The sequence below is a fragment of the Dendrobates tinctorius genome, unplaced genomic scaffold (genome assembly GCF_039654945.1).
Source record: "Dendrobates tinctorius isolate UK_male_01 unplaced genomic scaffold, ASM3965494v1 ptg000128l, whole genome shotgun sequence".
Taxonomy (NCBI): domain Eukaryota; kingdom Metazoa; phylum Chordata; class Amphibia; order Anura; family Dendrobatidae; genus Dendrobates; species Dendrobates tinctorius.
The window spans coordinates 19,753,613-20,330,328 of NW_027361796.1; the positions used below are offsets into that span (position 1 = coordinate 19,753,613).

General features: G+C 45.5%; 4 protein-coding genes across 14 annotated transcripts; 1 reads left to right on the top strand and 3 right to left on the bottom strand.

The window, feature by feature from the left end:
- Nucleotides 1–11,754: 11,754 nt before the first annotated feature.
- LOC141047578 (uncharacterized) lies at nucleotides 11,755–18,767 on the bottom strand. Its single transcript, XM_073542712.1, has 3 exons — nucleotides 18,201–18,767; nucleotides 17,695–17,848; nucleotides 11,755–15,501 (listed from the first exon to the last, which is right to left on the bottom strand). Exons 1-3 carry the CDS (start codon nucleotides 18,382–18,384, stop codon nucleotides 15,003–15,005), a joined length of 837 nt encoding a protein of 278 aa, XP_073398813.1. The 5' UTR covers nucleotides 18,385–18,767; the 3' UTR covers nucleotides 11,755–15,002.
- An 8,870-nt stretch (nucleotides 18,768–27,637) lies between these two features.
- On the bottom strand, nucleotides 27,638–32,072 carry LOC141047580 (uncharacterized). Of its 7 annotated transcripts, none has more exons than XM_073542719.1 (5): nucleotides 31,354–31,945; nucleotides 30,217–30,264; nucleotides 29,447–30,149; nucleotides 29,214–29,370; nucleotides 27,638–29,092 (listed from the first exon to the last, which is right to left on the bottom strand). In XM_073542719.1, the coding sequence occupies exons 3-5, from the start codon at nucleotides 29,682–29,684 to the stop codon at nucleotides 28,786–28,788; spliced, it is 702 nt and encodes a 233-aa protein (XP_073398820.1). In that variant the 5' UTR covers nucleotides 29,685–30,149; nucleotides 30,217–30,264; nucleotides 31,354–31,945; the 3' UTR covers nucleotides 27,638–28,785. The 7 variants fall into 7 exon arrangements, with proteins under 7 accessions (XP_073398820.1, XP_073398822.1, XP_073398821.1 ...); XM_073542721.1 differs by having other exon boundaries at nucleotides 29,447–30,015; nucleotides 30,091–30,149; nucleotides 30,217–31,945; XM_073542720.1 differs by having other exon boundaries at nucleotides 29,447–29,826; nucleotides 29,944–30,015; nucleotides 30,091–31,945.
- Nucleotides 32,073–32,077: 5 nt separating this feature from the next.
- Nucleotides 32,078–47,588, top strand: RPS6 (ribosomal protein S6). Its single transcript, XM_073542714.1, has 6 exons — nucleotides 32,078–32,224; nucleotides 34,515–34,646; nucleotides 34,736–34,946; nucleotides 37,470–37,616; nucleotides 47,205–47,362; nucleotides 47,454–47,588. Exons 1-6 carry the CDS (start codon nucleotides 32,219–32,221, stop codon nucleotides 47,547–47,549), a joined length of 750 nt encoding a protein of 249 aa, XP_073398815.1. The 5' UTR covers nucleotides 32,078–32,218; the 3' UTR covers nucleotides 47,550–47,588.
- A 37,651-nt stretch (nucleotides 47,589–85,239) lies between these two features.
- Nucleotides 85,240–344,682, bottom strand: DENND4C (DENN domain containing 4C). 5 transcript variants are annotated; one of them, XM_073542724.1, is made up of 33 exons: nucleotides 344,569–344,682; nucleotides 304,918–305,238; nucleotides 226,486–226,738; nucleotides 219,684–219,753; nucleotides 189,391–189,560; nucleotides 187,977–188,218; nucleotides 184,633–184,699; nucleotides 182,548–182,606; nucleotides 175,759–175,903; nucleotides 175,306–175,481; nucleotides 165,664–165,764; nucleotides 163,968–164,183; nucleotides 162,965–163,110; nucleotides 157,537–157,572; nucleotides 157,288–157,418; nucleotides 152,645–152,777; nucleotides 145,956–146,162; nucleotides 143,117–143,245; nucleotides 141,525–141,669; nucleotides 133,493–133,639; nucleotides 128,842–129,003; nucleotides 122,742–122,879; nucleotides 117,520–118,649; nucleotides 114,105–114,282; nucleotides 101,814–101,923; nucleotides 101,421–101,596; nucleotides 99,092–99,271; nucleotides 98,120–98,297; nucleotides 96,364–96,609; nucleotides 96,091–96,208; nucleotides 94,954–95,107; nucleotides 94,811–94,875; nucleotides 85,240–90,000 (listed from the first exon to the last, which is right to left on the bottom strand). In XM_073542724.1, exons 2-33 carry the CDS (start codon nucleotides 305,220–305,222, stop codon nucleotides 89,864–89,866), a joined length of 5,850 nt encoding a protein of 1,949 aa, XP_073398825.1. In that variant the 5' UTR covers nucleotides 305,223–305,238; nucleotides 344,569–344,682; the 3' UTR covers nucleotides 85,240–89,863. The 5 variants fall into 5 exon arrangements, with proteins under 5 accessions (XP_073398825.1, XP_073398826.1, XP_073398827.1 ...); XM_073542725.1 differs by lacking the exon at nucleotides 344,569–344,682 and adding an exon at nucleotides 344,219–344,464 and having other exon boundaries at nucleotides 122,742–122,876; XM_073542726.1 differs by lacking the exon at nucleotides 344,569–344,682 and adding an exon at nucleotides 344,219–344,460 and having other exon boundaries at nucleotides 114,126–114,282.
- Between the last annotated feature and the right edge of the window lie 232,034 nt (nucleotides 344,683–576,716).

The following is a 576,716-nucleotide window of genomic DNA, read 5'->3' on the forward strand; positions in this document are numbered from 1 at the left end:
TGATGAGGTCAGTAGTGTAATGAGGTCAGTAGTGTGATGAGGTCAGTTGTGTGATGAGGTCAGTAGTGTGATGAGGTCAGCAGTGTGATGAGGTCAGTAGTGTAATGAGGTCAGTAGTGTGATGTCAGCAGTGTGAAGAGGTCAGTAGTTTAAAGAGGTCAGTAGTGTGATGTCAGCAGTGTGATGAGGTCAGTAGTGTGATGAGGTCAGTAGTGTGATGTCAGCAGTGTGATGAGGTCAGTAGTGTGATGAGGTCAGTAGTGTGATGTCAGCAGTGTGATGAGGTCAGTAGTGTAATGAGGTCAGTAGTGTGATGTCAGCAGTTTGATGAGGTCAGTAGTGTGATGAGGTCAGTAGTGTGATGAGGTCAGCAGTGTGATGACGTCAGCAGTGTGATGAGGTCAGTAGTGTGATGTCAGTAGTGTGATGAGGTCAGCAGTGTGATGAGGTCAGCAGTGTTATTAGGTCAGTAGTGTGATGTCAGCAGAGTGCTGAGGTCAGTAGTGTGAAGAGGTCAGTAGTGTGATGAGGTCAGTAGTGTGATGTCAGCAGTGTGCTGAGGTCAATAGTGTAATGAGGTCAGTAGTGTGATGTCAGCAGTGTGATGAGGTCAGTAGTGTGATGAGGTCAGCAGTGTGATGAGGTCAGTAGTGTGATGAGGTCAGCAGTGTGATGAGGTCAGTAGTGTCATGAGGTCAGTAGCGTCATGAGGTCAGTCGTGTGATGTCAGCAGTGTGATGAGGTCAGTGGTGTAATGAGGTCAGTAGTGTGATGTCTGCAGTGTGATGAGGTCAGTAGTGTGATGAGGTCAGTAGCGTCATGAGGTCAGTCGTGTGATGTCAGCAGTGTGATGAGGTCAGTGGTGTAATGAGGTCAGTAGTGTGATGTTTGCAGTGTGATGAGGTCAGTAGTGTGATGAGGTCAGCAGTGTGATGTCAGCAGTGTGATGAGGTCAGTAGTGTAATGAGGTCAGTAGTGTGATGTCAGCAGTGTGATGAGGTCAGTAGTGTGATGACGTCAGTAGTGTAATGAGGTCAGTACTGTGATGAGGTCAGTAATGTGTTTAAGTCAGTAGTGTGATGTCAAAAGTAGTGTAATGAGGTCAGCAGTGTGATGAGGTCAGTAGTGTGATGAGGTCAGTAGTGTCATGAGGTCAGTCGTGTGATGAGGTCAGTAGTGTGATGTCAGCAGCGTGATGAGTCAGAAGTGTAATGAGGTCAGTATTGTGATGTCAGCAGTGTGAAGAGGTCAGCAGTGTGATGAGGTCAGTAGTGTGATGTCAGTAGTGTGATGAGGTCAGTAGTGTAATGAGGTCAGCAGTGTGAAGAGGTCAGCAGTGTGATGAGATTAGTAGTGTGATGAGGTCACACCGCTGCACTTCGGGGCAAGGAACTGACAAGTTCTCTTCTTGATGATCCTGTCCTGGCATTCAAGTCCTTAGGCTAAGGTCACACTGGGCGTTTTTGCTGCGTTTTTTTTTCTGCAGCAAAACCAGAGTGCTTGGCAGGAAAGAAGCTGCGGCAAAAACATAAGTTTTGTTTAGTCTTTTTCATTCAATTCAATGGGTGAAAAGGGCTGAAACACTGCTGAAAGAAGTGACATGCTCTATGTCCAAAAAAAACATGCAAAGCACAAACTACTGGTGACAAAAAAAAACAATGTGTGTGCAAGAGATTTCTGAAATCTCATAGGCTTTGCTGGTAATGTGAAAAGCAGCTGAAAATTAGCATTAAAAATGCAGCAAAAATGCCCAGTGTGAACCTAGCCTTAAATTTATTTGCATCTTTCAGAATACTGGTGGAAGATACCTGGGGTCTAGCCTCAGAGGGGCTGCATGCAGCTGTATTCTGTGCAGGCCTGGACTACAGCAAGACTACGACTCCATCTTCTCTCTGCAGCTGCTTCTCCAGTTAGGCTGTGTTCACACACAGCGTTGTTTTAGCGGTATTTTTAGCGGTATTTTTAGCGGTTTTGCCTATAAAACCGCTATAAAACCGCTAAAAATAAGCTTCCCATTAATTTCTATGCATTTTGCACTTTTTGTACATATTGATGCGTTTTTTTACCGCGAAAAAAACGAATCGCAGTAAAAACGCAGCATGCTCATTAATTTTGCAGATTTTTCCGCGTTTCTGGCTAGTTCAATGCGTTTTGAAAACACGCCAGAAAAAAAGTATCAAAAACGCATCAAAAAGGCGCGGTTTCTGGGAAGGGAGTCAGGTTTTTGAGCAGAAATTTTCTGCTACGTGTGCACTTAGCCTAAGCCGACTACACAGGATTTAAGCGTTATTTACCTGCAGATTACTTCCTGGTTGTGGCAACTACGGATGTGAAACAGTGACTAAATCCTGAAAGTGTGAACGTGGCCGTAGGACTATGCGCTTGATGCCTCCACTGAGATAAAGTAGGTAGTATATATATATATTATATATATATGTCCTCTGCCCAGAGGTGAGCATACTGAGCAGCACTCGGTTCATTTGCTATCACGCCTTCCTGACAGCATAGAATAACCGATAGGCCGGGGTCACACTAACCGACGCAAAATACGGTCCGTAGTTTACAGGTGTAATACGGATGAATGACCCCTAAATAGTGCTCCGTATGTCATCCTTACATGGCAAGGTGTGGTCGCGTATTTTGCGCATGTCTGCATCCGTATGTAATCCGTATGGCATCCGTATGCAATCCGTATGGCGAGATTTTCTCGCCGCCTTGCAAAATGGACATATAATGGAGCCCTATGACAGGGTTTCTAACAGAAACGAAATAATAGATATAGACACATGTATATATATATATATACACAAGTCATAGAGACAAACATATATATATATATTTATATTTCACAGAGTTCTTCATAGCAGAATAGCCGCTAAATTGCCGGCTTCTATCAAATCCTTCCCCAACCCGACATGAAATGACACATGATTTACATTCAGTAAAGCATTTCATTTCATGTTTTTTAAGGCTGTGTGCACACGCTGCGGATTAGGTGCGGATTCATTCGCGCGGATTTTGTACAATCCGCAGGTGAAAACGCAGGTCAAAAGACCTGCGGTTTTACCTGCGGATTGCTCTGCGGTTTTGCCCTGCGGTTTTTCATCTCCTCAATGGAGGAGATGGCAAACCGCAGGGGAATCCGCAGAAAGAATTGACATGTCAATTCTTTCTGCGGATTGAAAACCACAGATAATCCGCGTGGAAAATTCCGCACCGTCTGCCCTGCGGTTTTTGATTCCCACAGGAAAACTGCTGCGGGTCCGCAGCGGCCAAAACCGCTGCGGAACCGCAGCAAAATCCGCAGCGTGTGCACACAGCCTTATATGTCCCTGACTAATAATTAGATGAGGGTTTGTGTGCAAAATTTGGGAGTTGTAGTTGTTATTTTAAGGGGTTAAATCGTTGTTAAAAAATGCGTGGGCTTCCCAATGCCCTGCAGCGGTGGCGAATGGGTTAATCTAACAAAGGGTTAATGTCATCTTACAATCTAATGGTGACATTAACCCTTTGTTAGATTAACCCACTCGCCACCAATATAGGGCAAAGGGAAGCCCACGCATTTTTTAACAACGATTTAACCCCTTAAAATAACAACTACAACTCCCAAATTTTGCACACAAACCCTCATCTAATTATTAGTCAGGGACATATAAAAAAACATGAAATGAAATGCATTACTGAATGTAAACCATGTGTCATTTCATGTCGGGTTGGGGAATGATTTGATAGAAGCCGGCAATTTAGCGGCTATTCTGCTATGAAGAACTCTGTGAAATATAAATATATATATATGTTTTTCACAATGACATGTATGTGTATATATATATATATATATATATATATATATGTATTCTATTGTGTATATATCTATTCTTTCTTTCTTTATTAAACCTGTCAGTGTGAGTTTACTGTATAGCGCACAGAATTGCCGGCTTTTCTAAAAGACACCGGGTGCGTATTTCTCGCAAGTCACATGTGTGGTCCGTGTGTAATCCGTATTTTTTGCGCGCCCATAGACTTGCATTGGCGTATTAGGCCGGGGTCACACTGGCGAGGAATACGGCCGAGTGAGAGGCGCTAAAAGCACGCATTACACACGGACAAATGATTCTCTATGGGTTTGCTCCCAACAGCCGTATATTTCTCATCCGTATTCTACGCTCCGTGCCAATCGCAGCATGCTGCGATTGTCAGCGTACTACGGCCGTAGTACGCCAATGCAAGTCTATGGGTGCGCAAAAAATACGGATTACACACGGACCACACATGTGACTTGCGAGAAATACGCACCCAGTGTCTTTTAGCAAAGGCGGCAATTCAGTGCGCTATACAGTAAACTCACACTGACAGTTTTAATAAAGAAAGAATAGATATAGACACATAGAATGCATATATATATATACACTCACTGGCCACTTTATTAGGTACACCATGCTAGTAACGGGTTGGACCCCCTTTTGCCTTCAGAACTGCCTCAATTCTTCGTGGCAGAGATTCAACAAGGTGCTGGAAGCATTCCTCAGAGATTTTGGACCATATTGACATGATGGCATCACACAGTTGGCGCAGATTTGTCGGCTGCACATCCCTGATGCGAATCTCCCGTTCCACCACATCCCAAAGATGCTCTATTGGATTGAGATCTGGTGACTGAGGAGGCCATTTGAGTACAGTGAACTCATTGTCATGTTCAAGAAACCAATCTGAGATGATTCGAGCTTTATGACATGGCGCATTATCCTGCTGAAAGTAGCCATCAGATGTTGGGTACATTGTGGTCATAAAGGGATGGACATGGTCAGCAACAATACTCAGGTAGGCTGTGGCGTTGCAACGATGCTCAATTGGTACCAAGGGGCCCAAAGAGTGCCAAGAAAAAATTCCCCACACCATGACACCACCACCACCAGCCTGAACCGTTGATACAAGGCAGGATGGATCCATGCTTTCATGTTGTTTACGCCAAATTCTGACCCTACCATCCGAATGTCGCAGCAGAAATCGAGACTCATCAGACCAGGCAACGTTTTTCCAATCTTCTACTGTCCAATTTCGATGAGCTTGTGCAAATTGTAGCCTCAGTTTCCTGTTCTTAGCTGAGAGGAGTGGTACCCGGTGTGGTCTTCTGCTGCTGTAGCCCATCTGCCTCAAAGTTCGATGCACTGTGCGTTCAGAGATGCTCTTCTGCCTACCTTGGTTGTAACGGGTGGCAATTTGAGTCACTGTTGCCTTTCTATCAGCTCGAACCAGTCTGCCCATTCTCCTCTGACCTCTGGCATCAACAAGGCATTTCCGGCCACAGAACTGCCGCTCACTGGATTTTTTTTCTTTTTCGGACCATTCTCTGTAAACCCTAGAGATGGTTGTGCGTGAAAATCCCAGTAGATCAGCAGTTTCTGAAATACTCAGACCAGCCCTTCTGGCACCAACAATCATGCCACGTTCAAAGGCACTCAAATCACCTTTCTTCCCCATACTGATGCTCGGTTTGAACTGCAGGAGATTGTCTTGACCATGTCTACATGCCTAAATGCACTGAGTTGCCGCCATGTGATTGGCAGATTAGAAATTAAGTCTTAACACACAGTTGGACAGGTGTACCTAATAAAGTGGCCAGTGAGTGTATATATATATATATGCATTCTATGTGTCTATATCTATTCTTTGGTTTCTGTCATGAACCCTGTCATAGGGCTCCATTATATGTCCATTTTGCAAGCCTGCGAGAAAATCTTGCCATACAGATGCAGACAAGCGCAAAATACGCGACCACACCTTGATTACGGATGACATACGGAGCACTATTTAGGGGTCATTCATCCGTATTACGCATGTAAACTACGGACCGCATTTTGCGCCGGTTAGTGTGACCCCGGCCTTACGGGCGTAGTACACTGAGGCTGGAGTCACACTAACCTGCGCAAAATACGGTCCATAGTTTACTTGCATAATACGGATGAATGACCACTAAATAGTGCTCCGTAGGTCATCCGTAAGCAAGGTGAGGACGCGTATTTTGCGCGTGTGCATCCGTATGTAATCCGTGTGACATCCGTATGGCGAGATTTTCTCGCAGCCTTGCAAAATGGACATTTAACGGTTTTGAGGCCTGCAAACAATTTAAATCATTAGCCTGCACCCTATTTAGACACTCAGAAACAGGTGGATGCCTACATTCTGTACATTTGTCACCTTGCTTTCACGAGGTGTGTTGGTGTTCTTTGTGCAGCATGGCAGAGGGTCTGAGATTCAATACAACTGAGCAGGTTCTCTTTACCTGGCTTTTGTCACGGCGCTTTGGGCAACCATATCCTGTGATAGTGGATCCGCGGAGGAGGAGACGCATGTGGGTCCATCCACTTTTGAGGCAACGACTCACAAGAGGTCATTTTCACCGCCTCTATTCTTCTCTGCGGGAGCATCCGGAGAAATTTTACCAGTACTGTCGCATGAGCATTTCCACATTTGATCGACTCTTGGAGACAGTGCGCCCTGGGATAACCTTTCAGGACACAAGGATGCGCAAAGCCATATCTGCAGAGGAGCGACTTCTACTCACAATACGGTATGTACTACACAACCACATTCTCTATGTTCATAATGTGTGTGCTAATTTATGTTTTTTGGCCTTCTTGGACAAAGTTTAATGCCCTCATCTTACTCCAAATATGTTTCACAGGACACAGCAGAATGTTAGATGTAATATGTCCTGCATATCACTTAGTCATTATGCCACCAAACAAGTTTGGTCGGCATGTAACTGATTTTTTTTACTTTAGACATTCTAAACTTTACTATTTCTGTTGTTCTACAGCTTCCTGTCCACTGGCCTGTCTTATGCCGCCCTCCACCATGAGTTTCTCATTGGAAAGTCAACCATTTCAGGCATAGTGAGGTCTACATGTGCACAAATCTGGACAAGACTCCATCAAGTGGTCATGCCCGAGCCCAGGATGGAAGACTGGTTAAGGATATCAAGGGACTTTGAGGAGGACTGCCAGTTTCCAAATTGTATTGGGGCCCTGGATGGCAAACATATCAGGGTGCGTAAGCCGCCGAACTCAGGCTCCCAATTCTTCAATTATAAACAATACTTTTCTGTTGTATTGTTGGCTCTGGTAGACCCTCAATAAAAGTTTATAATTGTTGACATTGGGGCCTATGGAAGGACGGGAGACTCTAGAGTCTTCAATACTTCCATAATGGCTCGGCGGCTACGCACCAACCAGTTGGATCTACCACCACCACGCCAGCTACCAGGCTCCCCCGAACAATCAGTCTCTTATGTCCTTGTGGCAGATGAGGCCTTTCAGTAAGGCTACTTTCACACATCAGGTTTTCGGCGTCAGGCGCGTTCCGGCGTCGTGCCGGAGCGCCGGATCCGGCAAATGTTTAGTAAAACCGGATGTGACGGATCCGGTTTTCTGCCGGATCCATCTTGCGCTTGACAGCCAAAACCGGATCCGTCTCATCCGGTTCATCCGGTTTTCGACGGATTACGCCGGATCCGGTTTTTAAAATCGCCCCTTGTGGCCTTCCGAAAGGGATTGGCTACTGAAAAACTATATATAGCGTGTTCCTACAGCCCTTCTTTGACAAGTTGTAGATGAGAAAGTGCAGGTTGGAGAGAAGAGCAAGTTACTGGCGAAGATGGATGTTGTGATTGGAAATATTTTGAAGAATTTGGCGGATTTTACAGCGGAGGCGAATCGTTTGAGGGTGATTGTTCTGGAGAAGGAGAGAGCGAGACAGCAGCGCATCAGGCATCGTAGACGACGTTTGTGGATCCACCCCATCACAGCCAAGAGAATGATGCGTGGGGTCTATTATACACTCTGCATGGACCTTAGTCGAAACCCGGATACATTTTTTGGATATGTTCGGATGAAAATGGAGAATTTTGATTACTTGGTGGAGCGCATTGCACACCTCAAGAAAATCGGACACCTATTGCCGCTTCTCTGTTTCACCCGCAGAGCGTCTGATGGTGACTTTAAGGTAAGCCACATTTATTGGATATGCTCGCATCAGAGCACACTTTCACTGCAATCTTGTTGGTGGTAGTTTGCAGCTCCAAGTGTTATAGCTGACTTTTGGTATGTAATGCTGTGATTTTTTTTTTTTTTTTGTGTTTTCAAACATTTTTATTGGATTTTAGTAAATAACAAGGGTTGGGAAAAGGGGAGGGAAAGAAGGGAAAGAAAGGGAATTAACAAAGGGAAAAGGGTGGGAAAGAGGATTAAGGGAAAAAGTAGAGAACTCAAGTCTTTTTAACAATGCCATACAGGTACATGAATATACATAAGTAATGTATCAAAACCCATACAATGCACATATATATGAAGCCAAGTTAGCGAATTCAAACCGCACCAAGTATAATTAAGTGTTACAGAATTTAGTGTTCCAAACCTTCCATTTGTTGGAATATCTGATTAATCCATCATTAACGGTTGCAAATCTCTTTTCTATGGAACTATGCTGATGAAGTCTGTCCAAAATTTCACCATATAATGGTGGGTCAGATTTTTTCCACCAGTAAGCAATTGTATTCTTTACTACTAGAAAGATATGTATGATAACAAATTTAACTGACGGGTCAACAAGTTCCAAGTCTATAGACAGCAAAGCTCTTTGGGGAGTGATTTTGAAATTTTGGGAAAAGGAATTGATATGCAGTGACACTCTGTTCCAAAGATCTTTAATCTTCGGGCAGCCCCAGAACAGGTGAAAAAGGTTTCCTTGTTGACCACAGTTCCTCCAACAAAGGGGAGAATGCTCCTGGTTTATATGCGATAATCTAATAGGGGTGAAATACCACCTGGTTAGAATCTTGAAATATGATTCGTGAAGAGTCATTGAAATATTAGACTGGTAGGTATATTTGATGGCGCTATCCCATTGCCCGTCTTCTTGTAATGCTGTGATTTTAAACTAACTGATTGTTTTTTAATTCCCCACAGATTTCTTGCAACTGGAGAATCCCTTTCGTCACTGCATTTCCAGTACAGACTCGGGATTTCCACCATATCTGGAATAGTGAAGTACACATGCAGTGCACTGTGGGACTCCTTAGCTGAAGAGTTTTTACCAGAGCCCACAACAGAGAGGTGGATTGAAATTTCAGAAAAGTTTCAACAGATATGTCAGTTTCCGAACTGCTTGGGCGCTGTGGACGGGAAACATATCCGCATTGTAAAGCCAGCCGGATCGGGATCGGAATATTTCAATTACAAGAAATATTTTTCAATTGTCCTCATGGCCATCGCTGACGCGGAATACAAATTTATTGCTGTTGATATTGGGGCCTATGGCCGCTCCAATGACTCTCAAGTTTTCAAACTGTCTGCCATGGGGCGTAAACTGTATGGAAACACCTTCCAGTTCCCACCCCCTAGACCGCTGCCGCAAACATCTGGTCCACCTATGCCATTTGTCTGTGTAGGGGATGAAGCCTTCCAGCTGTCAGAACACCTTTTGAAACCGTACTCTAGCAGAGGATTGACAAGAACAAAACGCATTTTTAATTACCGCCTCACAAGAGCAAGAAGAATGGTTGAATGTACCTTTGGTATTCTGACAGCCAAATGGCGGGTCCTATTGACTGCGATCAACCTCAAGACAGAAACTGTGGACGAGGTGATCAAAGCTTGCGTGGTACTCCACAATTTTGTTATCTGCAAGGAACCCATTTCCATTGAGGACACCTCTGAAGAAACCACCTTGCAAGATTACCATGACATTACCACTAGAAGTTCTGTGACGGTTTCAGTAATGAGGGACAATTTTGCACTATACTTTATGTCACCTCAAGGCAGAGTACACTGGCAGGATGACAGAGTGTGAAAGATTTGTGCCCTTAACCAAACTTGTGTACCTTCTGTACCAACAGTATATACCTTTGCCAACCAAAGTTGGCTATCTTGTCATGGTCTTACTATTTTTACCTTTAGGCCACAGGTGTGTACCTGGTTGTGTTTTATGCAAAGTATTTCACCTTTTAACAAAAGTTGTGTACATTGTTAGGAAATCACCAACAATAAACACAACTTTTTAAGTGAAATACTTTGCTTCAAACACAACCAGGAACACAACTGTGGCAAAAAGCTAAAATTTACCCACAGTTATATACCTGGTTTTGAATACCTTTTTACCTTTGAAATACCCTGTATTTAACCTTTTTTTTAAACATAGTTCGCCGCAGAAAGAAATGACAGACAACCATTGTGAAACGATAATTTAACTTTTATTTAAAATATTGTTTTTTTGTAAAATGTTTTTAAAGTGCAAAAAACTTTTTTAATAAAGGTTTTAAACCCAATGGGCATTTTTATTAAAAAACACACATTACAAATCTGTGTAGTGTGGGGTGGAAATACTGCTGGAGGGGCTGCGGGACACTTCGACACTGGGTGTGTGGAGAGAGGACTGGGATCGTGGTGGGGAAGGAACAGTTAGAGGTGAAGGTGTGGAAAAAGCTATAGAATGGGTGGACATGTGGGAGGCAGAAGAGGTGGTGGGCGGTGGAGTGGAGGGTTGGGCAGGGACTGTAGGAGCAGATGATGTTGATGGAAAGTTGTATGGGGAAGGAGTTTGGTACGGGGCAGGTTGCTGGAAGTGGGGAGGTTGCTGGTACTGGGGAGGTTGCTGGTACTGGGGAGGTTGCTGGTACTGGGGAGGTGGCTGGTATGGAATAGGAGGGGGAGGATGGAAAGTGGCTGGAGGGGGTGCAGGTGGAGGAACTACTGGGGTGGGAGGAGGAGGTTGGGAGGTAACGTGCTGTAGAGCACCGTGGCACGAATGCATTACATGCATCTGCTGGGTAGGAGAGAGCGTTGCCATGCGCTCCACAACAGACCTGAAAAAGGTGTGGTTTGGTGAAGATCTTGCTTCTGAATGCATGGTTTTCAGAAGTGTCTTCACCTCCAGAATGCTGGAGTTGATCTGCTGAAAGCCTGCGGAGATTTGCTCTGACAAGACTTTTAGACAGTTCTGGAAAGATGCATTCAGATGCAAGAACTCTGGCGCATAAGTCTTTTCCTGACCCCTCTGCCGCTGCCGCCCAGGACCCGCAGGTGTACTAGAGGTGGCAGGGGCAGAAGGGTGGGGTAAAGGGAAAGCGATCTCCTCACCAGCAGCTTCATGTAATGTAGGCGGCCACGATGCTCCTGTGCTGGTGGATGGGACAGATGGGTCGAATGTGTGGGAAGGCTGGGAAGGTGCAGATGTACCGGGGAGGTCGAAGTGTCCCTCGGTGCCGGTCTCCTCAGGGATCGCCTCAGAAGGGTCCAATCGTGCAGGCTCCCGAGTGCTGCTCACCGTGCTGTAGAATAAAGAGAAAAAAAAACAATTAAAATAGTGACATGGCATGGCCCTGGCTGAAAAAAAATTGTTACATCTAAACATTTTTTTTTTCACATGTGGTGTGTAATATTTACCTTCTGGTGACCATAATATCCCGGAGGAACGACAGGGCTCGTGCGTACTTGTACTTGCTCCTGCGTCCTCCAGATCCACTCGGGGCCCGCATCTTTTTATTGAACTCCTTCTTGAAACGATCCCTCACAGACCGCCACCGCTTCACAATTCTGTCCCCTGAAACGAGAAAGGACAAAGTGCTTAGTATACAACATCAGTGTTTCCCAAACTCCAGTCCTCATGGTCCCCAGGGGTCATGTTTTCAGGATTTCCATAGTAAATAGAAATCCTGAACACATGATCCGTGGGGACCACGAGGACTGGAGTTCGGGAAACACTGGTTTACATCAAGCAACCGGTACTGTATATACTTACACTCTTTAATCTGGGCCCGAGCATCGAGGTCCTCCCAGCGGGCCACAAGGAGCGAACAGATTTCCTCCCAGAGTCGTCGGGTAACGATCAGGTCAGCATGGCGGCGGTCAGCCATATTCCATAGCGGCTCCCTTTCTCTGACGAGATCGATGAGGTGGTCCACATCTATTCCTCCATCCTCACCGTCTGAGTCGGGAGCACGCTGTGAAGGCTGTTAAAGTAAAAGAGAAAAATAGCAAAATTAGTCACCACACTTAAGACATGAAATAAAAAGTGTACCAAAATTTCAGTTAAATATTATACTTACACGCTGGTGACCGCTGCGTTGCTGTCGCCGACGACCCTGGGAGGCACTGCGAGGACCTCTTGGCCGAGCACCAGATTGGGAAGACTAGAGAAGATAAGAAAAAAATGTATGTGTTTGGATGTAGGCATTTGTTTGCTGTGTGGTCTGCAGAACATTGTTTTCTATGTGTTGTGTGTAATGTGATGTTGTGTTTCTGCGTTTGATGCAAAAAACTTACCAATTGTGAGCCCACTACAGGTGTCTGTCCACCCCTTCCTTCTTCTTCTGGGAGCTCCTCTTCAGCTTGTGAATCCTGTTTTGAAATAAAAGGCAATGAATAGACATATATTACAGAGAAGATGGATTTTGGAAATAAAAACTTACCGTCAAATGCTGACGATGCGAGGGAGGGCTCCCAGAAGAAGATGTGCTGTCCTCTTGCTGGCCAGACTCCATGGCTGTGGGTGGTGCTGTTGCTGCTGCCAGTGCTGCCACTGCTGCTGAATCTCTTGGGCGGCTGTTGAATAAAGAGAAACAAAGGGCCAATGAATATCTTGATATTCCATGGCCCTAATTTTGAGGAATGGGGGATTTGATAATTACCTTCTCTCATCTGCTGCTGGACTCCCCTCCCGTTGTTCAGCATGCTGCTCCATTTGGGGTGGTGGTGGTGCTGATGGTGCTTTAGTGGTCTCCTGCGCCTGGTTGCTGTCTTGGGTGGCATGTTGGGTGTGGCTGAGGGTCCCACTGTCATGCTTTTATATATGCGGCTTGTGGGCAGAGCTACTGAGCATGCTCAGACCCAAAAAACCGGATCCGGCGCATTGCGCGCGCTCATAGGCTTTCATTGTGTGAAAAAGCCGGACACGCCGGATCCAGCGTGTCCGGCTTTTTCGCCGGAGACAAAAAAAGTTACAGTAGCCGTTTTTTCCAGACGCCGGATTGCGATACATTGCCGGATCCGGCGAAAACCGGATGAAACGCATGGCCATCCGGCCCGATCCGGCGCTAATGCAATTCAATGGGGGGGAAACCGGATCCGGCATTGCATTTCACCGGATCCGGTTTTTGTCAAAAGTGCCGGATCGCGCCTGACGGCAAAAACCTGATGTGTGAAAGAGGCCTTATCGCGCAATGTCATGAGGCCATATCCACGGCGCAACCTTGACCACAGGCACAGAATTTTTAACTTGCGCCTATCACGTGCTAGACGACTGGTGGAGTGTTCCTTTGGGATTCTTTGTGCCAAATGGCGGGTACTCCAGTCTGCCATTCAGTTGAGTGAGCAAAATGTGAATGAAGTTGTGAAAGCCTGTGTTGTTCTGCATAACTTCACCAGGATACATGATTGCTCCTCCTCTGATGGTGTTGTGCGTAGGCCGGACAATGTGCGCAGGGTGAGACCACCTATGAACCCTCAACGTAGACCGCTCTCTGGCCTCAAAGTGCGAGATATTTTCACTAATTACTTTATCTCACCTGAGGGGGCAACTTCTTGGCAAGAGCATGCTGTGTCTATGTTATAATTTGTTGCTTTAAATGTGTCTAAATATATATTACTCAAGCCTTTATGATTCTATGAGTGTTTCATTGCATTGGTTGGTGTCTGTTAGTATGTTGTGAGGGATTGTGAAAAATCACAGAGACGTTAACTAGAGTAGACAAATTTTCAGTTTTGCCTTTTTTTTTTTTTTTTTCGCTTAAAGGCAAACATAATTTTGCCATAAGACAAATTTGGCAATGGGCAAAATGACCCTTTGTGCCTTCTTTAACTTGTTGTGTAAATGAACATTACATAACAAAACAGCAACAAACATTAGGCAAAAACAACATTGCTGCATGACTAGATTAACCTAGATTTGCCAACAAAAGGTGAGCTCCATCACCAAAATAAAGGCAACAAGATAACACTCACATTTCCTCATAACGTTATCCAATCATAGAAAGATTCCACCATGACAGGCAAGGCTACCTCACAGCTTTCACACAGATATTACCTGTCTGTAGAACAGACAATATTTAAGCATGCTATACTGGAAAGGATGAAAATACAAAACTCACTTGTTAAGACATAGAGAGAGCGTGATATTCTGAATGCTGGTCGCCTAGAATTTTTTGACTAGAGATTGCTAACAAAAAAGGTGACTACTTAAATAAGGCGAGCACGCCTTTCTTAGGCATTAGCAAGTGAGTAGTGTATTTTCATCCTTTCATTTTACAGTATAGCGCATTTAAATATTCTCTTTTCTACACACATGTAATATCTGTCTGAAAGGCGGGAGGTAGCGTTGCCTGTCATGATGGATTGTTTCATATGTTTGGAAAACATAGTTTAAAAATGTGAATGTTAAATTATGTTCTAAATGTTGGTGAAGGAGAACACCTGTTTTTTCATTTATATTAGGAGCACCAGTTACATCTCACTGGACATCTCCACCCATCAGAATCATAAATCCTCATATGTTGGGGAAGGGGAACGTGGAAGAACAGCCTGTGGGTGCTGCTGGACATTGTGGCCAACATCGCCCTGTGTGGGGCCATACTGTTGCCCATGATGCTGGAATTGTCCAGCCTCCTGGGACTGTTGGGGATACTGGCCAGAGTAATGACGATGTGAGGGGCTTCTTGTTGGCTCTGGTAGGCCCGTGGCTCATACCCACCAAGATAGCCAGATCGTCCCCAACCAGGTTGGGACCAGCCTCCAACACTGGGTGGGTACAAGTGGCCATATTGGTGGGGTTGGCTTGAGGAAGACATTTGGGGCTGCGGAATAGACGGTTGGGTAGGGGGAGGAAGAGGTTGAGTTGTTGGCCCACGTATTAGGGGCTGTTCAGACCCTGCTTGAGCAAGCATCTGTGTGGATGGTCTCAGGCGCATTAAATTTCGTGGTGAGAGCTGCCACCTCTCCAGAAATTCAAAAACCTCATATGGGGTATTGGGGGGGGGTGCTTGCATCAAGCAGGATCTGAATATATCCCCTAATACGGAGCCTGACCTCACGGGTAAGGACACGGAGATAAAGGGTGAGGCTACGTGCATAGGCCTCCTCCCCATCATCTGTAGTTACTCTGGACAAATAATTTAGCACCCCTGTGTCCACATTGGTCCTGCTCTCTTGAAGAGTGACCTGGCGCCTTCTTCTTGTTCGCCGTGATGCTAGAGCAGCCTGTGGGGAGGACCTGATCTGGGCAGTTGGGCTGCTGCTCAAGTTGCCCGGCTCTTCCAGGATGGGTGAGGTGGCAGCAGCAGACCGTCCTGGTGGTGTGGTGTGTAGGGCAGCCATTGTGTGGTCTTGTGATGCCTCATCTTCAGCCATCCTTCTTGTAGGGGGAGAAGATGGACCAGCCACCTCATCCCCTACAGGATCTATAATGGGCTCTGCCTCTGAGGCCGTTCCTCGATCCGTAAGGCTGGATTGAGTTCTGTTATGAAATAGAACAGAGGCAAAAATAAATCAATATTTTTGTCCCTGTAAAGTATTTGTGTAATGTATTTGTGTAATGTGGTGTGAGCCAGTGGCGTATCTAGGGGGGCAGCCGGGGCAGTTGCCCCGGGCGCAGCCAGCAGGGGGGCGCAGTCGGGCCGCCTAATGCAGCGGTCCGCAGTGTCCTCCCTGGCGGCTGCGTTCTGCCGCCCCCCGCCTGAGAGTCGGCGGTTCTCTGTGTCAGCTGTCAAGCTGACAGCCGGCGCAGAGAAGGAGGCCGTGCCGGCTCCCAGGGAGCAATTGTACCGGCGTCTATACAGACGCCTGTACAATTGAAGCTCTGACCGCCGGGCCAGAGCGACGTCAGCAGCGTGATCATGTCATGTGATCACGCTGCTGACGTCACTCCCCGGCGCCCAAAGCAAACGCTGGTGGTAAGTGTGCTCCACTGTGGAGCTGAAGAACCACCGAAGATGGGAGATGAGGGGGAGTTAATGAGTGGAGATGGGGGGGATTTGTAGAGGGGATGGCGGTTAATGTGTGGGGGTATTTAGAGTGGGGATGGGGTTTAATGAGTGGGGATGCCATGGGGTTAATGTGTGGGGGTATTTAGAGTGGGGATGGGGGTTAATGAGTGGGGATGCCATGGGGTTAATGTGTGAGGGGATTTGGAGTGGAGATGGGGGTTATTTAATGTGATGGGGTTAATGAGTGGGGATTGGGTTAATGTGTGCGGGGGTTAATGAATGGGGATGGGGATTAATGTGTGGGGGTGTTAATGAGTGGGGAAGGGGGTTAATGTGTGTGAGGGTTAATGAATGGGGATGGGGGTTAATGTGTGGGGGTATTTGGAGTGCAGATGGTTATTTAATGTGTGGGGGGATTTGGAATGGTGATGGGGTTAATGAGTGGGGATTGGGTTAATGTGTGCGGGGGTTAATGAATGGGGATGGGGGTTAATGTATGGGGGCGTTAATGAGTGGGGTTGGGGTTAATGTGTGGGGGTATTTGGAGTGCTGATGGGGGTTAATGAGTGGGGATTGGGTTAATGTGTGGGGGGATTTGGAATGGGGATGGGGGTACTTAATGTATGTGGGGGATTGGGGATGGGGGGATTTAATGTGTGGGAAGATTTGAGGACACAAAATAAAGAGTATGTATGAGGAAACAGTATGGGGGATTGGTGCAGACAGTATGGGGAGCGAATGGGTTAATGTAAGTGGACACAGTATGGGGAGTCGGGGGTATGTGTGAGCAGACAGTATAGAGAGTGAGGGGGTAAATATATGAGGAGACAGTATGGTGAACAGGTGGGATGTTAGAGGAGACAGTATGAGGAGGGAGGGGAATAGTGTGAGGTGACAGTATATTGCAGACATTTTTTATTTAGGAGCATTATAATGACACTTCTATCTTTAAGGGCGTCGTGTGGAGATTTGCTGCAGAAGACCGGAGAAGATGGAAGTCTGCTGAGACGAGATGTGGATGAGAAAACTCATCATGGGGTCTAGAAGAAAAGGAGACTGACTGCAGAGACGACGTCATCTATAAGGTACCTGGATGTAAATGTTATTTGTGATACTGACTAATTCTCATGTTTTTATTTGTTAGGAACATTAAAGGGGTTCTCCAGGTTTGTACGGAGTCTGCAGTCATTCTATGTGACTGCAGACGTCTGAATTCTCACAGTGCTCACTGAACGCTGTCAGGATTCTCTCGTGCCGGTAATTTACATACATGCGGTCACATGCTGACTAGACGTGTGTGGCCTCACTCAATGAAAATGAACGGAGCGAGGCCGGGCACGTCTAGTCGGAATGTGGCCAGAAGTATAAAAATCACATACTTGTGCTGACATGACTGTACATCGGCCAGGGAGAATCCTAAAAGTGTGCAGTGCATTCGTTGTGAGAATTCAGAAGCTGCAATGTCAGGATTTAGCTCTGCAGGTTCCAGTAGTCATCACATAGACACTTCACTCATATGCGATTTTCATACTTGACAACGAGCTTCTCTTCCTGCTTCTCTCAGTTTTTTACTGAACATTGAGAGCATTAGGAGGAGCAGCTCGTGGGTACATGGCTAAGTGTGCAAGTCGCATATGTACTTGGGGGGGGGGGGCGCCGAACCGAATTCTTGCCCCGGGTGCCAGAGAGCCTAGATACGCCTCTGGTGTGAGCTATGTACTTACGGTCTCAGATCCAGAATTGGGGCGAGGAAGTTCAGCCGGTCATAGTATATATATTTTCTTTTGACATGCCCAGCATCCCCACTCCTTGACTGCTGCTGGCGTTCCCGGCGGAACTGGTCCCGGATGCTTCGCCAGCGTTTCATCACATCTTCCACTGCAATGTGACAGGAAAGATTGTTAAAATCACATATTTGAGAGGTCACATTTTCGAACAGTAGTCTAGGCACGGGGCCTTCTGGGGTGTGCGTTCTACCCATGGTGGCATATGTAATTGGGCCGATACCCAGGGTCTCATTAGCTACACTGAAACAAATTTTTTTGGCTAGGAGGATGAGGAGCTTGTGGCCTAACCCCTAATTATGGCTGTGTGAAGCCACGTGTCACATCCTAATGTAACGGCCTCATGAGGCTAATAAAAGTACATGCCCAGGAAGGGGGGTGCTGAATCTAGATTCCTTTTATAGCGCGCGCTAAGGTTAATGATATTTTTTTATGGTTGCACTTACGAATTTTCTGCTGCTCATCACGTGGTCTGTCACCAAAGTCATGGTACATCTGGCGACAGATGCGCCTCCATGACGCCTCCTTTCTTGTGCTGTTCGCATAATTTGCATCGCGTGGGTCCCATATTTCGGGACGCTCCTGCACCAGCACAATGAGCATCTCTACATTAATATATGTGGACGCCATGCTGCTGCTGTACTCCGTGGAGGCGTACTTCCTGGATGTCTGGAGCGCTTTTTGAGCTCATTTGCATGTCTAGGCTTCCTGATGATGGATTGGCCCATTTCCTGTCACCAGCCAAAAGACCAGTGTATTTCTCGCAGGTCACATGTGTGGTCCGTGTGTACAGTGGCGGATCTTAATAGGGGAGGATGGGGCGGTCGCCCCGGGCCCAAGGTTTTTTGGGGGCCCAGCCTGTTAGTGAGAGGCAGGGCCACCATCAGGGCATTACTGCCCTTACTGCTGTATGGGGCCCGGTGAACAGCAGTACAGAAGGGGGCCCGCAGGTCAGGGGCCCCGCTCCTGTGCTCCTAGCCATCGGGCCCCAAGTGCTATGCGCTGCGGCCGAAGCGTTGAAGGACCTGTGGTGACGTCATCGTCATGTGATCAGGGGGCGGAGCTAATCACAGGCCTTTACCATTGATCAGCTCTGCCCCCTGATCACATGATGATGACATCACCACAGGTCCTTCAGCTTAGATCACACTGCAGCTGTATCTTCGCCGCAGGAGCGTGGCCAGATAAGAAGAAAGTTTTTTTATTTAATTATTTAAAGCGGACAATATGTTTCCCTGGCAGATTGGAGACATGGGTGAGGCAAGATGGAGATGGGCAGGATTGGAAACATTGGGGTCAGGATGGAGACGGAGCAGGATGGAGATGGGGCAGGATGGAGAATGGGGCAGGATTGGAGACAGGCAGGATGGAGATGGAGGCAGGATTGGAGACGGGGCAGGATTGGAGATGGGGGGCAGGATTGGAGATGTGGGCAGGATTGGAGACGGGGGGCAGGATGGAGATGGAAGCAGGTTGGAGACAGGGGCAGGATTGGAGATGGGGGCAGGATTGGAGACGGGGGCAGGATGGAGATGGAGGCAGGATTGGAGACGGGGCAGGATTGGAGACGGGGGCAGGATTGGAGACGGGGGCAGGATTGGAGACGGGGGCAGGATTGGAGACGGGGGCAGGATGGAGACGGGGGCAGGATGGAGACGGGGGCAGGATGGAGACGGGGGCAGGATTGGAGATGGGGGGCAGGATGGAGATGGAGGCAGGATTGGAGGCGGGGGCAGGATTGGAGACGGGGGCAGGATTGGAGACAGGGCAGGATGGAGATGGAGGCAGGTTGGAGACAGGGGCAGGATTGGAGATGGGGCAGGATTGGGGACGGGGGCAGGATGGAGGTGGGGCAGGATGGAGATGGAGGCAGGATTGGAGACGGGGCAGGATTGGGGACGGGGGCAGGATGGAGACGGGGGCAGGATGGAGACGGAGGCAGGATTGGAGATGGGGCAGGATTGCGGACGGGGGCAGGATTGGAGACAGGGGCAGGATTGTCCACAGGTAAAAGTGTGGCCCCCACATGTCAGTGTGAGTGGGGCCCCGGAGGACAGTTTCGCTCTGGTGCCACAAACTGTGCTGAACCTGCTGCCAGCTTTGTAGTAGTGCCATGAGCGGGTGATGCCCTGGGCAGTGCCAGTGCAGAGTTGGGGGGCACAGAGGAGCATTGTGATGTGGTGCTGCTCGCCCCCTGTCCTGTGGAACCCTCTGCCCCTATAGGACCCCCTGTCTCCTGCCCCATGGGGCCACCTGCCCTTGTGATACCCCTGTCCCCTGTCCTGTGGGACCCCCTGTCCCTCTGATTCCCCTGCTCCCTGTCCTGTGGCACCCCCTTCCCCTGTGATGCCCCTGCTCCCTGTCCTGTGGGACCCCCTGCCCCTGTGATGCCCCTGCTCCCTGTCCTGTGGGACCCCCTGCCCATGTGATGCCCCTGCTCCCTGTTCTGTGGGGCCACATGCCCCTGTCATGTATGTTACCAGGAACTGATCTCCCAGGAGCACAATAGTCTCTGGTTCTGGAGGAGATCCCCAGATCTATAGATCCATGCACATCGCTCATCCCCAGTACAAGTTGTGATGGCTTCTGGGGTGATGGGTTGATGGGCCAGCTGTATTCTCCATGTGGTTAGCAGATCTCATCTGTGGCCACTGACTGTGACACTGCTCACAGAGTTCCAGGCTTCAGTCATTGATTTGTCTGCTGGGGGAGTGAAATGCCTCTTTGGTGTGGGGATTCCCTCTCCCATTGTCTTCTCCCTGCGATATTAATGACCTGGTGATGCAGCAGCCGCCTGGCAGAAGCTCGGCATTTTTTGGATTAGATGTCCATTTCTTCTGTGGCTATTGTTTGCCCGTGGCTTGTCCTCATTATGTAAGCCATCTCTGGGCACTGACCTCCATGACCCCGTCACATGACCCCATCACATGACCCCGTCACATGATTGGGGGGCCCACAGAGTCTGAACAGCCCGGGGCCCTGGCTACCCTTAATCCACCCCTGCGTGTGTAATCCGTATTTTTTGAGCACCCATAGACTTGCATTGGCGTACTACTGGCGTAGTACGCTGACAATCGCAGCATGCTGCGATTGGCACGGAGTGTAGAATACGGATGAGAAATATACGGCTGGTGCGAGGGACCCCATAGAGAATCATTGGTCCGTGTGTAATGCGTGCTTTTAGGCCGGAGTCACACTGGCGAGGAATACGGGTGCGTGAGAGGCGCAAAAAGCACGCATTAGACACGGACCAATGATTCTCTATGGGGTCACTCGCACCAGGCGTATATTTCTCCTCCGTATCCTCCGCTCCGTGCCACTCGCAGCATGCTGCGATTGTCAGCGTACTACGCCCGTAGCACGCCAATGCAAGTCTATGGGTGCGCAAAAAATACGGATTACACACTGAACACACGTGTGACCTGCGAGCAATACGCAGGTCTTTTGGCTGGAGAACAGGAAATGGGCCAATCCATCATCAGGAAGCGTAGACATGCAAATAAGCTCAAAAAGCGCTCCAGACATCCAGGAAGTCAGCCTCCACGGAGTACAGCAGCAGCATGGCGTCCACTTACATAAATGTGGAGATGCTAATTGTGCTGGTGCAGGAGCGTCCAGAAATATGGGACCCACGCGACGCAAACTATGCGAACCGCACAAGAAAGGAGGCGTCATGGAGGCGCATCTGTCGCCAGATGTACCATGACTTCGGTGACAGACCACGTGATGAGCAGCAGAAAATTCGTAAGTGCAACCATAAAAATATAATTAACGTTAGCGCGCGCTAAAAGATGACTCTACAATCAGCCCCCCCCCCCTTCCTGGGCATGTAATTTTAGCCTCATGAGGCCGTTACATTAGGATGTGACACGTGGCTTCACACAGCCATAATTAGGGGTTAGGCCACAAGCTCCTCATCCTCCTAGCCACTAAAATTAGTTTCAGGGGAGCTAATGAGACCCTGGGTATCGGCCCAAATACATATGCCACCATGGGTAGAACGCACACCCCATAAGGCCCCATGCCTAGACTACTGTTTGAAAATGTGACCTCTCAAATATGTGATTTTGACAATCTTTCCTGTCACATTGCAGTGGAAGATGTGATGAAACGGTGGAGAAGCATCCGGGACCAGTACCGCCGGGAACGCCAGCAGCGGTCCAGGAGTGGGGATGCTGGCCATGTCAAGCGGAAATATATATATTATGACCGGCTGAACTTCCTAGCCCCAATTCTGTCTCTGAGACCGTAAGTACATACCTCACACCACATGACACAAAAACATTACACAAATACTTTACAGGGACAAAAATATTGATGTATTTTTGCCTCTGTTCTATTTCATAACAGAACTCAATCCAACCTTACGGATCGAGGAACGGCCTCAGAGGCAGAGCCCATTATTGATCCTGTAGGGGATGAGGTGGCTGGCCCATCTTCTCCCCCTACAAGAAGGATGTCTGAAGAGGAGGCATCACAAGACCACCCAATGGGTGCCCGACACAACACACCACCAGGACGGTCTGCAGCTGCAACCTCACCCATCCTGGAAGAGATGGGCAACTTGAGCAGCAGCCCAACTGCCCAGATCAGGCCCTCCCCACAGGCTGCTCTTGCATCACGGCGAATAAGAAGGCGCCAGGTCGCCATTCAAGAGAGCCGGACCCATGTGGACACTGGGGTGCTGAATTACTTGTCCAGAGTCACTACAGATGATGGTGAGGAGGCCTATGCACGTAGCCTCACCCTTTATCTCCGTGCCCTTACCCGTGAGGTCAGGCTCCGTATTAGGGGGTGTATTCAGATCCTGCTTGATGCAAGCACCCCCCCCAATACCCCATATGAGGTTTTTGAATTTCTGAAGAGGTGGCAGCTCTCACCAAGAAATTTAATGCGCATGAGACCATCCACACAGATGCTTGCTCAAGCAGGGTCTGAACAGCCCCTAATACGTGGGCCAACAACTCAACCCCTTCCTCCCCCTACCCATCCTTCTATTCCACAGCCCCAAATGTCTTCATCAAGCCAACCCCACCAATATGGCCACTTGTACCCACCCAGTGTTGGAGGCTGGTCCCAACCTGGTTGGGGACAATCTGGCTATCTTGGTGGGTATGAGCCACGGGCCTACCAGAGCCAACAAGAAGCCCCTCACCATCATCATTATTACTCTGGGCAGTATTACCAACAGGCCCAGGAGGCTGGACAACAACAGCATCATGGGCAACAGTATGGCCCCGCACAGGGCGATGTTGGCCACAATGTCCAGCAGCACCCACAGGCTGTTCCTCCCCGTTCCCCTTCCCCTACATATGAGGATTTATGAATCAAAAATTTGGAGATGTCCAGTGACATGTAACTGGTGCTTCTAATCTAGACAAAAAAACAGGTGTTCTCCTTCACCAACATTTAGAACATAATTTAACACTCACATTTTTAAACAATGTTTTCCAAACATATGAAACAATCCATCATAACAGGCAACGCTACCTCACGCCTTTCACACAGATATTACATGTGTGTATAAAAGAGAATATTTAAATGCGCTATGCTGTTTTACCTGAAAAGATGAAAATACACTAATCACTTGCTAATGCATAGGAAAGGCGTGCTTGCCTTTAGTTAAGTAGTCAACTTTGTTATTAGCAATCTCTAGTAAACCAATTTGAGGCGACCAGCATTCACAATATCACGCTCTCTCAATGTCTTAACAAGTGATTTTTGTATTTTCATCCTTTCCAGTATAGCATGCTTAAATATTGTCTGTTCTACAGACAGGTAATATCTGTGTGAAAGATGTGAGGTAGCCTTGCCTGTCATGGTGGAATCTTTCTATGATTGGAAAACATTATGAGGAAATGTGAGTGTTATCTTATTCACTTTATTTTGGTGATGGAGCTCACCCTTTGTTGCCTAATCAAGGTTAATGTAGGCATGCAGCAATGTTGTAATTGCATAATGTTTGGTGCATTTTTTTTCCGTAATGTTAATGTTACACCAAGTTAAAGAAGGCCCAAAAGGTCTTTTTGGCCATTGCCAAATTTGTGTTCTGGCAAAATTATGTTTGCCTTTAAACAAAACAAACAAAAAAAAGGCAAAACTAAAAATTTGTCTACTCTACTTAACGTCTCTGTGTGATTTCTCACTATCCATCACAACATACTTACAGACACCAACCAATGCAAAGAAACACTCATAGAATCATAAAAAGGCTTGAGTAATATATATTTAGACACACTTTGAAAAAAAGAAATTATAACATAGACACAGCATTCTCTTGCCAAGACGTTGCCCCCTCAGGTGAGATAAAGTAATTCGTGAATATATCACGCACTTTGAGGCCAGAGAGCGGTCTACGTTGAGGGATGATAGGTGGCCTCACCCTGCACACATTGTCCGGCCTACGCACAACACCATCAGAGGAGGAACAATCATGGATCCTGGTGAAGTTATGCAGAACAACACAGGCTTTGACAACTTCATTCACATTTTGCTCACTCAACTGAATGGCAGACTGGAGTACCCGCCATTTGGCACAAAGAATCCCAAAGGAACACTCCACCAGTCGCCTAGCACGTGATAGGCGCAAGTTAAAAATTCTGCGCCTGTGGTCAAGGTTGCGCCGGGGATATGGCCTCATGACATTACGTGATAACTGAAAGGCCTCATCTGCCACAAGGACATAAGGGACTGATTGTTCGGGGGAGCCTGGTAGCTGGCGTGGTGGTGGGAGATCCAACTGGTTGGTGCGTAGCCGCCGACCCATTATGGAAGTATTGAAGACTCTAGAGTCTCCCGTCCTTCCATAGGCCCCAATGTCAACAATTATAAACTTGTATTGAGGGTCTACCAGAGCCAACAATACAACAGAAAAGTATTGCTTATAATTGAAGTATTGGGATCCTGAGTTCGGCGGCTTACGCACCCTGATATGTTTGCCATCCAGGGCCCCAATACAATTTGGAAACTGGCAGTCCTCCTCAAAGTCCCTTGAAATCCTTAACCAGTCTTCCATCCTGGGCTCGGGTAGGACCACCTGATGGAGTCTTGTCCAGATTTCTGCACATGTAGACCTCACTATGCCTGAAATGGTTGACTTTCCAATGAGAAACTCATGGTGGAGGGCGGCATAAGACAGGCCAGTGGACAGGAAGCTGTAGAACAACAGAAATAGTACAGGTTAGAATGGCTAAAGTAAAAAAAAATCAGTTACATGCCGACCAAACTTGGTAGGAAATGAGAGAGAACAACACACACATATGTGGTGGCACAATGACTAAGTGATATGCAGGACATATTAGATGTAACATTCTGCTGTGTCAGGTGAAACATATTTTGAGTAAGATGAGGGTATTAAACATTGTCCAAGAAGGCCAAAAAACATAAATTAACACACACATTATGAACATAGAGAATGTGGTTGTGGAGTACATACCGTATTGTGAGTAGAAGTCACTCCTCTGCAGATATGGCTTTGCGCATCCTAGTGTCCTGAAAGGTGATCCCAGGGCGCACTGTCTCCAAGAGGCGATCAAATGTGGAAATGCTCATTCGACAGTACTGGTAAAATTTGTCCGGATGCTCCCGCAGAGACGAATAGAGGCGGTGAAAATGCCCTCTTGTGAGTCGTTGCCTCAAAAGTGGATGGACCCACATGCGTCTCCTCCTCCGCGGATCCACTATCACAGGATATGGTTGGCCAAAGCGCCGTGACAAAAGCCAGGTAAAGAGAACCTGCTCGGTTGTATTGAATGTCAGACCCTCTGCCATGCTGCACAAAGAACACCAACACACCTCGTGAAAGCAAGGTGATAAATGTACAGAATGTAGGCAGCCACCTGTTTCTGAGTGTCTAAATAGGGTGCAGGCTAATGATTTAAATTGTTTGCAGGCCTCAAAACCGTTAAATGTCCATTTTGCAAGGCTGCGAGAAAATCTCGCCATACGGATTGCATACGGATTACATACGGAGACACACATGCGCAAAATACGCGACCTCACCTTGCTTACGGATGACCTACGGAGCACTATTTAGTGGTCATTGATCCGTATTACGCATGTAAAATACTGACCGTATTTTGCGCAGGTTAGTGTGACTCCAGCCTTAGGCTACTTTCACACATCAGTTTTTGTGCATCAGGCGCGATGCGGCGCCGTGCCGCATTGCCGGATCCGGCATAACATGTGAAAAAACTGATGCACCGGTTCCGGTTTTTTACCGGATCCGGTCAACGGATTATGCCGGATCCGGCAAAAAACCGGAACCGGTGCATCAGTTTTTATCAGTTTTTCCATCCGTTTTGTCCGTTTTTTTGCCGGATCCGGTTTTTAAAAAAACTCCCAAAAGCCACCATTGGCTACTGGCATTTACAGAAAATCCTATATATACCTTGGTATACACCCTGGTGTGAGGTTGTTGTTTTGGAGCAAGATGGAAGCCATTATTGGGAACATCGCTCAGGCTTACATTGATTTCACTTTTGAGGCCAATTCTTTGGCAGCAATTGTCATGGCGAAGGAGCGACAAAGGCAGCGTATCATGCGTCTGCGCCGACGTCGTTTCTGGATTCACCCTATAACTGCACAGAGGCTGACACTGGGAGTGTTTGCAACGTTATATCTGTCGTTGCGAGGAAATCCAGAGAAGTTTTTTCATTATACGAGGATGAAAGTGGAAACTTTTGATTTTTTGCTGGACAGGGTTGGAGAACTGATCCGGAGACGTGACACCTACTGCCGCTTCTCCATCTCACCACCGGAGCGTTTGATGGTCACTCTCCGGTAAGCAATTGTTATTCTTTGTCCTTCAAAGCAGACTTCAGTATACTGGAAATGTGTCTCCTCCTGTTGTTGCAGTTATTTTGCATTAATTATTTTTTTAACTTTTCCCACAGATTCCTTGCAACAGGCGAATCGCTTTCGTCGCTACAGTACCAGTATAGGATTGGGATTTCAACATTATCAGGTATCATCAAGTACACATGCCGCGCATGAAGAGTTTATCCCACAGCCCACAACAGAGAGGTGGCTCGAAATATCTGACCAATTTTACAGCATCTGTCAGTTTCCGAATTGCCTGGGTGCAGTTGATGGCAAGCACATCAGGATCACTAAACCAGCAGGATCGGGATCTGAGTTTTTTAATTATAAAAAATATTTCTCAATAGTCCTGATGGCGATTGCAGACGCCAAGTACAAATTCATTGCGGTGGATATTGGGGCCTATGGACGCTCCAATGACTCACAAGTTTTTAAAATTTCAGCAATGGGACGTAATTTGTACGGAAACACATTCCAATTCCCACCTCCAAGACCGCTTCCTCAAACTTCTGGGCCACCACTGCCATTTGTCTGCGTAGGTGATGAAGCGTTTCAACTGTCAGAACACCTGCTGAAGCCGTACGCAAGCAGAGACTTGACACCAACAAAAAGAGTGTTCAACTATCGCCTGACACGAGCACGGCGGATGGTGGAGTGTTCGTTTGGAATTCTTACCGCTAAATGGAGAGTACTGTTGACCGCAATTAACTTGAAAACAGAAAATGTGGATGAGGTGGTAAAAGCATGTGTTGTGCTACACAATTTGGTTATTAGTAAGGAACAGATTGCCATCGAAGACAATGATGTTGAAACCACATTGCATGATTATCGCAGTGTTAATGTGCGAAGTACTCTAGCAGTGTCCAGAATGAGGGACACATTTGCCGAGTACTTTATGTCACCTGAAGGTAGAGTTGAATGGCAGGATGACATGGTTTGAGATGTTAAAACCAATTTTTAACCTTGTTGTACCAAACCATTTCTGTGGTTTAAGTTACTGTACCTTGTTAGCTTCAATTTTGGTAAAGTATTAGTACCTTTGTATCAGTATTCTATATTGTTTTACTACCTATTTTTTTTACCAAAATATTCCCATTTTTTAAATTCCTGACAAAGCTCTTTTAAAATTGAACAAAAATTATCATTTAGTAAAAAACTTTCTACTAAATCATGTAGTGTGGTGTGTAGAAAATAATATAGGGGCTATAAAGCGGTATCCAAGGACCTTCCACAGTACTGCCCACCAGCAGGCCTCCCCCCACCGCCACACACGTACGTTACTCATACATGTTCTTGTACACACACTCCCATACATTCACATACTCACACACACCTACTCTCGCACAATCACTCACACACACACACTCATTGAGTTTTATACATCGACATGTTATATTAACAGTAAAAGAAACAAAAACATTTGATAGACTGAAAAAAAAATTTTATTTTTATCAGCTTTAGCTGGAATTTTTTCTTTTATATTTTTGTAATAAAACTTTTTTATTGGTAACAACAAAACACATTAAAGATTGGTGTAATGTGTAGCGGAAATAGTATTGGAGGGGCTCTCAGTTTGGACCACTTCAACAGGGGTGTTGTGGGAGGATGTAGTTTGTGAGGGGTCAGATAGCAAAGGACAAGGTATAGGAATGGAGAAAGAAGGTGAAGGGGTGGATAAAGCTGATGAAGGGGTGGAGAAAACAATAGACGGGGGGGAAACTAAACTGTGGGTGAAGGACGCTTGAATTTGGGATGTGGAAGGAGACTGGATGTATTGGGAAGGGAGTGTAGGGTGGGAAGGGAGTGTAGGTTGGGAAGGGAGTGGAGGCACGGATGCAGTTGGGAACTGGTACGGGGAAGCAGACTGGAAAGGGGCAGGAGGTTGGTACTGGGTAAAATGGTATGGTACAGGAGGGGTAGGAAGGACCGGGCCTGGAGCAACTACTGGGCCTGTTGGAGGGGCTGCTGATGTCACCTGTGCTAAGGCCACCTGGCAGGCTTGCATTACATGCAGCTGCTGTTCAGGAGTTAGGTTGTCCAGCCGCTCAATCACAGCTTTGAAAAAAGAATGATGCGGCGCTTTATTTGTATCTAGATGCATCCTTTCAACACGCGTGCCTAAATCAAGCACCTCTCTAGTAACAAGATTGAACCCAGCAGACATTTGCTGGGTCATGACTTTCATAGTGTTTTGAAAGGATGCATGTAGATTCATAAACTCTGCAGCCAACTGCCTTTCCTGACCCCGCTGACGCAGCGCCCAGAACTCAAAGGTGTTCTATAGAGGGCAGCTGTGTCAGAGGGGTGAGGTAAAGGAAAGCCTACCTCGTCAACAGCAGCTTCATGTAATGAAGCCTGCACAGATGCTCCAGCAGTGGTGGATGGGGCTGAGGGATCACACACAAGGGAAGGCAGGGAGGGTGCAGAGGGGTTGGGTATGTTGTGGTCCATGGTGACGGCCTCCTGGGGGATCGCTCCAGAAGGGTTCAATGCAGGCTCCCGCGTGCTGCTGAAGGTGCTGTTGAAAAAAGTAGAAAAAAATAGACATTAATATCATGATATTCATTAGCCCTGGCTGCCAAAAAAAGATTACACATTTGACCATTTTTTATTTAGTCACTTCTGGTAGGAATGTTTACCTTCTTGTCACCATAGTTGATCTCAGGAATGACAGGGCCTCAGAATACTTATAGCGGCTCCTGCGTCCTCTTGATCCGCTGGGAGCCTGCATCTCTTTGTTGAACTCCTTCTTGAAGCGATCCCGCATTGACCGCCACCGCAACTGAACTCTTTCCCCTGAAAATTGAAAACACAAAATGATTAGGATCAAGCACAATACATCCGGAAACATTACTGAAATGTGAATACTTACACTGTTCTTTCTGTGCCCGAGAATGGAGTTCCTCCCAGTTAGATACCACAGCATGGCACACTTCCTCCCAGAGTCGTCTAGTAACACTAGCATCTGCATGGAAGCGGTCCGCCATATTCCAGAGCGGCTCACGATCTCTCACCATATCAATCAAGAGGTCCACATCAATAGCCACATCCTCACTGTCGGAATCGTGAGCACGCTGTGAAGCCTGTTTAAAGACAAAAAAGGTAAACATAACAATCACAGCATTATGTACAAACCTTATAAAAGTCCTAAAAAAAAAAAAACCTTACTCTATGGCGACCGCCCCGGCGTGGTTGCCGACGACTCTGGGAGGCACTTTGAGGAACTCTCGGACGAGCCACAGATTCAGAAGCCTATAATGAAAAAAAAAAAGAAGAAAAGGAAAATTAAATGCTGTTATGTTGATCTTGTTTTTAGGTCCAGTGATGTGTAAGAACATGTTTTAGTGCAATTAATGCAAAGATACTTACATGCGGGGAGCCCACTCCAGGCATTTCTCCGCTACGCCCGTCTCCTTCTGAGAGACCCTCTGGTTCAGCTTCCTATTAAACAAGAATGCATATATAGGGTTATGTGTACCAAGAATGTTCTGGCAATAATAAAAAAAAAAAAAATACCTCATTTCGCTGGCGATGTGAGGGAGGGCTCCCAGAAGAAGACATGTCTGGCTGAAATTCTGTAATGAAAACAATTGTTACCTACAACACTAACCATATTCAAAGCTTTCAGGCCTGTATACTTACAATATGGGTTGCAAATTAGGATTTTGCAGTAGTGTCCTTGGCAAGTTCCTGCATGAAAAAAGCACGATGTAGTTTAGATTTGTGCTGTGTGCAACATTTATTTTTACAATCAAACAAAACAACAAAAATAGTAAAAAATAAGATTTTTTGAATTCCACTCTCACCATGCTATAAAATGCAACTTGGACAACAAACCATCGCAAAATTACTATGTATATACTCGTGTATAAGCCGCACCGGCCCAAAAATTGGGAACACATAAGCCCAGTGTGTAACCCATACACTATGGCCCCATATGCTGTTCCATAGAATATGCCCCCATATGCCAAAAAAAAAGAAAAACCTATTGTGGGTCCATCGCCCCTGTCTGCCACTTCTTGTGTCAGTGACTGTTCATCCAGCAGAGGGGGACACGCACTTATCACATCAACGCACCCACTGAGGATGCAGCAGAGACCGCAGTGAGCAGCAATGGACCCAGGAAAGGTGGATATCACTATGCTTGCAACGCACAGATTCAGGAATGGTAACGTTACCACTGAAGACAGGAAGGGAGACAGTGGAGAAGCAAGCAAGGCTACAGATATGACAGCAGGATGATCTGTGACACCCCTGCTCCCCCTCTGACCCACAGGGAGATGACCCGTGTATAAGCCAAGAGGGGGACTTTAAGCCCCAAAAATGGGCCTAACATCTTGGCATATACACGAGTATATACAGTACCTCCCCCTACAGTATTTACACATAAATTCACACACCCACCCACGCAAACTACTTCACACTGTCCTTCATAATTAGAATCCCCCCCACACTGATGACCACACCTGAAACTTTTTAAAAACAATAGTACAATGTATGAACAACATACGTGTGTGTGTGTGTATATATACATATACATGCTGGGCAGGCAGCAGCAGGTACAGCATGGGACTCCAGCGTGGTGGCTAGCAGTGACAGCAGTGATGGGGGTTCTGCGGCAGAGGGTTCAAGTGGCGGTTGTGGGGGTCATGGTGGTGACAAGTTTATCTGGGAAGGCGGCAAGACAGTCGCTGGCTGTGACGGGGATGGGTGCGCAGGTATCGGCAGTCACACAGACAAAACGAAAACCTATGCTTGCAAGAAAATTTTTATACTCACACTCAAACTCCTGCTCGCTGGAGGTCCAATAGTGGATGGCTGTCCAAAATCCAGTTGGTTGCTGGATGTCTGTCTGGCTGGTATATATGTGGCAGAATCCAGTGGCTGTGTGTCTCCAGTAGCTCTTTCTCCTCTGCATTCAGGGTGATGAATGCCCTCTCTCTACCTTTCCTATAGGGTGGGTGGAGATTGGCAGGTGTTTTTCCCCAAATTTTATACTTTTTTGGAGCATGCTCAGTGCAAAAACCAGATCCGGTGCTGGAATCAGGCAAAAACCGGATGCCGCCGGATCCGGCGGCCATAGACTACCATTATAAAAAAAACCCGTATGTCGCCGGATCCGGCGGCCATAGACTACCATTATAAAAAAAAAACGTATGTCGCCGGATCCGGCGTTTTCCGGTTTTTTACCGCAGACAAAAAACGTTACATGTTACGTTTTTTCCAGACGCCGGACCGGCTGTTTTTGCCGGATCCAGCAAAAACCGGATACGCCGCATAGGCATCCTGCGCAATGCGGCAATAATGAAACTCTATGGGGAAAAAAACGGATCCGGTGGCAACAGGCGCCGGATCCGGTTTTCACACTTTTCGCCGCATCGCGCCTGATGCACAAAAACTGATGTGTGAAAGTAGCCTAAACGTCTCTCACTCGGCCGTATTCCTCGCCAGTGTGACCCCGGCCTCAGCGCACTCAGCAGGACAGGGGAAGCCGCCATACTAACCTCCCGCCACCAGATGGCGCGTACGTATGGCGAGCTTCTCGTGACGTCAGGACGCTCTCTCCCCCTCACCTATGTGAGATCACTGCACGGAAGCTCGGCCTCTTTCCGGTGTGGGTCCTCAGGCAGGCTAGTCGGCAGCCATGAAGGTGAGCTGAGGAATGAGCCCTTAACCCAAGCTTCTCCGGGCAGATATTCCCCTTGTAGCCGAGTATGGCGTGTGCGGGCCCTGGCGATGGTGGAGGAGAATGGTTTCATGGTTGTCAGAGGCCGGATGGCAGCGGATTGGCGGCTGCGAGCAGGAGAGACATGGCGGCCGCCTATACGTGTGTGATGTTGTGGTTGTGACCACGGCGGATAGAGCCTGTGTGCTGCATGGCCGGTGCTGGCGCCGTGTATCCCGCCGTGCAGTGTGTGGCTGCTGATGGGTCCGTGCTGCTCCCCGATGTCTGCCTGTGCCACTCCACCGCTCAGCTGCTGACCCAGGCCCCTCCATGGGTAGGGTGCAATGTCTGCTATTGCTATGGCCGCTCTCTGGTGCTTTCCTGTGCTGATCCAGGCCCCTCCGTGGGTAGGGTGCAATGTCTGCTATTGCTATGCCTGCTCTCTGGTGCTTTCCTGTGCTGATCCAGGCCCCTCCATGGGTAGGGTGCAATGTCTGCTATTGCTATGGCCGCTCTCTGGTGCTTTCCTGTACTGATCCAGGCCCCTCCATGGGTAGGGTGCAATGTCTGCTATTGCTATGCCTGCTCTCTGGTGCTTTCCTGTACTGATCCAGGCCCCTCCATGGGTAGGGTGCAATGTCTGCTATTGCTATGGCCGCTCTCTGGTGCTTTCCTGTGCTGATCCAGGCCCCTCCATGGGTAGGGTGCAATGTCTGCTATTGCTATGCCTGCTCTCTGGTGCTTTCCTGTGCTGGTCCAGGCCCCTCCATGGGTAGGGTGCAATGTCTGCTATTGCTATGGCCGCTCTCTGGTGCTTTCCTGTACTGATCCAGGCCCCTCCATGGGTAGGGTGCAATGTCTGCTATTGCTATGGCCGCTCTCTGGTGCTTTCCTGTACTGATCCAGGCCCCTCCATGGGTAGGGTGCAATGTCTGCTATTGCTATGCCTGCTCTCTGGTGCTTTCCTGTACTGATCCAGGCCCCTCCATGGGTAGGGTGCAATGTCTGCTATTGCTATGGCCGCTCTCTGGTGCTTTCCTGTGCTGATCCAGGCCCCTCCATGGGTAGGGTGCAATGTCTGCTATTGCTATGGCCGCTCTCTGGTGCTTTCCTGTACTGACCCAGGCCCCTCCATGGGTAGGGTGCAATGTCTGCTATTGCTATGGCCGCTCTCTGGTGCTTTCCTGTACTGATCCAGGCCCCTCCATGGGTAGGGTGCAATGTCTGCTATTGCTATGGCCGCTCTCTGGTGCTTTCCTGTACTGATCCAGGCCCCTCCATGGGTAGGGTGCAATGTCTGCTATTGCTATGGCCGCTCTCTGGTGCTTTCCTGTGCTGATCCAGGCCCCTCCATGGGTAGGGTGCAATGTCTGCTATTCTATGGCCACTCTCTGGTGCTTTCCTGTGCTGATCCAGGCCCCTCCATGGGTAGGGTGCAATGTCTGCTATTGCTATGGCCGCTCTCTGGTGCTTTCCTGTGCTGATCCAGGCCCCTCCATGGGTAGGGTGCAATGTCTGCTATTGCTATGGCCGCTCTCTGGTGCTTTCCTGTGCTGGTCCAGGCCCCTCCATGGGTAGGGTGCAATGTCTGCTATTGCTATGCCTGCTCTCTGGCGCTTTCCTGTACTGATCCAGGCCCCTCCATGGGTAGGGTGCAATGTCTGCTATTGCTATGGCCGCTCTCTGGTGCTTTCCTGTACTGATCCAGGCCCCTCCATGGGTAGGGTGCAATGTCTGCTATTGCTATGCCTGCTCTCTGGTGCTTTCCTGTGCTGATCCAGGCCCCTCCATGGGTAGGGTGCAATGTCTGCTATTGCTATGGCCGCTCTCTGGTGCTTTCCTGTACTGATCCAGGCCCCTCCATGGGTAGGGTGCAATGTCTGCTATTGCTATGCCTGCTCTCTGGCGCTTTCCTGTACTGATCCAGGCCCCTCCATGGGTAGGGTGCAATGTCTGCTATTGCTATGGCCGCTCTCTGGTGCTTTCCTGTACTGATCCAGGCCCCTCCATGGGTAGGGTGCAATGTCTGCTATTGCTATGGCCGCTCTCTGGTGCTTTCCTGTACTGATCCAGGCCCCTCCATAGTGTAGTGTAGCATTCTGATGTCCGCCATGCCTGCTCTCTTTCTGTAGTATATTGATTACACGCTGTAAAGCTTTTCCCTTCATGCCATTGCTCTGCTTTTCCCTCCTCACCTAATATATGAATATGCCAGCTTGGTGGTGGTTGCATTGATTGCTGTACCAGTCTATAATGGCATTTCTTCTGTCTGCAGCTCAATATTTCCTTCCCAGCCACTGGCTGCCAGAAGCTCATTGAAGTGGACGATGAGCGTAAACTGCGGACTTTCTATGAAAAGCGAATGGCCACCGAGGTTGCTGCTGACCCTTTGGGCGATGAATGGAAGGTAAGGCGACGCTCTGGTCTGTGGCATTGCTATGCAGAGTTTTCAGGTGACCTGGTAAAGTGACAATGATTTTCCGTGTTCTTGTACAGGGTTATGTTGTGCGTATCAGTGGAGGAAATGACAAGCAAGGATTCCCCATGAAACAGGGGGTCCTCACTCATGGACGTGTCCGCCTTCTTCTCAGCAAGGGTCACTCCTGTTACCGCCCTAGGAGGACTGGCGAGCGCAAACGCAAGTCTGTTCGTGGCTGTATTGTGGATGCCAACTTAAGCGTGTTGAACTTGGTTATTGTCAGGAAAGGTGAGTTATGGCTCCCATCTTTCTCCATGAGGCCACGTGCACACACTCAGTATTGGGCCGGATTTTACCTCAGTATCTGTAAGCCTAAACCAGGATTGGAACAATCAGAGGAAAAGTATAATAGAAACATGTCACCACTTCTGTATTTATCACCCACTCCTGGTTTTGGCTTACAGATACTGAGGTAAAATACTGACCAATTACTGAAAGTGTGAACATGGCCTAAAGTCTCAGGTATTTGTGATAAGTGGCTTTTTTATCACTGTGTTGATGTGTATGACTGCTTATTGACCCTGTTGTTCAGCACTTGTTTAGTAATGATTTTAGCATTATCAGTGGCTGTATTCTTGGCAGCGCGCATAGAGCCTGCACAGTAGCTCCCTGCCCGGCCACATCACTCCTGCACTGCACATTATCAGTGGCTGTATTCTTGGCAGTGCGCATAGTTACAGCCTGCACAATAGCTGCCTGCCCAGCCACATCACTCCTGCACTGCACATTATCAGTGGCTGTATTCTTGGCAGTGCGCATAGTTACAGCCTGCACAATAGCTGCCTGCCCAGCCACATCAGTCCTGCACTGCACATTGTCAGTGGCTGTATTCTTGGCAGCGCGCATACTGCCTGCACAGTAGCTCCCTGCCCAGCCACATCACTCCTGCACTGCACATTATCAGTGGCTGTATTCTCGGCAGTGCGCATAGTTACAGCCTGCACAGTAGCTCCCTGCCCGGCCACATCAGTCCTGCACTGCACATTATCAGTGGCTGTATTCTTGGCAGTGCGCATAGTTACAGCCTGCACAATAGCTGCCTGCCCAGCCACATCAGTCCTGCACTGCACATTGTCAGTGGCTGTATTCTCGGCAGCGCGCATACTGCCTGCACAGTAGCTCCCTGCCCAGCCACATCACTCCTGCACTGCACATTATCAGTGGCTGTATTCTCGGCAGTGCGCATAGTTACAGCCTGCACAGTAGCTCCCTGCCCGGCCACATCAGTCCTGCACTGCACATTATCAGTGGCTGTATTCTCAGCAGCGCGCATAGAGCCTGCACAGTAGCTCCCTGCCCACCAACATCACTCCTGCACTGCACATTATCAGTGGCTGTATTCTCGGCAGCGCGCATAGAGCCTGCGCAGTAGCTCCCTTCCCACCAACATCACTCCTGCACTGCACATTATCAGTGGCCGGATTCTCGGCAGCGCGCATAGAGCCTGCGCAGTAGCTCCCATCACTCCTGCACTGCACATTATCAGTGGCCGGATTCTCGGCAGCGCGCATAGAGCCTGCACAGTAGCTCCCATCACTCCTGCAATGCACATTATCAGTGGCCGGATTCTCGGCAGCGCGCATAGAGCCTGCTCAGTATCTCCCTGCCCGGCCACATCACTTCTGCACTGCACATTCAGTGGCTGTATTTTCGGCAGTGCGCATAGTTACAGCCTGCACAGTAGCTCCCTGCCCGGCCACATCAGTCCTGCACTGCACATTATCAGTGGCTGTATTCTCAGCAGCGCGCATAGAGCCTGCACAGTAGCTCCCTGCCCACCAACATCACTCCTGCACTGCACATTATCAGTAGCTGTATTCTCGGCAGCGCGCATAGAGCCTGCGCAGTAGCTCCCTTCCCACCAACATCACTCCTGCACTGCACATTATCAGTGGCCGGATTCTCGGCAGCGCGCATAGAGCCTGCTCAGTATCTCCCTGCCCGGCCACATCACTTCTGCACTGCACATTCAGTGGCTGTATTCTTGGCAGCGCGCATACAGCCTGCACAGTAGCTCCCTGCCCGGCCACATCACTCCTGCACTGCACATTATCAGTAGCTGTATTCTCGGTAGCGCGCATAGAGCCTTTGCAGTAGCTCCCTTCCCACCAACATCACTACTGCACATTATCAGTGGCCGGATTCTCGGCAGCGCGCATAGAGCCTGCTCAGTAGCTCCCTGCCCGGCCACCTCACTCCTGCACTGCACATTATCAATGGCTGTGTTCTATGCCACTGACTGCATAGCCTTCCTGTCTGAAGCTCTAGATGATGAGTGGGCGTTCTGCTTGCGAGCCTTTCTATCACTATGAATCTTGGTGTACATGATGCCTTTTAATAGCTAGCTAGGTGTGCACGATGTCGGGTTAGTTAATAAGCCAGCAGATCGGTAGTCATCAGAGTACGAGTCTGACTCGAAACGCAGCAGAGAATATTCTAGAAAAGTTAAGGCACGTATACGCAGCGCCTGGATCTCAGCAGGTGGGTGTCGGTTGCAATTTCACATGAATTAGTTGGCCATTGAGCCCACTTACCACTTGGATGTTTTGTTTTTTTCAGTAGATATGTGCAACGCTATCTGACATAACTAGTGAAGAATCTCCCTCAGACTTAGGCTGAAAGAGAATTTGTCAGTTCCCCACTTTCTCTGAAACATGGAATATATGAAATTTAATTGCATTAGTGGCAAACTGTTGTTAAATGCGATTTACTTTATAAAAAGCAATTTAATTTTTATTTTTTTTTCTGCAGGTGAAAAAGATATTCCCGGCCTTACTGACAACACTGTTCCTCGTCGCCTGGGTCCAAAAAGGGCTAGCAAAATCCGCAAGCTCTTCAACCTGTCTAAAGAAGATGATGTGCGCCAGTATGTGGTCAGGAAGCCTCTTACTAAAGAAGGTAAATGTGGCGTGCTTTAAGCTTACCGTCTGCTCATTAGTAAGGCTAATTAGAGGTGTGAGCTGCCTCCTACCTGCCAGTATCCATGGCTCTTCTGATTAGCCAGCCTGTCAAGCTGTAGCTACGACGCTGCAGCAGGCCAAACAAGTCAGGGATCCTATCCGGGAAATTGGGCTCGAATGCTCCTGTCCAACAGCCATAAATTACAAATGTGGCCGCTGAACAGAGTCCTGCAAATTGCTTTGCACCAACTATTGCTTGGGCTACTTTCACATTAGCGTTTTTTTAGCGCTGCGCTTCGTGCGCAATAGAAACACATGCAAAAAATGCATCATGCGTTTGCGTTTTTTAGGCGCATATGTTTTCACCACTTTCTAGCCATGTTAACGCTTAAAACGCATGCGATTTTAAACGCACGCCTGCGTTCCCATAGACTAATGCGTCAGTTTGTCGCATTCCGTGCGCATGCGTTTTTGACGCCAGTGGACGGACCCAAAAATGCAACCGGTTGCATTGGGCTCGCCTAGGCGCACACTACAAAAAACTGCATGCGCACGAAAAGGCATTGTTAAACATAGGGGCGCATGGACGCGCACGATGCGCTGCGCTAAAAAACGCTAATGTGAAACCAGCCTTAGCCCCTCCACCGCCAGGCCATTTTTTTTTTTTTTTTTCTCCCCTTCCTACAAGAGCCATAGTTTGTTTGTTTTAAAAAGAAAGAGATCATTCATTTTTTTTTTTTTTTCCCCATCAATCTTGACATATGAGGGCTTTTGTTTTTTTTGCATTGTATTTTTTAACACTGACCTGGCAATATGATTCTATAGGTCAGTACAAGTACGCAGATACCAAACATGCAGCATAGTGGGGGTTTTATTTTGTTTTTAAATACGGTGAAGAAAAAATTGGGAAATTTGTGTGAATTTTTTTGTTTTGTTTTAATCGGCATATTTCTGAATGCAGTGATACTAATTATGTGGGGGGTTTATTTTTTCATTATTTTCAGTGGGGCAATTGGGCCGGTTATTTAAACAAAATTATTTTTTTACTTTTTAATGTATTTAATAGTCCCCTTAGGTGACTTAAAGGGAATCTGTCACCCCATTTTTCTAGTATCAGTTGCAGATAAGCCCCTGATGGCTGTGCCGGCAGCTGATAATAGAAAAATGGGGTGACAGGATTCCCTTTAAAGCTGCGATCGTCCAATTGGCTGTGCTATATGGAAGCGTTACTATGTATAGCAGAATTATTACACCAATTATTTATCCTATATTACGTCCGTAAAGCAAGGAATGCATAAAGGACACCAAATGAAAGCTTTACAAAAAAAAAAAGCTTTCATTTGGTGTCCCCTATGTATAGCAGAAATCATGACAGGAGGATTGGAATTACAGGCCTGGGGATCATCATCAGCCTACCCCCTGGCTATCATGACAACCCATCAGCGTTGCGTGCGCATTAATGGGAACGTGGAATGATGCACACCCGTCAGAGCATGTTAAGTCCCCTGTCAGATTTTCCGACACATGATGGCTGACTTAAATCAGCTGTCATGTGTTGGCAAAGATGTGGGCTCTCCATGTCAGGGACATGACACATGACGTGAATGTCGTCATGAAGGGGTTAATGCTTATGAAATGCCTGCATGACGTTTTGAATATTGTTCGTAGTAATTGGATAGCAATATCATGGACAAATCACAGCCTGCCAGCAATAGGAAGTAGATGTTTTGGGTTCCCCTGGTGATGTGAGGTTTTTCCATCCTCCATAAATTGGAATAGAGGTATTATTGGTATTCGCAGGACCCCTTATTGGTTGTAAGGGCACACTTCAGCTGGACATTAATGAAGTGGCAGAGTTGCATTACTGCAAAACCTCATATAAATACATGCACTTCTTCATAGTCTATGCAAACGTGTCCAGCCTTGGTGTAAGGTAGTGTTCCCCAAGAGGTCATGTTTTCAGGATGTTCTTAGTATTACCCAAGTGATAATTGCATCACCTGCACAAGCAATAATTCCATCACCTGGGCAATACTAGGGAAATCCTGAAAACATGACCGGTTGGTGGCTCTTGATGGCTGGAGTTGGGGAACACTGCTGTAAGGCATCATAGTGGATCCCATTGAACTAGATTTCCATTCATCTTTTTTGAAAGTGAGCCTAATGTTGGGGGCTGCAGTTCCTGGTTCTTCATTGAGATGCTAGAGGTTTGATGAGGTACCTTGAACGATCAGTAGGAAGTAAAAAGTGATTTGTTTTTTTTTTTTCTGGAGTTTGGTTGCACAAGTGGTGATGAGAAAATGTTTAATATCTTATTAAAGAGCTATGCCACTTTTCCCGTTATTGCCTGTTTCCTTTCCCTGCCTCATGCACTGATCACTGACTTTCAGATTGCTGTTTACATTAGTCTTCATTGATGAACAGATGACAGATGATCGTGCGCTAGTAGGGTTTTGGCGTGCGCTGCGCGCCGAAATGCAACATGCTGCGTTCGGCGCGTACGGGTGCACCTTCAAAAGTGCGCAGCGCACGCCAAAATCCTACTAGCGCATGATCTGCGCACCCTATGCTAAAGATAGGGTGCGCAGATCGCAAGCGTCCATGTGTGATAGTAGGCTGTGATGACCGGATGGGGCGGGCTGGGCTTAGCGGCGCTGTGCGCTGCGTCAAATAAACGCTAGTGTGAAACTAGCCTTAGAAACCCGATGTGTACCTTGGTTACCAGCTCCCTGCACCAGCGTGCTGGTAACTAAGGTACACAGTGGGTAACTAAGCGACATGCGTCGCTTGTTACCCGCGTGTCGCTGGTGAAGCTGCCTGTTTGGCAGCTCACCAGCGATCATGTAGCAACACACCAGCAATCCTGACAAGGTCACATTGTTGTCTGGATCACTGGTGCGTCGCTATGTGTGACGGGGCCCTAAGAGTCCAGCTATAAAATGAAAGTTCACGAGCTTAATCCAATCTCATGAGCTGCCGGTAAGGCTAGTTGTATGGAAATTGGCTGGGGACCGTTAATCCCATCATAACCTATGATGGATATATACATCATGGGTCGTGTCTATGCATTCCATGTGGGCTCCAGCGCTGAGCCCGCATGGTTTCCAACAGCTGATTTGATCAGCTGTCATGTGCCCCTAATATTGCAATAACAGGCGATCAAAATATCGTTTCTTCCCCAGATCTCTCAAAATGGAGACACTGCGGTTCCTGGGAAAATGGTCCCATATTTTATGGGGCTTCACAACTCTTCCTCAACAGATGCGGTCACGGGAGAGAAGGATCCAACTTGTTGGATTTCCAATGGCCGATCATTTTTGTGCTCCTCGGAGAAGCCAGGCAGCAGCTCTATCATAGACGACACCGGTGCTCGCCTGAGCTTTCGACTGTTGGTTGAACAACTGTTCGCTAATGTGTATGGGGCTTTTACTCCAGTAAATGCAGCCTTATTATCAGGTAGAAGATCTGTTTAGTGTTTGTATTGTGCAATCTAGTGAAGGGAACTTGTCATGAGGCTCATGCTGCCTGAACCTCTGGCAACATGAATTGCAGCCATGCATGCGTCCCTGTCCCATGGTGTCCCCCATGTGTGTACATGGAGAGGTCTGTCAACTGTGTGTGGGGAACCCTGCTGGAGATTATACATGTAGACAAACGGTTTTCTCTGAAACGTGGTGGCATTTTGGAGATGGGCATACCTGACTGGAATTGTGCAGCCAGGCTCTGATTCTTGCTGCCCGTGGTTCAGGCCGCATGAATCTAGTGACCGGTTTCCGTTAAGCTGCGAAAAAAAAATTCTTATTTACTATTCAAGACATTTTTTGTTAATTCTTTATTTATTAAACATATAAATTTACATACAATCAAACTAGATCACCAACAACAAATTGTAAAGGTACAATAAATATGGAGGTACAAAGATGCAAGGTTAATTTTAACCCCCAAGGGTGGTTTGCGCGTTAACTCCCGGGCCAATTTTTACAATTCTGACCACTGTCCCTTTAGGAGGTAATAACTCTGAAACACTTCCATGGATCCCGGTGATTCTGACACTGTTTTCTCGTGACATATTGTACTTCATGTTAGTGGTAAAATTTCATTCAAATAACTTGCGTTTATTTGTGAAAAAAAATGTAAGTTTGGCGAAAATTTTTAAAATTTTACAGTTTTCCAACTTTGAATTTTTATGCCCTTATATCAGAGATACGGCACACAAAAAATGTAATAAGTAACATTTCCCACATGTTTACTTTACATCAGCACAATTTTGGAACCAAAATTTTTTTTTTTTTGTTAGGAAGTTATAAGGGTTAAAAGTTGACCAGCGATTTCTCATTTTTGCAACACCATTTTATTTTTACGGACCACATCACATTTGAAGCCACTTTGAGGGGTCTATATGATAGAAAATACCCAAAAGTGACACCATTCTAAAAACTGCACCCCTTAAGGTGCTCAAAACCACATTCAAGAAGTTTATTAACCCTTCAGGTGCTTCACAGGAATTTTTTGATTATTTAAAAAAATGAACATTAAACTTTTTTTTTCACAAAAAAAATACTTCAGGTTCAATTTTTTTTTATTTTACCAAGGGTAAAAGAAATTCGACTGAAAGTTATTGTGCAATTTGTCCTGAGAGCGCTGATACCTGATATGCTGGGGGGAACCACTGTTTCTGCGCATGACAGAGCTCAGAAGGGAAGGAGCGCCATTTGACTTTTTCAATGCAAAATTGACAGGAATTCAGATCGGATGCCATGTCACGTTTGGGGAGCCCCTGATGTACCTAAACAGTGGAAACCCCCCACAAGTGACCCCATTTTGGAAACTAGAACCCCCAAGGAACTTATCTAGATATGTGGTGAGAACTTTGAACCCCCAAGGGCTTCACAGAAGTTTATAACATACAGCGGTACAATTAAAAAATCATATTTTTTCCACAAAAATGATCTTTGTTTTCACCCCATATTTTTATTTTCCCAAGGATAACAGGACCCTAAAAGCTATTGTGCAATTTGTCTTGAGTACGCTGATACCCCATATGTGGGTGTAAACGACTATTTGGGCGCATGGCAGAGCTCGGAAGGGAAGCAGCGCCATTTGACTTTTTTGGCTGGAATTGAGATCGGACACCATGTCGCGTTTGGAAAGCCCCTGATGTACCAAAACAGTGGAAACCCCCCACAAATGACACCATTTTGGAAACTAGGCCCCCTAAGGAACTTATCTAGATGTGTGGTGAGCACTTTGAACCCCCCAGTGCGTCACAGAAGTTTATAATGCCTGGGCGTGAAAATAAAAAAAATCAATTTTTTCCACAAACATAATTTAGTTCCAAATTTTTTTATTTTCCCAAGGGTACCAGGAGAAAATGGACCCTAAAAGTTGTTGTTCAATTTGTCCTGAGTACGCTGATACCCCATATGTGGGAGAAAACTACTGTATAGGCACACGTCGGGGCTCGGAAGGGAAGTAGTGATGTTTTGGAATGCAGACTTTGATGGAATGGTCTGCGGGTGTCATGTGCATTTGGAGAGCCTCTGATGTGCCTAAACTATTGAAACTCCCCACAAGTGACCCCATTTTGGAAACTAGACCCCCCCCACAGAACTTATCTAGATGTGTGGTGAGCACTTTGAACCCCCAAGTGCTTCACAGAAGTTTATAACACCCAGGCTTGAAAATAAAATCATATTTTTTTTTTTTCACAAAAATGATATTTTTGCCCCCAATTTTTTATTTTCCTAAGGGCAACAGGAGAAATAAGACCCCAAAAGTTGTTTTGCAATTTGTCCTGAGTAGGCTGATACCCCATATGTGGGGGTAAGCCACTGTTTGGGCGCATGGCAGAGCTTGGAAGGGAAGGAGCACCATTTGACTTATTCAACGCAGAATTGGCTGGAATTGAGATCAGACGCCATGTTGCGTTTGGAGAGCACCTGATGTGCCCAAACAGTGGAAACCCCCCCCAAGTCTAACTCCAACCCTAACCCCAACACACCCCTAGCCCTAATGGGGAAAAATGAAATAAAATTAAAAAAATGTATTTATTTTCCCTAACTCTAAGGGGGTGATAACGGGGGGGGTTTGATTTACTTTTTATGGCGGTTTTTATGTTTGGCAGCTGTCACACGCTAAAAGACGCTTTTTATTGTAAAAATAGTTTTTGCATCACCACATATTGAGAGCTATAATTTTTCCGTATTTTGACCCACCGAGTCATGTGAGGTCTTATTTTTTGCGGGACGAGTTGATGCTTTTATTGGTATCATGTTCGGGCACGTGACATTTTTTGATCGATTTTTATTTCGATTTTTGGGACGCAGAATGAACAAAAACCAGCGTTTCATGAATTTCTTCTGGGTGGTGCGTTTACACCGTTCCGCGTGCGGTAAAAATGATAAAGCGGTTTTATTCTTCGGGTCAGTACGGTTACAGCGATACCTCATTTATGTCATTTTTTATGTTTTGGCGCTCTTATGCAATGAAAACAATTTTATATAAAAAATAATAATTTTTGCATCGCTTTATTCTGCGAGCTATAACTTTTTATTTTTTCTCTGACGCTGTGTGGTGGCTTGTTTTTTGCGGGACAAGATGACATTTTCGGCGGTACCATGGATATTTATATGTGTCTTTTTGAACGCGCTTTTTGTTCGGTGGTATGGTAATACATTTTTTGCTTCGATTTTTATTTTTTAAGGGGTTCGCTAAAGGGGTTAACTAATGGGACAGGTTTATAGGGCAGTTCGTTAGCTTCATTAGGTTGTCCCAGGGGGACATCAATGTCCTGTGACAGATCGCTGATCTGTCACATCACAGATCACTGTGACAGATCAGCTATCTGTCACAGACATTGAAGCAACTTCCTCTTGCCTGCGCTTTGCAGGCACTGAGGAAGCCAGTTTCCTGCAGGCCCCCGAAGGTCCCCGTCACCATCTTGGATCCGGGAACCTGCAGGGAAGGAGCCCCCCGCAGCAGCGCTGCACTTTGCGCTGCTCTGGGGGGCTCAGGGAAGCACGGAGGGAGCCCCCTCCCTGCCGATGCTTCACTTTAACCCCCGGTACACCGCGATCGTGTTTGATCACGGTGTGCAAGGGGTTAACGTGTCAGGGGCGGTCCGTGACCGCCCCTGACACATTGTGCCAGTTGTCAGCTGTGATAATCAGCTGACAGCTGGCTGCAGTCAGCGGCGCTCACCACGTAGGCACCGCTGATCGCTGTGACGTACTATCCCTTCCCTGGGAATTAAGTCCCTGGGCACATGGAGGGGATAGTATGTCACATGGCAGTAAGGGGTTAAAGAGACTTTAAAAATGTGGCATGAGATGAGGGGGTGGATATGAATCCAATTAGAGATAATAAGAAATGGAGGGAGTGGGCTGAAAGAGCTTGAGAAGGAGGTTAGTGGGAGGAACTTTTAATTACCTTAAGGTGTCTGAGTAGATTAAGGAGGACAAAGCTTGGAAGGGATGGATGGTGTATTACTTGTAGACCCTGCTCCAATTCTTTTAACCCATGGTGACCAAGTTTTCACAAAAAGTGGGTGTGAATGCAATTCCCAACTACTGTTCAAACAATTTTATGTTTATCAGCTTTTTACTTCTGTAGTAGTAAAAGTGATCAGTTCTGACTTATGATCTGTTTCATGTATAAGAACGTGATTGGTGAAGGGCTTTGTCAGTGTATGAAAGTAAGGTATTAGAGTTAATAAAGTTAGGGGCTTCTGCTCAGGTTTGTTAATGTGAGTGGTTGCTAAGTGTCTTGCTGTGAAGGGACCTGTGCTGACCCCAACTAACTTGAATTAACCTAACATTTTGTCCCTTTTCCCTCTGGTGGCACTGCAGGAAAATCAAATATTTATAACTGTACCACGTATAACTGGGTAGAGATCTGAGAAAATGTGGCACTTTGTGATTAGCTCATTGCCACAGGGCTCTTGTAATAAGAATCGTCCACCAGGGAGAACTTCTTTAATGTGGTTCTGGTCAGTGGTAGACCTTGCAGTTCAAGGGAAAAAGCATGGGACATTGCAACTGGCATAAGATTTGGGAAAAATACTTACCGTGTATACTCGAATATAAGCCGAGATTTTCAGCCCATTTTTTTGGGCTGAAAGTCCCTCTCTCAGTTTATATTCGAGTCATATACACCAGGTGGTGGGGGGGCGGGGGTGTCAGGTCATACTTACCCGTCCTGGCGCTGTCTCTTCAGCCCCCAGCTTCTCCGTGATCTCCCTTCCTTCAGCGGTCACATGGTACAGCTCATTAAACTCAGGTATATGTGCATATTCATGAGTTTTAATGAGCGGTACCACGTGACCACTGAAGGCAGGAAGGGAGATCGCAGAGAAGCTGGGGGCTGAAGAGTCAGCGCCAGGACGGGTAAGTATAGCGATGCTCACCTGTCCTGCATCCATGACTGCTTGCTGCTGTCTGGCACGTCATCTGTCAGTGACGTTCAGACAGCAGAGGACGTGGTTAGTGCGCGCCGCGCCCCCTGCAGTCTGAACGTCACTGGCAGATGACGTGCCAGACAGCCGCAAGCGGCCATGGACCGGGGGACAGGTGAATATCTCAGGTGCCAGCAGTGACACCGGCAACTGGCCCCAGCGACGAAGTATGTCTTTTTTTCTTTTATGCAGCGGCAGCACATGGGTCATAATCTATGGAGCATCTTATGGGGGCAGTATATAGGGGAATGATCTATGGAGCATCTTATGGGGGCAGTATATAGGGGAATGATCTATGGAGCATCTTATGGGGGCAGCATATAGGGGTATGATCTATGGCGCATCTTATGGGGGCAGCATATAGTGGAATAATCTATGGAGCATCTTATGGGGGCAGCATATAGGGGTATAATCTATGGCACATATTATGGGGGAATAATCTATGGAGCAGCATATGGGGGCATAATCTATGGAACATCGTATGGGGCCATAACCTTTATGGAGCAGCATATGGGGCATATTATTCTATGGAGCATCTTATGGGGCCATTATTAACCTTTGTGCAGCATTATAAGGGGTGTATTTTGTATGGAGCATCTTATGGGGCTATCATGAACTGTATGGAACATTATGTGGGGCTCCTGATTCAATATGAATATTCAAAAACATTTAACCTGCTGATGTCGCAATTTTACTTTTATTGGTATCTATTTTTATTTTTTAAATTCACCAGTAGCTGCTGCATTTTCCACCCTATGCTTATACTCGAGTCAGTAAGTTTTCCCATTTTTTGTGTGGCAAAATTAGGGGGGTCGGCTTATACTCAAGTATATTCGGTATCCTAGTAGGAATTATTTTTGAACAGTCTTGAAACTTAAGATGAGTCAAATGATACGGCTTTGTATATTAATACAGTAGTGTGACTACACTAAGAGCAAATTGTATTTTACTGCACTCTGAGGAGAGATTTACGTCAGACAAGAATTGGCTAGTCTTAATAAATCTGAACCACGCAAGATGAAAAATGATGTACTAAGAGACACATTGCAGAGTGCCTTTATGTTTGCAATTGGTAAATGATAGTCTTAAGAGTACAAAGTTATTGTATTGTGACATGATATTTTGTGTTAATAGGCAAGAGAGCCAGAACTAAAGCCCCTAAGATCCAGCGTCTTGTAACTCCAAGAGTTCTTCAGCACAAGCGTAGACGTATTGCCCTGAAGAAGCAGCGTACTCAGAAAAATAAGGATCAGGCAGCAGATTATGCCAAGCTGTTGGCTAAGAGAACAAAGGTATGATCATTTCAGTTGAAATGCCTTCAGAATTTGTAATTCATATTTAGTCTAATTTTTTTTACATACTTTTTAATTGCTTTTCTTTTAGGAAGCCAAGGAGAAGCGCCAGGAGAAGATTGCCAAGAGACGTAGACTTTCATCCCTGCGAGCCTCCACATCCAAATCTGAATCCAGCCAGAAGTAAATGCTCATGACTTAAATAAAGAACTTTTCTTGTAAATGACCAATTTGTGTACTTTGTTTTTAAAAAAAAAAAAAAAAATGTACAATATAGAATCGAGACTAATCTTGTGGACCAGCAAATATGTTGATAGGATATTATTTGTGACCTTTTATGATGGTGAGGGGATGTTACTGGCTCTCATTGACGAGACCCATCTGGTGTGCAGGCAGTTCTCTGTGGGGAAAAATGTAAAGTAAATCACATCAGCCAACACCTAGTGTACCAGATGGGATACTTTTCCCATAGAGCAATGCCTGTAACTGAGAAACTCCCACCCACCCCCAACAACCCAGTGCTGGAGCACTATTGGAATTCTTAAAAATACAAAGGATGCTTCATACCTGCCAATCGTTAGTGTCCTCACAGGTAAGTGTAGCTGTGGCTCCTGGTGACGCCTGTAAGATATTATGACATCTATACTGTACAGAGTGCCATAAAAACAGATTGCAATTAACCATGGTGAACTTGCTTCCCTGAGAGATGGAGAGGCATGTCTGATAAATAATTGGTTAGGGTCTCATCAATGAAAGGTATCTGTAGTCACATTTATACACAAAAGGACGCAGGAATAATGCAGTAATGAGATAAGTGACAAGAATCAGAACTATCAGTATGGGAAAGGGAAGAAGCAGTTGTGGTTGTAAACATTGGCAGAGTTCATAGATAAGGAGTGTGACCGTTTTATTCTCCTGTCACTGTCTGGCTAGTGGTTGTGAAGCATACAGTTGTGGCCAAAAGTATTGACACCCCTGCAATTCTGTCAGATAATACTCAGTTTCTTCCTGAAAATGATTGCAAACACATTATTTGGTATTATTATCTTCATTTAACTTGTCTTAAATGAAAAAACACAAAAGAGAATGAAGCAAAAAGCAAAACATTGATCATTTCACACACAACTCCAAAAATGGGCCAGACAAAAGTATTGGCACCCTCAGCCTAATACTTGGTTGCACAACCTTTAGCCAAAATAACTGCGACCAACCGCTTCCGGTAATCATCAATGAGTTTCTTACAATGCTCTGCTGGAATTTTAGACCATTCTTCTTTGGCAAACTGCTCCAGGTCCCTGATATTTGAAGGGTGCCTTCTCCAAACTGCCATTTTTAGATCTCTCCACAGGTGTTCTATGGGATTCAGGTCTGGACTCATTGCTGGCCACCTTAGAAGTCTCCAGTGCTTTCTCTCAAACCATTTTCTAGTGCTTTTTGAAGTGTGTTTTTGGTCATTGTCCTGCTGGAAGACCCATGACCTCTGAGGGAGACCCAGCTTTCTCACACTGGGCCCTACATTATGCTGCAAAATTTGTTGGTGGTCTTCAGACTTCATATGCCAAGCACACGGTCAAGCAGTCCAGTGCCAGAGGCAGCAAAGCAACCCCAAAACATCAGGGAACCTCCGCCATGTTTGACTGTAGGGACCGTGTTCTTTTCTTTGAATGCCTTTTTTTTTTTTTTTTCTCCTGTAAACTCTGTTGATGCCTTTGCCCAAAAAGCTCTACTTTTGTCTCATCTCACCAGAGAACATTCTCCCAAAACGTTTTAGGCTTTTTCAGGTAAGTTTTGGCAAACTCCAGCCTGGCTTTTTTATGTCTCGGGGTAAGAAGTGGGGTCTTCCTGGGTCTCTTACCATACAGTCCCTTTTCATTCAGACGCCGACGGATAGTACGGGTTGACACTGTTGTACCCTTGGACTGCAGGGCAGCTTGAACTTGTTTGAATGTTAGTCGAGGTTCTTTATCCAAATGTTACTCAAATATATATGTTCTATCAAACTATGAACAACAGTGATGAGCAGTTCTGCTGGAGATAGACATTTCTTACTTCTTGTGTGTCACTGTTTTCCACTGCCCTTATCTAATCTTATACTTGGTTAACCTCATGCTGCCCCAACCCCCCTACTTACAATGTATGAAACTGAAAGTGAAAATGTGTTGCAAATTCTTAGTAGTAAAGCTCCTCCTCTAGACTAGATCATACTAGGTGTGCGTCTTCCAAGCATCTCACAGCTGCCTGCTACTCAGAAGAGGAAGACTGTAAGAAGTATTATCCTTTCAACAAACTTTGCATCAGTTAACTGTGAGTACATGAGGAATAATAACAGTATTACTGACCACTATATCAGAAAAACCGACAAGACAGTATTCGAATTTAGGTCAATAAAGAAGTACCATATTGTAATCTGAATACAAATATTCCGGATAATAAAAGAACAATATCTTTATTATAAAAGTACACCTTTATTAAAATAGGGTAACAATAGTATACAACCGTGTCCTCTGTGTACAATAGATAATAATTAGAATAAAAAAAGGAAAAATACCAAAGACATAGCAGGCTGGCAAGTCATTAATCCCAAATATACACAATATATATATATATATATATTCCCAATATATAAAAAATCTCTCATATAGATATGTGAAAATATAAGTGAATTTATATATAAACACCCTGAGAAAAAAGAAATATATCTGATATAAACAAAATATAAATATCCAAAAATTCAAAAAATTATCATCTTAATATAAAGTGCCAAAAGAACAATATGACTATTGCAATTAATAAAATATATGGTGCTTTTCAAAACAACAACATATACCTTTGAGCCAAAATACCAAGTGCAATATAAACAAACAAGGGTATAATCATTGAAAGTGCCAATGTGCATATAGCTGGGATAAATAATGAGAGAGAATGAAGAAAGTGTATACCTGGAGCACAGCCTGCTGGTCACAGAGAAACACAGCCCCGACGCGTGTTTCGGAATTGATCCTTCGTCAGGGGGTGGTCTCTGATCTAAACCGGGTCCTTTAAATATACATCCGCTGATTAATGCCCGGGATTTGGGCCTATTGCGGCGCGCGCGCCGCCATGGTAACCCGGATATACAACCCGCCCCCACATCACATGACCGGCAACCCGGAACTAACCGCCGTTGCCTAGGTACAGACGCAGGAGCGAGGAGTCCAGGATCCTGGCTGCGCAAGCGCACAGGTCCACCCATGACAATATTCAGCAGATCCAATGTGAGGGGGAGAGGATTCAACGGCGCATGCGCTAATGGACCAACAGGAGTGTGAATGCGTACTCGCTATCCACAGCATGTTGCCATGGACACGCAACGCAGACACAACCATGTCACCAGAAGCACACGCGCACTTCCTAAACCCAGACACATGGGTAAAAAAATGTCTATATAAATGAATGTAAATAGAAAGGGGAGAGGGAATAAATTGGCACCATATCATAGTCACAAAAAATATATATGATAGAATACCCACAATTATATAGGTCAAAATTGTGTAGATTAACAATTAACATAGTACAATGACCACAATATGGGTAAAATATATCCCCAAGGTTACAATTTGCATATTCTCAAAGAAAAGGAGAAAAACAAATAATAAAAATAAATAGAAATAAAAATAATAAATATAAGAAAATAGAAATACATATAAAATATAATTATAATAAAGTAAAAATAAAAAATAGGATAATATTAGTGTTAAAATAAATACAACATATAGAAGAAATAATATATGGAATAAAATCCCCATCTTCATTTCACTTTCCATTCCAGATATTTATATAGACGAAATATTAGCATGTCAATCCATGAATCCTCATAGTGAAGAATCTCACTCAATCGACTCACAAAAACAAGAAATCTAAAAAGGTTAAAATTATTAAAAATAATAAAAAGAACAGATTCAGAGAAAGAAAGCAGTTCACGACTTATAAGAAAGGAGCGAAGCTCAGATTCTCATTTAATCCTAGGGGCGATACTGTATTAAGGTTCCAGATCCATTTTGCTTCCAACCTAGCCAAGGGAGCACTAATTTTTCCACCCCTAATATTGGGTTTTATCATATCAATGCCAATTACTCGTAAAAGGTCTGCATTACAATTATGATGCATCTTAAAGTGTTTCAGAATAGTTTTTAGCATATCCAAATCCTCTATTCCTTTTGCAGCGGTAATCCCCAAAACGTGTTCCCGAACTCTTACTTTTAACTGTCTTGTTGTCAGTCCGACATATATTAGGGAACATGGACAGGTAGCATAATATACTACCGCTTTTGATGTACATGTTATTGTGTGTAATTTTATATGTCTTAGACCCGTCTGAGTTGGAGAATGTATTAGCCCGATCGACATTTGGACATGCCACACATCTGCCGCATGGTTTATCAAAACCACCTTGGGGATGTATTGATAAAAATGTCGACTGGACTGGATCAGGGACATAATGGCTTTTGACCAATTTATCTCCCAAATTTGCTGATCTTCTATATGTCATACTAGGTTCTAATCCAGTGTATCTGGATAATATAGCATCGGTATGCAATATAGGCCAAGCTTTCCTTAAACAATTCACCATGGCATCTGTCTGACCGTGATATTGGGTAATAAACCTCACTGTTTTTTCTGTTTTTAATGGTTTAGCCGAATAAAGTGCTTCATGGCGTGAGGTATTTTTGGCCCTATTAAAAGCCCTTTTAATAGATCTATTGCTATACCCACGTTGTAAAAATCTGAGTTTAAGATCCTCCGCCTGTTTCCTAAAATCTTCGCTGGAACAAATCCTACGCAACCGTAGAAATTGGCCGATAGGAATCGATCTTATTAGAGCTGGGGGATGTGCCGAAGTTGCATGGAGATATGAATTCACTGCGGTGGACTTGCGAAATCAGTCTGCACACAATTTTCTTTATCTCTTCGAACACTAACATCCAAAAAATCAATTACATCTTTGTTGACTTGGTAAGTAAGATGTATATTAAAAGAGTTGGAATTTAAATTGGATATAAATTCTTTGAGTGTGTCTGTTGATCCTTGCCAAATCAAAAAAATGTCAATGTACCGCGCCCAAAAGAGAACGCGATCCACTGACGACAAATTGTCCGATAGAAAGAGGTCCCTCTCCCACAGCCCCAGGAATAAATTAGCATATGCCGGTGCAAAAGATGCACCCATAGCTGTACCCTGGAGCTGCAGGTAGAAGGACCCCTTAAAAAGAAAAAAATTGTGTGACAGTGTGAAGGACAATAATTCTTCTACAAATTGATTCATGGACATAGACATTGTTGAAGAGCTCAAATAGAACTTTGTTGCTTTAATACCATCCGAGTGACGTATATTTGTATATAATGACTCAACGTCACAAGTCACAAACAATGTATCCTCTCCAATGTGTAGTCCATCCACCTTTTTAAGAAAATCATTCGTATCCTTAATAAAGGATGGTAAAAATTCCACTAATGGCTGTAATTTGGAATCAACGAATTTATTGATATTTTCCATATAATTCCCACATCCTGAAATTATTGGGCTCCCTGGAGGTATGGTTTTATTTTTATGAATTTTGGGTAGCAAATATAGGGTGGGAATGGATGGTTCATCAATCAAAAGAGCCGTAAACAATTCCCTTGATATGACCCCACCACTTTGGGCTTTCTCAAGAATACACCGAAGTTCTGCTTGAAATTTGCTCAAAGGATTGAATGTTAACTTGTTGTAACATGTACCATTTTTTAATTGACGAAATACCTCCGTCTCGTATAAGGTCTTGGGCCAAACCACCATATTCCCACCCTTATCCGCTGGTTTAAAAACCACATCATTCAATTTCTGAAGTTTTTGGAGACCATCTCTCTCTTGTTTATTCAAATTACTCTTACTAGGATATCGTGAGATTTTCTCGAATTCCTTACTCAGTCTTTACGAAAACATCAATCACAGGACAAGTGGATAATGGTGGAAATCTACGGGAACGCGGCTGGATTGATAGAGGGATCTTACCTTCCTCTAACGTATTGTGTTCATGGGCCAAATCATCAAGGATAGTTAGCGCCTCTTGTTCCGCTTCTGTAGGAAATAATTCAAATATAGTTTCATCATGAAAGTGACGTTTAAATAATAGCTTACTTGCAAAAAGATTTAAATCTTTGATTGCAGTAAAAGGGTCAAAATAAGAAGTTGGACAAAACATAAGACCTCTACTCAATAAATCATTTTCAATAGGAGAGAAATTATGTTTGCTTAGGTTAATTACCTTAAAATTGTTCCCATAATTCTCAGGAGAGTATCTGGTAAAACGCTTTGTAGAATGATATCTTAACTCCCTTTTACGTTTAGGTGTAGAAATATTAGATATAGATACAGAAGCGGAAGTTGAGGCGCCAGATATATCACTCATTGGTGGATTAGATGTCACTGATAAAAGCCGATCCCGTTGACCATCCCCATCGCCATCATGTGACTGATTTTTTTCGCCATTTGTATATTCTTCCTGAATTGAAATCCCTTTGATCTCTACTGAGTTTGTTACTCTGGTTAACTTGTATATCTTTTATCCACTGATCAATATATTTATCTAATTGTAGACTCATTGATTGTAGTTGTTCACCAGAGAGGTTAGATTTGGCATTATTATATGCTTCCTCCAAGCTTTTGTCTATCTCAGACAAGGAATTTTCATTCAATTTAATTAATAGTTCCATTAATTTCCTAGACGTTTCATTGCATGTTTTCTCCCAACTTTGAACAAAGTCCTTATCACTAACCACAAATGACGGGGTGACTTGGACTCTCAGGCCTCTCGGAATAAGCTGTTTGTCAATATAATTTTCCAAAAAGGCTTTATTCCACCAATATCGTATTCTTTTATGTGTTAAATTTTTAATGATATTAAATGTGGAATCAAAATGTGAACTGCCAACAACCATTGCTGTAGTACCACTGTTACCAAAGACTTCTTTAACTCTTCCTTGCCAGGATAATTCCCTAGCTTTGAAGTCCATTATCAGGCAGAAAAAACCTGTGCGAAACACAGAAATTAACAACAATACCAATATAGCCTGAATATAGCAGTATATTATATAAATCAATCAATTATTTACATATAATATTAATAATTCTACTATATATAGCAGCTAAAAGAATGGTAGACCATTCGAAATATTTAAGAAAAATTGACAAGACAGTATTCGAATTTGGGTCAATAAAGAAGTACCATATTGTAATCTGAATACAAATATTCCAGATAATAAAAGAACAATATCTTTATTATAAAAGTATACCTTTATTAAAATAGGGTAACAATAGTATACAACCGTGTCCTCTGTGTACAATAGATTATAATAATTAGAATAAAAAATGGAAAAATACCAAAGACATAGCAGGCTGGCAAGTCATTAATCCCAAATATATATATATATATATATATATATATATATATATATATATATATATATTCCCAATATATAAAAAAAAATCTTTCTCATATAGATACGTGAAAATATAAGTGATGAATTTATATATAAACACCCTGAGAAAAAAAGAAATATATCTGATATAAACAAAATATAAATATCCAAAAATTCAAAAAAATATCATCTTAATATAAAGTGCCAAGTGCCAAAAGAACAATATGACGATTGCAATTAATAAAATATATGGTGCTTTTCAAAACAACAACATATACCTTTGAGCCAAAATACCAAGTGCAATATAAACAAACAAGGGTATAATCATTGAAAGTGCCAATGTGCATATAGCTGGGATAAATAATGAGAGAGAATGAAGAAAGTGTATACCTGGAGCACAGCCTGCTGGTCACAGAGAAACACAGCCCCGACGCGCGTTTCGGAATTGATCCTTCGTCAGGGGGTGGTCTCTGATCTAAACCGGGTCCTTTAAATATACATCCGCTGATTAATGCCCGGGATTTGGGCCTATTGCGGCGCGCGCGCCGCCATGGTAACCCGGATATACAACCCGCCCCCACATCACATGACCGGCAACCCGGAACTAACCGCCGTTGCCTAGGTACAGACGCAGGAGCGAGGAGTCCAGGATCCTGGCTGCGCAAGAGCACAGGTCCACCCATGACAATATTCAGCAGATCCAATGTGAGGGGGAGAGGATTCAACGGCGCATGCGCTAATGGACCAACAGGAGTGTGAATGCGTACGCGCTATCCACAGCATGTTGCCATGGACATGCAACGCAGACACACAACCATGTCACCAGAAGCACACGCGCACTTCCTAAACTCTAGACTAGATCATACTAGGTGTGCGCCTTCCAAGCATCTCACAGCTGCCTGCTACTCAGAAGAGGAAGACTGTAAGAAGTATTATCCTTTCAACAAACTTTGCATCAGTTAACTGTGAGTACATGAGGAATAATAACAGTATTACTGACCACCATATCAGTTGTACGACCTGGCAATAATTTTGTACAATTGTTTTTAGGAAAAACAATTGTCATTTGGATTGTGAATGCAGAATTAAAAACCTGAGAATGTCAAAGAAGCATTACATTAAATCAGCTGTATTTGAACATTTCACCATCACTCAAGATAGAAAACATTATGTCTGTCAGTGTATGACAAATGATCCAGACGAAAACAAATGCTGTGAAGCCAAGATGAGTGCATATTCAGGCAAAGATAAAAATGCTCCTACCAGAGCTTCTAATCTAAAGAGACATTTACAGCGCTTTCATCCAGAAGTACTGAAAGCAGTGGATGAGAAAGACTGCATCCAAACCAACGAACCAGTGCCCTGCTCTTCCAGCCAAACAAAGGAGCAGAGAACTTTGCAGCCATCAGTTGCAAGATATTTTGTCAGTGACAAAGTTACTGTGACAATGACAGTAGATACATTTAAAAAACATCATAGAGCTTGTTGTAAAGGATAGTGTGCCTATTTCATTATTTTCACCAGCTTTTGTGTGTCTGAATGGGTTAATGGCCCGCAAGCTTGGTGTTTCTCTGGAGAGAAAATTAGTAATCGAAGAAGCTTTTAAACAAAAGGAAAAACTTAAAAAAAACTCACAAGGGACGCTTTCTGTTTCTTAAAATGGATACCTGCACACGTCAGAGTGAACTATTTTGCCATCAATGTCCGATTTGTTTGTGACAAAAATGAAATAGTTACCAAGACATTGGCAGTAAAAGACACCAAAGCTCATCACACCAGTGAGTTTCTCCAGGTCTTGGTGGAAAAGGTTCTGCAAGACTATGAACTTAAAAAAGAGCAAGTTCTTTCTGTCGTAACTGACAATGCTTCAAATATGTTAAGTACTATTAAGCTAATGAATGAGAGTAATGATGGTGACTAGCAGCTAGACGAACATTCTGGGTCCACAGACACAGAAATGTTTGAAATAGAGGAACACAGTATTGTAACTGAGGAGCAAACTGAAGTTGCTTCAGATGAACAGCAACATGATAGTTTAGATGATCTTGTTGAAACTGTGTCAATATGTTCTTTCATTCATCACATGCGCTGTGTTGTGCATACGCTACAGCTGGCTATAAGAGACAGTCTGCAATAAGGACATGCTGCTGCACTGATTGGCAAGGTGAGAAAATTGGCTACTGTTGCCAGAACCCCTAAAGTTGACTCAATTTTGAAGAGACGTGCTGGAAAAGGGGCAATTATTGATCAAGCCACACGATGGGGCAGTACTTACTTAATGATTCAGCGCTTGGTTGAACTGAAAACCTTTCTTGTAGACATGGCTAACCCTCAACTGACGCTAAATGAAAGTCAGTGGAATCAGGTGACTGAGCTGGAAAAATTGCTAGAGCACCCATTTACAATGACTAAAAAATTACAAGCAGAGGACTTAACTCCAGGTATTTTCTTAAAGGAGTGGAAGAACCTGATGTTTCGCCTGTCCCAAAGAGGAGGGTTAATTGCAAGTGGCATTGCTACATCAATGAAACTGAGAGAGGAGCTACTATTACAAAATTACATTCTTTTGGCAGCTGTTTATGTAGACCCAATGCATCGGATTCTTCTAGATGATCAACAGCTAAGTAAAGGAAAAGAAGCTCTGTTTGAAATAGCAGTAAGGATGAAAGGGTTGCAGAACAGTCAGGAGGAACAAGAAGAATTTGGTCGTCCTGCCACATCTTCACCCTCATCATCAACTGATGAAGAATTTAATTTCGAAAAATATTTGGATCACAAGGACCGTGCAAAGCGTTCCCGCATAGAAGAGTCATCCCCATCAAGGAACACAGCCAGTACATTTCAGCAGAATTTTTCATGTGCACTAAAAGAAATTGAGAAATTTGACCGTTCATCAAAAATAACAGTGCAACAAGCGATTCCTCTGTATCCTGACATTGTCAGAGATGTTGCCCGAGTGGTTACTGCTTTGCCACCAACACAAGTTAGTGTAGAGAGGTTGTTCTCTGCTCTCAAAATAATTTAGATCAGATTTGAGGGCATCCATGAAGGAGGATCTGACAGAGGCAATACTTTTTCTGAGGACAAATTTATAGATTTCTTCTTATTAACTGCATAAAAGTGTTTATTGCATATTTACTTACAGTTTAGAAATGTTTATAAAAGTTATTTGCTATATTCTAATTGTATTCTAATAAATGTAGTTTTTCCTCTAAGTGGTCTGATTACTTATATGATGGTGAGAAACTGAATAAGCACGATGTTTAATATTTTACAACAGTAAATTTGTTGTTATGAATTGGCCATTTACGAAGGAGTCGGAGTCGCAACTGTGGCTTACCGACTCCACAGCCCTGGTTTTTTTTAAAAAATATATATATACACACTACCGTTCTAAAGTTTAGGGTTTCCTTATGTTTGAAAGAAAACCATTTTTTTTCCAATGAAGCGAACATTAAATGATTCAGAAATACACTATACATTAATGTGGTAAATGACTATTCTAGCTGCAAACGTCTGGTTTGTAATGCAATATCTTCATAGGTGTATAGAGGCCCATTTCCAACAACCATCACTCCAGTGTTCTTATGGTACTTTGTGTTTGCTAACTGTGTAAAAAGACTATTGGATGGTTGGAATACCCTTGAAAACCTTAGTGCAAGTATGTTAGCACAGCTGAAAACAGTTTGGCTGATTATAGGAGCTAGAAACCTGACCTTCCTTTGAGCTAGTTGAGAATCTGGAACATCAAATTTGTTGGTTCCATTTAACTCAAAGTGGCCAGAAAAAAAAAAACCTTCATGTGAAACTCGACAGTCTATTCCGGATCATAGAAATGAAGGCTATTCCATGCAAGAAATTGCAAAGAAACTGAAGGTTTCCTACAATGTTGTGTACTCCCTTCAGAGGTGAGCACAAACAGGCTCTAACCAGAGTAGAAAGGAGGCCCTGCAGCACAACTGAGCAACAAGACAAGTAGATTAGTGTATTTTGAGAAATCAATGACTCACAGGTCCTCAACTGGCAGCTTCATTAAATAGTACACGGAAAATGCCAGTGTCAACGTCTACAGTGAAGAGGCGACTCCGGGATGCTGGCCTTCAGGGCAAAGAAAAAGCCATATCTGAGACTGGCTAATAAAAGAAAAAGATTAATATGAGCAAAACACATTGGACAGAGAAAGATTGGAAAAAAGTGTTATGGACAGACAAATCCAAGTTTGAGGTGTTTGGTTCACATAGAAGAACATTTGTCAGACGCAGAACAACTGAAAAATGCTGTCAAGTATGGTGGAGGTAATGTGATGGTCTGGGGTTGCTTTGATGCTGGTAAAGTGGGAGATTTGTACAAGGTAAAAGGGATTTTGAATAAGGAAGGCTATCAATTTCATCCTTCAACAGGACACCTCCAAATTATGCAAGAACTATTTAGGGAAGAAGCAGGCAGCTGGTATTCTATCTGTAATGGAGTGGCCAGCGCAATCATTAGATCTCAACCCCATTGAGCTGTTGTGGGAGCAGCTTGACCGTCTGGTATGCAAAAAGTGGCCATCAAGCCAAACCAACTTGTGGGAGGGGCTTCTGGAAGTATGGGGTGAAATTTCCTCAGCAATTAACTGCTAGAATGCCAAAGGTCTGCAATGCTGTAAATATATATGTTGCAAAAAGTTAGACAACCCGTCGTATCACACTTTTCATTTTGTTGGGTTGAAATTAAGCTATAGAGGCCTGATCCATAGGCCACCAAAAAATCTTTCTGTTCCTAGTGTCATGTAGTAGGGAACCTGACTTTCAAATTGTAGCATAACTTCCTTGTCCTTCAGACCTCATCAACACTCAAACAATTATTTTTTTCTGTGGCTAACACTATACAGCATGTCATATTTCAACTTGGAATGTACTGTCGCTGAAATTCAGCTGTTTGTAGAGGTGACGCAGAGTTTAAAATCAAATTTTTTTGTTGCTAATACTGTGCTCCTACCACACTATCTGAGCAACATGACTGGGAAAAAGAGAGGCCGTGGTGGAAGGGGAATTAGGCTTGGTTCAAGATGTACATGGGTAGGTGGTAAAGTTTGTGAAAGCACTAGTGAAGCAAAGACAACTGACAACTTCTGTTACTGGACATTAGGGTGACCGGATCTCATATGGGGGGGAAAAAATGTCAGAATCTTGTTCGTCTGGACCCCACAAAATGATTCCCCTTTCCAGATATTGAGAGAGCCAAAATTTGAGCTCGATCAAACGACGTTAACCCGTGCCGCTCGTCGCTCAAAGTTTGAAAAAATCGAAATTGAGGTATTTTAAGATTTAGGTATTTTGCATAGTCTGTTAGACTATAAAGAATGTGACAACAACATTGCAGAAATAGCTCTGACCAAATTTTCGAACCATTTGTGGTATTTGAATGCAGAGTTGGTGGGATTATCGTTTTTTGATCCCACCATTACAGACAATGAAAAGTTGTTAATGGCTAATAAATTGCTCAGTAGCACAGATGAACCATCAGAGCACGCTAACCTACATGAGTTGATAATTTTACATAGTTATCTAATCTATTCTAGAGCTTTTGTTAAAGTAGTTTTTGAAACGTCAGAATATAATGCTCGGCATTTGCTTACAACTTGCAGGACATATTGCTTTTGTTCTTCATCTTTTGTCAGAAGGTCGTTAAAGTCGGTTACTTCCTACCTCTTTTAATTTTTCTTTCCTAACTTTTGGATTTACAACCCTAGTGTGCTCTGAAGGTTCATCTGTGCTACTGAGCAATTTATTAGCCATTAACAACTTTTCATTGTCTGTAATGGTGGGATCAAAAAACGATAATCCCACCAACTCTGCATTCAAATACCACAAATGGCTCGAAAATTTGGTCAGGGCTATTTCTGCAATGTTGTTGTCACATTCTTTATAGTCTAACAGACTATGCAAAATGCCTAAATCTTAAAATACCTCAATTTGGATTTTTTCAAACTTTGAGTGACGAGCGGCACGGGTTAACGTCGTTTGATCGAGCTCAAATTTTGGCTATCTCAATATCTGGAAAATGAAATCGTTTTGTGGGGTCCAGACGGACAAAATTCCGACATCGATTTTTTGCGGTCACCCTACTGGACATACTACTCCGCTACCTTTCTTTGGCAGATGCACAGCGGTCCGCCTTTTCAATGATGCCCAGAAAGAGCATGTGCTGGAGTGGATGGCAAGCGCAGCTTCAAGTGGCATCTCCTCTTCCTTCACCTCAACATCACACCCAGTACAGTTCACAGAGGTGGTACCCAACTTCCCCTTGCTTCCCCCCCCCCGCGTCCCAACTCTCCAACCATACAACTGACTACGGAACCACAGATGGTTGAGTCTGAAGTGCTGTTCACACATTCTGTGCCATGGTCATCAGAAGTGTACTCAAAAGCTTAAGGCTATGTGCACATGTATGCAGAAAATTTCTGCATAAAAATCGGACTCCCCAGAAACCGTGCGTTTTTCTGCGCGGCCCCAGACACCTAGAAATAGCCAGAAATGTGGAAAAATCCGCGAAATTAATGAGCATGCTGCGTTTGTTTTTGTTTTTTTTGCAGAAAAAAAACGCATCAATATGCACAAAGTGCGAAATGCATTAAAATGAATGGGAAGCTTCTTTTAAGCGGATTTTTTTTTTTGCAAATCCGCAAAAAAAACCGCTGCGTGTGAACACAGCCTAAGAGTCAGGCTGTGTGCACACACAGCGGGGTTTTTTTTTAGCCGATTTGCCAATAAAACCGCTAAAAATAAGCTTCCCGTTCATTTCTATGCATTTTGCACTTTTTGTGCATACTGATGCGCTTCTTACCGCGAAAAAAACGCTTTGCGGTAAAAAACGCAGTGTGCTCATTAATTTCGCAGATTTTTCTGCGTTTCTGGCTATTTCTATGTATCTTGAAAACGCAAAAAACCGCGCATTTTTTATGCAAAAAACGTGTGGTTTTTGGGAAGGGAGTCAGGTTTTTCAGCAGAAATTTTCTGCTATGTGTGGACATAGCCTAAAGAGGAGGAAATATGCACCGATGCCCAAAATTTTTTTAGCTTGATTCGGGGCAGGACAAAGTAGGGTCCGAATGGCAGCCTGAACACCGACTTCAGATGTTAACCCCTGGGAGGGAGGTTATCCTGATGAGACTCAGATATCTGATGCTCACGCGGTCAGGGCAAGAGGAGGAGGGTGACTCCTAGGGCGAGGAATGTGATAACAGAGGATGATGATGAGGTGTTAGAGCCCCGTTGGCGTGAACATATAGGCACACAGCTGAGTAGGTCATCTGAGGAGGAAGACGAGGAGGTTACGTTGCGCCGTACATCGCAGACACGTAGTGATGCAGGCATGAGCAATGCATTCTCAGCCACAACTATGCCTTTGACCAGCAGCGTCTGCGGGTCTGCAGCTCACAGGGGTGGCAAGGGTTGCTTAGCTTGGGTCTTTTCTGACACTGCAAAGGATGAGCCAACTTGCGTAATCTGCCAACTTTACAAAAAAAAAACTGACGAGGTTAAAAGTGCAATAATTTGACTACTACATGTATGAACCTTCACGTGCGCAATCAACATGCTTTACTGTGGGAATCCCACTGCTCACAGATGTGGATCAGCGGACCTCAGCAACCATCAGCCGCCCCATCAATCGCAGCTGCTGCTTCCTCCTCCTCTGTTACCGTGCCAACTATTGAGACGCAGGTCTTTGACCACAGAACCTCGGATATTTTAGCCACTCCAGTCACGCTGACTGAGAGCCCCCGTCAGCTGTAACGGAAGCGGACTTGCCTTCTGTTTTTGACCTATCTCAGAGAACGAGCTCACCACAAGTTTCTCAAACAACCGTAACATCTCTGCCTGCACCTCTTTCACGGTCCAGCAGTTTGGTTTATCATACTCTGCACTCTCAACAATGCAGCCAGCCCATGGTTCCACAGTTGTGGTCATGTAAAGATTGTTTCCTCCTATGCATTACAAAGCTAAGGTTGAACTGTGTCATCTCCAATCTGTTGGCCACAGAAATATTGCCTTTCCCCCGGTAGATACAGATGGCTTCCAAAAGCTGATTGCCGTCACAGTCCCTCAGTATCAATTGCCCAGTCGCCATTTATTTTCTAAGAAAGATGTGCCTGCGCTACACCAGCATGTCGCAGACAACATCAACTAGTCCTTGACTAAGGCTAGGTTCACATTTGTGGTTGAGTCCACAGTGTATCGTCCACAACCATGAACGCATGCAAAAACGCATGAAAATGCCTAAAAACGCAGCGGTTTTTAGCCGCGTCATCTTACGCAAGATGTCAAATAAACGCTGCGTTTTTATGCATTATGCATTTGTATGCATTTTTGCATGCGTTTACGGTTTTTATGCGCATGCTTCCCATTTGGAAATTTTTTTCCAAGAGATATTCTGGGACAAAAGCCACCTCCAATGGGCGTGTCTCATTGGATTTCATTATATAGACCCTTGTAGAGCTGAAAACAGCAGATTTTGAGGCTGTATCGGGCGTCAAGATGGATATTTCCAAGGAGAGTTTCTTTTTTAAACTGGATTTGGATAGCAAATTGGCTCTTGCCTTTGCTTTTGCTTGTGAGCAAGAAAGGGAAAGAGAAAGAAGGAGAAGATGACGGCGTTGGCGCTTTTGGCAACACCCCATTCTTGAAGTCCAGGAGAGCAGTGGAGCCTACCACTCCTTATTCAATGAGCTCCATGAAAACCTGGACAAATATTTTGACTACACAAGGATGTCTCAAAAGAGCTTCCATGATTTGCTGGCTCGTGTAGAAGGATCCATCAGCAGACAGGACACCCAGCTCCGTAGAGCTATTCCAGCTGAGGAACGTCTGCTAGTGACAGTAAGGTATGTAATATTTAAAAATAAACGCACGCCTGTCATAATTAGTATTGTTCTGAAAAACCCCTTGTTGTTAATATTATTATTCATAAAACATTTTCTTTCTCTGCTTGGCAGATTCCTGGCTACTGGAGAGAGCCTATCATCGCTCCATTTTCAGTTCCGGAACGGCCTTTCCACCCTTTCTGGGATTGTTGCGGACACTTGCCGGGCTTTGTGGGACATGCTTCGTCATGAATTTATCCTCCTACCCAACACGGAAAACTGGCAGGAAAATGCTGAAAAATTCTGGGAAATTTGTAATTTCCCCAACTGTGTGGGAGCAGTGTATGAAAAACATATTGGGATAACAAAACTGGCTCGAAGTGGATCAGAGTACTTTAACTATAAAAAATACTTCTCTATAGTGCTCATGGCCACAGCAGCTGCAGACTGTAGTTTCATTGCCGTCGACATTGGTTCTTTTGGTCATGGAAATGACTCCCAAACCATTAAAAACTCGGACATGGGCCAATGCTTGTATACCAATACTTTTAATTTCCCCCTCTCACGACCTCTTCACAATAGTCAAGGCCCGCCAATGCCATTTGCTGTGGTAGGGGATAAGGCTTTTCAGATGTGTAGAAACCTACTCAAGGCATACTCCAGTCGGGACTTGAACCATACAAAAAGGATTTTTATTTACTGACTGACCAGGGCCCGCAGAACTGATGAGTGTGCTTTTCATATTCTTGTCTCAAAATGGCGCATTCTAGGGACAGCAATTAATGTTAAAATTCAAACAGTCGATGAAGTGGTCAAGGCGTGTGTGGTTCTTCACAATTACATAATGGCTAAAGAGCAACCATCCTTCGAACTAGACGAACCAGTTGCTAACCGATTGCCAGATTACCAGCATCACCCTCTGAGGACAACAAGGGAAGTTGCCGAAATGAGGGACACATTCGCAGACTACTTTGTTTGTGAGGTTGGCTGTGTGGCATGGCAAGATGCAATGGTTTAACCCCTTTACCCCCAAGGGTGGTTTGCACGTTCATGACCGGGCCAATTTTTACAATTCTGACCACTGTCCCTTTATGAGGTAATAACTCTGAAACGCTTGATGGATCCCGGTGATTCTGACATTGTTTTCTCGTGACATATTGTACTTCTTGTTAGTGGTAAAATTTCTTTGATATAACTTGCGTTTATTTGTGAAAAAAATGGAAATTTAGCAAAAATTTTGAACATTTCGCATTTTTCCAACTTTGAATTTTTATGCCCTTAAATCACAGAGTTATGGCACACAAAAAAATTAATAAATAGCATTTCCCATATGTTTACTTTACATCAGCACAATTTTGGAACCAAACATTTTTTTTGTTAGGAATTTATAAGGGTTAAAAGCTGACCAGCGATTTATCATTTTTATAACACCATTTTATTTTTAGGGACCACATCACATTTGAAGTCACTTTGAGGGGTCTATATGATAGAAAATACCCAAAAGTGACACCATTCTAAAAACTGCACCCCTCAATATGCTCAAAACCAGATTCAAGAAGTTTATTAACCCTTCAGGTGCTTCACAGGAATTTTTTGAATGTTTAAAAAAAAAAAATGAACATTTAATTTTTTTTCACAAAAAAATTACTTCAGGTCCAATTTTTTTATTTTACCAAGGGTAACAGGAGAAATTGAAACAAAAAGTTATTGTGCAATTTGTCATGAGTATGTGGGGGGGAACCACTGTTTCGGTGCATGGCAGAGCTCAGAAGGGAAGGAGTGCCGTTTGACTTTTTCAATGCAAAATTGGCTGGTATTCAGATCGGACGCCATGTCACGTTTGGAAAGCCCCTGATGTGCCAAAACAGTAAAAAAAACCTACAAATGACACCATTTTGGAAACTAGACCCCCCCAAGGAACTTATCTAGATGTGTGGTGAGAACTTTGAACCCCCAAAGGCTTCACAGAAGTTTATAACGTACAGCCATACAATTAAAAAATCATATTTTTTCCACAAAAATGATCTTTTCACCCCCAGTTTTTATATTCCCAAGGGTAACAGGACCCCAAATGTTATTGTGCAATTTGTCCTGAGTATGCTGATACCCCATATGTGGGGGTAAACGACTATTTGGGTGCATGGCAGAGCTCGGAAGGGAAGCAGCGCCATTGGACTTTTTTGGCTGGAATTGAGATCGGGCGCCATGTCGCGTTTGGAAAGCCCCTGATGTGCCAAAACAGGGAAACCCCCCACAAATGACACCATTTTGGAAACTAGACCCCCCCAAGGAACTTATCTAGATGTGTGGTGAGAACTTTGAACCTCCCAGGGCTCCACAGAACTTTATAATGCCCGGGCGTGAAAATAAAAAAATCATATTTTTTCCACAAACATGATCTTTTAGTCAACAATTTTTTTATTCTCCCAAGGGTAACAGGAGAAACTGGACCCCAAAAGTTGTTGTCCAATTTGTCCTGAGTACACTGATACCCCATATGTGGTAGAAAACTACTGTATGGGCACACATCGAGGCTCGGAAGGGAAGTAGTGACATTTTGGAATGCAGATTTTGATGGAATGGTCTGCGGGTGTCATGTGGCGTTTGGAGAGCCTCTGATGTGCCTAAACTGTTGAAACTCCCCACAAGTGACCCCATTTTGGAAACTAGACCCCCCAAGGAACTTATCTAGATGTGTAGTGAGCACTTTGAACCCTCAAGTGCTTCACAGAAGTTTATAATGCCCGGGCGTGAAAACAAAAAAATCATATTTTTTATTTTTCTAAGGGTAACAGGAAAAATTGGACCCCAAAAGTTGTTTTGCAATTTGTCATGAGTAGGCTAATACCCCATAGGTGGGGGTAAGCCACTGTTTGGGCGCATGGCAGAGCTTGGAAGGGAAGGAGCACCATTTGACTTTTTCAACGCAGAATTGGCTGGAATTGAGATCAGACACCATGTTGCGTTTGGAGAGCACCTGATGTGCCTAAACAGTGGAAACCCCCCAATTCTAACTCCAACCCTAACCCCAACATTCCCCTAACCCTAACGGGAAAATGGAAATAAATACATTTTTTTTTAATTTTAATATTTTTCCCTAACTAAGAGGGTGGTAAAGGGGGGTTTAATTTACTGTTCATAGTGGGTTTTTATGTTTGGCAGCTGTCACACGCTAAGAAGCTTTTTATTGTAAAAATAGTTTTTGCATCACCACATATTGAGAGCTATAATTTTTCCATATTTTGACCCACTGAGTCATGTGAGGTCTTATTTTTTGCAGGACGAGTTGACTTTTTTTGGTACCATTTTCGGGCACGTGACATTTTTTGATCGCTTTTTATTCCGATTTTTGGGACGCAGAATGAACAAAAACCAGCGTTTCATGAATTTCTTTTGGGGGGGGTGCGTTTACACCGTTTCGCATGTGGTAAAATTGATAAAGTGCTTTTATTCTTCGGGTCAGTACGGTTACAGAGATACCTTATTTATGTCTTTTTTTATGTTTTGGCGGTTTTATGCATTGAAAACAATTTTATATTAAAAATAATTATTTTTGCATCGCTTTATTCTGCAAGCTATAACTTTTTTTTATTTTTTCACTGATGTCACTGTATGGTGGATTGTTTTTTGCGGAACAAGATGACGTTTTCAGCGGTACCATTGTTATTTATATCCGTCTTTTGATTGCGCGTTATTGCACTTTTTGTTCAGCGGTATAATAATAAAGCATTGTTTTTTGCTCTGTTTTTTATTTTTATTTTTTAAGGGGTTCACTAAAGGGGTTAACTAATTGGACAGTTTTATAGGGCGGGTCATTACAGACGCGGCGATACTAAATATGTGTACTTTTAGGCTATGTGCCCACGTAGTTTTTAGGTACTGTGGATTTCTCCACACCGATTTTGTAAAAATCTGCAGGTAAATCAGCAGGTCAAAAGAAAAATCCGCAGCATGTGCACTGCGTTTTCCAGTTTACCATTGAAAACAATGGTACTGTACAACGCAGCAGAAACTGCTGCGGACCCGCAGCAGAATCCGCACCGTGTGCACATATCCTTATTGGTTTTTTTTATTTACAAAAAATGAATTTATTAGGGAAATTTTTTTTTTTTTAATTTATTTAGTGATTTTTTTATAAATTATTTTTACACTTTTTTTTTTAACTTTATTACAATGTCCCAGGAGGGACATCACTGTCATGTGTCAGATCGCTTCCTCATGCCGCCTCCCTGCAGGTCCCCAAAGGCCCCCGCGGACATATTAGATCCGGGGACCTGCAGGGAAGGAAGCCCCCGCAGCAGCGCTGCACATCGCACTGCTGCGGGGGTCTCAGGGAAGCACGGAGGGAGCCCCCTCCCTGCCGATGCTTCCCTAAACCTCCGGTACACTGCGATCATGTTTGGGTCCAAGGGGTTAACGTGCTGGGGGCGGTCCATGCCCACCCCTGACACATAGTGTCGGGTGTCAGCTGTGGTAATCAATTGACAACCGGCTGCGATCAGTGGCGCTCCCCCCGTGAGCGCCGCTGATCGCTATGACGTACTATCCAGTCCATAGGCATAGGGGCCCGTGGACGGGATAGTACTCAGATGTCAGGAAGGGGTTAAATTGTATGTAATGTTATGCCTTTTTAATGTTTACCTGTATTTTAAATGCTTTGTTACATAAAAAAATTGGACAACACCTGTTTACTTTGTTTATGTCCCCATGCTTTACACTTCACCTGTTGGATGTGTCAGTGTTATGGTTGGTTCTTATGAGCTCCATCATTTCTTCAGTCTGCATTAATCTATAGTCCAATAGACTAATGCACACTTAATAGAGGATGGAGGAAATGTACCTCATATCTTTACTCACCAGCCTGTGTCAGAACTACTGCAATCAGGATGCCAAAAAATTCAGCATCCTGAATGTAATAGTACTGACACCAGGGATAGTGAGTATTGCAGACCCCTGACCATTTCTGTTGTTTACCTTTTTTTTGAGGTGAGGAGTATAAGGCCTCTTTGTTTTTTTTTTCCACCTCATAACTTTTCCATGACAGAGACAATCCCCCCCAAAAAAATTGTGTTTCATGGAGCTATGAGGTGGAAAAAAAATAGAGTGTGTGTATACAGCGATTTGTGTGTTTACAGCGCACGGTGTATGTTGCTGGCGATGAAAGAGACAAACAGTGGTATGGGGCAAACAACAAAAATGTTTATTTACAAAAATAAAAAATTATTTTTTTTTACATACTGAGGGGGAAATGTTATGGACCAGGGGGGTGTGCAGACAGGAGGATTGGCTTGGGGTGGATGCTGAAGGGGTTCCAGGGGAAGGGGTTAATAGATGTGTGGAGTCTGGGAGATCAAGGATGGAGGTGGAAACATTAGGAGTGAAAACATGGGATGGAAGAGACACATTAGAAGGGAGGGACAAATTGGACATAACAGGCACATTGGGAGGTGAGGGTGGTGGAGGGAGCACCACTGTCCTTTCCTGCCTCTGTTCCCTTTTCTTTTTTTTCTGTCTCCCATGTGTTGGGTGGCTGCTTGTCCTTCTTCTCCTTGGAGTGGTGGGACGAGAAGGCGTGGTGGCGGTGGACGAAGCAGGACCCAGTATGTGTGAGCTGGTGGATGGCCTAGATGTAGCTGGAACCTGCGTGTTTGTGGCGGTGGATGGCTGAGCAGGATCAGGACTCCGGGTGATGGTGGCAGTGGGAATCCACGCAGGAGCAGGACTAGGCGTGGTGGTGGAGTGGCTCTCAGCTGCACTCAGCATGGTGGAGGCGCTGTAGTGGATTGTGGCAGGACTGGGCATAGTGGTGGCCATACAGGGGTATGCAGCGGAACTCGGTAGAGCTGTGAACCGGGTAACTGGTGGCACAGTGGGAAATACCGGTGCCAGTGGGTATGTGGTGCCCCCAGGAGTATGATCACCACACTGGCATTGCCTTCCTCCAGGGAGGGTGATGTCAGGCTTGGAAACAATGAAGGGTCTCTCTGGCAGTTAATCTCTACATGCAACACAGTTCCCACTCCAGGCCAGCAGAGGGAGATCTGAACCAGAATTGGGGGAGGAGTGCTCTCTGAGGGCCAGGAAGGGAAATTAGTCAGTTAGTGTGAGGAGGGCAAAGAGTGTAGACGTGTGGAGAGAAGCTGGAGGTTGAGCTGAGGATAGAGAGCTCCCTCCCAGTGATAGCGCATGATCTGGAGTCTGGTCTCCACGGTTGTAAGGATACTGAAGGTCCTGCAACAGAAACCAGAGGAATAGGAAGCTGTAAATGCTCTGTTCCCAACTAAGACTCGGAGGCACAACAGCGAAGGGTGAGCCAAGAGAGATAGAAGGCTATAGCTGTCTGCCATATGAGGTAGATCCAAAAGGGAAGAAGAAGGAGGAACTTCAGTGTAACACTGTACTGCATGTACCTCAAGTAAGCGCTAGAGGGGAGACTACACAACCCATCTGACAGAGAGATTCCTAAGTTGCTTCCAGGCTAATCATCTCCTGTGCCATCTGTAATCTGGACCCTGGACTGCACTTACAAGTAAAGGTAAAGAAACTACATTCCGCTGTGTCCTTGCCTTCTTCCTGCAACTTCTTCAGCACTGCTACATCTCTGTGCCAGACACTGCACCCTCTTCCCCAACACCTATCTACACTGCCCTGGGACCAACAGTCCTGCCTGTGGAGGGCTACAACACCTTGGCTGCACTACACCATTTGTCCCAGAGGATCTGTCTGCAGCGTCGGCTTAACACCTTCATTGCCGAACACCACAGGTGGCGTCACGAATCACTCATAAACTTTACTTCACCACTCAATCCCCTTTTTACATGGGCGCCCAGGGCCACGGATCGGGTCACCGCTGCTGTGACATTCCCCTCTGAAGGACCGGCCCGGTACCGAGTACCCCACAGCCCTAGGAGGGTGACCCATCTACAACCGCCTGAACGGATGCAGCATTGCAGGCCTGCATCACATTCAGCTGAAGTTCAGGCGTAAGGTTTTCCACCATGCCCCGTTCAGTGGCTGTAAAAAAATGATGTGCTGGCCTCTGTATGTCAGATTCCAGCAGGTCAAGCCGCTGGTGGACAGACTGGAAAAGTGTGTCAACATGGCTCCTAACACTTTCCCGTCTATCTACCATCGACTTCATGCCATCCTGGAAAACTGAGCTCAAGTGTAGAAACTTGGGCATGATTGTCCTGTCCGAGGCCTTCTGCCGCTGTCGGGAAGACCCAACATTAAAAAAAGAGGTGGAGGAGGCCTGGGACAGGGGAAGACCTGATGGGCCAGCTGCCTGTTCTTCAGCTTGTGACGTCAGCCTACTTGCTGCGTCGCTGGTGGATGGCTGGGACTGCTCCGAGGCTGTTCGTTGAAGGACCCGCTCCAGAGGATGAACCAGGTTCCAGGGTGCTGCTCCAGGTGTTGTTAAACAAAAAGCCAAACATTAGTACCACAAAACAATAAATTGTACAAGCGCTATCTCCTGTGGAATAGAAAAAAATCAGATTAGGGAACACAACACAATGGAATACAACATGAAAATACTTACGTTCTCTGAGCAAGGACGAGCCTCAGAAAAGCCAGCATATGGTGATACTTGTACTTCCTGAGCCTTGCTGCACCATCACCACTGCCACTGCGATCCTGGTTCTCCTGTCTGAGAACCATATTGAAGCGATCCTTCATTGAACACCACTGGGTTCTGACTTTGGTCACTGTGAAGGGGGGTAAAAAAAAAAAAAAAGGGTTTAATAATGCACTTTATGCCGTGATCACACAACCGTGTATGATGCGAGAAACTCACAGGAGTTTATCGCATCACACACGGTTGTGTGATCCCGGCCTTTATAGGTTCACAGCCGCGTCAGACAACATTGTAGGCTGTCTACCTGAGGGGAATGCCTATTATAGTCAAGCATTCAATCATTAGCCACTGTGCTGTAACTTTGACTCTCCCTTTTTCCCCCTCTGTTTTTCTGCCCCCTCCTCCCTCTTTTTGACATACATTTGCCCCTTGTCATTTTATATCTTTATCCAAATATTTGGGGTAGACTGCCTCTATCCCCATGAAACTACCTGGTGCTGTTTGGCTGTTTTATATCTCAGTGCATTTGGCCAGCTTTATCTCTGGGTTTTTCTGACCGCCCCCATATACCTCCCTTGTTTTTACATTGCCACTTTATGGTGTTTGTTCAACTATGTGTCTTTTTGGATTTAATAAAATTTATGCACTCTTTTTTGTAGCTTGGACTCAATGTTCCTCCCTTTTTTTATTTGATTAATAAGTCATTTCTACAGTTAATTTTTTCTGGGTCTTATAAATATACTGATGTTTAATGTTTTGAAATGTTTAGTTGGAGTATCTTTTTCTTATTTTTCGCAATAAAATGCGGTTTTTAATGTGTGACAGCAGCCAAACACAAAAAAACAGATCTAAATCTGATATTGCTGTAATCGCACTGAACCGAACGTTAAAGTTGTCTACTCACGGGGAATGGTGTAAAAAATAAATAAAACCAATTCTTCACCTGTTGTTGATTTGTTCATTCTGCCTCCCAAAGATCCCAGTAAGGTTTGGCCCATATTTATCCTGCGCTCTATCATGAGTGCTTATACCGAGGTTTCCATGTAAATCTCTGAAATACGTGATTCAGACTGAATGGAAGATTTCCTATAATGAGGCAGATGGAGGCATTGTAGATGCTATCTGGCTTGTGATCCGGTGGTGTCACTATTTTTGGAGGCACTGTGGACACCATCTGACCTGTGAGGTGACGGTGACCGTCTTTTTGGGGTATGTGCCCATGATCCGGAGTTGCTGCAGTTTGATGCTGCTTATTCATGCAGTGTCAAACCCACAGCAGCCAACTGTTGCAGCATAGTGGATGGGATTTCAAGAAATTGCATGTCCACAGACGCCCGCGGATCACCTGCGTAGACTGACATGCGGTGCGTCTTTCCTGACCAAAGCATACCTGGGCTTAGGCGTGCATAAAAGCGTGGTCCGCCACAGTTATGTTCACTTCTGGAAAAAGAAAGGACACCACCGAACAGAGGCCAGACGGAGTCCAGAGTAACTCTGCTGCCTCATAATAGTGAGTGCTTCCATCAGGGGTTTTATCTGAATCGTGTCACTCAGTGATTTAGACGGAAACTCTGATGTAAGTGCTTAGCGTAGAGTGCAGGATAAATTTGATCACAAATGTATAAAATGTTCCCAACAAAAGCTTCAACTCAATCCAAAAAAAAAGCAAATGCCCACTCAGGTCCATCATCTGTCAATGTAAATATATGGGGCTTTCACATTCCTGGTAGTACAAAGGCTCTGTAAAAGCGCTATGGCTCCTTGCACCCCAAAAGAAATTTGACAAATTCTGCGCTCCCAAATCCAAATGCTCCCCTTCACTTCTGAGCCCCACAGTGTATCTAAACCACATTTCGCATCCACATGTTTGGGATTTCTGTAGCGATGACAGCCCGACCTAATTTACAAGTGCATGTCTCCAGAAGCATGAGCTGGTCACTACAACGTACTGGTGACTACAAAGTACTGGGAACTGCAATGGAAGATTTGCAATTTTCACTCAGCAGCATCCACTTCTGCTTGTTTCTGGAAAACACCCATGGAGTCAAATTGTCACTACACCTGTAGATAAATTACCAAATAGGTATAATTTCCAAAATGGGTTAACTAGAGGGGGGATTCTGCTCTTCTAGCACTTAGGGGCTCTGTATATGAAGTCTGCAAACTATTCTACCAAATTCTGCTCTCCTGAGTCTTGCTGCGTGGCAAAGAAATACTGTACAGCCACATATTGGGCACTTCTGTATTCAGCAGAGACATTTTGGTACAGTTCTAACATTTCCCATTGTGAATACGTAAAATCTGGGGCTAAAACAATATTTTGGTGTTAAAAATGTAATTACTGTATGTTTTCTTCATTGCCCAATAGTATAAAATTCTGTGCAATACGGTAGATAACCAGCTCACCTATCTTGGCAGGCCGTGCATAGGAAGCATGGATCCCGTGTAGTCCCACGTAAAACCTGAAAAAATGAAAAATTTCAGCTTCCAAAAATGAAGAAAATTTATTGAGACATAAAAACAAGGTCATCAGACAGACCACATCAGTGCAGAATAGCTACTGCTATTGCTATTCTGCACTGATGTGGTCTGATTACCTTGCTTTTATGTCTCAATAAATTTTGTTCATTTTTGGAAGCTGGAATTTTTCATTTTTATAAAATTCTGTGACCTACCTGTGGTGTCAATATGATCACTGCACTCTTAGATGAATTGAGAGATGTAGTTTGTAAAATGGGGTCACTTATGGGGGGTTCTGCTGTTCTGGCATCTCAGGGGCTCTACCAATGTGACATAGCACCCTCAAACTAGTCCCAAAAATATCTGAACTCCAAAATGGCGCTTCTTCCCTTCTGAGCTTTGCAGTATGCCTCAAAAGAAGTTTACGAAAACATATGGGTTATCGGCGTGCTCAGGACAAATTGCAGAACAAATTTTGGGGTCCATTTTTTCCTATTACCCTTGTGAAAATAAAAAACTTGGGGCTGAAAGAACATTTTTGTGGGGGAAAACCACTGTTTTGGTGCACAGCAGAGCTTGGAAGGGACAGAGCACCATTTGACTTTTTGAAAGTAAAATTTGCTGAACTAATTAGCAGACGCCATATTGCGTTTGGAGAGCCCATGATGCACCTAAATAGTGGAAACCCACCACAAGTGACACCATTTTGGAAACTAGACCCCTCATGGAACTTATCTCGATGTGTGGTGAACACCTTGAATCCCCCAGCTGGATCACAGAGGTTTATAACATTGAGCTGTGGAAATGAAAAAAAAATCAAATTTTCCCACCAAAAAATGTTTTTAGCCCAAAATTTTGCATTTTCACAAGGGTAACAGAAGAAATTGCACCATACAATTTGTTGTGCAATTTTTCCTGAGTACCCCGATACCCCAAATGTGAGGGAAAACTACTGTTTTGGCTCACTGGTTTGAGCGTTTCATGTCAAATTGGCAGAGCCTCTGAGGTGCCAGAACAGTCGGATCCCCCATAAGAGACCAAATTTTACAAACTAACTTTTCTGAATGAACTCACCTAGGGGTGCAGTGATCGTATTGATAACACAGGTGGGTCACAGAATTTTATACCATTGGGCAATGAAGAAAAAATTAATTACAAATGTTGTTTTAGCCCCAGATTTTACATTTTCACACTGGGATATAGGTAAAAAAGGCAACAAAAATTGTCCCACAATTTCTGCTGAATGTAGAAATACCCCACATGTGGCCGTACAGTACTGTTGAGCGATACGGCAAGACTCAAAAGAGACGGAGCTGTATGGCTAAGCAGTACTATTATACAGGAGGCATCCTGGAGTGTAGAGTTTTCTATAATACTCCATATACAGAGCCCCTAGGTGCTGAAAGATGACAACCCCCCCCCCCCCCCGCCAAGATACGTCATTTTGGAAATTATATCTACATGTGTGGTGATGATTTTGACTCCATGGGTGTTTTCCAGAAACAAGCAGCATTGGATGTTACAGAGTGAAAACTGCAAACTGTCATTGTAGTGCACATACATTTGTGCTGAGCTCATGCTTCTGGAGACATGCACCTGTAAGTTAGGCAGACTCTCATCACTGCAAAGAATGCCAAACATGTGGACACTAAATTTGGTTTAGGCACCAGTGCTCAGAAGGCAGAGGGGGATTTGGATTAGGGAGCAGAGAACTTGCTGAATTTTTTTGGGGGGGCGAGGGCCATTTTGCTTTTCTAGAGCCTTTGAGCTACCAGTAACGTGGGAGCCCCCTATATTTCCATTAACAGATGACAGACCAGAGTGGGGACTTTTTATCCGGCGCGCTACACTGAACACTTACTTTGTGGTTTCCATCTAAATCTCTGAGTAACGTGATTCAGATGAAACCCCGGAGGGTTATATTCACTATAGTGAAGCAGCAGAGTTACTTTGGACTCCGTTTGGCCTCTGTTCAGCGTTGTCCTTTCCAGAGGAGCACAAAACTGTGGCCGATGGCACTTTTATGCACTCCTAATAAAAATAGTGACACCTCTGGATCAAAAGCCAGATAGCGCCTACAGTGCCTCCATCTGTCTCATTATAGGGAATCTTATGCCAGGGGTTCCATCTGGATCACATATTTCAGAGATTTACATGGAAACCCTGAAGTAAGCGTTCAACGTAGAGCACAGGATAAATATGTGTCAAGCCTTACTGCGATCTTTGGGAGGCAGAATGAACAAATCAACAGCAGGTGAAGAATTGTTATTTATTTTTTACGCCGTTCCTTGTGTAGTATAAGTGATTAGGTGACTTTATTCTTCGGGTGCGGTTACAGTGAAACCAATTTTATATTTGGTTTTTATGTTTGGCTACTGTTACACACGAAAAGACACTTTTTTTTTCAAATACTAGTTTTTGCATCACCATATTTTGAGCGCTATAATTTTTCCATATATCTGCTGACAGAGTCATGTGAGGGCTTGGTTTTTGCACGACAAGTTGACATTTTTTATTGGTACCATTTTCGGGCAAATGACATTTTTTGATCACCTTCTATTCCGATTTTTGGGTGGCTCCGATATGGTAAAATTGATAAGACTTCTTTATTCGTCGGGTCAGTATGATTACAGTGATACCCCATTTATATTGTTTTTTTATGTTTGGCACTTTAACCCCTTCACTACCAAGGGTGGTTTGCACGTTAACTCCCGGGCCAATTTTTACAATTCTGACCACTGTCCCTTTATGAGGTAATAACTCTGAAACGCTTCCATGGATCCCGGTGATTCTGACAGTGTTTTCTCGTGACATATTGTACTTCATGTTAGTGGTAAAATTTCATTCAAATAACTTGCGTTTGTGAGAAAAACGGAAATTTGTCGAAAATTTTGAAAATTTCGCAATTTTCCAACTTTGAATTTTTATGCCCTTAAATCACAGAGATACGGCACACAAAAAACTTGATAACTAACATTTCCCACATGTTTACTTTACATCAGCACAATTTTGGAACCAAAATTTTTTTTTGTTAGGAAGTTATAAGGGTTAAAAGTTGACCAGCGATTTCTCATTTTTACAACACAATTTTATTTTTAGGACCACATCACATTTGAAGCCACTTTGAGGGGTCTATATGATAGAAAATACCCAAAAGTGACACCATTCTAAAAACTGCACCCCTTAAGGTGCTCAAAACCACATTCAAGAAGTTTATTAACCCTTTAGGTGCGTCACAGGAATTTTTTTGAATATTTAAAAAAAAATGAACATCTAACTTTTTTTCACAAAAAAAATACTTCAGGTTCAATTTTTTTTATTTTACCAAGGGTAACAGGAGAAATTGGACTGCAAAAGTTATTGTGCAATTTGTCCTGAGTACGCTGATACCTGATATGTGGGGGGGAACGACTGTTTCGGCGCATGGCAGAGCTCAGAATGGAAGGAGCGCCGTTTGACTTTTTCAATGCAAAATTGGCTGGAATTCAGATCGGACGCCATGTCACGTTTGGAGAGTCCCTGATGTACCTAAACAGTGGAAACCCCCCACAAGTGACCCCATTTTGGAAACTAGACCCCCCAAGGAACTTATCTAGATATGTGGTGAGAACTTTGAACCCACAAGGGCTTTACAGAAGTTTATAACGTACAGCGGTACAATTAAAAAATCATATTTTTTCCACAAAAATGATCTTTTCACCCCAATTTTTATTCTCCCAAGGGTAACAGGACCCTAAAAGTTATTGTGCAATTTGTCCTGAGTACGCTGATACCCCACATGTGGGGGTAAACCACTATTTGGGCGCATGGCAGAGCTTGGAAGGGAAGCAGCGCCATTTGACGTTTTTGGCTGGAATTGAGATCGGACATCATGTCGCGATTGGAAAACCCCTGATGTACCAAAACAGTGGAAACCCCCCACAAATGACACCATTTTGGAAACTAGACCCCCTAAGGAACTTATCTAGATGTGTGGTGAGAACTTTGAACCCTCAAGTGCTTCACAGAAGATTATAATGCCCGGGCGTGAAAACAAAAAAATCGTATTTTTTATTTTCCTAAGGCTAACAGGAAAAATTGGACCCCAAAAGTTGTTTTGCAATTTGTCCTGAGTAGGCTAATACCCCATAGGTGGGGGTAAGCCACTGTTTGGGTGCATGGCAGAGCTTGGAAGGGAAGGAGCACCATTTGACTTTTTCAACGCAGAATTGGCTGGAATTGAGATCAGACGCCATGTTGCGTTTGGAGAGCACCTGATGTGCGCAAATAGTGGAAACCCCCAATTCTAACCCTAACCCTAGCCCTAACCCTAATGGGAAAATGGAAATAAATACATTTTTTTAATTTTATTATTTTTCCCTAACTAAGGGGGTGATAACGGGGGGTTTGATTTACTATTTATGGCGGTTTTTATGTTTGGCGGCTGTCACGCTAAAAGACGCTTTTTATTGTAAAAATAGTTTTTGCATCACCACATATTGAGAGCTATAATTTTTCCATATTTTGACCCACCGAGTCATGTGAGGTCTTATTTTTTGCGGGACGAGTTGACGCTTTTATTGGTATCATGTTCGGGCATGTGACATTTTTTGATCGCTTTTTATTACGTTTTTTGGGACGCAGAATTTACAAAAACCAGCGTTTCATGAATTTCTTTTGGGTGGTGCGTTTACGCCGTTCCGGGTGCGGTAAAATTTATAAGGCGGTTTTATTCTTTGGGTCAGTACAGTTACAGCGATACCTCATTTAGGTAGTTTTTTTATGTTTTGGCGCTTTTATGCAATGAAAACAATTTTATATAAAAAATTATTTTTGCATCACTTTATTCTGCGAGCTATAACTTTTTTATTTTTTCGCTGATGATGCTGTATGGTGGCTCGTTTTTTGCGGGACAAGATGATGTTTTCAGCGGTACCATGGATATTTATATGCGTCTTTTTGATCGCGCGTTATTGCACTTTTTGTTCGGCGGTATGATAAATCATTATTTTTTGCTTCGATTTTATTTTTTAAGGGGTTCGCTTAAGGGGTTAACTATTGGGAAAGTTTTATAGGGCGGGTCGTTACGGACACGGCAATACCAAATATGTGTACTTTTATTGTGTTTTTTTTTTTATTTCCAAAAAATGAATTTATTGGGGAATATTTTTTTCTTTTTTTAATTTATTTAGCGATTTTTTTTCAATTATTTTTACACTTTTTTTTTTTTTTACTTTATTACAATGTCCCAGGGGGGACATAACTGTCCTGTGACAGATCGCTGATCTGTCACATCACAGATCACTGTGACAGATCAGCGATCTGTCACAGGCACTGCACAGGCTTCCTCATGCCTGCGCTTTGCAGGCACTGAGGAAGCCAGCTTCCTGCAGGCCCCCGGAGGTCCCCGTCGCCATATTGGATCCGGGGACCTGCAAGAAAGGAGTCCCCCGCTGCCGTGGGGGGCTCAGGGAAGCAAGGAGCGAGCCCCCTCCCTGCCGATGCTTCCTTTTAACCCCTGGTACACCGCGATCGTGTTTGATCGCGGTGTGCAAGGGGTTAACGTGTTGGGGGCGGTCCGTGACAGCCTCTGACACATTGTGCCGGGTGTCAGCTATGATAATTAGCTGACACTCGGCCGCGATCAGCGGCGCTCACCACGTGGGCGCCGCTGATCGCGGTGACGTAATATTCCGTCCATGGTAATTAGGTCCAGGGTCACATGGACGGAATATTACGTCAATTGTAGGTAAGGGGTTAAAGCAATAAAAAATATTTTATGGAAAAAAATTATTATTTTTGCATCTCTTTATTCTGAGAGGTATAACTTTTTTATTTTTTGACTCATGGAGCTGTAACGGTGGCTTGTTTTTTGCTGGACAAGATGACCTTTTTCAGCTATACCAATTTTATTTACATTAGTCTTTTTGATCACGTTTTATTCCACTTTTTGTTTGGCGGTATGATGATAAAGCATAGTTTTTTTTGTTTTTTTTTCTTTAGTGTTCAGTAAAGGGGCTAACTATTGGGACAGTTTTACAGGCCGGGTCGTTCCGGACGAGGTGATACCAGATACGTGTACTTTTTTATTGTTTTGTTTGCATAATATTTCTTTATGGGTACAATATATTTTTCATTTTAAAAATATATATATTTTTACAACTTGTTTTCACTTTTTTTTTTTTTACTTCGTCCCACTATGGTACTTTCACTTTCTTCAGTCTGCTCACAGTTATAAGGCATAGAAATACTGGATCATTGTTATCCCTTTTAACCTGTCAGTGCTACAGACACAAGTTAGATCATGCACTACACATACTCTAACTCACTTGCTAGTGCCTAGTGACCCGGCATCGGGTCACCATCGCAACGATCGGGACCTCGCGATGATGTTGCAGAGTATCCTATGAAATGGCGGAGGGGCTTTCTTCCCTCTGCCTGCTCGCTAAATGCACCGCTCCTGGCACGGAGAGCCGGATGTCAGCTGTCAGAATGAGCTGACACAAGTCGGTGATCATGCGTACACAGCCTCTGTGCGCGCAAAATCGCCAGAACGTATCCATACGTCCAGATCTTCTGGTACTTACTGACCTTGGATGTATGGATACGTTCTGGCGATTTTGCTTCTAAGGTTGTAAAGGGGTTAATTCTGCATCATTCATTTTTATAAAAAGCAGTTGATTATATGGTTAAGTTTACTTGAGAGTATAAAAATAAAATCATAAAATCATGATTTTCATCCAGAAAAATAGATGATTTTTCATCTCTATTGTCATCCGTATGGCATCTATTTTTATACATCAGAAGTGAATAAAATTTACAAGAACAAATTCAGTGTCCTGTGTTAGTAATGCAAATGTATTTGTAAAGATTGGATGCGATGCGGATGATTCATATGGAATCCAATTTTTTTTTTTTGCACACCCATAGACTTCAACAGGCGAGTCGCCTCCGAAATACAAAGAGACCGTTGTGTGCCAAGATCTTTTTCAGACATTTTCAAACTGTAATCTGGCTAGCTCAACTGCATAACATTGCTCCTAGTGCGGTCCGTGTGAGGTCAGGTTTATTTTATTTTCTAATGGACAGTACTTGGACCCAAAATACAGTTGTGTGAACGTAGCCTGATAATACTTTTTGCAATAAAGCTGATCGTAACTTTTAGTAGCAGTAGATCAAGCAATAAATTGGGAGCATTGTAAAAAGTTGCTTACCCCCCCATTCCACATGCGTAGATTCACATCACGTGTTGCAGGAGGTGACGGACGGGGTAGGGGAGTCTTTATTGCAGTCTATGGAGAGTATGTGATAAGTCACAGTTCTTTTTGGTGTCATTTGTAAGTTAGGTGGTATTGATGTGGCCATTTTTCAGGTTTGAGTAGATTTGGAGCGCAGGTGACTCTGTGATAAATTTTGTAAAGAACTTGCAGCAGTTAGTTGCTCTAAACACAGATTACACTGCAGGTCTCCTCACTATGATGATTTCAAGCCATTGAACGCATGAAAGCGGTTTTCAAAAATCATGGTTATTCCACAAAATATTGATTTCTTAACATTTCCGGAGTTAAAACATTAGTAGTGTTGTTTCTAAATGATTATGAACTTGTTCTCTTTGCATTATTTAAGGTCTGAAACCACTGGGTTTATATATATATATATATATATATATATACACACATACATACATACACACACACACACACATACATACACACACGCACACACACACACAGAGCTCTGGCAAAAATTAAGAGACCACTTTCAAATGTGCAGTTTGTCTGATTTTTCTCTTTATAGGAGGTATATTTTTGAGCAAAATGTAAATTGCTCTTTTAGTAAATAATCTACCTCAAGTAATGCTAAGAAAACAAGTTCATAATCATCTAGAAACAACAATTCTAATGTTCTAACTCAGGAAGAGTTCAGAAATCAATATTTTGTGGAATAACCATGATTTTTAATACCAGCTTTCATGCGTCTTGGCATGCTTTCCACCAGTCTTTCACACTGCTTTTGGGTGACCTTATGCCACTCCTGGTACAAAAATTTAAGCAGTTCTTCTTTGTTTGATGACTTGTGACTATCCATCTTCCTCTTGATTCCATTCCAGAGGTTTTCAATGGGGTTCAGGTCTGGAGACCTGGCGAGTTTTTGATTTTGCAGAGTCTCTGCACCCGTTAAGTTACATAGGTCAGATTTGTCAAAACTCACCTTGGGAACTTAACTTTAGACTGCTTATGCTGGATGAGTTTTGGTTTGCATGAACATCTCTCTCATCTTCACCAATGTGAATATGGAGTGCAGCTGGCCTTTTTCAGCACCAATACCATGATTCATAGCCTAAATAGTGTCAAGAGCACAGTAAACGTGAGGACAGGTAATTATTTCTAATTAATCAGTGCTTAGTCTGATTTTTAGTCTTTTTTTTCCACATCGATCAAAGGGTTAATTGTGTCCGGGTATTTGTTTCATAAAATATTTTACATGGTCTAATTAATATTCAAGGTGCCAATAATGTTGACCAGAAGTGTAATAGTGTCACCCCTATCATGATCATAAATAAGTCACTCTCCACCTTATAACATCAGGAACAGCTTTCCTAAATACAATCACTCTCTCTACCCAATTCAACTCCTGGATAAATGACACTTTTGGACTTTTTCTTTTATTGCGAGTCCTCAAGTTATTCCGAAAGGTGCTAGCTTTATATTTTTTTTCCTGCAATTTCCAAATTGTGAAGCTCAATTGAAAACCTCTCAGGTGAACTGTAGGCAACATAAAACAGGTACATATTAAATAAAAGGTGTCCTTATAAATGCTAACCAAAAAGCTGGCACTTAAATACATAAATCAAACCCTTATTCGGAATAACACCAATAACACACGCCCCCGGAAGAAGCTCGTGCGAAACGCGCGTAGGGGTGAGGGCGGACACGCCACACTGCGCCACCAATGTTCCACCTACTTTAAGGTAACTTTACAATTGTTCCATGTCCAATACTTACATTGGAATTACCCGGGCTATTTTCACAAGTGCTTTTCAACTTCATGGCCGTGATCTTTCGTTATATATTGCCATGGGTATAGTGATTGCTTTTTTATTATAATGGGCATCGCCTTGGTAGTGATATATTTGTCATCTTACATTGGGGAACATCTGGCATATGAATAAAGTTTTTTACAGACATTGTTCTTTAACAATTATATTTATATGTTATAAAACTTCTATTTTGAATAAATTGGTATATTTATATGCTATAGATTAGAGTGGTGATATCAGTGCTTTGTTGTGTCTTCCACTGGGCATTGCTGTTTATCATGTATTAAAATATTGTAATAATAAAACTAATATTTTTTGTAATATTGCTGGATCTCTTAATTTTCGGGTACCTTTTTGGTGTTATTCCGAATAAGGGTTTGATTTATAAAACAGGTACAGGCTGAAACTGATGCATTAAAAATCCACAAGTTTTACTTTTTAAAAAGCTGCCCGCCAATTTTTTTCTATCTTGTGTGGCTTGGGCCATATACAGTGACTCGTGAAATTGTTCACCCCTTTGGCATTTTTTGTGACCTGCTACTTCACAATCTGGAATTTGTTTTTTTGGGGGTGGTTTGCTTCATTTCATGCAAAGAACATGCCTACAACTTTGAACATTTGTTTTTGTTTTTATTGTGAACAACAATAGGACAATAAGCAAATAGGACAAAATAACTGAAAACTTCAGTGTGGATAATTATTCACTCCCCCTAAAGTCAGTACTTTGTTGAGCCTCATTTTGCTGCAAGTCACTTAAAGCCCCCGTTACACATAGCGATATCGCTAGCAATATCGCTGTAACGTCACCGATTTTGTGACGTAGCAGCGATATTGCTAGCGATATCGCTATGTCTGATACTTACTTCTGACCAGCTCCCCCGCCGGTCATCGCTGATCGCGCGAGAACGTCCTGGACCATTTCTTGTCGGGCGCATCCTGCTGGGCTTCCTGTGGTGCCGACGAGCGACGCGTGGACGCGGGCGGGAGGACGTCAGGATCGCCGCGTCAGACAGGTAAGTAGCGACCCCCGACCCCTGCTATGTCGCTGGTGAGATCTGCCTGTGTGGCAGCTCAGTAGCAACGCACCAGCGATCCATATCGTTGTCGGAGTTGCTGGTGCATCGCTAAGTGTAACGGTACCCTAAGTCTCTATGAGCTTTCCACTGGGATTTTTGCCCATTGTTCAAGGCAAAATTGCTCTCTCTCCTTCAAGTTAGATGGATTCCTCTGGTGAACAGCAATCTTCAAGTCTAACCACAGATTAAGGTCTGGGCTTCGACTAGGCTACTCCAAAACTCCAAAAAATGTACACATTAGCCCTCAAACCACTCGAGTGTTGCTTTAGCAAAATGCCTTGGGTCATTGTCTTACTGGAAGGTGAACCAGTGTCTCAGTCTCAAAACACTAATAAACAGGTTTTACTCAAGAATATCCCTGTATTTCACACCTTATATGTTCCCCTCGACTCAGACCATTTTTCCTATCCTTGTTGACTAAAAACATTTCCACAGCATAATGCTGCTACCACCATGTTTTCACTGTGGGGATGAGTTGTATTGGTTTGACGCCGGACATAGCCTTTACCTTGGTGGCCAAAAAGTTCCTTTTTGGTCTCATCTGACCACACCTTCCTCCATACATTTGGCGAGTCTCCCTCCCACATGTCATTTGGGAAACTCAAAATGAGCCTTAGAATTTGTGTAATTAAAGGCTTTTTTCTGCCCACTCTTCCATAAAGGCCACCTCTATTGAATGTACGGCTTTCTGTGGTCGTATGGACAGATACCCCAGTCTCTGTTTGGGAACTCTGCAGCTCCTTCAGGGTTGCCTTTCTTCTGTGTGCTGACTCTCTGATTAATGCCCTCCTAGCCCAGGCTGAGAGTATTGGTGGGCGGCCCTCTCTTGGCAGGTTTGTTATAGTACCATGTTCTTTCCATTTGATAGTTTATTTGATGGTGTTCCGGGGGATCACCAGAGATTCAGATATATTTTTTTTTATAGCCCAGCTTTTCAACAACTTTGTCCCTGACTTGTTTGGAAATCTCTCCTTGGTCTTCATGGTGTTGTTTGGTTAGTAATGCCTCTTGCTTAATGATGTTGCAGCCTCTGTGGCCTTTCAGGGAAAGTGTGCATATACACTTACAGACCAGTGACACTTAGATTGCACACAGGTGGACTTCCTTTAATTAGATATTTGACTTATGAAAGTAATTGCTTGCACCAGAAATTTGTAGGCGCTTCATCGCAAAAGGAGCGAATACATTTGCACATGCCAATTTTTAGTTATTTGATCACAGAAATTTAATTTATGCCTATATTTCTCACTTCACGAACTTCAACTATTTAGTGCTGATGCATCACACACAAATCGGATTACAAAAGTATTTAAACACAGGTTGTAATGTAACAAAATAGATAAAATGCCAAGGAGGCGAATACTTTAACAATCCACTGTATTGCATTAGTAATATATAAATTACCTCCATTTCTAAAGGATGGGACAAAATGAGGCGCTGCTCTGCATTTATGACCAGGCACGCATGACTTAGCACATTTTTTTATTTTTCCAATGAACACAACTGTCTCATTTCTACATAGTTTAATTCTATACAAAATTCTGATGACACGTTTTAAGCTTCAAAATACAGAACAGTTTCTCTTTGCAATGTACAAAAACAAACATTTCTCAATCTAAAATCAGAAAAAAAGGATACATTTATTCATGCAGTGCACAACACATTGCATGTATCTATTCCAAGGCATATGAAGTGGGTACATTATTTACATGCTTTAAAAAAAACTGTAAAATAATTTCATTTACTAATATTGTTAATGTTTTATTTCCCAACACAAAAAAAGCATTTGCTTCCATGAGATCTACATGATTCCATATACATTTGTAAAGTCCTGAATTATCCCCCCTCAAAAGGAGCTGGTGAGACAAAACTAGATCCTACATAGAAATAATTCAATGTCCCTTTTGTGCATTTCAGGAGGTAATAGTGAGGAACAGTCTGATTTTATAAGGCTCAAAGCTGAACATGTCAGGCACTGGCGGAAAGGAAAGAATCCATGGTGGGGTTCACAAGGCACTTGCTTTTCATAATAGTATACTGCAAATCTGACCATTTCACAGCTAAATAGACAGTAGGCACTCAATACCGGTGAATATTTGTAATTCTATGATTCAGCCTGATGCTTCTGATATATGTTACCAATGTGATCGTTACTCACACCACAATCATTCAATGCACGCTTGGAAGTGGTGTTTTGTTTTTTACATAGTACAAAATTACAATTCTTTGGACGGCAACATTAAAAAATAATATTTGGAGGATGATCAGTACAATTGCAATTACATTTAGCTATTGGGCTGCATTTCGTTTTGTTAATGCCTTTAAAAAAGTGACATTAATGGCAATCTGTCAGTAGGATTTCACCCCCCCCCCCCCAAACTATCTATATGAGCATGTAGCTCTTTCACAGACAAGTTTGGCAATACCTTGATGTGGTCAGTTTATTCTTCCATTAAGGAGAAATCAGCATTTAAATTAATATGCAAATTGTGCTGAAGGGCTATGGTAGATCTGAAGCTCACTTCGCTACAAGCTCTATTCCCCGCCAAGCACCACCTCCTCTTTCATCACTGAGCTCCATTGCCTGAAGTCACACAGTTTATAAGCTGTCAATCAAGAAAGAGGAATAGAGCTGGAGTGACAGAGGCTTCAAATCAGCTTATCAGTTCAACTGCAGATTTCTCACTAATGGAAAAACCTACGCTCACATGTAAATAGATTTGGAGGTGAAATGCTGCTGACAGATTCGCTTTAATGAACATTAATATTACTTTGTGTCTTGTGCAAAATATTACTACTGCAAGATTAATATAAGGATACATGGTAATGAAGCAAGCTATGATATGATTGACAATAAAAGTGGGGCATAAATTCAGTGTTGGTTTACAATATTTGATTCATAAATTTAAATAATATATACTGCAGCCTATTAGAAGTTATGTCAGCAAAATTCTGAATAAAAATGTCAAGGATGAAATTAAAGATCTGTAGATATGTTACCTCAAGAATAGTAACATTTTTGAAGGAATACAAACCCAGGAGTAGTATTACCACAAAAAGCAGCTAGCGAATAAAGACAAAAGGGGGTTGATGCATATAACGTCTGTGTGCATCGCTAGTCTTAAATTGGGGCTACATGCAGACTTAAAAGGGTTACCCTCAACTTGGAAAACCTCTTCTTATATGCCAGAGTTCTCCAAGTAGAATAAGAGCAGCTTATACTCCCCTCCCTTACCTGAACTGGATCTCATGAGTGCTGCAGCCAATCATCGGCCAGTGACTGGCTGCAGCCTTCGCCATTTTGTCAGATCAGATGTCTGCACTGATCGGAGTATTGAAGAGTGGCGGTCCATCAGTGACTGCCAATGGTCACATGAGTGCCAGGACCTGTGGCGCCTACATCGCTGTAACGGTGACAGTGCGGAAGGCGAGTATAAGCTTTTCTTATTTTACTTGCCCATAAGTGACAAAATAATTATACAAAAAAATCGCACCGGAACCTCCTTTTGATGTGGTTTGTCGTAAATCTGTATGTAGCCCTAGCCTTAAAAGCCTTACTTGTCCTCAGAGTAATTTCATTATGAGAATAAATGTAAAAGTACAGAGAAAATAAACATGTTTCACTATAGGTAATGCTCAGACATAAGATTAAGTAAGCCTGTCATCTAGTACAGTTTCCTAGTATGCAACTAACCTCCAGACCACACCAGTCCATCAATGGTTAAGTTAAACATATAAAATCAGCTAATAAAATACAATTACTTTTTAATTCCCTGCATATCATGGGGTTCAATGTTTGCCTGTAGTGTCCAAGAAAGACCAGACAGTATGGTAGTGTATGTGACAATAGTGCAGTACATGGTATGGATGTATGGCGTTATGAGCGACATCACCCGTCCTGCGATTGCTCGCATCTTCTTCCTTTCTGTAATCCTCGGATTAAATGTAAAGATAGTGTACATGTAAAAGAAATGTACTGCTGGATATTACATTTTTAAATTCAACAGAGGCACCCAATGCTACAGGCTTTATAACGGTATATTCGCTCGTGTAGCACGTACAAATTTAAGGCAACAATGTTCTATTTTTCTAGAACAAAAGGTCACTTGGTGATATTATAAAAAAAAAAAAAAAAAAAATTATGGCAGTGATGGGGGCATGAAGGAAGCAAGTCACGAAACGTTTCATGCACTTGTACGAAATATGAGATTCTGCGCAGGTTATATATACTCCGTGACAGAATCACAGCTTTTTACAAACTTGATACAAAGTTACCCAAGACATTTAAGGAGACCTGATCTTCCAGAACTTAATATTTGTAAGGGAAAAATGTACAGGACAAATTGGATTTTTCCTATCTGATGATATGGTGACCTGCTGCACCCAGAGTGCATGGCAAACCGCTCATTTGCTAAGATTAACATTTTCTCTATCCAGGCTTAAGACTTCTATAGAAAACTTTGCCTTATTCCGGGCTGACTGAAAGCCCCCATACACATTAGACTAATGTCTGCTAAATCGATATCAATGGGTTCAGCTGACACGCTAATGTGTATGAGGAGATGTCAATCAGGCATGTCCAATTTCGGACTACTGATCACATTGTTCTCCGAGAGATAAGTCGGGGGGTTGACATGTCCCCAGGGGGTGACTTTCTCATAGAAAACTCCGGTGTGCTTGGCTGAACAAGCGCTAGTGTATGGGAGAAATGGCCAAGATGGCTGTAAGCTGAACATTAGTCACCTTATGTTTATGGGGGGCCTTTATTCACTCCCAGATGTTATCGGCTCCAATTTTTAAGACAGAATGAATGATGTTCCTAACACTTGTAAACACTTAATACCTGTAACAATATGTTAAAGACCAAAAGGAAAGCGAAGATTTGAGCCTTGAACAGAAAAATAAAAATCTTTTTCTACTAAATGTTACAATATAATTAATGGTGAACTATATTGTGTTCTCCATAACAGTCAATAAGAGCAGGGTTCCCCAGCTCCAGTCCTCAAGGCCCACCAACGGGTCATGTTTTCAGGATTTCCATAGTATTGCCCAGGTGATAATTGCATCACCTGTACAATACAAAGGGAAACCCTGAAAACATGATCTGTTGGTGGGCCTTGATGACTGGAGTTGGGGAACCCTGAATAAGAGGATTCCTTCAGTTTTACAGGTTTCATGGCCAGCTTTAACCTTTGCCCTCAGTTTATTTAGAAAGGTCATGAATTGATAAAGTCCTGGACAATATTACCTTATGCTTAGAATGTTTGGTTATGTCAGTAATTTGGTGGGTGCTACCTGCTGTGAGAAAGCAGACAATCAGGCTTGACCGTCATTAAATCATCATGAAATAAACATGATAAATTGATTATTTCAGCTCAACAATGTTCTTCAAGAAAAAAAGAATTTGGTTCAAACAGTGATGTAGCACAAAAAATGTCCATCAAACATTTTCTGAATGGGTTACTTGAAAGAAAATGTCACTTTCTTAAGGGTGTACCTTGTTTGTCATCAAATTTTTTGAAAGATTGTCAGAGAGGAAGAACACGTTCCACTAAAAATCTACAAAATGAACTTAGGGTTAGCAGAATTGCCCGAAGCTACTTATTTAAACCAAGTCAATATGACAAGCTCATACGTTGAAAACTGGAGAACACACAAACTTGGCAGTGTAGTAGACATTACATTTTACGAGACATGGCTAATCATTTGTCTACGTATACTACATACATTAAAGAAAAGAACATGCAGCCACTCTGTATACTCCTAGTAGAGCTTACATGTAGCTGGTTGCAATGCTTTTGGAGATGATCCACACTTGAAATGCATAGAAAATGTGTAATTTTGCAATTAGCCCACAAACTTTAAGGTGCCACAGATAAAAGTGAAGTCACAACTCCACCTAGGTCCATAATAAAGCAACTAGAGAATAAAAACAGTAGAGGAGGAAACACACACATCTTTATGCATGGGGGTTAAAGAGTCCAACAGTTTGGGACTGAGGGGCATACTTTATGACTTGCAGTGGTGTAATGTATAAGGCTGGAATAAATCCATGGAATGATACCCAAGAATTCTTCTCAAAATCTTGGTCAAATCAAAGATGGCCCAAAGACATTCCGACAGCATTCAACATTCTTGTTTGGAGGCACATCGATCTTCTGCATTTTCTTTAAAAGTTCAGAAGGAAGTTTCTCATACGCAATTCTGTATTCATTGTCAAAGGCCTCTAAATGAAGAACATGAAAACAAATATATTAGCCTTCTTGAAGCCTGCAAACATGAACCTGTAAGTCAAAACACAGGTCTTTACACAAAAGTACTGCTCTGACCATTTCGCTGCCAAGGATCTCATACTGTATTGTCCTCGCACGAAGGCACATCAGTTGCCAAGATATGAGATATGTATAACTATATTTCAGGCTATGTCGCTGTTACAGAACCACTCAGCACCCAGAATATGTTGTGCAGTTATATGGATGTATAATAGGTTCTATGTGAGATGCATGTCCCTAATGCATCAGCATTCCCCTTTTGTCCGCCCTCCCCCCACCTTTGTAATTTCCACAGTAAACATCGGCAGGGTCCGGCCACCTGCGGCTATTGTAATGTATGCCTGGCCTGCCGCTTTTCTATAGGCCTGCCCTCTGTATCTGTGTGATATATTCTGTGTCCTGTGAGTAAAGTGTTGTCAGACTGGAAATACATGGAGAAGCAGTGATCTTTTATATGCGCCCATGTAACCCAGGGATTCCAGCCAGCGTCATTCATTCAGACTCCAGCCAACGCAGAGCAGCGGACCTCCGAAAACACGGGGTGGTACTGAAAGAGGTACCCCAGCTTGGTAGACCCCGTTACAGTTGCGGCTAGCGCTTGGGCTTGCTTTAAAGATAAGAATCTCAGTTGTAAAACAAGACCAAGATGGCACCTCTTGACGTGAGCCAGCCAGACCTGAATTACTGAAGGTTAAAGTAAGAGCTGGATGTACGTCAGAAGTTCTCTCACTCCCGATTAGATTTCAAATGGCGTTCTCAGTTTAAATCAAGCTTTGAGCTGTAAAACAAGACCAATGTGGTGACTCTAGCCATGATCCAGGTTGAGAAATAGTCACTTGAAGTGACTCCTCTCTGTTCCTCAAGGAGGCAGTGCGAAAGAGGAGAGGGGTGCTAGTGGGGCAGTTTACAAGCTGCAGGAACAGGAGGAGAATCGGAAGTGCTTTTTTATTGTGTTTTAAACACCTTTGAGTGCCTGTTAAGAATTGCATAACATCAAATATATTATTGCCTAGAAAAAAATGGCAGCTTCCAATAATCTGAGCAATCCAAAACAAGGGAAACAAAGCTATGTGCCGTAAAATTACAAATTTTTATTAGAGACAAAATTTTTGTTTTGCGTATGGCTTTATCGAGGGGTATCTGCCGCCATCTAACAGGTAATGTGCCTCCACTTATTGTACTCAATTCACTTAATTTTGATCATTCAATGAGTAATGACATCTTTTCACAGCTACTAATGCAAACACTTTGCTTATAATTATTTACTGCTCATTCACTTTACAATATATGGAGCATACTTTGCCCATTCATGGCAATACTCTTACTTTGTTGGTATTCTAAGTTGATTTCTCTTTTGTCTTTTATATGCCATATTTATTCATCTTTTATATTGCATATCTGGCCCACTCTTCATAGATAGGAGGTTTGTTTATTTATTAACCCCTGATTGCAATTTTTGTGGTATGCCAGTATCTTATATAATGTTGCATTTATTATTTTTTGGCATTCTTACTGACAACTTTTTTGCATTTTATCATTGATGTGTGGCTCTTTTTTTGCACATTATGTCCCCATTTTATATTTATCTCATTGGTTTTTTTAAAATTTTGTCTCTAATAAAAATCTGTAATTTTACGGCACACAGCTTCGTTTCCCTTGTTTTGGACTGCTCTCCGTAAGAATTTCAGCAATTTTGCAGTTTGTTTTTGGCAATGCGTTTTCTACAGGTGAAACAAAAGGAAAATTTGCTCTCTGATTATCACAGGATAGGAGTGGGTTTAGCTAATCACCCTCCCTGTGCCTAATTAAGCAGTTTATTGACACCTCAATCCATGCATTTAAGGGGCCCGTCACACATAGCGAGATGGATGATTTTGTGACGCATCAGCGATCTCTCTGTGTGTGACCCACATCAGTGACCGGCCCCCCCGCCGGGTATCGCTGATCGTGCAGGAATGTTCTGGGCCATTTTTTGCTCGTTGGTCTCCCGCTGGCCAGCAAGCATCGCGTGTGGCAGCGGGAGACCAACGATCAGCGAGCTGTAAGCAGACGCTGGGAGCTGGTATCCAAGGTAAATATCGAGTAACTAAGCACGCGCGTCGCTTAGTTACCTGCTCTGTACCTTGGATACCAGCGTGCTCGCACTGGGAGCTGGTATCCAAGGTAAACAGTGGGTAACTAAGTGACGCCCACGCTTAGTTACCCAATATTTACCTTAGATACCAGCTCCCAGCGCGAGCATGCTGGTATCCAAGGTACACAGCGGGTAACTAAGACGCACGCACTTAGTTACCCGATATTTACTTTGGATACCGGCGTCCTCGCTGGTGCAGCTGCCTGTTTGACATCTCACCAGCGATCATGTAGCGATGCACCAGCGATCCTGACCAGGTCGTATCGTTGTCGGGATCGTTGGTGCATCAGGACCCTAAGGCTATGCGCACACGCTGCGGATTCTGCTGCGGTTCTGCAGCTTTTTTGGCCCTGCGGAACCGCAGCAGTTCCGCTGACATGGTACAGTATCATGTTACCCTATGGGCTTTAAAAACCGCTGTGCTCACGCTGCATTTTTTTCTGCGGTATACAAACCGCAGCATGTCAATTGTTTGTGCGGATTTCGCAGCGGTTTCACACCTTTAACATAGTAGAGGTGTGAAACCAAAGGGCAAAACCGCAGGAAAACTGCAAGTCACTTTACCTGCGGTTTTACCTGCGGATCCGTGCGGAAGAACCCGCAGGTGAATCCGCAGCGTGTGCACATAAGTATCTAAACTGTGGCAACAAAAACTCACAACTGCATGCAAAGTTTAATTAAGAATATGCCTTTTACACAGTCTGATCCTCAGCGTAAAATAAGTTGTCCACTTCCCTAATCATGAAAGTTACATGCTGCATTGCATACTACATAATTTAACATTAGAGAAAAAGTTTATACATTTCTCAGACATGAAACAGATGTCAATCAGAAATTAATGTTCCCATAACATCAATTTTTTTTTTTAACATATACACCTATGAATGTACAGATCTGTGCCATGTATAAACTTGCATCCTATAAGTTTCTCAGCAGCACTGTGGCTCAGAGTTTGTATGTTCTCCCCATGTTTGCACCAGTTTCTTCCGATGATAATGTCTGTAAAGCGCTGTGGAATTAATGGTGCTATATAAGCATGTAAGATAAACAATGTTTTTTTTCGGCAGAATATCTTGATAGTGTATGGAATTTCACCAAGTTCGCATTTCAGTAGCAAATTTAAAATTTTGGTTACAATCACGATTTGATGCTAAAATGCATTGTCTGTAAAAAGGATTAAGATGTATTTTATACATGCTACGCTGTGATCTTTTATTTAAAAAAAAAAAAAAAAAAAAAAGTAGTTTTTGGTAGTAATAGTTTATGGCGTGCAGTATGACATTTACGGATGACAGCATAATATTTCATGTCCTTCTTTCAGAGTGTTTGAGACCAGGAGCTCATGTTTGTGTAGATGTTTGCACACCTTTATCTTCTATTTTTCCATTTTGCTTACAAACCTCTATTTGCATGTGAGTTTATTTTTATAGGTTACCTTTTAATAATGTAAAGCCAGAAAAACTGGTGAACACCACCCTGTTATTACAAGCCATAAAAACTAGCACTAAGTAAAAAGTTCCCTGAAATGGCCTGGTGGATTTAAAAAAAATAAAATAAAAAGTGAATACTTGGGAGGAGAGGAGAAAAAAAATAAGAGGAAAGAGTGTTCATTTTGACCTAGTGAAAGGTCCTCTTCAACGGGGTTCTCTGGTTTTCTGCCAGCAATGTCTTGGCTACAAAACACAAATATCTGACATACTAGAATTAGTGGAGTGCAAGTGCTCATTACTCGAGTTTGCCTGGGGTGCTCGAGCATGCAGACAGCCACAAAACATGTGGGGATTGCCTGACAGACACAGGCAATCCCTGCATTTCTGTGACTAACGGCCATGTAACATGAGGCAGCGGGGACTCGAACATGTCACTCAAACTCCCATGATACTTGGTGCATACTCGAGCACCCTAGGCAAACTCGAATAGCGAGCACTTTTTGCTCATCACCAACTAGGATATAAACTAAAAAGAAGAAAAAAAAAAAAAAAAAAAAATCAGCAAAAATGATTCAAACTCTTAAAATTCAAAACACATTTTAACGATACATGATAACGTAAATTACTGCACCTGGTCAAGGACTTTAGCCCAACACTAATGTAAATTTGCGGCGTGGGGTTAAAGCTCCTGCAAACTAGGATCGGGTTGGTTCCTCAGTGGAGGAATCTCAGGAGAAAGCATAAGCCTTCATCACTACTTGTATCTATTTCGCAGGCCACATTGATACACTAGGAGTGTTATGTAATGTACACAAGTATCAGCACCGCAGTTGATTGCCATCATAGCAAGGATGCTGGATCCATGTAGACCCAGATCAGAACTGCCTGTAACATATAGCACTGCAGGGGTAATTGGTGAAACTATGGAATTACCAGTTAAGATGGAAAAATTGAATAATAGAAGGAAATTTAAAAAAAAAGTTCCCCAGAGGTATTATATGATCTCTTGAGGGACAAATTTGATGCAGAAAAAAACAACTACCCAAGAAAAAAAAAAAGCATAGAAGCAAAAACTGAGAAAATTGGCCTTAATGCCTTTGCAGGTCTGGTCCTTGTGGGATTAGCTTGCATATATTGCATATAATCTGTTATAGGAATTAGTTATCCCTTCCCACTAAACAGATTTCAAACTGTACTTACCAATATCAATGTTTTCTCGACCAAGAGCAATCAAAGACAGGTATAGGATTTCTCTGTAAATGCTCCTATAGAGATAAAATAAGTAAGCATAAGAATCAATACCATACTAGAGAGTCACCCACAAAGACGATCCCAAGCCTTACCTTTGCCTTTTGCTGGCTGAAGTATATTTCTGCACCAACAAGCTAATAGGCCTAAGAACATCATTGTGCTGGATACTGAGAGTTATGCTGTCAAGCAAGTGACAGATATCTTGCAAATCTTTGGGTATGGGAGCTCCTGTCTTCTTTATAGATTCTTTAAGACAGGAATAAATATTAATAGATCAGTACAAAACAATGTAAAAAAACAAACCCTTGATGTTACGTCATGTTTGCCATTAGTGAAATGTTGCAGACTCCCACAATTCAGAACGGGTAATCTTTGGATAGCGAATCAATTTCTTTTCTCCCAATTCCTAATGTGTGGTACTTAATTTCAACCCTTAAAATTTTTAGATTCATGAAACCCGAGCCATAGGCAACACGAATCAGACAGGACTACACACTTGCAGCCAGGCATGAGTCACTCTGGAGAGCTGCGTTATCTCGGAGTAACATACTTCTATCTGCCCTGCTCCAGTAGACTGCACATAAGAGGAGACCTGTGAGTCAAAGGGATTGGGGAGGAAGAAACCAGCAGGAGACCTGCTTTGTTGAACTGGATCCACCATGTAATAGTGGGCCCTGTATATTCTTAGTGTGCACAATCATCAATGGGTGACGTGCGCTCCACCATGAAGTGCATTCGTCATTTCCGCACACATTTGCATGTCACTTCCTGTGGGTGGCCACATTTCCCTATGTACACGAGTCATTGATTGGCATGCATTCCACTATGGAACGGACACATTTTCACTCATATGCCTCTAGGTTTGTGCTCTATAATTTGTATACAGATATACTAATTACCAGGCATCTGAATGTTATTAGCACTACTACAATGGCAGTGCTCATTGGTCCAGAGTAGTTTAAATATATTTCTATCACTCCGTGAGAAAGCTTAGGCGAAACATATAACGTGTTTAGCGTAAAATATTACCATTTATTGCAAGTGATAATTCTACCAATAACATGTAAAAATATCACTACTACTACCACCCAGGATTGTGTCAAAATAAAAGGAATATTGTTTTCAGTATTAAAATGCAAATTGCCAAAAAAATAAACAACCTTATCATTTATAAAGCTGTTTCCAATAAAATGATATTTGTTAAAAAGAAAAAGCTGAACATATATTACCTATAGTCCGCCATTTCATATAAAGAGCCTCTCCAGGATCTTGGTGGAGGTTGACATTATCCCATAACAGCTGAATGTAGACAAGTTTGCTGTCTTGGGATAGTGATGATTGTGGCACCTAAAAAAATAAGTCAATTTTTTCATTGAACGTTGAGCATAAAATTTGTTCATAGAGAGAGTATTATAAATATTGACTAAACTAAAACATTGTCATTTACATTGCATTATTAAAAAGTTACAACAGCAGCTAAGATTTCATAGGAATTAACACACCTGTTCCCCTCCATTGCAATGTTCGGATGTCAGGATAAGTCCAGGCAGATTGCTTGGTAAATCCAGTCTCCTGAAGTACCATACCAGGTTCCAGAATATGATTGGATGCTGATTTATAAAAGTGGATGTATGGATAACTTGCTCACCCTCATTTTCCAGCAATGATTCCAGTTCTTTGCGTAGTACAAGAGGACTAAGATATGGGACCGAAACAGGGGGAGGGTTATATCTCTTTTCCAAGGGATCCTTTAAAAAAAAAAATAAAAATAAAAAAAATTAAAAGTATATTTAAAGGTGCTGTCCCACAAGCAAAGTTCATTTTAATCAGCACATCTTGGCATAGTAGTATGTTCTACAATTGGATGTGTTAATTTTTTTCCTCTCATTAGATGATCTGCTATGTACGGTGTAATGTGCTGTGTCCCACCATGTAAGGGTATGTGCACACTTTGCGGTTTCTGCTGCGTTTCCGCAGCATTTTTGGCTCTGCAGAAACGCAGCAGATTCTGCTGCGTTGTACAGTACCTTTATTTCCTATGGAAATAAAAAAAAAGCTGTGCACATGCTGCGTTTTTTTGTCAATTGTGAGGTGTAAAACCGCAGAAAAACCGCAGAAAAACCGCAGAAAAACCGCAGCACTTTGTCCTGCGGTTTTCTCTACAAAATCCGCAGAGACAAAAAACTATGTGTGCACATACCCTAAAGATTCTAGCCAGGGGAGAAAGTATAAGTGTATATACCGGTGACACTCTCAGCTGTGTGTGTGAGTGAACAGATTTCTCTGCCTGTTTGTTTTATCACAGGAGAAAGTGTTTTTGTATTTCACCAGACACGTTCTCTTAAGTCTTGCCATGTCATCAGTATATTCACTTAGGCTACTTTCAGACTAGCGTTCTTAGACGTAGCGCAGGCCCCCCTGGCCACGCCTCCTCTGGTCAGCTCCTCCTCTGATCGCACGACTCTGCATGCGATCAGCGTACCCTATATTTAGCGTAGGGTATGCTGGTATGATTTAGCCGGCGCTTGCGCCCTTTTGGCGCTGCGCCGAGCGCACAAAAACGCACTGTTGCATTTTTGTGCCCTCGGCGCAGCGCCCAAAGGGCACAAACGCCGGCAAAATCATGCCAGCGCACAGCCAGCGTACCCAACGCTAAATATAGGGTACGCTGATCACATGCAGGGTCATGTGATCAGAGGATGAGCTGACCGGAGGGGGCGCAGCCGGGGGCGGAGCTTAGCTGCGGCCATGCGCTGCGTCCGTTAACACTAGTCTGAAAGTAGCCTTATACTTTCTACATGGTCAAACGCAGAAAATAACAGTAAATAGCAGGGACACATTTATAAGAGTATGTGAGCAAAGGAAAGTTGTTTTTTAACCACGTCCAATTGTGGAATAATTCTTAATATTCCAAGATCTACTGATTTAAATGTATTTTGTTCATGGGACAACCCTTTTAAAATGAATATGGAGACACTCGCCAAGGAAAATGCAATAGCAAAAATGTCTGGGTAATATAGTACCAAAAATAAAAGACAGAATTTAGGGAACACAAAATATAATGCAAGAAAATAAAAAAGTAGGGAAATGGAGGGAAGAGATTATTTTTATTTAGTAAATGAAAAATACTTAAATTTCAAAAATGTTTAACAAAGTGTAAATCAGTAATATCAAGAGTGAAAACCTGCATGCTGTAATAGAAAAAAAAACAAAGAAAATGAATAAAAAAAATAACCACACTTGACAGAGTCAACATACCACCACTTCTTGCAGGCTGTTCGGTAAACTGACAGTTGATACACCATGCAATGGCTTTTGGGGCAAGTCAAAATTCTGGAAAGGTCCTCCCACACTATGACTCCTTGTTAATGAAGCAACTCTCTTTGTTGCACTGTTGCTATCCAAATGTTTCAGTGTGTCCTCACCATGACTATCACTGGAATAAACATTAAAAAATAACTGGTACAGATCACTGAAGAAAATAAAAAATTAAACAATCCAGTGTCCTAGGTCTACAGCTCTTATTTTCGCTCTGTGCATCTCTCAACAGAAGAGGTAGTCACAGCAACATATACGTCAAATTTTTAATAGGTTGCTTTAAGAACCATAATCTCCCATTTTCTCCATTATATTTCTGATACATTAGTCACAATTTAAAGAAGCACTCAGATCAAAGTTTCTATTCTCTTAATATATTGCAGTTATCATATTATATAGCATTGTGTACTTACAATTGCTCATTTTGTCTTTCTACCCAGCTAATTCTTCTATTTTATCTGCTCTATGTAGAAACCGGAAGTTTGTTGTCCCTGCATTTATCATTTCCCTCTTCAACTCCTGACCCAGTTCCCCCAAACCCCACCAGGGACTTTTGGAGTGAGTTATGACTTGTGCTGGGAAAATTGACCTCCTGCTTCTACACAGAGCATTCAAGGATTCCACTAGTCAATTTTTAATCACGTGATGTCATAGACCTAATGAAAAAAGAAAATTAGTTGGGTAGAAAGGCAAAATGAGCAATTGTAAGTTCACAGTGCTATATAATATGATGGCTGCAATATATTAAGATAAACACTTTGATGGGAGTGCTTTTTGAAAGTACAATATCCACAAGAATCTTTATTCCACAATTCTAGCAGAAGTCTGCAGATTAACCCAGTAATAAGTCATACACCTTATGGATTGATGGTTAAGGAATTGTGGCTTTGGAAAACAAGAAATTAATATTACCTGTTATCAGTAAATGTATTCGCATGTGCTGCTGCTGTGAGTGGAGATGAAGAGCCTGACAAGTTAATCAGGTCATTAGAAGGAAGGACAGTTTTCATTTGAGGCTGAGAAGTCTCAGTGGCTGCCTGATGGTTACTGCTTTGTAGGCTGTCACCCGAATTACTTGGCTTGAGAAAGAAACTGATAGAAAGAAGCAAAAAATCTAAATTATATACGGTAGGTATATTAGTAAAGCATATGAGGGAAAAAAGGTTCGAGACTTTTCAGAGTTAGAGATGCATAATTTCCATATTTTTATTAAAAACGCTACAATACTTTATTATTTCTTAAAAAAGACCTTTCACATGCTCTAAAATATTAAGTCAGCTCCTCTGATTCGGACGCTGTATTTGTTTTTACGCTGCATCATTTGAAAGCAGAAATGGTCACATTCACAATATTTGTTTCTTCTGAAGCGCAGTGTATGAAAGCTCTGCTGCAGTCCAACTTGGAGTTTCTTCAGAGTCTACTATGGGGGGCATTTGCTTTCACCACTCCCTCTCCAACATTGCCAATCACAGCTCTGAAACTGATCTAGCAGTCTCAGCTGCTGCTGCGCTGTGACTGGCAGCTTCAGCACATGCCACCAGTGAAGACTGAAGAAATGCTCAAACTCTGAAGAAGCACTCAGACTGCATTGCATCACTCCATTGCAGAGATAATCATATCTGTAGTTCTCCAAAAGTGATGGAGATGCAATGCAAAAGGAACAGGGTTGAAGAAACGGAGCTAAGAAATCTTCACAAGATACTCAAATCCTTTTTTTTAGCAAGTGACAAGTGATCTAAGAGCCAAACCATTTAAAAGTTTTAGGTGGCAAGCAAGGCTGGCGTTAGGGGCAGGCAGAACAGGCAGCCGCCTAGGGCCCCCGCTCCTCCAAGCGACCCCAGCCAGTAGCGTGATGCTAATAGCGGCACACCACATAGCCCCCCACCTCCGCATTCAACTTATCGGTATAGACGCCAATACAGTTGAAAGCAGTGATTGAGGAGAGAGCATCATGTCATGCTCCCTCTTCCATCACTCCCCCTCTGCCTCAACATGTGTCAGCAGTGGAGCTGATCAGAACAGTGGGGGAAGGAGGAGGAGAGGTAAGTATTGTGTGTGTATTATAGTGTGTGTGTGTGTGTGTATGTGTGTGTGTGTATGTGTGTGTATGTGTGTGAGAAAGACTGCACTATACTGTGTGTGGGGGCTGCATTATACTGTTGTGTGGGGGGCCTGCACTATACTGTGTGTATATGTGTGGGGCTGCACTACACTGTGTGTATATGTGTGGGGCTGCACTATACTGCGTGTATATGTGTGGGGGGCTGCACTATACTGTGTGTGTTTGTGGGTGGGGGGGCTGAATTACACTGTGTGCCGGGCTGCAGTCTACTCTATGAAGGGGGCTGTAGTATACTCTATCAAGGACCATGAGGAGTGCATTTTACTATATGTACTATATGGGGCCTGCATATACTGTATCAAGGAATATGTGTACCAATCATTCTTCCCCAGCCTGAGTAAAGGTATATGCACACGATCAGTAAACGATGCGGGTTGGACACTGCGTACTTGTGCAGCATCCAGATGTTACAGCACAGTGGATGGGAATTCAAGATATCCCATGCCCACTATGCATCCACAGATGCCCGCGGATCACCCGCAGAGACGGACATGTCCGTCTCCGCAGGATAAATCTCACCCATACAATGTATTGAACGCAGTGAATCCGCATGGTTCAAAGAACACATGCGGATTCACATGCATTTGAATAGCTGGCAGCGCTGTGGACATGGACATGTGCTGCGTCCAAAGCGCTGCCAATTACTGAACATGCACACCTACCCTAAAGAGGCCAGGAAACAAGCGTCGAACGACTTCAATATTGTCGATCACGCTTGTTTACCAGCCTGAACTCAGTGCTTGTAAATACAACAGAAATGTTTCTGTATGATGGTGCAATATGTGAGCATTTGGGGGACCCACTTTTTCTAAAACCGGCCCTGGTTGCAAGTACCTATTCCTGTTCAGTAGGTATTAAACATCTTTTAACAGAATTTCATTTTTCCTTTATAATTTTACATGATTTTTTTTGCATTGTATTGTCTCAACTGGTGCAATCATATTACCATTTTATTTTTAATATACAATAAAGTAATACTGTGGCAGAAACAGGACATGTTTTTTTTTTCACTTCTACTAATATTCTTTCCTGTTGTTCATATATTAATAATTTTAAAGTAAAACCTCTGTACTGACCCATGCCATCAGTTAGCATTATAAATTATGAAAACAAACAAACCTGGTGGAACCACGCAAGTCCTTAAACTCAATATTAAGAAAAGGCAGGAAGGTGACTTTACAGAAAGGACACGTGGTGTTTAAATTGGAGTCATCAGCAGTCCATCCCGCCATGATCTCTTCATCATACACTAAGGCCTTACAGCCTTGGCATTGTGAGCAACTCGACATCAGGACCTGCAAGCACACGATGGGGAAAAAAAAAGAAAGACACAACCTGTTAGCGAGATAGGAATAAAACCATAATGACCATCCCTCATTTGTTTTCCAAAATATACCCATTATAATTAAAACTAAAAGTAACTCTCTTTTCCTATGTGCGATATAGACTTTTTTGAAAGTATCTAACTGACTTTGTTTTTTTTTGTTCATTTCTGAAAGAATGCTCACTTACTTCCAATGCACAGTTCTGAAAGATACTCGATAAGCTGGTATTTTGAGATGATCCATGCTCTGACTTCTCAGATTCCAATCCTCGTACACCTTTACCTGGTGTAGGTTCACCTTAAAATACAACACTCTTTATTGACTTCATGACTTGTCATAAACAGTATCAATATACAGGTGCAGCAAACTCTATTCACTTCTATTGGAGTTCCAAGAATAGAGAAGTACACTTCACTAATTTTTGGAACTCCCACAGTTGAGACTATAGAGCATGGCATAGAATACCCACATGATGTAACAACCTAAAATACAATATAACTGAAATGCAGCAATTAAACAACTGTAGCAACTGGAATGCTGCTCCATACACTCCTAGGGAAGTTTCAAAAATAGCTAAGTGCACTTGTTCACATATTTTTGGAACTGCCATAGATGAGAATGCACAGAATTGCTCAGCATCTCCAAATCTACCTATAGAGTCCAAAACGCGAATAATAATAATTTTATTTCTATAGCACCAACATAATCCGCACCACTTTACATTTTAGAGGGGACTTGTACAGACAATATAGGGATTTTTGTATACTCAACGTAAAATCCTTTTCTCTGAGCCATTCATTGGGGGACACAGAGACAGTGGTGTTATGCTGCTTGCCACTAGGAGGACACTAAGTAAACCAGAAAAAAGTTAACTCCTCCCCTGCAGTATACACCCTCTCGATGGATATCTCCAGTTCAGTGAAAAAAAAGCAGGAGGAGCCTAAACAGTCAACAATAACCATAACTATGTCAAAACCTAAGAATGCTCCAAACGAGCCAGTAGGCTAAACCGGGCGGGTGCGGTGTCCCCCAATGAATGGCTCGGAGAAAAGGATTTTACGGTGAGTACACAAAAATCTCTATTTTTCCTACGCCTCATGGGGGCACACAGACAGTGGGACGTCCTAAAGCAGTCCCTGGGTGGGGAGCATACATCTGCTAATACCCCATGTACCACTGAGTCAACGCTGATTGCAGGATGCGTCTTCCGAGAGCTGCATCCGCAGAGGCCTGAGAATGCATTTGGTAATGTTTTGTAAAAGTATGCAGACTGCAGACTGGACCAAGTCACAGCCTTGCAGACCTGGTGCTGAATGGCCCAAGAGGCGCCCACTGACCAGGTAGAGTGCGCCTTAATCCCAGCTGGGACAGGCGCATTCCTGACACGGTAGGATTCCTGAATCACTGAGCAAATCCACCTGGCTAGCGTTGCCTTTGAAGCAGCTAGACCCTTCCTATGCCCCTCTGGAAGTATGAACAGGGCATCTGACCTGCGGAAGGGAGCAGTCAGCGAGATGTACCGTCTCAGCGCCCTAACCACATCCAGGGTGTGGAAGGCCTTCTCAATGCGATGGACTGGCTCCGGACAAAAGGAAGGCAAAACAGTTTCCTCGTTGAGATGGAAAGAGGAGACTACCTTGGGCAGGAAGGACGGGGACGTCCTGAGAACTACCTTGTCCTGATGAAAATTCAGGAATGGAGAGCGGCAGGACAGGGCTGCCAATTTCGAAACTCGTCTGATTGATGTAATTGCCACTAGAAAGACCACCTTTCAAGAGAGGATGGTCAATGACACGTCCTGCATCGGTTCGAAAGGGATCTCCTGTAAGGCCTTGAGATCCAGGTTAAGGTCCCATGATTCCAATGGCCTTCTATAAGGAGGCGCCACATGGGAAACTCCTTGAATGAACGTCTTGACCTGAGGTTTGGTGGCAATTTTGCGTTGGAAAAGCACTGACAAGGCAGAAATTTGAGCGAGGTAAGCGCGAGGCCTGAGTTTAATCCAGATTGAAGGAACTCCAATATGGCCGGAATGGAGAACACCAGAGGGGATAGACCATGATCCTTGCACCATGAAAAGATGATTTTCCAGGTGCGGTGATAGATACGCCTGGACACAGGCTTCCTAGCACTAATCATGGTGGAAATCACGTCGTGAGAGCACCCAGCCTGTGCTAAAATCCAGGATTCAACGCTGTCAAAGACAGGGCCCCGGAGTTCTGGTTCTGGTGGGCCCTGAGAAAGCAGATCCGTGCGATCTGGAAGTCGCCAGGGGACGTCGGCGACTAGTTGTATTAGTTCTGCATACCAAGCTCGGCGCGGCCAATCTGGCGCGACTAGGATCGCTGGTACACCCTCCACTCGGATCTTCTTGATGACCCTTGGAAGCAAGGGAAGAGGGGGAAAGATGTATGGGAGCCGGAACCGGTGCCATGGCAGAACTAGGGCATCCGCTCCGATGGCGCATGGATCGGGCAATGAACCGAGACACCTTGTTGTCTTGAGGCCATGAGGTCCACATCAGGAGTCCCCCAATGATGACAAATCTGCTGAAAGACTTCCGGATGAAGAGACCACTCTCCCGAGGCAATGCTTTGGCGATTGAGGTCTGCCGCCCAATTTTCTACTCTCGGGATGTGGATTGCTGTGATGGATGAATGGTTGGTCTCGGCCCAATGGAGGATGTGACTCACTTCGTGCATGGCCATCCTGCTCCGGGTACCCCCCTGGCGGTTGATATACGCTACAGCCGTCGCGTTGAAGGATTGGATCCTGATGGGGTGACCTGCGAGGAGATGGTGGAAACGCCGTAGAGCAAATCTGATCGCTCGTATCTCCAAAATGTTGATGGGGAGACGTGACTCTCGGGTCGACCAACGACGCTGTGCCGTGTGGTGACGAAAGACCGCACCCCAGCCGAGAAGACTTGCGTCGGTGGTTACAACCAACCATTTTACTGGGAGAAAAGACCTCCCTTGATTCAGGGAGAACCTCAGAATCCACCACCTGAGGGCTTGCCTGACCCGCAGGGACAGAAGGATCCGACGGTCCAGGGAGACCGGGTTCTTGTCAAAAGCTAACAGCAACGCACGTTGTAAAGGACGGAGATGGAACTGCGCAAAAGGAACTGCTTCCATCGCAGCTACCATCTTTCCGAGAACTCTAATGCTGAAACGAATGGAGCGAGAAGCTGGACGAGAAAGAGTCCGCACTGCCTGTTGTAAGGCTTGCGTCTTTTCTGGAGGGAGAATGACCAACCTGCGGGAAGTGTCCAAGATCATTCCTAAAATGGAAATCTGCTGAGCCGCTTTCGGGGAAGACTCTGCGAAGTTTATCTCCCACCCCAGGCGCAAAAGTGTATTTACGTTATCCCCACAGATTCCTCGCAGGCTGGAAGGGACGGACCCTTGATGAGCAGGTCGTCCAGATACGGTTACACCACTACTCCCCGAGAGTGGAGAATGGCCATGACAGCCGCCATGACCTTGGTAAAGACCCTGGGGGCAGCGGCGAGTCCGAAGGGCAAGGCAACGAACTGGAAGTGTTCCTCGTGAATTGCAAAACGGGCAGATCGGAATGTGAAGGTAAGCGTCCTTGATGTAGATGGATGCTAGGAACTCTCCTTTTTCCATGGAAGCGACAACTGATCTGAGAGATTCCATTTGAAATCGCCAAACCGTGACAAACTGATTTAACAGTTTGAGATCCAGAATGGGTCGCATTGTCCCGTCCTTCTTTGGAACCACAAAAAGGTTTGAATAAAATCCTCTGAACCTTTCGTGATGAGGGACCGGAATGATGACTCCGTCCTTTAAGAGAGCCTGAACAGCCCGAAGGAAGGCTCTTGTCTTTCCCTTGGGGGAGAGGAAAGGAAAAAGCGAGTTGGAGGGGGAGAGGAAACCTCTATCTTGTATCCGGAGGACACCAGCTCCCTGACCCACTTGTCGTGGACGACCGCGAGCCAGGTATGGCTGAAGGAAAGTAGGCGACCGCCTACTCTGTCGGCGTCCGCCGGATACCGCAACAAGTCATTGGGTAGATCTATGAGATCTGGCTCCCCTGGATCCAGAAGCCCTAGGCCTGGGTTTCCAAGAGCAGTTAGGTCTGTATGAGTTCTGGGAGCCTCTGTCTCCGCGCGGAGATGGACCTGATCCGGAAGAGAAGGTAGAGGAGAACCAACCGGAGTTGTTGCGAAAAGATCGAAAGTGCTTCGGCTGTTGGTTGCGAAACGGCCAAACAGATTTTTGCTGAGGAAGGAATTTACTTTTTCCTCCAGTAGCATCAGAAATAAGCTGATCCAGTTTCTCGCCAAAAAGACGACCCGTTTGAAAGGGGAGAGAAGTCAACGATCTTTTAGATGTGGCATCCGCCCGCCAGTCGCTGAGCCATAGGGCTCTTCTAATGGAGATCGCATTAGCGGCAGTTTGGGCAGCGCAATTGGCGGCATCAAAAGAGGTGTCCACTACAAAGTCTGCTGCGTGAATTATCTGCCTGGCGACCGTGGTTGCCTCCGGAGGAAGATTGGTGCCCTGGAAGAAAGTAAATCAGGACTTCTGCCCAAGTGGCCATTGCCTTAGTGACCCAAATTGCCGCGTAAGATGGAAAAAGCGCTGCTCCTGAAGCTTCAAGAACTGAACGGGCAAGGTAGTCAATCTGACGATCGGAGGGGTTTCTGATTGAGGAACCCTCAGAAACGGATAAAAGCGTTTTTTGAAGCAAGACGAGATACAGGAGGATCCACCGGGGGGGGGGGGGTGGGGGTGGGACTGTAACCAATCCTTCATTAGGTCTGGATCAAAAGGGTATTTAGCCTGAGTAGACTTTTGCCCTGTGAATCGCTTATGCGCACGATCTCTATGTTTCGGGACAATTTCCTTAAAGTCTGGATGGCTGGTAAATAACCTACGCACACGCTTGGTTTTCTTAAGTGAGATAGGATGTGCTGGAGTGGGAACACTATCCTCATCCAACTTCAGAATCCTGTTGACTGATTCTATAAGAGAATCAAGCGACTCCTGATCAGTTGGGGGATTCTGAGGGGCTGACATGTCAGATTCGAATTCAGAGTCGTGCTCGCTGAGAACTCCAGGAGAGGGAGAGCGAGAGACAGGAGTCGCAGATGCAGAGGCGCGAACGGAACTAGGGGACGCGTCATGGGTCCGCTTTCTAGAGACCTGACCATCCCTTGACGGAGTACGGCCCCTGCTGGTGGACAGTTCCCGGCCGACGCCAGAGCCTTCCTCGGGGGGGGGGGGTAGGACGCCTTCTGGCTTAAAGAAATATAGCCTGGGTAAGATACTCCACCGACCATGACAGGGACGCAGCCCACTCAGAGGTACTAAACGCAGGAGGCCCGTCTGCAGCGGCGATTGAGCGCAGGTCGGGGCGCAGGCTGGGTCGCACTCCGTGCATAACGGATTAGTCTGTGCACTGGGCTGTGCACTGGGTAGGGCAGACTTGCAAGTGGCACACACGGTAAAAAACACAGTGAGCTTTTTAGCCGCCCGTTTAGCCTCCTTAGATTGAGACATAGCGCTCCAGGAAGGGTTAACGGCAGAGTCTGCTGCAGGAAACGTGCCGGGAAGGGGTTAAGCTTTAATCTGAGGGCAAATGCAGCTTACCCGGTCCTATGCTGTGTCCCCCGGGAAGAATAGCGGTGGCCCTGCGGTGTCACCCAGTATCCGGCAGAATGCCCGCCTCACAGCTTCCAGAGCAGGCTGAGGTAAAAGGATATGGCCCCCGAGATTATAATTGCGTGTCTTGTCAGGGATGAGAGGCGCCAGGGCGCCGATAATAGCGCGGGCGGCGCTATTCAAATTGCGGCCTAGTTGGCAGGAAAAGCCGGGGGCTAAATTTCTGAGCTATCACCGGTAGGCGGGGCGGCGCTATTACAATTGCGGCCTAGCAGGCCGGAAAGCCGGGGACTAAATTTTATCGGGCTACCCGCGGTAGTGCTGCGGGGGGTGCACCGCTGCTGACGCTACGTCAGCGCTTCTCCCGGGAACCAGGACCCGACCCCATACCTCAACTCCAGTGCTCGGCGCTGTCCGGCCATCCATGCAGGCTCTCATCTCCTGGGCTGATGTAGCAGAGCTGGAGGAGTTCTTGAAGGAGCCATGCTCAATCGATCCTCCCTATGATAGGGGGATGGAGAGCTATGGGGCTGATTCAGGGCCTACGTAAGCGCTGTCCAGTCTTCTCCATTGTGCCTGCCCTCATATCCGTAAGCGCTGTCCATGGAATCCTGAATTCCGGTTGTGAGGATCAAAATTGCTAGAGGAATCAGCCCCAAACATCGCAGGAAAGTATGGGGAGGTATACTCCGCGTGCTTGCCTATTGTTGGTTCGGGGGAGAGCGGGCCGTAGAAAGGAACCATCGCCCCCTTCACTCCGTTAATTAAAAAATAAAAAATTACAGAAAAATCAAAAATCAAATAAAAATGGTGGGGTCTGAAACCAGACCCAAGTGCCTACTACAGACACTAAGCATGAACTGGAGATATCTCATCCAGCGAGAGGGTGTGTACTGCAGGGGAGGAGTTAACTTTTTTTCTGGTTTACTTAGCGTCCTCCTAGTGGCAAGCAGCATAACACCACTGTCTCTGTGTCCCCAAATGAGACGTAGGAGAAAAAGACATTACAGAATAACCATCACAAAAATCAACAGATGCCAAGAGGAATGAGGGTCTTTCTCACAAGCTTACAATCTACAAGATAATAAAAGAGACACGAAAGGTGGATGGCATCAACCACTTTCATTATACGGTTCAGCAATCAATGTAATGCTGCATGAACCGGTAACTAACCAGTATGTGTAAAAGTACAGACACAGAGGGTTATTAAATGCATACAGGGTGTGAGAACAGATGATAAAAGGGTCCTGGTTTTGAAGAAAATTTTGAATTTTGAATGGGCAACACAGGGAGAGATAGATAAATATGTTGAAGCGGTAATCCAGTCTGAAGAAACGCGTTTTTAGGGCACGCTTAAAACTGTGGGTATTGAGAATTAATCGAGTTATCCTGGGTATTGCATTCCAAAGCATTGGCGCAGCATTGAGAAGTCTTGGAGACAGGAGTGGGAAGTTTGGATGATTGAGGATGTTAATCTTAGGTCATTAGCAGAACGAAAGGCCTAGGAAGGGTGGCAGACAAACAAGGGAGGAGATGTAGGGTGATGCTGAACCGTGAAGCGCTTTGTGGGTGAGAGTGAAATTTACACTGAACTCTGGAGTGGATGGGCAACCAGTGCAATAACTGGCACAGGGTAGAGGTATCGATTAGTAGAGAGTTACAATAGTCCAGACGAGAATGAATAAGAGATACAATAAGAGTTTTGCAGAGTCTAAAGTAAGAGAAGGTCAAATTCTAGAAATGTTTTTGAGGTGCAGATGACAAGAGCGAGCCAGTGATCGGATGTGGGGAGCGAATGAAAGATCTGAATCAAGTATTACCCCAAGACAGTGGGCATGTTGCTGGGGAGTAATGGAAGAACCTCATACGGAAATGGCAATGTCGGGCATAGGTAGGTTAGTGGAGGGAGAAAACACGAGGAGTTAAGTTTTTGACAGGTTCAGTTTCAGATAGAGGGAGGACATGATGTTGGTGACAGTGGTAAAACAATCACTGGAGTTTTGCAATAATGCAGGTGTGATGTCAGGAGTAGAGGTGTATAATTAAGTATCATCAGCACAGACATGGTACTGGAAACCAAATCTACTGATTGTTTGTCCAATAGGGGCAGTAAACAAGGACAAGAGGAGGGGGGCTAGGACTGATCCTTGAGGAACCTCAACAGTAAGGGAAAAAGGAGGAGGAGCCAGCGAAAGATACAGTGAAGGAGAAGTCAGAGAGGTAGGACGAGAACTAGGAGAGAACGGCATCTTTGAGGTCGATGGAGCGGAGAAAAGTGAGGAGGAGCTGATGATCCAAAGTGTCGAACGCTGCAGAGAAATCCAGGAGAATCAGCAAGGAGTAGTGACCATTAGATTTAGCTGTTAGTAGATCATTAGACTTTAGTGAGGGCAGTTTCAGTACAGTATAAAGAGAGGAAACCAGATTATAGAGGGTCAAGAAGAGAGTCATCTGAGAGATAGAGGATTAGACGGAGTGGACCAAGCGTTCCAGGAGTTTAGAGATGAAGGGAAGATTAAAGACGGCTCTATAGTTAGAAACACAGTTTTGGTCGAGGGATGGGTTTTTAAGTAATGGATGTATGCTGGCGTGTTTAAATGAGGAGGGAAAGCTATCAGAAGAGAGAGAGACGTTGAATATTTTTGAACACTTCTTCCGTGACTGGCTCAAAGACAGGGAGTGAGCTAGATGCGGTAGGAGAGGGAGTACAGTGCATGGTATGAGGGGATTGTTAGAAAATTTGTCGGATATGGTAAATTTTTCATTGAAATGTTTGCCCAGATCGTCAGTGCCGAGAGTTAGTAAGCTGTGAGAGGCTGAAGGAGGAGGCTAGAGATAAAAGATGAGTGGCAGATGGGGAGAAGGGAAAACCAGTGGGGATGTTAAAGTCTCCCATGATGAGGGTGGGGATATCACAGGCTAGAAAATGTGGAAGCTAGGTGGTAAAGTGATCAAGGAACTGACAGGAGGGGCCCAGAGGACGATACACAACCGCCACTCGCTTTGAGAAGGGGATGTAGAGTCTGACAGCATGTACCTAAAAAAAGAAGGGAAGGTAAGTGAGGGTACTTGTGTGATAACCTGAAAGGTACATTTGGTTCATAGGAGCAGACCAACACCTCCACCTGATCTGTTGTCTGATATTGGGGCATGAAAGAAACGTAGTCCACCATATGAGAACAGCAGCAGTGATGGTGTTTGACTGCTGGATCAAGGTTTCAATAAGAGCCGGAAGGTTAAGAGAATCAGAAAGAAAGAAGTCATGGATGAAGGAGAGTTTATTACACGCTGAGCAAGAATTCCAGAGGGCACCGTAAAAAGAGTCAGAAGGCATGCTGGGAATATTAATGAGATTTGAGGAGTTTGACTTACTATAACTCGAAGGGCCAGGGTTAGAAAGATATGTCCTGCGACTAGGAGGATAGAAAGAGTGAGCAGATAGTTAAGTGATTTGTGAGAGTGTCTCTTGTGTTGTATGGTGGGACTGAATGGATCTGTGCAGCATTGTGAAAAGAGCGCTATACATAGGAGAAGACAGAGGGGCTGGTAAGGATGCAGTGTAAAGAGTTTGTGCAAGGACGGTGGATGTGAGTGAATGCAGCAGCCAGGATATAAATTATACAAATGGACTGGCATTCCATGTGAAGTGGTGCTCAAGTAAAATTCAATGTATAGAATTCAAAAGGTCCTGGTACACACATACCGATGAATCAGGGTTTCAATTCAATAAACACAAAAATCCAATTAGGATGTATTTCAGCCCATCCAAGTCTTTCATCAACAATGGGAAAAGAAAGATTTGTACAACATATAAAGTGTAACTCAAGGGAAGTGACCTAATCACAAAGAACTGCAATCAGACAGCACAACAAAATTATAAAACAAAAAAACAAAACGCGATTTCTCACTGTGAAAGGAGAGGAATATTCAAATACATGATATCACATAGAAAACATGCTTATATCCATTAAAGTTATATCCATTAACAAATCCACTTACAGTATTCTCTCCTTCAAGAATAAATATACAGCTTACATAGTAGATATGTCTCAATATGGATGCATCATACTCTGATGTATAGTCTGCGCCATTGATATCTCACAATATTACTATTGAATTATTCTGATTAGTCTTTTTATTTAAAAAAAAAATAAAAATTATTATATATAATTGAGGGGTAAGGTTTCTCCTTGTGGAGAGTGACATACCAGCTCTGGCTTGTCCAGATAAGGAGCATTGCACAGCGAATAAGCCTCCTGACTTTGAAAGTGACTCAAAATATAATATAATATAATATAATATAATATAATATAATATAATATATATATATATATATATATATATATATATATATATATATATATATATATATATCTCCTGTTATAGCTAGAGGGTTCTGTGTGTTCTCCCCAGGATATGCACGTAGGCGTATTGAGGCTATGGGAATGCATTGCAGTCACGGGCATAGCTGTGATATTTTTTATGTCTTGCATATTTAGTGAATAAAGGTTATATTTCATCTTTTATTTTGTCTTTATGTCCATTTTCACAAAGAGTTCTGGACCCATTATGATTCAATTTTGAGCCATTTAAGTATAATAGGGGTTAACCATAGGATCCCGCAATTATTTAGGTTTGTGCAGACACACCAGTCCTCCTTTTAGTTTATGAGGCTTTCCAACCAGGCTCTTTTAGGTCAGGTGATCACTACACAAAGGCTCAGGATGCTATAAAAGGACGGTCCGTATACTGGGAGGCACAACCCTGATGAAGAGAGTAGCCCTCTCTCAAAACGCGCCAGTTTTGTGCCACTAGCGAGCCACCGTCCCTTCCCTAGTGTGACGTCACGCTAACCCCGCTCCCTCCATACGCCGATCTCCTTAGCGTTGCTCACGGCCAGAGGGCGCAAAGCAGCGGTGGCTTCCACTGCTCCACGGATCAGCAGTAGCGGATGTATTCCCTCAAGTTGAGCACTCGAGCCTGCTTCACCGATCACTAGCCTGTCAAGTAAGTGCTTCACAATCCAGCACAATGTCAGCGGGCACAATTTGTCACTGATGTTCATCCACTTTGCAGGATCTGTGCCTCCATGTGTACCTGCAAAGGACTAAGGTTTTCTAATCCAACTGAGGGCATTTAATATCAAGCAAGGTTAGCACCTAGGACTTACTTCAACCTATTTCCCGTTTTTTTGGTACATTCCATTATCTCTTATTTTACTTTTTCAACCAGCCTCTTACTACACAAATCCATTATCAGGATGTATCATTCTATTTCTAACATCTAAGCAACGGTTATATTCATAGTACGTTGCCCACATGGCTCTGATGCACCAGTGCAAGTAAGTTCAGCACAGCCTATTGCTTTTTTAACCCATAATGGGCATACCTTTCAATTAAAATCTTTTATGCAATTTTTATTCAGCAGTTTCTCATCCAAATAAAAGGCAACGTATATCTAAGCAAATAGCCTCAGGACACGGTTTCACATCTATTTATCTACAAGTGAGTAAACCTGCTATTTTGCTTTTGACTTCCCAGCATAGCGCGGTGTAATCTCTTTCCTTTAATATTATGAGATATCATAAATGACACAGACTACACATCAGAGTATGATGCAACTATATTGAGACATATCCACTATGTGAGCTGTATATTTATTCTTGAAGGAGGGAATACTATTTATTTTATTACACATTGCTTATATAGCACTATTAATTCCACAGTGTTTCACATACATTAACATCACTGTCCCCATTGGGGCTCAAAATCTAAATTCCCCATCAGTATATTATGGAAGTGTGAAACCGGCGCAAACACGGGGAGAACATACAAACTCCTTGCAGATGTTGTCCTTGGTGGGATGTGAACCCAGGACCCCAGTGCTGCAATGCCAACCACTGAGCCACCGTAATATTTGTATTTGTTAATGGTCATAAATTTATTGGATATATGCATGTTTCTATGTGATATTATCATGTATTTGAATATTCCTCTCCTTTCACAGAGAGAATTCACGGTTTGTTTTTTTGCTTTATAATTTTGCTGTGCTGTCTCCTTGCAATTCTTTGTGATGAGGTTACTTACCTTGAGTTACCTTTTATATGTTGTTTGAATCTTTCTTTTCCCATTGCTGATGAAAGTCTGGGATGGGCTGAAATGCGTCATAATTGGATTTAGAATTTTTTGTTTTTAATTAAAAGCCTGCTTCATCAGTACGCGAGTGCCAGGACCTCTTTGAATTCTCTACAAATAACGGCCATAGATAAAATATTAACAAAATGCAGCAATAAAATAAAAGCAATAATTGAAATGCTTCTCCATTCACTTCCATAGGAGATGCAAAAATATTTGCGCGCATGTACACCTGTTTTGGAACTCCCATAGACGAGAATGTAGAGTTCTGCTCAGCAACTTCACATCCAACAGCTTTAAAGGGGTATTCCCAGCTCCAAGATCCTATCCCAATAAATTACATTATATTATAATAATAATATTAGCAAATCCCTCACATTAGAAGTGTAGTTTTTAAAATCTGCTCTGCCGCTTTCCTCATGTGCAGGGCATTGCAGTAGCTTCGGTATCCAAGGTTACGACCAATAACAGATAATTGCCACTATATGAGTGGTCGTAACCATGATTAGCTAAGCTAATGCAATGCCCTACATGATGAAAGCAACATAGCAAATCATAAGAACTATAAATTTCTAATTGGAGGGACTTGCTAATATTCTTATTACACCTACTACATATTGGGATAAGACCTTGGAAATGGGAATACCCCTCTAGGTAAAATATAACTAACATCAAATAATGTAAAAAGTAATCTGAATAGAATGCCCATACTGTTAGTGGCGCTCTGTTTACCAGTGCCGCCACTGCTGCTGCTGCCCAGACTGGTGCTGCTTTGATTCAAGCTGCTTGTAGAAAGTCTTTGGAAGCCTGTTTTGGGAGCTGCATGGTCACCCAGAGAGTGTTCTTCAATATTCAAAGGAAACCGATAATCATCTTTACTAACTTCTTCCTTCAAAAGATAATTGGAAAGGGCAAATAGGATTAATACGAAAAATGTAACACTGAGGACGATCGCTCGACGCCACATTAAGTTACAAAAAGAACATCAGCTCTAATAACTGGGAACATAGTAGGCACCTTGATGCCATATTGAGGAAATGTCTTTAAAGTGAACCTGTCAGCAGGATTGTGCTCAGTAACCTACAGACAGTGTCAGGCTGGCGCCGTTATACTGATTACAATGATACCTTGGGTGATGAAATCTGTCTTGTGGTTGGTGTTTAATCTTTATTTTCAGTTTTTGGTTAATGATATGCTCATGCTCCAGGGCGGCCTGTGGGGGTCTTCATGTGGCTTCTAACAGGTCATTGATCCTTCAGTGACCTGCCCCCTATTTTACATAATGAATATTATATATATATATATTGAAAATGAAAATCCCCTTCTGCAGTCAGGCGTCGATGGCAGCGCCTGCGCTGCAGCATGATCGCATCTAAAATGTCTATTTAATTCTTTTCTTTGATGGTATCCATAAATTCATTAAAAAAAAAAAAATCAGTTTGAAGAAAAAAAAACTGGCCGCCTCCAAGATGGTTGGATCATCGATAGATGTTAGTGCGCAGGCACTGTCAGTGCCATCTTAGTGGAGACACACACACATTATATAGATTTATTATTCATTATGTAAACTAGTGGCGCCGGTCACTGATGGATCAGTGACCTCTCAGCAGTATGCATTCTGAAAAACTAATCAGAGCACCACATGAAGACAACCCCCCCATCCCACACACACAATCTCATTAACTAAAAACTGAAAATAAAGATTAACAACAACCACAAGACAGATTTCATCACTCAAGGTATCATTGTAATCAGTATAACGGCACCAACCTGACACTGTCTGTAGGTTACTGAGCACAATCCTGCTGACAGGTTCCCTTTAATGTGCACCTGTCACTAGATAGTACAATGCAAACATTATTGATTAGATCTCTTATCTCCCACAAACTTCCATATTTTTTCCGCACTACTTAGATAAAAAAACTAAAGATGTTTGGTATTACTTTTAATCATACTGACTTGGAGAATCATGCTGCCAATTCATTTTTACTGTATAATAAATATCGCAAAAACAAAACCCAAAAATCAATTGTGTAATTGAAGTTTTTCTGTGCTATTTCACTGTTCATTTCCAGTACACTGAATGGTAAAACGAATGGAGGGAGGGAGGGAGGGAGGGAGGGAGGAAGGAAGGAAGGAAGGAAGGAAGGAAGGAAGGAAGGAAGGAAGGAAAAAAATAAGTGCTACAAACAGAAAAAATATAAGACCATTGATTTGATTTCACACTATGGTTTCAATTCCACAACCACACACAGCGGGTACGGAAAGTATTCAGACCCGTTTACATTTTTCACTCCATGTTTCATTGCAGCCATTTGGTAAATTCAAAAAAGTTCATTTTTTTCTCATTAATGTACACTCTGCACCCCATCTTGACTGAAAAAAAAAAAACAAATGTAGAAATTTTTGCAAATTCATTAAAAAAATAAAAATGAAATATCACATGGTCATAAGTATTCAGACCCTTTGCTCAGACACTCATATTTAAGTCACATGCTGTCCATTTCCTTGGGATCCTCCTTGAGAGGCCGGTGTCAGGCTTGCGAGAAACTCACATGAGTCTCGAACGTCAATACCCAGCACTGCCGCCAGCACTCGGGACCGGAGCGTTCAGCTGCATAGAAATACATGCAGCTGAACGCTCGAATCCGACTGCCGGCGGGAGTGCCGGGTATTGACGTGTGACTTGTGTGAGTTTCTCACAAGTCTGACCCTGGCCAGATGGTTCCACTCCTTCATTGGAGTCCAGCTGTATTTAATGAAATTTCCGCAGCATTTCTGCAACGTGGGTACATAGCCTTAATATGGTTTTTATATTCCCAAATATATACATTTAGAAAATTCCAAAGAGAGAGCCTCTTTTTAAAGGTAACCTTGATGTAATGTACTCAAGTCAAATCCAAATTACAATTAATCAGCCTATTTAGAGAAAACTGCATTAGTACAGGTGAAGATTCGTCTTTGGTGACCCTAAACATACATTAGAGCCATTCTATAACTGTGAAGGGCAAAGGTTAGGGAATTATTTTCCATTTACAAGACTACATTTTATAACACAATACAAGCTATTATTACCTTTTGAAATTACTCTAAATACATAATAGCCTTTGTCTATATTGGCTGCGACTAACGCACAAAACAAGAGTTGGACTCCCAACAATCTGATATCTATCTATTATTTCTAAACAGTTTTTCGGTGATTACTTTGTATCTCCGTTCATACTGCACACACACACACACACACATATAATACACCATTTGAAAGGTAAACTTGCCCCCTTCAGCAAGAAAATAGCCAAACAAACCACACATCCACGATTTGATCACAAAATACAGTTTAAACATTAATTTTCATAAATCTGCAGTAATCAAAAATTACCTGCAGGTGGCACCCCAGTACCCCAAAGCACACTACAAAAAAGCTGCTTACAGACATCACAAACAAATCCAAACATTTGCCTTGGGGGCTTTCCAGCTTGCCGAACTGCTTGCTCAGCCTATTTTAGCCAAACTGGAGGATTGCACACTTCACTGCAGGTGAGGCACATATGCAAACACATTTGTAAACTGCCTATTGAATTGCACACTTGCTCCGTTCATACTCCACCCACACAAACAAATGATACACCATTTGAACGGTCAAATTACCTGCAGGTGGCAGCACACTACCCCAAAGCTGCTTACAGACATCACAAATCCCTTGGGGTCTTTCCAGCTTGCTCATGGGCTTGCCCAGCCTATTTCATGCACATTGGAGGATTGCACACTTCACTGCAGGTGAGTCACATATGCAAACACATTTGTATACATGCTCTGCTTTTTCGGTAATTACTTCGCCGCCCCCCCCCCCCCCCCCACACACACACACAAATGATGAGTCACATATGCACACACATTTGTAAACATGCACTGCTTTTTCGCTGATTACTTCGCCCCACATACAAATGATACACCATTTGAAAGGTAAACTTGCTCCCTTCAGCAAGAAAAGAGCCATCGTCTCATGAAATACATTTATATTTTACCAGCTTGCTTTTTCTGAAATTGCCTGCGCCCCCGATGACCAACGTACGAAAATGTTGCACGGGCCAAGCTAGTACTACTATATTTTAAAAACAGTTATCACCTCATCATCAGAGTAGTTGTAAGCAGACACCACTGTCCCCCACATTTTGCTGGCTACATTGGCTGCTTGCTTCATCCCAGACCTTAGCACATCCATTTTGGGCCCAGTCAAAAGGTTGTCAAACTTGATTCCAGGAAGGGAGTTTACCATTGAACCCAGCGAACCATGCTGAGAATTGCGGACAAGTGCCGTTAGTGAGAGAGAACGTTCCTTTTGGTTTTTTAGGTGGTGTTTTGGAGTTGTAGTAAAGGTTTTGGATCTGGATACAGAATTTTTCTGATTTTCACCTTGCACACTGGAGGGAGGGATGGTGTCAGAAGGCAGACTAGATCTCCTCTCCGCTGTGCCTTGGCTAGGATTACCACTTTCCATAGGAGGATCATTGCTTTTAAGTTCCATACTAGAGGATTTATTCCCCAGGGGACTTTTCAGGTTCATATAGCTTTCAATTTCATCAGCTAGGTTCCGTGCTACCACGGGAGAGATAGACTTTTCCTCGGTAAGAGGAGGAGGATCATCTTCTACCGATTCTGAAGCCAGAAGTGATAATGGATCGTGCCCTTTCTCCACTCCTTCCCTTTCTACTACTTTTGGAAGGCAGTAAAAACTGTTCCTCTTGTTGGGGTCATCTGTGTCCTTTACACAAAGAGTTAGGGGATCATTAGTTTCTGTGTCACTTGTACACTTTAATGACTCTGATGTAGTTTCCTCTTTAACAGTAGCTAAGGGGTCAAAGATTTCCAGAGCCAAGACATTTTCTGGAGTCTGCATGGTTTGGTGAGCTGGATCACTAGTCCGACCCTCGTATTTTTGACTAGGAACTGGACAATCAGCATCGTCAAAACTGAATTCTTTGTTAGTCTGCGGATGAGGTGGTGTCTTTGATAATGCTGCAGTAAGTATCTTGGCATCGGCTCCCATCTTCATGGCGATCTCAGTAGACATCTCAAGACTACCTTTCTTCATTATCATGCCTGCACGACTGTCTGCACTAAAGCTGCAACTTCTCTCAGAAAACATCTTCTGCCTCTTCTGAGACTTTTCTCCAGACTTCTTACTCTGAGCATCACTGAGAAACACAGAGTCGTCTCCAGAATCCTGAACTGAAGGCACTGGGATTTGTAGACTCCCTGCAACAAAAGGAAACCGGATTAAATCTAGGTAAGAACATTTTCATGCAAATATGAATATAGTTATACCTGTAATCATCATAAACTTAATTTCGACAATGCGATGTTAAACATGCTTACCAATCGGAAGTCATTTGAAAATCTGTTCACACACCGACCCAGCTTAAGAAACACACTGAATGATTGCAAAGCCCGTCATTGTTCTCGGCAACACAGGTCCTCTTTACACAGGATGATGAGCTGCCGAGAACAATGATCTTTTGTGCAAACCAAACGATCATTACACTTGATGAATGTGCGTTTTGCTTCTTTGGCAGGTGATCGGCAGCCTCTTTAGACCGCAAGATCATCCCAGGAACACAAATTCACGATAATAGTGCCTTTAGTGGATGCAGCATTTTCATTTAATTCATTAGCTTGTGAGATCATTAGAAATCTTTACGTCAGCTGGTTTTACCTGCTCAGGACACAGAAATATTGCGAGCAAGGTCCTCAGATTCTAATATTGATAACGTCATGTATTGGGGGAAGCAAATCGGAAAGTTTAAAAATGTTCCACGATCTCTAATCAGCCACAACCGCTACCTGACACGTGTCAGAAATCTTCCCTGTCCTGTTTCCCAGATTTGACCCTTTTTAAAGGCCAGGCAATTTTTCATTTTTGCACTTTCATTTTTTTCCTCTAGTTCTTTCTAGAGCCATAGGTTTTTATTTTTTGTCAACATTGCTGTATAATGTTTTTTTTTTTTTATTTTACTGTGAGACAAATTATAGTTTTGAATGACACCATTTTACTAAATAATGTACTGAAAGACCGGGGAAAAATTTTAAGCAAGGAACTTGTGATAAAAAAAAAAAATCCGCTATTGTATTTTGAGGTTTATTACTTTCGGCGCACAATGTGTGGTAAAAATGACCTGACAACATGATTCTTCAGCTCAGGACGATTACAGCGATACCAAACTTAGAAGGATTCGGGTTTTTTTTTTGCACCTGAGCTGATGTAATTTATACCATTTTGACCTTTTTATTGCTTTTCTGAGAAGGGTGGGGGGGGGGTTCTATGACTGGAAAATAGCAATTCTGGAGATTTTTTTTATTTTGTGATTATTGTAGGTAAAAGTCTGAATTATTAAAATAGAAAATTATTTTACCAAAATATTTTTATTTTTAAAGAGTAATACACCGCGCTATACTGGGAAAATCAAAGGATAAAAACAGATTGAGTACTTGTTAGTAAATGGAAAAAAACGTGATGTCCTGAGGCTAATTGCCTTGGCTCAGATATGTATTTTGCCTTTTAATTAGATGAGAAAGCTGCTAAATAAAAATAAAGACTTTTGTTTACTTAAAGATAAACCCCTTAAGGGTTAAAAGAACAATGATCTGACCTTACTCACATTGGTGCACCAGACAATGTGAACAGCATACCATGAATATAACTGTTGCTTAGATATTAGAAGGAAAGGTGCCTCTTGATCTTGGTGTGAGTAAAAATACTGAGCCAAAAATAAAATAAATAATGAATGGTAGAAAAAAACAAAAAAATATTGCGATAATGGATAATTGGATAGAGGCTGACTGCTAACCTTGCTGATTGCTACTCGCTAAGTGCCCTCAGTTGGATCAGGAAAAACTTAGTACTGTGCGGGTGCACATGGAGGCAGAACACCTGCAATGTGAATAATCATCAGTGACAGCCTGTGCCCGCTGACGTGGTGCAGGAATGTGTTGCACTTACTTGGCAGGCTGGTGATCGATGGTGCAGGCTAGGGTGCTTGTCGTGAGGGTGACAGCCGCTGCTGCTGAACTGTGAAGCAGTGGGAACCGCCGCTGCCTCGCGCGCTCCGGCCGTGAGCAAAGCTGAGGAGATCGGCGCGTGGTGGGGGCGGGGTTTAGCGTGACGTCACACTAGGGGAAGGACGGTGGCTCGCAAGTGGCACAAAACCGACGCGTTTCGAGAGAAGGCTTCTCTCTTCATCAGGGTTGTGCCTCCCAGTAAACAAACCGTCCTTTATAGCATCCTAAGCCTGTATAGAGTGATCACCTGACCCAGAAAAAAGCCTGGCTGGGAAGCCTCATAAATCATAAAAAGAGACTGGTGTGTCTGCAAAAACCATGATAATTGCGGGTTCCTATGTTTAACCCGTAATCTTACAGAAATGGCTCAAAATTGAATCATATTGGGTCCAGAACTCATTATAAAATGGACATGAAAAAATGAAAATAAAAATATATGTGCAACATAACCTTTATTCATTTAGATGTGTAAAACATGTTAAAAACTATGACTAATTAAAATTAAGTATATACTAAAATCGTATGTACATATATCAAAGCCCCATCTTAGCGAGCAGGATGCCTCATTGGGGACTGAGTTTAAATCTATGCACAAAATACATTGGCTAATCTCATAACCAGATGCTTTCAGAATACTAAAATTATATTCAACCTTCAAGTATAATTTCCAATTTGAACCGTATTAATATGCTCAATAAATATCATGAAAAAATATCATGAAAAAAATTATATATTTATATATCAAAGAAAAAAAATCTATTTTCCATATCATGGGGTTAGCTGGTCATGTTATGGAGATTAAAAAATAAAAATAAAAAAGTGCGAGCATACAAAATTACATATTAAAACATCCAAAAAAAATATATCCTGCAAGGGAAAAGGGAAACCTATAAGGTCTTGGAGGATACTATAAGGACATAATGACCTAAAAATATGTATGGCAAAACAGAAGAACTAGAAAGCATAAAGCTCTATTTCGTGGTTCAAGCCTATTGGGGCCAAACTGTCCAGAGTAAAAATCCATCTGGACTCTACTCGAGACATAGCTTTAAGAAAGTCACCCCTTCTGGGATTTGGCCGGACTATTTGTATGCCCAGAAAAGAGACACCTCTACATGATCGGTTATGGATATTGGCGAAATGACGAGATAATGGGTATCCCTTTCTAATATTATCAAGGTGCTCCTTGATTCTGACCTGCAGGGGTCTCTTAGTTCTCCCTACATAGATTTTACCACAAGGGCATTTTAAAATATATATGACACCTGATCGTTGACAAGAAATACTATCTTTAATTTCAAAAGTATCCATAACCGATCATGTCTTTAAGTAAACAAAAGTCTTTATTTTTATTTGGCAGCTTTCTCATCTAATTAAAAAGCAAAATACATATCTGAGCCAAGGCAATTAGCCTCAGGACATCACGTTTTTTTCCATTTACTAACAAGTGAGTAATCTGTTTTTATCCCTTGATTTTCCCAGTATAGCGGTATAGCGCGGTGTATTACTCTTTTCTACCAGCTTTTGCTTTTCTAAACAGGCACCAGCACAGAGCCTGTTAATCACCAGCTGCATCTGGGAACATCGGACACCCCCCCCCCCCTTCCTGATCAAGTGGACTTGCGTTAAGTGTGTTATCATATTAATGTTTATTTTTAAATTATTTTTATTTTTTGAACAGGGAAAAGGGGGAGTGATTTAAACTTTTAGATTAAATCTTTACTTTCCTAGACCTTGAACCTGCAATTGCTTGATTACTCACACAACATACTTCTACTTCTATGGAGCCCAACTCAAGGCTATGCTTCACAAGAGGACTAAGACAGCAGCCAAGGGAGGGCCGTCAACAAGCTCCCGACTGCCATGGTAACCCATCGACTCACTGTGCCTGTGTCTCGGGTGGGAAGAAGCGATGGGAGCATCACAATTAAGATACCTTATCAAAGTGATCCTTATGCTTGCACATTTTACCTTTATATAGATCAATTTCAAGTACTGACTGGTTACTTTCCGCTTAATATACCCAACTCCTTCACAGGTGCCACTGGAAAGAGATATTCAATATTACTTGCATCACCAGTCAGTGTTCTTGAAACTATGACTAATTTGTATATATATAATAGATGATGATTACTGGGTTTCCTGCCAATTTTTCTCAGTAAGTAGACCAAGCACAGAAGTCAGATCTTCGGCCATCAGCTTCCTTTCTAACAGCTTTTTGTGAGGCAATAATTTTAAATCAAATTAACTACTCCTGCTTGAAATATGTCATTCCAGAATATTAAAACTCACCACTACTGCTTTTCCTCCTTGTAACATCAAATATTCCAGAGGGCACCTTAACAATACTACTTCCATATGGAGGAGATTCTGGTGGACTTCTAGTCTCAGGGATTGTCGGTTGATTTTCACTTTGGCCATCAGGATCTACTGATATACAAATAAGAAAGGAAAGATAAGTCTGTTGGGGTTCAAAGGTTTTGACTCGGCTAGCCTGTCATATATTGTAAAATGTTTATAAAATTAATGAAAATTACCTAATAAAAAAAAAAAAAAAGAAAAAAGAAAGATAAGTTAAATTACTAGCTAGTCCATCAAGAATTACAGTCATTAGAAAACTCAAGGACATCTATGAATTCTATGGTTTCCCAAGGGCATAATAAAAAAAATCTGGTCCTTAGAACGTCTTCAAATTAGGGAAATACCTTCGATGAACCACACCACATAAAAAAAAAATCACAGTGTGACATTTTTCAAAACTAGGCCAAAATACAGAAGCAGTATGTGAAAAATTAAGTACACCCCATTAACCCATATCTTGTAGAAATACCTTTAGAAGCAATAACAAAGTTAAACAGAAAAAGATTATTTCATTAGTATCTCACATTGTTCTGGAGGAATGTTGCTAAAGCTCATCCAGATTGGTGGATATTCGTTTGTGCAAGTGTTTTCACAATAATACTACATATCAGGTTTAGCTAAGACAATAACCATGGATAGAAACTTTTTATATGGTCATGCTGCTCTCTGAAAAATAATTTCAATCACACTTTTACTGATATAATCTGTTGCTTCATATGCAAACTAAGATAAAGTGCACTGGGAGTATGAAAGCACTTCACAAGACTCTGCCTCCTCCTAGATCTATTCATGGCCCAAGTATACCTTTCTCTGCTTCACTTTCAGCTCCCTTATTGTGTGGTCAAGCCAGTGAGCTGTCAGTCAAGTAGGAGAAGGTATGACAGGGTGGGAAAAGAGACAGGAAAGTGGAAATATGGGAAGTGCTTTAAACATATCCAGAGCACTTAAAAAGGAACTGTACTTTCATCAAACGTTGCAGAAATTAAGAATACAGGCGAATGTAATAAACATTGTAATGTATCTGAGCATAGAAATCCGATCCCTTCTCCACTTATCAGACACTTCTTCCTCTTCCCACTACCTCCTGAACCTGTAATTCAGTGCGTAAAATCAGCTCAAATCCATCAGATGCTCAGATGGATGGGGAAGGAGGAGTGAGGAGCAGGGACGGGAAAATACAGAGGTAGATAAAAAAAACACCATACAAGGCTCTGTAACAAATTATTTAGTTCGCATCAGAGGTTGATTCAGATCAGCCCAACTCCGCGCTGCTGTATAATGTCCACCATGTTGCTGCAGCTAGTCTGTGTGAGCTATAAAGTAAATCAAGAGCAAACATTCCCCTCTGTGCTTTGCCTATGGGATAAATCACAGCAGTTAATCTCATTCCATGGCTACCCCTGGATTTCAAATTACAAAGAGAATGCAGATTGGAAAACTGGTGAACATGCAAGTATGTAAGTCCATAATGGCCATAAATTGTGTTATTCCTCATGTACACATGACACCTTATTCTGAAAAGTTAATTGAAAATAAAATTACCATTTAGGCTTAATTTGTATATGAATAAAAAGTGATTTTTCTGTCAGGGAGAAACATTTAATCAGTAAAAGTATAGAGGACATTATCTTTCAAGAGCAACCTGAATGAAGTTTGCTGGGGAAAGGGCGAGGAAAGGAAAGCAGTGGATCATTGTGACAATTCCCTTTTAAACTATTAATATGGGCATACAGGTTATATACTGCTCCCCATAGCCTGGAAGAGGTCACTTACGTATAAGAAAAATGTGGATTTTTTTCTGGAATAAGACATCAGATTACATACCAAGGTATCATTTTATTCAGATTCCTATGACCTACATGCCCATATAGACGGATTAAGAGGGTTGATCCTACTGACAGATTCCCTTTAAATCAAAATAGAAACCAAGGACAACATCTGCAAGGAGTTTGTATGCTCTCCCCGTGTTTGCGTGGGTTTATTCCGGTTTCCTTCCACATTCCAAAGACATACTTACGGGGAATTTAGATTGTGAGCCCCATCGGGGACAGCGATAATAATGTGTGGAAACTGTAAAGAGCTGCGGAATATGTTCGCGCTATATAATCTGTTCCTGGGGCTGTGGGAGAGGGACCTCCCCCTGTCAGATTGGGGGTCGTCAATGGACCGCATCCCCTTTTGGGTACGGTACATTGATGACATATTCCTAATCTGGCAGGGAAATTCTCTACAGTTAAGTGAATTTATGGATGGCATTAATTCCAACGATCGTAACATTCATATCACCTATCAAGTACACACCAGTAGAATTGACTTCTTGGATGTTACAGTATGGCGCAATTCTGATGATGTCCTTCAGACTACCATCTTTAAGAAGCAAACATCAACTAATATGTTACTTCATGCGTCTTCTGCACACCCAAGGTCACTCATCAATTCCATTCCCACTGGACAGTTCTTGCGTTTACGCAGAATCTGTTCTGATGATTGTGATTTTGAGAAACAGGCTCTGGATCTTTCAGTCCGATTTTGTGAGAGGGGTTACAGTAGACGATCTATAAAGCGTGCTTATAATAGAGCAAAACATTCCACAAGACATTCCCTACTATATGGCCAAAAAGTGAAAAGATCATCTCAGAAAATTAGATTTATTACTAGCTACCATTCTCAATTTGCACGAATGAGACATTGTATTCAGAAGGCCTGGCCTATCCTCCAAACCGATTCGGTTTTGAAGCAAATTCTTCCTGAGGTACCCAGTATAACTATTAGGAGGTCTAAAAACCTCAGAGATCATCTGGTACACAGTCATTATCACGGTGAACTGAAGCCCAATATTTTTGGAAGTGGTGGTCCTAGGCGTGGTTGTTTTCCTTGTGGTCGGTGTGTCGCCTGTCCAAATATTGAACGTACTGATTCCTTCTTTAATTTTAGTGGCACCAGGACATACGATATCAGGGGACATATCTCCTGTACTTCACGTGATGTGATTTACTTTGCTCTGTGCCCATGTAATTTAATCTATGTAGGTATGACGACTCGTCAATTAAAAGTACGTACCCGCGAACATATTTTGGGAATTCAGGCGGCAGCCGACCATGATGATCCAACCACGCTTAGGACGCTTCCCCAGCATTTCAAATTGCACCATGGGTGTGATGGCTCATTACTCAAGATTAGAGGCATTGATATCATTGAGCCAAATATCCGGGGGGGAAAAATCAGCCAAAAGTTGTCTCAATGTGAGACAAGATGGATCTGGGCATTGGACACTGTTCACCCTAAGGGCCTAAATGAATCAAATAGCTTTGTTCCATTTTTAGAACATCTCGGACTGGCTGTACAGTCTCCTTGTTATATTGCAGGTTTACGTTGTTTTTAATATCGTACTAATATTACATTTTAATTTTTTATTACTTAGTTTTGTTCACCAATTGTAAATCCATGAGGCATGAATCGTCGGTGGATTGGGATACGCCACATGATATCAAGATTCCTGCCATGCTGTGATTCATTCTCCTTTTGTTTTGCATTATCCTATGTTATATGACATCTTATGCAAGTGGCATTCTATTTCTATTTCACTAAATATATTTGTGAACATATTGTATTATCTATACATATGGGAATTGTTCGTGCTTGATATTAGGACAATTATGTCCATGGTGGCAAATAATAAAAATTGTGTATATATTATACTATGATCTATTATCAATTTTGTGTATACATGTACATTCATTTATAATGATGTTTATTCTATTTTTACTAATATTATCATCTTGAATAGCATTATGATTATTTTGCTGCGAGTACTGTATGTACATTTTTTCTTGCATGCCTTATTGCGATTATCTTTGATTATGTACCCTTATCCCTTGATATAGGGCTTCCCTGTCAGTTTACACTTATTAAGTGTCATTTGCATATTTATATTCAACGGATAATGTACTCAATATCTGCCATCAATAATTGTTTTCCCGTCTTTGAGCCAGCACCATCCATCACGCCATCTCATACTGACCGCCGGCACGCATACGCCCTGTTGCTTCCACGGCGCCCGGCGGCTCTCGGCGTCTTTGTTGATCTGGCGATTAGTCACGCCTCTTGTGACGTCGCGGGTCAGCTGACGCAGACGCCGCCTGGCGTCTTCGGTTGCCACGGTGGCGCATGCGTCATCAGAGGCGGCCTGACTATGACGTGGATGCCTTGAGGCACATGTGTGTCTCTATGGTAACCGGGATTCCTAATCACATAGCCGCTACTGCGCGGCTCTGATTGGTTATATGGGTCACATGATTGGCATACTTGCCTGCGATTGGTGGACATAGCGTTTTTAAATCCCTTCACTTCCCCCTTCCCACCACCCCTTGAGAAAGGCATTTCACGCCGAAACGCGCGTCGGGGGGACACACTCCAGTCGGGTTGCCTCCTATCATTACCAGGTATGACTTTAACACTTTACATTCTTATTACATTTTACTATCCATTATGGATACATGCCTGGTGATGTGGTCTTCATGAGGCTCATTGTGGGATGTGCAATTTTGCTACGAGCAGGTATAATTACATCTATCCTTGCGGACAGGCACCATATATGTGCTTTATACTTTTTCCTTCCCCTTCCTGACGTGTGTGTCCTTTGGTGTATTCTCTGCATGTACAAGCAGACTTGGATTTTCCTTGCCACTGTGTTTTTCATATGCTCTGGTCTTATTGATTGTTTAATAAATTATATTTTGATTATTATATTTTCTCGTGAGATTCTTGGTCGTTTGTTTTTCCTCCATATTCAAGTTTCTAGTGCGACTTTCTCAATACTGTCCTATTTCTCATATATTTCCTTGCTCTAGATTTTCAATGTCATTCAGTGATTGTACCTTTATTCCAGTTATATTTATTTGAGCAAGTGATCTATCCATGAAGTGTCTGTCTATGGTTGTCATTGCCAGATTGCTATAAGCGCCGCCCAAGTGAGCATTTCTGCTACATGCAGGCGATCTGACCATTGCCTGTTTGTAGCAGAGGCAATTGCGTTATCGCAGCTTCTAGTCTCCCATGGAGACTATTGACGCATTCAAGAAGTAAAAAAAAAAGCTTTTAAAAATATTAATATAAAAGTTCAAATCACCCCCCATTTGCCCCATTAAAATAATAAAAAATAAAAACGCATATTTGGTATCGCTGTGTTCAGAATCGCCCAATCTATCAAGCTATAAAAAGAATTAATCCGATCAGTAAACGGCGCAGCGGGAAAAAATTCAAAACGCCAGAATTTCATTTTTTTTGGTTGCCGCAACGCTGCATTAAAATGCAATAACGGGCAATCAAAAGATCGTATCCACACCAAAATGATGTAATTAAAAATGTCAGCTCAGCACGCAAAAAATAAGCCATCACTCAGCCCCAGATCACGAAAAATGGAGACGCTACGGGTCTCGGAAAATGGCGCAATTTTATTATTTTTTTTTAACAAACTGGATTTTTTTTTCACCATTTAAAGAAAAAACAACCCGGTATCTACAAACTCGTAATGACCTGGAGAATCATAAGGGCAGGTCAATTTAAGCATTTGGTGAACATGGTAAAAAATATTCCAAAAAACAGTTGGGGAATTGCACTTTTTTTTTTTCGAGTACACAATAGTAAAACAATGGTGTAGTTCAAAAGTACAACTCCTCCCGCAAAAAACAATCCCTCACATGGCCATATTGACAGAAAAATGAAAAAAGTTATGGCTCTGGGAAGAAGAGGAGCGAAAAACAAACCCAAAAATGAAAAAAGGCTGCAGGGTTTTCTTCAGCTTCCGAACAACTGTTCCATACTCGCCCTCTCTTGGCCAACTGCTGCTCCTGATGTATGTTACTGGCTGCCGGAGAAGTGGGCAAGACTCAGGATTGGACCCCGGAAGGGGTAGAAAAGCACTTTTTTTTTTAAATAAACTGCTCCCGTGAACAGGGGTTTCCTGAAACTGAAAAAAAAACAAAACCTTAAAACTGTGTGACAAGAGATGAAAAGCAGGTTAAGACTTTACCAGCTACATCTGCAGATTGAGGTGTGCTTCCATTTTCAACTGGATGGTTTGTCAACTGTGAAGAAGAATCTGTTTCTATCAAAATTTTTGGCTCTTCAGGAATTAAAGTGCTTTTTTTGTGAAGTTCATCTTTGGGTCCTGGCCCCTCATTGATATGATCACCTGCAGAGCATAACCATTACAGGAATGAAAAGGTGATTAAAGTGATAAAGTGTTACATTTTAATTCATTACATTAACTTTTATAAATTTCTATTCAAGCACAAATTTTGCCATATTAAATACACACTTACATGTGTATTTTACAGCAAAAAAGGGGCTTCAAATGGCAATACCGTCACAGTTTACTTTTACATAAATAAATTATATTACACTTAAATATTCTTCCCTTTGCAATCAAATCAAAGAAATGTAAAAAATTATCCTATATGTTCCCCCTCCTTTTTCTCACAATCCTATTCCTTGCTGTGTGACTTCTGGTTGCAAAAGGAACCCCCACATCCCATTGCTCTTCCTGCAAACAAAAGAGACATAATATACATACCCCATGAGGAAGATTAATCCCCAAGAACTTTACATATTTGGCTTCTAAAAATCACAACTTACTGGTTATTAAAGAAGACCTTTCACCAATGTTTTCATGTTTAATTGGACTCAGGAAGTAATAGTGGTTACAAGGTGGAATATTTATTTTTTCGCCTCTCCATTGCGGAGACATTAGCAATCAATGTACAGTAATATGTTAAAGTTTGGGCACCCCTATTAATGTTAACCTTTTTTCTTTATAAGAATTTTGGTTTTTGCAACAGCTATTTCAGTTTCATATATCTAATAACTGATGGACTCAGTTATATTTCTGGATGCAAATGAGGTTTATTGTACTAACAGAAAATGTGCAATCTGCATTTAAACAAAATTTGACCGGTGCAAAAGTATTGGCACCCTTATCATTTTCTTGATTTGAACACTCCTAACTACTTTTTACTGACTTCCTGAAGCACTAAATTGGTTTTGTAACCTCATTGAGCTTTGAACTTCATAGCCAGGTGTATCAAATCATGAGAAAAGGTATTTAAGGTGGCCACTTGCAAGTAGTTCTCCTATTTGATTCTCCTATGAAGAGTGGCATCATGGGCTCCTCAAAACAACTCTCAAATGATCTGAAAACAAAGATTATTCAGCATAGTTGTTCAGGGGAAGGATACAAAAAGTTGTCTCAGAGATTTGTCAGTTTCCACTGTGAGGAACATAGTAAGGAAATGGAAGAACACAGGTACAGTTCTTGTTAAGCCCAGAAGTGGCAGGCCAAGAAAAATATCAGAAAGGCAGAGAAGAAGAATGGTGAGAACAGTCAAGGACAATCCACAGACCACCTCCAAAGACCTGCAGCATCATCTTGCTGCAGATGGTGTCACTGTGCATCGGTCAACAATACAGCGCACTTTGCACAAGGAGAAGCTGTATGGGAGAGTGATGCGAAAGAAGCCGTTTCTGCAAGCACGCCACAAACAGAGTCGCCTGAGGTATGCAAAAGCACATTTGGACAAGCCAGTTACATTTTGGAAGAAGGTCCTGTGGACTGATGAAACAAAGATTGAGTTGTTTGCTCATACAAAAAGGCGTTATGCATGGAGGCTAAAAAACACAGCATTCCAAGAAAAACACTTGCTACCCAAAGTAAAATTTGGTGGAGGTTCCATCATGCTTTGGGGCTGTGTGGCCAATGCCGGCACCGGGAATCTTGTTAAAGTTGAGGGTCGCATGGATTCAACTCAGTATCAGCAGATTCTTGACAATAATGTGCAAGAATCAGTGACAAAGTTGAAGTTACGCAGGGGATGGATATTTCAGCAAGACAATGATCCAAAACACCGCTCCAAATCTACTCAGGCATTCATACAGAGGAACAATTACAATGTTCTGGAATGGCCATCCCAGTCCCCAGACCTGAATATCATTGAACATCTGTGGGAAGATTTGAAGCGAGCTGTCCATGCTCGGCGACCATCAAACTTAACTGAACTGGAATTGTTTTGTAAACAGGAAAGGTCACAAATACCTTCATCCAGGATCCAGGAACTCATTAATAGCTACAGGAAGCGACAAGAGGCTGTTATTTTTGCAAAAGGAAGATCTACAAAATATTAATGTCACTTTTATGTTGAGGTGCCCATACTTTTGCACCGGTCAAATTGTTAAAATGCAGATTGCACATTTTCTGTTAGTACAATAAACCTCATTTGAATCCAGAAATATAACTGAGTCCATCAGTTATTAGATATATGAAACTGAAATAGCTGTTGCAAAAACCAAAATTGTTATAAAGAAAAAAGGTTAACATTAATAGGGGTGCCCAAACTTTAACATACGACTGTATTTGGTACCTAATGAGTTAACTTTTTAAAGTCCAAGTGGGTGTTATCAGACAGCTTTCACTGGGGGCATGTACTTCCCTGTATAATGTTGACCAATCATAAGTTGGCAGAGAGCACACCCACACCATAGCTTAGTGCAGATTTCTCAGTATGTGACATGTCAAGATACAGTCTTGATCTCCTGTATGAGTCAGTGTGGGGCGAGGGACAGTGCAGCAGAGTTTATTTATGTGTTAGCTTATGCAGGAGGGTAGACCAGGGGTCCAGGATGTCTGTCATGATATCTTTCACACACTCAGAAATCTCAGCATGTGTTCTTTTGAGTTTTGCTTCTTGCTTAGGATTGGTCACCATCATATAGGGAGTAGAAGTACATGCCCTCATTGAGTACATGCCAGCAATGGACAGGTATCAGCTCAGGATGGCAGTGCAACTACTCCCCAGGTCCAGTGGCAGCTCTCGGACGCTGCTCCTGTCACTTTTTTGCCTGCAGCTTGCAACATCACACTGATAGCACACATCACTGCTGCAGCCAATCACCAAGAGCAGCGGCCCGTGGCATCTGCTTTAGTGGTGGCACAGTGGTGATTTGCGCTGTTCACATGACATGCAGCCAAAACAAAGAGACAATAGCGGCAGTGGCAGAGAGTTGGACATGCAGCCAAAACAAAGAGACAATAGCGGCAGTAGCAGAGAGTTGGGCTGTGCTGAGGAAGGATGAGTATGATAATTAGCATCAGTGTTGTCGTTTGAAGACCACTTATTTCAAGGTGTCAAACCCCATTAATTACCATCACTATTGGCTTCTACTAACTAGTTAAACTAATGTATATACAGCCCAATAAATTAACTAAAAATCAGAGAGGAAGTGGGTGGAGAAAACATGGCTGTCAAGTCCATTTTGTTACAAAAATTAAGTGAGGTCGGACCTTGGTAATGACTGATAAAACTGTGACTTGGAATCAGATCCCATTTCATTCTAATGGTGACTGAATAGATTAAGGTCAATGCTTTGCCAAATTAGCAAACCTTTATTTTACTTTTCAATCCTGCTGAATAAACTGGAAATTGTGAAGAAAAGGAAGTGGTCTTCCCGAAACAAGAGTCAGAAATGCACATAAAACTCCCAAAATGTCATTGCTATAGCATTATCAATAGGAACTTCTGTTTGGCGATGGCAGCTGCTTGAGCTCAGGCTGAGAGGGATACTGAGGCTGGTGGGATCGTGACTCTTCTGTGTCTGAAGTCTACTCTGGAGAAAGGACTTTAATCTGTTCGGGGGAGCCCGCACTGACATATGTGACCATGATTAAGTGCACAAGCCGTGCGCAGAGAACTGCAAGTATCAATGGTTGCTTTGGATGATAGTGGTTTTGTCTGACAGAGCTGGGGCCAGCGTATAAGTAGCCAGGGTCTGTTCTGTTTAGTTAGCGCCTGGAGGAGACTATGGATTTACTGTAGGTTTATCAGTTTGTTTTGGTGCTGGATAACCTGTGGGAAGCAATACAAACTGTACGTGTTTGGACCAAAACTACATTGCCTGTGTGAACGCTACCAAAAGCCTAATGCTTACCAGAGAGTGTGAATCTCTACAGTGTATAAAGAGGGACCTGGCAGTTAAGAGGAGAAAAGCTGCCGGGCACCTAACTGACTAGGCATATGACTATTCACCTCTTTTAAGTCAATTTTCTTTGAAATGGTGCAACGTTTTAGAGTAAAACATACATGGCTGCAATCGTACATGTAAAAGTGACTTTCAAACCAAAATGTATGTATCACTAAATTAATGTGCTTTCCATATGGGTGTGTTAAATACTCAACTGACTAGCCCTCTAAGTATAAAAAAAAAGGAAGAAAGTGTTCAATGTTACTGTAGTTATTTCCATGGTACCCACTGGAGTTCTGGAAATGATGATTTACCAAAGTTCTTTACATCCGCTCTCTGCTTGGGCAATAAGAGCGAGGTGCCGAGCAGATGACAGTCCACCAGCTTTTCAAGAAAAAAAGGAGCTTTCATTAACCAAGTTCAACTCTGGGACCTCACTAATCCATAAATGCCCTGATGGACCAACTGCTTTTAGCGATCTGCAGTATGTAATGTATTTTGCACCAGCAGACACAGTACATACTTCATGGAAAGACAACACAACTCTACACAAAAGACAAACATATGCTGTATAAATGCTGGTCTAGATAGGTTGCGAGAAGCTTCTGACCTGATAGAGGGTAAGGGGAATGCTATGGTGTGAGGTATGGTTAGTAGCTCTAGGAGAATACCTGGACTAGGGAGCATATCAGTAGAGTCAAGCCTGATTAAATCCCTCACGAAGACCGCGTGCTCCCCAGAGTTAGCATCATTAGAATTATCCACATCAGAAAGGCTCACCAAGTCCACATCACTCCTACGTGCTGCGCTCTGAGGAGCTGATGAAGAGACAACTCGGGTTAAAAACATCCATGCAAAAGCAGATTGTACTAATGCTAAAAGCTGCAATTTATTTCATCTAGTAGAACAGATCGAACAAAACAGAGGGGGGGGGGGGGGCGGCGTTCAAATTTCAGAAAATAAAGGCAAGGGGAAAAATATGCTGAAAGGATAAAAAATATAGTACTCACCTGTAGAACAGCGAGCTAAAATGTCAAAACACTCACAACTTTATATTATTAGGGGTCGTCCCTGTTTGAGGACAATTCTCTTTGTTTACTTAAATGCAATTGGACTAAAAAAAAAAGTAACTTTTGCTTTTGGGTCTTGTTAAAAAGTTGCATGTTTGCCTTCTATACCTCTGTGCTGTAATGTCTTGTTGCTGGCTGCAGAAGGCATTAACAGAGAATCTGTCAATGAGTTAGTTCTCACATGGGTGTTTATCAACTTTTATCTGTCTTTTTCTGACCTACTGCAGCTGATTTATGACCACATCAAAATAGAATGGATTTTTTTTTAATAAAACCCAATTGCAAAAATTATTTTTAGCACTGTACATACACTTAAGAAAAAATAAATTATACAAAAATAATTTGCCCTTAAAACATGGTCAACTTTGATGTATGACGGCTCTGATCTAGAAAAGACTTGCAGATCTTGCCTTTCTAAAAATGTGCATATACTATATACATTATTAGCAGTCACTAAACTTGTTGGCCGAATCTGCAGCGGCATTTACTTGAACCCCAAAATAATCCTTCCTGGCCTTAGTTTATTACATTACCTGAAAAGATATATATGGAACCCAAACAGGTTCTGCAGCAGTGTGCAAGAGGCAGAAAACCACCATGGTTACTTACCGGTAGCCGGTTTTTCCGGAACCCATGACAGCACCACCTGAGAGAGGGATCCGCCCCGCCAGGACAGGAACCTACTGAGACATAAGGGGCGGCACCTCTCCCCCGCTTCAGTTGGGTTACAGAGCATTGAGAGGACTTCCCGGTTAGTTACATGTTTAATCCAACACCACAACACTCAAAACACCCTACTAATTGTGCACACCCATACAGTGAAAAAGGGGGGGAATGTATGGGTGCTGTCATGGGTTCCGGAAAAACCGGCTACCGGTAAGTAACCATGGTGGTTTTCCCTTCACCCATGACAGCACCACCTGAGAGATTTTTGGAGACTTCGAAACAGCTTAGGGAGGGACCACCGCTTGCAGCACCCTTCTACCAAAGGTTAAGTCAGCAGAGGAGGATAGATTTAATCTATAGTGCTTAAAGAAGGTTGAAGGTGAGGCCCAGGTAGCGGCCTTACAAATCTGTTCGATTGATACCTCTGCCTTTTCAGCCCAGGAGGTCGCCACGGCTCTGGTGGAATGAGCCTTGATGCCATCAGGAATCGGGATACCACTAGCTGAATAGGCTACACTAATGGCTTCCCTAATCCATCTAGCAATAGTCCCTTTTGAAACCCCATAGCCTTTCCTGGCACCCTGAAAAGCTACGAATAGGGACTGTGACCTCCTCCACTGGCTAGTGGCAGATATATATTCTACGAGAGCCCTTTTAACATCCAGACTATGGAATTTTTCCTCCCCCAGATTTTTTGGATTTTCGCAAAAGGATGGAAGGACAATTTCCTGACCCCGATGGAAATCTGATACTACCTTGGGCAGATAACTGGGGTCTGTTCTTAAAACTACCCTATCCTGAAAGACTTGCGTGTAAGGAGGATTTACTGAGAGAGCCTGTAAGTCGCTTATCCTGCGGGCTGATGTGAGGGCTACTAACAGGATTGTTTTTAGGGTCAAGAACTTTAGGGGTAGCTGATGTAATGGCTCATACGGATCTTTTGTAAGGGCTTCTAACACCAGGTTTAAATCCCAGGGGGCTATTCTGGGTATTGGAATAGGCTTAGCTCTATGGCAGGATTTAATAAATCTGGCTATCCACCTATCTGATGCCAGTTTGCAATTGTAGAGCGCCCCTAGTGCCGACACCTGAACCTTAAGTGTGTTTACTGCTAACCCCATCTGCAACCCAGATTGTAAGAACTCTAGGATGGCCCTAATCGGGGGTTCTTTTCCTAACGGCTTACCCAAGAACTGTAAGAACTAATCCCATGTTCTGTCGTAGATGTTAGTAGTCACCGGTTTCCTGCTTTTTAGCAGAGTGGCCACCAGCCCAGGGGAGAACCCCCTATCCATTAAAAGCGACCTTTCAAATTCCACGCCGTCAGATGGAATCCTTTGACCTGAGCGTGCAATATTGGACCCTGAGCTAGTAGGTCCGGGATTTCTGGCAGAATCCATGGATCGGAGAGGGACATCTTCCGTAGCAGAGCAAACCAGGGCCTTTTTGGCCAGAATGGAGCTATTAGAATCACCCTGGCTTGATCGTTTCTGATTTTTCTTACCACAGTTGGGATCAGAGCTACTGGGGGGAACGCGTAAGCCAGTCTGAAGTTCCACTGGATGTGCAACGAGTCCACTGCCCATGGATTTTCCCTCGGGTTTAGAGAGCAGAACCTTTCTGTTTGCCTGTTGTGCTTGTTTGCAAAGAGGTCTATCACCGGTTCCCCCCAAAGCTGAATTATCTTTTGAAAAATGGACCGGTTTAGCGCCCATTCTCCTTGCCTCAGGGTATTGCGACTCAGGAAATCTGCCTCTATGTTTTCTGCCCCTTTTATGTGTAGGGCTGTCACGGAGTGTAGGTGTTCCTCTGCACTGCTCAGAATGTCTGTTGCTGCTTCCATTAAGGAGTGTGATTTTGTCCCACCTTGGTGGTTGATGTATGCCACTGCTACCTTGTTGTCTGACATGATGCGTACGTCTCGACCCTGGAGTAGCGGAATGAAGTGGCTTAGGGCCTTGCCCACTGCCCACAGTTCTCTCAGGTTGGAGGATGCCTTCCTTTCTTGAGGTGTCCAGGAACCCTGACCTATGAGGCCCCTTAGGTGTGCCCCCCACCCCGAGGAGCTTGCATCTGTTAAAATTATATCTGTCGCCTGTCTGTCCCATGGTATTCCTAAGGTCAGATTTGTCCCGTTCAACCAGCAGTTGAGAGAGTCTCTGGTTTTTGAGGAAAGCTCCAGCTTCCCTTCCAAACGCCCTCTTAGCGATCTTTGTGCTCTTAGTATCTCCCCCTGGAGTTGCCGGGTGTGAAACTGAGCCCACCTGACCGCCGGAATACAGGATGTTAGGGTACCTAGTAGGGACATTGCTTTTCTTAATGTCATACATGGTTGGTTTCGGCCCGCCAAGGCCAGATTTTGTACCTTCTCTATCTTGGACTCTGGGAGCAGACACTCTTGCCTTTCTGAGTCCAGTATAAATCCTAGGAAGGTCTGTTTCTTTAGGGGTTGTAATTTTGATTTTTTGAAATTGACTATCCACCCTAACTCTTGCAAGGTGTTGATCACCTGAGTCAACTGTGCTGTACAGTGGTCCTCTGAACTGCCCACTATAAGAAAATCGTCCAGGTATGGTATTATGACCGTATCGTGAATCCGGAGAAAGGCTGTCACTTCCGCTATGACCTTGGTGAAGACCCTCGGGGCTATGGATATGCCAAACGGAAGAGCCCTGAACTGAAAGTGCCTTAGTGTGCCCTGAATATAAAGCGCTACCCTCAGCTATTTCTGGTAATCTGGATGGATAGGGATGTGATAATACGCATCCTTTAAATCGACTACGGCCATGAAGCAATCTTGATGTAGCAGCTTCACTGCCGTAGTCACTGATTCCATCTTGAAGGTCGGGTTCCTTATCCAAAGATTGAGGCGTCTGAGATTTATGATTGTCCTGAACGACTGATCTGGTTTTTTTATTAGAAAAAGGGGTGAATAAAACCCCTTTCCTTCCTGTAAGCGTGGCACCTCGGACAGTACCCGCTTGTCTATCAGGCTCAGGATTTCTGTTTCTAAGGCCAGTTGTTCTTCGGTCATCTTCCTGATAGGTGTGATGACGACCACGGGTTTTGGCTGACGAATAAAGGGGATTTTCAGGCCTTCTTTTAGGATGCTCAGAATCCAGGTATTGGAGGAGATCTTTTCCCAGGCCTGGAAAAAGAGTGCTAATCTCCCTCCTACTGGAATACTGGCGTCATTGTGGTGACTTTTTTGAGGTGGAGGTGCCTCCACCAAACATAAACCCTGATTCTTTCTTTCTTTTATCCTCCCATCTTCTCCTGTCAGCGGGAGGACGCCCTCTATTGAATCTCCCCCTCCGAAAGGGCTGTCTCCTCTGATCCATAGGGAATCTGGGGAAGCCTTTTTTCTTATCGCCTGCTTTCTCCAGAATATCGTCCAAGTTCTTGCCGAACAGGAATCGACCATCGCAGGGGAGAGAGCACAATTTGGCCTTGGACTGAAGGTCACCCGGACAGCCCTTAAGCCATAACGCGCGTCTAGCAGCATTTGATAGTGACGCTGCTCTGGCTGTCAATCGCATAGAGTCCGCCGAGGTATCTGCCAAAAAAGCCGCTGCCCCGTGTAAGAGATACATGTCTGATAAGATCTTCTCTCTTGGGACCCTTGACGCCAGCTTCTCTTCTAACTGCTGCAGCCAGATCATGAGGGAGCGTGCCGTGCAGGTGCCCGCTATCGCCGGCTTTAGACCTCCTGCTGTCGCTTCCCATGCGTGCCTCAAATATGAGTCCGCTTTTTTGTCCAGCGGGTCTCTAAGAACCCCTGCATCTTCCAAGGGCAGGGCCGACCTTTTGGAAGATCTGGACACCGCTGCATCTATTTTTGGGACTTTGTCCCATACCTCCGTATCCTTGTATTCAAAGGGGTATCGTCTCTTAGAGGCGGATGGAAGGGCCCCCGATTTTTCAGGCTTTTTCCACTCCTTCTCAATAAGCGCCTGGATTTTCGCGTTTACTGGAAAGGTTCGTTTTTTCCTCTCCTGAAGCCCCCCAAACATAACGTCCTCTAGGGTTTTAGCCGCCCTTTCTTCCTGTAGGCCCATTGTGGTTCTAATGGCCTTTAGGAGGGCATCTGTATCTTCTACAGGGAAACATGGCTTACCCCCTGTGTCACTATCTGAGGAGTCTGAGGAGGATGATTTTTCCGCCTGAGATGATACTGACGCGGAATCTGAGGGGGAACTAGGGAAATCCTTCCTGCTTTTTTTCCCTTTTTTCAATAAGGACTTAATTGAGCCTTCCATTTCTGACCTGAGGGCAGATATTAGATTGGCTGCGAAACTAGGCGCTTCCTCCGCCATAGTCCGCTGAATGCACGAAGCACAGAGATCTTTTTGCCAGTCTCTTGCTAGGGGAGATTTACATATAGCACAACCCCTATTCTTCTTCTTGCTTCCCGCTTTTCTGGGCCTTTCCTACAGGGTGAAGCATACAATAGAAAACCCCTATTAATATACTGTTAACATTCACGAAGATCACTCACCACCCGTAATCAAGGGTACCGGACTTGGAGGCTGCATCGGAGCACCTGACCCGCGCTCTTTGGACCTTGAGGAGTGCCCCGATCTGCGGCTGGGGCGACTGCTGCTTGAATGGCTTCCATGCTTCCTGCCAGAGGGCTGTGAGGGAGGCAGGGACGCTGAACGTTTCTGCTCGGACTCCATTTTGCACCGCCGATCTACAGCTGTCTTCCTCCTTTTAAATTGCATGCCTCCGCCTGGTGAGCGTCTTCCTCCCCTCCCCCCTGCGACCGCCGGCTCAGCGCTTCAGAAGCCGGCCGGCGTCGCACCCAGCGCCATTACACCGTCGCCTTCTGCTGACGTCAGCCGGCGCACCCAGCATTCCAAGCGCCGCTGACGTCAGCGGCCGGAAGACGCCAGCGTCTCTCCCCTACCACGGGGATCGAGATGCGGCGTGCGCGAGGGGAGGGCGGTGCGGTGGGGGCTTCCCGGAGCCACCGGAATCCCATCCACGCCCGCACGAACCCGGAGCCCCAGGGACCCCGGGGACTGCGCTTCCAGGACCCGACGGCCGGCGCTACAGGTAAGCTACCTGTTCTTCCCGCGCCGGGACGGGCCTGGGTCTTATCTTTTTCTTCGCCCATGACAGGCACCGCCACAGTGGGATTCCTTCCAGGACAGGAACCCAACTGAAGCGGGGGAGAGGTGCCGCCCCTTATGTCTCAGTAGGTTCCTGTCCTGGCGGGGCGGATCCCTCTCTCAGGTGGTGCTGTCATGGGTGAAGGGAAAATTACATCTTTTATTTAACCCCTTAGTAATGGAGCCATTTTTTACCTCAAAGACCAGACCAATTTTTTTTTTTTTTCTTTCTGACCACTGCCACTTTATGTGGTAATAACTCTAGAATGCTTCAACGGATCCCAGTGTTTGTGACTGTTTTTTGTGACCTATTGTACTTCATGTTAGTGGTAAATTTTGGTCGATATGATTTGTTTATACCGTATTTATGAAAATATTAAAAAAAAATGACAACATTTTTTTAAAATGTTGCAATTTAACTTTAAATTGATATGCCCTTACATCAGATCGTTATACCACACAAAATAATTTATAAATAACATTTCACACGTCTACTTTACATCAGCAGTTTGTGAAGTGACACAGAGTGGCCTATATGACAGAAAATATCCAAAATTGACACCATTCGAAAAACTGCACCCTATAAAGTCCTCAAAACCACATTCAAGAAGATTATTAACCCTTCAGATTCTACACAGGAATTAATGGAAGGAAAAAATGAAAATGTATCTTTTTCACAGAAATTTAGCTTTAGCCCCCAATTTTTTTTACATTCACAAGGGTAACAGGGGAAAATGGAGCCCAAAATGTGTTGTGCAATTTCTCCTGAGAACGCTGCTCTCTCATATGTGGGGAAAACTACTGTTTGGGCGCTCGGAAGGGTAGGCGCAGTGTGACTTTTTGAACACAAAAATGGCTGGAATCGAGAGCGGACAACATGTTGCACTTAGAGATCCCCTGATGTGCCTAAACAGTGGAAACCCCCCACAAGTTACACCATTTTGGAAACTACAGCCCTCAAGGATTTTATCCAGCGCTATAATGAGGATTTTTAACCCAAAGGTACTACGTGGAATTTGATAACATTAGGTTGTCATATTGAATATGTCGTCATTAGTGTTGCGCGCAAGTGCTTGCAACTTAAGTTTGCATCGGGGTGCTCTGGTATGCACCAAGTATAGCAGGTGCTCAAACGAATCTGATGCAACTTGAGTAGCGAGCCTTTGCGACCAACACTAGTGGTCAAATTGTCACTTTTGTTGTAATTTTAAAAAACCCTATAGTCCAACCCCAAAGGCAAAGAAAAAAATGTAATATGACTAAGAGGATGGCATAATAATTATAGGTTTATGATCACTATGATAGGGTCTATCATAGTGTTCAAAATTAACCAATAAGAAGAGTCACCACTACTGAATAATGGCGAGCATATGATCAGGTTCCAAAAAAACCAACCCTGATCGTGTTTCTCCAGGGTCTCCACTATTCCCAGTAGCTGAAACCCCAGATAATTTTTGACACTGGGGAAAGGAGGGGAAGCTATACCCTTATTCCCTAAAAGACTCCTTAAAGGCTGCAGTTTTAATGCGCATCGGTGGTCGTTAAGGGGTTAAAGGATTTTTCTACTCAACATTTTGTTCTACATGAATATTTTCTTCCAGCTTTATAACATACACAGCAAACAAGATAAATTTCTAAGTTTATACAATGAAAATGTATTAATTTTGTACCGCTCTTAAAGTAAAAAAAAAAAAAAAAAAAAGATGTTGGAGACAGCTTCTTTGTTCCAACAGGTGGCAACTTTCACAATAAAATGTTACCACCAATTAGGTAGAAAAATAAATATTTCAATAGTTTTCATATTAAAAATATCACAAAAATGCAAAATTGTAAAGAAAAAACAAAGTCATTACCCGGAGCTGACAAAACTTTGGGGACCACTTTTGTATCCTTCATTGGTTTTCGAAACTGAGACAAACCCAGTACCACATTCCGAACCTTTCTCCATAGATAATTCCCACTGCGTTTGCTGCTTGGCCATGGGCTCACCAGTACAACCTTAAACCAAAAATGTGCAAAATTATATCACCCTGACCATGAAAAATTATAATGCTAGACATTTTAAAAAGGACCTGTCACTTGGTGAAATGCGCGCGTCGGGGCACACACCTCCCGAAGAAGCTGGGCGAAACGCTCGCGTAGGGGCAAAGAAGCAGGGAGTCCTTAGACAGCGGCACCTTATGATCTTGGCGCTAAGGTAATATGGCTTTATGACATTAATAACATACTATGAAACTTGTTAGATGTTGTTCCCAGCTATTAATCTTGTTTTGTGCTGATGGCAATAGAATTATCAGTGGATTCATATAATGCCAGTTGGATATAGACAGGATTGATTGGAAAACTTATAGCGCTTAGTTACAGGTGCAGGCTGTTGGGTGGCATTGAAAACTTGTTTTGGAAATCCTTAATATATTAATATTGTTAATGGTAGAATATTAGTGCCATTTCATGGTTATACTAAGGAATAGCAACTGTAATTGTTTTTGAAATCACAATTTTTGATCTTCATACAGGAGATATTACTGATAACACTGAGCACTATTTTGTTATATCAGATATATTCAAGAGCAATTATAGCACTTTACTGTGATTTATGAGCAAATTTTCATCAACAATCTTTTTTGTGATTCCACTTTAAACTTTAAACATATAAAGTTTTATAAATATGTCACTCTAATAGTCATCTGTGGACTTTTTCAATAGCTTCTGTTTTTCCAGTACCTTTTCCTGCAAATTTCTTATAGCATTTTTTAACTTTGTACTAATAAATTTATTAATTTTAACTGAATCTTTTTTGTCACTTCAAATTATTTTTTTATTTTCCTTTATGAGGTACATATACAAAAAAAATGGTTAGATTTCATGTGTAGTAAGTGCAGCCCATGATATATGAGCATTTGTGATACAAGGACCTTTGCATAGACATTTTAAAGAGGACCCGTCACTTGGTGAAAAAAAAAGATAAGACCTTGTAAAAATCCATGTGCTCCCCTGATTCTGCCACATGTTCACATTTACTGCTTGCGGAGCACAATATGTGAAATCTTTGCTTACAGACCAACTGGGCGTTTCTTCAGAGGTTCATTTGCTACAACTCACAGCTCAGCAGCTAATCTTGCAGTCTCAGACAAGGTTCAGCTGTTATTGTCAGGGCCTGTTAGAGTGGGGTTAACACATACATGCCACAGTGAAGACTCTGAAGAAACACCCAGTTGGACTGCAAGCCACAGATTTTACATCCTGCGCTCCAAGAGCAACAAATGCTAATATCTCTGCAATGGACTGACGCAGCAAAAAACAAAAAAATCAAAATCATAGAAGTGCTCAGAGATTTTTTACAAGGCATTTAGCTCATTTTTTTTAAAGCAAGTGACAGGTGCTGTTAAATGGACCAACATTTTTTACACATGGAGCATGTAAAAAGAGCATACATTTTTCATACCTTGTTATAGTAGCCATATGTGATTGCATTGGGCTGAATTTTAGCAATTCTCATTTCAAATAAGACCTTTACTGCCAAAGCAGGGTTCTCCCAAAGACCGCACAGTTGCATTACAACTCTATAACACACCTAAAAAGAGAAATTTAACGTAGGCATAAAGTGTGATCTACACCATAAAACTGATATAAACAGTAAACACTAGATAGAATAAATTATAAAGTAGATATTAAATTACACATTTGAATATAATTATTCATTATATTAGGCAAATTAAATAAGCCCTTAAATGTGTTAGAATACTATAAATCTTTAGAACTACATATTAAGTACTTAATGTCACATACTTTACTTTGAGACTTTTAGTATAAGTGCAAATTAATAAAACATAAGGAATCAATAAAAAAAACAAAGACAACAATTGTACGTGTCTTCTACAAGGAGTGCTTTAGGGTAAGAATACTCTAAGTGGAGCTTGTCAGATATTTCCTTTCCTTACTATTTCTTACAGCCTCAATACAAGTCGGCCAAACCCACCAATAGTCTAATGTGTATGGTGACTCTTGCCAAACGAGGTCAGGGAAGGTAAGGAGCCAGCATATCAGATTTTGGACTGCTGTTTCTTATTGCTCTTTAAAGGGAATCTGTCAGTAGGAAAAACCCTCCTAAGCCATCTACACCATGTGCAGAATTATTAGGCAAGTTGTATTTGAGAGGATTCTTTTCATTATTGAATAACAACTATGTTCTCAATCAACCCAAAAGACTCAGATATCAAAGCTTAATATTTTTGGAAGTTGGAGTGTTTTTTTTTTTAGATTTGGCTATCTTAGGAGGCTGTTTGTGCAGGTAACTATTACAGTGCATAATTATTAGGCAACTTAATAAAAACCAAATATATACCCATCTCACTTGTTTATTTTCACCAGGTAAACTAATATAACACAAAATGTAGAAACAAACATTTCTGACATTCAAAAACAAAACAAAAAAAATCAGTGACCAATATAGCCAGCTTTCTTTACGATGACGCTCAAAAGCCTTCTATCCATAGATTCTGTCAGTTGCTTGATCTGTTTACGATCAACATTGCGTGCCGCAGCCACCACAGCCTCCCAGACACTGTTTGGAGAGGTGTACTGTTTTCCCTCCCTGTAGATCTCACATTTTATGAGGGACCTCATGTTGTCTATGGGGTTCAGATCAGGTGAACAAGGGGGCCATGTCATTATTTTTTCTTCTTTTAGACCCTTTATTGGGCAGCCACGCTGTGGAGTATTTGGATGCATGTGATGGAGCATTGTCCTGCATGAAAATCATGTTTTTCTTGAAAACTGGCAGTAGGTCTGGGAGTTGAGCTTCACTCTATCCTCAACCCAAAAAGGTCAAACAAGTTCATCTTTGATGATACCATCCCATACCAGTACCCCACCTCCACCTTGCTGGCGTCTGAGTCGGAGTGAAGCTCTCTGCTCTTTACTGATCCAGCCTCGGACCCATCCATCTGGCCAATCAAGAGTCGCTCTCATTTCATCAGTCCATAAAACCTTAGAAAAATCAGTCTTAAGATATTTCTTGGCCCAGTCTTGACGTTTTATCTTATGCTTCTTGTTGAAAGGTGGTCGTTTTTCAGCCTTCCTTACCTTGGCAATGTCCCTCAGTACACCTTGAGCTTTTTGATACTCCAGTAACATTGCAGCTCTGAAATATGGCAAAACTGGTGGCAAATGGCATCTTGGCAGCTTCACGCTTGATTTTCCTCAATTCATAGGCAGTTATTTTGCGCCTTTTTTAATCCACACGCTTTTTGCGACCCTGTTGGCTATTTGCCATGAAACGCTTGATTGTTCGGTGATCACGCTTCAAAAGTTTAGCAATTTCAAGACTGCTGCATCCCTCTGCAAGACATCTCCCAATTTTTGACTTTTCAGAGTCCGTCAAATCTCTCTTCTGACCCATTTTGCCAAAGGAAAGGAAGTTGCCTAATAATTAAGCACACCTTATACAGGGTTTTGATGTCATTAGACCACACCCCTCCTCATTACAGAGATGCAAATCACCTGATTTACATAATTGGTAGTTGGCTTTCAAGCCTATACAGCTTGGAGTAGGACAACATGTATAAAAAGGATGATGTGATCAAAATACTCATTTGCCTAATAATTCTGCACACAGTGTATATGGGCATGTAGGTCATGAATAAAATATCACCTTGATATCTGCAATCTGATGTCTTATTCCAGAGAAATTTAAATTTTTGTTAATATGTAAATAAGCTGTTGAGATCTTTGAGCTGGACATAGATGTACTTGAGAATCTGCCTTAAGAGCTTTTTTTTAAATGAAACAGTAACGTTACCAGTGTGAGACATGTAATTCAGGAGAGCAGACTGTTGGTTATTACATGTCTCACACTAGTAAGGCCCGGTTTCATTTAAAATAAGCTCAGGAGACAGATTAGCCGCCACCAGACATGTCTGCAAGCGGCTTTGTCAGAGCGTGTACAGGAGAACTTGGAAGAGCGAGCACTCCTGTGTGTAGGAGAATCAGGCGAGAGAACGGTCAGCCCAAATTATATTTCATCCAGCACCTAAAGTGTATGGAGGGCTTTGGATTCCTAAAGCTGCAATACCTGAACATCATTTGGGACAGATTTCCAAGGCAACATGCCCAGGCCATGAAGTTTAACTACAAAGGCTCATTCCCCAATAATAACAGATACGTTACATTAACCATAAAGACGGGTTCTGTAAGTAGCATATATATTCAGGAAATCTTTAGCTTTGGCAGGTATATCAAACTCACAAGTTAACAATACACGTAGGATGGGTGTCACAACTCACCTCATCTAGTGGATCCACCTCTGTCTTCCTCATTTTTACCAATACATCATAGGACTTCTGGAGTGCCCGAGACTTTGAGTGAGAAACCTTGACATAAACTGGCAGACAGATGAACCACAAACTGAAGCACTGGCTGAACAAGCATTTGGGCCAATTGTTCGCATGGGTGCTGTACTTCCTCGCCAGTTTATGTGCAGTCTTAATCTCCTGAAACAAGAATAGAGAATTTTTCTTCTGTACATTTTAATGTTTATTAACATGAGTTTTAAAACTTAAACTCCACATGTATGCATAAAGGCATGTATTTCTGTAATTATGGTTTATTAAAAAAAATTGACATTGCTTGGCTTCTACAGTCTTTATGTAACACAATACAGAGCTGGCTGCAGAATGGGTTAGGCCTGTTTCACATTTCCATTTGTTGCCATCAGTCAAAATCCGCCATTTTGCAAAAAAAAAAACAAAAAAAAAAACAGATTCACCATTTTTCCCATTGACTTGCATTAGCGGCGGATGGTCATCCGTTGGATCTTTTTTTTGACGGATCCGCCAAAATTTTGGTGTCCGCTGACTTCAGTGGACGGACAATGAAACGTTTTTTGTCTGCGTCAAAATAGCGGATAGCAACGGATCCACTTTTTGACACTGAGCATGCCCGGAGGCATTTCCTTGCCAGAAATTTAACCCCAAATTGTTTTTCTTTCTCTCTCTCACATGTCACCCCTGCCAAATATTCATGCAGAATCGGCATAGAAGAGCAGTGACGATCCAGAAGGTGAGTATTGCCTCTCTATTTTTTCTCCACCTCACTGGGTCTGTTAAGAAGGGTCTGCTACATGTACTGTGATACATATAGGCAATAAGAGACACAGTTCACAATTTTTAAATGACCCTGTTGTCAAAATGAGAAACACGGGTATTACATACCTGGTAATGTGTTTTTTCATGACACATGACGGCACCACGAGAGAGGGGATCCGCCCCACGAGGACAGGAAACCTTCAAGATAAAAGGGGCGGCTCCTCTCTCCGCATCAGTTGTTTTACAGAGCACGAGAGGAACTCCGCAGGTTAGTGGACACATAAATAATACATATTTTGTACTGCTAAATTTCCAACACCAAGGGAGTGTATAATACTAACAAAACACCCAACTAATGACGTGATCAAACAGGGCGGGAATATAAGGGTGCCGTCATGTGTCATGAAAAAACACATTACCAGGTATGTAATACCCGTGTTTTTCCATTCTACATGACGGCACCACGAGAGAGTTACAGAGATTTGTATTCTCTTTAGGGGGGGATTACTGCCTGTAACACTCTTCTCCCAAATGTGAGATCAGAGGCAGCAGATAGGTCTAATCTGTAATGTCTGAAAAAGGTAGATGGAGAGGACCAAGTGGCCGCCTTACAGATTTGGTCGATGGAGGCGTCCGCTCTCTCCGCCCAGGACGTTGCCATGGCCCTCGTGGAGTGGGCTTTTAGGCCCTCTGGAACAGCCCTGCCTGCACTACTATATGCTAGTATGATGGCCTCTCTCACCCATCTAGCTATAGTTTGCTTAGAGGCTTTAAGGCCTTTCCTTGCCCCCTGATATGAGACAAATAAGGCCTTCTGTTTCCTCCATGGTTTTGTCACCTCTAAATACTGTAGGATACATCTCCTAACGTCTAAGCAATGTAATCTCTCTTCCTTTTTTGTTACCGGGGTTATGACAAAAGGATGGCAAGATTATTTCCTGAGCTCTGTGGAATTTCGACACTACCTTAGGGAGGTATGCTGGATCTAATCTTAACACGACTCTATCGTCCATAACCTGAGTGTATGGCGGGTCTGCTGATAGTGCGTTTAAGTCCCCAACCCTTCGTGCCGATGTGAGTGCCACTAACAAGGCTGTTTTTAAAGTTAACACTTTATCTGATGTTGCGTTTATTGGTTCAAATGGGCTTTCCGTTAGAGATGATAGGACTAAATTTAGATCCCAGGGAGGAGGTTTAGGAGATGGGACAGAGTCAGCTCTAGTACAGGCCCGGATAAATCTGGCGACCCATCTATCGTTTGCCAGGTTATAGTTGAATAATGCTGCCAGGGCTGAGACGTGTACTTTCAGGGTGCTGACCGCTAACCCCAAGTCTAAACCCCTTTGTAGAAACTCTAGCACTGCCCTCACAGGTACTTCACCCTCCTGTATTGGGCCTGAGGTGGACAAAAATTTTCTCCATATTCTCCCGTATATTTTTGTAGTCACTGGCTTTCTGCTACTGATTAAGGTGGCAATCAACCTTGCTGAAAAACCTTTCTTCTCTAACAGTGACCTTTCAAATTCCAGGCTGTCAAATGCAGCCTGGAATTCAGAGGGTGATTGAAGGGACCCTGTGTTAGGAGGTCGTGGTCCTCTGGGAGCACCCATGGGTCTGTCACTGACATCACTCTTAGCCAATAGAACCACGTCCTTTTTGGCCAAAAGGGAGCTATCATAATTACTCTGGCTTGGTCCTCCCTGATCTTCTTCAGGACTAATGGAATGAGGCATATCGGAGGGAAGGCGTACAGGAGACCTGATGTCCATTTTATCCTGAAGGCGTCTACCGCCAGTGGCATGTCTGCTGGCCTTAGGGAGCAGAATTTTTGAACTTTTCTGTTGGTTTTTCAGGCGAAGAGATCTATTATGGGTTTTCCCCACCTCTGCACAATTTGTTGAAAAATGGACTCTTTTAGGCACCATTCGCCTTGCTTTAAGCGGTTTCTGCTCAGAAAGTCCGCCTTCAGGTTGTCCACGCCTCGGATATGCAGGGCCGATAATGAGAGAAACTGATGTTCCGCCAGAGTCAGGATTCTTCTTGCTATTTCCATTAATGCCCGAGAACGGGTGCCCCCCTGATGGTTCACGTATGCAACTACTGTACGATTGTCCGATAGGACTTTCACATGATGTCCTCTCAGGTGTGTCAGCAATCCTTCCAGCGCTCTTTCGATGGCTAGTAGCTCCCACTCGTTTGAGGATAGATCTTTTTCCTCCTGAGCCCAAGGATCTTGGAGCCATAGGGTGTCTAGATGGGCTCCCCAGCCCCAGGGACTGGCATCTGTCGTGACCACTCTGGAGGCTGTATATGTCCAGGGTACACCCCTCGGAGAGGACTCTATCTGTAACCACCATCTTAGTGACTGGAGTACAGGATCCGGGATGGTGAGCTTCTGTTCTAACTGCCCTTGAAGCGTCAGATCGCTTTGTAACACACACCACTGAAGTTCCCTTGTGTGAAATTGAGCCCATTTTACCGCTGGTATGCAGGAGGTTAGGGACCCCAACACTGACATGGCTTTTCTCAGAGTCATTGTTGGCTTTCCTAATGTTGTCCTGATTAGATTTTTGATTTTCTCTTCTTTCTCCTTTGGGAGGCGACATTCCTGTATTACCGAGTCTATTGTTAGGCCCAAAAAATTCTGGACCATTGTTGGCTCCAATCTGGATTTTTTGAGGTTCAGTTGCCAACCCAGAGTCTGAAGAGTCTCTATCACTATCTTGACTTGTTCCTGACAGTGAGCGAAATCTTTCCCCACTATCAAGAAGTCGTCCAGATATGGTATTACTAGAGCATCTTTTTCTCTGAGATGTGCCGTGACCTCCGCAATTAATTTCGTGAAGACCCGGGGGGCTGTTGCTACCCCAAAGGGCAGAGCCTTGTACTGAAAGTGATGCCACTGAGATTTTATCTGGACTGCCACCCTGAGATATTTGCGGTCTTGCTGCCGGATCGGGACATGATCGTAAGCATCCTTGAGATCCAGGACCGACATGTAACACCGAGGGAAGAGGAGTTTCACTGTAGATCTTATCGTCTCCATCTTGAATGATGGGACTACTAGATACTTGTTGAGGCCTTTCAGATTTATAATCGTCCTCCAGGAATCGTCTGGTTTCTTTATCAGAAATAGGGGGGAGTAAAAGCCTTCCTTCTATTCTTTTTCTGGAACTTCTTCCAGTACGAGTTTTTGTATAAGCGATAATACCTCCTCTTCCAAACTCTTTTGTCTTTCTTGAGATGATTGTACCGGAGTTTGAATGAATTTTTGTGGTGGCCCGTGGTGGAATTTTAACTCCAGACCTGACCCTACTATCTGTCGGATCCAGGTGCTGGATGAGATCCTTTCCCAGGCTGGGAGGAAGTGAGAGAGCCTTCCCCCCAACTGAGAAGGACCGTCACTGGGCGGGTTTTTTGGCTTCTCTTGGGGGTTTACTGAAATAGAAGCCTCTCCCTCCTCTGTATTGTCTGTCAGAATTGTTTCTATCACGATCTTTAAATTGTTGTCTTCTGAATTTTCGGCCCCTCTGAAAGGAGCGCCGAAAGGCTTGAAATGGTTGTTTCGGAAAATTCTTTTTTGCATCACTCGCTTTTTCCAACACTTCATCCAATGCCGGACCGAATAAGAAATTTCCTTCACAAGGTAGAGAGCAAAGTTTCATTTTTGCCCGAGTGTCCCCCGGCCAGCATTTGAGCCATACCACACGCCGTCCTACATTGGTTAAGGCTGCTGACTTTGACGCTAGCCTGGCCGAATCTGCTGACGCCTCTGCGAGAAAGTCTGTCTGAATTATGGACCTCAGACTATCCGAAAATGAGGGTGTCTCCTCCGCTATGGTCTTGTTAATGCACTCCTGGCATAACTTTTTGTTCCAGGCTGCTTCTACGGGACTTTTACATAAAGCACATTCTTTATTTTTAGACTTTCCTCTACATTTCTTAGGGACCTCCTATACTCCACCCCGCCAATGTATGTAATAGGAGGAGGAGAGGGAAGGGAGGAGAAAAGAGAAAGAGAACAGACATTAGATTACTGGACTTTCTCGAAGTTCACTCACCACTCGGGCGCTTCACAGAACGGGTACCGGATCTGGAGGCTGACTGGTCCTTTCACTGTCTCCCAACGAGACTATAGACCACTCTTTCCTGCGGTGACGATCTGCCCGTGCGCTGCCCGAGTGGCTCACACTACTGCTGCGGCGTGTCTTTGCTTTCTCCTCTGAGCACGACCGCCTCTCCTTTGCTTCCTGGCGCGGTTGCACATGCTCTGGCGAAGGGCTCTCCATTATGCTGCCTATGGCTGCGAGTAGTCACCTCCAACTCAAAATTGGTGCTGTGACGCCTGCTCGCCATTTCTGGCGATCTTAAATAGCACCTCTTTTTTTTTTTTTGGACCACCTGGTCCCGCACCTGCCCCGCTAGTGTCTGTGTGAACGCGCGCGCGCACGTTCCCTCTGCGTGCCCCCCCGGGACCGTGCACACCTTCTGCCTCTCGCAGCCGCGGTGCCGTCTACTTCCGGGTCGCACGCAACCACTTCCGGTTCATCGGCCGTCATGCGCACTCCCAACGCGCGCGCCTCCCGGTGCGGCCATACGAACCTGGGCCGGGTGAGCGCCTGGGCCCTACTTGCTTCGGGGCCCCCAGACACCCCTTACCTGCCCGATGGCCTGGCCACCACTGACTGCAGGTATACCTTTCCTTTCCGCTGCGGGGTCCGGTGTCTGGTTTTCAACAGGGAGGGTACACTGTCTGTGGCCTCCGAGGAGCCTTTTTCTCTGCCCGGGCACCCATGTGTCTCCTGGGCTGCATGGCCACTGTATGTCGACAGGGAGGGAACACTGCAAGTGGCCTCCCTGGACCTTCTTTGTGTGCTGTCATCTTGGAGGGTCCACCGCCAAGGTACCCCGCTTCGCCTGGGCATCTGCCCTACCGGCTGTGGCCATGCCCTCGCTCAGGGGGGACATAGGCATATATGGCCCCCGAGGCGACTACCGGTACCCGGCGTCGGGTGTAGCAAATCCATGCCTGCCATTAATCACCCGACCCGGGTCCAGGCATCCTCTTCTTTCTTCAAAATCTTCAAGAGGCTTTCATCTTGAGGGTTCCCCGTCGAGGACAGGAAACCAACTGATGCGGAGAGAGGAGCCGCCCCTTTTATCTTGAAGGTTTCCTGTCCTCGTGGGGCGGATCCCCTCTCTCGTGGTGCCGTCATGTAGAATGGAAAAATATACATGCTTTAATTAAACTCCTTAACCCACCGGCCTGTTTTCACCTTCCTGACCAAGCTTAATTTTACAATTCAGACCACAGTCACTTTACGTGGTTATAACTCTGCTACGTTTCAATGGATCCCACTGGTTGAGACTTTTTTTTTTTTTTTTTTACCACTGACAATGTACTTCAAGTCAAAAGGTAAATTTAGGTCCATACGATTTGCATTTATTTATGAAAATATTGAAAATTTGACCAAGAAAATTGAATTACAATTCTCAAACTTTGCATTTTTATGCACTTAAGCCAGGTAGTTCTACCACATAAAATCATTAATAAAAATATTTACCAGATGTCTACATCTGCATCATGGAAGGTCATCATTTGGCCTCTGGCTGCTATAAGTACCATCGGCAGTCCATGATTACATTGTTGAGGTGCCAATCGGGTGGGAGAGGGAGACCCGTCAATCTCTTAGCCTTCTGAATTATACAATAGCTACTGATCACGATATTTAGAAGGTTAAACAGTGAGGGCGGTGTGGGCACTGACCCTGGCTGTGACAGCCCGAGCTCGGCCATTACTTCAGCAGAGTAATCAGAGCTGTGATTGTGTGGTCACAGCTTCTGTAGCCCGAGCAAGCTTATATGAATGCAAAATCCCAGAAAATTACCTGTTTGCTTCTTTTAGCAATAAAGGTGGGGCTGCTTGCCACTCGACTGGCTTTTGGATTTCCATTGAAAGACAGATACTGCTCACGTGTCCGATCAAAAAGGGCGTAATCAAGCCTTGGAAAGCTTTTGTAGCTACATGACAGGACAGACAAATTACCATCACTTTACATATAATTAAATGTGTAACTTGCCTCATATAAACACTAGTTTTATTTAACCACACCTATGCTGAAATACATTATCGAACAAATAAATATTGAAACAATGCAGGAAAGTCCCCAGCCAACTCTATGAAAGATAAATAAAGAACTTGTCAAGGGAGTTTATGAGTAAATAACAAGTAATTAACACACTGAGTAGATATTTGAATAATAAATTACTAAAACGGGCCAGATGCTGAGAAGGAAGCTAAATAAATGTGTGAAATTCCAAGGCAGAATAGATTAAGTGGGGAATTCTGCATGAGACTACAAATACAAATAGCCCACTCTTATTAATAATCTCTTAAGGATCAGGCTATTGTGGGCCTATTTTGCACAACCCCGCACACACCACTAATTGCCACCTTTCTGCCTATGCACAGCATACACGTAAGTAAAGCCGTCAACCAGTGGTGTAGGTGGGGTTATACAGATCTCAGCATTCAGATAACTGTTAGATCTGCAAAAGAGAAGACAGTGATTTTATCAAAATGACAGCAAGCAGCCCAGTAAGTGACGCATGGAATCAGGGCCTCTGCCCTTACATTATGCTACTCTCAAATAAGGTAGCAAAAATCTGGTGCAGATTGCCGTTAAGGGAGTATTCCAGTTTCAAAAAATGATCACCTACTTAAAGGATACGTGGTACCTTCTAGATTCATGGTAACCCAGCAGCGGAGACCCCCACTGATCCCCAGAATGGGAATTTTTGTCTGTGTATGAATAGAGAGATATTGCACATGCCAGACCTCTAATAACTTTCAATGGGGTTGCCAGAAAAAAGGTGAGCTATTTTGGAGATCAGGGCAATACCCCTTAAAAGACAAGTTTGTTTTTTTTAACCATCGTTTCCTGAAAGTCATAACTTTTTACATTTTATGATATTGTAGCATTTTGTGGGATAACTTATTTGCCCTGTGTCATCATTTTGTAATACATAAAGCTTATTGATCAATTTAAATTGCATTTTTGAGAAGTTTTTTTCTTTATGGCGTTTATTTAAAATATTAACTTAATTCTGCAGCGTGGTTACAAGGATCCCAAATTTATATCACATTTTATGTTTTACTACTTTTACTTAAAAATTACTATAAAAATCTCTCTCTCTCTATATATATCAATATCTATATATATATCTCACATGCTTCCAAGAGCCTTTTTTTAATTTTCTTGACAATGCAACTTTATGAAGAATTATTTTTTGCGAGACAAGGTAATATTTTCATTGGTCCTTTTTTTTTTTAAATATACATTTTGTCCATTTTTTTTTGGGGGGGGGGGGAGGTAAAATGTCCAAAAACAACAATTTCTGCATTTTCTTTCATTGTTTTTTTTTTACACTTTACAAAGCAGGATAAATATTTTGATAGTTGTATAGTCCACATCATTACAGATACTGCAATACCAATTAAGTTTCGATGATTTTTAGCATGTTTTTATGTAAAAAAAAAAAAAAAAGTGATTTTTGTTAATTTTTTCCAATCTTTTACACTTTTGAATATACAGTTAGGTCCAGAAACATTTGGACAGTGACCACATCTTTGTGATTTGTGGTCTCCATGCCACGATTTTGGATTCAAAATAAAACAACAGAGAGGCAATTAAAGTGTAGGACTTTCAGGTTTAATAAAAGGGGTTGAACAAAAAATATTCCTGCACTTAGCAGAACGATGAGGGGAAAAAATTAACTTTATTACCCCAGGCAGCGTTCAGATTTCAGTAACGGGGGTAATAAAGTATATTACCATCCGACGGCCCCCGGACTGTGTCCCTCCTCTACACGCTCCCGGCATCTTCCGTTCCCAGTAAGGCTTTGCGCCAAAGACCGCTGATGACGTCGCGCTCTCGCGAGAGTGACGTCAGCAGCGGTCTTTGGCGCAAAGCATTACTGGGAACGGAAGATGCCGGGAGCGTGGAGAGGAGGGACACAGTCCGGAGACCGTCAGATGGTGAGTATATCACTTTTTTATTTTAATCTCCTGCTGGCCATATTCTAGAGTACCCCATGCTTTAGAATGGGGCCAGCAGCTAGTCATCAATAAACACTAGTGACCCAATTCCGTTGGAACCCATGCATGCCCATGCCATCATACTGCCTCCACCATGTTTTACAAAGGATGTGGTATGCTTTGGATCATGAGCCGTTCCAAGTCTTCTCCATACTTTCTTCTTCCCATCATTCAGGTACAGGTTGAAGGTCCTGTTACATTTAGCGATGCACCAGCGATCCCGACAATGATACGACCCGGTCAGGATCGCTGGTGTATCGCTAAATGGTCGCTAGTGATCTGCCAAACAGGCAGATCTCATACAGCGATGCAGCAGCGGTAGGCGGTCGTTACTTACCTGTCACACGCAGCTCTGATGACGTCTTCCGCCTGCGTTCATGCGTCGCTCATCGGCACCAGCAGGAAGCCAGCGATGAGAAAATGGACCAGGACATTCTCGCGCGATCAGCGAAATCCAGCGGGGGGGCCGGTCGGAGGTAAGTGTCGCATATAGCGAGATCGCTAGTGATATCGCTGTTGCGTCACAAAATCGGTGACACTTTAGTGATATCGCTATGTGTAAAAAAGGCCCTTTAGTTTCATCTGTCCATAGAATGTTTTTCCAGAACTGGTCTGACTTCTTCAGATGATTTTTGGTAAAGCATAATCTGGCCTATTTTTAAGGCTGATTAATGGTTTGCACCTAGTCATGAACCCTCTGTATTTGCTCTCATTAAGTCTTCTCTTTGTGGTAGACTTAAGGCCCCGTCACACACAGCGATCTCGCTAGCGAGATCGTTGATTTTGTGACGCCACAGCGATCTCGCCAGCGAGATCCGCTGTGTGTGATGGGGATCAGCGACCGGCCCCCCCTGCCGGGTATCGCTGATCGCGCTCCATCGTCCTGGGCCGTTTTTTGATCGCTGGTCTCCCGCTGGGCAGCACGCATTGCTGCGTGTGGCAGCGAGAGACCAGCGATCAGCGACGCTGGTTTCCAAGGTAAACAGCGGGTATCTAAGAGCCAAGCGGCTCTTAGTTACCCGCTGTTTACCTTGGAAACCAGCGTGCACGCTGGTTTCTAGGGTAAACAGCGGGTATCCAAGAGCCACGCGGCTCTTAGATACCCGATGTTTACATTGGAAACCAGCTTGCTCGCTGGTCCTGATCGCTGGAGGGTCTATGTGACAGCTCACCAGCGATCAGCCTAACGATTTCCCAGCGATCCTATCCATGTCAGATTATGTGTAACGGGGCCTTTAGATACTGAAACACCTACTTCCTGGAGAGTGTTCTTCACTTGGGTGGATGTTGAGAAGAGGTTTTTCTTCCCCACTATTGTCTTCTGAGGACATCCAAGTCTTTTTGAGTTCATAGTGTGTTTTTTTTTATGCAGAATATACATAACTATTAATTTGGCCACTTCTAACATTTCTGCTATCCCTCTGATGGATTTTCTCTTCGTTTTTTTCAGCCTAATAATGCCGAGAAGCCATTATTTAGCCTATAGATGCCATAGGAACTCATTAGCACCCTAAAATTGCATTGCAGGTGGCCAGTGGATGTCAGAAGGAGCCCCCTCCATCTGTTAAACACTTTAGGTGCTGTAAACAAGAAGTAACTGCACCATTCAGGACAGGGGGGGGGTCAGTTAACCACTGTAGCAGTCAAGTTCCATCAGAGCTACAAGACAGAATCGTTCTTATTGATTTTTCTTCTGGTCCGTATAGCACCTGGTTACTGCAGCAAATCAGAGGCTACTGATTGGTTGCAGTGGCCACCAAATGCCCGCCACCTTCAGATGAATCCAAGAGATCAACATGGGACATATCCAGCAATACAGAGATGTAGTGGGGATCTGGAAGGTGGGTGCCATTTTATTTTTTCATTTTGGAAACATCAGGGGGCCCTTTGCTAATAAATACATTGTAGTGGACAACCTCTTTAAGCTAATAATGGAAAAAACATAGGATTCTTCACTTGTTGGTTTATACAGAATTGTTGATCATTTATTAAAGTAGCTGTACAATCAGGATAACTTCTTTCCATCTACTGCATTGTACCCAATGGAAAAGAGGGGCCTTCACTGTGGTAGACTACAGATAACCAAGCGTTTAATGGTTGTCCATGTCAGATGGCTGTATATCCTTTTTAAAGATTCCAACTCAATCTGTTTACCTAGCCTGAATGATGGCTCACCACAGTTTCTAGTCACTGCTGCTGAAATCTCACACTGCTCAGTACTAACTGTAGCTGTCAGTCAGGGTGGATGGGCAAATATTGAATATACAGTCTCAAGAGCTCTCTCACACTTTAGATGTATTCAGATTAATATCAAGATTGTACTGGCGTTTTTAAAAGTAAGTAAACCACCCTCATCAAGCCGAAGAATTCCAATGAAATTATTTCTATTCTTTAAAAAAGTGTAACAAATCTACTTTAAGAGTAATGAAATACCTATATTTTGGAGCTGGATCAGGCCCATCCTCTGGCAGAGGCTCAGGAGGCATTATAAATACTGTGTGCTCACTCTTCTGTGACTCATCCAGCTCTATCAGCCGGGTGTCTTCTGGGTATTCCTGGTCTGCCTATAAAGCAGATAATTATGCCAATGAACGGTGTAAGAAAGAACACAAAAAAAAAATATGAAACTTGAACATTCTAAAATTGATGCTAAAAAGAAATCTACTGTATATGGACACATACCTTGTCCCCTTTTTCATTGCCTTTGTCAGGAAACAGCTAAAAATGTAAATAAATAACTATATAAGCATGTGAGTGTGATAATAGTGTACTTATCTTGTATTGATCTTGGGTGACCGCCTACATTCCAGAGCTCTTATGATCCCTACCTGTTCAGTACAGAGCATGGCATGATAATTATCATTCCTTGAATTGTAGCTTCCATTTCTGAAGTACCGTCCAACAAAGTAGTAAAACTACCGTAACTCTCCAAGAATGCAGCATAGAGAAATGCATTGTATGGTCTCAGCCGAGCCATTAAGAGTTTGCCTTTTTCACCAAGCCATTACTAATACTATAAACAACCAGCAATGTTAAAAGGGAAGGTGCCGCAATTTTATATAATTTGCAAAAAAATAGTAAGTAACAAAACATGTTGTTTCAGCAAATGTTGTACTAACTAGGATTTATGGCTTGTTTGTAATAATGTTTTAATGTAGCCACTGGGCGCTGCCATCTTGATTTGCAGATCTGTGGAGGACTCATACAGTCTGCAAATATGGCCGTCCCTGGACATAGGAGACTGCGGTCGGCTCCCGACCCCACATTGCAGCCTCATTAGCAGTGAACTGGGCACGCCCCTGTGGGCTGCACCATTCACTGCTGTAGGTGTGGCTGGGCGCCATTTTACTGTAGCCCAGTGCTATCTGCTGAGCTCCACTTACCCTCTATCACAGGACCACTTGTGGCATAACGGGTCCTGTGTTGTGAGGAGAGGCTGAAGATATGGAGAAGGTGGTCAGCAGAGGAGAGAAGCGCTCACTGGAGCCGGAGGATGGAGAGTGGTGAGTGCGAGTGACTTTCATCTATGCTCCTCTGTCCTGCTACTCCAGGCTCGGCCCTGTGCTTCCTGCTCTACTGTGTTCTTCTGCTCTGTCTCCTCACTCTCAGCCCCAGTGATCTCCGGTAATCTGACACCTTCCCTTTTATGACAGCTTTTATGGCTGTCTGAGGACAGTGACATATACAGCCCATAGTCTAGTGCAGGGGTCCCCAACCGCCGGTCCGCGGCCCAGCACCAGGCCGCTGCAGTGCCCTTGCCGGTCCGCGGACACAAGGGGAGCCAGGGGCGGTCAGTGGCGTGGCCAGGGGCGGCGCGCAGCAGTTCTTAGCGGCGTGTGTAGCAGCGGCAGGGAGCGATCCAAGAAGCTCCGCTGCCTGCAAGAGGGAATAGCAGGAGCGGAGCTGCAAGGACCCCTCCACTGCGTCCAGCTTCCTGCCCGCCGCCCGCGCTTCCTGTCTCTGACTGACAGAGAGGAGAGCGCGGCCGCTGCTGTGTCAGAGCGAGGAAGCGCGGGCGGCGGGCAGGTGAGAGGAGAGAGGTGGTGTGTGTGTGTGTGTGTATATGTGTGTGTGTGTGTGTCTGTGTGTGTGTGTATGTGTGTGTGTGTGTGTGTGTGTGTGTGTGTGTGTATGTGTGTATGTGTGTATGTGTGTCTGTGTGTGTCTGTGTCTGTGTGTGTCTGTGTGTGTCTGTGTGTGTCTGTGTGTGTCTGTGTGTGTCTGTGTGTGTGTGTGTCTGTGTGTGTCTGTGTGTGTCTGTGTGTGTCTGTGTGTGTCTGTGTGTGTCTGTGTGTGTCTGTGTGTGTCTGTGTGTGTCTGTGTGTGTCTGTGTGTGTCTGTGTGTGTCTGTGTGTGTCTGTGTGTGTCTGTGTGTGTCTGTGTCTGTGTGTGTCTGTGTCTGTGTGTGTCTGTGTCTATGTGTGTCTGTGTCTATGTGTGTCTGTGTCTATGTGTGTCTGTGTCTATGTGTGTCTGTGTCTATGTGTGTCTGTGTCTATGTGTGTCTGTGTCTATGTGTGTCTGTGTCTATGTGTGTCTGTGTCTATGTGTGTCTGTGTCTATGTGTGTCTGTGTCTGTGTGTGTCTGTGTCTGTGTGTGTCTGTCTGTGTCTGTGTGTCTGTGTGTGTGTGTGTGTGTGTCTGTTTATGTGTGAATGTGTGTCTGTGAATGTGTGTCTGTGAATGTGTGTCTGTGAATGTGTGTCTGTGAATGTGTGTCTGTGAATGTGTGTCTGTGAATGTGTGTCTGTGAATGTGTATGTGTGTCTGTGAATGTGCATGTGTGTCTGTGAATGTGCATGTGTGTCTGTGAATGTGTATGTGTGTGTGTGTATATATGTGTGTGTGTGTGTGTATATTTGTGTGTGTGTGTGTATATATGTGTGTGTGTGTGTGTGTGTGTGTGTGTTGGTCTGTGTTTGTGTAGCCTGGCCCTGGAGGAGATGGGGACATGAGGAGAAGGCCATGAGGGGAGTGATGGAGAGACGGCAGTGATGGGGTGAAGGCAGTGATGGGGAGAAGGGAGTGATGGGGTGAAGGCAATGATGGGGAGAAGGGAGTGATGGGGAGAAGGCAGTGATGGGGAGACATCAGTGATGGGGTGAAGGCAATGATGGGGAGAAGGGAGTGATGGGGTGAAGGCAATGATGGGGAGAGGGGAGTGATGGGGTGAAGGCAATGATGGGGAGACATCAGTGATGGGGTGAAGGCAATGATGGGGAGAAGGGAGTGATGGGGTGAAGGCAATGATGGGGAGAAGGGAGTGATGGGGTGAAGGCAATGATGGGGAGAGGGGAGTGATGGGGTGAAGGCAGTGATGGGGAGAAGGGAGTGATGGGGTGAAGGCAATGATGGGGAGAAGGGAGTGATGGGGTGAAGGCAGTGATGGGGAGACATCAGTGATGGGGTGAAGGCAATGATGGGGAGAAGGGAGTGATGGGGAGAAGGGAGTGATGGGGTGAAGGCAATGATGGGGAGAAGGGAGTGATGGGGTGAAGGCAATGATGGGGAGAGGGGAGTGATGGGGTGAAGGCAATGATGGGGAGACAGCAGTGATGGGGTGAAGGCAATGATGGGGAGAAGGGAGTGATGGGGTGAAGGCAATGATGGGGAGAAGGGAGTGATGGGGTGAAGGCAATGATGGGGAGAGGGGAGTGATGGGGTGAAGGCAGTGATGGGGAGAAGGGAGTGATGGGGTGAAGGCAATGATGGGGAGAAGGGAGTGATGGGGTGAAGGGAGTGATGGGGTGAAGGCAGTGATGGGGAGACATCAGTGATGGGGTGAAGGCAATGATGGGGAGAAGGGAGTGATGGGGTGAAGGCAATGATGGGGAGAAGGGAGTGATGGGGTGAAGGCAATGATGGGGAGAGGGGAGTGATGGGGTGAAGGCAATGATGGGGAGACAGCAGTGATGGGGAGACAGCAGTGATGGGGTGAAGGCAATGATGGAGAGACGGCAGTGATGGGGTGAAGGCAATGATGGGGAGAAGGGAGTGATGGGGTGAAGGCAATGATGGGGAGAGGGGAGTGATGGGGTGAAGGCAATGATGGGGAGACAGCAGTGATGGGGTGAAGGCAATGATGGGGAGACAGCAGTGATGGGGTGAAGGCAATGATGGGGAGAAGGGAGTGATGGGGTGAAGGCAATGATGGGGAGAGGGGAGTGATGGGGTGAAGGCAATGATGGGGAGAGGGGAGTGATGGGGTGAAGGCAATGATGGGGAGAAGGGGGTGATGGAGCACTCATTCAAAACCTATGGTGAGTTGAGTCACATTATAAATGTTATTTAATTATAAATATGCACTGCTACACTACAACCATGTCCATAGCCCTGCCCCCTTATGACCAAAGCCCCGCCCCTGCCACACCTCCATCCCCGCCCTGCCGGGCCATGGAAGAATGGTCTTGCTTGAAACCGGTCCCTGGTGCAAAAAAGGTTGGGGACCACTGGTCTAGTGTATGGGGGGGGCTGGAAGTTTCACCAGTGTGGGCATATATGTAATACTGTCTTGTGTGATACTGCCTGCTGAGCCGTGTATCTAATGCTCTCCTGTGTGATACTGTCTGCTGAGCCGTGTATCTAATCCTCCCCTGTGTGATACTGACTGCTGAGCCATGTATCTAATCCTATCCTGTGTGATACTGTGTGCTGAGCCGTGTAGCTAATCCTATCCTGTGTGACACTGCCTGCTGAGCCGTGTATCTAATCCTATCCTGTGTGATACTGACTGCTGAGCCATGTATCTAATCCTATCCTGTGTGATACTGTCTGCTGAGCCGTGTATCTAATCCTATCCTGTGTGATACTGACTGCTGAGCTGTGTATCTAATCCTCTCCTGTGTGATATTGACTGCTGAGCTGTGTATCTAATCCTCTCCTGTGTGATACTGACTGCTGAGCTGTGTATCTAATCCTCTCCTGTGTGATATTGACTGCTGAGCCATGTATCTAATCCTCCCCTGTGTCATACTGACTGCTGAGCCGTGTATCTAATCCTATCCTGTGTGATACTGACTGCTGAGCCGTGTATCTTATCCTCTCCCTGTGTGATACTGACTGCTGAGCTGTGTATCTAATCCTCTCCTGTGTCATACTGACTGCTGAGCTGTGTATCTAATCCTCTCCTGTGTGATACTGACTGCTGAGCCGTGTATCTAATCCTCTCCTGTGTGATACTGCTCTCCTGAAATACTCTGTGCTGCTGTCACCCTGCTGGTTTTGTGAGAGATCTACATGGTGGTATTGTGTATGATCTATATGGCGGTATTGTGTTAGATCTATATGGCGGTATTATGTGAGAACACTATGGCAGTATTATCTGCTGAAAGGGGACCCATTCTAGGGTGGTTCTGGCTGAGCACCTGCACACGGGTCAGGGGTAATAGGTGCAGTCAGGGGAGGGCTGGTGAGGCAGCTGAAGAGAGGGGTCTCATTTTTATCGTTACTGTATGGCTACATTTCCCCCATCCTGCTTCCCAGCGTCACCCCAGACTGCGCCTGTCGCCTCGCTTTCACACATCGCCAGGACATGATCTGAGGAGGGGAATGGGGTCTTTGCCTGCAAAGTCTGGAGCAGGCTGATTGATGGCCGTTCTGATCTAGAGTTTACATTCAAAGACAGTCAGTAACTTTGCAGGCCCCATCAAAATGGCTGCTCACTGTGTTCCTAGATGTCATAGGTTTTTGTGCCAGATTTCAGTAGCTGCTCCCCCTAGTGTTAACAAGTGGAAATGCCAAACTTTTTAAAATTATTTTTCATATTTTGCAAAATTAAAAACAAATGATAATATTTTTTAAGAAAATGTAAACATTAATTCTTTACATTTTTTCAATTGCTGAAAAAAATTTTTTTGGATGGCACCTTCCCTTTAAACAGGGATGACACAAGTTCTCGTTTCCCACAGATGGAACCCATTGATCCCAAGAACAGGGCTCTAGAGTGCCCCATCAGAGCACCATTGCTCCATTCGTTTACTACCGGACTCTATAAAGTACAACTGACTTCTTCCTATTCTAGATCCTTAAATTGACACAGCTGCTGTAATTTAGTCACGCTATATAATGGTAACTTTGTATCATGAGCTTCAATCCAATATTTATTTTATACCTTTTCAATGCATTCATCAAAAAAAGCTAGGCTGGTGTCTTTGTCACTGACAAAGCTGCATTCTTCAATGAAACGGATGAAGATCTGTGTTTTCATTAGTTGAGTGTAAAACTTCATGTAAGCACGATCTCTGCTTCTCAGAAACCCTGTAATGGGAGATAAATAATATGTATGGTAGCAACGTAAATCCTAGTCTGCCATAATAGGTGATTTTATGTAAACCACTTGTATAGACAAGGTCTACAGAAAAAAACTAGAGTTTGACGAATACATAAGTGCTGAAATAAATAGGGTTAAAATAATATATAGAAACATCTCAGAAATTATTTGTTTTAAAGCTCCTAATTACAGGATGTGGCACATATGAAAAACATAAGGCAGAACCCGTATAATATGAGGATCCTGCCCATGAGGACTTGCGATCTGCATGGCAAATGGCACGGAGACAATAGGTGAAAGTAAAAGCTACTCATATGGTGCTGTGGTGGCATAAGGTTTACTGTAGGCTTTCCAGAACACAAGATTTACAGGTCAGATTTGAAGTAGCAAATTCTAGAGTATTGGGGCAGCACAGGAGAAATCTTGCAAATGGTTGTGTATGAGCAGACAAGAGAGAGGTTATGTATGGGTTGGTACTGAGATATAAGTCACGGTTAGCATTTTGTAGTGTAGTGAATGGGAGAAGGGCAGCAAGGGGCAAAATGACATGGCTGGGAAGCAGCTGTTGATGGTGGATCGAAGGAATCAAACAGTAAAAGATGAGACGTGATAGGGAAGATTGTTGAAATAGTCCAGGTTGGAGAGGATGATGGCATGCAGTAGAATGTTTTTCAGATGGAGGTGGTAAGGGCTTGAATGTACTGTTGTTAAGCAGAGAAGAGTCAAAGGTTACCCTAAGACCGTCGACTTATGAGATTGGGGAAGGAGTAATTGAGAGGTGGAGACCATATATTGAGATGATGTACAGATCAGGAAATATACATGTATACTCTTGTTTTTTTACCTTGGCGGTCAAAAAGTGAATCTGCGGCAGTGGCCTTTTTAGATGGCGCTTCAGTGATGGGCTTCAAGTAAGTCCTGTAGCCTTTCAGTATCGATGCCATAAAGCGTAGAAATGCCTCTTGAATTTCTATTTCAAGCTCACGCATTTTCTTTTGCCAGGAGAAATCTGCTTCGATAGGAGTCATTTCTATTGCACTCTCCTGAGTCTGTCTGTGTACTGCAAAAATAATTTTTCAAGATACAGATCATCATAGACACTGTACATACAACTGCACCCCTATGAAATATTTAGGGCTGGAAAACTGAGAATAAATTCGATTTTGATTAAAAAGGCCCGGTCATGAAAAACATCATGAAATAAAAGTAGACCACAATAAAAAAAACGTTCTAAAATATACAATTAGGAGAACTAGGAGATTCTCTCTAGATTAAAAATAAAAGCTCGGAATTCTTAATTCCTTAATTTTTCTTCTCCTTTTTCTTAGGCTGGTTTCACATTCGCGCTTTTTAAGCGCACGCACGGCCGGGGGTAGCTCCGCCCCCGAGCCGGCTCTCTGCCCGGCGTGCCCGCCCCTTCCTTGTAGCGCCGCCTCCTAGCGCACAGCGGCGCCTGCGATCGGCGCACCCTATCTTTAGCATAGGGTGCGCAGATCGTGCGCAGGCCGTGCGCTAGTTGCGCTTTGACCTGCGCTGCGCACTTTTGACGGTGCGCCGTGCGCGCCAAAATCAAACTTTTCGGATTTTGGAGCGCACGGCGCACCGTCAAAAGTGCGCAGCGCAGGTCAAAGTGCAACTAGCGCACGGCCTGCGCACGATCTGCGCACCCTATGCTAAAGATAGGGTGCGCCGATCGCAGGCGCCGCTGTGCGCTAGGAGGCGGCGCTACAAGGAAGGGGCGGGCACGCCGGGCAGAGAGCCGGCTCGGGGGCGGAGCTACCCCCGGCCGTGCGTGCGCTTAAAAAGCGCGAATGTGAAACCAGCCTTAGAGGTATTTTTCATTTTCCAGTAACCTAGCCACATGGGGCTTTTTTCAAGTTGTAGTTTTGAACACCATTAATTAAAATGCAAAAACAAAAAACCTGTGTGATTGATCCATTATTTAAAGAGTTTATTGCACCACAAATATTAGCAGGCAACAAGTTTCTCATGTCAGTACCAATACAGCAATACCTAAGTTGGTAGTTTTTATTTTCTATATTTTTTTAATGTGATGAAAGTGAAATATGGAAACTTGGAAAAACTAAAATAATTTTCAGAGTCCAGTAACTTTATATTTACATCAATGAAACTGGATGAGGTCTTGTGTTTTGTGTGGCAGTGTTACATTTTTTTTTATGAATGACATTTTGGGACACGTTTTGACTGCTTTTTATGACAATTTTTTAGATAAGGGTGCCGACTGAAGAGACAAAATTCTGGCGTTTCAATATTTTTCTCTATGGCATTTACCAAATGGTCTAATTTTATATTCTTGTAGATAGGACTAATACAGGTATGCGGATATGAAACATGCTAACTTTTTTTTATGCAGTTTTGAAAGGTGGAAGGGAATGGATTTTTTTTTATATATTTGTTATATTTTTAAATTTCATTTTTTTATTTTTTTTAGACCCAAAACCAAGCTGTCTGCAAGTCGTCCACCTTTGCACGCAATGTCTCACAACTGCTTGAAATCACAGAATAAAATGACCATATACCTGTCAACAGCTGGGGGTGGATCTTTTTCAAAATACTGAGGAGGTTCTTCACTGGTTTTTTTGGAAGTTGCTTCCAGCTTAAGTTTCTCTTATCCTCCGACCTGCAAAAATAACACACAGCTAAGCAAAATAACGTATATTTAATATGAAATCGTGGCAAAAACCCGCAACTTAACAGTTCTTATCATCTGTTATTTTAAGTTTATAATGAACTAGCTGAAGAGCCCGGGGCTGCCCGGGCATAGTAACTAACTGTGGTTAGTTACAGCAAATTCTAATTATCCTCCTTCCCATAGTCCTGTGCCCATATACCCATCATACATATCCGCCATCCCATAGACCCGTGCCCATATACCCATCATACATATCCTCCATCCCATAGTCGAGTGCCCATATACCCATCACACATCCTCCGTCCCATAGTCCCATGCCCATATACCCATCACACATCCTCCATCCCATAGTCCCATGCCCATATAACCATCATACATATTCGCCATCCCATAGTCGAGTGCCCATATACCCATCACACAGCCTTCGTCCCATGCCCATATACCCATCATACATATCCTCCATCCCATAGTCCCGTGCCCATATACCCATCATACATATCCGCCATCCCATAGTCCCGTGCCCATATACCCATCACAAATCCTCCTTCCCATAGTCCCGTGCCATATACCCATCATACATATCCTCCATCCCATAGTCGAGTGCCCATATACCCATCACACATCCTCCATCCCATAGTCCCGTGCCCATATACCCATCATACATATCCACCATCCCATAGTCCCGTGCCCATATACCCGTCATACATATCCTCCATCCCATAGTCCAGTGCCCATATACCCATCACACATCCTCCATCCCATAGTCAACCATTATGACATCATAATGAGCGGCGGGGCTTGCAACCTATGATGACATCAGCGTCGCCATGGCAACCAATATGACATCATAACATTAAGGGCGGGGTTTGATACACACACACTTTTTCCCCATTATGTAGATAGGGGCAAAATTGTTTGGTGAATTGGAACACGCGGGGTTAAAATTTCGCCTCACAACAGCCTAGGACACTCTCGGGGTCCAGACGTGTGACTGTGCCAAATTTTGTGGCTGTAGCTGCGACGGTGCGGATGCCAATCCAGGACATACACACATACATACATACACACACTTGAGCTTTATATATTAGAATTGCAGTTCTTGAAAATAGCAGATATAGCAATCCTCACACACTTAGGCCTTCCAAGCAAACTGACGTGCATGTACAGTCAAGGAGATACCGTATATACTTGTGTATAAACCGAGATTTTCAGCACTTTTTTTTGTGCTGAAAACGCCCCCCTTCGGCTTATACACGAGTCATTGTCCAAAAAGGGGGGAGGGGGAGCAGCAGCAGGAGCCGGCAGCTGTGACATCATACTCACCCTCCTGGCGCTGTCTCTGCAAGTCCCTGCATCTCTGTTGTCCCAGGGCCAGCAGCTTCTTCCTCTGCAGAGCGGTTACATGGCACCGTTCATTAAGGTAATGAACATGCACGAAACTCCACTTCCATAGCCGTGGAGCTCATATTCATTACTTTAATGATCGGTTCCACATGACCGCTGAGCATAGGAAGAAGCTGCCGGCGCACCGAAGTAGCATGGAAGTGCAGAGACAGCCTGGGCTCTGTGCAGCTGAAGGCCCAGCGATGAAAGGATTCGGTGTGACTAGGAAGAGGCGACTCATAGGCCGTACACACAGCGTGGACACTGAGCAGATTCACAGGAGCAGGGACTGGCTTAGACCTGTGCGCTGAGAGGAGACCTTCCACAGCACGTCCTACCACTTTGGAGAGTAGAGTTTGCCTTCTCCCCACCACCCCGGGACATGGGGGCCTCGCTCTACTGGCTGCTGCTTTTCACTCCGCCCTCCGGCTGGTGACCGGCACCGCTCCCTCCCACCCGCCTCCTGTAGTCAGCGCTACCCACTGTCCATTTGGATCTATCCACAGCCATGGGGGTCACCACCAAGCTGGCCTTCGCCGTCATCCTCATCTCCTGCTCGTCTGGTAAGGGGAGACCCAGGGCTCGTGCGGGACAACCAGCGGTGTACAGGGGCATGTAATAGGTGTACAGTGTGTAACCCTCTAGATACATGAGTATATGATCTATATACTGCTGTATATACAGGGGTTGGACAAAATAATGGAAAAACCTGGAAACATCAACAAAAAGTTAGTTTAATATGGTGTAGGTCCACCTTTTGCGGCGATTACAGCCTCAATTCTCCGAGGTATGGATTCATACAAGGTGTGAATTGTTTCCAAAGGAATTTTAGCCCATTCTTCAGTTAAAACACCCTCCAGTTCTTTGAGCAACGATGGCGGCGGAAATCGACGTCTAACTTGAATCTCTAAAATAGACCATAAATCCTCAATAATGTTGAGGTCTGGGGATTGTGGGGGCCAGATGAGATGCTCAACTTCATTAGAATGTTCCTCGTGCCATGCTTTAACGATTCTAGCTGTATGAATTGGTGCATTATCATCCTGAAAGATGGCGTTCCCCTCCGGGAAAAGTGCTTGAACCATAGGATGCACTTGGTCGCCCAACATGCCTAAATAATCTCGGCTGTTAATTCTTCCATGAAGGGATATCACTGGACCGGCGGATCTCCACAAAATAGCACCCCAGATCATCACAGAACCTCCGCCATGTTTTACGGTTGGGAGAAGGCTTCTTTCGGCTGTCTCCAAGCGTACACTCGGCCGGAGGTCAGAAAGAGGGTAAACAATGATTCGTCTGAGAATATCACATGTTTCCACTGCTCGAGGGACCAATTCTGGAGGTTTCTACACCACTGTAAACGCTTGGAAACATTTGTCATTGAAAGCAGCGGTTTTCTAATTGCAGCTCTTCCGTGGAATCCAAATTTGTGCAGCTCCCGACGAATAGTTTTCGTGGAAACTGGGTTCTGTAGGTGTTCATTGAGCTCAGCAGTGATTTTCGAAGCCGTGGTCTCACGATCCTCTCTCACAATTCGCTTTAGAGTCAGACGGTCTCTCTCAGTCAACTTCGACTTTCGGCCGGACCTGTACTTTGCTGCAGACGTTTTTCCTTCTCTTTCAAACGCAGTCATTACTTTGGAGACAGTACCTCTTGACACGCCAAACATTTGGGCACTTTGTCACACTAGCGCCTGCCATATGAGCACCAACAATTTGGCCTCTTTGAAAATCCGAGAGGTCTGCCATTGGTATCAGGTTCTCATCAATGTTCTTACAATTCTGCAAAACAGTTAATTTACATACACATATCACAAATAATCAACTACAAAACATTACCATATGTCACGGTTTGCATGTTTATAGCATGTTCGACGATTATGATGCCAAAACGTTAGGTGTTTCCATTATTTTGTCCAACCCCTGTACTTTGCGGTGTAACCAGCTGTACACTGTGTGTAACCCTCTGTATACAGGAGTATATGATCTATATACTGCTCTGTATACTGTATATAATGTGTGGTGTAACCAGCTCAATACTGTGTATAACCCTCTGTATATACTCTATATACTACTCTGTATACGGGGGGAGCCATGCATACAAGGATAGGGACGGGGGAGCCATGTATACCAGGACAGGGACGGAGGACAATGCATATTCAGCTTATACTCGAGTCACTAAGCTTACCCAGTTTTCTGTGGCAAAATTAGGTGCCTCGGCTTATACTTGGGTCGGGTTATACTCAAGTATATACGGTAATTATTTGATCCCTTGCTGATTTTGTAAGTTTTCCCACTGACAAAGAAATAAACAGTCTATAATTTTAAGGATAGGTTAATTTTAACACAGAGACAGAATATCAAAAATAAAATACAGAAAATCACATTGTATAAATTATATAAATTTGCATTTTGCAGTGAGAAATAAGTATTTGATCCCGCTGGCAAACAAGACTTAATACTTGGTGGCAAAACCCTTATTGGCAGGCACAGCAGTCAGACGTTTCATGTAGTTGATGAGGTTTGCGCACGTCAGAAGGAATTTTGACCCACTACAGTACTCTTTGCAGATCATCTCTAAATCATTAAGATATTGAGTCTGTTGCTTGGCAACTCGGAGCTTCAACTCCCTCCATAAGATTTCTATGGGATTAAGGTTTGGAGACTGGATAGGCCACTCCATGACCTTAATGTGCTTATTTTTGAGCCACTCCTTTGTTGCCTTGGCTGTATGTTTTGGGTCATTGTCTTGCTGAAAGACGCAGCCATGACCCATTTTTAATGTCCTGGCGGAGGGAAGGAGGTTGTCACTCAGGATTTTACGGTACATGGCTCCATCCATTCTCCCACTGATGCGATGAAGTAGTCCAGTGCCCTTAACACAGAAACACCCCCAAAACATAATGCTTCCACCTCCATGCCTGACAGTGGGGACAGTGTTCTTTGGGTCATAGGCAGCATTTCTCTTCCTCCAAACACGGCGAGTTGAGTTAATGCCAAAGAGCTCAATTTTTGTCTAATCTGACCATAGTACCTTCTCCCAATCACTCACAAAATCAACCAGGTGTTCATTGGCAAACTTCAGACTGGTCTGCACATGTGCCTTCTTGAGCATGGGGACCTTTTATAAAGGTGACTATGTAAGACAGCTGTCTCTAAGGGTACTGTCACACTTAGCGATGTACCAGCGATCCCGACCAGCGATATGATGCAGTCAGGATCGCTGGTACATCGCTAAGTGGTCGCTAGTGAGCTGCCACACAGGCAGATCTCACTAGCGACATCGCTGGGGACGGGGGTCGCTACTTACCTATCACACCAGGCGATCCTGCGTCCTCCCGCCCGGCTCCACGCGTCGCTCGTCTCTCCACAGGAAGCGTCGCAGGAAGCTGACGACGAGAAACAGTCCTGGACGTTCTCGCGCGATCAGCGATAAGCAGCGGGTCGTAGGTAAGTATCACACACAGCGATATCGCTAGCAATATCGCTATAACGTCACTAGTTATAGCGATATTGCTAGCGATATCTCTTAGTGTGACAGGCCCTTAACGCAGGTAACGAGTTGATGAGGAGCGTCTAACTGGTCTTCAGGAGCCAGAACTCTTAATGGTTGGTAGGTGATCAAATACTTTTTTTTCTCACTGCAAAATGCAAATACATTTATATAATTTATACAATGTGATTTTCTGGATTTTTTTTTGATATTCTATCTCTCAATGTGAAAATTAACCTACCCTTAAAATTATAGACTGTTCATGTCTTTGTCACTGGGCAAACTTACAAAATCAGCAATGGATCAAATAATTATTTCCTTCACTGTTTGTATCATTGCAGGGGTGCTTGTATGTGAAGGGGGCTCAGGAGATGTGCTTTCTCCAAACATAGTAGACAATGGCTTTTACCTTAACAGCATGTGTATCTAATAGCAGGGGTTTGAGCTGAGCATCAATGACTGCTAATAGTTTAAAGGGATCCTGTCACCAGAAAAATGATATTAACCTTCAGATATGGGGTTAATCTGCAGGTTAATAGAGTTATTAACCTGCCCAGTGTGAAAACTTAGCTGAACGCAGCTTGGAGAAAATAAACTTTATTCCCCGAAGACACTCGGATAACACCTCATACTGTATAGCAGGGGTGGGGAATGTTTTTCCTGCCAAGGACCATTTGGATATTTAAACCATACTTCGGGGGCGGTACAAACTCCGCCCACAAAGTACATCCTGACTCTGACACTGGAGTCAGGACGTAATCTTTCATTGCATGCCCTTCAGTTTTCAGTAGTGAACACTGTATGTGCTGACAGAGCAAGAAGAAATTAACCCCTTACCTACAATTGACGTAATATTCCGTCCATGTGACCATGGACCTAATTACCATGGACGGAATATTACGTCATCGCGATCAGCGGCGCCCACGTGGTGAGCGCCGCTGATCGCGGCCGAGTGTCAGCTAATTATCATAGCTGACACCCGGCACAATGTGTCAGGGGCGGTCACGGACCGCCCCCGACACGTTAACCCCTTGCACACCGCGATCAAACGCGATCGCGGTGTACCGGGGGTTAAAGGGAAGCATCGGCAGGGAGGGGGCTCCCTCCGTGCTTCCCTGAGCCCCCCACGGCAGCGCAATGTGCAGCGCTGCTGCGGGGGGCTCTTTCCCTACAGGCCCCCGGATCCAAGATGGCGACGGGGGCCTGCAGGGAGCTGACTTCCTCACTGCCTGCAAAGCGCAGGCATGAGGAAGTCTGCAGCAGTGCCTGTGACAGATCGCTGATCTGTCACAGTGATCTGTGATGTGACAGATCAGCGATCTGTCACAGGACAGTGATGTCCCACCTGGGACAAGGTAATAAAGTAAAAAAAAAAAAAAAAGTGTTAAAAATAATTAAAAAAAAAAAAAAAAAAAAAAAAGCTAAATAAATTAGTAAAAAAAAAAAAATATATTCCCCAATAAATCCATTTTTTCAAAATAAAAAAAAACAAAAACAATAAAAGTACACATATTTGGTATCGCCGCGTCCGTAATGACCTGCCCTATAAAACGGTCCCATTAGTTAACCCCTTTAGCGAACCCCTTAAAAAATAAAAATAAAAAACGAAGCAAAAAATAATGATTTATTATCATACCACCGAACAAAAAGTGCAATAACGCGCGATCAAAAAGACGCATATAAATATGCATGGTACCGCTGAAAACGTCATCTTGTCCCGCAAAAAACGAGCCGCCATACAGCATCATCCGCAAAAAAATAAAAAAGTTATAGCACGCAGAATAAAGCGATACAAAAATAATTATTTTTTATATAAAATTGTTTTCATTGCAAAAAACCGACAAAACATAAAAAAACGACCTAAATGAGGTATTGCTGTAACCGTACTGACCCGAAGAATAAAAACGCGTTATCAATTTTACCGCACGCGGAACGGTGTAAACGCACCCCCCAAAAGAAATTCATGAAACGCTGGCTTTTGTTCATTCTGCGTCCCAAAAATCGGAATAAAAAGCGATCAAAAAATGTCACGTGCCCGAAAATGGTACCAATAAAAATGTCAACTCATCCCGCAAAAAATAAGACCTCACATGACTCGGTGGGTCAAAATACGGAAAAATTATAGCTCACAATATGTGGTGATGCAAAAACTATTTTTACAATAAAAAGCGTCTTTTAGCGTGCGACAGCCGCCAAACATAAAAACCGCCATAAATCGTAAATCAAACCCCCCGTTATCACCCCCTTAGTTAGGGAAAAATAATAAAACTAAAAGAAAATGTATTTATTTCCATTTTCCCGCTAGGGTTAGGGCTAGGGTTAGGGCTAGGGTTAGGGTTAGGGCTAGGGTTAGGGCTAGGGTTAGGGCTAAGATTAGGGTTAGGGGTGTGTTGAGGTTAGGGTTGGAGTTATAATTGGGGGTTTCCACTGTTTGGGCACATCAGGTGCTCTCCAAAGGCAACATGGCGTCTGATCTCAATTCCAGCCAATTCTGCGTTGAAAAAGTCAAATGGTGCTCCTTCCCTTCCAAGCTCTGCCATGTGCCCAAACAGTGTTTTACCCCCACATGTAGGGTATCAGCCTACTCAGGACAAATTACAAAACAACTTTTGGGGTCCAATTTCTCCTGTTACCCTTAGGAAAATAAAAAATTGGGGGCAAAAATATAATTTTGCGGAAAAAAATGTTTTTTTTATTTTCACGCCCAGGCGTTATAAACTTCTGTGAAGCACTTGGGGTTCAAAGTGCTCTCCACACATCTAGATAAGCTCCGTGGGGGGTCTAGTTTCCAAAATGGGGTCACTTGTGGGGAGTTTCAATAGTTTAGGTACATCAGGGGCTCTCCAAACGCACATGACACCCACAGACCAATCCATCAAAGTCTGCATTCCAAAACGTCACTACTTCCCTTCCGAGCCCCGACGTGTGCCCATACAGTAGTTTTCTCCCACATATGAGGTATCAGCGTACTCAGGACAAATTGGACAACAACTTTTGGGGTCCAATTTCTCCTGTTACCCTTGGGAAAATAAAAAAATGGGGACTAAAAGATCATGTTTGTGGAAAAAATATGATTTTTTTATTTTCACGCCCGGACGTTATAAACTTCAGTGAAGCACAGGGGGGTTCAAAGTGCTCACCACACATCTAGATAAGTTCCTTGGGGGGTCTAGATTCCAAAATGGTGTCATTTGTGGGGGGTTTCCACTGTTTTGGTACATCAGGGGTTTTCCAATCGTGACATGGTGTCCGATCTCAATTCTAGCCAAAAACGTCAAATGGCGCTGCTTCCCTTCCGAGCTCTGCTATGCGCCCAAATAGTCATTTACACCCACATATGGGGTATCAGCGTACTCAGGACAAATTGCACAATAACTTTTAGGGTCCTGTTACCCTTGGAAAAAAAAAAATTGGGGGTGAAAAGATCATTTTTGTGGAAAAAATATGATTTTTTAATTGTACCGCTGTACGTTATAAACTTCTGTGAAGCCCTTGTTGGTTCAAAGTTCTCACCACATATCTAGATAAGTTCCTTGGGGGGTCTAGTTTCCAAAATGGGGTCACTTGGGGGGTTTCCACTGTTTAGGTACATCAGGGGCTCTCCAAACGCGACATGGCGTCCGATCTGAATTCCAGCCAATTTTGCATTGAAAAAGTCAAACGGCGCTCCTTCCCTACTGAGGTCTGCCATGCGCCGAAACAGTGGTTCCCCCCCACATATCAGGTATCAGCGTACTCAGGACAAATTGCACAATAACTTTTGCAGTCCAATTTCTCCTGTTACCCTTGGTAAAATAAAGAAAATTGAACCTGAAGTATTTTTTTTGTGAAAAAAAGTTAAATGTTCATTTTATTTTTAATATTCAAAAAATTCCTGTGACGCACCTAAAGGGTTAATAAACTTCTTGAATGTGGTTTTAAGCACCTTAAGGGGTGCAGTTTTTAGAATGGTGTCACTTTTGGGTATTTTCTATCATATAGACCCCTCAAAGTGGCTTCAAATGTGAAGTGGTCCCTAAAAATAAAATGGTGTTGCAAAAATGAGAAATCGCTGGTCAATTTTTAACCCTTATAACTTCCTAACAAAAAAAAATTTTGGTTCCAAAATTGTGCTGATGTAAAGTAAACATGTGGGAAATGTTATGTATTAAGTTTTTTGTGTGCCGTATCGCTGTGATTTAAGGGCATAAAAATTCAAAGTTGGAAAATTGCGAAATTTTCAAAATTTTCGCCAAATTTCCGTTTTTTTCACAAATAAACGCAAGTTATTTGAATGCAATTTTACCACTAACATGAAGTACAATATGTCACGAGAAAATAATGTCAGAATCACCGGGATCCATGAAAGCGTTCCAGAGTTATGACCTCATAAAGGTACAGTGGTCAGAATTGTAAAAATTGGCCCGGGAGTTAACGTGCAAACCACCCTTGGTAGTGAAGGGGTTAATGAGCTGGTTGCAATCAAAATACAGCTCCCTACCCAAGAATTCGTTCCCTGAGAATCTGCTCGAGGGCCGGATAAAAGGTCCTTGAGGGCCGTAAATGGCCCTAGGGCCTGAGGTTCCCCACCCATGCTGTATAGCATACTGTATTCCAAGTAAAAGCATATATATATTATTTATATTGAGCACAGTAGTAAGTATGCAGCACTTACATGTAGATCATACTCGTATCCAAGTCAATGCAGACTACATCCTGGGGAGGGTCCGAGAGATCAAAGAATCGGGAATCTACTCCAACAATAAAAGGGATTGGGGCATTAAGCACCCCTGCCAAAGATAATGGGCACAGAGGAACATATGGGCACTGCCACTGAAAAGGGAATATCATCTGCAAGCAAAATATGAAATACAATATTACTAACCAGGTTAAACAGATCATTTCAAGAACAAAAACAATCACACTTGATAGAGGTGTAAACAAAATAATCATGTAACAGAACCACAAATATACCAAGATGGAGAACTCAATAGCAAACTGAACAGTAAAAATGTACAACTGGAATAACCATTGTGAACGGCAATACTCACGTGTTTTCATGCCAAAGCATATTTTAAGAACACATAATATGGCACAGGATAGGAAGATAATAAGAGATTATACTTACAGCTACGACGGCCTCTGCCACCCCGGTCAGAACTGCTGGTCTAAGCGAGTGCAAAAGGATCTTGCATTCTAGCAGTACAAAATTCAGCAGTGTAACACAGTTTTCTGGTCCCAGACTCATAACTAAAGAACTAAAGTTTGCACCACTACAAAAAGGAGAAGGAAAAAAATGTAAATATCTTCCATATCTGTGCAATTAACTGCAAGCAGCAAGCAATTCATACACAAAACACAACCTCATCTTTAAGGCTGAACTCTACCCTCAAATAGGAGGTTTTCCTACCTGCATAAAACACTAAAAATGACACATGCTTTAGTTATTCTCAGCGGGTACAATATACAATGATCTGTACACTGAGCGCTATATATGAAGACCTAAAGTCTGAGCACTGCTTCATTAGAAGGGCAGTATGGTTTACAGAGTCGCCAGAATACTGGATGTTGCTGTTGATTATAAGGACAATGGTTCTTGGTTTGTGAAGATTTTTCACTAGTAGGTGCAGTTTTATCTGATAAACAACTCTAAGGGTACCGTTAGGCTGAGTGCACATGTACTTTTTTGCCCTGTGGATTTTTCCGCGCAAAATTGAAGAAATCCGCAGGTCAAATGACCTGCATTTTTCCTGCGGATTTCTTCCATTTTTAATGCGGTTTTCCACTGCGGTTTTCCCCCTGCGGATTTGTAGACAGGGGAGGTGGAAAACCGCACAAAAGAAGTAAAATCCGCAGCGTCTGCACAGCGTTTTTTTTTTTCCTTTGCTTTAAATGCTACTGTACATCACAATGCAGATATGCAACGTTTCTGCGTGGTAAAATCCGCTGGATATCCGCATCTTGTGCACACAGCCTTACACTTAGCGATGCACCAGCGATCCCAAAAACGATATGGATTGCTGGTGCATCGCTAAGTGGTCACTAGTGAGCTGCCACACAGGCAGATCTCACCATCGACATCGCAGGGGTCGGGGATCGCTACTTACCTGTCACACCAGGTGATCCTGCGTCCTCCCGCCCGCGTCCACGCGTCGCTCGTCGGTGCCACAGGAAGCGCCCGCCGAGAAATGGTCCAGGACGTTCTCGCGCGATCAGCGATGAGCAGAGGGGGAGCCGGACGGAAGTAAGTATCAGACATAGCAATATCTCTAGCAATATCGCTGCTACGTCACAAAATCGGTGACGTTACAGCGATATTGCTAGCGATATCGCTATGTGTAACGGGGGCTTTAGGCTTAACGCACACAGTTTGGATTTGCTTTTTAAGCATTTTTGGACTGACTTGACAAGAAAAGCTATTCCCTTGTCTGTTGTACAACCACTCTAATGATTATATGTTCGGTTTTTTTTTTTTAGAGCGTTTATTTTTCCACTTCATGTTTTGTAAAATGCGTGGTGAGTGAAAGGACAGCGCAAGGTATTTTCCCCTACCCCCTCCCTCATTCTAGCCTGGGATGCCGTGACAATAAGATCTCAAATGAATGGTGACGTTTGGCTCCTCCTCCTCCCCGCATGGTTCTGCCTGAAATGATCTAAGCAGTATGTAAGTTTTATTTCTGCTTTTTAAACCCCATTTATTTGTATTTGCATTGTACATACTATTATTGTCTCATTTCGTAAAGCCTTTTTATCGTCTGTAAACACTGCCTATCTTTTGGGAATAAAGTATAAAATTTATTAGTTCTGCCTCCTTGCTCTGTGACGAATTCATACGTGCCTATAAGCTAATTACGCTATTGATTTGGGTTTGCTTCGAACCCCTCTATTAATTTTAAATATTAATACGAGGAATCTGAAGCTGGTGGCAGTGAAGTGTGTTCTGGCTAGGTGGGTAGCGCTGGCAGTGACTGAGCAGGTTTTATAAGCTGATTGTGTGGCTGCGGCCAAAGCATTTATAACTCCCTCAATGTAAGCGGGTCTAACAGCCATTGCACAACAAGCAGCTGTCCGGCGACCAATTATCCTAGGTGTAGTTCCCTGACTGACCTGAGGGTAAGGGAGGTGCCGGAGAGCTGCAAGTTTCAAAGGGGAACTGGAAAGTGGGATATCCATAAATCCAGACAGCTTTTAACATTGTGGCAGTGGTGGGATAACCAAAATAAACCCACCTGCGGTAAATTGTTAGGGCAAGACTAGCTTGCTGTTTTTTATCACATGGTACCAGCGGTGGGATAACTAAGATAAGCCCCCCTGTGCCTGTGATAACCGTGTGCGGCCAAAGGTCACACCCCTGATTGTGACAAACGCCATGTTGCGTTTGGAGAGCCCGTGATGTGCCCAAACAGTGGAAATCCCCCAATTCTAACTTTAACCGTAACCCCAACACACCCCTTACTCTAATCTTAGCCCTAACTCTAAGGGTGTATGCACACGTTGTGGATTCTGCTGTGGATCCGCAGCGGATTTGGCCCTGCGGATCCGCAACAGTTTACTATTTGTGGCAGGTTTTTATGTTTGGGAACTGTCACACGCTAAAAGACGTTTTTTATTGTAAAAAAAAGTTTTTGCATCACCACATTTTGATAGCTATAATTTTTTCCATATTTTGACCCACAGAGTCATGTGAGGTCTTATTTTTTCTGGGACGAGTTGACGTTTTTATCGGTACCATTTTTGGGCATGTGACATTTTTTAATCGCTTTTTATTCCAATTTTTGGGACGCAGAATGAACAAAAACCAGCATTTCATGAATTTCTTTTGGGGGGTGTGTTTACACCTTTACACGTGTGGTAAAATTGATAAAGCGGTTTTATTCTTCAGGTCAGTACGATTACAACGATACCTCATTTATGTCTTTTTTTATGTTTTGGCGCTTTTATGCAATAAAAACAATTTTATATAAAAATAATTATTTTTGCATCGCTTTATTCTGCGAGCTATAACTTATTTTTCGCTGATGCTGTTTGGCGGCTCGTTTTTTGGGGGACAAGATAACGTTTTCAGCGGTACCATGTTTATTTATATTCGTCTTTTTGATCGCACATCATTGCACTTTTTGTTCGGCGGTATGATAAAGCATTGTTTTTTGCTTTGTTTTTTCTGAAGGGGTTAACTAAAGGGGTTAACTAGTGGGAGAGTTTTATAGGGCGGGTTGTTACGGACACGGCGATACTAAATATGTGCATTTTTATCGTTTTTTTATTTACAGAAAAAAAAAAAAAGAATTTATTGGGGAATTTTTTTTTTTCATTTATTTGCGGATCTTTTATAAATTATTTTTACACTTTTTTTATTTTTACTTTATTATATTGCCCTAGGTGGAGACATCACTATAAGATGTCAGATCGCTGATCTAACAGTTTAGACAGCACTGTCAGATCAGCGATCTGACAGGCGCTGCTGCAGGCTTCCTTGTGCCTGCTCTCAGCAGGCACTGTGGAAGCCGCCTCCCTGCAGGCCCCCGCGGCCATATTGGATCTGGGGGCCTGCAGAGAGAAGACCCTCGGAGCGACGCAGCACATCGCATCGCTCTGAGGGTCGCAGGGAGGCACGGAGGGAGCCCCCCTCCCTGCGCGCTTCTCTCCTATGCCCCCGGTACACTGCGATCATGTTTGATCGCAGTGTGCCAGGGGTCAATGTGTCAGGGCCTGTCTGTGACCGCCCCTGACACATAGTGCCAGGTGTCAGCTGTGATAATCAGCTGACAACCGGCCGCGATCAGCGGCGCTTACCCTGGGAGGTGCCAATGATCGCTATGACGTACTATCCCGTCCTTGGGAATTAAGTTCCAGGGCACATGGACGGGATAGTACGTCATATGGCAGAAAGGCGTTGGACACTTTTTGTTTCAGTTAAAAGGGTGTCTAAGACTAACATTGATGGCTTCTCCTTAGGATAGGTCACCTACCCACCCGGAACCCCCGCCCATCAGCTGTTCTCAGAATAATACTAGTTCTGACAACCGTTTAGTGGGCATGGCTGGGAGTACCAGGAGCCCATCCACTCTCTTTTGATTTGAATAGGGGGCAGATGTGCAGTACCCAGCTGTGGCATCAATACAGTACAAGGAACCGTGCAGCTCTACAACTGAGCGCTTCTGTCCGGCCACCACCAGAACTGGGAAAAGCTGATTGGTATTGCACTCCCACCGATCAGATATTGACAACCTATGCTAAAGATAGGTTAATCAGTGTAAAAGTCCTTGACAACATTTTTAAATTCATGTATTTTGGACTAAAATTAATTTTTGCAATTGGGCTTCATTAAAAACTTTGTGTTGTTTGGTTTTTACAGTCTCTTTGCTTCCCTGCACACTGCTGGCTGCAGAATGAGATGAACTAATAAACTGTCAGTAAGCTCGTTCTGCTGTGGAGTTATTTCTCTGGCTTTCTGTGCTCCACTTAGGCTGGTTTCACATTTGCATATCTGTGCGCAGCGTTTGATCTGGATAGATCCGCATGCATCATGCGTACATATCTTTAATATGGTGTACGCAGGGACATGCGTTCGCTTGCAGATGCGTACGCATGCTTCGGTTCGCGATGTGCGGCGAACGCAACATGTTGCATTTTTTGAGGCGTCAAATATGCACAGCCATAAGCACGCGGATGAGTGCAGATTAAGTGCGTCAAAACAACGCATTACTGTCTATGGGAACGCATTGGTACGCAAGGACATGTTAATAAAATGTTTTTTTTCACAACCCCTTTTCTTTATCTCTTTATTTAAACGTGTGTATTGTTGAGTGAAGTATTAATGGGTGCTACAGTCAAGGTGTATTATTAAAGTTACAGTCAAGGAGTTAGTATTAAAGTCAGCAAACATTACAGGTACATAACATTATATGTACATAACATTACAGGTACATTTTACTTAGCGGCTTAAACCATTTCGTCTTGCCATGCCACACATCCAATATCCAAAACAAAGTAGGCAGCAAATTTATCCCTCATTTGGGCAACTTCCACTGTAGTCCTCAGAGGGTGATTTTGGTAATCCTGCAATGTGGTAGTAACAGGTTGCTCAAGTACTAAGATGGGTCGCTCTTTTTCCAGGATGTAACTGTGCAGAACACACGCTTTCACAACATCATCAATTGTCTTAATTTTAAGATTGATAGCTGTACCCAAAATGCGCAATATAGATACCAGCAATCCAAAGGCACACTCCATAATCCTTTGTGCCCTTGTCAGTCGGTAGTTGTAAATCCTTTTCGTGTGATTCAAGTCCCGACTTGAGTACGGTTTTAGGAGGTTGGCACACATTTGAAACGCCTCATCCCCAACCACAACAAATGGCATTGGCGGCCCTTCAGTGTTCGGAAGCGGTTGTGGCTGTGGAAAATTGAAATTATTCCCATACAAACTTTGGCCCATGTCAGAGTTTTTGAACGTCTGAGTCATTTCCTCATCCAAATGAGCTAACGTCCACGGCAACAAATCGACAATCAGCATCTGCAATCGCCAAGAGAAAAATATTTTTTGGAACTGAAATACTCGGATCCATTTCCAGCAGGTTTCCTAATCCGAATGTGTTTGCCATCCACAGCCCCCAAACAGTTTGGAAAATTCCAAATGTCCTGGAATTTTGCAGCATTTTCCAGACAGAGTTCAGTTGTGGGTTGGGGGAGGAATTCTTCATGCAGAATGTCACATAAAGCATGGCAGGTGTCTTCAACAATCCAAGAAAGGGTGGACACTCAATTGTGGAATTGCAAATGTAGAGATAAGGTCTCTCCGGAATCTCCCAAACAGAAAAGGGGGGGGGGGGGGAAATCAGTACATAGCTTTTATAACAATAATATTAATGACAGGTGTTTCTTTTTCAAAATTACGTACCTCAGGGTCACCAACAGACGTTTCTCAGCAGGAATTGCTCGACGTAGCTGTGTGTCCTGCCTGGTGATGGATCCTCGGACATGTAGCAGCAAGTCATCGAAGCTCTGCTCCAAAATCCTCATGTAGTCGAAAAACTTCTGAGAGTTTGCACGCAGCTCAGTGTACAACGAGTGGTAGGCTACACGGCTCTCTCGGACTTCAACGATGGGGTGTTGCCAATAGCAGCGACAACGTCTTCTCCGTCTTTCTTCTTCACAAGCCACAGCAAAGGCAACGCCAATTTCAAGTCCAAATCCAGATGACGATAGAAGCTCTCCATGCCAAGATCCATCTTGCAGCTGGATACAGCAACAAAAGTTGAGGATTTCATCTGTACAAGGGTCTATATACAGAATTTCCATGAGACACGCCCATTGGACGTGGCTTGTGTCAAGGAAATTCTCCTGGAAAAACATTGTCCTATCGAACATGCACATAAATAACGCAAACGCATGCCAAAACGCATGCACACGCAGCGGTTTTTTGGCGTCATGCGTGAGCTGATGTGGATAAAAAAATGCTACGTTTGCATGCATTTGGGCATGCAGATGATATGCTGTGCATATATATGCAAATGTGAACTTAGCCTTAGCTGATCCAGGACCACCAAACCACAAAGTTGAGCTGAGCTTTTGGGTGATCATAAATCAGCAGAGATAAATTTGGTAAAAGACATATATAATAAACTATCTCAGAAGGTCCTGACTGACGGATTCTCAGTTAACTCATTCAGCAACCAGCAATACACAGTCTAACGTGGGCTATAAAAGGAAACAGGTGCAAAATTGTTTTACATGAATACATGTATTTAAGTAAAAAAAGAAAAAAAAAAATGTTCTCATGCTTTAAGAAAGCTTTTTAACTGAAATGATCATTAATATTTACTTCAAGGAAAATTATGGAGAAAGAATAGAGCACTATTTCAACTGATCACATTGACGTCCTTGAAACATTAAACCAACAATTTAATGAATATTACCTCAATGGCAAAGGGGTTGACACAGGCTGAGAGAGAACCAATGCGTCATGTGCGGAGAGCTGTGCGGCAGAGAGAAAGAAGTATTAAATGACAACTCGGCCATGAAAGTAAGAGATCCTAGTCATATATTGTCTGCGCACAATTCATGAACTAGAAAATATCACTGAATGTAAATGTGTAAATTAGGTTACAGGAACCACAAAGCAACTGAACACGTCCACACCCCGACGAGAACGTAACAAACCAACACATGTATGAATGGAGCACGTGAAAATATACAGGGCCAAAGGTATGTGGACAGCAGGGGGAGAGCTTTCTTCTCTTCTTAACTCATTCCCGCTACATGACATACCAATGTGTCATGCGGGTAATTACACAGCCAGCATCTGCCTCCAACAGCTGTAACGGGAGTTTATGTACATCACTGCGGTTTAACCCTTTAAATGCCACAGTCATAGATTCTGGCGCCCACTGCACTAGTGGGTTGCCATGGGACAGGTAAAGGTCTTCGTCACTGCCATTTTGGTACTCTTATGAAGCCCAGCTACAGACCCGGCATCAAAGGAGACCAGGATATTTACCATCTAATGCTATTCTGAAGTATACGTATCAAATGATCTCAAGTTCATGTCTCCTAGTGGAACTAAAATTATAGCAAAGAAAAAAAATAGAATGTATAAAAAAAAAAGTTTTAAAAAAATCAAATCAACTTCCTCATCTGTTAATGATAATAAAAAAGCATATTTAGTATTGCCTTGTCCATAACAGACCAACCTATAAAAATATATAAACTATTAAAGAATAAAAAAATTGATAAGCACAAATTGCACTTTTTCGGTCACCCCAAAAAATTTAATAAAAAGTGATCAAAGCGTTGTTTATGCACGCCAACAAAATGGTGCCTTTAAAAATTATAGCTCATATCTCCTTAATCGTACTGACCCGGAAAATCATCTTGCCAGGTCACTTTTTAATCGCTAAAACAATTATTTAAATGCCGCTGTCAGAGATTGACAGCGGCATTTAACTAGTTAACAGCCACAGATGGATCGCAATTCCACCGGCAGCTGTTACAGGCACATGTCAGCTGTTCAAAACAGCTGACATGTGCCAGAAAAAGATGTGGGCTCAGTGCCAGAGCCCACAGAGGGAGTCCGACGTTGGCGTACTATTACGCCCAGGTAAAATAAATGGTGCAATTCAAAACTACAACTTGTCCCATCAGAAGAAAAAAAAACCTATGTTGATTGTCAAAAATAAAAAAGTTATGACTTTAAGAAGGAGACAAGAAAAACTAAAGAACACTAGCTGGAAGGGATGAAAGTTTATCCAGCAATAACTATCTGTTCACAGGAAAGATGAGAAGTATCTAATTGCTGGGGATCCAACCTACCAACAGAACAGGGGTCTTGGGTCCCCAGCATACTCACTACTCTTTTGTTTAGCAGAGCTGGACTATCTTTTCAGTCCAATAGATAATGACTAACGGTCTGAGTACACTAGATGATTTTGCGGAGTTAAGAGGCCGCTGCTCTAAAAATATTTACTGATCGGTGGTCATTTTATTGCCTGCTTACACAAGCTCACGCAGCTTCAGATGCGCTGTAATAGATCACTCAGAGCGCATAGGTTGCCACGGATCTTGGCAGCACAGGTTGCGACTGATCTTGGCAGCACAGGTCTTGTTTACACAGGACAATGTGCTGCTTAGAATGTTAAGCTTTTGTGTAAACAAAATGATAAATCGCATCTGACCAATGAGTATTTTATTTATTCATCGGATGATTGGCAGCCTGTTGGCACTGGAAGATTATCATGAACAAGCCTGCCTAGGAACATTTATTAATGATAATCTTGCAGTGTAAATTGACATTTAAAGGCAGCATTACATTGCGCGATTAAGAACTGTTTTTTTTTTTATTAATCTTGGCTTAAAAAGCAGCAATTAACTTGGTAGTGAATCTTACAAACCAAGATGACTTGTACACTGCCCTGTCAGCTTGCGCTCCCCTATTGCTGGATTGTGGAGCTATAGGTTTCCAATGTTACTATTCATTAGTTTATAAAAAAAAAATTACGTGTTACCTGTACAAGGATTCTTGGCCGCTGTGGTGATGGGAAGGGAACATTGTGCATGAAGTGGGATATGTGTCTAATGAAACAAAAATACAATAAAACCCACCTGTATCACCCAATACCACAATGTTCACAACATTCAACAGACAACCCCAACTACACAGACAATCTACACTTTATTTGTAAAAACGAGCATAGACGAAAAGCACGGTCTTCTGAACCAGATCCCAGCTGCCATTTTTGTAGTGTGCATTACAGTTCCCCAAACTAACCCCTATACCTTACCCATGAGCACAGAATATCACAGCCCATCATTTAAAGGGAAGGTGCCGTGTTTTTTCATAATTTAATGTAAAAAAGAAAATAGTATAAAAAGATATTGTCCCCTAAGCTTGACTCAGTGGTGTGTATGGTTTATTTTTTGCACGGTATTAATGCAGCCACTGAGGGCTGCCATCTTACCTCTCTGGCTGCTGAACGACACTTTCCATGCTTTTTTACGGCAGTCCCTGGGCATAAGACATAACGATCGGCTGCCGACCCTATCTCTTTCATTGCAGCTGCATCAGGAGTGAACTGGGCACGCCTCTGTGGGCAGCTCAAGTCACAGCTGTAGGTGTGGCCAGGCGCCATCTTATTAGAGCCCAGTGCTTTTCTTTTAGCTTCATTTACACTCTATTGCAAGCCCTGGATGCTGTACTGTTCCAGCATAATGGCTTGGATGTTCACTCTGCAGGAGAGGAACCAGGACGAGCTCCTGGACACCAAGCTGCTCTTTCCAAAACACCCGACCAGCTGCTGCCCCTGTTCTTGCAAAACATAGGAGGAGCTGCTCCCTGCTGTTTCAAAACACTTGGCAATCTGCTGGACATCTAATCCTCTCCTGTGTGATACTGTCTGCTGAGCCCTGTATCTAATCCTCTCCTGTGTGATACTGACTGCTGAGCCGTGTATCTAATCCTATCCTGTGTGATACTGACTGCTGAGCCATGTGTCTAATCCTCTCCTGTGTGATACTGACTGCTGAGCCATATGTCTAATCCTCTCCTGTGTGATACTGCCTGCTGAGCCGTGTATCTAATCCTATCCTGTGTGATACTGACTGCTGAGCTGTGTATCTAATCCTCTCCTGTGTGATACTGACTGCTGAGCCATATGTCTAATCCTATCCTGTGTGATACTGACTGCTGAGTCGTGTATCTAATCCTATCCTGTGTGATACTGACTGCTCAGCCATGTGTCTAATCCTCTCCTGTGTGACACTGACTGCTGAGCCATATGTCTAATCCTCTCCTGTGTGATACTGTCTGCTGATCCGTGTATCTAATCCTATCCTGTGTGATTCAGTCTGCTGATCTGTGTATCTAATCCTCTCCTGTGTGATACTGACTGCTGAGCCATATGTCTAATCCTATCCTGTGTGATACTGACTGCTGAGCCGTGTATCTAATCCTATCCTGTGTGATACTGACTGCTGAGCCATGTGTCTAATCCTCTCCTGTGTGATACTGACTGCTGAGCCATATGTCTAATCCTCTCCTGTGTGATACTGCCTGCTGAGCAGTGTATCTAATCCTATCCTGTGTGATACTGACTGCTGAGCTGTGTATCTAATCCTCTCCTGTGTGATACTGACTGCTGAGCCATATGTCTAATCCTATCCTGTGTGATACTGACTGCTGAGCCGTGTATCTAATCCTATCCTGTGTGATACTGACTGCTCAGCCATGTGTCTAATCCTCTCCTGTGTGACACTGACTGCTGATCCATATGTCTAATCCTATCCCATGTGATACTGTCTGCTGAGCCATGTATCTAATCCTATCCTGTGTGATTCAGTCTGCTGATCTGTGTATCTAATCCTCTCCTGTGTGATACTGACTGCTGAGCTGTGTATCTAATCCTATCCTGTGTGATACTGACAGCTGAGCCGTGTATCTAATCCTCTCCTGTGTGATACTGTCTGCTGAGCCGTGTATCTAATCCTATCCTGTGTGATACAGTCTGCTGATCCGTGTATCTAATCCTCTCCTGTGTGATACTGACTGCTGATCCGTGTATCCAATCATATCCCGTGTGATACTGACTGCTGAGCCGTGTATGTAATCCTACCCCGTGTGATACTGACTGCTGAGCCGTGTATCTAATCCTATCCAGTGTGATACTGCTCTCCTGAAATACTCTGTGCTGCTGTCACCCTGCTGGATTTATGTGTGAACTACATGGTGGTATTGTGTATGAACTATATGGCGGTATTATGTGTGAAGTATATGGTGGTATTATGTGAGAACACTATGGCAGTATTATCTGCTAAAAGGGGACCCATTCTAGGGTGGTTCTGGCTGAGCACCTGCACACGGGTTAGGGGTAATAGTTCGGTGCAGTCAGGGGAGGGCTGGTGAGGCAGCTGAAGAGAGGGGTCTCATTTTTATCGCTACTGAATGGCTACATTTCCCCCCATCCTGCTTCCCAGCGTCACCCCAGACTGCGCCTATTGCCTCGCTTTCACACATCGCCAGAACAGGATCTGAGGAGGGGAATGTGGTCTTTGCATGCAAAGTCTGGATCAGAACAGGCCATCAATCAGCAGAAATGTTTCCTGGATTTCTGTGGTGCTGTCACCCTGCTCCTCCCCATATATCTCCCTCTGTGCCCCCCATAAACCAGCACACTGCTCTCCTGAAATACTCTGTGCTGCTGTCACCCTGCTCCCAGAACCCTTGCTGCCTGCCATCCTCGGTGACCAAAGACCCCATTCCTCTCCTCAGAGTGCTGTGTTTTATACACATGGATGGACTGTCTTCTCCACAGAAATCCAGGACACATTTCTGCTGATTGATGACCTGTTCTGATCCAGACTTTGCATGCAAAGACTGTCAGTAACTTTGCAGGCCCCATCAAAATGGCTGCTCACTGTGTTCCTAGATGTCATCCTCTCTTAACTTAGCAAACACCCAGAAGGGGAGGAGAGGAGTGACATCACACCCATGTCAGCAGATTCTGCCCATAATTACAGCAGGGCAGTAATGTGAGCTAGTTGTACACTAGGTTTTTGTGCCAAATTTCAGTAGCTGCTACCCCTAGTGTTAACAAGGGGAAATGCCAAACTTTTTAAAATTATTTTTCATATTTTGCAAAATTAAAAACAAATGCTAATATTTTTTAAGAAAATGTAAACATTAATTCTTTAAATTTTTTCAATTGCTGAAAAATTTTTTTTTTGATGGCACCTTCCTTTTAAAAGACCTATTTATTTGTAACCAGAATGACTTAATAAGTAAGCACCCAGACTTCTAATAGACGCTCTGTAAAACTACAACACAACTAAACAAAAATACCAAAGTGAGACATACTTTTCAATGGGAAGTGTATGTGGGCCGGACACGGAGAGCTTGTAGATGAACATTAAGAACTTGCGGAACGTCTCAAAGAAAGGCCAATGGGAGAGCAAACAGATACATTTGTTGGTGTTGATAATATTCGAGGTCATCACTTTTTTCTCAACTGCTGTTATGAGCCCTAATTGGATCATCTGCTTCTCAGCCAGCATTTCTCGGGGGTAGGGTTCATAGAACTGTATAGCAGCACCATATACCTAAAGGAAAACAGAAAGACATTCCGAAAATCAAAAAATCTCTGCATATTGACAAGATGATCAAAACAATACTTTGGTGACAAAAAAATCTGCCAAATCATGGCACTAGCATCAATCGTCACTATTAAGGCACAGAAATCAGAGGGCCCAATACCAAATCTCAGGCCCACGTCTTTTATGTCTCTGCATCAGCTAGAAAAGACAATGAGAGTAGCTTAAAGAAGCACTCGTCCTGCCATCAAAGTTTTCATCCTCTTAATATTTTTTGCAGTCATCATATTATATGGCACTGTGTACTTTGCATTAATGTAGGATTGTAGTTCTATTGATGACTCATGCAGGGAAAAGAGACTCCTGTTTGTACATAAAGCTAAGAAGGATTCAGCTAGTCTGGTTTTAATCAGGTGATCTCATAGACCTAATGGAAACGAGAAGAATTATCTGGGTAGAAAGGCAAAATGAGCAATTGTAAGTACATAGTGCTATTTAAATACGATGAAGGTAATATATTAAGAGGATAAAAATTTTAATGGGAGGTATTCCTTATTTTTAATGAGCCAGTCAGCCAGCCCCGTTTACACAGAGCAATGGTCATGTGCTGACACAGAAAAGCAAAAAGCCTATAGAACTGCCCGAATTGTAATATTCAAAGATGGAAGCAGCATTATTCATATAATAATATTAGGTAGTCCTATAGCTTTTATTTATAGGGAACACATTTCATCCTAACTGATTTCAAGAGGACAGGTTGTTAAATAATCACAGTTATAGTTTAAGAGTTAGTGAAGTGCGCCTACGTTTTTACAGCTAGTATTGGGCTGAATTATACTACAGAAAACATGTGGTGGCTGCAGTTGACCACTAGGTCAGCACGACGGCAAGTGGGGAAAAATTTCAGTACCAGGCCCCCTCCCACCACAAATCCCGAAGCATTCCCTACTCTATGGTAGGTGCACAACTTCTGACAATGTAGAGTTTTCCCATTGGTGAGCAACATAATATGAAAATCTAAATGACAATGCGCTCTATCACTATACCATTAGGAAATGCATTTACAAGAAAAAAAATGTTATGTAAAATTCTTCATGCTGGTGCCTCAATACAAGCCAGCTAGAAAGGCATAATATACAAGTCTCCGGAAGTTTTCCTAGAAATATATACTGGGAAGGTACCTTTTCAGCATTAGAACCTGTTAGGACAAATGTAGAGAATACAGGCAATGGGTATTTGATTTTGGGAGCCCAAGATTCAATTGTTGCTCCCATAGGAAGGCAGAAAAGAGGGACAGATTCGGGTAGAGGAAATGATTCATAGTTTTCTTCTGGGTATCTGAAGATCATATCTGCAAGAGAAACAAATAATAGTGAGACAGGAGCGTGTTAGTTTGGATATATGGTGCATGCTGCTGACCACATGTTCTGTTCTGAAGCCTCATTGGCATGACACTGCATTTTATGAAAATAAATGACAAACGCGTTGCTTGTAACGGTAGAGACTATTAAAGGGAGTTCATTTTGTGTAACACTTGTCTTAAAGAAATCTGTCAGCATGTTTTTGCTATGTAATCTGAGGGTATCATGAGGTAGGGGCTGAGACCCAGATTTCAGTGATGTGTCACTTATTAGGTTTGGTGGCAGCTTCTGATATAGCTTCCTGGGTTCCTCCTGGTCCAACCAATCCCCCAGCACTGATTAGCAGCTTACTGACTATATACAATGTACATAGAAAGCTGCCAATCAGTGGTGTGGGCTAGGTTAGCATTCTAAACTCAGCACACGCTACATCTAAAAACTCTGATTGTATCACAACTGCAGCAGACAGTAATCTAAGTGATAAATTGCTGGAATCAGGGTCTCTTTCCCTACAGTATGCTTCTCTTAGATGAGGTAGCAAAAGCCTAGTGACATATCCCCCATCAATCCCAAAAATTGGTCTCTACAGCAACCCCATCTGAATGTAGTGGTGGACTGACATGGGCATCACCACGCTAGTCATTCTGTATGGGACTGCTGGAAAAATCACAGCACTGTATGCAGCTAGTCCTATAAGAGAATGAATGAAGAGGTGGAATGCAAGTTTGGCCATTGCTCTTTTCAGACTAAGCTCTGTGGAGCCCAGTTCTCTGGGGGTTATTTTTTGCCTTGCAGCCACAAATTGCACCTGCGCATGTGACATACACGTCGTCACTATTCCTGTGCATGCGCAGTAACGACGCGGCTGTGTGGGAATAGCGGAGACGTGTATGTCACCTGCACAGGCGCAGTTCGCGGCCATCGCAAGTGACACTGCCGTGGTGCCTTATGGGATTCGCAGACGGTGGCCGGAAGACCCAATTAGTGATTATATTATAAGATAGTCAAATTGGAGTACCCCTTTAATGTCTGATGCTGCAGCACTATCTACTGGGATGGAAAGCAGGAATCCTCTGCAGAGAACCATGACTGCTCTCCTCATGGTGGTGTAGCAGGTTTCCATACTGATATTTGCACGTTGGCATCCATGCCAGTGTAAGACTCCAGTGCTGTGGGTGAGCACATCAGCAGCCCAGCCTCCAGCTCATGTCAGTTCTGCTGTAATCATCCCAGCAGCAGCAGGAGCAGCACTCTCCCCCCCAGTCTCTCCCATACACTGCAGACTGCCAGGCGCTGCTCTGCAGATCACTACTGGACGAAGACAAGGTGGTCATTGCTTCCCACACTGCAGTAGGCACTGCTGCCACGCTGCCCGGCTCCTACACAGAACACACGCCTAGAAGGAACTAACGGGATCTTAAACTTCCTGTCTGCGTTCCAAGCCTCACTACCACTGATGGCAGCTGGGCTGAAGGACCAATGATGACGTCAGGACCATGTGACATGTGTGGGTGGTGTCTGACTTCTGGTTGTGCTGCTGCTGTAGTCAGCAAGTGGCACTGCCGCAGTGCCTTATGGAATTCGGGGACAGCGGCCGGAAGTCCCAAATGGGGATACATATATAGATAGGACAAAATTCAACTTTGCTGTACTATTAGCTCTGATCTCAGTGCAGAGCAGTGTGCGAGTATTAGAGCAAAATGTCAGTCATTACATGTCTCACATTAGTAACGCCTCCTTTTATTTATAATACGGTAATCTCTGGAGGAAGATTCTCATGAAGATCTGTATCCATTCCATAGATCTTTACAGTTCATTTACATAAAAAAAATGTGGATTTCTCTGGAATAAGATATCGGATCACCGATATCAAGGTATAATTTAATTCAGCATCTTAAGACCATCATATAGATGGCTTATGAGGGTGGATCCTACGGACAGATTCTCTTTAAGGGGCACAAGGTTTGCTGTGGAGAACGTGAATGCACAATTCCCACTCTACTCTCCTTGTCACATGCTGGCCAGGAGTCAGAGGGAGAAGTTTTCTACAAACGTTGTATGGTTTGCAAGGAAGTGTAGTTTCAGCAAAAGGTTAAGCAAACAAATAGGTACTGCAATTGCAGACCAGGGATAAAAAAAAACAACAGGTGAATCGTGGCATGAACGCAGGTGAAAACCACTTTAAACAAATATCCCTTTCTTGATACCAATTATAGTAGAAGGCGATTGTCCTAGGTGCTTAATCTATGACTTAAGGGTAGCGGCTTATTTGAAAGGTAGTCTGTCCCTTTAACTAAAATAGCCATAATTAAAGTAAGCAAAAATCGGAAGCCTGAGTAAGGAATACTTATTAGGTGTAATAGCACAGATGGCTTTTTTCCCCCAGGGTTTTTTTTTTTTTTTCACTCAAAGAGGCGCCAGTCTGTTTTTGGATTCCCATTAGACAGTCTGAAAACCTATACATAGCTAATCCAGCTGAGGAGTACAATTTTTTTTTCAGTTTAGACAATGTTCTGTAATCCATTCCAATATGGTTGTTTCACAGACCACAGCCTAAGCTGGATGCAAATGCAGTGTTTTTTCACTTATAGCAAACAAAAGAAAATGTAAAAATCTGGAGGAGTTGAAACAAAACTTGTAGTAGTTTCACTCCCTTTAAAGGGGTTGGGTTTTCCCAAGAACAAAGTTAATTTTAAAGTTGATTTTAATCAATAAATCTTGGAAAATACTAATTTAAACAAATGAATGTGTTTAAATGTAATGATCCTGTGCCGAGATAATCTTATAACTGTGCCCCTGGTGTGTACTGTGTAATGGCTGTGTCTGACCGTGCAGGGACATGGTCTGATCCAGGGGCGGACGTACTGACGACAGCTGCAAAGGGGCCCAGATGTGGAAGGGTGCGCTTGCAGGCAGGGCCGGCGTCACCATCCGGCATGCTATGGGGTCCAGGAGTCGGAGGGGCCCGATGCCAGCGTGGGCACCCCCCTCCGTGCTTTAAACTGAAATACTTACCTCTCCCTGTTCCTCTGCAGCTCCGGTGTCCATGACTCTCTGATGTATCAGGCACACAGTGCGATGACGTCACTACAGCATATCCTCTGCTGAGCACTGCAGAGTCATAAAACGCTGAGGAAACCGGAGCAGCGGAGGAAGAGGAAGAGGGGTAAGCATGATATGGGGTCCATTATTCTGTAAGGAGCATTGTATGGGGTCCATTAATCTGTATGGAGCATTATATGGAGTCCATTATTCTGTATGGAGCATTATATGTGGCCCATTATTCTGTATGGAGCATTATATGGGATCCATTATTCTGTATGGGCGCATTATATGGGGTCCATTATTCTGTAAGGTGCATTATTTGGGGTCATTTCTGTATGAAGCATTATATGGGGCTCATTATACTGTATGAAGCACTATATATATGTATATATATATATATATATATATATATATATATATATATATATATAGGGCTCATTATACTGCATGGAACACTATATGGGGTCCATAATACTGTATGAAGCACTATGTTGTGCCCATAAATCTGTGTGGGGCACTATGTGTTGACCATAATACTTTATGGAGCACTATGTACTGCCCATAATACTGTATGGAGCACTATGGAATGCCCATAATACTGTATGGAGAACTATATAAGAAGAAAATGACTTTTGTAAAGGATATACTGCTGAGGACAGTTTCTACTAGTGGGTACATTTATCAATATCCCGTTTACCTTTTATCTAATACTACAAGTACTGAAACCTCTGGACCCTCAATCACCTGAATCCACTCTGCTGTATGATATTGTATAATTTACGATATCACTCATGTAATGTTAGAAGTGAAATCTTTGGCATTGTACTACACATATATTTCTTATCTGTGCATCATGAATCGTGGTATATGTTAAAGGGGCCCACTGAGACCCTTTCGCCTGGGTCCCACGAAAATCTGGAGCCGGCCCTGTGAGTCTGTTTTTACATGTGTATTTGTATGTGTTTATGTATGTATGTGTTTATGAAGGTGTGTGTGTGTTTCTGTGTCGGAGTATGTGTATGTATGAGAGAGAGAGAGTATATCTATCCAAGGTGTGTGTATGTATCTGTATGTGTTTATGCATGTCTCTATGTGTATGTGTGTGTTTATGTAGGTAAAGTTGAAACTAGAAGTTTACATACACTATATAAAAAAAGACACATTCATGTTTTCCTCAATAATCTGACACGAAATCAGAATAAACCTTACACGTTTTAGGTCAATTAGGATTACCATAATTATTATTTGCCAAATGCCAGAATAATGAGGAGAGAATGTTTTAAGGCATTTTTATTACTTACTGCAAAGTCAAAAGTATACATTCACTAAGATTACTATGCCTTTAAACAATTCTGGATTGTCAATATGATGATGTCATGTGTTTGGAAGCTTATGATAGTTTTTTTGGCAACATTTGAAGTTAATTAGAGGCACACCTTTGGATGTATTTTAATGCACACCTGAAACACACTGCGTCTTTGTGCATCATCATGGGAAAGTCTCAAGAAATCAGCCAAGATATCAGGAAGAGAATTGCGAACTTGCACAAGTCTGGCTCATCCTTGGGTACAATTTCAAGATACCTGAAGGTGCACCTGTATAACAGTTATAACAATTATACGCAAATACAAACAAGATGGGAATGTCCCGCCATCGTATCAATCAGGAAGGAGATGGGTTCCGTGTCCCAGATATGAAAGTGATTCGGTATGACATGTGCATATCAACCCAAGGACAAAAGCAAAAGACCTTGTGCAGATGATGGAAGCTGGTAAGATTGTATCAATATCCACAGTGAAACGAGTACTGTATCAACATGGGCTGAAAGGCCACTCTGCCAGGAAGACCCCATTAATCGAAAAGAAACAAAAAAAAAAAAAAAACAGATTAATTTTTGCAAATGCACACAGGAACAAAGTCCTTAATTTTTGGAGACATGTCCTGTGGTCTGATGAAACTAAAACTGACCATCTTTACATTTGGAGGAATATGGAGAAGCTTGGAAGCCTAAGAACACCACCCCAACTGGGGGGGGTGAAAGCATCATGTTGTGCGGCTGTTTTTCTGCAGGCGGGACTGGTGCACTTCACAAAATAGATGGCATCATGAAGAAAGATTATGTGGCAATACTGAAGCAACATTTCAATACATCAGACAAGAAGTTAAAGCTTGGGCGGAGAAGGGCCTTCCAAATAGACAATGACCAGAAGCAAAATGCCAAAATGGTAACAAAGTGACTTAAGGATAAAGTCAATGTTTTGGAGTGGCCATCACAAAGCTCTGATCTCAATCCTATTGAAAATTTATGGGCAAAGCTGAAAAGTCCGGGGTGAGCAAGGCGGCCTCCAAACCTGGATCAGTTACACCAGTTTTGTCAGGAGGTATGGGCCCAAATTCCGACCAACTATTGTGCGAACCTTGTGGAAGGATATCACAAACGTTTGATCCAAGTCATTCAGCTTAGGGTACCGTTACACCTAGCGACTCACCAGCAATCCCGACCAGCGATATGACGCTGTCAGGATCGCTGGTGAATCGCTGGGTGGTCGCTAGTGAGCTGCCACTCAGGCAGATCTCACCAGCGACATTGCAGGGGACGGGGATCGCTACTTACCTGTCAGACGCGGCGATCCTGCGTCCTCCCGCCCACATCCACGCGTCGCTCGTCGTCATAGCAGGAAGCGCCGCAGGAAGTGACCGACGAGGAATGATCCAGCAGCTTCTCGCGCGATCAGCGATAACCAGCGGGGGAGCGGGTTGGAGGTAAGTATCACATGCAGCGATATCGCTAGTAATATCGCTGTAATGTCACAAAATCGGTGACTTTACAGTGATATTGCTAGCGATATCGCAGTGTGTAACGGGGGCTTTAAGGGCAATAGTACCAATTACTAATGAAATGTATGTAAACTTTTAACTTTGCAGCAAGTAATAAAAATGCCTTAAAACATTCTCTCTCTCATTCTGGCATTTGGTAATCCTAATTGACCTAAACGTGAAACGTTTATCCAGATTTCATGTCAGATATTGAGAAAAACATAGATGTGTCTTTTTATATAGTGTATGTAAACTTCTGGTTTCAACTGTATGCATGTGAGAGTCTGTGTGTTTGTACAGTGGGTACGGAAAGTATTCAGACACCCTAAAATTTTTCACTCTGTTTCATTGCAGCCATTTGGTAAATTCAAAAAAGTTCATTTTTTTTCTCATTAATGTACACTCTGCACCCCATCTTGACTGAAATAAAACAGATATGTAGACTTTTCTGCAAATTTATTAAAAAAGAAAAACAAATATCACATGGTCATAAGTATTCAGACCTCTTGCTCAGACACTCCTTTCGAGGTCAACATAGGACCTCTTCATCAAGTTTTTGCCCTGATGAAGAGGTCCTCTGTTGACCTCTAAACACGTTGACTTTGTAAACCTGTTCAAGTTTTCAAGGAAATCATCTGTTCGTCAACTTTTACGCTATGTGCCCACAGTAGCGTTTTTGAACACTCAGGAAACGGGTCTCCTTCCCAGAAAACGCGTTTTTTGCCGCGATTTTTGCGCAAAAAACGCGCGTTTTTGATGCATTTTTTTCCGCGCGTCTTTTGGACTATAGGAAATAGCCAAAAACGCAGACCTAAATGGAAATTAATGAACATGCTGCGTTTTTTACCGCTAAGGCCTCTTTCACACTTCAGTTTTTTTGCATCAGTTCAAATCCGCCAAAAAGTCATACAAGCGGATCCGTTGTTAACTGATGTGATCGGATGGCACAGGATCCGTTTTCAGACGTATTCTGAAAATGAGGAAATTTAAAGGAAACGCTGGCCGGGAAGGAGAGAGAGAGACAGAGACAGAGAGAGACAGAGAGAGACAGAGACAGAGAGAGAGTTTTTTTTTCATCCGGCACCCAGAAAGAATTTCGGGTTAAATTAGTGTCTGGAGGATCCGCCAGAGAAAAAAACGTTACAAGCTCCGTTTTGAAATCTTTGAGGATGGTGACGGACAGCAACTTTTGGCGGATCCTCACAAAAAACGGATGCAACGGACAGCAATCCGTCACAATCCGCCTTTAATGCAAGTCAATGAGGAAAAAAACGGATCCTCAAAAAAAAATTGAGGATCCGTTTTTTTTTTCAAAACCTGGCGGATTGTGACTGATTGTAAAAAACGGAAGTGTGAAAGAGGCCCAAGCGTTTCCTTAGCGGTAAAAAACGCATCCATTGGCACAAAGGCCAAAATGCATTAAAATTAATGGGATGCTTCTTTTAAGCGTTTTTGATGCGGTTTTCCCCCGAAAAACGCATCAAAAACGCTTAAAAAAAACGCAACGTGGGCACACAATGGATGCGTTTATTACAGCTAAGGAAACGCTTAGCGGTAAAAAACGCAGCATGTTCATTAATTTCCGCTTAGGTCCGCGTTTTTGGCTATTTCCTATAGCCCAGAAGGAAAAAAAACGCACCAAAAACGTGCGTTTTTGCCACGCGTTTTCTGGGAAGGAGACCCGTTTCCTGATCATTCAAAAACGCTACTGTGGGCACATAGCCTAAACCCTATTTGGTGCTCTTCTTTCTCCCAGTTTCTACATTAATATTTTTATTTTTGGTTCTTGGATGATACTGTAATTGTAAACAGGAAAATCAATCAGGATCTTTAAAGGGTTATTCACCAAATAATCAAGTTCTCCAATCCATAGGATCCAACCATTGCCCACACCCAAAGATTCTGAGAACAGGGGTCTGCAGTCTTGTCCTGAATGGAGCAGAGATGTGCATGCAGGCCTCTGCTCTTTCCATTATCTATAGAGCTGCTGAAAGCAGCAATCGGCTATTTCCATCACTTCCATAGACAATGAATAGAGCAGAAGTAAAGAATGCGCCCCTCTAATCCATTCATGGCTGAGCTGCAGAGCCCTGTTCTCAGGAGTGGTCAGTCCCCCAAAAGTCATTAAGTTATCCCTTATCATCGGGATTTGGGATAACCTGATTTGAGGAACAACCCTTTATCAGATATCAGATGGTATAGATAGTATAACCTCTACAAGGATGGGCTCAGCACAGCAGGGCTGTGGAGTCGGAGTCGGAGCTCATTTTGGTGGAGTCGGATTCGGTATAAAACGGTCCGACTCATAGTCCTAAAATATATAATAAATTGGGTACAGTAGTTCAATGCAGAATGTGCTGAATATTTGGGAAAGTTAAGAAATGCCCTATAAATGGCTGTTCTATTCCTGATCTAAGGCTACATTCACACACAGCGTTTTGACTGCGTTTTTTGAGGATACGTTTTTCAGCTGCAAAAGCAGATCAGCTTTTTAAAAAACCGCATCACCTGAAAGGTTTTTCAACTCATAGATAATGTTTTCAATAGCAAAAGCAGATTAGAAATCTGCTCTGTCTATCCATTTATCCATATCTGTCTATCCATATCTTATCTGTACCAAAAAAAGAGTGAAAGCCGGGTAGCACACAGACTAACACTCCTTTTTTTTTTTTTTTTTTAGCACCAGTCAGGTACACCTCATAGCTGCCCAAAAGGATGCCCAGGACAGGCATTGCTTGTCTTCAGTAACACATCAACATCAATTGATAGTTGGAATAAATAGACTGCATTCACCACATCATAAGGTGCAGGCTTTATTTTCAAGTGTAGGGGTGTGCAGTATAAGGTTCTGCAGCAGGTGAGGTGTGCAGTATGAGATTCTGCGGAACAGTATGAGGTTCTGCTCCCCCCCCCCCCAGTTTTGATCCTGGCTAAAACCGTTTCTTATAGATATGGCGAACCCTCAGGTAACCCTAAATGAAGGTCAATGGACACAGGTGACTGAATTGAAGGAATTGCTTAATCACCTATTTACCGTGACTAAAAAATTTCAAGCTGAGGATTTAACTCCTGGCATTTTCATAAGGGAGTGGAAGAACTTGCTATTTTGCCTGTCCCAAAGAGGAGATTTAATCGCAGATGGCATTTCTGCTTCAATGAAACGGAGAGAAACACAGCTATTGGAAAATAAAATTTTTCTGGCAGCTGTTTATGTGGACCCAAGTCATCGTATATTGCTTGATGATCAACAGCTTACTAAAGGAAAAGAAGCTCTGACTGAGGTAGCAGTTAGGAGGAGTGGCCTACAGGAGGACCGCCAGGCGCAAGAGGACTTGGGTCCTGACAGTGCTACTGCTGCCATATCTTCATCCTCATCAGATGAGGAGGTTGACTTTGACAAGTATTTGGATGATATGGAGCAGGCAAAGCGTTGCTGCAAGGAAAAAGATTTCACTCCGTCTCCTATAGCAAACAGATTGACCATATTTCAGCAAAATGTTTCACTTGCTCTCAAAGAAAAAGAAAAATTCAACCGTTCATCAAAACTGACAGTGCATGAGGCAATTCCTTTATACCCGGAAATTGTTATAGAGATGTTGCCCATGTGGTTACGGCTTTGCCTCCAACCCAAGTTAGTGTAGAGAGGTTGTCCTCTGGCCTTAAAATTATTAGGTCAGATTTTAGGTCATCTAAGAAGGAGGATCTCATGGAGGCAATTGATATTTCTTAGAACAAATTCATAGACTGCACAAATGTTATTTAGTATGTTTTTGTTGAAAACTGTTTTTTGCCACTTACATAGTTTATTACATAGTGATTATATATATATATATATACACATACATACACACACACACTGTGTATATATATACACTCACTGGCCACTTTATTAGGTACACCATGCTAGTAACGGGTTGGACCCCCTTTTGCCTTCAGAACTGCCTCAATTCTTCGTGGCAGAGATTCAACAAGGTGCTGGAAGCATTCCTCAGAGATTTTGGACCATATTGACATGATGGCATCACACAGTTGGCGCAGATTTGTCGGCTGCACATCCCTGATGCGAATCTCCCGTTCCACCACATCCCAAAGATGCTCTATTGGATTGAGATCTGGTGACTGAGGAGGCCATTTGAGTACAGTGAACTCATTGTCATGTTCAAGAAACCAATCTGAGATGATTCGAGCTTTATGACATGGCGCATTATCCTGCTGAAAGTAGCCATCAGATGCCTGTTCTTAGCTGAGAGGAGTGGTACCCAGTGTGGTCTGCTGCTGTAGCCCATCTGCCTCAAAGTTCGACGCACTGTGCGTTCAGAGATGCTCTTCTGCCTACCTTGGTTGTAACGGGTGGCAATTTGAGTCACTGTTGCCTTTCTATCAGCTCGAACCAGTATGCCCATTCTCCTCTGACCTCTGGCATCAACAAGGCATTTCCGGCCACAGAACTGCCGCTCACTGGATTTTTTTTCTTTTTCGGACCATTCTCTGTAAACCCTAGAGATGGTTGTGCGTGAAAATCCCAGTAGATCAGCAGTTTCTGAAATACTCAGACCAGCCCTTCTGGCACCAACAATCATGCCACGTTCAAAGGCACTCAAATCACCTTTCTTCCCCATACTGATGCTCGGTTTGAACTGCAGGAGATTGTCTTGACCATGTCTACATGCCTAAATGCACTGAGTTGCCGCCATGTGATTGGCTGATTAGAAATTAAGTCTTAACACACAGTTGGACAGGTGTACCTAATAAAGTGGCCAGTGAGTGTATATTTTCGATATTACATAGTGTATTACATATTTACTATTTATTACAGTTTTTTGTGTTCTAAAGTTGTATTCCAATAAATATATATTATGTTCTATCTAAATGTCTTGATTATTGGATCATAAAAATGATTAAATGTCTGATGTTCACATTGTACTACAATAAATTTTTCACTTAAATATAAGCAATATATGTTGGAGTCGAAGTCGTTGGAAAGGAAATTGAGGAGTCGGAGTCGCAGGTTTGGCTTATCGACTCCACAGCCCTGAAGCAAAGAATCGAATCCTAACGGAAATATACATCTCCATCCTCGAAAATAAATAAATATAATATAATATAATATAATATAATATATATATATATATATATATATATATACATACACAGTGCCTACAAGTAGTATTCAACCCCCTGCAGATTTAGCAGGTTTGATAAGATGCAAATAAGTTAGAGCCTTCAAACTTCACACAAGAGCAGGATTTATTAACAGATGCATAAATCTTACAAACCAAAAAGTTATGTTGCTCAGTTAAATTTTAATAAATTTTAAACATAAAAGTGTGGGTCAATTATTATTCAACCCCTAGGTTTAATATTTTGTGGAATAACCCTTGTTTGCAATTACAGCTAATAATAGTCTTTTATAAGACCTGATCAGGCCGGCACAGGTCTCTGGAGTTATCTTGGCCCACTCCTCCATGCAGATCTTCTCCAAGTTACAGTGCCTACAAGTAGTATTCAACCCCCTGCAGATTTAGCAGGTTTGATAAGATGCAAATAAGTTAGAGCCTTCAAACTTCACACAAGAGCAGGATTTATTAACAGATGCATAAATCTTACAAACCAAAAATTTATGTTGCTCAGTTAAATTTTAATAAATTTTAAACATACAAGTGTGGGTCAATTATTATTCAACCCCTAGGTTTAATATTTTGTGGAATAACCCTTGTTTGCAATTACAGCTAATAATCATCTTTTATAAGACCTGATCAGGCCGGCACAGGTCTCTGGAGTTATCTTGGCCCACTCCTCCATGCAGATCTTCTCCAAGTTATCTAGGTTCTTTGGGTGTCTCATGTGGACTTTAATCTTGAGCTCCTTCCACAAGTTTTCAATTGGGTTAAGGTCAGGAGACTGACTAGGCCACTCCAACACCTTGATTTTTTCCCTCTTGAACCAGGCCTTGGTTTTCTTGGCTGTGTGCTTTGGGTCGTTGTCTTGTTGGAAGATGAAATGAAGACCCATCTTAAGATCCTTGATGGAGGAGCGGAGGTTCTTGGCCAAAATCTCCAGGTAGGCCGTGCTATCCATCTTCCCATGGATGCGGACGAGATGGCCAGGCCCCTTGGCTGAGAAACAGCCCCACAGCATGATGCTGCCACCACCATGCTTGACTGTAGGGATGGTATTCTTGGGGTCGTATGCAGTGCCATCCAGTCTCCAAACGTCACGTGTGTGGTTGGCACCAAAGATCTCGATCTTGGTCTCATCAGACCAGAGAACCTTGAACCAGTCTGTCTCAGAGTCCTCCAAGTGATCATGAGCAAACTGTAGACGAGCCTTGACATGACGCTTTGAAAGTAAAGGTACCTTACGGGCTCGTCTGGAACGGAGACCATTGCGGTGGAGAACGTTACTTATGGTATTGACTGAAACCAATGTCCCCACTGCCATGAGATCTTCCCGGAGCTCCTTCCTTGTTGTCCTTGGGTTAGCCTTGACTCTTCGGACAAGCCTGGCCTCGGCACGGGAGGAATCTTTCAAAGGCTGTCCAGGCCGTGGAAGGCTAACAGTAGTTCCATAAGCCTTCCACTTCCGGATGATGCTCCCAACAGTGGAGACAGGTAGGCCCAACTCCTTGGAAAGGGTTTTGTACCCCTTGCCAGCCTTATGACTCTCCACGATCTTGTCTCTGATGGCCTTGGAATGCTCCTTTGTCTTTCCCATGTTGACCATGTATGAGTGCTGTTCACAAGTTTGGAGAGGGTCTTAAATAGTCAGAAAAGGCTGGAAAAAGAGATAATTAATCCAAACATGTGAAGCTCATTGTTCTTTGTGCCTGAAATACTTCTTAATACTTTAGGGGAACCAAACAGAATTCTGGTGGTTTGAGGGGTTGAATAATAAATGACCCTCTGAATAAACTTTTCACAATTTAAAAAAAAATTAGACAAAGAAATAACATTCTTTTTTGCTGCAGTGCATTTCACACTTCCAGGCTGATCTACAGTCCAAATGTCACAATGCCAAGTTAATTCCGAATGTGTAAACCTGCTAAATCTGCAGGGGGTTGAATACTAATTGTAGGCACTGTATCTAGGTTCTTTGGGTGTCTCATGTGGACTTTAATCTTGAACTCCTTCCACAAGTTTTCAATTGGGTTAAGGTCAGGAGACTGACTAGGCCACTCCAACACCTTGATTTTTTGCCTCTTGAACCAGGCCTTGGTTTTGTTGGCTGTGTGCTTTGGGTCGTTGTCTTGTTGGAAGATGAAATGACGACCCATCTTAAGATCCTTGATGGAGGAGCGGAGGTTCTTGGCCAAAATCTCCAGGTAGGCCGTGCTATCCATCTTCCCATGGATCCGGACCAGATGGCCAGGCCCCTTGGCTGAGAAACAGCCCCACAGCATGATGCTGCCACCACCATGCTTGACTGTAGGGATGGTATTCTTGGGGTCGTATGCAGTGCCATCCAGTCTCCAAACGTCACGTGTGTGTTTGGCACCAAAGATCTCGATCTTGGTCTCATCAGACCAGAGAACCTTGAACCAGTCTGTCTCAGAGTCCTCCAAGTGATCATGAGCAAACTGTAGACAAGCCTTGACATGACGCTTTGAAAGTAAAGGTACCTTACGGGCTCGTCTGGAACGGAGACCATTGCGGTGGAGTACGTTACTTATGGTATTGACTGAAACCAATGTCCCCACTGCCATGAGATCTTCCCGGAGCTCCTTCCTTGTTGTCCTTGGGTTAGCCTTGACTCTTCGGACAAGCCTGGCCTCGGCACGGGAGGAAACTTTCAAAGGCTGTCCAGGCCGTGGAAGGCTAACAGTAGTTCCATAAGCCTTCCACTTCCGGATGATGCTCCCAACAGTGGAGACAGGTAGGCCCAACTCCTTGGAAAGGGTTTTGTACCCCTTGCCAGCCTTGTGACCCTCCACGATCTTGTCTCTGATGGCCTTGGAATGCTCCTTTGTCTTTCCCATGTTGACCATGTATGAGTGCTGTTCACAAGTTTGGGGAGGGTCTTAAATAGTCAGAAAAGGCTGGAAAAAGAGATAATTAATCCAAACATGTGAAGCTCATTGTTCTTTGTGCCTGAAATACTTCTTAATACTTTAGGGGAACCAAACAGAATTCTGGTGGTTTGAGGAGTTGAATAATAAATGACCCTCTGAATAAACTTTTCACAATTTAAAAAAAAATTAAACAAAGAAATAACATTCTTTTTTGCTGCAGTGCATTTCACACTTCCAGGCTGATCTACAGTCCAAATGTCACAATGCCAAGTTAATTCCGAATGTGTAAACCTGCTAAATCTGCAGGGGGTTGAATATATATATACACACACATATATACACACACACACACATACACACACACACACACACATTTTACTGCTTTGCCCACTCTTGGCATTCTCTTGATGAGCTTCAAGAGGTAGTCACTGGAAATAGTCTTCCAACAGTCTTGAAGGAGTTCCCAGAGATGCTTAGCACTTGTTGGCCCTTTTGCCTTCACTCTGCGCCCAGCTCACCCCAAACCATCTCGATTGGGTTCTGGTCTGGTGACTGTGGAGGCCAGGTCATCTGGCGTAGCACCCCATTACTCTCCTTCTTGGTCAAATAGCCCTTACACAGCCTGGAGGTGTGTTTGGGGTCATTGTCCTGTTGAAAAATAAATGATGGTCCAACTAAACGCAAATCGGATTAGCATGCCGCTGCAAGATGCTGTGGGAGCCATGCTGGTTCAGTATGCCATCAATTTTGAATAAATCCCCAACAGTGTCACCAGCAAAGCATCCCCACACCAAGAGTGTGCAAAGCAGTATTAAAAGCAAAAGGTGGCTACTTTGAAGAACCTAGAATATAAGACATATTTTCCGTTGTTTTACACTTTTTTGTTAATTATATAATTCCACATGTGTTAAGTCATAGTTTTGATGCCTTCAGAGTGAATCTACAATTTTCATGGTCATGAAAATTAAGAAAACTCTTTGAATGAGGTGTGTGTCCAAACTTTTGGTCTGTACTGTGTGTGTATGTATATTATATATATATATATATATATATATATATATATATATCTATATATATCTATATATATATATATATCTCTCTATATATATATATATATATCTATATCTATATCAGGGGTCCCCAAACTGTAGCTAAGTAAGGAGCCACACGTGGCTTGCGGTCCCTTGAATTGTAGTTCGCGGCTGTCTTCCAGCTTGGTGCATAAGCTCCAGGTTTAACAAACAGTTATGAAGAGTACATCTCAAAATGGTGGTGAGTTTTGTGGGTAGACCCACACAGAAGAGCAGATCTGGATGCACATATACTGTCTTAGGGGTTTAGAGATAATTTAAGTAAGGTACGCTGGAGACAGGATGATGCTACCTGTTGGAGAAGGTGCCCGATGCTGGATGAGACAGTGTGTTTGTTGGGAGTGCTGGATGGGAGAATACCGAATGGGGGTATTGTGGGGACCGCTGGAACTCAGTTTACTGCTTCAGGGTGAATTCTGTGGAAAAGCTTTGGTCATCATTATACCCGTAATGGGGGCTTTGGGTGCCACTACTGTGAGGAGGGAGGGATCTGGATGTGGCTCACCACCCTCTCTCAGGTGTGGCGGGCCCACATAGAACTATTGCTATGGTGCCCTGTCACATGATATCAGTATCAAATAAACATGAATCCCATATATAGCATATCTAAATGTAACAATCCCTATCTATACAGGCGCTAGAAAACAATGGGGTAAACGGGCACCATCTCAAATAATATCATATGTGGGATCTCCCAATGCATATAAAACTATATAGAAGCAGACCAAGAAAAAGTATATGCAACAACTGTAGGGATCACCACCAATATTTATAATACAAAAATATACATTTTATTTAATTTCAACAAACACTACATACAAACACATAGCTAAAAACAATTAAAATAGTCTGTGCAAAGGCAGACATTAGAAAGTGAACAAAGAAAATTGGGTCATAATCACATACAATTCAATATTTAAGGTTCCAAAACCCCAGACAAAATATAAAAGTGCAAGTGCTCAATAATTAATGAGGTCCCACTACATAGAGATATATTATATTTCAATATTTCAAGTACTGATACCTGTATGCATGCTGTTTTCAAATAAATACTGTCATAGACATACAAAATGTGCTAGACGCATGCTTACGCAGGTAACCATCAGCAAATATTATTAAGGGTACGTGCACACGCTACGGATTGATCTGTGCGGATTTAGCAAAATCCGCAGGTAAATCTGCAGGTCAAAAGACCTGTGGTTTACCTGCGGATTAGGCTGCGGTTTTGCCCTGCGGTTTATCACCTCTACAATGGAGCAGATGGTAAACCGCAGCAGAATCCGCAGAAAGACTTGACATGTCAATTCTCTCTGCGGATTAGAAACCACAGCAAATCCGCGCGGAAAAATTCGCACCGTCTGCACTGCGGTTTCCATTTCCCATAGGTTATTATGGTACAGTACACCGCAGCAGAAACTGCTGTGGATCCGCAGCGTGTGCACACACCCTAATGGTACTCCAAACTCTATTAACATACACCCTGGGACATTCAAATTGCTGCAACCAATATTAACTCACAGCTAGTAGTCAGAGCATATTACCAGCACAGGAGCCCTGGAGGCATAGACAAAAATCTCCCCTGCCTCCAACCATGATACCAGGCAGACCCCAAGTGGAAGCACACAGCCGGGTTTTATGCACAGACTTTAATTGTTTTTAACTATGTGTTTGTATATAATGTTTGCTGAAATTAAATAAAATATATTTTTGTATTATAAATATTGGTGGTGATCCATACAGTTGTTGCATATACTTTTTCTTGGTCTGCTTCTATATAGTTTTATATGCATTGGGAGATCCCACATACGATATCATTTGAGATGGTGCCCGTTTACCCTATTGTGTTCTCGTACTCCTGGGGGCGCCACAAGTGCACTGATGCCCAGCCACTGCTAGATGATTCTGCTGGTACATTGACCCAGACCACTACATTCCCCTCACACTCTACACAGCCAGAATCTGACCCTGATGAAACTCAGGTTCCCCTTCCCGCATACTATACCACCTTATAAATATTGGTGGCAATCCTTATCTATATACCAACACTTAAGTTACATGAAGCAATAAATCTGGATTGAAAATCCTAAAAAAGGGTTCCCTGAAAATTGCCCACAGGAAAATTGCCCACGCGGAAAATTGCCAATTGCAGCATCACAAAGTTTAAGATCTATGATTTTTGAGGTGCAAGGTGAGGATGTTCACATGATATGTGATTAACTTGTGATTTACAGTTGATCTAGTGCAAAACTGCAAAAATGAAGATCTGACAGGTGTGCCTCCATAGTGATGTCACTCACCAGCAGAGGAGCCGGAAGTGCCAGAGCAGCGCCGCTCTCCCATTGATATCAGTGGCAGTGAATCTGGCGCCTGCATTTCCTTCCCTGTCCACTTATGACTACCAAGAGTAAGAGTGAACAGATCCTATGTAGTTACTGTATGTATCATACACATATACTGCAGGTGTAGGCAGGCATAGGATGAAAGACAATGCATAATGGATTTGATTAAGGGTCTCTAGGCCCATACACACCACACTGAGAGTGGACTGACAGCTCGTAAGAACAGAATCTGTCCTCTGGGACTAGGTATGAGTGACCCGACCTGTAGAACCCAGAGAAGTAAGCTGTCCCAGAGACCTGTGGTGAAATCCATTCTGCATTTTCTTTGCTGCCTGTGTTGTGCTGTATTGTATTTCAGTGGAGCCCATGAAAGTCAACTGGGTTTCCTTGACATTATTTCACATGTTCCTTCCAGCGCTTCCCCACCCCCATTGTTTCAAATTGGCAATCATGTCCTTCCTTTTGGTACAACCCCAGTGAACAATGGCTTTCCTGCTGTGCCAGCCAATTGTGTTTTGGTTAGGGCCCCGTTACATTTAGCGATGCACCAGCGATCCCGACAACGATACGACCCGGTCAGGAATGTTGGTGCATCACTAAATGGTCGCTAGTGAGCTGCCGAACAGGCAGATCTCAGCAGCAGCTGTCGTTACTTACCTGTCACACGCAGCGATGATGACGTCCTCCGCCCGCGTCCATGCGTCGCTCGTCGGCACCAGCAGGAAGCCGCTGACGAGAAACGGCCCAGGACGTTCTCGCGCGATCAGCGAGACAGCGGGGGGAGCCGGTCAGAGGTAAGTGTCACATGTAGCGATATCGCTGCTACATCACAAAATCGGTGACGCTTTAGCGATATTGCTAGCAATATCCCTGTGTGTGAAGCCCCCTTTAGTTAAAACATGTACTTTAATAGATCTATCCCCATATTTTTTAATTTCTTTTCAATAAAAGTGTTTTGATTTACTTGGGGTTTGAATATCTTGCATTTCATACTATCAATGCAGTAGTGACTTGGAGATGCCGACTGCATCGCTCTTCAGAGTGCCATACAATTCTCAAAACAAAAGATGACAACGTAGTTCAAGAACCAACAGAACATTATCATGACTCCTGCCCTCAAAAAGCAGAAGCAAATGTGCTGCAGAGCATCTCACCTAGAATTCTATATTATTCTCCTGCCCTGCAGAGCATCTCACCTATACCTGTATACTATCCCCCTGTCCTGCAGAGCATCTCACCTAGAATTCCATACTATTCTCTGTCCTGCAGAGCATCTCACCTAGAATTCTATATTATTCTCCTGTCCTGCAGAGCATCTCACCTATAATTCATATTATTCTCTGCCCTGCAGAGCATCTCACCTATACCTGTATACTATCCCCGTCTGCAGAGCATCTCACCTAGAATTCCATACTATTCTGTCCTGCAGAGCATCTCACCTAGAATTCTATATTATCCTCCTACCCTGCAGAGCATCTCACCTATAATTCTATATTATTCTCTGCCCTGCAGAGCATCTCACCTATACCTGTATACTATCCCCGTCCTGCAGAGCATCTCACCTAGAATTCTATATTATTCTCCTGCCCTGCAGAGCATCTCATCTAGAATTCTATATTATTCTCCTGTCCTGCAGAGCATCTCACCTAGAATTCTATATTATTCTCCTGCCCTGCAGAGCATCTCACCTATACCTGTATACTATCCCCCTGTCCTGCAGAGCATTTAACCTATAATTCTATACTATTCTCTGTCCTGCAGAGCATCTCACCTAGAATTCTATATTATTCTCCTGCCCTGCAGAGCATCTCACCTATAATTCTATATTATTCTCCTGTCCTGCAGAGCATCTCACCTAGAATTCTATATTATTCTCCTGCCCTGCAGAGCATCTCACCTAGAATTCTATATTATTCTCTGCCCTGCAGAGCATCTCACCTATACCTTTAATACTATCCCCGTCCTGCAGAGCATCTCACCTAGAATTCTATATTATTCTCCTGCCCTGCAGAGCATCTCATCTAGAATTCTATATTATTCTCCTGTCCTGCAGAGCATCTCACCTAGAATTCTATATTATTCTCCTGCCCTGCAGAGCATCTCACCTATACCTGTATACTATCCCCCTGTCCTGCAGAGCATTTAACCTATAATTCTATACTATTCTCTGTCCTGCAGAGCATCTCACCTAGAATTCTATATTATTCTCCTGCCCTGCAGAGCATGTCACCTATAATTCTATATTATTCTCCTGTCCTGCAGAGCATCTCACCTAGAATTCTATATTATTCTCCTGTCCTGCAGAGCATTTCACCTAGAATTCTATATTATTCTCCTGTCCTGCAGAGCATCTCACCTAGAATTCTATATTATTCGCCGGCCCTGCAGAGCATCTCACCTATACCTGTATACTATTCCCGTCCTGCAGAGCATCTCACCTAGAATTCTATATTATTCTCCTGCCCTGCAGAGCATCTCACCTAGAATTCTATATTATTCTCCTGTCCTGCAGAGCATCTCACCTAGAATTCTATATTATTCTCCTGTCCTGCAGAGCATCTCACCTAGAATTCTATATTATTCTCCTGTGCTGCAGAGCATCTCACCTAGAATTCTATATTATTCGCCGGCCCTGCAGAGCATCTCACCTATACCTGTATACTATCCCCGTCCTGCAGAGCATTTAACCTATAATTCTATACTATTCTCTGTCCTGCAGAGCATCTCACCTAGAATTCTATATTATTCTCCTGCTCTGCAGAGCATCTCACCTATAATTCTATATTATTCTCTGCCCTGCAGAGCATCTCACCTATACCTGTATACTATCCCCGTCCTGCAGAGCATCTCACCTAGAATTCTATATTCTCCTGCCCTGCAGAGCATCTCACCTAGAATTCTATATTATTCTCCTGCCCTGCAGAGCATCTCACCTAGAATTCTATATTATTCTCCTGCCCTGCAGAGCATCTGCCCTAGAATTCTATATTATTCTCCTGCCCTGCAGAGCATCTCACCTATACCTGTATACTATCCCCCTGTCCAGCAGAGCATCTCACCTAGAATTCTATATTATTCTCCTGCCCTGCAGAGCATCTCACCTAGAATTCTATATTATTCTCCGGTCCTGCAGAGCATCTCACCTAGAATTCTATATTATTCTCCGCCCCTGCAGAGCATCTCACCTATACCTGTATACTATCCCCCTGTCCTGCAGAGCATCTCACCTATAATTCCATATTATTCTCTGCCCTGCAGAACATCTCACCTATACCTGTATACTATCCCCCTGTCCTGCAGAGCATTTAACCTATAATTCTATACTATTCTCTGTCCTGCAGAGCATCTCACCTATACCTGTATACTATCCCCCTGTCCTGCAGAGCATTTAACCTATAATTCTATACTATTCTCTGTCCTGCAGAGCATCTCACCTAGAATTCTATATTATGCTCCTGCTCTGCAGAGCATCTCACCTATAATTCTATATTATTCTCTGCCCTGCAGAGCATCTCACCTATACCTGTATACTATCCCCCTGTCCTGCAGAGCCTCTCACCTATAATTCCATATTATTCTCCTGTCCTGCAGAGCATCTCACCTAGAATTCTATATTATTCTCCTGTCCTGCAGAGCATCTCACCTATACCTGTATACTATCCCCCTGTCCTGCAGAGCATCTCACCTAGAATTCTATATTATTCTCCTGTCCTGCAGAGCATCTCACCTATACCTGTATACTATCCCCCTGTCCTGCAGAGCATCTCACCTAGAATTCTATATTCTCTGCCCTGCAGAGCATCTCACCTATACCTGTATACTATCCCCGTCCTGCAGAGCATCTCACCTATAATTCCATATTATTCTCCTGTCCTGCAGAGCATCTCACCTAGAATTCTATATTATTCTCCTGTCCTGCAGAGCATCTCACCTATAATTCCATATTATTCTCCTGTCCTGCAGAGCATCTCACCTAGAATTCTATATTATTCTCCTGTCCTGCAGAGCATCTCACCTAGAATTCTATATTATTCTCCTGTCCTGCAGAGCATCTCACCTATACCTGTATACTATCCCCCTGTCCTGCAGAGCATCTCACCTAGAATTCTATATTATTCTCCTGTCCTGCAGAGCATCTCACCTAGAATTCTATATTATTCTCCTGTCCTGCAGAGCATCTCACCTATACCTGTATACTATCCCCCTGTCCTGCAGAGCATCTCACCTAGAATTCTATATTATTCTCCTGCCCTGCTGAGCATCTCACCTAGAATTCTATATTATTCTCCTGCCCTGCAGAGCATCTCACCTATACCTGTATACTATCCCCCTGTCCTGCAGAGCATCTCACCTATAATTCCATATTATTCTCTGCCCTGCAGAGCATCTCACCTATACCTGTATACTATCCCCCTGTCCTGCAGAGCATTTAACCTATAATTCTATATTATTCTGTCCTGCAGAGCATCTCACCTATACCTGTGTACAGTCATGGCCAAAAGTTTTGAGAATGACACAAATATTAATTTTTACAAAGTCTACTGCTTCATTTTTTTTAATGGCAATTTGCATATACTCCAGAATGTTATAAAGAGTGATCAGCTTAACAGCAATTACTTGCAAAGTCACTATTTGCCTAGAAAATGAACTTTAACCCCCAAAACACATTTCACCATCATTGCAGCCCTGCCTTAAAAGGACCAGCTAACATCGTTTCAGTGATTGCTCCATTAACACAGGTGTGGGTGTTGATGAGGACAGGGCTGGAGATCAATCTGTCATGATTAAGTAAGAATGACACCACTGGACACTTTAAAAGGAGGCTGGTGCTTGGCATCATTGTTTATCTTCTGTTAACCATGGTTATCTCTAAAGAAACACGTGCAGTCATCATTGCACTGCACAAAAATGGCCTAACAGGGAAGAGTATCGCAGCTAGAAAGATTGCACCTCAGACAACAATCTATCGCATCATCAAGAACTTCAAGGAGAGAGGTTCCCTTGTTGCCAAAAAGGCTCCAGGGCGCCCAAGAAAGACCAGCAAGCGCCAGGACCGTCTCTTAAAAGTGTTTCAGCTGCGGGATCGGCTACCAGCAGTGCAGAGCTTGCTCAGGAATGGCAGCAGGCAGGTGTAAGTGCATCTGCACGCACTGTGAGGCGGAGACTCTTGGAGCAAGGCCTGGTCTCAAGGAGGGCAGCAAAGAAGCCACTTCTCTCCAGGAAAAACATCATGGACAGACTGATATTCTGCAAGAGGTACAGGGAGTGGACTGCTGAGGACTGGGGTAAAGTCATTTTCTCTGATGAATCCCCTTTTCGATTGTTTGGGACATCTGGAAAACGGCTTATTCGGAGAAGACCAGGTGAGCGCTACCACCAGTCTTGTCTCATGCCAACTGTCAAGCATCTTGAAACCATTCATGTGTAGGGTTGCTTCTCAGCCAAGGGAATGAGCTCTCTCTCAGTCTTGCACAGCCATGAATAAAGAATGGTACCAGAATGTCTTCCAAGAGCAACTTCTCCCAACCGTCCAAGAGCAGTTTGGCGATCAACAATGCCTTTTTCAACATGATGGAGCACCTTGCCATAAAGCAAAGGTGGTAACTAAATGGCTCAGGGAACAAAACAGAGATTTTGGGGCCATGGCCTGGAAACTCCCCATATCTTAATCCCATTGAGAACTTGTGGTCAATCATCAAGAGACGGGTGGACAAACAAAAACCTTCAAATTCAGACAAAATACCACCATGGTTACTTACCGGTAGCCGGTTTTTCCGGAACCCATGACAGCACCACATGAGAGAGGGATCCGCCCCGCCAGGACAGGAACCTACTGAAACATAAGGAGCGGCACCTCTCCCCCGCTTCAGTTGGATTACAGAGCATTTGAGAGGACCTCCCGGTTAGTTACATATTTATCCAACACCACATCACACAAAAACACCCGACTATTGTGCACACCCAAACGGTGAAAAACTGGGGGAAATATACGGGTGCTGTCATGGGTTCCGGAAAAACCGGCTACCGGTAAGTAACCATGGTGGTTTTCCCTTCACCCATGACAGCACCACATGAGAGATTCTGGAGACTTCGAACACCTTAGGGAGGGACCACCGCTTGCAGCACCCTTCTACCAAAGGTCAAGTCAGCCGAGGAGGATAGATTTAGTCTATAGTGTCTAAAGAAAGTTGAGGGTGAGGCCCAGGTAGCGGCCTTACAAATTTGCTCTATTGATACCTCTGCTTTCTCAGCCCAGGAGGTCGCCACGGTTCTGGTAGAATGAGCCTTGATGCCGTCAGGAACCGGGACGCCACTAACTGAATAGGCTACACTAATGGCCTCCCTAATCCATCGGGCAATAGTCCCCTTTGACACTCCATAACCTTTCCTAGCACCCTGGAAGGCTACAAATAGGGACTGGGACCTCCTCCACTGGCTGGTTATAGACATATACTCTACTAAGGCTCTTTTAACGTCTAGGCTATGAAACTTTTCCTCCCCTGGGTTTTTCGGATTCTCGCAAAAGGAAGGGAGGACAATTTCTTGGTTTCGGTGAAAGTTAGTTACTACTTTCGGCAAGTAAGCAGGGTCTGTTCTCATAACCACCCTATCCTGGTATATCTGTGTATATGGCGGGTTGACTGAAAGGGCCTGCAAGTCACTAACCCTACGTGCCGACGTTAGAGCTACCAGAATGATGGTTTTTAGGGTGAGATTTTTAGTTGAAATCTGCTGTAAGGGTTCAAACGGCTCCTTCGTAAGGGATTCCAGTACCAGATTTAGATCCCATGGAGCTATTTTCGGTAAGGAAATTGGCCTAGATCTGTGGCAAGATTTTATAAACCTGGCTACCCATCTGTTTGCCGCTATATTGCAATTGTATAATGCCCCCAGCGCTGAAACCTGTACTTTGAGGGTATTTACCGCCAGGCCTAGCTCTAGGCCTGCCTGCAAGAACTCCAAGATGGACTCGATTGGAGGTTCTTGACCTAACGGTTTTCCCAGGAATTGTAGGAATTTCTTCCACGTCCTGCCATATATGTTGGTTGTTATTGGTTTTCTACTTTTCATTAGAGTAGTCACCAATCCCGGGGAAAACCCTTTATCTCTCAAAAGTGCCCTCTCAAATTCCACGCCGTCAGATGGAGCCCCTTGACTTGTTTGTGGAATATCGGCCCCTGAGCTAATAAATCTGGAATTTCTGGCAGTACCCACGGGTCCGAGAGAGACATCATTTGTAGCAGTGAAAACCACGGCCTTTTTGGCCAGAACGGGGCTATGAGGATTACTCTGGCTTGCTCGTCTCTTATCTTTTTTATCACTGCCGGGATTAATGCTACTGGGGGAAAGGCATAGCCCAGTTTGAACGACCACGGGATTTGTAGAGCATCTACTGCCCACGGGTTTTCCCCTGGGTTCAATGAGCAGAACCTCTTTACTTGCCGGTTGCTTTTGGTGGCAAAGAGGTCGATTACCGGCTGCCCCCATAACTGTACTATCCTTTGGAATATTACCCGATTTAAGGCCCACTCTCCCTGTTTTAACTTGTTGCGGCTTAGAAAGTCGGCTTGAACATTTTCTGTCCCTTTGATATGTAGGGCCTTCAGGGAGGTTAGATGTTGTTCTGCCTTGAGGAAGATTCTTTTGGCTTCGTCCATTAGGGAGTTTGACCTTGTCCCTCCCTGGTGGTTGACATACGCCACTGCCACCCTGTTGTCTGACATAATTCGGACGTTTTGGCCCTGTAACATGGGAATGAATGTATCTAGGGCTCTGTTTATCGCTCTCAACTCTCTTAAGTTGGAGGAAGCCTTCTGCTCTATGTGACTCCAGGACCCTTGGGCTATATGTTCTCTCAGGTGTGCCCCCCATCCCGAGGAGCTTGCGTCTGTCAATATTACATCGGACACGGGCCTGTGCCACAAAGTCCCCCCTGCTAAATTTGTGCCGTCTAGCCACCAAGTGAGATCGTTTTTCCCCCTTTCGGAAATTCCAGCTTCCCTTCTAAATACCCTTTTAATCGTTTCTGGGCTGACAAGATTTCCACCTGCAGTTGTCGGGTATGAAACTCTGCCCAGTTGACCGCTGGGATACAGGCTGTTAGCGTGCCCAACAGGGACATTGCCTTTCTTAGGGTCATGTGAGGATGCTGTATTGCCGTAAGAGTCATTTCTCTCACCTTCTCTAGTTTTTTCTCTGGCAAGAGACAAACTTGTCGGTCGGAGTCCAAGACAAAACCTAGAAATGTCTGTTTCCTTAGGGGTTGAAGTTTTGATTTTTTTAAGTTTACCATCCAACCCAGTTTTTGCAGGGTCTCTTATCTTGTCTACCTGATGTGCGCAGTGATGTTCTGAATTGCCAATGACCAGAAAATCGTCCAAGTAAGGCACCATAATCACATTGTGGATTCGAAGGAAAGCTGTCATCTGTGCTATTACTTTTGTAAAAATCCTTGGCGCTATGGAGATGCCGAACGGAAGAGCTGTAAATTGAAAATGCCTGAGGTCGCCCTGGATGTATAGGGCTACCCTCAGGTATTTCTGGTATTCTTGGTGCATCGGGATATGGTAATAGGCATCCTTCAAATCTATTACGGCCATGAAGCAGTTGTGGTGTAACAGCTTTATGGCCGAAGTCACTGATTCCATTTTGAATGTTTGGTTCATGATCCATTGATTGAGGCGCCTGAGATTTATTATTGTTCTGAAGGAAAGATCGGGTTTTTTTATTAGGAAGAGGGGAGAATAGAACCCCCTTCTCTCTTGATCTTTTGGGACCTCTATCAGAACTCGTTTCTCCAACAGTCCTAAGATTTCTGTCTCTATGGCTAACTGCTCTCCTGGTTCCTTCCTGATGGGGGTTACCACAAATGAAGCTCTTGGATGCTGGAAGAAGGGGATTTTTAGGCCATTCTTTATAATGTTCAGAATCCAATTGTTGGCCGATATTTTCTCCCATTCTTGGGAAAAGAACCTCAATCTTCCCCCCACAGGAGGGCTGGTGTCATTGCGGGGATTTTTTGGCGGTTAAGGAAGTTCCCCCAAACATGAACCCTGTTTTTTTTTTCCTCTTGTCGTCCCAACTTTTTCGCTCTCCCGGGGGACGGCCTCGATTGAACCTTCCCCTCCGAAAGGGCGGTCTTCTTTGATCACCCATGAATCTGGGGAAGCCCTTCTTTTTATCACCGGCTTTCTCCAGGATGTCATCCAGGTTTTTTCCAAACAGGAACTGCCCATCACATGGTAACGAGCATAATTTTGCTTTAGATTGAATGTCCCCAGGGCAGCCTTTGAGCCATAACGCCCGTCTTGCGGCGTTCGATAGCCCCGCTGCTCTTGCCGTTAACCTCATTGAGTCGGCGGAGGTGTCAGCCAAGAAGGCGGCAGCTCCGTGTAGCAGGTACATTTCTCCTAATATTTTTTCTCTTGGTACTTGAGACTAATTTTTCTTCAAGTTGTTGCAACCAGACCATTAATGACCGGGCTGTACAGGTGCCGGCTATTGCTGGTTTCAGACCCCCTGCCGCTGCCTCCCAAGTGTGCCTTAGGTACGAGTCCGCTTTTTTATCCAAGGGGTCTCAAAACCCCTGAATCCTCCAGGGGCAGGGCCGACTTCTTAGAAGACCTAGACACTGCCGCGTCAATCTTTGGGACCTTGTCCCAGACGTCCGTGTCCTTAGCCTCGAAGGGGTATCTTCGCTTTGAAGAGGAGGGAAGGCTACCTGACCTCTCCGGTTTCTTCCACTCTCTCTCGATTAGGGCCTGAACCTTGTCATTGACCGGAAAGGTACGCTTCTTCCTTTGTTGCAGGCCGCCAAACATTACATCCTCCAGCGATCTCTCTATTTTCTCCTCCTGCAGGCCCATAGTGGACCTGATGGCTTTAAGGAGAGCGTCCGTATCTTCTACTGGAAAGCAAGGTCTGCCCCCCGTATCACTGTCTGAGGATGAAGATGACCCGTGCTCCACTTGATACTCTGAAGAAGAGGAGCCTGACGAGGAACTCGGGGAGGCTTTCCTACTCTTGCTCTTCTTTTTTAATAATTTTTTAAGCGAGCCCTGTACCTCAGATTTTATTATGGATCTGAGGTTTGTTGCCAGGCTCGGCACCTCTTCAGCCATAGTCCGCTGGATACAGCTGACACATAAGTCCTTTTGGCAATCTTTCGCTAAAGGGCTGCGGCATATTGCACATTCTCTGTTTTTCTTTTTACTTATAGCTTTTTTGCCTCTCTAAGTAAAGGGAAGGAGAGAGAAAAAAAAAAAAAAAAGACATAGGAAGGCCTATTATAATGTTGTCTAACTTTCACGGAGATCACTCACCACCCAGGAAAGACCGGTACCGGGCTCTGAGGCTGCGAAGGAGCATGCGCTCTGCGCTCTTTTGACCTCGAGGAATCCCTCGATCGGTGACTTGGACGGCTGCTGCTTTTGCCGCTCGAGCGGCTCTTGCGACCAGAAGCTTGCGATGGGGGCAGAGACAATGGGGACGGTGAGCGATCCTCCTGAGACGCCATTGTCACCCCTGCAGCCGCTTCTGCTCCCTCTTTTATCGGTGAGTGAGCCCCTCATTACCCCTCCCCCCCGCGACCGCCAGCCGCCTGGCCGGCGCCGCGCCCGGCGCTATGACCGTCGCGTCCTGATGACGTCAGCGGTCGCGCTCCCAGAATCCTCTGCGCCGCTGACGTCAGACGCCGGTCTCCGCCCCCGGCTTCCCCTGCATGCAGGCGAAGGACGGGCGCGCGCAGGGGGGAGGGCGGCACGTGGAGGAACCTCCGAAGGGAGGACATCAGGACGTGCCCGCACGAACCCGTGGCCCGAATCAGGCAAAACCCCGGGGACTGCGCTACCAGCTGCCGACGGCCGGTGTCGCAGGTAAGACAGCCCTGCGGACTCTACATGCCGGGACGGCCCTGGGTCTTTCATCCTGACAGGCACCGCCGCTGTCAGAGGGATTCCTTTCCAGGACAGGAACCCAACTGAAGCGGGGGAGAGGTACCGCCCCTTATGTTTCAGTAGGTTCCTGTCCTGGCGGGGCGGATCCCTCTCTCATGTGGTGCTGTCATGGGTGAAGGGAAAAAAAGCATTGATTTTGCAAGAATGGACTGCTATCAGTCAGGATTTGATCCAGAAGTTGATTGAGAGCATGCCAGGGAGAATTGCTGAGGTCCTGAAGAAGAAGGGTCAACACTGCAAATATTGACTTGCTGCATTAACTCATTCTAACTGTCAATATAACCTTTTGCTACTCATAATATGATTGTAATTATATTTCTGTATGTGATAAAAACATCTGACAAACACATAAAAACCAGAGGGCAGCAGATCATGTGAAAATATAATATTTGTGTCATTCTCAAAACTTTTGGCCATGACTGTACTATTCCCCTGTCCTGCACAGCATCTCACCTATAAATCTATATTATTCTCCTGCCCTGCAGAACATCTCACCTATAATTCTATATTATTCTCTGTCCTGCAGAACATCTCACCTATAATTCTATATTCTGTCCTGCAGAGCATCTCACCTATACCTGTATACTATCCCTTGTCCTGCAGAGCATCTCACCTATAATTCTATATTATTCTCCTGCCCTGCAGAGCATCTCACCTATAATTCTATATTATTCTCCTGCCCTGCAGAGCATCTCACCTAGAGTTCTATATTATTCTCTGCCCTGCAGAGCATCTCACCTATACCTGTATACTATCCTCCTGCCCTGCAGAGCATCTCACCTATACCTGTATACTATCCCCCTGTCCTGCAGAGCATTTAACCTATAATTCTATACTACTCTCTGTGTCCTGGAGAGCATCTCTCCTATAATTCTAGATTATTCTTCTGCCCTGCAGAGCATCTCACATATGCCTGCATACTATCCCACTGTCCTGCAGAGCATTTAACCTACAGATCTATGCTACTTTCTGTCCTGCAGAGCATCTCACCTAAAACTCACTACTGTTTTCCTGTGGGTATTCATGTCTGTGGGCAATTTTCTGTGGGCATTTTTCACATATCATGTGAACATCCTCACCTTGCACCTCAAATATCATAGATCTGAAACTTTGTGATGCTGCAATTGGCAATTTTCTGTGTGGGCAATTTTCCGAGTGGGCAATTTTCCTGTGGGCATTTTTCCGGTCACCCTAAAAAGGTATACAAAGGGCAGATAAATATACAGGGGACCCAAACGCTAGATTACCTCAATAAATAGGACAGCGGTGACTCCGTGTGGCGTGTGTGTGTGTGTGTGTGTGTGTGTGTGTGTGTGTGTGTGTGTGTGTGTTTTCTTATGGCATCCACTGGACGATAAAAACTGCACAAAAAATGGTCGTTCTTTGTGTAGTTTACTTTGATGCCAAATGAACATACTCTTTAGATGTGACAGGAAGCAATAGACAAACGGCCAGGATAGGAGCTCCAATCTTGGACATCAGAGCCGCAGCTCCTCTAGCGCAACAGTTGGCACAGTAAGCCTGTGCAGCACTTATTATAAAGTACTGTAAAAAAGAACACTTTACAACAAGGCCGCTGTAAAAAGTCAGAACAGGAGAAAATATCAGTGAAAAAGCTGTTCCATAAAATGAAGTGATTAACCAATCAACAAACAGCAGCGCTTCACTGCTGCTACAGTGTGCATCTGTCAGTCGTGCCATGGCTGCTCCATCTGGCCTTGCCCTGTATCTTTTTCCTCGCTTCATAAACTCTGACAACTAAGTTTGAAAAAGAAAAGCTTACTTTTTCATGCACAAGGAATATTTAAACCACTTTCTGACATGGTCTTCTGAACACAATATGACACAAAATACTTACCAGCTTTGTAAGCAATGGCATTTGATGCTGGGACAGACTTCTTGTAACAAAGGTATACACTAGATCCCCACTGAAAAGGGAAAAAATATTTAAAAATGTTAATATAAAACTTATGCAAGCTGCCGATTCTACACATAACACTAGAAATTACCTTGTCTACTATATTATAACTGAAGCTGACGGATCCATCATGCCGCAGATTGGAATGCTGCTGGCGGACCCTACTTAGTTCCTCTTTTTGCATTATCAATGGGACTGCCGGTCCACAGCTAATGAATGGAGTGGAAGTTGAACTTGCGCACCCTCGGTCCATTCCAATGGGGCTCTGCAGAACTTGATTCCCAGATTCCAGAGCTCCATCCTTAGGACTGATGTGAGTTCCAGCAGTAGGACCCACAGCAATCATTAAGTTAAAGTATATCTTATTCTATGGATGCGGCAAAAAATGACAGGACTCCAGACGTGAGCTAGTGAAAAAAGGTGTCTTTATTCACTCATGTATGTGCGAGATTTTGGCCAACTTCAGGGGCATAACAATCGCGGTTGTAGAGGATGCAACAGCACCGGGCCCGCCAATGCCACTGCCACACCTACTTCAGCGGGATGTGCGTCACATGACGAACATTCAGCTGAAACACATAACAGGCACTGAGATCTGTTGCGCGTGCAAGTCATTGGCAAAGCATGGCAGTGACGTCATGCACTGCACGTCAGTTGCATGCTGAAGTCAGCTGCCGGCTTCTGCTCCAGTTACAGAACAGAACGCCACGCATTGTGGAAGAAAGGGATGGTGCGTACAATTGTAATAGCGGCAGAACACTGGACATATATACCAGCATGGGCCTAGGATGGGAGACATATTCCAGCATGGGCGACAGATATACCAAGATGGGCCCAGGATTGGCGACATACACACCAGGATGGGAATTATATACAGTTGTGCTCAAAAGTTTACATACCCCGGCAGAATTTTTGCTTTCTTGGCCTATTTTTAGAGAATATGAATGATAACACCAAAACCTTTCCTCCAATCATGGTTAGTGGTTGGATGAAGCCATTTATTGTCAAACTACTGTGTTTTCTCTTTTTAAATCCTGACAATCCAAAACATCCAAATTACCCTGATCAAAAGTTTACATACCCTGGTGATTTTGACCTGATAACATGCACAGAAGTTGACACAAATCGGTTTGAATGGCTACTAAGGGTAACATCCTCATCTGTGACCTGTGACAAATGCCAGGAAAATTGTAAAGAAAAACCCACAAATAACATCAGAAAAACGGGCTGCAAGGTTGAGTCGCCAGAAGAAAGCCATTACTGCACAAATGCCACAAAGTATCTTGCCTACAATACATAAAACAGCACAGAGACAAGCCTCAAAACTTCTGGAACAAGGTAATTGGGAGTGAGGAGATCAAAACCGGTTATTACGTACCGGTAAAAGGATTTTACAGAGTCCAAAACAGCACCCAACGAGAGGGGATCCGTCCACCGTCAGGACAGGAACCTACAGGTTAAAAAGGGGGGGTGGCCCCCCTCACCACCTCAGTTGTGTTTCAGAGTATGAGAGGAACCGCCCATCGGATTAGTACACAATAACCATATTACTTACATTATAGAGGTGGTGGTATTGTATAGAGTGAAATCTATATACACGTTTTCCCTAAGAGTGCAGGAAATCCAGTGATTAATTATGGGGGGGGGAAAGTGCGGATGCTGTTGTGGACTCTGTAAAATCCTATTACCGGTACATAATAACCAGTTTTCCCATCGCCACAACGGCACCCAACGAGAGACTTCCATAGACTATCACCTGGAAGGGACCAAAGCATTAAGTACTGACCGTCCAAATTCTAAACTGGAGGTGGATGACAGATCAAGACGGTAGTGTCTATAAAAGGTGGAAGGTGACGACCACATTGCCGACTTACAAAATTAGGTCAATGGAGACGTCCGCCTTTTCCGCCCAGGAAGATGCCATGACTCGTGCTGAGTGAGCTCTTACTCCCACTAGTGGAGACTCCCCTTTGACCAAATAGGCCTGGCAGATAGCATCTCTTATCCACCGGGCGATAAGAGTTCTTTGTGACACTCAACCCTTTTCTTTGACTCTGGAAGGAAACAAAACAGTGCCCTACTCTGCCTCCAATTCTGAGTCCTTCCTAAGTACTCTAGTACAGCCCTCTTAACATCTAGAGAATGGTACCTTTGTTCTTCAGCTGTAGCAGGGCTGTCATAAAAGGATGGTAAATATATTTCCTGACTCGTATGGAATCTAGAAGCGACCTTCGGTAAATAGGCAGGGTCTGGTTTCAAAACTATCTCATCTTGATAGATCATTAGGAAAGGGGGGTCTACTGATAATGCCTGGATGTCACTGACCCGTCTTGCAGAAGTTAAGGCTACCCAATAGGGGTTCAAAGGGGGGACCTGTCAATGCACCTGCTGCAGCCCTGACATCAGCCTAAGAAGGCCCAGTCACGCCTCCTGTGACGTATCCTCCTCGGTCTCCCTCGGAAGGCCTTGCCGTTCTACTTCCGGGTTACGGGCACTTTACTGCTGCTGCCGGAAGATTCACACCAGTGCCGGCCAACTTCTCGGATGAACACAGGGAGCCCCAATCTGCCTGCGCTGCGCCCACGTGACCCAGGGCAGCCACACCCGGACCCTGGGATTGCGACATCCATATACCAGACGAGGAGGGGTCTGCGTGCAGAGCACCCCCGACGCTGCTTCTGGCGCCCCAGGCTCTTCCATTCCCTCAGACACCGCGCAGAGGCTGCTTGGACCCAAGTAAGCTTGTCCTGCAGGTTCCCATCAGGACAGTAACCCAACTGAGGAGGCAAGGTCGACCGCCCCCCTTTTTAACCTGTAGGTTCCTGTCCTGATGGTGGGTGGATCCCCTCCCTCGTTGGGTGCTGTCATGGTGATAGGAAAATTGAGCTTTTTGGCCACAACCATAAACGTTACATTTGGAGAGAGGTCTACAAGGCCTATGATGAAAGGAACACCATTCCTACTGTAAAGAACGGAGGTGGATTGCTGATGTTTTGGGGATGTGTGAGCTACAAAGGCACCGAAAACTTGGACAAAGTTGAAGAAAAGATGAATGCAGCACGTTATCAGCGAATACTGAAGGCAAATAAGCAATCATCAGCCCGGAAGCTGCGCATGGGATGTACTTGGACGTTCCGACAGGACAACAATCCAAAACACAAGGTCAAGTCGACCTGTCATTGGCTACAGCGGAACAAAGTGAAGGTTCTGGAGTGGCCATCTCAGTCTCATGACCTTAATATCATTGAGCCACTGTGAAGAGATCTCAAGCGTGCAGTTCATGCTAAACAGCCAAGGAATTTACAGGAACTGAAGGCTTTTTTCCAAGAAGAGTGGGCAGCTTTATCATCTGAGAAAATAAAGAACTTCATCCACAACTACCACAAAAGACTTCAAGCTGTCATTGATGTTAGAGAGGGGCAATACACAGTATTAAGAAATGGGGTATGTGAACTTTTGATCAGGGTCAGTTGGCTTTCTTCTGGCGACTCGACCATGCAGCCTATTTTTCTTCAAGTGCCTCCTTATTGTGCATCTTGAAACAGCCACACCGCTAGTTTTCAGAGAGTCCAGTATTTCAGCTGATGATATTTGTGGTTTTTTCTTTTCATCCTGAACAATTTTCCTGGTATTTGTCACAGGTAAGGATGTTACCTTTAGTAGCTATTCAAACTAATGTGTCAACTTCTGTGCATGTTATCAGGCCAAAATCCCCAGGGTATGTAAACTTTTTATCAGGGTCATTTGGATATTTTGGGTTGTCATTATGACTTAAAAAGAGAAAACACAGTAATTTGACAATAAATGGCTTCACCCAACCACTAACCATGAGTGGAGAAAAGTTTTGGTGTTATCATTCATATTCTCTGAAAAAGGCCAAGAAAGCAAAGATTTTTCAGGGGTATGTAAACTTTTGAGCACAACTGTATACCAGGATGGGACATATATATCAGGATGAGCACCATATATACCATGATGGAGCCTAGGATGAGGGACATATATACCAGAAAGGGAAACATGTATCCCAAAATCAGGCCCGAGATGGGCAACATATTTACCAGGATGGGAGATATACAGTGGGGAAAATAAGTATTTGATACACTGTCGATTTTGCAAGATTCCCACCTACAAAGAATTGAGAGGTCCGTAAATTTTTATCGTTTGTACACTTCAACTGTGAGACAGAATCTAAAAATAAAAACCAGAAAACCACAATGTATGATTCTTGAAATAATTAAATTGCATTTTACTGCATGAATTCTGTAAGTATTTGATCACCTACCAAAGAGCAACAAGTGTGGCTCTCACAGACCTGTTAGTTTTTCTTTAAGAAGCCCTCCTACTCTGTGCACACTACCTGTATTAACTGCACCTGTTTGAATTCGTTACCTCTTGAAGACACCTGTCCACACACAATCACACTCCAACCACTCCACCATGGCCAAGACCAAAGAGCTGTCTAAGGCACTGGAGACAAAATCGTAGAACTGCACAAGATTGGGATGGGCTACAAGGCAATAAGCAAGCAACTTGGGGAGAAAGCAACAATTACTGCAAGGGTCCCTTCCCTGGTCCATGCAGTAAATTATCATGGGTGAGCTTTTCTGATATTCTATGTGATTTCACTTGGGTATGTTGTAGTGAGCGCTAGGATACTTGCATATGTTACTAATGAGACCAGATGACTCATTTGATTTTTTTTCTTGGATTCCAACTTCACACCAATGTAGTGTTTTCAATTAGTAGTGGGTAAGTAGTACTGAATAATAGTCACTTTGTGATTTGTTTAATTGAATTGTATTCCTGATACAATATTATAGTCCTGTATACATAGTAAAACCCTAATATATATTTCACAAATATTAATATCACTACTTAGTCTGCATACCATTTCGACTGCATGGTGGTCTCTTACTTCATTTTGTATATTTTAGTAATTTCTATTATAAAATCAATAAAAAATTGCATTTTATTCAGAGAACAGTACTCCAATTGTATCTTTGTAGTCTTTATATTCTATATGGAGATTACTGTTATTAATTAACCGACACATAACCCTCATATGGGAGAATTAAAGGCGGATCGCATGTTGCAATAACAATGTTCCTAAACTACTTTTCATTATTGTATCCTGTGAATTTAATTAAACTGTTGGCACAATTATTAGAAAATGGAAGAAACACAAGATGACTGTCAATCTTCCTTGGTCTGGGGCTCCATGGAGGATCTCGACTCGTGGGGTAAGGATGATTGTGAGAAAGGTCATTAATCAGCCCAGAACTACACAGGAGGACATTGTCAATTGCCTGAAGAAAGATGGGACCACAGTCTCAATCATTACCATTAGTAACACACTATGTTTGTCATGGATCAAAATCCTGCATGGCACGCAAGGTCCCTTTGCTCACGCCAGCACATGTCCAGGCCTACTTGACATTCGCCAGTGACCATCTGGATGATCCAGAGGAAGCTTGAGAGAAGGTCATGTGGTCAAATGAGACAAAAATAGAACTTTTTGGAATCAACACTCGTGTTTGGAGGAAGAAGGAGGAGTACAATCCCAAGAACACCATCCCAACTGTGAGGCATGGTAGGGTAATCATCATACTTTGAGGGTGCTTTTCTGAAAAGGGGACAGTACGACTGCACCGTATTGAAGGGAGAATGGGTGGGGTAATGCATAACAAGATTTTGGCCAACAACCTCTTTTCCTCTGTAAGAGCATTGAAGATGGGTCGAGGCTGGGTTTCCAGCATGACAATAACCCGAAACACACAGCCAGAGCAACTAAGGAGTGGCTCCATAAGAAGCATTTCAAGGTTCTAGAGTGGCCTAGCCAGGCTCAAGACATGAACCCCACCCATACAAAATCTTTGGAGGGAGCTGAAGCTCAATGTTGCCAAGCGACAGCCCCGAAACCTGAAAGATCTGGAAAAGATCTTTATCAAGGAGTGGGCCAAAATCCCTGCTTCAGTGTGTGCAGACTTGGTTAAGAACTACAGGAAATGTCTGACCTCTGTAATTGCAAATAATGGTTTCTGTACAAAATATAATTTCTGTTTTTCTATTGTATCAAATACTTATTTCATGCAATAAAATGCCATTTAATTACAGTATTTAAAAATCATACGATGTAATTTTCTGGTTTTTATTTTTAGATTCTGTCTCACACTTTACCTACGATAAAAATTACAGCTATTTCCATTCTTTGTAGGTGGGAAAACTTGCAAAATCGGCAGTGTATGAAATACTTATTTTCCCCACTGTTTACCAGGATGGGGGACATGTTTACCAGGAAGAGGCCCAGGGTAAGGTACATATATTCCTTGGAGGGGCTCAGGATGGGGTACATTACTACATAACGGGGAAGGGGGGAAACACGCATGTCCTTATAGGATATAGAAAACTTCAAGGGCCCATACATCTGACCAGTAAGTGGAGGGCACAGGTTCCAAATTTTGTGCTGGGGTACATTGGACACCACCACTAGATAAATTATTATATTAGGAATAACCCTTTAAGCTTGTAATCATTTTTGTTGGACAGAGATCTCAATTTTTAAAACTATATTAACTATAAATCTAATAAACTAAACATCTCATTACAACATTGGCTTTATCAACAAGTTTAGTTTTGCGACATTCTAAATATAGTATAGATAAGATTTGGACATTTGCATTTCAAGTTATAAAGTTGCGCTGATGACGGGTACATGGCACAGTCATTGTATTGGTCTTCTTACCATTCCAGTGTTAAGGTTCTTGTCAATCTTACAGAAGGTGTGAGGTGGAGTTTCCCCCTTGTTGGTGATGATCACACATATGTCTGTAACTGCTAGAGAGTTTTGAGTGCGGTCTAAGGAGGCCCGGCGATAGGTGATGAATATTCGCGACGAGTTGGTTGAGCTATTATTGACATTAGCACAGCGTCCATATGGAGTTGCTTGAATGGTTTCGCAGCCAGACATAAGGCGTTCTTTTCCTTCATATAGCACTCTGAAAAATAAGAAAAAGTAAAGATATGTAATGCAGAACAAGTATTTCTGAAATATAATAATAATAATAATAATAAATTTTATTTTTATAGCGCCGACATATTCCGCAGCACTTTACATTTCAGAGGGGATTTGTACAGACAATAGACATTACAGCATAACAATAATCACATACAGTAGATTATAACAAATACCAAGAGGAGTGAGGGCCCTGCTCGCAAGCTTACAGTCTATGAGGAAAGAGGGAGACACGAAAGGTGGGTGGTAACAGTTACCCTGATTGTATGGACCAGTCATAATGTTAAGTGTGTAACAGTACAGACACAGAGGGCTAATGGAGGCATAAAGCATGTGGGAACATGATGCGGGGAACCTGGTTATGGTAAAACTTTTGGCTCTGCCACACAGGGATAGATTAGGTTAATGTGTTGGGGTGGTAGGCCAGTCTGAATAAATGCGTTTTCAGGACACGCTTAAAATTGTGGGTATTGGGGACTAATCGTATTGACCTGGGAAGTGCATTCCAAAGAATTGGCGCGGCACGTGTAAAGTCTTGGAGACGGGAGTGGGAGGTTCTGACTATTGAGGATGCTAATCTCAGGTCATCAGCAGAACGGAGGGCGCGGGTAGGGTGGTATACTGAAACAAGGGAGGAGATGTAGGGTGGTGCTGAGCCATGGAGGGCTTTGTGAGTGAGGGTAATAAGTTTATACTGAATTCTGGAGTGGATGGGTAGCCAGTGTAATGACTGGCACAAGGTAGAGGCATCGGTGTAACGATTGGTGAGGAATATGATCCTGGCTGCAGCATTCAAGACAGATTGGAGGGGGGAGAGTTTGGTAAGAGGGAGACCGATTAGAAGAGAGTTACAATAGTCGAGACGAGAATGAATAAGAGAAACAGTAAGAGTTTTTGCAGAGTCAAAGGTAAGAAAAGGTCGAATTCTAGAAATGTTTTTGAGGTGCAGATGACAAGAGCGAGCCAGTGATCGAATGTGGGGGGTAAAGGAAAGCTCGGAATCAAGTATGACCCCAAGACAGCGGGCCTGTTGCTGGGGAGTAATAGTGGAACCACACACAGAAATGGCAATGTCGGGTATAGGTACATTAGTAGAGGGAGGAAACACCAGGAGTTCAGTCTTTGACAGGTTCAGTTTCAGATATAGTGAGGACATAATATTAGACACAGCGTTTAGACAATCGCCGGTGTTTTCTAGAAAGGCTGGCGTGATGTCAGGAGAAGAAGCGTATAATTGGGTGTCATCAGCATAGAGATGGTACTGGAAATCAAATCTACTGATTGTTTGACCAATAGGGGCAGTGTACAAGGAGAAGAGGAGGGGACCTAGGACCGATCCTTGGGGGACCCCAACAGTAAGGGGAAGATGAGAGGAGGAGGAACTGGCAAAAGATACAGTAAAGGAGCGGTCGGAGAGATAGGAGGAGAACCAGGAGAGAACGGTATCCTTGAGGCCAATGGAACGGAGCATAGTGAGGAGGAGCTGATGATCCACAGTGTCGAATGCTGCAGAGAGATCCAAGAGAATTAGCATGGAGTAGTGACCATTTGATTTAGCTGTTAGCAGATCATTAGAGACTTTAGTGAGGGCAGTTTCAGTGGAGTGTAAAGAGCGGAAACCGGATTGGAGAGGGTCGAGAAGAGAGTTTTCTGAGAGATAGCGGATAAGACGGGAGTGGACCAGGCGTTCCAGGAGTTTAGAGATGAAGGGAAGATTAGAGACAGGTCTATAGTTAGCGGCACAGTTTTGGTCGAGGGATGGTTTTTTAAGTAGTGGATGTATGATGGCATGCTTAAATGAGAAGGGAAAAATACCAGAAGAGAGAGAGAGGTTAAATATTTTAGTTAGGTGAGGGGTGACAGCAGGGGAAAGGGACTGAAGGAGCTGTGACGGAAATGGGTCACTGGTGCAAGTAGTTGGGCGAGAAGATGCAAGGAGCCTGCTTACTTCTTCTTCTGTGACTGGTTCAAAATATAAATAACCAAGGTCACAAGTCAACACCTTAGAGAGGGCAGTGATCTAGCAAGTGTTTGTTTTGCATACAGTTTAGAACATTGTTCATACATACTATTCAAGGAAGCATTGTTCCCAAGACATTGAATCTCAATAAAAAAAAAATAAAAAAAAAGACAACATTCACTTCAAGCCCCAATGTACCTGCATCTGAATAAAAAAATATGGTAGATCTTTTGCAGATCTCTTGTTTAGAAATCTGAGGAAAGTCTGCAACAACCGTGGGGCCTGATAGATGCTTCTATTGCAAATTAATGAAGGTGGTTTCAGGTGAGAAGTGGAGTCAAATGACAAAAACTTAACAGATACTCAAGGTCTCTGATACTATCATTTTTCATAGAATAACCAAGTCACGTCCATACACAATCAAATTAAATTTCCTTTATTAGAAACTGGTTATGCACAGATTGACAACATAAAACAACATGCAACATCAAAGGATGTGGACGTGAAAGGGTTTTTCAGACCACAAAATAAAACTAATCTGGCTATCCATGTATTGAGTCCCACATAATGTGACCTTTATTTACTTCTTTTAAGCTCCCCTTCAGTCATCCTTGTGATCTCCCCTCTGTGCCTGTAGACTACGCTTCCCAAGAAGCAGTGCTCTTTGGCCTCTCTACCAGAACTGCATCTGCCACTCAGATCCCTCACTGAGGAAAAGGGAAAAAGGCGAGTAGCATCCCCCTTTTGCAAGTATGACCGCTTATAAACACTTTTTGTAGTCAGCCAAAAGTCTTTCAATTCTTGTTTGAGGCAACTTCATCCATCCTTCCTTGGAAAATTTGTCCAGTTCTGTGAAATTCCTGGGTCATCTTACTGCTATTCTGAGGTCTAGCCATAGATTTTCAATGATGTACAGATCAGGGGACTGTGAGGGCTATTGTAAAACCTTCAGCTTGTGCCTTTTGAGGTAGTCTACTGTGGATTTTGACGTGCGTTTGGGATCATTATCAATTTGTAGAAGCCATCCTCTTTTCAACTTCAGCTTTTATACAGATGGTGTTATGTTTGCATCAAGAATTTGTTGAAATTTCAAAGAATCCATTCTTCCATATACTGTTGTGAGTTCATTCTCTGGTTCACCAGTTGTGAGTTCTCCTTCCAGACTCCCTCTGGTGGTAACAGGAGGTAGTGAGGCTGATTTGATTGATGGAGATCTGCCACCTGAGAATGAGGATGACAATTGGACCTCAGGAGTCTCAGATTGGATTTAAGACAGCCGACGCCCTATTCAGTTGCTGGTGATTCCTTCTGGCTTGTCAGCTCTTGGTTTTCAGCTCTGCTCCAGTAATTTAAAGCTAAGTTTTTCTGCTAATGTTCACACTTGATTTTGTTGGTCTATTCAGTTTTTTGTGTGGTCAGCCAGCCCCGCCTGGGGGCTGTGCTGAATTTCCACTCTTATTTATCAGTATTTTGCCAATTTGCTTTTTGTCCCTTACTAGTTTGGTCTCTTTTTTGCTCTGTCTCAGAATATTTCAGAGTGCTGATATAGTGGGAGAAGTCTAGTGACTTCAGGGTTAATTTTGCTATCAGAAGTGTTGGACATTACTTTTGTAGGTTTTTTGCAGGTTGCAGACAGTGCCTTTCCTTTCTAGTTAGTTTGGGCCCCATCGTTTGCTCAGCCTATTTTCCTGCCTGTGTTTGTGCCTTCATCTTGTTTCACCGTTAATACGTGTGCGGGCTATCTATTCCTTTGGGGTCTGCTCTGGGGCAGTTAGTTTTCCCTTTTTCATGCTTCAGGCTTATTTAGTCCTCCGGCTGTGACGAAGCGTCTAGGAACATCGTAGGTACGCTCCACAGCTGTTGCTAGTTGTGTGGTAGGATCAGGGATCTGCAATCTGCATAGTTACCAACCTCTCTGGTTTTCTGTGACTTAGCTTGTTTTGCTTTTTTCTCCTCGGTGACCCATTCATAATAATCTACCCATGAAATGGTCCCTGTGCCATTGGCTGCAACACAACCACAAAGCATGATTGATCCACCCCCATGCTTAATGGTTAGTGAAATGTTCTTTTCCTGAAATTCTGTGCCTTTTTTTCTCCACTCATAACTTTGATCATTATGGCTAAAGAGTTCTAATTTAATCTGAAGTCCTCAGGACTTGTTCTCAAAATGTATCAGGCTTGTTTAGATGTTCTTTCGCATACTTCTGATGCTGAATTTTATGGTGAGGAAGAAGAGGTTTTCTTCTGAGGACTCTTCCATGAAGGCCATATTTGTGTAGATGTCTCGGAACAGTAGGACAATGTACCACAAGTTTAGAGTCTGCTAATTCGTACTGAAGGTCTTTTTCAGTCAAGCGGGGGTTCTGATCTGCCTCTGTAGCAATCCTACAAGCAGCTCTCACTGAAATTTTGCTTAGTCTTCCAGACCTTATATTGCCCTCCACTGTTCCTGATAAATGCCATTTCTTAATTAAATTCTGAACTGAGGAAAGGGCAACTTGGAAACCCTCTTCTATCTTCTTATAGCGTTCTCCTGCTTTGTGGGTCTCCACCATTTTCAGAGTGTTAGGCAGCTGTTCTTTGGCACAAATTTAGAGGAGGCTGGGTTTTTATAAAGCTGAGAAATTTGCATCATTTGGCCTTTCCTAAAGATGACCGTGAACAAGCCATAATCCTAACAGGCTAATTAATGTCTGAAACCTTGGTCAAAGTTATCTGAGCACAGAAGTCTCCAAGAATGCCCAAACTTTTGCATCAGCCCATTTTCCCTTTTGTAATTTTTAAAATGTAAAATATATATGTATATACATATAATTTTTTTTGCTTAAAGTACAAAGGACATGTGTAATCTTTGACTTTAGGCCTTTTAGAGATCATTTCATCTTTAAATTGCTTAACTGTTCACAATAACATTAATTTTGATCAAAATTTTTATGAAATCGTGCTTAGGCCGCTTTCACACATCAGTTTTTTGCCATCAGTCACAATCCGTCGTTTTGTCAAAAAAACGGATCCAGCAACTGATGGAGCTGGATCCATTCTTTTTTCATAGACTTGTATTAGCGACGGATGGCCGCACGTTTCATCCGTCGTCCGACGGAAAATCTTTGTCCGTCGGCTGGAGATGACTGACAAAGCAAAAAGCGACGAATGCAGCGCCATCCGTTGTTGGCTATAATGGAAGCCCATGGGCGCAGGATTCGTTGCTGTCCGTCAAATGACGGAATCCAGTGACGGATTCAGTCTTTTAAAACTGAGCATGCCCAGGATAATTTATCTTCCTTTATTTTAACTCCCACGGCTGCTTTTTCCATTCTGGCACATAAAAAAAAATCTCGAGAGAGAGAGAGAGACAGAATTCTATTCCTTTAATTCCTGCAGCAGGCTGCTGCGACGGAACCGTAAAAAAACCGGATCTGATGCATCAGTTTTTGGCAATCTGCACAGGATCAGTTTTTTGCACACTTTGACGGATTGTGACTGATGGCAAAAAACTGATGTGTGAAAGAGGCCTTAAAGTGTCTCCCTCCTAAAACTCCTCCATTTGACTTAGTATGCCCTGTCCTGAGATTCTCCTGCAGAAAATAATGTTGCAGACAGTATTGTTACAGGTGCTGACACTGGCATCATGCAGGCTTATTGTAGGGAAAGCAAGAAGATTCTAATACAATCTAGCACTCTGGAACGCCCATCGCCAGCCACTCTGGCCAAAGTCATCTGTTGATAACCTTACTAGTGTTGTGTGTGGAGCCTGCAGCACCCCTTTGGTGTCTTCTGCTCTCCCTCCTTGTGAAATTTTCCCAGGATTACTGCCAACATCTCCATGACATCACCTTTCAGAGTACACTACTGTGAGAGCGGGTGGCTGATTCATGCATACAGGGTTGTGCTAGACTGAAAATCTCTACTCTGGAGGTGACATGTGATAACACAGAATCCAAGCAGAATTTTAACAGCAAGTAAACAATTAAGTCTCTTCATTTCTCAAAGACTATTACAACATGGTAAACTATATGTTCACAGAAAAACTTAGATCTGTGCACACATTGCGGTTTTGTCACTTTTTTCCCCTTGCAGAAAAACCTGAAGGATTTCTTTTTTTTTTTTTTTTTTTTTAAACCAGTTATTTTTATTTAGGTTTCAAAAGATTTTAAACAATAAACAGTGGATATCAATTTACATGTAACAATTCACATATCTTGTAGTAATACAATCAAAGCCAACCCCCCCTCCACCAATACTCCTTATGCCGGGTATACTTGAGAGTCTTAGCAATCATATCACCGCCATCCAGGCGGACCATATTTTTTCGAAAGTGCTTTCACCATGCCTTCGCCTGTAAATGCTTTCCTCTAAATGCATTACCGTACGTGTCTGAGCAATAAATTCCCTCCTAGTGGGGGGTTCCGAATCCTTCCATTTTCGTGCTATTAGTTTGCGTGCCACATACAGCACCCTCGCTATTGCCACTTGGAAATGTTCTGAGACAGGTATCCCAACCACCTCCCCCAAAACACACAGCAATGGATTCCTGTCGAGCGTACATGCATAAGCTCTCTCAATTTTGTTGATAACGACCAGCCAGTATGCCCCCAGCCGCGGACACGACCATAGCATGTGTAACAGTCCGGCCTGGTCTGTGCCACATCTAGGGCAGCTAGAGTCTCCCCTCAAGCCCGCCTTGAATAGGACCAGCGGTGTTTTGTATGTTCTATGTATTACATATAATTGGGAGAGCCGTGCCTGCCCGCTTAGAGAGATCTTCGGGACATATTCAAGAATAGTCTCCCATTGTTCTGTTGTGAGGGTACCCACCTCCCTTTCCCATTTACGCTTTGCAGTGAGGTGATTGTCCCCCAGATAGGAGTGTAGTAGATCATGATATATGCTCGATATAACTCCCCTCGTCCCTCCCTTCATACACACAAAGTCTAGTACAATGTCGCCCTGAACCGTCATGGCTCCCAATCTACACTGTGCCCTCCAAGCATGTAGAAGCATATAGTATTGAAACCCCCATTCCGAAGGCAAATCAAATTCCTCTCTCAATGTCTCAAAGGTCTTCAGGTCCGTTCCACTCTGCAGCTGGCACACATATCTTACTCCTTTCGCCTTCCAATTGCCCATTTGATGCAGCTTATTAAGTTCCGGCAGATGCTCATTGTCCCACACCGGTGAGTACCTAGTCAGCTCATCCACCCCTCTGATCCTTTTAATGGTGTCCCATACCTTCTGAATCATGCCTATGGTAGGATATGGTGCTCCCAGTTTCTTAAAGGTACCATCCTCTAGACCCTGGATAAGTGGGCGTCTCCCCGTCACATGTACCAGCACCCGGTGAGCTGCTCCTCCACAATCGAGCTCTCTCCATCCCCTGACATGCTGGCCCTGTACTGCCAAGAAATAGACCCATGGATTTGGTGCGGCCAGTCCTCCCTCTTCCTTTCCTTTTTGCAGAGTTCCAAATTTAATCCGTGCCTGCTTCTTGCCCCATATCAAGGATCTGAAGATAGAATCAATGCCCCGAAACCGTTTTTTTGGTAGCCATATCGGCGAATTGTGCAAAACGTACATTAGTTGTGGCATAAGGACCATCTTAATCAGGTTAGTTCTACCCGTTACCGTTAAAGCCAATTTGCACCATGCACCTATTTTCCCTTTAAATTTCTCTAGCAGAGGAACCAAATTCAAACCCGTGAATCGGGACAGTGGAAGAGCTACCCATATCCCTAGGTATTTAAACTGTGAAACTAGCTGGAGTTGTTTCCCCCCTCATCTATCTCCTCCGCTTCTATTGCTCTATCCACAGCCATGACATAAGACTTGTGCCAATTTATCTCCAGTCCCGAAATGCTCCCAAATTGTTTAATTACATCCATCGCGCACCCCAGTGTCTCTCCTGCACTTTCCAAAAACAACAGGATGTCGTTGGCATACAATGGTTTTTTCTTCCAGCTTCCCAAATTTAAATCCGACCACTCCCCTCTCAGCTCTGATCTTGGCCGCCAGGGGCTCCACTGCCACCGCGAACAATAGCGGGGACAGCGGACACCCCTGCCTTGTGCCCCTATGCAAGTCAAACATCCCGGACTGTTCTCCATTCACCTTAACTACCGCCTTTGGGGATGAGTACAATAACTTCACCCAGGCCATGAACGCGGGGCCGAATCCCATCAGTTCCATGATTTTCCATAAGTATTGCCATTCCACGCTATCAAATGCTTTCCTAGCGTCCAATGACATCACTATTCTCCTGCCACCATTATCAGCAGGCAGTTGCATATTAAGAAATAATCTTCTTAAGTTAACAGCCGTGGAGCGGTTAGGCATAAAGCCTGACTGGACCTCGTGTATAATAGTATGCGCAACCCCGGTGAGCCAGGTGGCCAGGATCTTAGCGAGTATTTTGACATCCGTTGTCAACAACGAAATGGGCCTGTACGACTCCGCATCCATGGGATCTTTTCCCTCCTTCGGCAGAACTACTATCACAGCTTCCTCCATTGATCTCGGCAGTGCACCCGTCACTAAAGCCTCATCAAGCACAGATTTCAATTTCGGAGCCAGCAGTTCCACTAACTCCCTGTACACCTCCCCAGGTAGACCATCAGCTCCCGGTGATTTGTTATTGGGCATAGACAGTATTGCACATTCCACCTCCTCCACACTCACAGGTTCTTCCAACCTCAACCTATCTTCCTCAGACAATTTAGGTAGTGAAATGCCTTCCAAAAATTTCTCCACATCCCCCTCTGTGTCCCGTGCTCTCGAAGTGTACAGTGCCATGTAATATGCCTTGAAGACCTCCAGTATGTCCTTTGTGTCTGTCAGAGTCGCCCTTGTTTGATCTCTCAGTTTATACACCATGGAAGACTCCCTTTGTGCCGCAGATATCACCGCCAACAAGTGACCTACTCTCTCTCCTTCTTCAAAGAATTGAGCTTGCTGAAATGCCCTTTTCCTCTCAGCTTGCATCATGTGCAGTTTATCAACTGCCTCCTGAGCCAATTTTAGTCTATTGTGAGCTTCACTCGTTGGCGCCAAAATCATGTCTGCCTCCGCTCTTGTCAGGTCATCCTTTATTTGTTGATCTGCCAATTTAGTTTTGGTCTTACACCTCGCAATCTCACTTATAAAAAGTCCCCTCGTAAACGCCTTCATGGCATCCCATACCGTTGTGGCCTCAGTACTCCCTTCGTTCATTTGGAAGAAGTGCTCTAGCTCTTTGGTTATGCCACCCATGTCCACCACTTTAAGCCACGTCGGGTGAAGACGCCAACCTCCCCTCTGACCCTGAGCAGATCTCACCAGAAGCGTGACCACCATAGGACCATGATCCGAGAGAGTCCTCTGTAGGTATTCCACCTCCCCCACCATCCCGTCCATAGCGGTATCCCCCAAAGTCAGGTCCATCTGTGTTGCCGAATGACATGAAAAAGTCCTCTTACCCTCATTTCGTACTCTCCACAGATCTACCAGCCCAAGTTCCCCTACATACTTGCCAAAGGCAGTCATCCTGTCCTGTCCAGCTTCCGTACCTGCCGGTCGTACTTTATCCCAATAATCATTCATAGTGTTGTTAACATCTCCCATAATCAACAATGGAGTCTCCCCCCATCTGCCCGTCAGTTCCAGTACTGCTTGTAGTTTCTTTTTAGAGTAAGGTGGAGGGATATACAGTGCCTACAAGTAGTATTCAACCCCCTGCAGATTTAGCAGGTTTACACATTCGGAATTAACTTGGCATTGTGACATTTGGACTGTAGATCAGCCTGGAAGTGTGAAATGCACTGCAGCAAAAAAGAATGTTATTTCTTTGTTTAATTTTTTTTAAAATTGTGAAAAGTTTATTCAGAGGGTCATTTATTATTCAACCCCTCAAACCACCAGAATTCTGTTTGGTTCCCCTAAAGTATTAAGAAGTATTTCAGGCACAAAGAACAATGAGCTTCACATGTTTGGATTAATTATCTCTTTTTCCAGCCTTTTCTGACTATTTAAGACCCTCCCCAAACTTGTGAACAGCACTCATACATGGTCAACATGGGAAAGACAAAGGAGCATTCCAAGGCCATCAGAGACAAGATCGTGGAGGGTCACAAGGCTGGCAAGGGGTACAAAACCCTTTCCAAGGAGTTGGGCCTACCTGTCTCCACTGTTGGGAGCATCATCCGGAAGTGGAAGACTTATGGAACTACTGTTAGCCTTCCACGGCCTGGACCGCCTTTGAAAGTTTCCTCCCGTGCCGAGGCCAGGCTTGTCCGAAGAGTCAAGGCTAACCCAAGGACAACAAGGAAGGAGCTCCGGGAAGATCTCATGGCAGTGGGGACATTGGTTTCAGTCAATACCATAAGTAACGTACTCCACCGCAATGGTCTTCGTTCCAGACGAGCCCGTAAGGTACCTTTACTTTCAATGCGTCATGTCAAGGCTCGTCTACAGTTTGCTCATGATCACTTGGAGGACTCTGAGACAGACTGGTTCAAGGTTCCCTGGTCTGATGAGACCAAGATCGAGATCTTTGGTGCCAACCACACACGTGACGTTTGGAGACTGGATGGCACTGCATACGACCCCAAGAATACCATCCCTACAGTCAAGCATGGTGGTGGCAGCATCATGCTGTGGGGCTGTTTCTCAGCCAAGGGGCCTGGCCATCTGGTCCGCATCCATGGGAAGATGGATAGCACGGCCTACCTGGAGATTTAGGCCAAGAACCTCCGCTCCTCCATCAAGGATCTTAAGATGGGTCGTCATTTCATCTTCCAACAAGACAACGACCCAAAGCACACAGCCAAGAAAACCAAGGCCTGGTTCAAGAGGCAAAAAATCAAGGTGTTGGAGTGGCCTAGTCAGTCTCCTGACCTTAACCCAATTGAAAACTTGTGGAAGGAGCTCAAGATTAAAGTCCACATGAGACACCAAAAGAACCTAGATAACTTGGAGAAGATCTGCATGGAGGAGTGGGCCAAGATAACTCCAGAGACCTGTGCTGGCCTGATCAGGTCTTATAAAAGACGATTATTAGCTGTAATTGCAAACAAGGGTTATTCCACAAAATATTAAACCTAGGGGTTGAATAATAATTGACCCACACTTTTATGTTTAAAATTTATTAAAATTTAACTGAGCAACATAACTTTTTGGTTTGTAAGATTTATGCATCTGTTAATAAATCCTGCTCTTGTGTGAAGTTTGAAGGCTCTAACTTATTTGCATCTTATCAAACCTGCTAAATCTGCAGGGGGTTGAATACTACTTGTAGGCACTGTATAAAGCCACTAAAATCATTTTGTGTCCAAACAATCTGCAAGCAATCCATACATACTGCCCTTCACTGTCTACATGCACTTCCAGCTCTTCATAATGTGTGTTTTTGTGTATTAGGACTGACACCCCCCTGGAGTACGAGGAATAAGTAGAATGATATGTCTTTAGCATCCAGGCTCTTGACAACCAGTGCATAGTGTCTCTAGTGAGATGTGTCTCCTGCAAGCACGCGATCATAGGTTCACAGGATTTGATATGATTCAGAACAGCCGCCCTCTTAACCTTATCAGATATACCACGTACATTCCAACTTAACATCCGAACAGTACGGTTACTCATTGTGCATTAGAAAGAACAATCCATCATCATCAAGTAACATCATTACATTGTGGTCCCAATCATACCCGGTCAAACAGCATGAAAACCCCCATCTCCCTACAAATCCGCCCCACCCACCTCCGCTTCCCCTCCCCCCACCCTTCCCCTTTTGCAGTTGTCACTCTCTCCCCAACGTGAGAGTGGGAGCTCAAAGAACCTGAGCAACTTCTCAGTATTCCGCACTTCAACATGCGTCGTGTCCTCCTCCATCATTGGCAGCCTCTCCGCCATATTGTCAACAGTATGCATAGTCCCGAACCATTAGTCAAACAATTAACCATAATACGTAGATCCCAGTGGGGAGTTCTCCCCCTCCTCTGCGCTCCTATTTCGCAGAGTAAAGCAGCGCCACAACCCTGTCCAGTGATCAGTCTAGCAGGGTCATGTGGTCATATTGCCATTATCTTCTCTCAATTTGCTCCGGTTGCGCTCCAACCACGAAGCAGCCTCAACCGGTGACGGGAAAAAAATGACCTTTCCAAAAGCTTCCACTCTTAATTTAGCAGGATAAATTGTAGAGTATTTCAAATGCAAAGAGCGGAGCTGTTTCTTCACTTCGCCATACCGCAGTCGCAACTTTTGCACCTCGGCTGAGTAATCCGGGTATATTTCGATTCATTTGCCCTCCAGGTTAAGATCTGTCAACTTTGCAGCCTTTCGTAAGATAGTGTCCCTGTCTCTGCAATTCAGGATTCTGGCTAGCATCGTGCGAGGTCCATCTCCCGGCACTGGGGGTCTCATGGGTACGCGATGGGCACGCTCCACCGCAAACACTCTCGACAAGTTATCAGCACCAAACTTGTCCAGCAGCCAGGTTTCAATAAAGGCTGTGGGGTCAGCACCCTCAGCTCTCTCAGGGATGCCCAAATTGTTCCTACGTGACCGGTTTTCCAGGTCATCATTTTTATTGGCTACTACCGTGATCCTCTGAGTGTGCTGTTGTTGTGTCTTTTGCACTGAGGTTAAGTGATCTTCTGTTACACCAACTCTGTCCTCCACCTCAGTTAATCTGGCTGTAACTTTCTGCATAGATGTTTTTATGCCTCCCATTTCTTCTTTCAAGCAATTCACTTGCTTTGTTAGAGCAGTTAAGGCAGTCTTGCAGTATAAGACAGCTTGGAATACATCCCGCAGGGTGGGCTCTGCTACATCTGCACTTTCAGCTAACTGCACAGTGTCACCATCCCCCTCTTCCTCCTGCTCCAGCTCTGCATTCAGCACAGGCATCTCCTCATCGTCTTCCTCCTCATCTCTGTGCTTCTCACTCCCTCCATTTCCTTCTTCATCTGTCTCTATGCCTCTCACATACCTGTTCAGCCGGGTTGAGACTTCCAGCCTCTGTGCAAAGGCTGTGTTTCTTCTTCCCGCCTCCTCCTCTCTCTCAGCACCATCTTGGACTGAGGCACTGCTGCAGGCTCCGACATCTTTCTGCCTTTTGCGGCCCATGTCTGTCTCTCTGAGTCTGGCAGAAGCTCACCCCTGACTCCTGGGACCTTCAGACATCTGATCCTGGTAAAGGAATTAGCTAGTTCGGGCTCTGTGCAGGATAATTGAGGCTAATGGAGGCAGAGAAGAACAGCAACCCGACTTCTCACATGAAGAGCTAGGCCCCGCCCCACCTGAAGGATTTCTAGTACCAGCAAAGTCAATACAAATCCTGAAGTCTCTTACGCGTTGCTTATATCTACCTTTTAGATTTGCAGCAGATTTAAATCTGGAGAATATCAATTCTTTCAGCGTTTTTGCTGCAGATTTCACCCATACTAGATCAGTACGGGAAAAGCATTAAAAACGCATGTATTTTATGCTGTGCTTTTTTTCTGCCAACACATCAGTATTTGAAGCAGATTTGCAGTAGACTTATGTACACTGCTCAAAAAAATAAAATTAGCGCTTCACAACACAATGTATCTCTAAGTCAATCATGCGTCTGTAAAATCAACCTGTCCAGTTATGAAGCCACACCGATTTTTAATCAATTTCTCCTGCTCTTGTGCAAATGGAACAGATAACAGGTAGAAATGATAGGCAATTTGCAAAACAACCCCTATTAAGGAGTGGTTTTCCAGGGATTATCTCTGATATGCTGAATATTTAATAAATTTGGGACTGAAAAGTCTGTGGATCTAGGCAGATGTCCGTATAAGCTGCGAATTCTCTACACACTACAAGCTGACTTTTGTTAAATGTTCAACAAATTAGGCTGCAACTGACCCCATACAGGAAAACGCACGATCTCAATCAGACTCAAGAAAAAAAACATCTCTTCATAAACGCCTAAAACCTGCAATAATTATGCTGCCACCATACTGCCACAAAAGCAGCTTTTACATCCAACTACTAGGTTTTCCCCCTTCGCTTGTGGATGGTAAGCACTTGTGGGCAGTTGCCTTACATTGTACGATTGTTATGTATTGTGCCCACTGATTTTTGCATTTACAGAGGCCTGGAATTAAGAGTACTATAAAAAAAAAGTTACATATAAAAAAGTTACATATAAAGAAATGTTATAAAATATATATATATATATATATATATATATATATATATATATATTGTGCCCAGTTGAATTTCTTTACAGTGGTGAGATGTTATCACAAAAAGTGAATATATCAGTGAGGTGCTGTGAAGCTCTCCAATTCTTCAACCAATTAAGGTCACTTGTTAATATATTACACATAAATATTAAAACAAAACAGTCTCAGCTTGAATCACAATTCAGAAAATAAGTTAAATCTCCAAGATGGCAGGTCTTTTGGGGTGATCTCAGTATGCAGTGGCTTGTAACTACTAAAAGTAGCGCAAGGAAGGACAACCATTGAACCAACGACCGTGTCATAGGCACAGATAGACCTCATTAAGGCTACTTTCACATTCCCGTTTTTTTAGCATCAGGCATGATGCGGCAAAATTTGTAAAAACCGGATCCGGCGCCGCCTGCCACCGGATACAGATTTTCTCCAATAGACTTAGCCATACATCGCGTCCGGCTTTTGCTGGATACGGCAAAAAGTGTCTGTCCGACGCCTGGAAAAAACTTTTCATGCAACGTTTTTTCCTTGTGCAGGACCGCTTTTTTACACAGCGCATGCCCGCAATATGTTCCCTAGAATGAAATTTAACCCTGTCAGTGCAGAAAAATCTCTCTTGCTCTCTCATCCCCGCTATTACTTTTGACATCCCTCTCGTCCCCGCTATTACTTATCAGGCGGTGTTCCTTTAAAATTTGTGCTGCAGCGTATCCGGGCAAAACAAGGATCTGGTGCCAGCTTTTTCACCCGGATCCAGTAGTGTGACTTTTCACCACACGCCGGTGGATTACAAAACCGGGGAGCAAAGACTATACTTTAGCACAAATGGCTATAAAAAAAAAATACACAACATGCCAATACTAAGAAGGTGTCAGAACACACAGGTTGATTTGTAAGGCACTGCATAGCCGTACACTGGTCAGAGTGACTACACTAACGCGCATACAATTCACATCAGCATCAGAACTAGACCACGGAACAATTGGTGAAGGGTGGCTTGGTCTGATGAATCACTTACCTGTGGAAGAGATGGCACCTGGATGCACTGACAGAGGAACCTCGTACCTAAATATTGTACACAAAGTGCACTCCTCCACGGCTATGGTATTTCCTCCTGGCAGTGACGCCTTAAACTGTACAGAACTTAAAGGGAAGCAATCAATGTCCTACTGTTTAAATCAGGCTGTAGTTTTACATGTATTTTTAAGAAAGTTTTGGCAATTACTTTACTTTTTAATATCATGATCGTTATTAAAGAAAAGAAAAAAAACAACTTCGGAATCTTGCAATTTTCTCACTGGCCACTTGGAGTTTTTCTAGACTCTTGCTGCCGCTCTTCTCAGGAACCATTTTCAGAAAGGCTTCATATTATCAAAGGCACCTCTATACGAGGGGCGATCCAAAAGTAATGATAAACGGTTATTTCTATTGCACACAGAAATTAAAATAAAATGTTTTCTTCTCTCTTAGGTACCCACTAGTCCAGGAAAAAAAAAAAATCACTTAAATAGGCCACGATTCCCGGGAGCTACATTCATTTGAATATGAACTGCCAAGGAGTGAACATCAAAATGGGAAAAAACGAGGTCAGAGCTGTCATCAAATACCTCTGCTTGAAAAAAATGTCTACCAAAGACATACACAGCGACTTGGTGGAAACATTGGGGGACTCTTCTCCTCCACATTCCACAGTTGCACGCTGGGCCAAGGAATTTAAGCTGGGAAGAACATCGACGGAAAATGAACATCGCGAAGGACGCCTATCCACGTCCCTCAATGAAGAAAACGTGAAAAAAGTTGAAGAAGTTGTGTTGGCAGATCGAAGAGTGACTATCAGGCATGTAGCTGAGGTCACAGGGATCTCATATGGCAGTATTCAAAGAATCCTTGCAAAAGATTTGCATATGAGAAAGGTCTCCGCGCATTGGGTGCCAAAAATGTTAACCGACGAGCAAAAGAAGAAACGAGTTGACATTTCAATAGCAAATCTCGAAAAGTTCCAAGCAGACAAGGAGAATTTTTTGTCACGTTTTTTGACCATGGATGAGACCTGGATCCACCACTTTGATCCCGAAACTAAACAATCGATGACATGGAAACGAGCCGACGAACCAACGCCGAAGAAATTCAAAGTGTCAAGCTCAGCAGGGAAGGCTATGGCGTCCGTTTTTTGGAACGCTGAAGGAATTATTATGGTGGACCATTTGGAGAAGGGAGCCACTATTACGGGCTCCTACTACGCAGAACAAATAAGAAGATTGCGGGAGGCTATCAAGGAGAAAAGGCGCGTCAAACTGCAGGCTGGAGTGCTGTTTCACCAAGATAACGCACCGGCTCACAAAGCTGCAGCTGCCATGGCTACCATTCAAGAAGCGGGCTTTGAACTGGTGGAACACCCCCCCTATTCGCCAGATCTAGCCCCCAGTGACTTTTTCTCTTTCCTCGGCTCAAGGAACACCTCCGGGGCAAGAAATTTGACGACAATAGCGACGTGATAACCACTGTTGGGGAGTTTTTTGAGGGTCAAGATCAAGAATTTTTTTCAAAGGGAATTCTAAGTTTAGAAAAGAGATGGACTAAATGTATAGACTTGTTAGGAGACTATGTAGAAAAATAAATTTATTTTTTGACTATATTCATTGTGTTTATTATTGATTATCATTACTTTTGGATCGCCCCTCATACATAGCATCCACCAACCAGAGTAGGAGACATCACCCCTGACCTTGCCCCCTCCCCTCACAATCACCTTTTTACAGATCCTTCAATCTCAAAGATCGATAGTATGTTCATTGCAGCTAATGTCCATGTGCTCTATCCTAAAACAGGATAGTGTTTAAAATGCCAAGATTGGCCACTGTGAGAATTCAAAGATTTCTATTTCTTATTTTTAATACAGATTGAGATATGATAAAAAAATTACAAACATTAAAAAAATTAAATAAACAAAACATACAACAAAAAAAAGCAAAAAAAACAACTTAAACACTAGATGATGACTCCTCACGGGATAGGGTGTGTGTGTGTGTGTGTGTGTGTGTGTGTGTGTGTGTGTGTGTGTGTGTGTGTGTATATATATATATATATATATATATATATATACATACATACACACAGCAGAATGTATTAGAATATATTTCATTTATTTTGTTCGCTCGTCTCTCCCCACTAGACTGGGAGTACATGGTTAACAGCTAATCTCTAGGACAATGGTCTCCAGGGTTGTACAGTTCAAAAATAACCCACAAATGAGGACAACAGCTTGGCAGCAAACCAGTCCTTGTCTATGTCGAATACATGGTTTCCAGGAAACAGGGGTTAAAGGGTCTACACACAGCAGGTGAACACCTAATTACCACTGCTGCCATATGACCGGGAACAGGAGAAGGTGATTAGAAAGAGGACTTGCATGCATGCCTTTTAATGGGAACATGGAACTGGGATTAGAGCTTTGCGAGTGGTGGTAGAAACCATAAATATGGGCAATGCATTTACTAAATGTTCCACCAAGTATCCAATGTATATCAAACTTTAGACGACTGTCGCACTTACACCCATTTGCCATCACACAAAACATATATAACATAATTGTAATATAGGATCTTAACCCCTTCATGACCCAGCCTATTTTGACCTTAATGACCTGGCCATTTTTTGCAATTCTGACCAGAGTCCCTTTATGAGGTAATAACTCGGGAACGCATCAACGCATCCTAGCGATTCTGAGAATATTGGGCTTCAGGTTAGTGGTAACTTAAGGTCGATAATTTTTGCGTTTATTTGTGACAAAAATGGAAATTTGCAAAAAATTTTAAACATTTTGCAATTTTCAAATTTTGAATTTTTATTCTGTTAAACCAGACAGTTATGTGACACAAAATAGTTAATAAATAACATTTCCCGCATGTCTACTTTACATCAGCACAATTTTGGAAACAAAATTTTTTTTGTTAGAAAGTTATAAGGGTTAAAAGTTGACCAGCAATTTCTCATTTTTACAACAAAATTTACAAAACCATTTCTTAAAGACTACCTCACATTTGAAGTCACTTTGAGGGGTCTATATGGCAGAAAATACCCAAAAGTGACACCATTATAAAAACTGCACCCCTCAAGCTACTCAAAACTACATTCAAGATTATTATTAACCCTTCAGGTGCTTCACAGGAACTAAAGCAATATGGAAGGAAAAAATGGACATTTTAACTTTTCCAACAAAAATTTTCTTTTAGCATCAATTTTTTCATTTTCACATGGGTAACAGGATAAAATGGATCCTAAAATTTGTTGTGCAATTTCTTCTGAGTACACCGATACCTCACATGTGGTCATAAACCACTGTTTGGGTGCACGGCAGGGCTCAGAAGGGAAGGAGCGCCATTTGACTTTTTGAATGGAAAATTAGCTCCAATTGTTAGCGGACACAATGTCGAGTTTGGAGAGCCCCTGTGTGCCTAAAGGCCCCGTCTCACTAAGCGACTTACCAGCGATCCCGACACCGATATCAAGGTGTCAGGATCGCTAGTAAGTCGCTATGTGATCGCTGGTGAGCTGTCACACAGACAGCTTCACCAGCGATCAGCACAGCGATGCCGAGCGCCCGGCATCGCTGGCCATCCTGTAAAAAATAGAATCAAAATAAAAAATATTGTTATTCTCACCATCCGATGTCCCGCGCAGTCTTCCGGCCTCTCTCCACGCTCCGGTCCCAGTGATCCTTTGCACGAATGACCGCGAGATGTCACGGTCTCGCGGGATAACAAAGTCTCGCGGTCATTCGTGCAAAGGATCACTGGGACCGGAGCGTGGAGAGAGGCGGGATGGCTGAACGGGACGTCGGAAGGTGAGAATAACTATATTTTTTATTTTTTTTATTATTTTTTACACCTGATCGCTGGTCTCCCGCTGTCACACACAGCGATGCGTGCTGGCCAGCGGGAGACCAGCGACAAAAGAAATGTCCAGAGATTTCTTGCAGCGATCAGCGATACCGGCAGGGGGGCCGCTCGCTGATCGCTGTCACACACAGCAATCTCGCTGGTGAGATCGCTGTTACGTCACAAAAGTTGTGACTCAGCAGCGATCTCGCTACCGAGAATGCTTAGTGAGACGGGGCCTTAAACATTGGAGCTCCCCCACAAGTGACCTCATTTTGGAAACTAGACCCAAGAAGGAACTTATCTAGATGTGTGGTGAGCACTTTTAACCCCCAAGTGCTTTACACAAGTTTATAACGCAGAGTAGTGAAAATAAAAAAACATTGTATTTTTTATTTTCACAAGGGTAACCGGATAAATTGGACCCCAAAAGTTGCTGTGCAATTTGTCCTGAGTACACCGATACCCCATATGTGGGGGGAACCACTGTTTGGGCGTATGGGAGAGCTCAGAAGGGAAGGAGCACCATTTTGGAATGCAGACTTTGATGGAATGTTCTGCAGGCGTCATGTTGCGTTTGTAGAACCCCTGATGTGCCTAAACAGTAGAAACCCCCCACAAGTGACCCCATTTTGGAAACTAGACCCCCTATGGAACTTATCTAGATGCATAGTGAGCACTTTGAACCCCCAGGTGCTTCACAGAAGTTTATAACGCAGAGCCGTGAAAAGAAAAATATTTATTTTCCTCAAATTTTTAGCCTGCTATTTTTTTATTTTCACAAGGGTAACAGGATAAATTGGACCCAAAAAGTTGTTGTCCAGATTGTCCTGAGTACGCTGGTACCCCATATGTGGGGGGAACCACTGTATGGGCACACGTCGAGGCTCGGAAGGGAGTAGTGACGTTTTGAAATGTCGACTTGATGGAATGGTCTGCGGGCGTCATGTTACGTTTGCAGAGCCTCTGATGTGCCTAAACAGTAGAAACTCCCCACAAGTGACCCCATTTTGGAAACTAGACCCCCCAAGGAACTTATCTAGATGTGTGATGAGCACTTTGAACCCCCAGGTGCTTCACCGAAGTTTATAAAGCAGAGCCGTGAAAATAAAAAAATCATTTTTTTTTTCCAGAAAAATCATTTTTTTTAGCCCCCAATTTTTTATTTTCCCCAAGGGTAACAGGAGAAATTAGACCCCCAAAGTTGTTGTGCAATTTTTCCTGAGTAAGCTGATACCCCACATGTGGGGGTAAACCACTGTTTGGGCACACGTCGGGGATCAGAATGGAGGGAGCACTGTTTGACTTATTGAACGCAAAATTGACTGGAATAAATGGTGGCGCCATGTCACGTTTGGAGACCCCGTGATGTGCCTAAACAGTGGAAACCCCTCAATTCTAACTCCAACCCTAACCCCAACACATCCCTAACCCTAATCCCAACCATAACCCCAAAACACCCCTAACCCTAATCCCAGCTCTAACCCTAACCATAAGCCTAACTCTAATCCCAACTCCAACCCACCCCTAATCATAACCTTAATCACAACCATAACCCCAAAACACCCCTAACCCTAATCACAACTCTAACCCTAACCATAAGCCTAACTCTAATCCCAACTCCAACCCACCCCTAACCCTAATCTTAACCCCAATTCCAACCCTAATCCCAACCCTAACCCTAATTACAACCCTAATGGAAAAATACAAATATTTTCTTTATTTTATTATTTGTGCCTACCTATGGGGGTGATAAGGGGAGCAGTGATTTACTTTTATTTTGAGCACTGTGAGAGCTTATCACAGGGATCAAAATAAATGAATGAATCTGCAGCTTTGCAGATTCCAGCGGACGCACTGCGCATGCGCCCGCCATTTTCCAAGATGGCGGCGCCCACGATCCGGGACGGCCAGAGGGACATTGGAGGCACCGTGGAGGATGAGGGGGGTGGTCGGAAGGCGGGGGGAGCAGATGATGACGGCGGTGGCCGATCGGCGCCGTCAGTCGTGGGGGGTGTCTTATCGGTGTCTCTCCAGCCATGGCAGATGCTATTGCAGCATCGGCCATGGCTGGATTGTAATATTTCACCAAATCTCATTGGTGAAATATTACAATCGCTCTGATTGGCGGTTTCACTTTTATCAGCCAATCAGCGATCATAGCCACGTGGGGGCTAAGCCACCCCGCCTGGGGTGAACTACCATGGGTCCTGTGTGTGCAAGTCGGGTGACCTTTCAGTGACTCCGGTCACAAGACCCGCAGGGGGGCCATCAATTCATGACGCCACATAGAAGTCATGGATTGGATTGGCACCGACTTTCATGACGCCTACGTGGCGTCAAAGGTCGGAAAGGGGTTAAAGTGAACCTGTCAGCAGGATTTTGCTAAATTAAAGTACAGGCATGATCAGGTTGGCACTGTTACACTGATTAAATTGATACCTGGGGTGAAGAAATCAGTCTTGTGGTTCTTGTGTAATCAGTGTTAGAAGTTTTCAGTTAATGACATGCCCATGCTCCGGGCGGGACTGAAGGCAGAGTCTTATCTTCCTGCTCTAGGTCAGAGAAACCAAGGAGAGACCTGTACACAGGCCACACCGAAGCACATATGTTCCTCATCATAGAGACAGACTGTTTGTGCTTCAGGGATGCCTGTGGCCAGGTCTCTCCTTGGTTGCTCTGGCTTAAGCCGGTTTCACATTAGCGTTTCTGAGCGCAGCGTAGGCCTGCATACTCCTTTCCTAAGATCTGCATGTGTCTTGCGTACCAATATTTAACATTGTGTACACAGGGACATGCGTTGGTATCAGTTTGTATGCGGATGCGTCCCCATGCATCGCTTCGTGGTGCCCGCCGAACGCAACATGTTACATTTTTGGAGCTGTCAAATATGCGCAGGCATGCGGATGAGTGCGTCAAAACAACGCATTACTGTCTATGGGAACGCATGGGTACGAAAGGACATGCACATGGATGCATTCGATGCGCATGCGTGCTTCAGACTGAGCATGTCCAGTAACTGATTTAGTTCAACGACGAAGTGTTGCCAGTAGCGACGACGACGTCTTCTCAGTCTCTCTTCTTCTTTATTCTTCACAAGCCACAGTGAAGGAAAAGGCCATTTTCAATGACAAACACAGATTACGATTGAAGCTCTCCATGTCAAGATCCATCTTGCAGCTGGATACAGCAGCAATAGATGATGATTTCATCAGTGCAGTGTGTCTATATAGAGAAAACCCATGAGACACGCCCATTGGGCATGGCTTGTGTCAAGGAAATTCTCCTGGAAAAGCAATGTCCGCATACCAACATTCTCCTGGAAATATCGAACGCATGCGCATAAACAACGCAAATGCATGCAAAAACTCTTAAAAATGCATGCACACGCATTTTGTTGGCGTCATGCATAAGATGATGCAGATAAAAACGCTGCGTAAGCACGCGCTTTGGCATGCAGATGATACGCTGCGCTCAGAAACGCTAATGTGAAACTAGCCTTAGAGCAGGAAGATAAGACTCTGCCTACAGTACCGCCCCACAGCACGAGCATGTCATTAACTGAAAACTTCTAACACTGATTACACAAGAACTACAAGATGGATTTCTTCACCCCAGATATTTTAATCAGTATAACTGCGCCAACCTGACAATGCCTGTAGTTTACTAAGCAGAAGTCTGCTTACAGGTTTGCTTTAATTCAGAATCAATATAAAATTTATGTTGAGAGGCTTTCTCCTCTTGCTACTGGACCAAGTTTTCTTTTTTTTATCCTTTCCTTTTTTTATGGCCAATGCAGCCTTATAGGAAGGCTTGATTATTTGGGTGAAAAACACATTTTTAATAGCGTAATTTGGGGTTATAAATAATCTATTGGAAAACCAGAATACATTTTTTTGAGGATACATAAAAAAACAAAAAAAACAAAAAAAAAAACTAATTACGCAATATTTTGGGTTTCCCTCTTATAGCAATTCCTGGAAAGTATAACTAACACATTAACATTATTATTCTGCAAGGCAGTATGATTATGCAAATACCACATTTTTAAATTATTGAATTGTCAATAGTGCGAAGTTGGGGCTTATTTCTTGTACATACTACCTTATGAGAGGGAAAACAATTTTTCCCTCTATAAAATTGGATTAAAAGGGATTTCCAGGCTCTAGACCAGTGGTTCCCAAACTCCAGTCCTCGCGGACCCCAACATGTCATGTTTTCAGGATTTCCTTAGTATTTCACTGGTGATGGAAGTATCATCAAGGCATCAGGAATTCTCTCATATGTGTAACATTATGGAAATCCTGAAAACATGACCTGTTGGGGTCCGCAAGGACTGGAGTTTGGGAACCACTGATCTAGACCAATTTCTGCCTTCATTCCGAGTCACTGCACAGTGTCAAATCATGAGTGTACAGTGCACACAGTGCCACAATTCCTTTGTATTCCTAGCATGAGTGGGCAGTAAAAAAGAAAAAAAAAAAACGGGAATCTAGTTGGCACATGACCACATTCTTGCAGTGATGCGACTGCTCACCCATGCTGGAAATACAGGAGAATCTTTACAGTGTGCATAATCTGTAGTCATACACGGCTTGTTCACACTGAGTTTTTGTTGCTTTTTTTTCCCCATGAGTTTGCTAAAACATGTTGCAGTTTACAGTACCAGCAAAATGAAAGATTTCTAAGGGTATGTGCACACGGTGCGGATTCTGCTGCGGATCCACAGCGTTTCTGCAGCTGCGGGTGCGCAGCAGATTTAGGTGCGTTGTACAGTACCATTGTTTTCAATGGTAAACTGGAAAACGCTGTGGACATGCTGAGGATTTTTCCGCGCGGTTTTGCTGCGGTTTACAATCCGCAGCATGTCAATTCTTTTGTCCAGAAACGCTGCGGTTTCACACCTCATCCATTATGAGGTGTAAAACCGCAGGGCAAAACCGTAGGCAAAACCGCAGATAAACCGCAGGACTAAAGTCCTGTGGATTTATCTGCGATTTTCACTACAAAATCCGCAGGGGCAAAAAACTCCGTGTGCACACAGCCTTAACTCTCATACACATTCTGCTTTTTTTTGCAAATTGTATTCATCAGTGCTTTTTCAAATCTGCAGCATATCCACTCTTAGTTTTTTTGCAGTGTTTTTTCACCCTTTCAAATGAATGGCAAAAAATGTAGGTAAAAACGTATGAAAAAGACACAAACTGTACAGTGCATTTTTCTTGCCAACACTCAATACTCAACGTGTGCACATGTCCATAGTGTGATTGCAGAAATTTAAATGAGCAAACTGTTAAACCAGTTCTCTCCCCACATTAAAGAAGCACGCCAAGCAATATTTGTATCCTCTTAATATATTGCAGTCATTAAATTATATAGCACTGTATACTTACAATTGCTCATTTTGCCTTTCTACCCAACTGATCCTTCTCTTTTCCATTACGTTTATGAGATCACCTGATTAAAAACTGACTAGCTGAATCCTTCTAAGCTCTATGTAGAAACAGGAGGTCAATTTTCCCTGTATGACTCATCAGTCACTGCAATAGTCCAGGCCAGGGGAGGGGGGAGCAACTGGGTCAGGAGTAGAAGAGGGAAATTACTTGTGCAGGGAAAATAAACTAGTTTCTACATTGAGCAAAGAAAAGAGAAGAACTAGCTGGGCAGAAAGGCAAAATGAGCAACTGCAAGTACACAGTGCTATAGAATATGATGATTGCAATATATGAAGATAAAAACTTTGATGGGACTATGTGTTAGTCACTAAACCTAATATGTTTCTTTCTGCTGATGCCAGCGTCTGAGATCGGTACCCAGTCTTTATTTCCAACCTGGCCACTGCAAAGTTATAGGAAGCGTTGTGGAAAGTCTGAACTTCGTCTACTCTACGTCACTGGTGTGGGATGAACCAGCGCTGTGACCATCCTGTGAAATTTGAAGGCATCTGTCTCAGAGATGAAGGCAATGGTAGCAGAAGAGAGCACATTCGGTATAATGACTGTCTATAAGAAAAGTACAGGCCAAATTAATAACTGGTCACATCTGGTAGGTAGGGCATGATAGGTGTCATCTATACGACATTGCCCACAACTCAAAATGCAGTTACCACTTAAAATCTTCATGCACAGTAGTGCAAGAAAGTGTAAAATAGATGGCCTATTCTTTAGAAAATAAAAGGTAAGGAAAAGTGCCATTATGGAAAATCCTTCAAGCAAATTCTCGGCGGTACTTATTGAAGCGTTTTTTAAAAACCCACTAATAACAAAGAAGACTTTTCCTGATCTATTTGCTGAAAGTAAAAGTGAAAATCCTCAGTGTAAAAACAAATCAGAAAAGAAATGGCAGAGCACGTGGAATGCCATCAAGATCAATAAGGAAGTTGGCGATACCTGCGTCATTCTATTGCACTGACGAGGCTTCATTTGGAAAATATGTAGGAAATTCTTCCATGTTATTCAACAAAATCAGATTTCATGAGATAAAAGTTGATTAAACCTCTCCACTTTACAGAACAGTAACATCTTATCTGAAAAGTAACTAACAAAATAGATAGGATCCCTTTAAGCTTTGAAATTAACAAAAGTTATTTGAATATTATTCAGGTTTTTAAACTGCTAACACTAAATTATACCTTTGAGGTGATTCGAAACTATTATTAATATTTTAATCCTAAATGTCTATTGAATGTAATAATCTATTGCTTCTCTAATATACTCTTATTAAAAAGACCCTATTGTTCCCGCTCTGCTCTTTTTATTTCTACATACTTCTGTTTTGATGACATTTTTGTTTGAGAATCCCTAGTACATGTTGGGATACTCAAATGAGATGTCATCTTGGGGCAGAGGAGGGAGTCCCGGTGCCCACCTGAAACGATGAGTCATCAGTAATGTCCATTTCAGGGACTGTATTAGGACTCTTGCACACTTCCGTTTTTGACCATCAGTCAAAATCCGCCATATTTTTTTTTTGCGGATCCGTTTTTTTCCCCATTGAGTTGCATTACTGGCGGATCTTGACGGATGGCCATCCGTTGGATCCGTTTTTGTGAGGATCCGCCAAATTTTTTTCGTCCGCCGGCATGCTTGGACACACCTTGCAACGTTTTTTTTGTTGTTGGATCCGCATTTTCCATTGCGCATGCCCGGAGAAAGGAAGTCAGGGAGAAAATTAACCCTGAAATCATTTCTGGCGGAGGAAAAATAAACTCTCTCTCTCGGCCAGCGGTTCCTTTAAAATTCTTCATTCTGCGGATCCGTAACAAAACGGATCCTGTGGCATCCGTTCACATCAGTTAGGAACGGATCCGCCTTTCCGCCTTTTTGGCGGTTTTAACTGACACAAAAAAATGAAACTGTACTGAACATGCGCCAGTTGTCAATGCCGACGTATGCTCAGCACTAGCTCCCTTCTAACTACATTATTCTTTTCAGTGCACATGGAAAGTGTGCTCCCTCGGCAGCTGTAATACGATATGATGTGCACTGACAGTGAGCTCTCTTGTCGGCTCATCGTAAAGAGACCACGCAGCAAGCAAGGTGAGCAGAGACCAACCACACCCTTGTAACAACACGCGCTCACTGGCTTGTCACTCTCACAGGGTCGGCGAAGGAGCACACTATCACCGTGTATTGAAAAGAATATTGCAGTGACAAGCAGGGCTGTAGAGTCGGAATCGTGGAGTCGGTATAAAATGGACCGACTCCTAAAATATATAATAAATTGGGTACAGCAGTACCATGCAGGATGTGCTGTAAATGTTTTCATAATAATTTGGCAAAGCTATGAAAAGACCTATGAATGTCTGTTCTGTTCCTGATCTAAGGATCTCAGATTTTAGTTGAGAAGAATCTGTGCTGCACTTTATGCACATGCTCAGTAGTGAGAAAAATATACACTGGACACAGCAAATAGTATCATATTATTCGGACTATAAGGCTATGTGCACACGTTGAGTATTTGCTTGCAGACATTTCTGCTAGTTTTCTCCATCTCTTGGCAGGAAAAACGCTGTGGCAAAAACGCGTGTTTGCCACATTTTTGTATGCGTTTTTTGTACAGCAATGAATGCTTTTTTGAACTAAAGATATTTTAAGTTTTGTGATGTAGTTTATTGGTTCAACACTTTTTCATTCTGATGCAGTGTCATCAGAATAACGGGATTAGGGCATGGTGTCAGCAGCTCTCACTGACACCTAGGCTCTAGGCTTATTAATGAAAAGGTGTCAGCCCAACACACTCATTACTACACCGATAAGTAAACATAAACACACACAAACACTGTCACCAGCCTATATAGGAGCGTTAACAGAACGAACGTACATAAGCTGTAACCAGACATCAACTGTTCATTTTAAAGAAAAAAAAAATAGCATGGGCTCCCGGGTAATTTTAATAACCTGCAATGGGAAAGCAGATGGCTGGGGGCAGATGTTTATAGCATGGGAAAGGGGTAATACCCACTGAGTTTCCCAGGCTATTAATCAGGGCTGTGGAGTCGGTAAGCCACAGTTGCGACTCCGACTCCTGGATTTTATCAGGCTCCGACTCCTTCATAAATGGCCAATTCATAACAACAAATTTACTGTTGTAAAATATTAATCATCGTGCTTATTCAGTTTCTCACCATCATATAAGTAATCAGACCACTTAGAGCAAAAACTACATTTATTAGAATACAATTAGAATATAGCAAATAACTTTTATAAACTTTTCTAAACTGTAAGTAAATATGCAATAAACACTTTTATGCAGTTAATAAGAAGAAATCTATAAATTTGTCCTCAGAAAAAGTATTGCCTCTGTCAGATCCTCCTTCATGGATGCCCTCAAATCTGATCTAATTATTTTGAGAGCAGAGAACAACCTCTCTACACTAACTTGTGTTGGTGGCAAAGCAGTAACCACTCGGGCAACATCTCTGACAATGTCAGGATACAGAGGAATCGCTTGTTGCACTGTTATTTTTGATGAACGGTCAAATTTCTCAATTTCTTTTAGTGCACATGAAAAATTCTGCTGAAATGTACTGGCTGTGTTCCTTGATGGGGATGACTCTTCTTCTATGCGGGAACGCTTTGCACGGTCCTTGTGATCCAAATATTTTTCTAAATTAAATTCTTCATCAGTTGATGATGAGGGTGAAGATGTGGCTGGACGACCAAATTCTTCTTGTTCCTCCTGACTGTTCTGCAACCCTTTCATCCTTACTGCTATTTCAAACAGAGCTTCTTTTCCTTTACTTAGCTGTTGATCATCTAGAAGAATCCGATGCATTGGGTCTACATAAACAGCTGCCAAAAGAATGTTATTTTGTAATAGTAGCTCCTCTCTCCGTTTCATTGATGTAGCAATGCCACCTGCAATTAACCCTCCTCTTTGGGACAAGCGAAACATTAGGTTCTTCCACTCCTTTAAGAAAATACCTGGAGTTAAGTCCTCTGCTTGTAATTTTTTAGTCACTGTAAATGGGTGCTCTAGCAATTTTTCCAGCTCAGTCACCTGATTCCGACTCATTTAGCGTCAGTTGAGGGTTAGCCATGTCTACAAGAAAGGTTTTCAGTTCAACCAAGCGCTGAATCATTAAGTACTGCCCCATCGTGTGGCTTGATCAATAATTGCCCCTTTTCCAGCACGTCTCTTCAAAATTGAGTCAACTTTAGGGGTTCTGGCAACAGTAGCCAATTTTCTCACCTTGCCAATCAGTGCAGCAGCATGTCCTTCTTGCAGACTGTCTCTTATAGCCAGCTGTAGCGCAGGCACAACACAGCGCATGTGATGAATGAAAGAACATATTGACACAGTTTCAACAAGATCATCTAAACTATCATGTTGCTGTTCATCTGAAGCAACTTCAGTTTGCTCCTCAGTTACAATACTGTGTTCCTCTATTTCAAACATTTCTGTGTCTGTGGACCCAGAATGTTCTTCTAGCTGCTGGTCACCATCATTACTCTCATTCATTAGCTTAATAGTACTTATCATATTTGAAGCATTGTCAGTTACGACAGAAAGAACTTGCTCTTTTTTAAGTTCATAGTCTTGCAGAACCTTTTCCACCAAGACCTGGAGAAACTCACTGGTGTGATGAGCTTTGGTGTCTTTTACTGCCAATGTCTTGGTAACTATTTCATTTTTGTCACAAACAAATCGGACATTGATGGCAAAATAGTTCACTCTGACGTGTGCAGGCATCCATTTTAAGAAACAGAAAGCGTCCCTTGTGAGTTTTTTTAAGTTCTTCCTTTTGTTTAAAAGCTTCTTCGATTACTAATTTTCTAATACTCTCTCTCTCTCCAGAGAAACACCAAGCTTGCGGGCCATTTCCCCATTCAGACACATAAAAGCTTGTCGTGAAAATAATGAAATAGGCACACTATCCTTTACAACAAGCTCTATGATCTGTTTTTTAAATGTATCTACTGTCATTGTCACAGTAACTTTGTCACTGACAAAATATCTTGCAACTGATGGCTGCAAAGTTCTCTGCTCCTTTGTTTGGCTGGAAGAGCTGGGCACTGGTTCAATGGTTTGGATGCAGTCTTTCTCATCCACTGCTTTCAGTACTTCTGGATGAAAGCGCTGTAAATGTCTCTTTAGATTAGAAGCTCTGGTAGGAGCATTTTTATCTTTGCCTGAATATGCACTCATCTTGGCTTCACAGCATTTGTTTTCGTCTGGATCATTTGTCATACACTGACAGACATAATGTTTTCTATCTTGAGTGATGGTGAAATGTTCAAATACAGCTGATTTAATGTGATGCTTCTTTGACATTCTCAGGTTTTTAATTCTGCATTCACAATCCAAATGACAATTGTTTTTCCTAAAAACAATTGTACAAAATTATTGCCAGGTCGTACAACTGATATAGTGGTCAGTAATACTGTTGTTATTATTCCTCATGTACTCACAGTTAACTGATGCAAAGTTTGTTGAAAGGATAATACTTCTTACAGTCTTCCTCTTCTGAGTAGCAGGCAGCTGTGAGATGCTTGGAAGACGCACACCTAGTATGATCTAGTCTAGAGGAGGAGCTTTACTACTAAGAATTTGCAACACATTTTCACTTTCAGTTTCATACATTGTAAGTAGGGGGGTTGGGGCAGCATGAGGTTGACCAAGTATAAGATTAGATAAGGGCAGTGGAGAACAGTGACACACAAGAAGTAAGAAATGTCTCTATCTCCAGCAGAACTGCTTATCACTGTTGTTCATAGTTTGATAGAACATATATATTTGAGTAACATTTATAAAATTCATATGAAAGTTCAATTATGAAATATTAATACATTTTTTTTTTAAAGCTGGAGTCGGAGTCGGTACATTTCTACCGACTCCAACCAAAACTGACTCCGACTCCACAGCCCTGCTATTAATATTGGCTCACAGCTGCATTCTTAGCCTTTACTATTAAAATGGGGGACCCTAAAAAAAAGACGTGGGGTACCCTTATAATTAATAACCAGCAAAGGCTATGCAGACAACTGTGGGGTGATATTAATAGCCTAGGATATTAGCCCCTCCCAGACACCCCAGAAAAGGTGCATCTATAAGATACGCCAAATCAGGCGCTTGGCCTCGCTCTTCCACACTTGCCCTAGAGCGGTGTCAAGTGGGGTTCATATTTGTGGATTGATATTACCGTTCTATTGTCAGGGGACATCAAGCCCATAGGTTAGTAATGGAGAGGCGTCTATAAGACCATAGTGCTATTGTATAAACACAGACACCCCGAAAAAAGTCCTTTATTTGAAATGACACAGGCTCCTTTATTGAATCTTAATTAAACCATACCTACCGAACGCCTAATCCACCATAACCTAAGCCAACGTCTCCTGCAGCAAAAATAAAATAAACCACAATATTCCTCACCTGTCCACCCAGAAGGTAATCCATAATGTCCCAAGACGATCCTGATCACTTTGAGAGTAGTCACATCAGTGATGTGGCTGCTCTCAAAGACAGCCAGCGATACACTGACAGGATGGTAAACGCTCCTGCATTTTATCAGTGAGCTGCCGTGAGAGTTCACCGGAGTTCATCAGCTAATCATCTCCGGTGATCTCCCTTACGGCACCACTGCTGTGTGGGAAAGTTTTCATACAGCGGTGCCGTAACAGAGCAATGGAGCTGATGAGCTCCCGTGAACTCTCACGGAAGCTCAGTGATACACTGTGGAAGTGATTACCTCCTGTCGGTATATCGCCGGTGGCCGAATATAGCGGTCGCATCTCTTGATATGACTGTTCTACATGCCAGATTGCCGTGGCACACTCGGATTACGTGGATATCAGTTACAGCAGACGTAGCTCGATAGGAGCAGTAGTCTCAGCCTACAGCTGCGGAATCACGCTGACATCTGCCAGCATGACCCCGCAGCGCTCTGACGAACGGTCTTACAGGCGGTAACTACTGCACCGTTGTTTCCCATGCTGTCACACAGATGACAACGTGGGAATCATCATAGGAAGCTGGTAAAACGCAAAACAAGAACTCAGCAAATCCGCAAATATTTTTATACCTGCGTTTTTGTTGCGGATTTGACTGACTCCATTGAAGTCAATGGGTGCAGAAACGCTGCAGAAATGCAAAAAGAATTGACTTGCTGCAGAAAAAAAAACACACTGCAAATATGCATGGAAACTTACTGATCATGTGCACAACACTTCAGGATTTAATTAACAATACCAAAAAGGCAACAAATACCTTAACTAAAGACCTAAAAATTAACTTCTTATTGTAACTACTAAATGAAACAAAACCATTAAAACTAGCACAAGACAGTTTCACTGGTTGAACACTAGTGTGCTGATAATTAGCATATTCCATTCCATATATTGCACTTTTAGTTTAGGCTAGTGGATCAAGGTGCGGCCGCTACCTATATCTCACATCTATTGCCTCAGTAGAAGTTCACTGTATTGTGCTATTAAAACCTGCCCTAAGCCTACCCAACATGTTTCACCAGTACCACTGGTGTCAGGGGATTGAGGCTAGGCCAGGTATACGAGGATGATGGTGCCATGTATACCAAAATGGGGATGAGGGGGCCATGTATACCAAAATGGGGATGAGGGGGCCATGTATACAAAAATGGGGAAGAGGGGGCCATGTATACAAAAATGGGGAAGAGGGGGCCATGTATACAAAAATGGGGAAGAGGGGGCCATGTATACAAAAATGGGGAAGAGGGGGCCATGTATACAAAAATGGGGAAGAGGGGGCCATGTATACAAAAATGGGGAAGAGGGGGCCATGTATACCAAAATGGGGAAGAGGGGGCCATGTATACCAAAATGGGGATGAAGGGGCCATGTATACCAAAATGGGGATGAGGGGGCCATGTATACCAGAATGGGGATGAGGGGGCCATGTATACCGGAATGGGGATAAGGGGCAGATACCCCCCTCCCCATAAATGTGTCAGGACATGAATCTTGTAGTCCGAAAAATACAGTAATTCACAGAGTACACAGAACTCCAAGCTTTTTACACAAGATAGGCTATCACCATGATGCAAAATGCCCTAGGTGTGGAATTAATGATGAGGCTCATTTTATGCATATGATGTGGGAATGTAGACAGATAGGTATCTCTTGTATCTTATTTCAAGCATGTAAACTTCTTGCATTTCATTGGTTAGAGACAACCTCCATGTATAGAAGCACTGCGAAGGATAAATGATATAATCCGATTGGAAAGAGGAGCCCATCATACACATAACTATTGATTAACGGGGCCAGATTTGCAAGCTTACATGGGCTTGGGGTTAGTCCATACACCCCCATTCACTATTCGGTGCCGAGTACCATGCAGGAGAGCATTCAATAAAGGTAGATTTAGAGGTACAGTATGTGAGAATGCAGGGGCACACAGTATGGATCACCATTAGAAAAAACAATAAGCTGGCAGCAGTTTAATAAAGGTTAAGCTATGCATCTCAGGGTATGTTTCCACGCTGCGTACTTGAAGCGTTTTGGACGCAGCGAAAACCAGGCTCCGCCCAAAGCGCCGCCCCCTGTTGTACGTGTGGTGATACCGCATGTGCTCATTGAACACTTGCGGAATCACCACATCCTATTCATAGACTGGGTTATTTATCTTGAAGAGACGGAGTGTCTCCGCACGATAAACAGACATGCTGCGGTTAGGAAAGACGCGCCGCATGTCCGTAATTTCGGGTGTGTCACCCGCGTCTTTGTACGCATAGTGGAGATGGGATTTCATAAAATCCCCTCCACTGTGCTATAACATCTGGACGCTGCGGCTGTACGCAGCGTCCAATCTGCAGCAAATCCTGAGGTATTATGCCACGTGGAAACATACCCTTAATGTATAGCAATACATCAGCTTGATAGATCATTTTGCTGTAATTCTACATTGTAGATGAGTTTGTGCTTTCTATGTACCAATATGCATTATTGTAAGGCAATGTAAATATACTCTATTCCCTTTAGTGAGGAGTTGTCAGTGTTAGTTGTTTGCAAAAACTATTCTTGTCAATTTCTGTATATTATGTTCTAGCCTAAGTAAAGCAGAACTGATGGCTCCTTTTAAGTTCTAGGACCCCAGGCATTCACAAGCATCATTGTGGCATGATTTCATCTTTGCAATTTCTTCTAAGGCTACTTTCACACATCCGTCGGGGAGATTCCGGTGGTGTGCGGCGAAAAGCTGGACGGCCGGAAGCGGAGGCAGCGGAAGTAGCTGCGGCGAAACTTACGGCGGACTCTGCAGTCGTCACCGCAGAATGGGGGAAGACCACTTTTCGAGAGAGAGAGAGAGAAAAAGAGAGAGAAAGAGAGAGAGTGAGAGAGATAACCAGGCATGCGCAGAGGAGGAAACCTGCAAGCGGTGGCCGGATCAGGTAAACGCCTGATCCGGCTGCCGGACGTTACCATTGCCTTTCATTGGCCCACAGAGCCGGAAGTGCTGCATGCGTGCATGTCCGGCTTTTTCCGTCGGAGAAAAAAAAGTTGCAGCACGCGTTCTGTCCGGCCGCTGGACAGCAGATTTCAGCCGGATCCGGTAAAAACCGGAACAAACAGAAGCACATGTGGCGCATGTGCTATTCAATGACAAAAAAACGCATCCGGCTGAAAAAAAAAACCGGATCTGTTTCTTTACACACATGCCGGATTGCGCCTGACGGCAAAATACGGATGTGTGAAAGAGGCCTAAGATGTTTAAATGAGGCCAACCTTTTTTTTTTTGTTGGGTAGGGATCCGGTCACCAGAAAATACACTATTAACCTGCAGATATGTTGTTAATCTGGGCATAAATGTGAGAAGATGAGGGAGCGCTCTACACTCTCAAGGTTATAACTAGTGATGAGCGAGTATACTCGTTGCTCGGGTTTTCCCTATCATGCTCGGGTGTCCTCGGAGACTTAGTTTTCGTCGTCTTATCTGCATGATTTGCGGCTGCTAGACAGCCTGAATACATGTGTGGAATGCCTGTTTGTTAGGGAATCCCCACATGTATTCAGCCTGTCCAGCAGTCGCAAATCATGCAGCTGAGACAACGAAAACTAAATATCCGAGCACGCTAAAATACTCGGAGGACACCAACGCATGCTCGGGGAGACCCGAGTAACGATGCTACTCACCCATCACTACTTATAACCTATTACCTCTCCCAGCAGGAGTCACAAGTGTCTTACAGCCTCAAAAAGGACAAGTTATCAAGAGCAATTGTGTGACTAAGACCCAGGATTTGGTTGCAATGTTAAATCGATTTCGCTTTGATATCCTGCACCTTAATTTTCTCTCTACAAATGTCTGCTTACTAGTGATGAGCGAGTATACTCGTTGCTCGGGTTTTCCCGAGCATGCTCGGATGTCCTTCGAATATTTTGTCGTGCTCGCAGATTTAGTTTTCGTTGTCTTATCTGCATGATTTGCGATTTGCAGACAGGCTGAATACATGTGGGGATTCCCTAACAAACAGGAATTCCACACATGTATGCAAGCTGTCTAGGAGTCTCAAATCATGCAGATAAGACGACGAAAACTAAATCCCCGAGCACGCTAAAATACTCGGAGGACATCCGAGCATGCTCGGGAAAACCCGAGCAACGAGCATACTCGCTCATCACTACTGCTTACCTGTACATGGTTTTGAAATAAAAGAATTTGCATCTGAAATAAGAGTGCGCGGTTAATATTCCTAACTAGATGTTCCAGAGGCTCATCACCAGCTTCGGCCTGCACGCCGATTCTCTTCACCTTTAGAGGGAATCTGTCACCACCCAGGACAAATTTAAGCAATTACTATGGGCATACAGGTAATGCACAGTAGCAGTGAATTGCCGGCGCAGAAGATCGATGAAGTCTGTGCTCATAGAAGGGCGAATTAGGTTCACATTACCGCACGAGTGGATTTAGCATGCAGGGTTACAGCGCCGTAACTGAATGTCACAGGTCAGTGTAACGTGCATAGGTGGGGGGGTGCTATTATAATAAAGTTATCAGGAGGCAGGGATTTCTTCCAGGCATTGCATGCAGGGTTGGACTGGCCCACCGGAGGATTCTCCGGTGGGCCCAGGCACTGACACCTGTTGGCATACAGGGCCGACAGCTGCGTAGGGCCCCCGTTGCTCTAGAGGCCCCCAGCCAGTAGCGTCGCTAATAGAGGCACACCACACAGCTGCAGTGGAGTCCGTGAGTCAAGGGGGGGCAGCACTGTGCCAGCAGAGCAGACAAGGGCCTCCCGCCCCACACAGCAACTATGGGGCCTGTAAATCGGGGGGGGGGGACAGCGCCAGCGCCTTCCCCAAGTGCACTCCGCATTCAACTGTATCGGCATCGCCATTAGTATGTCTTTGAAGGGTGGGAAGAAACCCATGTTAACAGAGGGAGAACATACAAACTCCTTGCAAATGTCCTTGGTGGGCTCCCCAGTGCTGCAGGGCTACAGTGCTAACCATTATTTTCGAATGAACAAATGTATGAATAAATACACAAATTTCTTAGTAATGCAGCAACAGATAAAAGTTATAAAGGTGTCAATGGATTTAGGGGTTTACATTTTAAAAGATCTAAATGTCTAAACATGTAGTTTGAGGTTGGGGTGTGGGTTGATCTTACTGACAAGATTCCCTTTAAAAAGCAAGTAATTTTTTGTAACTCCTAATCCCATTGATGTAGTAACTGTGTGCTGTGTTTTTAAGCTGCACAAAACACATCTTGAATACCCTACAGCAAAGCTTAACTTGAACCCAACAAAATACTTTGAATATGCTCGTAAAAGAAATATCTTTTTCTATACACTACCGTGTAAAAGTTTAGGGTCACTTAGAAATTTACTTATTTTTGAAAGAAAAGCACAGTTTTTTCCAATAAAAATAACATTAAATGATTCAGAAATACACTATATACATTGTTAATGTGGTAAATGACTATTCTAGCTGCATACGTCTGGTTTGTAATGAAATATGTTCATAGGTGTATAGAGGCCCATTTCCAACAACCATCACTCCAGTGTTCTTATGGTACTTTGTGTTTGCTAACTGTGTAAGAAGGCTAATGGATGGGTAGAATACCCTTGGATGCCCTAAGTATGTTAGCACAGATGAAAACAGTTTGTCTGATTAGAGAAGCTGACCTTCCTTTGAGCCAGTTGAGAATCTGGAGCATTACATTTGTTGGTTCCATTAAACTCTCAAAATTGCCAGAAAAAAAGAACTTTCATGTTAAACTCGATAGTCTATTGTAGTTCTTAGAAATGAAGGCTATTCCATACAAGAAATTGCCAAGAAAACAGGATTTTGGTTGCTTACCGTAAAATCTGTTTCTCAGAGTCTTCATTGGGGGACACAGGAACTGTGGGTGTGTGCTGCTGTCACTAGGAGGTTGACACTATGCATGAAAAAAATGTTAACTCCGCCTCCGCAGTATACACCCCTCCAACCGGCTGTAGGACAATCAGTTAGTGAAAAAGCAGTGGGAGGAGACATTATCATGCTAGTCATTATATTCATTACAAGTAACAAAATCATGGGAGGGCGCAATGTCTCCCAATGAAGTCTCTGAGAAAGATTATACGGTAAGCAACCAAAATCCTGTTTTCTCTTTGGTCTCATTAGGGGACACAGGAACCGTGGGACGTCCAAAAGCAGTCCCTGGGGTGGGAAAAGACAGAAACTGCAAGATTCTTCTGCCTAGACTGGCGTCTGCTGAAGCATAGGTATGGACCTTATAGAACCTTGAAAAGGTATGCACGGACAACCATGTGGCAGCCTTGCACAACTGCATGGCTGATGCCCTGTTGTGTGGCACCCACCACCCGGGTTGAATGGGCCTTGACCCCAGCAGGGGACACCGTGTCCTTCACCCGGTAGGCTTCCAGAATTACCATTCTGATCCAGCGGGCAATTGTTGCCTTAGAGGCCGGCAGGCCTCTTCTCACCCCATTGGGGATAACAAAGAGTGAGTCTGCCTTCCTGAAAGGAGCGGTCCTGGCCAGATAGACCCTTATCGCCCTGACCAGGTCTAGCTTATTCAAATAACTCTCCAGAGGATGGGTTGGAGCGGGACAAAACGACAGAAGGATTATATCCTCGTTCAGGTGGAAGGCCGATACCACCTTGGGAAGAAAGTTAGGAGGAGGCCGCAAAACAACCTTGTCCTGGTGCATAGTTAGGAATGGAGGGCGACAGGACAATGCCGCTAATTCTGAAACCCGCCTAATAGAGGTGATGGCTACGTGAAATACCACCTTCCAGGACAGCAAAGACATGGGAGCTTCCTGGAGGGGTTCGAAGGGTGAACATGTCAAGGCTTCCAAGACCAAGTTAAGATCCCATGGAGCCACAGGGGATCTGTAAGGAGGGGCCGCATGTGCCACTCCTTGCAGAAAGGTCTTACTTAACCTGTAAGCGGGAGGCCAAGTTTCTTTGAAAAAGAATAGAGAGAGCAGATACCTGGCCTTTTAAGGAACTTGGGGCCAGACCGCCATCTAACCCTGTTTGGAGTAAAGCTAAGACGGATGGCAGGGAACAGGGCATAGGTGTGATATTAGACTCACACCAGCCAAAATAGTCCTTCCAGGCTCGATAATAGACCCTGAAAGAGGATTGCTTCCTAGCCTGGATCATTGTATTAATGACTCGGTTCAAAAATCCTGCTGCTCTCAGTATTGTGGTTTCATCGGCCATGCCGTCAAATTGAGCAATCGGGAATTCGGGTGGTAAAACGGCCCTTGAGCCAGGAGATCTGGTCTGTCGGGGAGTCTCCAGGGGGTGCCTGTGAGAAGATTGATAATTTCTGCAAACCAGGATCAATATGACCGGCACCCATTCCACCTTGATCTTCTTTAGCAGTCTGGGCAGGAGAGGAAGGGGAGGGAACAGGTAAGGGAGTCTGAACTGTGTCCAGGGAATGACCAGCACGTCGACCCCTATTGCTAGAGGATCCCAGCATCTTGAGACAAACTGTTGGACCCTTCTGTTCTGTCGCGATGCCAGGAGGTCCACATCTGGAGTCCCCCATAGCTGGCATATCTGCCGGAACACGTCCTGGTGTAAAGGACCATTCTCCTGCTGCGAGCCCCTCCCGACTGAGGAAGTCGGTGGCCGTGTTGTCTGTGCCGGGAATGTAAACTGCCGATATTGCGGTTTCTGCCCAGTTGAAGATTCTGGATACCTCGGCCAGTGCCCGGGGGACTTCTGGTTCCCCCTTAGTGATTGATGTATGCCACCACCGTGGCATTGTCCATCTGAATCCAGACTGACTGGTTGTTGAGGTATCTATCCCAATGTAGAAGCACTAGAAAGACCGCCCTCAGTTCCAGAATGTTGATTGATAGTGAGGATTCTAGCCTCGACCAACGTCCCTGGACCGTCAGGTGGCGGAATACCGCACCCCAGCCAAGGAGACTGGCATCTGTAGTTACTACCTGCCAGTGGACAGGGGGAAAGGGCCATCCCAGATGAACGTGGGGGGGGGGTGTCAGCCACCATTTGAGGGACTCCCTGGTCTGAATGGAAGGTAGAAAGGGGCGATCCAGCAAAGAGATGGACCTGTCCCACTGAAGGAGGATGTTCCTCTGCAGTGTCCTGGAACGGAACAGGGCAAAGGGTATCGCCTCTGAAGCTGCCACCATCCTTCCCAGGACTCTCATGGCAGCTCGAAAGGATAGAAGCCGGAATTTCAACAGAGAGCGAATTCCCTGCTGGAGGGTAATCCACTTTCTTTCTGGGAGAAAGACCCTCGAGCGGCGGGTGTCGATTACCATTCCTAAGAATTCTAGGCGTTGTGTTGGATTGCTCTCTGTTTATGATCCAACCAAACCAGGACAGCGTGTTTAAAACTACCGCTAGATCTTCCTGGGCCTGTGCGAAGGAGGGTGCTTTGCCTCTGACCCTTAATACCGCTACCATCGCTGCCATAATCTTTGTAAAAATTCTGGGGGCTGTTGCCAGCCCAAATGGCAGGGCCACAAACTGGAAATGCTGCTTTTGGACAGCAAAACGCAGAAACCTCTGATGTAACTGAAAAATGGGGACGTGTAGGTAGGCGTCCCAGATATCTATGGAACATAGGAATTCCTGATCCTCCATAGACAATTACTGACCGAATTGATTCCATCCTGAAATGGCGTAAGCGGACCCATCTGTTTAGCCTTTTGAGGTCTAGAATGGGACGAACTGAGCCATCCTTTTTGGTATCGCAAACAGGTTTGAGTAAAAGCCGGTAAAACGTTCCTGCACGGGAACGGGGACGATTACTCCTGTGTTGAGGAGAGAGTCGATCGCCGCAAAAAAACCTAGAGCCATAGCAGCATCTTTTGGCGGTTGCGATAGAAAGAAGCGATCTCGCGGAAGCACGTTGAAGTCTATCTTGCATCCTGTCGATACTACCTCCTTTACCCAGAAATCCTGTACTGAACTCCGCCAGACACCTCTGAAGAGAAGAAAGCGGCCTCTTAGTCTGGGAGAGCTACTGGGAAGGGAGTTGGACTCCCTGCTGGGGTCAGGCTGAAGTGGCTCTGCCCAGCCCTGACCTGGTAGCTCTGCTGTTGGAACTGCGGGAATGCCATAAAGGGGTGGCCCGAAAGGATTCTCTTCTGTCTCTCGGTGCTTGTGACCTTTGTGGGCCCTGAGCATAAGTGCCTGTCGCTGGGGTACGGCGAAAGGGCTGAAAGGGCTGAGCCCTACGTTTGAAAACGGCTTGGCCTGAGGGAGAAGGGAGCTTGTACCCCCGTTGCATCCTTATTGATTTGATCTAACATTGACCCAAAGAGCCGGGTGCCCTGAAACGGCAGATTGGTTAGTGATTTCTTTGAGGACAAATTAGCCTGCCAAGCCTTTAGCCAGACCGTCCGCCGGAGGGCTACCGGGTTACTGGATGCTTGAGCTGCGCAAGAAGTGGCATCCAGGGCTGCTGATACCATATACCTCCTGGCATGAAAGATCTGATCTGCAAACTCCGCCAGTTCCGCTGGTGGTGCCCCAGCCAATATACCCTGTCTAAGCTGTTTGGCCCATTCTGTAACAGACTTAGCTACCCAGACTGAGGCGAAGGCTGGACACAATGCAGCGGCTGCTGCCTCAAAGGCGGATTTTGGGACTCAATCCTCCTATCATTGTGATCCTTTAGGGCTGCCCAACTAGCGAGTGGGAGGACTGTATTGGTAGCGAGACGGTCCAGTTGGCAGTGAGATCTGGAGGGAAGGGGTATAGAATCCCAAAACGACTTCCTCTCTGAAACTGCCTGGTTGGGTTTTTCCTTTCCCTGGCCAACACTTCCTCAAAATCCTTGCGGGAGGCGAAGACCCTAGAGGGGGACTTATGACGCTTAAATGAAAAAGCCTGATCATTAGGTTTTGATGTGGCATCCCCAATATTAAAGGTCTCATTGACTGCGGCAATGAGGCCCTGAACCATATCCTTGACCTGGCACTGGTGGATTCATAGGTGGATTCATAACTGGCTTAGTGATCGGACCCAAAGAGTGGTCGTAAATGGCTGCACATCCAGCTGGAAGAATGTCTCAAGTGGGGTACCACAGGGCTCTGTCCTGGGCCCTGTATTGTTCAACATCTTTATCAACGATTTAGATGAAGGAATTGAGGGTAAACTGATTAAATTTGCTGATGACACAAAGCTAGGAGGGATAGCTAATACTAGAGAAGAGAGAGAGAGGATTCAAAAAGATATAAATAAACTGGAGAAGTGGGCAGCAATTAACAATGGTTTTTAACAGGGAAAAATGCAAAGTACTACATCTGGGCAATAAAAATGAAAAAAGCATATACAGAATGGGAGGAATAGGGCTAAGCAACAGCACATGTGAAAAAGACTTGGGTATACTAATAGATCACAGACTGAATATGAGTCAACAGTGTGATGCAGCAGCAAAAAAGGCAAATGCAATTCTAGGATGTATTAACAGAAGCATACAGTCTAGATCACGTGAAGTCATTATTTCCCTCTACTCCTCTTTGGTCAGACCTCATCTGGAATATTGTGTCCAGTTTTGGGCACCACATTTTAAAAAAGACATCAACAAACTGGAGCAAGTTCAGAAAAGAGCGACCAGAATGGTGACCGGTCTGCAAACCCTGTCTTATGAGGAAAGGTTGCAGGATTTGGGAATGTTTAGTTTGCAAAAGAGAAGACTGAGAGGAGACTTAATAGCTGTCTACAAATATCTAAAGGGCTGTCACATTGTAGAAGGATCAACTTTATTCTCATTTGCACAAGGAAAGACTAGAAGCAATGGGATGAAACTGAATGGGAGGAGACACAGATTAGATATTAGAAAAAACTTTTTGACAGTTAGAGTGATCAATGAATGGAACAAGCTGCCACGAGAAGTGGTGAGTTCTCCTTCAATGGAAGTCTTCAAACAGAGGCTGGACAGACATCTGACTGGGATGATTTAGCGAATCCTGCTTTGAGCAGGGGGTTGGACCAGATGGCCCAGGAGGTCCCTTCCAACTCTGCGATTCTATGGCCCGTACTCAGAACCCTCCTCTGAGTGTGCCTCTGATAATGCCTTGCCTTATTCTGGGGATGAGGACCGGGAGGAGGCAGACGGCCAGAGGAATTCTGACGGAGAGATGGTGTGAGAAGGGGATCTGGGTTGCTGGTCTTGTCTAAACCTTTTACGGCCTCTAGAAGGCCCAAAAGGAGGCTCCCCTGGTGCTCCTGCGTCCACTGGAATCTGAAGTGGCAATCTGTCAATCACCGTTACCAAGATCTGTGATACCTTGGTAAGGTCGGCCACAGACTTGGATAAGGAAGAGACGCATCCTGGACAGGGGTGGATTAAGGGTAGCCAGGGCCCGGGGCAGTTCAGACTCTGTGGGCCCCCCTCGTCACGTGACAGGGGTCACAAATCGTAGAGCCACACTCTACATAGAGAATAATGGGGCCTCCAGCACCGACCTCCACCCGCAGAGCCACACTCTACATAGAGAATAATGGGGCCTCCAGCACCGACCTCCATCCGCAGAGCCCCACTCCACATAGAGAATAATGGGGCCTCCAGCACCGACCTCCACCCGCAGAGCCGCACTCCACATAGAGAATAATGGAGCCTCCAGCACCGACCTCCACCCGCAGAGCCACACTCCACATAGAGAATAATGGAGCCTCCAGCACCGACCTCCACCCGCAGAGCCACACTCTACATAGAGAATAATGGGGCCTCCAGCACCGACCTCCATCCGCAGAGCCGCACTCCACATAGAGAATAATGGGGCCTCCAGCACCGACCTCCACCCGCAGAGCCGCACTCCACATAGAGAATAATGGAGCCTCCAGCACCGACCTCCACCCGCAGAGCCACACTCCACATAGAGAATAATGGAGCCTCCAGCACCGACCTCCACCCGCAGAGCCACACTCCACATAGAGAATAATGGGGCCTCCAGAACCGACCTCCACCCGCAGAGCCACACTCCACATAGAGAATAATGGAGCCTCCAGCACCGACCTCCACCCGCAGAGCCGCACTCCACATAGAGAATAATGGAGCCTCCAGCACCGACCTCCACCCGCACTCCACATAGAGAATAATGGAGCCTCCAGCACCGACCTCCACCCGCAGAGCCACACTCCACATAGAGAATAATGGGGCCTCCAGCACCGACCTCCACCCGCAGAGCCGCACTCCACATAGAGAATAATGGGTCCTCCAGCACCGACCTCCACCCGCAGAGCCACACTCCACATAGAGAATAATGGGGCCTCCAGTACCGACCTCCACCCGCAGAGCCACACTCCACATAGAGAATAATGGAGCCTCCAGCACCGACCTCCACCCGCAGAGCCGCACTCCACATAGAGAATAATGGGGCCTCCAGCACCGACCTCCACCCGCAGAGCCGCACTCCACATAGAGAATAATGGAGCCTCCGGCACCGACCTCCACCCGCAGAGCTGCACTCCACATAGCGAATAATGGGGCCTCCAGCACCGACCTCCACCCGCAGAGCCGCACTCCACATAGCGAATAATGGAGCCTCCAGCACCGACCTCCACCCGCAGAGCCACACTCCACATAGAGAATAATGGAGCCTCCGGCACCGACCTCCACCCGCAGAGCTGCACTCCACATAGCGAATAATGGAGCCTCCAGCACCGACCTCCACCCGCAGAGCCGCACTCCACATAGAGAATAATGGAGCCTCCAGCACCGACCTCCACCCGCAGAGCCACACTCCACATAGAGAATAATGGAGCCTCCGGCACCGACCTCCACCCGCAGAGCCGCACTCCACATAGAGAATAATGGAGCCTCCAGCACCGACCTCCACCCGCAGAGCCACACTCCACATAGAGAATAATGGAGCCTCCAGCACCGACCTCCACCAGCAGAGCCACACTCCACATAGAGAATAATGGAGCCTCCAGCACCGACCTCCACCCGCAGAGCTGCACTCCACATAGAGAATAATGGGGCCTCCAGCACCGACCTCCACCCGCAGAGCCGCACTCCACATAGAGAATAATGGAGCCTCCAGCACCGACCTCCACCCGCAGAGCCACACTCCACATAGAGAATAATGGAGCCTCCAGCACCGACCTCCACCAGCAGAGCCGCACTCCACATAGAGATTAATGGAGCCTCCAGCACCGACCTCCACCCGCAGAGCCGCACTCCACATAGAGAATAATGGAGCCTCCAGCACCGACCTCCACCCGCAGAGCTGCACTCCACATAGAGAATAATGGGGCCTCCAGCACCGACCTCCACCCGCAGAGCCGCACTCCACATAGAGAATAATGGAGCCTCCAGCACCGACCTCCACCCGCAGAGCCACACTCCACATAGAGAATAATGGAGCCTCCAGCACCGACCTCCACCTGCAGAGCAGCACTCCACATAGAGAATAATGGGGCCTTCAGCACCGACCTCCACCCGCAGAGCCGCACTCCACATACATGGCTGCTCTCAGTGTTCTGTGCTGTGCGCACAGGACCTGTGATGAGGTCACAGGAGGGGAGGAGACAGGGGTCACATGATCGGGGGCCCTGACACCTTACCTCCTGTGATCTCATCACAAGCCTTTGCACGCTACCAGCAGCATCAGCGTTCACGCTACTTGTAGATGCTGCTGGTAGCAGAGCACATAATGCCGCCCCCACGGTCACGCACTTTTAGGTGGGGAGAAGATGGAGTGCCATTGCAGCAGCCAGCAGGAATGTGGTGGGGGCCCCCTTAGAAGCTCTTGTGGTGGGGGCCCCGGGGCTGAAGCCCCGCCTGCCCTGCCTATAATCCGGCCCTGCGCGGTGGCGGATTATAATGGGGCAATTTACTGGCCTGGGCTGTGGGCCCCTTAACCCCACTGGGCCCGGGGCAACTGCCCAAATTGACCTCATTATAATCCGCCACTGATCCTGGACACTCACTGTCTCTCGTGGCGATGGATGGCCCCTGGGCGGCAGGCAGGGTGGCTTCCTCCTACTCCAGGGATAATGTGGGAGCTTTGACAGGCAAAGCGGGGGGGGGCTGCACCTGCTTTCTAGCGTGACACCGTAGGTCTGCTGCAATCTGAGCAGAGTGGCGACGACTGACTTGAAGGAAGCCTGACATTGCATTTGGTACATACAAAAGACTTGACCAAGGTCACTGAAGCGGATGAGGAGGAGGAGTGGGACTGCTCCCCCTTGGGCATACTGATAGGTTTTATCTGGTGCCAACCGTCGGGGGTAGAAAGAGGAGTGAGGGAGCAACCTCTAGTGGAGTACTCACATACCAACGACCTGTGTCCCCGCTGCCGCTGTCGCTTGAAGGCTGATGAGGGAGAGAGAGGTTTACAGCCCTGCCGCTGCCTAGAAGCCTTATGTAATCCCTGCCCGGAAGTGGGCGGGGCCCTGCTCTGGCCTCTTGGAGCACCAAGATGGCGCTGGTACAGGAAGAGGCAGCCGGAGGGCGGAGCCTGCCGGAGGGCGGAGCCTGTCGGAGGGCGGAGCCTGACGGAGGGCGGAGCCTGACGGAGGGCAGAGCCTGCCGGAGGGCAGAGCCTGCCGGAGGGCGGAATCTAGCGTTGGCCTTGCTGGGCTCCAGCTGGAGCCTAGGGCCATAATGCTGCCACGGGAGGAGGCTGGAACCGCGCTGCACCGCGTGCTTAAAAGTGTTGGCTCTTAACATAAGCATAGAGCCATGGGCTGTAAGCCCGAGTGCTGATTACAGCGGTCACATTCAGCCAGAGTGGTGGTGAGCAGATCATACAATGCTACAGCCTCTTACCTCCAGTTCACCCCGTAACAGGGGTCGGTTTATCTGCATGAAAAGATTGCTGTCCCAAACCTTTTCTGCAGGGCGTCTCTCTCGATTATCAGGCTCTGGTGGGCGAGTGATGGGAGGCGAAGGTCAGGACCAGGAGCTGCCACCTGAACACGAGTCCTGTGTTAGGGGTCCTGCCCTTGGGATTCATGAGGATACGGGGTGGCAGTACACACCGTACTCATGATCCCAGTGTGGGAATACAGATGTAGCATATCTACTCTGTATCCCTCCATGGTTACCTGAAAAGGAACCACACACATTGAGGTAGGCATGGGTCTGCGAGAGACCCCTGTCCACCTCCTGCTGACACTAAGCAAAACTGATTGTCCTACAGCCGGTCGGAGGGGTGTATACTGTGGAGGCAGAGTTAACATTTTTTTTCATGCATAGTGTCAACCTCCTAGTGACAACAGCACACACCCATGGTTACTGTGTCCCCCAATGAGACGAAAGAAAGAATGAAGATTTCCTACAACGGTGTATTCTACTCCCTTCAGAGGAGAGAACAAACAGGCTCTAACCAGAGTAGAAAGAGAAGTGGGAGGTCCCGCTGCACAACTGAGCAACAAGACAAGTACATTAGAGTCTGTAGTTTGAGAAATCGACGCCTCACAGGTCCTCAACTGGCCGCTTCATTAAATAGTACACGCAAAACGCCAGTGTCAACCTCTACAGTGAAGAGGCGACTCCGGGATGCTGGCCTTCAGGGCAGAGTGGCAAAGAAAAAGCCATATCTGAGACTGGCTAATAAAAGAAAAAGATTAAAATGGGCAAAACAACACAGACATTGGACAGAGGAAGATTGGATAAAAGTGTTATGGACAGAGGAATCCAAGTTTGAGGTGTTTGGAACACACAGAAGAACATTTGTGAGACGCAGAACAACTGAAAAGATGCTGGAAGAGTGCCTGACACCATCTGTCAAGCATGGTGGAGGTAATGTGATGGTCTGGGGTTGCTTTGGTGCTGGTAAAGTGGGAGATTTGTACAAGGTAAAAGGGATTTTGAATAAGGAAGGCCATCACTCCATTTTGCAATGCCATACCCTGTGGACAGCACTTGATTGGAGCCAATTTCATCCTACAACAGGACAATGACCCAAAGCACACCTCCAAATTATGCAAGAACTATTTAGGTTAGAAGCAGGCAGCTGGTATTCTCTGTAATGGAGTCGCCAGTGCTGTCACCAGATCTCAACCCCATTGAGCTGTTGTGGGAGCAGCTTGACCGTATGGTATGCAAAAAGTGCCCATCAAGCCAAACCAACATGTGGGAGGGGCTTCTGGAAGCATTGGGTGAAATATCTCCAGATTACCTCAGCAAATTAACTGCTAGCATGCCAAAGGTCTGCAATGCTGTAACTGCTGCAAAGGGAGCATTCTTTGACAAAAGCAAAGTTTGAAGAAAATAATTATTTCAAATAAAAATCTTTTTTTCGAACCTTGTCAATGTCTGGACTAAATTTTGAATTCATTTGGCAACTCATTTGGTTAATAAAAGTATGAGTTTTCATGGATAACACAAAATTGTCTGGGTGACCCCAAAATTTGGAACGGTAGTGTATATTGGCTCATTTTTTAAAGCATTTGTATGTCAGTTGACCACTTACACATATGCAGACTCCAGAAAAGTGATATTCTAAGGCTGTGTGCACACGTAGCGATTTTTAAGCGTTTTTTGCCGCGATTTTCGTCGCGAAAACGCTTAAAAATCGTGTACAGAACGCCCCCCATGCATTCCTATGGCATTCTGCACATGCTGTGCTAATGCTGCGCTTTTTTCCGCGGTGGAATTGCATCGCGGAAAAAATCGCAGCATGCTCATTCTTTGTGCGGAATCGCAAAGAATTGCCGCGATTCCGCACCCATAGGAATGCATGAGAATCGCTTACTTCCCGCATGTGGCTATGCCCACCATGCGGGAAGTTAAGCGTCTCATGTGCGGTTGGTACCCACGGTGTGGAGGAGACGAGACTGTCCTCCAGGCCCTGGGTACCATACCCCTGTAAAAAAAGAATAAAAAATAAAAAATCGGGGTATATTTACCTTCCGGCGTCCCGCGATGCATTCCCGGCCTAAGCGTTCCCAGTAATGCCTTGCGGCAAGGTCCTGTGATGACGTGGTCTCGCGAGATCGCTATAGCAACGCGAGACTACCTCATCACAGGTCTCGCAAGGCATTACTGGGAACGCTGAGGCCCAGGAATGCAGCGCGGGACGTCGGAAGGTAAATATACACAGATTTTTTATTTTTTTTTTAGCATTTTAACATCCTATCTTTTACTATTGATGCCGCATAGGCAGCCTCAATAGTAAAAAGCTGCTCACACTTGTCAAACACTATGTTTGATGAGTGTGACCAACCTGTCAATCACTTTCCAAGCGATGCTTCAAATCGCTTGGAAAGTGCTTGAATATCGCACGCGAAAATCGCTGCAAAATCGCGATCATAATCGCGGTAAAATCGCGGTGAAATCGCGCGCGATTTCTGGGAAGGAGTCCGGTTTTTAGTAAGCGTTTTAAAACGCTACGTGTGCACATACCCTAACTGGTGCAGCACATGCAATCAATTGTTATAAAATATTGACAAAAAACAAAACATGAAGTAATACTTAAGAGGTTAAATGAAGGCAGCAGATGATATGGTCGATAGGGATTTAGCAGTTACACTGTATAACTAGAAGATAGGCGGTCATTGATGACAGGCCAAAAACAGCTCTAGTCTGACACAGGAAGTCTTGCGATGAAACACAAAGAGAAAGCTTCCTCTAACATTACAGCAGGCAAAAAGGGTCTGTGTGTTTACTGCATAGGAAGCTCAGCTTTGTTTTTATCTTTTCTAACGACCAGGAGACTGCAGACAGTAGAAACATCTTTCTTATATTCAGTTTTAGATTTCATGTATTATATTAACCCCTTAAGGACACTGCCAATTTTCATTTTTGCATTTAAAGGGAACCTGTCAGCAGGATTGTGCTAAAAAAACTACAGACACTGTCCGGCTGGTGCAGTTATACTGATTAAAATGATACCTTTGTCAATGAAATCCATCTTGTGGTGCTCTGCTTAGGTATTCATCAGTATGGCTTATGATAGGTCTTAAAATCTCGCTGTCCACGCCTGCGCAGTAGCAGTGCCATCTTGCTTGAAAAAAAAAAAAAAAAGTTGCCTCCTCCAAGATGGCACCGCCGACGCCTGTGTAGTAGCATCGATCGGCGATGGAAACAGCAGTGCTTGCGCAGTAGCAGCTATAGGCAATCCGATAGCTACTAACCGTGCAGGTGGCGCCATCTTAATAGAAAAAAAAAAAGTTGCCTCCTTCAAGCTGGTGCCGCCAGCACAGCAGCATCTATCGGTGATCGCCAATAGCTGCTACTACAGATGCAGCCATTTTGAGACATTTTTTATTTTTGAATTTATTTATAGCATAAAACAAATGAATTAACTGCACATTACACATGCGATCATGCAGCAGCACCAGCGTCTGTTTGCTGCAGGTGATTTTTTTTGTTCTTAACATACATAATATTTATTATGTAAACTAGGGGGCAGGTCACTGACACACACACACACAGACCACCCCGGAGCATGAGCATATCAATAACTCAAAACTGAAATAAAGCTATAACAACCACAAAACAGATTTCATCACCCAAGTTATCATTGTAATCAGTATAACAGCGCCGACCTGACACTGTCTGTAGGTTACTGAGCACAATCCTGCTGACAGGTTCACTTTAAACTTTCCATTCCCTTCTACCAAGAGCCATGACATTTTTTATTTTTCTGTCCATGTTGCTGAATGAGGGTTTGTTCTTCGTGGGACAGGTTGTGGTTTTCAATGGCACCACTTTACCATACAGCGTAAGGAAGGATTGTCACCATTTTCCAAGACCTAGTCGTATAATCATTTAATTTTTCCATTAATCGAGTCGTATAAGGGCATGTTTTTTTTGCATGCCAGGCTGTAATTTTTAATAGTTACATTTTTGGGTACATGATATTTTGATCACTTGTATACTGCCTTTTTTTTTTTGTGAGAGATGCAGAGACCCTCTTAAAAAAAACAGCAATTTTGGAATTTATTTTTTTTCTTTAGGGTATTTACCGTAGGAGTTAAATATCATTTTCAAAGAGAATACTTTCATAGGTGTGGCAATACGGAATAAACTTGGATTCTTTATTTTTTTCGTTTATTTTTTAAATTATTTTTAAAATGAGGAAAAGAGGGGCGATTATTTGACCACTTGTACTGTATACTGGAATACTATTCTATTGCAGTATATAGTATTAGGGTATGTGCCCACGTTCATGAATTGCTGCGGGTTTGACGCAGCGTATTGACTGTATGCGGCATCAAACCAGCAGCGTCCAGATGTTACAGCATTGTGGAGGGGATTTCTAGAATCCCATGTCCATTGTGTGTGTGTATGTGTACCTGCAGATCACCCGTGGAGACTGACATGCGGCGCGTCTTTCAGGACCGCAGCACGTCAATTTCTCTTGCAGAGAAACTAGTCTGCGCAACAGAAATTTCACTAATAGAATGTACTGGACATGGTGAATCCGCACGGTTCAGTGAACACATGCGGATTCACCTGCGTTCAATAAACGGCAGCGAACCTGCGCTGCGTCCAAAGTGCTGCTGCTTCCGGATCGTGGGCACATAGCCTAAATCACAGTCTGCATAGCAGTATTTGGGTAACTCTTCAGGCCCTGGGCTGCCATGGCATCCCATCGGCAACCTGTGACTGCGACACAGGTGACCTATGGGCGCTCGGAGTTAACAGAAGGCTCAACTAATACATCCATCAAGATGAATTAAGAGGATAATATTGAGGAATTACGTGAATTAACTGGTATTATTTGAATAGGAGCTAATCAGCGGTACCCGACAACAGCCACTATGAAGGAGTGAGCAGTGGTGTTCCTGCTCCATACACTGGAGCTTATAACAGATGATCAGTGGGGGCTGCCAGGTGTCAGGTTCATATATTGTGACCTGTACTGTATATAGGTCATAGGTGTCAAACTAAAGGCCAGCGGGGCGATTCCATCCTGTCATGTCATTCTATGTGGCTCGCAAGGTCAGGCCACATAGACCAGCTCTACATACGGGGAAAGTGGAGAGTCAGTCCGAGCAGTTTTGAAGTGTGTGCCTGAGCTTAAGCTCTAAGATGGCAGCCACCCCCTGTGCTGGCGCCACCTCCTCTACGAAGTACTGATTGAATTCTATGTCTACACGTGTTTGAGTGGGTTTCCTCCGGGTACTCCGGTTTCCTCGCACATTCCAAAGACATACTGAAAGGAAATTTAGATTGTGAGCCCCAACGGGGACAGTGATGATAATGTGTGCAAACTGTAAAGCGCTGCGGAATATGTTAGCGCTATATAAAAATAAAGATTATTATTATTATACACGGCCACTGCTTTGGTTGTTGGTGGTGGTGGTGTGGAATAGGGAGCAGATACAGCCAAAAGAGGGGCAGAGTGTTCTTTGTGAGTGAACAGCACACACAGAGATTGCAGTCAGCCAGAACAAACAGTGGCTACCCAGGGAGAGCTCTCTTATAGCCCCACTACCCAGGGACGGCTCTCTTATAGCCCCACTACCCAGGGACGACTCTCTTATAGCCCCACTACCCAGGGACGGCTCTCTTATAGCCCCACTACCCAGGGACGGCTCTCTTATAGCCCCACTACTTAGGGACAGCTCTCTTAGCCCTACTGCCCAAGAACAGCTGTCTTTTAGCCTTACTACCCAGAGACAGTTCCCCGATAGCCCATGGCCAGTCTGTTCATTGCAGTTTGTGCTTGAACCATGTTGCATCGATGTCTGCATTAACAAGTGGCCACTTGAAGTCAACCATAATGCTGATGTGGCCCTTGGTCAAAAGAAGTTTAACACCACTGGCATACGTCACGAAAATTATAGTAGTGAAAAACCCTTTTAGGCTGGTTTCACATTAGCACATTTTTGCGCAGCGCTTCGTGCACGTCCATGCGCATGCGTCATACGCACCTATGTTTAACATGGCGTGCGCATGGTCTTGCGTTTGTGTGCGCATGCGTTTTTTTTCAGGGTGTGCGCCTTGACGCGCCAGACGCAACCTGTTGCATTTTTTGGTGCGCTGAAAGGTTTCAAAAAAACATCATGTGTATGCTAGCGCAAGGAATGCGACAAAATAACGCATTAGTCTATGGGGAACGCAGGCGTGCGCTTGGACATGTGTACGCCTGCGTTTGCAAACACATGCGTTTTAAGAGTTAACATGGAAAGAAAAGGGTTAAAACGCATGCGCCTAAAAACGCAAACACATGCAAAAATGCATGATGCGTTTTTCCATGCCTTTTTATTGCTCACGAAGCGCTGCGCAAAAAAACGCTAATGTGAAAGTAGCCTTACGTATGTCTAATGGCACTGACATCACTACGTAAATTAAAAACTATAGACACCTTAGAAGTTATGAAAGCACAACTATTTTTTTTTCAAAAACAGTATATTGGTATCTACAGGCAACAAAGGCAGTTTTTATCTTAGACAGTCACCAATACGTTTCCTTGAGGAATCGTAGTTTGATTCTTCTGTGAGACAGGACGCCGATAGCTCTTCTAGTATTGTGACCCATCTTCTTAATACTTCAGTTTACTTGAAAGCAGCTGTTAATTAACATTATAGGAATCTCAGTTGTCCCCCAACTTACTGCCCTCTACAAAGATTGGAATTCACAGCAGGAATACAGTATGAGAGCACTTAGGAAAAGTGAGTCAGTACAGTAGATGTCTTTGTTCCCAAGAGCCAGTTACCATCATCTGAATCTGTAAAGGTTCACACACAACTAATTTTAGTATTGCGGAGTAATAGACTCAGGGAAACAATATATAAAATTAGTTTATCAAATTATATTGTTTATCTTTAAAAAATATTTGACAATATATAATAAAATTTTGGATTAGATCAATATTGAGGACACAACAAATATATAGGAAACACATAGGGGGAGAAAAATGGCAGTACGAAAGGGTAGCAAAAAAAAATGGTTAAGGTACAGTAGTTAAAAATAAATAAAAATTACTAAAGCCAATAACATCCATAGGTAGATGCTCACAGGCTATGCGCAATTGCTGCTCTCAAAACTAAGTGCTGATGGATGCAGGCTATGGGGTAACAAATGCCTTGTGAGCAATTATACCATTATACATCAATTTGAGTATAATTAAACATAAGATAAGATGCTATTGTGTATAATAATATTAATAATATATTGTGGTCAAATATTAAAAAAAAATACATGTTTCTGCTATGGAATGTTCTCTTTGGTGATGACATGGCTCTCCTGGTGCACTCCCGGTGAGCTTCTATCACTGATCTGTAAAGTTAACCATGTTTTCTTTGTTGTTATCTATTGCCTTTACCCTCCTGTGCTTTTCCCCTTCTCAGATATCTGGTACTAACACATATGCGGGATCCTCCCTTGATGACACCTTTATTATTTGTCCGTGCCTGCGGCTCGCTGGGACCGAAAGAGATGAACACATCTTGTTGCTGTACACTGCACAGCCCTTGCCCTGGGACGAGTATGCCTCAGGCGCCAGACTCCAACACTAACTACACCTCACCACAATTGCGTTTTTTGTCATGGAACATGGCATGCCTTAACACCCCAATCAAACACAAAAAAGTTAATACATATGAAATGATTCATGCCAGATGTGATCTTTCTTCAAGAGACACACTGGAGGACTGACAAGCCTGGTAAATTATCAGCACCTTGGATTGTTATGCTGCTTCGCATACTTCATCACGCGGAGTAGCCATCCTTATATAAAAAAAATATAAAAAAAAAAAAAAAAAAAAAAAAAAAAAGGGCCTGCCATGTTCCATCCAAGACTATTAGCGACAGCCAGGGTAGATATCTGATTCTGAAGGTGGAAATAGCTGGTAAAATGTATTTTTTTCTCTACGCTCCCAATCATGACCAACAATACTTTTACGCATCAATTCTCCAGATTCTTTGAGGACTTGGGCCTAACCTTCTAATAGTAGGAGGAGATTTTTACCTAGTACAATGTCCTGCCTTAGACCGATCCTCAACCTCCCCATAGACCTCAGTAGCCACTGCTTCTCTCCTACACTTTATGGAACAGCTCTCACTCTGTGAACCGTGGAGAGTGATGGACTTCGCAGCTAGAGAATACACGACACTCCCTTACGCACCAGTACTTCTCTCGTATTGACTACTTCCTCATCTCCACACAACTATTTAACCAACATCACGATTCTCGCATCCACCCAATACTGATCTCAGATCATGCTCCTATTTAATTATGCCTGACTAACAGACCCAAACCCCCAGACACGACATTGGAGATTTCCATCATACCTGGCAGTTAGACAATTTCAAAACCTTTCTTAAAATTATACTGGAACGACTTCCTGGATGACAACGTCACCCATACTGACAATATCCCTCTATTCTGGGCCACTTCTAAGGCTGTCATGAGAGGTCATATCATTGGTTATCTGTCTTGCAGAAGAAAAACACATAGAAAGAAGTTTGATGCCTTGCATGCCTCCCTCCTCCAAACTCAAACACTTACCCTGACCCCATCCCCTGATGCACAGCAAGCTTATTCAATGACCAAACATCTCCTAGACTTTTATACACTCCCAGTCACACTGGCAATTAATCAGAAATAAAGGTTATCACTGAGGAAATAAGACAGGCAATTTGCTAGCTACCCTAAAAGTATACTACCCTACAAACCAGTTATTGAACTACAGCTTGCAGACGGCTGACCGTGAAGAGATCACACAAATTGTCAGTGACTTCTTTGAGGACCTATACAGAGCTTCCCTTGCCAGTCTCCCCACAATTAACTCCCTTTTTGAACCTTATTAATCTACCATCTTTGACCACTGAACAGCAAGTGATGTTAGACTCAATGATAACAGAGGATGAAGTGAGACAAGCTATAACAGACGCATCTAACGGTAAGACCCCAGGCCCTGATGGTCTTTCTGCTGAATATTATAAGATTCTTTCCCCTTGTTTAGTGTCCATTTTGACCAACCTTTTTAATGAAGCTTTTCGTCAAGGGGCTTCTATCGACCAATTTACGGACTCACACACAATAGTTATCCCCAAATATAATAGAGACCCATTATTTCCACAATCTTACCGCCCCAATCTTGCTCCTCAAGCATGATTATAAACTACTGGCGAAGATACTGGCAAACCGTCTACAAACGATGCTGCCAGGCCTCCTATGTGAGGCTCAGACAGGCTTTACCCAGGGACGGAGCAGTGTGGCAAATATACACATGGCGGTTGTGGCCATGGTCTTGGCCCAAGACACATCAAAACCAACTGAAATGCTGATGAGTGTGGATGCCGAAAAAGGCCTTTGATAAAGTGGCATGGCCTTTCCTATATGAAGTCCTGGGCAGGGGAAATTTCAGCCCGAGTCTCCTACAGTATATCCAATACCTTCATATAAATGCAAATACCTGTGTGACGGTTAACGGATATAGTGCATTAACAATAGATCTCTTTCGGGGAGTCAAACAGGGATGCCCTTTGTCATCCCTCCTATTCAAACTCTCTATAGACCCCTTACCTCGTCACCTATTGCAGACCTCTATTTTTAGGGAGCTTGCGATGAGCTCTAGAGAACTAAAGGTCGCATTTACAGATGTTATTCTGGGACGGGAAGCAAAGAAGAGGACGTCATCGCTAGAAGATGGGAGGCGCCGGACCAGACCCGGACCGCCCCCGGGTGAGTATAACATAACTTGTTTTTCTTATCTTTCAGGTTACATCGGGGGCTTAACTACAGCATTACAGAATGCTGTAGATAAGCCCCTGATGGCGGTGGCTGCAGCTTATAGTCGAAAAATAGGTGACAGATTCCCTTTAAAGAAGAGAAACGGATCAATTATTTATACTGCTCATTTGCCTGGGAGGGAAAAAAGCGTAGTTACTTACCGTTAACGGTATTTCTCTGAGCCCATGATGGCACCACGGAGAGAGGGGATCCGGCCCCACGGGGACAGGAAACCTACAGATAAAAAGGCGGTACCTCTCTCCCGCATCAGTTGTTTTACAGAGCATCAAAGGAACTTCAGCCTAATACTAACCAACAACTTATAAAGAAAAAACAATTTCTATCATCATTAAACTGCGTAGAGGAGACACCACATGACTATTTCATTAGACTATTTACAAAAAGTGCACACCCCACACGTGTAGGGAGGGAATATACGGGTGCCGTCAAGGGCGTAGGCTAGCCTGTAGTCCCACTTTATCAGAAAGGCATCTACCGGCAGGGGGTTCTCTCTGGGATTTAGGGAGCAGAATGGTCTTAATTTTCTGTTTTCCATGGTGGCGAAGAGATCTACCTCTGGTTGTCCCCACTTTTGTACAATCAGGTCGAAGATGGAGTCTTTTAGGGACCATTCTCCTTGCTTTAGCAAGCTTAAGAAGTCTGCCGTGATGTTTTCTTTCCCTTTTAAACGTAGAGCTGTTAAAGATAGAAAATCTTGCTCTGCTAGCCGGAACAACTGTTCTGCCACATTCATCAGGGGTTTGGAACGAGTCCCGCCTTGGTGGTTGATATAAGCCACGGTGACCTGATTGTCGCAGAACACTCGCACATGATGGCCCTGTAGATACACAAGTAGCTTCTTAGCTGCCTGCTCTACTGCTGTCTAATCTCTCAGGTTAGTTGACATTTCTATCTGATGATGCTCCCATAGGCCCTGGACCAGAATCTCACCCATATGAGCCCCCCAACCGGAAGGGCTAGCATCCGTGGTGACTATGCGGGATATGTCATACTCCCAGGGAACCCCTCTGGATAAATTATCCTTGTCTAGCCACCTCTCTAGGGACTCCCTTGTGTTTCGGGACAAGGTAAGCTGGTCCTCTAAGTAACCCCCAAGGATTCTTTGATGCACTAAAACCTCGCCCTGTAGTGTTCTTGCATGAAACTGGGCCCACTGGACTGCCGAGATACAGGACGAAAGAGAACCCAGAAGGGACATGGCTTTCCTGAGGGACATGGTAGGGTTATTGGAAGCGTTCAGGACCTGATAGTGTAGGCGAACAAGCTTCTCCGGAGGCAGACAGCATTCCTGTTTCTCAGAATCCAGGATCAGGCCAAGGAATTGTTGGACTCTCATCGGCTGTAACCGAGATTTTTTGATGTTAAGCAGCCATCCTAACCGCTCTAGGGCAGACATTGCCCTTTGTAGCTGTTCCAAACAATGTTTCGCCGTTTTCGCTACAATCAGGAAGTCATCTAAGTAGGGGACTACTAGAATGTCTGATTCACGTAGATGGGCCATAACTTCCGCTACCACTTTAGTAAACACCCAGGGAGCGACTGCCACCCCAAAGGGGAGGGCCGCATATTGGAAATGTTGAACTGACCCATCTAACTGAACCGCCACTCTGAGGAAACGCTGATGAGCTGCATGAATGGGTATATGGTAGTAGGCATCTTTTAAATCTAACACCACCATAAAGCAATTTTGAAACAGCAATTTTATTGTTGAATTAATTGTCTCCATTTTGAACGGGCGTATGACCAGGAATTCGTTGAGGGCCTTAAGATTTATTATAGTCCTAAAGGAGCTGTCTGGCTTGCGGACCAGGAACAGAGTGGAGCAGAAACCTTTTCCCCTTTCTCCCTCTGGAACCATAGTTAGGACCTTCTTGCGGCAAAGATCATGCACCTTGGCCTCCAGGGCAGCTTGTTCTGATGTGGAAGACCTGAGTGGGGTGACCTTAAATCGATCTTGGGGAACCCGGGCGAATTCTAGTCGTAGGCCCTCAGCTATCACCCCCAGTATCCAGTTACTACTAGAAATCATAGACCAGGCTGGGTAGAAGGCAGCTAGTCTCCCCCCTACCGGAGCAACTAGTCATTGGGGCGGCTTTTTAGTGTCACGTGCTGGACCTACCTGGCGCCCCCCTCCTCCGAACATAAATCCTGTACCTTTCCTTCTTTTGTCATCCCATCTGCCCTGATCCCTGGACGGCCTTTTACGGAAATATCCTTTCCTGGTAAAGGGACGTCTATAAGAAGGGTTGGGCAGACTGGGGAACTTCTTTTTATCATTCCCGGCTTTCTCTAAAAGTTCATCCAGGACGGGGTCAAACAGATATTCCCCCTCACACGGAATGGAGCAGAGTTGTGACCTGGCCTGGATATCTCCTGGCCAGCATTTTAACCAGAGAGCCCTTCGAGCTGCGATGGATAAACCCGCGGTCCTAGTCGCCATCCTCGCAGAGTCTGCCGAAGCATCAGCCAAAAAAGCAGCAGCACTTTGGATGATCGGTAGAGTTTTTCGAATGGATGCTCTTGAGGCTCCGTCCTTCATCTGGGAATCCAGTTGATCCAGCCAGACCATCATGGATCTAGCTTTACATGTGGCAGCTATCGCTGGTATTAGAGAGCCTGCTGACATCTCCCATGTTCGCTTTAGAAAAGAATCCGCTTTTTTTATCCAGCGGGTCTTTTAAGGAGGCCATGTCGTCGAAAGGTATGGAGGATTTTTTGGAGGCTTTGGCTACTGCCGCGTCCAGCTTAGAGGCCTTATCCCATCTGCTTACCACTGGGTCATCAAAAGGGTACCTCCGCTTAAAGGCAGGTGACAAGGAGCCCCTTTTTTCAGGTCTCTTCCATTCCCTAGCTATCAGCTACTAGCTATTGTCATTTAATGGAAAGGCCCTGCGCTTTCTGGGATCTAGACCCCCGAACATCATGTCCTGTGCCGAAAGTTCTGGCTTTGCGTCTGCTACCCCCATGGTGGACCTTATTGCTCTAACTAGCCTATCCATTTGGTCTAAGGGGAAGCAGAATCGGCTAGTCTTCCTCTGAAGAAGACGAAGTGGAGGCAGGGGAATCTGAGGAGTCATCGTTCCTAGGGGTGGCCGAGGACTCCGAACCTGAGAAACTAATTTCTCTCCTCCTAGAAGAATCCCCTTTAGATAGGGCCTTCATCTCTGTCCTGATTATCTCCCTCAGGCTTGTGGTGAAGTCCGGCGTTTCTTCCGCTACCTGTTTGGACGGGGGAGAGTGTAAGGGCCTGTCAATCTACCCCTGGGCCATCGTCCCCTTTCAACCCCTACCGTTTGTCGCACACATGGCTGACACAACTTTTTAGGGTGGCCATCTGGTAAGGGGCAACTACAGAGGGCACATTCCCTGTGCTTCTGTTTTCCCATAGCTTTCCTCCCCTGCGAAAAAACATAAGGGAACACTGCATCAGGGTACATTCACAGAGATCTCTTACCCATGCAGATGAGGCAGGTACCGGATCACGGAGGGAGGCAGGAGGGTCCTTTAGTCTGGAGGAACTGCGGCTCTCTCCGCTCGTTCGTCTGTTTCTTCTGCTGGCCACTCGCATGAGGCTTCACCGTGGCCTGGTTCTGTGGGCGCTCCTGCACCTCGTCCTGCTGCTCTATGGGGACTTCTGTCGTATCCATTGCTGGGCCTTCAGAAGCACCCCAGCAGAGTCACCTCCTGCCTTATAAGGCCTCCTGGTGTCTGGGTCAACAGGGTTCTGGCCGCGGCACCTCCCACCCGGGACCCCCCCGCCCCATGCTCCAGCCCCCCCTCCCCGCCCGCCACCCTGGACAGCCGCGCACACCGGAAAGCTGGCCGGCACCCGACTTCCGGTTTCGGCGTTCCCGGCCCCGCCCCTTCCGCCGCTCGTCTGAGAAAGGAGCTGGCACAGCGCCCCCGGCTCAGACATGCCCTGCACCCCCACCGCCCTGCGCCCACCGACCGGGCGCAACCGCCAGCCCGGACGGAAAGGGAGACCGGACCCCAGGGGGAACGCACCAGGAGGGGCCCGGGGCATACATACCTCCTGGTGCCGGCACTCTGGAGGCGGCTGTCCACCGGACCCTCTGATCCACCTGCTCCAACCACTGCCGTGGTGACCTACCCAGCCCCACCATGGCGCTTCCAGGGACCCCGAGCTTGACCGAGGTAAGAGATCCCCCCGCTACCTGGGTCGGTCAGCCGGCCTGGGAATCCCTTGACGACTCCATGACGGACGATCTAAAGGAAGTCCCGTCCTCTAGGAACAGGAAACCAACTGATGCGTGGGAGAGATGCCACCCTTTTGTATCTGTAGGTTTCCTGTTCCTGAAGGGCGGATCCCCTCTCTCAGGTGGTGCTGTCATGGACGACCGAATAAAGAAACTTCCTCCAGATCCTACCGTACAATTTAGTGGTTACCGGTTTTCTGCTCCGTAGCAGGATAGATACTAAATTTTGGGAGAAGCCCCTGTTGTTTAACAGAGCCCTTTCAAATTCCAGGCCGTCATATATAGGTTCTCTACCTGCAGGTGAAATATTGGCCCTTGTGAGAGTAAGTCCGGATATCCGGGAGGACCCAAGGGTTGGAGATGGACATTCTCCTCAGCCAAGAGGACCAAGTCCTTCTTGGCCAGAAGGGAGCTATTAATATCACCCTTGCTTTGTCGTCCCGAAGCTTCCTCAGAACGGATGGAATTAAAGCTATCGGTGGGAACGCATATGCAAGGGGAAAGTGCCAGGGGATCATAAGGGCGCCCAGGGCTATCGGGTTCCCGGAGGGGTCTATGGAGCAGAATGTTTTCACCTTCCGATTCGTCTTGTTGGCGAATAGGTCTATGTTGGGTTTCCCCCATAGCTTTGTGATCTGATTGAAAACTCCCTGGTTCAACTCCCACTCGGCCTGTCTCAGCTGTGTGCGACTTAGGAAGTCTGCCATCACATTGTCTGACCCTTTTATGTGTAATGCTTTCAGTGAGCCTAGGTTCCTCTCCGCAAAGAGGAAAATTGACTTGGTCACCTCCATAAGGGTACGGGATCTCGTGCCCCTCTGATGATTCAAGTAAGCGACTACTGTGCTGTTGTCCGAGAAAACTCTTACGTGGTGGGCCCTGAGGGAGTTTAGAAAGTACAGGAGGGCACGTTTCACCGCTAATAGCTCCTTCATATTCGAGGAGGCTGCCTTTTTGTCTTCTGTCCAGACCCCTTGCGCTACCTAGTTGTCCAAGTGAGCCCCCCACCCCCTGGGGCTTGCATCTGTAGTAAGAATCTGAGAGACTTGTATCACCCAAGGGACCCCCCTGGATAGGTTGGATGGTTTCGTCCACCACAGTAGTGAGCGAGCCATTACGGGTGAGATGTCTAACCGTCCTTCTAAATTCCTGTGAAGAGAAACCTCTGCCGCTAGTATCTCCCACTGGAGATCTCTTGCATGAGCTTGGGCCCACTGGACAGCTGGTAGGCAGGCTGTCATTGAGCCGAGCAGGGACATGGCCTTCCTGAGTGTCATTCCAGTCTGTGTTATTGCTCCTTCTGCTAACTGTTCTATGTGTAGCCTTTTACCTTTCGGGAGACGGCAATTTTGCCTGAAGGAATCTATGGTTATGCCCAAATATTCTTGCACTTGGCTCGGCATCAACTGAGATTTCGGCAGGTTTAGCAGCCAACCTAGGTTCGACAAGGATTCCATAGTCCGGTTCAACTGGTCTCCGCAATGACAGGGGGAGTTGCCCATCACTAGGAAGTCGTCCAAGTATGGGACTATCAGGACGTCCTGCTCTCTCAAGTGTGCCATGACCTCTGCTATGATCTTTGTGAATACTCTCGGGGCGATAGCCAGCCCGAATGGGAGAGATTCGAACTGATAATGCTTTATTTCTCCCCCTATGGTGACTGCTATTCTGAGAAAATCGGCGGTAGTCCGTGTGTATGGGGACGTGATAAAAGACGCGTACTAAGTCGAGTACCATCATGTAACAAGATGGAAACAGCATCTTTACTGCGGATTTTATTGTTTCCATTCTGAATTGCTGAATCACCAGGCATTTGTTTAATCTTTTCAGGTTCACTATCGTCCTGAATGTCCCATCTGATTTCTTCTGCAAGAAGATAGGGGAATAGAAGCCTTCTCCTTTTTCTTGGTGGGGAACCTCCTGCAATACCGACTTCTCCACCAGGGTCTGAATCTCCTGTTGTACCGCAGCTTTCTCTTCTATCGACCACCTCTGTGGGGTCACTACGAAAGAGGGTTTGGGTGAGGTGTGAAATTTTAATTTGAGGCCTGTTTTTACGATGCTTAGAATCCAGGAACTGCTTGATATCTTTTCCCAGGTTGGGAAGAAGAGGCCCAATCTTCCCCCTACCTGGGAGACACCTTCATTGGGGTTGCTTCTTGTCTGCTGGCTTCCCGAACATGAACCCCTTTCTCTTGGCCTCTTCTATCTTCCCACTTATCTTGGGAGTTTTTAGGTGGCTTCCTCTGGATAAATTTCCTACTCCGAAAACGCTTGAAGGGGAAATTGGATGGGTTAGGGAAAGATTTCTTTTTATCCCCTGCTTTTTCAAGTATATCTTCCAGTGTGGGTCTAAAAAGGAATTCACTTTCACAGGGGATGGAGCACAGTTTTGTTTTTGTTTGCAGGTCTCCCGTCCAGCACTTGAGCCATAGAGCCCTCCTAGCTGCGTTCGAGAATGAGGCGGCCCTGGCTGTCAACCTGATTGAATCTGTGGATGTGTCCGCTAGAAATGCCGCTGCTCCTCTCATTAACGGGACGGAGTCCAGGTTTGCAACTCTTGGAGTTTTGTTCTTTAGTTGGTCGTACGGCTGGTCCAGCCACACCATCAGGGCTCTAGCTGTGCAGGTGGCGGCTATGGCGGGTTTTAGTCCTCCTCCGGCTGCCTTCCAGCTCCTTTTAGAAATGTATCCGCTTTTTTGTCCATGGGGTCTTTCAGTGTCCCCATGTCCTCAAATGGTAGAGAGAATTTTTTGAGGCTTTTGCTAAGGCTACATCCACCTTCAGTTGCTTTATCCCAAAACGAACAGCTTGGGTCCTCAAAGGGGTATTTCCTTTTTGGTGCGAGGAGGCCCTTTTTTTTCTGGCCTTTTCCACTCCCTCTGTATGAGCGTCTGGATTTTGTCGTTCATGGGAAATGACCTCCTCTTCTTCTGCTCTAACCCGCTGAACATGGCATCCTGAATGGTCCTTTTGGCCCTGGTGTCTACTAGTCCCATAGTGGTTCTGACTGCCTTTATTAAGTTATCCGTTTCCTCTATAGGGAAACAGCTGCGACCCTCCTCCGTAGAGGACGAGGAGTCGGATGACGGGCTATCTGTGCCTGATGAAGATTCGCTCTCCCTATCACTATGATCTGATTCATGTTCCTTTCTTTTGGGCTTCTTATGCTTTTTGCTTTTTCCCTGTAGGGTTTTGAAGGTGGTTTCTACTTGAAGGACAATTAGGGGCTCTAAGGTCCGAAGCGAACTCTGGGGATTCCTTGCATATTGTATGTTCAATGCAGGATTGGCAGAGCTTTTTTCCCCACGCCGTGGGGTGCCCTCCTTACAAAGTGGGCAAATCTTGTGGTTGGCCTTCTGCGTGCACCTCTTCCCCTATAAGAGGAGGACAGGCCCTAATTACAGCATATATGTTCACGTAGTCCACTTACCCACCGGACCAAAGGATACCGAATCAGAAGTGGGCCTCGGATCTGCTTGCGGCTTGTCTTTTGGGACCCTTGCCCAATTGGACTCTTTGTTGCGTCGGGACCCTGAGCGGCTGCTGTTGTGTCTGGTCCTTGGCCTCCTTCTTACGGTGCTGCTGCGGTGATTTCCGCGCTTGCTGCTGGTGTCCTGTGTTAGAGGATACGTCCAGCAGCTGCTGCTCCTCTTAAGGCTCGGGCTCATGGTGCCAGTAACAGGCAGCGCTGTGCCCCCTGTGCGCCTTTAATCAAGTGGGGGGCGTGTGGTTTTTTTTTGTTTTTGTTTTCTCGGGGTGAGCGACGCCTGTACATCTCTAATCCCCCAGAGATGCTTTTGCGCCGCCCACGTCATCCGACGGCGCCCCGCCCCCCGAACACACGCACTGCCCGGCCTACCCAGAGATGCCTTGCGACGTGTGACGTCGTTTAGGCCGCGCACCGCTCTGTGCACTATCGCCGTCCCCGGCTCCCAGTCCTGCATTGCGCCGAGGCCGGTGGCGTCTCCCCAAGCTTCCGGCGCGTGTGGGGATACCTGCGCCCGCTGGCGCTCTCCCACCCCGGTACCTGCTGCGGCCCAGGGCCGCCCCGGCCACACATGGAGAACGCTATTCCGGGAGAGGTGGTCTTCTGGAAGCGCTTCTGCCGCCTCTCCTCCCCGCACACCCTGGAGGCCCGCTGACCCCAGCGGTGGCGCCTCGGACAACCGCACCAGCTGGGACAGGGGGCTCCCGCTGACATCCTCCAGACTGGTCGACCCCAGAATCCGATGGTAAGTCTGTAGGTTCCCTATGGGGACAGGAAACCAACTGATGCGGGAGGGAGGTACTGCTTTTTATCTGTAGGTTTCCTGTCCCCGTGGGGCGGATCCCCTCTCTCCGTGGTGCCGTCATGGGGGAAAGAGAAAAAAGCCCGGTATAGCCTTTAAATTACTCCAACAGCTGAAAGGAAATGGGGGGAATAAACTTCCCTGATATTAGACACTATAACCTAGCATCCCTATTCCGTGTGGTGGTGGTGGACTGGCTGAGAGGGACGTCCTGTTATGCCCAAGACGACCTGGAGTGCGGTCTCACTCCGGGGCTGGCACTCCCTGCCCTCTTACACTCCCCTTATACTGAACTGCTGGCTGAAGTAAGTTAACCCACTCCTGATGTCTACATGGCAAGCATGGCAGAAAATACGCCAACAGTCCCGGCTCTCCCCCTGGGTGTCTCTCCTCCATTTTCTCGTTGGTAACCCTCACTTTCAAAGTGGACATTCTAATCCCGTCTTCTATCAATGGCACTCTCATGGTATAACATCTATTAAGCACTTAGTCCACCTCGAGGAACCACGAATATACTCAATAGAGGAGTTGCAATGTAAATACCCCACCGCCATATTCCCTTCTTTCCAAAACTTACAAAGCAAAAGTTATGTAACAAAAATACTAGCACATCTACCTGAACATGAGTAGAGACTATGCCTGCTTAGATGGTTCACTAAATCTAATTATTCGTCTGGCCAAATAGCCACCAATTACAAATTCATCCATGTAGCCCTGGATTATGAACAATCCCAATTTCCGCTAACAAAAAGGCAGATCGAGGACCTCAGCTTGTCCTGCAACACCACTCTGAAAGACTTAGATCAAGCCTACAAATTCCTCCCTTCAGCTCGTATCCTAGAAATAAGACTGAAAATCTGTCATGGATCATACCTAACTCCGCAGAAAAATGGGGCTGTACACAACCTCCAAATGTTTCAAATGTCACTCCCCAGACGCCAACTCGTTCCATTGCCTTTGGGCATGCCCAGTAGACCATTTTGGGTCTCAGAGTATGACAATTCACAATCACACACCTGACAAACTTTGCTCCTGATGAACCTCTATGGACCATTTTTGGATATTTAAAACAAGATAAATACACCTGCTCTCCAGGGGCCCGTAAACTATTACATATGGTGGCGGTGGCAGGTGCTAAGGCCATTCTACAGACAAGGATCCACGACCATGCCCCTCCTTTCAAGATCTTTTTAGAAAAACTGTCGTTTCTGCTTCAAATGGATTGGGTTGAAGCCTCCTTGCATAAAGAGGGAAGGGTGTTGGGGGTCCACTTCGCTGTCGTTGGGTCCCGAGTTTAAAGTTAAACACACATGCAGGGTTTTCGATAAGTAAAAAATGTACCTGTTTCTGACATACTTTCTTCCCCCCTCCTTCCCCAGTTTTTCTTTGCTTGTTCTATTCTCCTTTTAAACAATGCAATTTCTGGAATAGATGCACTGACATATATGCCTCAAGTAATAATGTTTGCACTGATGGATGTAAGGAAAAAAAAAATTAGTCACTAAAAACAAGGTTTAAAAAGGAAAATTATAAAATGTGTATGTGTGTGTATATATATATATATATATATATATATATATATATATATATATATATATATATATATATATATATAGAGAGAGAGATATAGAGAGAGAGAGATAGAGAGATTATCTTGGTTTATTACTCTGCATCATTATTGTATCCATATATTATTTCAAGTTTCCCATTTCTAGATATTATTGGGCATATGGTCCCCTTATCCTTCCACATCGCAGGTGTTTGGAACATAAATATAGTCATTTTAGTATTGCAATTGTAAATCTTTATCAGTGCTAGAAAAAACTGAAACAAACGCAATTCCTTCTCGGCCATAAGTTCTAGTCAAACAAGCGTTCTAATCACTGACTTGTACATATTATTGAAGCATGGAAAGCCACAGATGAGACCCGAGAATCACTATGTGGCCAATCTCTGTGCAGATTCTCTAGTAAATTACAAGTGAGATTTAATCTGAGACATGCAAACATACCATTATACATCATCAGAGATACACAAATATATGGATGGCACCGGATAGAAAATAGATGTCACAAACACTAAACATGCCAACCATAATATATCACTTTATCAACAGAACCTATATGGCCAGACATTCCTTCTCCTTTATGGCCACTATTTTCTGTCTCCACTACTTCTTCCATATTACTGTCAGGTGAACAGTGACCGTAGAAACCTTTGTTGTGAAATCTGCATAAGTTATAACTTACTATTTTATTAAGTAAATGTAGGACATGGTTGGTATAAATACTTGGCAGGGCTTTCAAAGGAATTTGGCCCGATTTCCTCTTGGTCTATTATATGAGCAGGATAAACTGAACTCTTCCGCCGCCTTGGAAGTGCTTGCTGTGAGAACGAATGACAAATCTCACCCCATTACATCTGCCTGAAGGAATGCAATGCTGAAGCATGGTGGAAGATTATAAGCAGGCAGCTCCCAGAACATAAATCATGAGCAGCAACTCCCGGCACTGCCCCCAGCTCTGCACAACCATGATATGACTAGATAGCTTTTAGAAGCCTCTTTCAGGTAGTAGGACAGCTGAATCACACCTGACGGTTCAGTTGCTATGTATACACTGCCTAACAATAGGGTCGTCACACCTAAAGCTCACGGCGGTATTGAGGGGTAATAAAGAAATAGAAAGAGGCTCATAACATTTTAGAGTAATACCCAAGTCATTTTTTCCTGTCTACTCTTTGGGGCAAAGATCCCTTCCTTCCACACTTGCATGGCTTTTCCTTTGCCATCGTTCTTGTCAATTTTAAAAAACACAGGTGACAGATGAAGAAGGGAAAAACAAAACATATGAACTGTAGCAACTTATTTATCTATGGGTTGTCATTCAGAAATACTTCACACAACCAAATTCGAAACTGTACAAATCAAATTCAATAGATCTGGGAGGTTTTCAGTCTCCATTGGACTTTTTTTCTTAAATCGCATTCTAATTAGCGGTATGCATTTCATTCTGATTTTAAAATTGACAAGGTGTATGCCAAAAATACACTTTTTTTGGCATACATTTCCCCTTTAGAACAGAATGCCTTCGATAATGTAACAACCACCATGCAATCACATACCAGTGGTTAAGTGGAGACAAAACGGTCATCCAGATTTTGCTGCCATAACCAATGTTCAGCATAGACTTTCCACTAGGTCAAGGCCAGGGTCACGCTCTGGATTCAGAGACATGCCTGTGGGGCGACTCCTTATCAGCATGCAAATTGTTCCTTCATAGCTCTAGCTGCAAACCAGGTACTGAGACAATCAATGTAGCAGTATTTCATATACCAGTCAATCCTAGTCATCATGCAAGCAAGGAAACCGGGAGAGTAACCTTGTGAACGTTTCCCACTGAGCCCAGCACCTAACACTAATCGTTAGCCATTATTACATTTCTTTTAAATATGGCGGGGCTTTACAGTTAATGCCAATGCTGCCTGGTAGACTCCTCGGTTAGGGCAGAATGAACAAGATGACAGATCCCTCCACGAGATTGGGTAATGCCAAAATATAACTGTCATGCTGGGTGCATTTTTTCTTTCATAGAAAAATGCACACAGCAAGACGCTCCTGTTTTGGCATATACAGATATCTTTTTTTATTAACCTAATAGGGCAAAGGAGACTTTTTTATAAAGCAATCTTCAATTCAAGCCTTTAGTAGCAAAAGTTTGCTTGGCAACTAAACACACAGGTAAATGACGTGACGCCTCTCATATACGACTTGTGAGGTCTACATTCTTTACTCCTTTTTACCATGTTTTGTGCAGTTTCTGGTCATGTATTCACTGCTTCTTAAACAGTATCCTGATGACAACCCAGAGTTAGCAAACTACTGATGGCATTAAAGCAGCACAAACTTCTAACAGTAGCACAAACTGATGGCGTTAAAGCAGCACAAACTTCTAAAAGTAGCCTTCTACCAATAAATGAAGGCTTGGATTGAAGAATTCTGTGTCTTGTTAATAGATGTGCTGAGATTGTACATTTTTGAGGCTGATGCATTGAGGAATATGCAAATTGCCTATTCAGATAGGTAGATGACTTGAACTCTTAGGCTGTGTGCGCACGACGCAGATTTGCAGCGGATCCGGAGCGGATTTTACCGCGCAGAAACGTTGCATTTCTGCATTGTGATGTACAGTAGCCTTAAAATCAATGTAAAAAAAAAAACCGCTGTGCATAAGCTGTGGATTTTTCCGCGGTACAAAATCCGCAGCATGTTACTTCTTTTGTGCGGTTTTCCATCTCCCCTGTCACCAAATCCGCAGGGGGAAAACCGCGATGGAAAACCGCACAAAAACTGCATGAAAACCGCATGAAAAATGGAAGAAATCCGCAGGAAAAATGCAGGTCATTTGACCTGCGGATTTCTTCCATTCTGCGCGGAAAATTCCGCAGGGCCAAAAAGTACGTCTGCACTCAGCCTTAGGCTATGTGCACACGGTGCAAATTCTGCTGTGGAATTTTCCACACAGATTTTGCTAAATCTGCAGGTAAAATGACCTTCGTTTTACCTGCAGTTTTTGTGCGAATTTCCCCTGCAGTTTTCACCTGCAGATTTCTATAATGGAACAGGTGGAAAACTGCAGCAAAACTGCACAAAAGAAGCGACATGCTGCTTCTTTTAGGCTATGTGCACACGGTGCGTATTCTGTGCATGCATTTTCTGTGCAGAATTCACTAAATCCACAGGTCAAATGACCTGCATTTTTTCCTGCGGATTTCTTCCTGTTTTTTTGCGGTTTTCCACCTGCGGATTCCTATAGTGGAGTAGGTGGAAAAATGCAGGAAAACCGCACAAAAGTAGTCACATGCAGCTTTTTTTTTTCCACATGAAAACCGTGCGGAAAAATCCGCAGCATGTGCACAGCGTTTTGTTTTTTTTTCATAGTGTTTAATGGTACGGTACATCACCTGCAGTTCTGCTGCAGATCCGCAGTGCGCAAAACCGCTGCGGATCCGCGGCAGAATCCGTACAGGGCCTTATTCTGCACCAAATCTGCGCTGAAAAATCTTCAGCATGTGCACAGCGTTTTTTGTTTTACATAGCCTTAAATGGTACTGTACATCACATGCAGTTCTGCAGGGCCAAATCTGCTGCAGAACTGCACAGAATCTGCACCGTGTGCACAGGGCCTAAAAGTGCCACCTGTTGGAAGCAGCGATCCTACAAGTTACTTTCTACCCTTTGACGAGTCTTGCAATATGACTTAGGATAAAATCCAAATCAGAATCTCAATTTGAAGACACAGTGTTTCAGGCTATTGGTCCTTGTCAGTGCAAAGTATGAACTGATTTGGCTGGGTGAGAGGCTCTGGACTGGGGTCTAAAGGGTTGATTGTGACTTGTAGGATCGCTACTTCCCAACAGGTGCCCCTATAAAGTTCAAATGTAGTGATGGGCGAGTAGCATCATTGCTCGGGTGGTCTCTGAGTATTTTGGCGTGCTCGGAGATTTAGTTTTCACCGTCTCAGCTGCACGATTTGCGACTTGCAGACAGGCTGAATACATGTGAGAATTCCCTAACAAACAGGCATTCCAAACATGTATTCAGCATATCTAGCAATCTCAAATCATGCAGCTGAGGCGACGAAAATTAAACCTTCGAGCACGCCAAAATACTCGAGACCACCCGAGCAACGAGTATACTCACTCATCACTATCACAAGGAAAAGGAAACACGATCAAGAAAGCCCACTTTAATTTTAAAGAATATAAATTTTATTAACACATCAAAGAGAACATGGGAGAGACATAAAATGCAATTGTGCATAGACAGAAAATATACCATAAGGGTACAGATTATACAGGGCATCAAAGGATACTAGACATTTAAAAATCCATATACACGGTTAAAAATCCCTTCAATATACATATCAATATATAGTTACGTCATGCAGCGTGCTGGCCCACATAGAGGTAAGTATATATACATAATCATAGAACCACCACCGCACAGCCAATCTTACCTAGTTATAGCGATGCCCTGAGACCTGTACCCACCCCAACGCGCGTTTCGGCCTAGCCTTTTTCAGGGGGCGTGAACCAGTGTAAGGAAACAAGGTATTTAAAGAAATAGGCAGCCAATGAACACGCTGAAACATATCACTGATGCAGTCCCAGAAATGACGCCCACAGCGCTACACATAGAGAGACACAAGCGCACAGATGACAAAACCGGAAGTGACATAATCCACGTTATACAGGGCGGAGATCCGCAAAGACACCAAACCCATCATCCACCACGGTATGAGAGTACCGCTCCACCCATAACTTCCAGCCAATGACATCATTACCGTCATGCATAGCATAGGTTCCCGATGACGTAGGCCCCATCGTCCACCGCGCTAGTGCACACCATCCTGCCTATACATTCTAGACTACATCAGACTATAGTGAACAAATACCCATCCACAACAATCATCAGTGTATCAAAATATAAAAGCGTCACATACCCGTGGATAAGTCCAGCGCAATCATACTACAAATGTTAAATAGCAATCACATTGTAACTTTGCTCTACGTGTACAGATAACGCCAGGTCATAGACTAAACGCATGCCAAGTCGCACACACCAGTCTGAACTGTGGGATAAAGGTCAAAAAAGACCTAAATACCACTGGACAGAAAATAGAGGAGAGGCCGGCATGCGTAAATAGACCTTAGATTTTTAAGAAAATATGCACATACAGAAAAATATATGGGTCAAAAGGTACTGTGGTATACAAATATATAATTGACACCGAATATAGCATACATATATACGTCAACATACAGTGATTACAGATGTAAACAGAATACAATAAAAATTCCATAGTGATAGTTGCAGGGACACAGCGGGTTGAAGACCGTCATAATGGGCAAATCGATAGAGTTTTATTCCAATAATGTAGCAGAGACAGGAAAAGGGGCAGCGTCATTTACACATAGTCCATATGTATAGGCGTGATCATTGAAGCCTTAAAGGATAAAAACAAAGATAATTAAAACAATGACTAAAAACCATACACAAATGCAGAGAGATGGTACAACACCAAGAAGGATTGCCAGGGAGCAGCCATATGCGTATAATAACTCAATAAATTACAAAAAAGGGGCAAAGCTTATGCCCTCATTGAGTCCATTCAGTTGTAAGGTATTCAACGTGTTTATCCACCTTGATTCCAACTGGGCTAATTTTTGGGAGACTTTACCACCATGGATTCCAGGCTCAATGCAAGCAATGCCCCTAACCCTCAAAAGCGAGGAATCACAGCCGTGAATAGACCATAAGTGATGGGGAATAGTCTTAAGCATAGATGGATCAGTTTGACCTAAGGCAGCAATAATGCCTAGGACATGTTCTCTTACTCGAACTTTGAAGGGGCGAGTAGTTAAACCCACATAGATCAAACCGCATGGGCAAGTGGCGAAATAGATTACATTACGTGTGGTGCAAGTAATACGCTTCCTAATACTATTTTTCTTGGATCTATCAAAGTTAAAAAATGTGTCACATTTCTCAATATTAGAGCAGGCCACACATCTGCCACATGGGGCACATCCATTTCTCACAGGGAAGGAATCCAGAAATGTAGATCTAGGGATGCCCACATGATGGCGACGCACCAGAGAGTCCCGAAGGTTCCTGTAGCGACGTGTAGTAATCACTGGTCTGTTTGAAATATATTTGGCCAACACAGGATCAGCCAGTAGAATAGGCCAACCTTCACCTGTGAGAAACGTGCATGATGATCAGTGATAAAACGTACCACATTATCCTGTTTCCTTACAGATGGACCATATATCAAATCGTTGCGAGAGGAGTTTTTGGCACGGCTATACGCCCTCTTCACCATTCTATGGCTATATCCATGCTCATAGAAAATAACCCTAAGCTCCTCAGCCCATTTTTCAAAAATCTCCCTAGTGAAGCAGATCCTACGCAAGCGCAGAAACTGCCCAGTAGGTACTGATTGAATCATATGCCTAGGGTGTGCAGAAGAGGCGTGCAACAATGTATTTGTGGATGTTGGTTTCCTATAGATATCCGTCTGCAATATATCGCCCTCTCCCCGGCTGATCAAGACATCCAAAAATTCAATTTTTGAATTGTCAAAATGATAAGTGACATAAATATTACGATCGATGTCATTCAAAGATTTCATAAATATATGAAGAGAATCAATAGAGCCCTACCAGATCAGGAGAATATCGTCGATGTACCGCGTCCAAAAGGGGACACGGTCCATCGACACCTCCCGATCTGACAGGAGGAGGTCCCTCTCCCACAGCCCCAAGAAGAGATACGCATAGGCGGCCGCAAAAGCCGCCCCCATTGCGGTCCCCTGGAGCTGCAGGAAGAAGGACCCCTTAAATATAAAAAAGTTATGTGAAAGAGTAAATTCAAGCAACTCCAGAACCAAGTTCTGGAATGCAGCAGGAAAATTAGTCATACCCAAATAGAACTTGGTGGCCCCAATGCCATCGGAATGCTGGACATTAGTATACAGAGACTCCTCCTGTCAGATCGGGAGGTGTCGATGGACCGTGCCCCCTTTTGGACGCGGTACATCGACGATATTCTCCTGATCTGGCCGGGCGCTATTGATTCTCTTCATATATTTATGAAATCTTTGAATGACAACGATCGTAATATTCATGTCACTTATCATTTTGACAATTCAAAAATTGAATTTTTGGATGTCTTGATCAGCCGGGGAGAGGGCGATATATTGCAGACGGATATCTATAGGAAACCCACATCCACAAACACGTTGTTGCACGCCTCTTCTGCACACCCTAGGCATATGATTCAATCAGTACCTACTGGACAGTTTCTGTGCTTGCGTAGGATCTGCTCCACTAGGGAGATTTTTGAAAAACGGGCTGAGGAGCTTAGGGTTAGATTCTATGAGCATGGATATCGCCATAGAATGGTGAAGAGGGCGTTTAACCGTGCCAAAAACTCCTCTCGCAACGATTTGATATATGGTCCATCTGTAAGGAAACAGGATAATGTGGTACGTTTTATCACGGATCATGCACGTTTCTCACAGGTGAGGGATGCCCTCAGTAAATCTTGGCCTATTCTACTGGCTGATCCTGTGCTGGCCAAATATATTTCAAACAGACCAGTGATTACTACACGTCGCTCCAGGAACCTTCGGGACGCTCTGGTGCGTCGTCATCATGTGGGCATCCCTAGATCTACATTTCTGGATTCCTTCCCTGTGAGAAATGGATGTGCCCCATGTGGCAGATGTGTGGCCTGCTCAAAAATTGAGAAATGTGACACATTTTTTAACTTTGATAGATCCAAGAAATATAGTATTAGAGGGCGTATTACTTGCACCACACGTAATGTATTTCGCCACTTGCCCATGCGGTTTGATCTATGTGGGTCTAACTACTCGCCCCTTCAAAGTTCGAGTAAAAGAACATGTCCTAGGCATTATTGCTGCCTTAGGTCAAACTGATCCATCTATGCTTAAGACTATTCCCCGTCACTTCTGGTCTATTCACGGCTGTGATTCCTCGCTTTTGAGGGTTAGGGGCATTGCTTGCATTGAGCCTGGAATCCATGGTGGTAAAGTTTCCCAAAAATTAGTCCAGTTGGAATCAAGGTGGATATACACGTTGAATACCTTACAACCGAATGGACTCAATGAGGGCATAAGCTTTGCCCCTTTTTTGTAATTTATTGAGTTATTATACGCATATGGCTGCTCCCTGGCAATCCTTCTTGGTGTTGTACCATCTCTCTGCATTTGTGTATGGTTTTTAGTCATTGTTTTAATTATCTTTGTTTTTATCCTTTAAGGCTTCAATGATCACGCCTATACATATGGACTATGTGTAAATGACGCTGCCCCTTTTCCTGTCTCTGCTACATTATTGGAATAAAACTCTATCGATTTGCCCATTATGACGGTCTTCAACCCGCTGTGTCCCTGCAACTATCACTATGGAATTTTTATTGTTTTCCGTTTACATCAGTAATCAATGTATGGTGACGTATATATGTATGCTATATTCGGTGTCAATTATATATTTGTATACCACAGTACCTTTTGACCCATATATTTTTTGTATGTGCATATTTCCTTAAAAATCTAAGATCTATTTACGCATGCCGGCCTCTCCTCTATTTTCTGTCCAGTGGTATTTAAGTCTTTTTTGACCTTTATCCCACAGTTCAGACTGGTGTGTGCGACTTGGCATGCGTTTAGTCTATGACCTGGCGTTATCTGTACACGTAGAGCAAAGTTACAATGTGATTGCTATTTAACATTTGTAGTATGATTGCGTGGGACTTATCCACGGGTATGTGACGCTTTTATATTTTGATACACTGACGATTGTTATGGATGGGTATTTGTTCACTATAGTCTGATGTAGTCTAGAATGTATAGGCAGGATGGTGTGCACTAGCGCGGTGGACGATGGGGCCTACGTCATCGGGAACCTATGCTATGCATGACGGTAATGATGTCATTGGCTGGAAGTTATGGGTGGAGCGGTACTCTCATACCGTGGTGGATGATGGGTTTGGTGTCTTTGCGGATCTCCGCCCTGTATAACGTCGATGATGTCACTTCCGGTTTCGCCATCTGTGCGCTTGTGTCTCTCTCTATGTGTAGCGCTGTGGGCGTCATTTCTGGGACTGCATCAGCGATATGTTTCAGCGTGTTCATTGGCTGCCTATTTCTTTAAATACCTTGTTTCCTTACACTTGTTCACGCCCCCCCGACGATGGCTAGGCCGAAACGCGCGTTGGGATGGGTACAGGTCTCAGGGCATCGCTATTACTATCTAGGTAAGATTGGCTGTGCGGTGGTGGTTCTATGATTATGTATATATACTTACCTCTATGTGGGCCAGCACGCTGCATGACGTAACTATATATTGATATGTATATTGAAGGGATTTTTAACCGTGTATATGGATTTTCAAATGTCTAGTATCCTTTGATGCCCTGTATAATCTGTACCCTTATGGTACAGACATTTGTTGGGAATCTCTCTCAGGCAAAACTAACAGGTCAAGGAAATTCTTATCCTCTCTTGCTGACAACTTTATCTTCCAAAAGGTAAGGGAGAAAACAAGGGGAACTGCTACCTTGGATCTAATCCTTATAAACAGGGAGGAAATGGTTGAGGAGGTAAAAGTGGCTGGAACCCTAGGAGGTAGCGACCATGCTATTTTAGAATTTTGGATAACTAGAGGCGGAAGACCTGTGAAGACTCAGACGTCAAGGTTAGATTTCAGAAAGGCAGATTTTAAGGGATTCAGAAAGATAATTGGAGGGATCCAATGGCTGGATATCCTTAAAGACAAAAATGTCCAGGAAGGATGGGAAATCTTGAAAAATGAAATTCTCAAAGCACAGTTGTTAACAATTCCGAAAAGAGGGAAGAATAGGAAGCATTTAAGGAAACCAGGATGGATGAACACAGAACTTAAGCACATGCTAAAAAGGAAGAAAAAAATGTTTATAAAATGGAAAGAGGGAGGCATATCTAAAGAAGAATATAATGCTGTCTGCAGAATCTGCAGGGCACAAATCAGATTAGCTAAAGCTGAAAATGAATTGAGGCTTGCAAGAGATGTCAAAAGCAATAATAAAGGATTTTGGGGATATGTCAAAAGTAAAAGAAAAGTCAAAGATGCTATAGGATTTTTACAGGATGAAAATGATGAAATGGTAAGACAGGATGTTGAGAAGGCTGAACTTTTAAATTCCTATTTTGCATCTGTTTTCTCTCAGAAAGGAAATGTAACACCAACTGTTATTCAATGTCCTATTAAGGGAATAGAAGAATCCAGGATATCTATAAACAGAAAGATAGTGAGGAAACACTTAGCTAACCTAAATGAATTCAAGTCTCCAGGTCCAGATGAATTACACCCCAGAGTACTGAAGGAGATAGCAGAAGAAATTTCTGAACCACTCTCCATAATCTTTGAAAATTCTTGGAGAACAGGAGAAGTGCCAGAAGACTGGAGAAGAGCAAATGTTGTTCCTATCTTCAAAAAGGGGAAGAAGGTGGACCCAGGCAACTATAGGCCGGTGAGTCTGACTTCTATACCAGGAAAGATCTTTGAACAAATTATTAAACAACATTTAAGTCAATACCTGGATAAGAATGAAGTGATCAAACAGAGTCAGCATGGGTTTGTAACTAATAAGTCATGTCAGACTAACTTAATTTTCTTCTATGACGGTATCACTGATTGGGTGGATCAAGGAAATGCTGTAGATATAGTATATCTTGACTTCAGCAAAGCATTTGACAAAGTCTCTCATACAATCCTTATTGAAAAAATGACTAAGTATGGAATGGACAAGGCAACTGTTAGGTGGATTCATAGCTGGCTTAGTGATCGGACCCAAAGAGTGGTCGTAAATGGCTGCACATCCAGTTGGAAGAATGTCTCAAGTGGGGTACCACAGGGCTCTGTCCTGGGCCCTGTATTGTTCAACATCTTTATCAACGATTTAGATGAAGGAATTGAGGGTAAACTGATTAAATTTGCTGATGACACAAAGCTAGGAGGGATAGCTAATACTAGAGAAGAGAGAGAGAGGATTCAAAAAGATTTAAATAAACTGGAGAAGTGGGCAGTAACTAACAGAATGGTTTTTAACAGGGAGAAATGCAAAGTACTACATCTGGGCAATAAAAATGAAAAAAGCATATATAGAATGGGAGGAATAGGGCTAAGTGACAGCACATGTGAAAAAGACTTGGGTATACTAATAGATCACAGACTGAATATGAGTCAACAGTGTGATGCAGCAGCAAAAAAGGCAAATGCAGTTCTAGGATGTATTAACAGAAGCATACAGTCTAGATCACGTGAAGTCATTATTTCCCTCTACTCCTCTTTGGTCAGACCTCATCTGGAATATTGTGTCCAGTTTTGGGCACCACATTTTAAAAAAGACATCAACAAACTGGAGCAAGTTCAGAAAAGAGCGACCAGAATGGTGACCGGTCTGCAAACCCTGTCTTATGAGGAAAGGTTGCAGGATTTGGGAATGTTTAGTTTGCAAAAGAGAAGACTGAGAGGAGACTTAATTGCTGTCTACAAATATCTAAAGGGCTGTCACATTGTAGAAGGATCAACTTTATTTTCATTTGCACAAGGAAAGACTAGAAGCAATGGGATGAAACTGAATGGGAGGAGACACAGATTAGATATTAGAAAAAAACTTTTTGACAGTTAGAGTGATCAATGAGTGGAACAGGCTGCCACGAGAAGTGGTGAGTTCTCCTTCAATGGAAGTCTTCAAACAGAGGCTGGACAGACATCTGACTGGGATGATTTAGCGAATCCTGCTTTGAGCAGGGGGTTGGACCAGATGGCCCAGGAGGTCCCTTCCAACTCTACGATTCTATGATTCTATGGTATATTTTCTGTCTATGCACAATTGCACTTTATGTCTCTCCCGTGTTCTCTTTGATGTGTTAATAAAATTTATATTCTTTAAAACTAAAGTGGGCTTTCTTGATCGTGTTTCCTTTTCCTTGTGCTAGTTCTGTATGCGATTGGCTCCATATATAGGTCCTATTTTTTGCACCAATATGTGCTATTACTATATATTGATTACTGATTTATCATAATGGTGCATGATCTATTGCTGTGTTTTTGTCTCACTCATCACTTTTCAAGTCCTCTTTCTCTCCAAAGAGGCAATTCGCATATTAAATTTCCCAGAGGAGCATTGCATGGCAAATAAGCCTCCTTATCTTGACAAGCCAGAGCTGGTATGTCGCTCTCCACAAGGAGAAACGTTACCCCTTAGAAAGCATTGAATAGATTCCCAGAAATGACCACACAAAGCAAGTGTCTCCCAGTACATATTGTATCTCCCAAAAGTGAGCAGTACAGCACAATAACTTGTGTATGCGTACAACTGTTCTTCTGCGTTTATATTTCAATATTAGAAAATCTTAGGTACAGAAACAAATACATACAAGAGCTGACAACCCCACCAAAAGAACTCACCCAACATCTATCAGAGGTGCCTTCCCTTTCTCCCGCTTGTAACAAATGAACAGCTCTGGACTCTTCAGACTGCCGTGATTGAGATTTGCCTGAAGACCACTTGACGTGAGTTCGATACACGTGAACCCCTCTGGTACGGTCTCACCCGCTGTCCGGTTGATGATGACAATATCTGTAATTGGAGCTTTGGGCCGACCAGCTTTTGTCTCTCCCCGAGCCACATCATGATCAAGGAGTTTAGAGGTATCTGTCAATCCTGCCACTACAAAGTAATCTGCAACACGGGGACCTTTATCTTCCATCATATCTGCAGTTGTCTGCCTGAAACAAATAAACACAAAAAAAAGAATAAATAAATAGAGCCACCAATTTTTCGGTTTTATTTTTTTTGGCGAAAGACAATACAAGTCAATAATGATTGCAAATCCAAAATTTAAAGGCACCAGAGAATTGTAGTGATAAAACGTAGCCTTTATTTCAGCTTTAAAAAAGCACGGTGAAATATAAAAACGAGGTAGACCAATGGTGGATGAGAATTACTCAATGGACTATATAAATTAATGATTGCATGAAGCCATAGAATGGATATGAGCACCACTGTCTGCGATTGTAATATTCACACATGGGTGTCTACTTATTTTCAAAACATCATGTAATGGGGCTCTGCTTTTTAGATATGAGGGTCTCAGCAATAGGGAATCACTCAAAGGCCAGTTTCGCACACCCGTTAAACACCGACCATGCTCACATTGCAATACCCAGCCTGACCACGGGGTCTCTCAACCTGAGCTAATGGCCTGATATATGCCCATCATCTATATCAAGGAATCACTTAGCTCAGGCCCAGAGGTTATATACCATAACAGCATGTACGTCTAAAACTAACCTCATCCTACAATTTGAGAGACAATGTCACAGAAGTGAAAAGTATTAGGATATGTTTGGACTGGGGTCTAAAGGATTGGACGCTGTGTACAACCGCAGCCTCCAATCAGCAGCGGCCAGATGTTACAGCATAATGGAGGGGATTTCATAAAATCCCATCTCCACTATGCAGTCAAAGACGCAGGTGGCAGACGTGCGTATACGCACATGATGCGTCTTTGTAGAACGCAGAATGTCTATTTATCTTGCAGAGACGCTCCATCTCCGCCAGATAAATATCACAGTCCAATGTATAGGATGCGGTGATTCCGTATGGTTCAACGAACACATGCGGAATCACCGCGCATACAAAAGCCGGCAGCACTTTTGGTGGAGCGGTGTCCAAAGCGCTGCATATATGGAACATGGAAATATACCCTTAAAGCTTAAACGCTTGTAGAGTGTCTGGACTGAATCACCACTATATCTGTAATACCAACATCTGGGTATATTATAGAACCCAGTAAGTGATACAATTACTAAAACCTGTTACTTTGGTTAAAACTACGTCACTGATACTCTTAACATACAATGTGGATCCAATGTGTTGCCAAAACCAATGATTTTATGCATACACTCAGAATGAGTGTTTTGCTCATTAGACAATTGCCAACACATTCAGAACAGTAGGTAGTAGGAAACAAGTGTCTTTACTAACGCTCAATCACTGATTATTGGCTCATGTAACAGGGCCATAACCTATCAGATGACAAAGTATCCCTGCATTAACATAACACATCATGTTATATTACTATGCATTCATCTGGCGTGCACACACCCAGATCAGCTTTATTGATGTCTACAGTACAGTAAAGCACACAAAACAACCCTGATGTCAATGACCAGCTCCATCTCCATAGACTGGATTATGAGCCATTAGAACATAATGGCTGCGTACCTTCACTTACAGTTCTAGATAAGCATCTAACTTTGCGATATACATGGCTCTTGATGCTGAATTTACACAATTATCCCACCATCCACAAACAAGCAGTGGGTTACAAAAAAATTTGTTATGAGCATTCATAAATAATTCCTAAGAAGAACTCACTGAGTTTAATTACATTTTGTTTACTACAGACTGAATAATAATAATCTTTATTTATATAGCTCCAACATATTCCGCAGCGCTTTACAATTCAACAGTTCATATACAAGTCATAAGTAACAACCTTACAAACAATACAATAATTAACCCCTTTCTGCCATTAGACGTACTATCCCGTCCATGTGCCCTGGGACTTAATTCCCAGGGACGGGATAGTACGTCTAATGCGATCAGCGGCGCCCACGTGGTGAGCGCCGCTGATCGCGGCCGGGTGTCAGCTGATTATCACAGCTGACACCCGGCACAATGTGTCAGGGGCGGTCACGGACCACCCCCGACACGTTAACCCCTTGTACACCGCAATCAAACACGATCGCGGTGTAGCGGAGTTAAAGGGAAGCATCGGCAGGGAGGGGGCTCCCTCCGTGCTTCCCTGAGCCCCCCACGGCAGCGCAATGTGCAGCGCTGCTGCCGGGAGCTCTTTCCCTACAGGCCCCCGGATCCAAGATGGCGACGGGGGCCTTCGGGGGCCTGTAGGGAGCTGACCTCCTCACTGCCTGCAAAGCGCAGGCATGAGGAAGTCTGCAGAACTGCCTGTGACAGATTGCTGATCTGTCACAGTGATCTGTGATGTGACAGATCAGCGATGTCCCACCTGGGACTATGTAATAAAGTAAAAAAAAAAAAAAAAAAGTGTAAAAATAATTAAAAAAAAAAAAAAAAAAAAAAAAAAAAAAATATTCCCCAATAAATTCATTTTTTGAAAATAAAAAAAAAAAAACAACAACAACAAAAGTACACATTTGGTATTGCCACGTCCGTAGCGACCCGCCCTATAAAACTGTCCTATTAGTTAACCCCTTTAGCGAACCCCTTAAAAAATAAAAATAAACAACGAAGCAAAAAATAATGATTTATTATCATACCACCGAACAAAAAGTGCAATAACACGCGATCAAAAAGACGCATATAAATATCCATGGTACCGCTGAAAACGTCATCTTGTCCCGCAAAAAACGAGCCGCCATACAGCATCATCCGCAAAAAAATAAAAAAGTTATAGCTCGCAGAATAAAGCGATGCAAATATAATTATTTTTTATATAAAATTGTTTTCATTGCAAAAAACCGACAAAACATAAAAAAAAGACCTAAATGAGGTATCGCTGTAACCGTACCGACGCGAAGAATAAAACCGCTTTATCAATTTTACCGCACGCGGAACGGTGTAAACGCAACCCCCCAAAAGAAATTCATGAAACGCTGGTTTTTGTTCATTCTGCGTCCCAAAAATCGGAATAAAAAGCGATCAAAAAATGTCACGTGCCCAAAAATAGTACCGATAAAAACGTCAACTCGTCCCGCAAAGAATAAGACCTCACATGACTCGGTGGGTCAAAATACGGAAAAATTATAGCTCTCAATATGTGGTGATGCAAAAACTATTTTTTACAATAAAAAAGTCTGCATTCCAAAATGTCACTACTTCCCTTCCGAGCCCCGACGTGTGCCCATACAGTAGTTTTCTCCCACATATGGGGTATCAGCGTACTCAGGACAAATTGGACAACAACTTTTGGGGTCCAATTTCTCCTGGTACCCTTGGGAAAATAAAAAAATGGTGACTAAAAGATCATGTTTGTGGAAAAAATACGAATTTTTTATTTTCACGCCCGGGTGTTATAAACTTCTGTGAAGCACTGGGGGGTTCAAAGTGCTCACCACACATCTAGATAAGTTCCTTGGGGGGTCTAGTTTACAAAATGGTGTCATTTGTGGGGGGTTTCCACTGTTTAGGTATATCAGGGGTTTTCCAATCGCGACATGGTGTCCGATCTCAATTCCAGCCAAAAACGTCAAATGGCGCTGCTTCCCTTCTGAGCTCTGCCATGCGCCCAAATAGTCATTTACACCCACATATGGGGTATCAGTGTACTCAGGACAAATTGCATAATAACTTTTGCAGTCCAATTTCTCCTGTTACCCTTGGTAAAATAAATAAAATTGAACCTGAAGTATTTTTTTAGTGAAAAAAAGTTAAATGTTCATTTTTTTTTTTTTAAATATTCAAAAAATTCCTGTGACGCACCTAAAGGGTTAATAAACTTCTTGAATGTGGTTTTGAGCACCTTAAGGGGTGCAGTTTTTAGAATGGTGTCACTTTTGCGTATTTTCTATCATATAGACCCCTCAAAGTGGCTTCAAATGTGATGTGGTCCGTAAAAATAATATGGTGTTGCAAAAATGAGAAATCGCTGGTCAACTTTTAACCCTTATAACTTCCTAACAAAAATAAATTTTGGTTTCAAAATTGTGCTGATGTAAAGTAAACATGTGGGAAATGTTACTTATTCAATTTTTGTGTGCTATATCTCTGTGATTTAAGGGCATAAAAATTCAAAGTTGGAAAATTGCGAAATTTTCAAAATTTTCGCCAAATTTCCGTTTTTTTCACAAATAAACGCAAGTTATTTGAATGAAATTTTACCACTAACATGAAGTACAATATGTCACGAGAAAACAATGTCAGAATCACCGGGATCCATGGAAGCGTTTCAGAGTTATTACCTCATAAAGGGACAGTGGTCAGAATTGTAAAAATTGGCCTGGTCATTAACGTGCAAACCACCCTTGGGGCTTAAGGGGTTAAAGCAAAAATAATGACGACCCTGCCCGTAAGAGCTTAAAATGTACAATATGAAGCGTGCTAATTGGCATGGACAAAAAACAAAATATCAGCAGATATTGACCACTTCCCTACATGTGATGTCAGCTGCAGAGGAGAGGAGCCTGCTCTATACAGGGTAAGAGCCTATTTTCCTATACAGCCAGCACCTGTGGATAACTGCAGCAAACAGATCCCGCTCAGATTGCTGCTGTCTAATCAATTCGATGCCGCTGTAAATGTCTGATTATGGGGTGCCAATGTGTTAACATGGCAGACATGAGCCTACTGAAAACACCGTTGTTGCTTCTTTGGTACATATATACTGCTCAAAAAAATACAGGGAACACTTAAACAACACAATGTAACTGCAAGTCAATTACACTTCTGTGAAATCAACCTGTCCAGTTATGAAGCAACACCGATTGTGAATCAATTTCTCCTGCTGTTGTGCCAATGGAACAGATAGAAATGATAGGCAATTAGCAAGACAATCCCTATAAAGAAGTGGTTCTGCAGGGGGTGACTACAGACTATTTTATAGTTTTCATCCTATGTGTCTATTCTTTTGGTCACTTTTGCATTTTGTTGTTGCTCTCACCCCTAGAAGTACAGTAGCATGAGGGGGTGTCTACAGTACAACCCACAGAAGTGGCTCAGGTAGTGCAGCTCATCCAAAATGTCACATCAATGCGAGATGTAGCAAAAAGGGCAGCTGTGTCTCAGCATAGTATCCAGAGCATGGAGCAGATACCAGAAGACAGTCCAGTACACCAGGAGACTTGGAGTGGGCCATAAGAGGGTAACAATCCAGCAGCAGGACCGCTACATCCTCCTTTGTGCAAGGAGGAACAGTGCCAGAGCCCTGCAAAATAACCTTCAGCAGGCCATTAACATCCATGTGTCTGCTTAAACTGTTAGAAACAGACTTCGAAAGGGTGGTATGAGGGCCCAACATCCACAAATGAGTATTGTGCTTACAATCCAACACCATGCAGGGCATTTGCCAGAGAACACCAAGAATGGCAGATTTGACATTGACGCCCTGTCCTCTTCACGGATCATGACAGACGTGACAGAGTCACATGTGGAGAACGTACTGCTGTCTGCAACATCCTCCAGCGTGACCAGTTTGGCAATGGGTCAATAATGGCATGGGGAGTCATTTCTTAGGAGGGCCACACAGCCCTCCATGTGCTAGCCAGAGGTACCCTGACAACCATTAGGTACCTGGATGAGATCCTCAGACCTATTGTGAGACCATATGCAGGTGCAATGGGTCCTTGTCTGGGAAACTGGAAGGCCAGTTTCCCAGACTTGAATCCAATCGAGCACATCTGGGACATCATGTCTCGTTCCATCCACCAAACGCCACATTGCACCACAGACTGTTCAGGAGCTGACTGATGCTTTAATCCATGTCTGGGAGGAGATCCCTCATGAGAACATCCGCCTCCTCATCAGGAGCATGCCCAGGTATTTTAGGGAGTTCATACAGGCCACACACATACTACCGAGCATCATTTCCTTGTCTTTAGGCATTTCCACTGAAGTTGGATCAGCATGTAATTTGATTTTCCACTTTGATTTTGAGTATCATTCCAAATGCAGACCTCCATGGGATACTAATTTTGATTTACATTGATCTTTTTTTTTTTTTAAATTCTTTATTTTAGGTATATCATAGAAAAGATACAAACATGTCTAGGGTATAATCAAAGTACATAACATCTTATGATAAGCCGACATGTAGGATATAGTATAGGAAAGGAGATGTGGGAACCGAGGGAGGGTAAGGAGGGAAACAGGGATTTTTGTGAGTACTCACCGTAAAATCCTTTTCTCCGAGACGCTCATTGGGGGACACAGAGACTGTGGGTGTGTGCTACTGCCGTCGAGAGGACGACACTAAGTATACAAAAAAAACAAGTTAGCTCCTCCTCCGCCGCATACACCCTCGCCCCGATAGCGGGCGGAAACCAGTTTAGTGCCAAAGCCGTCGGAAAAGCTGACAGCAATTTAGCTCTACCGCAGAAAATTATATGTCTGAAAAAAAAAGGACCACCCTACAAAATAAGGGTTTATACCCATCAAAAATAAACAAAAGCCAACTGGCTATCAGGGTGGGTGCTGTGTCCCCCAATGAGCGTCTCGGAGAAAAGGATTTTACGGTGAGTACTCACAAAAATCCCCGTTTCTCCTTCGTCTCATTGGGGGACACAGAGACTGTGGGACGTCCCAAAGCAGTCTGTGGGTGGGAGCAACTCATCAATCTACACCGCATGCCTACCTGTTGAAAGGTGTGCCACTGCTGCCTGGAGAATCTTCCTACCCAGGCTCGCATCTGACGAAGCCTGCGTATGTACGTTGTAATGTTTAGAGAACGTGTGCAGGCTTGACCACGTTGCCGCCTTGCATACCTGCTCTGCCGAAGCCTGATGCCGAAGCGCCCAAGAGGCGCCCACTGCCCGAGTCGAGTGCGCCCTTATTCCAGGTGGAACCGGCGTGCCTCTAATACGGTAAGCCTCTTGAATAGTAAGGCGAATCCATCTGGCTATGGTCGACCGTGAGGCTGCGAGCCCCTTCCTGCGCCCTTCAGGGATCACAAACAACGAATCTGTCTGGCGAAAAGGCGCTGTCCTCGACACATACCTCCTGAGGGCCCTCACCAGGTCCAGCGTGTGGAGCGCCTTCTCAACTCGGTGTACTGGAGCTGGACAAAATGAAGGCAAAACGTTGTCCTCATTAATATGGAACGAGGACACCACCTTCGGCAGGAACGGCGGAGGTGGTCTCAAGACTACCTTATCCTTAAAAAAGGTCAGAAACGGTGCTCTACAGGATAGGGCTGCCAGCTCCGAGACCCGCCTAATAGAGGTTATTGCTACCAAAAACACGACCTTCCTGGTAAGGTATGGCAATCCGACCTCCTGCAATGGCTCAAAAGTAGCTTCCTGCAGGGCCCCCAGACGTCTAAGGGAGCTCTAAAGGGGGGCACTAGATGCGAGACTCCCTGAATGAAAGTTTTGACCTGCATAATGCTAGCGATCTTTCGCTGGAACAGAACAGACAAAGCCGAGATCTGTCTCCTCAGGGAACTCGGAGCCAACCCTGCGTCCAGGCCTGACTGCAGAAAGGCCAGAATGTTGGGAACCGAGAAGGACAAAGGCGCAACCCCGTGCTCTCGACACCAGAGAAAGAAAATCTTCCAAGTACCATGATAGATCCTCGCCGAGGCCAGCTTCCTGGCGTTAATCATCGTGGCTACCACCTCACTCCCAAACCCCGCCTGGGTCAGGACCCAGGACTCAACGGCCATGCCGTCAAACACAGGGCCCCTAAGTTCGGGTGGTAGATCGGTCCCTGGGAGAGCAAGTCTGGCCGTTCCGGTAGACGCCATGGCACGTCTGCGAGGAGCTGTACCAGATCTGCGTACCAGGCTCGACGGGGCCAGTCTGGGGCCAGCAGAATTGCCGGAACCCTCTCCCTCTTGATCTTCCTGACTACCCTCGGGAGAAGAGGCAGAGGGGCAAACAGGTAGGGGAGCCGAAACAGGCTCCATGGAAGAACCAACGCATCCGCTGCAATCGCTCGTGGGTCCTGAGACCGGGCAACAAACCTGTCTACCTTGGCGTTCTCTCTGGAAGCCATCAGATCCACGTCCACAGTTCCCCACCGTTGGAAAATCTGCTGGAAAACCTTGGGGTGCAGGGACCATTCTCCGGCCACGACCCCCTGCCGACTCAGGAAATCTGCTGCCCAATTTTCCACGCCTGGTATATGGACCGCTGAAATTACTGAGTGGTGCCTCTCGGCCCAACGGAGTACGTGTTCTATCTCGTGCATGGCTGCCCTGCTGCGCGTGCCTCCCTGGTGATTCACATACGCCACTGCCGTGGCGTTGTCTGACTGGACCCGAACTGGCGACCCACTAGCCAGTGCTGAATATGCTGTAACGCCAACCGCACTGCTCGAATCTCCAACAAGTTGATCGGCAGAAGGGCCTCCTGGGGAGACCACTGCCCCTGTGCTGTGTGATGACGAAACACTGCTCCCCAACCGATAAGACTCGCGTCGGTTGTAACCACCAGCCATTGATCTGGAGGAAAGGGTTTCCCCTGAAGGAGAGAGGAGTCGTGGGTCTACCATTGCAGTGCCCGCCGGACCTGAAGGGACAACCTGCACTGATGATCCAGGGAGAAAGGACTCCTGTCCCATGCTGCTAAAAGAGCATGCTGCAGGGGGCGAAGATGAAACTGCGCAAACGGGATTGCTTCTATTGCTGCTACCATCCTCCCTAGCACCCTCATCCCAAATCGAATCGTGTGAGGGCCTGGCCGCTGAAGACTCCGAACCCCCCCGCCGGAGCGCCTGGGCCTTGTTTTGAGGGAGAATTACCAACCCTTGGGAAGTGTCGAAAATCATCCCTAGGAATGGAATCCTCTGAGCCGGGGTAAGACATGACTTCTTCCCATTGACTAACCATCCCAGGCGGGATAGGGTATCCAGCGTGATGCCGACATTCTCCTCGCATGCCTGAAAAGATGGTCCTTTCACTAACAGGTCGTCCAAGTATGGCAGCACTACTATGCCCCGAGAATGAAGAATGGCCATAACGACCGCCATCACCTTCGTGAAAACCCTGGGTCCCGTGGCCAACCCGAACGGCAGAGCCACAAACTGGAAATGCCGGCCATTTATCGCAAAACGAAGGAACTTCTGATGCGGAAGAAAAATAGGGATGTGCAGGTAGGCATCCTGAACATCGATTGAGGCCAAATACACTCCCTGCTCCATGGCCGATATCACTGACCGGAGGGATTCCATCCGAAAGTGCCTGACCTTGATGAACCTGTTTAGGAGCTTTAGGTCAAAAACCGGTCTTACTGTTCCGTCCTTCTTGGGGACTGCGAACAGGTTGGAATAAAATCCCTGGGCCTCTTCGCCCTCTGGTACCGGGATAATGACCCTGTTGTACCGAAGAATCCTGATGGCCCTAGCAATGCCTCTGCCCGGGATTGCAATTTGGGAAGACGGGATTGAAAAAATCTCCTTGGAGGGTGTCCGATAAACTCTATTTTGTACCCGAATGACACCAATTCCGCCACCCATGCGTCGTGTGCCACCTTGACCCAGACGTGGCGGAACCTGAGCAGACGACCGCCTACTCTGCTGTCCTCGGGTACCTGATGCCTCAAGTCATTTTGTAGAGGGCCTTTGGGACCTAGCTCCCCTTGACCTGGGTGGACGGCCCCGCATCCTCCCCAGCGGGTTGGCTCTATACGTGACCTGGCGCTCTCTGTCTTGGTTGTGACGAGCCGGGGCAGTAGAACCGGCCGCTGATGCCCATCCTGGGGCACGAAATGCTTGAAAGCGTGCCTGTGGTTGACGAAAGGGCAGTCTGCTCTTCTGCTGTGGGAGAAAGCTACTCTTTCCCCCTGTGGCATCTGAAATAAGCTTGTCTAGCTTCTCTCCAAAAAGCCGATTACCCTGATAAGGCAGAGATGTTAACGACTTTTTAGAAATCGAATCGGCCCGCCATAGCCTTAGCCACAAGGCTCTCCTAATGGCGATAGCGTTTGCTGCGGCTAGCGCCACGCAATTAGCCGCATCCAAGGATGCATTAATTAGATAGTCTCCTGCCATCGAGATCTGATTTGCTATCTCAGACACCTCTACCGGCAAGTCTCTGTCCTGCAGGACTTTGTTCAAAGACTCCGACCACGACATCATGGCCTTGGCCACCCATGTTGCTGCGAACGAAGGCAAAAGCGCTGACCCCAATGCCTCATACACCGAGCGGGCTAGACCCTCTATGAGCCGATCCGTGGGGTCCTTAATGGAAGAACCACTAGGCACCGACAACAACGATCTTGAAGCCAGGCGTGACACTGGGGGATCCACAATCGGAGATTCTGCCCACTCTTTACAGAACTCTGGTGCAAACGGGTACCTTGTCTCTAGCGTTTTCTGCCCTGAAAAACGCTTGTCTGGGCGTTCCCTGTGCCGCTGCACCGTGTCCTCGAATTCTGGATGAGTGCTAAACACCCTATGTGGGCGCCTGGCCTTTTTAAAAGATATTTTATGCCCTGCAGTCAGGGAGATGTCCTCCTCAATACCAAGAGTCTGATTGACGGCCTCAATGAGACTGTCTACTGTCTCCCGACACCCGGGAATATCCAGATCCAAGGCTTCCTGCCTGTCCTCATCCGAACTCTGCTCGCTCTCAGACAATGGTGATGGAGAGCGAGACGCCGCACTCACAGATGCCGAAGCACCGGAGGGGCCCGGAGACGCCATATGGGTTCTTTCCCTGTACGTCTCCTTAGAGAGGGTACGGCCCCTGCAGGCCGGCGGCTCATGTGAGGTGGATGAACCTTCCCAAACCGGAGAGCCGTTGTCTCTACCCCTATCCGGGGCCTGAAGGGTCTCGATCGCCTTCGTAAGTGAAGCCATGGACCAAGACAGTGATAACGCCCATTCCGGGTGCTCCGACCCCCTGGGCTCCGTTGGCGGGGAGGGCTCCTGGGCGCGTTCGGAACTACAGGCCTCACATATCTTAATAGTCTGCGCTCGCGTGAACACAGCCCCACAGGAAACGCATGCGGTATAAAGGAAGGTGTGTTTCTTCCCTTTTCCAGACATACTGCGGAACAAACGGCCAGAAAAAACCTTTTTTCTATTTTTTTTTTTTTTTTTTCTTATGGCATCCAAGGGTATGAGGAGAAGGAGGACAACCTGCCCTAGTGTGGCCAAGACGGGGTCGCACTTACCCGAGCTCCTGCTGTCTCACCGTGCTCCTGCTGCTGCTCGCTCCCAGCTACTGGTCTCCCTGGGTAGGCTGCGATGCTTCCTGACCGCAGCCTACCCCATTCTGACGCCGGGGCCTCCATTTTATCCAGCACCCGCCCAGTATCCGGGGGCGGCGCTGGATCTGACATCACGCTGGGGGGCGGACCTTCCCCCTGCGTCCTAGGCCGACGCCGCAGGCTAAATTTCAGCCCTGCCCGCCTGCCGCACCGGGGGGCGGGCCTTCCCCGCGGCCTAGGCCGAAGCCACAGGCTAAATTTGAGCCCTCTTCCCCGCGGCCTACCTCGCCCCGGAACTGGCGCTCTAAACGGCGCCTACTTAGCCACGCGCGCTCCTTCCCCAGCCCGGCCACTGCAGAGGGCCGTGACAAGGGATATGGGGAACACGCCGCTGCCTCTGCCGCGCCGAGGAAGCCCTCCTGCTCTGCCTGCAGGCAGGAGTGGGGAGCCGCTCCAGCCCCTGGAGAGTACGCCGCAGCCCTGGCCTGGAAACCTCCCGCTGCCCAGGAGCCCTGCTTACCTTGAGGTAACCCATATCTTCGGACGGTGCAGGCACCCTAGCTCCGTCTGCCTTGGCTGGGCGAGGAGAGGGACCGTCCGCCACCACGCAGTACCGCCACCTGGCGTTGGTGTAGCCATGGGGCCGCACAGACTAGTCTTGTGCCTCTGTGCAAGCCCATGGTTTCGCTACCTAGGGGTGGACAGGGCTAAGTCTGGCCTATTGTCCCACGTCGCGGGAGAGAGAACGTGGAGGGACACTCGCACGTGGTCGCCCGTTGATGGTTTGGGGAAATCGGATCCTTTCAATAGGATGCGTTGCCCCTGTCATATCTTCTTTAAAATAAAAAAAAGAAAAAATAGATGTCTGGGGAAAAGTCCCAGAGATGTCCCTCGGTGCGGGAAAGGATACGCGGAGGGATACTAGAGCGTGCTCGCCCGTTGATGTTTGGGGGAGATCGGACCCTTTTAATAGGGTCCGTCGCCCCTGTCTCCTCTTCATAGTAAGAAAATGTTAAAAAAAAAAAAAAAAAAAAATAGTCTGGAGAGACCCAGACTGCGTGTGCCTCCATCAGACACTAAGCAAAAACTGGTTTCCGCCCGCTATCGGGGCGAGGGTGTATGCGGCGGAGGAGGAGCTAACTTGTTTTTTTGTATACTTAGTGTCGGCCTCCAGACGGCAGTAGCACACACCCACAGTCTCTGTGTCCCCCAATGAGACGAAGGAGAAAGTTAAGGGTAGAAGGGTGAATGAGATAGGAAAAAGGGGGGGGGGGGGGGGGAGGAAAAAATATTAACTGGGTACAACAAAAAACAAAGTTAGGTACTCACATCAGAGCTAAGACCAACATTTACAATTCGTCGGAAGGCAAAGTTTGGGAACTAGCGACACCTGTGAAATCGCGCTGAGTGAGGGTCATATCCAAGCGAGGGAGATCACCCATATACTAAACCTAACTGTGTGAGTAAGACCCCTACATTGGAGTTACCTCTTGAAGTTTTTTTTTCCATGGATACCATATTTTGCTATAGATTTCATGGGTATGTGTTTCCCAACTGGTGAGTTCTTCAAGTCAGGAAATCTGATTTACCTTAGCGGTCCATTCTCCTAGGGTGGGAGGAGGTTCGTCTCTCCAATGTATGGCTATTAAATGTTTCACCGCGCTAACCAGTAATGGGAGAAGCCTTTGTTTCAATGGTTTAAAAATGTTAGATGGGCAAGATAGCAGAGCTTCGGTAACCTGTAGATCGGTATCAATAAGTTTTAGTTTAAGATTAAGATTGACACCGGACCAAAATTCCCTGAGTTTTGAGCAATCCCAAAAAATATGAGTATGATGACCAGTTTGACTATGATATCTCCAACACGTGTTGGTTTCTGATAAGCCCATATGATTAAGTTTGGCTGGAGTCATATGCCATCTAGTTAGAATTTTATAGGAATTTTCCTGAAGTAGAAAACATCTAGAGAAACCACGTGCATTGAGTAAGATTTTGGCAATTTGTTCTTCTGAGAAACTAACCTTAAGTTCTTATTCCCAGGAATATATGAAAGAAGGCTTCAACTTAGAGGGAGGGATACTAAGCTGAGCATATAAACGAGAAATAAGTTTTAATCTCGGGCATGGTAATTTAGTCATGATATCTAGCCAGGACCAGTCAGATTTAGATGGATATTTTTGTCTAAATTGGCACAGGGTCCGCCTAAAATGTTGCTGTTGAAGAAAATTTTTGGGATGAGCCAAGGCATTATCAGGCCACTCATTATTCCCCAAAATCTTGTTGTCATAGAAACTGGTCAATGTATCCCTAGGCAATGCAGACCAAAGGTTATATGGATCATTAAAATCAGGTTCTAATAGATTTGGTATAGAGCCAATAGGTGTCAATGTAGATGGGAAAGAGGCAGTCGGAAGCTCACTAGACACTAATCGATTAACCTGAAGAGTGGCCGAGATAATTCCATCCAACCTAAAGGTGTCAGGGGGATTCGCTCGAGACCATAGATATGGTATCCCTTTAGCCCCTAACAAGATTAAATCAATATCCTCCTGGTCTCCTCTTTCATAATCAAAAACAATTCTTAGCCATCTGCCTAAATGTATAAGCTTTATAATAAACTAGCTGAAGAGCCCAGCGCTGCCTGGGCATAGTAAATAACTGTGGTTAGTTATAACAAATTATAATTATCCTCCATCCCATAGTCCCGTGCCCATATACCTATCATTCATATCCTCCATCCCATAGTCGAGTGCCCATATACCCATCACCCATCCTCCATCCCATAGTCCCATGCCCATATACCCATCATACATATTCGCCATCCCATAGTCGAGTGCCCATATACCCATCCTTCATCTCATAGTCCCATGCCCATATACCCATCATACATATCCTCCATCCCATAGTCCCGTGCCCATATACCCTTCATACATATCCTCCATCCCATAGTCCCGTGTCCATATACCCATCATACATATCCTCCATCCCATAGTCCAGTGCCCATATACCCATCACACATCCTCCATCCCATAGTCCCGTGCCCATACACCCGTCATACATATCCTCCATCCCATTGTCCCGTGTCCATATACCCATCATACATATCCGCCATCCCATAGTCCAGTGCCCATATACCCATCACACATCCTCCATCCCATAGTCCCGTGCCCATACACCCATCATACATATCCTCCATCCCATTGTCCCGTGTCCATATACCCATCATACATATCCTCCATCCCATAGTCCAGTGCCCATATACCCATCACACATCCTCCTTCCCATAGTCAACCATTATAACATCATAATGAGGGGCGGGGCTTGATACACACACACTTTTTCCCCATTATGTAGATGGGGCAAAATTGTTTGGTGAATTGGAACGCGTGGGGTTAAAATTTCCCCTCACAACATAGCTTAGGACACTCTCGGGGTCCAGACGTGTGACTGTGCCAAATTTTGTGACTGTAGCTGCACTGGTGCGGGTGCCAATCCCGGACAAACACACATACATACATACATACGGAAATCGGGTATGAAAGGAATTTGAAAGGCAATCTCACTCTTTTCTGTTTCCATATGAATCTAGACATTAAAAGTTTTAAGGTTTTGAAAAAAGTTTGGGGTACAGTTATGGGAATCATATTCATAGTATATAAGATTACCGGCATTATATACGCTTTGAATATGTTAATATGTCCCAACCAAGAGAGTGTAGGTAGGTCATAAGATTTCATCAATGTTTCCACTTTCTTCAGTAGGGGAGAATACCGTAATTAGTTTGGAATAAATCTACGGGATTTTTGGTGATGTATACCCCCAAATATTTTAAGGCTTTCGTAGACCAAGTAAAAGGGGGTACATTGATCATTTTTATGTTTCATTGTCCTCAATGCATTCCACTATGCACTGAACAAAGATTTGCAACTGGAATATTTCATTCAGAGCCATCTAGTATGTGGTATTTTAGCGTTCCCTTTATTTTTTGATCAGTGTATAAAAGCCCAGCTGCACAGGAGATCATTATTTTCTATTATATGCTGCAATATCAAAGTATTGCAGTACACAGTACAAGGTGAAAAGATAATAAAAAGTAATAATTAAAAAAAAATAAAAAAAACTTACTAATCAGAAAATAAAAAAAATAGAAAAATAACATTTAGTTTCTCAATATCCAATATTTCAAAACATAATTACGGTAACATTTTTTTGGCCACTGCACCTCTCCTCAAAAATGCAAATCAAAATGTCATACCCTCAAAATGTTCCAGAAAAAAAAAAAAACCCACAACTGCTCACTGTACAAAAACAAGTCCTCATACAGAATCATCAACGGAGTTAAAAAAAAAAAAAATTATGGGTCTCAGAAAAAGTTGACACTAGTTTTGTTCAGAATTTTTTTTAAGCCACTAAAATATACCAGTATTAAAAAAAAAAAATAATTGTACTGACCTGGAGAATCATGTTGTCCTTTTCATCATACACTGAATTAACAAAACTAAAGATCTTATTACAGAATTGCAATTTTTATTTCTCAGCATTTCACCCTATTTGGGATTTTTAGCATATTATATGGTAAAGTACATGGTTTCATTCAAAACTACAAATAAGTCCAGCAAAAAAATAAGCCTTTATATGCCCAAGTCGAAGGAAAAATAATTAAAAAAAAGTTATAGCTTTTGAATGAAGAGGAGAAAAAAAAAAAGAGCAATAAATTTAAACTGTCTCTGATGGGAAGGAGTTAATGCTGCCTAGACCTGTGTGTCCATAACCATGAATAACAGTAAAGATGCGCACTGAAAAGAAAGGTAGCGGTGCTGGATAGACTGGAGTCAGACCCAAGTACTAAAGTATATAGTATACAGCCGCAAATCTACATAGGCTGTAACTGAACAGCAACTGTTAATTTTAAAGAAAAAAAAAATAAATAAAATTGTGTGGGCTCCCACGTAAATTTAATAACCAGGGAAAGCAGACAGCTGATGTTAATATTCTGGGAAGGAGCCAATAGCCATAAAGGTTCCCAGGCTATTAATATCAGCTCACAGCTGTTTGCTTAGCCTTTACTGACTAGTTTACAGGGGGAACCCAGAAAAATATTGACATAGAGTCCCTCTATAAAATCTAACCAGCAATGGCTAGGCAGACAGCTGCGGGCTGATGTTAATAGCCTAAGAAGGGGCTATGACTATTGGCTCCCAGACTAAAAACATCAGATCTCAGTCGCCCCAGAAAAGGTGCATCTATAAGATGCGCCAAATCTGGCACTTAGCCTCGCTCTTCCCAATTGCGGTGGCAAATGGGGTTCATATTTGTGGGGTAGATGTCACCTGTGTATTGTCAGGTGACATCAAGCCCACAGGTTAGTAATGGACTAAGTAAAAGGGTGGGATCACCTAGTGCATATAAATAAATTAACACAGTAACAAATAAAGAGAAAAGTATATGCACACAAATAGGGATCACCATACACTAATATAGTCAAAAATCAAATTTTATTATAGTGAACACAACAAGCAAACACTTAGTTTAAAAACAATTAAAATGTCTGAACTCACAGACACACAGACAAACAAAAGGTCAGACCTTGAGAAAGACACTTCATATTGTCGATACGCGTGGGTTTGGGGGTCCCATACAATTTAACCATTGGTCTGCTTGTCCTCAGAAACCAGGTGATGATATGTTAGGGAAAGGGGCTATGTTGTCCCTATTTTCTTGTATTTTATTTAGTGGTAACATGTTGAGAATTTGATGCATACACATGGCATTTATTTTGCCTGTGTATCCCTTATGCAATCACAGTGTTTCCCTATAGGACTTGATATGTAGATATTCTGGTATATTTGTATTAACACCATGATATTATGACCATGAATAAGATTGGGATTGTTTTACCTGTGGTGTTAGATCCCAGATATTGAAATTCAGTAGATATTTGTCATTTGATTAAATGGTTAATTCTGGGGCCCACAGTATTTAACTGTCTATTAACATGACCCATTGTTTTTTGTTTGTCTATGTGTGTCTGAGTTCAGACATTTTAATTGTTTTTAAACTAAGTGCTTGTTGTGTTCACTATAATAAAATTTGATTTTTGACTATATTAGTGTATGGTGATCCCTATTTGTGTGCATATACTTTTCTCTTTATTTGTTACAGGTTAGTAATGGAGAGGCGTCTATAAGACACCTATCAATTACTAACCCCATAATGATATTGTATAAAAAACACACCCAGGAAAAAGTCATTCATTTGAAATAATGACAGACTCCTTTATTGAATCTGAATTAAACCATACCTACCGAACGCCTAATCCACCATAGCCAACATCTCCTGCAATAAAAATAAAATAAACCACAATATTCCTCACCTGTCCGTACGACAAAGTAATCCATAATGTCCCACAACAATCCTGATCACTTTGAGAGCAGTCACTGATGTGACTGCTCTCAAAGGCAGCCTGCGATACACTGGCAGGAGGTAGTCGCTCCCACTGTCTACAACTGAGCTGCTGTGAGAGAGGTCACAAGAGTTCATCAGCTGATCAGCTCCGACGCGTTCACTCACTCCGGTGACCTCTCTCACGGCAGCTTAGTGATACACTGACAGGAGGTAATCGATCCCGCAGTGTATCACCAGCGGCCGGGTGGAGCAGTCACATCTCCCGATGTGACTTTTTTACACGAGATCGCCATAGGACACTCGGGATTTCGTGGACTACGGTGGACAGCAAGTATATGTTGGTTTATTATTTTACATTTTTTTCTAGGAGTCGGGGGATTTAGTGTTAGGTGAGTAGATTTTTTTTATTTTTATTTGAATATGTAATTATTTTAATTTGTTGTTTTTTTTAAACTGTGAGCACTGGCTCCTGCCATCACTTATCAGTGACAGCAGACGTAGCCCGATGGGAGCAGTGGTTAGCCCACACCTGCTGACCTGGGGTAAGCTTTTTTCTGTAGGACACCACTGCAGGGTCACGTTGACATCTGAAAGCATGACCCTGCAGCGCTCTGACCGATGGTCTTACCGACGGTAGCATTACCGCCGATTATAACTACCGCGCCGGGTTTCCCACACTGTCACACAGATGACAGCATGGGAAACACCATAGGAAGTACATAAAAATGCAAACAAAAACTCAGCAAATCCGCAAACATTTTTATATCTAAGATTTTGCTGCGGATTTGACTGACTCAATTGAAGTCAATGGGTGCAAAACGTTGCAGAAATGCGCAAAGAATTGACATGCTGCAGGAAAAAATGCACTGCAAATACTCAAAAGAAATTTATTGATCATGTGCACAAAAACTTCAAGATTGTCATTGAGTTAGCTTGCATAAGGATTCCATAGAGTTTTTGGCCCATTTCCATGTGGAGAAAACAAATAAAAAATGAACCGTGTGCACACAGCCTTAGGCTATGTTCACATGTTGCGTTTTTTCTGTGTGGTTTTTTTGCACGCAAAACCTGCCCTTTTGGCAGTAAAGAAGCAGTTTACAAAAATCAGATCTTGCTGCATTTTTTTAGGATCCTAAAAGTTCAGCTTTGCTTCCACCACAGAAGCATGAAAACAGGCCACCAAATCAAGACCTATGTGAAACCATTTTTGGAAAAAAGGACAATTTGATCAAATTATTTAGTGGTAAAAGATTTTTGTGTCGGAAAAAATAAATAGTGACTATTCTGAACAAAAAAGTTCAAGAGTCCATGAAAAAATACACAATTACAAATGTTAGAGTGGGGGGAGGTGACTTGGTTGGGAATAGTTTACCCAAGAGATTGGCAGAGCATTGAGTTTGTAGGATACTGTTTACTTTTACACTTTGGTTGGACACAGGTATTGTTCAATTTCACACCTATGTTGGCCAATGTTTACTTTTTACATATCACTAATATGGTTTAAACTTGGGGAGGTGGGGGGGGTAACACAAAAATAAATGGGTTTCACATACTGATGTACTTACTTTTTTCCCACTAAAAACGTAACAAAACCTGATACCTGCGTTTTTTTTACTGTGTCTTTACACTTACTCATTGTTTTCTCTGGGTGAAAAAAAATGCTGCAAAAATGCGGGAAGAAATGACATGCTGCAGTTTTCAAAAAGAGAGCAGTTTTCCAAATCAGTCAGGAAGAAAAAAAAAATGTACAAGTAACAGAGCGGCACGGTGGCTCAGTGGATAGCACTGCAGCCTTGCTGGAGTTCTGGGTTCAAATCCCACCAAGGACAACATCTGCAAGGAGTTTGTATGTTGCGGGGATTTCCTCCGAGTACTCTGGTTTCCTTCCACATTTCAAAGACATACTGATAGGGAATTTAGATTGTGAGCTCCATCGTGTAAAGTGCCAATAATGTCTGTAAAGCGCTGTGTAATTAATGGCGCTATATAAATGAGTAAATAAATAAACATCTATGAAGTCTCAGAGTTTGCTGGTACTGTAAAGCGCAGCTGAAAATTTTTCATTAAAAAAGATTTAGAAATCTCATGCCTACTGGTTTTTTTCAAACTTAGGATAAAATTCACCTCCGATGCGTGTTTCAAATCAGCAGCATTTCAATTTCTCTTTAGGCACGCTGAGTTCTCTCTGTAGATTTTCACAGTTTTACACGTTTTGATGCCTTTTTTTATTTTTTTATGCAAATTTTCAGCTGCATTTCACAGTACAAGCAAAGTCTATGAGATTTCAGAAATCTCGTGCACACAACTTGTTTTCTTTTTCCTGTTTTGTCAAAGAGCTGCGTTGTTGTTCACCCTTTGAAAGCAATAGGTACTGCAAAAAAAAACGCAGGTATCAGGTTTTGTTGCAGTTTTTGGTGACAAAACCTGATGAAGTTCATTCAGATAAAGGTTAGTGCTAAAAAAAATTATCAGAATGCACAAGAGACAAATGTACCCTGACACAAACACAGAAAAAAAAACAACTCAGCAAAACCGGCTTTTTTGACCTTGCTTCTTTACGGCCAAAAGAGCAGGTTTTGCCTGCGGGAAATAAACACAAAAAATGCAACGTGTGAACATGGCCTTAGACTTGCACTAGAAGCAGAAATTCCTCAGGGGAAAAAAAAAAAAAAAAAAAGTGTTCTTAGTGAATTTCCGTGGTGGAAACACATGAAAACCACAACTAGGTATATCACTAGTTTTGTCAAAGCCAAATACTAGGAAGTATAAAAAATAAAGCAACTTAAAGCATGACACACAAACAAGAGACAAAAAACACTGCATTAAAAACGCAATAAAAAAAGGAACATGCTAATTTAGATTGTGAGCCCCATCGGGGCCAGTGATGATAATGTGTGCAAACTGTAAAGCGCTGCGGAATATGTTAAAAATAAAGATTATTTATTATTATTATTATTAGCATGCACACAGAAACGCAACCAAAAACCGCAAGTATAAATTTATATATAGCAGGGCTAGTACATGCACATGATAAACTGCTGCAAATTAGGATCTAAAACCACATAGATCAAAGAGGGGAAGGTAAATAAACAATTAAAACAATTTGCGCTGGTTAGATGTGCAATGTAATGAATACAATGGCAAGAAAACGTAAGGACAAAGTGCAAACAATATTATGCCAATAAGTAGCAATAATCACAATAGTGATACTACTAACGTTTAAAATGGGCTGCTAGAAATTCACGGATCCCTCTAGGATAGAATGTGAGCAGACAGGGATTTACCTGAGGATGCTGTGTGGGGGTTCTTGCTGCTTAAGGTGCTGTGGTGCAAACAATAGGCAAACATGCAATAGAGGTAGTACCTACATAAATCTACAAAGAAAACCTTTATATTCGGAACAAAAAATAAAATAAAGAAAAAAAAAAACAAATTAATCAAATACATAAACCATTGTCTTGACCTAGGATCAAAGATTCCCACATGGGCAGAAGACAATGCACTTCAGGAATAAATGAGCCAAAAGATGTACACTGGCACACAGATATTGAAAGAGTCCAGTGGCACTCACAGTGAATGGAGGCGCACTCTCATCCCCGACTCAGGGTATCTCAGCGGTGCAATGCTGCGGGTCCGGTGTCGGAGGTGAGGCAGAGCAGAGTGTGTTGCATGGGGCAGGGTACCTTCCTCAGGGTGACAGCGGCAGAAATGTGGCGATGCTGTGACACGGTGTCCACAGTGTGCAGAGCCAAGTGAATTATTGGTTTCTTGGTGGCCATTTTCCTGAAGGCGAGGGCCGCCGAGATCTCAATCTGCGCACGTGAGGCCTCCGGCGGCAATTTTAATGAAACCTCAGGAAAATGGAGCGCGAGAGGCCCAGCCAAGATCTCAATCCGAGCATGCGACGCGACTCCGGCGGCCCATGGCTTCAGGAGAATGGCCGCAGGGAAAACAATGATGCATTCCGCACTGCTCACCACCGACAAAAAGCTTCAGCATCGCCACACTTCTGCCGCCGACAGTTCCCTGAGGAAGGGACGCTGCTACACCACTGCCGCAACCCTCCTTTAAGCCTGCATTCGGACTATAAGACACAATCCCCTTTTTCCTCGCAAATTTGTTGGGGAAAAAGTGCTTATAGTCCAAAAAATACGGTACTTTGTTTTCCATTGGTTGATTTTATGTGCCCGACTGATACTCCATACAATTTTCTTTTATTCACCATTTTCTTGGGTGCTGCCATACCGCTACTGTTGAAGTGAATAGTGCTTTGCCCACAAAGAACACCCCAGTAAGAAATCATAAGCCTCTTAAAGGGGGAAAGAGAAGCGCTGTGGTGAAGAAGAAAAGAAGATTGGTGGTCGTGGGGGATTTGTCTTCTAATAAACATAGGAAACAAATGACACAGCAAAAAAATGACCTACGAACTGACTTTGAAAATTTGGGTCGGAAAGTCAAAGAACAGGGAACGCAGGTCATCTTCACATCCATCATTCTAGTGGATGGACATGGACCAAGGAGATTGAACAGGATTCTACAGGAGAAAAACTGGCTAGGTCAATGGTGCCGTGAGCAACGTTTTGGGTTTCTTGACCATGGGGTGAATTAACTGTATGATGGACTGCTTGAAAGAGATGGGTTACATCTCATGAAATCCGGAAAACACATATTTGGTAGATGCCATCACTGCTCTAGAGGAGATCTGCATGGAGGAATGGACCAACATACCACAAACAGTGTGTGCAAACCTTGTGAAGACTTACAGAAAATGTTTGACCTCTGTCATTGTCAACAAAAGAAATATAAGAAAATATTGAGATAAGTATTTGGTCATTAACAAAAGTTTATTTTCCACCATAATTTGAAAAATAAATCTTGCCAAATCAAACAAGGTGATTTTCTGGATTTGTTTTCTCATTTTGACTCTCATAGTTGTGGTCTACCTATGATGTCAATTACAGGCCACTCTCATCTTTTTAAGTGGGAAAACTTGCCCAATTGGTGGCTGACTAAATACTTTTTTTCCCCACTGAATCGATGAAGTCTTTTTACATCAGATGTGTCTGTTATTAAAAACGTATGACATAGTGATCATGGGAGATTTTATTGTGACATTTGCTGGGAATCTCTCTCAGGCAAAAATTAAGGGGTCCAGAAATTTCTTATCTACTCTAGCTGACAAATTTATCTTTCAAAAGGTGGACGAGAGAAAAAGCGAATCTACAATCTTGGACCTAATTATTATCTACAGGGAGGAAATGGTTGAGGAAGTAATGGAGGCTGGGAACTTAAGGTCCTGTTACACACAACGATATTGTGAACGATATCGTTGCAACGACACCAGTTTGGTGACGTTGCAGCGATGTCAAAACGACATCGTTGCGTGTGACATGTAGCAACGATCAGTTGGCTGATCGTTAATCATTGCCTTATGGTCTGGGCCAAAAATCTATCGTTGGTCTCCCGCTGGGCAGCACACAGTGCTGCATGTGACAGCGAGACCCCAACAATCAACGAGCTCCCAGCGCCATACAGCAGACGCTGGGAGCTGGTATCCAGGGTAAACAGCGGGTGACTAAGCGCCGTGCAGCGCTTAGATACCCGCTATTTACCCTGGATACCAGCGTGCTCACTGGTCCTGATCGGGTATCCAGGGTAAACAGCGGGTTACATAAGTGCCTATGTGACAGCTCACCAGCGATCAGCTAACTATGTCCCAGCGATCCCATCCACGTCAGATCGTTTGGTGGGATCGCTAGGACATTGAAGCATGTAACGGGGCCCTTAGAAGGCAGCGACGACTCAGACTTTAAGGTTGGACTTTAAAAAGGCAGATTTTAATGGACTCACAAAGACGGTAGGAAAGGCCGAATGGCTGGGTGTTCTAAAGCAGTGGTCCCCAACCTTTTTTGCACCAGGGACCGGTTTCAAGCAAGACCATTCTTCCATGGCCCGGCAGGGCGGGGATGGAGGTGTGGCAGGGGCGGGGCTTTGGTCATAAGGGGGCGGGGCTATGGACACGGTTGTAGTGTAGCAGTGCATACTTGGAATTAAATAACATTTATAATGTGACTCAACTCACCATAGGTTTTGAATAAGTGCTCCATCACTCCCCTCTCCCCATCATTGCCTTCACCCCATCACTCCCCTCTCCCCATCATTGCCTTCACCCCATCACTCCCCTCTCCCCATCATTGCCTTCACCCCATCACTCCCTTCTCCCCATCATTGCCTTCACCCCATCACTCCCTTCTCCCCATCATTGCCTTTACCCCATCACTCCCCTCTCCCCATCATTGCCTTCACCCCATCACTCCCTTCTCCCCATCATTGCCTTCAGCCCATCACTCCCCTCTCCCCATCATTGCCTTCACCCCATCACTCCCTTCTCCCCATCATTGCCTTCACCCCATCACTCCCCTCTCCCCATCATTGCCTTCACCCCATCACTCCCTTCTCCCCATCACTCCCTTCTCCCCATCACTCCCTTCTCCCCATCACTCCCTTCTCCCCATCACTCCCTTCTCCCCATCACTCCCTTCTCCCCATCACTCCCTTCTCCCCATCACTCCCTTCTCCCCATCACTCCCTTCTCCCCATCACTCCCTTCTCCCCATCACTCCCTTCTCCCCATCACTCCCCTCTCCCCATCATTACCTTCACCCCATCACTCCCTTCTCCCCATCATTGCCTTCACCCCATCACTCCCTTCTCCCCATCATTGCCTTCACCCCATCACTCCCCTCTCCCCATCATTGCCTTCACCCCATCACTCCCTTCTCCCCATCATTGCCTTCACCCCATCACTCCCCTCTCCCCATCATTGCCTTCACCCCATCACTCCCTTCTCCCCATCACTCCCTTCTCCCCATCATTGCCTTCACCCCATCACTCCCCTCTCCCCATCATTGCCTTCACCCCATCACTCCCTTCTCCCCATCATTGCCTTCACCCCATCACTCCCCTCTCCCCATCATTGCCTTCACCCCATCACTCCCTTCTCCCCATCATTGCCTTCACCCCATCACTCCCCTCTCCCCATCATTGCCTTCACCCCATCACTCCCCTCTCCCCATCATTACCTTCACCCCATCACTCCCTTCTCCCCATCATTGCCTTCACCCCATCACTCCCTTCTCCCCATCATTGCCTTCACCCCATCACTCCCCTCTCCCCATCATTGCCTTCACCCCATCACTCCCTTCTCCCCATCACTCCCCTCTCCCCATCATTACCTTCACCCCATCACTCCCTTCTCCCCATCATTGCCTTCACCCCATCACTCCCCTCTCCCCATCATTGCCTTCACCCCATCACTGCTGTCTCTCCATCACTTCCCTCATGGCCTTCTCCTCATGTCCCCATCTCCTCCAGGGCCAGGCTACACAAACACAGACCAATACATACACACACACATACACACACACATACATACACATACATCACACACACATACATACATACACATACGCACACATACATATTATACGTACACACACACAGACACCACCTCTCCTCTCACCTGCCCGCCGCCCGCGCTTCCTCGCTCTGACACAGCAGTGGCCGCGCTCCTCTCTGTGTCAGAGACAGGAAGCGCGGGCGGCGGGCAGGAAGCTGGACGGGTCCTTGCAGCTCCGCTCCTGCTATTCCCTCTTGCAGGCAGCGGAGCTGCTTGGATCGCTCCCTGCCGCCGCTACACACGCCGCCCCAGCCCCCGCTACGCCACTGACCGCCCCTGGCTCCCCTTGTGTCCGCGGACCGGCAAGGGCACTGCAGCGGCCCGGTGCTGGGCCGCGGACCGGCGGTTGGGGACCCCTGTTCTAAAGGACAAATGTCCAGGAAGGATGTGAGATTTTGCTAAATGAAATTCTCACTGTACAATCGGTAACAATCAAGAAGAGAATGAAGAATTGGAAGCTTTTGAAGAGACCAGGATGGATAAACACAGAACTTAATCTCTTGTTAAAAAGGAAAAAAAATGTATATTGAATATAATGAGGAGGGTATATCCAAAGAAGAATATAATGCTGTTTGCAGGGAATGCAGGGCAACCGTTAGAAGAGCTAAAGCCAGTAATGAAGTGAGGCTTGCAAGGGAGACCACAAGCAGTAAAAAAATAAATTTGGGGGGTATGGCAAAAGCAAAAGAAAACTTAAAAATGATATAGGATATTTGCAGGATGAATTGGGTGAAGTGGTCAAAAATTATGTTGAGAAGGCTGAACTTTTAAATTCCTATTTTGAATCTGTGTTCTCTAAGAAACCAATCTTTAACATCAACTGATCTTCATGGTGCTATTGAAGGAATAAAGGAATCCACACTATCTATAAACAGAGAGATGGCGAGGGAATACTTAGCTAATTTATTATTATTATGCATTTATAAAGCGCCATTTATTCCATGGCGCTTTACATGTGAAAAGGGGAAATATAGACAAGTATAATAAACATGTGTAAGACAAGGGACACACAAGTACATAAGGAGAGGGGATCCTGCCCGCGAGGGCTCACAGTCTACAGGGATTGGTGAGGATACAGTAGGAGAGGGTAGAGCAGGTCTTGCTGTGGTTCAGTAGACCGAGGATCAATGCAGGCTGTAGGCTTGTCGGAACAGGTGGGGCTTCAGGTTCTTCTTGAAGGTTTCCGTTGATGGTGAGAGTCTGATGTGTTGCGGCAGGGAGTTCCAGAGTATGGGGGAAGCACGGGAGAAGTCTTGTATGCGGTTGTGGGAAGAAGAGATAAGGGGGGAGTAGAGAAGGAGATCTTGAGATGATCGAAGGTTGCGTGCGGGTAGGTACCTAGAGACCATGTCACAGATGTATGGAGGAGACAGGTTGTGGATGGCTTTGTATGTCATGGTTAGGGTTTTGAATTGTAGCCTCTGGGCAATAGGAAGCCAGTGAAGGGCCTGGCATAGGGGGGAGGCTGGGGAATAGCGGGGAGACAAGTGGTTTAGTCGGGCAGCAGAGTGTAGGATGGACTGGAGCGGAGCCAGAGTGCTAGAGGGGAAGCCAGAGAGTAGGAGGCTGCAGTAGTCGAGGCAGATGATAAGAGCATGCACTAGTGTTTTTGTGATTGAGGAATGAGCGGATCCGGGAAATATTTTTGAGTTTGAGGCGGCAGGAGGAGGCGAGGGCTTGGATATGTGGTTTGAAAGAGAGCGCAGAGTCGAGGATCACCCCAAGGCACCGAGCGTGTGGGACTGGGGAAAGAGAGCAGCCGTTGACATTGATGGATAGGTCTGGTGGAGGGGTAGAGTGAGATGGGGGAAAGATGATGAATTCTGTTTTGTCCATGTTCAGTTTGAGAAAGCGAGCAGAGAAGAAGGCTGAGATAGCAGACAGACATTGTGGGATTTCAGTCAGTAAGGAGGCGAGGTCGGGTCCAGATAGGTAGATCTGCGTGTCATCGGCATAGAGGTGATACTGCAAACCATGGGATTCTATGAGCTGTCCCAAGCCGAAGGTATAGATGGAGAATAGTAGGGGTCCTAGGACAGAGCCTTGGGGAACACCGACAGACAGGGGGCAAGGTGAGGAGGTGGTGTGTGAGAGGGAGACACTAAATGTTCGGTCTGTTAGGTATGATGAGATCCAGGATAGGGCCAGGTCTTTGATGCCAAGAGATGAGAGAGTCTGTAGCAGGAGGGAATGGTCTACGGTGTCGAAGGCAGAGGACAGGTCCAGGAGAAGGAGGACAATTAATTAATTTAAATTAATATTATCCAAAGTCAGCATTGGGTTTGTAGCATGCCAGACTAATTTCCTTCTATGATGGAATCACTAACTGGGTTTATCAGGGAAATGCGGTAGATATGGTGTATCTGGAGTTCAGCTAAGTATTTGATAAAGTATGTCCTTATTGAAAAAAATGTCCACGTATGGGATTGACAAGGCTACGGTTAAGTGGATTCATAACTGGCTCAGTGATCATACTCAATGAGTGGTATTAATTGGTTGCACATACAATTGAGTATTTCAAGTGGGGTACCACAAGGCTCTGTCTTGGCGCCAGTGTTGTTCAACATTTTTATAAATTATCTAGATAAGGGAACTGAAGGTATACTAATCAAATTTGCAGACAATTCAAAGTGATAGCTAACACTAGAGAAGACAAAAGATTCAGAAGGATCTAGATAAGCTTGAACTATGGACAGTGACTAATAGAATGGTATTTAACAGGGAGAAATGCAAGATTCTACATATAAGCAGGAAAAACGAAAATTTAGACTTGGGTACACTAATAGATCACAGACTGCACATGAGTCAACAATGTGATGCAGCAGCAAAAAAACAAACAGTCCTAGGATGTATTAAGAGAAGCAGAGTCTAGATCTCATGAACAAATTATCCCTCATTAGTCAGACCTCATGTGGAATACTGTGCACAGTTCTGGGCACCACATTTAAAAAAAAAAAAAAAAATTAAAAAACTGGAGTAAATACAGAGACGAGCTACCAGAATGGTGAGTGGTCTGCAAACTATGTCCTACGAGTAACAGTTAAAGGATCTGGGAATGATTAGCTTGCAAAAAAGAAGGCCAAGAGGAGACTTAATAGCTGTCTACAAATATCTGAAGGAATGTCAGTGTAGAGTGGTCATCCTTATTCTCATTTGCACATGGAAACACGAGAAACAGTGGAATCAAACTGAAAGGGAGAAGATACAGACAAGACTAGATATTAGAAAAGAACTTTTTGACAGAGATGGTGATCAATGAGTGGTACAGGTTGTCACGAGAGGCAGCGAGTTCTCCTTCAATGGAAGTCTTCAAACAGAGGCTGGACAGTCAGATGGTATAGTGAATCTTGCACTGAGCTGAGAGTTGGATATGATGACCCTGAAGGTCCCTTGCAACTAACATTCTATGATTCTATTTTTTTTGTCTTGACTAACATTGCTGTTGCAGCTACATACCTAAGAATTTCTTCTTTTCTTATTCTTCTGTCATCCCTTTTAGGCTATGAAACATTTATTACACACCAATTCTTTAAATATATTACAGTATTGTGATCACTGGGGGTATTGCTTTTTTGATCACTGTATGTACATCACTGACTCCCTCCTAATTCAGCAAGCTATAGCGCTTACCGAATTAACTGTATCGGGAACTTGGATACCTGGAGCACTCCCGATGATCAGCTGTTCGGCGACACAGCTGCATGTGTCATGGCTGTGTGACAGTCACAACACATGCAAGAACCACCTGTGTGTTTCGACTGTCACACAGCCTTGACACATGCAGCTGTGGCGCCGAACAGCTGATCATCGGGAGTGCTCCAGGTATCCGAGTTCCCGATGCAGCTTCTTCGGTAAGCGCTACAGCTTGGCGAATAAGGAGGAAGCCTATGATGTTCGCTCATCTCTAGTCATGAGTGGCTTGACACAAGGAATGTGACACTTGTAGCCCATGTCCTGGATACGTCTGTGTGTTGTGGCTCTTGAAGCAATGACTCCAGCAGCAGTCCATTCCTTGTAAATCTCCCCCAAATTTTCTTAATCCTTTCAAGGCTGCTGTTATCCCGGTTGCTTGTGCACCTTTTACTACCACACTTTTTCCTTCCACTCAACTTTCCATTAATATGCTTGGATACAACACTCTTAAAAGCCAGCTTCTTTTGCAATGACCTTTTGTGGCTTTCCCTCCATGTGGAGTGTGTCAGTGACTGCCTTCTGGACGTCTGTCAATTCAGCAGTCTTCCCCATGAATGTGGGTCCTACTGAAACAGACTAAGGGACCTTCTTAAAACACCTTTGCAGTTGTTTTTTGTTATTCTAATTTACTGAGATAATGACTTTTGGGACTTTTCATTGGCTGTAAGCCATAACCATCAACATAAACAGAAATAAACACTTGAAATAGATCACTCTGTTTGTAATGACTCTATATATGAGTTTCACTTCTTGTATTGAAAAACTGAAATAAATTAACTTTTTGAAGATATTCTAATTTTGTGTGGGAAGCACCTGTATGTTATCATACACACTGTTGGTGTTTTTAATCACTGTGATATCTTGGTTTTCTTGTTCATAAGATCTTGTTTTTTCGGACGTGCAGTCTTCCTTTTTCATATGCTTTTTGTTTTCCGTTCACAGCATCCAAGAATGACCATTAAACCATGCATGAAGCTGTGGTTAGCCTGCTCTGAACACGTTCCACATCTGGCCACTGCGAGAACTGCAAACTGATCATGGGGGTGTTGAGTCTCAAACCAATCTGATATGTAGGACTTATTCGAAGGATAGATTATCAATATATAAGTCTTAAGGCCCCGTCACACTAAGCGACTTACCAGCGATCCCGACACCGATATGAAGGTGTCAGAATCGCTATGTGATCGCTGGTGAGCTGTCACACAGACAGCTTCACCAGCGATCAGCACAGCGATGCCGAGCGCCCGGCATCGCTGGCCATCCTGTAAAAAGTAGAATCAAAATAAAAAATATAGTTATTCTCACCTTCCGACGTCCTGTTCAGCCATCCCGCCTCTCTCCACGCTCCGGTCCCAGTGATCCTTTGCGAGAATGACCGCGAGATGTCACAGTCTCGCGGGATAACAAAGTCTCGCGGTCATTCGTGCAAAGGATCACTGGGACCGGAGCGTGGAGAGAGGCGGGATGGCTGAACGCGACGTCGGAAGGTGAGAATAACTATATTTTTTTAATTATTTTTTTACACCTGATCGCTGGTCTCCCGCCTGTCACACGCAGCGATGCGTGCTGGCCAGCGGGAGACCAGCGACTAAAGAAATGTCCAGAGATTTCTTCCAGCGATCAGCGATACTTGCTGATCGCTGTCACACACAGCGATCTCGCTGGTGAGATCGCTGTTATGTCACAAAAGTTGTGACTCAGCAGCGATCTCGCTACCGAGATTGCTTAGTGAGACGGGGCCTTTAGAAAACCTCTTTAATTGCCCATAACGGTTGTGATAATTCTGTAGGACCTTCATCAAGACAAATATCCCGCAGGCACTACGGTAGCACATCATACAGTAGGCACTGTTTAAATAGATTTTCCTATAACAAGCTAATATGGTAGGCCTGGACAAATCTTACCTAGGCCTAGCAGCGAACAATGAAAACTTTTAAGCTGCATTCAGACGACCGCGAAACAGGCTCCAAATACGGACCGTGATGCGCAGACTGATTGCAGATCTTCTGTCCCGAATTTGACAGCCTCATAGTCATAAGTTCAAGGAAAAAATGGGCCCAGCTTCCAGATCCAATTGCAAGTAAAATTGTGATTTTATTGTTAATCCATTAAAAACAATACACATTGCAAAAATAAAATAAAAAAAGTGGGAGACATCCGTGGTATTTCAGTATTAAGAATGTTTGGCATTCAAAACATTGTTTCTCATATGTTACTTCATTTATTTATTTTTGCAATGTGTTTATCTTTTTAATGGATTAACAATACAATTACGATTTTACCTGCAATTGGATCCGGAAGCTGGACCTCTTTTGCATCTACAAAAGCTGGGCAGAGAAGCGGCCTGGTGTGTCCTCAATATTCGGGACAGAAAGGGTGGGCTGGTGTTTTTTCTTCACATTTAGCCTTAGTCATACAGGAGGCAGTCAAATTGGGGTCAGGACACCAGCAGTTTGTCAATGCATCATCATGGCCTGTACTCAGACAGCGTTTCCATGGAATTCGAGAAAGAAACAAACGGCAGTGCCATAATATAGTATACATAACATAGCTACCATTGGTAGTTTCAACTGTACACCCCCTATCTACACTTTCCTTTCCCACTCCTCAGCAGTTAGAGTAGGCTCTTGCTTCACAAGCAGACAGAGCTATCATAGTTAAGACTCCACCACACTATCATTAAACAATCTATGAGCCCATCTCCACCCTGTATACAAATTGATAGACCTACTAATGAGCGTGTTCACACACATGTTGTAGCTTAGCCTATGCCAGCTGGGCAACTTGCTGCAAACCTGTTTTTTGAGGGATCAGTGGGGTTCCAGAGCCTGGACCTCCAATGATCTGCTACATGTTGGGAAGGGACTAAATAGAATTTTAATATTCCACAAGTAACAGATCAGTGCCCCAGATTACATCTGCAAACATTACGTAATCAGCCCCTCTCTCCCCTTATTGCAGATGTGGGGGTTTGTGTCTAACAGGAATAGTCTGTAGTCACTCAGTGTAACTGCAAAAAGCTGAGTTGTGACTGTGTGCAATGAGTATACGGTCACGATTCACCATGCGAGTGGGCGGTCACGTACTGACTAATCTCATCTGGCTTTTCTCCATTCTCGTCCATTCAGAGAAGCCACCACACCTACGCATATAGTATGCACGTGGTCTGTGACCACTCACTTGCATGGAGACAGGGGAATTGTGACTGTGTGCACATTGCACACTGCCATGATTGTACAGTCGCATGACAAGTTTGCAGCCATTCTTTCTTAGATCTGGAAAACCATTTTTAAGGGGCAAAAGCTTTCAATATTGAATTAGGAAAACAAATATAACGTGTTTTCTAACTATTTGGGAGATTTCATATTTTAATCTCCTTTTACATCATGCAGATTCTCTGGGGGTGATGGGTATTTCTAACAGAGAACTGATGATCTTTTTTTCTTCAGGAGCGCACCACTTCCCTGCAGAATATTAAAAGGGGTTGTCCAGTCCAAATCGATAATTCTGCAGTCTCTCTCTGTGACTTCAGATTTATGAATCCCCCACGGGGTATGCAATTGCGCTGCGAGGATTCGCAAGTTTCTGAGCTATTGTAGAATTTAGAATAGATATCACTCAAGTAATGTAAGAAGTGAAATCTTTGGCATTGTACTTTATCTATATTTCTCTGCTTTATCTGTGCATCATGAATTGTGGTACTTGTTAAAGGGGCCCACAAAACCCATGTTTGGCCGACATGAGAAACAGCCACCAACCACCTTTCAGGGCTAATATACAGCATTCTATAATGCGGTATATAAGCCCCCAACCCGACCTGTAAGACAAGAAAAAAACCTTTTATTATACCCCCTGTGGGGCAGTCCAGTCCAAGGGGTGTCGCTGGTCTTGGTCCGGTCACCTTCCTTATACGACTGCCATCCTCCTTTTTGTTTCGTGTGGATGACGCTTCCCTGCATCATCCACACAGTCCTCCCAACATCACGTTCCTGCACAGGCGTACTTCATCAGGGCAGAGTAAAGTTCTACAGTGCACAGGCGCCGCTTTGACCTTTCCCAGCACTTCTGCACTGCAGAACTGTGCTCTGCCCTCGGAGCAGAATGTCGAGGAAATTGTGTGGATGATGTAGGGACAGGTTATCCACACGAAGCAAGAAGGAGGACAGTGCCGGACTAAGCTCAGCAACACCCCTAAGACCAGACCACCCCACAGACATGTATAATAAAATATATTTTTCTTCTCTTACAGGTCAAGTTGGGGGAAATATACAACATTATAGAATACTATCAGCCCTGAAAGGTGGTGGCCGTAACTCATACCTGCCTAACCTGGTGACAGCTGTAGCCCTCGGTATAGGAAAGTACTGTCCTATATAACACACGAAGACACACACCAGCTAAAGGACACAATTTTGGCCTCAGTCTGTTATATGGTGACCTATGGCAATATTATCATATACAGGTGCTTCTCACAAAATTAGAATATCATCAAAAATTTAATTTCAGTTCTTCAATACAAAAAGTGAAACTCATTATATAGAGTCATTACAGAGTGATCCATTTCAAGTGTTTATTTCTGTTAGTGTTGATGATTATGGCTTACAGCCAATGAAAACCCAAAAGTCATCTCAGTAAATTAGAAAAAGTCCCTTAAGGCCCCGTCACACACAGCGAGATCGCCGATTTTGTGATGCAACAGCGATCTCACCAGCAATCTCGCTGTGTGTGACACGTATCAGGTACCAGCCTCCCCCGCCGGGTATCGCTGATCGTGCAGGAATGTTCTGGGCCATTTTTTGATCGTTGATCTCCCGCTGGCCAGCGCGCATCGCTGCGTGTGGCAGCGGGAGATCAACGATCAGCGAGCTCCCAGCGCTGTAAGCAGACGCTGGGAGCTGGTATCCAAGGTAAATATCAGGTAACTAAGTGCACGAGTCGCTTAGTTACCCACTGTGCACCTTGGATACCTGCGTGCTCGCGCTGGGAGCAGGTATCCAAGGTACACAGCGGGTAACTAAGTGACGCGCGCACTTAGTTACCCGATATTTACCTTGGATACTAGCTCCCAGCACGAGCACGCAGGTATCCAAGGTACACAGCGGGTAACTAAGAAACGCACTCACAGTTACCTGATATTTACCTTGGATACCAGTGTCCTCACTGGTCCTGATCGCTAGTGAAATCTGCCTGTTTGACAGCTCACCAGCGATCATGTAGCGAGGCACCAGCGATCCTGACAAGGTCGTATTGTTGTCGGGATCGCTGGTGCATCGTTTAGTGTGACGGGACCCTTAGTCTGTTTCAGTAGGCTCCACAATCATGGGGAAGACTGCTGACTTGACAGATGTCCAGAAGGCAGTCATTGATACACTCCGCAAGGAGGGTAAGCCACAAAAGGTCATTGCTAAAGAAGCTGGCTGTTCACAGAGTGCTGTATCCAAGCATATTAATGGAAAGTTGAGTGGAAGGAATAAGTGTGGGAAAAAAAAGGTGCAAAAAAAGGTGCACAAGCAATAGGGATAACCGCAGCCTTGAAAGGATTATTAAAAAAAGGCCATTTAGAAATTTTGGGGGAGATTCCTAAGGAGTGGACTGCTGCTGGAGTCTTTGCTTCAAGAGCCACTACACACATGTATCCAGGATGTGGGCTACAAGTGTCGCATGCCTTATGTCAAGCCACTCATGACCAATAGACAACGCCAGACGTGTCTTACCTGTTCTTGATTGGCCAGCAAACTCGCCTGACCTTAACCCCATAGAAAATCTATGGGGTATTGTCAAGAGGAAGATGAGAGACACCAGACCCAACAATGCAGATGAGCTGAAGGCTGTTATCAAAGCAACCTGGGCTTCCATAACACCTCAGCAGTGCCAGAGACTGATCGCCTCCATGCCACGCTGCATTGATGCAGTAATTGATGCATAAGGAGCCCCGACCAAGCATTGAGTGCATTTACTGAACATACATTTTAGTAGGCCAACATTTCAGATTTTAAAATAATTTTTCAAGCTGGTGTTATAAAGTATTCTAATTTACTGAGATAATGAGTTTTGGGTCTTCATTGGCTGTAAGTCATAGTCATCAACATTAACAGAAATAAATACTTGAAATAGATCACTCTGTTTGTAATGACTCTATATAATACACGAGTTTCACTTTTTTTTGCATTGAAGAACTGAAACAAAAACTTTTTGTGGATATTCTAATTTGTGATAAGCACCTGTATGTCAGGAAAAGCTCTAAGCTCAATATCGACCCCACCTTGATCCATTAATTTAGGTATTCAGATCCACAACAATTGGCAAGTATACCAAAAACATCAATCCTGGGAAAAACCCTAGAAAAAGGTATCATGGTAAACATTATTTTAAACTTAATGCTATGGAAAAGTAAAAAAGATTGTTAAAAATCCTGAAATCTTGCAATTCTCACTCAGGTACAAAAAAGCGTGATATTAGACTGACACTTTCTGCTCTGAACCCATCACTGCTCTTTTTCCTTTTTTATCGTGTGGATACCAGTTCCTTAAGGTTTTCAATTATCCACAAGGCTGCGTTATATTTTCCTGCAGATATTATACACAGTAAGTAAAATCTGACAGCTCACTGACCAATGTTACTCAGACTACAGATGTCCAAAGACATACTGATAGGGAATTGTGAGCCCCGAAAGGGACAGTACCGATAATGTCTGTAAAGCGCTGCGGAATATGTTGGCGCTATAGAAATAGATTATAATTATTATTATGACCATGAGTGTCCATGTGAGAGGAGAGGGAAAAAAAAAAAAAAAAAACACAGCATGTCCTATTTTCTTTATATTTTGGGTGAGACTCGCCTATATATCTGAGCGCTCAAACAAATCGGATCCCATATGGCCCATGCTTTATTTCATCCGATTGTTACGGCCAGACCGCCATTATTAACATAGGAAACTGTAGTTGATCACGTACATATTTTAACGTTTATAATTACAGATGCCCCATGGATAAAAATTGCACAAGTTGAATAATTTTTCATATGCTGGTCTGATCCCGACCTAAAAACACAGGACCCACAATTTCCATGTGATGGGAACAGCTCACCTCCCACCCTTCCCTGCACAGATCACTCCTATAACACTCTCCCATAGTGAAAGCCTCAAGTTTATTGTTTCCATGGCTCATGCGGCTGCTGTAAAGCAGATTTCTTCGTGCCGTCAGCAGGTCAGGAAACGGCTGCCCCTAGATCCCAGAGAATAAAGACAATTGACCGGTCCAACCTGATCCAGGGGGGCACATTCCCCTGAAATATACGGGGCGCGCCAGGCACAGACTAGTGTAACCAGTGATTGCGCCAATTACACAGTTTGGGGCATAATGGCATGTTCCAGCCCGGAAAGCGCAGAAGGGAGTGTGGATATCAGAATCCGGATGGGATCATGTATGAGCGGTGCGGCTAATGGGGCTGGCACCATGTGTACACACTACACACGTCAGATGCCAGCGTAATGCCAGGTAACCTGACCCACTGCTCACAACAGTGGACATAGCAGGGCTGAGTTTGTCACTTAGCACAACTTCCATAGGACTGCACCAGCAGGAGACAGAGCGGTGCGGCTAATGGGGCTGGCACCATGTGTACACACTACACACGTCAGATGCCAGCGTAATGCCAGGTAACCTGACCCACTGCTCACAACAGTGGACATAGCAGGGCTGAGTTTGTCACTTAGCACAACTTCCATAGGACTGCACCAGCAGGAGACAGAGCGGTGCGGCTAATGGGGCTGGCACCATGTGTACACACTACACACGTCAGATGCCAGCGTAATGCCAGGTAACCTGACCCACTGCTCACAACAGTGGACATAGCAGGGCTGAGTTTGTCACTTAGCACAACTTCCATAGGACTGCACCAGCAGGAGACAGAGCGGTGCGGCTAATGGGGCTGGCACCATGTGTACACACTACACACGTCAGATGCCAGCGTAATGCCAGGTAACCTGACCCACTGCTCACAACAGTGGACATAGCAGGGCTGAGTTTGTCACTTAGCACAACTTCCATAGGACTGCACCAGCAGGAGACAGAGCGGTGCGGCTAATGGGGCTGGCACCATGTGTACACACTACACACGTCAGATGCCAGCGTAATGCCAGGTAACCTGACCCACTGCTCACAACAGTGGACATAGCAGGGCTGAGTTTGTCACTTAGCACAACTTCCATAGGACTGCACCAGCAGGAGACAGAGCGGTGTGGCTAATGGGGCTGGCACCATGTGTACACACTACACACGTCAGATGCCAGCGTAATGCCAGGTAACCTGACCCACTGCTCACAACAGTGGACATAGCAGGGCTGAGTTTGTCACTTAGCACAACTTCCATAGGACTGCACCAGCAGGAGACAGAGCGGTGTGGCTAATGGGGCTGGCACCATGTGTACACACTACACACGTCAGATGCCAGCGTAATGCCAGGTAACCTGACCTACTGCTCACAACAGTGGACATAGCAGGGCTGAGTTTGTCACTTAGCACAACTTCCATAGGACTGCACCAGCAGGAGACAGAGCGGTGTGGCTAATGGGGCTGGCACCATGTGTACACACTACACACGTCAGATGCCAGCGTAATACCAGGTAACCTGACCTACTGCTCACAACAGTGGACATAGCAGGGCTGAGTTTGTCACTTAGCACAACTTCCATAGGACTGCACCAGCAGGAGACAGAGCGGTGCGGCTAATGGGGCTGGCACCATGTGTACACACTACACACGTCAGATGCCAGCGTAATGCCAGGTAACCTGACCCACTGCTCACAACAGTGGACATAGCAGGGCTGAGTTTGTCACTTAGCACAACTTCCATAGGACTGCACCAGCAGGAGACAGAGCGGTGTGGCTAATGGGGCTGGCACCATGTGTACACACTACACACGTCAGATGCCAGCGTAATGCCAGGTAACCTGACCCACTGCTCACAACAGTGGACATAGCAGGGCTGAGTTTGTCACTTAGCACAACTTCCATAGGACTGCACCAGCAGGAGACAGAGCGGTGTGGCTAATGGGGCTGGCACCATGTGTACACACTACACACGTCAGATGCCAGCGTAATGCCAGGTAACCTGACCTACTGCTCACAACAGTGGACATAGCAGGGCTGAGTTTGTCACTTAGCACAACTTCCATAGGACTGCACCAGCAGGAGACAGAGCGGTGTGGCTAATGGGGCTGGCACCATGTGTACACACTACACACGTCAGATGCCAGCGTAATGCCAGGTAACCTGACCCACTGCTCACAACAGTGGACATAGCAGGGCTGAGTTTGTCACTTAGCACAACTTCCATAGGACTGCACCAGCAGGAGACAGAGCGGTGCGGCTAATGGGGCTGGCACCATGTGTACACACTACACACGTCAGATGCCAGCGTAATGCCAGGTAACCTGACCCACTGCTCACAACAGTGGACATAGCAGGGCTGAGTTTGTCACTTAGCACAACTTCCATAGGACTGCACCAGCAGGAGACAGAGCGGTGCGGCTAATGGGGCTGGCACCATGTGTACACACTACACACGTCAGATGCCAGCGTAATGCCAGGTAACCTGACCCACTGCTCACAACAGTGGACATAGCAGGGCTGAGTTTGTCACTTAGCACAACTTCCATAGGACTGCACCAGCAGGAGACAGAGCGGTGTGGCTAATGGGGCTGGCACCATGTGTACACACTACACACGTCAGATGCCAGCGTAATGCCAGGTAACCTGACCCACTGCTCACAACAGTGGACATAGCAGGGCTGAGTTTGTCACTTAGCACAACTTCCATAGGACTGCACCAGCAGGAGACAGAGCGGTGTGGCTAATGGGGCTGGCACCATGTGTACACACTACACACGTCAGATGCCAGCGTAATGCCAGGTAACCTGACCTACTGCTCACAACAGTGGACATAGCAGGGCTGAGTTTGTCACTTAGCACAACTTCCATAGGACTGCACCAGCAGGAGACAGAGCGGTGCGGCTAATGGGGCTGGCACCATGTGTACACACTACACACGTCAGATGCCAGCGTAATGCCAGGTAACCTGACCCACTGCTCACAACAGTGGACATAGCAGGGCTGAGTTTGTCACTTAGCACAACTTCCATAGGACTGCACCAGCAGGAGACAGAGTCAGCTCTGCTCCATCTGGGCCACCATGGCGTCCAGCAGCGGACAGGTGCCCTGTGTGGGCATTGCAGACGTTTCCCCCTGCACTGACACCACAGCTCCTCCCTCACTGCCCCCAGGCCCCGTCCTCACTTACCTGGGCCAGAGGGCGCCACACGAGAGGAAGCCTCTAAATGGCAGCAGCTCACATTACACTATCACGCAGCTAGTCGTCCCTGACACGGCGGCCGTCACCCGCACCACTGGCGCCATGATCTTCACTTCAGACCGGAGAATACTTCCGGGCCCGCCTCCCTGCTGCCGACTAGTGGCCAGTCCTGGTACTGCAGTGGATAAAGTTCCCCTTTGACTTTCTGACTTGGGAACGTCAGGTGACATGAATGTCACGTGACACGTGATCGCCTGCGTGTGTGGAGTGGAGAGAGCTTGCGCTGCGCTATCATGGCGGGAGCTGCGTCGCGCTGGCTACATTATTTTCTCACCTACCAGCGGAATAGCGCCTGTGAATGGAGTATTATATTGTTTTTCCGGGGAGCTGCCTTATGGGGGGATAGCCAACTTTAGAAAAGTGTTTAGAACTGGGCAGCACGTGACTGCTGCAGCCAATGCGTGGCTTCTGTGATCACATGCCGCAGCTGTCATACTAGGCAGGATGGCCTATGACCTCAGAGGCCACTGATTGGCTCTAGCAGTCACATGATGACCACTTGGAAACAAAGACTGGGAGGATCATCACGGTTTGTATAGTTAAAGGGGATCTGTCACAACATTTTAGGACTATAAGCTGCAGCCAGCGCCCTCAGAGGCTTAGCTATAGCATTCTGTAATGCTGTATATAGGCCCCGATGTAACCTGAAAGATAAGGAAACACATTAGATTATACTCACAGGGGGTCAGGTACGGTGGATGTCACGGTCCGGCGCCTCCCATCTTCTAGCGATGATGTCCTCCTGCTTACTTATGCTGCGGCTCCTGCGCAGGTGTACTTTATCGGCCCTGTTGAGAGCAGAGCAGAGTACTGCAGTGTGCAGGCGCCGGGAAAGGTCAGAGAGGTCCAGCGCCTGCGCACTGCAGTACTTTACTCTGCCATCAACAGGGCAGAGCAGTGCGCCTGCGCAGGAGCTGCGATGGGAAGCAAAGAAGAGAACGTCACCGTTAGAAGATGGGAGGTGCCGGACCGCGACACCCATCAGACCAAAACCGGACCGCCCCTGGGTGAGTATAATATAACTCGTTTTTCTTATCTTTCAGGTTACATCGGGGGCTTATGTACAGCATTACTGAAGCGCCCGCCAGGGCAAGTGGGGTACTCGGTACCGGGCCGCTTTCTTAAAGGGACAGTCACAGCGACAGTGACCCGGTCCGTGGCCCTTGGCGTCCAATGAAGGGATTATTTACAGGGGATGATAAGAGTGTTTGGTAATAAGAGTTTGTGACGCCACCAGTGGTATCTGGTCAGAAGGGACCAGCACTGCAATGCAGATCCTCTGGGACAGATAGTGGGATGTAGCAGAGGTGGAATGGCTCCCCACAGGCAGAGCTGAGTCCCAGGGCAGATGAGAAAGATGTTGAGGAATAGAAGGGGAAGTAGTAGGTAGCAAGAGATGTAGCAGCGCTGAGAAGGTGATGCAGGAAGAATTCGAAGGACACAACAGGGTGCAGTTTCTTTTACCTTTTACTGTGCTTTGTTCGTACAGTCCAGGACTCAGATTACAGATGGTACAGGAGTTGATCAGCCTGGAAGCAATTTGGGAATCTCTCTATGCAGATGGGTTGTGAGGTCTTTCTAGCGCTATTCTGAAGTACTTGCGGTTCTGAACTCCACACAAGTTCCTCTGTCTGTTACTTAGAACTCCACTCGCATGACAGCTGTAGCCTCCTTCATGAACTGCGCTTAATGGCGTCTCTGGCTCACATTTTGCTACTGTGTCGTCGAGTCTCCGTTGGGAACAGAGCATTTACAGCCTCTGTTCCTCCGGTTTCTGCTGTGGGACAATTAGTATCCACACAGCCTCGGACTCCGGCGTCCGGTCACTGCGCTTCAGCTTTGGTGTGAGCTCTGCTCTAGTCCCCAGCTCGTCTCTACACGTCCACACTCATCCCTGTCTACACTCCAACTCCCTAACTTCCTATTCCTGACCACAGAGAGCAGCTCCTCTACAGTTAGGTTCAGAGCTTCCTCTGCTGGCCTGGAGTAGGAACTGTGTTGTATGTAGGGACTACCTGGTAAAGAGATCCCTTCACTGCTTCCAGGCATGACATTACTCTCCCTAGGAGGGAGGCAAGGCCACTGTGGCGACCGTACTCCTGGGGGTGCCACAATACAGAATGCTGTAGATAAGCCCCTGATGCAGGTAGCTTATAGGCCGAAAATGGGGTGAAAGATTCCCTTTAAAAGTATGAATGGTTTGTACATAGGGATTTCTGATTTTAGGGTGATGACGCTAGCGGGTGCCACGAGTTTTCCGACTGTAATAAACCTTAGTTTAAAGGGTTTGTACACTATGTAGATATTGATGACTTGTCCCTAGGCTAGGTCATCAGTATCAAATTGGTATGGTTATAAATAATAATAATTTTTATTTATATAGCGCCAACATATTCCGCAGCACTTTACAATTAAGCGGGGACATGTACAGACAATAAATTCAATACAAGTTAAGACAATTCAAACAGTGACATTAGGAGTGAGGTCCCTGCTCACAAGCTTACAATCTACAAGGAAATGGGGGGACACAGTAGGTGAGAAGTGCTTGTTAATTCAGGTCTGGCAATTATAATAAATAGGGATTTTCATATAAAGCTGCATGATCCGGTCATCAGCCCGTGTGTTTAAGTGCAATAGACAAGTATCAAGTGCAGTTATCGTGTGCATGGAGGGTGTGGAGACAGATGAATAGTAGCGTGCAGATTCAGAATAATATTTGGAAGGAGGGAACAGGGCAAAGTTAGTTTGCTGAGTAGTTGATGTGCCTGTTTCACACTTCCGTTTTTGTGTCCGCCAAACGGATCCGTTTCCGTTTTTTGACGGAAACGGATGCAAACGGATCCGTTTTTAAAAAAACGGATCCGTTTTTTTGACGGATCCGCGGCAACCGTAATGGAAGTCTATGGGACAAAAAAACGGATCCTGCAAAAAATGGCGGATCCGTTTTTTAACGGAAAACAACGGATTTTGACGGATTTGAAAAAACGGAAGTGTGAAACAGGCCGTAGGCTTGTTTGAAGAGATGAGTTTTCAAAGCGCGCTTGAATAGGTCAGGGCTAGGTATCAGTCTGATCGTCTGGGGAAGTGCATTCCAGAGAGCTGGAGCAGCACGAGAGAAGTCTTGGAGACGGAGGTGCGAGGTTCGGATTACAGGGGATGTTAGTCTTAGGTCATTTGTAGAACGGAGGGCACGTGTAGGGCGATAGAGATGAGAGAGGAGATATAAGGCGGTGCAGAACAGTGGAGAGCTTTGTGGGTGAGAGAGATGAGTTTATACTGGACCCTGAAGCGAATAGGTAGCCAGTGTAATGACTGGCACAAGATGGAGGCATCGGTGAAGCGGCTGGACAGAAATATGACCCTGGCTGCCGCGTTCAAGATGGATTGGAGAGGAGAAAGTTTGGTAAGAGGGAGACCGATCAGAAGAGAGTTGCAGTAGTCAAGACGAGAATGAATAAGGCTACTTTCACACATCAGGTTTTCGGCGTCAGGCGCGATCCAGCGTCGTGCCGGAACGCCGGATCCGGCAAATGTTTAGTAAAACCGGATGTGACGGATCCGGTTTTCTGCCGGATCCGTCTTTTTCTTGACAGACAAAACCGGATCCGTCTCATCCGGTTCATCCGTTTTTCTATCCGTTTTTCGACGGATTACGCCGGATCCGGTTTTTAAAATTGACCCTTGTGGCCTTCCGAACGGGATTGGCTACTGGAAAACTATATATAGCATGTTCCTACAGCCCTTCTTTGACAGGTTGTAGAGGAGAAAGTGCAGGTTGGAGAGAAGAGCAAGTTACTGGCGAAGATGGATGTTGTCATTGGAAATATTTTGAAGAATTTGGCGGATTTTACAGCGGAGGCAAATCGTTTGAGGGTGATTGTTCTGGAGAAGGAGAGAGCGAGACAGCAGCGCATCAGGCATCGTAGACGACGTTTGTGGATCCACCCCATCACAGCCAAGAGAATGACGCGTGGGGTCTATTCTACACTATGCATGGACCTTCGACGAAACCCAGATAAATTTTTTGGATATGTTAGGATGAAAATGGAGAATTTTGATTACTTGGTGGAGCGCATTGCACACCTCATAAGAAAAGCGGACACCTATTGCCGCTTCTCTGTTTCACCCGCAGAGCGTCTGATGGTGACTTTAAGGTAAGCCACATTTATTGGATATGATCGCATCAGAGCACACTTTCACTGCAATCTTGTTGGTGGTAATTTGTATCTCCAAGTGTTAGGTCAGTTTTGGTATGTAATGCTGTGATTTAAAACTAATTTATTGTTTTTTAATTCCCCACAGATTTCTTGCAACTGGAGAATCCCTTTCGTCACTGCATTTCCAGTACAGACTCGGGATTTCCACCATATCTGGAATTGTGAAGTACACATGCCGTGCACTGTGGGACTCCTTAGCTGAAGAGTTTTTACCAGAGCCCACAACAGAGAGGTGGATTGAAATTGCTGACAAGTTTCAACAGATATGTCAGTTTCCAAACTGCTTGGGCGCTGTGGACGGGAAACATATCCGCATTTTAAAGCCAGCTGGATCGGGATGGGAATATTTCAATTACAAGAAATATTTTTCAATTGTCCTCATGGCCATCGCTGACGCGGAATACAAATTTATTGCGGTTGATATTGGGGCCTATGGCCGCTCCAATGACTCTCAAGTTTTCAAACTGTCTGCCATGGGGCGTAAACTGTATGGAAACACCTTCCAGTTCCCACCACCTAGACCGCTGCCGCAAACATCTGGTCCACCTATGCCATTTGTCTGTGTAGGGGATGAAGCCTTCCAGCTGTCAGAACACCTTTTGAAACCGTACTCTAGCAGAGGATTGACAAGACCAAAACGCATTTTTAATTACCGCCTCACAAGAGCAAGAAGAATGGTTGAATGTACCTTTGGTATTCTGACAGCCAAATGGCGGGTCCTATTGACTGCGATCAACCTCAAGACAGAAACTGTGGACGAGGTGATCAAAGCGTGCGTGGTACTCCACAATTTTGTTATCTGCAAGGAACCCATTTCCATTGAGGACACCTCTGAAGAAACCACCTTGCAAGATTACCATGACATTACCACTAGAAGTTCTGTGACGGTTTCAGTAATGAGGGACAATTTTGCACTATACTTTATGTCACCTCAAGGCAGAGTACACTGGCAGGATGACAGAGTGTGAAAGATTTGTGCCCTAACCAAACTTGTGTACCTTCTGTACCAACAGTATATACCTTTGCCAACCAAAGTTGGCTATCTTGTCATGGTCTCTATTTTTAGCTTTAGGCCACAGGTGTGTACCTGGTTGTGTTTTATGCAAAGTATTTCACCTTTTAACAAAAGTTGTGTACATTGTTAGGAAATCACCAACAATAAACACAACTTTTTAGGTGAAATACTTTGCTTCAAACACAACCAGGAACACAACTTTGGCAAAAAGCTAAAATTTACCCACAGTTATATACCTAGTTTTGAATACCATTTCACCTTTTAAATACCCTGTATTTAACCTTTTTCGCCGCAGAAAGAAATGACAGACAACCAGTGTAAAATAATTTAACTTTTATTGAAAAATGTTTTTTTTAGTAAACTTTTTTAAAATTTTAATAAACTTGTTTAATAAAACTTTGAAACTATAAAACTGAAACCATAAAACTGGTCATTTTTATTTAAATACACACATTATAATTCTGTGTAGTGTGTGGTGGAAATACTGCTGTAGGGGCTGCGGGACACTTCGACACTGGGAGTGTGGAGAGAGGACTGGGATCGTGGTGGGGAAGGAACAGTTAGAGGTGAAGGTGTGGAAAAAACTACAGAATGGGTGGACATGTGGGAAGCAGAAGAGGTGGTGGGTGGTGGAGTGGAGGGTTGGGCAGGGACTGTAGGAGCAGATGATGTTGATGGCAAGTTGTATGGGGAAGGAGTTTGGTACGGGGCAGGTTGCTGGAAGTGGGGAGATGTCTGGTACGGGGCAGGTTGCTGGAAGTGGGGAGATGTCTGGTACTGGGGAGGTTGCTGGTACTGGGGAGTTTGCAGGTACTGTGGAGGTTGCTGGTACTGGTGAGGTTGCTGGTGCTGGTGAGGTTGCTGGTGCTGGTGAGGTTGCTGGTGCTGGGGAGGTTGCTGGTGCTGGGGAGGTTGCTGGTGCTGGGGAGGTTGCTGGTGCTGGGGAGGTTGATGGTGCTGGGGAGGTTGATGGTGCTGGGGAGGTGGATGGTGCTGGGGAGGTGGATGGTGCTGGGGAGGTGGATGGTGCTGGGGAGGTGGATGGTGCTGGGGAGGTGGATGGTGCTGGGGAGGTGGATGGTATGTAATAGGAGGGGGATGATGGAAAGTGGCTGGAGGTGGATGGTATGTAATAGGAGGGGGAGGATGGAAAGTGGCTGGAGGGGGTGTAGATGTAATAGGAGGGGGAGGATGGAAAGTGGCTGGAGGGGGTGTACATGTAATAGGAGGGGGAGGATGGAAAGTGGCTGGAGGGGGTGCAGGTGGAGGAACTACTGTGGTGGGAGGAGGAGGAGGTTGGGAGGTAACTTGCTGGAGAGCAGCGTGGCATGAATGCATTACATGCATCTGCTGGGCAGGAGAGAGCGTTTCCATGCGCTCCACAACAGACCTGAAAAAGGTGTGGTTTGGCGAAGATCTTGCTTCTGAATGCATGGTTTGGAGAAGTGTCTTCACCTCCAGAATGCTGGAGTTGATCTGCTGATAGCCTGCGGAGATTTGCTCTGACAAGACTTTTAGACAGTTCTGGAAAGATGCATTCAGATGCAAGAACTCTGGCGCATAAGTCTTTTCCTGACCCCTCTGCCGCTGCCGCCCAGTACCCGCAGGTGTACTAGAGGTGGCAGGGGCAGAAGGGTGGGGTAAAGGGAAAGCGATCTCCTCACCAGCAGCTTCATGTAATGTAGGCGGCCACGATGCTCCTGTGCTGGTGGATGGGACAGATGGGTCGAATGTGTTGGAAGGCTGGGAAGGTGCAGATGTACCGGGGCGGTCGAAGTGTCCCTCGGTGCCGGTCTCCTCAGGGATCGCCTCAGAAGGGTCCAATCGTGCCGGCTCCTGAGTGCTGCTCACCGTGCTGTGGAATAAAGAGAAAAAAAAACAATTAAAATACTGACATGGTATGGCCCTGGCTGAAAAAAAAATTTACATCTAACATTTTTTTTCACATGTGGTGTGTAATATTTACCTTCTGGTGACCATTGTTTCCCGGAGGAACGACAGGGCTTCTGCGTACTCCAGATCCACTCGGGGCCCGCATCTCTTTATTGAACTCCTTCTTGAAACGATCTCTCACAGACCGCCACCGATTCACAATTCTGTTCCCTGAAACGAGAAAGGAGTGGTTAGTATACAACATCAGTGTTTCCCAAACTCCAGTCCTCATGGTCCCCAGGGGTCATGTTTTCAGGATTTCCATAGTAAATAGAAATCCTGAACACATGATCCGCGGGGACCACGAGGACTGGAGTTCGGGAAACACTGGTTTAAATCAAGCAACCGGTACTGTATATACTTACGCTCTGTAATCTGGGCCCGAACATCGAGGTCCTCCCAGCGGCCCACAAGGAGCGAACAGATTTCCTCCCAGAGTCGTCGGGTAACGATCAGGTCAGCGTGGCGGCGGTCAGCCATATTCCAGAGCGGCTCCCTTTCTCTGACGAGATCGATGAGGCGGTCCACATCAATCCCTCCATCCTCAACGTCAGAGTCGGGAGCACGCTGTGAAGGCTGTTAAAGAAAAAGACAAAAATAACATAATTAGCCTCCACAAAAGAAATGAAATAAAAAGTGCAAAAAAACAAAGCAAAAATATTTATACTTACACGCTGGTGACCGCCGCGTTGCTGTCGCCGACGACCCTGGGAGGCACTGCGAGGACCTCTTGGCCAAGCACCAGATTGGGAAGACTAGAGAAGAAAACAAAAAATGTTATGTCTTTGGATGTAGGCATTTGTTTGCTGTGTGTGGTCTGCAGAACATTGTTTTCTATGTGTTGTGTGTAGTGTGATGTTGTGTTTCTGCGTTTGATGCAAAAAACTTACCAATTGTGAGCCCACTCCAGGTGTCTGTCCACCCCTTCCTTCTTCTTCTGGGAGCTCCTCTTCATCTTGTGATTCCTGTTTTGAAATAAAAGGCCATGAATAGACATATATTACAGAGATGATGGATTTTGGAAATAAAAACTTACCGTCAAACGCTGACGATGCGAGGGAGGGCTCCCAGAAGAAGATGTGCTGTCTTCCTGGTGGCCACACTCCATGCCTGTGGGTGGTGTTCCAGCTGCTGCCATTGCTGCTGCTGCTGCATCTATTGGGCGGCTGTTGAATAAAGAGAAACAAAGGGCCAATGAATATCTTGATATTCAATAGCCCTAGTTTGGAGGAATGGGTGATTTGATAATTACCGTCTCTCATCTGCTGCTGGACTCCCCTCCCGTTGTTCAGCATGCTGCTCCAATTGGGGTGGAGCTGATGGTGCTGCTGCAGATGTCTCCTGCCTTCTCCTGCGCCTGGTTGCTGTCTTGGGTGGCATGTTGGGTGTGGCTGTGGGTCCCACTGTCTTGCTTTTATATATGTCTTGTGGGCAGAGCTACTGAGCATGCTCAGACCAAAAAACCGGATCTGGCCGCCAGATCCGGCTTTCGCCGGATCCGGCGCATTGCGGCGCTCATAGGCTTTCATTGTGTGAAAAAGCCGGACGCGCCGGATCCGGCGTGTCCGGCTTTTTCGCCGGAGACAAAAAACGTTACAGTAGACGTTTTTCCAGACGCCGGATCACGACACATTGCGACACATTGCCGGATCCGGCGAAAACCGGATGAAACGCATGGCCATCCGGCGCGATCCGGCGCAAATGCAAGTCAATGGGGGGGAAACCGGATCCGGCATTGCATTTCGCCGGATCCGGTTTCTGTCAAAAGCGCCGGATCGCGCCTGACGGCGAAAACCTGATGTGTGAAAGAGGCCTTAGAGCGACAGTAAGAGTCTTAGCAGTTTCAAAGGTGAGAAAAGGTCAGATTCTGGAGATGTTTTTAAGATGCAGGTGACAAGAGCGACTGAGTGATCGGATGTAGGGAGTAAAGGAAAGTTCAGTATATGGTATACCCCCTCCCCCCGAACCAGCTATTTACAGAGCCGGCCAAAATGACACGGTGCTGAGCCAGAACGGCATGGTTCTGTACATTGTGCGGCAGCTCCGCTCCTATAGAAGTGAATGGGGCAGAGCTTCAGTACTTGCACACGTGCATGGATCCTCACCTAGCTCACATGGATGTCACTGATTTTACAGGAAATCAACTCTTGCACCTGCAGATCCGCACTGCCATTATGTTCGGTTACTCAGCCTTGTAGGTGAAAAGGCCTTTTTTTCTGAAGAATGCAGTGATTGTACCGCGGCACAGGGCTGCTGGGGATTTTGACCGCTGAGTGTGAATGTGGCGTACACAAGCCCCACAATTACAGCTTATTAAAACTAACCTATGCATTCTAATTGCTGGGACCCCCACGATAAGAGTCCTGTGTCCCCTTTGATGGAATAGTAGTCACACCTGTGCACTGCTGCGCTACATTCATTGTCTGTGGGACTAAGGCTGCATTCACACATACATGTGAAAAGTCAGTGTGCTGCCTGAGATGTTTTCTGGACAGCACACAGACCCATTGAATTAAATGAATCTATTCAGACATTCGTTAAAATGACAAATCCAAGAATGAGACCCATGAAACGCAGAGCATGTCCTATCATTGGGTCTGTGTACTGTCCAATTGTAGTGTTAAGATATTAATGACCATCAGGAACCAATATTGGTAGCCTGTCTTTAAAGACTCCTTTAAGATAGCCTGTCTTTAAGGACCCCTTTAATACCTCAAGATATTAGATAGTAACAGTTCAGCTCATATTAGCCTTGTAGTTTTCTGTAACTTTCCTAACACTTGGGGACTGTATAACTGTCAATATTTAATGAGAACGTGCATGTTTATATTACTCACCCAATTACCATCTTTTGTCGCGGTTTGGTGAGAACGGTGTATGTTTATATTCTTCAGTGGTGAGAAAGCATATGTTTATAATTTTCATCCAATTACTGCACAGTTTCATTATTAATGTTTGGTGAGAAACATCGTGTTTATAGAATGGTGGAACATCCGGGACCAGGAAGGTTTTTGACATGTCATATCCGATGATGTATTTGTCCAGTGTAATGTGACATCTGAAGAGCTGGCCACTAAGAAGCGAGATACTATTCTGGACAAATAGAATTTGTTAGAGTTTGTGTAACACTTGGTTACGCAAGCATTGTTTTTTCTAAACAGTACGTAAGCTGGGGAAGACTGCAGCTAAGACAATAGCCTGTTAACCTGTAGCCTTGAGGGGAAGCCCGTGTAGGTCTGCAGTGTGGATCCCAGGAATTTATCTTTGCCATTTCGCTTCTCATGGTTGATGTTTCCAGACAGGTGATGTCGCTTTTCCTGGTGAAGCTTTACTTTTTGCTTATGTAGTGTGCAATGTAAGTACTTTACCTTTGTGATTTATATTATGCAAAAGTGTATGCAATATACTATTTCCTGTTTTCTGTAATCATTTAATTGTAATAAAATTAATTGCCTTCTTTAAAGTCATATCCGAGCCCTTTAAGTACTTGGCAAAACACTGATAAAAAAATTCTGATGAAAAGGTGTGATTCTTTCATGGCATACATTTATAGTTATCTTAGCTAGACAGCATTACCTACATTTTGGTCATTTATACCCCTTTACATACCTCTTTACTATAGGTGGCTGACCTGTATGTTAATGGTTGACTTGAAACATGACATTTTACAATTGCTACTTCCAACAGGTGGCACTAGAGTTCAAGTAATTTTCCTGTCTGAAGAGGCAACTTGCAAATTAAATTTTCCAGAGACACATTGCATGGCCTATAAGTCTCCTTACACTGGCTTGTCAGGCACATCACTTTCTACAAGGAGAGATGCTATCCTCCAGATAAACTAGAGATCGCCATCTAGAGACAGTACTGTTGATTAAATATAGCTTTATGTACAATTTGTCTAACCCCTTACGACCTTTCACATATAAGTACGTAAGGTCGTGTCCCTGCCTTTGATGCAAGCTCCAACACAGCCCACATCTTTCCCCGCACATAACAGCTGCTCTGATCAGATGTCTTGATCCTCTAACAGATGTGGGTGGATCTGAAATCTACCCGCGGCTATTAACCAATTACTGTAAATGCAGCTGTCAGTCACTGACAGCAACATTTAGCAAACACCAGATGAAAAGCGCATCACAAGTCCCAGCCATCTGCGCCCCTGTCACGTGATCGCGAGGCACCATTGAGTTGTCATGACAGCTGGAGGTCTGCAGAAGATCCCCATGCCTGTCATTATGATATTCCTGTGAATGCAGGCTTGTGGCCGGCATTCATGGGCGATTGCGATTTCTGCTACACATACGTAGCAGTACTGAAGTCCTGCTATGTGTAGCACAGGTGAACGAATGATCGCACCTTCAATTCTCTTAGAGGGACTATTGAAGCAAATAAAAACTAAAAAAAAAATAGTTTTAAAAAATATTTTAAAAAAAAATCACGATTGTTCAAATCACCCCCTTTTGCCCTATTGAAAATAAAGCAATAAAAAAAATTAAAAAATAAACATACAGTTCAGAAAAGTCCAGTCTATCAAAATATCAAGTGAGTTAATTAGATCGGTACATGACGTAATGACAGAAAAAATCAAAACGCCAGAATTCTGTTTTTTTGTCTGCTGCAGCATTGCAATAATAATAATAGGCGATCAAAACATTGTATCTATCCCAGAGTTGTATCAATAATAACATCAGCTCGGGCCCAAAAAGTAAGCCCTCACCTAGCCCCAGATAACGAAAAATAGAGAAGCTACAGGTCTCGGAAAATGGCGATAAGCAATTTTTTTTATTTTTTTTTTACAAATTTAGGGTTTTTTTCGCCACTTAAATAAAAAAGAACCTATACATGTCTGATATCTGCGTAATTGTCCTGGCCTGGAGACTCATAATGACAGGTCAGTTTTAGCATTTAGTGAACATGGTAAATAAAAAACCTAAACAACAATTGTGGAATTGCACTTTTTTTGCAATCTCACCGCACTTTGAATTTTTTCGCCATTTTCCAGTACGCTATAAGGTAAAATTAATGGAGTCATTCAAAATTACAACTCGTCCCGCAAAATTCAAGCCCTCATACAGCTGTATTGATAGAAAAATAAAAAAAAAAAAAATTATGGCTCTGGGAAGAAGGGGAGCAAAAAAGGAAAGCACAAAAACTGAAAATCGCAAGGTCTTGAAGGGGTTTATGACATACTAGTTGGTGGCCCGATTCTAACACATCGGGTATTCTAGAATATGTATGTAGTTTATTTAAAGGGAATCTGTCACCCCATTTTTACCCCATAAGCTGGGGCCACCGCCATCAGGGGCTTATCTACAGCACTCTGTAATGCTGTAGATTAGCCCCCGATGAAATCTGAAAAATAAGAAAAACAAGTTAGATTATACTCGGCGGGGGCGGTGGGTGTCGCGGTCCGATCCGGTGCCTTCCATCTTCATACGATGATGTCCTCCTCCTTGCTTCTCCCTCGACTCCTGCGCACGCGTACTTTATCTGCCCTGTTGAGGGCAGAGTAAAGTACTGCAGTGGCAGGCGCCGGGAATGGTCAGAGAGGTCCGGCGCCTGCGCACTGCAGTACTCTGCTCTGCCCTCAACAGGACCGATAAAGTACACGTGCGCAAGAGCTGAGGGAGGAGCAAGGAGGAGGACGTCATCGTATGAAGATGGGAGGCGCCGGACGAGACGGCGACACCCATCAGACCGGACCAAACGCCGGGGTGAGAATAATCTAACTCTTTTTCTTATCTTTCAGGTTTCATCGGGGGCTTATCTACAGCATTACAGAATGCTGTAGATAAGCCCCTGATGGCGGTGGTTGCAGCTGATAGGCCAAAAATAGGGTGACAGATCCCCTTTAAATTCCGCGCCAATATCGCTGATTGCGGCAAATCCGTGCAGCAGGAGATGACCCGCGGCAACCGTCGCAGATCTCCCGACGGTAGCGGTGGCGTGCGTCGTTCAAATTCTGCACCAATTCACGGCCAGACTGCACCTGTGGCTGACTGGTCGCGGCTGGCCGGGCGCGACCAATCAGCCCCGCAGGATTTCCGTTACAAACAGACAGAATTAGACGATTATATAGTAGATAAGTTATACCCAGGCTGTCACGGTCACGTGTGTCTGGACGCAGCGAGTACCGCAAGGCGAACCCATAAGACACCCGTGACCCTGGATACAGTGCCTCCAGTGGGGCGAATTTAAATAAAACGTGCAGCTGGATACGCCGCCTTCAACTGGCAAATTTAGGTATTACACGTTATACATAAAGTAGTCTGGAAACCCCGCCTCCAGTAAGGCGAATTTAAATAATAAAGGGGAACCTGGGTAACATTAACAATGGCGGGCCCTGCAATAGGGAAGGGGAGACCTCCTGAATTCCCCTGAGCCAGTGTCCCTGCACTCCTAACGTTCCCTATGCTGGTTCCGCAAAGGGTGACGCACAGGAACCTAAAAACCCTAGCTCGCCCTGAACCTAAACCCTCACTAGGGAATTGGTCGGTGCGGAAACTAATCGCACCACTGCACTAAACACACATGAGGGAAAATGACAATACAGGGGAAACACCACTTAGCTTTGCTCTGTTGCGTACGCTCCTAGCAACAGAGCCCACCACCTGTGTGCATCTTCTCCACCCGGATCCATCACCATAACTGGATCCTTCACCATAGTGCAGCCTTGGAGCAGAGTCCACCATCAGTTGCAGCTGCCCAGTAAACAGAGTCCCAAAGATGAGTCCAGCTTCTGCCAAAAAGTCCAGCATGCCTGAGTCCAGCTCTCAGCAACCAAGTCCGGCATGCTGAGTGCAACTCTCTCCATAGTCGTCACTCCACCAAGCCATGCAAGCACTTCCTGCAAACACCATAAACTGTGACTCCACCACACCATGCCAGCCCTTCTTGCAGACCACCTAGCTGCCACTCGTCCCCTCTGGCTGGGCTGCGCAGGACTCATGTTCAGCTCCTTCATCACCCAGGCTTCCTTCCCAAATGACGAACTCACAACATCACCAACAGTCATCAAACACACCTGGCTCCCTTTTATAGAGCCCCACACCTGATTTATAATTAAGTGCACTAAAACAAAAAAACTAAAGTGCACTACCACTCACCACCACCGGGGCAACTTAGAATGAACAAGACCACGTGTAATAATTCTAATGGCCACCGGGGGCAATCACATCACTTTGGCACCTAGCCAAAGGAAAAAAGTTCACTTATCCATTTAAACTGTCAGATCCACGCTGGATCATGACACAGGCAAGCCACACTTCATAAGGGACCTTAGCCCATAAAGCCTAGCTGGGGACCTTGCAGGTCACCATTTCTAACCTGTGCACAAGACGGTCAGATCCATGAAAAGTGAGCAGTTACCCACTAGCCTTTCCTTCTGCAGTGATCTCTCTGGTCTCTGGATTTTGCCAGACTGCAAAAAGAGCTCTAAATGACAAACAAAATGAAGTGAAAAGAGCAGCTTTAAGCTGGTTTCACATTAACATTTTTGCACGCAGCGCATTGTGCCCTATCGGGCGGATGCGCCATGCTCCCCTATCTTTAACATGGCGGGCGCATGGTCTAGCTCTTGCACGCGTTCATCAGCATTTTCGTGCTCTGCGCTTTTTCCTGGTGTGCGCCCAGACGCGCTAGACGCAACATATTGTATTTTTTGTTACGCCCAACTTTGTCAAAAAAAGTGCATGCGCACGGAATGCGCCAAAAAAAAAAAATCACATTACAGTCTATGGGGTCGCTGGCGTGCGCTTGGTCATGTGCACTCCAGCGCTTTTGAGCGCATTCGATTTTTGAGTAAACAATGTCTAGACACTGGTTTAAACCACCTCCTACACAAAGCAACATTGTCTTGGGGTTGTGTACATAAAAGAAGGTGTGTGCACTGGCAGACCACTCTCTACTGAAAGCCTGGAGGAGACCACACAGACTGCCACAGACCAGAGACATTTTGGATCCAAGCTGCAGCAGCAAGAATGTGAGTATTATACCTTATGTCTGCCTCTCCTTCCAAATGTATTATGTACTAATGCCTTTTTTTTTATTGCAGCATGTCTTCTGAGGATGAATATCGGCCGTCCCATGATGAACTGGCCCAAGCAGAGTGTGATGTGAGTATCTTCCTGCCGTACATTTTGGGTAAGTATAGCTGCTGCATCTACAAATAATTTTTGTTCTTTTTCAGATATCATTGGACACGGTATCAGAGTCCGCAGTGCAGGAGCAGCGAAGCCAAGTCCCGGCAGGGAGACGGAATGTAAGTATAGACTGACTTTGATTTTCTTTTTTTTCTCTGCCTTTTTTTCTGTCCTGTTTTTCATCTTCAATCTTTCTTCTTTTCTGTAGCTTTTCCTATCTTTTTCATTCACAAATATTTCCAAGATTATAATTTTTTTTTCTAGGTTCCACAACGGAATGAAGACATCTATCTGGACAATGAGGCCCTGATCCACCTGGTCCAGGAGCATGTCCCATTGTGGGACAGCCGTGACCAGCATCACTCGGACAAGGTGGTGACCCGGAGGCGCTGGAATGAGACAACAGTGAGTTCATTGTCTATTGTACTGCTGTGTGATGCCGCAGTCACCTTGGCCGTGATGACACAGGTGTGTGTCATGTTAGATATTTTCTAGCATGGTACACAATTGTGTTATCATGGTCAACAGTGAGTGCATTGTACATTATATTGTATTGCTGTGTGATGCCGCATTGACTGTTTGCCATGTTCACTCATGTGTGTGTGATGATAGAGATTTTGCCATCAGTGCATGGTCTAATTTATTTTCTTTGTTTTTCCCACAGTGAACAAAGTCAGAACCCGTTGGCGCTCGATGAAGGACCGCTTCGACAGGGATGTTCGTGATGAGGGCCAGGTTCGCAGTGGTTCAGCGGCAAAGACCAGAAAAAAATACCGATATCATCGGGAGTTGGCGTTCCTAAGACCGGTCCTTGCCAGCAGAGCGTAAGTATTTTGTTGTATTGTAATTCTGTAATTTTTTTTACTCTGTGATTTTCGATTCCACAGCAGTTGGCGCTTGTAAATGCATTATACTAATGTTTTTCTTTTCTTTTCACAGCACCTGGAGCAGCACCCTGCAACCTGTCCCTAGAGCTGTCCTTCATCGAACGACCTCGGACCTGTCCCAGCCATCCGACAGCCAGGAAGCAGCTTGCAGGTCTGCAACACAGACATCTGGAGATCAGGAAGCTGGTATGTCAGGTCTTCCCCTCTCCCAGGTCTCTGCCACTGGTTTTGCGGGCACTTCCCGCCAGCGGCAGAGGGCCTTGGACAGGAATGTCATGCCCGAGTTCATGCACTTGAGCACGGCCTTTCTGAACAGCCTCAAGGCGCTGTCAGACAGAGTGGAAAGTGGGCTTGCCCTCATGGAACGTGGTTTTAACCACATGGACCACTGCTTCCACTCTGTCGGCAGTCGCCTTGACCGTCTGGAGGCCGATCTCAACAGACCAGCGCACCATTTTTTCAACAAAATTGAACGGGCCATGGCGGAACACCTTAATTCTGATCAACAGCTGAATGTGATGCAGGCCTGCAACACTGCTAAGGCCTGTTTCACACTTCCGTTTTTTCAAATCCGTCAAAATCCGTTGGTTTCCGTAAAAAAACGGATCCGCCATTTTTTTGCAGGATCCGTTTTTTTGTCCCATAGACTTCCATTAGTGGTTACCGCGGATCCGTCAAAAAAACGGATCCGTTTTTTTAAAAACGGATCCGTTTGCATCAGTTTCCGTCAAAAAACGGAAACGGATCCGTTTGGCGGACACAAAAACGGAAGTGTGAAACAGGCCTTACTTGCAGGCTATGCAGCAGAATCAGTACGTGCAGAACTGCGCCACCACTGACTCGCTTCACCACAGTACCGACTTCTGCTGCATACCACTGCACGGCCACCTGCATTTCAAGCCAAGCCGGACACCACTACACCACCCCAAGTCAGAGTGCTGCTGGACACTCCACCACCACCACCATGGCAAGCGCTGCTCCTGTCTGGAGCACCACCACCGGTCCACCTGCTTGGAGCACAGCACCACCTTCTTGGAGCACCGCCACCACTCCTAGGAGCACCACCACCAGTCCACCAGCTTGGAGCACCGCCACCTATTCTCCTGCTAGGAGCACCGCCACCACTTCTCCGTCTAGGAGCTCCGCCACCACTCATACTGCTAGGAGCACCGCCAACACTTCTCCGCCTAGGAGCACCGCCACCACTCCTGATCCTGCTAGGAGCACCGCCACCACTTCTCCGCCTAGGAGCACCGCCACCACTCATCATGCTAGGAGCACCGCCAGCGCTCCTCCTAGGATCACTGCCACCACTCCTCATCCTGCTAGGAGCACCGCCAACGCTCCTCCTAGGAGCACCGCCACCACCGAGCATCAGCATCAGAGGGGTGACCCGCATTCCCTCTTTTTCGACACAAGGCCAAGGTCCACCAGCTCCAGGCGGTCAAGCACTTTAAGGTGGTTACACAGTGCCAAGCGGTCCAGGCCGGAGACTCTAGGACCCAAGAAAAAAAAAAAAAGACCAAAGACTTTGTCTGTCCCTCCCCCCTCTCCTCCTAATGTGTCTCACCCTGCCTCCAGTTCCATCCCTGAACTCCCTTCCCCCACTACTTTCGTCGCCCCTTCCCCTAGAACCCCTTCCTCGCCTTCCAGCCTTTCCTCATCTCTTCACACCCCCAAATTGCCACCATCTTCCCCCAAACGTCATTCCCAATAAAAAAAAATTTCTTTTTAAAATAAATGTTAAATTATGTTTTACCATAATACTGTTTGGTTACTGAGTCTTTCGCCGCCTACACACAGTGCGCCGTACACACACTGCGCCGTACACTTTGCATTTTTGCCACCACATAGCTCCATTACTGGAAAACGTTTCAGCCTACAATGCCTTCATCAGTCCGACTGCTTAAAAGTATTGTGGAGAAATGGGGAACAAGCGCGAGTTCCTACTGTAATGGTGATGAGACAAGCGGCGGAAACCCCGTCCAGCCTGACACCCATCACCACTGACCTCCCATGCCTCATAAGGACCTGCTATACTGTCACACGGCAACTAATATATGTTCTTTCTACAACTATTCTGAATTAATATATGATACTAGGGAGACGGATAGCTCACCTACAAGTCTTCCATTACAGTAGGAACTCACGCTTGTTCCCCATTTCTCCACAATACTTTTAAGCAGTCGGACTGATAAAGGCCATGTAGGCCGAAACATTTTGCAGACTGCATAATAAAATTTTCTTCTATGGATCCTTAAGTTGAGTGCCAAGTTACTTTTCACTATTGAGTTTTGTTTTGGGTAACCTACTTGTGCACCTTGCAGTAGTGCCACGCTATATTATACACGATGGCTCCATTACTGACACATGTTTCTTGTGTCATTCCTGGAGATATGTGTAGTCAAAAACACAAATATATGACCTGAATTTTCACCACCATTAGTGTCTTCAGTCTGCTAATATTGCACAGACTGAATAGAGGGTGGTGTTGATTGCAAGGCATATCTATTGTTACCTTGCCAGGTATCATAAAAAGTTAATTGAGGATGGTGTATTTTTACCATCATCAATTCACTTTTTGTGACACAAGGCCAGGGGATTCTAGATATACCTTGAAATTAATCACATCCTCTGTTCAGTGTGTGGTGAATAAACCGAAGAGATGATGGTGAAAATACACATCATATGTACAACACCCTGGCCTTGTATCCTAACTATTTATCACACCTGGGCAGGTGTGTTAACACATGAGTTAACCTGGAGCGTCGCTTCAGTCTGCATTATCTATTTCACGCAGACTGGAGCGATGCTGCAGTTTAACTCATGTGTATTCACCTGCCCATGTGTGATAACATTCTGAAGTCAGGACACGTTATTTTGTGTGTCCTCACTTCAGCATGACACCAGGCCTGGGTATTGTAGAAGTTGTATAAACTTTATTATCTCTCCAGTCTGCGTTCAAACTCAATGGGCCGTGGCACCCACCCACCTAGGGCGAGCTGACCTAGTGAGAATCCACCCCCTATACAGGGAGTGTCAGGGGCAAGACCAAGGGGGTGAGCCACCACTGCAGCTGGACCAGACGGCCGGCTCAGGGAGACAAGACGTTAGTTCAAGGAAACTTCATTAAGGAACACTTCTGGGTACAACAGGTGCAAAACGTGAACACACAAAGTACATAAGGCAAGATGCGTGCAAGGGCACGCCGAGGTCCAAGGCATGAGGAACACTTCAGGGTATAACAGGTGCAAAACGTGAACACACAGAGTACATAGAGCAAGGTGCGTGCAAGAGCACGCCGAGGTCCAAAGCATGGTACGTGTAGATGGTAGACAGAGGCACGAGGACATCGGACTCCGGACAGCAGGCAACGATCAACCAGGACATCAGGTTCTGTAGCTCTTAAGGTGATCGGCAGGTTCCGGACATCCGGTAAGCAAACCAGGGTTCCATGCAAGGAGACAAGACAAAGTTAGAAACAGGATGCGTGTCAACAAACACGCCCGGGTCAGGTTCACAGGACGGAGGCCTGCGCATGCCAAGAGGCATGCCAGGGACAGGTACAGGGACGGTGGCCTGCACGTGCGAAGAGAAATGCCAGGGAGAGATACAGGACAGAGGCCTGCGCGTGCAGAGCACACGCCAGGGACCAAGATAGGGTACGGTGGCATCAGAATCCGGGGTGCTGGCATCGACCGACAGGGTCCAGGAATCAGACTGCGGAAATCGGCTCCGGACATCAGGCCACAGTCATCTAGGTCCGGACCTCTGGCAGCGGTCGGCAGGTTACGGAATCCGGCAGGCGAGACAGAGTTCAGAGCAGAGCAAAGTAAGCAAAAGACTTTGTGCAAGAGTAGCATGAAAAGGCATAGTGCGAAAGGGAGCACGGACACCACAGCTGGGGGCACCAGCAGACGGTACCGACGGTGGCATAAGCAGGCGGGCACGACTTAGAGGCGGCACAGCTGCGGCTCACACAGCCGGTAAACTCTATAGCACTGGACGGCGGGCACGGCTGAGGCACACAGGCGAGCACGACGAGAGGCGGCACGGCTGAGGCACAACAGGTAGGCACAGGGCGACCAGGCGCGTGCACGAGGGCACGGAGCCACAAGGCAGGGCTAGGCAAAGCTACAGGACAGAGACGCGTGCGAAACAGCACGGCAAAGCCTAGTACGAAAAGTGCAAGGGTGCACAAAACATCAGAGACAAGGCATAGGGTAAGAGGCAGAGTCCTGCGCATGCAGAGGGCATGCCAGGGGCAAAGTACAAGATGAGGCCTGCGCGTGCGGAGAGACACGACAGGGACAGAGTCTAGCAGCGGAGCGTAGGCCGAAGCCCAGAGCCGGGCCAAGGGAGAGCCTTGGGACTAGACAGAATACAGAGTGGAGGCCTGCACGTGTAGAGAGGCACGCCAGGGACAGGGTACAGAGTGGAGGCCTGAACGCGTAGAGAGACACGTCAGGGACAGGGTACAGAGCGGAGGCCTGCACGTGTAGAGAGACATGTCAGGGACAGGGTACAGAGCAGTGGCATAACAAGGAAGCATAGCGAGGACAAACAAAGCACGAAGGACAACACGAGACAAGAGATGGAATACGAGCACGGAGAGTGTGCAGAGACGCATGACAGAGCAAAGTGCAAGGGCACAGATTAGAGGGAGCAACCCAGCAGACCAAGCAGCCATGCAGGGAAGCAACACAATACTCAGGCCCTGAGCATAGGAAGGGGTGGTCTGATATAGGGCATAGCACCTCCACTTCCGGGTCAGGACCAGGGAAGAACTTCCAGTTCAGATCCTCCAGGATCACAGGGAGCAGTCACATGATCAGGATTCCAGACATGCAGGGATGACTGCAGAACCAGTGCTGAAACCTAGGCAGGTCACATGATCAGAGTTCCAGACATGCAGAGATGAATGCAGAACCAGCCTCTGCTGGAACATAGGAAGGACACATGATCAGGGGTTCTAGACATGACGAGACGATCACAGAAGGCAGAGCAGAAACACAGGCATCCCGCAGCTCAACAGTCATGAGGTAAGTGTGCACACTGCTCTAGGGAACATGCAGGATAGCAGACATGAGATGCGCGTGCACACCACTCCAGGGGTCATGAGGCAAAACAGACATGGCGGACATGACAGACATGGCGAGCATGACACTCAAGCCCCAATGGTGATCCTACAAATAATATTTATAGTCACATGTCATAAAGAGTGAGTGATGCTAGTGCATCCCCAAATCACTATTTGTAACATCAGGCCTGGTGACACAAATATTAGTTGTATTATCTCTACCATCGCTGCAAATTGAACACAAACTGTAGAGATGATAAAGGTCATACAACGTGTGTGTGTGTGTTTGTGTGTGTATGTATAGTCACCTGGTCAGGAGAACTAGTAAATTCATGATGCACAAACACAGCATCATGAAGTCACTGGTACACCTGGGCAGTTGATTATTGTATTGGAGTGTATAAAAACAGAGTGCACTCTGTACAGGTATCAAAACAGGTTTTTTATTAACATACACAAGAAATCATTTCCATGGCCAAATGACCCAATGTCCACTGCAACAAACATACAGTCTGCATCCGCAATCGCCATGAGTACTGTAGAAAAGCACTTTTTGTAGTTATAGTACTCAGAGCCTTTTCTTTTGGGTTTGATTATCCAGATGTGATTCCCATCCACCGCTCCCATACAGTTGGGAAAATTGCAGACTGTCCAGAATTTGTCAGCTATTTCAATCCACTTTTCGGCGGAGGGCAGGGGCATAAATTCTGGACAGAGAACGTCCCACAAAGCCCGGCAGGTGTCCGCAACAATTCCAGACAAGATGGATATTCCAATCTGGTACTGGAAGTGGAGTGAAGAGAGAGTCTCTCCAGTAGCCAGGAATCTGTGAATCAGAGAAAGAACAAAAAGTTAATATTTATGTATATGGTTTTTTAAAACAATAAAATAAAAAAATTAGTACATGGCATAACAATAATTCTGCAGGCTTTGGAACAGTACATGGCAGAACATAGAAAATTATGCATGTATTGGTTGGTAAATATTATGTACCGTAATGTGACCAGGAGCCGTTCCTCAGGAGGAATCGCACGACGGAGCTGTGTGTCCCGTCTCCGGATGGATTCTTGGACACGAGAAAGCAAATCCCTGAAGCTTTCTTGGGACATCCAGGTATAGTCAATAAATTTCTCCGGGTTTGCCTGGAGCTCGCTGTAGAGGGTGTGGTACGCTCCACGGCTCTCCCAGAGTTAAATAATCAGATGTATCCACAAACGCCGCCGGTGCCGTCTTCGCTGTCTCTCCTTTTGTTTCTGGCAAGCAAATGCAAAAGCCTGAGCCATCGCGATGTCCAGATCCAAGTTAAAGTGAAAACTCTTCCAGCGCAGATCCATGTTGACAAAGGAAAAAGCAAGCAAATCTGAAGAATTTGGCTGTAAACAGGGTCCATATAAAGAATTCCCATAACACACGTCCACTGATGTCCCATGGGTGGAGTCTGTTGCAAGAATTTTGTAAGGATTTTCCTCCTGTGAAATGTAACACCTAGACAACGCATGCGCATAAAAACCGCAAACGCATAAACGCTGCGTTCTTTGTCATAATGCGCATGCTGATGCGACAAAATATTGCAGCGTTTACAAGCATTTTTTGCATGCATTTTATGTGCGCACAAAACGCTGCGCAAAATGGCTCAAATGTGAAACTAGACTTAGCTTACCCCATAAAGAATTGGCAAAGGGTCAGTGTTTTCTGTTGAAGAGTATTTGCCTTTTACCCATTTTTTTTCATAATTTTTCACATTTACCATATATACTTGTGTATAAGCCGACCCCCTAATTTTGCCACAAAAAACTGGGAAAACTTAGGCTAGTTTCACACTTGCTTTTTTTTGCAGCGCGTTTTTCCCGCAAAAAAACGCATTAAAAAAACGCATACAAATGCATACAAACGCTGCGTTTTTTTCCAGCATTTTAATGCGCATGCAGGAAAAAAACGCAGCGTTTTTGCGCGTTTGTATGCGTTTTTTGTGCGTTTGCGTTTTTTTACAGATTTTGGAAAAACCCCACAAAAAAGAAAAAACAACCATTCAACAACACACAAGACCAATGGGACTTCATTGTGGGTGTGGTATGTTAATATATATACACCCTGTCTACAGTATTCTTCACATTTGCTTGATTCTTCTCGTGACCATGGATCTGCGCTGGAAGAGTTTTCACTTCAACTTGGATTTGGACATCGCGATGGCTCAGGCGTATGCAGTTGCTTGCCATGAACAAAGGAAGAGAGAGAGGCAGCGAAGACGGCGTCGTATGTGGATACATCCGATTGTTGAACTCCGGGAGAGCCGTGGGGCATACCATACCCTCTACAGCGAGCTCCAGTCAAACCCGGAGAAATTTACAGATTATATCCGGATGTCCCACGAAAGTTTCATGGATTTGCTTGCTCGTGTCCAACAATCCATCCGGAGACAGGACACACAGCTCCGTCGTGCGATTCCTCCTGAGGAACGGCTACTGGTGACATTACGGTATGTTTTAAAAACAAAGGGGTGTGGTCTGATGTTTTTTTTTGTAAATTTAGTATTCAAAACCTTGGGTAATTAGTTTTCGTGAATGTACTAATATTTTTTTTATAGTTTTTAAAAATAATATACATAAATATTAATTTTACTTCTTTGTCTGTACACAGATTCCTGGCGACTGGAGAAACCCTATCCTCACTACACTTCCAGTACCGTATTGGAATCTCTACCTTGTCTGGAATTGTTGCTGACACCTGCCGGGCTCTCTGGAATGTTCTTTGCCCAGAATTTATGCCCCTGCCCACCGCTGAAAAGTGGATGGAAATTGCTGACAAATTCTGGACAGTATGCAATTTTCCCAACTGTTTGGGAGCTGTTGATGGGAAACACATACGGATCATCAAACCCCAAAGAACGGGATCTGAGTACTATAATTACAAAAAGTACTTTTCAATAGTACTCATTGCAATTGCGGATGCCGGATGTATGTTTGTAGCAGTGGACATTGGAGCATTTGGCCGTGGTAATGACTCGCAGGCTTTTAAAAACTCAGACATGGGCCGGAGGTTGTATGGCAACCAATTTAATTTCCCTATGCCACGGCCTCTTCCTCACACCGAAGCTCCGCCACTGCCCTTTGTAATGGTTGGCGATGAGGCTTTTCAAATGTGCGGAAACTTACTGAAACCCTACTCCAGCCGGGACTTGGACCACACCAAAAAAATTTTTAATTACAGGCTGACCAGGGCCAGAAGAACTGTCGAGTGTGCTTTTGGGATTCTTGTTTCCAGATGGCGAATTCTGGGCACGGCCATTAATCTTAAACTTGAAACAGTCGATGAGGTGGTGAAGGCCTGTGTGGTTCTACATAACTTTGTGATGGCTAAAGAGCACCCGACCTTTGAACTGGACGATGATGCTCCTAACCCATTGCCTGAATTCACTCAGCACACTCTCAGGTCATCCGTTGAAGTTGGCCAAATGAGGGACAAATTTGCGGCCTACTTTATTTCTGATGTAGGACGGGTGCACTGGCAAGATGAAATGGTGTAATGTTGTTGTTTATGGTAATAAAAATCCTTATTTGATACCATTACTGAGTGCACTATATTTTTTAAACTCCGATTAATTAAAAAACTTCCCATGTATAACTGAATTTTATTATGTTCACACACCTGGGCAGGTAAATACACATACGAGTTAAAATGCAGCATTGCTAGTCTGCGTTAAATATATTGGAATGAGCAAAGCTGCAGGCCATGAATCAGGAAACCATTTTTTTTCAAGATAAAATTGTGCAAATAGTTTAAAACAAAGTATGTGATTTTCTCAAAACACAACACCCAAACCCAACCCCAATGAAAGTCCATGGGGAATACAAGTCAGCATTGAGTGGATGAATGTAATCTGCTCCATTAAAAGTTATTACACTAGGCCTTTGAATGACTATACTAGGCCGTGGTATTTCAAATATGAGTATACTAGGCCTTGGGGCTAGTAGTATAGTAATATGTGAAATACCACGGCCTAGTATAGTCATACCAAGGCCTACTGTAATAACTCGATTTTTAACAACTAGCATCTTGTTTCACCAAAAACAAACTGGTGAAACTAGAAAGAAACTTATTTTTTAGACAAGTTTCAACAGTTTGTTTTTCATGAAACCAGATTCTATTTTGTAAAACTAGAGTTATTACACTAGGCCTTGGAATGACTATACTAGGCCGTGGTATTTCAAATATGAGTATACTAGGCCTTGGGGCTAGTAGTATATGTGAAATACCACGGCCTAGTATAGTCATACCAAGGCCTACTGTAATAACTCGATTTTTAACAACTAGCATTTTAAACAACTAGCATCTTGTTTCACCAAAAACAAAGTGGTGAAACTAGAAAGAAACTTTATTTTTTAGACAAGTTTCAACAATTTGTTTTTCATGAAACCAGATTCTATTTGGTAAAACTAGAGTTATTACACTAGGCCTTTGAATGACTATACTAGTCCATGTTATTTCACATATGACTATACTAGCCCTTGGGTTGGTTTTTAACATGTATTTACCCATCAGTGTGTGTGAGCGGCGCAAACAACATTAATGAAACTTATTAATGGTGAACCACAAATGTAAATTTATTTTTTATCACAAAAAAAAAAATTTAAAAATTATTTTTTACGGCGTTTGGGGGCAGATGGTTTCAATTTGGGGGTGTGCAGGGAATATGCAACACTTGCAGTTGAAGACGGTGTTTGAGGGGAAGGGGCAACAAAACTTGTGGGGGAAGGTAGTCCAGTTAAGGGAATTAAACTTGGAACACTTGGAGGAGAGGAAATCTGTTCAGTTACATTAGTTGTAATGGCATGTCGCCGTAGGCTTGTGTGCCTGGACCGACTTTGGCCCAATGCCCGCCTTGATTGATTTCGCCTTGAAGTAGGGGCAAATAAGGAATGTAGGTCCCCCGTCTGCTGGTATGGCTGCTGCTGCTGAGGTGGCGGCTGCTGCTGCAGAGGTTGCGGCTGCTGCTGAGGTGGCGGCTGCTGCTGAGGTGGCGGCTGCTGCTGAGGTGGCAGCTGCTGCTGAGGTGGTTGCTGCTGCTGAGGTGGTTGCTGCTGCTGAGGTGGTTGCTGCTGCTGCTGAGGTGGCGGCTGCTGCTGAGGTGGTTGCTGCTGCTGCTGAGGTGGCGGCTGCTGCTGAGGTGGCTGCTGCTGCTGAGGTGGCGTCTGCTGAGTTGGCTGCTGCTGAGGTGGCTGATGCTGCTCTTCTTGGTCAGTGCTCGTCCTTGCAGGAGGACTGGTGGCGGCAGTGATGGCCCAGGTTTGCAGAGTGGTGGTGGCAGGGCTACTACATGTTGTTGTAGCGGCAGGGCTGTTCCATGTTTGCCTAGTGGTGGCTGAGCTCCACGCATGCATGGGATTGGCGGTGGTGCTCCAGACAGGAGCAGCGCTTGCCATGGTGGTGTCGGTGAAGTGACCAGCTGCACTCAGACTTGTGGTGGTGTAACGGTGGGTGTCCAGCCTTTGAAGAGAGGTGTCCGTGCAGTGGTATGCAGCACAAGTCGGTAGTGAGGTGAAGCGAGTCAATGGTGGCACAGGTGGAAAGGACACCACTGACTGCTGACCGTACCGATTATGCTGCATAGCCTGCAAGAAAGCATTGTTGCAGGCCTGCAGCACATTCAGCTGTTGATCAGGACTAAGGTGTTCCGCCATGCCCTTTTCAATCTTACTAAAAAAATGGTGTGCTGGTCTGTTGAGGTCGGCCTCCAGACGGTCAAGGCGCTGTTCTACAGAATTGAAGCGGTGTTCAAAGTGGTTAAAACCACGTTCCATCAGTGCAAAACCGCTTTCAACTCTGTCGGACAGTGACTTGAGGCTGGAATTAAATGTCTCGCTCAAATGCATAAACTCGGGCAAGACATTCCTGTCCAAGGCCCTCTGCCGCTGGCGGGTAGTGCCCGCATAACCAGTGGCAGAGACCTGGGACAGGGGAACACCTGATGGCCCAGCTTCCTGGTCACCAGCTGTGTGTGTGTGGGACCTGCAAGGTGCTTCCTGGCTGTCGGATGGCTGGGACGGGTCAGAGGACGTCCGACGAAGGACCGCTCCAGGGCCAGGTTGCAGGGTGCTGCTCCAGGTGCTGTGGAAGAAAGGAAAATCATTACTACCATGCCTTTACAAGAAGCATCAGCTGTGGATTAGAAAAACACAGATTAATAAAAATAAAAACCCAAAATGTATAATACTTACGATCTTGTGGCAAGGACCGGTCTTAGGAACTGCAACGCGTGATAGTGACGGTATCTAGTTCTGGTCCTTGACGCAGATCCACTGCGAACCTGGCCCTCAGCACGAACATCACTGTTGAAGCGGTCCTTGATCGAACGCCAACGTGTTCGGACTTTGTCCACTGTTGATAAAAAAAAACAGTGCCGTCAAGTACAACAGTCACTGCTTCACAATTTAGCAATACAATACTCAAAGCAGTCACTGTACACCCCGATGACACTGTTGGGTTTCCTGCTAGAATACACCTAGCACGAAACCCAACAGTGCCGTCAAGGACAACAGTCACTGCGGCACAATGTAGCAATACAATACTCAAAGCAGTCACTGTAGACCACGATGACACTGTTGGGTTTCCTGCTAGAATACGCCTAGCACGAAACCCAACAGTGCCGTCAAGGACAACAGTCACTGCGGCACAATGTAGCAATACAATACTCAAAGCAGTCACTGTAGACCACGATGACACTGTTGGGTTTCCTGCTAGAATACGCCTAGCACGAAACCCAACAGTGCCGTCAAGGACAACAGTCACTGCGGCACAATGTAGCAATACAATACTCAAAGCAGTCACTGTAGACCACGATGACACTGTTGGGTTTCCTGCTAGAATACGCCTAGCACGAAACCCAACAGTGCCGTCAAGGACAACAGTCACTGCGGCACAATGTAGCAATACAATACTCAAAGCAGTCACTGTAGACCACGATGACACTGTTGGGTTTCCTGCTAGAATACGCCTAGCACGAAACCCAACAGTGCCGTCAAGGACAACAGTCACTGCGGCACAATGTAGCAATACAATACTCAAAGCAGTCACTGTAGACCCCGATGACACTGTTGGGTTTCCTGCTAGAATACGCCTAGCACGAAACCCAACAGTGCCGTCAAGGACAACAGTCACTGCGGCACAATGTAGCAATACAATACTCAAAGCAGTCACTGTAGACCCCGATGACACTGTTGGGTTTCATGCTCGAATACGCCTAGCACGAAACCCAACAGTGCCGTCAAGGACAACAGTCACTGCGGCACAATGTAGCAATACAATACTCAAAGCAGTCACTGTAGACCACGATGACACTGTTTGGTTTCCTGCTAGAATACGCCTAGCACGAAACCCAACAGTGCCGTCAAGGACAACAGTCACTGCGGCACAATACAGAGCAGGGAAATACTCACTAAACGCCTTTTTGGCGGATGCTGTGGCGCTGTCCCAGCCATCCATCAACGCTGCGGCCACCTCATTCCATAGCCGCCGTGTCACCACATTGTCCTTGTACAGCCGGTCACGGCTGTCCCACAACGGCGAACGCTCCTGGACCAGGCTGATGAGCTGCTCATTATCCAGGTAGACGTCTTCATCCCGTTGTGGAACCTAGACAAAACACATTCATTAGAATAATCAAATTTAAATTGACTAAAAAGTTACAAAAAAAGAAAAAAAAAAAAGAGTAAAAATAGAAGATAAAAAAAAAAAAAAAACATTACAAATCATTTGATACTTACATTACGTATCACCACCGGGACTTGGCTTCGCTGCTCCTGCTGTTCGCCCTCACTATTCCCGTCCGCAGATGATGATGACGATGTCTGAAAGTTGAAAAAAACGTAAGAGATTTGGAGAAGCAGCAGATATACTTACCAGATGCACGAAAATAATCACCTCACGGTCTGCTTGCGCCAATTCCTGCCGCGATGGGGAATACTCCGATTCTGAAGACATACTGCATGTAAAAATAATAAAAATCATTAGTACATACATAATTTAAAAGGACAGGCATATAATGTAATATACTCACATTCTTCGCTGATATAATGTGTTCAAGGTTGAATGTCTGCTCTTCAATCTGTCTAGTGTAGTAGTGGCAGAGTTTTGGCAGGCACCTCCTTTATATAGCCTTTTTTTTTTGGACTTTAGAAGATTCTAACTAGGATAAAAAGTGGACACCACCCAAAAAACGCTGCGCTAAAAAAGCGCATACCTGCGCATGCCAGTGCGCACGTATGCGCATCCATAGGCTATAATGGCCATTTTTAGCGCAAAACGTGCGCATACGTGCGCATGCGATTTTTTCAAGGGCCAAAAAATGCAACATGCAGCGTCTGGAAAATACCAACGCACACCCCAAAAAAACGCAGCGCATGAAAATCGCATACATGCGCTTACAAGTGCGCAGGTATGCGCACCCATGTTAAATATAGGGGAAAAATCGCATGCGCACGTATGCGTTTTTTTCCAGCGCTAAAAAACGCAAATGTGAAACCAGCCTTATTGACTCACATATAAGCCTAGGGTGGAAAATGCAGCAGCTACTGGTAAATTTCACAAATAAAAATAGATACCAATAAAAGTAAAATTAATTGAGACATCAGTAGGTTAAATGTTTTTGAATATCCATATTGAATCAGGAGCCCCATATAATGCTTCTTACAGGTCATGATGGCCCAATAAGATGCTACATACAAAATACACCCTATATAATGCTGCACAAAGGTTAATAATGACCCCATAAGATGCTCCATAGATTATGCCGCATATGCTGCCCCATAAAATGCTCCATAGATTATGCCCCCATAAGATGCTCCATAAAATGCTCCATAGATTATGCCCCCATAAGATGCTCCATAGATTATGCCCCCATAAGATGCTCCATAAAATGCTCCATAGATTAGGCCCCCATAAGATGCTCCATAAAATGCTCCATAGATTAGGCCCCCATAAAATGCTACAAAACAGCAAAAAAGCAGAAAGGTTTACCCGTCCAGGCCTCCAGACAAATGCACCATCAGGATGCAGTTGACCCATATAATTAAGATGGCAACACAGGTGCAAGATTACCGATGAGATAACCGCTCACAGCCTACCAATACATGGAGGGGGCGCTGCCTGGTATGTTAATGCACAACAAAAAACTTGTATGCGGCGCTGTTCACACTATGGCAATGCACAGCATCCAGGTTAACAGCCTAGTAGTGACACCCTTCTATTAGCTCAGGCGGGCTGCCCAGCGCTATCAAAATACATGCCATGTGAACAGACACCGCAGTTTACAAGACCAAATGGGCCGAACTGCACCCTGAATAAAAAGTGCAAAAGACACATTAAAAAATGTGGAGTATTAGCTGATATTTTGGCCAAAATACGTGAGCCCGTAACCTGGTCTTGTGAACAGCCGCCCCCTCCATGTATTGGTAGGCTGTGAGCGGTTGTTTCATCGGTATTCTTGCACCTGTGTTGCCATCTTAATTATATGGGTCCACTGCATCCTGATAGTGCATTTGTCTGGAGGCCTGGACGGGTAAACCTTTCTGCTTTTTTGCTGTTTTCTTCTTTTATTATTCTATATTCTGTTTAAGTCCTCTTTCTGTGCTATTTCAGTGTTAGGATTTAGTATTAGGGACCTGTAAACGTGGAGACCTTTGGCGCAGGTTATGGGCTCACGTATTTTGGCCAAAATATCAGCTAATACTCCACATTTTTTAATGTGTTTTTTGCACTTTTTATTCAGGATGCAGTTGGTCCCATTTGGTCATGTAAGCTGCGGTGTCTGTTCACATGGCATGCATTTTGATAGCGCTGGGCAGCCCGCCTGAGCTAATAGAAGGGTGTCACTACTAAGCTGTTAACCTGGATGCTGTGCATTGTCATAGTGTGAACAGCGCTGCATACAAGTTTTTGTTGTGCACTAACATACCAGGCAGCCACCCCCTCCATGTATTGGTAGGCTGTGAGCGGTTGTTTCATCGGTATTCTTGCACCTGTGTTGCCATCTTCATTATATGGGTCCACTGCATCCTGATAGTGCATTTGTCTGGAGGCCTGGACGGGTAAACCTTTCTGCTTTTTTGCTGTTTTCTTCTATTATTGGAGGATTTTTAAGTTCTCTTTTTGTGCTATTTCAGCCCCATAAAATGCGCCATAGATTATGCCCCATAAAATGCTTCATAGAATATGCTGCTCCATAGATTATGCCCCCATATGCTGCCCCATAAGATACTCCATAGAATAGGCCCCATATGCTGTCGCTGCTGCAAATAAAAAAAAAAAAGACATACTCCCCTCTCGTCGCTGGGGGCCAGGTGCCGGTGTTCTGAGCAGGCGGGGACAGGTGCCGGTCTCACCGCTGGCTCAGGGCCCCGGCACCTGAGATATTTACCTGTCCCCATTCCACCGCTGCCGCTCTGTCTTCTGGGTCCTCTGTCAGTGACGTTCAGGCAGCAGAAGGAGCGCGGCGCGCACTAACTACGTCACTGCGAACTCTGACCTGAACATCACATCCAGAGGACGCGGAGGACAGAGCGGCGCGCAGCGGTGGACCGGGGACAGGTGAATATTGCATATACTTACCCCCTCCTGGCGCGGTCTCTGAAGCCCCGCTTCTCCCACGGTCTCAGTCTCCTTCCTTCGTGGTCACGTGGTACCGCTAATTAAAGTCCACTGCTGGGCGTCGCTCTGTCCTCCGCGTCCTCTGGCTGTGATGTTCAGGTCAGAATTCGCCGTGACATAGTTAGTGTGCGCAGCGCCCTCTGCTGCCTGAACGTCACTGACAGAGTGGGGGACTTTCAGCCCAAAAACATGGGCTGAAAATATCGGCTTATACGCGAGTATATACAGTAATTCAGATAATTTCCCCTAATTCAATATAAGAAGAAAACAACATGAATAAACAAATATTTTTTTTTTTTTTTTTTAATGGTCATTGTTTTTATTCAAAACTTACATCACCCATATAAAAAAGTAATTACTGCCTAATACTAATTACCAGCTATGCCATCCTCAAACAATAAGTGGCGCTGGGCATTTTACATCATACATTGTACAGGAATTCTTTGGAGGGTTTTCCAGCATTAATACCCTGTTAAAGGTCTTGCTGCAGCATTTTAATGGGATTTGAATCAGGACTTTGTCTAAGCCATATTAACAACCTTGCTGTACTTTCTCTGGAGCCATACAGAAGCGGACCAGCTTGTGCTTTTGTATCATTGTCTTACAGCATAACCCAACTGCACTTGAGCTTTTGGTCACAAAGTCAAACAAAAGCCCTACACCAACAAGCATCAGATAAGCGATAGTGAAGTGAGAAAAGACCCTTAAAAGACGTATTTTCCGCATTCTGTCAGGATTTTCTCATAGGCTTATAGAGCAGAAATCATCTTTCCATCAATTATGACAAGTTCTTAAGGTCCTGCAGAGAAACAAACTATACCACACCATCAATTTGCCAACACCACATTTAACTGTAGGTAAATGATTTTAGATGGAATGCGGTGTTAGCTTCAGATGTGATAGGATCCATGTCTTTCAAAAAATTCCTCATTTCGCTCATAAATCCATAGAATATTAAGCCAAAAGTATTTAGTAGTCAACTAGATGTGTTTTAGCAAGGTGAGGCAAGCCTCAAGTGGGGCCAGCAGGTCTTTAAATGTACATCTTGAGTTCTTTTGAGCTGTCAGACGTGAATCTACAGTTGAAACCAGAAGATTGCATACACTATGTAAAGACACATAAGCATGTTTTTCTCAATATCTGACATGAAATCAGAATAAACCTTTTCCTTTTTAGGTCAATTAGGATTACTGTATATTGCTTATATATCTCTCTCATTATTCTGGCATTTGGCAAATATTAATAATTTATGGTAATCCTAATTGACCTAAAACGGGAAATGTTTTTTTTCTGATTTCATGTCAGAAATTGTGAAAAACTTGCAGATGTGTCTTTTTATATAGTGTATGTAAACTTCTCGTTTCAGCTGTGTGTGTATATGTATGTTAGACGTCAGGTTCCGGGCCCTGCACAGTGGGAATCCCAAGCTTTGCCGTTGACGGTCTCACATTCTTCTTCGGCCGCAGTGGAGCCTGCTCAGCAGACTCCTCAATCCCAGCGTTCTGCTCACTCCAGCAGTGTGGGCTTGGTTGCTGCTGCTACCTCTGGTCCAGTATGACAATGCAGCCTGGCCAGCAGCAAAAGACTCCAGAGTCTGTCCTTCCGTCGCTCCACTGAGCATGCTCATGGGACGATCTCCCATTGGGGATCGGGAGTCACATGCTCAGGTCCTGCTCCAGTTCTGATTGGACCATCAGGGGGATCAGGAAGGTCCCGGAAGGACACGGCTATAAAAGGTTCGCATGGCCTCCCCGCCATGCGCTATGAGAGACTCTGAGGCTATAGTGCTTAGTGTATGTGTGTTGATGGATGAATGAGCCTGGTGACTGACGCATTATAATTCCCCCCTCCTTGGATATTACGTATGAGTTAGGGTTAGGAATCAGAATCAGCACCTTAGCTCTGACACTGCTTAGCACTGCAGTGTGTCTCCTCATCATCCACTAGCGCCCTGGGCGTCGGCCAGTACAGGCCTCTGGACTACTGCTACCGCAGCGTCAGCCAGAGCAGCGCCGTATGTGCGCTTTCCAGCACTGTTGACAGGCTGGTTAGTGGCGTCCGTCAGGGCGGACATTGCACCCGCTCCAAGCGGTGGTTCACATTACCGTGACCTGTGTCGTTAACAGGTTACGGTTGTTCGCCGGCTTGCGCGAACCACGTGAATTAACGGAGTTCGTTCCTGCTAGCACCCGTTTAGTGGTTGCCCACCGGTGTCTGGCTTTCCCCTACACGCCTTCTCCTCATTGTTTAGCTGCAGTTGGTCACCTCTGCACGGTGGGCCCTGGGCTGCGAACGCACCTCATATATTATTCCATCTTTATTATTTGGTGCGTTCAGCCAGCCGTAACATATATATGTGAAGCAGTGACAGGTATTATATGTGAGGGGGCGATATGTATCCCCCAGCATGCACACAGAAGCTTATTGAGGCCGCTGGAGTGCATTGCAATCACAGGCATAGCTGTGATTGCAGTCAAAATAAGAGTAAGTTTGGTCTTGGACAGGCTATTTGTCCAAGGCAGACTTAAGAAAACCCGGCATGGGCTTTTATTTTTGGAGCAAACTACAGGATGGTAGTGGGGTAGTTCGCTCCCTCCAGGCCGGGCCTTACAAGTGGCCTATGGAAACAGATTCAATTTGAAAACACTGCAGTAAAGGGATTGGAGTGTCAGTGTTTGTTTTGAAAGTGGCAGGGCAGGCGGCTCTGCAACATTCAGCTTGTGTGAGGTAACAGAGCCAAGAGAGCGAATATCTGGCACCCCTCAGCATGACATGGTGGCACAGTTGCCCATGGCAACCGGTCTCGGTTACGAACTGTCCTGACTCCCGGCTGCGATCCGGAGGATACCCTGTGTTGTTTATTTTGTGAGTTGTGGACATGAAATACGTTTGCTTTTGAACCTTCCTGGGTCACTGTCTTATTACTGCACGGTGTGAACACCACTGCCCTACATTTGGTAGCTGCATATCTGTCATTAGGCCTGCCACACTGCAACCCAAGTCTTCAAACAAGATGGAAGAAATCCTGAGGCAGCTGGTCCTCACACAGCAACAGACCAATGACCTTTTGCTGCAGCAGATTGTGGCCCTGCGTGAGGACCCTCCAGCAACGACCCCGGAACGTCGTGAGGCCCGGGACAAGGCCCGTACTGCTTGGAGGAAGCGGAGTCCGGAAGACGACATGGAAGCTTTACTCACCATTTATGAGCACACTGCAGAACGGGAGAACCTGCCAATGTCCCAGTGGGCTGAAGTGGTGACGCTGTTCCTATGGGGAGACGCGCTAAAGGCCTACTTTGACCTCAGTTGGGAGGACGCCCAGGACTATGCAAAGCTAAAAGGTGAGATCCTTGCCCGACTGGGGGTTAAAACTTATGTAAGAGCCCAACGGGTGCTTTCATGGACTTTTGTGGAGGCCCAGTCAGCCTGGTCTCAGGTTTATGGCTTACTGCTGATGGTAAAAAGGTGGCTCCAACCTGAGACCTTGACTCTGGCCCAGATGGTGGAGAGGGTAGTGGTCGACCAGCAGGTGAGAGCTTTGCCAGCAGCCATACAGCGTTGGATGGGACAAAGGGACCCGGGCACTCTAGACCAGGTGGTTGGACTGATTGAGAGGTACAGTATATAGTCACTCAGGACTTTATATGGGACTCTGCCAAATTGCAGCTGTCATGCCGGACCCTGCAAGCCCCAGAGGCGGGGAAAGGGTGGCTATTATGATTGGGTCACCGAGGAGGAGAGCAAGCCCAGCCAAGCCACAGAAAACCAGAGAGGTTGGTAACTAAGCGGATTGCAGACCCCTGATCCTATCCACGCAACTAGCAGTAGCCGTGGAGCGTGCCTACGATGATCCTAGACGCCTCGGCACAGCCGGAGAGCTAACTAAGCCTAAAGCATGAAAGGGGAAATCTAAACTGCCCCAGAGCAGACCCCAAAGGAATAGATAGCCTCCCAAACATATATTGTTGGTGAGACAAGATGAAAACACAAACGCAGGTAGGAAAATAGACTGAGCAAATGATGGGGCCCACACTGACTAGACAGGACAGGAAAGGAAAGACACTGTCTGCAATCACGCAATAAAGGTCCAACACGTCTGATGCAAAAACACTGAAGTCACACTGGGTCGCCCCGTCCCAGGGCTGTGGGGTACTCGGTACCGGGCCGGTGTCAGGGGAATGTGTCACAGCAGCGGTGACCCGGTCCGTGGCCCTGGGCACCCAAGTAATGGTGGTTTGTAGTTAATGGAATAGTTCGTGACGCCACCTGTGGCGTTTGGCAAGCAAGATGTTAAGCCAACGCTGCGTGCAGATCCTCTGGGGCTGATGGTGTGTTGCAGCATAGATGGTGTAGCTCCCCACAGGTGAAGCTGTAACCCCAGGGCAGTGTAATTGCACTAGATGAGAATAGGCGCAGGCGGCGTGAGGAATGTTGGTACCAAGATGTAGCGGTGCTGACGGTGTTAGCGCACAAATAAATGGAAGACACCAGGGCTTGCAGTTCCAAAGCTTTACTCATAGTTCGTGGTACACACTGGTGCCCGCTTCCATGCCGTATCCTCCGGGGAAGAGACTCAATCAACCTCCCGGGCAAGTCAGGATTCTACTCGCCAACATGTACCTTTCCTGAACGACTCCTCTATTGCGCCTTTTAGTGTGAAGAGCTCCAGTACCGTGGTACTCTGAAGTTCCTCCTGTCAGATGTTCCTAACAACTCTACTTGTATGGCAGACAGCTGTAGCCTCTCTCGGGGACTCCTTTCTCCAGAGTCCTGGCTCTCTATTCAGTTGCAGTTGTGCCCCAAGTCTTAGTTGTGAGTAGTGCATTTACAGCCAACTACTCCACCGGTGTCTGCTGCAGAACCATAAGTGTCCATACAACCTCGGGGACCGGGCCCCGGCCTTGCGCTGAGAACCTATAGGCAGGGTTCCCCTTCCAACCCACAACTCCTCTCTGTTCTCCTACTCCTTCGTTTCGTACTGATCCTTCTCTCTCTTATGGAAGCTTAGGTTGCAGTTTTACGTCTTTCTCCTTCTGTTCCTTTCCTGTGCCAGCAGGCTCAGATCACTGAGGCAGCTGCAGCACTCCTTCCTCCATCCTTTCCTCCAGGGATCCCCACTCCTCCCGAGTGGCCTCCTCTCAGACTGACCTCCAGACTGATCTGCCTCTCTAAACCTTCCCAACCTTTTATATATCTCAACTCCACCCACCTCCCAGCACATCTCGTGTTACGAAGAAAGGACCCACGAAAGGTGCTCTGCTACCCTCTAAGCATGAAGCCGCAATCTGGTCCTGCTGAACTATCCCGTGTGTGGGGTGCAGGTGTTGGAGTGTGGAAAGGAGTTCCCAACTTACCTAGGTGGTGGGGCACTACACCTTAGGAGAAGGTGCAGTACCTCTGTGGCGACTGAGCCTCAGGGGCGCCACAACACGACTTTGCCCACTATATCAGCACTCTGGTATATTCTGAAAGCAGAGCAAAAAGAGGCCAATCTAATAAGGAACAAAAACAAATTGGCACAAGCAGTAACATATGGATGGTGATTCAGCACAGCCCCAGCCGGAGCTGGCTGACCCACACAAAACTGAAATAGACAAAAACAAAAATCAAATGTGAACATAATAGCAAAAGAACACTTATCTGAGCATGCAGGGACTGAGCTGGAAACTAAGACCTCAGGAGGCAGGAAAAAAATCACCATCAGGGATAGAGGGAGTCGGCTGTCTTAAATCCAGTCTGAAACCCCAGATCTCCAATCGTCGTCCTCATTATCAGGTGGCAAGCCTCTGTTAATCAGATCAGCTCCATTACCTCCAGTAACCACCACTCGCTTTCAGGCCTACCTTTGGTTACTGCTGAAGGTGGTGGAGCTGGTCAGGTTGACGGAGGGGTTGCGAGTTCTCTTTCTGGGCTCCCTGTGGCCCAGAAAGAGAACTCGCAACCCCTTCGTCAACCTGACCAGCTCCACCACCTTCAGCAGTAACCAAAGGTAGGCCTGAAAGCGAATTCACAACAGATCGCGTTCCCTTACTGGGGATAGTCAGCCCCAAGTCCATACTGAGGGACTACCCCGGAGTGAGAGTGGCAGGAGATCAGTTTCCCCAAAAACGGTCTAAAAAAATGTTGCCTCCATTATCAGATCCTGGCGATGCCAAGGTTCCAGACATGTGGCTGCCCCCTGGCGGCTGAACCTATGGACTGCGGGTTTATGCACAGAATGTCTATGTACGCCCAGTCAGTCTGTACAACTACAGGCAATGCATGCAGCGAGCCCAACTGTGCCAGGCACTCGTCAGAGGGTACCAGACGGAGGCTCTCTTGGACTCAGGGAGCTTAGTGACTCTGGTCACGAGTTGCCGGGGACAACTCCAATGGTCAAAGTGGGGGTGGTGTGCATACATGGGTAACTCGGAGAGTACCCGACCGCGGAGGTTACATTTTCCTCCCCGTGTGGAGAAATAAGACGTGGTGGGAGTGGTAAAGACTCTTCCATATGGGACTGTGTTGGAAGAGAGACTTGCCCCTGTTTTGGTCCCTGTGGGAGTACAGGGTTAACCATCCCTGGGTAAAAGTTATTCCTGGTACGGAATCTGAAGATCCTGAGTCAGATATACCTGCCGTAGGGGGTCGCCAACCTAGGGACAGAGTGTAACCCCAATAGGTTTCCCCTAGAGGTAATGGCAGGAAAAGTCAAGGAGACCCCGACGATCCCCAAGCTGGATGTGTCCCCTGGTATGTTTGGGACTGCACAGCTCCAGGATCCCACCCTGACACGGGCACAAGAAAGGATGGTGGAAATAAATGGGGTGACTCAGGACCCAGGTGCAGAAATGGTCTGTGTTACGCCGCGCTCACCTGGGGTGGGGACTCCACGCCCGACATCACCACTTCCGGTGCCGCGGACGCTCCGGGGATCCTGTCGGGTGCGCACACGCACCTCTCACTCTTGATCCTGGGGCTGCATGGCTATGCCTGGCGCGCATGATTCCAGTGTTCTTACCCTATAACAGGCCACCTCCCCTATGGGAGGTGCCTGATTATTGTTGTGCTTCCCTGCTAGGCCTGCATGGTCCCTGCTCGGTTGCTATCTGTATTTAGGTCCCTTGCTTTGTGCTCTTCCGTGCTTCCTGGCACACGCTCTGCTCTGTGCCCTGTTGTGCTCCTTAGCACACACTCCGCCTCTGCCTTGTGCTCCGCTGTGTTGCCTAGCATGCGCTCTGCTCTGTGCCCTGTCGTGCTCCTTAGCAAATGCTCAGCTCCTGCCATGTGTCCTGTCATGCTTCTTAGCACACCTACTGCCTTGCACTCAGGCGTGCCTCCCAGCATGCGCTTCGTCCAACCCTGTAGTCAGGCGTGCTTCCCTGTGCACACGCTCCACCTAACCTTGTACTTTGGCATGCTCCCTTGCACGTGCCCGGCTTTGCTCCATACCCGGGCGTGCTTGTCACTTCACGCCATATACGCTCCCGTACCTAGCGTGCTCCCGTGTACGCGACTTCCACTATCCAGTACTCAGCGTTAGCCGTGTTTATGCCTTGTACTGTCCTGAACCCTCCGTTCTCCCATGCACACACCCTGTACTATCCTATACCCTGCTTGCCCCTGTGTCCACGCTTTGCACACTCTTGCATTCTGCACGTTCTCTGTTGCACCTTGCTAGACACACTCACTAGTGTCTCCTGTGAGCCGGCCACCTGGTTCCAGCAGTCGTGGAACCTTACCCCCTTGGGTCTGCCCCTGACACTCCCTGTATAGGAGGTGATCCTCACTAGGTCAGATCGCCCTGGGTGGGCTGGTATCATGCCCCAGAGGGTCCACTCCAGGAGTCGTCACAGTCTATCAACCAAGACTTATTGGAAAAGGTTGATAAAATCAGAGATGAAATGGTAGAACAGCTGATGGCGCCCCAGTCACACCGTGCTAGAGATAGCGAGCGCGCGCGCACACACATGCTTGGAGGACACTTATGGGTAAAGAAAACCCAATAACGCATACTGCAGTGATTATTTTGGCCCAGGGTGTATGTGGAGGTATAACGGTATTGTGAATGATTTTCCGAGTGCCAACTGACCACACCCATTGCTAAGTTCTGGAGTCTATTGGTGCCTCTACCCATCATAGAGGTACCCTTTGAGCAGATAGCAATGGATTTGGTATGAAATCTGCCCGGGGCCACCAACATATTGTAGTGGATTATGCCTTTTGGTACCCAGAGGCAATACGACTTCGCCACACCTCTGCAAAACTACTCAACCACAAGCTGTTTGCAATGTTTTGTTGCCTTGGGCTGTCAGAGCAGATCCTTACAGATCAGGGGACTCCTTTTTTTTGTCCAAGGTGACCAGATGGCTATGTAATCTGCTCCAGATTAAACAGATACGTCTGTGTATCACCCACAAACCGACGGGTTGGTGGAGAGGTTTAACAAGACCCTCAAAGCCATGCTCAAAAAGGTGATCTCCAAGGACGGGGGGATTAGGGCAATAACATGTCCCATCTAATGTTCGCTATCCGTGAGGTACCACAGGCAACCACAAATTTCTCCCCGTTTGAGCTATTGTATGGCAGGCATCCGAGGGGGTTGCTGGACGTTGCCAGGGAGATGTGGGAACAGGAGCCAACTCCGCATAAGAGTGTCATTGAGCACGTGGCAAGCATGCAGGACCGGATTGCGTCCCTTGTGAAAGCTGAGGCGAAACATGCGTTGGGCACTGCGGTCTGAGCGGTAAGCAGTCCTTTTTATCATCGGGCATTTTATATTGTTCCTATTTTGGCACTAAGCACTTTACTTTATTTTCAAATACTATCAATTTTGTCTGCCCTGTTGATATCTATATGAAATTCTGTCACCTGGCTCCTTTTTCATATTTGCACTTTAATATATCCAATGTGGATTTATATTTACATTTAAAGGCATAGGTGCAATAATATCTTATGTGGTACTACTTTATTTACTCATTAAAGTATTTCTTGTTATCCTGTTTTTACTTATATTTACCTCAGTACCCGGTATTATGCATTAATTCCCTTTTCTGCAATACTCATTTTGCTGGCTGCTAATGTAATCATGTATTGTATGCTGATTTTTCTTTTCTTTCCGCTCACTGCATTTATTTTCTTTTGAGAGATTGTATGTTATTCTTTATTATTTCTATTACGTTAATAAATATGCATGAAATTTACTACAGCCGTGTCTCCTCTATATAGGTTTTTCAGTCCGTCAATAGGTTGAACAACAATTGTTTGATATTTTATATATAGTAGCGTTCCACCGTGTGAGTGGACGGGGATTACCCACTTTGCAGGTCTTGGAGGTAAACACTGGCACATTCAGAGTTAAAACGATTCCTTTCGGTTTATTTGCTCCATAAACCTCACAGTAACAAAACACGGTTTCCAGCCTTCACAGCAGTCAAAAGCAACATAAACAGTCCTTAGCTGGGCTGTGTTTCCTCAGGCCCTGTTCACACACAGGCCAGGGCAATGTCCATAGCAGAGCTCTATCTGCAGCCAGACACAGGAATAGCCTTTAGCTCAGGCGAAAGCAGGCATAACAATCTCCATTACGTCAGGCTCAGTCCTGGACCCTCAGCAAAACACAGGAGGCTTATCCCTCCTCACATACAGCCAGCATACATAGGCCTCACCGGGTCAGCAGCCTCAGCACCTGGTCTTCAGGAAGGAAGTCCACCTTCCTCCACCTAGGCCTGCCGTGACCTTCTACATGGCCCAATCAGATCCATGTGCTCTCTCTCATGTGACCAGACCTCAGGAACCTTATATGGTCCATAACCACACCCACAGGTGATCACATGGCTATGACCTCACTAAAGGTCCTATTACACACATCGACACACAGGCTTCCCTGACACATTGTAACGGAAACGTCAGCAGTACCTCTGCTGATCAATACTCGAGCCTGCATCTCAAGGCCACCTACCTTGGGATACATAGCGGTCATTCAGCATCCTATACCCATTACCACAATGGATATGCCTGTAGGCCCGTCCTGGGACACCCACACGGCGCCCCCTAGCGGACATAGTGGTCACTACACCACAATATATATATATATATATATATATATATATATATATATATATATATATACTGCTCTTACTAATATATTCCGCTCTTTCTTTCTTTCTCATTGTTCTTTCTCTCTCTGTTCGTTCTCTCTGTTTTTTTCCTTCTCTCTCGGTTTTCTTTTTTCTCTCTGTTCTTTCTTTCTTTTCCTCAGTACCAGTCACTGTGCCCATAATGCCAGCCAATGTTCCCTCAGTACCAGTCAGTGTGATCAGCAGTGCTTTATGGGTGCGGTTGGGGCGTGTACATGGGTGTGACTAGTGAAATGGGTGCGGTTGTGGTGTGGCCTAAAATTCACCGCAGCCTTTGTCCTTCCTCTTTTCCTTCTTCAAAAGTTGGGAGGTATGTATAAGGGAGCTGTGGGCCTACTATACTGTGTATAGTGGAGCTCTGGGATCATCATACAGTATATAGGGGAGCTCTGGGATCATCATACTGTGTGTAGGGGAGCTGTGTGATCATCATACGGTGTATAGGGGAGCTGTGGGCCCAGCACACTGTATATAGAGGAATTATACATGGGGAACTCAGGGGACATTATTAAATGTTAAGTGGGCACTTAAACATTATTGTTATAGGGGATCTCAGTATTGTGACCATCAAAGTTGCGCATGGTGTATTTGTGGCGCTCCTGAGGCTCAGTCGTCACAGAGGTACTGCACCTTCTCCTAAGGTGTAGTGCCCCACCACCTAGGTAAGTTGGGAACTCCTTTCCACAATCCAACACCTTCACCCACACACAGGATAGTTCAGCAATGGACCAGATTGCGGCTCCATGCTTAGAGGATAGCAGAGCACCTTTCGTGGGTCCTTGCTTCGTAACACGATATGTGCTGGGAGGTGGGTGGAGTTGAGATATATAGAAGGTTTGGAAGGTTTAGAATAAGGCCGGGGTCACACTAACCGACGGAAAATACGGTCAGTATTTTACATGCGTAATACGGATGAATGACCCCTAAATAGTGCTCCGTATGTCATCCGTAATCAAGGTGTGGTCGCGTATTTTGCGCATGTAAGCATCCGTATGTAATCCGTATGCCATCCGTATTGCGAGATTTTCTCGCAGGCTTGCAAAATGGATATATAATGGAGCCCTATGACAGGGTTTCTAACAGAAACTAAAGAATAGATATATACACATAGAATATATATATATATATATATATATATATATATATATATATATATGTGTATATATCTATTCTTTCATTTCTTTATTAAACCTGTCAGTGTGAGTTTACTGTATAGCGCACTGAATTGCCGGCATTGCTAAAAGACACCTGGTGTGTATTTCTCGCAAGTCACATGTGTGGTCCGTGTGTAATCTGTATTTTTTGCGCACCCATACACTTGCATTGGCATACTACGGGCGTAGTACGCTGACAATCGCAGCATGCTGCGATTGGCACGGAGTGTAGAATACGGATGAGAAATATACGGCTGGTGCGAGGGACCCCATAGAGAATCATTTGTCCGTGTCTAATGCGTGCTTTTAGCGCCTCTCACTCGGCCGTATTCCTCGCCAGTGTGACCCCGGCCTTACAGTTCAGTCAGACGGGGAGTCTGAGTGAGAAAGCAGGCTGACAGGAGGTCAGGCGGGAGAAGGACAGTCAGTCAGGGGAGACAGAGGACGGGTCGAAGAGAGAGAGAGGAAGGCCGGGGTCACACTGGCGAGGAATACGCATTCATCCGTATTACGCATGTAAAATACTGACCGTATTTTGCGTCGGTTAGGCTGGTTTCACATTTGCGTTAAAACAACGCTGCGCCCTGCGTCGTTAAGCCCCGCCCCGAGCCGGCTCCCTGCCCGCCCCATCCAGGATCACCGCCTACTTTCGCATTTGCACGCATGCGATCGGCGCACCCTATCTTTAGCATAGGGTGCGCAGATCATGCGCTGCCAGTGTGAAAGTAGCGTGCTGCGCACTTTTGACGGTGCGCCGTGCGCGCCGAAATGCAACATGCTGCATTTCGGCGCGCACGGCGCACCGTCAAAAGTGCGCAGCACGCTACTTTCACACTGGCAGCGCATGATCTGCGCACCCTATGCTAAAGATAGGGTGCGCCGATCGCATGCGTGCAAATGCGAAAGTAGGCGGTGATCCCGGATGGGGCGGGCAGGGAGCCGGCTCGGGGCGGGGCTTAACGACGCAGGGCGCAGCGTTGTTTTAACGCAAATGTGAAACCAGCCTCTGTGTGACCCCGGCCGAAGGAGTGCTGCAGCTGCCTCAGTGATCTGAGCCAGCTGGCACGGGAAAGGAACAGAAGGAGAAAGACGTAGAACTGCAACCTAAGGCCTGGATCACACTTCCGTTTTTTTTAAATCCATCCAAATCCGTCATTTTCCGTTAAAAGGATCTGCCATGTTTTTGGCGGATCCGTTTTTTTTCCCATAGACTTGCATTAGCGGCTACCGCGGATCCGTCAAAAAAACGGATCCGTTAGCGGCAAAAAACCAATCCGTTTGGCGGACACAGAAAACGGATGTGTGAAACAGGGCTAAGCTTCCATAAGAGAGAGAAGGAACAGCGCGGAACGAAGGAGTAGGAGAACAGAGAGGAGTTGTGGGTTGGAAGAGGAACCCTGCTTATAGGTTCTCAGTGCAAGGCCGGGGCCCTGTCCCCGAGGTTGTATGGACACTTATGGTTCTGCAGCAGACACCGGTGGAGTAGTTGGCTGTAAATGCACTACTCCCATCCAAGACTTGGGACACAACAGCAACTGAATAGAGAGCCAGGACTCTGGAGAAAGGAGTCCCCGAGAGAGGCTACAGCTGTCTGTCATACAAGTAGAGTTGTTAGGAACATCTGACAGGAGGAACTTCAGAGTACCACGGTACTGGAGCTCTTCACACTAAAAGGCGCAATAGAGGAGACGTTCAGGAAAGGTACATATTGGCAGAGTGTTGGAGAGGAGAAGCCTGACTTGCCCGGGAGGTTGATTGAGTCACTGCCCCGGAGGACACGGCACGGAGGCAGGCACCAGTGTGTACCACGAACTGTGAGTAAAGCTTTGGAACTACAAGCCCTGGTGTCTTCCATTCAATTGTGTGCCAACGCCGCCAGCACTGCTACATCTGGGTACCAACATTCCTCACTCCGCCTGCGCCTATACACTGCCCTGGGGTTACAGCTTCACCTGTGGGGAGCTACACCATCTATGCTGCAACACACTATCAGCCCCAGAGGATCTGCACGCAGCGTTGGCGTAACATCTTGCTTGCCAAACACCACAGGTGGCGTCACGATCTATCACATAGACTATATTATAAAACACCATTGATTTGGGCGCCCAGGGCCACGGACCGGGTCGCCGCTGCTGTGACACATTCCCTGGACACCGGCCCGGTACCGAGTACCCCACAGCCCTGGGACCCATATTATTACTTTCTAGGGACAAAATTTGGAGGGCACATGGAAAGGAAATTAATATTTTCTAAGGGCAATTTTACCATCTACATAGCACAAAGGAGGCATTATTACGATGTAAGGTGCACAGTGGGGGCATTACTACGTGGGGCAGTAAGAGGAACCATTATTGTACAACACAGTAGGTGCACTATTAGGGGCATATACGGCAGCAGAGGCTCAGCATTGGGGTATCAGCAGGATGAGGGAGGAGTTTGTGCAGGTTGGGAATACATTTGCACATGGAAACACACGAAACAATGGGATGAAACTGAAAGGGAGAAGATACACATTAGATATTAGAAAACACTTTTTGACAGTGAGGTTGATCAATGGGTGGAACAGGCTGCCACGAGAAGTGGTGACTTCTCCTTTAATGGAATTGTTCACACAAAGGCTGGACAGACATCTGTCTGAGATGATTTAGTGAATCCTGCATTGCTGCGTTGAGCAGGAGGTTGGACATGATGACCCTGGAGGTCCCCTCCAACTGTACCAATCTAGGATTTCATGATTCTACATGTGAACGGTGATGGAAATGTGAGAAGACAGATGTGTCTTTGTTGTAATCTCTGCAGATGAGTCCTGGTTGGAGAAGTCGACATGTTGGTCTGAGCCAGATGGAAAAGTGAATGACTCCACCAGAGAGAACGCCATCTATAAGTCACCATCTATAACTGTACAGTAATCTCTATATGACCTGCAGGATCGGTATCTATCACTATATGTCACCATAAGGCGGTAATATCAGTGCTGGTCTTTGCATAGACTTTTATTTTCAATAACAGGGTGGTAATCTCCTGAGGTTCCCCTATACCACCATAGTTATAGTCATGATTACCTGGCTAGGGGCCACAGGCGGACAAAGACAAAAAGGGCCCCTGTGCCAGAACAATATACAGTATGATCCCTTTGCAGCCCAAGAGCTCTTAAAATACCAAATTGCACCTTTTTGGAGGTAGAAATTTTGCCCCCTTACCTCTTTCGCCCATGTGCAGCCGCACAGGTTGCACCAATGATATATCCTTCTGTTAGGGGCCCACTCAGATGTTTCGCCCCTTGAGCTGAATCCCTAGCTACGCCTCTGGCCTGCGCAGAAGAGCGATTCCGGAGAGCGATGAAGCAAGATAGGAGGCGCCGGTCTTGTATGACACCCATCAGACCAGGCCGCATTGGACCGCCCCCCCAGGTAAGGCCTCTTTCACACTTCCGTTTTTTACAATCAGTCAAAATCCGCCAGGTTTTGAAAAAAACGGATCCGCAATTTTTTTTTGCGGATCCGTTTTTTTCCCCATTTACTTTCATTATTGGCGGATCTTGACAGATTGCTGTCCGTTGCATCCGTTTTTGTGCGGATCCGCCATAATGTTGCTGTCCGTCACCATCGTCAAAGATTTCCATACGGAGCTTGCAACGTTTTTTTGGCCGGCGGATCCTCCAGACACTGATTTAACCCGAAATTCTGTCTGGGTGCCGGACAAAAAAAAAAAATTCTCTCTCTCTCTCTCTCTCTCTCTCCTTCTCTCTCCTTCCCGGCCAGCGGTTCCTTTAAATTTCCTCATTTTGCGGATCCGTCAAAAACCGGATCCTGTGGCATCCGTTCACATCAGTTAAGAACGGATCCGCTTGTCCGCCTTTTTGGTGGATTTTAACTGACACAAAAAACTGAAGTGTGAAAGAGGCCTAAGTATAATAAAACGTATTTCTCTTATCTTTCAGGTCGGATCAGGGGCTTATCTGCAGCATTGTAGAATGCTCTAGATAAGCCCTGAAAAGGCGGTGGCCGCATTTTATAGTGGCCAAAAGTGGTGATAGGTTCCCTTTAAATGTGTATGTACATACATGTTATGTAGTGTGAGTGTATTAATATACTCCCCTATTTCACCTCTTGCTGCTCTCTCCGGTGCACATATACACACATTTAATTAAAAAATATATACACAGAAGTACTTCTTTAAATTGTAAAAAAAAAGATGCTGGTGGTGGAGCAGCAGCAAAGATGAAGGGGAAAATTGCCAATAAAGATGTCTCAAGAAAAAAACACAGCTGGTGTTTTCCTAAAACTTCTTTGCCTTTGAAAAACTTGGACCATTAGGAGCTGAATGCACATTCTGGTAGTTGACTATGTAGAACAGTTTTGATGTTAGAGTTAAGGCCAGCGTCACACTACCATAGAATACGGGCGAGTGCGATCCGTGAAAACATTGCATAGCACTCAGACCAATGTTAATCTATGGGGCAGCTCACCTCACCGTTCATTTTCTTGGGCGTATTCAGCATGCATTTAAAATTGCAGCATGCTGCAATTGTCACTGAGACTCAGCCAAGACTCGCCAATGCAAGCCTATGGGTGCGAGAAAAAAAATCGCACAGCACTCAGACCATGCGAGTGCTGTTCGATTTTTACGCATCGGTGTCCTTTGAAAAGCTGGCAATTCATGTGCCACATACAGTAAAACCACACTTACAGGTTAGAATAGATATATACAGTACACATAGAACACATAGAATAAATATATATATAGTGACACACACATTTATGTATATACTAGCTGAAGAGCCCGGCGCTGCCCGGGCATAGTAACTAACTGTGGTTAGTTATAACAAATTATAATTTTCCTCCATCCTATAGTCCCGTGCCCATATACCCATCTTACATCCTCCATCCCATAGGCCCGTGCCCATATACCCATCATACATATTCGCCATTCCATAGTTCCATGCCCATTTACCCATCATACATATCCTCCATCCCATCGTCCCATGCCCATATACCCATCATACATATCCTCCATCCCATAGTCCCGTGCCCATATACCCATCATACATATCCGCCATCCCATAGTCCAGTGCCCATATAGCCATCACACATCCTCCTTCCCATAGTCAACCATTATGACATCATAATGAGCGGCGGGGCTTGCAATCTATGATGACATCAGCGTCGCCATGGCAACCATTATGACATCATAAGGAGGGACGAGGCTTGATACGCACACACTGTTTCCCCATTATGCAAATAGGGGCATTATGACATCATAATGAGGGGCGGGGCTTGACACACACACACTTTTTCCCCAGTATGTAGACAGGGGCAAAATTGTTTGGTAAATTGGAACGCGCGGGGCTAAAATTTCGCCTTACAACATTGCTTAGGGGTCCAGACGTGTGACTGTGCCAAATTTTGTGGCTGTAGCTGCGACGGTGCGGATGCCTATCCCGGACATACATACATACATACATACATACATACATACATACATACATGCTTTGAGCTTTATATATTAGATTGCATAGATAAAAGAAAATTCATGAGCCATGTACTGTAAAATCACTGCAGGATCTGACAGGATAGAAGAGATGGATTACCTACAGTAGATACAAATAGAATAGATAGATATATAGATGTTAGTGACATATACAATTAGTACAGTGTGTGTAGTTTACTCTACATGTATTTAATTAAAAAAAGATTATTTTTCAGAAAAAGATGGCATGAGCTCCGATACAATTTTCATAACCAGCAAAAGGAAAATTGACGGCTCTTGGCCGATGTCTATAGCCTGGGAAGTGTGTAAAACCCATGGAGCTTCCCAGGCTATTATTATCAGCTTACAGCTTTGTAATTAGCCTTTACTGGCTATCAAAATGGGGAACCCACACAAAAAATGACATGGGTTCCCCCTATAATTAGTAACCAGCAAAGGCTATGCAGACAGAGTGATATTAATAGCCTAGGAAGGGGCCATGGATACTGCCCCCAGGCTAAAAACATCAGCTCTCAGCCACCCCAGAAAATTCTGGCACTTAGCCTTACTCTTCCCACTTGCCCTGTAGCTGTGGCAAGTGGGGTGATAGTTGGGGGGGTTGATGTCATCTTTGTATTGTCAGGTGACATCAAGCCTCAAGGTTAGTAATGGAGAGGCGTTAATAAGACGGCCCCATTACTAGCCCCAAAGTCACATTTTAAGAAAACACAGACACCCAGGAAAAAGTCCTTTAATTGAAAGAAAGACACAGATTCCATTAATATTCTTAATTAAACCATACTTACGACCTCGCCTATTCCCCCGATGCTCTCGTCATCTGCAAAAGAGGTAAAAAAAAACCAAACAAACAACAAAATTCCTCATCTTTCTGCAGAGATTCTTTTAATTCATTTGTCCCACGACGGGTCTAGCTCTGCTACATCTAGATGGCAGGATGCATGATGCATCTATGCAGCCTGTTATCCAGCAGAGACACTGAGCAGCGTGTGCTCAGTGTCTGCCTGTGAACTGCTATTACCTGTCTAATGGCACCGCGAGCGTGAGAAAGTTCTCCTGCTCGCGGTGCCATCAGACAGGTCCTGCAAGTTCACGGCCAATGAACTCACTTCACCTATGGGACATCAGCGTGAGTGAGCATCGGCACGAGCGAGTGTCGGACCAAGCTGCACGAGAGACTAATCAGATAGCTGGGTCCCCAGTGGCTTCTCCCCACTCCACTGCCCTTGAATCACAGGTCTCTGCTTGAGTGCATGTACAGTGGCTTGCAAAGTATTCACACACACCCCTTGACTTTTTACCTATATTGTTACATTTCAACCTGTGTTTAAATATTTTTGTAATCTGATTTGTGTGTGATGCATCATCACTAAATAAGTAGGCGAAGTGAAAAAAATATAGGCATAAATTAAAGTTATGTATATAACTAAACCTTGGCATGTGCATATGTATTCACCCCTTTTGCTATGAAGCCCCTAAAAATATCTGGAGCAAGCCATTACCTTCATACGTCGCACGCTTGGTGAAAGAAACTCCACCTGTGTGCAATCTAAGTGTCACATGGCTTGTCAGTATGTCAGTATATACTGTAAGGTAGCGCTTGTTATTAAGGTTGGGGATACTCACTTTGCAGCCAAATAACCAGATCCGGCACAGGTTTTCCATAAAACAATAACAGTCCATGCGGTTTATTCAGGCATCATAAACCCAAAGCAATAGAAAGTTCATATCAAACAGCATAGCATCCACGACAGAGCTCCACTCTGTTAACCCTGTAGTCACACAGGTTTATGCAATGTCCAATACGCAGGCTCTCTAGCCTCACAGTTATCTCATCCTGTGGCCAGGTTACTTCATGGTTGCTTCACCACACTGCAGATGTCCATTCCCTCCTCTGGGAACTCTCAGACACGTGCAGCCATTACACACAGGCACTTCAGGAAGGCAGACACATCTTCCAGCGAGACCTTCCAAATGGACCAACCGGGTCCAAGCATTCACTCATGTGACCTACCCTGGCCACCTTATATGATCCGTAGCCACGCCCACCGGATCACATGGCTATGACCTTATCACAGGTCCTACAAGCACACTCACATAGTCTTTACTATAGGCATTTTTAAACACACACCCCTGGGTGGATTTGTAGGTAGCTGGGCTGCCCTTCTCACCAGCTACCTGGAAAGCTCTCCCTGACACAGTGTAGCAAAAGCTCAGCAGTACCTCTGCTGATCAACACACATAGTCAAGCTTCCATACCAAGGCCACCTACCTTGGGATACATAACGATCATTCAGCACCCTGCCACTCATCCTCTCTCCTGGGACACCCACACAGTGCCCCCTAGCGGACACAGTGGGCACTACACCACAATACATACCTTTTCTGAAAGGCCACAGAGGCTACAATATCATTAAGAAAGGGGCATCACTAACCAAACAACTCCATGAAGACCAAGAGATCTCCAAACAAGTCAGGGACAAAGTTGTTGAGAAATACAAGTCAGTGTTGGGTTATAAAAAAAAAATAAAAAAAAAAATATCCCAATCTCTCATGATTCCCCAGAGCACCATCAAATCCATTATCATCAAATGGAAAGAACATGGTACCACAACAAACCTGTCAAGAGAGGGACATCCACTAAAACTCTCAGCCTGGGCAAGGAGGGCGTTTATCAGAGAGGCAGCACAGAGACCAAAGTTAACTCTGAAGTAGCTGCAGAGTTCCCAAGCAGAGACTGGAGTATCTATCTTTATGGAAGAGTGGGCAGAATAAAACCTTTACTTACATACAAAAATTGTATAATTGTAAGGCTCATTTTGAGTTTGCCAAAAGACATGTGGGAGACTCCCCAAATGTATGAAGGAAGGTGCTGTGGTGAGATGAGATCAACATCTAACCTTTTGGCCAAAAATGTAAATGTTATGTCTTGTGCCAAACCAACACAGTTTATCACCCCAAGAACACCATCCCCACAGTGAAACATGATGGTGGCATCATGCTGTGGGGATGTTTTTCAGGAGCAGGGACAGGGAAAATGGTCCGAATTGAGGGAAAGATGGATGGAGCAATATACAGGGATATGCTTGAGTTGTCATGATCCAAGGTGGATCTGACAAGTAAATGGACAAAGTGAACTTTTTTTCCTTTGGCTGAGTGCCAAAGTGGGTTGGTTATAATGTCACGGCCACGTGTGTCTGGACGCAGCGAGTACCGCAAGGCGAACCCATGTCATGCGTGACCCTGGATACACTGCCTCCAGTAAGGCGAATTTAAATAATAAAACGTGCAGCTGGATACACCGCCTCCAACTGGCGAATTTAGGTAATACACGTTATATATACATGAGAAACTGGGTCTGAGCAGAAAAAGTAAATTAATGTAGAAGCCATCCCGCCACGTCACGGCAACCCTTCTGTCCCACAAGGGTTGCCGTGACGTGGCGGGATGGCTTCTACATTATTTTGATCAAAATTATGTTAACTAAATACCCTTATTATTACTATTATTACTACCTTCATGCAATTTTTGCAATAGATTTTTTTTACTTTTTTATTCCAGGATATTTGTTTTGTGTTTTGCTTTTGGTTTTCTCTGTGGAAAGGTCATGTGTTCATATGCAATTACATTTTGCATGCACATTAATTTACTTTTTCTGCTCAGACCCAGTTTCTCATTTGTTTCATTGTGCATTCTGTGCATATAAGGGTGTGACCGCCCTGTTTCTGAGTTGGAAAATCCATCCTGTCTGGCCTATACTATTACTGGTGGTTCAGTCCCTCTGTCCTTGTTCACATTTACGTCACTTGACAAGTGGAAAGGTTTTAAATACAAGAGTTAGGACTGTCCCACAAGGGTTGCCGTGACGTGGCGGGATGGCTTCTACATTATTTTGATCAAAATTATTTTAACTAAATACCCTTATTATTACTATTATTACTACCTTCATGCAATTTTTGCAATATATTTTTTTACTTTTTTATTCCAGGATATTTGTTTTGTGTTTTGCTTTTGATTTTCCCCACGTTATATATACAGTAGTCTGGAAACCCCGCCTCCAGTAAGGCGAATTTAAATAATAAAGAGGAAACCTGGGTAAGAATAACAATGGTGGGCCCTGCGATAGGGAATAGGGAAATGGAGACCTCCTGCACTCCCCTGAGCCAGAGTCCCTGCACTCCTAACATTCCCTATGCCAGTTCCGCACCGGGCGACGCACGCGTACCTTAAAACCCTGACTCGCCCTGCACCTAAACCCTCACTAGGGAATTGATCGGTGCGGAAACTAATCCCACCACTACATTAAACACACATGAGGAAAGATGACAAAACAGGGGAAACACCACTTTGCTTTGTTCTGTTGCGTACGCTCCTAGCAACAGAGCCCACCACCTGCATGCATTTTCTCCTCCACCCAGATCCATCACCATAACCGGATCCATCACCATAGTGCAGCCTTGGAGCAGAGTCCACCACCAGTTGCAGCTGCCCAGTAAACAGAGTCCCAAAGATGAGTCCAGCTTCTGCCAAAAAGTCCAGCATGCTTGAGTCCAACTTTTCTGCCAATAAGTCCAGCATGCTTTGGAGTCGCAGTTTATGGTGTCAGCAGGAAGTGCTTGCATGGCTTGGTGAAGTGGCCGCTATGGTGAGAGTTGCACTCAGCATGCTGGACTTGGTTGCTGAAAACTGGACTCAAGCATGCTGGACTTATTGGCAGAAAAGTTGGACTCAAGCATGCTGGACTTTTTGGCAGAAGCTGGACTCATCTTTGGGAATCTGTTTACTGGGCAGCTGCAACAGGTGGTGGACTCTAAACAGTGGAAACCCCCCCCAAGTGACTCCATTTTGGAAACTAGACCCCCCAAGGAACTTATCTAGATATGTGGTGAGAATTTTGAACCCACAAGGGCTTCACAGAAGTTTATAACGTACAGCGGTACAATTAAAAAATCATATTTTTTCCACAAAAATGATCTTTTCACCCCCAATTTTTATTTTTCCAAGGGTAACAGGTCCCTAAAAGTTATTGTGCAATTTGTCCATATGTGGGTGTAAATGACTATTTGGGCGCATGGCAGAGCTCAGAAGGGAAGCAGCGCCATTTGACGTTTTTGGCTGGAATTGAGATCGGACACCATGTTCGATTGGAAAACCCCTGATGTACCAAAACAGTGGAAACCCCCCACAAATGACACCATTTTGGAAACTAGACCCCCCAAGGAACATATCTAGATGTATGGTGAGAATTTTGAACCCCCAAGGGCTTCACAGAAGTTTATAACGCCCGGGCGTGAAAATAAAAAAATCGTATTTTTTCCACAAACATGATCTTTTAGTCACCAATTTTTTCATTTTCCCAAGGGTAACAGGAGAAATTGGACCCCAAAAGTTGTTGTCCAATTTGTCCTGAGTATGCTGACACCCCATATGTGGGAGAAAACTACTGTATGGGCACACGTCGGGGCTCGGAAGGGAAGTAGTGATGTTTTGGAATGCAGACTTTGATGGAATGGTCTGCAGGTGTCATGTTGCCTTTGGAGAGCCCCTAATGTACCTAAACAGTGGAAACCCCCCACAAATGACCCCATTTTGGAAACTAGACCCCCCAAGGAACTTATCTAGAAGTGTGGTGAGCACTTTGAACCCCCAAGGGCTTCACAGAAGTTTATAATGCCCAGGCATGAAAATAAAAAAATTGTATTTTTTCCACAAACATGATCAATTAGTCTCCAATTTTTTTATTTTCCTAAGGGTAACAGGAGGAATTGGACCCCAAAAGTTGTTTTGCAATTTGTCCTGAGTAGGCTGATACCCGGCCGCGATCAGCGGCGCTCACCACGTGGGCGCCGCTGATCGCATTAGACGTACTATCCCGTCCTTGGAAATTAAGTCCCAGGGCACATGGACGGGATAGTACGTCAAATATGTGGGGGTAAAACACTGTTTGGGCGCATGGCAGAGCTTGGAAGGGAAGGAGCACCATTTGACTTTTTCAACGCAGAATTGGCTGGAATTGAGATCAGACGCCATGTTGCATTTGGAGAGCACCTGATGTGCCCAAACAGTGGAAACCCCCCAATTATAACTCCAGCCCTAACCCTAGCCTTAACCCTAACCCTAGCCCTAACCCTAACCCTAATGGGAAAATGGAAATAAATACAGTTTTTTTATTTTATTATTTTTCCCTAACTAAGGGGGTGATAACGGGGGGTTTGATTTACGATTTATGGCGGTTTTTATGTTTGGCAGCTGTCGCACGCTAAAAGACGCTTTTTATTGTAAAAATAGTTTTTGCATCACCACATATTGAGAGCTATAATTTTTCTGTACTTTGACCCACCGAGTCATGTGAGGTCTTATTCTTTGCGGGACGAGTTGACATTTTTATTGATACCATTTTCGGGCACGTGAAATTTTTGATCGCTTTTTATTCCGATTTTTGGGACGCAGAATGAACAAAAACCAGCATTTCATGAATTTCTTTTGGGGGAGGGGGGCGTTTACACCGTTCCGCGTGCGGTAAAATTGATAAAGCGTTTTTTTTTCTTCGGATCAGTATGGTTACAGCGATACCTCATTTAGGTCGTTTTTTTATGTTTTGTCGTTTTTTTGCAATGAAAACAATTTTATATAAAAAATAATTATTTTTGCATCGCTTTATTCTGCGAGCTATAACTTTTTTATTTCTTTGCGGATGATGCTGTATGGCAGCTAGTTTTTTGCGGGACAAGATAACGTTTTCAGCGGTACCATGGATATTTATATGCGTCTTTTTGATTGCGCGTTATTGCACTTTTTGTTCGGCGGTATGATGATAAATCATTATTTTTTGCTTCGTTTTTTATTTTTTAAGGGGTTCGCTAAAGGGGTTAACTAATGGGACAGTTTTATGGGGCGGGTCGCTACGGACGCGGCGATACCAAATATGTGTACTTTTATTGTTTTGTTTTTTTTTCAAAAAATGAATTTATTGGGGAATATTTTTTTTTTTTTTACTAATTTATTTAGCGATTTTTTTTTTTTTATTTTATTTTATTTTTTTTTTTTTTTTTTTTAATTATTTTTACACTTTTTTTTTATTTTTTTTGTTTACTTTATTACATAGTCCCAGGTGGGACATCACTGTCCTGTGACAGATCGCTGATCTGTCACATCACAGATCACTGTGACAGATCAGCAATCTGTCACAGGCAGTTCAGCTCCCTACAGGCCCCCGAAGGCCCCCGTCGCCATCTTGGATCCGGGGGCCTGTAGGGAAGGAGTCCCTCGCAGCAGCGCTGCACATTGCGCTGCCATGGGGGGCTCAGGGAAGCACGGAGGGAGCCCCCTCCCTGCCGATGCTTCCCTTTAACCCCCGGTACACCGCGATCGTGTTTGATCGCGGTGTACAAGGGGTTAACGTGTCGGGGGCGGTCCGTGACCGCCCCTGACACATTGTGCCGGGTGTCAGCTGTGATAATCAGCTGACACCCGGCCGCGATCAGCGGCGCTCACCACGTGGGCGCCGCTGATCGCATTAGACGTACTATCCCGTCCTTGGGAATTAAGTCCCAGGGCACATGGACGGGATAGTACGTCAAATGGCAGAAAGGGGTTAAATTCGCCTTACTGGAGACGGGGTTTCCAGACTACTGTATATACAACGTGTATTACCTAAATTCGCCAGTTGGAGGCGGTGTATCCAGCTGCACGTTTTATTATTTAAATTCGCCCTACTGGAGGCGGTGTATCCAGGGTCACGCATGTCATTGGTTCGCCTTGCGGTACTCGCTGCGTCCAGACACACGTGACCGTGACATGAGTAAACCTGTTACAGTCTATCAGTTGTTTGAGTCTGGGACGGAGGTTCACCTTCCAAGAAGACAATGATCCAAAGCTAACTGCTAAAGCATCACTCGAGTGGTTTAAGTGGAAGCGTGTAAATGTTTTGGAGAGGTCAGAATGAAGATTGCGGTTCACCAGAGGAAACCATCTAACTTGAAGGAGCAGTTTTGTCTAGAGGAATGGGCAAAATTCCCAGTGTCAAGTTGTGGATAGCTCATAGACACTTATCCAGTGCGCCTTGCAGCTGTAATTGCAGCAAAAGGAGGCTCTACAATGTACTGACTTTAGGGGAGTTGAACAGTTATGCACACTGTAGTTTTCAGTTATTTTGTCCTATTTGTTGATTGCTTCACAAAAAAAAGAAAACCAAATGTTCACAGTTTAGATATGTTCTTTACATAAATAATTCCAGGTTGAGGTAGCAAAAGACGAAAAATGCCAAGGAGGGGTGAATATTTTTGTAAGTCACTGTATAGTGAGAGACTTGTGAGTCACCGGCAGGGGGTGGAGAGAACCTACTGTAGAACTGCCTTTCCAACTAGGCTCTGTCCCCTGAAGTGTGTTTTCTCAAACGCATTTCAACATTTCAGAATAAAAAGTACATGGCTTAAATTACACAAACACAATGTATCACCTGTAAGGTTCAGTTTAATGGATGCAGGATTCTCTTTACAATATACTCTTTCAGTTCTTGTTCTTTCTATGTTTGTCCAGTAGAGGTTGCTGTACATAAGCAAAAGATTGGGACATATTTTTCAAACATTTTTTTCTAAATACAACAACACAAATAAAAGTGTCTCAATAATGGAGAGTGAACACAGGCCTCTCTCCGGGAAAAGAATTTCCCCCCCAAGGGTTTTGTGAAAAGCTCATAAACCCTCTCTTCTGCATTGACTAGGGGCAAGATTGTTTTTCTCATTGGTCTGCTGTATCAGTTTTTCATTAGTGTTTGGCAAAAAACTCAACATGAAAGGACATGTTGCATATAGATTATAATAGGTTTGTGAAACATGGATATTTGAATACGGTCTTACAGGATATCTAACTACCTCTGAAAGCTTATTTGCTTATATGTTCCATGGTACATTGCCAATAGAACTTAAAAAAACAAACAACTGGTCTCCTTAAGCCAGTTTAACAGGTTTTTTTTTTTTCATACATGGAAAACAAACCTTTCTTTCATTGTCATGGATCCATTTTTGGTCTCTGTGTCAGGTGTTATATTCTGCGTGTAAATCGTTTTTCTCATATGAGAAAAAAAAGTCAGAAATAATTTTTATAACTGACCCATTCACTTAAAAGAGAAATCTGATTCATACAATGGATCAAACTAGGTCTAATCGCCTCCTCCAAAAACAAGGTATATGTGAAAAGGCAAATTGATTGGAATTGGACAGCAAGCTATCAATAAACACCTTAACGACTGCTGATACGCCTTTTAATGGCGGCAGTTAAGGGTACTTATTCCTCAGGGCCAATTTTTAAAGACACTGAGAAATAAGGGTATAGCACCCCCCAGCATCAGAAAATCTCCATGATCTCAGCTACAGGTGGTAGCTAAGACCCGGGAGAACATGATCGAATAACGGCAAAGAAAGAAAAAGTAGAATTTTTAATTAATTTCTTTCTCCTCTGATATGATCTAGCATATCACAGAAGAGAGAAATGGGGTCCCCAAAGCCCCCTCGGTACCTCTGCCATCCCCAGGCCCTCCTGATCTGTACCCCCTGCCCTCCGTGTGATCTTCCTGAAAAAATTTCAGAAGCATGAGCAGTGCGCCCGCCGAGATCTGCCAGCTGGTACCTGGACATTTTTCTTATTGGTTCCTTTTGATCACAGTGATCAAAATATATAGTAAATTGAATCCTCCTCTGTCACCCACCTAGTTAGAAAAAAATATAAAATAAAACATTTTACATTTTTTTTCCTTCTTTGCAGTTAGGGTTAGGGTTGGGGTGAGTTCACAGTTAGTGTTGGGGTTGGGGTTAGGACTGTGGTTAGGGTTGTTAGTGTTAGGGTTGGAGTTAGAATTTTTTTTCAAAAGTAAATAAAAAAAGATGATGCTATGACGGCTAGTGCTCACTACTCGAGTTTGCATTGGGTGCTCGGGTATACATTGAGTATCACTGCATTTTTTTTTGGCAGTTTCACAAGAGCACCTGCATAACCGATCACCCAATGCAAACAGGATTAGCAAGCACTTGCACTCAACATTAATGACGACATATTCAATATGAAAACCAGTAGCGTAGCTACCTGTGGGCAGAGGGGGTGGTGGCCTCGGGCTCCACTCTCTGAGGCAGCCCACCCGGTGTTAGGCGTCGGGTTCCTGTCGCTGCACAGCGGGAATCCCGAGCCTTGCTTCCTGCGGGCTCCCATTCCTCTCCAGCCGCAGAGGAGGTTGCTCAGCAAACTCGTCGGTCCCGGCGCTCTGCCCAGACCAGCTCCGTGGGTTTGCTTGCTGCTGCCACCTCTGGCACAGCTCTGGCAATGCATGCTGCTCAGCAGCGAGATTCACCGGGGACTAACTCCTCATGTTGGGCCACTGAGCATGCCCGTGAAGTGATCTCCCATTCGATTGAAGGTCACATGCTCAGGTCCTGCTCCTGTTCGGTCCATCCGAGAAGCCAGGAAGGTCCCGGACGCTCGCGGCTATAAAAGGTTCGCATGGCCGCTTGGCCATGCGCTAGGATAGACTGTATTTTCAGACTATAAGGAGTGAGTGGTGTATGCACGTATGAATGTCTCTGGTGACTGACTCATTATGAAACCCCTACCCTTTGTACGCATGTGTTGTGCAGCCTAGCCTGCTAGCGCCCAGGCTTAGGTGTAGGTAGGTCAGAGTCTGAGTCAGGCAGTACTCATCATCGGTGACTCGGCACGCCTCAGTGCACGTGCTCCATACTCCTTAGCCAGCGTCTATAGCGGCGCTCGTGGCAGCGACGCCGCATGCTCAGTGGGAGTAGAGGGACTCTAACCCCGTGTCCTTGGGGTAGAGTTCTGTGGCTGCTTGCTGTGCGCTCTTTAGCCGGGCTCTGTGAGCTAAACGGGCTCCGGCATCCACGTTCAGCGGTTGTGCGGCTCTGTGAATTAACAGAGTTCGCTCCTGTTCACATTGGGTGACGTAACCCACGTGTGACTTTTCACACCGCTTTATTCTCCCGCCATTACCTAGCAGCAGTGTACCACCTCTGCACGGTGGACCCCTGGCTGCAAATGCACCCACTATTATTTTATAATTTGGTGCGTTCCCCCAGCCCCAACATTATCCTAGCACCAGGGTCTGGCTAATAATGGCGGATGAACAACGACTGCATAGATACATCCAACAGCTGGAGGGTAGGTTGGCAGAACTAGAGCGTTCCACCTCAGCTGCGGATGTTACCTCGGTCGCTGTTCAAGCAGCTACAGAGGCTGTCGCCCGTGTCTCCACGGCCAGCTCTGCCCCAACCTTGTCTCGCCTCCCGCTGTCCGAAAAGTTCTCGGGTGATAGTGCTTCATGCAGGGGTTTCGTGAGTCAGTGCTCCATTCACCTGGAGTTGCTGGCCACGCGATTTTCCTCTGAGCGGGCTAAGGTGGGATTTATCTTCTCCCTTCTGTCGGGCAGGGCCTTGGAGTGGGCCACCCCGCTGTGGGAGCGTGGGGATCCCCTGGTACAGAGTGCCACCCATTTTCTGCTCACTTTGAAGCAGGTGTTCCTGGGGCCTCGGGTCACGCACGACACCGCACTTCAGTTGCTGGCCCTAACCCAGGGTTCGTCTCTTGTCAGTCAGTATGCCATCCTCTTCAGAACCCTGGCCTCAGAGCTGGAGTGGCCAGATAAAGTTCTCATACCTATATTCTGGAGAGGCCTGGCTGATCATGTCAAAGATGCCCTGGCCACCAGGGAGGTGCCCACCACTTTGGAGGAGCTCATTACAGTCTTCACCCGAATAAACATTCGCTTCACTGAGCGAGGGCTGGAGCGCTTCAAGTCCTGCCAACAATATAGGTTGGCTCCAAACTTTGCTAGACTGCTGGAACCTCTCGGTCAGCCGCCTGAGCCTCCAGAGGCCATGGGGGTGTCCCGCACGGGGCCCAGGGTCCGGTCCGCGCGGGTACCTTCAGTCTGTTTCCGTTGTCGGCAGACAGGGCACCTTGCAAACCAGTGCCCACAGCGGTCGGGAAACGCTCCCGTCTAGTGGTTATCGGAGGGGGCCTACTAGACACAGTGACTTTCTCCTCCAAGCTCCTGTTTAAAGGGGCGTTAGAATTTAATTCTTCCACTCTGGTTGTGGAGGTTTGTGTGGACTCTGGAGCGGAGGGCAATTTCATGTCGTCTGCCTTCGCCCTACAACACGCAATTCCCCTGGTCCTGCTACCTCAACCAGTCACTATCAGAGTGGTGAATGGTGCGACACTCCCGTCCCAAATCACCCACCAGACGGCTCCACTGAGACTCTCACTGTCTCCTTCCCATCAGGAGATGCTGTCTCTTCTTGTCATGCCCGAAGGTATCGACCAGGTCCTCCTAGGGGTTCCCTGGTTACGAGCTCACTCTCCTCACATAGAGTGGTCCTTGGGAAAAATCCTCGGTTGGATCAAGTCCTGCGAGGGTAGGTGTCTGAGGGACTGTGTACAGGTCGCTACCTCTGAGGTTCCCGCAGATCTCTCCTCGCTTCCCAAGCCGTACCAGCAGTATGCAGACGTTTTTCTCCAAGAAGGCGGCGGAGACCCTTCCACCGCACCGCCCTTACGACTGTCCTATTGACCTCTTGCCCGGTGCTGAGCCTCCTCGGGGGCCCTAACACCCGGAGCTACGCTACTGTAACTGTATCGGCGTACACAGCGCGCTCATACAATTACATTCAGTGGCAGAGCAGTGAGAATCGATCTTCCAGCTCTGCCGCCCAGCCGCTATGGGCACCTGAGTAGGCAGGGGGTGGCCCGGTGCCAGCAGTGGGCTCCGCGCCCGTCATTGCAAGTTCAGCTGTATCGGCTATATGCTGATACAGCTGACCGCATTGATGAGAGAAGGAGCGTTAAGCTCAATCGCCCATCATCTCTCTCTCAGCGTCTCATGCAGACACTGACAGCGGGCGCGATGATGACACTACCCGGCGCCCTTACATTACAGTCTGCCTATGGGGGGGTGCTGCCTTACATTACAGTCTGCTATGGGGTGCTGCCTTACATTACAATCTACCTATGGGGGTGCTGCCTTACATTACAATTTGCTTATGGGGGGCTGCATTATATTAGAGTCTGCCTATGGCTGCTGCATTATGCTGTATTGAGGACTATCTGGTGTATTATACTATATGGAGGCTATATAGGGGGCCATCATACAGTGGAGATTACAGTGAGGGGGCCATCATACAGTGTTGGAGCCATCAAACAATTTGGGGGATACTAAGGGGTCAGTATACTGTGTGGGTGGTACTATACAGTGAGGGGCATTATACTGTGTATAAGAGAGCATCATACTGTTTATAGGGGAGCTGTACAGGGGGGAGACTTGGGACGTTATTAAATGTAAAGTGGGCACTTATTGTTATAGGGGAACTCGGGTTACTGTGACTGTCAAAGGGGCACACAGAGGGCATTATTACATTCTAGGGGACAACATGTAGGCACTGTTTTCTAGGGAACTTGCATCCTGCATTACTATATTCTAGAGAGTTGCTTTAGAACTTAGAGTGCACGGAGAACCACACAGCAGGTGCAGTAATAGGGACACACACGGCAGCAGCGGCTCAGCATTGGGGTATCAGCAGGATGAGGGGTTTGTGCTGGTTGGGGATAGATGGGGCTGGAATATGAGAAGTGAAATGTGTCTTTGTTGTATTCTCTGTAGCTGAGTCCTGGCTGGAGAAGTTGTCATTGTCGGTCTGGGCCAGACGGAAAATACGTGAAAAGTGAACAATTCCATCAGAAAGATCGTCAGCAGCAAGTCACCAACTATAACTGTGCACTAATCACTTATATGTTTTGTAGGACTGGTATTTACCACTGACCATATGGCAGTAATATCGATTTTGGTCTTTATATAGGGATTATTTTTAGCAATTGCACGGTCATCTGCTGAGATTCTCCTCCACTATTATGCTATGTGCATACGTGCGGAATTCCCGCGGATTTTATGCATTTTTGCCGCTGCGAAAACGCATAAAATAAGCAACCCATTGTATTCAATGGCATTCCGCACATGCTGTGCTAATGCTGCATATTTTTCCGCGGTGGAATCGCATCGCAGACAAATACGCAGCATGCTCATTCTTTTTGCGGAATCGCGGGAATTCCACACACATAGGAATGCATTGTTCTGCTTACTTTCCGCATGTGGCTATGCCCACCATGCGCAAAGTAAGCGGAAAATGTGCGGATGGTACCCAGGGTCTGGAGGAGAGGAGACTGTCCTCCAGGCCCTGGGTACCATATCCCTGTAAAAAATAGAATTAAAATAAAAAATTGTGATATTCTCCCCTTCCAGTGTCTCCCGCAGCCTTTCCGATCCTCGCGATGCTCCCGGCAAGTCCCGTTTCCAGCGATGCTTTGTGACAATGACCTGTGATGACGTAGCGGTCTGACCATATGGCTGTAATATCCATGTTGGTCTTTATATAGAGATTATTTTCAGCAACAGTACGATCATCTGCTGAGGTTCGCCTCCACTATTAGGGTGCGTCACCGAGTTGTAATCAAGGTTACCTGGTTAGTGGCCCACTGAGAAGTTTCGCCCCCCCCGAACCAAAACCCTAGCTACACCTCTGATGACATCCTAATGTTATAAAATTCTGTGTCATACCTGTCAGTTCAAAATGCTCACTATAGAACTGGATAAAATCCATGAGGGGTGCGGTTTCCAAAATGAGGTCACTTGTGGGGGGTTTCCACTGTTTAGGCACATCAGGGGCTCTCCAAATGCGACATGGCGCCCGAACTCGATTCCAGCCAATTTTGCGGTCAAATGGGGCTCCTTTCCTTTCAAACCCTCCCGTGCGCCCAAACAGTGGTTTTCCCCTACATATGGGGTAACGGCATACTCAGGAGAAATTTTCCAAACAAATTTTGTGGTCCATTTTCTCTTGTTGCCGTTGTCAAAATAAAAAGGCAACAATGTTTACCTGCCCAGGCCTCAAAACAAATGCACTCAGGATGCAGTGGACCCATGTAGTTAAGATGGCGGCAACACGGGTGCAAAAATACCGATGAGATAACCACTCTCGGCCTACCAATCCATGGAGGGGGTGGTTGCTTCGTATGTTAATGCACAATAGAGGCTTGTCTGCAGCGCTGTTTAGATATTGGTGATGCACAGCATCCAGTTTAGCAGCCTATTATTGACGTTCATACTATTCAATCAAGCGAGCTGCCCAGTGTTATCCAAATGCATTCCATGTGAACAGACACCACAGTTTACAAGACCAAATGGGCCCAGCTGCACCCTGAAAAATAAAGTGCCGAAAATACATATAAAAATATGTGAGGTATTAGTCGATATTTTGACCAAGATCTGCAAGCTCGCAACCCACGTCAATGGTGCTCACGCTTGCAAGTCCTATCAATAACAGCAAAACCACAAAAAAGAGGACTTAAAAATCCTCCAAAAAATCAAAAACAGCAGAAAAATGGCAGCGATGTTTACCTGCCCACACCTCCAAACAAATGCACTATCAGGATGCAGTGGACTGTTGTGAACACTTTTGACCTGGCTTCTGAGTTTGGGCACCCTCTGGTGGTTGCTGCTGGTAATGCAGCTGGTCTGGCTGACAGAAGTCAATCACCTGAGGATGATTGGATGTCAGGTGTTACAGACTGGAGAGATTTAAGTGAGCAACCTTCCCTCAGTTGTTTCCGGTGATTTGGTTTTCTTCCTGTGCATTTTGGAAATCTGCTTGCCTCCTGCATCTTTCAGATAAGTTATTTGTCTGCTTGAATCTTTTTGCATTTGATCCATTTTTTGCTTTCCTCTGATTTCTGCTTTGCTGGTGCGAGTTCAGCCTTGTCCCCTGCTGGGACCTGTGCTGGACTGTGTTCCATATGCCACAGCTCATGTCAGTCTTTTCAGTATTTCTAATCCCCTGTTATATCAGTATCTTTTGTTTTGCATCCAGTTCACACCAGAGTTCTGATTTAGTGGGGGAGAGGTCGTGTGGCCTCAGTATTTTTGCATATCAGACGTGTTGGATTTTTTTCTTAGGGTTTTTGCGTGATTGCAGACAGTATCCTTTCCTGTCCTATCTAGACAGTTTGTGACCCATCATTTGCTTACTCTATTTTCTGCCTGTGTTTTGTGCCTCATCTTGTCTCACCGACAATATATGTTCGGGGGCTATCTATTCCTTTGAGGTTCTACTCTGGGGAAGTTTAGCTTTCCCTTTTCTCTCTTTAGGCTTAGTTAATTATTTGGCTGTGCCGAAGCATCTAGGGCATCGTAGGTACGTCCCACGGCTAATTCTAGTTGTGTTGTCAGTTTAGGGGTCTGCAATCCGCTAAGTTACCAACCTCTCTGGTTATCTGGTTGCCTAGTCTATTCCCCTGCTAACCTCTTCGGTTACCTAATCATAACAGTGGACTCATGTAATTAAGATGGTGGCAAAACAGGTGCAAAAATACCTATGAGACAACCACTCTCGGCCTATCAATCCATGGATTCTGTTCCATATCTCCCTGCGTTGGGGAGGAAATATCAGCGTTCATATAGGAGTATAGCAAGGTACAAGACTCCAGAATCTCAACCAGGGGTAATATGGGGTATAGGGATAGCCTAGGGTCCTCCTAGCTCGAGGGATAGGGAAGGAGCCAATGCTCTGGGAAATCCTGCTACAGTACCGTGAAAATATTCATATCTTTGAATGGCCCAGTCAAAGTGCAGACTCAAATCCCATTGAGAATCTGAGGCAGCAATAAAAATTGCTGTTCACAGATGCCTCCATCCAATGTCACTGAACTAGAGTAAGTTTGCAAAGTAGAATGGGCAAAAATTTCTGATGATAGATGTACAAAGCTTGGAGAAACGTACCCCAAGAGACTTGCAGCAGCAATTGCAGCGAATGGTGCAAGTATTGTAAGGTTCTCAGTCTTTTTTTACATGTTTTTGAAATTTTTTCCGTCAGCCATTTTGCTTTCTGTCCTGCTGCAGCTATCTTGCCCTCAGTTAATATGGAGTTTCCAGCTTTCATGTTCCCGCCCTGATTCTCTCCCTCTTGCCTCTTAAGCAGCCTGAGCTGAGCAATTTGTGCTTCAGAATCAAGTCTGCAGTTAGCCTGTGACCTGGCTCCTGGAAGTCTTGGACTTGGTACTCCAGCCATCTCCTGCTGAGGAACTTTTGAACACTTGTGGACACTGGAAACCTGCTGCCTGCTAAATCCACAGTTGCAAGGGAAGTAACAGAGAGTCCATGAACCTGTTGTGGAAGTTCTGCTGTGTCTCCTGCCTCTGTATCTGCAAACTGTGTGAACCCTTTTGCTTTACTTGTATGAAGTAATACAAGTCCTTTCTAATCGCACCTGTGTCTCCTGTGTTTTTCCTCGCACCCAGGCACAAGACGCCATATGAATTGTACACAGTACATCACAAGTATTGGCTAAGGGAGGCTGAATTCAAATGCAAAATTTTCAGATTTATATTTTTAAAATGTTTAGAAAACCATATATCCTTTCCTTTACACTTCACAAATACTTGCTACTTTGTGTTGATATATCACATAAAATCCAAATAAAACACATTTAAGTTTATGGGTGTAACATGAAAAATGTGGAAAAGTTCACAAGGTATGAATATTTTTTCAAGGCATTGAATATCTGGAACAGTACAACACATTTAAAAATAAATAAAAATGAGTGGATTCTATGGGGATGATGTGCAGCACATGGGGAGGCTATGGGGGTGACTTGCACATGGGGAGGCTATGGGAAGGCTGTATACTGTCATGCAATATATGGGGAGGCTGTGTGGGGCTCAATCAGTATATGGGGAGGCTGTGGGGGCCTCATACAGTATATGGGAGGCTGTGTGGCTCCTCATTTAGTATGTGGAGAGACTGTAGGGCTCATGCTGTATATAAGAAGGCTGTGTGGGGTTCATGCTGTACATGGGTAGGCAGTGTGGGGCTCATGCTATACATGGGGAGGCTGTGTGGGGCTCATGCCGTACATGGGGAGGCTGTGTGGGGCTCATGCCGTTCATGGGGAAGCTGTGTGGGGCTCATGTCGTACATGGGGAGGCTGTGTGCGGTTCATGCTGTACATGGGGAGGCTGTGTGGGGCTCATACCGTACATGTGGAGGCTGTGTGGGGCCTCATGCCGTACATGGGGAGGCTGTGTGGGGCTCATCCCGTACATGGGGAGGCTGTGTGGGGCTCATGCTGTACATGGGGAGGCTGTGTGGGGCTCATGCCGTACATGGGGAGGCTGTGTGGGGCTCATTCCGTACATGGGGAGGCTGTGTGGGGCTCATGCCGTACATGGGGAGGCTGTGTGGGGTTCATGCCATACATGGGGAGGCTGTTTGGGGCTCTTGCCGTACATGGGGAGGCTGCGTGGGGCTCATGCTGTATATAGGGAGGAGGCTATGTGGGGCTCATGCTGCATATGGGGGAGGCTGTGTGGGGCTCATGCCGTACATAGGGAGGCTGTGTGGGGCTCATGCTGTACATGGGGAGGCTTTGTGGGGCTCATGCCGTACATAGGGAGGCTGTGTGTGGTTCATGCCGTACATGTGGAGGTTGTGTGGGGCTCTTGCCGTATATAGGGGGGCTGTGTGGGGCTCATGCCGCATATGGAGGAGGCTGTGTAGGGCTAATGCCACATATGGGGGAGGCTGTGTGGGGCTCATGCTATATATAAGGGGCTGTGGGGGGTTAAAGATATATAGGGGGGTGTCAGCATACTTAATTCTGCTCAAAATTAAGTGATACAATTAATATTAATAAATTAATATTGAATAGAATTAATTTCAAGCTATTGGTTCGGCCCTCCACAACAGTCATGGTCTCTCATGTGGCCCCTCGGGAAAATTAATTGCCCACCCCTGCACTAGAGAATCCTATGAATAATAATGACCATAAAAAATACTAAATAAAAATCCTAAATCATTAGAATCCTTAGGTAGTTTTAAAACAAAAAGAGAAGGAATAATCTTTTGTGCAGCAGGAATAAAGACATCAAAAACTGTCCATTTATGATAAATTGATAGGTTCTCTTTAAATGCTCTTATTTGCATTTTGTTTAACCACAATTTTTTTATATCATAAATGAAAAATATAAGGTTGCTCTCTCATTGACTGATAAAACACATTCTCTTTACTGAGGCAAAAACTTTTAATTTCAATTAATGCAAAATATATTTTTTCTAATTTTAATAGTCATTTTGGCTGGGGAAAAACTTGCTTGTACGTCCTTCAGTTCATCCATTAATCCAATGTAAGAACGCTCAGATCCTGCAATTCATAAATCATCTATGGTATTTATTTTAACTGTCTGTCCTTGACTACAGTGTCCAGAGATACATTTAGAAATAGCATTTATCTGATGACATTGATCTCTGTAAAATATATTAGTTTATATTGTATAAAAGGACTGATTGTTAAAGCACATCTTCACTTCAAAAATTACTTCTTGGAAAGCCCTAAAATTTGTTCTTTAACCCCTTTACCCCGAAGGGTGGTTTGCACGTTCATGACCGGGCCAATTTTTACAATTCTGACCACTGTCCCTTTATGAGGTAATAACTCTGGAACGCTTCCATGGATCCTGGTGATTCTGTCTTGTTTTCTCGTGACATATTGTACTTCATGTTAGTGGTAAAATTTCATTGATATAACTTGCATTTATTTGTGAAAAAAAACTGAAATTTGGCGAAAATTTTGAAAATTTTGCAATTTTCCAACTTTGAATTTTTATGCCCTTAAATCACAGAGAGATGGCACACAAAATACTTAATATGTAACATTTCCCATATGTTTACTTTACATGAGCACAATTTTGGAACCAAAAGTTTTTCTTGTTTGGAAGTTATAAGGATCAAAAGTTGACCAGCAATTTATCAATTTTACAACACCATTTTTTTTTAGGGACCAAATCACATTTGAAGTCACTTTGAGGGGTCTATATGATAGAAAATACCAAAAAGTGACACTATTCTAAAAACTGCACCCCTGATGGTACTCAAAACCAGATTCAAACGTTTTTTAACCCTTCAGATGCTTCACAGGAATTTTTTGAATATTTACAAAAAATGAACATTTAACTAATTTTCACAAAAAATTATTTCAGGTCCAATTTTTTTTATTTTCCCAAGGGTAACAGGAGAAATTGGACTATGAAAGTTATTGTGCAATTTGTCCTGAGTACGCTGATACCTTATATGTGGGGGAGACCACTGTTTCGGTCCATGGCAGAGCTCGGAAGGGAAGGAGCGCCGTTTGACTTTTTCAACGCAAAATTGGTTGAAATTGAGATCGGACGCCATGTCACGATTAGAGAGCCCCTGATGTGCAGTGGAAACCCCCCACAAATGACACCATTTTGGAAACTAGATGCCCCATGGAACTTATCTAGATGTGTGGTGAGAACTTTTAACCCCCAAGTGCTTCACAGAAGTTTAAAACATACAGCCGTAAAATTGAATAATCATATTTTTCCACAAAAATGATCTTTTCACCCCCAATTTTTAGTTTCCCAAGGAAAACAGGATCCAGTTATTGTGCAGTTTGTCCTGAGAACGCTGATACCCCATATGTGGGGGTAAACCACTGTTTGGGCGCATGGCAGAGCTCGGAAGGGAAGGAGCACCGTTTGACTTTTCAATGCAAAATTGGCTAGAATTGAGATCGGGCACCATGTCGCGTTTGGAGAGCCCCTGATGTGCCTGACCAGTGGAAACCCCCCACAAGTGACCCCATTTTGGAAACTATACCCCCAAAGGAACTTATCTAGATGTGTGGTGAGCACTTTGAACCCCCAAGTGCTTCACAGAAGTATATAACGCCCGGGCGTGAAAATAAAAAAAAATCATTTTTTTCCACAAACATGATCTTTTAATCCCAAATTTTTTATTTTCCCAAGGGTAACAGGAGAAATTGTACCCCAAAAGTTGTTCTGCAATTTGTCCTGAGTATGCTGATATCCCATATGTGGGAGAAAACTACTGTATGTGCACACGTTGGGGCTCGGAAGGGAAGTAGTGACATTTTGGAATGCAGACTTTGATGGAATGGTCTGCGGGTGTCATGTCACGTTTGGAGAGCCCCTGATGTGCCTAAACAGTGGAAACCCCCACAAGTGACCCCATTTTGGAAACTAGACCCCCAAGGAACTTATCTAGATGTGTGGTGAGCACTCTGAACCCCCAAGTGCTTCACAGAAGATTATAACGTAAAGCCATAAAAACAAAAAAAATCATATTTTTTCCACAAAAATGATATTTTTGCCCCCAATTTTTTATTTTCCCAAGGGTAACAGTAGAAATTGGACCCCAAAAGTTGTTGTGCCATTTGTCCTGAGTACGCTGATACCCCATATGTGGGGGTGAACCACTCTTTGGGCGCATGGCAGAGCTTGGAAGTGAAAGAGCACCAATTGACTTTTTCAATGCAGAATTGGCTGGAATTGAGATCAGATGCCATGTCGAATTTGGAGAGCCCCTCATGTGCCTAAACAATGGAAACCCCCCAATTCTAACCCTAACCCCAACACACCCCTAACCCTAATCTCAACCCTAACCCTATCCCTAATCCTAGCCCTAGACATAACCCTAGCCCTAACAGGAAAATGGAAATACATTTTTTTAAATTTTATTATTTTTCCCTAACTAAGGAGGTGATAAACGTGGGTTTGATTTACTAATTATAGCGGGTTTTTATGTTTGGCAGCTGTCACACGCTAAAAGATGCTTTTTATTGCAAAAAATAGCTTTTGCATCACCACATTTTGACAGCTATAATTTTTCCATATTTTGACCCACAGAGTTATGTGAAGTCTTATTTTTTGCGAGACGAGTTGATGTTTTGATTGGTATCATTTTCGGGCATGTGACATTTTTTGATCGCTTTTTATTCCGATTTTTGGGACACAGAATGAACAAAAACCAGCATTTCATGAATTTCTTTTGGGGGGGGGTGTTTAAACCGTTCAGCGTGTGGTAAAATTGGTAAAGTCACCCAGACTCTCAGGTACCATTTTCATCATTTCAAAAATTTTTGTTAGAGGTGGAACTGTGTTATGGAGGTGGTTACGCATCCACTTCAGCATTTGTGGACTCTAGTCTGGTGTCCAAGTTAAAGTTAGGGACAGTTAGGCTAGAGACTCCCATCCATATCATTGCCATTGAAAAGACACTCAAAATGTTATTAAAGGGAATCTGTCAGCGGAAGTTGCAGGCCTATGTAAATGGCCTGGGTCCGGTCCAATGGGCGGTGTTTCTTCTTTTTTTCTCCACCCCATCCGTATCCCTGTCCACGCTCTTCTCCATCGTTCGCGGTGATTCTGACACTGTTTTCTCGTGACATATTGTACTTCATGCTAGTGGTAAAATTTCATTCGTAAACTTGCGTTTATTTGTGAAAAAAAGGAAATTTGGCGAAAATTTTGAAAATTTCGCAATTTTCCAACTTTGAATTTTTATGCCCTTAAATCACAGAGATATGGCACACAAAAAACTTAATAAATAACATTTTCCACATGTTTACATTACATCAGCACAATTTGGGAACCAAAATTTTTTTGTTAGGAAGTTATAAGGGTTAAAAGTTGACCAGCGATTTCTCATTTTTGCAACACCATTTTATTTTTAGGGACCACATCACATTTGAAATCACTTTGAGGGGTCTATATCATGGAAAATACCCAAAAGTGACACCATTCTAAAAACTGCACCCCTCAAGGTGCTCAAAACCACATTCAAGAAGTGTTTTAACCCTTCAGGTGCTTCACAGGAATTTTTTGAATGTTTTAAAAAAAATGAACATTTAACTTTTTTTCAAAAAAAATTACTTCAGGTCCAATTTTTTTTATTTAACCAAGGGTAACAGGAGAAATTGGACTGCAAAAGTTATTGTGCAATTTATCCTGAATATGATGATACCTGATATGTTGGGGCAACCACTGTTTCGGCGCATGGCAGAACTCAGAAAGGAGCGCCGTTTGACTTTTTCACTGCAAAATTGGCTGGAACGCCATGGCCGGACGCCATGTCACATTTGGAGAGTCCCTGATGTGCCTAAACAGTGGAAACCCCCACAAGTGACCCCATTTTGAAAACTAGACCCCCCCAAGGATCCTATCTATATATGTGGTTAGAACTTTGAACCCCCAAGGGCTTCACAGAAGTTTATAACGTACAGCCGTACAATTAAAAAATCATTTTTTTTCCACAAAAATGATCATTTCACCCTCAATTTTTATTTTCCCAAGGGTAACAGGACGCCAATAGTTATTGTGCAATTTGTCCTGAGTACGGCGATACCCCAATTGTGGGGGTAAACGACTATTTGGGCGCATGGCAGAGCTCGGAAGGGAAGCAGCGCCATTTGACATTTATCTAGATGTGTGGTGAGAACTTTCAACCCCCAAGGGCTTCACAGAAGTTTATAACGTATAGCCGTACAATTAAAAATCATCATATTTTTTCCACAAAAATGATCTTTTCACCCTCAATTTTTATTTTACCAAGGGTAACAGGACCCCAAAAGTTATTGTGCAATTTGTCCTGAGTATGCGGATACCCCATATGTGGGGGTAAACCACTATTTGGGAGCATGGCAGAGCTCGGAAGGGAAGCAGCGCCATTTAACTTTTTTGGCTGGAATTGGGATGAGACGCCATTCCGCGTTTGGAAAGCCCCCATAAATGACACCATTTTGGAAACTAGATCCCCCAAGGAACTTATATAGATGTGTAGTGAGCACTTTGAACCCCCAAGGGCTTCACAGAAGTTTATAACTCTCGGGTGTGAAAATAAAAAAAATCATATTTTTGCCACAAACTTGATCTTTTAGTCCCTAATTTTTTTATTTTGACAAGGGTAGCAGGAGAAATTGGACCGCAAAAGTTGCTGTCCAATTTGTTCTGAGTAGGCTGATACCCCATATGTGGGAGAAAACTACTGTATGGGCACACGTCAGGGCTTCGAAGGGAAGTAGTGACGTTTTGGAATGCAGACTTTGATGGAATGGTCTGCGGGTGTCATGTCACATTTGGAGAGCCTCTGATGTGCCTAAACTGTTGAAACCCCAACAAGTGACCCCAATTTGGAAACTAGACCCCCAAGGAACTTATCAAGATGTGTTGTGAGCACTTTGAACCCCCAAGTTCTTCACAGAAGTTTATAACGTAGAGCCATAAAAATAATAAAATCATATTTTTTTTCCACAAAAATATTTTTGCCCCCAGTTTTTTATTTTCCTAAGGGTAACAGGAGAAATTGAACCCCAAAAGTTGTTGTGCAATTTGTCCTGAGTAGGCTGATACCCCATATGTGGTTGCAAAACACTCTTTGGGCGCATGGCAGAGCTTGGAAGGGAAGGAGCACCGTTTGACTTTTTCAGCTCAGAATTGGCTGAAATTGAGATCAGAAGCCATGTTGCGTTTGGAGAGCACCTGATGTGCCTAAAGAGTGGAAACCCCCCAATTCTAACTCCAACCCTAACCCCAACACACCCCTAACCCTAATCTCAACCCTAACCCTATCCCTAATCCTAGCCCTAGCCCTAACAGGAAAATGGAAGTACATTTTTTTTATTTTATTATTTTTCCCTAACTAAGGAGGTGATAATCGGGGGTTTGATTTACTATTTATAGCGGGTTTTTATGTTTGGCAGCTGTCTCACGCTAAAAGACACTTTTTATTGCAAAAAATAGCTTTTGCATCACCACATTTTGACAGCTATTATTTTTCCATATCTTGACCCACAGAGTTATGCGAGGTCTTAATTTTTGCAAGACGAGTTGATGTTTTGATTGGTATCATTTTCGGGCACGTGACATTTTTTGATCGCTTTTTATTCTGATTTTTGGGACACAGAATGAACAAAAACCAGCATTTCATGAATTTCTTTTTTGGGGGGGGGGGTGTTTACACCATTGAGTGTGTGGTAAAATTCATAAAGCGGTTTTATTCTTTGGGTCAGTACGATTACAGTGATACCTCATTTATATTTTTTTATGTTTTGGCGCTTTTATAGAATAAAAACTATTTTATATAAAAAATAATTATTTTTGCATCGCTTTATTCTGCGAGCTATAACTTTTTTATTTTTTTGCTGATGACGCTGTATGGTGGCTCGTTTTTTGCAGGATAAGATGACATTTTCAGTGGTACCATGTTTATTTTCTTTTTGATCGTGTGTTATTGCACTTTTTGATCGGTGGTATGATGATAAAGCATTGTTTTTTGCCTTGTTTTTTTTTAAGGGGTTCACTAAAGGGGTTAACTAGTGGGACAGTTTTATAGGGTGGATCATTACGGATGCGGAGATACTAAATATATGTACTTTTATTGTTTTGTTTTTTTATTTGCAAAAAATGAATATATATATATATATTTTTTAAAATTATTTTTACACTTTTTTTTTTTACTTTATTACTTTGTCCCAGGGGGGGACATTACCATTTTGTGTCAGATCACTAATCTGACAGTTTGCATAGCACTATGTCAGATCAGCGATCTGACAGGCAGTGCAGGATGCTTTCTCAGCACCTGCTCTCAGCAGGCACTGAGTAAGCCGCCTCCCTGCAGGACCCGGAAGGCCCCGGCGACCATCTTGGATCTGCGGGCGTGCAGGAAGGATGCCCTCGGAACAACACGAGCACATCGCGTTGTTCTGAGGAGCTCAGGGAAGCACGCAGGGAGCCCCCTCCCTGCGCGATTCTTCCCTATGACTCCGGTATACTGTGATCATGTTTGATCGCAGTGTGTATACAAGCGGGGGTCTATTTTACCAATACCGATCAAAGGTGTAAATAGCAAATTGGTATGGACATATATATATATATATATATATATATATATATATATATATATATATATATATATATATATTAAAACTTAACTTTTAATCTTAAATTAAAAACTGTATGTTGCAAATTAGGGTGCCAAAAAAACATAACGTGATAGTGCCCGTGCAAACGTGCCCATAAAAACAAATTATAATGAGACGCCTTCTATTGTCCAGATATGGGCGGATTATTTTTCCCTCTCTTTAGTGTCTAGATATGGCCAGGTATTAATAATACAAAGCACTAGCCATAGATCGTTTCAGCGTATGTAACGACACTTTTTAGATGTTTTCTTAGGTGACTAAAACCTTATTATAATTCCTGTTCCCATTTCAAACATTGTGAACAATTACCATTAGAAAGCGCATCATAAAGGAATATCTATTTCTCCAAATCAGATATATTTAAATTACATCCGCATATTTTACAGGTCAAAATGAACAATATATAGCACCCATGGAGTCCAGTATAGTGTAATGCCTCATATTCCACAATATTACTGCATATGAAATACTCCCATGGTGCATTATTAATATGTCCTTATACTCATCTCATGTGTATTAGTCCTATACACTGATGCCTGTATATGCGCTCTTGTAAGAGAGGCCCCCAGTCTTAACATATCTTCATGTCTGCATTCATCTGGACGGCCTTAGTCCAACACCGTTCTCCCAACGCGTTTCATCTATTCAGGACTCATCAGGGGAGTTTATGGAGTTCAATTAGACACATGGCGCGCAAGTATCGCCTTTCTTTTATATAACTGAGCACCACATTGTATCCTATCTATTTCCGGACGCCGGGTACCTCATTTCCGGTCCCTCCATATGTAATGGCCCATCTCCGTCTACATGCCCCACTTCCTGGGCTCGGCTTACGGCCATTTACGTCACATCCGGTCTCGGAGATACAGCGTCATCACAGCACCGTTCACATGACCCATAGTGTCCATGGCAACCCGACGCTGCACATCCTTCATCTGGTCGCGTTCTCTACCGCTATCTCCCAAATGTATCAATATAGCTTGTTTATCAATCATATTAGAAGCGGCTGCATCCAGATTATAAATAATTATGTTAAGACTGGGGGCCTCTCTTACAAGAGCGCATATACAGGCATCAGTGTATAGGACTAATACACATGAGATGAGTATAAGGACATATTAATAATGCACCATGGGAGTATTTAATATGCAGTAATATTGTGGAATATGAGGCATTACACTATACTGGACTCCATGGGTGCTATATATTGTTGATTTTGACCTGTAAAATATGCGGATGTAATTTAAATATATCTGATTTGGAGAAATAGATATTCCTTTATGATGCGCTTTCTAATGGTAATTGTTCACAATGTTTGAAATGGGAACAGGAATTATAATAAGGTTTTAGTCACCTAAGAAAACCTCTAAAAAGTGTCGTTACATACGCTGAAACGATCTATGGCTAGTGCTTTGTATTATTAATACCTGGCCATATCTAGACACTAAAGAGAGGGAAAAATAATCCGCCCATATCTGGACAATAGAAGGCGTCTCATTATAATTTGTTTTTATGGGCACGTTTGCACGGGCACTATCACGTTATGTTTTTTTGGCACCCTAATTTGCAACATACAGTTTTTAATTTAAGATTAAAAGTTAAGTTTTAATATATATATATATATATATATATATATATATATATATATATATATATATATATATATATATATATGTCCATACCAATTTGATCGCAGTGTGCCAGGGGTTAATGTTCCGGGAGCGGTCCGTGATGTACTATCACATCCATGGGCATACGGGCCTAGGGCACATGGACGGGATAGTACGTCAAATGTCAGAAAGAGGTTAATGTCACCTCCCTTTAAGAAGTCCTAATGTATATATGTAATTATTCTTGGTACTGCTACACTAATAGTGTATTACCATTGTATGCTTTATTGGTACTGCCACATCATATATGTGTTACCATGCTGTAAAGATTGTAATATATTGTTTTGTATTGTTCTGCATATTTATGTACAGATTAGGGTAAGCTAGTGAATACTTTGGGAACATTAATGGAGGACACTATTAGTATATAGTTCTTAGGTTCCTAGACATGGGTAAGTGTAGTTCTGTTGTGGGCCACTAGATGGGGGTATACTAGTGGGCCTTGTAGCTATATTGTGTAGGAAGTTCATAGAGGGTTAACTGTAGGAGGAGCTGCTATGAGATAAGTAAGTGTAGGATATAGGAACAGGTTAGAAGGGCGAGCACACCCGACGTGTCCACAAGGGCTCTAGGCCCAGAACAACATAGCAGCTACGAAATGTTCTGTTGGAAGAAAAGGGCTGTACGAAGTTTAATGGTAGAGCAACATGCAGAGCTTCTGGGACGACACTGACAGGAGGGCAAACTGTTGGACCTCCTTGTTCTGAGCGTCAGCGCAGTTTTCCAAGACATCGACGTCACTTGTATGGCCATCTGCATTGCACTTCCTCTGCTGGATGCCCCGTCTTTCGTCAGCCTCTCCAGTTCACTCTTCTTCATAGCAATCAGATCGGGAGAGCATGACAGTTTGATTTCCTGGTCATCCGTGGATTTCTGGAGCTGAGCATTAGTCTCCTTCTCTATCATGAGCTCTCTAAGAACTTTTCCTCGCTCCTCTGACAGGCAGCGATGCTCATCCTCTCTCCGGAGAATCTCCTGCTGATGCTTCTCTTGGGCCTCTCTGAGCACCTCCATATCTTTCACTATAGCTTTCTTATAGTTTGACATGCTGACAGGTGACCTCTGAGTTCAGAGACTTCCTTCTCCAGCTCATCCACTCTGTGCTCAGCTGCTTGTCTTAGGACCCTTTCTCGATCAACATGCTCTTTTACAATCTCTTTAAACAGCTCTATCTCATGGTCCTGCTCCCTTTTGGCCAGTACGTGTCGCACCATCAGCTCTTTAATCAGATTTTCAGATGGGCTCTCTTGCCCACGCATACTCTACCTCTTCAGAGCGCCACCTGTTCCTGCATCAGCCTCTATGGTCTCTGCTGGTCTACTACAGGTCTGTTTTAATTCCAGCCCATCACTAACTCCCTCTGTGCTGGGGTTTGTCCGAGATAAAGTGTCCTCCTTACTACACACTCTTTCCCTTGTGTTCGAGTCACAGTCTGAATTGGATTCACCTCCACTCACCCTGTCATCCTGGAACAGCAAGTCCCCACTCAAACAGGTGTCGGACCCCTTTACTGGAGGTACCCCGTTTCCCACGGTCACACATTTTGTCACCCCAGCTAAGTCGCGGAGTTGGTCAGACCCACACTTTCTCCCGGTCACTCGGAACGCTGGACTATCGACCTTAGAGGGTGCCATCTCCTTCTTTGAGCCACCCCTCACTTCATCAACTTCCCATGCATCTTCAAACAACACAAAGTCCCAGCCCCTCTCAAAGGGATACAATAAGTTCGGTAGTATACTGCCACCTTGGCACTCAACACTTTTGGACATCTCAATCATCACTCTGTCCACAGTATAGTCCACAGTCAGTGAGCCCATGGTTGCAGTGAACCTCGACCTTTTTCTCGGTCAGACAGAAAACGAGAGGAGTACCTGTTAGAGTCACCTGACTCTGAGTCCAGCCGTCCAGAGACTCCTTCACGGTGTAGCATCACAGTAACACCTGCGGCTTGTCGTCAAATGGAAAGTCTATGCCACACTCAGAATAAGTCAGACACAAACACCGCTGTTCCCCAGATATGTCTACTGAGGCAACCAGTGCTGCCCCTTTTGAAAGCTCCGCCTCTTTTTGGGCCACTATCCCCTTTTGAGACTCCGCCTCCCTCTGGGACTCCATCCCGTTTTGGGCCACCACCCCCTTTCGGGATTTCCCCATGTCCCCTCTAGAGGCCTGTACACAGCAGTCTATCTGCCCCAACAGTACCACAGTACAGTTAGGTCTTTCTGGGCTTGTACTGGCCCTTTAAGAGGTTGCCCTGTTATGAATGGGTCACCGAGGAGAAAAAGGCAAAACAAGCTAAGCCACAGAAAACCAGAGTGGTTGGTAACTATGCAGATTGCAGATCCCTGATCTTACCACACAACTAGCAGTAGCCGTGGAGCGTGCCTACGATGAACCTAGACGTCTCGTCACGGCCGGAGGACTACATAAGCCTAAAGCAACAAAAGGGAAAACTAACTGCCCCAAAGGAATAGATAGCCCCCACACATGTATTGACGGTGAAACAAGATGAAGGCACAAACACAGGCAGGAAAATAGGCTGAGCAAATGATGGGGCCCAAACTAACTAGACAGGAAAGGAAAGGGGAAGACACTGTCTGCAACCTGCAAAAAACCCTACAAAAATAATGTCCAACACTTCTGATAGCAAAATTAACCCTGAAGTCACTAGACTTCTCCCACCATATCAGCACTCTGAAATATTCTGAGACAGAGCAAAAAGAGACCGAACTAGTAAGGGACAAAAAGCCAATTGGCAAAATACTGATAAATAAGAGTGGAAATTCAGCTCAGCCCCCAGCCGGGGCTGGCAGACCACACAAAAAACTGAATAGACCAACAAAATCAAGTGTGAACATTAGCAGAAAAACTTAGCTTTAGATGACTGGAACAGAGCTGAAAACCAAGAGCTGACAAGCCAGAAGGAATCACCAGCAACTGAATAAGGCGTCGGCTGTCTTAAATCCAATCTGAGAATCCTGAGATCCAATCGTCATCCTCATTCTCAGGTGGCAGATCTCCACCGATCAAACCAGCCGCACCACCTCCCGTCACCACCAGAGGAAGTCCAGAAGGGAAACTCACAACATCGCCCACTCTGGACCTCTGATGTCCTTATGGCACCTCACCAGCTCCTACTGGCACTGCCACAGCTCCGGCTGTAGCCACAAACCCACAAACCGCTGGCACCTCCGGCTGAAGCTCACAAGCCGCTGCTGCTGCCACTGCAGCCCCTGCTGCTGCAGAACCTCTTGCTGCAACTTGCAACTGCAACTCCCGCTGCCGCAAGTCTCTGCACGGCTCCGCACCGCAGACTTCGTGGACCCGCCGATCCACCGCAAGCTTCGTAACCCCGCCGAGTCACAGCCAGACGCTTGTCACCTTCGCGACCCCACTGAGCCACTGCAAGTTGACTTGAGAAAAAAAAAACTTTGCGACCTCACCAAGTCACAGCAAACACCTTCAGCTTTATAGAGAAAAAAAACCACACACAGTCTCTCACTGACTCCGGTAAGTACAACACGGACTCCTGTCCATTACCTGCTGGTGTTGGCCACACAGGTTCCCGGGTACCTCTTATCCATAGAGGCACCCTACAGCCACTTCTCATACAGTCTTTCACTGACCCCGGTTAGCATTCCACAGACTCCTGTCTGTTACCTGTTGGTGACGGCCACACAGGTTCCCGGATGCCTCTTCTCCTCAGAGGTATCCCACAAATATCAATACACAGTCTTTCTGATCCTGGTCAGCATAACACGGACTCCGTTCCGTTACCTGTTGGCCACACAGGTTCGCGGATCCCTCTTATCAGCAGAGGTATCCCAAAACTAGCTCTCACTGACCCCGGTCAGTATTACTCATGGTTGTCAGACCGTACGCTCTCCTGGCTCCGAATCGCCAGCACTGCCACATGTACTTCTTTGACCATTCCCCTCATTCTCCACCAATTGTAACGTTCTACCATGTGAGTGGATGGGGATTACTCACGTTGCCGGTCTTGGAGGTAAAACACTGGCACACTCAGGGTTAAAATGATTCCATTCAGTTTATTTGCTCCATAAACCTCACAGCAACAAAACACGGTTTCCATCCTTCACATCAGTCGAAAGCAACATTCCTTAGCTGGGCTTTGTTTCCTCAGGCCCTGTGCACACACAGGCCAGGGCAATGTCCAGCCCAGCGGCTCCGACTTGAGCCATACACACAGGAAGGCTTCTCCTTATTAAGAACACAGACTACTCTGTAGTGTCCCACCTGGACACATGGAAGTCTGTCCACACTCTGTGACAGACTCCTTCACACTCATTCATAGCTACCCGCAACCCGGACCCAGTGCACTAAATGACATCTTTAGTGCTCATGTACACTAGAGACAAAATACTCCGTGTTGCATCACAGGGAGCATCCATCCCTGTGACATATACCTCCCATTAACCACGCAACCACCAGTCACACCACAATATGTACAGTAATTATTCTTGGTACTGCTACACTAATAGTGTATTACCATTGTTTGCCTTATTGGTACTGCTACATGATATACTGTATGTGTTACCATGCTGTAAAGATTGTAATATATTTTTTTGTATTGTTCTGCATATTTATGTACAGATTAGGGTAAGCTAGTGCATCCTTTGGGAACATTAATGGAGGGCACTATTAGTATATAGTTCCTAGATATGGGTAAATGTGGTTCTGTTGTGGGCCACTAGATGGGGCATACTAGTGGGCCTTGTAGGTATATTATGTAGGAAGTTCATAGAGGGTTAATTGTAGGAGGAGCTGCTATGGGATAAGTGTAGGATATAGGAACAGGTTAGAAGGGCGAGCACGCCCGACGTGTTAACAAGGGCTCTAGGCCCAGGACAACATAGCAGCTACGAAACATTCTGTTGGAAGAAAAGTGCACGGGCAAAGTCAGACGGGTGCTGGATGAGACCTAAGCACCCCGAGTGTTATGGTGTTTCACATCATCAAGTAGAAGAGAGGATTACGTGGTCCAAGAGTCGTGCAGGGCGCAGAATATTCACAATGTGGCAGATCTTAAATAGGGCTGAAGCTTGTAAGTCCGGGGAAAAATGGACGAACGGGATCCCCTATGTCTTGAGGTCCTACAGAGGTGATGCTGCCGTACCGCCTAGGGCGCTACTACCCCGTGATGTGCGTGAGGACAAAGAAAACAGGAAAGGGAAAGTGCAGGAAAGGGAAAGTGCAGGAGGAATGCTGTGTGAACTGTAACGATACTGATGTGTCCGGGACCGATGAAGAAAAAAGTAAAATCATTTGGCATCTGAACCGGTATCTGTGTTCGTTCTTTCCACCCTATGCACCGAAACTGAGTGTAAAGGAGCTGTGCATCGCCGCTGTGAAATCGCTAACGGTGAAGCAGAACCCCATACAGGTACGCCGGCAGTAATAGGGACACACATGGCAGCAGTGGCTCAGCATTGGGGTATCAGCAGGTTGAGAATAGTCCAATTGGTGACAGTGCTGGAATTATGAGACATGAAATGTGTCTTTCTTGTAATCTCTGCAGCCGAGTCCTGACTGGAGGAGTCATCATCGGGGCGGACACAGACTGTAGTGGGCCCCTGTGCAAGAAATTTTTCGGGCCCCCCCCTGTCCTTCATAGGGCAACAAAGTTATGTAAACATATAGATAGGTAATATATATAGGCACCCCCGTTTCCCTTTGCTTCATAATGCTCTCCCCCATATGCGGTCTACTTTTGGCATAGTGCTTCTCGCCCTATGTGGCCCCCCGCCAGTTTATGCTGCTTCTCCCCATGTGGCCCCCCCAATTTATGCTGCTTCTCTCCCTATGTGGGCCGCCCGATTCATGTTTCTTCACCCCCCCATGAGCCGTCCCATTCATGAGCAGCCAAGCATCTCCCCCAGGGCCCCCCTTTCATGAGCAGTCATGCTTCTCCCCCAGGGCCCCCCCTTTCATGACCAGTCATGCTTCTCCCCAGGGGCCCCCCATTCATGAGCAGCCATGCTTCTCCCCAGGGGCACCCCATTCATGAGCAGCCAAGGCCATGCTTCCCTTCTCCCCAGGCCAGGGGCCCCCCATTCATGAGCAGCCAGACCATCATGCTTCAGTTCTCCCCCAGGACAGAGCCCCCCCAAAATCATGCCTGCCATGTTAAGTTCTCCCCCACCCCAGGAGGCCCCCAAAATCATGCCTGCGCCTCAGTCCCAGTCCCTCCGTCCTGCTCAGCTCTGGCAGTACTCTTACCTGGAACAGGCAGGGCAGGCCAGACCAAGAGGATCCATCCATTCCACACTGTCCAGTGTCCGCACTCTGCACATTCCTGAACTGCTGCAGCATATGGGTAGGGGCAGGGCTGCCACTAGGAATTTCGGGACCCCATACTGGGAAAATTTTCGGGGCACCCGCAAGACTCCACCCAGGCTCCACCCTAGCCCTGCCTCCACCCTTCAAACTGTCCACAGTCCCACCGCCCTCTCTTGGAAAACTCCACTTCTCACCAATCACACATTAACAGTTCCCATCACCAGATCACACATATAGCCGGCAGATTTTTTTTTTTTGCCAAAATATTTTTTAAGCCGCCATCACAACACTGTAGACACTTTTGTCCGAGCAGTACTCTACTGTAACCTATTAAATATTTGTTAAAATATGCAATACAATTTAGGTACATTTGTATTAATTTTTCAATTTTTAAAATGACCATAAATATCACATACAATGGACAAATACCACCGCACCATGACCAGACACAATATTACCACCATATAGTGACCTATAATTAATATCACATACAAGGAACAAATACCGCCACACCAGAACCAGACCACATATTACCACCACAAAGTGACCAAATAATAGCACATACAAGGGACAAATACCGCAACACCATGTCCAGACCACATATTACCACCACATAGTGACTGAATACTACAATACTGATCAGTAATAAAAAAAACCAATACTATCGCCATAAGTGCCATTATACACAGGGGATCTGTACTTACTATCCAGTGTCTATGTACTGGTAATACAGTGATTAATTACATTATTTGCAGAAGCTCTGTATATAATGTACAGGTAATACAGTGATCACTGGTGACATTATACACAGGACCTCTGTATATAGTATACAGTGTATCGTGTCAGTTTATAGGTAACACACTAACTCACCAGTGACATCTCTAGGTAAAGTCCTTCATCCTTGCTTTTCATCTTTCATCCAGCACAGATTGCCATCACTTCTTCCAGCCAGGGCTCGTCTCTGCAGGAAATAACACAGTTATCTAGAGCTCCACTTGCAGAACACATTACTTATTTTTTTCCCAACTTCTACACTACACCACATGAAGAAAAAAGGCAACATAGCATCACTCTACACAGTAACAGGACTGCCCCTCCATTTAAAACAGTATACTCAAAAAATAAAATAAATACATCACTGCAGTAATAATATCCTTTAATTAGCCCCTATGGTAATAATATCCCCCATCCTGGCCCCCGTGTGTCTCATTCCTGGCTTCAGCCATATGTTCTCCCATCCCACCCTCATGAGTATCCATTGTGCCCTATATGATTTCCCCATCTGTCTCCATCTGTCTCCAATCCTGCCCCATCTGTCTCCAATCCTGCCCCATGTCTCCATTTTGCCGTTTCCAATCATGCCCCTTTTGTCTTTCATCCTGCCCCCTGTACCTGCAATCTTGCCCCCATGTCTTTCATCCTGCCCCCTTTGTCTCCAATCATGCCCCCTGTACCTGCAATCCTGCCCCACCGTGACTCCAGTCCTGCCCCGTGTCTCTAATCATGCCCCTTGTGTCTGCCATCCTGCCCCCAGTGTCTGCCATCCTGCCCCAAGTGTCTGCCATCCTGCCCCCTGTATCTCCAATCCTGCCCCCTGTATCCAATCCTGCCCCCAATGTCTCCATCCTGCCCCCAATGTCTCCAATCCTGCCCTGTTTCAATCCTGCCCCATCTCCATCTTGCCCCCAATGTCTCCAATCCTGCCCCCAATGTCTCCATCCTGCCCCATCTCCATCCTGCCCCATCTCCATCCTGCCCCATCTCCATCCTGCCCCATCTTCAATCCTGCCCCCATCTCCACCCTGTCCCATCTCCAATCCTGCCCCATCTCCATCCTGCCCCCAATGTCTCCATCCTGCCCTCAATCTCCATCCTGCCCCATCTCGATCCTGCCCCCATCTCCATCCTGGCCCCATCTCCATCCTGCTCCCGTCTCCATTCTGTCTCATCTCCATCCTGCCCCCAATGTCTCCATCCTGCCCCATTTCCATCCTGGTCCCATCTCCATCCTGGTCCCATCTCCATCCTGCCCCCAATGTCTCCAATCCTGCCCCCAATGTCTCCAATCCTGCCCCCAATGTCTCCATCCTGCCCCTGCCTCCAATCCTGCCCCATCTCCTATCCTGCCCTGTCTCCATCCTGACCCCAATGTCTCCAATCCTGCCCCCGTCTCCAATCCTACCTGTCTCCATCTTGCCTCCCCCCTGTCTCCAATCTGCCCTGGCAGGATGGAGACACATGGTCCATATGTCTCCATCCTGCGGGGAAACATAATGATTAAAAAACAAAACAAAAAAATTGTTACCTGGCCGCCTCCTGCTGGAAGATGCAGCTCCTGTGTGAGCTCAGCTATTCCTAAAGGACCTGTGGTGATGTCATCGTCATGTGATCAGGGGGCAGAGCTGATCAATGGTGAAAGCCTGTGATCAGCTCCGCCCCCTGATCACATGACGATGAAGTCACCACAGGTCCTCCAATACTTTGGTGCTGCTCTCCTCACGGCTCCACATGGCTAATTTGAAAACTGAATAATTAGACATGTGGTGCAGGAGGCTGGAGGGGCCCCCCTCTCCCCCCGTTCAAAGAATCGTCTGCACGGGTGGTAGGTCCGCCCCTGGTCATCATGTCGGTCTGGGCCAGATGGAAAAGACGTGAAAAGTGAACGATTCCATCAGAAAGAACGTCAGCGGTAAGTCATTATCTGTAACTCTGCTGTAATCTATTACATGTTCTGTAGGACTGGTATTATATACCACTGACCATATGGCGGTGATATCAATATTGGTCTTTTTATATATAGATTATTTTTGGCAGCAGCGCGGTCATCTGCTGAGGTTCTCTGGTTAGGGGCCCACTCAAAAGTTTCGCCCCCACTGAACCAAAATCCTAGCTACGCCTCTGGTTGAAGGTGTTGAGAAACTGGTAAATGCAGTCTTGGATGTCGCATGTCTCTGAAAATGCACTTTTTGCATTCACATTTAGATTTCTTCCCTCAAAATCTTGGGTATGTAAAGATGAACAAGGCGAGCGATTTCACCAGGACATTAAAGTAATGAAACACCGCTACTAGGGTTTTTGGAATGACTCAATGCTGGCAGATTACTGTTGGATGTTATATACTGTAGGGACAACCATGAAAAATCGTATCAACGACAGTCTAATGTCAAGCACTTTTAATGTCTGCTCACATTTTGGTTTCTATTTTGCATGTGATATTAATTTGGTTCAATAAAAACTGTTTTGTAAGGTGAAGCATTATTTTTCTTATATGTAGATTACTGTTTTCTTAATGTTGCCAGTATATTTCCTATACATTATAATAATGATGCTGCTCCATGGAAACTACATACGTGGTCAAAATTGTTGGTACCCCTCATTTAATGACAGAAAAACCCACAATGGTCACAGAAATAACTTGAATCTGATAAAAGTAATAATAAATTAAAAATCTATGAAAATGAACAAATGAAAGTCAGACATTGCTTTTTAACCATGCTTCCACAGAATTTAAAAAAAATAAAACTCATGAAATAGGCCTGGACAGAAATAAAGGTACTCTTCCCTTAACTTAATATTTTGTTGCACCACCTTTTGAGGAAATAATTGCAATCAAACAATTTCTGTAACTGTCAATGAGACTTCTGCAATTCTCGACAGGTATTTTGGCCCACTCCTTAAGAGCAAACTGCTCCAGTTGTCTCGTGTTTGAAGGTTGCCTTTTCCAAATGTCATGTTTCAGCTCTTTCCAAAGATGCTCAATAGGAGTTAGGTCAGGGCTCACAGAAGGCCACTTCAGAATAGTCCAATGTTTTCCTCTTAGCCATTCTTGGGTGTTTTTAGCTGTGTGTTTTGGGTCATTATCCTGTTGCAAGACACATGACCTGCGACTGAGACCAAGCTTTCTGACACTGGGCAGCACATTTCTCTCTAGAATCCCTTGATAGTCTTTAGATTTCATTGTACCCTGCACAGATTCTAGACACCCTGTGGCAGATGCAACAAAGCAGCCCCAGAACATAACAGAGCCTCCTCCATGTTTCACAGTAGGGACAGTGTTCTTTTCTTGATATGCTTCATTTTTACCGTCTGTGAACATATAGCTGATGTGCCTTGCCAAAAACTTTCATTTTTTTCTCATCTGTCCAAAGTACATTCTCCCAGAAGCTTTGTAGCTTGTCAACATGTAGTTTGGAAAATTCCAGTCTGGCTTTTTTATGATTTTTTTTACAACAATGGTGTCCTCCTTGGTCGTTTCCCATGAAGTCCACTTTGGCTCATACAACGACGGATGGTGCAATCTGACACTGATGTTCCTTGAGCTTGAAGTTCATCTTTAATCTGTTTAGAAGTTTTTCTGGACTCTTTTGTTACCTTTCGTATTATCTGTTTCTTTGATTTGGCATCAATTTTAATCCTGCGGCTACAGTCCCATGGAGCTTAAATTTCTGAATAATAAGTGCAACTTTAGTCACATGAACATCAAGCTGCTTGGAGATGGTCTTATAACTTTTACCTTTAGCATGTTTGTCTATAATTTTCTTTCTAATCTCCTGAGACTACTCTTTCCTTCACTTCCTCTGGTCCATGTTGAGTGTGAGACACACCATGTCGCCAAACAGTACAATGTTAGGCGTCAGGTTCCTGCAGCTCCACAGCGGGAATCTAGAGCCTTGCATCCAGTCTCCCATTCTCCACCGACTGCTCAGGAGCCTGCACAGCAATCTCGGCGTCCCAGACGCTCTGCTCAGACCAGCTCTGTAGGACTGGTTGTTGCTGCCACCTCTGGGTCAGCAATAGCAGTGCATGCTGTCCTGCAGCACACCACTCCTGAAGCTGTCTTCTTGTTGCGCTACTGGGCATGCTCACGAGACGATCTCCCATTGGAGATCGGGAGTCACGTGCTCAGGTCTTTCTCCTGATCTGATTGGTCCACCTCAGAGATCTGGAAGGTCCCGGAAACGCACGGCTATAAAAGGCCCGCATGGCTGCTCAGCCATGCGCTAGTATAGACTCTAATTGCTACTGTGTGAATGGTGATGGATGTATGGACTGCGAATGACTCATTAAGATTCCCCTCCCTCTGATATTACGAGTGTGTTTAGGGATCTAGTTATAGAGTCAGTGCCAGTCAGTGGCAAGTTACTGGCCACACGGCACATCCTCCACAGGGCTAGCAGCTGACAGTGCGCCCCTCTTGGGCACTGTCGCATTGCGGCTGGGTCAGTCGCCGTGCTGTTGAAGCAGCACTAGTTGGCGTCCGCGGTAGTGACGCCGCACACATGGTAGGTCTAGACGGACATCGCCCTGAGTCTTGGGTTTAGTCCTGTGACCACATACCGTGGGTGCACTTCGCTGAGTCCTGTGAGGTCAAAAGGCTCAGCATTTATGTTTATGCCTTAGGTGACTCTGTGAATCAACAGAGTACGCCCAGCGCACATCGGGTGACGTATAACCCGCGTGTGCTATAACGCCATATAGCGCGTCTGCCATTGTCTAGCAGCGGTTTTAACACCTACTGCACGGTGGACCCCGGGCGGCGAACACACTTTCTATTATTTAATATTTAGTGCGTTCCGCCGTCCCTAACATTATACTAGCGCCAAGGTCTGGCTAGTAATGGCGGACCTGCAGCAGCTACGGTAGCACATTTGGCAGCTGGAGAGCAGGTTGGCGGCTATTGAGAGCTCCACCTCAGCTGCGAATGCTACAGTGGCCACTGCCCAGGCAGTCGCAGAGGCTGTCTCGCGTGTGCCCACACCCACGCCAGTGCCGACAATGTCCCGCCTCCCGTTGCCTGATAAATTTTCTGGCAACAGCGCCGCCTGCAGGGGTTTCGTGAGCCAGTGCTCTATCCAGCTTGAGTTACTGGCCGCGTGATTCCCTACAGAGCGGGCTAAGGTGGGGTTTATCGTCTCCCTCTTGTCAGGCAGGGCGTTAGAATGGGCCACGCCACTGTGGGAGCGTGGTGACTCTGTGGTTTTGAGCGCTGCTCAATTCCTCACCTCTCTAAAACAGGTCTTTTTGGGACCACGGGTCACTCACGACACCTCTCTCCAGCTATTAGCTTTAACACAGGGCTCCCTCTCGGTCAGCGACTACGCCGTTCGTTTTCGGACACTGGCTTCCGAGTTGGAGTGGCCTGATAAGGCGCTCATCCCTGTGTTCTGGAGGGGTTTGGCGGAGAATGTCAAAGATGCTTTAGCTACCCAGGAGGTTCCCGTGACTCTGGAGGAGCTGATTGCTATCTCCACCCGCATTGATCTCCGTTATATTGAGCACGGGTTGGAGTGAGCTCAATCCAGACGGAGGGTTAGGTTGGCTCCTGCCTTCTCTGTACCTCTTGAACCCACGGAGGTGTCTCACATCGGCTCTAAGCCGCATCCGGTGCGAAGCTCCGCACGCTGTTATCAGTGCCGGCAGTTTGGTCACTCAGCTCACACGAGTCCACAGCGGTCGAAAAACTGATCACGCCCCGTGGTCGAAGGAGGGGGTCTATCTGATATGAAACCCTTTTCTCCCAAACCGGTATTCCGAGGGAGGTTAGATAGCGGTGCTTCCACCTGGGAGGTAGAGGTCACGGTGGACTCCGGGGCAGAAGGAAATTTCATGTCTTCCTCCTTCGCTCAAAAGCACACTATCCTGCTGGTGCTACTGCCCCTTCCCATGACTATCAGGGTGGTTAATAGTGCGCCTTTACCATCTCAGGTCACCCACCAGACGGCACCTCTTGGTCTCTCTATCTAACCATCTCACCACGAGACCATGTCCCTGTTCATTTTGCCAGATGGCATCGACCAGGTGCTTCTCGGAGTTCCCTGGCTCCGTTACCATTCCCCTCATATTGATTGGTCTTCGGGGTATATACTGGGTTGGAGCAAGGACTGTGAGGGGAGGTGCATGAGGGGCAGTGTCCAAGTAGCCTCCACAGAAGTGCCCGCGGACCTTTCTGCGCTTCCTACACACTACCGGCAGTACGCAAACGTTTTCTCCAAAAAGTCTGCGGAGACGCTTCCGCCGCACCGTCCATACAATAGCCCGATAGACCTATTGCAAGGCGCGGAACCTCCTAGAGGCCGCGTATATCCTCTATCTCTCCCCGAGATGGAGGCTATGTCACAATATATACGGGAGAACCTGGCAAGAGGTTTTATCAGAAAATCAGTGTCGTCGGCTGGTGCAGGGTTTGTCTTCGTGCAGAAGAAGAGTGGAGAGTTGCGCCCCTGCATTGACTACAGAGGTCTCAACGCCATTACTGTAAAAAGCAAATACCCTCTTCCTTTGATCTCTGAGTTGTTTGACACGTTGCGAGGTGCCCGGATCTTTACGAAATTGAATCTATGGGGGGGCGTACAACCTGATCCGCATACGCGAAGGAGACGAGTGGAAGACAGCCTTTAATACCAGGGATGGCCACTACGAGTATTTGGTCATGCCCTTCGGCCTCTGTAATGCGCCCGCTGTCTTCCAGAACTTCGTAAATGACGTCTTTTGCGATATGCTTTCCACCTTGGTGGTGGTCTATCTGGATGACATTCTCCTCTTTTCTCCAGATTTGACCTCTCACCGGAGAGACGTCTGCAAGGTCTTCGACCGTTTGCGGGCGAATTCTCTCTTCACCAAGCTGGAGAAATGCCAGTTTGAGCAGGAGTCCTTGCCATTCCTGGGCTACATCATCTCGCCCAGAGATTGGCTATGGATCCTGCCAAATTGCAAGCAATAATGGACTGGCAGGAGCCCGATTCTTTGAAAGCGGTGCAGCGCTTTTTGGGGTTCGTTAATTATTATCATCAGTTCATTCCCCATTTCTCCACACTGGTAGCTCCTTTGTTCGCTCTCACCAAGAAACGAGCCAATCCTAAGGTTTGGTCAGAGCAGGTCTCCACGGCCTTTTCTTCTCTGAAGTCCCATTTTGCTGGCACTCCTATCCTCCACGTCCCGATGTGGATAAACCTTTTATCCTAAAGGTGGATGCATTATCCGTCGGTGCAGGAGCAGTCCTTTTCCAGAAGGATGCTCAAGGTTGGAAGCATCCCTACTTTTTCTCAAAGACCTTCTCACCAGCGGAGAGGAATTACTCCATCGGGGACAGGGAGTCGCTGGCCATGAAACTGGCCTTTTCTGAGTAGAGACATCTCTTGGAGGGAGCCCAGTTTCCCTTTCAGGTGTACACTGACCATAAAAACCTGATCTATTTGCAAATGGCCCAGCGCTTGAACTCTCGTCAAGCTAGGTGGTCGCTCTTTTTCTCCCGCTTCTGCTTCACCTTGCACTATCTGTCTGGAGAGAAGAATGTCCGTGCAAATGCTCTCTCTCACTCCGTGGTCTCAGTGGAGGAAGAGGAGGCTGAGCCTTGGCTAATCGTCCCCACGGAGAGCCTGAGGACCGTGGCTCTGGTCGCTCTTGAGGCTGTTTCGCCGGGCAAGACCTTTATCCCTCCTCGCCTGCGCCGGAGGTTCTCGCGTGGGCACAGGCGTCCAGGGTGGGTGGTCATTTTGGCATTAAGCAGACCACAGAACTACTGGCAAGGTCTTATTGGTGGCCGCACATGGCTCTGCACACAAAAGAGTACATTCAAGCATGTGTCTCTTGTGCTCGGAACAGGTCCTCTAGGCAAAGGCCGGCTGGGTTACTGTACCCCTTACCGGTGGCAGATAGACCCTGGGAGATGGTCGGCATGGACTTTGTGGTCGGCCTGCCCAAGTCCAGTGGCAGCACGGTCATCTGGGTGGTTACCGATCATTTTTCTAAAATGGTGCATCTGGTGCCACTTGCGCGGCTGCCTTCCGCTCGCGGTCTCTCCGCACTGTTCATAAAGCATGTTTTTCGTTTGCACGGTATGCCGGACAAAATAGTCAGTGACCGAGGTCCCCAATTTGCGTCTCGGTTTTGGAGGGAGCTCTGCAGTCTACTCAGTATCGAGCTAAACTTGTCCTCCGCCTATCACCCCGAGACGAACGGGTTGGTTGAGAGAGCCAATCAAACTCTGGTCACGTACCTGCGACATTTTGTCTCTGCCAGGCAGGATGACTGGGCATCCTTACTACTGTGGGCTGAATTTGCCCTGAATAATGCAGTGGCTGATTCCACTGGTCAGACGCCGTTCCTTCTTAATTACGGCCAGCATTCCCGCGTCCCTGTCCCAATGCCAGTATCTTCCACTGATTCCAGCGTGGCAGACTGGGCAGTGGAGGCTCGCGACATTTGGGATCACACCCAGGATGCTATTCGAGCCTCTAAAGAGAGAATGAGAGCGTCTGCCGACAGACATCGGCGTTCCGCTCCAACTTTTGCCCCTGGCGACTCTCTGCCTGAAATATCAAGCTGCGGGCCGAGTCCTCCAAGTTCGCTCCGTGATACATTGGTCCCTTCAAAGTACTCGAGCGCATCAGCTCAGTGGTCTACCGTCTGGCTCTTCCACCACACTTGGCCATCTCTGACGTCTTCCACGTGTCCCTTCTTAAGCCTGTTCACACGGCTCGGTTTTCCGAGTCATCGGCCGGGACATCAGACCTGTCCTTGGAAGAGTTTGCGGTCAACGCCATTGTGGGACGCAGGATTGTGTGTGGCAAAAGATTTTATTTGGTGGACTGGAAGGGTCATGGTCCAGAGGCCCGGACCTGGGAGCCAGTGGAGAACATCCACGCCCCGCTCCTGATCGTGGCGCTTGAGTGTACCGAGGCTCAGAGGGGAGGGGGCCCTAGGAGGGGGGTAATGTTAGGCGTCAGGTTCCTGCAGCTACACAGTGGGAATCCAGAGCCTTGCATCCAAAGGTCTCCCATTCTCCACCGACCGCTCAGGAGCCTGCACAGCAATCTCGGCATCCCAGACGCTCTGCTCAGACCAGCTCTGTAGGACTGGTTGTTGCTGCCACCTCTGGGTCAGCAATAGCAGCGCAGGCTGTCTTGCAGCAAGCCACTCCTGAGGCTGTCTTCTCGTTGCGCTACTGGGCATGCTCATGAGGCGATCTCCCATTGGAGATCGGGAGTCACGTGATGAGGTCCTTCTCCTGATCTGATTGGTCCATCTCAGAGATCTGGAAGGTCCCGGAAGCGCACGGCTATAAAAGGCCCGCATGGCCGCTCGGCCATGCGCTAGTATAGACTCTAATTGCTACTGTGTGAATGGTGATGGATGTATGGACTGCGAATGACTCATTAAGATTCCCCTCCCTCTGATATTACGAGTGTGTTTAGGGATCTAGTTATAGAGTCAGTGCCAGTCAGTGGCAAGTTACTGGCCACACGGCACATTCTCCACAGTGCTAGCATCTGACAGTGCGCCCCTCTTGGGCACTGTCGCATTGCGGCTGAGTCAGTCGCCGTGCTGCTGTGGCAGCACTAGTTGGCGTCCGCAGTAGCAACGCCGCACGAGTCTTGGGCTTAGTCCTGTGACCACATACCGTGCGTGCACTTCGCTGAGTCCTGTGAGGTCAACAGGCTCGGCATTTATGCTCATGCCTTAGGTGACTCTGTGAATCAACAGAGTACACCCAGCGCACATCGGGTGACGTATAACCCGCGTGTGCTATACCGCCATATAGCGCATCTGCCATTGTCTAGCAGCGGTTTTAACACCTACTGCACGGTGGACCACGGGCGGTGAACGCACTTTCTATTATTTAATATTTAGTGCGTTTCGCCGTCCCTAGCATACAGTGAGTATCTGTAGTAATTGCAGGTACACGGGATGCAGAGACGGGATGAACTTTAAGATGTAAATTTATATATATATATATATATATATATATTTATAGATGCCTTTAAGGGGCTATCTCGAGCAACCAAACAAGCTAACAGTAGTTATCAAAACAAGAATACACTGGTAACACACACGACTAACCCGGCAAAGACCGGTCCCTATAGGGGCGCCGTATGGCCGACTACGGGTCCTGAATGTTAACTACAATGTCTCACTTATCCTCTCTGACGTCCGGCAGAATGCTGATCAGCGATGCTTCGGCGTATCAGCCGCTGGGCCCAGCCGACGAGGATCTGGCGGAGACTTCGGGCGTTGCTACGCCAGGGCGAAGTGGGGGCACAGCAGGCCCCTGGAGAGTTGCTCTGCGTAGCACCTCCCGGCGGAAGTGGTATGGCGTTGCCCAGGGACCAGACATTGGAGGCTGCAGCCACAAGATGGGGACAGGCAGCGGCGTCCGTGGGTGGCAGCGAACAGGCCACAGCCGCAGGCTGGAGCCGAGCTGCGTGGGCTGCGGGCGGCAGCGCACAGGACGCAGCCGCGGGCCGGGGTGAGGCGGCGGCCACGCCACAGCCGCAGGCTGGAGTGGAGCGGTGACGGCCGCGGGCGGCAGCGGACAGGCCGCAGCCGTGGGCTGGAGTCTGGCGGTTGCGGCCGCTAGCGGTCAGGCCGCAACCACGGGCTGGAGTCGGGCAGTGACGGCCGCTAGGAGCGCAGACAGTCGGTGTTCCTCTGCTGGGCGGATCGGTGCGGTCTCCCTTCTGTCCGCGGTGAGTCTCCCTTCAGTCTCTCCAGTCGCTGCTCTCCTCTCTTGTCCCTGGCTCTCGCTCTGGCTCTCTGGCGCCCTCAAGCTTCCTTGCTCCTTCTCTCCTGCTCCGTTGACTGACCTCTGCTGGCGTCCTCAGCCCCTTTTATACTAACTCCTCCCCCAACCTTTCTAGAACTCTCTGGGGTCCGTCCCTTAATTATATCCCCTGGAAACAGTCCCCCTAGGAACCTTGGTGACAGTCCCCTTGGTTCGGGGCCAGGCACACAGCTGGGACTCCTCCTCCTAACTCCCCCATCCTATATGCTCGCCAGTCCTCAGGCGAGGGCTTGGGAAGGCCTGGGCTGGTTTCTTGAGGCGAAAGTTTCTTCTGCCACATGAACTGATCCTGTTCGTAGCATTCGGGGGGTTTGCTAGCTGTTGACCGCTCAGAGCGCCGTGGTTCAACTGTAGTGGAGTCCTTTGGGGTGGTGGAAGGTGGCGGGTCAACCGGGCCTGGTGGGTCGACTGGGTCCACTGGAACATTATCTCTCGAAGTGTCCGCTTGTACTGCTGGGAGGTCTTCCTCGTCGTCCTCATCCCATACTGCTGGCGGAGGTTCTGAGACCTGAGGAGGGGCCTCGCGTCATGCGGGGTCGGTGGAGGTACAGGGTCGTAACATATTACAGTGTGCGGTATGGGTAGGGTGGTCCCCGCCTTTCTCAGATTGTATTTCGTACACGGGCCGATCAGGGCTTACTCGGCGCAACACCCGATAGGGATTTTCTTCCCAGCGGGGTTCCAACTTGTTCTGATGGTGCTGATCTCGTACGAGAACCCGATCTCTGGCCTGGAGGTCGATGGGTTGAGGTAGAGTCCCTCCTGGATCTTCCAGGTCCTGAAGTTTCGTGTGGACGATTCGATGCAGGATCTGCAGCCGATGCAGGATCTGCAGCCGATGCCGGTGGTTCCGGACCCTCGAGGAGACCCCTGTCCATGGTTGTTTCTCTTCTGGATTTAACTCTACCTCCGTGATTCCCTTGCCTTTTCGGCCAAATAGCAGCGAGTAAGGGGTGTAACCGGTGACTTGGTGTACCCGGTTGTTATAGACCCACACCAATTCGGGGATGTATTCAGGCCAGTGGGCCTTTCGGTCATTCTGCAGGGTGCGTAACATTTGGATTAATGTCCGATTAAATTGTTCGCAGGCTCCATTCCCTTGGGGGTGGTACGGAGTGGTCCGAGATTTATCGATACCATATAGACAGTGCAGCTCTTCCATGACTTTTCCCAGAAAGCACGCACCCTGGTCTGAATGGATCCTTTGGGGGCAGTTGTATTCTTGGATAAAGTTTTCACAAATCGCGTAGGCGGCTGACTCCGCAGTTTGATCTCGAGTAGGGGTTACCACGGCGAATTTGGTGAAATGGTCCACCATAACAAGACAGTGTTCATACCCCTGGTGCGTGGGGCCAATGGTTAAATAGTCTATCATCAAGAGTTAAAGGGGTGCTGACGTTACTATTGTCTGTACTGGGGCCCGTTGTGCGGGTGGTTTAGTTAGCTCACACAGACGGCATGCACGGCAAGCTTCTTCTACAGCGGTCTGCAAGCGAGGATGGTAGGCTAGCTGTTGCAGCCACTGAAAAGACTTTTGAGCCCCAAAATGAGCCCCTTTTTCATGGGCCTCTCGAGCTAGTTCACTAAGTTGGGCTCCCGGTACTACTACCTGCCAAGCTATCACTGATGTCGTCCGCGACACTGCTTTTCAGTACAATAGTCCTCTGATTACCAATTTCTCCCATTGACGTAGCATCAACAACATGTCCTGAGTCAAAGTCTGTCTCTGAGTGTCGTTAGGTATCTTGCCGGTGGCCACCCATTGACGCAGGGGCCCAATCTCTCCATCTTCCTGTTGCTGCTGGATCCATTTGTCCCGGGATTGTTCTAACAGGCCCCTAGTGAGTCCTATGTGGGATTGTTCTCGGGTCGTAGCTGTGAGCCTGGCGAGGGCCAGAGCGAACAGCGTCTCTTCTCCTTCTAGTTCGTCGTCTCGGTTTCGCCCCGGGATTGTGCATCGAATCCTAGAGAGGGCGTCCGCATGCACATTCTCCGCTCCCTGTTTGTAGATTTGGCATTATCGAGATGGGCCAGGGGGTTGTTGTCAGTCCGTACCACCACCTCAGAGCCCGCCAGGTACTCTGTGAACCGCTCCATCATGGCCCACACTACCGCAAGGAGCTTGAGCTTAAAGGAGCTGTAATTGTCGGGATTACGTTCGGAGTCATGGAGTGATCGACTACTGTAAGCGATCACTCTTTCCCGGCCGTCTTGGACTTGTGACAACACAGCTCCTAGCCCGTGTAGACTCCAGTCGGTGTGCAGTATGAACGACTGCGAGAAATTCGCATAAGCTAACACCGGGGAGTCCGAGAGTGCGGCTTTGATATCTCGGAAGGCCTCCTCCTGCGGTTCTCGCCATTGAATCTTCCATCCATTCAGCAAGTTTTGCAGGGCTCGGGCTCGACGGGCGAAGTTTTTTATGAAGCAACGGTAATATCCAGCCAACACCAGAAAGGCTCAAACATCTTTTACCGTCTCGGGAGTATGCCACTCATGGATCGCGGCGACTGTCACAGTCCAATTCTTGGATCTGTGTCAGATTTGGGATTCCCTCATATAAACACTTTTTTTTCCTTTTCAGGCCTTTGGGGACTTAATATGGGTTTTTTGCCCCCGGTGGCCACAAGTGTTATTACATGTCTGTTGTTTTCCCTGCAGATGTGACCACTCCCTTGGCTATATAAGGTCACATGGTGTATCAGCAGGGGTTGGTTTATAGCAGGTCCTTTTTGGATTTCAACCACGGTGAAGTGAGCAGCTGGCTCTGAGGTGTTGAGCCACTGCTGAAAGTTAATCCGGTGATGAACTCTGCTGCCTGGTGACTGCAGCAGAGAAAGATGGTGAAAGTAGCAGGTGGCTCTGAGGTGTCGAACCTCTGTTGAAAGCTGGTCTGGTGCTGCACTCTGCTGCCTGGTGACTGTTTTTTGGTGTCTTTCCCTTTTTCCTTTGTGTGTATTAGTGCAGCGGTGGGACCAGTGTCTCCACTATCTTGTTCTCTAGGAAGGGATAGGTGCAGGAATAGTGAGGGATTCAGGTATCCTGCTGGGCGACAGGTAAAGAGCCTGTATAGGGAACGTTAGGAGTGTTCAGGGACACTGCCTCAGGGGAGTGCAGGAGGTCTCCACATCCCCGTTCCCTATTGCAGGGCCCACCGTTGTAACTGTTTCCCCGGTGTTCCCCTTTTGTCTTGTTTTTTCAGTTACCGACCTGCGGGTCATGTCACACAGGACAGGTACACGTGACAGATTATCACCAACCTATTCATTTTCTCTGGTGAGCCATGGGCCAATACAGACCTGTGATCAATTGCTGCTAGTCCTCACTGAGGAGAGTGAGGCGCTGCATGGTGTGTTGGAGAAGCAGCAGCAGTTATCAGGGTCTGGGGCCTCCCCTCTGGCTCGACCAGAATCCCAATGTGCGGCTTTGGCGAATATGCCCCCTAGAGTCCCTGCTGGGGAGTGGGACTTGCTCATACACGCGGACGCACCCAGGCATGTGGGAGGAGTTGGTGTCCCCTTGGTGCTGCCTGGTGTTCCCCGAGGTGAAGGGGTACATCCCTGTAGTGAGCAGACTGATGATTTGGTCCGCGGGGCTCACGCTGAAACTTCTACACCAGGGGTCCTCAAACTTTTTAAACAGGGGGCCAGATCACGGTCCCTCGGACCATTGGAGGGCCGGAATATAGTTTTAAAAAAATTATGAACAAATTCCTATGCACACTGCACATATCTTCTTTAGAAGTAATAAAACAAAATAGGAACAAATACAAATAGGAACATATTACAAATGAAGAAGTAAAGTTAAATCATCAAACTTACTGATTTTTTTGGGTTCTTCGAATATACTACACTTCGAGTCAATTTTTTCTCCCTCTTGATATCATTGTTTCCTAGGGATTCAAAATTGCTATTAGTAAAATACCAACATATATACAGCACTACAAAAACAATATACCAGCAATAAAATTGCCCACTCAGAGACATACAGACTGCATTGCTCATCAATGCAGCCTGATCAGTGCCCATCAATGCAGTCTGATCAGTGCCCCTCAATGCAGTCTGATCAGTGCCCCTCAATGCAGCCTGATCAGTGCCCATCAATGCAGCCTAATCAGTGCCCATCAATGCAGCCTGATCAGTGCCCATCAATGCAGCCTGATCAGTGCCCATCAATGCAGCTTCACCAGTGCCCATGTTGGTGGAACTCCACTTTTACCTCATGCTCAGACTGGTGTGCTGCCAGAATCCCCAACTGGCAGCATTGGTCCCTAAAATGTAGGTAAATGTCCCCAATAGGAAGCATAAGTCTCCAATAGGCAGGTAAATGTCCCCAAAAGGTAGCACAGGTCCCCAATAAGCAGCACAGGTCCCCAATATGCAGGTAAATGTCCCCAAAAAGTAGCACAGGTCCCCAATAAGAAGGTAAATGTTGGGCATCAGGTTTCTGCATCTGCTCTGCAGGAATCCAGAGCCTCACATTCTGCGTTCTCCTGCTGTCTATCTACCGCGGAGGAGATTACTTTGCAGCAGATCGCTCCAGAGACTAAGTCCCTCTGTTCTCCTACTGGGCATGCTCACGAGACGATCTCCCATTGGAGATCGGGAGTCATGTGCCCAGGTCCTGCTCCAGATCTCATTGGTCCATCTCGGAGATCTGGAAGCTTCCGGAAGGTCCCAGCTATAAAAAGCGCGCATGACCGTTCGGCCATGTGCTAGTATAGTCTCTAGTTGCTACTGTGTGAATGATGATGGATGTATGTACCTGAGAATGACTCATTAAGATCCCCTCCCTCTGATATTACTAATGTGTACAGGGACTTAGATTAGAGTCAGCGCCAGCGCGTGGCAAGCCTCAAGCCAGTACAGCATAATCCACAGTGCTAGAGTCCGACATTGTGCCTGCTTCCTTGCTTTGTCGACTAGTAGCAGTGTCCTACGCCGCGCTGCAGTTGCAGCGCTCTTTGGCATCCGCAGTAGCGACACCGCACGCACGGTAGGTCTAGACGGACGCAGCTCCTCTGTCTTGGGTCCTGCTCCTGTGACCAGATACCGTGTGTGCATTTACCTGAGACCTGCGACACTAACAGGCTCAGCCTTTTGTGTTTACCTCTGCTGACATCTCTGTGAGCAAACAGAGATTGCTTAGCACACTTGGGTGACGTTCAACCCGCGTGCGCATGTGGGAGAGAGGGTCCCCGTCGAGTGTCCGGGTCGGAACCAAGGGGACCGTCACCTGGGTTCCGGGGGAAGCTGTTTCCGGGGTACAGAGTTCAGGGACGGACCGTGGAGACTGACAGGTGGACTAGGGGAGGAGGCAATATAAAAGGGGCAGGGAACAAGAGTCACAGTGAGTCAGCAGAACGAGACAGAAGGAGCAGGAGATCGTGGGAGCGACTGAGAGCCAGAATGACTCACCAGAGCCAGGAAGGAGACCAGAGACAAGAGAGATACTTCCCCTGGACATCAGTGGGACGGCGCCGAGACGACCATCCGAAAACCGCTGCCCCGCGTCGACCAGCGGCCGCCGCCTTCTTCCAGCCCGCGGCTGCGGCCTGCCCGCGGACACCAGCGGCCGCTGTGGCCTCACTCCAACCCGCGGCTGCGGCCTGTCTCCCGCTGCCCGCAGCCGCTCTGCCCTCACCCGTGGTCGCGGCAAGCCCAGTGCCGTTGGTGGCCACCACTGTCCCGCTCCAATCCGCGGCAGGGGCCGAGCCTCTGCTTGCCGCGGATTCCCCGTCGCAGCCTATAAACGTTATTACAAAAGCACCAAGCCATCTCGCGACTCGTCACTGCATCCTGCGTACCTGCTAGTACCACACGCATTTCCGCCATATTGCTCGTCTGTCACTACTTAGCAGCAGTGTTTACACCTACTGCACGGTGGACCCCGAGCGGCGAATGCACTTTATTTATTTTTATTTAGTGCATTCTGCTGTTCCTAACAGGTAAATGTCCTCAATAGGCAGGTAAATGTCCTCAATAGACAGCATAGATTCCCAGTAGGAAGGTAAGTATCCCCAAAAGGTAGCACAGGTCCCCAAAAGGTAGCACAGGTCCCCAATAGGCAGCACAGGTCCCCAATAGGCAGGTAAATGTCCCAAATAGGCAGCACAGGTCCCCAATAGGCAGCACAGGTCCCCAATAGGCAGGAAAATGTCCCCAATAGGTAGCACAGGTCCCCCAAAAGGTAGCACAGGTCCCCAATAGGCAGGAAAATGTCCCCAATAGGTAGCACAGGTCCCCAAAAGGTAGCACAGGTCCCCAATAGGCAGCACAGGTCCCCAATAGGTAGCACAGATCCCCAATAGGCAGCACAGGTCCAAAATAGGCAGCATTGGTCCCCAATAGGCAGGAAAATGTCCCCAAAACGTATCACAGGTCCCCAAAACATAGCACAGGTCCCCAATAGGCAGGAAAATGTCCCCAAAAGGTAGCACAGGTCCCCAAAAGGTAGCACAGGTCCCCAATAGGCAGCGCAGGTCCACAATAGGCAAGTAAATGTCCCCAATAGGACCCGGCATTAATAAAAAAAAAATACTCACCTATGTCCCCCGCTGCTCTGAAGAGGCGCCTGCTCGTCTCCATCTTCTTCCGGCACAGGCGGCGTGACATCATCAGGCCGCGCAGGTGATGACAGTCATGTCGTCTGTGTGCACTGTGCTGCATACGGAGGGCTGCGCAATGCTTTTCCTCGGCACCTCGTCCCGCCCGCGATTACAGGGCCCGCCGGCGTTGAACTGCAGTGCAGTTCAATGTTGGCCTGGCCAGGGGCCGGATAAAAGTCCTCGGCGGGCCACAGTTTGAGGACCCCTGTTCTACACTGTCGAAGCCGCCCCCTCCTGGTCGTGTGGAGGAAGATGACCAGGGAGAGTATATTTCCTTCTTCCTTCCCTTCCTAATTGCGGCTCTGGCAAATATGCCCCCTGGAGTCCCTGCTGGGGAGCGGGACTTGCTTATACATGCGGACGCACCCAGGCAGGTGGGAGGAGTTGGTGTCCCCATGGTGCTGCCTGGTGTTCCCTGAGGTGAAGGGGTATGTCCCTGTAGTGAGCAGACTGGTGATTTGGTCCGCGGGGCTCACACTGAAACTTCTATACCATCTAAGAAGCTGCCCCCTCCTGGTCGTGTGGAGGAAGACGACCAGGGAGTGTATATTTCCTCCATATCCCCATCCTCTTCTCCTCCAGTAGTGGCAGCAGGAGTGCTGCCAGGGAGTAGGGGCAAGTCGCAACCCTCACCACAAGCTGCCCCTCAGAGTCTGAGTCCTCTTAGGAGGGGGGGCAGAGAGGAGTAGTTACCTCTGAGCCTTGTGGGGGTGTGAGTGTTACGACACAGGGGGACGCCTCTGTTGTTGGTTCTGTGAGGAGTTCACCATCTAGTGGCAAGAGAGTGAATGACAATAAACGTGCAGGTCCGGACCTGGGTGTATATGTGTTTGCATGGGTGCCTGCCATTCTCACGCCAGCGAGTTATCAACTGGAGTTACCCTTTGTTATACCCAGGCCTAGCTCATTCCCCAGGTCGGTGATGGCTGTGATACATCCAAAATCGTCCTCATGGTTGGCAAATACCTCCTGGTACTGGCCCAGAAGCATTTCTATCTCCAGGATGCTCACATTTTCTCCAGGATGGCTCGGCCCTTTTCTTCGGCCGGGGACCCGGTGGTCTGAAGAGATCGGATAGATACAGCCCCTGCCTGCACTTTTAATTGGAACGCAGGGGTCGGGAGCACCTCCTCCAGAGGTCTCACCAGTTTCGCCATTTCGGCTCGTGGTTTCAGGGCGATGTCTTGGTCTTCGAGGTTGACGCAGCGCACCAGGATGGTCCCTTGCCGCACAGTGGCCAAGGTGCGGGCCACCAGGACTCCAGGGGGTAGGCGCTCCGAGAAGCACAGCTCCACCTGCATCTCCACTCCCTCCAGGGACACAGGGGCACAGATAGGCAAGGCCACTACTGTCTGCCCGGGCGACAGCACGAGTGGAGGAGCCGCCGGCGCGATCACCTTCCCCAGTACCTCACCCTCCTGGCAGTCCTGGAGGACTCACGCTCCCCACACGAACTGCTGGAAGACCCGCCCTTGGGGCGTGCGGGAGCCCTACTGGCTCAGAGTCTCTTGCGTGGGCTCATTGCCAAACTCTAGCAGTATCTTCATACCCAGGGTAACCGGATGTTTGTCGTTTGCGTCTTCCTGGGTCAGGATCACTCCTTGGTGGCCAAGTGATTTGCCGCATAGCAAAATCTGCATCCAGGCTACTCCGACGACAGGAACCGGTAGCTGGTTGGCGGCTACCAACTTTATTATGGACCTCCTCTGAGGTCTCACTGCTTCGGGAAAATGCTGCCAAAAATAAGTCTCTGGCATGGTCGTTACTTGCGACCCTGTATCTACTAGGCATCGTACAGCATGGCCTTCCACCTATGCCCATATCACTGGACACTTCGCGATCAGATCTTTGGGACTTCCACCACCCCATGTTGTGGTTTCTGGCTCCGAGCGGCGTCCCCCCAGCTCAGAGCCCTCTAGTTTAGTGGCCGCCGGGGTGGGTATCTCCCACGCCGCAAGCTCTCTCGGGCGAGGTGGCCAGGTTCTTCACATTCATAACATTCCCGAGGTCACAGGGACTGACCGCCCCTGGTATTGCGAGGACCCCAGGGCAGTTCACTGGTGGCCTCGGCCCTCCTCTTCACCTCAGCCAACTCGCCCCTGATGTTCTTCAGCTCCCGTTTCATTTCTTCCACCCATTGGGGCTCTCCAATGGCATTCACGGAGACCTCCATGCTCCGGACCTTCCCCACAGGGACTGTCAGCCCCTGTTCCTGCTCCCGCACGCGCCTGACTCCCCACCTCGGAGAAAGCCATACGTGGGTTTACCCGGACTTGCTCCCGTAAGGCCTGCTTAGTCAGAGGGTCTAGGAGTCCGGTCACTAATAGGTCGCGTAGGGTGATGTCGATGGGTCCCATGCCTATGCCGTCCTTCCGCTTGATGGCCGTGTACAATTCCTGAAGAGCCGGGTGCTCAGCTCCCCCACATTCGTCAGATCCCCAGGAGTCTCCTCCAATATCTTTAAGACCCTAGTAAAGGTGTTGAGGTGTCCTGGGGGCCTCAAAATTACAAAGTCCCGGGCCTCCCCATCCAAGGCCATAAGGGCCACCTCTGCCTCCAAGTCGGGGGTCATCGGATGCATTCTAAATAGCCCTCTCATCCGCTCCATCCAGCTCCACAGCATGGTGTTGGTGCCGGTGAACCTGGGCAGGTTGCTCAGCATAGGACCCAAGGATATACAGTACTGGACCGTGGGCCATCGTTGCCCGCCAAGTCCATGGCACCTCCTTGGTCTGCGGCATTTCCGCTCGCGCTCAGAGACTGCATCCTGCCGACTACGCCAAATGTAATAATCGCAGGTACGCGGGATGCAGTGACGAGACGGGATGAACTTTAAGATGTAACTTTTATATATATAGATGCCTTTAGGGGGCTATCTCGAGCAACCAAACAAGCTAACAGCAGTTATCCTCGCAGGGATCAAAACAAGAATACACTGGTAACACAAACACGACTTTCCTGGCAAAGACCGGTCACTATAGGGCCGCGGTATGGCCGACTACCGGTCCTGAATGTTAACTACTTTACAACGAGTCACTTATCCTCTCTGACATCCGGCAGAGTGCTGATCAGCGATGCTTCGGCGCTTCAGCCGCTGGGCTCAGCTGACGAGGATCTGGTGGAAACTTCGGGCGATCCTACACACAGGAAAAGTGGGGGCACAACAGGCCCCTGGAGAGTTCCTCCGTGTAGCGCCTCCCGGCGGAGCCGGTATGGCGTTGCCCGGGGACCGGACAATGGAGGCCGCAGCCACAAGATGGGGACGGGCGGCGGTGGACAGGTCGCAGCCGCGGGTTGGAGTAGAGAGGCGACGGCCGCGGGCAGCAGCGGACAGGCCGCAACTGCGGGCTGGAGTTGGGCGGTGACGGCCGTGGGCGGCAGCGGACAGGCCGCAACCGCGAACTGGAGTCGGGTGGTGGCGGCCGCTAGGAGCACGGACGGACGGTCGGTGTTCCTCTGCTGGGCGGCTCGGTGCCGTCTCCCTTCTGTCCGCGGTGAGTCTCCCTTCAGTCTCTCCAGTCGTTGCTGTCCTCTCTTGTTCCTGGCTCTGGCTCTTTGGCGCCCTCTAGCTTCCTTGCTCCTTCTCTCCTGCTCTGTCAACTGACCTCTGCTGGCATCCTCAGCCCTTTTTATACTAAATCCTCCCCCAACCTTTCTGGAACTTTCTGGGGTCCGTCCCTTAATTATGTCCACCAGAAACAGTCCCCCTAGGAACCTTGGTGACAGTCCCCTTGGTTCCGGCCCGGGCACACAGCAGGGACTCCTCCTCCTACATATCTGTGGCCCTATATACAGGCCCACTCACTGATTCCAAGATTGTAGACTTCTGTGTTGCTAATTAGTGGACACATCTTGCTTTAATGAATCAAGTGACAGATTTTCTCTAAATATCAAAGGATTTAAACAAAATTAATTTAAAGCACCACTCCGGTGTTTTTTTTTTCACCGCTGGAGTGGTAATGATAAATAAAAAAATCTATAAAAATAAACAAATGAAAGTCAGACATTGCTTTTCAATCATGCTTCCAAAGAATTTAAAAAAAAAAACAACTCATGAAATAGGCCTGGAAAGAAATGATGGTACCCCTGAAAATAATGTGACACAAAGGACACATTATTTTCAGAGGTACCATCATTTCTTTCCAGGCCTATTTCATGAGTTGTTTTTTTTTTTAAATTCTTTGGAAGCATGATTGAAAAGCAATGTTTGACTTTCATTTGTTTATTTTTATAGATTTTTTTATTTATCATTACCACTCCAGCGGTGAAAAAAAAAACACCGGAGTGGTGCTTTAAATTAATTTTGTTTAAATCCTTTGATATTTAGAGAAAATCTGTCACTTGATTCATGCTGACCAAACAACTGGCGGCATCAATCAGATCAACTATAGTTTTTTTTTTGTTTTTTTTTTAAATAAAAGACGTAAACATGTAAAATAATTATACATTGATATTTGGCAATTAAAAGTGTATGTCTAGATAAAGAGCAGGGTCATTTTTAAAGGCCAATAATTAGAGGTCAAATATCATTTTTTTTTTCCCTGTATGAAGTATAAATAAAATAAAACCAATTCTTATTATTTTATACTTTGCATTAAATAGGCAACTGTCACACTTTTTACTAAGATATTTTACTTCATTATCTGGAACAATGGCATATAAATATTAGTATTACATATATTTTTGACCAACAGAATTGAATGGCAACAGGCAGTTTGATTCCTAAATCCATCATTTTGGGTCTAAAATTGTTGAACATGGTAAACTGAACAGAGACAGGTAAGACAGCAGAAAAATGTATGCAAATATCTTTGTTCTTTTCTCATGGGTCCTATTTTTATATATTCTTTATTTTTTTAAGGTGACTCCACAACACAATATTTGCTGATGAAAACTACTGTGACATAGTTTTAGATAATTGTAACTTATTAAAAGGAATTTACCTCATTCTTGACAGTGAGCTGGATTTCTGATATCAAAGTGCACATTACATCATACTGTTGCAACTCCAGACTTTGGCCGTCTCATTCATGTTGTAAGTACAGTTAGGTCATGTTGTGAACTTTGACTCAATTTTATGTGCCAATGTCTACATGTATTGCAAAAATCGCTTATATTTTCAAGTATTTCCAAAGGTCATATTTCAATAAAAACAGCTCAAGGAGCAACGAAAAGGGATTGTCCGAGATTAAAATCTTTTACTCTTGAGATTGCAGCTGTTGAAAAAACAAACCTACCCATACTAAGGAGTGCACACAGTGTGGATTCACCTGCGGATTTTTCCACGCGGATATGCAGAGAAAACCACAGGTAAAGTGACCTGCGGATTTGCCAACGGTTTTCCCCGGCGGTTTGACACCTGGACAATGGAACAGGTGTCAAACCGCTGCGGAATCCGCAGAAAGAATTGACATGCTGCAGATTTAAAACCGCAGCAAATCCGCACGGAAAAATCCGCAGCATGTGCACTGCGGATATGAAATCCCATTGGCTAACATTGTACTGTACAATGTCTGTGGAACTGCTGCGGATCCGCAGGGCCAAATCCGCTGCGGATCCGCAGCGTGTGCACATACCCTCACACTCCCAGGAACCCCCAGGTCCAGCAATGCCTTTTCCCTGCTGCTCAAGGTTTTGTTAATGGGCTGCAGTTGTGAAGTCATGACTAGAGTTGAGCGAAACGGGTCGAAAAAATTCAAAAGTCGCCGACTTTTGGCAAAGTCGGGTTTCATGAAACGAAACCCGACCCTAGGATGAGGTCGGCCACGAGGTCGGCGACTTACGCGCCAAAGTCGCGTTTCAAAGGTTTGTTTTGCGCTCTTTTTCAGCCAATCAGGATCCACGGAGACTGTGGGCAACGTGATGACATAGGCACGGGTCACCACCATCTTTCAGAAGGGCATGCAAGTGATTGGCTTGCTTTGGTGGGCGTCACAGGGGGTATAAAAGGGCGTGCACGCCGACCGCCATGTTACTCATACTGATCTCAGAATAGGGAGAGCTGCTGCTGCTGCTGATTTTGTAGGGAGAGCGTTAGGCAGGGAAGAAGACACCAAAAACTGCTTCTGCTGCTAGCGATTTTGCCTGTACAACACACCAGTCACTGTGCAGTGCAAGGGGAGGCTATATAGTGGTGTATCAGTGGTGTTGGTTGTTGGGCTGCCTTCTAAGGCTTCCTGACATTCCTGCATTGCTGTTTACCCACTGCTCCGCAAACTGCTTTTTTAAAAGCAATCCCAATTTTTTTTTTTGTCCTGCTGAGAAGAAGAAAAAAAAACTGCTTCTGCTGCTAGCGATTTTGCCTGTACAACACACCAGTCACTGTGCAGTGCAAGGGGAGGCTATATAGTGGTGTATCAGTGGTGTTGGTTGTTGGGCTGCCTTCTAAAGCTTCCTGACATTCCTGCATTGCTGTTTACCCACTGCTCCGCAAACTGCTTTTTTAAAAGCAATCCCAATTTTTTTTTTTGTCCTGCTGAGAAGAAGAAAAAAAAACTGCTTCTGCTGCTAGCGATTTTGCCTGTACAACACACCAGTCACTGTGCAGTGCAAGGGGAGGCTATATAGTGGTGTATCAGTGGTGTTGGTTGTTGGGCTGCCTTCTAAGGCTTCCTGACATTCCTGCATTGCTGTTTACCCACAGCTCCGCAAACTGCTTTTTTAAAAGCAATCACAATTTTTTTTTTTTGTCCTGCTGAGGTACTGAGCGTGCATTTTTTCACACCATACAGCGGTGTACGCTCCTCACACAGTACCGTGTAACGGCTGTTATCACAGCCACAGTGAAGCTATCAGTGAGTCACTCTGTGAGAATAAGTCGAGGACATGTTCCGTTCTTACAGACCTGCACTCTAGGAAGATTCCAATTCTGCCCAATTCTACATACACCTTGTAGTTTGTGATACACTAGCCAATTTCTGCCTGTGACAGAGCGCTCAGATACTCAGTGGGCCTCACACAATCCATAAGTGTCCAGTGTCCACAAGTGTGTGCAGAAATTAAAAATCTCCCTTATCCTCTAGTCACTTTGGTCACAGCTCTGCCATCGAGCCTGTGACAGAGCGCTCAGATACTCAGTGGGCCTCACACAATCCATAAGTGTCCAGTGTCCACAAGTGTGTGCAGAAATTAAAAATATCCCTTATCCTCTAGTCACTTTGGTCACAGCTCTGCCATCGAGCCTGTGACAGAGCGCTCAGATACTCAGTGGGCCTCACACAATCCATAAGTGTCCAGTGTCCACAAGTGTGTGCAGAAATTAAAAATATCCCTTATCCTCTAGTCACTTTGGTCACAGCTCTGCCATCGAGCCTGTGACAGAGCGCTCAGATACTCAGTGGGCCTCACACAATCCATAAGTGTCCAGTGTCCACAAGTGTGTGCAGAAATTAAAAATCTCCCTTATCCTCTAGTCACTTTGGTCACAGCTCTGCCATCGAGCCTGTGACAGAGCGCTCAGAAACTCAGTGGGCCTCACACAATCCATAAGTGTCCAGTGTCCACAAGTGTGTGCAGAAATTAAAAATCTCCCTTATCCTCTAGTCACTTTGGTCACAGCTCTGCCATCGAGCCTGTGACAGAGCGCTCAGATACTCAGTGGGCCTCACACAATCCATAAGTGTCCAGTGTCCACAAGTGTGTGCAGAAATTAAAAATCTCCCTTATCCTCTAGTCACTTTGGTCACAGCTCTGCCATCGAGCCTGTGACAGAGCGCTCAGATACTCAGTGGGCCTCACACAATCCATAAGTGTCCAGTGTCCACAAGTGTGTGCAGAAATTAAAAATCTCCCTTATCCTCTAGTCACTTTGGTCACAGCTCTGCCATCGAGCCTGTGACAGAGCGCTCAGATACTCAGTGGGCCTCACACAATCCATAAGTGTCCAGTGTCCACAAGTGTGTGCAGAAATTAAAAATCTCCCTTATCCTCTAGTCACTTTGTTCACAGCTCTGCCATCGAGCCTGTGACAGAGCGCTCAGATACTCAGTGGGCCTCACACAATCCATAAGTGTCCAGTGTCCACAAGTGTGTGCAGAAATTAAAAATCTCTCTTATACTCTAGTCACTTTGGTCACAGCTCTGCCATCGAGCCTGTGACAGAGCGCTCAGATACTCAGTGGGCCTCACACAATCCATAAGTGTCCAGTGTCCACAAGTGTGTGCAGAAATTAAAAATATCCCTTATCCTCTAGTCACTTTGGTCACAGCTCTGCCATCGAGCCTGTGACAGAGCGCTCAGATACTCAGTGGGCCTCACACAATCCATAAGTGTCCAGTGTCCACAAGTGTGTGCAGAAATTAAAAATCTCCCCTGTCCTATAGACACCTTGTACCTTGTTTTACATTACTATATAGTTTGTTGGATTTTGTCTACATTTCTACCAAAAATGAGGAAGGCTGGTGGAAGAGGCCGTGGAATTGGGCGGGGGTTGGCAGCTGGTAATGATGGTGTTGGTGGTGGATCTGATGGTAGTGGCAAGAGCAAAATAGGACCGAATGCAGGAGGTGTTGAGCCTGCATCATCGTCTGGCTACATAAGGCCTCGAACGCTTAGTTTTCTAGGAGTTGGCAAACCGCTTTTAAAGCCAGAGCATCAGGAAAAAGTTTTGTCTTACATTGCTGACTCAGCCTCCAGCTCTATCGCCTCCTCTTCTTCAGTTGTAAAAAGTAAAAGCACTGAGTCGTCATTGGAGGCTCATGTTCATGAACCACACCTTTCCTTGTGTCCTTCACCCAAACCAAGATTGAAGGATGACGCAGGCCATACTACTGATTACTCCATGGAGCTGTTTTCACATACCATGCCTGGATTATCAAGTGAAATGGTGAATTACCCAGGAAAAGATGAATCTGACATGGAGTGCACTGATGCACAGCCGCTGATGGATGATTCTGCTGGTACATTCACTCAGAGCACTACATTGTCCTCGCAGTGTACAGAGCCAGATTCTGACCCTGATGAGACTCAGGTGCCCCTTCCCGCACACTATACCACCATACACGGTGACACAGAGGAAGGTGCACATGACATAGAATAGGAGATGATGGATGACCCAGTTGTTGACCCAGATTGGCATCCATTGGGGGAAGAGGGTGCTGCTTCCAATAGCTCAGATGAGGAGCATCCACAGCAGACATCGACATCGCAACAGCTGTTATCTGGCAGGCCCGGAGCACTCCAAAGACAGGTTCCAAACATCAAAAGAGTTGCTGGACAGCTTGTCCAGAGGGTCAAAAGATCACAGCGTGCTAGGCCGCAAAATGTCTGCCAAAGTAGGAAGAGTGCAGTGTGGCACGTTTTTGAACAAAATCCTCATGATCAGGCCAAGGTTATCTGTAAGAAGTGCGCAAAGACCTTTAGCCGAGGGAAAAATCTGAAAAATTTGAATACCAGTTGCATGCTTAGACATTTAACCAGCATGCACTTGCAAGCGTGGACACAACACCAAACCTCAAGTGCCACATGTGCAACTGATCACAACGAAGGTAGTCAGCAACGCTACATTGTTTCCCCCACTGTAAGACCACCGGTTAGCACAGCAGCAAATATTGAGGTGTCGTTGCAATGCCACAGCAGTCAGGGAATCCCACTGTTATATCAACGAAAGACTGATTCTAGGCCATCAGAAAGAACACCAACTCCATCACCATCATCAACCCTCTCTCAGTCCGCCCTGTCCACCGCTACTTCCACCATATGCAGCTCTCAAGTCCAGCTCACCCTCCCAGACACTATGAGTAGGTCAAGAAAGTACTCAGTCTCTCATCCGCGTACACTGGGTTTGAACGCCCACATTGCCAAACTAATCTCGTTTGAGATGATGCCCTTTCGGTTGGTGGAAAGCGCAGCTTTCCGCGAACTCATGGCCTATGCAGTACCACGCTATGACCTACCCAGTCGCCACTTCTTCTCTCGCAAAGCCATCCCAGCCCTCCACCATCATGTGAAAGACCGCATTGTCCATGCACTCAAGCAGTCAGTGAGCGGAAAGGTGCACCTCACAACTGATGCATGGTCCAGTCGGCATGGCCAGGGCCGTTTCGTGTCCATCACTGCGCACTGGGTTAATGTGGTGGATGCAGGGTCCACAGGGGACAGCGGTGGTGGGACAGTGCTGCCTAGCCCACGGTATAGGAAACAGTTGGCTGTAGGCGTTCGACCCTCCTCCTCCTCCAGAAGCGAAAGCTCGTCCACAGAGCGCAGTCGTACGAGCACTCCATCTGCAGCTGCCACTGTTGCACACGATGTGTCCCCCTATCGAGCAGCTAGTGGAAAGCGTCAGCAGGCTGTGTTGCAGATGATGTGTTTGGGCAACAGACACACCGCCGAGGTACTGGCCGAGTACTTGAAGCGACAAACTGAGTCATGGCTGGGCAGTGTACATCTTGAGGCAGGCAAGGTAGTTAGTGATAACGGCCGTAATTTTGTGGCAGCCATAGCCCTTTCAAAACTCAGCCACATACCTTGCTTGGCTCACACCTTGAACCTGGTGGTGCAGTGCTTCCTCAAAAATTATCCGGAGTTAACAGCCCTGCTCCAGAAGGTGCGAAGACTGTGCGCGCACATCCGCCGGTCGCCTGTACACTCCGTTCGTATGCAGAAGCTGCAGCGATTGCTCCACCTTCCCAACCACCGCCTCATTATCGACATTGCAACAAGGTGGAACTCCACCCTGCACATGGTGGAGCGGCTGTGCGAGCAGAGGCAGGCCATAATGCATTTGTGGGAGGATACACGGCCAGGCACTTTGAGAGCAGACATGGAGTTGACAGGTGTGCAGTGGTCGAAGCTGAAAGACCTCTGTAAAGTCCTTCAGTGTTTTGAGGAATGCACACGGCTGGTAAGCGCAGACGACGCCATCCTAAGCATGAGCATCCCACTTATGCGTCTGCTCATGCAAACTTTGACGCACCTTAAGGAGCAGGCGTCTGCAGCCAATGGTGATGTGGAGGAAGAGGAGGAGGGAGTCCTTGATGACATTCAGCCATTGTCTGCTCAGGGACCTCTCCTGGATGAGGTGGAGGAAGAAGAGGAGGAGGAGGATGATTATGGGGATGATTACTTAGGGGAGGAGGATGCATCTCGTGGGGCAAGTGAAAATGTTGGCGTGGCAAGGTCTGGTACAGGGTTTGTGCGTGACTGGAGGGATGTGGATTTGCCAGAAAGTGCTCCTCCAACCAGCACTCGCAGTGCATCATTGACACCGGGAACATTGGCCCACATGTCAGATTATGCCTTGCAGATCCTAAAAAGGGACCCCCGCATTGCCAAAATGATGACCGATGACGACTACTGGTTGGCCAGCATCCTGGATCCACGCTATAAAGGCAAATTACAAAACATCATGCCACAGGAGAACCTTGACCTAATATTGGCTAATAAACAAGCAACTCTGGTAAATCGGTTGCTTGAGGCATTCCCAGCACACAGCAGCGGTGATGGTTCTCACACGAGCCGTACGGGCCGGGGGCAGCTTGGCAGAGGTGTTCGTGGTGCACACAGCAGAAGTGGCGTTGGAGACAGGGGTTTCATGACAATGTTGTGGACTGATTTTTCAAATACCGCTCACACAACTGGTAATACTGCATCGATGGAAAGTGACAGGAGACAGCAGTTGTCAACTATGGTAACAAACTACTCTTCCTCCCATATCGATGTTCTCCCACACAGGTCATTCCCCTTTGACTATTGGGCCGCTAAACTGGACACCTGGCCTGAATTGGCCCAATATGCCTTACAGGAGCTCGGAAAGAGTCTTCAGTGCAGCTGGATCAATCCTGACAGAAAAAAGGACCCGTCTGTCAACCCAAAATGTATATGATATAACCTTCATTAAAATGAACCATGCATGGGTTTCAAAGGATTTTGTCCCACCTTCCCCTGATGACACATAGGGTGACAGAAAAATGGCTTGCTTTGGTCCACCTCTTCCTGGGACTTGACCTATTTCGCCTGTTGCATCAGCTGAATGTCCAACATCAACATATGCCACTTTCTAAAACTCCCTAACTGTGCTGCCTCCCCCCCCATGGCCGGGGTCACCACCTAGCGCACGACACCGTGCGAGTGCCGTTGCCCAGGACAGGTGGGTAGGCCGACTCTTGGGCGCGGGCACTGGCACAGGGTCCCTCATAGTGCAATCAAGTGTCTCTGACGGTGGTGGTGCACACCCGCCGTCAGACACACCGCTGTACTATGAGGGGCCCAGTGCCAGTACCGACGCCCACGAGTGGGCCCCCCTTGCTTGGGCAGGGCCCCAGCATTTGCAATCTTTACCTCTTCCTGCTCCTCCGCTGTGTAATCTGGGCCCTCAAATCCATACTGTGCCTGACACCGTCTGAGCCTGACACCTGATGTATAGACATATATTTTGAATGTGTACGCTATCCATACATGTTATCCGGGGATACGGTACCCTTTCTAACCTTTGTGCAATCACGTGCAATCCATACTGTGCCTGACACCGTCTGAGCCTGCCTCCTGATGTATAGACATATATTTTGAATGTGTACGCTATCCATACATGTTATCTGGGGATACGGTACCCTTTCTCACCTTTGTGCAATCACGTGTAATCCATACTGGGCGTGAGAACGGCTGGCGAGCTGTTAAGCAAGCTACAGCACCTGTGGTTTGCACACGTAAGTTTTTAATTTTTTCAGGAATGACGGTTAGGCCTAATTCCGGAACTGCGGTTGACCTGCACTTACTGGGAAATCATCGTTCGCGGGTAATAATTGTAATCACAGATCCCCATCACTAACGTTGTTCAGCGGGTTATCTGCACCTGTAAGCGACAAACGTTGGCCTTTTCAGTGTAGCGCACATGCAGCCACGGACATGTAAGGGCATGACACACCAGTTATTGGCCAATCTCATGTTCCAGAGCCTCACGTGTCCCTCTAGTAAGCCGGACTCGGACCGCGGGGCATGACGGAGTCTCGTTCGTTAACGGAATTAAGCTTGCAATGTGTGCATCTTTTCTGTAGCTGGCATGGTTGAGGTTTCCCAAGTGAAGTCGAATTAAACCGTAGGCTCCACTCCTGGTGGTGCCCTTCTGGACATTCCTTTAAGGTTGAGCTTTGCAACCATACTGCCCACGTAAAACAAACACTTTGCCTTCATGAACGCTGTTTGGAGGGTCATGACTCGTGGGAATAACGCCGCCCAATCAGTTAACCTGCTAGAGAGATCCTTCGTTGCTCCCAAGCATGACATCACACTCCCTAGGAGGAAGGTAATGCCACTGTGGCGACCGTACTCCTGGGGGCGACACAAGTGCACTGATGCCCAGCCACTGCTCGATGAATCTGCTGGTACATTGACCCAGACCACTACATTCCCCTCGCACGCTACACGGCCTGAATCTGACCCTGATGAAACTCAGGTTACCCTTGCCATATACAGTTCCATCTTACATGGTGACAAAGAGGAAGCTGCAGATGAAAGTGCAGGTTCGGCCCACCCGCCATCAGACACACCACCGTACTATCAGGGGCCCTGTGCCAGTGCCGTCGCCAACGAGTGGGCCCCCCCTGCTTGCTCAGGATCACAGCACTTGCAAGGTTGAAATACTGTGCAGTGAGATGGAAGATGGGGACGACGAGGAGTCCAGACTAGTACAGGGATTCCCTAGCGAGGAGACTTATTTGATAGTTTTCAATGTTGGGACAGCAATTTTTGGGGAGCACTATACTCTGGAGAATGATAGATGGGGCCCACCATACACTGGAACATTCCAAAGGTGGACATCAGACACTGGAGCAGCATTTACCGGGCCCATTATACACTAGAGCATTAGAAATGGGGCCCATTATGTTTGGAGCATTATTTGGGCCCATAAGACAGTGGAGCTTCATCCATGGGGACCAACATATACTGTAGCATTATGTGGAGCTCATCATATACTGTTTCAAACATTATATGGGACCAATGATTCTGTATGGAGAAATAGATGGGCCTCGTCATGAGATGTAAAAAGTGAAGTATTTTTCATTGTACTATACCGCTATTTCTCTGCCGTATCGGAGCATGATGAGTTGTGGTATGTGTTAAAGGGGCGCTCTTTCGCCCAGGGCACATGAAAACCTGGAGCCAGCCCTACCCCCCCACAACTTTAGCCAAATAACCCCATTTTTCAGTGCGTAACTTGTATTATGAAGTTAATTAAGGTTGACAAGCTTAAGTAAGAAGAATTGATGCTTTTGGCATTCAAATGGGCACTGTAGGTGTGCTTCCTGTCCTCCTCTCACTGCCGACTTTTATTCCCCATTGACTTACATTGGGTTTCGTGTTTCGGGACGACCCCGACTTTTCCCTATAATCGGACGATCTTGCTCGACCCGACTTTTGGAAAAGTCGGGTTTCACGAAACGAAACTCGACCCTAAAAAACCAAAAGTCGCTCAACTCTAGTCATGACTACAGTGCACGTGACAGCTGCAGCCAATTGTTAGGTTCAACAGCTCTGCCAATGTATACAGCATAAGACATGGACCCCAGTGATTGGCTTCAGTGGTTACATGCACCTTAGTTTTGATGTCACCATTGAAAGCTGTCAATAAAGATAAAAAAAATGTCTACACTGGACCTGGGTCGTGAGTAAGGGTGAGATTATTTTCTACAGTCTCCCTCCTAAGGGAAAAAATCTTTATCCCGGTAAACATCTGTAAGGCTAGGTTCAGATTGCGTTATGCATAGCGTTGACAGGCTGCGTTAATGGTATAGCATAACGCGATCGCGTTATGCTATACCTGCTAGCACAGATGAATCATCTGTTCTAGCACAGATGATTCGTCAGCGCTAGCGGTGACGGAGCCTCAGACACTGCAGCCCGCGTCCGAGGCTCAGTCACTGAATGACGGCACATTGTGAACGTGCGTCTCTTTACGGCATGCATCGCAATGCGCCACACAATGGGGGTCAATGGCAGCGTTAACGGACTGCGTTATACCACGGTGTAACGCAGTCCGTCTAACGGACTGCTTAACGCAATGTGACCCAGGCCTAAATTAAATTGTCATATTTCATTTTTGTTTACTGTGTGCTCGTTTCATCGAATATCAAAAGTAGTTACATTAGGTATTGAATACACTATGCAGGACGCTTGGCATTTGCTACAGAACACCAGGATTGGCAAATTCGCCACTGGCGCCCTGTGCTCTTCACAGATGAAAACAGGTTCACACTGGGCACATGTGACAGACGTGACAGAGTCTGGAGACGCCGTAGAGAGCGATCTTCTGCCTGCAACATCCTTCAGCATGACCGGTTTGGCAGTGGGTCAGTAATGGTGTGGGGTGGCATTTCTTTGGAGGGTCGCACGTTGTTGGGCTATGAGCACAACCACCATCTGTGGACGTCGGGCACTCTGACCATCCTCATGGAGTCGGTTTCTAACCATTTGTGCAGACACATGCACATTTGTGGCCTGCTGGAGGTCATTTTGCAGGGCTCTGGCAGTGCTCCTCCTGTTCCTCCTTGCACAAAGGCTGAGGTAACGGTCCTGCTGCTTGGTTGTTGCCCTCCTACGGCCCCTCCATGTCTCCTGGTGTACTGGCCTGTCTTCTGGTAGCGCCTCCAGCCTCTGGACAGTACGCTGACAGACACAGCAAACCTTCTTGTCACAGCTTGCATTGATGTGCCATCCTGGATACCACAAGTGTGAAAGCACAACCAACATTCAAAAGTGACCAAAACTTCAGCCAGAAAGCATTGGTACTGAGATGTGGTCTATGGTCCCCACGTGCAGAACCACTCCTTTGAGTGTGTCTTGATAATTGCCAATAATTTGCATCTGTTGTCTATTCCATTTGCACAACAACATGTGAAAATGATTGTTAAACAGTGTTGCTTCCTAAGTGGACAGTTTGATTTCACAGAAGTTTGATTAACTTGGAGTTATATTCTGTTATTTAAATTTTCCCTTTATTTTTTTGAGCAGTGTATATATCAGTGCTAGGCAGCAGGCAGTGTATGTGGGTCTATTGATATCAGTGCTAGGCAGGCAGGCCTTATATGTGGCATACTTTATTGCATACAGCAAGAGGGTCCATTCCATTACTGTCTGCTGCTGCTGATGCCTATTACAGATATTGACCGTATATACATAGCCCCAGGTATCAGTGGCCAGGAATATTTTTTTGGCATGTTAATTGTAGCATCCGTACCTACGCGGGGGGCCCGTCGGGGCATCGCTATTGCTCTGCTCCCCGCTGCTCGGCTTCAGTCCCTGGCCAGCAGGTCTCCAGGTATGACGCTAAGGGCATGGCGCCCCCAGGAGTATGGCCGCTACAGTGGCTTTGCCTTCCTCCAGGGAGGGTAATGCCAGGCTTGGGAGCAATGAAGGGTCTCTCTCGCAGTTTATCTATGCATGCAACACAGTTCCCACTCCAGGCCAGCAGGGGGGACTCTGAACCGGAATTAAGGGGAGGAGTGCTCTCTGAGGGCCAAGAGGAAGGAGTGGTCAGTTAGTCTGCGGAGGGTGAAGTGTGCAGACATGAAGAAGAAGCACGGAGATCGAGCAGAGAGGAAAGGCTAATCGGTTGTATGGATACTAATGGTCCTGCAACAGACACCAGAGGAGTAGAGGGCTGTAAATGCACTACTCCCATCTAAGACTTGAGGGCACAACAGCAACATTGATAGAGAGCCGGCACTTAGGAGAAATGAGTCCCTGAAACAGGCTACAGCTGTCTGCCGTACAAGTAGAGTTCTTGGGAACATCTGTCAGGAGGAACTTCAGTGTAACTCGGTACTGGAGATCCCTCAAATTAGCGCTAGGAAGGAGACAGCTCAGCCCATCTGCTGAGAGAGAATCCCTGAGTTGCTTCCAGGCTGGTCTGCTCCAGTACCATCTGTAATCAGGACCCTGGACTGCATTTATCAAGTAAAGGTACAGAAATTGCACCCCGCTGTGTCTTTGTCTGCTTCCTACCCTTCCGGCACCGCTACATCCCCGTGCCAACGGACCGGGTCACCGCTGCTGTGACATTCCCTTCTGAGAGACAGGCCCGATACCGAGTACCCCACAGCCCTGGGAGGGCGACCCAAACTTGGCGTCATGAACAGGATTACGGAGCCCGGTATCCCCGGGTCCTGTGTGCCATAGACTGTTTCTGTAAAAGACTGTGTGAAATTGGCGCCATTGCCGCCATTATCCAGCTGATTGGCGTGCACGGGAAGAAAAGGGGGCAGGCCTTCGTGGGCGGAGCCCCTCCGAGAGCGCGAAGCAATGAAGTCCTGCGCGGGAAGAGGAAAAGCGTGCGAGAAGTGGGTGGAGCTGAGGCCTACAGCCTGGAGCATCGGGCCTGCAAAGCGGCTGCTGATCAGCTCACTCAACCCCCGGCCCTGGCTAACGTTAACTAGGGGGGAAGAGAGTGTCTGTGCCACGCAGCAATGCAGCGGCAGACGCCGCTAACCCCTCAGCACTGCACGGAGTAGCACCCTCCGCAGCGGTCCCTATAATGCCGCTGTCTATGCCCTACCTTCCAGGAGCAGCATGGCTACCACAGTATTCAGGGGAGTCACATACCCTGAGTGAATTTAAAGAGAGACTGTGCAGTTTGTTTGAAGTATACCCCCTGTTTGAAAGCCAGAAAGTGCACATCCTTATTGGACAACTAACGGGTGCAGCACAGAGAGAGGTGAAAGCCTGGCAGGACACTGATAAAGAGACTATTAAAAAGATTCAAGCTGAGAAGCACCTTTGACACCCGCACTGCAGCTGAAATCAAGATGCGATTCTTTGGATGCAAGCAGAGAGCGCAGGACAGTATAAGAGACTACGCTCTTAACCTGCAGGAGGCGCTGTGAGCAGTTAAGCAAATTGATCCTGACAGTGTGAAGGAGGAAGATAAACTGTTAAAGGAGCAGTTCATTGAAGGACTCCTATCCAGTACCCACAGAGGACAGTTGCGCATCATAACCCTACAAGACCCTGATCTGGACTTTGCTGATTTCAAAGACAGGGCTATTCGGGTACTGCAGGAGCCAACTGACAGCCGTCCAGCGCCCCTGAGGCGCCTAGCGATCACCTACCACCAGGAAGCAACGTCTTTCCCTTCCATCCCTGTGGAGGCTGATGCACAGACTCTGGATAAAGATCCAACTGAAGAGCTGCGTCTACAGGTCCAGGAGTTGACCAAAGGAATGGCTGCACTTACTAAAACTGTGCAGTCCCTGCAAGTGTCCTCCAAGGAAAAGATCCAGCTGGCTTCCAGTCCAGAGGATGTCCCGTGGCACCAGAAGAGGAGAACTCCGCCACTCCGAGGGAGGAGCAACGATCGCTATGACCAGGACGGACGTCCCATCTGTCGTCGCTGTTATAAAGGCAGGTCATCTTGCAAGATTCTGTCCTTTAAACGAGCAACCCCTGGGGCAGAGGGCCAACCCCCAGGAATAGGATCCCCAGGCCCAAAGAACTGGAGAGCCAAGTATGTTGGAGGGAGACCAATCCTCCCTGTGGTGATTGACGGCATTCCCATGAATGCTTTGCTGGACACTGGCTCCCAGGTGACCACTATGCCGTACATTCTTTACAAGAGGTATTGGGCTGATTCTGAACTTACCCGTGGCCCAACTTATGAACTGACAGTAGTTGCCAGTAATGGTCAGTCTTTGCCGCAGATTGGATGTAAAGAGATTACTGTTAAAGTGGGTCGGGTAGTGCTAAAATCTCAAGGTCTGATAGTTGTGGATATTGATCGACGTGAATGTAATCCAATGATGACTCTTGGTACCAATGTAATTGAAAACTGTCTTTCCGAGGTTATTGTCTTGTTGCAACAGGTGGCTGAGACCGCTGGTTCCAGTGAACAACGAGTTCTGCAGAAGGAGATCAGAGTCCTGATGCAAAGACAGCAAGTAGAACTCTCTGGCGGAGAAATTGGCAGCGTCAGAGTGAGTGATGCTTTCCCCATTACAATACCCCCCAGATGTGAAATGTTGATTTGGTGTCGGACAGCTATAGGTCTCAGAGGAAAGGATTACCAGGCACTGGTAGAACCAGTAGACTCTGATAGCCGGCCCACTGTCCTGACAGCCAGATGGGGTAGTTGATGTATGAAAAGGGAGAGTACCTTATGCCTCTTGAATTGTGGGGAGGAGGAGGCCACAATACCTCGGTACGCCACAGTTGCTAAGCTGCTCACCGTTAATAACAACTCATTACAGGCAGCAGAGCCCTTGGTCTCATCCAATCAGGTGGAGGACAATGGCTCTGTGAAGCAGCCAGAGGAGTGGTGCCAGCAACTGCAGCTGGTGACTGACTCTACACCTTCATACCAGAAAAATGGGGTTTACAGAGTGACACAAGAATATGAGTGGGTATTCAGTAAACACCCACTAGATTTTGGGCAGGCAAAAGGGGTTCAACATCATATCCCCACTGGATATCATCCACCCATTAAAGAAAGGTACCGGCCTATTCCCCCAACACAATACCAATGTGCTAAGAGTATGTTGAGAGAGATGAAGGAAGCTGGGGTTATCAGAGACAGTTGCAGCCCCTGGGCAGCTCCCATAGTTTTTGTAAAGAAAAAGGATGGTACCATGAGAATGTGTGTTGATTACAGGAAAACTAACAGCATTACACATAAAGATGCCTACCCATTACCTAGAATTGTGGAATCATTAGCTGCACTTAAAACTGCTAACTATTTTTCCACCTTAGATCTCACTAGTGGGTATTGGCAGGTTCCCGTGGCAGAGGCAGACAAAGAGAAAACAGCCTTTACCACTCCAATGGGTCTCTGTGAGTTCAACTACATGCTATTCGGGCTCTGCACCGCTCCAGGAACATTTCAACGACTGATGGAGTGCTGCCTGTGACACATGAACTTTGAGACAGTCCTGTTGTACCTTGATGATATTGTTTTCTCCAAGACATATGAGGATCATCTGGAACACCTGGCTGAAGTGTTTCAAGCTTTGTCCAATTTTGGCCTAAAAGTGAAGCCTTCGAAATGTCATCTCCTGAAGCCTAAGGTGCAGCACCTCGGTCATGTAGTGAGTGCAGAAGGTGTGGCACCAGATCCTGACAAAGTCACAGTCATCCGGGACTGGCCGAAGCCCAGCAACCTCCATGAAGTACGCCAATTCCTTGGACTGGTAGGCTACTACCGAAGATTCATCAAAGGCTTTACTGAAATAGCCACCCCTATGCAAAATCTTCTGGTGGGGCAGTCCAAGAAGACCAAACAGAAAAGTTCCACCTTTGAATGGACTAAGGAGTTGGAGAGGTCCTTCACTCGACTGAAGATGGCTCTCACAGGTGATGAAGTTCTGGCCTACCCAGATTATGACAAACCCTTCGTTTTGTACACTGATGCCAGCAACGTGGGACTTGGAGCAGTACTGTCGCAGGTACAGAATGGAAAAGAAAGAGTGATCTCCTACGCCAGCAGGAAGCTGCGTCCCACTGAAAGGAACCCTGACAACTACAGTTCCTTCAAGCTGGAGTTCCTTGCCATAGTCTGGGCTGTCACTGAAAGATTCAAGCATTACCTAGCTTCAGCCAAGTTTACCATCTTCACGGACAACAACCCGTTGACTCACTTGGAAACTACAAAACTAGGTGCACTGGAGCAGCGATGGATGGCTCGGCTATCTAACTATGAATTTACCATCAAGTACCGAGCAGGGTACAAGAATGCCAATGCTGATGTGCTGTCCAGAATGCCTAATTTGCCAGATGCAGGAGAAGACCTGGAGGCTCTTGAAGAAATAGAGTTGCCTCCCTTCCACCGGCCACTTGCGGGCCAACGTGCTCAAGGAGTGAGAAGCAGATGGTCTGGCTTGAAGGAGGTCACCCTGAATCCCTTGCCTCATCATGACTGGGCAGAAACGCAGGATAGTGACCCAGCAGTCCGCCTGGTGAAGGAGATACTGTCACAAGCTGACTCACGCCCAGAGTCGGATGCTCCTGAAGAAACCCAACAGTTGTGGAAGGAAAGGGGCCGGCTGTTCATCTATGAAGGAAAGCTGTGTCGGAGGAGTATCAATGCCCACACTCATGAGCTGGTCTGGCAGGTGGTAGTCCCAAAGAGAGAGGCATCAATGGTCTTGGAAGCATACCACAATTGAGCTGGACACTTCGGATGGAAGAAGTTGGAAGACTTGCTCCGGGAGAGGTTCTACTGGTCTAGTATGAGGAAAGCCATTGAAAAGTGGTGCCGGGAGTATGGACCATGTAACCTGCGCAGAAAGGATCGAAACAGCCAGAGAGCTCCCCTGCAGCCAATAGTGACCAAGCAGCCACTCGAGTTGGTAGCCCTGGACCATGTGAAGCTGGTTCCAAGCCGGTCAGGCTACATCTATGCTCTTACCATTGTGGACCATTACTCAATCCTGGTAGTTGTGCCTGTTAAAGATCAAACAGCCAGGACCGCAGCCAGAGCATTCCAACAGCACTTTTGCAGACCACATGGGTATCCTGAGCGAGTGCTTACAGATCAAGGTCCCGCTTTAGAAGCAGAAGTATTCCAGGAATTCTGTAACTTGTACGGTTGCAAGAAGATCCAGACAACACCCTACCATCCACAGACCAATGGCATGTGTGAGAAGATGAACCAGGTAGTGATTGACCTACTGAAGACCCTGCCTTTGGAGGAGAGAAATCTGTGGCCAGAAAAGTTGCCAGATCTGGTAGACCTCTACAACCATATTCCAGTGAATTCCACCAACTGTACCCCAGCCTACCTAATGAGGGCAAGACCTGGTAAGCTGCCTATTGATTTGGACATGGGAGTCCTGACACCTGAAGTAATGTCACCAGATGCTGACTGGGATACAGAAAGACAACAACAGTACAGAAGAGTTCAAGAGTGTGTGGAAAAGAGTCTAGCTCGGGCAAGGCAAAAGCAGGAGAAGCTTTACAATCAAAATGCGCCTGCCGCTCCTTTGTCACCAGGAGAACAAGTCTTAACCCCTTCCTGACATCCGACGTACTATCCCGTCCACGGTACCCGGGCCCGTATGACCGTGGACGGGATAGTACGTCTACCGCGATCAGCGGCGCCCACGTGGTGAGTGCCGCTGATCGCGGCCGGGTGTCAGCTGATTATCACAGCTGACACCCGGCACAATGTGTCAGGGGCGGTCACGGACCGCCCCCGACACGTTAACCCCTTGCACACCGCGATCAAACATGATCGCGGTGTACCGGGGGTTAAAGGGAAGCATCGGCAGGGAGGGGGCTCCCTCCGTGCTTCCCTGAGCCCCCCACGGCAGCGCAATGTGCAGCGCTGCTGCTGGGGGCTCCTTTCCTCCAGGCCCCCGAATCCAAGATGGCGACGGGGGCCTTCGGGGGCCTGAGGAAGCTGGCTTCCTCAGTGCCTGCAAAGCGCAGGCATGAGGAAGCCTTTTGCAGTGCCTGTGTCAGATCGCTGATCTGTCACAGTGATCTGTGATGTGACAGATCAGCGATCTGTCACAGGACAGTGATGTCCCACCTGGGACTATTTAATAAAGTAAAAAAAAAAAAAAAAAAAGTGTTAAAATAATTTAAAAAAAATCGCCAAATAAATTATAAAAAAAAAAAAAAAATATTCCCCCAATAAATCCATTTTTTGGAAATAATAATAAAAAAAAAACAATAAAAGTACACATATTAGGTATCGCCGCGTCCATAATGACCCGCCCTATAAAACTGTCCCATTAGTTAACCCCTTTAGCGAACCCCTTAAAAAATAAAAATAAAAAACGAAGCAAAAAATAATGATTTATTATCATACCGCCAAACAAAAAGTGTAATAACGCGCGATCAAAAAGACGCATATAAATATCCATGGTACCGCTGAAAACATCATCTTGTCCCGCAAAAAACGAGCTGCCATACAGCATCATCAACGAAAAAATAAAAAAGTTATAGCTCGCAGAATAAAGCGATGCAAAAATAATTATTTTTTATATAAAATAGTTTTCATTGCATAAAACCGACAAAAACATAAAAAAATGACCTAAATGAGGTATCGCTGTAACCGTACTGACCCGAAGAATAAAACCGCTTTATCAATTTTACCGCACGCGGAACGGTGTAAACGCACCCCCCCAAAAGAAATTCATGAAACGCTGGTTTTTGTTCATTCTGCGTCCCAAAAATAGGAATAAAAAGCGATCAAAAAATGTCACGTGCCCGAAAATGGTACCAATAAAAATGTCAACTCGTCCCGCAAAAAATAGGACCTCACATGACTCAGTGGGTCAAAATACGGAAAAATTATAGCTCTCAAAATGTGGTGATGCAAAAACTATTTTACAATAAAAAGCGTCTTTTAGCGTATGACAGCTGCCAAATATAAAAACCGCCATAAATACTAAATCAAACCCCCCGATATCACCCCCTTAGGTAGGGAAAAATAATAAAATTTAAAAAAAAGTATTTATCTCCATTTTCCCGTTAGGGTAAGGCTGTGTGCACATGCTGCGGATTAGGTGCGGATTCATCCGCACGGATTTTGTAAAATCCGCAGGTGAAACCGCAGGTCAAAAGACCTGCGGTTTTACCTGCGGATTGCTCTGCGGTTTTGTCCTGCGGTTTTTCATCTCCTCAATAGAGGAGATGGCAAACCGCAGGAGAATCCGCAGAAAGAATTGACATGTCAATTCTTTCTGCGGATTGAAAACCGCAGATAATCCGCGCGGAAAATTCCGCACAGTCTGCACTGCAGTTTTTGATTCCCATAGGGAATCATGGTACTGTACACCGCAGCAGAAACTGCTGCGGGTCCGCAGCAGCCAAAACCGCTGCGGAACCGCAGCAAAATCCGCAGCGTGTGCACACAGCCTTAGGGTTAGGGCTAGGGTTAGGGCTAGGGTTAGGGTTAGGGCTAGGGTTAGGGCTAGGGCTAGGGCTAGGGTTAAGGCTCAGATTAGGGTTAGGGGTGTGTTGGGGTTAGGGTTGGAGTTATAATTGGGGGTTTCCACTGTTTGGGCACATCAGGGGCTCTCCAAATGCAACATGGCGTCTGATCTCAATTCCAGCCAATTCTGAGTTGAAAAAGTCAAATGGTGCTCCTTCCCTTCCAAGCTCTGCCATGCGCCCAAACAGTGTTTTACCCCCACATGTAGGGTATCAGCCTACTCAGGACAAATTGCAAAACAATTTTTGGGGTCCAATTTCTCCTGTTACCCTTAGGAAAATAAAAAATTGGGGGCAAAAATATCATTTTTGTGGAAAAAAATGATTTTTTTATTTTCACCACACATCTAGATAAGTTCCGTGGGGGGGTCTAGTGTCCAAAATGGGGTCACTTGTGGGGAGTTTCAATAGTTTAGGTACATCAGGGGCTCTCAAAACCCACATGACACGCGCAGACCATTCCATCAAAGTCTGCATTCCAAAACGTCACTGCTTCCCTTCCGAGCCCCGACGTGTGTCCATACAGTAGTTTTCTCCGACATATGGGGTGTCAGCGTACTCAGGCCAAATTAGACAACAACTTTTGGGGGTCCAATTTCTCCTGTTACCCTTGGGAAAATGAAAAAATTGAGGACTAATTGATCATGTTTCTGGAAAAAATACGATTTTTTTATTTTCATGCCCTGGCATTATAAACTTCAGTGAAGCCCTTGGGGGTTCAAAGTGCTCACCTCACATCTAGATAAGTTCCTTAGTGGGTCTAGTTTTCAAAATGGGGTCATTTGTGGGGGGTTTCCACTGTTTAGGTACATTAGGGGCTCTCCAAAGGCAACATGACACCCGTAGACCATTCCATCAAAGTCTGCATTCCAAAACGTCACTACTTCCCTTCCGAGCCCCGATGTGTGCCCATACAGTAGTTTTCTCCCACATATGGGGTATCAGCATACTCAGGACAAATTGGACAACAACTTTTGGGGTCCAATTTCTCCTGGTACCCTTGGGAAAATAAAAAAATGGTGACTAAAAGATCATGTTTGTGGAAAAAATATGAATTATTTATTTTCACGCCCGGGCATTATAAACTTCTGTGAAGCACTGGGGGGGTCAAAGTGCTCACCACACATCTAGATAAGTTCCTTAGGGGGTCTAGTTTCCAAAATGGTGTCATTTGTGGGGGGTTTCCACTGTTTTGGTACATCAGGAGTTTTCCAAACGCGACATGGTGTCCGATCTCAATTCCAGCCAAAAACGTCAAATGGCGCTGCTTCCCTTCCGAGCTCTGCCATGCGCCCAAATAGTGGTTTACCCCCACATGTGGGGTATCAGCGTACTCAGAACAAATTGCACAATAACTTTTACGGTCCTGTTACCCTTGGAAAAATAATAATTGAGGGTGAAAAGATCATTTTTGTGGAAAAAATATGATTTTTTAATTGTATGGCTTTATGTTATAAACTTCTGTGAAGCCCATGGGGGTTCAAAGTTCTCACCACACATCTAGATAAGTTCCTTAGGGGGTCTAGTTTCCAAAATGGTGTCATTTGTGGGGGATTTCCACTGTTTTGGTACATCAGGGGTTTTCCAAACGCGACATGGTTTCTGATCTCAATTCCAGCCAAAAACGTCAAATGGCGCTGCTTCCCTTCCGAGCTCTGCCATGCGCCCAAATAGTGGTTTACCCCCACATGTGGGGTATCAGCGTACTCAGGACAAATTGCACAATAACTTTTAGGGTCCTGTTACCCTTGGAAAAATAAGAATTGAGGGTGAAAAGATCATTTTTGTGGAAAAAATATGATTTTTTAATTGTATGGCTTTATGTTATAAACTTCTGTGAAGCCCATGGGGGTTCAACGTTCTCACCACACATCTAGATAAGTTCCTTAGGGGGTCTAGTTTCCAAAATGGTGTCATTTGTGGGGGGTTTCCACTGTTTTGGTACATCAGGGGTTTTCCAAACGCGACATGGTGTCCGATCTCAATTCCAGCCAAAAACGTCAAATGGCGCTGCTTCCCTTCCGAGCTCTGCCATGCGCCCAAATAGTGGTTTACCCCCACATGTGGGGTATCAGCATACTAAGGACAAATTGCACAATAACTTCTAGGGTCCTGTTACCCTTGGGAAAATAAAAATTGGGGTGAAAAGATCATTTTTGTGGAAAAAATATGATTTTTTAATTGTACCGCTGTACGTTATAAACTTCTGTAAAGCCCTTGTGGGTTCAAAGTTCTCACCACATATCTAGATAAGTTCCTTGGGGGGTCTAGTTTCCAAAATGGGGTCACTTGTAGGGGGTTTCCACTGTTTAGGTACATCAGGGACTCTCCAAACGTGACATGGCGTCCAATCTGAATTCCAGCCAATTTTGCATTGAAAAAGTCAAACGGCGCTCCTTCCATTCTGAGCTCTGCCATGCACCGAAACAGTGGTTCCCCCCACATATCAGGTATCTGCGTACTCAGGACAAATTGCACAATAACTTTTGCAGTCCAATTTCTCCTGTTACCCTTGGTAAAATAAAAAAAATTGAACCTGAAGTATTTTTTTTATGAAAAAAAGTTAGATGTTCATTTTTTTTTAAATATTCAAAAAAATTCCTGTGACGCACCTAAAGGGTTAATAAACTTCTTGAATGTGGTTTTGAGCACTTTAAGGGGTGCAGTTTTTAGAATGGTGTCACTTTTGGGTATTTTCTATCATATAGACCCCTCAAAGTGGCTTCAAATGTGATGTCCTAAAAATAAAATGGTGTTGTAAAAATGAGAAATCGCTGGTCAACTTTTAACCCTTATAACTTCCTAACAAAAAAAAAATTTTGGTTCCAAAATTGTGCTGATGTAAAGTAAACATGTGGGAAATGTTAGATATCAAGTTTTTTGTGTGCCGTATCTCTGTGATTTAAGGGCATAAAAATTCAAAGTTGGAAAATTGCGAAATTTTCGCCAAATTTCCGTTTTTCTCACAAATAAACGCAAGTTATTTGAATGAAATTTTTCCACTAACATGAAGTACAATATGTCACGAGAAAACAATGTCAGAATCACCAGGATCCATGGAAGCGTTCCAGAGTTATGACCTCATAAAGGTACAGTGGTCAGAATTGTAAAAATTGGCCCGGTCATGAACGTGCAAACCACCCTTGGGGGTGAAGGGGTTAAAAAGGAAAAGAAGATTGCATAAATTGGATGACGAATGGGAAGCTGAACCTTACACTATTCTGCCCTCAAACTTTGATAATACCAAGGTGTGCCTTATTAGCAAAGATGGAGGAGAAACCTCAGCAGCCATTTCAAGAGATCATCTGAAGCTATGTCCTGACCTGTTAAAAGAAAGAATGGAAGAACCAGATAACATCCAACCCATAGAGGAAGAAGAGAAAGTCAGCACAATACTTGGAGAATTCCCTGCAAATTGGACTAAAGTAAATGATGCTATAATGGTGCCAGTGTTGACATTTCCCCAATTGGTAGCACAGGAAGATGTGATTCCAGAAAATCCTGAAGATCAGGAAAATCAGGCAGTAGATGCTACACCAGCAGTGGAGTCAGAGAACCCTCGCCCTGCCAGTAGTGAATCTGACATGCCCACAGTGACTCTAAGATCTGGTAGACGTATGCTACCCAGTTCACACACAACACCAGTAGTTAGAACCAGACAAACAGTCCAGTCCATAACAGCACCAGTATTATGCAGGTCTACCTATACTACACAAGGTATACCGCCCATCAGATATCGAGTATAGCTAAGTAAATGTAAATGTTGGAATTGTATGTATATATGTAACTGTTTTCAAGTTTTGTGCCTACAGGTAATCTGTAAGATTTTCCTTTGAACTTTCCAGTTTTGTTTTATGGACATTGGACCACAGGACTTGTGTGGTCAAAAACTTTCCTTGTAAATAGTTCACCATTTGCCCAGGAATGGGCCATGGACTTTGATACTGGACTTATCATCATAGGGCTATTTTTGGAGCTTGTGGTTTTTAGACATTTTTCCTTTTTCAAGTCTTGTACAATTATAATTGTTCACCTTGTTTAACTGTTTATATGTTTTTCATGTTTTGTTAAGCCCAGGAGTGCTGACTTGCACTAGGGGGAATGTGGCGCCCCCCAGGAGTATGGCCGCCACAGTGGCTTTGCCTTCCTCCAGGGAGGGTATTGCCAGGCTTGGGAGCAATGAAGGGTCTCTCTCGCAGTTTATCTATGCATGCAACACAGTTCCCACTCCAGGTCAGCAGGGGGGACTCTAAACTGGAATTAAGGGGAGGAGTGCTCTCTGAGGGCCAAGAGGAAGGAGTGGTCAGTTAGTCTGCGGAGGGTGAAGTGTGCAGACATGAAGAAGTGCAGAGATTGAGCATAGAGGAAAGGCTCATCTCCAGTGAGAGCGCATGAACTGGAGCCTGGTCTCCACGGTTGTATGGATACTAATGGTCCTGCAACAGACACCAGAGGAGTAGAGGGCTGTAAATGCACTACTCCCATCTAAGACTTGAGGGCACAACAGCAACATTGATAGAGAGCCGGGACTTAGGAGAAAGAAGTCCCCGAAACAGGCTACAGCTGTCTGCCGTACAAGTAGAGTTCTTGGGAACATCTGTTAGGAGGAACTTCAGTGTAACTCGGTACTGGAGATCCCTCAAATATGCGCTAGGAAGGAGACTGCACAGCCCATCTGTTGAGAGAGAATCCCTGAGTTGCTCCCAGGCTGGCCTGCTCTGGTACCATCTGTAATCAGGACCCTGGACTGCATTTATCAAGTAAAGGTACAGAAATTGCACCCCGCTGTGTCTTTGTCTGCTTCCTACCCTTCCGGCACTGCTACATCCCCGTGCCAACCACTTCTACAATGCCCTGGGACTACAGCTTTACCTGTGGGACGCTTTTACATCTTTGCTGCACCATACCATCAGTCCCAGCGGATCTGCATGCAGCGTCGGCTTAACACCTCCCTTGCCGAACACCACAGGTGGCGTCACAAACTATTCATTTAATCAATTACATTTCACCATTCAATCTCCCTTTTACTTGGGCGCCCAGGGCCACGGACCGGGTCACCGCTGCTGTGACATTCCCTTCTGAGAGACCGGCCCGGTACCGAGTACCCCACAGCCCTGGGAGGGCGACCCCGGCACTTAAAGAGACAGTGCACATTTTTCAAATAAGCTCCGAATCAATGGTGTAATAGTGAGTACTATTTCTGGCTCCTCTGCCATAGAGGAGGCGCCGGAGCAACAAGTGTTTCCTGTTGCTAGTTTCTGGTTCCCTGTACTGCTGTGTCTAAGTTCTGTTGTGCACTGCTAGTATCCAGCTAATACAGTTTGTCTTCTCAGAGTATCCGCATCTGTCACTCCGTTACTCAGGACGATACCAGCGCTGTCTGTGCAAGTACCATCCCGCTCAGCCATCTGCCTCTCCGTACCCAGGTCAATACCAGTGCTGCCTATGCAAATACCATCCTGCTCAGCCGTCTGCCTCTCCGTACACAGGTCGATACTAGTGCTGCCTGTGCAAGTACCATCGCGCTCAGCCGTCCGTCACTCCATTACCCAGGACGACATCAATACTGCCTGTGCCCGTTCCGTCTCGTTCAGTCGCCTGCCGGCTGTCAAGTCCACTGCTACCTGTTATCCCTGCCAGTCCACCTGCTCCACTGGGTCAGCTTCTGGGGTTTAACTGGAGGTAGCACCTGCATTCCCAGGACATTCCAATCTGATCCTGTTTGAGGGGTCTTACTACGGGTGTCTGGGCCTCACATAGTCACGCCCCCTTTGGCACCCCTGGTCTGTGGTCCCGTGGTTCCACAAAAATAACAAATGAATGTACACTGCAATATCTGTACCTCCACTTCCATTCGTTACATTTATCCTGATTATTTAATTCAAAAGCAATCCAGATCACACATTTGTTTCTGCATTTGGTTGTTGACACTGCAGAATACAGCCAGATCCTTTTCATAGTACAGTGTGAAAATCCAGCTATTTTAAATGGGTTTACCCGTCCCAGTGATCACATCTGAGTTTGCAGAAAATTCTGCCATTTTTGTGGCACTGTAAAAAATTTTTGGAGTGTCTTATACAATTTCTTGACACAATTTTGCTGCCAAAAAAATATTTAACTACAGGGCAATATTTTCCACAGGGTTTTGTCCAACACATGGATTGCATATCATTGTGTTTAAAATTGTGCCATTTCAGGCCTCCGTAGAATTGTTTTTGATGTGTCTTGCCCTACTTATTGACAAATTTTACTGACCAAAAAACTGCAGGCCAGATATTTAGAAGTGTGGTATCTCCATCACATGCCTCATCTATCTGTGGGCTACAAATTGTGGCATTTCAGGCCTATATTGAACTGTTTTTGCTGTGTGCTACCCTAGTTAGTGACACTGTTTTGCTGTAAAAAGAAAAAATACAGGTCACATGTTTTACTGTGTGTATCTCCGTTACACAACTCATCTATCTGTGGGCAGCAAATTGTGGCATTTGAGGCCTCCATTCAACTGTTTTTGCTGTGTGGTACACTAGTTCTTGAAACTATTTTCCTGTAAAAAAAAAAAAAATACAGGCCACATATTTTACAGTGTGGCATCTCCGTCACACACCTCATCTATCTGTGGGCTACAAATTGTGGCATTTCAGTCCTACACTGAACTGTTTTTGCTGTGTGTTACCCTAGTTATTGAAACTATTTTCCTGTAAAAATATAAAAATACAGGCCACATATTTTACAGTGTCATATCTCCGTCACACACCTAATCTATCTGTGGGCTACAAATTATGGCTTTTGAGGCCTCCACTCAACTGTTTTTGCTGTGTGTTTCCCTAGTTCTTGAAACTATTTTTCTGTTAAAAAAATCAAAATACATGACACATATTTTATAGTGTGGTATCTCCGTCACACACCTCATCTACTGTATCTGTGGGCTATAAATTGTGGCATTTCAGGTCTACATTCAACTGTTTTTGCTGTGTGTTACCCTAGTTATTGAAACTATTTTCCTGTAAAAAAATAAAAATACAGGCCACATATTTTGCTGTGTAGTATCTCCGTCACGCGCCTCATCTATCTGTGGGCTACAAATTGTGGCATTTGAGGCCTCCTTTCCAATTTTTTTCCTGTGTCTTAGCCTAGTTATTGACACCAGTTTGCTGAAAAAAAAAATTGTTACCTACAGGACAGATATTTTATACTGTGGTTTTCCCGCACAAGGAAAACATATAAGTTGACTCCAAATTCATCCATTTGTAGTGAACGTGTAAAATATTGTAGTCCATATAAAATGGGCAAGGTGTGTGGCAAGGGACGGGGAAGTGGACGTGATGATGATGGTGCATGCAGAGTCTGAGACTGTGGGCAAGCTGAAATTGTGCCACAACAAACACCCACATCTTCTCGCCCGACCTTCTTGTCTGAATTACTAGGGGACCGCAGAACACCACTATTGAACCCAGAGCAGTGTCAAAAGGTTGTTGGTTGGATAGCGGATAATGCTTCCAGTCACTTTGCCACCACCACTACCACCCTGTTTTCCACGCAGTCAAGTATGGATCACATATTCCTCACCCTGATCCTCCTTCCTCCCATCATGTCGAGTGCCCAGAGACAACTGATCCAATACTTGGATACTCCGAAGAGCTGTTCACTTTTCCATTTATAGAATCGGGCCTTTCGCCCCGGTCCAATTGAAGTGGGGCAAGATGAGATCACATGTAGCGATTCCCAAATATTTGAGCAGCCACGGTCACATGAAGGCGATGATGGGAACATGTCACAAGAGGTGGACGATGATGAGACACAATTGCCAGAAAGTCAGGAGGACCAGGGTGCGGAAGTGGAAGACGAGGTGGTGGATGATATAGTAACTGACCCAAGCTGGCAGGAGGACATGCAGAGCGAGGACAGTAGCACATAGGGGGAGGGAGGCGTAACACACCAACAGGCAGGAAGAAGCAGTGAGGTGGCCACAGACAGAAGGCGGGAAACCGTTCCTCATAACACCAACACAACGGAAGTTGGCAGTACAACTGTTATGACTTCCTGAGTATGGTTGCTTTTTAAAAACTCTGCTGATAACCCCAAACAGGCCATCTGCACCAGCTGCCATGCCCTCATCAGCAGGGGTAGTAAAGCTACCAGCCTGACCACCACCAGCATGATCAGGCACATGGCAGCAAAGCACCTGACTTTGTGAGCCGAACCCCAGGGTCCAGGAACACTGTATATGGGTGACGCCACTGCTTCTTCCGCTGTTGTGCGTGGAAGCCAATCCCCTGTCCATGGTACCTGCGAAGATGCCTCCTGCCCTGCACCTGCCGTTGCACACACTCAACTACCACCATCATTAAGCACATCCATGTCCTTGTCCCAATGCAGCATTCAGTTGAACATACCCCACTCCTTGGAACGCAAGCGTAAATATGTAGCCAACGCCCCACAGCCAACAGTACTAAATTCACATATTTTTCGTCTGCTTGCACTCGAAATGTTGCCTTTTAGGCTTGTGTAGATGGAAGCTTCCGCGACCTGATGGCGGCGGCCGTCCCAATGTACTCGGTCCCCAGCCGTCACATGTCCCACAAAATTACCCGTGCCCTCAACAATGCTGTTACTGGGAAAGTCCACCTAACCACGGACAGGTGGACAAGTGCTTGTGGGCAGGGACAGTACATCTCGCAGATGGCACACTGGGTTAAGATAGTGGAAGCCGGGACCCAGTCGGACCTTGGGATGAAACACTTCCTCCCGACGCCGAGGATTGCGGGCCCTACGTCAATCAGGATTGTCCCCACAGTCTACAGCTCCTGCATCTACTCCTCCTCCTCTTCAGCCTCCAGTCACAAGCTGCAAACACTGAAGCACTGCCTCAGCCAAGCGGCAACAGGCTGTGCTGAAACCAATATGCTTAGATGACAACCGCACAATGCTTAAGAGTTTTGGACAGCTCTGAAAGAGCAGGCAGATCTGTGGCTGACACCGCTAAACCTACAGCCAGGCATGGTAATGTGTGAAAATGGCCGGAACTTGGTGGCGGCTCTGAGGTGAGGCGAGCTCACACACGTAACATGCCTAGCCCATGTGCTTAACCATGTTGTTCAACGGTTTCTCAAAAGCTACCCGGAACTGCCGGATCTGCTTATGAAAGTACGCCGCCCGTGTACCCATTTTAGAGAGTCAGCTACAGCTTCCGCAGCTTCCGGCTCACAGACTGGTGGAAAGGATTTGTGAGCAGAAGAGGGCAGCTGTTGTCTACCAGCCAGGGCCGGTTTTAGGCAAAGTGGGGCCCTAGGCAAAAGTTTAAAATGGGCCCCAAATGCTAACATATTGCAAATCACACCAAGGGCGGACCTACCGCCCGTGCAGCCCATTCATTGAACGGGGGAGAGGTGGAGAGGGGGCCCCTCCAGCACCGCATGGCTAATTCATGGCTCCCATGTTCCAACCGTCCTGATTCCCGCGGGACAGTCCCGGTTTTGACACCCCCCTCCCGCGTCCCACCCAGGATGCTATTTTTCCCGCATTGCACTGAACCGCCATGCCCCCCCATCCACAAAGTTTCTGTGTGGGATCAGGAGGGTTTTACAGTGTGGATGTAGCAGAGCCATGTGTGTTCGAGGTGTACGAAGTGGAGCTGTGTGTGTACGAGGTGTACGGAGCAGAGCCGCGTGTGTATGAGGTGTACAGAGCGGAGCTGCGCGTGTACGAGGTGTACGGAGCGGAGCGTGTGTGTACAAGGTGTACGGAGCGGAGCCGTGTGTGTTCAAGGTGTACGGAGCCGTGTGTGTACGAGGTGTACGGATCGGAGCTGTGTGTACAAGGTGTACGGAGCAGAGCCGCGTGTGTACGAGGTGTATGGAGTGGAGCCATGCGTGTACGAGGTGTATGGAGCGGAACCGTGTGTGTACGAGGTGTACTGAGCGGAGCCCCATGTGTATGAGGTGTACAGAGAGGAGCCGCATGTGTACACGGTGTACAGAGTGGAGCCGCATGTGTACAAGGTGTACAGAGTGGAGCCACATGTGCACGAGGTGTACAGAGTGGAGCCGCATGTGTACGAGGTGTACAGAGTGGAGCCGCATCTGTATGAGGTATACAGAGTGGAGCCGCATGTGTACAAGGTGTACAGATTGGAGCTGCATGTGTACGAGGTATACAGAGTGGAGCCGCATGTGTACGAGGTGTACAGAGTGGAGCCGCATGTGAGCGAGGTGTACAGAGCGGAGCCACGTGTATGGGGCGTACGGAGCGGAGCCGCGTGTGCACGGGGCGTACGGAGCGAAACCGCACGTGTACAAGGTGTACAGAGCGGAGTCGTGTGTGTACTTGGTGTGCGGAGCCGTGTGTGTACGGGGTATGCGGAGCCGTTTGTGTGCGGAGTGGAGCCATATGTGTACTGGATGTACGGAGCGGAGCCAAGTGTGTACGAGGCATACAAAGTGGGCTTTTCCCACGGACACAGGAGTACACGGCAGAGCAGAGCCCCGAGGAGCACTTTAAAACTCGCACATGATGTTCCACCAGAAGTGATGTGCTGGAAGCTGACCGGAAATGAGGTAATTTCATGAGGAGATTGTGACGGAACCAGGAATGCTTCAGATCCATCACCATGTCCTCCTCTGACAGCACGGACAGCAGGATCGCCTTGGAATCAGGGATGCCGGCCATGTGAGCAGATCATGATATGTCCTGCATCGGGAGGCTCAGGTGGGCATTACAATGGGAGCCGGGCTGCTATATTATCTTTATAGAATCTCTCTTTCTCTCTCTGTTTCTTTCTTTCTCTGTTATTTCTCATTCTCTGTTCTGTCTTTCCCTCTCTTTTTCTTTCTCTCTCTAATCTTTCTTTTTTTCTTTCTCTCTCTGTTCTTTCTTTCCCCTCTTTATTTCTTTCCTCTCTTTCTTTCTCTCTGTTCTTTCTTTCTTTACTTCTTTCTGTCTCTCTCTGTTCTTTCCCCTCTTTCTTTCTCTCTCTCTGTTCTTTTTTTCTGTCCCCACTTTCTTTCTCTCTGTGTTCTTTCTCTTTCTTTCTTTTTCTTTCTTTTTCTCTGTTCTTTCTTTATTTCCCCTCTTTATTTTTCTCTGTTCTTTCCTTCCCCTTTCTTTCTCACTCTCTGTTCTTTCTTTCGCTCTCTGTTCTTTCTTTCCCTTCTTTCTCTCTGTTCTTTCTTTCGCTCTCTGTTCTTTCTTTCCCCTCTTTCATTCTTCTCTGTTCTTTCTCTCTGTTTTCTTTCTCTCTCGCTCTCCTTTCTTTTCTTTCTCTCTCTATTTTCTTTTTTCTTTCTCTGTTTTCTTTCTCTTACTTAGTACCAGTCAGTGTGCCCACAGTACCAGCCACTGTGCCCATAATGCCAGCCACTATGCCCCTAATAGCAATCAGTGTGATCAGCAATGCTAAATGGGTGCGGCTGGGCGTGGACATGGGCGTGACTAGTCATGAAATGGGTGTGGTCGGGGTGTGGCCTAAAACTTGCGCCGCAGCCTTTGTCCCTCTTTCCCTTCTTCAAAAGTTGGGAGGTATGCTAATTATTTACCTATTCAAATTTACCATGTGGAGTGCCGTGGAGCTGAGGCGCAAGGAGGAGAGCAGCGCCGCGGGAGGCGCGCGGGAGTGGATCCTGAGAGTGCGAGCGCTGGTGCAGAGGAGCCAGCCCTGAGGTGAGATCAGCGTCAGTGCTGTGCTGCGCTGCCACTGTGGGGGAGGAGAGGAGGAGACTTACTCACTGTGCGTTTGGCGCCGGACAGGCGGTGGCTGCAGCCGCAGCGCCAGCGTGTCTGTGAAGTCACTGTGTGCCATGCCCCATAACTAAATGCTGCAGCTCAGGAATGTGCGGACAGTGGATGGATCCTCTTGGTCTGGCCTGCTCTGCCTGCTCCAGGTAAGAGTACCAGAGCTGAGCAGGACTGAGGGACTGGGACCGAGGCAGGCATGATTTTGGGGGGCTCCTGGGGGAGAACTGAATCATGGCAGGAATGATTTTTGGGGGGCTCCGTCCTGGAGGAGAACTGAAGCATGGCCTGGCTGCTCATGAATGGGTGGTCCCTGGCCTGGGGAGAAGGGAAGCATGGCCTGGCTGCTCATGAATGTGGGGGCCCCTGGCCTGGGGAGAACTTGTAGCATGGCCTGGCTGCTCATGAATGGGGGGCCCTTGGCCGGGGGAGCAGCATGGCCTGGCTGCTCATGAATTGGGGGGGGCCTGGCCTGGGGAGAAGCATGGCCTTGGCTGCTCATGAATGGGGGGCCCCTGGGGAAAAGCATGGCTGCTCATGAATGGGGGGGCCCTGGGGGAGATGCTTGGCTGCTCATGAATGGGGCAGCTCATGGGGGGAGAAGAAACATGAATCGGGCGGCCCACATAGGGGGAGAAGCAGCATAAACTGGAGGGGGCCACATGGGGAGAAGCAGCATAAACTGGGGGTGCCACATAGGGCAAGAAGCACTATGCCAAAAGTAGACTGCATATGGGGGAGAGCATTATGAAACAAAGGGAAACGGGGGTGCCTATATTTATTACCTGGAGGCTGTCTTGGGCTATATATGTTATTTAGAGGCTATGCTGGGCTGTATATATTACCTGGAGGCTGTGGTGGGATGTATATATTACCTGAAGGCTGTGTTGGGCTGTATATATTAACTGGAGGCTGTGCTGGGCTGTATATATTACCTGGAGTGGAGGCTATGCTGGGCTGTATATATCACCTGGAGGCTGTGGTGAGCTGTATATATTAACTGGAGGCTGTGTTGGGCTGTATATATTGACTGGAGGCTGTGCTGGGCTGTATATATTAACCGAAAGCTATGCTGGGATGTATACCATATTTTATTTGGAGGCTGCGCTGGGCTGTATATATTAACAACTAGAGGCAATGCTGGGCTAGTGGGCTATATATGTTATTTGGAGGCTGTGCTGGCCTGTATATATAATTTGGAGGCTGCAACTGGCAAATAATAAATACAGCCCAGCAGCACCCTACAGATTTTATATCCAGCCCTGCATAGTCTCAATATTTGATAACAACAAATAACTTTGTTGCCCTATGAAGGGCAGGGGCCCGAAAAATTTCTTGCACAGGGGCCCACTACAGTCTGTGCCCGCCCCTGCAGCACACAGAAGCATTTTGGTTGTATTTAAGGCGGCTGAGTTAAGGCCACTACACGAGTGTGATCAACAATATTGAAGTCATTCGACGCTTGTTTCCCAGCCTCTTTCCACCGGCTGAGGAATAATGATGGGAACAGAATAATCACAATTAGATCAATCTGTCCCCATATGGTATCACGTTATCAGCAGCACATCTTCAGTTTTCACTGGGCTGTGTGCTGCTGAGAACAATGATTTTTGTTCCAGCATAAACAATCCAATCACTCGATGAATATGTAGCATTTTGCTTGTTTAGTATAATACACCCCAGAGTCCTCCTTATATTATAATGTGCACCACAGACCTCCATATTGTAAAATGCACACCCCATAGACCTCCATATAATATAATGTGCCCCATAGTCCTCCATATAGTATAATACAGTCGCCATAGTCCTCCATATAGTATAATACACTCCCTATAGTCCTAAATATAGTATGAAGTAAGGGTCACTGGCTTTTAATTTCTTGGCTCCATCATCTTTCCTTTTTTGAAGATGGGACAACATTTGCGTGTCTCCAATCTTCTGGGACTTGTCCTGTTCTCAAGGATTTTTCAAAGATTCTGGCTAGTAGTTCTGCAATTTCCTCTGCTAACTCTTTCAGTACCCTAGGATGCAAATTGTCTCTTCAGATAGGAAGAGGACTAGAGCTCTAGTGCCACCTATTGGAAATAGCAATCCTAAAAGTCAATTAGCATATTTCCCAGAGGAGCATTGCGGCTTTAAGTCTCTTCATCTCGACATGCTTAGCATGTCATTCTCCGCAAGGAGAAATGATACTTCTTGGATATCGGTCAGACGCCTCTCTCACAGTCAGACCAGATCTCACACTTTGCACTGACGAGAGGCAGTACCCCGAAACACAGTGTCTGCAAATTGAGATTCTGGCTTGGCTTTTATCCTAAGTCATGTAACAAGGCTCATTAAAGGGTCGACATTGACTTTTATGATTGCTACTTCCAATAGGTGGCACTAGAGTTCTACTACTCTTCATCTTTGAAGAGACAATTTGCATAATTAGCATATTTCCCAGAGGAGCATTGCAGCTTTAAGTCTCCTCATCTTGACATGCTTAGCATGTCATTCTCTGCAAGGTGAAATGATACTTCTTGGAAATAGTACCCTAGGATGTAATTAATCCGGACTAGGAGATTTAAATTAATTTAAATTAGCTAAGTGTTCCCTCATCATCTCTCTGTTTATAGATAGTGTGGACTCTTTTATTCCTTCGATGGCCCTGTTAAGATCAGTTGATGTTACAATTGCTTTCTTACAAAACACAGATGCAAAATAGATTAACCTATAGGGCCGATGCTCTATACTGTGCCCCCTCTCCTTGGTATACTCTATGCCTCCTGGCTGTGCCATTACACTGTTCCCCATGCTACCCCCACCCCCAGACTACTCAGTTTCTATTCTGTGCTCACTCACACTTTACTTCCTCCATACTGTCTCATCACACGTTTCCCCCTCCCTGCTCTTACATTTACCCTCTCATTTTCCATAGTGTTGTCCACATACATTTTCCCCTCGCTCCTCATACTGTACCTGTATGCATCCCCTCCCATACATACCCCAGGCTCATACTTCCTCCTCATATTGTGTCTTCAAATTTTTCCCACTCCCCATATTGTGTCTGCACCTATCCGTTCTTTGCTAAACAAATCATCCCCCCGTTACACTAAATCTCCACAAGCCCTGTTACAATAAATACCCTCCCTACATGTAGTAAATACCCCCCATCATTTTTGGTGTCTTCAACTTCACTAAAGTGGAGCACTTACCACCAATGCTCTCCGCATCGACAAATGATATCACCAGCATGATCACATGACCTGATGAAGCTGCTGACATCACTCTGACCTGGTGGTCAGAGCTTCAATTGTTCTCGCGTCTCTAAGATGCGAGTACAATTGATCACTGGGAACCGGCACGCTGTAGCTTCTCTGAGCCAGCTGTCAGCTTGACAGACAGTTCAGAGAACTGCCAACTCCCAGTCTGTTGGAGGCAGAATGCAGCCGCCAGAGGAGACACTTCGGACTGCAGCATTAGGCAGCCCGACTGCACCCCCCCAGATACGCCTCTGGCATACATTATGGTGCTGGGTGCAATTACCTTCTGTCAGCCATAGAAATTTGTACCTAAGTGGGCTGACACTAATCAGTACTCATACCATGTATATCTAAAGCAATGCATACCTCCCAACTTTTGAAGATCAGAAAGAGGGACAGATCATGTGGCAGATTTTGGCCACACTTCAATCTACGCCCATTTACCATTTTTCTCCCCTGGCAGGACAGGATGAGATGTCAGTGGGTCATTGGTAGGGAGGGATGGCTGCAGGACGTAGACCCAAATCCAGGACTGTTGGGATTAGAGATGGTCTCTGGTCCAATGTGCAAGTCAGTACTACCTGGCAGCTTGACAAGAAGTCGCAAATTTCCAACCTTCCGGTGTCCCCAGTGTGACTTTTAACCCCTTTCTGCCATTAGACGTACTATCCCATCCATGTGACCTGGGACTTAATTCCCATGGAAGGGATAGTACGTCATAGCCGATCAGCTGCGTTCATGGGGGGAGCGTGGCCGATTGCTGTCAGTTGTCAGCTGATTCTCACAGCTGACACCTGACACTAAGTGCCAGGAGCGGTCACAGACCGCTCCCGGCACTTTAACCCTGGAACACTGCGATTAAACAAGATCTCAGCGTTCCGGAGCCAGCAGAGGGGCTAACATCCCCTCTGCCTATGGATCGGCGACCTCGCGGAACGCCGTGGGGTTCTGATCTCTGACATGTCATGACAACATCCAGGTCTCCAAACCTGAGAGACTTCCTGTCATGTGCAGTGCATGTCAGGAAGTTTCTCAGGTTAGTGTATAGAAACTGCAGCGCTGACAGCTTCTATAGCATGCAGATCTGCATGCTATAGAAGAGATCAGCCTGCACAAAATGAGTGTCACATAGTGGGGCACAGTGTAAAACTTAGAATGAAATAAAAAAATTTTTTTAAATAATTGTAAAAATATATTAAAAAAATTAATAATATAAAAATCAATATTTATTTGATCACTAAATAAATATCTGAATGAAAAAAAAATCTAAACAATAAAAGTACACATATTTAATATCGCCGTATCCGTAACAACCCGACCTATAAAACTGTCCCACTAGTTAACCCCTTTAGTGAACCCCATAAAAAACAAGGCAAAAAACAATGCTTTAACATCATACTGCCAAACAAAAAGTGGAATAACACACGATCAAAAAGACGCATATAAATAAACATGATACCGCTGAAAACGTCATCTTATTCCGCAAAAAACGAGCTGTCATACAGCATCATCAGTGAAAAAATAAAAAATCTATAGCTGCCAGAATAAAGCGATGCAAAAATAATTATTTTGTCTATAAAATAGTTTTTATTATATAAAAGCGCCAGCACATTAAAAATATAACTGAGGTATCGCTGTAATGGCATTGACCCAAAGAATAAAACAGTCTTATCAATTTTACCACAGGCGGAACGCTGTAAACGCCCCCCCTAAAAGAAATTCATGAATTGCTGGCTTTTGCTCATTCTGTCTCCCAAAAATGGGAATAAAAAACAATCAAAAAATGTCATGTGTCTGAAAATGGTACCAATAAAAACGTCAACTTGTCCCGCAAAAAACAAGACCTCATATGACTCGGTGGGCCAAAATATGGAAAAATTATAGCTCTCAAAATGTGGTGATGCAAAAACTTTTTTGCAATAAAAAGCGTCTTTTAGTGTGTGACAACTGCCAAACATAAACATAGTAACATAGTTAGTAAGGCCGAAAAAAGACATTAGTCCATTCAGTTCAACCTATAAAATTCTGTCATAATAAATCCCCAGATCTACGTCGTTCTAAAGAACCTAACAAACCTGATATAAAAAGTAAATCAAACCCCCTTTTATTACCCCCTTAGTTAGGGAGAAATAATAAAATAAAATGTATTTATTTCCATTTTCCCATTAGGGTTAGGGCTAAAGTTAGGGTTAGGGTTGGGGCTAAAGTTAGGGTTTAGCTTTGGGGCTAAAGTTAGAGTTGGGGCTAAAGTTAGGATTACAGTTACGGTTGTGATTAGGGTTATGGTTAGGGTTGGGATTAGGGTTAGAGGTGTGTTGGGGTTAATGTTGGAGTTAGAATTGGGGGGTTTCCACTGTTTAGGCACATCAGGGGCTCTCCAAATGCAACATGTCGTCTGATGTCAATTCCAGCCAATTCTGCATTGAAAAAGTCAAACAGTGCTCCTTCCCTTACGAGCTCTTTCATGCACCCAAACACTGGTATACTCCCACATATCGGGTATCAGCATACTCAGGACAAATTGCACAACAACTTTTGGGGTCTAATTTCTCCTGTCACCCTTGGGAAAATAAAAAATTGGGGGCGAAAAGATCATTCTTGTGGAAAAAAATAGGATTTTTTATTTTTACGGCTCTATGTTATAAACTTCTGTGAAGCACTTGGGGGTTCAAAGTGCTCACCACACATCTAGATAAGTTTCGTAGGGGGTCTACTTTCCAAAATGGTGTCACTTGTGGGGGTTGCCACTGTTTAGGCACATCAGGGGCTTTCCAAACGCCACATGGCGTCCAATCTCAATTCCAGCCAATTTTGCATTGAAAAGTCCTTCCCTTCTGAGCTATGCGCCCAAACTGTGGTTTACCTGCATATTTGGGCTATTAGCCTACTCAGGACAAATTTTACAACAACGTTTGGGGTTCAATTTCTCCTGTTAACCTTGGTAAATTAAAACAAATTGGATCTGAATTGAATTTTTTGTGAAAAAAAAAGTTTTTTAAATGTTCATTTTTTTTAAACATTCCAAAAATTCCTGTGAAGCACCTGAAGGATTAATAAACTTCTTGAATGTGGTTTTGAACATCTTGAGGGGTGCAGTTTTTAGAATGGTGTCACTTTGGGGTATTTTCTATCATATAGACCCCTCAAAGTGACTTCAAATGTGATGTGGTCCGTAAAAAAGAAATGGTGGTGTAAAAATGAGAAATCGCTGGTCAACTTTTAATCCTTATAACTTCCAAACAGAAAAAATTTGGCTCCTAAATTGCGGTGATGTAAAGTAAACATGTGGGAAATGTTACTTATTAAGTATTTTGTGTGACATATCTCTGTGATTTAAGGGCATGAAAACTAAAATTTGGAAAATTTTCAAATTTTTCACCAAATTTCCTTTTTTCCACAAATAAATGCAAGTCATATCAAATAAATTTTACCACTAACATGAAGTACAATATGTCACAAGAAAACAATGTCAGAATCACCGGGAACCATGGAAGCGTTGCAGAGTTATTACCTCAAAAAAGGACAGAGGTCAGAATTTTAAAAATTGACTTGGTCATTAACATTCAAACCACCCTTGGGAGTAAAGGGGTTAATCACTCAAGGCTGGAGCAATGTCACCTGTACGTCCTGCTCATCTCTGTGTATTATTTTTTTCCTTCATTCACAGTTGGAGCTGCCAGAACTTTCTCATCTTTATGTAGCTTTACTATATTTTTGATGCAGATGTGAAGCTGCATTTTTAATGTGATTTTTATAGTACAGAAAATATTTGATTCTGCACTTAAAAAAGTAACTGCTGCTTTTTACATGCTTTTTTTAGGCTCCACGTAGGAGACAAGAGGAAAAAAAAAACACCAGTCCTTGGTGCACATAACAGCCACCGTTTTCATTAAATCACATCACATCCACTTTGCTTGGCAGTTAAAAGCGACACAATTTTTGTGCAAAACAACAGCAGGAGGCTTTAACAAGGTTGGTAATCAAGAATAGAGGTGTTCCCACGCTGTTTTTTTTAAAAATAAGTAAATAATTTAAAAAAACTGCGTGGTCCACCCCATTTTTGACAACCAACCTTTCTAAAGCAGACAACTGGGGGCTTGGTATACTCAGGCTGATAAGGGGCCATGGATATTGTCTAAAAATAGCAGCTAGCACCCTCCCAGAAAAGGCGCATCTTTTAGATGCGCCAATTCTGGTGCTTTGCACAGCTCTTCCCACTTGCTCTGTGGTGATGGCAAGTGGGGTTCATATTTGTGAAGTTGATGTCACCTTTGTATTGTCTGATGACATCAAAAGGTGGAGAGGCGTTTACAAGTAAGACACATTACTAATGTGAAGCGAAAAAAGAAGAAATATGCAGCACTCACCAATATAGCTGAAAAACTGTGCGTCTTTATTTCACATAAATTCCATCAATAGATGTGTGGACATGCAGGACTTTAGTGGAATGCTTGGCGGAGGGAGGTGCCGGACAATATCCGTTTCGCGATTACTCTCTTCTACGGGTCCAGGTGAGGGGATTAGCTAAAGGTCATTCCCTTTATAGGATCGCAGACATTACTAATTAACATACATAAGTTGTGAAACAAACATTTACAAAAAATATATAGTTATACAATATACAGAGTGCAAAATACTAATAAAGAATAAATCTTTCCATATCGATTTACAAGATAATCTATATTTTTACAATATCATAGGAAGATTATAATCTAAATAACTTTACATACAATTTTTTATATAACATTTTTTATAAAAATACTGATAGATCGATCCGGTCATTTAGTCCTAAAGGACCTTGTGCGTTCGCTTTCAGGATCCATTTCGCTTCTTGTTGCAATAAAGCTTTGTCATGGTTGCCTCCTTGAGGTGGAAAATTGACCTTTTCAATCCCTGCAAAACTCAAAATTTCTGGGTTAGCTTTCTGCACATCTTGAATATGCTTAATTAATCGCAGTGAGCCCTTTCCTGATGTAATAGATCTATAGTGTTCACCAAAACGTATCGTAAGTGGTCTTATAGTTTTTCCAATATAAAAATAACCACATGGACAAAAAATAATATAAACCACGAATTTAGTTTGACAAGAAATGTAGTTTTGTACCTTATGTTCAATAGAGCCAAAATGTATGGAATTCCCTGTCAGATGAAGATGACAGTATTTGCAGTGACCACATTTATAATTTCCTTTTATTGATAAATCTCGTAGCCAATTTTTCTGAGGAGGACGAAGTCTATGATGTACTAATAAATCACCTATATTGTGTGCCCTTTTGTATGCAAATTGCCGAACTAATTTACCATCTGTGTGTAAGGTTTTTTTGGCATCAATGAGATGCCAGTGTTTTCTCACTGCTGCTTGTATTGCTCTATCCATTGCACTATGTTTGAAACGAAAATTAAATTTTTTTGTAGGTTTGACTACACTATTTAATTTTTTAGTCCTTTCCTTTAATAAATCCATCTGAGAAAATTTTTTTACCCTTTCATATGCTTCATTTAATAAAGTCATAGGATATCCCCTTTGCAAAAAACGTTTCAGCTCAGAAATTTGTTCATTAAAAATGGTTTCATCATTATTCAGTTTTCTTACTCTTAGCATTTGACTATATGGAAGTCCTTTTTAGTGTGTAATGGGTGAGCGCTCTTATAATGTAAGTAATTATTTGTTGCTGTTTCTTTTCTAAACACTTCTGTTTTTAAAGAGCCATTTTTTATTTTAAATATGACATCAAGAAAATCTATTGTGTTTCCCCCAAATGAAAATGTGAAGCGCATGTTGACACTGTTCACATTGTTCAGGTATTTTACAAAATCTGCAAATTCTTCCTGAGAACCCCCCAGATAATAAAAATATCATCCACAAAGCAAAAATATCCTTGTAAATGTTTTAAGTATGGATTTAGGGCTGTTTTTATATAAAACTCTTCAAATCGTGCTAGAAATAAATTTGCATAAACACAAGAGACTGGCATGCCCATTGCTGTGCCCACTCTTTGTATATACTACTTATCCAGAAATTTAAAGGCATTATGTGTCAAAACATAATCGAGTGACTCGATAATAAAGGAAATAAAATCCTGTGATTTGTTTGTGTTATGTAAAATCTCTTTTATTGCTGCTATGCCTTTATCATGGGGGATGCGGGTGTGTAGACTCTCAACATCAATAGATGCAAGGGAGAAATGTGGTTGCCAATGAAAATCTTTCAATTTTTTCAATAAATCTCCTGAGTCTTTTACAAAGGATGGCACAGCTTTTAGTAAAGGTTTTAGTAGCCAGTCTAAGTATTGTGAAAGTGGTTCCGTCAAAGAGTTTTTCCCTGAAATTATAGGGCGACTCGGAGGCTCTTTTAAAGACTTGTGCACTTTTGGCACACTATACCAATAGGGATTTTCTGGGTATTCTGGAAAGAGTTTTTCTGCTCTCTTTTTTGATAATATCCCCAATTGAACATACTTTCTTAAAAGAGATCTTAATTTGTCCTTATATTTATGCAAAGGGTTGTCATTTAGCATACAGTAGGTATTACTATCATTCAAGTGATTTAGGGCTTCTTGTATATAGTATGTCTTATCCAAAAGAACCAAATTCCCTCCTTTATCAGATCTCCTGAACACAGTATCACTCCATCCCTTCATTTCTTGCAAAGCTTTCATCTCAGATGCTTTCAAATTTTTTTCTGACATGGGATAGAGTAAAGCTTCTACATCTTTGATGACCATATCATGGAAAAGATCGATACTATTCCCAGGAGATATAGGAGGCATGAAATTTGATTTTATTCCTCCTTTAAAAGGTATTGGTATTTCTTCGTTGGAATTAACTGATTCCAGGGAGAAATCTGGTTCAGTTATACATTTTAACATCACTTAAAAATTGTCTGGGACAGATATCTGAATTTAGCATAAAGCCTAAAGGACCAATAGTTGTAGGTTTCTCACCTTCATGTATAGGAACAGAAACTGCAGCTGAAACACTGGAAAAAGATTTTTTAAGGTGTAGCTTTCTTATACTTTTAAACAATTCAATCCTAAAATCGACATAATCAAATTTTTCTGGAATACAAAAATTTAAGCCTTTAGATAGATCTTCAGTATGTTCACTGGATAATTGGCACTTTGAAAAGTTTATTATACGTAGATTGTCCATTGGAGGTGTTATTTCCTCCATGATACTTGCTTGCGTTTCTTTCCTTGATTTTGTAATTTTCCGGCCTTGTCTTGTTTTTTTCCTAAAGGGGGCGTATTATTAGAGGTAGAAGGAAAAGTAAGCATGCTTGCGTCCTCTCGATCGTCTGCAACACTTAAGTTCGAATCCGTGGTCCATCCTTCATAGTAATTTTTCTTTTTATGAGCCATGTTGTAGCTCCATTTTTTAGAAAAAGAGGAACGATTTTTATTCCTGGAAAAAATCATGTTATTTTCGTAGTCATTTTTATCTCTCAAAAATTTTTCTTTTTTCTTCTGTTTAATATCGATTTGTTGTAATACGAGTTTTTTATCCAATTTTTTGTAAAAATTTGTATTTTGGTTTTCTGTGTAGCGTGACTTTAATTCTGATTTCGCTTTCTCCAACTGTGCAGTCAGATGATCATACTCCTGCTTAGTTTTCTCTGCTGCCAATTGTAATAAATTGAAAGAACATTGGTGAAGGATATTAGTCCATTTCTTTTGGAAAATAGGATCATCTTGAAATTGTGAAATTTCCTTGGAGATACGTAAACCTCTCGGGACTCTCTTGCATTCAGTGTATGATTTCAATGATTTTACAGTCCAGAATGATCGGATTTCTCTCTCAGCTAATGATTGTATTTTAAATTCAAGTGATCTTGTGCTGATAATATGCAGCTCTTCCTTAAGATTGCACTCTGCAAAAAACTCCCCTGCATCCTCTCGTCCTGCTAAAAGTCCCTGTTCCACCGCATTCATATCAGAAAGCTCTATATTTTCGTCTGTGTCCATTGTATGGATAAAAAGTGAGTGAAATAAACCCTGTGCTCAGTTCAATTACACAAGTTGAATGATCCCAGCAAAGAGCAAACAGATGAACGGCAAACTAGGGCACCCAAATCACCACATTACCAGACGGAGCTATTTATCTGAAGTATTGCGGCATATGATTCAGACAAAAAATGGAGGTGCTTGCATGAAAAAACATGAATATTTTAATGTGAAGTGAAAAAAGAAGAAATATGCAGCACTCACCGATATAGCTGAAAAACTGTGCGTCTTTATTTCACATATTTTCCATCAAATGTGTGGACATGCAGGACGTGGAGGAATGCTAGGGGAGGGAGGTGCCGGACAACGGCCGTTTCGCGATAACTCGCTTCTACGGGTCCAGGTGAGGGGATTAGCTAAAGGTCATTCCCTTTATAGGATCACAGACCTTACTAATTAACATACATAACGAGTTGTGAAACAAACATTTACAAAAAAATATATAGTTATACAATATACAGAGTGCAAGATACTAGTAAAGAATAAATCTTTCCATATCGATTTACAAGATAATCTACATTTTTACAATATCATAGGAAGATTATAATCTAAATAACTTTACATACAATTTTTTATATAACATATGTTTCGCTGTAAAGAACAATCATTTTCTCAAGAAATGACATAATGAAATATCCTTGTGCAATGAGAAATGATAATGTACGTCATGTTATACATTTACTCTAGAACAGTGAATTGAAAACTGTAAATGAGTTGTAAGTATGAGGGTTAGTCACGCCGGCTGACACAATCACTTCTCTTCCTTATGACCTTTTACCTACTTTCTGCAACACAGTGAATTCCCTATTACTCATTACACTTGTGTGTATCCATCTAACGTATTTACTGGAGTGTCTGTGGTTAGACTGCTAACACGACCTTGTTCACAAAATGTACACCAGTGATACTAATATGGGATACTTGGTAAAGCAAATGGGGTTCTAAACTGTTGCAATAACAATAGGCAAGCTGATTTTGGACTGCCTTTAATTTTGTATTAAGGCAAGGTTTTTATAGGTAAGGTTTTTGTACAATAAACCAAGCACATGTATGTTAGACCACTGTAATTCAGATCAAATCAATGTGTCACAGCGGCACCTGTGTCCGCCGCCATTCCTTCCGCTTTGGAATGTATGTAATTATTTTTTAGAGTTAAAGGAGTTTTCGAGCACTATTTTATGTTTTGTTATGGTGCTAAGAACTTACAGACAGATAGTTGCTAACTAACTGCCTGTGGGGCCCGATGCCGATATCTACCATCTCAGAATGGTCACAGACTGCTCCTGCCTGCAAAACTGCAGCATCCGGTGACATCAGGTTGACAGAGTAACTGCTTCTCTTCCGCTCTGCTCTTTTGATGGGACGTCACTGCCAACGTCATACTAATTGACAGCCTAACTGCCGTGATCTGGCTGTCAGTCAGCACGATTGTCATCAGGGCAGGCAGGAAGAGCTGCCTTTTTAGTATGACGTCGAAAGAAGCAGCAAAATCGCCAGTAGTGTTAGGGTATGTGCACACACTGCGGATTGTAGTGCGGATTTGGCGGCTCGGATTTTGTAAAATCCGCAGGTAAATCTGCAGGTCAAAAGACCTGCGGTTTTACCTGCGGATTGCTCTGCGGTTTTTCATCTCTTCAATGGAGGAGATGGCAAACCACAGCGGAATCCGCAGAAAGAATTGACATGTCAATTATGGTGCTGTACACCGCAGCAAAAACTGCTGCGGACCCACAGCGGCCAAACAGCTGCGGAACCGCAGCGGAAACCGCAGCGTGTGCACACACCCTTAGCTTGCACTAAGCAGAACAAGCAAGTAGTTGGCAATTACTTGCCTTTCAGTTTTCAGGCCTGTGAAAAAAAATTAAATAGTCCTGTATAACCCCTTTAATTATAGTGTTTTAGTGCTAAACTAATAAATAGTATTGATTACAATATGCCTTTCATTGTGTGTAGAATACCTGACACACTACACAATACCATTTGCCTCTATATTATTTCTTCTTCTGAAACATCACCTGCATCTTCCATTTGACTTAAAAGTCCAACACCAGTAAATAAATATTGAGCGGTGCTATTGGCATGAAATTCTCACCAGATGTTGGTAAAAAAACAATTAAATCCGCACAGGAAAATAAATCAAACCATAGATGCCCATAAATTAAGTTATGTGTAATGATGATAAATGACACATGGAAAAAGTATGGAGTAGCTGATGAAAGAGGTGCTGAAAGTCATGGAAAGTCATTAGCAATTACACTAGCTGAAATGTATCACAAATTAGAAAGCAATCCTGCCACTTAGCAAAAAATTACATCAGCTGGTTCAACTGATGGCCTCTAAAAAGATGTTTTATTACCAAGGTGCCACAAAATAAACATCTCATGATGGTTAAAAAAGTGAGCTGTCTCAAAACCTTTGCAACCTTTTTATTGCAATACATACTGATTGCATTTATTACATAAGAATTTCTAAATTACTGAAGGTTCCAGTGAGCACTGTGGGGGCCATAATATAGAAGTGCAAAGAATATAATTTCATCATAAACTGGCCATGACCAGGTGCTTTCAGACAGAGCCAAGAACCACCTGTTAAAAGCTACAGAAAGACCTGGAATCAGCAGGTACAATTATTTAAAAAAACCTATAAGTAATGCACTCAATCTCCATAGCCTGTGCGCACAGGTAGACTCCATTGCTGAACAAAAAGCATGTTCAAGCACGTTCAAAACTTGTGCAACAACATTTAGACAAGACTCTGAAATACTGGGAGAACATACGTAGTGTGGTCGAATGAGGCCACAATTGAACTCTTTGTATGCCATAAAACATATCATTTGTAGGCCAAAAGGCACTGCATATCAACATAAAAACATCATATTAATAGTGAAGTTGGAGTTGGGAACATCATGGTGTGGAGTTGTTTTCAACATGAGGTACAGGCAAAATTAATTTAATTAAAGGAAGGATGAATGAACAAATTTACCAAAACTTTCATTTTTCATAAAACTGATAGAATGGCCCAGCCAAATCACCTTTCCTGCATCCAATAGAAAATTTATGGAAGGAACTAAAGTCCAGAGTTCATAGAAGGAGCCCACTGAACCTTCATGATTTGAAGAGTGTTTGTGTGGAACAATGGGCCAAAATCACACCTGAGCAATGCATGTGACTAGTTTCTCCATACAGGATGTGTCTTGAAGCTGTGTGTCATCAACAGGCTTTTGTTCAAATTATGAAATAAATTTCAGTAAGCGTGTGCCATAACTTTTTCCTGTGTCATATCTCATTATTACACATACAGTGTGTAACAAGTTTACCGCAACAAAGAGGAGCCAGAAGATTGCAGTATCTGATTTCTCCTGCACTGCTTAAAAGTTCTTCACCTTCATATTAAAACGGTGCAGGTTTCTTTTAGCAGTGAAGGGGTTGATCTGCTCAGTTGAGGGCTCTTGGAAGCTTTCATGATTAAGGTTCTCAGCTGTTCACTTTTAGCCACTCCCATGTCCTATATTATCTGGGCTCTAGCAAGCACTCATTTCCAGAGATAGCTTCATGCTGCATGACTAGGAGATGGTGGATTGTTGTGGTTGTTTGAGAAGGTGTTTGGTGGATTTATCTGAGACTGTTGTGAGGTTTTGGTTTTGTGCTAATTCACTTGTTCTCCTACTTTGGTTTTAGCACATCCTCTCCTTCCCGGTGTTTATCTCTTGTTTGTGTGAGTATATACTGTGAGAGAATATATACTGTGTGAGAATATTTGTATGATTGGTATTGTCCTTTTTCCCTGCTTGTATTACCTTGTTATACTGGTTGGTGTATGTCACGCCATCTCTGCATACTCACCCGGCCATCGCTCCCACGCCGCAGCCCCTCGCCACCCGACAGTCACGGTCACATCTGACAGACGCACGGCCGACGGCGCCTTTGCATGCAATGCGCATGCGCCATAGGCCGCGCCTCCCTTCTGCTTTTTGTGCTCCGGCTATGCCCTGACCCGGAAGCACCCCCTGACCAATGGCAGACCAGACAGGGGCATATCAGGCCACTTCCCCCTGAGGGAGGCGCCTGATCCTTGTGTTTCTTAGCACACTGGGCCTTGCTTCTTCATGTGCTCTCTGCAGTCTCACAGTCCCGTTCTCGTGTGCTCCCTGCAGCAGCCTCGCAGTCCAGCTATCCGTGTCTCCTGCTGTACTCCAGTCCTGCCTCCGGTGTTCCTGTTCCATCCTGCTCCAGTCCTGCCGTCCTATGCCAGTTCTGCCTCCGGTGTTCCTGTTCCATCCTGCTCCAGTCCTGCCGTCCTACTCCAGTCCTGCATCCAGTGTTCCTGTTCCATCCTGCTCCTGTCCTGCCGTCCTACTCCAGTCCTACCTCCGGTGTTCCTGTTACAGCCTGCTCCAGTCCTGCCACCCTACTCCAGTCCTGCCTCCGGTGTTCCTGTTCCATCCTGCTCCAGTCCTTCCCTCCTACTCCAGTCCTGCCTCCGGTGTTCCAGTTCCATCCTGCTCCAGTCCTTCCATCCTCCTCCATTCCTGTCTCCTGTGTTCCAGCTCTGTCCTGTCATCTACACTTCAGTCCCTCCAAGTTCCAGTCTACAGTCTTACTCCACTCCTGTCTCCTGTGTTCCAGCTCTGTTCTGTCATCTACACTTCAGTCCCATAGTTCTACTCCAGTCCATCCTGAGCCGCCCCTCTCGGTACCGGCTATCGTGGTACACGAACCCCTGGGCCTGCTCCTAACCGTCCCTGTATAGGGGTCGGTCCCACCTGGCAGCTCGCCCTGGGGCCCCTCAGTGCCACGTCCCAGAGGGTCCACTCCTGGAGATTCCGGCTCCAGACCAGCCACGCTAACAGTGCATTACGGTACACTACTATACCCTTCTTCCCTAGGTGGGGGAAGGGTACAGACTAAATGTGGATTCGGGAATAAAGGCAAGGTATCTGGTCCTGGCGTCATCACCATCAAAAGTAATCTGGGAAGAAGGGAAAACTATAGGTCCCCCCTAGCGTTAGGAGCAAGGAAGGAGCCCCAGGTCACAGGATACCTGACAACAGAGTCGTGACATTAGTTCTGGCCAAAACCATTTTTTGATCCATTATGGATCCTATCACCTTTTTAACAGTGCAACTGCACCAACTCAGTCTGAAGGTGGCAGATCTACGCTCTGTTGTTTTGCAGCACCCTAACATATCAGGTTAGGGGACCATGACTCCTATGTATCGCCTAGTGGATCCCAAGATTGCTTTTGCCTGACAGGTTCTCTGGGGGACATGACAAATTTGATGTTTTCAGGGAAGCCTGTAAGCTACACTTTTAAAGGGAAGGTGGGTCGCCCTCCCAGGCCTGTGGGGTACTCGGTACCGGGCCGGTGTCAGTGGGATATGTCACGGCAGCTGTGACCCGGTCCGTGGCCCTGGGCGCCCAAATCAATGGTGGTTTGTGATAGTTTATGTGATAGTTCGTGACGCCACCTGTGGTGTTTAGCAAGCGAGATGTTAAGCCAACGCTGCATGCAGATCCTCTGGGGCTGATGGTGTGTTGCAGCATAGATGGTGTAGCTCCCCACGGGTGAAGCTGTAACCCCAGGGCAGTGTAATGGCAATAGATGAGGATAGGCGCAGGCGGTGTGAGGAATGCTGGTACCCAGATGTAGCGGTGCTGACTGTGTTGGTGCACAAATGAATGGAAGACACCAGGTCTTGCAGTTCCAAAGCTTTACTCACAGTTCATGGTACACACTGGTGCCTGCCTCCATGCCGTGTCCTCCGGGGCAGAGACTCAATCAACCTCCCGGCCAAGTCAGGATTCTCCTCTCCAACACTCTGCCAACATGTACCTTTCCTGAACGACTCCTCTAGTGCACCTTTTAGTGTGAAGAGCTCCAGTACCTTGGTACTCCGAAGTTCCTCCTGTCAGATGTTCTTAACAACTCTACTTGTATGGCAGACAGCTGTAGCCTCTCTCGGGGACTCCCTTCTCTGGAGTCCTGGCTCTCTATCCAGTTGCTGTTGTGCCCCAAGTCTTAGATGGGAGTAGTGCATTTACAGCCAACTACTCCACCGGTGTCTGCTGCAGAACCATAAGTGTCCATACAACCTCAGGGACCGGGCCCAGAACCTATAGGCAGCGTTTCCTCTTCCAATCCACGTCTCCTCTCTGTTCTCCTACTCCTTCATTCCACACTGATCCTTCTCTCTCTTATGGAAGCTTAGGTTGCAGTTCTACGTCTTTCTCCTTCTGTTCCTTTCCCGTGCCAGCTGGCTCAGGTCACTGAGGCAGCTGCAGCACTCCTTCCTCCTTCCCTTTTTCCAGGGATCCTCACTCCTATCTCAGTGACTTCTTACCTGCCTGACCATCTGCCAGACTGAACCTCTAATTCTAAACCTTCCAAACCTTTCATATGAATCTCAACTCCACCCACCTCCCAGCACATCTCGTGTTACGAAGCAAGGACCCACGAAAGGTGCTCTGCTACCCTCTAAGGCTAGTTTCACACTAGCGTTTTTGAGCGCAGCGACGGCCTGCGCACGGCCGCTGCTAAGCCCCGCCCCCTGCCGCGCCTCCGCCGGTAGCTCCGCCTACCGGCGCATGACGCTGCATGCGCCCTGCGTCCCCTATCTTTATCACTGGGGGTGCAGGCCGTGCGCAATATGCGTTTGGCGGCGCATGCGCCTTTTTGACGGTGCGCCGGCGCAACCAAACTGCAGCAGGTTGCGTTTGGCGCAGGTCGGCGCACCGTCAAAAAGGCGCATGCGCCGCCAAACGCATACTGCGCACGGCCTGCGCCCCCAGTGATAAAGATAGGGGACGCAGGGTGCATGCAGCGTCATGCGCCGGTAGGCGGAGCTACCGGCGGAGGCGCGGCAGGGGGCGGGGCTTAGCGGCGGCCGTGCGCAGGCCATCGCTGCGCTCAAAAACACTAGTGTGAAACTAGCCTAAGCATGGAGCCGCAATGTGGTCCTGCTGAACTATCCTGTGTGTGGGGTGCAGGTGTTGGAGTGTGGAAAGGAGTTCCCAACTTACCTAGGTGGTGGGGCACTACACCTTAGAAGGTGCAGTACCTCTGTGGCGACTGAGCCTCAGGGGCGCTACAAATGGGTGTCGCAGGTCCGACGCCTTCTAATTTCTTGCGATGCCACCCTCCTGCTTGCTTTACAGGCTCCCTGGCATCATGCTACTGTGCAGGCATACTTATCTCCCCTGTTGAAGGCAGAGAATATTCCTGCAGTGCGCAGGTGCTGGAATTCTCTGACCTTTCCCGGTGAAGGATGTCTTTGCCTTGTATGAGACTCCAGTTTCCCTTCTAGTGCCCATGTCTCTGGTGGATTGCTGTGTTTGCCAGAGACATAAGGAGATATCCTGATGTGATGTGAGAGAGGTCCAGGGCCAAGAGAACTCTGGTCTGAGGCATCTGAGGAACCCATGCAGTTGGGTGGGGTGAGTCATTCTCAGAATCAAACTGTAGGTCGGCGTAAAGGGAGAGTGTGCTTTTACTGTGGGGAAAAAGGGTCATTTCGTGGGTGCTTGTCCTTCCCTATCTCACTGTAAACAGCGGCCAGAAAACTAAGGAGCCAGGATTGTGGAGAGGTTAGCAACCTGGGAGTGCATATCTCCTCCCTGAGTAGGATACAATTTTTTCTACCGGCTGAAATCTATCTGGGCAAAAATAAGGTGGTTATTTCTACCAGTCTGGATAGTGGGGCGGGGTTTAATTTGATTAATGCTAGCAGGGTCGGCTCCAGCTTTTCGTGTGCCCCGGAGAAAGAGTCTCATTGGCCCCTTTCACACATACCACAATTCATAATGCACATATGCGGCACAGAAGTATAGTTATAGCACAATGACAAAGACTTCACTTACTTTTTACATTACATGAGTGATATCCATTCTAAATTCTACAATAGCTCAGAAACTAGACAGCATAGTCCTCCATACAGTATTATGTGCATCACATAGTGCTCCATAAAGAATAATGAGCCCTATATTGCTCCATACAGTATTATGGGCACCATATATTGCCCCATAAAGAATAATGGGCCCGATATAATGCTCCATACAAAATAATGAGCCCCATATATTGCTCCATACAGAATAATGGACCCCCTATAATGCTCCAAACAGTATAATGAGCCACATACAGTTGTGGTCAAAAGTATTGACACCCCTGCAATTCTGTCAGATAATACTCAGTTTCTTCCTGAAAATGATTGCAAACACAAATTCTTTGTTATTATTATCTTCATTTAATTTGTCTTAAATGAAAAAAACACAAAAAGAATTGTCCTAAAGCCAAATTGGATATAATTCCACACCAAACATAAAAAAGAGGCTGGACAAAAGTATTGGCACTGTTTGAAAAATCATGTGATGCTTCTCTAATTTGTGTAATTAACAGCACCTGTAACTTACCTGTGGCACCTAACTGGTGTTGGCAATAACTAAATCACACTTGCAGCCAGTTGACATGGATTAAAGTTGACTCAACCTGTCCTGTGTCCTTGTGTGTACCACATTGAGCATGGAGAAAAGAAAGAAGACCAAAGAACTGTCTGAGGACTTGAGAAACCAAATTGTGAGGAAGCATGAGCAATCTCAAGGCTACAAGTCCATCTCCAAAGACCTGAATGTTCCTGTGTCTACCGTGCGCAGTGTCATCAAGAAGTTTAAAGCCCATGGAACTGTGGCTAACCGCCCTAGATGTGGACGGAAAAGAAAAATTGACAAGAGATTTCAACGCAAGATTGTGCGGATGTTGGATAAAGAACCACGACTAACATCCAAACAAGTTCAAGCTGCCCTGCAGTCCGAGGGTACAACAGTGTCAACCCGTACTATCCGTCGGCGTCTGAATGAAAAGGGACTGTATGGTAGGAGACCCAGGAAGACCCCACTTCTTACCCCGAGACATAAAAAAGCAAGGTTGGAGTTTGCCAAAACTTACCTGAAAAAGCCTAAAACGTTTTGGAAGAATGTTCTCTGGTCAGATGAGACCAAAGTAGAGCTTTTTGGGCAAAGGCATCAACATAGAGTTTACAGGAGAAAAAAAGAGGCATTCAAAGAAAAAAACACGGTCCCTACAGTCAAACATGCCGGAGGTTCCCTGATGTTTTGGGGTTGCTTTGCTGCCTCTGGCACTGGACTGCTTAACCGTGTGCATGGCATTATGAAGTCTGAAGACTACCAACAAATTTTGCAGCATAATGTAGGGCCCAGTGTGAGAAAGCTGGGTCTTCCAGCAGGACAATGACCCAAAACACACTTCAAAAAGCACTAGAAAATGGTATGAGAGAAAGCACTGGAGACTTCTAAGTTGGCCAGCAATGAGTCCAGACCTGAATCCCATAGAACACCTGTGGAGAGATCTAAAAATGGCAGTTTGGAGAAGGCACCCTTCAAATATCAGGGACCTGGAGCAGTTTGCCAAAGAAGAATGGTCTACAATTCCAGCAGAGCTTTGTAAGAAACTCATTGATGGTTACCGGAAGCGGTTGGTCGCAGTTATTTTGGCTAAAGGTTGTGCAACCAAGTATTAGGCTGAGGGTGCCAATACTTTTGTCTGGCCCATTTTTGGAGTTTTGTGTGAAATGATCAATGTTTTGCTTTTTGCTTCATTCTCTTTTATGTTATTTCATTTAAGACAAATTAAATGAAGATAATAATACCAAAGAATTTGTGATTGTAATCATTTTCAGGAAGAAACTGAGTATTATCTGACAGAATTGCAGGGGTGTCAATACTTTTGGCCACAACTGTATATTGCTCCATACAATATAATTGGCCACATATAATGCTCCATAAAAAATACAGAGCCCCACATATTGCTTCATACAGTATAATGAGCCCAATATAATGATCCATACATTATAATGAGCCCCATATATTGCTCCATACATAATGGACCCATATAATGCTCCATTATATGATGGGCTCCATAGATTTCTACAAACAGAATGCGCCCCATATAATGCTCCATATATAATGGATCCCATAATATGCTCCATATATAATGGGCCATATATGATACTCCAGTATATGATGGGTCCCACATATGTTGCTGCAGTGTATGATGGGCCCCATATAATGCTCCATATATAATGGGCCCCATATGTGATGCTCCAATGTATGATGGGCCCCATATAATGCTCCATATATAATGGGCCCCAAATAATGCTCCATATACAATGGGCCCCATATATAATGCTCCAGTGTATGATGGGCCCCATATAATGGTCCATATATAATGGACCCCATATGATGCTCCATGATGTGCGGATTTTCTTTGTTAAGAAGAAAGACAGGGGTTTACACCATTGCCTAGATTTCCATGAACTCAATCAGATCACGGTCCAGGATCTGTATCCTCGCCCTCTCATGCCATCTTTAATCAGATCGCAGGAGCAAAATGTTTTTCTAAACTGCATCTTAGGGGGGCATGTAACCTCATTCATATTAAAGAGGGGGATGAGTGGAAAAAAGCATTCAATGCGCCTGAAGGACACTATGAGAACCATGTGATGCCATTTGGGTTGACCAATTTTTCACAGTCTTTTAGCACTTTGTAAATGACATCTTTATGCACCTGGTAGGTAGATTTGTTGTGATCTATCTTGATTACATATTAATTTATTAACCTGACCTTCAGTCACATCAGGTACACATCAGGCAGGTCTTGCGTATACTCAGAGACAATAAATTATTTGTCAAACTAGAGAAATATATGTTCTCGGCTGAGAAGATCCCTTTGCTTGGTTATATCATCCAACAGTTTTCGCGTGGATCCGGCAAAAGTCCTAGCAGTACTGGATTGGGCTCGTACTGAGGATATGAAGGCATTACAAAGGTTTTTGGGTTTCGCCAACTACTACCGTAAGTTCATCAAAAACTTTTTGGTAGTGGCCAAATCTCTGGCGGATATGACCAGGAAATGGACAGACTTTTCCAAATGGTCCAGTCCAGCCAGGGAGGCATTTGATACCTTGAAGGAGTGTTTTGCATCTGCGCCAATTCTCATACAGCCTGATGTCACTCAGCCATTTATTGTAGAGGTTGACGCTTCTTAAGTGGGGGGTGGGAGCTGTATTTTCGCAGGGTGCATTTCCTACTTTTTTTTAAACTGTCATTTGCTGAGAAAAATTATGACATTGGTGTCAGGAAAACATGCGCTATTGCATAAATAACCGAAGCACCTATCGAGAACATCCTGCTACATCACCATGGTTTTTGAAGAACATGCTGCCCCTCCCCCATTAGGTCTGTCCGGTGTACACACGAAGCCCCATGTGCAGGCACAGCTCACAAACATCCCCCTCACAGTTGCACCAGCCCCCTCATTCTCCCTGATGGAATGTCCACTCGCCCCTCCTGCAGATATAAATAAAATAAAATAAAATAAATCTTTATTTTTATATAGCGCTAACATATTCCGCAGCGCTTTACAGTTTGCACACATTTTCATCACTGTCCCGGGTGGGGCTCACAATCTATATTCCCTATCAGTATGTCTTTGGAGTGTGGGAGGAAACCGGAGTGCCCGGAGGAAACCCACGCAAACACGGGGAGAACATACAAACTCCTTGCAGATGTTGACCTTGGTGGGATTCGAACCCAGGACTCCAGCGCTGCAAGGCTGCAGCGCTAACCACTGAGCCACCGTGCTGCCCAGCTTTGTGCAATGTGAGCTCCTGACCGGTTAAATCCGGCTTTGTTTAAGCATGTTTCTTTGCTCCTTCAAGCTTGAATTTAATAACACAGAAGAGCTATAGGGGCAGGACAAATATATTTCTGGAATCTGCATAATTAAAGCTATGCATAGCAGCGTTTTGTAGCTTGTGCGGATGCCAGAAACTGAGAAATGGATTTCTGCCCGCCCGCACCACCCAGACACATCATGTCTGGTCTTGAATGAAAGATATTGTCTTAATAAGGAAAATGATACCCCTGTCATCTCTTTCTGAGGTTTTCACCCAGAGTTATGACAAATAGAAGTTTTTAAGAACTTTTTAGGAGGGGGCGTATATCCTCTAGCTCAGCCCCCCCAACTGAGGTCAGCAAGGGAAAGGTATAAATGCTCGATTAGGAAGTTGTCTTTTGCCTGTGGCATCAGCTGCAGAAAGCTGTGCATTTGTACCCCTTTGTTCTGGGAAGTTTCCCCTCCCTGCTCATCCATATGGCGTACCAGTGACCGAGATGTGTAAGTTCTTATTTTAATCCCTTTAGCCGAGACCCCAGAGAACATGATTCCGGTCAGTTTTTAATGACTCCGGTGTTGCGATCGCCGTTAATAACGGTATAACAGCAACCGCAAAAAAAGTCTGATTTTCCATTTAATTTCTCTCCTCTCTGATGTGATCGCACAACAGAGGAGAGAGAAATAGGGTCCCCCGATTCCCCCACTGTACCCCCGTTGTCTCTGCAACCCCCATGAAGTCCCCCGAGCTGTTGGCGTCTTCTTCCGGGAGAAAATGGCGGGCACATGCGCACCCGGCAACAATAGGAAATTTTTTCTATTGGTTCATTTTGATCACTGTGATTGACCCTATCACAGTAAGCAAAATAAAAAAAATAGTAAATCAAACCCCCCTTTATCAACCCCTTATTTAGGTAAAAATAAAACAATTAAAAAAGTATTTATTTCCATTTTCCCATAAGGGATAGAGTTGGGGTAAAGTGAGTTGGGCTAAAGTGAGTGGGTCTAAAGTGAGTGAGTTAAGGTTAGGGTTGGGGCTAAAGTTAGGGATAAGGTTGGGGTTGGGATTATGTTTAGGCTTAGGTTAACGGTGTGTTAGGGTTATGGTTGGGATTAGGGTTAGGGGTGTGTTGGGGTTATTGTTGTGGTTAGGGATATGGTTAGGATTATAGGTGTGTTGGGGTTAGGGTTATGGTTAGGGGTGTGTTGGGGTTAGGTTTGGAGTTAGAATTGGGGGGTTTCCACAGTTTAGGTACATCAGGGGGTCTCCAAATGTGACATGGCGCCACCATTGATTCCAGCCAATTTTGCATTCAAAAAGTTAAATGGTGCTCCCTCCCTTCTGAGTCCTGCCATGCACCCAAACAGTGGCTTTCCCCCACATATGGGGTATCGACGTACTCTGGAGAAATTGCACAACAAATTTTGTGGTCTGTTTTCTCCTGATACCCTTGTGAAAATAAACAAAATTGGTTCCAAAGTAAATTTTTTATGAAAAAAGTAAAATGTTAATTTTTCCCTTCCACGTTGCTTTAGTTCTCGTGAAGCACCTGAAGGCTTAATAAACTTCTTGAATGTGGTTTTGTGCACCTTGAGGGGTGCAGTTTTTAGAATGGTGTCACTTTAGGGTATTTTCTGTTATATTGACCCCAAAACTCACTTCAAATGTGAGGTGGTCCCTAAAAAAATGGTTTTGTAAATTTTGTTGGAAAAATAAGAAATCGCTGGTCAACTTTTAAGCCTTATAATGTCCTAACAAAAAGAAATTATGTTTCCAAAATTGTGCTAATGTAAAGTAGACTTGAGGGTTATTTATTAACTATTTTGTGTGACACCACTCTCTGATTTAAGGGTACAAAAATGAAAAGTTAGAAAATTGCAAAATTTTTAAAATTTTTGCCAAATTTCCATTTTTTCATAAATAAACGCAAGTTATATTGGAGAAATTTTACCACTAACATTAAATACAATATGTCACAAAAAACAATCTCAGAATCAGTGGGATATGTTGAAGTGTTCCAGAGCTATAACCTCATAAAGTGACACTTGTCAGAATTGTAAAAATTGGCTTGGTCATTAAGTAGCAAATTGGCTCTGTCACTAAAGAGTTAAGTTTGTGCCCTCCCCCTCTCCGAAGCTGAGGGAGTGATTAGCTCATGGTTCTATTATGGGCTATGGAGTTCCCTCCACATGGCTTGCTTCGCTTCCACTGTTTCCTAGAGGGCTCCTTACTGTATCTGGGGCTTGTTTGCTTTTTGTAAGCTTGTTCTCTATTTCTAGTATCCTCCCTTACTGCCTCTTTTTATAACTCATATCTGGTCTTTCTACCTTCCACAGTCCTACTTTTCCCCTTATTCCCCTCCCTCACCCTTTTTTTAATTTTTTTCTCTCTTCTTTCCAGGTGTCCTTCTTTCCTTGAGATCCCTTTTGTTTCACAAGACTGTTTCCTAGTTAAATGTGGAAGACATTTTTATGAATTTGGGAATAAATGTAGCAGAACACTGGCTACAACACTGAGGATCCATCGATCGAAGGGTTATATCCAGTATTGTATCTACTGGGGGGGTAGAAGGGGCTGTCGCCCAGGGCTCTGCGCTCTGAGAGGGCCCACCTGGAGCTACTGTAATTGTATCAGCATGTACAATGCGCCGATACAGTTACATTCTGCAGCAAAGCAGGGAGAATCGAGTTCAACTGTATCGACTGGATTTCGATACAGCTGACCGCATAGATGGGAGTGGGAGCGTTACGCTCCCTCTCCCATCATTCCCCTCTCAGCGTCAGACGTTCCTGACACAGACACTGACAGGGGTCGCAATGACGTCACTACCTGGCGCCTGCAGTCCGGAAATGTGTGGGCGCTCGGAGCAGCGGAGGAGCCAGGAGGAAGAGAGGTGAATATTGGATGTATTTATTGATTTTATTGAGGTGCTTTATAAATGTAGAGTATGCCTATGGGGGTGCTTTATACTATAGAGTCTGCCTATGGAAGTGCATTATATTGGAGTCTGCCTATTGGGGACTGCATTATACTATATAATCTGCCTATAGGGGTTCATTATATTGGAATCTGACTATTGGGGCAGCATTATACTATATAATCTGCCTATGGGGGTGCATTACATTAGAGTCTGCCTAAGGGGGGGTGCATTATACTGTAGTCTGCTTATGGCAGACTGCATTATATTAGAGTCTGCCTATGGGGGGTTGCATTATACTATAGAGTCTGCCTATGGGGGGGCTGCATTATACCTTAGAGTCTGCCTATGGGGGGCTGCATTATACTATATAGAGTCTATGGAGAGCTGCATTACACTATATAGAGTCTGCCTATGAGGGGCTGCATTATACTATAGAGTCTGGCTATGGGGGGCTGCATTATACTATAGAATATGCCTCTGGGGGTACATCTTATTAGAGTCTGCCTATTGGGGGCTGCATTATACTATTTAGAGTCTGCCCATGGGGAGTGCATTATACTATATGGAGGCCTTTGGGGAGTACATTATACTATATGGAGGCCTATGGGCAGTGTATTATAATATATTGAGGACTATCTGGTTCATTATACTATATGGAGGTTATCTGGGGGCCATCGCACAGTGTTATTACAATGACAGGGCCATCATACAGTGTTGGAGCCATCAAACAGTTTGGGGGATAGTAATGGGTCAGCATATATACAGTGAGGGGTCATTATACTGTGTATAAGAGAGCATCATACTGTACCAGGGGAGACGCGAGACATTATTAAATGTCAAGTGGTCACATATTGTTATAGGGGAATTCAGGTTACTGTGAATGTCAAAGGGGCACACATAGGGCATTATTACTTTCTAGGGGACAAAATGTGGGCACTGTTTTCTGGGGCACTTGCACTCAGTATTACTATATTCTAGAGGGTTGCTTTAGAATTTAGAGGGCACAAAGAACCACACAGCAGGTGCAGTAATACGGACATACACGGCAGCAGTGGCTCAGCATTGGGGTATCAGCAGGATGAGTAGTTTGTGCAAATTGGGAATAGTCCCATTGGTGACAGTGCAGAAAATATGAGACATGAAATTTGTCTTTGTTGTAATCTCTGCAGCCGTGTCCTGGCTGGAAGAAGTTGTCATATGGGTCTCGGCCAGAAGAAAAAGACGTGTAAAGTGAACGATTCCATTAGAAAGAATGTCCTTTATAAGTCACCATCTATAGCTGTGCTGTAATCTCTTATATATTCCGTAGGACTGATACCTAGCACTGACCATATGGCAGTAATGTCAATGTTGGTTTTTATATAGAGATTATTTTCAGCAACATCGCAGTCATCTGCTGAGGTTCTCCTACATCCACTGTTAGGGTGCGTCATCCTGTTGTAATAAAGGTTAACTGGCTACGGGCCCATTCAGACGTTTCGCCCCCTCTGAACCAAAACCGTAGCTACACCTCTGGTTATATCCCAATGATTCAGAGCGCCTTAGGTGGTAAAGCAACTCTGCCAAAAGACATTGCTTCTTCCTTTAAGTATTTCTACACTTCTCCATACTCTATAGATAAATCTACCTCTGGCTCTGCCAGGGTAGATTTCCAGAACCGTATTGATGATTAAATCAAAAACTCTGGCCTCCCTTCATTGAAGAGTAAGGATGTCACTGCCCTAGAGAGTCCAATCTCTGAGCTGGAGTTTAAAATTGCAGTCAAGAATTATCCTTCAGGTAAAGCCCCCAGTCCAGATGGTCTCCGTCTGATCTATTAAAAAATTATTATTCAATAATATCAGATAAATTCACTCCAGACCATGGAATAGCGTATGGGTGAGAAATGTAATTCAGCTCATTTTTAACCCTTTTTTGCAGTGTTAGATATCACAGAAATGTACCACAGTGCACATGAAACTGTATGGCTGAGAAATTAAAGACTGCAAAATTTTAAAATGTTCTTTTGATGTGTTATACAAATATAAAACAAAATTGTGCATTGGTAAGAAATTTAAGCCAGGGAAATTTTTCAACAATTTTTTGGAGGGTTATGTAACACAAATCACGTAATACTCGATGGATCAAAGTACAGTATATTAAATTTTTTCACCCCCCCCCCTAAAAAAAAGCTACAGCTATATATTTGCCAACGTAATTCACAGCTCATGTACATGTATATTGCTTTGTCGTTACGATGCTTTGTGCACAATATCTTTAAATGACATTGCCGTATATTAGGGTATCAGTGGTGGGCCATGTAGACAAAGCACTGAAATCACGCTGCCGCATATTACATGCATATTATTGTGGCCGGAGAGTGGAAGTCACGCGACTGTTTATTACATATCTATTATGGTGGAAATCATACTGCTGCTTATTACATGTTTATTACATTGCCAGGGATGATCTTGTTCATCGTATTGGAGGAAAATACGGGCATCACATAAAATGGTCAAGATATTTTCCCTGTTTTTTCTTCTCTGCAGCACATTGCAGTGTCTGGAGTGATTCCTAGTGGTCAGTGTTTATACCAATTACAATGCTGCTTATTACCTCCTGCTACTTATCTTAGGCTGGTTTCACATTAGCGCTTTTTAAGCGCACGCACGGCCGGGGGTAGCTCCGCCCCCGAGCCGGCTCTCTGCCCGGCGTGCCCGCCCCTTGCTTGTAGCGCCGCCTCCTAGTGCACAGCGGCGCCTGCGATCGGCGCACCCTATCTTTAGCATAGGGTGCGCAGATCGTGCGCAGGCCGTGCGCTAGTTGCGCTTTGACCTGCGCTGCGCACTTTTGACGGTGCGCCGTGCGCGCCAAAATCAAACTTTTCGGATTTTGGCGCGCACGGCGCACCGTCAAAAGTGCGCAGCGCAGGTCAAAGCGCAACTAGCGCACGGCCTGCGCACGATCTGCGCACCCTATGCTAAAGATAGGGTGTGCCGATCGCAGGCGCCGCTGTGCGCTAGGAGGCGGCGCTACAAGCAAGGGGCGGGCACGCCGGGCAGAGAGCCGGCTCGGGGGCGGAGCTACCCCCGGCTGTGCGTGCGCTTAAAAAGCGCTAATGTGAAACCAGCCTTACACTCCAAAAAAGTGGAGCAAAGAAACACCATCCAATAAAAAGATTTTTGTATTTTATTAATTCAAATAATTTTGAAAAAATGTAAAAACCAATATAAAGGCTTATAACAATGAAGAGGAAAAGAGGAATACCACGGCCAACACAGGGGTACACATGGTGATACTGAGATCAGGGGTTATACAATATGCGTAACAGCAGAGTAAATCCTAGGCACAAATCCATCAAAAAGGTATGGGCAAATATAAATAACATTGTCCAGAATAGTAAACAAATCAATATATCCATCTGTATCAGAGTGAATATCGCTTACCCATAATCACCAGTACACCAGTGTTCTCTCCTGTGACCCCCTGACGCGCGTTTCGCGTTGAATGCTTTCTCAAAAGGGGTATATATATGATGGCGGCGGAGCTGAAGTTTAAAAAGTATAATGTATAATCAGTGACCTGTTTAAGAAGCAGAGGAGGCTGGTGGGGTGGGGGAAAAGAAGACCTTGCTCCCAAGCAGGGGTGGATAAAGGGTAGCCAGGGCCCTGGGCTGTTCAGACTCTGTGGGCCCCCCGGTCATGTGACAGGGTCGTGTGACGGAGTCGGGAAGTCACTAGTTTTCATGACGCATACTGTGTGTCAAGGAGCGGGAAGGGGTTAAATACTAAGGTAAAAAACTCAGAAAATACAGGTGTGCACAAGGCCTCACAAATACTGAGGTGAAAAACACCAAATACTCAGCGTGTCCATGAGGCCTCACAAATACTAAGGTAAAAAACACCGAATACTCAGCCTATCCATGAGGCCTTACAAATACTGAGTGAAAAACTCACCAAATACTCAGCGAGTGCACAACGCCTTATAAATACTGAGGTAAAAACTCACCAAATACTCAGCGTGGGCACGAGGCCTTATAAATACTGAGATAAAACTCACCAAATACTCAGCGTGGGCACGAGGCCTTACAAATACTGGAAGGCTTCCACCCAACATCTAGTCCTGACTCTCCTGTACCTAACATCGAAGCCAGCTAATAGTCTGCAATCACCTGCTGACCTGGACCCATGACCTGTCAGACAAGTTACTTCGCATGAGTCACACAGAGGCTTCTGCTTCATGAACTTCACCAGATAGAGGAAGCAGCCTCCGGTGTGCAGCCTGTGGCCGGATACACAGGAAGAGACGCTCCTCATCACAGGCTGTGCCCAACATGGCAGCAGAGGTGTTAACACCACAGACAAGTCGCCGTCTCCTCACACACTGGACACGATGCTGCATCTGCCGACGAACAAGCGCACATTGCGCAATATTAGTCATGTCCCAGATGTTCAACATGTGGAGGACCAAGGGGGGACAAAAAAGACCCCAGGATTGGAACATGAGCATGGGAAAGTGGACGGCGGTCGGAGTGGCAGGGTTTATATAGGGGTCGGAGTAAGTAAATATACAGTGGCATGTAAAAGTTTGGGCACCCCTGGTCAAAATTACTGTTATTGTGACCAGTTAAGTTGAAGATGGAATGATCTCTAAAAGGGCTAAAGTTAAAGATGACACATTTTCTCTGTATTTTAGGCCAAAAAAATTATATATTGTCATTTTAAAAATTACAAGGAAAATAGGCCAATGCAAAAGTTTGGGCACCCTGCATAGTTAGTACCTAGTAGCACTCACTTTTAAAAATATCACAGCTTGTAAACGCTTTTAGTAGCCAGCCAAGAGTCTTTCAATTCTTGTTTGATGGATTTTCATCCATTCTTCCTTGGAAAATTCTTCCATTTCTGTAATTTTTAAAATGTGAAAAAATTACAATGTGTATTACTTTTTAGCCTAAAATACAAAACAAATGTGTCATCTTTAACTTTAGGCCTTTTAGAGATCATTTTATCTTCAACTTGCTTAACTGTATATATATATATATACACACACACACACACACATATTACTACATGCGGGCAGCGCACACATGCACAATCCTCAGGTTGTATAACGTTCAACTGGTCAAAACATTTCTCTCAGTAGGCCAAGAAAGAAACATGGCAGGAATAAAGTACACCTCATAGTAACTTATGTGTGAGGCAGAGGTGACAAGACCTGCCATCTCGTGCCCACCTTACTAGAGGTGCCCACTGCCCACATATGACAAAGTTGATGGAAACAGACGACTTCCGCTATGATGACTGGTTACCGGCCGCCCGACCACACCCATTTCACAACTAGTCACACCAATGTCCACGCCACAACCACACCCATTTAGCACTGCTGATCACACTGACTGGTACTGAGGGCACAGTGGCTGGCATTATGGGCACAGTGGCTGGTACTGTGGGCACAGTGGCTGGTACTGAGGAAAAGAAAGAACAGAGAGAGAGAGAGAAAAGAAAACAAAGAGAGAGAAAGAAAGGAGAGAGAAAGAATGGAGAGAGAAAGAAAGAAGAAATAAAGAGAGAAACAGAGAGAGAAAACGAAAGAACAGAAAAAGAAAGAGGGAAAAAAGAAAGAACAGAAGGGGAAAGAAAGAGGGGACAGAAAAAAAGAACAAACAGAGAGAGAAAAAGAAAGGGGAATGAAGAGAGGGAGAGAGAAAGAAAGAGGGGGAAAGAAAGAATAGAGAGAAAGAAAGAAAGAAAGAAAGGGGATAGAAAGAACAGAGAGAAAGAAAGAGGGGAAAGAAAGAAAAGAGCGAAAGAAAGGAAGAACAGAGAGAGAAAGATTAGAGAGAGAAAGAAAGAGGGGAAAGAAAGAGAAAAAGAACAGAGCAAAAGAAAGAACAGAGAGAGAGAAAGAAACAGAGAGAGCAATAAAGAAAAATTCTATAAAGATACCATACCAGTCTGGCTCACATTGTAGTGCCCACCTGAGCCTCCTGGTGCAGAACATATCATGATCCACTCACATGGTCGACATCCCCTAGTCTAAGGCGATCCCGCTGTCCGCGCTGTTGGAGGAGGACACGGTGATGGATCTGAAGCATTCCCTGAAGTGCCTCCATGGTTCCATCACAATCTCCTCCCGAAATTACCTCATTTACGGTCAGCTTCCAGCACGTCACCTCTGATGGAACGTCACATGCGAGTTTTCAAGTGCTCCTCAGAGCTCCCCCGTGTACTCCTGTGTCCGCGGGAAAAGTAGGCTCCTGGTTGGGGCAGTGGCGCAGACTCTCAAAATCTGGAACGGTTTGGAGGTATGAATGCTCCCCATCATACACCCTGTACATGCATGGCTCCGCACACCTCATATACGGTTCCGCTTTGTATGCCTCGTACACACATGGCTCCACTCAGTACACACATGGCTCTGCTCTGTAAACCTCGCACTCGAGCGGCTCTGCTCCATACACCTCGCACACACGGCTCCACTCAGTACACACATGGCTCTGCTCCGTAAACCTTGTACATATGCGGCTCTGCTCCATAAACCTTGTACACACGCGGCCACGCTCTGCATATCTTGTACACATGCGGCTTTGCTCCATACACCTCGTACACACGCGGCTTCGCTCCACCCCGTAAACACACGGCTCAGCTCCGTACACTTTGTACACACACGGCTCCGCTCCATACACCTCGTACACACACCCGGCTCCACTCCGTACACCTCGTAAATGCGCGGCTCCGCTCCGTACACCTCGTACACATACGGCTCCGCTCCGTACACATACGGCTCTGCTCTGTACACCTCGTACACACGTCTGCGCTCCGTACACCTCGTTCACACTCAGCACTGCTCCGTACACCTCGCACACACGTGGCTCCGCTCCGTACACCTCACACACACGCGGCTCCGCTCCGTACACGTCCTACACACGCGACTCCGCTCCGTACATGTCCTACACACGCGGCTCCGCTCCGTACACGTCCTACACACGCGGCTTTGCTCCGTACACCTTGTACACACGCGGCTTCGCTCTGTACACCTCGTATACACGCGGCTTCGCCCCGTACACCTCCTACACACGCAGCTCCGCTCCGTACACCTCGTACACACGCGACTCCGCTCCGTACACACGTGGCTCTGCTCCGTACACCTCGTACACATGCGGCTCCGCTCCGTACACCTCGCACACACACGGCTCCGCTCCGTACACCTCGTACACACGCGGCTCCGCTCCGTACACCTCGTACACACGCGGCTTCGCTACGTACACCTCGTACACACACTGCTCCTCTCCGTACACCTCGTACACACGCGGCTCCGCTCTGTACACCTCGTACACACGCGGCTCCGCTACGTACACCTCGCACACACACTGCTCCTCTCCGTACACCTCGTACACACACGGCTCTGCTCCGCACACCTCGTACACACACGGCTCCGCTCTGCACACCTCGTACACACGCGGCTTCGCTCCACCCCGTAAACACACGGCTCAGCTCCGCACACTTTGTACACACACGGCTCCGCTCCATACACCTCGTACACACACCCGGCTCCACTCCGTACACCTCGTAAATGCGCGGCTCCGCTCCGTACACCTCGTACACATACGGCTCCGCTCCGTACACATACGGCTCTGCTCTGTACACCTCGTACACACGTCTGCGCTCCGTACACCTCGTTCACACTCAGCACTGCTCCGTATACCTCGCACACACGCGGCTCCGCTCCGTACACCTCGTACACACGCGGCTCCGCTCCGTACACGTCCTACACACGCGACTCCGCTCCGTACACGTCCTACACACGCGGCTCCGCTCCGTACACGTCCTACACACGCGGCTTCGCTCCGTACACGTCCTACACACGCGGCTTCGCTCCGTACACCTCGTACACACGCTGCTTCGCTCCGTACACCTCGTACACACGCGGCTTCGCCCCGTACACCTCGTACACACGCGGCTTCGCCCCGTACACCTCGTACACACGCGGCTTCGCCCCGTACACCTCGTACACACGCGACTCCGCTCCGTACACACGTGGCTCCGCTCCGTACACCTCGTACACACGCGGCTCCGCTCCGTACACCTCGCACACACGCGGCTCCGCTCCGTACACCTCGTACACACGCGTCTCCGCTCCGTACACCTCGTACACACTCGGCTCCGCTACGTACACCTCGTACACACACGGCTCCGCTCCGCACACCTCGTACACACACGGCTCCGCTCCGCACACCTCATACACACACGGCTCCGCTCCGTACACCTCGTACACACACGGCTCCACTCCGTACACCTCGTACACACACGGCTCCGCTCCGTACACCTCGTACACACACGGCTCCGCTCCGTACACCTCGTACACACACGGCTCCGCTCCGTACACCTCGTACACACGCGGCTCCGCTCCGTACACCTCGTACACATGCGGCTCCGCTCCGTACACCTCGCACACACGTGGCTCCGCTCCGTACACCTCGTACACACACGCGGCTCCGCTCCGTACACCTCGTACACACGCGGCTTCGCTACGTACACCTCGTACACACACTGCTCCTCTCCGTACACCTCGTACACACGCAGCTCCGCTCTGTACACCTCGTACACACGTGGCTCCGCTACGTACACCTCGCACACACACTGCTCCTCTCCGTACACCTCGTACACACACGGCTCTGCTCCGCACACCTCGTACACACACGGCTCCGCTCTGCACACCTCGTACACACGCGGCTTCGCTCCACCCCGTAAACACACGGCTCAGCTCCGCACACTTTGTACACACACGGCTCCGCTCCATACACCTCGTACACACACCCGGCTCCACTCCGTACACCTCGTAAATGCGCGGCTCCGCTCCGTACACCTCGTACACATACGGCTCCGCTCCGTACACATACGGCTCTGCTCTGTACACCTCGTACACACGTCTGCGCTCCGTACACCTCGTTCACACTCAGCACTGCTCCGTATACCTCGCACACATGCGGCTCCGCTCCGTACACCTCGTACACACGCGGCTCCGCTCCGTACACGTCCTACACACGCGACTCCGCTCCGTACACGTCCTACACACGCGGCTCCGCTCCGTACACGTCCTACACACGCGGCTTCGCTCCGTACACCTCGTACACACGCTGCTTCGCTCCGTACACCTCGTACACACGCGGCTTCGCCCCGTACACCTCGTACACACGCGGCTTCGCCCCGTACACCTCGTACACACGCGACTCCGCTCCGTACACACGTGGCTCTGCTCCGTACACCTCGTACACACGCGGCTCCGCTCCGTACACCTCGCACACACACGGCTCCGCTCCGTACACCTCGTACACACGCGGCTCCGCTCCGTACACCTCGTACACACTCGGCTCCGCTACGTACACCTCGTACACACACGGCTCCGCTCCGCACACCTCGTACACACACGGCTCCGCTCCGCACACCTCGTACACACACGGCTCCGCTCCGTACACCTCGTACACACACGGCTCCGCTCCGTACACCTCATACACACACTGCTCCTCTCCGTACACCTCGTACACACACGGCTCCGCTCCGTACACCTCGTACACACGCGGCTCCGCTCTGTACACCTCGTACACACGTGGCTCCGCTACGTACACCTCATACACACGCTGCTCCTCTCCGTACACCTCGTACACACACGCAGCTACATCCACCCTGTAAACCCCTCCTGACTCCACACATACTTGACTGATTCAGCACGATGACAACCAGCACAGCAGAGTCCTGCATAGTTACATACATCGAGGGCTGTGCGTGCGCACAGGACCTGTGATGAGGTCACAGGAGGGGAGGAGTCAGGAGTTACATGATCAGGGGCCTCTGACTGAGATGCCTGATCATGTGACCCCTGACTCCTCCCCTCCTGTGACCTCATCACAGGTCCTGTGCACACAGAGCAGGGATTTATCAGTGAGGGGCTGCAGTGGCAGGTGGTGGATTATAATGGGGCAATTTACCCTGGGCTGGTGGGCCCCCCACACCACTGGGCCCTGGGCTACTGCCCATATTGACCTCATAATCCGCCACTGCTCCCAAGCCCCGCCCAAAGCACACTGAAGCAAGGAAAATGTTATTTTATGAAAACTTGAGTATTTACCAGGCACTGAGCAGATCCCTTCACATCAGGTATCATGGCCATGCCTTTAGTTTATAGGGCTAAATCCTGCTAACAGGTGCTTTTTAAAGGGAATCTGTCACCACATTTGAACTATCTAAATTATTAATATGAACATACAGGTTATAGACTGCTGAGAAAAGTCCTACCTGTATGTCTCATATCAGATGACTTGTTGATCAATAATCTTTTATCAGTTTATGTAAATGACCTCTTCCAGTCTATGGGGAGGATGCTGCCTGGAAGATAACTCTGCCTCCAGAGCTTATTTTACATGAAAGGGGAGGTACCAGTGTGATATGTAATGGCCGCTCTGCTCTCCTGACCTCACTGCAGAGCTGTGTTTAATTATAACTGACACAGCTGCAGGTTCCTTTCAGCTTCCATCTCACAGGCAGACCACAGCAATATTGTTGCAAAATAGAAGAACTAAGAGAGGTGCAAAAATGTGTTTGCAAGAAGACAAACTTTAGTTTCCCTGTTTTGTGTTAGTTGCTTGTTTCACACTGGTAATTGCCCCTTCTATTTATAATAATCTCTGGATGCAGTTATCTTCCAGGCAACATCTTCCCCATATCCTGTGGATTTCTCTGTAATAAGACAAGAGATCGCAGATGCTAAGGTATCATTTTATTCAGCTTCTTATGACCTACATGCCCATATAGACGGCTTAGGAGGATTGATCCTACTGACAGATTTCCTTTAAGAAAAAAGGCATGTGTGTCCTCAGAAGATACATTACGTAATTCTATGATAGCAGATGATCCACACTTTTTACTGAATACAAACACTTCACCCCTGGGCCTGGCAAGTAGACACTGTATTTGATACTACACTGCTGGTGGATGCTATGGATACATAGGCCAAGTTCATGTTTAACCCTTTCAGGCCTTTTGATGTTCATTTACGTCAAAGGTCGTGGCCATACCTTTGATGTGGGCTTACATGCGGAGCCTACATCTTTCTCCACACATGATGACTTACAGTATTTTAATCAGTCATCATGTGTTATTAATAGATGCGTGTGGAGCGGTGTTCCGCCCACGGCTGTTAACCGGTTAAATATCGCTGTCAACGGGATTTAACATGCGCTGTCCGAAAGGGCGTCATTCACCACACCCATTTGCACCACGGTCAAAAATAGCCTCTTATTGCAATAACGTATCTACCCTAAAATGGTGTCAATAAAAACATCAGCTCAGGGTCCACAAAATAAACTATCACACAGACCCATAACCCAAAAATTGAAAATTCTTCCGGTCTCGAAAAATTTCTAAATTTTTTATCACCACAAATAAAAAACTATACATTTGGTACTGGCTGTAACAACCCTGCCGGCATCACTGCATGGCCTCCCATCCCCCACCTACCTTAGGCTGGTTTCACACTTGTTTTTTGCGCTGCGTTTTTGCGCATAAATGCGCATGCGTTTTTTTCCTATACTTAACATGGGTGCGCATAGTCATGCGTTTGTACGCGTTTGTATGCGCATGCGTTTTTTTTGTAGTGTGTGCCCGGGTGCACAAAATGCATCCTGTTGCATTTTTTCTGCGTCCGACCTGTCTCAAAAAAATGCATGCGCACGCAGTGCGCACAAAATTCACCCAAAAACACATTATAGTTTATGGGTGCGCTGACGTGCGCATGGTCATGCGCACATTAGCGCAAAAAAGCATGCTTTTTTTGTAAAAACCATGTGCAAAAAAACAAGAAAACGCATAAAAACGCATGATGCGTTTTTTATGCGCGTTTGCACTGCGCACGCAGCACAAAAAAACGCAAGTGTGAAAATAGCCTTACACACCAACTTACTCACTACTCCGAGCCATGCTGTGAGTTCTGTCTTCTGCCAGCTCCATGCTAGGTGCCTCTTGTCTCCTGCCTGCTCTCTGCATATTTCCTGGCTGTGTGTATAGGGGGCGGCGTCGGCACTCCCTGGCTCTTATTGAGTCATTGTGCACCTTCCTAAGGTGCCCCCAGCCAATTGTCAAGAGGCCTCAGGTACTTAAGTCATCCCCACCCATAGGAGGATGCCTGAGCAACTATTTCCCTCAGTCAGTGTCTTGCTGCTGAGGTGCCAGGTCCTGTCTTGTTTCCGCCCTCTCTGGGGGTTGCATTCCCAGACCTGTTACTGTGCGCTTTGTGTCCTACGTTTCTTCCTCCCTGAGGGCTGCATACTAAGGCCTGTTTCCTTGTCCAGTATCTGTTCCCGTGTCTGTCCTTGTCTGGACTGTGTCCTATTCCTGTATGTTATCCTGTTCCTGTACCTAATCTTGTCTGAACTTTGTCCTAACCTCTGTTTGTTTGTCTCCTTGTCTGTGGCTTCCTTATTCTGCTGTGACTATCCTTGTGTCCTCTCCATCTGCCCTGCTCTCGTCCCTTGCTCTGCGGTTCCAATCTGCTTTTGCTCTACGGTCCCGCTCTGCCCTGCTCTGCTCCATGTGGTTCTGCCTTGCTCTGCTCCTTGCGCTTCTGCCTTACATCGCTCCTCATGATTCTGCCTTGCTACGCTATGGCTTCCTTTCCCTGCTGTGAGTATCCTTGTGTCCTCTCCATCTGCCCTGCTCTCGTCCCTTGCTCTGCGGTCCCACTCTGCTTTTGCTCTACGGTCACGCTCTGCCCTGCTCCTTGTGGTTCTGCCTTGCTCTGTTCCTTGTGCTTCTGCCTTACTCTACTCCTTATGATTCTGCCTTGCTCCGCTCTTTGCGGTTCTGCCTTGCTCTGCTCCTTGCGGTTCTGCCTTGCTCCACTCTCCTGCGGTTTTGCTCTTGCTCCGCTCTCCTGCGGTTTTGCCCTTGCTCCGCTCTCCTGCAGTGTTGCTCTTACTCTGTAATCCTGTGGTTTTGCTCTTGTTCTGCAATCCTGCGGTTTTGCTCTTGCTCTGCAATCCTGTGGTTTTGCTCTTGCTTCTATAAGGTAGCGCTAGTTATTCAGGTAAGGGATACTCGCTGTGCAGCCAAATAACCAGGTCCAGCATGGGTTGTTCATAAGACATCAACATAATCTATGCAGTTTATTCATCATCATAGCAATATGCAACAGTCTTACAGCAGACAGCAGGGTATCTTCTCAGTGGACCTCTGCTCCCCTTAGCCCTCTGGTCAGACAGGCTGTGCTTCATCCAGCCAATAGGCTATGCAGTCTCTTAGTTATAATCCCGTGTCCGGGTTACCTCTTAGCTGCTTCACCACACTGCAGACGTCCATTCCCTCCAGGGAACTGTCAGACACACGTCACCATTTCTCACAGCGTCCACATGTGCACTCAGGAAGGCAGCCACATCTTCCAGCACATCAGCCAGACGAGACCTTCCATACGGACCAATCGGGTCCAAGCATTCACTCATGTGACCTACCCTGGTCACCTTATATGGTCCGTAGCCAAGCCCACCGGATCACATGGCTGTAATCTCATCGCAGGTCCTACAACCATTCATACACATGCGCTTTACTATGGGTGTTTTAGACACGCGCCCTGGGTGGATTTGTAGGTGGTTGGTCCCACCCATCTCACCAACCACCTAAAAGCTTCCCTAACACATTGGAACAGAACATCAGCAGTAGCCCTGCTGATCAACACATAATCAAGCCTTCATCCCAAGGCCACCCACCTTGGGATACATAACGGTCATTTAGGATCCTGCTCCTATTACCACCCTGGATATGGCTATACGCCTGTCCTGGGACACCCACACAGCGCCCCCTAGTGGACACAGTGGTCACTACATCACACTCCGCAATCCTATGGTTCTGCCTTTGCACCGCAATCTTGCAGTCCTGCTTTACTTCCGTTCTGCAACCTGCAGGTCAGGTCCCTACCTGTTCCCATATACCCTCCAGTCTGAACAGGCCCCTACCTGTTTGCATATTTTTATATATCCCACAGTTTTACTATATAATGAACATGAAAAAAAAGAAATTTTGGAATTGCACTTTTTTTCCAATTTCAACGCACTTGGATTTTTTCCTGCTTTTCAGAGCATCCCATAATAAAATAAATGTCTTAATTCAAAAGTGCAACTTGTCCCGCAAAAAACAAGCCCTCATACGTCTCTGTGGACGGAAAAATAAAAACGTTATGACTCATGGAATAAGGGGAGGAAAATCAAAAGCTCAAAAATGGAAAATCGCAAAGTCATAACGGGGTGAAGGGATTATATATCAACTTAGCCTCAATGAAGCTGGCCGCAGAGATCGGAAAGGATGTTAATCGGACAAGTCCAATTTTGGACTGCCGTTAGCATTGTTCTCACAGAGCTGCTAGCCAAAATATCAGCCGGTGGCTTTCTTACAGAGAACACAGGAGCGCTTGGCCGAGTGAGTGCTCCTGTGCACGGGAGACTTGGCTGAGATGTCTGTCGGCCGAACGATAGGCCGAAGCATCATTCAGCTGTCAGCAATCTAATATGTATAACCAGCTTTACAGGCAAATAAGATTAAGGCCTTGTATGTCATCAAGGCTTCAAAAAGTAGATTTAAGTTCTTTCATCCTGAAAGAGGAAATTGCAGATGCTTTGGTCTAAGTAGATAAGGTCAAGGATAGTTCAATATTTTAGAATGGGTTCAAAAGGAGTGGTGGAGGCCCTACCAAGTATAAATTCTATTCCAGAAGTTTCACTTTGGTAGGGGCCCAATTATTAAACTTGTTTAATGTCTGGTCATAGAATACTTCAGAAAAATGGATTTGAAGATCATACAGATAGGCTACACTCTACATTTCTTCAATTTCCTCCAAATGATTTATTCTGATTTATCAAATTAATCTGACTCTTTAAAGAATTCCTGACCAGATCTGTGCCTTTTCATCAACGTGAAAATGAGTATTTGCAGGGTTAAAACCAGGAGTCCACTGTCAGAATGGAAAAAATAAATTCCGCTAAGGACTTTGTGTTTAATCTAGACCTTTTAGATGCATATTAGCATATTCCTATTTCAGGAGAAGAAAGTACATCTCTCAGTGTTGTGGTTGAAGTTTTCATTTCCAATCCAGAGCTCTTTCCGGATTATCACTACCTTCGTGGGTGTTCTTAAAAGTAGTCATTGTTCCCATTAAAGATTTATATTATCAGGAATTCGTGTCATTCCATATCTATATTATACATATTTTTCTCCAATAAGTATTCAGTTTCCCCTGCTAATGTAATGACTCTCCATCGTCTCCAGAAACTCTGGTTTCTTTTCAACCTTATTTGTCTCCAGCTACCATACTGTTTCACGATGGACTCTACATACCAAAACTTGTTTCTTCTCGAGCAAAGGATTTCTAGCTTCAAGAAAAAAGTCGGTCATCTAATTTATATACGCTCAGCTTTCAAAATTCTGAGGCTGTTATCTGCTTTCAATGACACAATCCTGCCGGTGAAGACTCACATTTTCTGGATTTGCAATAGGAAATTCTTTCCAAGACTGAGATCGTTCAGGTTTTTATAAAAAATAGAAAATTCTAGTTTATTTCACGTGTTTCTTTACACCTTGTTTCCCTGTGTTCCTTGGATGTTTTGTTTCTTTCCTTCTGAATCTACAATAAGCACATTCCAATAAGAACACAGAAAACCACTGTATGAACAGCGGTGTCCAAACTTTTGACTGGTACTTTGGGCATAACTTGAGATTTTAGGGAATTTTTCTGTTGAAGAGAGTACAAATAGGAATGCACAACATGTTTTTTCCTGATAAGTGCACAGTAAATTGCTTTGTGATTCTTTAAATCACTAATAGAGGCTATTGGAGTTTATTGCTCAAGTGTTACCACACAGACACTTCATTTCTTAATAAGGCTTAAAATGAAACAGATGGATTATTGCTGTGTACAAAGATGAATGAACCAGAATAATCTACCACTCTTACAAAATCATGAGTCATGAATAGAAGACAACTGTTATAACCTTTGATCTCATTAGTCCAGCATTGGTAAATTGAATTTGTACAATTTTAGTTAAAACTTAATGAAGCACTGAACCATTTTTTTGCACAGTGAGCATAGGCAATTATTACATAATAATTTTTTTTTTGCATTCCTTATGTATACCAATGATAGTTGATGTGCCATGTCTGGGTTGTCTGCTATCTTGATTTCTTCTTCCACTCTGACACATTTCCTCTAATGCAGACTAAATTTCGAATAATGTGAAAGCACACCTTAAACCTTTATTATCTGTAAATATATACAGAATTGTTTATAAATAATACAATATCTTTTTCTGCTACAATGTGCAGTTATCATTATGCAGTTGCTCATCAAGGAATGTACCCCGATTACTGGATGGTAGTGATGCAATGAGTGGAGAAGGGAGAGGGACAAGGAGCTGATATGTGGCACCCCTGAGGCTCAGTCGCCACAGAGGTACTGCACCTCCTCCTGAGATCTGGTGCCCCACCATCCAGGTAAATTGGAGGCTTCTGACCACGCTCCAACACTCGCACCCCAAACAACAGAGTAGTTCAGCAAAGCCATATTGCGGCTCCTTGCTTAGAGAGTAGCAGAGCACCTTTGGTGGTTCCCTGCTTGGAACACGAAATGTGCTGGGAGGCGGGTGGAGTTAGAATACATAAAAGAGCGGGAAGGTTTAGAATTTCAGTCAGTTCGAGGTCAGTCTGGGAGAGGAAGCCACTCAGAGAGGAGTGAGGAAAGAAGATCCCTGGAAGAGAGATGGAGGAAGGAGGTGCTGCAGCAGACCTCAGTGACCTGGGTCTGCTGGCACGGGAAAGGAAAGAAGGAGAAAGACATTGAACTGCAACCTGATCTTCCATAAGAGAGAGAGATTAGTATGGAATGAAGGAGTAAAAATGGAACAGAGAGGACGTGGGTTAGAGGAAGAACCCTGCCTAGAAGCTCTAAGCTCAAGGCCGGGGCCCGGTCCCCAAGGTTGTATGGACACTAATGGTTCTGCAGCAGACACCGGTGGAGTAGTGGGCTGTAAATGCACTACTCCCATCTAAGACTTGGGCACAACAGCAACTTGGATAGTGAGCCGGCACTCAGGAGTAGAGAGTCCCCGAAGCAGGCTACAGCTGTCTGCTGTACAAGTAGAGTTCTTGGGAACATCTGTCAGGAGGCACTCCAGTGTAACTCAGTACTAGGAGTACTTCACACTTAAAGGCGCTATAGAGAAGACGTTCAGAAAGGCACATGTTGGCGGAGCGTTGGAAGGGAGCATTCCATCTTGCCTGGAGGTTGACTGAGTAAAAAGAAAAAAGGTCCAGCTTTGCAAATTCAAGTCCAATTTATTGTTAAAAACAAGTCCAAAACAGAGCAAAAAATAGTGTGTTCACATGAGTAACAAGTAGTAGATTACGTGTTTCGAACAATAGCTTGTTCCGGGCTATCCACTACACATGCCTTCAGGTGAGCTGGCTTCTTTTTCTCTTTTTGAAGGTTGACTGAGTCCCTGACCCGGAGGACACGGCACAGAGCCAGGCACCTGTGTGTACTACAGACTGAGCAAAGCTTTGGAACTGCAAGCCCTGGTGTCCTCCATTCATTCTTGCGCCAATGCATCCAACCTCGCTACATCTGGGTACCAGCTTCTACACCGCTTGTGCCTCTTCTCTTCCCCCACATCTACACTGCCCTGGGGCTACAGCTCCATCTGTGGGGAGCTTCACCATCTTGGCTGCAACACACCACCAGCCCCAGAGGATCTGCATGCAGCGTCGGCCTAACATCTCACTTGCCGAACACCACAGGTGGCGTCACAAAATATTCATTTAAACCATTATATTCCCCCCCATTACTTGGGCGCCCAGGGCCACGGTCCGGGTCAACGCTGCCGTGACACATCCCGCTGACACCGGCCTGGTACCGAGTACCCCACGGCCCTGGGAGGGCGACCCTGATACACATTATAGGTTCCTGATTATAGATGTGCTTGTAAAACCCTTTTAAATTTGAAATTGTATGAAAATCTCAGTGTGACGGACTGGGTGGTGGAACCACTGTACCGAAGCCCAAAGAAGACCTGGAGGGGCGTGACTAGGAGCCTCACCCAATCTGACCACGGATACGCAGCAGCGTACAATAACGAGATCCGAAGAGAGACTCGGGAGGTGGTCCAGGTACTACTCCAGGACTGAACTTGGGTAGATGGTAGCTGACCCCCTAGGAACGGGTAGCTGGGGCGGCTGGAGGAAATGTCAAATAGATGCAAGCAGGCGGAGTAAGATGACAGGTACCACGGATGCAGATGGGACCAGCTAACAGAGAGATGAGCACTGGAAAGTGCAACTGTACCAGGTGACATAGAGATTAGCTGTGGTAGGTGCAGCAGGACCAGCTGAGGTGGAGATGGGCATTGGCAGATGTACCAGGATCAGCTGACGTTCAGATGAGCACTGGCAGGTGCCACTTGGGTAGTTAATCTAGCCTCTTTATGCATACCTTCACTTTCCATCTCATAAGAACTGCATTCAAATAGGTTTTTACCTGTTCGCCTCTCACATCCTGGGCACACTTTTGCTTATGCTTTCCTATAGTTTTGATCAACTTGGTATGTATTCCCTATTAAAGGAGCATATATACCCTTATCTCTTCACACATATGTGCCCATCTGGTTCCTCTGATCTATGATCTGGCATCATTTATCAGCTTTTTGACTAGTCTTTGTCTCTCACATTGCCATTGTGGGACACAGTAATCTTCTTTCAGGCTACGAACACACTTAATTTATTGTTTTATGGGATATATTCATGTCCTGTTCTATTAATTACCCAGTTGTTCGGTTTTTAATTATATATTTCTGTTGTGCATAATTATCTTTCCTTTTATCATTATGTGCAGGCACCTCTTTGTGGTGATATACTACTCTTGTCAATAAAGGTATTTTATCTTTACACCAATTGTCCCAAATTGCCTTCCTTGATCATATGTTCGGTGCTTTCTTTTAGTTCTTACAATTTTTCCGAATGGTCTACCATTCATCCACCCAGCAGATATAGATCACTTATTCCACTAGAGATTTATTATATCACTTCTCATAGTTAGATGTATATCTATTGCTGCATTCACTATGTGTTTAAAACAGTTAGGATTCTGCTCTGTTTGCCAGTTCCAGGATTTGCCACATGATCACAAGTAGAGTTGAGCGAAACGGGTCGAAAAAATTCAAAAGTCGCCGACTTTTGGCAAAGTCGGGTTTCATGAAACGAAACCCGACCCTAGGATGAGGTCGGCCACGAGGTCGGCGACTTACGCGCCAAAGTCGCGTTTCAAAAGTTTGTTTTGCGCTCTTTTTCAGCCAATCAGGATCCACGGACACTGTGGGCAACGTGATGACATAGGCACGGGTCACCACCATCTTTCAGAAGGGCATGCAAGTGATTGGCTTGCTTTGGTGGGCGTCACAGGGGGTATAAAAGGGCGTGCACGCCGACCGCCATCTTACTTCTGCCGATCTTAGTATAGGGAGAGGTTGCTGCTGATTCTGTAGGGAGAGCGTTAGGCAGGGAAGAAGACAAAAAAACTGCTTCTGCTGCTAGCGATTTGGCCTGCACAACACACAAGTCACTGTGGTGACGTCAATGGGGGAGGAGCCCCGGCAGCGTGATGATGGTTACTTAACTAGCGCTGCGGTCACCAATACTTGTATTGCATTGGTTGTCGGGGCAACTTGCGTCATGAATGGTGGACGCGTCGGCGCGGTGACGTCAATAGGGGAGGAGCCCCGGCAGCGTGACGATTGTCACATGACTAGTGCTGCGGTCACCAATACCTGTACCGTATTGGGTGTTGTTAGTAAGTGAAGACGACTCATGTGATTCCACCAACGATGATGTCATCTTTGTTGGACGATACACAGGTTTTAATGCGCTGATTAATATAATAATGGTGGTTACTACTTATGCTAGCAGTGATTCCTAATAAAGAGATCCATCTTGGAGGTGTTTATTTATGTGTTAGCTCCCTATTTCAGATAGTCTGTCTACTAATACCCATATGAATAAATTTGTTCCATGGGCTGTAGCCATGACAACGGATGCTATGGTTGGGTGGAACCTTGATACACGTGCACTATTGGTGATTGATCACATGGGTATGATCCTTGGATTGATTGGTTGATTCTGTCTTAAATACCCCTTACTTCCTCTTTTCCCTGTACCCCTTGAGAAAGGCCATCTGCCGAAACGTGCGTTGGGGGGGGTATACTGGAGTGGACCGTTATATACAACCATAACAGGTATTAAGTCTGCTATTGTTCATTTGCTTATAATACTTATTTATGTACTTGTCCTGTTTGACCGTATTATTATACCTTGTTAGGAACTGGCATTTATTTCTTCAACTATACATCTAGCTATATGCCTTCTATTGATGTTCCGAATAGGTCCTTTTACTCCATGTGTACCCCATTGGTCGCTTGCACGCTGCCATGGTCAACTCATGACTCTAATTCCTGTCCTGTTTTTCTGTGTTTCTTTGAATAAATTTTTATATGTTTCTTATACATCTTTTGTTGGTCGGATTTCTTTGATCGCTTGTTTTTCTCTGTGATTTACTGTGTGTGCAGTGCAAGGGGAGGCTATATTGTGGTGTATCAGTGGTGTTGGTTGTTGGGCTGCCTTCTAAGGCTTCCTGACACGCTGGCATTGCTGTTTACCCACTGCCCCGCAAACTGCTTTTTTAAAAGCAATCCAATCTCCCTTATCCTCTCGTCACTTTGGTCACAGGCAGCTGTGCCATCGAGCGTGTCACATAGCGCTCAGATATCAGTGGGCCGCACACAATCCACAAGTGTCCAGTGTCCAAAAGTGTACGCAGAGATTCAAAATCTCCATTATCCTCTCGTCACTTTGGTCACAGGCAGCTGTGCCATCGAGCGTGTCACATAGTGCTCAGATATCAGTGGGCCGCACACAATCCACAAGTGTCCAGTGTCCAAAAGTGTACGCAGAGATTCAAAATCTCCATTATCCTCTCGTCACTTTGGTCACAGGCAGCTGTGCCATCGAGCGTGTCACATAGCGCTCAGATATCAGTGGGCCGCACACAATCCACAAGTGTCCACTGTCCAAAAGTGTACGCAGAGATTCAAAATCTCCATTATCCTCTCGTCACTTTGGTCACAGGCAGCTGTGCCATCGAGCGTGTCACATAGCGCTCAGATATCAGTGGGCCGCACACAATCCACAAGTGTCCAGTGTCCAAAAGTGTACGCAGAGATTCAAAATCTCCATTATCCTCTCGTCACTTTGGTCACAGGCAGCTGTGCCATCGAGCGTGTCACATAGCGCTCAGATATCAGTGGGCCGCACACAATCCACAAGTGTCCACTGTCCACAAGTGTACGCAGAGATTCAAAATCTCCATTATCCTCTCGTCACTTTGGTCACAGGCAGCTGTGCCATCGAGCGTGTCACATAGCGCTCAGATATCAGTGGGCCGCACACAATCCACAAGTGTCCAGTGTCCAAAAGTGTACGCAGAGATTCAAAATCTCCATTATCCTCTCGTCACTTTGGTCACAGGCAGCTGTGCCATCGAGCGTGTCACATGGCGCTCAGATATCAGTGGGCCGCACACAATCCACAAGTGTCCACTGTCCACAAGTGTACGCAGAGATTCAAAATCTCCATTATCCTCTCGTCACTTTGGTCACAGGCAGCTGTGCCATCGAGCGTGTCACATAGTGCTCAGATATCAGTGGGCCGCACACAATCCACAAGTGTCCAGTGTCCAAAAGTGTACGCAGAGATTCAAAATCTCCATTATCCTCTCGTCACTTTGGTCACAGGCAGCTGTGCCATCGAGCGTGTCACATAGCGCTCAGATATCAGTGGGCCGCACACAATCCACAAGTGTCCAGTGTCCAAAAGTGTACGCAGAGATTCAAAATCTCCATTATCCTCTCGTCACTTTGGTCACAGGCAGCTGTGCCATCGAGCGTGTCACATAGCGCTCAGATATCAGTGGGCCGCACACAATCCACAAGTGTCCACTGTCCACAAGTGTACGCAGAGATTCAAAATCTCCATTATCCTCTCGTCACTTTGGTCACAGGCAGCTGGGCCATCGAGCGTGTCACATAGCGCTCAGATATCAGTGGGCCGCACACAATCCACAAGTGTCCACTGTCCACAAGTGTACGCAGAGATTCAAAATCTCCATTATCCTCTCGTCACTTTGGTCACAGGCAGATGTGCCATCGAGCGTGTCACATAGCGCTCAGATATCAGTGGGCCGCACACAATCCACAAGTGTCCACTGTCCACAAGTGTGTGCAGAAATTCTAAAACTCCCCTGTCCTATAGACACCTTGTACCTTGTTTTACATTACTATATAGTTTGTTGGATTTTGTCTACATTTCTACCAAAAATGAGGAAGGCTGGTGGAAGAGGCCGTGGAATTGGGCGGGGGTTGGCAGCTGGTAATGATGGTGTTGGTGGTGGATCTGATGGTAGAGGCAAGAGCAAAATAGGACCAAATGCAGGAGGTGCTGACCCTGCATCATCGTCTGTCTACATAAGGCCTCGAACGCTTAGTTTTCTAGGAGTTGGCAAACCGCTTTTAAAGGCAGAGCATCAGGAAAAAGTTTTGTCTTACATTGCTGACTCAGCCTCCAGCTCTATCGCCTCCTCTTCTTCAGTTGTAAAAAGTAAAAGCACTGAGTCGTCATTGGAGGCTCATGTTCATGAACCACACCTTTCCTTGTGTCCTTCACCCCAACCAAGATTGAAGGATGACGCAGGCCATACTACTGATTACTCCATGGAGCTGTTTTCACATACCATGCCTGGATTATCAAGTCAAATGGTGAATTACCCAGGCCAAGATGAATCTGACATGGAGTGCACTGATGCACAGCCGCTGATGGATGATTCTGCTGGTACATTCACTCAGAGCACTACATTGTCCTCGCAGTGTACAGAGCCAGATTTTGACCCTGATGAGACTCAGGTGCCCCTTCCCGCACACTATACCACCATACACGGTGACACAGAGAAAGGTGCACATGACATAGAAGAGGAGGTGATGGATGACCCAGTTGTTGACCCAGATTGGCATCCATTGGGGGAAGAGGGTGCTGCTTCCAATAGCTCAGATGAGGAGCATCCACAGCAGACATCGACATCGCAACAGCTGTTATCTGGCAGGCCCGGAGCACTCCAAAGACAGGTTCCAAACATCAAAAGAGTTGCTGGACAGCTTGTCCAGAGGGTCAAAAGATCACAGCGTGCTAGGCCGCAAAATGTCTGCCAAAGTAGGAAGAGTGCAGTGTGGCAGTTTTTTGAACAAAATCCTCATGATCAGGCCAAGGTTATCTGTAAGAAGTGCGCAAAGACCTTTAGCCGAGGGAAAAATCTGAAAAATTTGAATACCAGTTGCATGCTTAGACATTTAACCAGCATGCACTTGCAAGCGTGGACACAACACCAAACCTCAAGTGCCACATGTGCAACTGATCACAACGAAGGTAGTCAGCAATGCTACATTGTTTCCCCCACTGTAAGCACACCGGTTAGCACAGCAGCAAATGTTGAGGTGTCGTTGCAAGGCCACAGCAGTCAGGGAATCCCACTGTTATATCAACGAAAGACTGATTCTAGGCCATCAGAAAGAACACCAACTCCATCACCATCATCAACCCTCTCTCAGTCCGCCCTGTCCACCGCTACTTCCACCATATGCAGCTCTCAAGTCCAGCTCACCCTCCCAGACACTATGAGTAGGTCAAGAAAGTACTCAGTCTCTCATCCGCGTACACTGGGTTTGAACGCCCACATTGCCAAACTAATCTCGTTTGAGATGATGCCCTTTCGGTTGGTGGAAAGCACAGCTTTCCGCGAACTCATGGCCTATGCAGTACCACGCTATGACCTACCCAGTCGCCACTTCTTCTCTCGCAAAGCCATCCCAGCCCTCCACCATCATGTGAAAGACCGCATTGTCCATGCACTCAAGCAGTCAGTGAGCGGAAAGGTGCACCTCACAACTGATGCATGGTCCAGTCGGCATGGCCAGGGCCGTTACGTGTCCATCACTGCGCACTGGGTTAATGTGGTGGATGCAGGGTCCACAGGGGACAGCGGTGGTGGGACAGTGCTGCCTAGCCCACGGTCTAGGAAACAGTTAGCTGTAGGCGTTCGACCCTCCTCCTCCTCCTCCAGAAGCGACAGCTCGTCCACAGAGCGCAGTCGTACGAGCACTCCATCTGCAGCTGCCACTGTTGCACACGATGTGTCCCCCTATCGAGCAGCTAGTGGAAAGCGTCAGCAGGCTGTGTTGCAGATGATGTGTTTGGGCGACAGACACACCGCCGAGGTGCTGGTCGAGTACTTGAAGCGACAAACTGAGTCATGGCTGGGCAGTGTACATCTTGAGGCAGGCAAGGTAGTTAGTGATAACGGACGTAATTTTGTGGCAGCCATAGCCCTTTCAAAACTCAGCCACATACCTTGCTTGGCTCACACCTTGAACCTGGTGGTGCAGTGCTTCCTCAAAAATTATCCGGAGTTAACAGCCCTGCTCCAGAAGGTGCGAAGACTGTGCGCGCACATCCGCCGGTCGCCTGTACACTCCGTTCGTATGCAGAAGCTGCAGCGATTGCTCCACCTTCCCAACCACCGCCTCATTATCGACATTGCAACAAGGTGGAACTCCACCCTGCACATGGTGGAGCGGCTGTGCGAGCAGAGGCAGGCCATAATGCATTTGTGGGAGGATACACGGCCAGGCACTTTGAGAGCAGACATGGAGTTGACAGGCGTGCAGTGGTCGAAGCTGAAAGACCTTTGTAAAGTCCTTCAGTGTTTTGAGGAATGCACACGGCTGGTAAGCGCAGACGACGCCATCCTAAGCATGAGCATCCCACTTATGCGTCTGCTCATGCAAACTTTGACGCACCTTAAGGAGCAGGCGTCTGCAGCCAATGTTGATGAGGAGGAAGAGGAGGAGGGAATCCTTGATGACATTCAGCCATTGTCTGCTCAGGGACCTCTCCTGGACGAGGTGGAGGAAGAAGAGGAGGAGGAGGATGATGGGGATGATTACTTAGGGGAGGAGGATGCATCTCGTGGGGCAAGTGAAAATGTTGGCGTGGCAAGGTCTGGTACAGGGTTTGTGCGTGACTGGAGGGATATGGATTTGCCAGAAAGTGCTCCTCCACCCAGCACTCGCAGTGCATCATTGACACCGGGAACATTGGCCCACATGTCAGATTATGCCTTGCGGATCCTAAAAAGGGACCCCCGCATTGCCAAAATGATGAACGATGACGACTACTGGTTGGCCAGCATCCTGGATCCACGCTATAAAGGCAAATTACAAAACATCATGCCACAGGAGAACCTTGACCTAATATTGGCTAATAAACAAGCAACTCTGGTAAATCGGTTGCTTGAGGCATTCCCAGCACACAGCAGCGATGATGGTTCTCACACGAGCCGTACGGGCCGGGGGCAGCTTGGCAGAGGTGTTCGTGGTGCACACAGCAGAAGTGGCGTTGGAGACAGGGGTTTCATGACAATGTTGTGGACTGATTTTTCAAATACCGCTCACACAACTGGTAATACTGCATCGATGGAAAGTGACAGGAGACAGCAGTTGTCAACTATGGTTACAAACTACTTTTCCTCCCATATCGATGTTCTCCCACACAGGTCATTCCCCTTTGACTATTGGGCCGCTAAACTGGACACCTGGCCTGAAATGGCCCAATATGCCTTACAGGAGCTCGCTTGCCCAGCTGCAAGTGTGCTATCGGAAAGAGTCTTCAGTGCAGCTGGATCAATCCTGACAGAAAAAAGGACCCGTCTGTCAACCCAAAATGTGGATGATCTAACCTTCATTAAAATGAACCACGCATGGGTTTCCAAGGATTTTGTCCCACCTTCCCCTGATGACACATAGGGTGACAGAAAAATGGCTTGCTTTGGTCCACCTCTTCCTGGTACTTCACCTATTTCGCCTTTTGCATCAGTTGAATGTCCAACATCAACATATGCCACTTTCTAAAACTCCCTAACTGTGCTGCCTCCCCCCCCATGGCCGGGGTCACCACCTAGCGCACGACACCGTGCGAGTGCCGTTGCCCTGGACAGGTGGGTAGGCCGACTCTTGGGCGCGGGCACTGGCACAGGGTCCCTCATAGTGCAATCAAGTGTCTCTGACGGTGGTGGTGCACACCCGCCGTCAGACACACCGCTGTACTATGAGGGGCCCAGTGCCAGTACCGACGCCCACGAGTGGGCCCCCCTTGCTTGGCCAGGGCCCCAGCATTTGCAATCTTTACCTCTCCCTGCTCCTCCGCTGTGTAATCTGGGCTGTCAAATCCATACTGTGCCTGACACCGTCTGAGCCTGCCTCCTGATGTATAGACATATATTTTGAATGTGTACGCTATCCATACATGTTATCCGGGGATACGTTACCCCTTCTAAACTTTGTGCAATGACGTGCAATCCATACTGGGCCTAACACCGTCTGAGCCTGCCTCATGCTGTATAGACATATATTTTGAATGTGTACGCTATCCATACATGTTATCCGGGGATACGGTACCCCTTCTAACCTTTGTGCAATGACGTGCAATCCATACTGGGCCTAACACCGTCTGAGCCTGCCTCATGCTGTATAGACATATATTTTGAATGTGTACGCTATCCATACATGTTATCCGGGGATACGGTACCCCTTCTAACCTTTGTGCAATGACGTGCAATCCATACTGGGCCTAACACCGTCTGAGCCTGCCTCATGCTGTATAGACATATATTTTGAATGTGTACGCTATCCATACATGTTATCCGGGGATACGGTACCCCTTCTAACCTTTGTGCAATGACGTGCAATCCATACTGGGCCTAACACCGTCTGAGCCTGCCTCATGCTGTATAGACATATATTTTGAATGTGTACGCTATCCATACATGTTATCCAGGGATACGGTACCCTTTCTAACCTTTGTGCAATGACGTGCAATCCATACTGGGTCTAACACCGTCTGAGCCTGCCTCATGCTGTATAGACATATATTTTGAATGTGTACGCTATCCATACATGTTATCCGGGGATACGGTACCCCTTCTAACCTTTGTGCAATGACGTGCAATCCATACTGGGCCTAACACCGTCTGAGCCTGCCTCATGCTGTATAGACATATATTTTGAATGTGTACGCTATCCATACATGTTATCCGGGGATACGGTACCCCTTCTAACCTTTGTGCAATGACGTGCAATCCATACTGGGCCTAACACCGTCTGAGCCTGCCTCATGCTGTATAGACATATATTTTGAATGTGTACGCTATCCATACATGTTATCCGGGGATACGGTACCCCTTCTAACCTTTGTGCAATGACGTGCAATCCATACTGGGCCTAACACCGTCTGAGCCTGCCTCATGCTGTATAGACATATATTTTGAATGTGTACGCTATCCATACATGTTATCCGGGGATACGGTACCCCTTCTAACCTTTGTGCAATGACGTGCAATCCATACTGGGCCTAACACCGTCTGAGCCTGCCTCATGCTGTATAGACATATATTTTGAATGTGTACGCTATCCATACATGTTATCCAGGGATACGGTACCCTTTCTAACCTTTGTGCAATGACGTGCAATCCATACTGGGCCTAACACCGTCTGAGCCTGCCTCATGCTGTATAGACATATATTTTGAATGTGTACGCTATCCATACATGTTATCCGGGGATACGGTACCCCTTCTAACCTTTGTGCAATGACGTGCAATCCATACTGGGCCTAACACCGTCTGAGCCTGCCTCATGCTGTATAGACATATATTTTGAATGTGTACGCTATCCATACATGTTATCCGGGGATACGGTACCCCTTCTAACCTTTGTGCAATGACGTGCAATCCATACTGGGCCTAACACCGTCTGAGCCTGCCTCATGCTGTATAGACATATATTTTGAATGTGTACGCTATCCATACATGTTATCCGGGGATACGGTACCCCTTCTAACCTTTGTGCAATGACGTGCAATCCATACTGGGCCTAACACCGTCTGAGCCTGCCTCATGCTGTATAGACATATATTTTGAATGTGTACGCTATCCATACATGTTATCCAGGGATACGGTACCCTTTCTAACCTTTGTGCAATGACGTGCAATCCATACTGGGCCTAACACCGTCTGAGCCTGCCTCATGCTGTATAGACATATATTTTGAATGTGTACGCTATCCATACATGTTATCCGGGGATACGGTACCCCTTCTAACCTTTGTGCAATGACGTGCAATCCATACTGGGCCTAACACCGTCTGAGCCTGCCTCATGCTGTATAGACATATATTTTGAATGTGTACGCTATCCATACATGTTATCCGGGGATACGGTACCCCTTCTAACCTTTGTGCAATGACGTGCAATCCATACTGGGCCTAACACCGTCTGAGCCTGCCTCATGCTGTATAGACATATATTTTGAATGTGTACGCTATCCATACATGTTATCCGGGGATACGGTACCCCTTCTAACCTTTGTGCAATGACGTGCAATCCATACTGGGCCTAACATCGTCTGAGCCTGCCTCATGCTGTATAGACATATATTTTGAATGTGTACGCTATCCATACATGTTATCCGGGGATACGGTACCCCTTCTAACCTTTGTGCAATGACGTGCAATCCATACTGGGCCTAACACCGTCTGAGCCTGCCTCATGCTGTATAGACATATATTTTGAATGTGTACGCTATCCATACATGTTATCCAGGGATACGGTACCCTTTCTAACCTTTGTGCAATGACGTGCAATCCATACTGGGCCTAACACCGTCTGAGCCTGCCTCATGCTGTATAGACATATATTTTGAATGTGTACGCTATCCATACATGTTATCCGGGGATACGGTACCCCTTCTAACCTTTGTGCAATGACGTGCAATCCATACTGGGCCTAACACCGTCTGAGCCTGCCTCATGCTGTATAGACATATATTTTGAATGTGTACGCTATCCATACATGTTATCCGGGGATACGGTACCCCTTCTAACCTTTGTGCAATGACGTGCAATCCATACTGGGCCTAACACCGTCTGAGCCTGCCTCATGCTGTATAGACATATATTTTGAATGTGTACGCTATCCATACATGTTATCCGGGGATACGGTACCCCTTCTAACCTTTGTGCAATGACGTGCAATCCATACTGGGCCTAACATCGTCTGAGCCTGCCTCATGCTGTATAGACATATATTTTGAATGTGTACGCTATCCATACATGTTATCCGGGGATACGGTACCCCTTCTAACCTTTGTGCAATGACGTGCAATCCATACTGGGCCTAACACCGTCTGAGCCTGCCTCATGCTGTATAGACATATATTTTGAATGTGTACGCTATCCATACATGTTATCCAGGGATACGGTACCCTTTCTAACCTTTGTGCAATGACGTGCAATCCATACTGGGCCTAACACCGTCTGAGCCTGCCTCATGCTGTATAGACATATATTTTGAATGTGTACGCTATCCATACATGTTATCCGGGGATACGGTACCCCTTCTAACCTTTGTGCAATGACGTGCAATCCATACTGGGCCTAACACCGTCTGAGCCTGCCTCATGCTGTATAGACATATATTTTGAATGTGTACGCTATCCATACATGTTATCCGGGGATACGGTACCCCTTCTAACCTTTGTGCAATGACGTGCAATCCATACTGGGCCTAACATCGTCTGAGCCTGCCTCATGCTGTATAGACATATATTTTGAATGTGTACGCTATCCATACATGTTATCCGGGGATACGGTACCCCTTCTAACCTTTGTGCAATGACGTGCAATCCATACTGGGCCTAACACCGTCTGAGCCTGCCTCATGCTGTATAGACATATATTTTGAATGTGTACGCTATCCATACATGTTATCCAGGGATACGGTACCCTTTCTAACCTTTGTGCAATGACGTGCAATCCATACTGGGCCTAACACCGTCTGAGCCTGCCTCATGCTGTATAGACATATATTTTGAATGTGTACGCTATCCATACATGTTATCCGGGGATACGGTACCCCTTCTAACCTTTGTGCAATGACGTGCAATCCATACTGGGCCTAACACCGTCTGAGCCTGCCTCATGCTGTATAGACATATATTTTGAATGTGTACGCTATCCATACATGTTATCCGGGGATACGGTACCCCTTCTAACCTTTGTGCAATGACGTGCAATCCATACTGGGCCTAACACCGTCTGAGCCTGCCTCATGCTGTATAGACATATATTTTGAATGTGTACGCTATCCATACATGTTATCCGGGGATACGGTACCCCTTCTAACCTTTGTGCAATGACGTGCAATCCATACTGGGCCTAACACCGTCTGAGCCTGCCTCATGCTGTATAGACATATATTTTGAATGTGTACGCTATCCATACATGTTATCCGGGGATACGGTACCCCTTCTAACCTTTGTGCAATGACGTGCAATCCATACTGGGCCTAACACCGTCTGAGCCTGCCTCATGCTGTATAGACATATATTTTGAATGTGTACGCTATCCATACATGTTATCCGGGGATACGGTACCCCTTCTAACCTTTGTGCAATGACGTGCAATCCATACTGGGCCTAACACCGTCTGAGCCTGCCTCATGCTGTATAGACATATATTTTGAATGTGTACGCTATCCATACATGTTATCCAGGGATACGGTACCCTTTCTAACCTTTGTGCAATGACGTGCAATCCATACTGGGCCTAACACCGTCTGAGCCTGCCTCATGCTGTATAGACATATATTTTGAATGTGTACGCTATCCATACATGTTATCCGGGGATACGGTACCCCTTCTAACCTTTGTGCAATGACGTGCAATCCATACTGGGCCTAACACCGTCTGAGCCTGCCTCATGCTGTATAGACATATATTTTGAATGTGTACGCTATCCATACATGTTATCCAGGGATACGGTACCCTTTCTAACCTTTGTGCAATCACGTGCAATCCATACTGGGCGTGAGAACGGCTGGCGAGCTGTTAAGCAAGCTACAGCACCTGTCCAGACAAGTACAGGGATTCCCTAGCGAGGAGACTTATTTGATTGTTTTCTATGTTGGGACAGCAATTTTTGGGGAGCACTATACTCTGGAGAATGATAGATGGGGCCCACCATACACTGGAACATTCCAAAGGTGGACATCAGACACTGGAGCAGCATTTACAGGGCCCATTATACACTAGAGCATTAGAAATGGGGCCCATTATGTTTGGAGCATTATTTGGGCCCATAAGACAGTGGAGCTTCATCCATGGGGACCAACATATACTGTAGCATTATGTGGAGCTCATCATATACTGTTTCAAACATTATATGGGACCAATGATTTTGTATGGAGAAATAGATGGGCCTCGTCATGAGATGTAAAAAGTGAGGTATTTTTCATTGTACTATACCGCTATTTCTCTGCTGTATCGGAGCATGATGAGTTGTGGTATGTGTTAAAGGGGCGCTCTTTCGCCCAGGGCACATGAAAACCTGCAGCCAGCCCTCCCCCCCACAAATTTAGCCAAATAACCCCCATTTTTCAGTGCGTAACTTGTATTATGAAGTTAATTAAGGTTGACAAGCTTAAGTAAGAATTGATGCTTTTGGCATTCAAATGGGCACTGTAGGTGTGTTTCCTGTCCTCCTCTCACTGCCGAATTTTATTCCCGATTGACTTACATTGGGTTTCGTGTTTCGGGACGACCCCGACTTTTCCCTATAATCGGACGATCTTGCTCGACCCGACTTTTGGAAAAGTCGGGTTTCACGAAACGAAACGCGACCCTAAAAAAGCAAAAGTCGCTCAACTCTAATCACAAGTATGCTGACTAGAGTCTCTGGCCCATAGCCTCCTATGCACAGTGCAATGCCCTATATCCCCTATACACAGTGTAACAACCCTGCTGGCATCACTGCATGGCCTCCCCTCCCCCGCACACCAACTTACTTTCTGCTTCAAGCCATGCTGTGAATTCTGTCTGTGGCCAGCTCTGTGCCTCTGCTCTCCATGTTTCCAGACTGTGTGTATAGGGGGGCGGCGCCTGAACTCTCTGGTTCTTATGCAGTCAGGGTGCACCTGTGTAATCTGTCCCTGACCAATCACCTGGAGCCCTTGACTATTTAGTTTCGCCACTCCCACTGAAACATGGCCTGTGCAATGTCTATACTCAGTATCTTGCTGCTGAGGAAGCCAGGCCCTGTTCTGTGTATCTCCTTCTTTGTAGGAATACGCTTTGTCTTGCTTTGTACCTTGTCCGCCTGCCAGGAGGCAGAATATCCTGGCCCTTGAGTCTGGTTCCGGTGTCTCTATCTGAACTCAGTCTTACCTCTGTCTGTCTGTCTGTCAGTCTCCTTGTTTGTGGTTCCTTCTCTGCCGTGTCTTTCCTTGTGTCCTCGCAGCTTTATCTGTGCATCTGCACCCTCGCAGCTTTATCTATGCATCTGCACCCTTGCAGCCTTATCTGTGCATCTACACCCTCGCAGCCTTATCTGTGCATCTGCACCCTCGCAGCCTTATCTGTGCATCTGCACCCTCGCAGCCTTATCTGTGCATCTGCACCCTCGCAGCCTTATCTGTGCATCTGCACGGCTCCCTAGCCGCTCTGCACTTCTACGGCTCTGCCTGCTCTGCACTCCTGCAGCTCTGCCTGCTCCGCACTCCTGCAGCTCTGCCTACCTGCACCTCCTGTGTGAACAGGTCCAAACCTGTTCCTTCATATTCCACTCCTTCCTGCCTATATCCATACCTGCACCTCCTGTGTGAACAGGTCCAGATCCTGTTCCAGCATACACCACTCCCTCCTGCCTACACCTGTTGTGTGAACAGGTCCCTACCTGCTCCTTCTCATACCACGCCAATCTGTCCTGTGTCTCCAAGCCGTGCCCACCTGTCCTGTGTCTCCAACCCGTGCCCGCCTGTCCTGTCTACCTGCCTGCCTAACCTGCTTGTCACTCGCACCTGTCCAGGTGTCCTGTTCCCGAGTGGGATCAGCAGCCACAGCCAGACACCACCCTGGAGTGGCACCCGGCAGCTACCTGCCGCACAAGCCTGACCTCACCATCCGAGGCTCCAGTGAAGACCGAGGTAGCTGCCGTAGTTACGCCCCTTCCAGGATAGTCTGGTTTGTGGCACAGTGGGGCCACAACTCCCCGGCTCTCGCCATTCAGCCAAGGTGCGAGCGTGACACACAGTATGATGAGACATAGCGTCTATATACAGTATGATGTCCTATAGCCCCCTATACACACTGATGCCCCATAGCCCTCCATGCACAGTAAGATGGTTCCCATAGCCATCTGTACACAGAATGATGTCTAATAGCCTCGGTATACACAGTATAATGCCCCACAGTACACGCTCTCATACACAGTAATATGACACACAGCCCCACAGTATGATGCCACATACCCCCTAATACACTATGATGAACCATAACCCCTTATGCACAGTAAGATGATACCCATTGTTAGGCATCAGGTTCCTGCCTCTGCACAGGAGGAATCCCGATCCTTGCATTGTGCAGTCTCCCATTCCTCTCCAGCCACAGAGGAGTCTGCTCAGCAGAGATGTCGTTCCTGGCATCTTGCTCAGTCTACTACTGTTGGCTTGGTTACTGCTGCCATCAGGGTTCAGCTATAGTAACCTACAATAGCCAGCAGAGAGCAGCTCTTGGGACTAAGTCCTTCTTTCGGCCCATTGAGCATGCCCGTGGGAAGTCCTCTCATTGGAGGTCTGAGGTCACATGCTCAGGTCCTATTGCTTCTCCCATTGGACCACTAGGAAGGTCCCGGAAGGACGCTGCTATAAAAGAGTCGCACGGCCTTGCGCTAGTATACACTGTAATTGGTAGAGATGTGTGTGATGATGGATGCTTGTGAACAGCTGAATGACTCATTATGAAACCCCTTCCCTTGGATACGCATGTTAGTAGGGTTTAGAGTTTAGAGCCAGCGCCGAGTTGTGTGGCACTGCCTAGCGCTGCAGTGCTCCCAGCTCCTCACACATGCTAGCGCCTGTGTGCACCAATCTACCTAATGCACTATGCTACCGCAGGTACTGCAGCATCCGTGCGCGTCCTATGCGCTTTTCCGGCCTAAGTTTAGGCTGGTTAGTGGCGTCCGCCAGAGCTGCGCTGTGCGATAAGCAACGTTCAGCAGCACCCTGTGACTTCTAACAGAGCACAGCATTCTATAGGTGTCTGTTCAAGCATCGCGGTTGCGATGCTGAGCGCTAGTAGGGCTAGAGGGGCTCTAACCCTGAGTCCATGGGGCAGAGTCCTGTGTCTTAGCAATAACGCTCTCTTGCTGAGTCCTGTGAGGATAAACAGGCTCTGGTACATGTAAAAATTGACCTGCGCTATAGGACTCAGGAAAATAAACAATAATTAAATAATAAAATACTGAAAACAAGCCAAAATAGCAACCAACTCAGAAAAGTAATGAACCAGATATTAGACCCTAGATAATTAAAAGGATTGATAATGAAAAATGTATATTTGAATACATAAAGGATGCATAGATAAAAAAAAAAAATATATATAAAAAATGTATTAACATACGTGTTTAATGAGTCACTCACCAATAGGAGGCAGATGAATGTGTTACAAATTGACTGCCGAGACTGCTGATCTTGGACGGTGATAAGGAGACACTCTGCAAGTGTCTCGCTGGAAGGAGTAAAGCGAGACACTTGCAGAGTGTATTCTTAACTGGTTCATTACTTTTCAGAGTGGGTTGCTATTTTGGCTTGCTTTCAGTATTTTATTATTTAATTATTGTTCATTTTCCTGAGTCCTATAGCGCAGGTCAATTTGTACATTTTCGTTATTTCATTTTAGTTTGGGCTGACACCGACCCTCATTTGACCTTAGCAGCTGAGGACGTAGCTCTTTATTGTCGTGTAAGCGCTTGTGTGATTTTTTTGTTTTTTTCTTATTTAGGCTATGGTACTTGTTCCAGAGGCTCTGTGAGGTAACAGAGTTCGCTTCTGTACACACCGGTACAGCGGTTAACCCCCGGTGTTTAGTGCTCCGCCATTACTCAGCAGCAGTTTCCATCTCTGCACGGTGGACCCCAGGTTGCGATCGCACTTCCTTATATTTTATATTTAGTGCAATCCGCAATCCTAACACCCATAGCCACATATACGTAGTATATAGTCCCCTATAGATAGTACATTGCCTCATAGTCCCCTTATACAGTGTGATTCATTCCCCATAGCCCCTATATACAGTGTGATACCCTATAGTCCCCCTGTACAAGTGCAGATACGGAGTGCTATTAATTGCACAGAGGATGTGTAAACAGATGATACGAAGGACCAGATTTGAAGGAAACATTTTGGAAAGTCAGAATGGGAATAGTTAGATAAGTGAGGTGAGGCGATAGACCAGTCTAAAGAAGTGCGTTTTTAGCGCATACTTAAAACTGTCAATATTGAGAATTAGTCTGTCTGGGGTATTGCCTTCCAGAGAATTGGTGCAGCACACAAGAAGTATTGGACACAGGAGTGGGAGGTTCAGATTGAGGATGTTAGTCTTATGTCATTAGCGGAGTGGAGGGCACGGGTAGGGTGGTGGGAGGAGATGCAGGGTGTTGTAGAACTGTGAACAGCTTTGTGGGTGAAAGCGATAAGTTTATATTGGACTCTGCAGCAGATGGGCAACCAGTGCAATGACTGGCACAGGGTAGAGGCATGGTGTAGTGGTTGGACAGGAATAGGATCCTGGCTGCTGCATTCAGGATGGATTGGAAGGGGAGAGTTTAGTAAGAGGGAGGCTGATTAGTGGAGAGTTGCAATAGTCTAGACAAGAATGAATAAGGGCTTACAGTAAGAGTTTTTGCAGAGTCAAAGGTAAGAAAAGGTCAAATTCTAGTGATGTTTTTGAGATGCATATGACATGAGCGACCAAGTGATCGATGTAGGGCGTGAAGGAAAGTTTTGAGTCAAGTATAATCGCAAGACAGTGGGTGTGCTGCAGGGGAGTAATGGTAGAATCACACATGGAAATCGCAATATTGGGCATAAGTTTCTTAGCGGAGGGAGGAAACATGAGGAGTTCATTTTTTGACAGATTCAGTTTTACATAGAGAGTTAGTTAGTTAGAGACAGAGGAAAGACAAACACTGGTATTTTGTAGTAATGCAGGGGCGATGTCAGGAGATGATGTGTATAATTGGATGTCATCAGCATAGAAATGGTACTAAAAACCAAATCTATTGATTGTATGTCTGATAGGGGCAGTGTATAGAGAGGGAGGGACATAGAACTAAACCGTCAGTCTTTTCCATCAGTATTTGTAAGCCAAAATCAAGAGTGGAACAATCAGAGGAAAAGTATAATAGAAACATGACACCACTTCTGTATTTATCACCCACTCCTGGGTTTGGTACTGAGGCAAAAAACTTGTCAAATACTCAACGTATATATAATATATATACAGTTGTGGCCAAACGTATTGACACCCCTGCAATTTTGTCAGATAATACTCAGTTTCTTCCTGAAAATTATTGCAAACACAAATTCTTTGTTATTATTATCTTCATTTAATTTGTCTTAAATGAAAAAACACAAAAAGAATTGTCCTAAAGCCAAATTGGATATAATTCCACACCAAACATAAAAAAGAGGGTGGACAAAAGTATTGGCACTGTTCGAAAAATCATGTGATGCTTCTCTAATTTGTGTAATTAACAGCACCTGTAACTTACCTGAGGCACCTAACAGGTGTTGGCAATAACTAAATCACACTTGCAGCCAGTTGACATGGATTAAAGTTGACTCAACCTCTGTCCTGTGTCCTTGTGTGTACCACATTGAGCATGGAGAACAGAAAGAAGACCAAAGAACTGTCTGAGGACTTGAGAAACCAAATTGTGAGGAAGCATGAGCAATCTCAAGGCTACAAGTCCATCTCCAAAGACCTGAATGTTCCTGTGTCTACCGTGCGCAGTGTCATCAAGAAGTTTAAAGCCCATGGCACTGTGGCTAACCTCCCTAGATGTGGACGGAAAAGAAAAATTGACAAGAGATTTCAACGCAAGATTGTGCGGATGTTGGATAAAGAACCTCGACTAACATCCAAACAAGTTCAAGCTGCCCTGCAGTCCGAGGGTACAACAGTGTCAACCCGTACTATCCGTCAGCGTCTGAATGAAAAGGGACTGTATGGTAAGAGACCCAGGAAGACCCCACTTCTTACCCCGAGACATAAAAAAGCCAGGCTGGAGTTTGCCAAAACTTACCTGAAAAAGCGTAAAACGTTTTGAAAAAATGTTCTCTGGTCAGATGAGACAAAAGTAGAGCTTTTTGGGCAAAGGCATCAACATAGAGTTTACAGGAGAAAAAAATGCACTCAAAGAAAAAAACACGGTACCTACAGTCAAACATGGCGGAGGTACCCTGATGTTTTGGGGTTGCTTTGCTGCCTCTGGCACTGGACTGCTTGACCGTGTGCATGGCATTATGAAGTCTGAAGACTACCAACAAATTTTGCAGCATAATGTAGGGCCCAGTGTGAGAAAGCTGGGTCTCCCTCAGAGGTCATGGGTCTTCCAGCAGGACAATGACCCAAAACACACTTCAAAAAGCACTAGAAAATGGTTTGAGAGAAAGCATTGGAGACTTCTAAGGTGGCCAGCAATGAGTCCAGACCTGAATCCCATAGAAAACCTGTGGAGAGATCTAAAAATGGCAGTTTGGAGAAGGCACCTTCAAATATCTGGGTCCTGGAGCAGTTTGCCAAAGAAGAATGGTCTAAAATTCCAGCAGAGCATTGTAAGAAACTCATTGATGGTTACCGGAAGCGGTTGGTCGCAGTTATTTTGGCTAAAGGTTGTGCAACCAAGTATTAAGCTGAGGGTGCCAATACTTTTGTCTGGCCCATTTTTGGAGTTTTGTGTGAAATGATCAATGTTTTGCTTTTTGCTTCATTCTCTTTTGTGTTTTTTTCATTTAAGACAAATGAAATGAAGATAATAATACCAAAGAATTTTTGATTGCAATCATTTTCAGGAAGAAACTGAGTATTATCTGACAAAATTGCAGGGGTGGCAATACTTTTGGCCACAACTGTATATATTAGATAAAATAAAAGCCGCCAATTCATGTGCCATGTACAGTAAAATCACAGAGTGACAGGTTAGAATAGAATAGATAGAATAAATATATACACATAGAATACATAGATATATAGATGCCAGTGGCACACATACACACACATACATATATATGTATATATTGTAAGGTAGCGCTCACTGAGTGCATTGGGGAACACTCACTTGGCAGCGGATTCACGGCACACAGGAACACTTTCCGTTTAAATAGTCTATGTGGTTATACAGCATAAACCATCTGAGGTAACACAAGGCAAACAGTCTTGTATCCGACAGATGAATTCTTAATGTCTATAGGAGAGCTTCGCTCTCTCAGTCCTGTGGCCATACAGGCTGTGCCACGTCCAGAAAACAGGTTCTATAGCCTCAACACAGTTATTTCCCCCTGTCCGGGGTTACCTCTTAGGAGCTCCTGCTCCAGACGCCGACTCTTGGTTAGTCCTTTTCTCTCAGGGAAGCGGCCGCACTGGGATCACCATTCCGGACAGTGCCTTATTCAGTACGCCACCTCACGGTTCCAGACCCACAGCCGGGCAGTGGCTACAATACTAATTGTATTTGTCACAGACATCTGTATATCTATTCTATATACATTTACTGTATGTAATCCATCTCTTCTATCCAGTCGGCTCCTGCAGTGATGTTACTGTACAAGGCAGATGAATTGCCGGCTTTTCTTCTATCTAGCTATGTATGTAATATACTGTATATATATATATATATATATATATACTAGCTGAAGAGCCCGGCGTTGCCTGGGCATAGTAACCAACTGTGGTTAGTTATAACAAATTATAATGATTATATTGCACATAAAAACATTTCACATCATATATACAACACTACAGATTTGCAACACAAATTAACTAAACGATTACCCAAGTATTGATAGTATTTTATTTTCAACTCATTCAAGAGCCTTTTGATAAACAACATTTTTGGTTTTTCCTTTCGGTGCAAAGATGAACAGATTTTTGGCAGTTCCAACTCTTGAACAGATCACGTAAAGTTGACCATGAGAAAAGCATGGAGATTGCAAATCGATCCCTACTACTTAAATCGATCCCTACTACTTTCAAGGGCTGTCCCTGAGCATTGTTAATGGACATTGCAAATAGCAGTTGAACTGGAAACTGGAGGCGTTTAAAATCAAAAAACAAATCAGATGGAATGAGTGGAATTCTTGGAATGAAAATGTCCTTTCCTTTGGCACATTCTGTTTCTGAGCTGTGTATCTAATCCTATCCTGTGTGATAATGTCTGCTGAGCCGTGTATCTAATCCTATCCTGTGTGATACCGACTGCTGAGCTGTGTATCTAATCCTATCCTGTGTGATACTGACTGCTGAGCTGTGTATCTATTCCTCTCCTGTGTGATATTGACTGCTGAGCCGTGTATCTAATTCTATCGTGTTTTACTGACTGCTCAGCCGTGTATCTAATCCTATCGTGCTTTACTAACTGCTCAGCCATGTATCTAATCCTATCCTGTGTGATACCGTCTGCTGAGCAGTGTATCTAATCCTATCCTGTGTGATAATGTCTGCTGAGCTGTGTACCTAATCCTCTCCTGTGTGATACTTTCTGCTGAGCTGTGTATCTAATCCTATTGTGTGTCACTGACTGCTGAGCTGTATACCTAATCCTCTCCTGTGTGATACTTTCTGCTGAGCTGTGTATCTAATCCTATCCTGTGTGATACCGTCTGCTGAGCAGTGTATCTAATCCTATCCTGTGTGATAATGTCTGCTGAGCTGTGTACTTAATCCTCTCCTGTGTGATACTTTCTGCTGAGCTGTGTATCGAATCCTATCATGTTTTACTGACTGCTCAGCCATGTATTTAATCCTATCCTGTGTGATACCATCTGCTAAGCCGTGTATCTAACCCTATCCTGTGTGATACTGACTGCTGAGCCGTGTACCTAATCCTATCATGCGTATTACTGACTGCTCAGCCGTGTATCTAATCCTATTCTGTGTGATACTGACTGCTGAGCCGTGTATCTAGTACTATTCTGTGTGATACTGTGTGCTGAGCCGTGTATCTAATCCTATCCTGTGTGATACTGACTGCTGAGCCGTGTACCTAATCCTATCATGTGTGTTACTGACTGCTCAGCCATGTATCTAATCCTATCCTGTGTGATACTGACTGCTCAGCCGTGTATCTAATCCTATTCTGTGTGATACTGTCTGCTGAGCCGTGTATCTAATACTATTCTGTGTGATACTGTGTGCTGAGCTGTGTATCTATTCCTATCCTGTGTGATACTGACTGCTGAGCCGTGTATCTAATCCTATTCTGTGTGATACTGTCTGCTGAGCCATGTATCTAATACTATTCTGTGTGGAACTGTGTGCTGAGCTGTGTATCTATTCCTATCCTGTGTGATACTGTGTGCTGAGCTGTGTATCTAATCCTATCCTGTGTGATACTGACTGCTGAGCTGTGTATCTAATCCTATCCTGTATGATACTGTCTGCTGAGCAGTGTATCTAATACTATTCTGTGTGATTCTGTGTGCTGAGCTGTGTATCTAATCCTATCCTGTGTGATACTGTCTGCTGAGCCATGTATCTATTCCTATCCTGTGTGATACTGACTGCTGAGCTGTGTATCTAATCCGATCCTGTGTGATACTGACTGCTGAGCTGTGTATCTAATCCTATCCTGTGTGATACTGACTGCTGAGCTGTGTAGCTAATCCTATCCAGTGTGATACTGACTGCTGAGCCGTGTATCTAATCATATCCTGTGTGATACTGTTCTCCCCCTGCAGTCTGTGTCAGAGGGTGGTCTGTGTTGGCACGGTAATAAATTGTGCTATTTCCAGCTTTACAGAAGGCCGATAACACCGTAGAAATGATAAGAATAATAGGCCTCAGTTACCACAACTGTCTACAAAGAAAACTGTTGCTGATAGCAACCAATCACAGCTCATTTTTCATCTTTTAAACAGCTCTGGGACAGCGTGGCGAGTTTTGAGTAGCGACTTTTGTGTTTCGACTTTTATGTGGCGAGGTTGGTGTATGTGTGGTGAAATGCGTGCTGAGGGTGGTATATGTGGTGAAGCACGTGGTAGTGTGTGGCGCATTTTGTGTGTGTGTTCATATCCCCATGTGTGGTGAGTATCCCATGTCAGGGCCCCACCTTAGCAACTGTACGGTATATACTCTTTCGCGCCATCGCTCTTATTCTTCAAGTCCCCCTTGTTCACATCTGGCAGCTGTCAATTTGCCTCCAACACTTTTCCTTTCACTTTTTCCCCATTATGTAGATAGGGGCAAAATTTTTTGGTGAATTGGAACGCGCGGGGTTAAAATTTCACCTCACAACATAGCTTAAGACGCTCTCGGGGTCCAGACGTGTGACTGTGCCAAATTTTGTGGCTGGAGCTATGACGGTGCAGATGCCAATCCCGGACATACACGCATATGTTATGAATGAGTCACCGGAGGAGGAAAAAACAAAAATACAAGCTAAGTCCAGAAAACCGGAGAGGTTGGTAGCTAGCGGATTGCAGACCCCTGATCCTATTCACAACAACTAACAGTAGCCGTGGGGGGTTCCTACGGTGCCCTAGACACCTCGTTCACAGCCGGAGAACTAAATAAACCTAAAGAAAGGGGAAATCTAAACTGCCCCAGAGCAGACCCCAAAGCAATAGACAGCCCCCAACATGTATTGACGGTGAAAACAGATGAAAACACAAACACAGACAGAAAGACAGGCAGAGCAAACGATGGGGCCCTCACTAACTAGATAGGACAGGAAAGAAAAGCAACTGTCTGCAATCACGCAAAAACCCTGCCAAAAATAATGTCCAACATGTCTGATAGAAAAGGCCCTGAAGTCACTAGACTTCAAAATCATTATATCAGCACTCCGGTATATTCTGAAAACAGAGCAAAGAGATCAACAGATCAGAGACAAAAATGGAGTTCAGCCAGTCCCAACCAGGTCTGGCTGAACACAAACACTGAGTAAACCAGACAAAATCTCATGGAACAATAGCAGAGCAAAAACTTAGCTTTAGTAGACAGGACTAAAATGGAGGCCAGAGCTCAGAGCAGAGAGGATCACCAGCAACCCAGCAGGGCGTTGGCGGCCTTATATCCACTCAGAGATTCCGGATGTCCAATCACACTCCACCTGTTGAGATGACAAGTTTTTCCCATCCAAATCAATTTCACTACCTCCATTCACCAGCAGAGGGAGTTCATCGGACATCAAAGGTGAAGGAGAAAATGAGCTCATAACACACATACAAACATACACACACACATTGAACTTTATATATTAGATATACAGTATATGTGTGTGTGTGTCACTATATATACTGTATATATATATATGCATATACCTATTCTATTCTAACCTGTCAGTGTGATTTTACTGTACGTAGCATAATAATTGCCGGCTTTTCAAAGGACACCGGTGCGTAAAAATCAGACAGTACTCGCTTGGTCCGAGTGCCATGTGGTTTTCTTCTTGCACCCATAGGCTTGCATTGGCGAGTCTTGGTGCCATTCTCAGCATGCTGCGATTTTACACGCACGCTGAAAACAGCAGAGAGAATAAACGCTGATGTGAGCTGCCCCATAGATTAACACTGGGCTGAGTGCTGTGCAATGTTTCCTCGCATAGCTCTCGCCCGTATTCTACGGTAGTGTGACCCCGGCCTAATGTAAGGGCTCACTCCGTGGTCAGTTTTTCACATAGAACTCTTACCCATTGTAGACTACGGGGTTGTTCACAAATCCCTGGGGTTTTTTACAGACTAGGGTCTGCACCAAATAATAGACGTCTGATTGTTATCTAAGGTCACGGATCAAGCTCACCAATAAAAGAGGATGGATCCGTGAATAAATTAGCATTCGGATGCCGGCTGGGTGCTAATTTTCAATGACTGCTCAGAGAAAATTGAAAAGCCTGCATTCATTTTTCATACAAAAAAAACTGATGGCAAAAACTGGCACTGACCTAACACTGAGGAAAATGTGTACATGTTTAGAGTAGACACAGGGATGTGACCACCACGGTCGCAGCTGCGACTGGGCCCAGAGTGCTTAGGGGACTGATCGTGGAGTTGCAGATGCTCAATGGCTGTACAGCTCCGTGCTTTGATTGGCTGCCAGGCTGCAATTGGCCTGACGCGATGGCTGCTCTGTGCGCACAGGACCTGTGATGAGGTCACAGGAGGGGAGAAGTCAGGGGCCACATGATCAGGAGCCTCCATGTATGCAAGACTCTGCTGTGCTGGTTGTCATGGTGCTGGATGAGGGTAAGTTTATGTGTGGGGTCAGGAGGGGTTTACAGGGTGGATGTAGCAGAGCTGTGTGTGTACGAGGTGTATGGAGCGGAGCCCTGTGTACGAAGTGTATGGAGCGCAGCCGTGAGTGTACGAGGTGAGCGGAGCCGTACATATACGAGGTGTATGGAGCGGAGCCGCGTGTGTACGAGGTGTATGGAGAGAAGCCGTGTGTGTACGAAGTGTACGGAGCGGAGCCGCATGTGTATGAGGTGGACGGAGAGGAGCCGCGCGTGTACGAGGTGTACAGAGTGGAGTCGCGCGTGGACGAAGCGGAACCGCGCGTGTACGAGGTGGACGGAGCGGAACTGCGCGTGTACGAGGTGGACGGAGAGGAGTCACACGTGTACGAAGCGGAGCTGCGCGTGTACGAGCTGTACGGAGCGGAGCCGCGCGTGTATGAGGTGTACGGAGCGGAGCCGCGCGTGTACGAGGTGTACGAGGTGTACGGAGCGGAGCCGCGCGTGTACGAGGTGTACGGAGCGGAGCCGCGCGTGTAAGAGGTGTACGGAGCGGAGCCGCGCGTGTAAGAGGTGTACGGAGCGGAGCCGCGCGTGTAAGAGGTGTACGGAGCGGAGCCGCGCGTGTACGAGGTGTAAGGAGCGGAGTCGCGCGTGTACGAGGTGTAAGGAGCGGAGTCGCGCGTGTACGAGGTGTAAGGAGCGGAGTCGCGCGTGTACGAGGTGGACGGAGCGGAACCGCGCGTGTACGAGGTGGACGGAGCGGAACCGCGCATGTACGAGGTGGACGGAGAGGATTCGCGTGTGTACAAGGTGTACGGAGCGGAGCCGCGCGTGTACGAGCTGTACGGAGCGGAGCCCGTGTGTACGAAGTGTACGGAGCGGAGCCGCGCGTGTACGAGGTGTACGGAGCCGCGCATGTACAAGGTGTACAGAGTGGAGATCTACATGTACGAGGCGTGCGGAGCGGAGATATACGTGTATTTTGGCATGGATGGGGGGCCCCACTTGAAAGTTCGCACCGGCGTCCATAACTTTGTAGTTAGACCACTGAGTAGACTGACAGAAGATTTTAGAGAGAAAACTGTCTGGTCAGTCTCATTTCTAAGGTCAGCTCCCACTGTCCCCCCTGGAGATGGGTTGCGGTCAGAGCAGTCTGGCAGAGGGTGGTCTCAGATAACGCAGGAATGCCCTGCTAATAGTCGTGTCTATGGAAGCCAGGAGAGCTGTCTGCGATAGAAATGTCCGGCTCACAGCTATCTAATGTGTATGGGGCTGTGCTGCCTGTGATGGGAGGAGTGAGAGATTACACCGGCAGCCATGTATACTACATGGGGAGAAGTGAGAGATTACACAGGCAGCCATGTATCCTGTACGGGGAGAAGTGTGAGATTACACCGGCAGCCATGTATCCTGTATGGGCAGAAGTGAGAGATTACACCGCCAGCCATGTAACCTGCATGGGGAGAAGTGAGAGATTAAACCTGCAGCCATGTATCCTGTATGGGGAGAAGTGAGAGATTACACCGGCAGCCATGTATCCTGCATGGGGAGAAGTGAGAGATTACACCGGCAGCCATGTATCCTGTACGGGGAGAAGTAAGAGATTACTCCGGCAGCCATGTATCCTGTATGGGGAGAAGTGTGAGATTACACTGGCAGCCATGTATCCTGTATGGGGAGAAGTGAGAGATTACACCGGCAGCCATGTATCCTGTATGGGGAGAAGTGAGAGATTACTCCGGCAGCCATGTATCCTGTATGGGGAGAAGTGAGAGATTACACCGGCAGCCATGTATCCTGTATGGGGAGAAGTGAGAGATTACACCGGCAGCCATATATCCTGTATGGGGAGAAGTGTGAGATTACACCGGCAGCCATGTATCCTGTATGGGGAGAAGTGAGAGATTACACCGGCAGCCATGTATTCTGTATGGGGAGAAGTGTGAGATTACACCGGTAGCCATGTATCCTGTATGGGGAGAAGTGAGAGATTACTCTGGCAGCCATGTATCCTCTATGGGGAGAAGTGTGAGATTACACCAGCAGCCATGTATCCTGTATGGGGAGAAGTGAGAGATTTCACCGGCAGCCATATATCCTGTATGGGGAGAAGTGTGAGATTACACCGGCAGCCATGTATCCTGTATGGGGAGAAGTGAGAGATTACACCGGCAGCCATGTATCCTGTATGGGGAGAAGTGTGAGATTACACCGGTAGCCATGTATCCTGTATGGGGAGAAGTGAGAGATTACACCGGCAGCCATGTATCCTGTATGGGGAGATGTGAGAGATTACACCGGCAGCCATGTGTCCTGTATGGGAAGAAGTGTGAGATTACACCGGCAGCCATGTATCCTGTATGGGGAGAAGTGACAGATTACTCTGGCAGCCATGTATCCTGTATGGGGAGAAGTGAGAGATTACACCGGCAGCCATGTATCCTGTATGGGGAGAAGTGTGAGATTACACCGGCAGCCATGTATCCTGCATGGGGAGAAGTGTGAGATTACACCGGCAGCCATGTATCCTGTATGGGGAGAAGTGTGAGATTACACCGACAGCCATGTATCCTGTATGGGGAGAAGTGAGAGATTACATTGGCAGCCATGTATCCTGTATGGGGAGAAGTGTGAGATTACACCGGTAGCCATGTATCCTGTATGGGGAGAAGTGAGAGATTACATCGGCAGCCATGTATCCTGTATGGGGAGAAGTGAGAGATTACACCGGCAGCCATGTATCCTGTATGGGGAGAAGTGAGAGATTACACCGGCAGCCATGTATCCTGTATGGGGAGAAGTGTGAGATTACACCGGCAGCCATGTATCCTGTATGGGGAGAAGTGAGAGATTACACCGGCAGCCATGTATCCTGTATGGGGAGAAGTGAGAGATTACACCGGAAGCCATGTATCCTGTATGGGGAGAAGTGAGAGATTACACCGGCAGCCATGTATCCTGTATGGGGAGAAGTGTGAGATTACACCGGCAGCCATGTATCCTGTATGGAGAGAAGTGAGAGATTACACCGGAAGCCATGTATCCTGTATGGGGGGAAGTGAGAGATTACACCAGCAGCCATGTATCTTGTATGGGGGGAAGTGAGAGATTACACCGGCAGCCATGTATCCTGTATAGGGGGAAGTAAGAGATTACACCGGCAGCCATGTATCCTGTATGGGGAGAAGTGAGAGATTACACCGGCAGCCATGTATCCTGTATGGGGAGAAGTGAGAAATTACTCCGGCAGCCATGTATCCTGTATGGGGGGAAGTGAGAGATTACTCCGGCAGCCATGTATCCTGTATGGGGAGAAGTGAGAGATTACACCGGCAGCCATGTATCCTGTATGGGGAGAAGTGTGAGATTACACCGGCAGCCATGTATCCTGTATGGAGAGAAGTGAGAGATTACACCGGCAGCCATGTATCCTGTATGGAGAGAAGTGAGAGATTACACCGGCAGCCATGTATCCTGTATGGGGAGAAGTGAGAGACTACTCCGGCAGCCATGTATCCTGTATGGGGAGAAGTGTGAGATTACACCGGCAGCCATGTATCCTGTATGGAGAAAAGTGAGAGATTACACCGGCAGCCATGTATCCTGTATGGGGAGAAGTGAGAGATTACACCGGCAGCCATGTATCCTGTATGGGGAGAAGTGAGAGATTACACCAGCAGCCATGTACCCTGTATGGGGAGAAGTGAGAGATTACTGCGGCAGCCATGTATCCTGTATGGGGGGAAGTGAGATATTACTCCGGCAGCCATGTATCCTGTATGGGGAGAAGTGAGAGATTACTCCGGCAGCCATGTATCCTGTATGGGGAGAAGTGAGACATTACACCGGCAGCCATGTATCCTGTATGGGGAGAAGTGAGAGATTACTCCGGCAGCCACGTATCCTGTATGGGGAGAAGTGAGAGATTACTCCGGCAGCCACGTATCCTGTATGGGGGGAAGTGAGACATTGCACCAGCAGCCATATATCCTGTATGGGGGGAAGTGAGACATTACACCAGCAGCCATATATCCTGTATGGGGAGAAGTGAGAGATTACACCGGCAGCCATGTATCCTGTATGGGGAGAAGTGAGAGATTACTCCGGCAGCCATGTATTCTGTATGGGGAGAAGTGAGAGATTACTCCGGCAGCCATGTATCCTGTATGGGGAGAAGTGAGACATTACATCGGCACCATGTATCCTGTATGGGGAGAAGTGAGAGATTACACCGGCAGCCATGTATCCTGTATGGGGAGAAGTGAGAGATTACAATGGCAGCCATGTATCCTGTATGGGGAGAAGTGTGAGATTACACCGGTAGCCATGTATCCTGTATGGGGAGAAGTGAGAGATTACACCGGCAGCCATGTATCCTGTATGGGGAGAAGTGAGAGATTACACCGGCAGCCATGTATCCTGTATGGGGAGAAGTGAGAGATTACACCGGCAGCCATGTATCCTGTATGGGGAGAAGTGTGAGATTACACAGGCAGCCATGTATCCTGTATGGGGAGAAGTGAGAGATTACATTGGCAGCAATGTATCCTGTATGGGGAGAAGTGTGAGATTACACCGGTAGCCATGTATCCTGTATGGGGAGAAGTGAGAGATTACACCGGCAGCCATGTATCCTGTATGGGGAGAAGTGAGAGATTACACCGGAAGCCATGTATCCTGTATGGGGAGAAGTGAGAGATTACAGCGGCAGCCATGTATCCTGTATGGGGAGAAGTGTGAGATTACACCGGCAGCCATGTATCCTGTATGGAGAGAAGTGAGAGATTACACCGGAAGCCATGTATCCTGTATGGGGGGAAGTGAGAGATTACACCAGCAGCCATGTATCTTGTATGGGGGGGAAGTGAGAGATTACACCGGCAGCCATGTATCCTGTATAGGGGGAAGTGAGAGATCACACCGGCAGCCATGTATCCTGTATGGGGAGAAGTGAGAGATTACACTGGCAGCCATGTATCCTGTATGGGGAGAAGTGAGAAATTACTCCGGCAGCCATGTATCCTGTATGGGGGGAAGTGAGAGATTACTCCGGCAGCCATGTATCCAGTATAGGGAGAAGTGAGAGATTACACCGGCAGCCATGTATCCTGTATGGGGAGAATTGTGAGATTACACCAGCAGCCATGTATCCTGTATGGAGAGAAGTGAGAGATTACACCGGCAGCCATGTATCCTGTATGGGGAGAAGTGAGAGATTACACCGGCAGCCATGTATCCTGTATGGGGAGAAGTGAGAGATTACACCAGCAGCCATGTACCCTGTATGGGGAGAAGTGAGAGATTACTGCGGCAGCCATGTATCCTGTATGGGGGGAAGTGAGATATTACTCCGGCAGCCATGTATCCTGTATGGGGAGAAGTGAGAGATTACTCCGGCAGCCATGTATCCTGTATGGGGAGAAGTGAGACATTACACCGGCAGCCATGTATCCTGTATGGGGAGAAGTGAGAGATTACTCCGGCAGCCACGTATCCTGTATGGGGAGAAGTGAGAGATTACTCCGGCAGCCACGTATCCTGTATGGGGGGAAGTGAGACATTGCACCAGCAGCCATATATCCTGTATGGGGGGAAGTGAGACATTACACCAGCAGCCATATATCCTGTATGGGGAGAAGTGAGAGATTACACTGGCAGCCATGTATCCTGTATGGGGAGAAGTGAGAGATTACTCCGGCAGCCATGTACCCTGTATGGGGAGAAGTGAGAGATTACTGCGGCAGCCATGTATCCTGTATGGGGGGAAGTGAGATATTACTCCGGCAGCCATGTATCCTGTATGGGGAGAAGTGAGAGATTACTCCGGCAGCCATGTATCCTGTATGGGGAGAAGTGAGACATTACACCGGCAGCCATGTATCCTGTATGGGGAGAAGTGAGAGATTACTCCGGCAGCCACGTATCCTGTATGGGGAGAAGTGAGAGATTACTCCGGCAGCCACGTATCCTGTATGGGGGGAAGTGAGACATTGCACCAGCAGCCATATATCCTGTATGGGGGGAAGTGAGACATTACACCAGCAGCCATATATCCTGTATGGGGAGAAGTGAGAGATTACACCGGCAGCCATGTATCCTGTATGGGGAGAAGTGAGAGATTACTCCGGCAGCCATGTATTCTGTATGGGGAGAAGTGAGAGATTACTCCGGCAGCCATGTATCCTGTATGGGGAGAAGTGAGACATTACATCGGCACCATGTATCCTGTATGGGGAGAAGTGAGAGATTACACCGGCAGCCATGTATCCTGTATGGGGAGAAGTGAGAGATTACACCGGCAGCCATGTATCCTGTATGGGGAGAAGTGAGAGATTACACCGGCAGCCATGTATCCTGTATGGGGAGAAGTGTGAGATTACACAGGCAGCCATGTATCCTGTATGGGGAGAAGTGAGAGATTACATTGGCAGCAATGTATCCTGTATGGGGAGAAGTGTGAGATTACACCGGTAGCCATGTATCCTGTATGGGGAGAAGTGAGAGATTACACCGGCAGCCATGTATCCTGTATGGGGAGAAGTGAGAGATTACACCGGAAGCCATGTATCCTGTATGGGGAGAAGTGAGAGATTACAGCGGCAGCCATGTATCCTGTATGGGGAGAAGTGTGAGATTACACCGGCAGCCATGTATCCTGTATGGAGAGAAGTGAGAGATTACACCGGAAGCCATGTATCCTGTATGGGGGGAAGTGAGAGATTACACCAGCAGCCATGTATCTTGTATGGGGGGGAAGTGAGAGATTACACCGGCAGCCATGTATCCTGTATAGGGGGAAGTGAGAGATCACACCGGCAGCCATGTATCCTGTATGGGGAGAAGTGAGAGATTACACTGGCAGCCATGTATCCTGTATGGGGAGAAGTGAGAAATTACTCCGGCAGCCATGTATCCTGTATGGGGGGAAGTGAGAGATTACTCCGGCAGCCATGTATCCAGTATAGGGAGAAGTGAGAGATTACACCGGCAGCCATGTATCCTGTATGGGGAGAAGTGTGAGATTACACCAGCAGCCATGTATCCTGTATGGAGAGAAGTGAGAGATTACACCGGCAGCCATGTATCCTGTATGGGGAGAAGTGAGAGATTACACCGGCAGCCATGTATCCTGTATGGGGAGAAGTGAGAGATTACACCAGCAGCCATGTACCCTGTATGGGGAGAAGTGAGAGATTACTGCGGCAGCCATGTATCCTGTATGGGGGGAAGTGAGATATTACTCCGGCAGCCATGTATCCTGTATGGGGAGAAGTGAGAGATTACTCCGGCAGCCATGTATCCTGTATGGGGAGAAGTGAGACATTACACAGGCAGCCATGTATCCTGTATGGGGAGAAGTGAGAGATTACTCCGGCAGCCACGTATCCTGTATGGGGAGAAGTGAGAGATTACTCCGGCAGCCACGTATCCTGTATGGGGGGAAGTGAGACATTGCACCAGCAGCCATATATCCTGTATGGGGGGAAGTGAGACATTACACCAGCAGCCATATATCCTGTATGGGGAGAAGTGAGAGATTACACTGGCAGCCATGTATCCTGTATGGGGAGAAGTGAGAGATTACTCCGGCAGCCATGTATTCTGTATGGGGAGAAGTGAGAGATTACTCCGGCAGCCATGTATCCTGTATGGGGAGAAGTGAGACATTACATCGGCACCATGTATCCTGTATGGGGAGAAGTGAGAGATTACACCGGCAGCCATGTATCCTGTATGGGGAGAAGTGAGAGATTACAATGGCAGCCATGTATCCTGTATGGGGAGAAGTGTGAGATTACACCTGTAGCCATGTATCCTGTATGGGGAGAAGTGAGAGATTACACCGGCAGCCATGTATCCTGTATGGGGAGAAGTGAGAGATTACACCGGCAGCCATGTATCCTGTATGGGGAGAAGTGAGAGATTACACCGGCAGCCATGTATCCTGTATGGGGAGAAGTGTGAGATTACACCGGCAGCCATGTATCCTGTATGGGGAGAAGTGAGAGATTACATTGGCAGCAATGTATCCTGTATGGGGAGAAGTGTGAGATTACACCGGTAGCCATGTATCCTGTATGGGGAGAAGTGAGAGATTGCACCGGCAGCCATGTATCCTGTATGGGGAGAAGTGAGAGATTACACCGGAAGCCATGTATCCTGTATGGGGAGAAGTGAGAGATTACAGCGGCAGCCATGTATCCTGTATGGGGAGAAGTGTGAGATTACACCGGCAGCCATGTATCCTGTATGGAGAGAAGTGAGAGATTACACCGGAAGCCATGTATCCTGTATGGGGGGAAGTGAGAGATTACACCAGCAGCCATGTATCTTGTATGGGGGGAAGTGAGAGATTACACCGGCAGCCATGTATCCTGTATAGGGGGAAGTGAGAGATCACACCGGCAGCCATGTATCCTGTATGGGGAGAAGTGAGAGATTACACTGGCAGCCATGTATCCTGTATGGGGAGAAGTGAGAAATTACTCCGGCAGCCATGTATCCTGTATGGGGGGAAGTGAGAGATTACTCCGGCAGCCATGTATCCAGTATGGGGAGAAGTGAGAGATTACACCGGCAGCCATGTATCCTGTATGGGGAGAAGTGTGAGATTACACCAGCAGCCATGTATCCTGTATGGAGAGAAGTGAGAGATTACACCGGCAGCCATGTATCCTGTATGGGGAGAAGTGAGAGATTACTCCGGCAGCCATGTATCCTGTATGGGGAGAAGTGTGAGATTACACCGGCAGCCATGTATCCTGTATGGAGAAAAGTGAGAGATTACACCGGTAGCCATGTATCCTGTATGGGGAGAAGTGAGAGATTACACCGGCAGCCATGTATCCTGTATGGGGAGAAGTGAGAGATTACACCAGCAGCCATGTACCCTGTATGGGGAGAAGTGAAAGATTACTGCGGCAGCCATGTATCCTGTATGGGGGGAAGTGAGATATTACTCCGGCAGCCATGTATCCTGTATGGGGAGAAGTGAGAGATTACTCCGGCAGCCATGTATCCTGTATGGGGAGAAGTGAGACATTACACCGGCAGCCATGTATCCTGTATGGGGAGAAGTGAGAGATTACTCCGGCAGCCACGTATTCTGTATGGGGAGAAGTGAGAGATTACTCCGGCAGCCACGTATCCTGTATGGGGGGAAGTGAGACATTGCACCAGCAGCCATATATCCTGTATGGGGGGAAGTGAGACATTACACCAGCAGCCATATATCCTGTATGGGGAGAAGTGAGAGATTACACCGGCAGCCATGTATCCTGTATGGGGAGAAGTGAGAGATTACTCCGGCAGCCATGTATCCTGTATGGGGAGAAGCGAGAGATTACTCCGGCAGCCATGTGTCCTGTATGGGGAGAAGTGAGACATTACATCGGCACCATGTATCCCGTATGGGGAGAAGTGAGAGATTACACCGGCAGCCATGTATCCCGTATGGGGAGAAGTGAGAGATTACACCGGCAGCCATGTATCCTGTAAGGGGAGAAGTGAGAGATAACACCGGCAGCCATATATCCTGCATGGGGAGAAGTGAGAGATTACACCGGCAGCCATGTATCCTGTATGGGGAGAAGTGAGAGATTACACCGGCAGCCATGTATCCTGTATGGGGAGAAGTGAGAGATTACATCGGCAGCCATGTATCCTGTATGGGGAGAAGTGAGAGATTACACCAGCAGCCATGTACCCTGTATGGGGAGAAGTGAGAGATTACTGCGGCAGCCATGTATCCTGTATGGGGGGAAGTGAGATATTACTCCGGCAGCCATGTATCCTGTATGGGGAGAAGTGAGAGATTACTCCGGCAGCCATGTATCCTGTATGGGGAGAAGTGAGACATTAAACCGGCAGCCATGTATTCTGTATGGGGAGAAGTGAGAGATTACTCCGGCAGCCACGTATCCTGTATGGGGGGAAGTGAGACATTGCACCAGCAGCCATATATCCTGTATGGGGGGAAGTGAGACATTACACCAGCAGCCATATATCCTGTATGGGGAGAAGTGAGAGATTACACCGGCAGCGATGTATCCTGTATGGGGAGAAGTGAGAGATTACTCTGGCAGCCATGTATCCTGTATGGGGAGAAGTGAGAGATTACTCCGGCAGCCATGTATCCTGTATGGGGAGAAGTGAGACATTACATCGGCACCATGTATCCTGTATGGGGAGAAGTGAGAGATTACACCGGCAGCCATGTATCCCGTATGGGGAGAAGTGAGAGATTACACCGGCAGCCATGTATCCTGTAAGCGGAGAAGTGAGAGATAACACCGGCAGCCATGTATCCTGTATGGGGAGAAGTGAGAGATTACACCGGCAGCCATGTATCCTGTATGGGGAGAAGTGAGAGATTACACCGGCAGCCATGTATCCTGTATGGGGAGAAGTGAGAGATTACACCGGCAGCCATGTATCCTGTATGGGGAGAAGTGTGAGATTACACCGGAAGCCATGTATCCTGTTTGGGGAGAAGTGAGATATTACACCGGGAGCCATGTATCCTGTATGGGGAGAAGTGAGAGATTACACCGGCAGCCATGTATCCTGTATGAGGAGAAGTTAGAGATTACACCCGCAGCCATGTATCCTGTATGGGGAGAAGCGAGAGATTACACCAGCAGCCATGTATCCTGTATGGGGAGAAGTGAGAGATTACACCGGCAGCCATGTATCCTGTATGGGGAGAAGTGAGAAATTACTCCGGCAGCCATGTATCCTGTATGGGGGGAAGTGAGAGATTACTCCGGCAGCCATGTATCCTCTATGGGGAGAAGTGAGAGATTACACCGGCAGCCATGTATCCTGTATGGGGAGAAGTGTGAGATTACACCGGCAGCCATGTATCCTGTATGGAGAGAAGTGAGAGATTACACCGGCAGCCATATATCCTGTATGGGGAGAAGTGAGAGATTACTCCGGCAGCCATGTATCCTGTATGGGGAGAAGTGTGAGATTACACCGGCAGCCATGTATCCTGTATGGAGAGAAGTGAGAGATTACACCGGCAGCCATGTATCCTGTAGGGGGAGAAGTGAGAGATTACACCGGCAGCCATGTATCCTCTATGGGGAGAAGTGAGAGATTACACCAACAGCCATGTACCCTGTATGGGGAGAAGTGAGAGATTACTCCGGCAGCCATGTATCCTGTATTTGGGGAAGTGAGATATTACTCCGGCAGCCATGTATCCTGTATGGGGAGAAGTGTGAGATTACACCGGCAGCCATGTATCCTGTATGGGGAGAAGTGAGAGATTACACCGGCAGCCATATATCCTGTATGGCGAGAAGTGTGAGATTACACCGGCAGCCATGTATCCTGTATGGGGAGAAGTGATAGATTACACCGGCAGCCATGTATCCTGTATGGGGAGAAGTGTGAGATTACACCGGTAGCCATGTATCCTGTATGGGGAGAAGTGAGAGATTACACCGGCAGCCATGTATCCTGTATGGGGAGAAGTGAGAGATTACACCGGCAGCCATGTATCCTGTATGTGGAGAAGTGTGAGATTACACCGGCAGCCATGTATCCTGTATGGGGAGAAGTGAGAGATTACTCCGGCAGCCATGTATCCTGTATGGGGAGAAGTGAGAGATTACACCGGCAGCCATGTATCCTGTATGGGGAGAAGTGAGAGATTACTCCGGCAGCCATGTATCCTGTATGGGGAGAAGTGAGAGATTACATTGTCAGCCATGTATCCTGTATGGGGAGAAGTGTGAGATTACACCGGTAGCCATGTATCCTGTATGGGGAGAAGTGAGAGATTACACCAGCAGCCATGTATCCTGTATGGGGAGAAGTGAAAGATTACACCAGCAGCCATGTATCCTGTATGGGGAGAAGTGAGAGATTACACCGGCAGCCATGTATCCTGTATGGGAAGAAGTGTGAGATTACACCGGCAGCCATGTATCCTGTATGGGGAGAAGTGAGAGATTACATTGGCAGCGATGTATCCTGTATGGGGAGAAGTGTGAGATTACACCGGTAGCCATGTATCCTGTATGGGGAGAAGTGAGAGATTACACCGGCAGCCATGTATCCTGTATGGGGAGAAGTGAGAGATTACACCGGCAGCCATGTATCCTGTATGTGGAGAAGTGAGAGATTACTCCGGCAGCCATGTATCCTGTATGGGGAGAAGTGAGAGATTACACCGGCAGCCATGTATCCTGTATGAGGAGAAGTTAGAGATTACACCCGCAGCCATGTATCCTGTATGGGGAGAAGCGAGAGATTACACCAGCAGCCATGTATCCTGTATGGGGAGAAGTGAGAGATTACACCGGCAGCCATGTATCCTGTATGGGGAGAAGTGAGAAATTACTCCGGCAGCCATGTATCCTGTATGGGGGGAAGTGAGAGATTACTCCGGCAGCCATGTATCCTCTATGGGGAGAAGTGAGAGATTACACCGGCAGCCATGTATCCTGTATGGGGAGAAGTGTGAGATTACACCGGCAGCCATGTATCCTGTATGGAGAGAAGTGAGAGATTACACCGGCAGCCATATATCCTGTATGGGGAGAAGTGAGAGATTACTCCGGCAGCCATGTATCCTGTATGGGGAGAAGTGTGAGATTACACCGGCAGCCATGTATCCTGTATGGAGAGAAGTGAGAGATTACACCGGCAGCCATGTATCCTGTAGGGGGAGAAGTGAGAGATTACACCGGCAGCCATGTATCCTCTATGGGGAGAAGTGAGAGATTACACCAACAGCCATGTACCCTGTATGGGGAGAAGTGAGAGATTACTCCGGCAGCCATGTATCCTGTATTTGGGGAAGTGAGATATTACTCCGGCAGCCATGTATCCTGTATGGGGAGAAGTGTGAGATTACACCGGCAGCCATGTATCCTGTATGGGGAGAAGTGAGAGATTACACCGGCAGCCATATATCCTGTATGGCGAGAAGTGTGAGATTACACCGGCAGCCATGTATCCTGTATGGGGAGAAGTGATAGATTACACCGGCAGCCATGTATCCTGTATGGGGAGAAGTGTGAGATTACACCGGTAGCCATGTATCCTGTATGGGGAGAAGTGAGAGATTACACCGGCAGCCATGTATCCTGTATGGGGAGAAGTGAGAGATTACACCGGCAGCCATGTATCCTGTATGTGGAGAAGTGTGAGATTACACCGGCAGCCATGTATCCTGTATGGGGAGAAGTGAGAGATTACTCCGGCAGCCATGTATCCTGTATGGGGAGAAGTGAGAGATTACACCGGCAGCCATGTATCCTGTATGGGGAGAAGTGAGAGATTACTCCGGCAGCCATGTATCCTGTATGGGGAGAAGTGAGAGATTACATTGTCAGCCATGTATCCTGTATGGGGAGAAGTGTGAGATTACACCGGTAGCCATGTATCCTGTATGGGGAGAAGTGAGAGATTACACCAGCAGCCATGTATCCTGTATGGGGAGAAGTGAAAGATTACACCAGCAGCCATGTATCCTGTATGGGGAGAAGTGAGAGATTACACCGGCAGCCATGTATCCTGTATGGGAAGAAGTGTGAGATTACACCGGCAGCCATGTATCCTGTATGGGGAGAAGTGAGAGATTACATTGGCAGCGATGTATCCTGTATGGGGAGAAGTGTGAGATTACACCGGTAGCCATGTATCCTGTATGGGGAGAAGTGAGAGATTACACCGGCAGCCATGTATCCTGTATGGGGAGAAGTGAGAGATTACACCGGCAGCCATGTATCCTGTATGTGGAGAAGTGAGAGATTACTCCGGCAGCCATGTATCCTGTATGGGGAGAAGTGATAGATTACACCGGCAGCCATGTATCCTGTATGGGGAGAAGTGTGAGATTACACCGGTAGCCATGTATCCTGTATAGGGAGAAGTGAGAGATTACACCGGCAGCCATGTATCCTGTATGGGGAGAAGTGAGAGATTACACCGGCAGCCATGTATCCTGTATATGGAGAAGTGTGAGATTACACCGGCAGCCATGTATCCTGTATGGGGAGAAGTGAGAGATTACTCCGGCAGCCATGTATCCTGTATGTGGAGAAGTGTGAGATTACACCGGCAGCCATGTATCCTGTATGGGGAGAAGTGAGAGATTACTCCGGCAGCCATGTATCCTGTATGGGGAGAAGTGAGAGATTACACCGGCAGCCATGTATCCTGTATGGGGAGAAGTGAGAGATTACTCCGGCAGCCATGTATCCTGTATGGGGAGAAGTGAGAGATTACATTGTCAGCCATGTATCCTGTATGGGGAGAAGTGTGAGATTACACCGGTAGCCATGTATCCTGTATGGGGAGAAGTGAGAGATTACACCAGCAGCCATGTATCCTGTATGGGGAGAAGTGAAAGATTACACCAGCAGCCATGTATCCTGTATGGGGAGAAGTGAGAGATTACACCGGCAGCCATGTATCCTGTATGGGAAGAAGTGTGAGATTACACCGGCAGCCATGTATCCTGTATGGGGAGAAGTGAGAGATTACATTGGCAGCGATGTATCCTGTATGGGGAGAAGTGTGAGATTACACCGGTAGCCATGTATCCTGTATGGGGAGAAGTGAGAGATTACACCGGCAGCCATGTATCCTGTATGGGGAGAAGTGAGAGATTACACCGGCAGCCATGTATCCTGTATGTGGAGAAGTGAGAGATTACTCCGGCAGCCATGTATCCTGTATGGGGAGAAGTGAGAGATTACACCGGCAGCCATGTATCCTGTATGAGGAGAAGTTAGAGATTACACCCGCAGCCATGTATCCTGTATGGGGAGAAGCGAGAGATTACACCAGCAGCCATGTATCCTGTATGGGGAGAAGTGAGAGATTACACCGGCAGCCATGTATCCTGTATGGGGAGAAGTGAGAAATTACTCCGGCAGCCATGTATCCTGTATGGGGGGAAGTGAGAGATTACTCCGGCAGCCATGTATCCTCTATGGGGAGAAGTGAGAGATTACACCGGCAGCCATGTATCCTGTATGGGGAGAAGTGTGAGATTACACCGGCAGCCATGTATCCTGTATGGAGAGAAGTGAGAGATTACACCGGCAGCCATATATCCTGTATGGGGAGAAGTGAGAGATTACTCCGGCAGCCATGTATCCTGTATGGGGAGAAGTGTGAGATTACACCGGCAGCCATGTATCCTGTATGGAGAGAAGTGAGAGATTACACCGGCAGCCATGTATCCTGTAGGGGGAGAAGTGAGAGATTACACCGGCAGCCATGTATCCTCTATGGGGAGAAGTGAGAGATTACACCAACAGCCATGTACCCTGTATGGGGAGAAGTGAGAGATTACTCCGGCAGCCATGTATCCTGTATTTGGGGAAGTGAGATATTACTCCGGCAGCCATGTATCCTGTATGGGGAGAAGTGTGAGATTACACCGGCAGCCATGTATCCTGTATGGGGAGAAGTGAGAGATTACACCGGCAGCCATATATCCTGTATGGCGAGAAGTGTGAGATTACACCGGCAGCCATGTATCCTGTATGGGGAGAAGTGATAGATTACACCGGCAGCCATGTATCCTGTATGGGGAGAAGTGTGAGATTACACCGGTAGCCATGTATCCTGTATGGGGAGAAGTGAGAGATTACACCGGCAGCCATGTATCCTGTATGGGGAGAAGTGAGAGATTACACCGGCAGCCATGTATCCTGTATGTGGAGAAGTGTGAGATTACACCGGCAGCCATGTATCCTGTATGGGGAGAAGTGAGAGATTACTCCGGCAGCCATGTATCCTGTATGGGGAGAAGTGAGAGATTACACCGGCAGCCATGTATCCTGTATGGGGAGAAGTGAGAGATTACTCCGGCAGCCATGTATCCTGTATGGGGAGAAGTGAGAGATTACATTGTCAGCCATGTATCCTGTATGGGGAGAAGTGTGAGATTACACCGGTAGCCATGTATCCTGTATGGGGAGAAGTGAGAGATTACACCAGCAGCCATGTATCCTGTATGGGGAGAAGTGAAAGATTACACCAGCAGCCATGTATCCTGTATGGGGAGAAGTGAGAGATTACACCGGCAGCCATGTATCCTGTATGGGAAGAAGTGTGAGATTACACCGGCAGCCATGTATCCTGTATGGGGAGAAGTGAGAGATTACATTGGCAGCGATGTATCCTGTATGGGGAGAAGTGTGAGATTACACCGGTAGCCATGTATCCTGTATGGGGAGAAGTGAGAGATTACACCGGCAGCCATGTATCCTGTATGGGGAGAAGTGAGAGATTACACCGGCAGCCATGTATCCTGTATGTGGAGAAGTGAGAGATTACTCCGGCAGCCATGTATCCTGTATGGGGAGAAGTGATAGATTACACCGGCAGCCATGTATCCTGTATGGGGAGAAGTGTGAGATTACACCGGTAGCCATGTATCCTGTATAGGGAGAAGTGAGAGATTACACCGGCAGCCATGTATCCTGTATGGGGAGAAGTGAGAGATTACACCGGCAGCCATGTATCCTGTATATGGAGAAGTGTGAGATTACACCGGCAGCCATGTATCCTGTATGGGGAGAAGTGAGAGATTACTCCGGCAGCCATGTATCCTGTATGGGGAGAAGTGAGAGATTACACCGGCAGCCATGTATCCTGTATGGGGAGAAGTGAGAGATTACTCCGGCAGCCATGTATCCTGTATGGGGAGAAGTGAGAGATTACATTGGCAGCCATGTATCCTGTATGGGGAGAAGTGTGAGATTACACCGGTAGCCATGTATCCTGTATGGGGAGAAGTGAGAGATTACACCAGCAGCCATGTATCCTGTATGGGGAGAAGTGAAAGATTACACCAGCAGCCATGTATCCTGTATGGGGAGAAGTGAGAGATTACACCGGCAGCCATGTATACTGTATGGGGAGAAGTGTGAGATTACACCGGCAGCCATGTATCCTGTATGGGGAGAAGTGAGAGATTACATTGGCAGCGATGTATCCTGTATGGGGAGAAGTGTGAGATTACACCGGTAGCCATGTATCCTGTATGGGGAGAAGTGAGAGATTACACCGGCAGCCATGTATCCTGTATGGGGAGAAGTGAGAGATTACACCGGCAGCCATGTATCCTGTATGAGGAGAAGAGAGAGATTACACCGGCAGCCATGTATCCTGTATGGAGAGAAGTGAGAGATTACACCGGCAGCCATGTATCCTGTATGGGGGGAAGAGAGAGATTACACCAGCAGCCATGTATCCTGTATGGGGAGAAGTGAGAGATTACACCGGCAGCCATGTATCCTGTATGGGGGGAAGTGAGAGATTACACCGGCAGCCATGTATCCTGTATGGGTAGAAGTGAGATTACACCGGCAGCCATGTATCCTGTATGGGGAGAAGTGAGAAATTACTTTGGCAGCCATGTATCCTGTATGGGGGGAAGTGAGAGATTACTCCGGCAGCCATGTATCCTGTATGGGGAGAAGTGAGAGATTACACCGGCAGCCATGTATCCTGTATGGGGAGAAGTGTGAGATTACACCGGCAGCCATGTATCCTGTAAGGAGAGAAGTGAGAGATTACACCGACAGCCATGTATCCTGTATAGGGAGAAGTGAGAGATTACTCCGGCAGCCATGTATCCTGTATGGGGAGAAGTGTGAGATTACACCGGCAGCCATGTATCCTGTATGGACAGAAGTGAGAGATTACACCGGCAGCCATGTATCCTGTATGGGGAGAAGTGAGAGATTACACCGGCAGCCATGTATCCTGTATGGGGAGAAGTGAGAGATTACACCAGCAGCCATGTACCCTGTATTGGGAGAAGTGAGAGATTACTCCGGCAGCCATGTATCCTGTATGGGGGGAAGTGAGATATTACTCCGGCAGCCATGTATCCTGTATGGGGAGAAGTGAGAGATTACTCCGGCAGCATTGTATCCTGTATGGGGAGAAGTGAGACATTACACCGGCAGCCATGTATCCTGTATGGGGAGAAGTGAGAGATTACACCAGCAGCCATGTATCCTGTATGGGGAGAAGTGAGAGATTACTCCGGCAGCCATGAGCCATGTATCCTGTATGGGGGGAAGTGAGAGATTACTCTGGCAGCCATGTATCCTGTATGGGGAGAAGTGAGAGATTACACCGGCAGCCATGTATCCTGTATGGGGAGAAGTGAGACATTACACCGGCAGCCATGTATCCTGTATGGGGAGAAGTGAGAGATTACACCAGCAGCCATGTATCCTGTATGGGGAGAAGTGAGAGATTACACCAGCAGCCATGTATCCTGTATGGGGAGAAGTGAGAGATTACACCAGCAGCCATGTATCCTGTATGGGGAGAAGTGAGAGATTACTCCGGCAGCCATGTATCCTGTATGGGGAGAAGTGTGAGATTACATCGGCAGCCATGTATCCTGTATGGAGAGAAGTGAGAGATTACATCGGCAGCCATGTATCCTGTAAGGGGAGAAGTGAGAGATTACAGCGGCAGCTATGTATCCTGTATGGGGAGAAGTGAGAGATTACATCGGCAGCCATGTATCCTGTATGGGGAGAAGTGAGAGATTACATCGGCAGCCATGTATCCTGTATGGGGAGAAGTGAGACATTACATCGGCAGCCATGTATCCTGTATGGGGAGAAGTGAGACATTACACCGGCAGCCATGTATCCTGTATGGGGAGAAGTGAGAGATTACACCGGCAGCCATGTATCCTGTATGGGGAGAAGTGAGAGATTACACCGGCAGCCATGTATCCTGTATGGGGAGGAGTGAGAGATTACACCGGCAGCCATGTATCCTGTATGGGGGGGAAGTGAGAGATTACACCGGCAGCCATGTATCCTGTATGGGGAGAAGTGAGATTACACCGGCAGCCATGTATCCTGTATGGGGAGAAGTGAGAAATTACTCCGGCAGCCATGTATCCTGTATGGGGGGAAGTGAGAGATTACTCCGGCAGCCATGTATCCTGTATGGGGAGAAGTGAGAGATTACACCGGCAGCCATGTATCCTGTATGGGGAGAAGTGAGAGATTACACCGGCAGCCATGTATCCTGTATGGGGAGGAGTGAGAGATTACACCGGCAGCCATGTATCCTGTATGGGGGGAAGTGAGAGATTACACCGGCAGCCATGTATCCTGTATGGGGAGAAGTGAGATTACACCGGCAGCCATGTATCCTGTATGGGGAGAAGTGAGAAATTACTCCGGCAGCCATGTATCCTGTATGGGGGGAAGTGAGAGATTACTCCGGCAGCCATGTATCCTGTATGGGGAGAAGTGAGAGATTACACCGGCAGCCATGTATCCTGTATGGGGAGAAGTGTGAGATTACACCGGCAGCCATGTATCCTGTAAGGAGAGAAGTGAGAGATTACACCGACAGCCATGTATCCTGTATGGACAGAAGTGAGAGATTACACCGGCAGCCATGTATCCTGTATGGGGAGAAGTGAGAGATTACACCGGCAGCCATGTATCCTGTATGGGGGGAAGTGAGATATTACTCCGGCAGCCATGTATCCTGTATGGGGAGAAGTGAGAGATTACTCCGGCAGCCTTGTATCCTGTATGGGGAGAAGTGAGACATTACACCGGCAGCCATGTATCTTGTATGGGGAGAAGTGAGAGATTACTCCGGCAGCCATGTATCCTGTATGGGGGGAAGTGAGATATTACTCCGGCAGCCATGTATCCTGTATGGGGGGAAGTGAGAGATTACTCTGGCAGCCATGTATCCTGTATGGGGAGAAGTGAGAGATTACACCGGCAGCCATGTATCCTGTATGGGGAGAAGTGAGACATTACACCGGCAGCCATGTATCCTGTATGGGGAGAAGTGAGAGATTACACCGGCAGCCATGTATCCTGTATGGGTAGAAGTGAGAGATTACACCAGCAGCCATGTATCCTGTATGGGGAGAAGTGAGAGATTACTCCGGCAGCCATGTATCCTGTATGGGGAGAAGTGTGAGATTACATCGGCAGCCATGTATCCTGTATGGAGAGAAGGGAGAGATTACACCGGCAGCCATGTATCCTGTATGGGGAGAAGTGAGAGATTACAGCGGCAGCTATGTATCCTGTATGGGGAGAAGTGAGAGATTACATCGGCAGCCATGTATCCTGTATGGGGAGAAGTGAGAGATTACATCGGCAGCCATGTATCCTGTATGGGGAGAAGTGAGACATTACATCGGCAGCCATGTATCCTGTATGGGGAGAAGTGAGACATTACACCGGCAGCCATGTATCCTGTATGGGGAGAAGTGAGAGATTACACCGGCAGCCATGTATCCTGTATGGGGAGAAGTGAGAGATTACACCGGCAGCCATGTATCCTGTATGGGGAGGAGTGAGAGATTACACCGGCAGCCATGTATCTTGTATGGGGGGAAGTGAGAGATTACACCGGCAGCCATGTATCCTGTATGGGGAGAAGTGAGATTACACCGGCAGCCATGTATCCTGTATGGGGAGAAGTGAGAAATTACTCCGGCAGCCATGTATCCTGTATGGGGGGAAGTGAGAGATTACTCCGGCAGCCATGTATCCTGTATGGGGAGAAGTGAGAGATTACACCGGCAGCCATGTATCCTGTATGGGGAGAAGTGTGAGATTACACCGGCAGCCATGTATCCTGTAAGGAGAGAAGTGAGAGATTACACCGACAGCCATGTATCCTGTATAGGGAGAAGTGAGAGATTACTCCGGCAGCCATGTATCCTGAATGGGGAGAAGTGTGAGATTACACCGGCAGCCATGTATCCTGTATGGACAGAAGTGAGAGATTACACCGGCAGCCATGTATCCTGTATGGGGAGAAGTGAGAGATTACACCGGCAGCCATGTATCCTGTATGGGGAGAAGTGAGAGATTACTCCGGCAGCCATGTATCCTGTATGGGGGGAAGTGAGATATTACTCCGGCAGCCATGTATCCTGTATGGGGGGAAGTGAGAGATTACTCTGGCAGCCATGTATCCTGTATGGGGAGAAGTGAGAGATTACACCGGCAGCCATGTATCCTGTATGGGGAGAAGTGAGACATTACACCGGCAGCCATGTATCCTGTATGGGGAGAAGTGAGAGATTACACCGGCAGCCATGTATCCTGTATGGGGAGAAGTGAGAGATTACACCAGCAGCCATGTATCCTGTATGGGGAGAAGTGAGAGATTACTCCGGCAGCCATGTATCCTGTATGGGGAGAAGTGTGAGATTACATCGGCAGCCATGTATCCTGCATGGAGAGAAGTGAGAGATTACACCGGCAGCCATGTATCCTGTATGGGGAGAAGTGAGAGATTACAGTGGCAGCTATGTATCCTGTATGGGGAGAAGTGAGAGATTACACCGGCAGCCATGTATCCTGTATGGGGAGAAGTGAGAGATTACATCGGCAGCCATGTATCCTGTATGGGGAGAAGTGAGACATTACATCGGCAGCCATGTATCCTGTATGGGGAGAATTGAGACATTACACCGGCAGCCATGTAACCTGTATGGGGAGAAGTTAGAGATTCCACCGGCAGCCATGTATCCTGTATGGGGAGAAGTGAGAGATTACACCGGCAGCCATGTATCCTGTATGGGGAGGAGTGAGACATTACACCGGTAGCCATGTATCCTGTATGGGGGGAAGTGAGAGATTACACCGGCAGCCATGTATCCTGCATGGGGAGAAGTGAGACATTACACCGTCAGCCATGTATCCAGTATGGGGAGAAGTGAGACAATACACCGGCAGCCATGTATCCTGTATGGGGAGAAGTGAGAGATTACACCAGCAGCCATGTATCCTGTATGGGGAGGAGTGAAGAGATTACACCGGCAGCCATGTTTCCTGTATGGGGGGGAAGTGAGAGATTACTCCGGCAGCCATGTATCCTGTATGGGTAGAAGTGAGAGATTACTCCGGCAGCCATGTATCCTGTATGGGGGGAAGTGAGAGATTACTCCGGCAGCCATGTATCCTGTATGGGGAGAAGTGAGAGATTACTCCGGCAGCCATGTATCCTGTATGGGGGGAAGTGAGAGATTACTCCGGCAGCCATGTATCCTGTATGGGGAGAAGTGAGAGATTACATCGGCAGCCATGTATCCTGTATGAGGAGAAGTGAGACATTACATCGGCAGCCATGTATCCTGCATGGGGAGAAGTGAGACATTACACCGGCAGCCATATATCCTGTATGGGGAGAAGTGAGAGATTACACCGGCAGCCATGTATCCTGTATGGAGAGAAGGAGAGATTACACAGGCAGCCATGTATCCTGTATGGGGAGGAGTGAGAGATTACACCGGCAGCCATGTATCCTGTATGGGGGGAAGAGAGAGATTACACCGGCAGCCATGTATCCTGCATGGGGAGAAGTGAGACATTACACCAGCAGCCATGTATCTTGTATGGGGAGAAGTGAGAGATTACACCGGCAGCCATGTATCCTGTATGGGGAGAAGTGAGAGATTACACCGGCAGCCATGTATCCTGCATGGGGAGAAGTGAGACATTACACCGGCAGCCATGTATCTTGTATGGGGAGAAGTGAGAGATTACACCGGCAGCCATGTATCCTGTATGGGGAGAAGTGAGAGATTACAGCGGCAGCTATGTATCCTGTATGGGGAGAAGTGAGAGATTACACCGGCAGCCATGTATCCTGTATGGGGAGAAGTGAGAGATTACATCGGCAGCCATGTATCCTGTATGGGGAGAAGTGAGACATTACATCGGCAGCCATGTATCCTGTATGGGGAGAATTGAGACATTACACCGGCAGCCATGTATCTTGTATGGGGAGAAGTGAGAGATTCCACCGGCAGCCATGTATCCTGTATGGGGAGAAGTGAGAGATTACACCGGCAGCCATGTATCCTGTATGGGGAGGAGTGAGACATTACACAGGTAGCCATGTATCCTGTATGGGGGGAAGTGAGAGATTACACCGGCAGCCATGTATCCTGCATGGGGAGAAGTGAGACATTACACCGGCAGCCATGTATCCAGTATGGGGAGAAGTGAGACAATACACCGGCAGCCATGTATCCTGTATGGGGAGAAGTGAGAGATTACACCAGCAGCCATGTATCCTGTATGGGGAGGAGTGAAGAGATTACACCGGCAGCCATGTTTCCTGTATGGGGGGGAAGTGAGAGATTACTCCGGCAGCCATGTATCCTGTATGGGTTGAAGTGAGAGATTACTCCGGCAGCCATGTATCCTGTATGGGGGGAAGTGAGAGATTACTCCGGCAGCCATGTATCCTGTATGGGGAGAAGTGAGAGATTACTCCGGCAGCCATGTATCCTGTATGGGGGGAAGTGAGAGATTACTCCGGCAGCCATGTATCCTGTATGGGGAGAAGTGAGAGATTACATCGGCAGCCATGTATCCTGTATGAGGAGAAGTGAGACATTACATCGGCAGCCATGTATCCTGCATGGGGAGAAGTGAGACATTACACCGGCAGCCATATATCCTGTATGGGGAGAAGTGAGAGATTACATCGGCAGCCATGTATCCTGTATGGGGAGAAGGAGAGATTACACAGGCAGCCATGTATCCTGTATGGGGAGGAGTGAGAGATTACACCGGCAGCCATGTATCCTGTATGGGGGGAAGAGAGAGATTACACCGGCAGCCATGTATCCTGCATGGGGAGAAGTGAGACATTACACCAGCAGCCATGTATCTTGTATGGGGAGAAGTGAGAGATTACACCGGCAGCCATGTATCCTGTATGGGGAGAAGTGAGAGATTACACCGGCAGCCATGTATCCTGCATGGGGAGAAGTGAGACATTACACCGGCAGCCATGTATCTTGTATGGGGAGAAGTGAGAGATTACACCAGCAGCCATGTATCCTGTATGGGGAGGAGAGAAGAGATTACACCGGCAGCCATGTATCCTGTATGGGGGGAAGTTAGAGATTACTCCGGCAGCCATGTATCCTGAATGGGGGGAAGTGAGAGATTACACCAGAAGCCATGTATCCTGTATGGGGGGAAGTGAGAGATTACACCGAAAGCCATGTATCCTGTATGGGGAGGAGTGAAGAGATTACACCGGCAGCCATGTATCCTGTATGGGGGGAAGTGAGAGATTACTCCGGCAGCCATGTATCTTGTATGGGGGGAAGTGAGAGTTTACACCGGCAGCCATGTATCCTGTATGGGGAGAAGTGAGAGATTACTCCAGCAGCCATGTATCGTGTATGGGGAGAAGTGAGAGATTACTCCGGCAGCCATGTATCCTGTATGGGGAGAAGTGAGACATTACATCGGAAACCATGTATCCTGTACGGGGAGAAGTGAGAGATTACACCGGCAGCCATGTATCCTGTACGGGGTGAAGTGAGACATTACTCCGGCAGCCATGTATCCTGTATGGGGAGAAGTGAGACATTACAGCGGCATCCATGTATCCTGTATGGGGAGAAGTGAGACATTACACCGGTAGCCATGTATCCTGTATGGGGAGAAGTGAGAGATTACACCGGCAGCCATGTATCCAGTATGGGGAGAAGTGAGAGATTACACCGGCAGCCATGTATCCTGTATGGGGAGAAGTGAGAGATTACTCCGGCAGCCATGTATCCTGTATGGGGAGAAGTGAGAGATTACACCGGCAGCCATGTATCCTGTATGGGGGGAAGTGAGAGATTACACCGGCAGCCATGTATCCCGTATGGAGAGAAGTGAGAGATTACAACGGCAGCCATGTATCCTGTATGGGGAGGAGGGAGAGATTACACCGGCAGCCATGTATCCCGTATGGGGAGAAGTGAGAGATTACACCGGCAGCCATGTATCCTGTATGGGGAGAAGTGTGAGATTACACCGGCAGCCATGTATCCTGTATGGGGAGGAGTGAGAGATTACACCGGCAGCCATGTATCCTGTATGGAGAGAAGTGAGAGATTACACCGGCAGCCATGTATCCTGTATGGGGAGAAGTGAGAGATTACACCGGCAGCCATGTATCCTGTATGGGGAGAAGTGGGAGATTACACCGGCAGCCATGTACCCTCTATGGGGATAAGTGAGAGATTACACCGGCAGCCATGTATCCTGTATGGGGAGAAGTGAGAGATTACACCGGCAGCCATGTATCCTGTATGGGGAGAAGTGAGAGATTACACCGGCAGCCATGTATCCTGTATGGGGAGAAGTGAGAGATTACACCGGCAGCCATGTATCCTGTATGGGAAGAAGTGAGAGATTACACCGGCAGCCATGTATCCTGTATGGGGGGACGTGAGAGATTACACCGGCAGCCATGTATCCTGTATGGGGAGAAGTGAGAGATTACACCGGCAGCCATGTATCCTGTATGGGGAGAAGTGGGAGATTACACCGGCAGCCATGTATCCTGTATGGGGAGAAGTGAGAGATTACACCGGCAGCCATGTATCCTGTATGGGGAGAAGTGAGAGATTACACCGGCAGCCATGTATCCTGTATGGGGAGAAGTGAGACATTACACCGGCAGCCATGTACCCTGTATGGGGAGAAGTGAGAGACTACACCGGCAGCTATGTATCCTGTATGGGGAGGAGTGAGAGATTACACCGGCAGCCATGTATCCTGTATGGGGAGAAGTGAGAGATTACACCGGCAGCCATGTATCCCGTATGGGGAGAAGTGAGAGAATACACCAGCAGCCATGTATCCCGTATGGGGAGAAGTGAGAGATTACACCGGCAGCCATGTATCCCGTATGGGGAGAAGTGAGAGATTACACCGGCAGCCATGTATCCTGTATGGGGAGAAGTGAGAGATTACTCCGGCAGCCATGTATCCCGTATGGGGAGAAGTGAGAGATTACACCGGCAGCCATGTATCCCGTATGGGGAGAAGTGAGAGATTACACCGGCAGCCATGTATCCCGTATGGGGAGAAGTGAGAGATTACACCGGCAGCCATGTATCCTGTATGGGGAGAAGTGAGAGATTACTCCGGCAGCCATGTATCCTGTATGGGGAGAAGTGAGAGATTACACCGGCAGCCATGTATCCTGTATGGGGAGAAGTGAGAGATTGCACCGGCAGCCATGTATCCTGTATGGGGGGAAGTGAGAGATTACACCGGCAGCCATGTATCCTGTAAGGGGGGAAGTGAGACATTACACCGGCAGCCATGTATCCTGTATGGGGAGAAGTGAGACATTACACCGGCAGCCATGTATCCTGTATGGTGAGAAGTGAGAGATTACTCCAGCAGCCATGTATCCTGTATGGGGAGAAGTGAGAGATTACACCGGCAGCCATGTATCCTGTATGGGGAGAAGTGAGAGATTACACCGGCAGCCATGTATCCTGTATGGGGAGAAGTGAGAGATTACACCGGCAGCCATGTATCCTGTATGGGGAGAAGTGAGAGATTACACCGGCAGCCATGTATCCTGTATGGGGAGAAGTGAGAGATTACTCCGGCAGCCATGTATCCTGTATGGGGAGAAGTGAGAGATTACACCGGCAGCCATGTATCCTGTATGGGGAGAAGTGAGAGATTACTCCTGCAGCCATGTATCCTGTAAGGGGGGAAGTGAGATATTACTCCGGCAGCCATGTATCCTGTATGGGGAGAAGTGAGAGATTACACCGGCAGCCACGTATCCCGTATGGGGAGAAGTGAGAGATTACACCGGCAGCCATGTATCCTGTATGGGGAGAAGTGAGAGATTACACCGGCAGCCATGTATCCTGTATGGGGAGAAGTGAGAGATTACTCCGGCAGCCATGTATCCTGTATGGGGAGAAGTGAGAGATTACTCCGGCAGCCATGTATCCTGTATGGGGAGAAGTGAGAGATTACACCGGCAGCCATGTATCCTGTAAGGGGA

What these genes read in the sequence shown, in the direction of transcription:
- LOC141047578 (XM_073542712.1), bottom strand. Translation starts at nt 18,384, where the DNA reads ATGGCGTCCACATATATTAATGTAGAGATGCTCATTGTGCTGGTGCAG. An exon ending in TGATGAGCAGCAGAAAATTC is followed by an intron (nt 17,849 to 18,200) that starts GTAAGTGCAACC and finishes GTCACATTGCAG; the next exon opens with TGGAAGATGTGATGAAACGC. An exon ending in CCAATTCTGGATCTGAGACC is followed by an intron (nt 15,502 to 17,694) that starts GTAAGTACATAG and finishes ATTTCATAACAG; the next exon opens with AACTCAATCCAGCCTTACGG.
- LOC141047580 (XM_073542715.1), bottom strand. Translation starts at nt 29,684, where the DNA reads ATGTTTACCTTTTTTGTCTTTAAACAGGCTTCACAGCGTGCTCACGAT. An exon ending in TCGGGCACAGAAAGAACAGT is followed by an intron (nt 29,371 to 29,446) that starts GTAAGTATTCAC and finishes TTCAATTTTCAG; the next exon opens with GGGAAAGAGTTCAGTTGCGG. An exon ending in TCAACTATGGTGACAAGAAG is followed by an intron (nt 29,093 to 29,213) that starts GTAAACATTCCT and finishes TTTTTTCAACAG; the next exon opens with CACCTTCAGCAGCACGCGGG.
- RPS6 (XM_073542714.1), top strand. An exon ending in CTTTGGGCGATGAATGGAAG is followed by an intron (nt 34,647 to 34,735) that starts GTAAGGCGACGC and finishes GTTCTTGTACAG; the next exon opens with GGTTATGTTGTGCGTATCAG. An exon ending in CTTGGTTATTGTCAGGAAAG is followed by an intron (nt 34,947 to 37,469) that starts GTGAGTTATGGC and finishes TTTTTTCTGCAG; the next exon opens with GTGAAAAAGATATTCCCGGC.
- DENND4C (XM_073542724.1), bottom strand. Translation starts at nt 305,222, where the DNA reads ATGATGGAAGATAAAGGTCCCCGTGTTGCAGATTACTTTGTAGTGGCA. An exon ending in AGAACCTTAACACTGGAATG is followed by an intron (nt 219,754 to 226,485) that starts GTAAGAAGACCA and finishes TTCCCTTTTCAG; the next exon opens with TGGGGATCTAGTGTATACCT. An exon ending in TTGATGAATGCATTGAAAAG is followed by an intron (nt 157,573 to 162,964) that starts GTATAAAATAAA and finishes TTACATTTTTAG; the next exon opens with CTGTTTCCTGACAAAGGCAA.